At 35.4% G+C, this 543,459-nt stretch overlaps 91 protein-coding genes, 5 long non-coding RNA genes and 1 other non-coding gene across 249 annotated transcripts in view; 53 read left to right on the top strand and 44 right to left on the bottom strand.

Moving 5' to 3' along the window:
- Window positions 1-409: 409 nt before the first annotated feature.
- Window positions 410-12,251, bottom strand: LOC117606963 (ubiquitin carboxyl-terminal hydrolase 31). The gene is made up of 4 exons (XM_034330103.2): window positions 11,183-12,251; window positions 2,514-2,887; window positions 1,033-2,443; window positions 410-951 (listed from the first exon to the last, which is right to left on the bottom strand). The coding sequence occupies exons 1-4, from the start codon at window positions 12,065-12,067 to the stop codon at window positions 820-822; spliced, it is 2,802 nt and encodes a 933-aa protein (XP_034185994.1). The 5' UTR covers window positions 12,068-12,251; the 3' UTR covers window positions 410-819.
- Window positions 2,883-4,936, top strand: LOC117607026 (uncharacterized). Its single transcript, XR_004582119.2, has 3 exons — window positions 2,883-3,797; window positions 4,439-4,521; window positions 4,607-4,936. It is a non-coding gene; the product is annotated as an uncharacterized LOC117607026 (long non-coding RNA).
- A 398-nt stretch (window positions 12,252-12,649) lies between the features above and the next one.
- On the top strand, window positions 12,650-14,231 carry LOC117604724 (uncharacterized). The gene is made up of 6 exons (XM_076690253.1): window positions 12,650-12,822; window positions 12,905-13,163; window positions 13,248-13,371; window positions 13,432-13,582; window positions 13,625-13,838; window positions 13,902-14,231. Exons 1-6 carry the CDS (start codon window positions 12,650-12,652, stop codon window positions 14,082-14,084), a joined length of 1,104 nt encoding a protein of 367 aa, XP_076546368.1. The 3' UTR covers window positions 14,085-14,231.
- Window positions 14,232-14,250: 19 nt separating this feature from the next.
- On the bottom strand, window positions 14,251-17,250 carry yellow-g (L-dopachrome tautomerase yellow-g). 2 transcript variants are annotated; one of them, XM_034332908.2, is made up of 6 exons: window positions 17,109-17,250; window positions 16,658-16,993; window positions 16,088-16,280; window positions 15,511-16,024; window positions 15,022-15,436; window positions 14,251-14,958 (listed from the first exon to the last, which is right to left on the bottom strand). In XM_034332908.2, exons 4-6 carry the CDS (start codon window positions 15,994-15,996, stop codon window positions 14,729-14,731), a joined length of 1,131 nt encoding a protein of 376 aa, XP_034188799.2. In that variant the 5' UTR covers window positions 15,997-16,024; window positions 16,088-16,280; window positions 16,658-16,993; window positions 17,109-17,250; the 3' UTR covers window positions 14,251-14,728. The 2 variants fall into 2 exon arrangements, with proteins under 2 accessions (XP_034188799.2, XP_034188792.2); XM_034332901.2 differs by having other exon boundaries at window positions 16,088-16,295.
- Window positions 16,731-18,132, top strand: yellow-g2 (L-dopachrome tautomerase yellow-g2). Its single transcript, XM_034333170.2, has 3 exons — window positions 16,731-16,972; window positions 17,030-17,285; window positions 17,432-18,132. Exons 1-3 carry the CDS (start codon window positions 16,731-16,733, stop codon window positions 18,053-18,055), a joined length of 1,122 nt encoding a protein of 373 aa, XP_034189061.1. The 3' UTR covers window positions 18,056-18,132.
- Window positions 18,133-22,010: 3,878 nt separating this feature from the next.
- LOC117604731 (dopaminechrome tautomerase) lies at window positions 22,011-24,798 on the top strand. Its single transcript, XM_034325142.2, has 6 exons — window positions 22,011-22,125; window positions 22,822-23,308; window positions 23,388-23,490; window positions 23,563-23,651; window positions 24,190-24,482; window positions 24,546-24,798. The coding sequence occupies exons 1-6, from the start codon at window positions 22,121-22,123 to the stop codon at window positions 24,796-24,798; spliced, it is 1,230 nt and encodes a 409-aa protein (XP_034181033.2). The 5' UTR covers window positions 22,011-22,120.
- Window positions 24,799-25,697: 899 nt separating this feature from the next.
- Window positions 25,698-28,972, top strand: Y-e3 (yellow-e3). The gene is made up of 6 exons (XM_076690341.1): window positions 25,698-25,848; window positions 26,906-27,181; window positions 27,260-27,438; window positions 27,736-28,199; window positions 28,276-28,519; window positions 28,595-28,972. The coding sequence occupies exons 2-6, from the start codon at window positions 26,953-26,955 to the stop codon at window positions 28,784-28,786; spliced, it is 1,308 nt and encodes a 435-aa protein (XP_076546456.1). The 5' UTR covers window positions 25,698-25,848; window positions 26,906-26,952; the 3' UTR covers window positions 28,787-28,972.
- An 858-nt stretch (window positions 28,973-29,830) lies between these two features.
- Mrjp9 (major royal jelly protein 9) lies at window positions 29,831-31,540 on the top strand. Of its 2 annotated transcripts, XM_076690344.1 has the most exons (6): window positions 29,831-29,916; window positions 29,998-30,376; window positions 30,440-30,655; window positions 30,727-30,998; window positions 31,063-31,195; window positions 31,265-31,540. In XM_076690344.1, exons 2-6 carry the CDS (start codon window positions 30,002-30,004, stop codon window positions 31,484-31,486), a joined length of 1,218 nt encoding a protein of 405 aa, XP_076546459.1. In that variant the 5' UTR covers window positions 29,831-29,916; window positions 29,998-30,001; the 3' UTR covers window positions 31,487-31,540. The 2 variants fall into 2 exon arrangements, with proteins under 2 accessions (XP_076546459.1, XP_076546458.1); XM_076690343.1 differs by having other exon boundaries at window positions 29,834-30,376; window positions 31,265-31,539.
- Window positions 31,541-32,515: 975 nt separating this feature from the next.
- Y-h (yellow-h) lies at window positions 32,516-39,605 on the top strand. Of its 2 annotated transcripts, none has more exons than XM_034332648.2 (6): window positions 32,516-32,787; window positions 33,748-33,971; window positions 36,805-36,944; window positions 37,092-37,424; window positions 37,500-37,749; window positions 37,817-39,605. In XM_034332648.2, the coding sequence occupies exons 1-6, from the start codon at window positions 32,765-32,767 to the stop codon at window positions 38,755-38,757; spliced, it is 1,911 nt and encodes a 636-aa protein (XP_034188539.2). In that variant the 5' UTR covers window positions 32,516-32,764; the 3' UTR covers window positions 38,758-39,605. The 2 variants fall into 2 exon arrangements, with proteins under 2 accessions (XP_034188539.2, XP_034188550.2); XM_034332659.2 differs by lacking the exon at window positions 32,516-32,787 and adding an exon at window positions 33,422-33,477.
- Window positions 39,606-39,822: 217 nt separating this feature from the next.
- LOC117608015 (uncharacterized) lies at window positions 39,823-47,183 on the top strand. The gene is made up of 9 exons (XM_034332436.2): window positions 39,823-40,142; window positions 40,284-40,407; window positions 40,482-40,730; window positions 40,802-41,280; window positions 41,369-42,554; window positions 42,633-42,969; window positions 43,085-44,415; window positions 44,522-44,653; window positions 44,713-47,183. The coding sequence occupies exons 1-9, from the start codon at window positions 40,068-40,070 to the stop codon at window positions 47,181-47,183; spliced, it is 6,384 nt and encodes a 2,127-aa protein (XP_034188327.2). The 5' UTR covers window positions 39,823-40,067.
- Window positions 47,184-48,006: 823 nt separating this feature from the next.
- Window positions 48,007-53,326, top strand: LOC117608237 (uncharacterized). 3 transcript variants are annotated; one of them, XM_034333034.2, is made up of 5 exons: window positions 48,007-48,148; window positions 51,918-51,990; window positions 52,109-52,270; window positions 52,330-52,483; window positions 52,553-53,326. In XM_034333034.2, exons 2-5 carry the CDS (start codon window positions 51,919-51,921, stop codon window positions 52,666-52,668), a joined length of 504 nt encoding a protein of 167 aa, XP_034188925.1. In that variant the 5' UTR covers window positions 48,007-48,148; window position 51,918; the 3' UTR covers window positions 52,669-53,326. The 3 variants fall into 3 exon arrangements, with proteins under 3 accessions (XP_034188925.1, XP_034188936.1, XP_034188946.1); XM_034333045.2 differs by having other exon boundaries at window positions 48,018-48,152; XM_034333055.1 differs by lacking the exon at window positions 48,007-48,148 and adding an exon at window positions 51,444-51,462.
- A 167-nt stretch (window positions 53,327-53,493) lies between these two features.
- Window positions 53,494-54,824, bottom strand: LOC117608216 (UPF0764 protein C16orf89 homolog). Of its 2 annotated transcripts, none has more exons than XR_013062800.1 (6): window positions 54,706-54,824; window positions 54,539-54,637; window positions 54,332-54,481; window positions 53,975-54,270; window positions 53,611-53,910; window positions 53,494-53,540 (listed from the first exon to the last, which is right to left on the bottom strand). XR_013062800.1 is itself a non-coding variant. In XM_076690346.1 (6 exons), exons 1-6 carry the CDS (start codon window positions 54,800-54,802, stop codon window positions 53,562-53,564), a joined length of 930 nt encoding a protein of 309 aa, XP_076546461.1. In that variant the 5' UTR covers window positions 54,803-54,824; the 3' UTR covers window positions 53,560-53,561. The 2 variants fall into 2 exon arrangements, 1 of the variants encoding a protein (XP_076546461.1); XM_076690346.1 differs by lacking the exon at window positions 53,494-53,540 and having other exon boundaries at window positions 53,560-53,713; window positions 53,775-53,910.
- A 353-nt stretch (window positions 54,825-55,177) lies between these two features.
- Window positions 55,178-59,345, bottom strand: LOC117608259 (uncharacterized). Of its 5 annotated transcripts, XM_034333115.2 has the most exons (5): window positions 57,225-57,704; window positions 56,118-57,160; window positions 55,619-55,760; window positions 55,487-55,552; window positions 55,178-55,420 (listed from the first exon to the last, which is right to left on the bottom strand). In XM_034333115.2, coding segments are annotated over exons 2-5 (309 nt in total). In that variant the 5' UTR covers window positions 56,120-57,160; window positions 57,225-57,704; the 3' UTR covers window positions 55,178-55,321. The 5 variants fall into 5 exon arrangements, with proteins under 5 accessions (XP_034189006.2, XP_034189016.2, XP_034189025.2 ...); XM_034333125.2 differs by lacking the exons at window positions 56,118-57,160; window positions 57,225-57,704 and adding an exon at window positions 59,219-59,345; XM_034333134.2 differs by lacking the exons at window positions 56,118-57,160; window positions 57,225-57,704 and adding an exon at window positions 58,377-58,656.
- LOC117608225 (L-xylulose reductase) lies at window positions 58,815-65,859 on the top strand. Of its 2 annotated transcripts, none has more exons than XR_004582308.2 (6): window positions 58,815-59,016; window positions 59,305-59,734; window positions 59,888-60,036; window positions 60,111-60,224; window positions 60,284-60,344; window positions 65,667-65,859. XR_004582308.2 is itself a non-coding variant. In XM_034333021.2 (6 exons), exons 1-5 carry the CDS (start codon window positions 58,965-58,967, stop codon window positions 60,333-60,335), a joined length of 783 nt encoding a protein of 260 aa, XP_034188912.2. In that variant the 5' UTR covers window positions 58,815-58,964; the 3' UTR covers window positions 60,336-60,344; window positions 65,667-65,859. The 2 variants fall into 2 exon arrangements, 1 of the variants encoding a protein (XP_034188912.2); XM_034333021.2 differs by having other exon boundaries at window positions 60,111-60,210.
- On the bottom strand, window positions 59,850-80,121 carry LOC117608159 (casein kinase I). 9 transcript variants are annotated; one of them, XM_034332853.2, is made up of 9 exons: window positions 79,184-80,116; window positions 78,848-78,958; window positions 78,226-78,374; window positions 77,458-77,654; window positions 77,171-77,373; window positions 76,827-77,088; window positions 76,325-76,479; window positions 71,297-71,384; window positions 59,850-60,054 (listed from the first exon to the last, which is right to left on the bottom strand). In XM_034332853.2, exons 1-9 carry the CDS (start codon window positions 79,257-79,259, stop codon window positions 60,006-60,008), a joined length of 1,290 nt encoding a protein of 429 aa, XP_034188744.1. In that variant the 5' UTR covers window positions 79,260-80,116; the 3' UTR covers window positions 59,850-60,005. The 9 variants fall into 9 exon arrangements, with proteins under 9 accessions (XP_034188744.1, XP_034188771.1, XP_034188761.1 ...); XM_034332880.2 differs by lacking the exon at window positions 59,850-60,054 and adding an exon at window positions 60,942-62,205 and having other exon boundaries at window positions 79,184-80,115; XM_034332870.2 differs by lacking the exon at window positions 59,850-60,054 and adding an exon at window positions 60,942-62,849 and having other exon boundaries at window positions 79,184-80,115.
- LOC143305705 (uncharacterized) lies at window positions 72,701-76,211 on the bottom strand. Its single transcript, XM_076690342.1, has one exon. It carries the CDS (start codon window positions 76,071-76,073, stop codon window positions 74,850-74,852), a length of 1,224 nt encoding a protein of 407 aa, XP_076546457.1. The 5' UTR covers window positions 76,074-76,211; the 3' UTR covers window positions 72,701-74,849.
- Window positions 80,122-81,027: 906 nt separating the features above from the next.
- On the bottom strand, window positions 81,028-97,437 carry l(2)gl (LLGL domain-containing protein l(2)gl). 6 transcript variants are annotated; one of them, XM_076690328.1, is made up of 17 exons: window positions 97,083-97,437; window positions 95,350-95,735; window positions 90,599-90,696; window positions 88,651-88,741; window positions 87,539-87,780; window positions 87,088-87,226; window positions 86,370-86,557; window positions 86,000-86,288; window positions 85,168-85,924; window positions 84,939-85,095; window positions 84,711-84,850; window positions 84,125-84,641; window positions 83,757-84,040; window positions 83,331-83,469; window positions 82,950-83,119; window positions 82,187-82,269; window positions 81,028-81,724 (listed from the first exon to the last, which is right to left on the bottom strand). In XM_076690328.1, the coding sequence occupies exons 2-17, from the start codon at window positions 95,431-95,433 to the stop codon at window positions 81,704-81,706; spliced, it is 3,399 nt and encodes a 1,132-aa protein (XP_076546443.1). In that variant the 5' UTR covers window positions 95,434-95,735; window positions 97,083-97,437; the 3' UTR covers window positions 81,028-81,703. The 6 variants fall into 6 exon arrangements, with proteins under 6 accessions (XP_076546443.1, XP_076546445.1, XP_076546442.1 ...); XM_076690330.1 differs by having other exon boundaries at window positions 82,950-83,101; window positions 84,711-84,856; XM_076690327.1 differs by having other exon boundaries at window positions 84,711-84,856.
- A 743-nt stretch (window positions 97,438-98,180) lies between these two features.
- LOC117608204 (iso Glutaminyl cyclase) lies at window positions 98,181-99,953 on the bottom strand. Of its 3 annotated transcripts, none has more exons than XM_034332922.2 (6): window positions 99,765-99,953; window positions 99,462-99,605; window positions 99,031-99,300; window positions 98,806-98,967; window positions 98,521-98,746; window positions 98,181-98,449 (listed from the first exon to the last, which is right to left on the bottom strand). In XM_034332922.2, the coding sequence occupies exons 1-6, from the start codon at window positions 99,861-99,863 to the stop codon at window positions 98,298-98,300; spliced, it is 1,053 nt and encodes a 350-aa protein (XP_034188813.2). In that variant the 5' UTR covers window positions 99,864-99,953; the 3' UTR covers window positions 98,181-98,297. The 3 variants fall into 3 exon arrangements, with proteins under 3 accessions (XP_034188813.2, XP_034188821.1, XP_034188830.1); XM_034332930.2 differs by having other exon boundaries at window positions 99,462-99,628; window positions 99,765-99,904; XM_034332939.2 differs by having other exon boundaries at window positions 99,462-99,622; window positions 99,765-99,889.
- A 30-nt stretch (window positions 99,954-99,983) lies between these two features.
- On the top strand, window positions 99,984-122,347 carry LOC117608293 (uncharacterized). Its single transcript, XR_013062801.1, has 3 exons — window positions 99,984-100,119; window positions 108,637-108,779; window positions 122,213-122,347. It is a non-coding gene; the product is annotated as an uncharacterized LOC117608293 (long non-coding RNA).
- LOC117608218 (uncharacterized) lies at window positions 100,689-114,893 on the bottom strand. Of its 3 annotated transcripts, none has more exons than XM_034332996.2 (7): window positions 114,370-114,893; window positions 107,318-107,441; window positions 104,826-104,936; window positions 104,595-104,732; window positions 104,420-104,517; window positions 103,954-104,119; window positions 100,689-101,505 (listed from the first exon to the last, which is right to left on the bottom strand). In XM_034332996.2, exons 1-7 carry the CDS (start codon window positions 114,493-114,495, stop codon window positions 101,402-101,404), a joined length of 867 nt encoding a protein of 288 aa, XP_034188887.1. In that variant the 5' UTR covers window positions 114,496-114,893; the 3' UTR covers window positions 100,689-101,401. The 3 variants fall into 3 exon arrangements, with proteins under 3 accessions (XP_034188887.1, XP_034188877.1, XP_034188898.1); XM_034332986.2 differs by lacking the exon at window positions 103,954-104,119 and adding an exon at window positions 103,700-103,865 and having other exon boundaries at window positions 114,370-114,891; XM_034333007.2 differs by lacking the exons at window positions 103,954-104,119; window positions 114,370-114,893 and adding exons at window positions 103,700-103,865; window positions 111,901-112,288.
- LOC117608217 (nudC domain-containing protein 3) lies at window positions 115,914-117,600 on the bottom strand. 2 transcript variants are annotated; one of them, XM_034332970.2, is made up of 4 exons: window positions 117,088-117,600; window positions 116,414-117,005; window positions 116,164-116,352; window positions 115,914-116,092 (listed from the first exon to the last, which is right to left on the bottom strand). In XM_034332970.2, exons 1-4 carry the CDS (start codon window positions 117,183-117,185, stop codon window positions 116,000-116,002), a joined length of 972 nt encoding a protein of 323 aa, XP_034188861.1. In that variant the 5' UTR covers window positions 117,186-117,600; the 3' UTR covers window positions 115,914-115,999. The 2 variants fall into 2 exon arrangements, with proteins under 2 accessions (XP_034188861.1, XP_076546460.1); XM_076690345.1 differs by having other exon boundaries at window positions 116,414-117,000; window positions 117,088-117,130.
- Window positions 117,788-118,740, top strand: LOC117608251 (protein C10). Of its 2 annotated transcripts, none has more exons than XM_034333089.2 (3): window positions 117,788-118,085; window positions 118,160-118,327; window positions 118,400-118,740. In XM_034333089.2, the coding sequence occupies exons 1-3, from the start codon at window positions 118,046-118,048 to the stop codon at window positions 118,531-118,533; spliced, it is 342 nt and encodes a 113-aa protein (XP_034188980.1). In that variant the 5' UTR covers window positions 117,788-118,045; the 3' UTR covers window positions 118,534-118,740. The 2 variants fall into 2 exon arrangements, with proteins under 2 accessions (XP_034188980.1, XP_034188974.1); XM_034333083.2 differs by having other exon boundaries at window positions 117,809-118,085; window positions 118,160-118,336.
- Window positions 118,828-127,437, bottom strand: lqf (epsin homolog lqf). 10 transcript variants are annotated; one of them, XM_076690339.1, is made up of 16 exons: window positions 127,279-127,437; window positions 126,949-127,091; window positions 126,201-126,252; window positions 125,156-125,245; window positions 123,906-123,998; window positions 123,568-123,826; window positions 123,299-123,498; window positions 123,171-123,231; window positions 122,928-123,090; window positions 122,726-122,855; window positions 122,412-122,499; window positions 122,193-122,335; window positions 121,778-122,072; window positions 121,517-121,693; window positions 121,334-121,354; window positions 120,983-121,117 (listed from the first exon to the last, which is right to left on the bottom strand). In XM_076690339.1, exons 4-15 carry the CDS (start codon window positions 125,177-125,179, stop codon window positions 121,338-121,340), a joined length of 1,650 nt encoding a protein of 549 aa, XP_076546454.1. In that variant the 5' UTR covers window positions 125,180-125,245; window positions 126,201-126,252; window positions 126,949-127,091; window positions 127,279-127,437; the 3' UTR covers window positions 120,983-121,117; window positions 121,334-121,337. The 10 variants fall into 10 exon arrangements, with proteins under 10 accessions (XP_076546452.1, XP_076546451.1, XP_034188667.1 ...); XM_076690337.1 differs by lacking the exon at window positions 121,334-121,354 and having other exon boundaries at window positions 118,828-121,117; window positions 121,778-121,991; window positions 127,279-127,435; XM_076690336.1 differs by lacking the exon at window positions 121,334-121,354 and having other exon boundaries at window positions 118,828-121,117; window positions 121,778-122,012; window positions 127,279-127,435.
- A 299-nt stretch (window positions 127,438-127,736) lies between these two features.
- On the top strand, window positions 127,737-131,706 carry Neos (nuclear receptor coactivator protein neosin). The gene is made up of 7 exons (XM_076690347.1): window positions 127,737-128,258; window positions 128,339-128,848; window positions 128,918-129,206; window positions 129,284-129,355; window positions 129,429-129,628; window positions 129,699-130,124; window positions 130,927-131,706. The coding sequence occupies exons 1-7, from the start codon at window positions 128,024-128,026 to the stop codon at window positions 131,127-131,129; spliced, it is 1,935 nt and encodes a 644-aa protein (XP_076546462.1). The 5' UTR covers window positions 127,737-128,023; the 3' UTR covers window positions 131,130-131,706.
- Window positions 131,707-132,004: 298 nt separating this feature from the next.
- Window positions 132,005-135,485, bottom strand: LOC117608096 (protein-lysine N-methyltransferase SMYD4). 2 transcript variants are annotated; one of them, XM_034332701.2, is made up of 6 exons: window positions 134,685-135,485; window positions 133,981-134,611; window positions 133,635-133,921; window positions 133,202-133,485; window positions 132,622-133,099; window positions 132,007-132,301 (listed from the first exon to the last, which is right to left on the bottom strand). In XM_034332701.2, exons 1-6 carry the CDS (start codon window positions 134,869-134,871, stop codon window positions 132,294-132,296), a joined length of 1,875 nt encoding a protein of 624 aa, XP_034188592.1. In that variant the 5' UTR covers window positions 134,872-135,485; the 3' UTR covers window positions 132,007-132,293. The 2 variants fall into 2 exon arrangements, with proteins under 2 accessions (XP_034188583.1, XP_034188592.1); XM_034332692.2 differs by having other exon boundaries at window positions 132,005-133,099.
- Window positions 135,486-135,750: 265 nt separating this feature from the next.
- Window positions 135,751-136,662, bottom strand: Pfdn4 (prefoldin subunit 4). The gene is made up of 4 exons (XM_034333069.2): window positions 136,497-136,662; window positions 136,315-136,419; window positions 136,095-136,211; window positions 135,751-135,950 (listed from the first exon to the last, which is right to left on the bottom strand). Exons 1-4 carry the CDS (start codon window positions 136,533-136,535, stop codon window positions 135,798-135,800), a joined length of 414 nt encoding a protein of 137 aa, XP_034188960.1. The 5' UTR covers window positions 136,536-136,662; the 3' UTR covers window positions 135,751-135,797.
- A 1,190-nt stretch (window positions 136,663-137,852) lies between these two features.
- LOC117603389 (uncharacterized) lies at window positions 137,853-139,690 on the top strand. Its single transcript, XM_034322546.2, has 7 exons — window positions 137,853-138,081; window positions 138,163-138,382; window positions 138,449-138,628; window positions 138,736-139,000; window positions 139,125-139,264; window positions 139,357-139,489; window positions 139,583-139,690. Exons 1-7 carry the CDS (start codon window positions 137,924-137,926, stop codon window positions 139,645-139,647), a joined length of 1,161 nt encoding a protein of 386 aa, XP_034178437.2. The 5' UTR covers window positions 137,853-137,923; the 3' UTR covers window positions 139,648-139,690.
- Window positions 139,258-153,017, bottom strand: LOC117603295 (facilitated trehalose transporter Tret1). Of its 2 annotated transcripts, none has more exons than XM_076689870.1 (4): window positions 152,807-153,017; window positions 141,668-141,794; window positions 140,983-141,419; window positions 139,258-140,706 (listed from the first exon to the last, which is right to left on the bottom strand). In XM_076689870.1, exons 1-4 carry the CDS (start codon window positions 152,963-152,965, stop codon window positions 139,819-139,821), a joined length of 1,611 nt encoding a protein of 536 aa, XP_076545985.1. In that variant the 5' UTR covers window positions 152,966-153,017; the 3' UTR covers window positions 139,258-139,818. The 2 variants fall into 2 exon arrangements, with proteins under 2 accessions (XP_076545985.1, XP_034178302.2); XM_034322411.2 differs by lacking the exon at window positions 152,807-153,017 and adding an exon at window positions 144,577-144,710 and having other exon boundaries at window positions 139,487-140,706.
- Glob1 (globin 1) lies at window positions 143,084-145,095 on the top strand. The gene is made up of 4 exons (XM_034322925.2): window positions 143,084-143,226; window positions 143,422-143,599; window positions 144,659-144,884; window positions 144,957-145,095. Exons 2-4 carry the CDS (start codon window positions 143,445-143,447, stop codon window positions 145,086-145,088), a joined length of 513 nt encoding a protein of 170 aa, XP_034178816.1. The 5' UTR covers window positions 143,084-143,226; window positions 143,422-143,444; the 3' UTR covers window positions 145,089-145,095.
- On the bottom strand, window positions 146,902-150,296 carry LOC117603189 (uncharacterized). Its single transcript, XM_034322212.1, has 8 exons — window positions 150,159-150,296; window positions 149,740-149,977; window positions 149,095-149,419; window positions 148,780-148,962; window positions 148,006-148,314; window positions 147,729-147,835; window positions 147,268-147,386; window positions 146,902-147,041 (listed from the first exon to the last, which is right to left on the bottom strand). The coding sequence occupies exons 1-8, from the start codon at window positions 150,210-150,212 to the stop codon at window positions 146,988-146,990; spliced, it is 1,389 nt and encodes a 462-aa protein (XP_034178103.1). The 5' UTR covers window positions 150,213-150,296; the 3' UTR covers window positions 146,902-146,987.
- On the top strand, window positions 150,682-152,568 carry LOC117603454 (uncharacterized). Its single transcript, XM_034322671.2, has 6 exons — window positions 150,682-150,823; window positions 150,954-151,047; window positions 151,598-151,832; window positions 151,969-152,069; window positions 152,131-152,272; window positions 152,352-152,568. The coding sequence occupies exons 1-6, from the start codon at window positions 150,752-150,754 to the stop codon at window positions 152,566-152,568; spliced, it is 861 nt and encodes a 286-aa protein (XP_034178562.1). The 5' UTR covers window positions 150,682-150,751.
- A 136-nt stretch (window positions 153,018-153,153) lies between the features above and the next one.
- Window positions 153,154-154,673, top strand: LOC117603514 (uncharacterized). Its single transcript, XM_034322794.2, has 4 exons — window positions 153,154-153,459; window positions 153,545-153,779; window positions 153,973-154,146; window positions 154,221-154,673. The coding sequence occupies exons 1-4, from the start codon at window positions 153,258-153,260 to the stop codon at window positions 154,354-154,356; spliced, it is 747 nt and encodes a 248-aa protein (XP_034178685.1). The 5' UTR covers window positions 153,154-153,257; the 3' UTR covers window positions 154,357-154,673.
- Window positions 154,674-154,794: 121 nt separating this feature from the next.
- On the top strand, window positions 154,795-158,898 carry Srp54k (signal recognition particle 54k). The gene is made up of 9 exons (XM_034321993.2): window positions 154,795-155,132; window positions 155,879-156,055; window positions 156,121-156,350; window positions 156,483-156,633; window positions 156,939-157,087; window positions 157,326-157,587; window positions 157,764-157,872; window positions 158,009-158,275; window positions 158,446-158,898. The coding sequence occupies exons 1-9, from the start codon at window positions 155,055-155,057 to the stop codon at window positions 158,541-158,543; spliced, it is 1,521 nt and encodes a 506-aa protein (XP_034177884.1). The 5' UTR covers window positions 154,795-155,054; the 3' UTR covers window positions 158,544-158,898.
- Window positions 158,899-159,650: 752 nt separating this feature from the next.
- On the bottom strand, window positions 159,651-163,096 carry LOC117600240 (uncharacterized). Its single transcript, XM_034315377.2, has 4 exons — window positions 162,939-163,096; window positions 162,416-162,735; window positions 161,895-162,283; window positions 159,651-161,817 (listed from the first exon to the last, which is right to left on the bottom strand). Exons 2-4 carry the CDS (start codon window positions 162,722-162,724, stop codon window positions 161,085-161,087), a joined length of 1,431 nt encoding a protein of 476 aa, XP_034171268.1. The 5' UTR covers window positions 162,725-162,735; window positions 162,939-163,096; the 3' UTR covers window positions 159,651-161,084.
- Window positions 163,097-163,260: 164 nt separating this feature from the next.
- Spase22-23 (Signal peptidase complex subunit Spase22-23) lies at window positions 163,261-165,000 on the top strand. Its single transcript, XM_034315403.2, has 5 exons — window positions 163,261-163,707; window positions 164,053-164,126; window positions 164,376-164,464; window positions 164,549-164,652; window positions 164,735-165,000. Exons 1-5 carry the CDS (start codon window positions 163,565-163,567, stop codon window positions 164,862-164,864), a joined length of 540 nt encoding a protein of 179 aa, XP_034171294.1. The 5' UTR covers window positions 163,261-163,564; the 3' UTR covers window positions 164,865-165,000.
- A 31-nt stretch (window positions 165,001-165,031) lies between these two features.
- Noa36 (zinc finger protein 330 homolog Noa36) lies at window positions 165,032-166,673 on the bottom strand. Its single transcript, XM_034315391.2, has 6 exons — window positions 166,441-166,673; window positions 166,171-166,341; window positions 165,865-166,096; window positions 165,611-165,775; window positions 165,444-165,521; window positions 165,032-165,360 (listed from the first exon to the last, which is right to left on the bottom strand). The coding sequence occupies exons 1-6, from the start codon at window positions 166,558-166,560 to the stop codon at window positions 165,170-165,172; spliced, it is 957 nt and encodes a 318-aa protein (XP_034171282.2). The 5' UTR covers window positions 166,561-166,673; the 3' UTR covers window positions 165,032-165,169.
- Window positions 166,674-166,871: 198 nt separating this feature from the next.
- LOC143305641 (uncharacterized) lies at window positions 166,872-167,735 on the top strand. The gene is made up of 2 exons (XR_013062685.1): window positions 166,872-167,103; window positions 167,166-167,735. It is a non-coding gene; the product is annotated as an uncharacterized LOC143305641 (long non-coding RNA).
- On the bottom strand, window positions 167,350-170,370 carry Taldo (transaldolase). The gene is made up of 6 exons (XM_034315694.2): window positions 170,247-170,370; window positions 169,189-169,312; window positions 168,327-168,566; window positions 168,104-168,229; window positions 167,852-167,988; window positions 167,350-167,777 (listed from the first exon to the last, which is right to left on the bottom strand). The coding sequence occupies exons 1-6, from the start codon at window positions 170,341-170,343 to the stop codon at window positions 167,503-167,505; spliced, it is 999 nt and encodes a 332-aa protein (XP_034171585.1). The 5' UTR covers window positions 170,344-170,370; the 3' UTR covers window positions 167,350-167,502.
- An 884-nt stretch (window positions 170,371-171,254) lies between these two features.
- Window positions 171,255-173,611, bottom strand: Ugalt (UDP-galactose transporter). 2 transcript variants are annotated; one of them, XM_076689964.1, is made up of 5 exons: window positions 173,244-173,307; window positions 172,892-172,967; window positions 172,692-172,811; window positions 172,392-172,606; window positions 171,255-172,315 (listed from the first exon to the last, which is right to left on the bottom strand). In XM_076689964.1, exons 2-5 carry the CDS (start codon window positions 172,908-172,910, stop codon window positions 171,668-171,670), a joined length of 1,002 nt encoding a protein of 333 aa, XP_076546079.1. In that variant the 5' UTR covers window positions 172,911-172,967; window positions 173,244-173,307; the 3' UTR covers window positions 171,255-171,667. The 2 variants fall into 2 exon arrangements, with proteins under 2 accessions (XP_076546079.1, XP_034171597.2); XM_034315706.2 differs by lacking the exon at window positions 173,244-173,307 and adding an exon at window positions 173,373-173,611 and having other exon boundaries at window positions 171,257-172,315.
- A 162-nt stretch (window positions 173,612-173,773) lies between these two features.
- Dim1 (thioredoxin-like protein Dim1) lies at window positions 173,774-174,825 on the top strand. Its single transcript, XM_034315769.2, has 3 exons — window positions 173,774-174,238; window positions 174,336-174,472; window positions 174,612-174,825. Exons 1-3 carry the CDS (start codon window positions 174,161-174,163, stop codon window positions 174,823-174,825), a joined length of 429 nt encoding a protein of 142 aa, XP_034171660.1. The 5' UTR covers window positions 173,774-174,160.
- A 167-nt stretch (window positions 174,826-174,992) lies between these two features.
- Window positions 174,993-182,024, bottom strand: LOC117600276 (Protein tyrosine phosphatase 52F). Of its 3 annotated transcripts, none has more exons than XM_034315489.2 (19): window positions 181,403-182,024; window positions 180,193-180,425; window positions 179,790-180,065; window positions 179,318-179,593; window positions 178,967-179,233; window positions 178,559-178,894; window positions 178,098-178,412; window positions 177,681-178,019; window positions 177,215-177,502; window positions 176,931-177,134; window positions 176,694-176,799; window positions 176,361-176,587; window positions 176,210-176,286; window positions 176,006-176,140; window positions 175,819-175,941; window positions 175,586-175,734; window positions 175,349-175,484; window positions 175,206-175,272; window positions 174,993-175,126 (listed from the first exon to the last, which is right to left on the bottom strand). In XM_034315489.2, exons 2-19 carry the CDS (start codon window positions 180,410-180,412, stop codon window positions 175,074-175,076), a joined length of 3,594 nt encoding a protein of 1,197 aa, XP_034171380.2. In that variant the 5' UTR covers window positions 180,413-180,425; window positions 181,403-182,024; the 3' UTR covers window positions 174,993-175,073. The 3 variants fall into 3 exon arrangements, with proteins under 3 accessions (XP_034171380.2, XP_034171370.2, XP_034171362.2); XM_034315479.2 differs by lacking the exon at window positions 181,403-182,024 and adding an exon at window positions 181,071-181,394; XM_034315471.2 differs by lacking the exon at window positions 181,403-182,024 and adding an exon at window positions 180,495-180,884.
- Window positions 182,025-182,177: 153 nt separating this feature from the next.
- LOC117600309 (T-complex protein 11-like protein 1) lies at window positions 182,178-186,304 on the bottom strand. Of its 6 annotated transcripts, none has more exons than XM_076689961.1 (10): window positions 186,076-186,304; window positions 185,580-185,798; window positions 184,837-184,924; window positions 184,644-184,704; window positions 184,378-184,497; window positions 183,993-184,287; window positions 183,415-183,933; window positions 183,140-183,324; window positions 182,904-183,070; window positions 182,178-182,837 (listed from the first exon to the last, which is right to left on the bottom strand). In XM_076689961.1, the coding sequence occupies exons 4-10, from the start codon at window positions 184,655-184,657 to the stop codon at window positions 182,590-182,592; spliced, it is 1,548 nt and encodes a 515-aa protein (XP_076546076.1). In that variant the 5' UTR covers window positions 184,658-184,704; window positions 184,837-184,924; window positions 185,580-185,798; window positions 186,076-186,304; the 3' UTR covers window positions 182,178-182,589. The 6 variants fall into 6 exon arrangements, with proteins under 6 accessions (XP_076546076.1, XP_076546077.1, XP_034171485.1 ...); XM_076689962.1 differs by having other exon boundaries at window positions 184,837-184,950; XM_034315594.2 differs by lacking the exon at window positions 184,644-184,704.
- Window positions 186,305-186,526: 222 nt separating this feature from the next.
- Window positions 186,527-190,173, top strand: AIF (Apoptosis inducing factor). Of its 2 annotated transcripts, XM_034315547.2 has the most exons (13): window positions 186,527-186,811; window positions 187,242-187,346; window positions 187,428-187,531; window positions 187,674-187,728; window positions 187,808-187,965; window positions 188,045-188,175; window positions 188,244-188,419; window positions 188,487-188,678; window positions 188,763-188,956; window positions 189,053-189,305; window positions 189,378-189,562; window positions 189,623-189,817; window positions 189,923-190,173. In XM_034315547.2, the coding sequence occupies exons 1-13, from the start codon at window positions 186,721-186,723 to the stop codon at window positions 189,992-189,994; spliced, it is 1,911 nt and encodes a 636-aa protein (XP_034171438.2). In that variant the 5' UTR covers window positions 186,527-186,720; the 3' UTR covers window positions 189,995-190,173. The 2 variants fall into 2 exon arrangements, with proteins under 2 accessions (XP_034171438.2, XP_034171428.2); XM_034315537.2 differs by having other exon boundaries at window positions 187,242-187,531.
- Window positions 190,174-190,346: 173 nt separating this feature from the next.
- LOC117600286 (protein broad-minded) lies at window positions 190,347-195,333 on the bottom strand. 2 transcript variants are annotated; one of them, XM_076689959.1, is made up of 9 exons: window positions 195,198-195,333; window positions 193,349-194,994; window positions 192,945-193,282; window positions 192,662-192,858; window positions 192,248-192,583; window positions 191,833-192,152; window positions 191,083-191,260; window positions 190,629-190,844; window positions 190,347-190,568 (listed from the first exon to the last, which is right to left on the bottom strand). In XM_076689959.1, exons 2-9 carry the CDS (start codon window positions 194,881-194,883, stop codon window positions 190,461-190,463), a joined length of 3,228 nt encoding a protein of 1,075 aa, XP_076546074.1. In that variant the 5' UTR covers window positions 194,884-194,994; window positions 195,198-195,333; the 3' UTR covers window positions 190,347-190,460. The 2 variants fall into 2 exon arrangements, with proteins under 2 accessions (XP_076546074.1, XP_034171396.2); XM_034315505.2 differs by having other exon boundaries at window positions 193,349-195,025.
- Window positions 195,334-195,355: 22 nt separating this feature from the next.
- On the bottom strand, window positions 195,356-198,899 carry LOC117600288 (TBC domain-containing protein kinase-like protein). 2 transcript variants are annotated; one of them, XM_076689960.1, is made up of 14 exons: window positions 198,816-198,830; window positions 198,533-198,745; window positions 198,209-198,458; window positions 197,915-198,143; window positions 197,567-197,841; window positions 197,353-197,499; window positions 197,160-197,280; window positions 196,850-197,011; window positions 196,604-196,781; window positions 196,336-196,542; window positions 195,997-196,256; window positions 195,796-195,923; window positions 195,554-195,716; window positions 195,356-195,495 (listed from the first exon to the last, which is right to left on the bottom strand). In XM_076689960.1, the coding sequence occupies exons 2-14, from the start codon at window positions 198,735-198,737 to the stop codon at window positions 195,388-195,390; spliced, it is 2,433 nt and encodes an 810-aa protein (XP_076546075.1). In that variant the 5' UTR covers window positions 198,738-198,745; window positions 198,816-198,830; the 3' UTR covers window positions 195,356-195,387. The 2 variants fall into 2 exon arrangements, with proteins under 2 accessions (XP_076546075.1, XP_034171412.2); XM_034315521.2 differs by having other exon boundaries at window positions 198,533-198,899.
- On the top strand, window positions 198,420-200,569 carry LOC117600366 (uncharacterized). 3 transcript variants are annotated; one of them, XM_034315729.2, is made up of 7 exons: window positions 198,420-198,557; window positions 198,918-199,156; window positions 199,225-199,343; window positions 199,420-199,758; window positions 199,843-200,110; window positions 200,176-200,278; window positions 200,430-200,569. In XM_034315729.2, exons 2-6 carry the CDS (start codon window positions 199,110-199,112, stop codon window positions 200,252-200,254), a joined length of 852 nt encoding a protein of 283 aa, XP_034171620.1. In that variant the 5' UTR covers window positions 198,420-198,557; window positions 198,918-199,109; the 3' UTR covers window positions 200,255-200,278; window positions 200,430-200,569. The 3 variants fall into 3 exon arrangements, with proteins under 3 accessions (XP_034171620.1, XP_034171610.1, XP_034171627.1); XM_034315719.2 differs by having other exon boundaries at window positions 200,425-200,563; XM_034315736.2 differs by having other exon boundaries at window positions 198,426-198,557; window positions 199,099-199,156; window positions 200,425-200,563.
- LOC117600322 (uncharacterized) lies at window positions 200,451-212,924 on the top strand. 4 transcript variants are annotated; one of them, XM_034315650.2, is made up of 7 exons: window positions 200,451-200,586; window positions 205,378-205,695; window positions 206,075-206,218; window positions 206,335-206,495; window positions 206,984-207,271; window positions 207,370-207,610; window positions 207,948-212,924. In XM_034315650.2, the coding sequence occupies exons 2-7, from the start codon at window positions 205,378-205,380 to the stop codon at window positions 208,188-208,190; spliced, it is 1,395 nt and encodes a 464-aa protein (XP_034171541.2). In that variant the 5' UTR covers window positions 200,451-200,586; the 3' UTR covers window positions 208,191-212,924. The 4 variants fall into 4 exon arrangements, with proteins under 4 accessions (XP_034171541.2, XP_034171551.2, XP_034171524.2 ...); XM_034315660.2 differs by lacking the exon at window positions 200,451-200,586 and adding an exon at window positions 201,005-201,160 and having other exon boundaries at window positions 206,984-207,265; XM_034315633.2 differs by lacking the exon at window positions 200,451-200,586 and adding an exon at window positions 201,017-201,160.
- LOC117600387 (uncharacterized) lies at window positions 210,413-217,658 on the bottom strand. Of its 11 annotated transcripts, none has more exons than XR_004580458.2 (11): window positions 217,542-217,658; window positions 217,234-217,328; window positions 216,958-217,122; window positions 216,734-216,851; window positions 215,813-216,613; window positions 215,171-215,691; window positions 214,793-215,083; window positions 214,583-214,713; window positions 214,074-214,217; window positions 213,305-214,006; window positions 210,413-213,224 (listed from the first exon to the last, which is right to left on the bottom strand). It is a non-coding gene; the product is annotated as an uncharacterized LOC117600387 (long non-coding RNA). The 11 variants fall into 11 exon arrangements; XR_004580456.2 differs by lacking the exon at window positions 217,542-217,658 and adding an exon at window positions 217,404-217,519; XR_004580449.2 differs by lacking the exon at window positions 217,542-217,658 and having other exon boundaries at window positions 215,171-215,544; window positions 215,614-215,691; window positions 217,234-217,367.
- Window positions 216,417-227,108, top strand: RhoGAP15B (RhoGAP_ARAP and RA_ARAPs domain-containing protein RhoGAP15B). 3 transcript variants are annotated; one of them, XM_034315428.2, is made up of 14 exons: window positions 216,417-216,557; window positions 218,304-218,567; window positions 219,879-220,653; window positions 220,732-221,548; window positions 221,966-222,425; window positions 222,715-222,907; window positions 223,312-223,444; window positions 223,554-223,793; window positions 223,874-224,086; window positions 225,294-225,715; window positions 225,786-226,025; window positions 226,461-226,663; window positions 226,745-226,786; window positions 226,867-227,108. In XM_034315428.2, the coding sequence occupies exons 2-14, from the start codon at window positions 218,479-218,481 to the stop codon at window positions 227,003-227,005; spliced, it is 3,966 nt and encodes a 1,321-aa protein (XP_034171319.2). In that variant the 5' UTR covers window positions 216,417-216,557; window positions 218,304-218,478; the 3' UTR covers window positions 227,006-227,108. The 3 variants fall into 3 exon arrangements, with proteins under 3 accessions (XP_034171319.2, XP_034171349.2, XP_034171339.2); XM_034315458.2 differs by lacking the exon at window positions 218,304-218,567 and having other exon boundaries at window positions 216,422-216,557; XM_034315448.2 differs by lacking the exons at window positions 216,417-216,557; window positions 218,304-218,567 and adding an exon at window positions 217,877-217,963.
- Window positions 227,109-227,249: 141 nt separating this feature from the next.
- LOC117600379 (pyrimidodiazepine synthase) lies at window positions 227,250-229,299 on the top strand. Of its 2 annotated transcripts, XM_034315754.2 has the most exons (7): window positions 227,250-227,347; window positions 227,533-227,617; window positions 228,281-228,438; window positions 228,520-228,684; window positions 228,753-228,885; window positions 228,957-229,072; window positions 229,157-229,299. In XM_034315754.2, the coding sequence occupies exons 2-7, from the start codon at window positions 227,593-227,595 to the stop codon at window positions 229,277-229,279; spliced, it is 720 nt and encodes a 239-aa protein (XP_034171645.1). In that variant the 5' UTR covers window positions 227,250-227,347; window positions 227,533-227,592; the 3' UTR covers window positions 229,280-229,299. The 2 variants fall into 2 exon arrangements, with proteins under 2 accessions (XP_034171645.1, XP_076546080.1); XM_076689965.1 differs by lacking the exons at window positions 227,250-227,347; window positions 227,533-227,617 and adding an exon at window positions 227,864-228,212.
- A 437-nt stretch (window positions 229,300-229,736) lies between these two features.
- MED23 (mediator complex subunit 23) lies at window positions 229,737-234,805 on the bottom strand. Its single transcript, XM_034315416.2, has 11 exons — window positions 234,529-234,805; window positions 234,153-234,397; window positions 233,954-234,086; window positions 233,713-233,895; window positions 233,355-233,639; window positions 231,136-233,278; window positions 230,819-231,058; window positions 230,588-230,747; window positions 230,228-230,515; window positions 229,950-230,156; window positions 229,737-229,875 (listed from the first exon to the last, which is right to left on the bottom strand). The coding sequence occupies exons 1-11, from the start codon at window positions 234,571-234,573 to the stop codon at window positions 229,737-229,739; spliced, it is 4,068 nt and encodes a 1,355-aa protein (XP_034171307.1). The 5' UTR covers window positions 234,574-234,805.
- Window positions 234,806-237,946: 3,141 nt separating this feature from the next.
- Window positions 237,947-257,386, top strand: magu (SPARC related modular calcium binding-like protein magu). Of its 2 annotated transcripts, none has more exons than XM_034315561.2 (19): window positions 237,947-238,672; window positions 238,769-239,506; window positions 239,581-240,245; window positions 240,368-240,643; window positions 240,785-240,881; window positions 241,010-241,170; window positions 241,625-242,080; window positions 242,169-242,383; window positions 242,654-242,791; window positions 242,876-243,622; window positions 251,611-251,770; window positions 251,956-252,327; window positions 252,401-252,625; window positions 254,720-254,800; window positions 255,593-255,673; window positions 255,736-255,969; window positions 256,056-256,228; window positions 256,324-256,489; window positions 256,594-257,386. In XM_034315561.2, the coding sequence occupies exons 10-19, from the start codon at window positions 243,533-243,535 to the stop codon at window positions 256,680-256,682; spliced, it is 1,671 nt and encodes a 556-aa protein (XP_034171452.1). In that variant the 5' UTR covers window positions 237,947-238,672; window positions 238,769-239,506; window positions 239,581-240,245; window positions 240,368-240,643; window positions 240,785-240,881; window positions 241,010-241,170; window positions 241,625-242,080; window positions 242,169-242,383; window positions 242,654-242,791; window positions 242,876-243,532; the 3' UTR covers window positions 256,683-257,386. The 2 variants fall into 2 exon arrangements, with proteins under 2 accessions (XP_034171452.1, XP_034171460.1); XM_034315569.2 differs by having other exon boundaries at window positions 254,750-254,800.
- Window positions 257,387-257,541: 155 nt separating this feature from the next.
- Window positions 257,542-259,580, bottom strand: Cdk9 (Cyclin-dependent kinase 9). Of its 2 annotated transcripts, none has more exons than XM_034315674.2 (7): window positions 259,396-259,580; window positions 259,225-259,309; window positions 258,884-258,974; window positions 258,636-258,802; window positions 258,320-258,561; window positions 258,094-258,241; window positions 257,542-258,030 (listed from the first exon to the last, which is right to left on the bottom strand). In XM_034315674.2, exons 1-7 carry the CDS (start codon window positions 259,500-259,502, stop codon window positions 257,722-257,724), a joined length of 1,149 nt encoding a protein of 382 aa, XP_034171565.1. In that variant the 5' UTR covers window positions 259,503-259,580; the 3' UTR covers window positions 257,542-257,721. The 2 variants fall into 2 exon arrangements, with proteins under 2 accessions (XP_034171565.1, XP_034171574.1); XM_034315683.2 differs by having other exon boundaries at window positions 257,893-258,030; window positions 258,108-258,241.
- Window positions 259,581-263,630: 4,050 nt separating this feature from the next.
- Window positions 263,631-270,931, bottom strand: lig (ubiquitin-associated protein-like lingerer). 4 transcript variants are annotated; one of them, XM_034328746.2, is made up of 16 exons: window positions 270,789-270,931; window positions 268,919-269,111; window positions 268,472-268,835; window positions 268,244-268,402; window positions 268,139-268,180; window positions 267,863-268,029; window positions 267,531-267,770; window positions 267,144-267,461; window positions 266,645-267,076; window positions 266,336-266,560; window positions 266,012-266,216; window positions 265,728-265,927; window positions 264,690-264,899; window positions 264,507-264,629; window positions 264,142-264,417; window positions 263,631-264,045 (listed from the first exon to the last, which is right to left on the bottom strand). In XM_034328746.2, exons 2-16 carry the CDS (start codon window positions 269,042-269,044, stop codon window positions 263,797-263,799), a joined length of 3,336 nt encoding a protein of 1,111 aa, XP_034184637.2. In that variant the 5' UTR covers window positions 269,045-269,111; window positions 270,789-270,931; the 3' UTR covers window positions 263,631-263,796. The 4 variants fall into 4 exon arrangements, with proteins under 4 accessions (XP_034184637.2, XP_034184631.2, XP_034184627.2 ...); XM_034328740.2 differs by having other exon boundaries at window positions 267,863-268,056; XM_034328736.2 differs by having other exon boundaries at window positions 268,139-268,402.
- Window positions 270,907-272,906, top strand: PCID2 (PCI domain-containing protein 2). 3 transcript variants are annotated; one of them, XM_034328818.2, is made up of 6 exons: window positions 270,907-271,046; window positions 271,239-271,388; window positions 271,470-271,511; window positions 271,591-271,712; window positions 271,795-272,276; window positions 272,360-272,905. In XM_034328818.2, the coding sequence occupies exons 2-6, from the start codon at window positions 271,368-271,370 to the stop codon at window positions 272,872-272,874; spliced, it is 1,182 nt and encodes a 393-aa protein (XP_034184709.1). In that variant the 5' UTR covers window positions 270,907-271,046; window positions 271,239-271,367; the 3' UTR covers window positions 272,875-272,905. The 3 variants fall into 3 exon arrangements, with proteins under 3 accessions (XP_034184709.1, XP_034184718.1, XP_034184727.1); XM_034328827.2 differs by lacking the exon at window positions 270,907-271,046 and having other exon boundaries at window positions 271,143-271,388; XM_034328836.2 differs by lacking the exons at window positions 270,907-271,046; window positions 271,239-271,388 and having other exon boundaries at window positions 271,496-271,511; window positions 271,591-271,695; window positions 272,360-272,906.
- Window positions 272,907-273,154: 248 nt separating this feature from the next.
- On the top strand, window positions 273,155-284,880 carry Eps-15 (Epidermal growth factor receptor pathway substrate 15). Of its 5 annotated transcripts, none has more exons than XM_034328748.2 (15): window positions 273,155-273,444; window positions 273,909-273,953; window positions 274,111-274,344; window positions 274,406-274,678; window positions 274,780-274,989; window positions 275,067-275,224; window positions 275,300-275,459; window positions 278,057-278,302; window positions 278,926-278,988; window positions 279,722-280,065; window positions 280,150-280,333; window positions 280,404-280,523; window positions 280,601-280,918; window positions 281,047-281,103; window positions 281,736-284,880. In XM_034328748.2, the coding sequence occupies exons 1-15, from the start codon at window positions 273,418-273,420 to the stop codon at window positions 282,447-282,449; spliced, it is 3,153 nt and encodes a 1,050-aa protein (XP_034184639.1). In that variant the 5' UTR covers window positions 273,155-273,417; the 3' UTR covers window positions 282,450-284,880. The 5 variants fall into 5 exon arrangements, with proteins under 5 accessions (XP_034184639.1, XP_034184661.1, XP_034184651.1 ...); XM_034328770.2 differs by having other exon boundaries at window positions 281,699-281,845; XM_034328760.2 differs by lacking the exon at window positions 278,926-278,988.
- On the bottom strand, window positions 275,512-277,535 carry LOC117606414 (Ig-like V-type domain-containing protein FAM187A). Its single transcript, XM_034328804.2, has 8 exons — window positions 277,378-277,535; window positions 277,134-277,317; window positions 276,901-277,066; window positions 276,531-276,819; window positions 276,250-276,452; window positions 275,985-276,166; window positions 275,770-275,925; window positions 275,512-275,709 (listed from the first exon to the last, which is right to left on the bottom strand). Exons 1-8 carry the CDS (start codon window positions 277,442-277,444, stop codon window positions 275,538-275,540), a joined length of 1,419 nt encoding a protein of 472 aa, XP_034184695.2. The 5' UTR covers window positions 277,445-277,535; the 3' UTR covers window positions 275,512-275,537.
- Window positions 284,843-289,694, bottom strand: ScpX (Sterol carrier protein X-related thiolase). Of its 7 annotated transcripts, none has more exons than XR_013062673.1 (5): window positions 289,061-289,694; window positions 288,604-288,979; window positions 285,342-288,516; window positions 285,146-285,221; window positions 284,843-285,050 (listed from the first exon to the last, which is right to left on the bottom strand). XR_013062673.1 is itself a non-coding variant. In XM_034328791.2 (3 exons), exons 1-3 carry the CDS (start codon window positions 289,476-289,478, stop codon window positions 287,694-287,696), a joined length of 1,617 nt encoding a protein of 538 aa, XP_034184682.2. In that variant the 5' UTR covers window positions 289,479-289,694; the 3' UTR covers window positions 284,843-287,693. The 7 variants fall into 7 exon arrangements, 1 of the variants encoding a protein (XP_034184682.2); XR_013062672.1 differs by having other exon boundaries at window positions 285,298-288,516; XR_013062674.1 differs by lacking the exon at window positions 285,146-285,221.
- Window positions 289,695-290,153: 459 nt separating this feature from the next.
- Window positions 290,154-297,180, top strand: LOC117603242 (uncharacterized). Of its 2 annotated transcripts, none has more exons than XM_034322198.2 (8): window positions 290,154-290,831; window positions 291,126-291,718; window positions 291,804-292,133; window positions 292,206-292,274; window positions 292,362-292,917; window positions 292,983-293,259; window positions 293,335-293,520; window positions 293,644-297,180. In XM_034322198.2, the coding sequence occupies exons 1-8, from the start codon at window positions 290,675-290,677 to the stop codon at window positions 295,310-295,312; spliced, it is 3,837 nt and encodes a 1,278-aa protein (XP_034178089.2). In that variant the 5' UTR covers window positions 290,154-290,674; the 3' UTR covers window positions 295,313-297,180. The 2 variants fall into 2 exon arrangements, with proteins under 2 accessions (XP_034178089.2, XP_034178097.2); XM_034322206.2 differs by having other exon boundaries at window positions 293,001-293,259.
- Window positions 297,181-297,186: 6 nt separating this feature from the next.
- On the top strand, window positions 297,187-324,937 carry Mctp (multiple C2 domain and transmembrane region protein). Of its 8 annotated transcripts, XM_076689875.1 has the most exons (20): window positions 297,187-301,329; window positions 301,777-301,911; window positions 301,991-302,199; window positions 302,317-302,482; window positions 302,555-302,835; window positions 303,162-303,445; window positions 304,150-304,371; window positions 307,645-307,963; window positions 310,459-310,854; window positions 311,889-312,164; window positions 312,398-312,540; window positions 312,777-312,968; window positions 317,759-317,907; window positions 318,029-318,434; window positions 318,524-318,666; window positions 318,738-319,097; window positions 319,541-319,670; window positions 320,085-320,249; window positions 320,611-320,936; window positions 321,092-324,937. In XM_076689875.1, the coding sequence occupies exons 8-20, from the start codon at window positions 307,906-307,908 to the stop codon at window positions 321,201-321,203; spliced, it is 2,856 nt and encodes a 951-aa protein (XP_076545990.1). In that variant the 5' UTR covers window positions 297,187-301,329; window positions 301,777-301,911; window positions 301,991-302,199; window positions 302,317-302,482; window positions 302,555-302,835; window positions 303,162-303,445; window positions 304,150-304,371; window positions 307,645-307,905; the 3' UTR covers window positions 321,204-324,937. The 8 variants fall into 8 exon arrangements, with proteins under 8 accessions (XP_076545990.1, XP_076545993.1, XP_076545991.1 ...); XM_076689878.1 differs by having other exon boundaries at window positions 297,187-301,911; window positions 320,130-320,249; XM_076689876.1 differs by having other exon boundaries at window positions 297,187-301,911; window positions 302,011-302,199.
- Window positions 324,938-328,589: 3,652 nt separating this feature from the next.
- On the top strand, window positions 328,590-352,609 carry LOC117603273 (uncharacterized). 2 transcript variants are annotated; one of them, XR_013062675.1, is made up of 16 exons: window positions 333,551-333,685; window positions 334,236-335,313; window positions 335,807-336,382; window positions 342,160-342,501; window positions 342,592-342,978; window positions 343,067-345,177; window positions 345,253-345,514; window positions 345,580-346,281; window positions 346,346-346,813; window positions 346,931-347,455; window positions 347,618-348,256; window positions 348,370-350,412; window positions 350,613-351,611; window positions 351,687-351,803; window positions 351,957-352,387; window positions 352,446-352,609. XR_013062675.1 is itself a non-coding variant. In XM_076689879.1 (15 exons), exons 6-15 carry the CDS (start codon window positions 336,380-336,382, stop codon window positions 349,690-349,692), a joined length of 6,762 nt encoding a protein of 2,253 aa, XP_076545994.1. In that variant the 5' UTR covers window positions 328,590-329,740; window positions 330,816-332,857; window positions 332,972-333,471; window positions 333,560-333,685; window positions 334,236-335,313; window positions 335,807-336,379; the 3' UTR covers window positions 349,693-350,500. The 2 variants fall into 2 exon arrangements, 1 of the variants encoding a protein (XP_076545994.1); XM_076689879.1 differs by lacking the exons at window positions 350,613-351,611; window positions 351,687-351,803; window positions 351,957-352,387; window positions 352,446-352,609 and adding exons at window positions 328,590-329,740; window positions 330,816-332,857; window positions 332,972-333,471 and having other exon boundaries at window positions 333,560-333,685; window positions 348,370-350,500.
- Window positions 352,610-353,169: 560 nt separating this feature from the next.
- wwk (anoctamin 8 white walker) lies at window positions 353,170-368,439 on the top strand. Of its 5 annotated transcripts, none has more exons than XM_034322326.2 (17): window positions 353,170-353,407; window positions 357,809-357,894; window positions 359,923-360,083; window positions 360,157-360,433; window positions 360,500-360,688; window positions 360,770-360,955; window positions 361,057-361,209; window positions 361,740-361,875; window positions 362,363-362,418; window positions 362,930-363,004; window positions 363,246-363,560; window positions 364,108-364,122; window positions 364,673-364,870; window positions 364,949-365,240; window positions 365,963-366,274; window positions 366,350-366,617; window positions 366,693-368,439. In XM_034322326.2, exons 1-17 carry the CDS (start codon window positions 353,215-353,217, stop codon window positions 367,165-367,167), a joined length of 3,387 nt encoding a protein of 1,128 aa, XP_034178217.1. In that variant the 5' UTR covers window positions 353,170-353,214; the 3' UTR covers window positions 367,168-368,439. The 5 variants fall into 5 exon arrangements, with proteins under 5 accessions (XP_034178217.1, XP_076545995.1, XP_076545996.1 ...); XM_076689880.1 differs by having other exon boundaries at window positions 365,984-366,274; XM_076689881.1 differs by having other exon boundaries at window positions 365,987-366,274.
- Window positions 368,440-369,282: 843 nt separating this feature from the next.
- LOC117603349 (NADH-quinone oxidoreductase subunit B 2) lies at window positions 369,283-372,740 on the top strand. Its single transcript, XM_034322393.2, has 5 exons — window positions 369,283-369,442; window positions 369,901-370,452; window positions 370,543-370,888; window positions 372,426-372,555; window positions 372,680-372,740. Exons 1-3 carry the CDS (start codon window positions 369,418-369,420, stop codon window positions 370,638-370,640), a joined length of 675 nt encoding a protein of 224 aa, XP_034178284.1. The 5' UTR covers window positions 369,283-369,417; the 3' UTR covers window positions 370,641-370,888; window positions 372,426-372,555; window positions 372,680-372,740.
- On the bottom strand, window positions 371,065-375,362 carry Mau2 (Mau2 sister chromatid cohesion factor). The gene is made up of 8 exons (XM_034322355.2): window positions 374,699-375,362; window positions 374,245-374,424; window positions 373,891-374,169; window positions 373,561-373,807; window positions 373,238-373,485; window positions 372,965-373,170; window positions 372,698-372,900; window positions 371,065-372,616 (listed from the first exon to the last, which is right to left on the bottom strand). The coding sequence occupies exons 1-8, from the start codon at window positions 374,921-374,923 to the stop codon at window positions 372,420-372,422; spliced, it is 1,785 nt and encodes a 594-aa protein (XP_034178246.1). The 5' UTR covers window positions 374,924-375,362; the 3' UTR covers window positions 371,065-372,419.
- Window positions 375,363-375,444: 82 nt separating this feature from the next.
- On the top strand, window positions 375,445-376,818 carry LOC117603335 (STING ER exit protein). Of its 3 annotated transcripts, XR_013062676.1 has the most exons (5): window positions 375,445-375,707; window positions 375,795-375,951; window positions 376,061-376,325; window positions 376,499-376,708; window positions 376,802-376,818. XR_013062676.1 is itself a non-coding variant. In XM_034322371.2 (4 exons), exons 1-4 carry the CDS (start codon window positions 375,587-375,589, stop codon window positions 376,643-376,645), a joined length of 690 nt encoding a protein of 229 aa, XP_034178262.1. In that variant the 5' UTR covers window positions 375,445-375,586; the 3' UTR covers window positions 376,646-376,781. The 3 variants fall into 3 exon arrangements, 2 of the variants coding, with proteins under 2 accessions (XP_034178262.1, XP_034178271.1); XM_034322371.2 differs by lacking the exon at window positions 376,802-376,818 and having other exon boundaries at window positions 376,499-376,781; XM_034322380.2 differs by lacking the exon at window positions 376,802-376,818 and having other exon boundaries at window positions 376,097-376,325; window positions 376,499-376,776.
- An 836-nt stretch (window positions 376,819-377,654) lies between these two features.
- LOC117603279 (uncharacterized) lies at window positions 377,655-387,066 on the bottom strand. 6 transcript variants are annotated; one of them, XM_034322302.2, is made up of 10 exons: window positions 386,834-387,066; window positions 385,580-385,804; window positions 385,135-385,332; window positions 384,366-384,485; window positions 380,520-384,274; window positions 380,035-380,447; window positions 379,759-379,950; window positions 379,152-379,688; window positions 378,845-379,087; window positions 377,655-378,734 (listed from the first exon to the last, which is right to left on the bottom strand). In XM_034322302.2, the coding sequence occupies exons 2-10, from the start codon at window positions 385,771-385,773 to the stop codon at window positions 377,655-377,657; spliced, it is 6,732 nt and encodes a 2,243-aa protein (XP_034178193.2). In that variant the 5' UTR covers window positions 385,774-385,804; window positions 386,834-387,066. The 6 variants fall into 6 exon arrangements, with proteins under 6 accessions (XP_034178193.2, XP_034178164.2, XP_034178184.2 ...); XM_034322273.2 differs by having other exon boundaries at window positions 380,035-380,450; XM_034322293.2 differs by lacking the exon at window positions 386,834-387,066 and adding an exon at window positions 386,675-386,810 and having other exon boundaries at window positions 380,035-380,450.
- A 1,211-nt stretch (window positions 387,067-388,277) lies between these two features.
- LOC117612087 (TOM1-like protein 2) lies at window positions 388,278-392,592 on the top strand. 4 transcript variants are annotated; one of them, XM_034314923.2, is made up of 9 exons: window positions 388,278-388,586; window positions 388,904-389,073; window positions 389,312-389,593; window positions 389,674-389,943; window positions 390,037-390,334; window positions 390,398-390,518; window positions 390,594-390,624; window positions 391,573-391,623; window positions 391,825-392,592. In XM_034314923.2, exons 1-9 carry the CDS (start codon window positions 388,529-388,531, stop codon window positions 392,017-392,019), a joined length of 1,476 nt encoding a protein of 491 aa, XP_034170814.1. In that variant the 5' UTR covers window positions 388,278-388,528; the 3' UTR covers window positions 392,020-392,592. The 4 variants fall into 4 exon arrangements, with proteins under 4 accessions (XP_034170814.1, XP_034170824.1, XP_034196705.1 ...); XM_034340814.2 differs by having other exon boundaries at window positions 388,282-388,586; window positions 390,594-390,726; window positions 391,825-392,590; XM_034314933.2 differs by lacking the exon at window positions 391,573-391,623 and having other exon boundaries at window positions 388,280-388,586; window positions 391,825-392,591.
- A 1,152-nt stretch (window positions 392,593-393,744) lies between these two features.
- LOC117604185 (MAPK regulated corepressor interacting protein 2) lies at window positions 393,745-396,292 on the top strand. The gene is made up of 6 exons (XM_034324066.2): window positions 393,745-393,979; window positions 394,053-394,137; window positions 394,400-394,518; window positions 394,687-394,755; window positions 394,841-394,894; window positions 395,098-396,292. Exons 1-6 carry the CDS (start codon window positions 393,928-393,930, stop codon window positions 395,166-395,168), a joined length of 450 nt encoding a protein of 149 aa, XP_034179957.1. The 5' UTR covers window positions 393,745-393,927; the 3' UTR covers window positions 395,169-396,292.
- BHD (folliculin) lies at window positions 396,287-401,816 on the top strand. Its single transcript, XM_034324179.2, has 18 exons — window positions 396,287-396,422; window positions 396,543-396,689; window positions 396,757-396,919; window positions 396,998-397,273; window positions 397,341-397,517; window positions 397,596-397,831; window positions 397,900-397,941; window positions 398,016-398,219; window positions 398,295-398,417; window positions 398,473-398,745; window positions 398,832-398,902; window positions 399,763-399,924; window positions 400,009-400,114; window positions 400,255-400,526; window positions 400,601-400,713; window positions 400,801-401,130; window positions 401,219-401,453; window positions 401,534-401,816. Exons 2-18 carry the CDS (start codon window positions 396,549-396,551, stop codon window positions 401,673-401,675), a joined length of 3,066 nt encoding a protein of 1,021 aa, XP_034180070.2. The 5' UTR covers window positions 396,287-396,422; window positions 396,543-396,548; the 3' UTR covers window positions 401,676-401,816.
- A 117-nt stretch (window positions 401,817-401,933) lies between these two features.
- Window positions 401,934-407,343, top strand: LOC117603651 (DNA polymerase delta subunit 2). 9 transcript variants are annotated; one of them, XM_034323202.2, is made up of 10 exons: window positions 401,969-401,986; window positions 402,087-402,145; window positions 402,243-402,428; window positions 402,499-402,803; window positions 402,880-403,096; window positions 403,158-403,392; window positions 403,453-403,745; window positions 403,826-404,602; window positions 404,705-404,765; window positions 407,208-407,343. In XM_034323202.2, exons 3-8 carry the CDS (start codon window positions 402,260-402,262, stop codon window positions 403,942-403,944), a joined length of 1,338 nt encoding a protein of 445 aa, XP_034179093.1. In that variant the 5' UTR covers window positions 401,969-401,986; window positions 402,087-402,145; window positions 402,243-402,259; the 3' UTR covers window positions 403,945-404,602; window positions 404,705-404,765; window positions 407,208-407,343. The 9 variants fall into 9 exon arrangements, with proteins under 9 accessions (XP_034179173.1, XP_034179093.1, XP_076545977.1 ...); XM_076689862.1 differs by having other exon boundaries at window positions 404,488-404,602; XM_034323120.2 differs by lacking the exon at window positions 407,208-407,343 and adding an exon at window positions 404,862-405,075.
- LOC117604092 (class E basic helix-loop-helix protein 23) lies at window positions 405,192-406,667 on the bottom strand. The gene is made up of 3 exons (XM_034323940.2): window positions 406,257-406,667; window positions 405,769-406,005; window positions 405,192-405,700 (listed from the first exon to the last, which is right to left on the bottom strand). Exons 2-3 carry the CDS (start codon window positions 405,991-405,993, stop codon window positions 405,467-405,469), a joined length of 459 nt encoding a protein of 152 aa, XP_034179831.2. The 5' UTR covers window positions 405,994-406,005; window positions 406,257-406,667; the 3' UTR covers window positions 405,192-405,466.
- Window positions 407,127-408,919, bottom strand: Dph1 (diphthamide biosynthesis 1). Its single transcript, XM_034323724.2, has 4 exons — window positions 408,306-408,919; window positions 407,917-408,224; window positions 407,453-407,836; window positions 407,127-407,371 (listed from the first exon to the last, which is right to left on the bottom strand). Exons 1-4 carry the CDS (start codon window positions 408,616-408,618, stop codon window positions 407,141-407,143), a joined length of 1,236 nt encoding a protein of 411 aa, XP_034179615.1. The 5' UTR covers window positions 408,619-408,919; the 3' UTR covers window positions 407,127-407,140.
- A 166-nt stretch (window positions 408,920-409,085) lies between these two features.
- Window positions 409,086-409,157, bottom strand: TRNAQ-UUG (transfer RNA glutamine (anticodon UUG)). The gene has a single exon. It is a non-coding gene; the product is annotated as a tRNA-Gln (tRNA).
- Window positions 409,158-409,569: 412 nt separating this feature from the next.
- Window positions 409,570-417,289, top strand: LOC117600005 (uncharacterized). Of its 2 annotated transcripts, XM_034319193.2 has the most exons (9): window positions 409,570-410,224; window positions 410,298-410,440; window positions 410,532-410,555; window positions 411,037-414,134; window positions 414,204-414,711; window positions 414,771-415,013; window positions 415,227-415,353; window positions 415,460-415,531; window positions 415,615-417,289. In XM_034319193.2, the coding sequence occupies exons 1-9, from the start codon at window positions 410,131-410,133 to the stop codon at window positions 416,130-416,132; spliced, it is 4,827 nt and encodes a 1,608-aa protein (XP_034175084.2). In that variant the 5' UTR covers window positions 409,570-410,130; the 3' UTR covers window positions 416,133-417,289. The 2 variants fall into 2 exon arrangements, with proteins under 2 accessions (XP_034175084.2, XP_034183491.2); XM_034327600.2 differs by lacking the exon at window positions 410,532-410,555 and having other exon boundaries at window positions 409,571-410,224; window positions 415,615-417,288.
- Window positions 417,290-417,572: 283 nt separating this feature from the next.
- On the bottom strand, window positions 417,573-419,269 carry LOC117601516 (WD repeat-containing protein 13). The gene is made up of 4 exons (XM_034318797.2): window positions 419,173-419,269; window positions 418,425-419,101; window positions 418,061-418,353; window positions 417,573-417,961 (listed from the first exon to the last, which is right to left on the bottom strand). The coding sequence occupies exons 1-4, from the start codon at window positions 419,252-419,254 to the stop codon at window positions 417,715-417,717; spliced, it is 1,299 nt and encodes a 432-aa protein (XP_034174688.1). The 5' UTR covers window positions 419,255-419,269; the 3' UTR covers window positions 417,573-417,714.
- An 821-nt stretch (window positions 419,270-420,090) lies between these two features.
- LOC117600593 (dynein regulatory complex subunit 3) lies at window positions 420,091-422,709 on the top strand. 2 transcript variants are annotated; one of them, XM_034316635.2, is made up of 10 exons: window positions 420,091-420,338; window positions 420,401-420,684; window positions 420,757-420,929; window positions 421,010-421,167; window positions 421,252-421,444; window positions 421,513-421,720; window positions 421,783-422,031; window positions 422,104-422,180; window positions 422,241-422,422; window positions 422,568-422,709. In XM_034316635.2, exons 1-9 carry the CDS (start codon window positions 420,161-420,163, stop codon window positions 422,380-422,382), a joined length of 1,662 nt encoding a protein of 553 aa, XP_034172526.2. In that variant the 5' UTR covers window positions 420,091-420,160; the 3' UTR covers window positions 422,383-422,422; window positions 422,568-422,709. The 2 variants fall into 2 exon arrangements, with proteins under 2 accessions (XP_034172526.2, XP_034173402.2); XM_034317511.2 differs by lacking the exon at window positions 420,401-420,684 and having other exon boundaries at window positions 420,091-420,310.
- On the bottom strand, window positions 422,455-424,436 carry LOC117602083 (enoyl-CoA delta isomerase 1, mitochondrial). Of its 5 annotated transcripts, none has more exons than XM_034322592.2 (6): window positions 424,292-424,436; window positions 423,585-423,715; window positions 423,255-423,526; window positions 422,980-423,158; window positions 422,784-422,905; window positions 422,455-422,713 (listed from the first exon to the last, which is right to left on the bottom strand). In XM_034322592.2, the coding sequence occupies exons 2-6, from the start codon at window positions 423,685-423,687 to the stop codon at window positions 422,553-422,555; spliced, it is 837 nt and encodes a 278-aa protein (XP_034178483.1). In that variant the 5' UTR covers window positions 423,688-423,715; window positions 424,292-424,436; the 3' UTR covers window positions 422,455-422,552. The 5 variants fall into 5 exon arrangements, with proteins under 5 accessions (XP_034178483.1, XP_034176791.1, XP_034179294.1 ...); XM_034320900.2 differs by lacking the exon at window positions 424,292-424,436 and adding an exon at window positions 424,084-424,223; XM_034323403.2 differs by lacking the exon at window positions 424,292-424,436 and adding an exon at window positions 424,069-424,168.
- LRR (capping protein regulator and myosin 1 linker 1 leucine rich repeat protein) lies at window positions 424,163-433,374 on the top strand. 4 transcript variants are annotated; one of them, XM_076690386.1, is made up of 24 exons: window positions 424,163-424,305; window positions 424,546-424,643; window positions 424,723-424,773; window positions 424,852-425,045; window positions 425,132-425,309; window positions 425,385-425,623; window positions 425,700-425,794; window positions 425,935-425,976; window positions 426,272-426,459; window positions 426,558-426,635; window positions 426,715-427,048; window positions 427,117-427,513; window positions 427,591-427,909; window positions 427,973-428,086; window positions 428,162-428,367; window positions 428,442-428,529; window positions 428,605-428,826; window positions 428,916-428,936; window positions 429,061-429,202; window positions 429,270-429,519; window positions 429,598-430,370; window positions 430,447-430,686; window positions 430,871-430,935; window positions 431,209-433,374. In XM_076690386.1, the coding sequence occupies exons 1-24, from the start codon at window positions 424,269-424,271 to the stop codon at window positions 431,320-431,322; spliced, it is 4,485 nt and encodes a 1,494-aa protein (XP_076546501.1). In that variant the 5' UTR covers window positions 424,163-424,268; the 3' UTR covers window positions 431,323-433,374. The 4 variants fall into 4 exon arrangements, with proteins under 4 accessions (XP_076546501.1, XP_076546503.1, XP_076546502.1 ...); XM_076690388.1 differs by lacking the exon at window positions 430,871-430,935; XM_076690387.1 differs by lacking the exon at window positions 425,935-425,976.
- Window positions 433,375-434,072: 698 nt separating this feature from the next.
- LOC117604821 (GEL complex subunit OPTI) lies at window positions 434,073-435,411 on the top strand. Of its 2 annotated transcripts, XM_034325324.2 has the most exons (5): window positions 434,073-434,360; window positions 434,425-434,539; window positions 434,612-434,715; window positions 434,794-434,923; window positions 435,000-435,411. In XM_034325324.2, the coding sequence occupies exons 2-5, from the start codon at window positions 434,441-434,443 to the stop codon at window positions 435,039-435,041; spliced, it is 375 nt and encodes a 124-aa protein (XP_034181215.1). In that variant the 5' UTR covers window positions 434,073-434,360; window positions 434,425-434,440; the 3' UTR covers window positions 435,042-435,411. The 2 variants fall into 2 exon arrangements, with proteins under 2 accessions (XP_034181215.1, XP_034181206.1); XM_034325315.2 differs by having other exon boundaries at window positions 434,075-434,539; window positions 435,000-435,405.
- Window positions 435,412-435,659: 248 nt separating this feature from the next.
- Prpk (TP53 regulating kinase) lies at window positions 435,660-437,668 on the bottom strand. Of its 2 annotated transcripts, XM_034325282.2 has the most exons (5): window positions 437,572-437,661; window positions 437,383-437,452; window positions 436,518-436,716; window positions 436,181-436,447; window positions 435,661-436,108 (listed from the first exon to the last, which is right to left on the bottom strand). In XM_034325282.2, the coding sequence occupies exons 2-5, from the start codon at window positions 437,398-437,400 to the stop codon at window positions 435,861-435,863; spliced, it is 732 nt and encodes a 243-aa protein (XP_034181173.1). In that variant the 5' UTR covers window positions 437,401-437,452; window positions 437,572-437,661; the 3' UTR covers window positions 435,661-435,860. The 2 variants fall into 2 exon arrangements, with proteins under 2 accessions (XP_034181182.1, XP_034181173.1); XM_034325291.2 differs by lacking the exon at window positions 437,383-437,452 and having other exon boundaries at window positions 435,660-436,108; window positions 437,572-437,668.
- LOC117604790 (uncharacterized) lies at window positions 437,043-438,633 on the top strand. 2 transcript variants are annotated; one of them, XM_034325261.2, is made up of 2 exons: window positions 437,043-437,193; window positions 437,813-438,633. In XM_034325261.2, exons 1-2 carry the CDS (start codon window positions 437,043-437,045, stop codon window positions 438,481-438,483), a joined length of 822 nt encoding a protein of 273 aa, XP_034181152.1. In that variant the 3' UTR covers window positions 438,484-438,633. The 2 variants fall into 2 exon arrangements, with proteins under 2 accessions (XP_034181152.1, XP_034181161.1); XM_034325270.2 differs by lacking the exon at window positions 437,043-437,193 and adding an exon at window positions 437,202-437,375.
- A 462-nt stretch (window positions 438,634-439,095) lies between these two features.
- Window positions 439,096-450,627, top strand: nuf (rab11 family-interacting protein nuf). Of its 3 annotated transcripts, none has more exons than XM_034325216.2 (10): window positions 439,096-439,238; window positions 440,908-441,485; window positions 442,373-442,447; window positions 443,821-443,859; window positions 444,494-444,611; window positions 449,166-449,330; window positions 449,424-449,793; window positions 449,866-450,011; window positions 450,106-450,156; window positions 450,234-450,627. In XM_034325216.2, exons 2-10 carry the CDS (start codon window positions 441,034-441,036, stop codon window positions 450,354-450,356), a joined length of 1,539 nt encoding a protein of 512 aa, XP_034181107.2. In that variant the 5' UTR covers window positions 439,096-439,238; window positions 440,908-441,033; the 3' UTR covers window positions 450,357-450,627. The 3 variants fall into 3 exon arrangements, with proteins under 3 accessions (XP_034181107.2, XP_034181127.2, XP_034181117.2); XM_034325226.2 differs by having other exon boundaries at window positions 439,098-439,238; window positions 440,911-441,485; XM_034325236.2 differs by lacking the exon at window positions 443,821-443,859.
- On the top strand, window positions 444,798-446,373 carry LOC117604813 (uncharacterized). Its single transcript, XM_034325301.2, has 2 exons — window positions 444,798-445,438; window positions 446,238-446,373. The coding sequence occupies exons 1-2, from the start codon at window positions 445,082-445,084 to the stop codon at window positions 446,265-446,267; spliced, it is 387 nt and encodes a 128-aa protein (XP_034181192.1). The 5' UTR covers window positions 444,798-445,081; the 3' UTR covers window positions 446,268-446,373.
- A 729-nt stretch (window positions 450,628-451,356) lies between the features above and the next one.
- Window positions 451,357-455,049, top strand: LOC117604760 (protein VAC14 homolog). 4 transcript variants are annotated; one of them, XM_076690181.1, is made up of 8 exons: window positions 451,357-451,580; window positions 451,664-452,045; window positions 452,118-453,338; window positions 453,409-453,527; window positions 453,606-453,685; window positions 453,747-453,989; window positions 454,846-454,921; window positions 454,988-455,049. In XM_076690181.1, exons 1-7 carry the CDS (start codon window positions 451,477-451,479, stop codon window positions 454,893-454,895), a joined length of 2,199 nt encoding a protein of 732 aa, XP_076546296.1. In that variant the 5' UTR covers window positions 451,357-451,476; the 3' UTR covers window positions 454,896-454,921; window positions 454,988-455,049. The 4 variants fall into 4 exon arrangements, with proteins under 4 accessions (XP_076546296.1, XP_076546295.1, XP_076546294.1 ...); XM_076690180.1 differs by lacking the exon at window positions 454,988-455,049 and having other exon boundaries at window positions 454,846-454,968; XM_034325193.2 differs by lacking the exons at window positions 454,846-454,921; window positions 454,988-455,049 and having other exon boundaries at window positions 451,359-451,580; window positions 452,118-452,691; window positions 452,767-453,338; window positions 453,747-454,116.
- IKKepsilon (I-kappaB kinase epsilon) lies at window positions 454,371-457,098 on the bottom strand. The gene is made up of 4 exons (XM_034325181.2): window positions 456,675-457,098; window positions 455,429-456,602; window positions 455,171-455,372; window positions 454,371-455,101 (listed from the first exon to the last, which is right to left on the bottom strand). Exons 1-4 carry the CDS (start codon window positions 457,096-457,098, stop codon window positions 454,664-454,666), a joined length of 2,238 nt encoding a protein of 745 aa, XP_034181072.1. The 3' UTR covers window positions 454,371-454,663.
- On the top strand, window positions 457,009-459,205 carry LOC117604831 (uncharacterized). 3 transcript variants are annotated; one of them, XM_034325354.2, is made up of 3 exons: window positions 457,009-457,148; window positions 458,304-458,409; window positions 458,521-459,205. In XM_034325354.2, exons 2-3 carry the CDS (start codon window positions 458,393-458,395, stop codon window positions 458,858-458,860), a joined length of 357 nt encoding a protein of 118 aa, XP_034181245.1. In that variant the 5' UTR covers window positions 457,009-457,148; window positions 458,304-458,392; the 3' UTR covers window positions 458,861-459,205. The 3 variants fall into 3 exon arrangements, with proteins under 3 accessions (XP_034181245.1, XP_034181235.1, XP_034181228.1); XM_034325344.2 differs by lacking the exon at window positions 457,009-457,148 and adding an exon at window positions 457,799-458,000; XM_034325337.2 differs by lacking the exon at window positions 457,009-457,148 and having other exon boundaries at window positions 458,168-458,409; window positions 458,521-459,203.
- A 1,369-nt stretch (window positions 459,206-460,574) lies between these two features.
- On the top strand, window positions 460,575-474,509 carry LOC117604738 (uncharacterized). The gene is given in 6 exon segments (XM_034325154.2): window positions 460,575-463,195; window positions 463,394-463,881; window positions 463,955-465,382; window positions 468,796-469,132; window positions 469,209-470,055; window positions 470,128-474,509. Coding segments are annotated over 5 exon segments (3,189 nt in total). The 5' UTR covers window positions 460,575-463,195; window positions 463,394-463,411; the 3' UTR covers window positions 470,235-474,509.
- A 3,612-nt stretch (window positions 474,510-478,121) lies between these two features.
- Window positions 478,122-480,082, bottom strand: LOC117604782 (uncharacterized). The gene is made up of 3 exons (XM_034325248.2): window positions 479,678-480,082; window positions 478,888-479,322; window positions 478,122-478,807 (listed from the first exon to the last, which is right to left on the bottom strand). The coding sequence occupies exons 2-3, from the start codon at window positions 479,288-479,290 to the stop codon at window positions 478,347-478,349; spliced, it is 864 nt and encodes a 287-aa protein (XP_034181139.1). The 5' UTR covers window positions 479,291-479,322; window positions 479,678-480,082; the 3' UTR covers window positions 478,122-478,346.
- A 2,680-nt stretch (window positions 480,083-482,762) lies between these two features.
- LOC117601628 (uncharacterized) lies at window positions 482,763-491,116 on the bottom strand. The gene is made up of 4 exons (XR_013062732.1): window positions 491,000-491,116; window positions 490,485-490,934; window positions 489,657-489,879; window positions 482,763-483,309 (listed from the first exon to the last, which is right to left on the bottom strand). It is a non-coding gene; the product is annotated as an uncharacterized LOC117601628 (long non-coding RNA).
- Window positions 491,117-493,052: 1,936 nt separating this feature from the next.
- On the top strand, window positions 493,053-497,349 carry LOC117601604 (actin related protein 1). 2 transcript variants are annotated; one of them, XM_034318598.2, is made up of 2 exons: window positions 493,053-493,211; window positions 495,487-497,349. In XM_034318598.2, exon 2 carries the CDS (start codon window positions 495,506-495,508, stop codon window positions 496,634-496,636), a length of 1,131 nt encoding a protein of 376 aa, XP_034174489.1. In that variant the 5' UTR covers window positions 493,053-493,211; window positions 495,487-495,505; the 3' UTR covers window positions 496,637-497,349. The 2 variants fall into 2 exon arrangements, with proteins under 2 accessions (XP_034174489.1, XP_034174481.1); XM_034318590.2 differs by lacking the exon at window positions 493,053-493,211 and adding an exon at window positions 494,254-494,411.
- Window positions 497,350-498,118: 769 nt separating this feature from the next.
- LOC117601580 (hydroxyacylglutathione hydrolase, mitochondrial) lies at window positions 498,119-511,094 on the top strand. Of its 5 annotated transcripts, none has more exons than XM_034318524.2 (9): window positions 498,174-498,644; window positions 498,804-498,925; window positions 498,999-499,128; window positions 499,279-499,653; window positions 499,727-499,904; window positions 510,043-510,158; window positions 510,237-510,579; window positions 510,641-510,744; window positions 510,822-511,094. In XM_034318524.2, the coding sequence occupies exons 1-9, from the start codon at window positions 498,606-498,608 to the stop codon at window positions 511,092-511,094; spliced, it is 1,680 nt and encodes a 559-aa protein (XP_034174415.1). In that variant the 5' UTR covers window positions 498,174-498,605. The 5 variants fall into 5 exon arrangements, with proteins under 5 accessions (XP_034174436.2, XP_034174446.2, XP_034174415.1 ...); XM_034318535.2 differs by having other exon boundaries at window positions 498,179-498,644; window positions 498,999-499,083; XM_034318545.2 differs by lacking the exons at window positions 510,043-510,158; window positions 510,237-510,579; window positions 510,641-510,744; window positions 510,822-511,094 and adding an exon at window positions 499,991-501,242 and having other exon boundaries at window positions 498,119-498,644.
- LOC117601563 (monocarboxylate transporter 9) lies at window positions 501,390-529,914 on the top strand. Of its 5 annotated transcripts, XM_034318460.2 has the most exons (5): window positions 516,461-517,748; window positions 522,891-523,191; window positions 523,276-525,755; window positions 526,656-526,941; window positions 527,035-529,914. In XM_034318460.2, the coding sequence occupies exons 3-5, from the start codon at window positions 523,458-523,460 to the stop codon at window positions 527,211-527,213; spliced, it is 2,763 nt and encodes a 920-aa protein (XP_034174351.2). In that variant the 5' UTR covers window positions 516,461-517,748; window positions 522,891-523,191; window positions 523,276-523,457; the 3' UTR covers window positions 527,214-529,914. The 5 variants fall into 5 exon arrangements, with proteins under 5 accessions (XP_076546229.1, XP_076546227.1, XP_076546226.1 ...); XM_076690114.1 differs by lacking the exon at window positions 516,461-517,748 and adding an exon at window positions 501,390-501,523 and having other exon boundaries at window positions 522,891-525,755; XM_076690112.1 differs by lacking the exon at window positions 516,461-517,748 and adding an exon at window positions 512,502-513,993 and having other exon boundaries at window positions 522,891-525,755.
- On the bottom strand, window positions 502,523-506,477 carry TBC1D16 (TBC1 domain family member 16). The gene is made up of 5 exons (XM_034318473.2): window positions 505,258-506,477; window positions 504,859-505,198; window positions 504,364-504,789; window positions 503,994-504,287; window positions 502,523-503,919 (listed from the first exon to the last, which is right to left on the bottom strand). The coding sequence occupies exons 1-5, from the start codon at window positions 506,114-506,116 to the stop codon at window positions 503,535-503,537; spliced, it is 2,304 nt and encodes a 767-aa protein (XP_034174364.2). The 5' UTR covers window positions 506,117-506,477; the 3' UTR covers window positions 502,523-503,534.
- On the bottom strand, window positions 507,317-509,554 carry LOC117601577 (ATP-dependent DNA helicase Q1). 3 transcript variants are annotated; one of them, XM_034318497.2, is made up of 3 exons: window positions 509,362-509,554; window positions 507,827-509,227; window positions 507,317-507,718 (listed from the first exon to the last, which is right to left on the bottom strand). In XM_034318497.2, the coding sequence occupies exons 1-3, from the start codon at window positions 509,411-509,413 to the stop codon at window positions 507,486-507,488; spliced, it is 1,686 nt and encodes a 561-aa protein (XP_034174388.1). In that variant the 5' UTR covers window positions 509,414-509,554; the 3' UTR covers window positions 507,317-507,485. The 3 variants fall into 3 exon arrangements, with proteins under 3 accessions (XP_034174388.1, XP_034174377.1, XP_034174399.1); XM_034318486.2 differs by having other exon boundaries at window positions 507,321-509,227; XM_034318508.2 differs by having other exon boundaries at window positions 507,321-509,227; window positions 509,309-509,456.
- On the bottom strand, window positions 511,213-512,134 carry LOC117601616 (uncharacterized). Its single transcript, XM_034318612.2, has 4 exons — window positions 511,996-512,134; window positions 511,847-511,917; window positions 511,430-511,775; window positions 511,213-511,353 (listed from the first exon to the last, which is right to left on the bottom strand). Exons 1-4 carry the CDS (start codon window positions 512,092-512,094, stop codon window positions 511,243-511,245), a joined length of 627 nt encoding a protein of 208 aa, XP_034174503.1. The 5' UTR covers window positions 512,095-512,134; the 3' UTR covers window positions 511,213-511,242.
- A 143-nt stretch (window positions 529,915-530,057) lies between the features above and the next one.
- On the top strand, window positions 530,058-541,493 carry LOC117601554 (uncharacterized). 3 transcript variants are annotated; one of them, XM_034318434.2, is made up of 8 exons: window positions 530,058-532,048; window positions 535,915-535,983; window positions 536,282-538,163; window positions 538,265-538,428; window positions 538,517-538,682; window positions 538,775-539,035; window positions 539,102-539,323; window positions 539,385-541,493. In XM_034318434.2, exons 3-8 carry the CDS (start codon window positions 536,466-536,468, stop codon window positions 539,835-539,837), a joined length of 2,964 nt encoding a protein of 987 aa, XP_034174325.2. In that variant the 5' UTR covers window positions 530,058-532,048; window positions 535,915-535,983; window positions 536,282-536,465; the 3' UTR covers window positions 539,838-541,493. The 3 variants fall into 3 exon arrangements, with proteins under 3 accessions (XP_034174325.2, XP_034174316.2, XP_034174336.2); XM_034318425.2 differs by lacking the exon at window positions 535,915-535,983; XM_034318445.2 differs by lacking the exon at window positions 535,915-535,983 and having other exon boundaries at window positions 536,285-538,163.
- Window positions 541,471-543,459, bottom strand: part of LOC117601621 (uncharacterized) — a 4,600-nt gene continuing 2,611 nt past the window's right edge. For all 3 annotated transcript variants that reach the window (XM_076690116.1, XM_076690115.1, XM_076690117.1), the window contains exons 5-8: window positions 543,419-543,459; window positions 542,556-542,790; window positions 542,185-542,417; window positions 541,471-541,781 (exon numbers count right to left, since the gene is read on the bottom strand). The exon at window positions 543,419-543,459 is cut by the window's right edge and continues 665 nt beyond it. In XM_076690116.1, coding sequence (XP_076546231.1) covers window positions 542,212-542,417; window positions 542,556-542,790; window positions 543,419-543,459 — 482 coding nt within the window. In that variant the 3' untranslated portion in view covers window positions 541,471-541,781; window positions 542,185-542,211. The remainder of the gene's footprint in view (window positions 541,782-542,184; window positions 542,418-542,555; window positions 542,791-543,418) is intronic.

Genomic DNA, 543,459 nt, shown 5'->3' on the forward strand with positions numbered 1-543,459 from the left:
ATGCTTATTATGATTTGCAAATGACATATCAATATTAATTATTGAGTTAAGGCCACTAGTGGATGATACAAATACAATATAAATATTATATAGTTAAGCATAGATTCAAAGCAATGGTCATAGCGGCTACACGATGTGTCCATACAAGAATTATTCTTGTAAATGAAGTTACTCTAACACGTGAGCCCTGCTACACGCAGAATTCACTTATTGTCATAGTTTCATTGTAATGCGACAACGGGCGACTAATAATAAACTAACAAGTCGCATGAAAATTTCTTTGACACACTTATACATTCTTGTTGGACACATGTAGACTTTAATTACCTATTGCATTGAAGATCTATAAGTATTTAACAATAGAGGATTCGTAATGAGGGATTCTTAGTTCCTGATACTGAATATAGTATTTGTCTTCTCCTTAAAAAGTCATCTAATAGCTACAATGTACAATACAATTCACGCAATTTGTATATAAACACGTTATAAATACAAAAATCACTAATGCCTCGAATTTCGCTTACATTCTCAATAAACACTCATCGAGTTCACAATTTTTCCTTTCATTTTTATAAATATTAAGAAAACGGAAATAAGAAAAACTCGATATTTTTACACGGCCGGTAAAGAAAACATTTATATACGTATATAAATTTAGAGTTCAGAGAAAGATTTCCGATTACCATCTACACGAACGGACCTAAGTTTCACGAATAATTGTCTTTTACTAATTACTAATTCGACCGTTTATACACCCTATTCCAGGCACTATACATTGAGCGTTGCTCGAGCCAGAATAAGTCTGGCTTAAATTGTGTGTTACAATGTCGATTCGTGTATTATCGTTGTGTCTGGATCACTGCTGGCGCTATGAATTACCGTTGACGGTGGCGGTGGTACGTGCGGTGTTAACGTGATGGACGACATTTTTCGTACCGGTTTAGGCGAAGCCTAGAAAAATAAACATGGAAAGTAGAAACACAGTATACACTATTAATTTACAACAGTACACGTGATCGCCTCTAAGCTTACCCATTCCCTTCTGCAAGGGGCTTCGTCGTCCGAGTAATGATCAATTTGCCCGATATCCGTTTCAGTCGCAACGTTCCTCTTCTTCGGCTGCAAGGTGGCATAATTACGGCACCCTCTATTGAAGTTCGTCATGTTCTTCTCTTCCACGATCTTATCCTGGCACAATACCTCTTGCGATTTACTTTGATTATTGTTCGTGGCATTGCTGTTGGTCTTGTTATTGAAATAAAATGGCGGCATTTTCGAGACCCAATGGTCGAGCCCGGATCCGGCCGAACTAGTGGACGCGGCCGAAGAATTTCCCGAATTATTCGTTAAGCCCCTTCGTTGATAAAACAACATGTACGCAGCGTTTGTTATTAAATTTGTATCATTCACTGCTTCCACTCTAGTATCGTCGAAACAGTACCACTGAGTGTCATAAGGGTTTCGACAGAAAGCGGTGTAATGACCGCCCTGTAAATCTTGACCATGATGATTGCAAATCGCGTAGAGATCGTAAACGTTCTCGTCGTACTTTGGAATATTCTGTTGACGGGGTCTAGGTTTCTTCCAAGGTGACCAACCCAATCCACCTAAACTACCCACGTTGTTATGCGTCTGAACTCCGTTATGAGCGAGATGAGGAGTCATATCGAAACCGTACAAAGGAAAATCCACTAACATCGTCAATTTAGACGTGGATCTTTGTTTAGACTGCTGTCGGAATCTCTTTAAGTGAATAACCAGGATATCGGGTAAAGACCAGAGTCCCAGTTTCTTCACAACTTCTTGCTTTTTATTACAGTACGGACAGTGCCACGCGTCCTCTGCTCCTAATATCTCGGCCCTCGTATAAAGATCGAAGCATTCCTCAAGGGTAACAGCACCTCCCAACTCCGAGTTAGTCTTCAATTGTTTCACGCTCGCGTGTTCCTCGATCTGATCGGTGTCGTCCTGAATAATATTGCACTTGGTAGCTTCGTCCCATTCCAGAATCAATTTCACGTGTTGCGGGCCGGAATCGTCGGCGCAGAGAGCAAGCGCTTGTTCAATTTGTTCGGTATAAAGAGGATGCTCCACGCAAGGATCTATGCATGGGTGTTCGTCTTGGATGGGTGTCGCTGCCGGGTCAGCTACACGAATGTTGAACAATCCAGGACTTTGACTGGACGTAAGAACATCGTCAGCTAGAACACTGTGCATCTCCTTTAACAGAAGCTTTTGTAAATCTTCGTAGGATGTTTCCCTGGACACCTGCATAGTGTAAGGACTGCCAAATCGCTGCCTTAAATCTCCTTTCGCAAGAACGTTGATCCATACTAACAGGATGTATGCTTGTTCCGCGGGTTCCTTTAATTGTGGCAGTTCTATACAATACAGTGGGTCGTTCTCTGTGATCACAGATAAAGGTTGGCAATCTGAGAAAGTCCTACGAAAGATGAATATACTTGTAAGTGTTTCCTAATCGAATAAATAAATAGTAAATGTTCGTTAAATACCTATGGAATCCCTCGTCGTGGATTTCAGTGAGCAACATGTGATTCTCATCGATTCCAGTGTCGCTGGCCAGAATCTCACGGAGTTCTCTAACATTGGCTGCCTGATTCACGCTCACACCGATCTTTACTTGCCTCGGCTGCTGCGACGTGTAAAGCACGTTTACGAAAAGGTTCATTTGTCGATGATTTTGCGGCACCGGTACCGACACGCAGAGAAAAGGATCGAACGTGTTCGATTGTCGGTGGCATCTCGGACAGGTGAGACTAGAGCGAAATTGCGCTTGGAACACAGCGTGCACGAAGGAATTATTGCAACGGACATGATTCGCCAACGTTTCAGCCGCCACGATATCGTCGGGTCTTCCGAAGGAATTCTGTAAACAAGGAAAATTTTCAGATTACTAATCCGAATGATTCGAAATATTTGTAAACGCTCGAAACGTTTCTTATCAGATATAATTGTGCCAGATACCGTGATCTAATTTTAAGGCGAACCAGCTGAGTAGACATTCCGAGAGAAAACGGAGAAACTTTCTAACGCGTGAACCATTATTTTTCTTTGTTACACACGGTTCACCGGCCACCTTTTTACAGCCATTTCAGAATTTCTGGAATGCACCGTGGAATCACGGAATTCGAAGTACGTACGTAGTTTCTAATTAGTAGATTTTTACAATGAAAATATTGAAACTTTCACAGCGAATATTTTCGTAAAACTTCGATGTCATAGAATTTTAACATCTAGGAAAATACTCGGCTGTTATCGTAAGATATTAAAAATGGCAAAGCCGATGACGAAACGCTTAATCTTTATCTGGAGAATCGTAAGAGAGCATCGATTACGTTTTATGAGAATGCAAATAACGATGCACATTTTGTTAAACTAATTAGTGTTAAAATGAAGTACAATCAGTGATCTCGAACATATAATAAATGCCGCTAGTGTCGCGACTGAATTTTGTATTTATTTTCTTTTTAACCAGCATGATTGAAAGCCGCGACGCTCGCAGAATCAGTTTATCAAAGACACACAGAGGAGATCATTTATAACACATGTCGTCTAATAATAACCGTCTACCGGCAACTCCGCTACCGTCTATGATGTGTTTATCCTGGATTTCGCAATAGGTCTGATAGAGCAACCAGACGCAAGTGGAATGTACTAATCAACGCCAGACAATTGTCGTTCGTCTGCGAAAATTCACGTGTTTCTACCTTTTGAAACATTCCGTAACATCGGGAACAATGTCGTAACCAGCGGCGCAGAGATAACCGATGAGAAATGTACGTGCAAACATATTTAAATGTATCCTGCAATCTATATTTCATTCGATACCGGATATTAAACGCGTACGCTTCATATTTGCGTGTTTACTTAGTGCTGAGGAATGACTGGAAATTTTTTCAATGATAATTTAATTAGTCTGGTCGAGAGTATTTTTTCAGAGATACGAGACATTAAGCCTTGCGTGTTTTTCCCTATGTCCCCTTTCTGATCAGCGGATTCCCCGGACACCGGTGGCTCGTTCGGCATAGAAGGCTTCCCTTAATCAGATCACGAAACTTGTGTTTTCATGACCTTCGAATTACATTTTTTTTTACCACACGAAACACGTACGATCGTTAACTTTCACGCAGGAGAAAAAAGTGTAACGATTAATGTTTCCTCTTTGCTTCCAACACTTCAATGAAGTATATACAATATAGACTTTCTCCGAAGATATTCGAGTTCCTCGCACAGATGTCGTTACAACGACGTAGGAAAAGGAAGTTAAGAGAAAATGATTTCTCCCCCGCGAAACGTAGGCTTAATTATTTAGCGCAAACGATCGTTCTTCACGTGTACTCGAAACGTGATAACTGCTGAGCTGTTCACAGGATGTATCACCGATCCGGTTGCCGGAAGTAATTTTCGATGCTTACAGGTTGTAACGACTCACGCTACAATTCAGGACTTCGCAATTGGTCAATGTCACGTTGGTACACGTGTACCGGTAATAATGGTTGGGTAAGTTTGCTCAGTTGGTCAGTAACCTTATGAATGCATTTATTGTCATCTTTATCATTTTTCTAATGTATACCCCTATTTTCAGGCCTCGCGTGGACCACACTCCCAAGTCATTTATTATTTTATCCCTTTTCATGGGCCTCGGCTCAACCTTCATATTTATTTATTATTTTTTTGTCTTTAAGGGCCTCACGAGGCCCAACCCTTTATCACTGCATCCCTTACATGTCTGCATCCCTTATATCACTACATTCCCTATATTCCTGCATCTCGTATATGCCGGCATTCCTTATACCTCGGCATCCCTTACATCTCTGTACCCTTTATATCCCTGTATCCTTTCAACCCTTACAATAAATATATTATAAATAAAATACTTATGGACCCTGATTCGAGTAAAGGTAAGTAAAGGTAAGTAAAGTCTCGTGAAAAATAATATTAAATTTAAATGTTTGGAAAAATTTAGTTCCTATTTTTGCCGCCAGGGGGCGCTGATTCAAGGTCTGAAATTTAGTTCACATTTTTGCCGCCAGAGGGCCAGAAATGGACCAAGGTTTAGTTCCTTTTTCCGAAACCAGATGGCGCTGATTCGAGGCCGAGAATTTAGTTCACATTTTTGCCGCCAGAGGGCCAGAAAGGGTCCAAGGTTTAGTTCCTTTTTCCGAAACCAGATGGCGCTGATTCGACATCGAGAATTTAGTTCACATTTTTGCCGCCAGAGGGCCAGAATGGGTGCAAGGTTTAGTTCCTTTTTCCGAAACCAGATGGCGCTGATTCGACATCGAGAATTTAGTTCACATTTTTGCCGCCAGAGGGCCAGAATGGGTGCAAGGTTTAGTTCCTTTTTCCGAAACCAGATAGCGCTGATTCGACATCGAGAATTTAGTTCGCATTTTTGCCGCCAGAGGGCCAGAAACGGTCCCAGGTTTAGTTCCTTTTTCCGAAACCAGGTGGCGCTGATTCGACATTGAAATTTTAGTTCACATTTTTGCCGCTAGGGGGCCAAAGTTTTTGCAAAATTTAGTTCCTTTTTTACTGCCAGGAGATGTTATGGTGGGATGCAAGGATGTACAAGGATGCAAGGATGTATAAGGATGCAAGGATGTAAAAGGACCCACGGATGTAAAAGGACGCAAGGATGTAAAAGGATGCAAGGATGTAAAAGGATGCAGTGATGTAAGGAGTGCAGAGATGTAAGGGATGCAGTGATGTAAGGAAAGCATAGATGTAAAGGATTTTTTTTTTAACGTGGGGAAATCTTGTATAAGACCCCCCACCGACCCCTGGGGGAAGGCGGCGGGGGAGTGTTAGATTCCTATTGACTAAAACCCCACGGCGACCGACTCTGGCGCTAATCAAGTGGTCATCATTCAACGAACGTCTTAAAGTTAACGCAAATAATCTTTACTATGTATTTTTAACAAAAATTAACAAACGATTGTAAGAGTACACATATGTGACACAAAAAAAGTAGTTCAAATAAAATTTATAAAATTAATATTAAAACTTGTATAATTACTTTAGATTTACATTTAATCGATTAATATTAAAGTAAACATTACTCTTCTTGCATTCTTAGATGCAAAATCGTCTTATGGGGCAGCCGCCTAGTCTACCTAGGCCTAGAGCCGACCCTGATTCGCTGAAATATGTTTCAGTAGATCAAGTCTTTCAATACATATGTAAATACTGATTGTTACCGACTGAACGTGCAAGTAAATTCGATGTTTCGACTTTAACCAGTACTGGTAAACAATCGATATAACGAGATTAAATTGGTCACTATTGGAAGTTCGATACAAACGGATTCAATATTCTGGCGCAATATTCAGTGGAAAGTAAATCTTCATTATCACATTTAACAATTATTATTTTTACTGCCTTTTATTGCGTACACCAGTTCTCGTTAATTGCACGCGGTAATAAGTAAAGACTGCACCAGGGTCATCTGGCTACGTGCAGTTGGTGATAATTAGACGAGCAGAGAAATAGTAATTAATTTAGTATTACGATTCAGCATGCGTAACAATACGCGAAGGTCGTCATAGAAACGGGACTTTGTAATTAAGAGCATAACCGAGAAATCGGAACTCGATACGAGCTTGTAAATAAAGAGATAATAAAAACACTCCATTCCTTGTTTTGACACTACAAGCCTTTGGAAATCTAATGAAACTTAATTACGCAATTTTCGATGAAATAAAACCCCGATAACGATTAATCCGAAGGAAAAAGAAAACGATCGATCAAGGGAGGGATAAAAAATTACAGTGACCGCTAACGTGGAGAACGATGACTGTTTCGTGGCCCCATTCAAGGTCAATTCTTGTTACGGTACTGCTGGTTTTGTCTACTACCACCGTATTTAACTGTACGCTAACTGGAATGATCGGAATGAGAATAACCCTTCGAACGTTCACAAAAGCAACTAAATATTATGAACATTTTTATCAATGTAAAATAAAGTCGATTCGTTTAGAATGTAAATAATTCGTCGTCGGACAGAATGATTTATTACAGAAACATTTGTCAAAACGTAGCAAGAAGCAAAATAACAGCACTGGTAATCCGTGTCGGACCGAAAGTGTGCTCTCTCAGGTTTCAAAGTTGAAGCTCGTTGGCAAATTTTTCAATGTCAAACTCGATCAAGCAAACTAAACGTTTCTCGAATGATTTATGATGGCACTGTACGCGTCGATACTCGCACCTGTTTCAATTCTAAAAAGAAACATAAAAATATACGGGGTTATTTATGGAGAAACGTGTATTTTGGCGCCAACGACGAGTGCCTCGAAAAGTGATCAAAATTTCAATCGCCCGTTTGACTTTACAAAGCTTCCATGTATTTTATTAATCTTTATCAAATATTCCATTTTAATATAAAATCTGACCAGTGAGAAAATAATCGCTGAATATTCATGTTATTCAAAATAAACATCGTATAAAAAATATAGTACTTTGGAATAATAATTTTCACGTTAAGACGCATTAATTTTCCAACAGATTTAATTTCCCAATCGTCAGAGCGAAACGACCTCTCGCGACATAAAAACGCGCATCGCGTTGCACGTGCACAAGGTCGCGGCGAAGGTAACGTTTCATGGCGTGGCGTGGCGTTACGGTGGTCTTTCCAATTTTAATCCTACCTGTTTCAATAATCTTCGTCTACTGTTTAATAGTACACGCAAGAAACCACCGACGAAGGACGTTGGTAAATTCTATTCGGCCTGGTTACGAACGAACGCGTAATAAAGGAAAGAACGATAAGAGATAGGCATCGGTAATGAGAATGGTAAAATGATCGACTGAGGACACGCGGTGTTTGCTTACGGACGCCTCGAGCAAGAAATCATTTAACAAAGAATGGAATTGACTCGCCACGCGTAAACGGGCATATAATCGTATCTGCTACCGATAAACTTGCTTCCACGTAATTCATGGTGAATTTATGCGTAGTCTACGCTGAAAACCATAACGCATCATCTATGAAATCTGATTAGAACCCAAGGGGAGTTCTCTTTACAGGAGAAACTCGTTAATGATAATTAAGATATTTTGCTCGATTAAAAGATTTCAACGTCGGGATACACGTATACTCGTTACCTGGCATGAGTTAACGATGTATTTAATTATGCAAATACCGGCAGAACAAATCGTTTACGTCGGCGCAAGTGTTCTATTTGCACGCACAGTGTTTCAAACAGTTATATTTCTCTGTGTTAATGAAGTATGTAAAGTAGTTTCATTACGGTTTAATTTATGTTGAGTAATATTGCGAGTTCAACGAGGATCCCAATTTAAAAAAAAGGACGAGAAGTAAGGATCTTATCGCGCAAGGTCAACGATAGATGGCAGCGTCGTTTAGCACGTGCTCGAGTGGCTCCATGCATTTTCAGAAGCTCTGTCTGGGACACTTTCCTAACTGTCGATTCTGGAAATCGCATCGATGCGTACAGACATAGAGGCGCGTCTATTGTTAACGGAAGAAATTGCAAATGCGATATCCCGTGACCGAAAAGTAACTATCCTTCCTAAGTATAGAAAATAAGTGGCGGCACGCATGGCTGAACGGACGATGCAGCTACTTTCTACGAGAGGAGGCGTAAACGTTTCCCGAAAGAACGTCTTCGAATTTTTCAAGGCGTTTCAATGACCGGTTTCGTCGAAGTCGGTCAAAGCGACTGACGAAGGGCACTCGAGAAAAGAGAAAAAAGAACTGGTCACGAAAAAGTGGCACGAGTTAACAAGCTACAGAAGCGATACGTCGGACATTGTTGTTCCTGATCTGGATTATACTTATTGACTCGTTCTCCAAAGATCGCCACCTTATCTGATGTTTGACAAACGCAAGAAATGGCTGATAAGATAGAAAGAAGCAAGATCCCGCGACTGTACGAAGGAGAGAGAAGACGGTAACAAGTTATGGTAAATGTGTCAAATGCTTCAAATACCGACGCTTGGGACCTCGGTGGAGGAAGGCAAGAAAAAGAAAAAAAGATGAACGTGCCATGGGAGATAAGAAAGTTGGAAAAGGGAAATATTTTCTTGAAAGAAAATTGTTAGGGTAAAATAGAAAGTTTATACGTCCGATAAAAAGAAATTCCACGGTTAAATAATCGACGATTAAATTTTACCGAGTTAACCATTAAGGTTGTTAGTCACAGCAGAAGCGAGAAGCGTAGGAAATAATTTCACAAAGGTTTTCACTTCGGTCAAAAACACGATTATTCGTGCAAGTATACATGCGTCAACTGTTTAAAAATGCGACTATAAATAAAACTCCGCGTGAATAATTAAGAAATGAATATTATGCAATTCAAAGCACGGTTAAACGCAGGTGTATTCATTAGGTAACATCTATGGTAATCGTGCTAAATTTACAATTTGCATTAAGTGGTTGTTAAAATTGTTAGTTGCATATATTACGTAAGAATGAATTGAAACGTGTATGAATCAGTTGTTAGTCATCCGTTTACATATTCTCTTCTTTATCGCGTTTATGAAAATATTTCCTAGGAGAAATAAGAGAAAAGTGGATTTAAAACACTTTCAAAATTCTCCTACGTGAATCATAGAAATATTTTTTTCTTACGAAAGAACGGTGTTGTATATCGGCCGATGGTAAAGACGCGCGTTAATAAATACTGTGGAACGATTAATCTGGTATTAACGACAGCGAGGACGATAAGAGAGAGAAAAAAGCATAGAAATTCTTTCAGGCTTTGTTCCAGCTTTCTTAGCCTTTCACACTTGTCCTGGCTGCGAACTGTTTGCCTTTTGTTCAACGAACGGGATGATTCACGATTCTGTTTGCAGTCATTTTTCTTCGCCTCTCTTACCTCACACCATTCATGTAATCGCGGCCTCGCCGTTGTAAACGAGCTAGGCGAATGCAGCGTCCACAAATGCACCGAGCTCAAACAATGATCGAAGATGAAACGAAAAAATGTCATCAATAACGATCGCACGCATCGCGAATGTCGTTTCAAATATTCATGGAATAGATTAACCACGGTAGGCGCGCACGCAACGCACTTTTTCTTATTACATCATTTATCATTCGAGCATCACCATGACCGACGGCAGAGTTCACGGGGCCCGGGGCAAAAATCAATATTATTAGCCAACTAGTTTCTAAGATTGAAAATCTTGATAAGAGGGTTATAGTATTTAGACTTTCTGTCACTTTTGTACAGGTCAAATGGTAAGAGTTATTGAAAACATTTTTTTTTGCAACTTCCGGTCTGACCGGAAATAGCCGAAAAAGGGTTGGCTCTAGGACACTTTAGCTTGTTGAAAACAGATAATGTATTACTATGTTTCTATTTGAAAATACGGAAGTTCCCAACCGCAGGGCTCGGTACTTGAGCCGACCCTGAGCATCACGTTCAGTGAATCAGCGAACTAAAATTTGTCTCCTCTTATTTTCCTATCTCTCTATGCGAGATAAAAAACGATCCACTAGTCAAGTTCGCGCTTATTGAGTGAAGACTATTTATAGCCGGAAAATGCAATAGTCTGTCTACGTTTCAGGAAATATTTCTATTTTAGGTGAATTATTGAAAGCTTACAAAATGAAGACACGTGCAACGTCTTATCGATACGGTATCGCATTGTTACATATATCTTCAACAGCAATTAAAAGATAATTGATCACACGACACGTGTTAAATCTACCTCGATAATGTAATAAATGAATTCAGCGTGAATTCAATGGCTTAGAAAAAGTGATCTCTACTTGTTCTTTGTTTCTACTGGAATGTTCACTTTCCCGTGAATCCCTTGAGATTTCAATGGTTCCGTTCAGAAAGCGCGGCACGTACAGATTTCGAACGTGAAATAAATTTAGGTTAAGGCCTGATCGCGACCGTGCGATCGGCTAGCCTCCAGTGTTTCTCCAAGTAATAAATAAAATTTATTCAAGGTTGTGTTTACATAAACGGTCGTCTTCGCGCCGCGAGAGAAGCATAAAAAAAAATGTAAAATTTCTCAATATTTTATCGATCCGTAGAATTCGAAAAGTCTATCTTAAGAAAACGATTATCTTTATTATGTAATCAATTGCCGTGAATGATTATATACCGGCTTGTTACACATACAGCGCGAAAGATGCTGCGCTACACTTAACCTTAAAAATCGAACGAAATATCTTATCTCTCACCTTGATGATCTTGTATTTTTTCTTGGTCGCTTGATTCAAGTCCTCGTGCACTTTGTCCAATAGCCAGAGCAAGAACTCTTGAGCGTCGTGCTGGAGATTCCCTCGGTACTGACTACCGTATTTGTCGACGACGCTCTTAAACGCGGTGCTCATCTCCGGATCGTACTGACAGCTCCATATAGCTTTCAGCAGAAGGGCTAATTGTTCTGTAATCTCACCTTTGGTTCCGTACTTCTTCGAGTTCAGTTTGTTTCTTCTCGATAGATCGACCTTGTATTGGTCCAGCACGAAATACTCGGCGAGTATGTCCGTGTGAGAGAGACACTGTAGCACGGCGTTCATAAAACACGTGTTACCGTGATTCCGTAAACCAATAACTCCTGGCACTCTGTCCGGTGGTATATGAGCTGGTCTAGGTGGTGGCACCCTTATGTCCCCGGCACTGGACCCGAGATCGTCCCTGTGAGACGTTTTGTGACTCTGAGTAGCCACGTTCGACATGTGCTGTACCATCTTGTTGATGAACTTCTTCCAGGATGGTCTTCGAAATACCTTCTTAACACCCGGCCTGTCCGGGTAACTTTGACTGCCGTGCAATCGGCCCATATTTTGTTGCATGGTGTCCACTTGCTGCTGATGTTGCTGCATATTGTTTCTCTCTTTGGCGCTGGTCGTACCGCTACTGTCTTTCGAGTCGCGATTCTGTTTAGGACGTCGTCGTGACATCCTCGTGGCACTTTGAAACGGATTCCTTGGCAACGTGAACGTACGCTTTAATCGCGAGGCAGGATCTCGTGTTTTTGACTCTGATAATTTAACCTCTTCCACGCCCAGCTCACCCTCCGACACCGATTTCATCACAGCACTGGCCTTCTCACCGTCCATCGCCGGCCAACGGGAACACCGTTTGTGTTTCCGCCTGCCGTTCACATCACGATTATACACTAACGATCGATCCGCGCGTCTTTTACATGCCGTACGTCAGAAACTGGCCGCGGAAAAAACGTCATACGAATCAACCCGCTCTCGTACACTACGGCGGCCATTTGCCTTTATTACGGGCTTCCACGATTCCATCACGCTTCGAGCATAGAATACACGCAATGGCTAATCGGACATGCGCTTTAATCGCGATTAACGCGCCATCTGTTCGCGTAGGTCTCAACTATTACCATTACCGACATGTCGGTATAGCAGAATCTCTTATCGACTGTTGTTACGATACTGCTGTTTTATCATACGATCTAAAATACCGACGTTATCGACTGTTTTATCGCGCACGAATTTGAAACGATGATCTTTATATAAAATTATTGCTTCGCTAATCAAATGCACACGTATAAAAATTATGACCTGGAATTTCATAGACTGCTGATTCGTCAGTTACAAAATACTTTAGCTTACACTGACAGTACTTTGAAAACGATCTGCAAAATTTCAAAAACCTTTGTCCTGACAATTTTTACCATGATTGTTCACCGGATCGCTGTTACTTGTATCAAAATAACATTATTCTTTGCTTTCGTTTTTCTTCCACGAATATCCACTTGTTGGGACTTTGGAGCTGTGAACCTGCCGAAAGACATTTTTATTGGGAAATTTGCTGTCTGGAGAAATCGCGCCTTCTTATCTATATCAAGGTATCGTAAAAGTGTGCAATGACAATTTATTCTGCAATGTGAAAGGAAAAATATATGAAAAGATTTCAAATTGACATTTTAGAACGGAAAGAAACGAAACTTTGGTAAACAGACCAATTCTGTACGAAGCGATTTGGCCTGAATCTAATTTTCCAGTGGTAAAACGTAGCAAACTATTCTCATCTAATTTGCATAATAAACTCATAAACGATGGATGTCTCAGATCCATCGTGGAATTGGATATCGATACTCGTGGACGTTTATGGTTGCTCGAAGTACCTCAGAACCATGATTGTTCGGCTAGAATCATCATTTATAATTTGAGACGAAATAATCAGTTGGTAAGAGATAAACTTGATGAGAAAATTTTTTCATAAATTATTTTTATTATCATAAATCATAAATTATATAAACTGTTTTAACAGGTGTCATCTACGGACTTACTGAACGTCCCAACGAAAAATTTACGAGCCCTCGCCGTTGATTCTTCCGGAAGTAAAGCGTATTTGGGAGATCCGGGAGATGAATCAATCATAGCGTTCATACCTGGTATAATAAATCGTCGAAAATGAAGTTTCAAATTCAGTTTCAATAAGAATTCTGTTTCAGAGGAGGAAAGGTGGTGGCGGATAATGATGATTCATGGACCGGAAGTTCCACGAGTTGTCAGTACCGACATCGCTATATCTAGAAAGAATTCGGCGTTGTATTTGAGTGGTTCCAATACTCTTCATTTATTCAGTATAAATTTAGAAGAATTGTGGAACGAGCAGAATGTTTCTCCATTCGACGATGTAAGTAGAAAAACTTCAATCTGTAAATATATTTTTGAACAAAGCTCAGAATGGTTATTTTGTACCACGACTTACCAGAAATCACGAAATGTCACGGTTGTTTGGCACGGTACCAAAATGGGAGCTTCCTCAGGGCTGATCTGCGACTTCAAGGATGGTCTTCATTATTTCATGTCCTCAGAAAAAGCCAGTGTTCGTTGGGACACGAAGCTTCCCCTCAAAGTAATTCCACTTTTATTTCTCTTTCGCTGTATAGGATATAAAATTCTTTGCTTTTGTTTGCAGGCCGAATACCATACGATTCTTGTGCAGGATGAACATTGTCCCTGTATAACCGATTATGCAATGGACAGCCAGAAGAATTTATGGGGTTTAATAAATTCAGAGTGCCCATTTACCTTAGAAACACCATCGAAATTGCACCTCAAATCGCGAACCATTAAAATCTTAAAATATCCTATTTTTTAAACTGAATCCTTCAATTTTTTAACTATCAATCATTCGTCGTGATGTAATCATCAAATCATGTATCATTAGTGGAAAATCCAGTTTAATAGAACGATTAATTATTTAATTTTCCTTTTGTACGTTTTAATACATATTACAAATACTTAATCATCCTGTTTGGTAATTAATCGAACCTGTCCATACATGGTTAATTAAAGAGTTAATCCATCAAACAGTATTATATAAGGCTCATTTCAGCGCACGATATCTATCTGGAACGAGATCGACGTCGATGATTTGCAAGGACTAACGAACTGGTAGTTGCGTTTTCATGCGTATACGTTGAGTAATGATTATTGCGAAAAGATATAGGTAATTATGCAACGATTAAGTCATTCAGCGCCTTAGGGATATCTTGTAACACCAATGGCTATAAACCTGATACCATGATTAAATACTTAAAAAATAAAGGGAACCAATAAAACTGCGTTAGTTACGAGTGAATTTATTATGCACGATGTGTTTCATCCAACGAACTCATCGAATGATCGTCGAAGAATAGTATCTAACACTGGTTGATTTGTCCAGGTTGAATCTTCCTCGAAGGGAAATCAAACTTTGTACATGACAATTGGAGTTTACAATATCCAACCGAAAGGTTCATTTCAATATTCCTCGCAAGAGTTCACCAGAGGATGCAGCGACACCGATGCACCTGAACAACTGACAGCGTTATCAATATAATCCTGGAAGTTACTTTCAATCACCCACATGAGTCCTTTGTAACCAGGAATGACCCCGGTCGGTAATCTACAATCGCCAGCCTTCTGCACCAACAGGAAGTTGTCCGAGACGAAGGGAGTCTCCGAGTTCCACATGTATACGTTCGAATCACCTGGAGAACCAATTGATTAACTTTCATTCATCGAAAAATGATCACAAAAAACTTGAAACTCACCCTTTATTCTAAAGAAGATAGCCGAACCATTATCGGTACCCAGTAGTACAATTTTATTCTTCTTCCCACCAATGTCCACTATGGATCCATTAGCATTTCCGGTTCTCAGATTGCTAGCTTTGATGGCGAACATCCTGCTGGAACCCAGGTAGGTGAAGTAAAGCACCTGGGTACCACAGCTTTTCCTTATGAGCGCCAGGTATAACGCGTCCGGTTTGTCCATGCCGGAAGTGACGGCAGAAGGAAGGACCACGCGATATCCACTGTCAGCTGTCACGTTGTAGACGATGATGGCCCTGGTACCAGCGTCGGAAACGTATACGTATACCTGGCCATCGGCTGCGTAGTCGACAGCCATGTATTGCAGACGAGAGGATGTGTCAGCCAAGGAGCTTAAGTCGATTACTTTGACAACCTGGAATTCCATGAAATTTACCATTCGACGTGCAATTCCTCTGATTTATAATTTCAATCTGACAAGTGATATACCTTTCCACTGTTTGCGTTTACTCCTACCACCTTAGGAGGACATCTGCGCACAGGTTGCTCCAGAGTGTTGACGATGCCAACATCGAGAACCCAAAGGATGCCCTGCATGTCCAGGGCAATATCGACGGCGCTTTGCAACGCTTGACAGTTTCCTTCTTCCTGGATCGCCCAGCAAGGGAAAGGAGTTATCTTCGGTGCACAGTCGCTCGATTTCAAGGATAGAACACCAAGAGTGAAGGGTACACCTGGTTTGTAACGTGGCAGGGCCAGGATAGCCTCGTTCTTGTACACCTGTGCCCTCGTGGCGATTACGTTTCTAGTGATGTACCGTCCACTCGTTTCATAAATATTTTTTGTACTTTGACAAGGCCAATTTAAGCTCTGTCCTGAGAGGACCAACGATTGCGACACATCTTGAGTGGTGTAGGTCAACAGTGAGTCTTTCACTAAGACCATTAGACATAGGGTGATGCACAGTCTCTTCATCCTGTCGTTCGGAGTGGATGCCTGGAGGCTGTGGATAAAGAAATAATTAAGAATTTAACGAATAAGACAATTTGAATAACGAGACACTTACGAGATTCTTGTGGAGGTGGACACCCGAATATGCTCGCCTTAAATTCGATCTTATGCTTATATACACACGTGAGATGACGATAATTCAACGATTACTCGTTCGTGCACATTCGCTATGTTTACGATGAAATCTCTTCCGTTTTTCGCAACACTTCCGTCCGGACGAGACCTTTGGATCAACAAGGAAGCGCTTCCTGCACGAACGTTTACTAAACAATTAAAGAATTCGTGAAGTTTCACACTAGAAATCATTTATTAATAATCAACAAATCTTTTCTCTGTAACATAATAAATTATATGTAATTTGGCAAATAAACTACATGTATTTTGCATTAAGAAAGTGTAATTGTAAGCTGCTTTCAATTTTCCCTCATACGCAGTATTTAAACTTTATTCAATTAAAAATCAGTTTAATAATATAAATTAATAAACATTTTTTATCAATGAATGATCCGGAAACGAAATAAATGAAACAACGCTAATGAGTAGCGGAACGCGGAAGGATGAAAATCGTTCCTGCCGAAACATGAAATATTTTGATAAATATACACGTTTTGCAATCGATGGTTACCTCGTATATAACTGGCGTAATTTTAAAGAATTATCAGTTGAGTCGAGATCAGTCTTCAACAGTCTCCTCGAAAATGTTTTTTAAAGAAAAATTTCTCTCCGCATCCGCGTTGATAGTCAGCCTCTTGGTGGTTGACGTTGTAGCAACATTTGATATAACATTGAATAGTAACGTTCAATGGACAGCTGGAACCTTCCAGTGGCCATGTCCAACCACGAAGAACATGTTCAAAAGCAGTGGACGATACATTCCTAAGAATGTGATAGCTACCAGAGCTGCCATTTTCAACGACGACGCTATTGTAGCTTTACCCAGGTATATTATAATAAACATCCTCTATCAATAAACAAATTTAATCGATTTTTAATTCAGGTACAAGCCAGGAGTGCCAGCAACCTTGGCGAAAATCCAAAAGGATGAAGCAAGTTGTGAAGCAACACTGGTACCATACCCTTGCTGGTCTCTTCAGGAAGAAGGAACGTGCACCGCTTTGCAGAACGTCGTTGATTTGTATTTGGATCCTAGGAATATTCTCTGGGTGTTGGATACGGGGGTGGTGAACACTTTGGACCAACCTCTACGCAATTGTCCACCCAAAGTGCTCGCTATTAATGTCAGCACTGGCAAGGTAGGTGCCATCATTACTAATATCTTCAGATTCTTCCTACTTGAATTCTATTATAATTACACCACCCAATTAAGTACTACTCCTTCATTAACAATTTACTCTAACGACCCCAAAGAATAATATTAACTTACCTTCGTTTCTTCTAGCTGGTTAAGACGGTAGAACTCACCGGTCTGACCACGTCCACATCTCGATTGCAATACGTGGTAGCGGACTACAGCCCAGACGGCAGGGTCTTCATCTACGTATCCGACGCCGCGTCAAGGGCGATCCTCGTGTACGATGTTACTTCCGGTCGTGGTTACCGCGTCGTTTTACCCCAAGCCGTCACTATAGGCTGCACCAGAAGGGACGTCTTGTACCTGGCACTTCTTCGACGCTCAGACGGAAGTACTTGCTTAGTGTTCACCTACCTAAGCAGCAGTCGTATGTTCTCAGTGAGAACGGAACATCTTCGAAACGGTTCGGCAAACGGAAGAATCCACGATCTTGGACAAAAAGCAAAGAAGATGATCTTCTTAGGCACGGACAATGGCAGCGCTCTTTTCTTCCGGTACGAAGGAGAGCCGGACATCTACAGATGGGACGCGACTGCCCAATTCAATCCGCAATGTTTCCAATTGGTTTATACCAGTAACGAATGTTTCCTGGCTACTCACGTGGTGGCTGATTATAAGAGAGGAAGGATGAGGGTTCTGGAGTCGAATTTCCCTGATTACATGCAGGACACCGTGGGATGCGGTGCCAATCAAGCCCTTAATCTCATGTAATTAAGTGAACGTTCTTTTTAGTGTATTCTTGATGAATTAATCGACTTTTGAGCATACCAATGTATAGACTTTCTTATTTATTCCTTCTCCTTCTATGACGGGGTGTTATTTATTTGATTAGAGCGTACGCTTAAAGTTTTGAGAATTTAGCAATATCGTCACTCATGATGGCACATTGCGATCTGACGCAACGATACGAAATTTAGAAAATGAGAATAAATATAAAGTTAACAAAATTGAAAATAAATTTACAAGAGAAAATGGTAGAAAACTAAATCAGAAATTCCTTTAGTTTTATAATGTATTTTGCACTTCAGAGTATACTAGCAATTGTCATTTCGAAATGAAATTACAACGGTAGAAATGGCAAACTGGCAAAGTAGGATATTTTTATAACAGCATGTCAGTTAATTACGGGCTGTTTTAGTCGGATATTTCTACGCCAGTGCGTCAAACTAGCCTATAAATCAAGATGCAAATCGTTTCGTGATGTTGGTCATGTATCCTGCACTGCCAATGCAGCGGTACAGAAGAACTTTACTGAAAAAAAAGAAAAGGAAACCTTTCTCTCCTACAATCACTCCGTTCGGCGGCCAGTTTGATCGAGATTAGTTGTCCTGAAACTGTTTCAAAACAGTTAGAACATACAATGGTGTGTAATGGTACTTGTAAATCGTTAATGTTTATATGAATAATAAAATAGTAATAGTAAAGAAAATAGTTGAATACTTAATTCAACGTTCCTTTCGCTTCTTCCACTATTCGGGTTGAATTACACAAATGGTATAATTTTCGAACACTCTTCCCGTTTGTTGCATCGCGAAAGGAGCTTTCCATGAAAATTGATATACGGTATCGAATTTGGTTCCTGATTCAATGCGATTCCGATCAGTGAAAGTGCGACGATATATTGTTACGCTATGCGATATCTATTCGCACGATGTTTCTTTTTTATTTTCGCATTAATTATCGTTTATAACAGTTAATACGCGTGTGTAATAAATTCAGTCGAAAACGCCATATATTTATTTTGATAAAATCTGAACGCTCGGGTAAACGCGTAACATGATCGATGAACTCGGGTAATTAACTAATGAAATTTGATTAGTCAATAATGGAATTTTTTTTTTTTTAATCAACATCCAATCAATTAACGCTGCGTAACTGTTGTTTGTCGTTCCGGACGATACGCTCGATGTTTCCCCAAGAATTTTAGCGTAGAGGGTTTATATTTAAGGCGTGAAAACAAACCTTGAAAATTATGAATATCCAGAAAATATTTAAATTCTTTAGGTTCGATAACTTTCTCTCTGTCAAACGTTTCCTTTGAAAGATCTGATAAAATGTTGAAAAGCATGCGTGCGAACACGTCCATTTTTGACCGCGCGATTATTCGTGTAGTCACTTTGTAAGAGACTATTCGATCGGATCAATTTTCGAACGACAACATTTTGTTACACCACGGAGCTTTTCGAAATCTTGATCAGAAGGTGCGAGTTTAACACGGTGGACGATTATGTTTTGTTAATTACAATTGTTCTCCGATAACGATAACAATCGGGCAATCCTTAGCACGGTCGAGTACCGTTGAAACATTATACAATAAATGGACTGTTCTTTTTTTTTTTATTTTAACAGTAAGATTAATTACACGGCAATTAATCATATCTCGTTTCGAATTATGCGGCAATTATACGCTGATGGTAAGATGTATAGGCTATAGTTTGTTAGCGAAAATGAGAAAGTGATTAGAATCTAACGTAGCTATATCAGGTAATCCTGGATTGGTAAAAACCGGCTGGATAAATTGGAGAACTTGAAGAAACGAAGGAGAGAGCAGTAGAAACTAGGAAAGGGACTTGTAATCCAATCTCTTTATGGACATAGCCAAGCCTCTTGCAAACTTGAAATAAGGAACAATTTTTGTGCGCCATTCAAATTCTGTAAAATTTTCAATAATTTATTTTGAAAGAACGATTAACGACTGTGTAGGCGTTTAGTGAGGGAGGAGAGGGTTTCGTCTCCCCGGACGCCTTTGGTTCGGACTGGGGACCGCTAGGTGGCGACGAGATGATCAGTGTTCTCGCTAGCGGTCGCCTGGCATGTAGTTCAAATATACATATATGTGTTCCGAAAAGCGGGGATCGTCTGTCATTAACTCCGCTGACGAGTCTGGCAGACTACAACTAATAAATTATTTTTTTCTTTGGTTTTCCTATGACCGTTACTTTTAGAACAGCATGTACAATAATGCAGTGCACGGTCGAGCGGTTACAAGCTGACTTTCCAAGCCGGACTTGTACGCAACGGCGGAGGGAGAAAATGAATTCGGCATGAAAACACATCAGTGGTCGTTGAATGATATTACGTAAGAGTTCTTAACAACCTTGCAGTCCGCATGTTGAATTTTTCCCTGTTTTTCTCGTTCCTTTGGTGAATATTTCAAACGAACATGTCCAAATAACGTGACAATAGAAATGGTTTCTTGCGAGGGTACGCAAACCGCAATCTTTCATTGCGTTCTTCTTCTTCTATCGATGATTTAACAGTTTCGCTATCGGCTGAAAAAACTTGGCCGAATTCTTCGTATTTTTCTGACGTCACAATTTTTCGTATATCTGAATTTAATAGCTTATTTTAGAATAATTTTCTCATTCATGGCTGCAGGAAAGAACCGAATGATTCTGCAGAAAAGACACGTGACTGACATTCTCTGTTCATTCTACTCATTCATCATCTACTGTTACCCTCGCAGCTGTGCTGCAACTACCGTTTTTCAATGGTCAACAAACGGATTTAACCCGACGACTCGTTATCTAATATAGTACCCTCGTGGACGTACATATACTTGCTACTGTTCAATGGTATTCATCGATCAAATAAATTCGAGGAAATTGAAATTTGCAATTCTGAGTATTTCATTGGAATTTTTATTGAACAATGCTATCAGGTGACAAATGATCTTCGTTATTAATCGTTTAATATTCGCTATCTTTCGCATGATCAATCATAGAGGGCGGAAAACAAGGAGATTTCGTTACTTCCGTTCTTCCGTGGGAGTGTCAGCGACCCCCATAGACCCCGTAATTCTCATGGTATTTCAAGTCGACCAGATTACACAAGCCTAAAACGCTTTATTCTCCACCAGACCAGTATTGCATTTACGCAATGCATTTTCTACTCTATAATTTTCTTTGATCTTGATATTTTCTTCACCCAGAATCTCTCCTATTTTTTCAGATTTCAACAGGTTTCCACGTTTTATAGAACATTTATGTTTTTATAATTTAAAATGGAACTATTCAAAAATTGATATTTCTAATTCACGAAATTAAATTAAGCGTATAATAAAGTCACGAATACGTGATTAAAATCACAATTACACAGTTGTGACCGGTATGCGAAAGAAAATCGCATGTACGAACTAAGCTGTTAGTAAATGTTATGTGGAAGTCCTTGATACGTAACCCCGATCGAAAGTCCCCGGAACTAAAGAACCGCACCCAGTGCTATAGGTACAACCTACGTTTTTGGACATTGTTTAATCACGATAGTACCACTACTTTCGTAATACTTGAAATAAATGGGACGGGAACAATATCTTTATTAAGGACTTGTATCCAAATTTAAAATTTATAAGAATATTAACCCTTTGAGCTAGTTCCCATTTTGTACAAAAATTTATATATATCTAAACTTGTAATTTCTGAAAGTTTATATACCTAATTACCAAAGATCACAGGAGATCTAATGATCCAATGCCACGATGGATCGTAACCTTTTCTCGAAATCGCACCCACCTGGAGTTATGGGTGTGAAGGATCGATCGACGTAAGTAGACGGGCGTACAAACGTGTATGGTTGCACAATGTGTTGATTTGTGCTTTGTGGTTGCCTCCTGTCTCCAAACGCCTAGGATCTGACTCGAGGTAAGAAAATTAGACCAGTCGTTGTTCAGACACCGGGACCTGATACACGCTCGGTCTATAGACTTGCAGTTTTACTTCGAGCTCTTTCCAGAACTACTCTGTGTTTCTACAAATCAATTCCTATAATCTTCGCATCATGAGGTTGGTGCTTCTTTTTTTTTTTTTATTTTAATTTTGTAACAGTTGCACCGCTTTGAAATATTTGAAAAGGTGTTAGTTCGAGTGCAGGTGATTCAACCCTTTGAGTACTGAATTTTCTTGCAACAGTGAATTCGTATTATAAATCGAATTATTAATTCCAAGAAAGGAATGCTTTTCTTTAAGACTGCATTGCACGTGAGTTCGCACTAGACGCAGCCTCGTATTTGCATAATTCTTGTAATATATTCACCGCCAAGACGGAAACATCCGATTCGTTCAAGATCAAGTTCGAGGGAAAGCTTTTCCAATAATACCATAATCCTTGTTTGAATTGTAAAATGAAAGATTATCATTCTTCCGTGGAATATAACTTGAGAAATGCCTTGTTAATGAATTCAAAATCAACATCATTGTTTCGCGCGCATTGCGATCATCGATCGTGTAAGAAAACCTCGCCAGAAATTCAGAGCATGAAGGCTGTAACATTTACACTTTAAGATCTATCGCTTTCGAGTATAGTCGTAAATATCACTGTGAAAAGATTCTTGAAATATCTCTTGCATCATAAATAATAATTAGGTGCAAGTAGGTGGTAACACGAAAGTATGCAACTTATGTCGGTAATTTCTGGAGTTACAGAAACACCTATGGTCATAATTCATGGAAATTAATTAAAATAATAATTATTCCTCACAGGATCTTAGTTTTCGTCCTCCTAGCAGGGTTTTCCTCCGCAGAGGTTCTCCAAACCATAGCTCAATGGCCTCTGATGGACTTCGCCCTACCCTACGATCGAGGATTTCTAAATCAATATCGTCCCGAAAACGTAGTACCTACTGGGATTGAAATCGGTTGGGATAAGATCTTCGTCACCATTCCAAGGTTAAGAGCTGGGGTACCATCGACCTTGAACTATATCCCGAGGAATCTTCCGCTAGAAAGTAGCCCGCAACTTCAAGCGTATCCATCATGGGACTGGCACAGCGCTGGAAAGGGAGACTTGAATTGTTCGAAGCTGATCTCTGTCTACAGATCGAGGCTAGACAGGTGTAATAGATTGTGGGTGCTGGATAGTGGTGTAATGACGTCGATCGATGACTTCATGCCGGTTTGTATGCCGAAAATTATGGTGTTCGACTTGCAAACTGACCAATTGGTGCGACAGTACACCTTTCCACGAGAGGTAATTTCTTTATAGATTCTATTTATAATTAATGCACTTTCAGTTACTCTAATTGAAAATATTATATTTTTCTCTTCAGGTACTAAGGCCCAACACGTTACTGACGAATCTGATCATCGACGATGTATCAGCAACCACCTGTGACGATGTGTTTATTTATATGAGCGACACCGTAGGACCTGGTTTGTGTTTCGAAATTTCTAATTATAAATTTTCATGCCCAATTTCATTTTTAATGCAACATTTTTCTTCAGGTATATTGGTATTTGATGGAGCTACTGATAGGAGTTGGCGAGTGATGCACGCCTCCATGTATCCACATCCAGATTATTCCATGTACAGGGTAAGATTTATAAGGCAAACAGTTTTTTAATTAAGCAAGTATTTATTTCTAATTAGATGGAATACTGTGTGTAAGCTAAATTGATTTATACGAGCAATTAAATCAGCTCAATTAAGTGTACGGTTAATTCTTCAATAATTCTTAACTGTACGGTTTTTACATCACTCGAATTTTAGCGATCAATTTACGCGCGCATGGGTTGCGAGATAAATGGTAGACCCTGTATTTACGCGGTTAGTTCAAGCTTTGTAATTCGCGCCTCGATATCGTTTCTTGCTAATGCCTGTTTTATTATCCAGAAAATTTCGAGGAATTTCACGGTGAATAGATCGTTTCACGCACTGTGAAAATTTGTGGGAAGTCATCGCTCGATACAAGCAATGATATTTTCTTTTTATTATGCGGAATGGAATTTTAAATGTATGATCAAGATAAGAAGAGAATATTAATTCACTTATGAAATTATCGAGTTTCTTTTTTGATCGATGTATTTTCCAACTACCAACTACGGATTATTGATAAAAATACTTTTCTCTAGATTGGCAGTGACACGTTTGAACTGATGGATGGGGTGGTCGGCTTAGCTTTTTCCGCAAAACAGGGGTTGGTTTATTACCAACCCCTGGCGACGGATCGTCTGTTCAGCGTACCAAGCACTGCCCTTCAAGCTGGTCCTCCAGCATTTGGAGAACAATTACCAGTGACCTTGGTAGGAAGAAAATCGAGTCAAGGTCTCGCGTTGGTCGTCGACCCTCGAGATGATACAATTCTCTTTTCACCATTAACCGAAGTGGCAATTGCTGCCTGGCAACCGCAAACCAATCGACAAAGGTATTCCTATCATTTTGCGATAGTCCTAGAATCATAGAGCTAACGATTCTGATTCTTTTTCAGAATCTTGGCATACAGTCCAGAGAAGCTGCAATTCGTGGCGGAAATTCGATGGGCTGATCACGATAAAGGTAATTTTTGGATAATGAGCACCAGGTTCCAGAAGTTCTTCCGAAAAGAGGTCAACGTCCGCGATATCAACATACGAATCATGAGGCTAACGCCTGTGCAACTTCCATTGAAACACGCGATTCTTAATTCGTACACTCAATCGTCGTTTCCCTTAAATTTTTATAACAACACATTAGGGTTCTAATTAAAAACTCAGGGGCGATAGGTAAAATAAAAATCAGTATTACAATATTTATACCTATTTTACATTATACAAGAAATTACCTCTACATTTAAATACCAATTTCTTAAAAATATTTATGGATCGTCGATAATCTATGCGATTTAAATTTTCAAAAAATAAAGAAATATGTAAATTTATCGAAAGTGATTCTCTGAATATTTAGCATCAAACAGAGGGAAATTTTTACGATCTGATGACACTCGTCATCTCAAGGTTCGCTCATCTCTAATTGATAAGTATTACGTATGCAGATGCAATTATGCAATCACAATCAAAAGCGTTTGACGCGTATTGATTGTGGAATAATAATCCATGTAAACAATCGATCAACTCAAGTTATTTAACAGCACGACCGTCATGGGTCAAATTTAACTCCTTCGATTTGGAAAAATACCCAACACCTTTTTTAATATCTTACCTTGTTTTTGTTCCTAAGTTTGCAAATTAAAAAATTCCACACTAAATTTAAAAACTGGAAACTTCTATTTCTTATCAGGGCCGGCCCTGAAATTTCGGGGGTCTGAGGCGAACTTCTAAAAAGGGCCTCTTCACATATATGATATAAAAAAAAGTAGCTCAAATAAAATTCATAAAATTAACATTAAAGCTTGTATAACTAATTTAGATTAATATTCAAGTAAACATTATTCTTCTTGCATTCTTAGACGCAAAATCGTCTTATGGGGGGCCTGCTTCTTATCAAAATCAAACAAAATAATCGGTAAACTCGTTGTAATTATACCAACTAACAAACCTGTTTGATGGCCATGACCAGAAAAGACCACGATATTCGAGGAAACTTGCTCGACCTACTGGAATTCACCGAAGAGATGATTAACTGGGATCGTTGCTCCACGAGAATCGTTGTCTCTTCAGTCGATCCTCGAACGCTGCGAGGGAAGCAACGTTCTGCTCCGTTTCTTTTATCTCTCTAAAACGTGAAACATAAAAACTGTTTGAAAATCATTTCGTATCATTCGAATCAATGGAAATGTTGTGGTCGTAAGACGGGTAAGTAGAGTAGCACTGATATTGGGAACTTTTTATCAAACATCTGAGATTTGAATATTATTATGTAAGATGATTACTGAAAGTTGGAATGAAATTTATTTTAAGTACCAATGTCACGGTGGTCATTGATTAAAATTCAAATTTTGTGCAATTCAAACGTGGAAGATAAACTTTGAATAGAGTTAGCATTACTTTAAAGAGACTTAAAAAGTGTGCGTTAGATTTTCTCTTAGAAAAGAAATTAACCTTCTGAGACAATGGAAATGTTGTAAAAAACCTTCGAAAGTGAACGTTTATCAAGATCGCGTGTGCTGAGTGGTACAAAGTTTTTCAGCACAATTATCACACAGGGATTATCCAGTTATTAAACAACAAGTTTCGTTGTCTGATGATTGGCAACCTTTCGAGGTCGATCATGATTTCAGGAAGCATTAATGATCGAATTTCGTGGATCGAAGTCGGTTAGATGGTAATGCTTATCGGGGTTTTTCCCTAAGTGGTGAAAGTTTTAAGGAGAGAAAGAGCCAGGTGACACCGAAATGATATCACGATCGCGAGAAAACGGTGTTAAGCTGTGCCGAACGATCGACGATTTAAATAGTCTTTTGTGATTTGCGAGGGACTCATTTACTTGGAGAAATTTGGGTCACTTTGAGATGCTTGTTCCAAGTGAAATTTAAAAAGAAATTTGTAAAATTGATCCATGGGTTAATATAAATTCTTAATTAACGTAAATAATCCAGTAATTTTTCTTAAGAAAATAAGAATGAACGTCTGGTGAACATTACGCAATCCATTGACACAATGTTCAATGACAAAATTTGAATATCACACTCTTGAGCATTTATTGTTCAGCAAACACCTGAACGTTTGTAATTCATCATCTCTTCTTTAATCGCTGTTTTATTATAAAATATCTCTTTTGTCGAAACAGAGGTGTCTTTTTAAAAATCATGACTCAAGAGAGATAAGATCCTTCAAATTGGAAAACAAGCTTCACAATGACAAGATTCTGTACAATAGCGTCTGCTAAGATTTCTAATTTTAACAATTGCAGAGAACGCATCTAGGTATCATTTTCTCGGCGAATAATCGTCGAATCACATGGAAATAATAACTCTATTGCGATTTCATTCGAAAATGAGGCTTTGCTGGACGATTTTATTCTTGATAATCTTTGATGCAAGAGCGCATGAAAAGCTGAAGATTATATACTCTTGGAAGGCTTTGGAATTTTTATTTCCAAACCAGTTTGCCAAAGAAGTGGCAATTAAAAATGGAGAGTTTATACCCGGCGCACCAGTGCCCATCGACGTTGACGTCTACAATGGAGGTGAATAAAATTATTGAATAATTTCTAGCCTCTATTGTGTCAACAAAATAAAATTTTGCATCTGAAATAATATTCAAGGGCACCAGTCGACGGTGTTCGTCGCAATTCCAAGATTTCAAAAAGGGGTGCCAGTGACTTTGGGCTACGTTACTGACAAGGTATCTACAGATGGCAACCCTTTAATCGCACCCTTTCCAAATTGGGAGTACAACGCCATAGGGAACTGTGATATGATCACCAGTGTCTACAGAATGCAGGTACTCGAAACCTTTTCCTAAATGATTAGATTAAACTGTGACAGAACAATGACAACGAGAATTATTGTTATTTTCATGGGCAATACCCGATTACTAATCACCCTTCTATCGTATGTGCGGAAATTCCTATTATTACTCATGTAGTAGAATTTCAGTGGAAACGAAGTAAGCGATAAGTTATCTGCAAAGCTACTTTCAATAACTACTTTGTTATTTTTCACCTAGGGACTTGTAGTATCTTGTAAATGCATTTTCAAACATTGAATTATGGTTAACAAAAAATATTTTTTTACTTAGATAGACCAATGCGATCGTTTATGGGTCCTCGACACCGGAGTAGTGGAGGAGACAAAAGTCTGCCCACCAAAATTACACGTGTTTTCCTTACGCAAAGGCACGCTGATCACTCGCTATACCTTTCCTCGTGATCATTACAAAGAAGATTCTTTGCACGTAACCGTGGCTGTCGACGTTCGCAATCCGGAACACGACTGCAAAGACACGTTTGCTTACATCGCCGATGTGACCGGATTCGCATTGATCGTCTACGATCATCGTAATTCGCGATCTTGGAAGATCAACAACAATTTGTTTTATCCATACCCACCTCACGGTACTTTCAATATCAAGGATGTGACGTTCGATCTTATGGATGGGATCCTGGGTCTGGCGGTGGGTCCCCTTCGAAACGACGACAGGATACTTTATTTTCATTCTCTGGCCAGCAGGGTCGAGTCACGGGTGTCTACTTCTGTAATTAGGTGAATAACAATTTTCAATGATTTCATTTTCAAAGGTTAGCAGTTTAAAATTATACTTCATTTGCGTTAAACGTAGGAATTATACACTGTTTCGTGACAATCCCGAGGCTGCAGCGAGGTCGTTCATCGCGTATGAAGGAGAACGAGCATCGCAATCGGTGGCTCAGGCTATGGATCGTCGTGGAGTACTTTTCTTTGGTCTTCTATCTGATCTAGCGATTGGTTGTTGGAACAGCAAGCATTTTCCTAATTATGGAGGTCCTAATAACGAGATACTTGTTACCGATTCGGAAACATTGCAATTTCCATCAGGTTTGAAGGTACGAACGCCACTTGATTCTGAGTTATCTGAAAAAGAATTGTTATATTAAATTAGAAAATCGAAAACTTTCCAGATCATCATCTCGAAGAAAGGAAAACAAGAATTATGGGTCCTCTCAGCGTCCTTTCAAAAATACATGAGTGGTTCGTTACATAGTAATGAAACGAACTTTATAATTCAAGCTGGTTTCGTGGACGAACTGGTTCGTGGTACCAAATGTGACGTGTCTGCTTTGGATAGTAGAGGCTTTCAATTTCCGAAATGAACATCCTGGCACCACGAGCAGTTTTTTAAAAATGATTTCGAGAATTTCTGGTGGAGATACTCGATTTTCGCTAATAATTATTCCAGGTCTTTCTATTCGCGAAACTACTTCGAAAATCATTATTAACACCTTATCTATTATTTATAGACCTTGTTAATTTATGAAATTAAAAAATTTGGAACAGGTTACTACTCGTGGTGCTGAATTAGTGTTAAATTAATAGTATTCTAAGATTGTATTAAAAATTTGGCTGTCATTATTTATTGTTGTGTGTGAAGAATGACTAGTTCCTAATTAAAATATAATTGATTATAGTTAACAGTTTAAGATATTCATTAATGTAAATAAAAGTTTAAATACCAGCGAATCTAACGTTAATTCTGTTCTATTTATTTCACATTCCTTCCTAATTTGATAAAACTCGAAATAAGAATGAAATTTGCTAGAAAAGTATAATTACTGAAATCAAACATTTCTGGGAAAGTAGTTCGATAAAATTCGAAATAAGAATGAAATTTGCTAGAAAAGCATAATTACTGAAATCAAACATTTCTGGGAAAGTAGTTTCTCTGTAATAATACATTTTCAAGTGCCTATCTTTTGTTATCTTTGAAAAGCTTTTAGTGTTTCAACCTAAAATATTTTAAAACTACTGCGATTTGGAAAAAGATATTATACTTTATTACAATTATTGCGATTCATAATTCATTTACTTCTAATTTTATTAATTTTTCTATGACATTATTAGCGAAAAATAATGTGCATCTATTTCAATGTAAACATTGCAACGTTTGCCTTGAAACACTCGTGCAATAGGATTAAATGATTTACATACGTTGCGCTTCTACGTTTCACAGAACGTTATCAACGTTCGTTAGGCAATTACCTGACGCATTTTAAATACACTAAAAGCTTAGTCCTGCCAGTCCCGAGGAAAAAGTAAACGTTTTATTTTTCCTCCTATACTTATCTCGTTTTAGTATTATCTGGTCTAAATACAGAAGGTCATTATTGCTACTTGTATTTATTGCCTGAACTCATGCATGCGTTGCTCATTCATTTGTTTGACTTCTTTCCTTAAAAAATCAACTGCACATTTCTTCTATTGAGAACAAACAAAAATACAATTCGTAGATAGTGTATAAATCTCATAAAGTGATTTATTTTCTAAATAAATAACGCTTTGCTTTCACTCGAACAATTTAATCCAGAAACATGAAGGCGTCCTGGTTGCTGCTATTATGTTTCGCTGCAGTTTCTTTCCAAAATGCAGTTGCAGTTTCAAAGAAAGAAGCTATGAAAGTGATAAAGGAATGGAAGTACATGGATTACAAATACGACAGTGAAGAACAGAAACAGTCTGCCATAAACTCCGGCGAATACAATTACAAAAATTGCTTTCCCATAGATGTTGATCGATGGAATGGTAAAACTTTCGTCACCGTCATCAGAGACGAAGGTGTGCCCTCATCTTTGAACACCGTATCGAAGGAAATGGGTAAGGGTGGTCCACTACTCACCCCATACCCTGATTGGAGTTGGGCTAGTACTAGCAGTTGCAACAATATTATAAGCGTTTACAGAGTTGCGGTAAGTGGGAAAATAATTTTTGTAAACGATCAATTAATCAATTTTAATCGAAACGATACTCAGATCGACAGGTGCGATAGACTATGGGTCCTGGACACAGGAGTAAAGGGCTCGGACAGAATATGTCCTGCGAAATTGCTCATCTTCTATTTGCCAACTTCAAAATTGATAAAAAGGGTCACAATACCTGATAACATCGCGATGAACACAACGACGGGACAAGGTCTCTTAGTAACACCAGTCGTTCAAACTTTCGGACGTGGCTGCCAGAAAACATTTGTAAGTGTTATAACGATTTCAAGCCGTGAATAATGATTTATCGAGCCGTTTATGGGAAATAATATTTACAGGTCTATATATCAGACGTCGAAGGCCACGGTTTAATATTCTACGATGGTTCATCTTTCCGTCGAATAACATCGACTGCTTTGGATTACGATCCGAAAGCCACGGTTTACACGATTCAAAAAGAAAGTTTCACATTGCAAGATGGTCCTGTAGGAATGGCCTTATCCCCTATTTCCGGGAATATTTACTACAGTCCAATGTCCAGCTTTAATTTGGACAGCGTTAACACTCGGTCCATCGTTGAATCAGGGGGGACTGACGTGTGGTTCAAAGAGTAAGACCTTAATCAACGGTACAAAATGCTAATTAATTTTTCTTTAACATCTAATTAATTTTAGGTACAAAAATATTTTGTGGACTCAATCGAGTGCTAAAGCAATGTCAGACACTGGAATTCTGTTCTTTGGACTTGTCAATAATACTTCCATCGGTTGCTGGAACGAATACAGGCAACTTAGAAGACCAAACATTGTTAGTACTATTAACAATCTATGTTTATTATTGTTTAATCGAATTAATTGTTTGTTAATTTGATTACAGGATGTGGTTGCCCTTAATGAAGAGAATCTCCAATTCACCAGCGGTTTGAAAGTTAAGAGCTGTGCCGGAAGAGAAGAATTATATGCGATGACTAATAGATACCAAAAAATCGCGACTGGAAGTATAAATTTCAACCAGATTAATTTCCGAATATTGAAAGGAGACGTGTTTACTTTAATCCAGAACACTCGTTGCCAACCAGAACGTTATCGATACTATTAGTTTGTATTTCTGATGCAGAGTGTAAAAAATATTTAGTGAAAAATATATTTTAAAAAAACAGTAGATGTCTTAATCCTTGGAAAATTTTCAATACTATTAATTGGGATAATTTTATTCTTGATCAAAATGCTTGATAAGGTTTAATTTGTAAATTATTACATAATTACAGCGCGCATAGCATGTAGGTTCACAAACAGCCGCGGGAGTGGCGACTACCACAAGCGCACTCGACCGTGGCCACGGACAAACTACTCGGCGCGTCGCGTCGGTTCGTAGCTGACACTCACGTGGCTGCGCCTGCGCACTGTCTCTCCCCTGGCTGCGCCTGCGCGCTGTCTACCCTGCTTACTCGGGTGTTTTTCATTAATAATTCAAAAACTAAGCCTCGACGAACATTTTGGTAAAGGAAAAAGTTGTTCAGAATCACTCCACCTATCACTCCCTTGAAAGACTGCCACCCCTAATCGAACACCCTATTTAAATTTCAAAATCCAAAATGTTCAATACAAAATATCGAAAGTGAAATTACCTAATTACATAAGATCGATATTAAATCCATCAAATTCAATTTACACAATTTATTTTTTTAAATTAGATATACATCTAAATCCATTAAAAAATTTTGCAACATGACAAAAAAATTCAATTTACACAATTTTTTTTTTAAAATTAGATATACATCTAAATCCATCAAAAAATTTTGCAACATGTCAAAAAGCTTCAGTTTAATGAAGTGAAATTATTAATTACATTCGATAACTTTTAGAAATCGTAGGGAATTTCAACATAGGAATCAATAGGAACTGAAATCGAGGAAATTTAAAAAGAACATACAAGACAGTTACGGTATATCGTTTTTGGCGAGACAAGGATCTCGATGGAGTTACATGATCGATAATCAGGTTAGATTCCTCGATAACCGTTTGTTTATGTAAAATAAATAATGAAATGAGAAGGGGTGGGCGCAGAAAAACATTACTTTCCGCTTTCTCGGTTCGACCGAACCAATTTCAGTCGGACGATCGATCCTTCAGTGTCAGTTCGCGAGATAAAGTAATCACGAACGGTTCTGTACGTCAGACAACGGTACTCATCAAACACAAAAGCCAGTACTTCTTTATCCAGTCAAATGTTTTGAAAAAGTACAAACGTACATAAAATAGAACATTTTTAAATAAAAATCATTTTTCCTATTTCTGGCGGGATTTAGCGATACAAGTTTTACATAGAACTAAGGAAAGTTGCTACGGAAAGTGAAGATTTTTCTGCGCATAAGGGATGAAGGAATACAAATTGTTAAGGTAAATGAACGAATTAGTTATGCAATAAGCCTTTTCAACCGTAAGGATACGATTAAAGGAAGTATAACGCTGGTGGAAAGTGCATTTATGATGAATTCAGTCTCGGATCATTTACGAAGTCAATGAGACGAGACAGTGATTTTAGTATTATAAATTATTCTATGGATTTTCGGTCAGTTTGTTGACCATGAGAAGGTCGTTAACCCATTTGCTACCACGATCCCCAAATTTTTTGATCACTTGCAATAGGATTATATTAAATAAAATGTTAAATAAAAATTTGGCAGTTAATGGGTTAATATGAGAAGATTTTGAAAATATGAAGATAGTAAGTTTATGATTTTTATAATTGAAATACCGGAAGATATAAGGAAATTAAAAAGTACATGATTATAGTACAAAACGAGTCTGTTCCTGTTCATGAACCTTCGTTCCAATCTAGCATCTAGATAACATTCAGGAAGTTATGTTACGTACTTTTCTATTTAAATGTGCATTGGGTATTCGTTAACGAATTTGAATAGAGCGCATTCTTATGCATTCGCCACTGCGCATGCGCAGACGGTATTGGCGGAGGCGTTGCACATGGTATATAAGGATGATTCAAAGTTCGCGGCCGGTAGTGCAGCGCGCACTGCGCGCGATGCAGGTTCCGTATATGTGGATCGATTAAAAGCATTACTTTATTTCGTAAGTCTTTATGCCGCAAAGCCGCAACGAATTTGTTGCCGAAAAAGGGAACTAGTAATGAAGCATAAATTGTAACATTCCACCAGTACATAACTTTTTCTCTCTAAAATAAACAGACAAGTTTACTCACTGTATTAAAAAGTTGTACCATGAACGGTAGCGTAACGCAGTTACCGCCACATTCCAAGTTTTTTCTACGTCCTTTTCTCGGTGACCCAATTGTATCGTTTAATTGAGTTGTACGAATGATTTTTCTGTCCATTCTCGTAGGCGTTCAACGATGCGAAAAAGGAAAGGTATCGAATCGAAGCCAGGAACACTTGTCTTGCCAGACAATTGTTGGATATCCTCAGACACTCCTAAACAGACGAATAATTATGCTTATGTCTCTCCTAGCAATCAATTCGCTTACACCTGGGACAATTCTAATTCAAAGCGCCAACATGAATGCGTTAATTGGAAGGTACATGGGAAATATAGTTCTTCTAACGATGGTAAGTATTGCTAAAATTCGGCTTCATCCGGAATACTTTAGATCGTAAAATTGAAACGAGCTTCGTCGTGCGGAAACAATGACCACGAATGGTCAAAGTTACACTGTTTCCAGTTGTTGTAAAGCGAAATTGTTTACCGGAAAAATGTACGCATATAATTGTTTCGACGTTTTTTCGATGCAGCAACAATAAGTGTCGCTAATTTAGTATTGTGCAACGAAAGTTTCTTTTCTTTCGCGAATTCCATCGTTAAAATGTCACCGAACCTGTATCTTTATGGCCATCGGTAATAAACTTAATTATAACTCTGATTAATAACTGGAAGAGTTGGAATTCCTTTCCGATGAACAAGTACGAGACGCATGCGGTGCGTCATCATTATTAATACACATATCGCGACATCATCTACAAATGTATTAAGCAAGCGTGAAATGCTTCTGGCTCAAATAAGAGTAGCCAATCACCGTGGAATTTCAATTTCTTTCATATCGAATTTATCTCCGTCGGTGTATCGTTTCTACGCTCTTTTCCTCGTTTCTTCTTCACGGCATCGATCGAAGAAACGTCAGGGTTCTCACGAGAATTAATGCTGGCGTAACGATGCATTCTACCGAATAGGTAGCCCGTTTCGTAACGTCGAGACCAAACGGTTGCTTAAAACTAGCTCGAAATATCGAGCGCATCGCATCGGCGCGAGTAGCACGAGTTCGCGGAAGAAATTTTATGGGAAACACCAGCGAAGACAGCTCTAGCATGTTACAGTATAATTTACGCTTTCGTAGAACAGTAATTACCCGATGTTTCAATTAATTAAAACATCCGCGCGAACGATAAACCAGTTATGTTCACCTGTAACCTGTTATTAACTCAAATTAGCGTATTCACTTTCATATATAGGCTCTTCCAATTTACTCATAGACATTAAGTATTCATAACTGTTAACAAGTTAAGGAAGAATTATTTATGGAATTATATAAGAAATTCTAGTTTAGAGACTTGGTATGCTACACGGGTCGATATTCTGATCCCAAGGAAAGACAAAGAAGACATTCGATACTCTTGCATTGTGCAAACGTAATGGCATGGATTTGTTATTCGCGACAATAGCCGGTTAAACTTTGCAGTAGAGCTAGGATAATTGAGTACAGGCAGAAGATCCTTGCATTCTAAAATGCCATCAGCGGTCGAATAGCCTTTAACGCATTTACAAAGTTATGCGGTTAGGGGGGGTCATCGTGACTGGGCAGTACAGACTTTAATATAATCGAATAATTGAAAGAATAAAATACATTAGCATTTAGTACGTTGCAACGATGACTCTAACGTGCTCCAATTTATTCCTTTGTTAGATATTCAGATCTATGTGATCTCCATATGGAGCAAGTACTAAAACTTTCTTCTCTCATTAAAAATGAAACTGAAACGCTAATGAAGCGTTTTCGTAACTCTATCGAAATCCTGGAATATTTGGTACAGAAAAATATGTAAAATTTTACAAGATTAAACCTTAAGAAGAGAAATAGAATTTTGTGTTCCAAATATCGATGGAAGTATCAATGAATATATCTGTTAGTCGTGGGAACGTATAGAGTCCATCGTTTAGCGTGTCATATTTGGATATAGTCGATAGAAAGAGTAGGTGGTTACCTGTTCCTTGATTTCACGAGCTCCCATGAACTCGCCGCCAATGACCTATACAGCGGAGGAGAGTCTCGTAATACGGACGAGAGGGAAAATCTTCTTCGAGAGAAGGGATTCGCCATTCTCTCCATTCGTAGTACACCTAGACACACTTATGACCCGGATAGTGAATATGGCAGTCGGGTATCATCCACGCTCTCATCCCGAACGGAACATCTTCATTTGATCGTCATCTCTCGCGTTCTTCCTAACAGTTTCCACTTCTTAAGGTTTCTTTTCCCTGGTGCGAAAGAAGGTTGTTTAAAGTCAGTGGGTCACCTTGAGAAACACTCTTCCAGGTACTGGGTTCAAAGAAATTCAATGAAAAGTTTAATTATCCTTCTTGTTATTTGTTTTGTGGTGATTTGATATGGTTGAATCGGTGAACAGTACAATTAGTGTTAAAATTTATTGTAAAATTAATTAGTGTTGTTATCAAATTTAATTGTGTTCCATGAGCGAAGGACACGTTTCGTTGAGTTTCATTGATGAAATAGTAGGTCGATTTTCATGTTTTTCTCAGGGGAAAGTATCGTTAAGTGACACTGCTTACCTTGAAAGTCATCGAACCACAGAATCATCTCAATTACCGCGATCGTATTCGCTTTCCTTTTAAATTCACCGTTTCTTCCTGGATAGATCCGCGCCTACTGTGTTTAATTGATGGCTATTACGATCTGTTACGAACGGTGACGTAAGGTGTCCGTTTTAACACGATTAACGCTTAATTATAATTTTCATCGTGCAATTTCACGGTGAATGAAATCGTTCTTACTTTCTAAAAGAATTATAAAATTATAAAAGTTATTTAACACTTTGACTGCCGCCATGTATGGGTGACGCTTGAATTTCGATAAGAATCCATCACTCGTATTATTAGGAATTCTTTAAATAATTGATTAGAAATACTCGTATTAGATACTTGAAATTGTGGATTAAAATATAATGAAGTATTTTGAAGATAACGTTTTAACGTGGCAGTCAAAGTGTTAATATTGATTTCATAATCAAATGATTATCAAATCGAGACAGCTTCGAATAGTTACGTATTGGTAATGCAATCAGGATAACCGGGTCAACGTGAACTTCCAGTTGAGAAATCGGTCATCGAAGGTCGTTCCTACACACGCATTGAAATCTCCGTTCTTTGCAGGTATGGGGAACGTTAAGCCATGGTTACTATCCATGTGCCTTCTCAGTTTGCAGCAGTTTGCCATTCAGCCTGGTAGCAATGCGCTTTCACGTGATCTTGAAACATCTACAGAGAAAAGTGTACCTCCGACTTATCGATCAGTACGAACTCACCTTTTTTTTCATTTGAAATTTAAACTTTAAGCTTGAATTTAATATATCATAGGTACCATTTCGTGATACCTTTAAGTCATGAAATTGTATCGAACTTTCTCTATTACGAAATTGACTCTACCCTCTTTTCAACAGTCTCTAAAGAATTACAAGACTCTGATATCGAGTCACGACGAACTTCCCGGTCACATAACTTGCATCTCGCCTAAACCAGAGGAAAATGTATTGGACACGTTGTCCACCACTCCTGAATACAACAATCATCTGTACGGTTCGACGCCAGATTCGAGCGAGTATTTTCTAAGCAACTTCGACAGAAGTAAATTTCGTCCAAGACCATCTGGAAGGAATTTGAACATGTTCAAGAACGATCCTCAATTGTTGAATCAGCTTGAAACTCATGGACTGAACTATGACCCTGGTCGAGGACAAGTGGAGGATGATTACGTTGGTCCTGCCATGGAGCTAGTAAATTTTCAAAATTAAAATTCGACTATTTAAACACAGAAAACAGAATATATAAGATTCTGTTATTTTTCGTAGATTTTTGCTTGGTCCACTATCGATTATACGTACGACAGTATCGAGGCTAGGGATTCGGCCATCTTCGTCGGAGATTTCATCGCGGAGAATAATCTACCTCTTGGCCTTGAGATTTGGAAGAACAAGGTCTTCATCACGCTTCCAAAATGGAAAGATGGAATTCCAGTTACGTTGGCCTATGTTCCTAAGAACTCGAAGACGAAGAGTCCAAAGTTGAGACCCTATCCGGACTGGGGATGGCATCAGCCAGGTGATTTGAAGCTTCGATTTATCCTGGGCCTGAAACAGAAAAAAAATTATGTTAGTACAATTTTCAGGTAACTGCGAGGGTTTAACATCGGTCTTCAGGGTCCAAGTCGACGAGTGTGATCGCCTCTGGGTGCTGGACTCCGGCAAGGTGGACGTAGCAATGGGTGGGAAACAAGTCTGTCCTCCGGCCATCTTCATCTTCGATCTGAACACAGACACTTTAATCAGGAAGTACATTCTACCGGAAGATCAAGTGAAAGAAGATTCTTTATACACAAACATCGTCGTTGACATCAGGAATGAAGACTGTAATTCAGCAGTGGCCTACGCCTCCGATGTCTTCAGATACGGACTACTAGTCTACGACTTCTTCAAGGACTCCTCCTTCAGATTTCAACACCACTATTTCTACCCAGATCCCTTGGCCTCCAAATACGAGCTCCATGGTGTGAAATTCCAATGGACAGACGGTATCTTCGGAATCGCTTTGAGTCCTGTGGACATCCACAACGACAGGACCTTGTTTTTCCATCCCATGTCCAGTTTCCGCGAGTTTGCGGTCTCCACATCTATCCTGAGGGACAAGAAAACGGTCGAAGACAACACGGATTACTTCATGCCCATTGGCAGACCCAGAGCCAAGGACTACGGCCATTCTTCAGGGTCTGTGGTAGACAGGAACGGTGTGATGTTCTTCAACATGGTCACCAGAGACTCTGTCTGGTGCTGGGACACCAGGAAGGAATATATCCCTCAGAACCTTGGTGTCATTGGCACCAGTAATTTATCTTTAGTCTTTCCAAACGATATCAAGGTCGATCATGAATACGATCAAAATGTCTGGTTACTTTCTAACAGACTGGCCACGTATCTTTATGGAAGCGTGGATAGCAGCAAGGTTAATTACAGAGTGTTCAAGGCTAATGCCAAAGAAGCTATCAAGGATACTGTATGCGATCCTAATCACGTGGTGTTTAGTTCTGAACACGGTTACGACGAGACATGCTGAAGATGTCTCTGGATTGGTTTTGTATTGGGAAAATGGGACAGGGATGCTGAAGAACAGTCTCTTTGATTCTTCGAGACAAATGTGAATCGATGTTGTGATTGAGTGTTCAGGCTACCTCGAGTTATTTAACAATGAGAAATATGTACATACAAGAATTATGCAATAAGAGAAAGTGTAGCATTAAATAAATATACCATCGATGATTTAGATAAATATTGTAATGTAGGAACTTTCTTTCCTTAGGAGAAAGCATGTTCGATGATGTGTAATATTTTTGTAAAATAATTAGGTGGAATACAGCTCAATAAGGTCTTGCATAGTTCCTAATGAGATGCAGGATCTCACGAATAAAATTACTTTGTACTCTACTTTTTAGCACCTGACGCTATGCAACCCGATTTACATATACGCTTGTATTCTCCTTTGTACAGGGGTACTGTTAAATTTTTCATTATAATTAATTGAAATTTGTTACATATTTTAATTTCTTAGCACATCCGGACATCGTCTTCTCTTTATGTTATAATTCTGTGGTAATTTAAGATGGTGTTAAGTGTAGCTAATTAGGAAGTGCATCGACGCGTAGGCATTTAACTCGTCCGGTCGGAGGTAAAGAATCGTGCACTTGTTCGAATCAGTAGGTTAAAAGATGAATGATCTCTGTGAAGAGAACCGTTCCTCTCAATATTCGCAGAAGGGTTCGCCAAGTTACCGTAGGTCACGCACGTACGGTTTCAAGTAGCGCGAATCGAGGACGTGATGCATCCCATGCAATTGCATCTCTTAGCGTTCACCATCATTTTTACATTTCACTGGATCCATCGATCAGGGCCCCTATAAGAATGCAAGAAGAGTAATGATTGCTTGAATATTAATCTAAATTAGTTATACAAGCTTTAATGTTAATTTTATAAATTTTATTTGAACTACTTTTTTATGTGATTTTTTATGTGACGGCCCTGCCCTAAATTAAAATTAAATTCTTTTTATCCTGCTATGGTATTCGTATTCATAGGAATATTCTATCCAACGTAACGTTCCATTTCCTCTCGTCATTTGTTTCACGATATCAGTCGATTGTTTCACCGAAGGCGTCCGTAACGAAATTCTGGTGAAGAAGTTAAACTCGTCAAAATTAACGTGGCTGTGTCGACAGAGAACGTTTATTTAAATTCACGTGTGGTTCGTTAAATTGAAGGTTTTACTGATTGAGAATTGTTCAAATCAATAGACTAAGTCGAGGATGATCGGCTATAGTGGAAACAACGACTCGCTGGCCTTCCGGCTTCTTCGAAAGTTTCGTGTTCCTAATGCCTAGCTTTCTTGCGCGATTCTTGGGTCTTTCCTTCAGAACCGAACGTTTGATAATGAATATCATAGGATTAGTAAGAACCTTCGATCAATTATTTTCATGATACTTTTCATTTTGAGTCAGATTTACTGTATTCTTTCGCTTCTAACCTTTTATAACCTTCGTTCTTCGAAGGTTAATAATTAATTTAATATTGTTTGTTAAAAATTTCTAGATTAACAGCACGCTCGATTGGAGCCCTCTTAAATGGACGAACGAACTCGAACAAATACAAAATATATCTCTGTCGTATAGCACGCTTATTCTTAGCACTATTGGCGAGGACAGGATCAAATCTGGTTAGCAATTTTTTTTTTTTATATTTTACGTAATAATAAAATTAACATTAATTTTCGACATGAAAATTTTGTAGTTTTATCATGGATCGTAATCATACGAATAATTATCGCCCACATCTACACGTTCACCTACTTGACGAATATTTATCCAATAATCACGTGGAGCCGACCTTGTTTATTATTACCATGGTTGATCCTTAGTTTTTTCAAAAATGTAGTACTAGAGGTGATCGTACTTGCTGTTTGTCTTTTGTATTGGTACGACAAGAGGTTCTCTCTCGCCATATTCTTGGAGTTCATAATCGTTAAACTTGTACCTTTAAGTAAGTAATTAATATTATATCTCATTAATGTCGGCAATTTTTAACAATTTTTTTTGGGCCTTCCCTTTCAGTTCTCGCCTCGTACAATTGGTATTCCAATTCCTGTCTCTTCTTAGAACTACGATACGCGGAGAAATTAAGGAAGTTAAAAAGGACCTTAAAAAGTGACACAAACTTCGTTACCAATCGCTTATGCATGAAAATCGCCGATTCGAAATACAGAACCAGATCGTTGACCACCTTGCTATCGTACGAAAGTTACGACACTTTTAATTCGCAGGATACTATTTCACGGATCCTCGATGATAACGATTTAACACCAGCAGAGAAAACGATAATGATCCTTGGTATCACTGAACAAGATATTATCGATGCCCGTGCTGGTAAAAAAGAAAGAGAAGATTATAGAAGGCTGACCGAAGTGGACGATAAACTTTTCAAAGCAAGGAAATTCGCATTGAAAAAATTTTATATGTTAACCAAGGATTATGAAGATCAGGAGTCTTTCTTCAGGCCAAATAATGAGGAGCTGGTTGAAGATTCACTTGTGGTATTAAATTATTGAATTATGTTAATTTTCATATTTTTTTGGTAATAAATATTTTAAAATCTTTAAAAATTTATTATTTTCAATTTAGATCGAAGAAGTTCCATTGCCATCAGAGGCCCCAACGGAAACCATCGTCGAAACTCTACCGGAAGTAACAGAAAATCCTATTGAGAGATCAGAGTTGAATAATTCAGGAAAAGTAGATGAACCAAAATTGAATAATCCAGGAAAAGTAGATGAACCAAAATTGAATAATTCAAAAAAAGTAGATGAACCAAAGTTGAATAATTCAGGAGAAATAAATACACTAAAATTGGATAATCCAATAAAAGTAGATGAACCAAAATTAAATAATTCAGGAAAAATAGATACACCAAAATTGGATAATCCAATAAAAGTAGATGCAACAGAACCTTCATCTAATGAGGAAAAAGAAGAAATTAACAGTTTACAAAAAAACGAAACGAAGCAGAATGAAAAATGTTCGTTTTCCTCGAAAGATGTCGAAGCAAACAGTTCTTCTACACAAAAAAGAAACTGTCCACGGCTAAGCAACATGAAACCAGAAACGAAAAACGTAGAAAATGATTGCAATCTTATAAAGTTTCAATCTTTGTTCAATTGTGACTGTTCGGTGGACGACAATGTTTTCAAAGATGGAAGAGCACACTGTTGTTTGCCTGATAACTTTATGTTGAAAACTTCTACTCCAAATGAAAGTCGAGATACAGGAAGAATAAAAGAAAATTTAGAATCAGACGATCTTATGAATCAGAATGATGGTGCTCTGATGCTGAAAAATTTATTGAAAAATGATCTGCAATCGTCGATGAATCTCGGAAATGAGGTAAATTCAAAAGAATCGATTTTAGAAGAGAAACTGAAGGAAGAAGTTCAAGTTCCAAATGAAAGTCTATTGATAAATTACGCGAAAATATTGGAACATGAGAATTTAAAACAAGAAGTTCGAGAAATAACGGATGCTGTAAAGCGTTTATTCATCAGTTTTAATGAAGATCCTTGTTTAAAAGGATCGTATATAGATGAGAAATCAATTGAACGAACTAAGGATAAAAATCGGTGTGGTCCAGATCAAAATATTTCAATTGGAGTGCAAAATCTTTCAGAAGTGGTAAAGGATATGAAGATTGCAAATCCGGTGGAAAATTATGAAATGTTAACAACAATTGATTTGGAAAAAAGTAAGGTGAAACTGAAGAGTGCAAACGAAGTACTAAAGTCGATGATTCCAATAAAATCTCCTGTTCTCACTGGTATCTTTCTGTTTTTTTTATTATATATCAAAGTATTGCAAAGTTTTTGTTAATCATAAAATTGTAATAAATTTGTAGACATAAATTCAACCGAGAAGAATAATTCCTACAAACCAGAAGTCAGGGAAAATAGATTAAGGGTAAATATACCGGAATATTCGTTCGGTGATACGAACATTCCGAGGTTCTACAAAGATTCTATGAAGGTGTTCGATGGTTGCTATGAACAGGATTTCGCCAACAATTCCGAATTGCAATGTGTACTTCAGCAATTAGAAAAGAAGAAGTGGAACCCGTTTGATGGTCAATCGAACCTCGAGACTCTCTTACAACAGGACGATGAAATTAATCAAAGTACTGTTCGAGCATTGAGAAACGTTTCTTCGCCAGTAAAGGATTGCGAAAAGACAAATAGGTATTGCAAAAGTCATATGATTCATTTTTACTGTACCAATATTTTACCAAAATATTAAAGACCATTTAATATTTAATTAAAAATTAAAATTCCGTCAAATTTCTCACCGTTTCAGATTCAAGAGCACAGTACACGTATCTTCAGTGAATACCTTCCACTCTGAAAACCTAACGTCCCAAAAGACTCAAGTGACCGAACGATCTCTGGAGAAAATTCCCAAAAAACTATGTAAATTCAGCCCGACAAATCCGATAAAGAACTCTTACACTCAGACAGACTCTGTTAATTCTTCATCGAAAATCAACATCATCACAGACTCGAAGAACCGTAAGAAAATTACCTTGAAACGTAAATACTTGAAGGATCAAAGTAGCATCTCGTCCATGAATGATCATCAGAATAATAAAATAAAAACACGATATTTTGCAAACTCTCAGAGTGATAAAGTAATAAAACAGTCTAACCAGTCGAAATCGTCGTTATCTTCGTCAGACAAAAGCGTGTGTGAATGTAAGATGCAGCAATTGGAAACTAAATGTTCGCCATCTTTAGAGTCCAGGAGAGAGGATCGTCGAAAAAGTAGTTCTAAACCTAAAGTGGACACTTTTGACACGGTGAACTTGGCCCAGGTGGCTCGCCCTTCGAATTTCAATGGCTCTGCAAATAAAAGGAAACCACCTATTTGTCCTAAGAAAGTTAAGAAAGAGTTGTCATCGAGTATGCTTCCAAAGATAACTCCTATGATTAGGAAGCTGCAGGAGTCGAAGAAGCCGAAGACTAAGAGCCGGGTAGAATCTTCGAATGACAAAGAAATGAGAGCCTTGAAGGCTTACAACGAGGTCACTTTGGTAATGGACAAGAAACAGTTGGATGCAAAGAGGAAGATACCTCCGAGTAAAACCACCTTAAACGTGCTTCATGAAGAGTCTAAGCACCGACTGCGTCCCAGGAAGAGTAACTCTAAGAAGAAACTCGGTGTAGATAAAAAATTGATATCTGAAGAGTACCTGAACAAAGAGAATCTATCTGCTGATGCATCGGTGGATCTTAAACCATCGTCTGTTGCCACCTCGTCAAAGGTGGTCAATGAAAGTGGCAAGGTCCTTCAACTTTCTAACGAAGTATACACCTGCTCGAAGTTGCAGCAGGGTCACACCAAGATGAACAGGGTTACAGATAAGATTTTGGATAGATTGTTCAGTATCGAGAAGCACAGTCTGAGGAAGAGTTCAGCTGAAACAGATACCAGGAAACAACTGAGCAAGTACAGTAAACCTAAGCAGATGGGTGACGAAGAGGTTGTCTCAGCCTCGTCGAGTAAGAAGTTGGAGGGCATGCAAAACGGTCGCGAGCTGGAAAGAACACAGGCCAAGGAGGACATAAGAGATGAATTTAAATACCTGACTAATTCATCCGGAGTACAGCCGTTGATCGAATCTGGCAAAGGTTGTACGAATACCTTGGTCACGCTGAAAGTTTGAAGAATTTGGCAATAGAACTTTCAGAGTGACGATAATCGATAATTGTTATATTTCATTCGAATACTTTACAGGTACTAAGGATTCCAAACCTCAGCAAGATAGTTTGTTGTTGACGATAAAGTCCAGTGTGAACCAGGACGTAGTGTCTACGTGGTCTTCAAGTACCATCAGCCAATTGGAGGAAACCCAGGAAGCTGAAAAAGGTAGGAAGTTAATATTATGAAATATAAATTCATTCTAACAATCTCTGATATTTTTACAGATGATTTACCTGTTATGAATCAACCTCAGGCAATCTTGGATCCTGAAGATTCCACAAAAGACCCAACAGAAGTACCCAAAGTCCATGAAGAATCGTTACCACTGAAACAGAATGAAATTAGATCAGTACCTGAAGAAATCAACAGCAATACAACTAATTTGCAAAACAACGATGGTACCAGAAGAACAACCAATTACACAGACTTCACCAGGAACATCGACGTGAGCTACCTGGTTCACGGCGTCGTTTTGAGCAACCAAAATACACCTAAAAGTAAAAACCCACGTCAACGTGACATCGTTGACGATGCCACTTCAAGGTTACTTCACACCGCGTTCTCCTATCAATCCATGGACTCCGTTTTGGACTTCGCCGCAGACACGTTGAACGTAAACAACATCATGAACGAAACACACTTAGATCCATTAGACGACGGTTTCGTTCAACTAAGCAACGATGTCGTTGACGAACTTCCGCTGATCTCTCACGATCACGGCAACCTCGAAGAAGCTATCCCGGCTATTTTTCGCGAGTCTCAAGATTTCGACGAGCAAGCAGAAAATTGTGACTTGCTCATCACCACCGTAGACGAGGAACACTCGAATGACGTTTTCTCGATCGTTGGTCAGTTCCTGAGGAACTTGAACATCGGTAATATCACTTTGGACAACGTCGATGATCCTGGATTAAGTGTTCTTCAGGATCTTCTCAGAGGGGACGATGGCGAAGAGAATGATACGATTGAAGAAGAGAATGATACGACTGAAGAAGAGAGCGAGGAAGATTTAGAAGATGATCAAACGTTGAGATTCATCAAGGAGGATGTTTTCACGGATATCAAGTTTCCTATTGTTATTAACTGGTCAGATTCTTTGATTGCTTCGGACGTGGATCACGAAGAACTGAATCCAATGATCAGAGATGCAGGAATTAGACCCACTGGATTGTTGTGCTTGAGTGGACCAGAAGAAGAAAAGCTGAAAGATGTAAAGTTAGAATGTGAAGAGACGAAGAATGTCGAACAGTCGGTTTTCTTCGCGAAGCTGGAATATTCGTCCGGGTCTGGAAAGCTGAAACACGAGGAAAAGAATGTTTATTTAGAGGAGGAATCTGAAAAGGAGATCGAAGAAGATTTTGGTAAATCTAAAAGCATTTCTTCGGACGAAGCTGCATATGGAATGTATCGAACAATCAAATATTTTGAATCAGAAGAGACAGCAAGCGAGACAGAGAGTGAAGAAAATGTGAAATTTGAAGAAGAAGAAACAATTGTAAACGAAGAAGGAGCTATGTTAGGAAATGTTGAAGAAATTATCAAGGGTTTTCAATTGTTCAATATCAATGACACGATATTAATGGAAGAGAGCATGGAATTAGAAGAAACTGAATTACCTGATAGAAATGCCCAGCCAATTGATTTCAAAGACGAAGAAGAAAAAATAATACTAATTGAAAAAATCGAAGAATTAGAAGACACTGAAGAAAGTAACGAAATTGAAAATATAACGTACATTCAGAACAATCAAGACGACGAAGAGGAGGAGATCACTGTGTTAGAGAGAGTATCTCCATTAACCATATTTTTATTCTGGATGATAGGATGCTTGTTTTACGTTCAATTTTGGTGCCGAAAAATATTCTCAGCTGAAATTTCAAGCTCTACGTCAACTTTGAACCCATTCGAAATTCACGCGGCACCGGTATCGACCATGAAGCTCCTTGAAAAAATTGAAGAAAAAGAAGAAGAAGAAGACGATTCGCTAAAAGAAATCGTGAACTTTGATATGGAAGCAGACTTCAGAATGCGGGAACAATATTCTTCAAATATTATAGAGTTTACAAATGATTCAGAAGAGATCGAGAAAGAAGTTGAAGAAGCGATGTTGTCCCTAAGCGAGCACATCTCAAAAAACGTTAAAATTCCGTCGTTCTTAAACTCTGACGAAGAGAAAACTCAGTCGAATTTATCTTCGATTGCAAGTGCAATCAGAGATACAGAAACTTCCAGACAAAATATCTTTCAAACAACTAATGAAAGACTTCGCGAATTCCGCGCAGCTGAAGAAGAAATCAAAACTTTTAGGTTCGAAGAGGCAGATGATTGTAGCTCGACAAAATCTCTCCTCGAACATAACGAAGAAACGAAATTGTCTGTTGATAATCAGTTGAATTATCCAGAAATAAAGATCGATGAAGATGGACCGGATAAGGAAGAAATTCTAGAAAATGATGAGAAAAAGGAAGAAGAGAAGAAGAGATTAAAAAGTGAAACAACTGTTGAAGAAATAGTCGAAGAAGCCGAAAGTTCAACAGAAAAGAAGCAATCGGCAGCTAGAGTTCCTGAACCAAACTTCCAGAATACGGACAGCTTTGATTCTACGTACAGTAAAATTTCAGATACGTCAAAGCGTACGATTTCTGATTTACATGCATCATCAATGGAAGAATTTGAAGACAGTTTAAATAGTTGAATATCATTTCTCGATTAATTTCCTTTAACATTCGTATTTTAAGTTCATTCGTGATACAAATATGTCTTTGTTTTCTTCGGTTTGAAAATGTCTAATTAACAAGAAAATATTGTTTAGTTTTGTTTCATTTCGTGTTATATCCGTGTTTATCCTTTTTAAGTAATTTTCACTATTCGAATGACGACGATGATGATCTCATCGTACATTCACCTTCGATTCCTCGTTTGATTGTGATTTCTGTATATGTCGAATAAAGGATGTATTTTAAACAAATTCGTTGATTTACTGCACTGCTTGGTTCAATCGAATGACCTCTTAGTCCGCTGTTTATTGCACCGCTCAACGAGCTTAATGCGCTTAATTAAATGCAGTTCCTGTGTGCCTGCTGGACATTTTTATTTTCTACTTTCCTTTCTTGCATACCGTTTCTCCATTTCTTTTCTAATACCATTGCTAATTTAATTAATTTTCCACGAATGGCACCGCTACCTTTACTAATGTTCTAAGCATCTCCTAAATACCATCTCGAAGATCCATCTTCAAAGCCTCTGTGTTTCTCTTCGTCTCTTCGTCTCTTCTTCATCTGTACGTCAGTTGTTCGTCATTTTCGATCGAAAGAAAAATCTCGAGGAAGCGTAGATCGGCAGAAGTGGAAGCGGAGAGGAGCGGATCTTCGCGTCGGTTTCTTCGGTTTGTGTTGGTTAGCCAGCGGTGTAGGTGTACGCTTGGTAGGTGTACAGCTTCGCGGTCTGCCGCGACGCCGTGCTGTTCTTGGCACAGTTTCTGACCATCTCCTATTGCGAGCGGACCGCGCGGTGGACCTCGAGCGTAATTTCGTTGCGATTCGCACTACCCAATTATTCATTCAATCTTCTTTTTATCCGATCAAAAATTCTTCCGTTTGCAATCCTCTTCTTCCAACTCGCGAGTGCTTCTTCGAGAAGACACCGACATAACTGTTGAAAGTGAGTAAGTCAAAATGATATTTTGATGGATCATTTTTTGAAAAGAATTGAAATAGCTCGCAAAAAATACGCTGTATATGAAAATAGTTTATTTTGTTCCGTTGGAAAATTTGACCAAGCCTCGAGTATTCATCAGGAATACTATTCGTTACCTTGGTAATTGATGGTAATCGCGTGGAATTGTGTAATCGTCCGTGGCAATTTCTTCAATTTGCTTGTACTATAAAGAAAGTGCATCGTAATGTCTTCGAGGACGCGTGACAAAAATTTCTGCTCCGTTCGTGTCTGTATATTTACCGTGAACGGTGCACGATGTGCAAATAACGTTAAAAATTCCTTCTGGCTTCTTGAGAAACGCGTTAAGATAACAAGCCTTCCACGATGAAAGTAAAGAAAAGAAAACAGTAACGAAAAGAGGAAAAATTTTCTCCAATTCTTTCGAATAAAATATCTACGACGTATTCAGTAATACATTTTCTTCAATATCATACACCGCTACGTCTATTTGCATAAACTATTCGCTGCTTTGTCATTTAAATTCTTTAGTTTATCAGCAAACTTTGCCATTTTATCAGTTATCTATACTCTTCTTGCTGAAATTTTTACTTGTTGTTGAGAAACGAGGAAAAAAAAAAAACGTCAAGTGAACTTTGATAACTGAAGAAATCAAAAGACGAGCACTATTGACGGGGGATATCGCGCGATTAATGCGATGCACTTGAATATTCATTTCGTAACGAAGCGCGCGAGTCGGAATTATTTCATCAGATTTCTTTATTCAGATTTTTGAATTAAAAGGCTACCAAAATTGCATAATTCAATGCGAATATCGATGAATATTAATCGGTACAAAGGTTGTAGATGAAATGTACAACTGCGAGCATCGATGATTTCTTCTAGCTAAAGATCCCCCACCACTCGTTCGGTCTCGGCACAGTTCGGCTTGCGTCGGCGATTCGGCCACGCCTCCCGTCGAGCGAGTAGCGAGAAAAAACTTCCCAAAGGGTTGCTCCCCCTCTTAATTAAAACAAAACTATCTATGCACGCGGTTGTACGAAGATGCTCACGGAGGTGGTCGTCGTGGAAAGTAAAAGGAGGCCAGGCTTGTGTTCACGAGCAAACCGTGAAAATACATCATAACAAAAGTGCGCAATAGAATAATTGCCAGATGAAAACAGGTGTCATCATTCAAATGGCAGAAAGACAAATACCGAAGAATTTCTTGAAAAGCTACGACGTTGCTTGAAATCTTATGGAACGAGGTTATTCTTTCAGTTTCCTTCGACACGGAAATCGATTACGAAAGAGTAAAACACTGATGTTATATTGATATTCAGCGCACCTTCGTTGACAAGTACACCTGACTCAGTCAGCGACGGATGCTGCACAAATAAAGGTCGCGATAAAGATCTGAATCAGAAATTCTGATGACGACTTTCAAACACGAATTGCTTCAATGCGTGGGCAACAAACGAGCACGTGATCTTTGTTCTGGCTATATACGGAGCGGTGTTTGAGTCACATTTCCTTCCTTTTTACCTTGCTATTCAAGGAATTTTATTACATTAAATAGTTAACTTAATTAAATTCGCTATCTTATCATCGGCCAGAAGTTCGATGGCGATCGATCGCTTATGACGAAGGAACGGATATCGCCTTCGCGGAAGGACAGCGCCCTTTCCTTGCTTCCGATTAATGGGTGGATCTGGGTCAAGAATAATTGAACGAACAGGCGCCTCGTAAACACGCGTATCAAGTGGTTTTCTATTTTTCTTTTCCCTTTTCTTTTTACTCACTGTTTACCACACGTGGTCCGCCTAAATTTAACACGAACCCGAGTCCGATGCAATTCGACTCGCCTTCGACCCGCGCCATTAACTTCGCGCCTTTTTCGTCTTTCCTCGTTTCTTCAATTCTAATCGTTTAGAATCGTCAATTACCACGGACTTTTTAATCCATGAAAACAGAGTAACTGAATGAAACTTGAAACTTCTCACCGACGAGGGTCAAATCGAGCCACGCGCGGATCTTCGATCGAAATCAACACGGATGATCCTTGATTCCGTCATCAGGATCGTAAAGCTTAAAAAAAGAAATGACGGACGGTAAGTCTGTCACGCGAGTCGTGCGAATTCAGCAAACAGTTGCAGAATAAAATTTCGCACGCAACAAGCTATAAACGGCGATGACACAGAATTAGGTCAGCTTAGGTAAATCGACGGGTCGGTGTCAAAGGGGAAAAGTCGTGGAAAACTTTCAGTCGCAAACATACCGATTCGATGTTTATCGTTCAAAGTTAGTTCCGGATGATTCGAATGCATGCGTGTACTCGCAATACGCTTTGTCGGTTTGCTTATACCGCGTTCTTTGCGGAATAAAAAACGCGTTGCGTCATCAAGAGATCAGGCTTGACCTCGAGAGGTTGTTTTCCACGAGATGGATTTTTCTCGCGATTCACAGAGAATTCCAATAACAGATTCTATAGTATCTCTTCCCTAACTCGCAATTACCAATTTCATTTTACTTCACCGCGAAAGGGTTACCCTTTCCCATATTCCTCGAAATAAAAATTCGAAGGGTAAGAACGATCTACGAAGAAACATCTCTCGATATATCCATTGTTCGAACGACGAATCAATGGGAGAATCGATTCCGTGCTGGTAGGTCGTGTCCTGTGTGCCAGTTAATGCTCGAATAAATCACGGATCGGTAGGTTCTAACGCGACCGGTGGCCAATGTCAACCGACTGGTTCTTCATAGGCGGGTTTCCTTTTTGCACGAGGTAAACCAGAGAAATCGCGGCAACGGAGATGCGTTTCCTTATGGGGCTGAAAGAACCTCGTGACTCGCCATCGAAGTCACGGTCACGCGTATCAAACCATCTCATGGTGATCTTCTTTCCTTCCCATTGATCCTAATCGTTTCTATTCAAAACATGCCTGATCTCTTGGTGGTGAAATTTATTTGTCAAACCAAGTACTATTCTTCCATTAGAAAATAAAAAATAAAAATTCTTCGATGAAAAAATATCTTGGGAAGAAATGAATATGCAAACTGTTCTTCCATATTAACAGCTTACGTGTTCGATTGTGTAATACGATTTAATGTCACTTTTACCTCATCTCTCCTCGCGTCATTTCCTTTCAACAGCTAATGCTAGAAACACGCGATGATCGGTCTCTATTTTTATTCCATTAGCCATGTTCCACCTTTCTTCTTCGAAGAAAAATTTAAGTTTCTTGGATCCCTAGTCGAAGCAGAGGGTTTTCCTCCGGATACGAGTGACTGGAAGAATAATAAACGCGGAAAGGAAGGTCAGCAACGAAACAGCAAACCGATGCCGCTAAAAGTGTTAAAATAGACCGGCTACCTGTGCCAATGACCCATATTCCCTGTATTCTCGACGTGTCGCAAATTAAACTTTGCCCGTATAGTCAAATTTCTCCTCGTCGCATTGTGTCATCGCTGCTTTTCCTTGATTTTTACCTTTCAACTGGATTCAGTGGAACTTCCAAATTCCACAATCGTCGTCAAGATGGTATTCATCTTCGTACCTGTTTTAAAACAAAAAATAAATTAGCATAATATCCCTGATGACAGCAAACATGTTAGAGACTCTAACAATAAGAAGAATCAGGAAATTGATCTTTGATCGGTTTTAAAAATACGCAACCGCGGCTACGTTTCTAATTCTACCGGTGATCTAAATTCTATGGCTGGATCTAAATTAAGAGCGTTATTTCAATAATTTTTCTACTTGTTTTTTCAGGATGCAGCTGACATCGTGTTGCAGGTGTTACTCGCTGAAGGCGGGCACATTGTTCACTGGAATATGTGGCATAGTGAGTATCACTAATATGATTAATATTTCTTAATAAATTAATTTATTAATAACCACGAACTAAGGTAATTCTGAGCGTTAAAAATTTAAGAATCCTTCAATTACATGATCTATTTCAGATCCTCTCGATCATCTCACTAGTCCTTATCTTCACATTGAACGTAGAATGGAAGACGATACTGATCGACGTGTTGGACAAGAACATCGTCAGAATCATTTTCGCGATAAACTTATGCATGACGATCCTGATCTCAACGTTACTTATAGTAGGGGTTCTTAAGGTAAGATCATTCGGTATAATCAATTCGATAAACGCTATAAATTGGAATTATTTTTACAGAAAAATACGTTTATGATGATACCATGGGTGGTCCTAGGAATAATCTTAGCAGTTGGCCTATTGGTCAGCGTTCTGTACACATCCATCATGTTCTTCGTGAATCATGAAGTAATAAACGGCGTCCTATGGCTCGTCCTTGGTCTCGTTGCTGTCGGTGAGTAGCTTTTCGTCGTCTGAAATCTCTAGTACACTCGAAATTCCTAATTATTATCATTTTCCACAGTGGTCTATACGTACCTATGGTTTGTCGTCTACAGCTACTTCCAGCAACTCAGATACGACAAAGTGAACAACAGGATGGGTCCTTATGGAAGACCGTACAGCTACCGACGACCTTGAAGAACGCCGAAATGAATCGATGACCTCACGAGGAAAGAACGACCGAGAGGTTTCACATCTGCAGAGGAATTAGACTGTTCTCCAGAAGACACGCGTAGGATGATAAATATTTAGCCAATAGGCAGGGTAGCAATACTATGATGTTAGAATGGAAGTTATTTCTGATGGTACACCGATGCGGGACGAGCTTTAAACACTCAAGTGGCTGACGCCTACGCGCGAAACAGTTTAATTACTTTTTTGAGATGAATCGCTCCGGGGTTCGATCAACGTAATCAAGCACCAAAGCACGTGGCAACACCTTTAAACGATTAATCATGTTCTGTAATAGCATTTAACAAGAGCGAGAAATTTCATACTTGTAGAATTTAGAATGTTTATCATCGTTACGAATGTGAAGTTAATTATTGTAAGCCGATCTACACTGCCGTGACCGATATCGAAAAGGTAAGGCTGATCTACGGATGGTACGAGAATAGATACCATTTTCAAGGATACACGAAAACGTAAAGCGTATGCAAAAATATACGCGTTGCCTCATCATACGGAGAAACAGTCTCTCCCACGCAAGGTTAACGACTGATTTTATTTATTTAAATGACCCTCGTCTTCTGACTATTGTTACACGCGACGCGAAATAAATTATTATTGTTTGTAATTGATTGTTTTCTTATACCTTCTTTAATACGTATACGATTGATCTTACATGTGTGCTTGTTTGGTGATTTTAATTAAATGCGTTCTCCACGTTCTCACGAATAAACAGAGACAGGGTTGCAGCCGCGAGACCAGTTGCGTGGCTGTCGCAACCGTAATCGGTTTGGACTGAGGATCTTCGCGACACGTGGATGTGGTTGTCGAAAAATTTGTTTCTAAAATAGAGAAATTATCTTTTATTGTTTTCTGATCCTAGAAAAACTACGTTTTCTTTTTAATACATACCCAAAGGAACTGTAACAGCCACTGGGATGAGACCAATTCCTCACTAAACCGTCATAGTGATCATCGGTGAACTCGAGAAATCCCTCCATACCGCAGAGAAGAACTTTATCCATCAAAAAGATAATTAAACGGAGTACACGTTATTAGTACCGATTTTGTCTTACCTTGTTCCATCATCAAATCAGGTGTATGGTAAGGAAATCCAACAGCCTGGATGTCAGTCAGATCCTGAAGAATCTTGGAACAATAATACTGTGTCAATTCAGAAGACGAAACAGGTAAAGCTTGATCGCAATTCATCTGAAATGTAGGTATTCAAAATTCATCTTGAAGATAGGGAATACAAATTTCTAGTGTGACGAACCGCTTTAGCAACTTGAACGATCAGTAATCTATGGGTGAGAGGGTATCCCCTGCTGGTACCAGGTCCCATCAGTATATCTACGCATAGCTCCGGAATCGTGTAACCCAGATTCGATTTATTCCGAATAATATCAGAGAGACATCGATCGCTCTCCTCTTCTTTCGGCGTCCCCTGCATTATCAACTCTCGTATATCTTGATCATTTAAAGAAGAACTGACTCTCCTTCTTTTCAGGACACCCTCTTTCCAAGATATCGGTCGCATCCATAAAACTGGATTATTTAACGTCTCGTGTACTGTAATGAAAATTTGAATAATAATTAGAAACTATTCTATTTGTATTTAGAAAATACTCACGTAATTGTACGTCCCTGTTTACTGGAACGATATTGTTCAACAGGTATCTTCTAGTCGAGTCAGACATTTTTAAAATTGTCATCAGCATTTTTTGGTATTCAGTTCCGAGATACTGGGCATTTTTATGCAAAAGTGTATTGGCAATGTTAGCTGTTGGAAAATTTATTTATTTTATTAATAGATAACAAATTAGGATAATTGTTTTACCTTCAACGATGGTGATGGATAAAGTTACATCAGCGTTCATCTGATGAGGTCTATGATGAATGTAATTAATTACCTTTGAAAGTGCAATCAAGTTTCGTTCTGCAATTGATGAAAATTTTTAATTAATATTGTAATTTATTAATAGAGAATTCCAAAAATAATCTCACCAAAGTCTTCGGCAACAAACTTCCCATCGACCAGTCGCAAATAATCAGAGAAAAGTAGAATCAGCCAAAAACTGAGGAACCTTCGAACTCTGTCCATGGTGAGAGCAGATCCTGAAGAAGCTGATGTTCGATCTCCTGAAGACTTTATAGAAACAACCCCACCATGTTTCTACCTACCACGTGATTTTAAAAAGATTTAACAGTGAATGAATTTCTTGGTCCCGTCACGTAGACCGGAAATGCGGCCACTATTCTTCATGAGCACAAGACGCATCCAATCTAGGAATCGTCTCTTCAGGGTGAAACGTCTAAATTAATCTAGCTCCGGCCAGACATTCGTGGGTGTTTCATTGACATTCGAGGGGGGTAAAGAAGCAATATCTTGAATCTGTGCTATCTGTTTCCTGTCACATTTGGTAGGTGAAGTAGTTTAACCCTTGGATGGGAAGTGGAGTCTTTGATACATCCAGGTTGTACACTAGGTCACCACCATCAACTAATTATATTTAATTAACGTGGGGTTGTGACAGCATATACTTTATTGACAAACATGTTACAATAGAGAATGACAACTTTCGTGATGAATTATTCTTAGATTTATAATATTGACTTAAGCTTAAAAGCAATCAGGATGGAAAGGATCTATGTATTCTCCAGAAATACATCCGGTTATTCCATTGCTTATTTGCATACACTTTCCTGATCTCTTTCTGGTCTGAAAAATTACAAACAATTGTTATTATTAATAAAATGATTTGTTAAATGAATAAATGAAACTTACAACTTGGTATTCGATCTGGCAAAACCTCTCTCCACCCTCGTCTAGTTTCTCCTGCATCGTTTTAATCTGAAATGAAAATCAAACGCTGTTATTTAATATTATAATTCATGAAATATCCTGGTGATTGATTACCATGTTGGGATAACTGTGGGTCATCATCACAGGACTCTGAATGCTATTCATTAGATCCCCTGATTCGACCGTCCTCGAGGAGATCCTTGTCGCAAAGTTTAAGCTTGCGATGAGAACAAGCAGGCAGACAAAGTTTGATGTCCTTTGAATAAAACAAAACGTTTAACTCAATATGTTCCTTTAAATTGCCTGCTTCAGATCAACAAGTTGGTCATCTAGCGTCAGTTAATCCCTTACCGACTGCTAGCCTATTTATCGACTACTTAAAAATTAATTAACAAGCTTTTGATTAAGAATAATATACATCAATATGAACAAGATTCAGCTTGATGACATGTTTTAATCCTTAGTTACTATTAAGTTATAAAGTGTTACTAACAAACTAATAAGTATTTAATTATACTATTAAATTCTTTACAATGATACGACATGTTCGCCGAAATTCAGGCAAACATGTTTCAAGAGATCGTGAAAGAGAAGAAGAAAATGGACCACTTACATGGTAAATATTTATTTCTAGGTACTATGCTCGACGAGGATGAAAAATGTTCAAGAAGCAACGCTGTACTAACGTTACTCTGGCTACAGAGAGATCTTTTATATTCGTCAAGAAGCCAACAAAATATTTCGGTTACGAAAGGGTTTCGTCCCTTGAAAGGGGTTGTGATTATTTTCGAAATACGTATACACGAGACGTTACGACGCAATAATATTGACGATTTTTTCTAGGAAATTAACAAATAAACAACCTCAACATTTGAAAGTAAAATGTTGCGAGGCAGTAGGATTCGAAAAAATTCGAATTTCAAATTCAAACATGAGAATCAAGATTCAGTCAATTTCAAAAAAATTTTAAATTTCAAATATCGGATTATAGATTCGAAATTCGTAGATTTTAAATTTAAAGTTCCCTTGCAGCTGAGAGATTTAAATCGCAATAAATTTTATTAAATTCTGTCTTATGCTTCTTTTATTTATAGACAGGAATCACAATTGCATGGACTGATGCTTTAGTTATTCTTCAATGTTGGCTCAAGACTAGAAAGAAGAAAGAGAGAAAGCACTTTATAAAAATAATTCTTCTCTTTATTCGTTTAATAACATCGAGCACAACTGTTTATATGCGATAAACAATTGATAATCTCTACAAACGTTTAGAAATTATCTGCAATGTAGATTGCATTATTAACCGATAATTTTAACACTTAACAATTAAAATACCAAGTTGCATTATGATAAAGAACTGTTATCATAAATTGTTTATAATAAGTAATGATATTTTGACATGTCTTACCTATTTTACATCTACATATATGATTTACAGGTTTTATTGGTTTTTATTACCCTTCGTCCCTTTCTCTTTACTAAACTATCATATAATTGCCAATACCTTAAAAAAATTGTTGCTGTAGATAATTGGGATAAAACATTATGCTTCAACTAAATCAGTGGAATAAGAACTGTGTCAGTCTATCACCAGCCTTCTAGAAGCGTTCAAGCCCTTTAGATGTACTAACATTTTTTCGGATTCTAAACATACATCTATACATATATGCATTAATAGCAAAAATATACATGTATTCACATAATTTACACAGATACTTACAATAACTTAATTTATGATAATAGTTGTAACCCTAAGGAATTCGATTGACTGTACTTTGTTCTTTCCTTCAATCACATTTTCACATTTCATCTATGTAACTATCAATCTCAAATGTATAACTTAACATGAAAATACAACCACAGTAGATGATTTAAAACCTGTTGCTATAAATGAGTAAATTGTGAAATGTATTATAAACTATTCAACTTAATACTTATATATAATTCATAATCTGTCTTTTAATTAAGACTGATTAATATTAGCCAATTATTTTCTTAGCCTATGCAATCCTGAAACAATATCAGTCTACAACAATTAAAAGATATAACAGAATTGAATAAAAATCTCAACAATACCCTTTTTATCCCTAAATTCCTAATTATATAGACAGTTAAAAATATCTTTTCATATGTTTTATGATAGCCTAGCAACTTTCTTTGATCACATATTCTAAAGCAAAGTGATAAATCCTTAATCACAAATGATTATGTTGCTCTGGATTATTTTCAAACTCAATCTCCAACTGAAGCCTATAATCCATGGCAACAAACACAATGATTAAAAGCATAGGTAGACGAAATCTTGATTGCCATCCAAGTTTAATCATAAACATCAAGGCACGATGAAAGGTTCCACCACTTCCTAGGAAAACTTCAGATGCCATTGTTTTCATAAGTGTAGTGATCATTCAAAAATTCACTTTATCCTTTTTGTTATTGATGTTGCCTGCACAAAATGATGATAATTTGCATTAATCCATAAAATACTTTTCAAAATTTGTTCATTGCGTCTTATTTACAAACTAACCTTCAAAACAAGGAAACTGATTTATTTTGCGGATTCATGTAATATTCTGCGTATAATACACTACTTTCAAGAGTGTTCTTGAAACGGAACGTTATCTTAAGGTTAGATCTCAAAAGATATTAATATATACCCATTAAAAAGTTTTGAACTAGTGCAATTGATAAAATACTTTCAGAAACTTGTTCATCTTACTTGTCAACACTTTGACAAATATAAAATAAAATCCTCTTTGTTTCTATAACTTCTAAAACTCTTACACATTTATCAATTTGACAGATATGCATTCAAATGATGGTTCTTTTGCGGCTCTATCGCCAGAAGGTTCATTATGAAGAATATAATTACCCGCTTCGCACTAAGGTGCAACAATCTTTGGATATCGAAAAGATAAGGCTAAGAGTGTTTGCTTTTAGATTTTACAATTGATTCGCAAGTTAAAACGTTAATTACAATTTAATTGCAAAATTAAATCACTTATAAAATAGTTACAAAAACGGCGCAAACTGCTCAATAGACAGCGCTAGCGTTTACTCTTAGAAAATCGATCGATAACCTGTTGAGTAGTTTGCGCCGTTTTTGTATAGATGTCATTACGGCCGAATTTTTAAAATCAGTTTACCGACTGTTGATTTTTAAAAATATTTTATTTTTCAATTTGCATAGATTAGAGCCGTATTTAAATGACTTCATATAGTTCTATGATAAATATAATTATTCTTTATATTAGTCTCCTTTAATTAAAGACAAGTGTAAGGGATAAAGCTTTCTACAACTTGTACACGGAGTGGGGAACTGCCGGCTCCGAACAGTCATCTCTGCTTTAGAGGATAGTTAGTGCTGATATCAGTATTCACAGTGGACGGTCATTGCTGAGGTCAAACGGAATAATTTAAAGAGGAAAATTACGCAGTCATTAGTTACATATTCGCAACCATGAACATTAATTTCGAAGGGAAACGGGTACTCGTAACAGGCGCCGGACAAGGTATGTTAGATAACTGACCCATACCAGCGTTGCTTTTTTAATTTGTAATTTCAATAACGCGAACTCTATAGAAACTTTTCTCTAAATGAAAGCTTCCCTATTGACTGAGAACTGTTTATTTTAATTTGAACATAAGTCATGATAATGGTTATCTGAAATTGAACTACGATGGAAAATATTTGACGCGGATTGTAGTACTTACGTTCATACTGTTGCTTCCCCAGAGGGGACACTGATAGATAGAAAAATGACCGGTTTAACGAGTTAATCGTTAACATTGACTTGCAGGCATTGGCAGGGACATCGCTCTTCGTCTCTCTCAATACAAAGCCCAAGTAATAGCATTGTCAAAGACGAAAAAGAACCTGGAGAAATTGTGCGCAGAAGATCCACGTATTCAAAGCGTCTGTGTCGATCTTCGCGACTGGGACGCTACCAAGAGAGCTGTACAAAGCGTCTTACCCATCGATCTCTTGGTGAACAATGCCGGTGTCGCTCATTTGAAGCCTTTCTTAGATGCCACACCGGAAGATTTCGATTCAATTTTCGCTGTAAACGTGAAAGCTATCATGAATGTTTCCCAGGTGGTCGCTAGAAACATGATCGAGAGGAAGGTTCCTGGTAACATCGTCAACATATCTTCTCAGGCTAGCCAGGCAGCTTTGAAAGACCACGCTGTCTATTGCTCTTCCAAGGGAGCTGTTGACATGTTGTCTAAGTAAAACAGAACTTATTGCTTTGAATATTTTTTACATTAACAAAATACATCTGTAATTAATATTGTATATATTACTGGCAGAGTACAAAGTCTGGGTAGCAATTGAAAATATTAATGAAAGAAAGAAAAAGTAAAATGAAACTTATTTTTCAGAACGATGGCCCTTGAACTTGGTCCGTACAATATTCGAGTGAACACGGTGAATCCTACGGTGATCATGACAGAAATGGGAAAACTAGGCTGGAGTGACCCAGACAAAGCACGAACCATGTTAAGTAAAATACCTCTGGGTCGGTTCGGCGGTGAGTACTCGTTGAATCCTGGAAAAAAGCGTTCAAATACTTCAGTGATAATTTTTTTTTAATTATACTTGCAGAGGTAAGCGAAGTGGTAGATGCAGTCGTGTATCTGTTGAGCAATCGCAGCTCTATGATCAATGGAGTCACCTTACCTGTGGATGGTGGATTTTTAGCAATGTAATTCGTGAAATGTATGTCGAGTATGATTTGAATGAAAATCTTAAAAACTAATCGTAATTCTGTTTTTTAGAAGGGACAGTTTAATAACAGATGAACCAAATATCCAAGATACCATGGTATAGAGATAAATGGTATTAAATACAAAAATTTTATTAAATAAAAAATACTTTTTTTTCTTTCATCAAATTCAAGATCCATCGAGAGGAAACTGTATTTCAATCACTATCCTCTCTTTGAAGAAATATATATATATATATATATATAAAAAAAAAGAAAGATAACGAAAGAAATGATAAACACTTGTTAAATCTAAATTCAGGATAAGTCAAAAGAGAAAGACGAACACGATTACTCGTTTATCTCGTTTAATTTAAAAAACGCTTCGTTTCTTCTTCTTTTTTTTTCTTTTTTTCAAAACTTTCTGTTATTATTTAACTAGAATTCGGCGAGCAAACGGCAGGAAACACCGTGAAACGACTTAACGTTCCTCTAGAAAGATACTTCCTTTCATCTCTTTCCCTTTTTTTCTCTAAAATATTTTATCACGTATTCTCGTTTCACGATTCGCCTGTCGTTGTTCGTTCCGGTCTAAAAACAAACGTTCGTTTCAGCTCCTATAATCGTTAATTACATTATCCCTACGGTGAACATAAAGTGACGGAGAAAAACGCGAAATCAGGCTGTCTGCGCGAAGGAGACGTTTCAAAACATTGATCATCAAACACACATTTGTTTTTTTTTTTTTCTCTTGCGTTTCATTCGATTCACGTACGAATCTCTCGCTATCAATCAGCTGCGTGTGAAGCATTCTTTTTTTCTTCTCAAATGAACCCTTTACGCCAGCGATTCTTAATCATCTCGCTAAAGAAAAGAATAATAGTAATAATAATAATAATAAAAAAGAAAAGAAACATAGAATTATATTGATCCTGATTGCGCTATTTTTCTTGCTCCTCCGTTTAGGAGATGTGTTGTCGTCGTGTCGCTTCTTCTGTTTATCAAAAATTAATTACAAACCGCGTCTCTCGTTTTATTTCAAAATATACACGATATTACGTCGCAGATTAAGAATCACTATTATGTATATGTATATCCTACGATTCGATAGAGTACAAGTATTAAAATCGATAACACGTATGAAACGTACCATATCTGTTCAATACACCTTTGCGCTATTCTTCTCTTCGCGTTCGATCGCTTATCGATTAGCTGCCTATAGAATTTTTGATTATTTCCTCGCTGAGAGAAATCGCGTCTCTGTCGTTGTTGATACACGCTCGCATTTATTTATTCATCGTACGGTTTCAGTGCAACTTGGGCTTCTCTTTAATTAAGAAGAATTAAAGTTAAGAGAATTCTTTAAAAACGCTATCTTTCTCTTTAATCAAGAGAAGCCTACGTTGCCATCCGAATCTATAACAAAAATGATTAACATTGTTGGCTTCGCAAAACAACACAGAACAACCAAACTATTTTGGTTCCACGTTAATTTTTTTACAATTGCACTTCAGTTGGGAGTTGACGAACCCCTAAAAGCATGAAAAGAAAATATGGGAGATAGATGAAAGCTTGAATATCCTGCTGTAAGGATACTCGATCCACTGAGGATGCCGCAGATCGTGGCAAGAAAATGAATTGTCAGTTGGAAATTATAGAAACGAAAATGGATATCACCAGTGGATCGATACTCCAGCAGCGATCTCGTTACATTAAAATAATGGATAAATGAATATTTTCTTTTTCTTTTACTTTCTCGTCCGCTCTTGTTCTTAATCATCGGTCGATCTGAATTTCGACGAATGCAGATTGGTTTTTAGCGCAGGGCTAATCTTCCTTTTTCGATCGGTGATCTCTTGCCATCCTTGGAGATCTTATACGACGCGTTTAACCCATTTCGCTGCGTGCGACGTATATATACGTCATGGAAAACCGCTCGTCACTTGTGAACGCCGTACTTGTACGGCATTATCCTTTAGGCGGTGAATCTACACACTAAAAAAACAAGTAAACAAAATGTTATTCGAACGTACGTACGTCGTATACATTATAGTTTCTGAGTAACGCAAGATTAGAAAAACTTAATTCATTATTTTAATCTAATCTATCGGTTGTAAAGTATTCGATAAAGTACTCGGTGCTATAGTAGTCAATGCGTTAATTAAAATGATGTTTCTGAAAAACTTAGTTCAATAGCACACTGACTACCATAACGAAAACGACTATTTTACAGAAACTACAACATGTACAACGTGATTATGTTCAAACAACATGTATATATGTGTACGTTCATCCCCCTGAATTATTACCACGCCATTTATGAATCATCCTGTAACCGAACTCTATTGCACATTTTTACGTTATTCGTGATAAGAAATCTCAAATGTCAGCTGTTTTCTCGCAACGAAAGGGTTAAAGAAAGAAAAGCATCGACGAATGTGTGTTACACATGGCGAGAACAGATTCCACGAAGGGAAGGCAAAGGATCGTAAAAAAGGAAGGCAGGGAATTCGTGTTTGTGTTTCATGGTCGGCCTGGCTAAAAGAGATTCTTCTCGCCAACGGAATTAACTCGACGATTAAATCCGTGGGTAGACCCGCTACCGTCTGTTCGGTTAGCCGCTCGTGCTTTTCATCAACCTACAAAGAAAGAAAACGTGAATTCTAGAGAAACGACCGGTTCTCGAAGATGGCAAGAGACAGTTTTGTGTGTACGTGTGTTTGTTTGTGTGTGTGTATATGGTAATGAGGAATTTATACTAGACTGCAACGAAAACTACCAACGGAATAAAAAGAGATATTTCAACGACCATTTGCAAACGCTTCACTTTTCTAATAGTGTACAGTCGCCTGCAACGTCGACTAATCTTGATTAAAGGGGAGGAGCTTCCTACTACCACGCCCTTCCTTCACTCGTGCTTCAACTTCGGCCATGTTCGGCTCCCGTCGGCCGTTTAGCCACGCCCCCTTCTCTCACGTAGAAAATTACAATACGCCAAGATTGAAGGCGTGGTTGTAGAAGGCTCCTCCCTCTGAACTTTCTCTCGACTAAGGAAAGACTACGTTGCAAGCGGGTGTACAGCACACGAAGACAACTTATAAATACTCTCGTCTTTTCTGTCGATGTTACTTCGTTTCTTCAGGCATTTCAGCTGATCGTGACCAAACGATTCGAAGAGGATCAAAGATCAAATACACTTAACGCCATGTACACATTCACAGACACGCTCAACATTATCATTTTACAGTAGTTCTCCCTTGGATACAGTAATTGTATATACATATACAAACTTCGATTAGCATAGATATTTATTAAAATACAAGTCTAACCCTTTGCAGTCTGCAACACGACCAATACCAATCGATTTTATAGCAATTTCATAGCCAAAAATGACTGGAACAGTTAATTTTTCAACAGCTTTCGACTGCAAAGAATTAAATCACGTTGACTGTCACAGTAGATACATGGATTACTAAAGATATTAAAAAATTAATTCTTTAATTTATTGCTTCAATTAAATATTTCGAATCACTGCAGGATGATATATATTCAGTATATCTTTTAGTTTATTTGACCGAAGTGAATTCATAGCATCGATCATCAGTGACCCCGTGGCAGTCAACGTGTTAATCGCGAATTATACATATATATACCTCGATGCCGTGATCGTCGTGACGCCTCTGACCCGGATACCACAATTTACAATATGTTCTCTCATTTCTTTTCACGATTCTTCTCTCTGCGTTCAAGAAGTCTCGTGCTTCTCGATAGGCTCCTTTAGTCTCAAGAAGATAATTAAGACGAAGAAGAAGAAAAAGAAGAAGAAGAAGCTTCACTAGGCCGAGCAAAATCAATCGCGCGAGATCATTATCTTTTCTTTCTTTCTTTTTTTTTTTTAAATTCAATTCTATCTTAGATTTTTGTCGAATCCTTCGATCGACACATTTTTGCAAAACTATCTTGTTCTATACACACGTCCATAATATTTCAAGGTAACATACTTAAATTTATAGCTTTCTCTCTCACTTTTCGTTTGCACGCAACGATAAACAAGGACAAGTATTCATTTTTTATTTCAAATTTGATCATTTTTGAAGATTCGACGCGGTTCGCGTGGCGCAAATTAAGTTTCATTGAAAAAAGAAAATCGTAATGATCACTTGGAGAAGGTATGCCATTATATTAACCTTTTGCACTACAATTTCTAACGTAACTAACGTAATTCTTAAAAGAAAAGCTGATTTCAAAGTGCAAGAGGTTAAAATAGGGACGATACGAGAGAAAGAATCGTCTAATTGAATAATTCTCTGCGTATCTTTCAGTAGTGGGTGTAAGACTTCCGTTCGTCGCTGGCAGTGTTTGTTTCCTCTACGTTCAACGAAGTCTGATTCGAGTAAAACTTTCGAAGAAAAAAGATGACGCGTATTAAACGAGAAATAAAAAGAACTCAACGATAGAAGAGGTCGAAACGTTAATATTAAACAACAATCATCGATATCTAAATATTACATGTCGTAACAAGTATCAACTTACATAAAATTAACACGAAATCTTAAGAGTAATAAGAATCATCATAAAATATTTGTTAAAGAATAATCACTAGCGACATTGCTAAATAATATCAACGTGAGTTCGAATGTATCGTTGAGGTCTTATCGACGCAAGTTTCGACATCATTCACCGTATGAATAAAATATTTATGTCAATCCTTCGTGACCGTGCGTCGTTTTCCATAATGTTTCGTAATCGGAAAGTTTTCCTCACCTTCGTAGAATCGTAGAATTCAATAACTACTTTTTTACAATTTTTTTTTTTACGCAACTAAAGGTTATTAGAATTCACCTAAAATTTTTGACAATTTTTCAATCCGTAGCTTCGTTTTCAAGATACAAGCGATTAAAGATTGCTCATCCGACTTCCGGAGTACGGGTTTTCAAGATGGCGCCCACGAAGTCGAACAGCTGATCAGTAATCCCTTATATCTCGTAAAATAGGTCACTATTTACAAAACGGTAAAGGACTTTTCGTTTTCGTTTTGCATAAAGAATCTACGATTCTCACCCAATCCACTTATATCCGCATTAGTGATAAATCGAAGAACATAGAAACAAAAAATGAAGGAGATCGTGATACGCAAAGATCGTACGATTTCATTTCCTTGATCGTCAAAGGAGATCTATATTGAACCTTCTCGAGTAGATCATTACGATCGAGTATCTTTATACAAGTCACAACAATAGTAAATAGTGTGATTAGCGATTAGAGCAGCAACAGCAGCAGCGGTAGTAATGGTAATAGTTTAATAGTAATAGTTAATTGGTAAATAGTAATAATAATAATAATAGCATTATTAATATCCTATGAAAAAAATACATAGAAAAACACGTGTCGGTATAATATATATTTGTATAATATATATAACCTTTTTTTTTATATCACGTTTTTTTGTTTTTCAGATTTTATGTTTGTTTGTATGCAACGCGTCCACGATACTTTATACAACACGATAATCAAGGGAAGAGAAGGAGAACGGGTTAACAGGATGTGTCGATCGTTTCGATATTACTTCATGGACCTGAAATTGGAACTGATATTGATTATTAATATCGATCTCTTCTCAACGCTTTCGTTTTTTTTTTTTTTTTTTTTTCTCTACAAAACAACATTTCTCAGACATTCATCCGTTTATCCTCTCTTCCCTCTTACTCTAATTTAACTCACTCAACAAAATTTGAAGAGTCAAGGCAATTGTTACGCTAAAAATGAAATTCTTCGTTCTCGTCGTCCATGGTGGTCGTCGAGGTATTAATTTCCAGAACGAGTAATCAAAAAGTTCGAACATTTACAATAAAGAAAGAAATGTTTATATTCTGGGACCACGATTTCGACGAGAAATAACAACCTCTCTCTCTCTCCTTTCCCTCGATCTGACCACACATAATTTCACAGATACACACGCTTAAAGATCAGATGCAAAGATACGGGACAGGGAACACTCGCACCCACATACTAGACACAGAATAAATGAGGAAAATGAATTTTGATACTGTTCATCGCTGATACTCTCCTGAAGATATTTCACGCGTAAATATGGATATAGAAAATGTGGAATGAAATACTCTTTTTTTTTTTTTTGACTTATTATATGAACTTATAAAAATTTCATGTGACATTAATAAATATATTAATTTTGTAAGTGGAAACTAATATTTCAAAGTGAATGAAATTAATATTCTAATTTTGTTGTATCCTCTTATCGCACGATTACTCAATAAGAAGAGAAATATTTTCACATTGAGGTCAACTGTGTCAGCGTACAGTGAAGTGTACTCCATAAACATACATTTTTCATTTTTTCCATATCTCCTGTTTTGCATCTCTATGAATTGCAAAATCAAATACCCAAACTAATCTGAAAATAAAAATGATGTCATATGCAAACAAATTTTATTCCACATTTTCGATCTTACAATTTTCACACGTCGGTTCAGGTACGGACTGTATAATGTCATCTGCGAACAGAATCAAAATCAAGTGGCTCGACTCTTGCTTCAATATCTCAATAATCATGTATAATAAAAAAAAAAAATAAAAATAAAAAAGGAGAAGCATAGAGGGAGAGGAAGAGACGTGGTATGTTAATGAATAAATTGATTTACGATCGAATTTGTACGCGATGGAAAACCCAAGGTCGCGCTGGTACAGTACGCTCGATCCAGGGACGGAATCTAGAAGTCTTATTTAGAGGGTCGAAACTTGTAAAATATATCTCCAAATTTTTCTCTGTACAGAATAAAACTTATCTAGAAAAACAAAATTAAAATACTAACAAAAGCGATTTTCATTTTAAAATGTTGATTAACTTTCGACGATCTTGCGACTCTAAACACGCCCCTGGCTCGATCAATATATTGCGTCTGATGATGGTGTTTCTCTTACATACGATACGAAACAGCACAACCGTGTGAATTTTTTCATCTTTTCGTCTTAACTTACAAGCTACGCGGTTTGAGTCGTCTGATTCTCTTTTAGTTTTTTTTTTTGTTTTTTTTTTATTCGTTTAGGGAAGATGAAGACGGTTGTACTTATTGGGAAGTCGTCGAGGTCGGAGTGTTAGCGCAAAGGAGCCTGACTCTGACTGGTTTTCTTCAGGTTCGGCTCGAAGGGAATCGGTAGGTGCAAGGAACGGTTCGTCTTCAACTTAGCGGCTTTGTCCGCTTGAAGAAGCTCGCGGTTTCGCGCGTGCCCGACTTTCGACGCCCGACACCCGTCGTCCAGCCGTCGATGATGATTTTGTCTATATATATGTACAAACGATGGTTTTTTAGTGGGCGAGAGAGTTGAAGTTGAACGGGTTTAAACAATCGCGCGCGTTTCAACGTCGTTTGAATTTCCCGCGGTTCGAGCTAACTCGTGATTTCGAAAAAAGAAAAAAAAAAATTCCGAACACTTTTTGGGAAAATAATGGAGAAGAGTTCCATCTTCGCGCGAAAGTTTCGAAGAAACACGAGTCTGAGATTTCATTGACTTTCGAAGAGCACGTCGCTACAGGGGTCCACAAGTGTCGAAACAGAGACATGGATACTGTACAGCTTCTCTCGTCTTAACTTTTGAAAAAATACGAATACGATATCGATTTCCGAAGAATACGTGGCTCGAAACATAGGGCACTAAAGTTCAACGAGGACTACAAAAGGCCATCAATGTCACGCACTCCCGATTGCTATGCTAATGATGATGTGAACCGCTGGTAACGATACCAAGCGCCATTTTGAACAGCGTCCTTAGTCGAATACACCACAAGAACCATCGCTCTACTAATTAAACCATCGTAAGGATTCTCCTGCAGCGCGGTTGTTGCGTCTGTCCAGCACTAAATGGATGGTCGTACCGCACACTTTCGAGAAGCTAGTCTCCTTCGTTGATTCTTCTTTCAAGCACACGATCAAATTGGACCCCTCCATAAATTGCTTCGCTCAACCACCTTTGTGCTTCTTGTAACGAGGAGCTACTTCAGCTAGGTCTAATCATTCTCCACTTAAATGTTTGGATCACCCAATAATTCTTGTAACTCTGATGAGACGGATCATGGTATAGCGTCTTCCATGACCCATCAGGAAGTTTCACTGCTGAGACCTTTGGATCATCTTATCAATCTTCAGAGACTCAGATGATATTTCCAAAAAATTTCAAATCAATAAAAGTTTCTTAGCTATTGCTCTATTCACTGAGATCCTTGGATCACCTTGGTGCTTCTTGCAGCCTCAGTCCTCCTTAGCTTCCATCAATCTTCAGGGGCTCTGACAAGACGGATCATGGTATAGCGTCTTCCATGACCCATCAGGAAGTTTCACTACTGAGACCTTTGGATCACCTTACCAATCTTCAGAGTCTCAGATGATATTTCCAAAAAATTTCAAATCAATAAAAGTTTCTTAGCTATTGCTCTATTCACTGAGATCCTTGGATCACCTTGGTGCTTCTTGTAGCCTCAATCCTCCTTAGCTTCCATCAATCTTCAGGGGCTCTGACGAGACGGATCATAGCATCGAGTCGCCTTGATATCTTAAAGAGTTCCGATCAATATGAACCTTCTAGTCATTGAAATAATTCCGATCTTGGTGGACGTTCCAGACCCACCAGACATTCACAAAGTGGAGTATCAATCTCATGAAAATAAAGTCCTTTAGGTATGGTACATCTCTGGATATCATCGATCCATCCATCATAGCGCGGACCATGAAATAGCAGCATCCAAGATGATAGAAGTGGTGGAAAACATGGTGAATCCGATGAAGATGGCGACGAGTCTGCTATTGCCATTGGTGGTTCATTTCTGCTGAACTCTTCCCAGCCTGCCCAAAATTGTGAATAGGGGCGATTGTATTTTCTCAAGACAAAACACCCACAAAATACACCAACTATTAGCGTGAATGTGAACCTAACCACATTGACCTCTCCTTCTCTCTTAATTCTTTCTTTATTCCTTATCGGGGTTTTTTTTTTTCTGTCTCTCCTTCGCTTCGTACCTCGTTCCACCGAAACGTTTGCTACTCGAGTGTCCATTCTCTTTGTGTCTTTCTTATATTCAAACACGATTAATTGTCATCGTCTTTCTCGTCTCGGCGTCAGTTTTTATTTCTCGACAATTATCGCGTGCAAAAAAGGAGCGTCTTGTTATTTTTTTTTTTTAGGGGGGCGACGATACTGGTCGCTCGTTCAAAGAGAAAATTCGAGAGAAAGAGACAAACTTGGAGACATGAATCGAACCATTTTTAGGACGATATAAGACAAACGTAGCGACAGATGGCAAGATGAAAGCAAAGAGGCTCGAGAGCAGACGAGGTTCAGAGAGAAGGATGATATATATATATATATTTTTTGTTTTGCGAGGCGAATATATGTGCATATTTTTGTTTTCCCCAACAACGATTTCACAGTTTTTGTGTTTTTTTTTGTTTTTTGTTTTTTTTTTTTTTAGATTTTTCGCCGGTGTCCGCTACCGTGGCACAGGAGATTATTTTCGCCCCCTCTTTGCCTACATTTGCGACTTAGCATTTAGTGTCTTAGCTTTCGGTTACCTGGAAAAAAAAAGTCAACGAAAGAACGTAAAGCGGGATGTATTCTAACGAGTCTCGATGCCGGATTTTTTTTCTTGCTCTTTGCTTTAATTTGTTAATTTTAACTACGGGTTTCAATTGTGTCCTCGTCACGGTAGAAAGAAGGAAAGGTAATTGAGAAATGGAAAAAAGAAGAAAAGAGGAAGATTCATCAAATTATACTGCAAAAGAAACGAGAGAAGAAAATGATTTTAATAAACAATTGCTCGATGATCACGCGGTTGAACGATGAAACCATGTAAGTATGCCAGTTGCCAAGCAGAATTTCGTAATCATCATCCGGCTTCCCTTCCCTCTCTCTTTCTCCTTCGTTACGCTCCTATTCGCGACACGTGTTGAAAATTGAAACACAAAAGAACGTACGGTATAAATCAGGATCATTGTTTGTAACACAGTCGAGAAGGAGTAAACAAATTGAAGTACAGTAAGAAAAATAAAGGAGTTTCTTCTTTGGGCAAAAGGAACATTAGGTTGTTGCAGATGAAATGATTAATTTTCCAGGTCTCTAACTTTGTTAATTAAAACGTGCTGCGTTTAGTTGATTCAAATTTTCATTAAATCGAATATGCAACAATCTAATATGAAGAAGTATTTTAATAGTATAAAAAAAAAAAAAAAAAGAAATCCCAGTGCATCCCGATAGCAAGCAATCAAGTCTGATGGTCGCGTTTGGAAAGAATTTCCAAACATAATTTACAAAATAAAATTACAAAAGCCATTGATTCCGTAAGATATAGGATCACCAAGTATGTTAGGATTTTACAGATTTTCATAACTATCATCGAGTCATTAAAGTTACCCAAAAGTTGCCAATAATTTGATCGTTTAGGACAGATGATTCGAAGCTTGCTAGATCTGCTAGGAGTGAATAAGCATTCTTTCCAAAGGACAAAAAAGTGCACACCCTCTCTCCTCTCTCAATTTCTCCCCTGATCGGTAACGATCGAGAGAGAACCATGCCACGGTATCAAGACACCAAAATCTACCAAAATAATAGTGAACCCGCCAAATTACAGCCGAATGCAAAAACTAAACAACTATCCACCGAGATCTAATTCGCGAGCAACAGAATCTTTCTAACAAATCACACATCGTTCTCAATACTAAATGGAAAAAATATCGTAATTTGTTTTTACAATTATCTTCTATACGATTGTGTCTGCGGTAAGCAATGATTTTTATCATCGAGTAACGATGAGGAACTGTGACGTGGTGATCTGATGTCGATCAAGAGATCTCGTGAATTGAATTCCAATACGATGTGCAATGTTCCATGCATAATTTATCATGAAAGCACCAAGTGTAACCAGCTCTTTGATACATAAAACCTGCAAATACTAATTAGTTATACACCAGTCAATCGTTTAATTCAGAAATGAAAAATACCTCCTAGTAGAGTGATAGCAGAGCAAGTTATACTTGGATGCAATCCACGGTGATATTTGGCGTGATAATAGCAAACTCACTTGGTCTTCGGCTGCATTTCCCCTGCAGCTGCATCCCTGCGATGCAACCTCATGCTGACCCTTCGTTCCTGCAAACCGGCTCCCGATGCTGAAATATATCAGTAGAAAAGAAATGCGTCATTGCCACTGAACTAGACACTCTTATCCTCTCGCAGAATTTATAATAATTTTTATCTTTTTCTCCCTAATTTATTGATAATCATTCTGTCAGCTAACCGCACGGACTTATGATAAATAATTTCATTCATTTTCCCATCCTATATAAAAAGGACCTCTACCTAGATACTCGGGAAACTTCTCATCCCTGAATCCTACCGCATTGTTCTCATATACACAATCCATGAGAACAATTGAACGTTGCAATTAATTTGAGAAGTGAAAAGAGTTGAGCAACACACGGTTCTCCCTGGAAGAGAACAAACGCATTCGCAATCGTGTCGGTATAAGAAACTAGAGAACACGGTCGAAGACGGTATCAACCGGTCACGTTACAAAAGCAACGCTTCTTAGATGACTATTGCTACACGAATATATTGCGCTAAAGAAAGAGAACGAGTTTCGAGAGACAGTGGCTCGTTTATCCAACAACCATGACCAGAAGAGAGTTAATATATTAGAGGACACCGTTGGATCTAGTCAAATTATCTAACCACCTCGCGTGGAATACGTTTTGGTATTAAACGATGATTCGCATGTAACGTTACTTCTTTGTTCTTGAAGAATTAATTAATCATTTTTAAGGAAACCACTATTCTATGTTAATTTATACATTTTTTATAACTGATTCTCATTCAAAGATGAAGCTATGAATTTTGTTCAGTGAGAATGCAATTTTCTTCTTCTTTTCCAAAGACTACAATGATTGTACGATCTACAAATATGATACAGGAATCACGACGAATGATCCTATGATGCGAGACGTAGACAGGAACGATGAATGATTTTTCACGCTTGGCAATTGAAATGGAAAAAATATTCAATCTTGAAATAAAGAAGTCGATCAAGACAAAAATGATGCGTCTTTGTGAAGAGAGATGATGCGATATCAATAAAAAAAAAAAAATCATCGTAGTATTTTCTTTTTCTGTTATGAAAAGAAAAAAATAAAGGTACGTGCATCGATTTGGTTTTTCCATTCAAGCCAAGTGAGAAAAGAATTTTGACAAGGATAATCAACAATGTCGTGTGGTGAAATAAATAAAGAGACAAGTCCTTGAATGGAAAAACATTTATTTACTACTTTCTCTTTATCATCATCATCATCGTCGTCACTATCAATAAAAACAGAATGATTACAAATATTGATTGGGTAACCGTGAGAAACTCCATGAAAGAAACACAGGAAAATATGTGATGAAAGGAAAAGTAACGACGATGCTCAGGATCCAACGTGTTTCAGGAAAGAAAAAAAAAAAAAAAAAATCAAAACGAAAGAAACATCCTCGAGATTCAGATTTCAGAACAAAGAACTACAATGGTTGGACAAAATAATAGAAACACTTGTTACAGATACGCGTTTCAATTTTATCGACACGTTGAATCCCAGTCGAAAGGAACACCCGTGATTTCATAAAAATTATTAAGTATTATTCTTATCCCCACGGTATTCAACGTGTTAATATGAAACAAAAATATGAACACACTTTGGACCATTAATGAGACAATCGAGACGAACCGAAGAAGAGGATCTTGAGAGGATCGAAAATGAAAGAACAGCGAATGAGCGCAACGATGTACGCTCAGGATAATTACAATGTAATTCGAAACGATCGGAACGGTGAAACGATTAAATAAACAAACATGACGATTACAGGGTGTCTCACTTCATATACCAAGAGAACTAGAAACCAATATTACATTCAAATTGTCTTTCTTATTTTACACGAGCACAGGAAACGATGCGACTCTTGTATGCCAAGAAAATAGTTAAGAACATTACACAAAACAAAATTTGTATAATGAAAAAAAGAAAACATAGATACAAATAAAGACCAGTCACAAATGATCAGTAGTTGGAAGAAAATTTACCACGGTGATACTTACATGGGACACCCTGTATATCTGATAAAGCTAGCTAATTATGATGCAAATTCGGTGCAAAACTCACAAGCCCCAGAGTTCGCGTTACAATCATTTGATACAAGGTTCAAATACAATTGGATAATACGTTGAAAACGTTTGATCCACAGCATCAACGAGAACTCTGAGACTATGATGATAGATAAACGATTATGTTGTGCGTTTCGAGCTTCTCTAGACAACGACATATTAATGTACGTGTACAATATTTTCACGAGTGCATTGCGAACAATGCACTCGTGAAAATATTGTATAATATGAATGAAACGAAGAAAAAAAAAATTATCTTACAAAACTAGCACTCACACTCTCTCTCTCTCTCTCTCTCTCTCTCTCTTGACGGTATAAAAATTACGGTAGAAACTTGCTTGCTCGTGAGTGTTCGTAGAAAAATTGCGCGTGGATTTGTTTCGAACGTGACGGAAATCCTGGTGCGATTCTTGCTTGGATTTCCGGCGACCTCGAGGCGCGATAATTTAACCCTTTGCGAATGAAAGTTTCTGAACCATAAATTCCTTTACTTTTGTAAGTTGGCTCAATAGTTGAGACGTATTAGAATACTTCAATATCATCCAGAGTAGTAAAAATTTGCCCATGTCCGTCCGCAAAGGGTTAAAAAAGAACCCTGTGATAGAAAAACCATCAGAAGGTGCCTGTCTCTTCACTGGGAGACCTGAAAAACTATTCACTCTTTTTATATGAAAAGATCTTTAGAGATTATGAAAAATCCAATCGTGTTACCCTTTTCTATCATTCGCCTGGTCATACTCACAGCAGCTACCGCTTCCTCAGGGATCTTTTTTTTTTTTTTTTTTTATAAATTATCACGTTGTGCAAACACGACGCGTGTAATTAGGTATTTGGTAATATTTCGTAACACGATTATATGAAAATATACTTGCAAAATGCGTATCTCGTTAGCTAACAGAGTTTCTTTTTCTTCCATGTACCACGATTACAAATTCGAAACGTCGAAAGCTCGATCGACAGTATACATTGTTATGCCACCACCCATTGCACTTTGGTTCTTTCTGTTCTGTTCGCTTTTGCAGATTTAATCGGTCGAACAAATCTGAAGGCATCTTCAAACCTTACCTAGCTACTTGTTTAAAAAAAAAAAAAAAAAAACAAACATTCCAAAACGATACTAATGAATCTACAAGTTTAAATACATATTTCATATAAAAATTCAGAATTCTATAGGTTGACAAGGATTATGAATGGCAGTGATAGAATTTGTAGGGAAACAAACGCGACAAGAAAACTTGTATGAAAAGGATCAATTGTCAGAAGATATCTGAATCTATACAAATGTATTGGTAACGCGTGTTCAATATATTGATCACTGAGAGCCTAACAATGGCAAAGGAAAAGAAAACATCCTGGCATAACAACACACGAAAAGCATCAGTAATAAACCTTGCTCTAATGTAAGAAAACGTTCATAAATATAAACTGCGATACAGATACGAACTTAAATGCAAATGCAAAGGAAAATATCGAAAAGTATACTTTTCAGAATGCCAAGGGTACCGTGTAGTATACCACAGCCTATAGAATCGTTCGAGTGCGTACCATGGCTCAAAGCGTCCAAGTTCGCTATCGTGACTACCCATTCCATGAACTGTTCTTTCTTTTCATTGTCAACGATTTCCTGTGTCTTTAGCGAGACATCATTTTCACCTGTTAACGAGCACCCCTCTGCCTCGTTCTCTCTTGTCAACATATTCGTGTTTTCGTCAGGCAAATCCTTTTCTTCGTCGTTCACGCGAAACGTACTGTTCTCCAATTGTACGGTAAACTCTTTGTCGTCATTTACGTCGGTCAGAATCACCTGGTCTTTACTCGTATCCCGTTCAGGGAAAAAATCGACGCTCGTCTGAACCCGAGGAGGATTGATCGGCAAACTCGAGAGGCGCTCGATGAAATCGTTCTTATGTAATCTCTGCAAAAAATACTCGCACTTCTCACGACCGCTCGGCGGCCTCTCGTATTTATTTCGTTGCCTGATTCTGCGCTGCATGAGTAAAAAATGCCAGCTTCTTCGTACACGTTGAAAGAAATTCGGTCGTTTTCGTGTTTTATTAACCGACGAGTCCATCGATTTCTTCGATTTCTGAGAAGAATCGAGGCTCCTCTGATTGCCGTGGTAAAACGTTTTCGGTTGTTCCTCCGATAACAGATCGAGACTCTTACAATCCATCACCGACAAGTCTATGCTTCTCTCCAACGATTCCAGGCTTCTATGATTTTTCTCTTTGTTATTAAAAGAGAAATTTCTTTTCTTCTTGCCGGAGGATTCTTGTAGCAACTCGCTGCTGCTTATCTTGAAGATCTCGCCCTCTTTCTCCAAGAATTCTACGTTTCCCGAATCGCGACGTGTATCGTGGGTGGTGGCATGGTGTCGACCGACAGCCATGGAAGATTTTTGTTTCTTCTCGTCGTGATCGTTGCAGCCTTTCTCTTTCTCCAGGCCACCGAAACAATTCAACGAACCACCGGATGCTGCCGCAACCTCCTCGTCCGCGTAATCAATTTTTTTCTCATCAAGTACACTACGATCGAACATCATCATCTCGCGATCTATGTCAGTCTCGGTTTTGTACGATTGAAAAAAATAACTCTGTTTGTCTAGCTGACGAAAGGACGCATTTGGACTACCCTCTATCGGCCTGTTCGCTGAATAATCACGGGACATGCTACAATTCAATTCGGCCCGGTTCGAACACGGCTCGCGGTGTCCTAAATTAAGACCCCCAATGTCCAGGGAGGCTACGTCCGGTGTTGTTCGTATCGGTGACGACTTGAACGTACTAAACTGACAGGGATTAACGGGACGTGGGGTTTCATTGACACCCGGCTGGGAATAGCCGACCACGAGCTGCTTGTTTCGCTCAGTTATAACCTGCTGCTGGATAGAAGATAATTTTGGGTAGAACTGTGCTTTACCTTGAAGATCGCTCTTGTCCTGATTGTCCTGATCGCGAAGAGCGTCTATCGCCTCGCGTTTCTGTCGCAGGCTTCGTAGATTCGTCGCTGTTCCGCCCACGGTCGGGCCCACCGTTCCCACTGATGCGTTTGCCAAACACTGCCGTGTGTAGGGCCTGGAAATTCAGATTGATCAGTTGACAACGGGTGACCGACGATAAGAAAATGGGAAACTTAAAGGATAAACGACTCAACATTTAAATAAACGAATGCAATTTATATTAAAATTGAAGAAGAGAAGTATATTTGGTCATGCGTGTTGTTAAACACGACCATTTCCCGATTCATTGACCCAAGCCGCCAAGAATAGAACGCACCGAGTAATAAAATGACCATGCTATTTATACGCATGAAAAGACGGCTTGGTGAAGATGAGATCGCAAACATTTTCACGTCTAATTTGGTTAGCCGAAAGATTTTGCGGTATATCCTCGCTTATTCTGTCTGTCGTCCGTACACCAACCTAGATCGATGTTCCTGATCGTTATTGGTCCCAGAAGGCAGGGCCGCGTTCGTGTGTTGCGACTGCATCGGTGCCTGTTGCGTCGACGACAACGTTTGCTGCCTGACGTTACCGAACTTCAACATGTTCCAATCGAACACGTAATCGTAAGTGAAACCCTCACCGTGGAACAATGTCCGGAATAGTTGCCGTAGGTACGAATAATCCGGCCTCTCTTCGAATCTCAATCCTCGGCAATACCTTAGGTACGAGGCGAACTCTACTACAATAATAAGAGTTTTACACCTCAACAGAAAGGAACGATATAAAAATGAAACGCATTTCTGCAGTAAAGGAAAATTTACCAGGGTAACCCTTGCACAATTCCTCGACGGGCGTGGACATTTTCTTTTCAGATATACGCTCGTACTTTTGTCTTTTAGTCGCTGCTTTCAAGCCTTGCCAAGGTAAGCTACCTCTGTTAAAGTACATAAGAACATACCCTAAGGATTCAAGGTCATCTCGCCGTGATTGTTCAATTCCCAAATGTGTATTGATACTCGCGTATCTGTTGGTACACAAATTAATTGTTTAAGATGTTGTAATGATTGTTCAAGAAGATCAAATGATCAATATACGTTGATCAACAAACCTGGCCGTTCCCGTCAAATTCTTGTTTTCTCGATACGGTATGTGTTTGTGAGTACGGCCGTCGCGATACTTTTTAGCCAACCCAAAGTCTATAATATACACTAAATTTCCCTTCTTTCCTAGTCCCATCAAAAAATTGTCTGGCTTGATATCTCGGTGTATAAAATTGCGACTGTGAATGTAATCCGTTCGACATATCTGTGAGATCAGAAAAAAAATAATAGTTACAATTTTATCAGTGCACTTTTAATAAAAAGAAATAGTTAATTAGACCATGGAAACTACCTAGTAATTAGCATTCATAACTGATAAAAAATGTTTGAGAAGGAGAATATTTGAGGAATACACTTTGATATTTTCTTTAAGTTCTTTGTTGGAGACGTTTTCTTTGCGAGCAACGCTTTATTCGGTAAGCTTTACTTTCTCCTAACACACTGTTTTTATTGAGATCATAAAAGCTTTCTTATCAGCCGACTCGGTTGCTGGCTGATAAGAACATAACTTGTATTGTAATTTATTCCAGTAACAGAAAACAGAATGACAAATAGTTGCATATAATCACAATGTGAACTTTGAACATTACAGTGTACGCTTTGTAATTATAATACCATAGAAACAGAATCAAAGATCTCATTCAATGCTGTTAAATAAGAGCAAGATAATATTACATTTTTAATCTTCTGTTTTGATTTTTTCATCCAAGGACACAAGTTACAATGGACACCATAACAATGATTTGAATATCATACGGATAAGGATTAATATTTACCAATTGATCAGCCAGAAGCAACACTGTTTTCAAGGAAAATCTTCTTGAACAAAAATTAAACAGATCCTCCAGCGATGGGCCAAGCAACTCCATTACCATTACATTGTAGTCACCTTCTGAACCACACCATTTTATGGTAGGTATACCAACTGAAATATTATAATATTTTCTGCTGATCACATAATGCTACTACGATACAACTTTTGTAAGATTCATAGACAATTCCATTCTCAACTGTGTGAACATTAACGATACATACGATAAATGAAACATCACTAATTAATAATATCAGGAAAAAATGAAACATAAGCTCAATTCATACATAATATTTACATAATATTCATCGCAAATGAAATTATTAAACAAACAAAGTTGACGTACGAGTGTATAATCAGTGAAACGGTAAAGTTCCATGTTATGTTGTCACAAAGAACAGTGAATGAGGGGAGGGGAAGAATGGAGTAACATAGGAAAAGGGAAGGGGAGGGGCAGAGAGAGAAAGGGAGAAAGAAGGTTCAGTGGCCAGAGCAACCAGCTGTCCAAGAAACACAAAATTTTGACAGTTCTCTAAGAACAACAAGTTTCAAAATGACCGATAAATAATCAAGGAAACTATACTTACCACCACCTTGCATCATCTTGTAGAACTTCGATTCTATGTGCAACTGCGGATGCCGCGTTTTTATACATTCTAATTTGATGGCGACTTCCTCGCCGGTGGAGATGTTGGTGCCTAAAAAACGAACGACAGAAAAATGCCAGAGAGACAGTTACGCAGTTGTAGAAAAAAAGAGAAGAAAAAAAAAAACATGAGTATGCACGGGGGAGTTGGCGCGTTGATACGCGTCGTAAGGCAAATATGTAACTGCCCGTGGGTAGGTGGGTGGATAGCGGGGAGTGGGGAATGTGTAAGTAAAAGGTAAACGTGATATGTAAAGAGAAGAAAAAAAACGTTTACCTAGATAAATGTCGCCGAAGGAACCGCTCCCGATTTTCCGTCCGAGCCGGTACTTATTCCCAACGCGTAGCTCCATCCTCCAGCCTCGCGGGGCTTACGAAGAAAAGTAGCACGGGGCAAAGGAGACTTTAGGCAGCCGACTCGAGGAGCGCTCGAGGGCTCCGTTGTTGAACTTTAAACGTGACCTGGCCGCCGTGTTACAAACTGGATGAAGCCTCCATCTTTGGTCGCGTAAACGTTCGCGAACCTACAGGCATTTCTTCTTTCTCTCCTCGAAGGAATACTGTTTCTTCTCGCTGCGATGGCGGTTGCGCTGATGGCGCTGCTGTCGTTCTCGTTGTCGCCGTGTTGTTGACGGCGCTGCGATTCCCTCTAGCTACTGTTGCTGCCACACAGAGATCGTACAGTCTATCGAGATGACTACGAAAAGAGTTGCCTCCCAAAGGGGGCGGCTGAACGATCGTCCTTATATTTCTTGAATTTAACAAATATCCAAATACTCCACGATAAATACTACCGGATCTTGTTAAGTATGTCGATCCGGATAGACGAACGCGTACCCACCAATGGGAACACGAACCGCGTAAGGGCATCTGCCCTTTCGCTGCGCGGATCTGCACCGTAGACCGAATGGCGCACAATTATGGCCGTCTAAAATTCACCAATCACGGATCCCACTTTCTCGGGCCACCTTTTTAACTCGTCAAACACACCTTTTTTACAAACTTTCGATCAAATAATCGATCATCCATACGTACGAATTTATCATCGCACTCTGATTATTCACTTTCGCTCACTTTCTACGACGCGTTTACTCGATAAAAACTACTATTCTACTTGTGGCATACTCACTAACTCTCGACCGTGACCACCACAACGACGGAACACGATGAAGACATACAGACGCAAGCGCGAGCTACGATTTCGACACGCCTGAAAAACTTCTGCGTCATCTGGTGAACACTGCTTAAATCAAAACTCGATAGTATTTCCGGTTCTCCCTTTCGATTAATCGATATTCCTATTTTCAAATATGAAAAGACAATCCATCGGTATCGAAACGTTGCATATACGTATATTTTTTTTTAATTATCAAATTCTTTGTTTTACTACCTATTTAATACTATAAATTTTACTTATTTAATATTTGTCACCCGATCCGAGAAACGAGTCTGTCGCTGTGTGCCGCAATATTTAAATATTTACGATCGGGCACGCGATATTGAGTGAACGGCAGCCACATTTTTAGGTAGTCCCTATGTGATTCACTCTGTATAAATAAAGCACATGATAAACAAGATAACTGGGGAAATTTAGATATTGCATGAATCCTAACAAAACAAAATATGAATCACTGTTTGCAGATAATTTAAACATATCTCATCGGGATTAATACCCAAAAGAAAAGTAAGAACGGGACAGGTTTTAAATATTCGCCAAATACAGTGTGTAATATTTTATCAAGGTAAAAAATCAATAATTTTACAATAGCAGAAGCACGTTTGTTTTCGTACAATTGTATCTTATTTAACGCGTTGACTTCACCTTGTTAATATAGTTTACAATTATAATAAAATTAACGGTACAGGGCGGTCCAAAAAGCACAGTAGAAATGCTAGTTCTCCCAAGACGTTATAAAATGGACTTCCAACGGTTAAATGCAAATAAAACTCTAATTAAAATGCAAATTCTTTAATATGGTCAAGATAGTTAAAATTTTTGTACTTGGAATTACATACTTATATAAAAACTGTGCATAATACTCAATATCCTTGGAACGCCTTGTATAACATTCGTTTAAAGATAACCACCGCATAATAGAAACATATTTTCCGCGGTTGATCAAAGTAAAAAAAAAAAAAAAAAAAAAAATAGAACAAATTCATAGGAAATTACGAAATTAGAGGAAGATTAAAATCTATCTACAAAGGCCTCACAATCGCATCAATGAATAAGAAATTGACACATTTTTATTTTCAACACTTAATGTGTAGTCTTGAGAGACAAACGACGAAACGATGAAAAAACTTTGTTCGATTTCGCGCGAATGGCGTCAATTAAATGCAAAAGAAACAACGGATATGCTTCTTTCATGCGTTCAGTCTATTTATGTTTTTCGATAAAAATATTGTATATTTTTATTCGTTTTCGTTTTTTTTTTGTAAAAAAAAAAAAAAAAGAAAAAGTCATTATAGTAGGATCAGTGATGTAACGATCTATTAATTAATAGGTATTGTAAAGTATTAGTACTTTTGAAACTTCGATTGCCAGTGATTTTCAGGCAAGACAATGAGAGAGGCGAAAGATTCGAATCGATGTGCGCGTGATACCGCGAACGTTGGCAGTTCTACGTTAGATTATGTCTGTATTATTATATTTTCTTTTTTAATGTAAATATTTCTTTAAGAATGCGTGGAGTGTCTTACTGAATCCCATTCTTACATAAATACCATGTAAAAATCTAGATTTAGCTTTACGTAACATAGATTTAAGACTTTCTCTAACCGGATCTTCGGGTGGTTATTGCAGAATGTCACTGATCTGAAACAAAATATTGAAACATGTTACATGTATGTTTAATGTTACATATTAATACAGCTAATTTATTATACCACAGTATATAGGCCTTGAGTGATCAGTAATAAATTATTAGATTAAACTTACAACCCAAATGCATGCTGATTATTTTTAGCGTGGAACAATTGCTACATATTACCTTCTTTACTCTCTATACGTGATAATTACTTATACCAAATATATATCTTTTGTATTCAAATTTGTTAATCGTAGAAATCTGTTAATGGCATTCAAGCGAGACAACTATGAAATGTTAAGAGTTATCTCTTGGATGTTTAATTCTAATCAGATAGATATTTTAGAATCTTTTTCATCATACATTAAATAGCATAGAAAAAATATGCTAAGCGTTAATGACATAGTCTTAATTATCGAGGTAAGATCCGACACCAGGTAATGCAATTACACTCAATGCCGTTTGCTGACCTCGACGTTTGGAGGTATAGTGATGGTAGCGTGTGTCGTTGTAGTCTCAGTACCGCTTCGTATCTCTCTCTCTACCGTAGTGCCTGTGCAACAACAAAAATAGCAAAAACGAAACAATAACAAAAGAGTACTATCAACGGTATAAAGAGAAGATGAAGAGAAATTACAAAGCAACGACAGACAAACACAAGATATTTAAGCAAATGAATGAAATAAAGTATTTACAATCTTCGATTATGGAAATATTGAATATACCCTAAAAAAAAGAAGAATATAAAAATATAATTATAGAAAAACTGAACGTAACACATTGATTGTCTTAATCTTAATATTATTATTTAAACTGATTTGAAATCAGCTATGATTTCACTCACTGTTCGTTTGTTGTGTCTCGTTTGCTTGACTTGTTTCAACTTCTCCATTGGCGGTATTTTTGCTGAAAGAGAAGGATAATTACGGTTTTCTAGTGCAAGATACATTTTCTTCGGTCCAACTTATTGTTAGACAACGAAAGAGGATTATGTATGATGAGGACACAATATTATTTCATTAATGCAAAATAAATAATTACATATAGTTTTATGTACTACTTTGGCAGTAATAGTTCACTTTTCAGGCATGCAACGTCTTCCAAAGAACTTCATAGCCGTCTTGCAGGATTTAAATACACCATTTTATATTTTGCACGAGAAAACAATGATTATCCTTTTCTTTAAGCGAATCTTAAATCCGTGCGATAAATAATTTTCGATCGTTTACTTACTAGCAGTGGTAGTGTTGGTTGTTTGTGAAACAACGGTGGTGGTCTTTACCACTAAGGATTGGTTCTGTGTAGAAATTTCAGAAGTTCGAGAAGTCACTTCCATTTTAAGTCCTGCAAGACGATTATGAAGTTCTTCGGAGGACGTTGCATTTCTGAAAAGTGAACTGTTACTGCCAAACAATGGCAAGTACATGAAAGAAGAAAAAAAAAAAAAAAAAACGCACATCGATTAGCACAGCAAAGTAAATTAATGAAATAAGGTAACATATTTGATACATTTCAAATTACTTTTAGCAAATAAATTTTCGAAACAAGCGAAATAAAGCACATGAAATAAAACAATAAGAAGCTGGGAGCACAGTTGTGGCACCTTTAACTTACAGTAAATGATCCTTCACGCTATCAATCGTGATGTCTCCGATAGAACTCAAATCTTGACGATCATCCTCTCCGTTTACATCGTTCGTACTCGCGGCTGGTTGCAAAGAAGGTGATTCTTTCGGCGATTCTTCACCGTCGGCTAAAATACATGTATTCAAGAACCGGTACTAAAGGGTTAAGGAGATTGCTTATCGTTTTCGATGACGTTAATTGGCGTTAAATTACAATTTAGCTTTGCTAGCTTTGTTTAATGAATCACAAATGATTATAGCGAAGCAACATTCATAATGTACACAGGTTAACAAGATATGCTAAGCAGCCACGTATAATTTAGTTACAGTGTCCTATCGTAACGTTTTGTTTAACGATATCGCTACGCGTTAAATATAAATTTAAATGATCACAAAGAATACGCGATATACTCACTGGAACCCACTACACCGTTTTCTACGATCGTCCTCTGTACCGTGGTCGGCTGCTGGCTTCCTTGCGTTGTCTCCCCTTCCGTTTCCGCAGCTCCTTCGACGACTCCTTGCTCTTGCGTCTCCTCGTTGTTAGCCTCCGGGTAGGATCTAGCATTTGGCGGTAAATTCAGGGCACAATTTGCCTTCGTCACTTTACTGGTCGACAATGAAATTCGTTGAATTTCCGAGCTTGAATGAAGGTACAAAGCTTCGCCAGCTTTTGTGAAAGTCAACGATGAGATACCGCTGTATAAATAAATAACGTGATTCCGATCATTTGACGGATTATAAAAATATGCAGATTATAATTGGATTAAACGAATAACTTACTTGATGTCTTCCCTTTTAATGGCCGCTGCGTTAAGCTGCCTTCTCAATTCTGGGATGCTAAGCAGTAAACAATCACCGAGATTGGTCAGGCATAATAAACAGGTTTCTTCGTGCGTACCTGCAGGCTCAACCGGGCACGAGAATTTTGCAAAACCTGTTTTTCTTACACGCGAACCTTCGTGCGCGGTAAGTTTGTATTTACAATATGGTTTCAAGGATGGAAGATTAAAGATTTTGAACTGTTCCTCGCTGGCGATAACAACTCTGTGCGGTGACGCCATATCAGGACCAGGACTGACACCTTTCTCGGCTTCGAACGGTTCCGGTAAAGGAACGCTGGATCCGTCGAGAATCGTTATGGCGATCACCGGTGCTCTGTGCTTTAATTGAATCTCTTTCCCTAATGTACAATTTACATCCTCTTCCGTTCTTCGAACCCCCGCAGGAATCGCTAACGTGAATACATACACCGTACCGTTATTGGTACCCGCCCAAAGTGTAGGGGTTGTATTTTGCACTAGACAAATAAGAAATGTTAACTGTATTTGTATGGAAATATGTTCATAATGCACGAGAGAATACCCACTGCTTATAATATAACTCCTAGCAAAATATAAACATCGAACCATCGAGCCCAATGCGTCATCCACTGGTCTTGCTTCTACTTGTCTTTCCACAGGTTTCAGCTCTACCGGCGAGAGGTCACCGATCGGCGAGGAAGCAACACTGGAACTTTTAAATAATTATTTATTCGATAAAGTTTCAATGGGTAAAATCAAAGTCCTGTAGCTGTCACGCTTAAAATAATACTCACACATCTTTCTTCTTTTCCGTAGCATTTCTCGTCGGGCTACTAGCAGTCGTCGCTCTACGCTGCGATCTTCCTTTCCTTAATCTCCTGAAAGATTCTCTCAACGATTTTTTGAACGATTTTCTTCTCGAAATAGGCGTGTCGCCCGCTCCGGAAAGATCTGTAAAATTATACAAAGTCGATGAAATAACGATGATTCGTTTGATTAATACAAATTGCTAGGGAGAAATACCATTCGGATTGAGCGTGCACTTGACGGTAACAGCCTTCGCCCTTGTATAATCGAAAACTGCTAAACCATGTGCCGTACCAGCAGCGAGTAATCCCCATTCACTGTGTATTGCCAGCGCGGTAACCGCAGCCGGTGGATATAATTGAAGAAGACTTTGCGGTTGAAAACCAACCGCGAAGGATATGCTGGTCGTTCTTACTGGCAAATGATCGTGACCTTTCCATACGAATCCATCGCGATCGTTGACAATGTTCATAGTGATGGCTTTGATTTCTTTGTTCGTTGGCTCGGACGATATGGTGGCTGTGATCACGTGGCCAGCCGTGCCAGCGACCACTAACGTCGAGGACAAAGGGCAGAGTAAAACCTTTTTAACAGCTAGCCGAGGATCGTCCGAGTAGGGATCGAACGTTCCAACTTTTCTAAAAGGTGGCCATTCGTTCTCGTCGTCCTCCGGCGGTTGCTCGAGCACGTCCAAATGCTCGCCGGTGAACAATATAGAGGAATTGTATTTGTACAGAGGCGTCAACGCGACGTCAGAAGCGTTCCAAAATCTCACGGTTCCATCCTCGTGGCCGGTAAGCAACATTTCTCTACCTTTCGGCTTCTCGTTTCCAGATTTCTGATTAATAATAATACCACCGTCTATAGGCCACGGTTTCTCCGAATACAAATGCTCCGTCTGCGCTTTTCCAGCTGCCACGATGCTGTCCCATAGCTCTTCCGGCACGTTTGGAACGTGTTGCGAACAAGTGACCTAAGCATTAACAAGTATATGAGATATTGTTTACAGTATAATTTATTCGATGTTATAAACAGATATGACATTCACCGCACTCGCATGGAGGGATACCAAGTAAGGTAAGGCCATCATTTTCCATTCGGGATTAATTAAATCAATGGCTACCACCTCTTCTTCGGCCAATACTATTAACGCTTCCGGGCCATCCTCGGGTATCTCCTTACCATCCTCTTGCTTCGGGAACACGGTAAAGAAGTCGATGACTTTCGACGTGAAATCAAAGACCACCTGTTTTTTCTTCGTCATTACGGTGATCGTGTGACGGTCACCGTAACTGGCACGTTGCATTCCACCCGAAAATAAAATAAGTTCGCCGTGCCTGTAACAAAGTATTCGTCAATTTGTTACCGCTTGTCGGTTTAACGGTATAAAATTAACAGACACCTGAATTCTTACTTACTCATCGGTCTCATAGACGAGGATCTTAGTGACAGCTTTACACGGGAATGGACCGTAGGGTGTGTTCGAGTCTACCATTGTGTCACTGATCGGACTCCAAAACGCGTACGATCCATCGTTGTGCGAGGAAACGAAACGATTCTCGGAGATCCAGTGGACAGATTCCAGCTGTTGCGTGGAGACGAATGTCTGCGCACGCGAAAACAAACCCATCAGCTGCACGTACACGTTCGCCAAAACCACCAAAGACACAAACGACAATCAGAACGAGAACCATCTCCACAATGTAAGTACGTTGTTAACCCATCGGCACCCCAAACCATTTCGAACACGTGATATTCTTTCTCTCATACAACATTCGATAATAGCTCGTTTTAAGACAAATATCCAAATTCGAACACCTAACGATACTCCCTTGTTAGATAACTTTAGGAATCAGCAAGGAGAAGGTATTATGTTACATCAAGCGTTTCTGTTTTACTCATTATGTCACCTTATTAAAAAGTAAAAAAAAGAAACTGCATTAAGTATAGTATTGTGTACCGATGGATTAATGGCGTAGCCCCATGTAAATGTAACTGAAGCAAGTGTGTGTGTTTTTTTTTTTTTGTATTGTTCTGTAAGCGTGTTATTACATCTGCCACACTTGTAGTTTTCTGTATACATAGGCCATCTGTAAAAGAACAGATATATGAAAGAATGACAACGCGAAGGCTCACCTGTTGAGCTCCAGGAGTTGCTTTGTTCCACAGAACCATTAAACCACGATTGTAACCTATCAGAATATTGTCCGGATGACCTGGTTGTTCCGCTATCGCCTCGACCGCTCCTGGATTCTTCTTGTAATCATCTGGTACACTGTCATACAACATCAATAACGTCACGGTCACGTGAATCGACGAATCGTTGACTCGCAACGCGGGTCAAGGTGGAGATTCTTTCTTTATCAATAATTAGAAAATCGTACACGCGATTTCATGTTGAAAGCCCATTGTCTGGCATGGTCTATGTGAAATTGACTCGTTATCTTGAATTTAAGCCAACTTCTCCCGAATTCATATAGAAGTTGCTCTTATCAACTTTGATAGTTATCAGAAACTAAATATAGAAATTCTTTCAACTAGTTCAACTGTAATCGACGTGTACACAGGGGAAAGCAGATGTTCTTACTTTTGCATCACAACATCCTGGTAGATGATGTTATCAGGCATCGAGAAGGTTTTCAGGTTCAGTAGATAAATATTACCGCCTTCCGTTCCCAGTAGCAGATGTTCACCGCTCGACTCCAAGCACATCGCCGAGATTTTCTTCAGTTTTCCCTCCAACGAAAGAGATTTCGTTTCCACCACGGAACTCTCGTTGATCTCCCAAAGGTGGAGGGAATTGTCGTCGCATAACGAGACCACGCGACCCTGTTAACGCGAAAACATTTGTTCATTTTTCAAATAGTACACACCTATAACTTTATTATACGTAATTAAAACGATAAAAAAAAATTGAGATTCGATATGGTAAGATTATAATTGTAGAACTATGATATCTTATCGGTTTTAGGATCCGTTTGAAAAATGATCGCGATAACGAGAATTCATACCTCGTAACGAGCAACGTTACGATTCTAGATTCTATTTAAAAATCAACAACGCCACGGCTGTTCATTGAAAGATTTCGAGTGTCATTGAATCGAAAAAACAGAACTATCCAGAAATGGTAATATGGTAAATGAATGTGAGAAAATTCATTATTCCCGACCGCGACGATGAAGTAATTCAACGTTGTTTTCCTCTTAATTATACACCACTTTTTCCCTATTACTCTCCCCGTTTTTTTCCGCACCGGTAATTAATTATCTCTCGAGACCTCTTCACTCCCGTTTGTCTGCTCCGCACTCTAGTGGTTCTCGTTACCGGAATTCGTGTACGGAGGGAGTTACGTTTTCTTTGAAAGATGTTTTCCTTTTTTCAAATTTTCGAAATAATGCAGCGTTTAAACAGCTTCTCGGCGTTTATCAAAGTGCAACGTGGATTTACGTGTTATTAATTCGTGCACGCGTGCAAAAGAGCGTTGCGCGTGTCGCCGCACAGTTATGCAACGAACCCGCCGGGTGTCGCGTTGCACCCGCGCAGCGCGTGTGACTTTTAATACAACTCCAACTTCGTACCTCCCGACCCTTTGATTACAATGTGTACCGGTAAAAATCTGCAACGACGTAGCAAACTCGACCGAGTTCCTCGATTAATCTCCGGTTAATCAAATAGAATTTAATTAATTAAAAAGCTTACCTCGTTAGGCAACGCGACGATCTTCGTCACTGCATTCTCCCCGCTCTCGATCGAGTGTTGACCATAGAACTCGACACCTGGCCTGCCGAATCTGCGATATGTCAGTCAAGGAAAAGCAGAGAAGGTACGAGAATCGTTGATTCTAAAAAAACTTGGATGTGCACGTTTTCTAGCTCAACGGAGAAGGAACATACGGTGCTCTTGTTTCGAAAATGACCGACTTAATCCGCTGACAGAAAACGATTATATTCGGGCCATGGAATACGTTGTGACTATCTTTTTGCATAGTCATCAAATTCTCCGAAAATACCTCGACGCAAATCGTGTAAATAATTTCAAATATAAAAATTGAAGCAAAAATAAATTTTCAATCGAAAGATAAATGCAGAGCTTTATCGGATCACTCTATCTTACTAATATCAAATACAAACAATGTTTTCACGGAGTCGCGGCGAAGAACATTTATTATCTGTCTTACCAAATGATAATAATGATCGTTTGATTACGTAGACGTTGGAACATCTGCGATCGAGCTTCGCGTTGAATAAAACAAGAAGGTAATGTCGACGAACCATATAACAGAGAAGCTTACGCCTTATGCGTACGCTTCGTAATTAGCATTTTTTAAACGCGTTGCAGGAATCGATTAACGGTGTAAAAATAACTATAACGAATCATTTTTGTCGTGCCCGATGTGACGAGTTTAATGACTCTCATCACGTTTTTCTATTAATCGACTAATCCAATTTCATGACATAAAATTGTTAAAAAATAATGCTTATGATACGTCAATTTAAAGCCCAAAGCTTCGCAAACATGATTATACAAGCGTTTTGCTGAGATTTTTATTAATTAGAAAAATACGAGAGAAGAACTCTGCGTGGCAACGTGGCGTTTGATCGGGATGAAAAATTCGAATAAAACAAGGGGACACTGGTTTGTGTTTCTCGGAAAATGAGACGGGTATACCTTCGCTTAACTGATTAAACTTTCAAATGCATTCTTACCATTCGTTTTCCTTCCTCTTGGGAAACTTCAGTATGTAAGATGATAAAAATCATTTTCGTGTAAAAAAAAGAAAAAATTGAAAACATCTATTCTTTTCAGAATTTGTTTCAAAAGATGTCTTCAATTTCTCTGTCGCAATCGATGCGACCTATATTCGATTTGCAAAGTAAAAAATGTCCTACATAACCGTCTGACGAGAATCAGTTTTCTTCAATGAAATCTACTGTCTGACCCTCGACGCGAGAAGAATAGACATGGGTATCGCGAAATATCGAATATCTTGGATCTAAAATTAACTGCGAAGGTGATCAGAAGAAAGCAACCTCGATCAAGTATATTCTCCTTCTCCCTTCGTCCGTGATTAACCCTCTTTGATCCAAATTTTTGATATTTTTAGAAAGAAATATTATAATAACTTTCGTTGGTTTATCTATTCTAAGTTAAAATTTGAATCTTACTGAAATTTTAATAGTCGAGTATTTGGTTAAATTCTAAATGCGAACATTTAAGAAATCAACCTCGATCAAGTATATTCTCCTTCTCCCTTCGTCCGTGATTAACCCTCTTTGATCCAAATTTTTGATATTTTTAGAAAGGGATATTATAATAATTTTCGTTGGTTTATCTATTCTAAGTTAAAATTTGAATCTTACTGAAATTTTAATAGTCGAGTATTTGGTTAAATTCTAAATGCGAACATTTAAGAAATCAACCTCGATCAAGTATATTCTCCTTCTCCCTTCGTCCGTGATTAACCCTCTTTGATCCAAATTTTTGATATTTTTAGAAAGAAATATTATAATAATTTTCGTTGGTTTATCTATTCTAAGTTAAAATTTGAATCTTACTGAAATTTTAATAGTCGAGTATTTGGTTAAATTCTAAATGCGAATATTTAAGAAATAAAAAAGAAATAAAGAGCAGGGTAGAAAAAGGATACACCTTGATGGCGCCGGATGCCGTACCGATGATCATCAGCCGCAAGCTTGGATCCCATGCCAGGGCTGTAGGTTTGTTTGGGAACCCATGCTGCACCGTCTGCAAAGGAGGAAACCATTATTGTTAGCCGAACTATTAGCCACGGTAATTATAATACTATTAGCCGTGGTATACTTTCCACTTAACCGTAATATGGCTAATGGTATTATCTTAGCTGGATGACTTCGTAATCTTGAGAAGCGTTTAGCGAACGTTATTAACACTGCGATATGGAAACATTTAATCAATGAAAGCGAAATGTTCATTGTTATTTCTGATTTCGTTGAACTGGATCAAAGAAGAATTTCGAAGAGTACCATTTTCTAAGCTTTACAAGCAACTTCCCCCTTAATGGATCAACCGGCTTGATTCATAAACCGACTTCGATGTTCCGTCTCGATCGTATAATCATTGCACACTGTCCCGTCGTAATCAGCAGACTATTTATACGTGAAAGACACTAAAAATAGTGACCGTTATCTGGACTGTTGTTGCATCGCGCGTACGAGAAGGCGAAAAATTTCATTCTTGATACGCGACTTGACGAAATTAACGGTATTTCATTTTTTTTCGTCCATGAAGTATATATACGTAATTGAAAATTGGACGAGGACGTATATATGCGTCGTCGAAAATTTGGCGGGGGCGTATATATACGTTTGAAGGTACAAAGTAAGTTAAAAGTAGAAACAAGGAATATGTGTCATAATAGATCCTCCCTTTCTTCGGCTCGTTTTGAATGCAATTAACGGTAATTATCAGCGACAAGAGTTTCCGACTTTCTCGACGTAACTTCTGCCTCGACGAGGCCAGAAGAATTTTAAGCGAAAGCCGGCTCGATTAGTCATCGATGAGTCAGATTTTGTCAATCCCGTTAATCGAGCGGTTTCATCGATCAACGTGTTCCAATGAGATCGGTTATGCATCTCGTTTACAGAATCCTATGTGCATATGCAGCTGACACACCACGTGCGTCGTCAATCTATAACGCATTTATTACACCCATTATTCTGAAACGTTCTTAAATCATTGGCTACGTCACAATCATGTTTTCCATTAATACGCGTATACATTTTACGTTAAGCCCAGCGTAATATCGGGACCTTGAAATGGATGATTCGATTCAGTTTCGTAACTGAAATACCGATATGACTGAAGTACTTGAGTCCAGAGATTACGGTATAGCGTATTCTTGTACACAATTGAATTTTTGTCTAGATAGATACAGTAAGAGAAATAAGTGATGTGCCCGGCTATTCGGGTCGGTTCGGAAAACATCGGGCGGGCTCGGGTGGACGCGCAGTTGGGTAGCCCGACTGTTTCGGGTCAGGTCGGATAAAGTTGGGCAGATTCGCAGCGTAATTCTTATGTACTTGTTAATACTTGCATTAAGCATGTGCAAAATCTGTTTTATGTGGAAAAATAATACTTCTAACGAATTTATTTGCAAGCATTAACAAGCACACGAGAGTCGGGCCGCGGCCCGCGGGAACTCGTCCGAATCTCCCCGACTTTATCCGACCTGACCCGAAATAGTCGGGCTACCCGACAGCACGCATGTATCGGACACCTGCCCGAACCCGCCCGATTTTTTCCGAGCCCGACCGAGCCCGTAATATCGGGTACCCGCACATCCCTAAAGTACACTGTATTAAAATATCGTAGCGTTCTAAAACAGGTGATGCGTTGAAGAAGTTGAGAGTTCTGGTAGCACGCCTTTCTACCTGAACTTAAAAATCCTTGGTAGGTAAGGCTAGTGTATAACCCCGGGATTTAGGGCTGCCAATAATATCGATTTGGTGCACGTTTCCAGCACGCGATTAGAAAAACGGGTGTCGGTCGGTAGGACAGGCAGAGGGTGAGACCTTGGCCCAGGTAATTTCCATGAGAAAGGGTGTCACCGCTTCCGAGTTTCAGGAGGCCTGATCGCAGGAATTAAAGCAAGAAGATGCGCGAGAATGAACCCGTGGTACGAGCGAAACAAACAATATTTCTCGGTAAGGTTTAATCCGATCTAGATTAACTTTAATCTCGATCAGCCTAACCTGGACTGAAATTATACGCGAACATCGATCAAACGATATCTCTATCTATCATACTTATAAATTTAAATACTATCCGTTTATAAAGTGATGCATCGTTTTATTAATCACGAATTTATAAATAAGAATTTCATGCGATTTTCTTTCTTTTATTAATTACGAAACTTTAACAGAGGAACGTTAAAAATTGCTCCCCGATCGATAACCCACTGCGACAGTTCCTCGACGGTGAATATTTTATGCCGCTGTTGTACATACTTTTCTAGAGTATTATAAGAACCCGTTACTTATTTCATACGTGGTACAATAACTGGAATTTATACAAAATTCATTCAATATTAATTTATAATTAAACTTTCGGAGTAATCCTGTTGCGCGCTAGTACGCTGTACCGCGTCAGGCGAATCTAACGGTACATTCTTTACACGTATATTAAAACAAACGTAAAAAGGGCTGGGCATCTTATCGTGTTTCTATTTGCACAGAAAATCGATAATCTTCCTTCGTATTTCTTTTTTCTTGTCGCACAAGACGTTTGTGGAGTTATCAATAGGGACTGATGACAAACTCACGGAGAGTTTATTGTCGAAATAAGCCAAGAACAAACCTACTTATACTAAGTGTTTTTCAGATTCATGGAAAAAGAAACCGTGAAACGTTTGCCGCGATACGCAATTAACTCTGATAATTGATCACCAAATTAGGATCGTTATGAGCAATTTTCTTTGATTAATTTCTTTCAACAGATACTCCACGCCTCTTCCTAGTCAAACGACAGTGACAATCAATGATGTAATCGAATGTCATTCGTCTCTTTTTTTTTTTTTTTTTTATAAATCTTTTCAGACTATAGCGGGACCACGGATCGTGTTTGCGTAAACGTGACCGTTTCAATTAAGGCAACAAGCACCCTCCACACACCGGAGGGCTTTCTACTTTTTTTTTTTCCTCTCCAACTCGTACATCTTAACGTGCACGCTACTTCTACTTGTAATTGCCTAACACATAGATTAACCTACATTTCCTATTCCATTTTCTAACCAAGTGGAAGTAACGCACGCTTATGACCAACGAAACGTTTCCATTGTCTATGTCGAATCCGTGCATTCCCGCGTGTCACGTAGAACGCGGCTGAATATAGGGAACGGGGGGAACAGGATTATTCACTAGATAAAGGATTCGGCGGGATTCGAAAAACCTGTGTTTCATTCGATCGATACCAGGGGACGACCTGATTTCTAACCCGACTGTTTTCGCAATCCGTGTCGTCAAACTTTGAATCCACCAGCCGGAGAATTAAACCACGATAAGGTTTCGCGATGGTCGGTGACGATGACAGCCAGCCGAGGAGACAGAACCGCTAAAGAAACGCCACCGCACCGCACCGCGTAACCACAATAATCCTGACTCCGCATCGCGTCTCTCAGCCACCCAACGTATTCTAGACTTTCGGTATCGATTACGATCGGGTATCGACCTGTTGATTCTGTGCCGTTCATTCTTAATACACACGCTTATATCATGTTCTCCGCGAAAGCAATTTTAGAATCTTAATATTCCGGTACGAAAGTAACCTCAAAGGTGTACACCTTCGATCGATCGAATGCATTTCGCAATACTCGATTTGAATCGACAAATCGACGCCGAGGGTTTTATCGCTGGCGATCGTGCTTGCGAAATTTTTTTTATCAATTTTAAAATTGTCTACTCGATAATGAGGAAAGTAGCAATATTTAAGAACAACGAATCGAGATACATTTCGTATTAATCGTACTCGTTCGATAAGTCGAAATCGACGATGAATTAGTATTTTATCGCCATTTAATTCGGCCCAAGTTTTTGTGTTTCGATTATGCATGTAAATTATATCACGGTATATATGTATTTATGGTTCTCCTTGAAACACGATATTCACTGTCTTTTTAACATTTATCCGAGACAAGATTTATCTGTAAAGCAATCGAGCCTCGTACACGTAAAAAGAAGACGTGTTCCGTAAAACGCATGGCGTGTCAACATCGTGATATCACCAAGTAACAGATTATTATCTGAGGTAGTAACAGAATAAACATTCAATTGTCAACTTGTTGATTAATAAATAATGAATCTACAAATAAAAGAAAACGAGTCGATCAACATTTACACCAGACAGGATGTTGTAAAACTAACCCTTCTAACCGTTTTTTTCACTCTTGAATTCATCTATTTCAAACGTGATTATTGTATTTTTTTATTGTTAAAATATTAGTAGCACGCTAAAGAGAGTTAGCTAAGGAAAGGGGATAAAATCAAAATTTATTGAATAAAAAGAATGAAACAGAAAAAGATCGTGTAACTACAGAAACTATGTATATAAACTTGTTAGACATAAATGAAAACTTGTTTCTTCTGATTCTCACTTTCGCTTTCCTTTGCAATGAATAAAACACGCTACAGAGAACACTTCTTTCACGATTTCATCGAAGTTGCTCCACTTACACTAGAAACGGCAGCAACGATACTATCTCTTAAATACTATCCACGATAACATTGTATTCGAATAAAATTCTATCTAATCTATTCCGTGATCGTGTAGTCCGTGAAAAATAGGATTCCGTAAGAGCAGACAAGCGGAAGAAAATATCGGCTCGTTTAGCCGGTCGGGTGTGGGCGAATAAAAATCGTGACTTACCTTTCGAAAGGCGAAAAGATCCTTTTGCAGTTTCTGTCGCTCGGCCGTAGGTTGTTGGCCTTTCCCTCTGATAAACTTCAACATCTCTGTCGGCGTTCTTTCCTCGAGCGGTGCGACACGTCCATTAAAGACGGTTGTGGCGGACGGACACCGTCGCCCAACAGAGCAGTAATACCAAAGAAGAACGAGTGATGGCGCTGGCGTGGACCTCCCGAAGCCAGTCGATCCCTCTGTCGTTCGACGTGTTTACAGATCAAGGGAGCGATCGCGACTGAGCACGAGCGGATACTCGCGCCGGCGTTCGGTACTGTTCGGTGAGGTTCGCTGACGTTCGGTCCTACTCTTTCCCGTTTGAATTCTTACTTCTGATTGGCTGTTTTTTCAAACTGAAAATATGGGACTATAAATACAGGATAATTGATTATTAACCTTTAAAGGCGCACGTCTTAAAGAAATAAAAAGAAAATGCATGTTTAACAATCCCTAAAATATTTTACTCGATATCTATCCTACATCAAAAACGTTCAATGTTTACCGCTACGCCTTGTCCTTGTTCGTTCATGCTCAATCGCGTTCGATCGCTTGCTCTGTAAACATCTTCAGGACAATACCACGTGCGAGACTTCTAACCTCTCCTTTCACAGTGTTATATTTTCCGTACGATAAAGTGTAACTGTGTAATATTAACCGTGAAATAAAATTACATTTTCAAATTGTGTTCGCTAAAATGGTGAGCCCGACGTGACGTCAACAGACCGTCCAGAACACGAACGCGACCAGAATTCGTAAGCCCTCTTCTAGGATGGTCACGCTAGAACCCTTTTACACGCATAACCCTTTTCGATTACTACGATACGACGAACCGGAAGCCTTGTCACACGATTAGGGATTCAATGACAACACGCGGCATAACCTTCATGGCCATGCAAAGTGTACAACTACGTCGTGGCTCGAGCAGTACGCGTCTCATTTCGGTTAAACAATACTACCGTTGCAACTACGTCTAAATTTATTTACGAAGACGACGACAACGACGCAACACGATAAGATAGACACCGAGACAACTCCGTCAAGGTATATTCCCCGCACTCGCCACTAGAGGGACATAAAACGAAACCTAGACCGACGTTTTCTTGTAAGTCCTCGTGGAGCTACCTATTTCTACGTACAGGGTGATTTTTATCATTTTTATCTAAATATCTCGAAAAATATGACCCTAAGAACAATTTTTTGCTTATCATAACCTGTCCAAATTAGGACACCCTATATACAATTTTTGACCACGCGGTAACTATCCCGCGTATCAGGCACGAACTTGCCAGGTAACCTTCCTGATGAGTCCACTAGCAGACTTGTTTCCTTTCTTTTTCTATCTCTCTTCGCAGTACCATCACCACACGTTTAACACTTTGCGGTCTGCGGTCGACAGACTTTATGTGTTTTTCTAATTATATAAAATATCGATATAAAATTTGTTGCCAAGCAACCTTTTGTTTGAAATTTTAGTACATGTAATCAAAGATATATTTGTATATTGATAAAGTCAATGTAGCTAAATCATGACGACACAGTGCAACGAACCGCAACATTAAAATAGGCGCGACCACGTCGTATGACGTCGGCGGACCGCAAAGTGCTAATTAGACCCGACGTCGTCACGAAGGGCTCGGTAAAACCGCGCGCCTTTTGTAATTAAAACATTCTTGAATGAATGGTAAAACTCGTGCGCGTACCACCGATACGTATTTCGTTGGTGTGTTTGAGGGGACACGTCCGAGATACGCCTGCAACGCGTCAGTCCCTGTCTTTCACGTTGAATCCTCTTCCCTTCCTTCTTGTTTTTCTTTACCACACGTATTTCTTTCTCTTTCGCTCACTCACTGAATCCAGGCTGTTCGACCGATAGATACGTCAGCCGCTACGTGTTTTTTTAGCAATGTTCGCGCAAATTGTTTAGATCGACCACGAGAACGATTTTAGGCGACAGGTTGCACAATGGCCCGGCTCGTTGACTAACTTACGATACGAATGATCACGTAAAACCATTGAAATACACGACAGAGGCGTGAAGTCATTCCACAACTGTCACTCGCGTCTTTCGTTGTCGCGTCGGCTTTCCACCAATCACATGTTTCGATTATGATCAACTAACCTCGGCCAAAGTCGACTGTATTCGGATGGGTTCGGAACGAAAAGCCTCGTCAGACGCGCCCGCACGAACAATGACCTCGGTCAGGCGTACCAATACCCACTTTCACTTGATTCGAGTACTGACCGTTAGCCTCGCGAAAATTATATTTTATAATTGCGCTTTGCTTGGTAATTTTAAATTTCTTTCCAATTTCCCAGTAATTTCATGAACCTATACTCCACAAATTTTTTTGCATTGATACTGTACAATAAAAGACGATTTGATCGACTCTGTAGAAAATATTTTTATAATAGTTATTCATTCGAATCTTTATTCGAAACATGTATCAGGAAGTCACGTGTTCAAGCAACTTCCTGTCTAGTATACTCTCCCAAGTAATTTTTATTTTCATACATTCATTTACTTTGTAATTATGATTACTTACTTGCGGTACTTGGGTTCTTCTATTAAAGTTACATCGCTTATCGTACAATGAATATATTTCATATTAAATTTTGTGGTACATATATTACTTTCTAGCCCTCAATATATACATAAATGTCCATATAAATCTTTTTAAATATAGTAAGGATTACCCTGGTTTGATAGAAAATAATTTATCTTACAAAAGTCGTGTACATTACAAAAATGTAAATGCAGTTAAGTAGAATATGCTGTTTTCATGCTTCGTTATTTAAAAAAAATAACACTGTAAACTAACACTTTACATTATATCCTTTAGTTCGTATGTAATACTGTGTCATTCGTGGTAAAAATATAACTTTTAGTAACAACATAAGAATTTTCCCACTATCAATTATTTACCAACGTGTAAATAGGATGCTACAAAAATTCTTAAAATCTTATTAATATTTTCGGTTGTTTTTATGTCTATATTATCACAATGATCACTTGGCTTATGCCAAACCTTAGGAAAGGGGTATGGTATAAGGTGTAAAATAGGAATATCTGAAATACACATTTCATAATTAAAAGGTAGCACATAAACCTTGTAAACGCGTATAAAAATTAATGCTTACCTCTCTGTAAAAATGGAATATGGTCATCTTCGATGTGTGCTTCCACAGAATATGGTTGAAAATATCTCTGTGCAGGTTGCCCATAAGAGTATGACTCGAATTCTTTTAATGCAGCTAAATTAGTTTCAATAGCCATTAATAAAGAATACCATTTTTCGGTATTGCTAAAATAATTATAAAATGTAGGATCTGGTGCACCTATCAAATCTAAAAGAACTAGTACATCCTGCAACAAGTAATGTTGATAATTTATGTATTTTTAACATTTTTATTATAAACACTTACAAGTTTATCCAATTCGGAAATATTTTCGTCTTCCTTGTAAGTAGTATAGTTATTATGCCATATTTTGGCTAAATGTCTTGCTCCATATATAGAATCTTTCGGGCCCCACTCCTTGAAAGCTTCTTCCCCATCAAAAAATATAAACATTAAACTAATGTCATTCTGAAAAGAAAAAATTATCATTGCAAAGAGTAAAACAACAATTGTGGGTAACAAAATACTTACATGTTTTATAGAATTTAAGTGATTCTGCATAACTTTAGCTAAATTAATCATTTGAGCACATGGTACTGCACTATCTGTAGCACCAACAAAATTTCTTTCTCTAGTATATTTGGAGTCATAATGACAGGCCAGTGCTAAATATCTTTTAGCATTAGGATTCAACTTTGCAATTATGTTTTCAAATTGTAAGGTTCCAAAAGTTGGTGTATGTTCATCAAAAATATCAGTTTCCACTGTCCAATTAAGATTTCTCATTGATTCTTTGATATACTGGAAACAAATTTTTCCTTATTAACAAATGGGAATTCCCTGTACGCGTTGCATCATATCTTGTTTATGCATCTTTTATCTAAATCATTCATTTTATCAAAAGTACTATGAATAATTATTATAATTATATAAGTTTGCAGTGTATTTACCCATCAACTTACATTTTTCACTCTTGTATGCTCTGGTGTACCAACAATTCTCACAGTACATATGTTACTTAAAATCTGATCCATGTGATTGACATTTGACAATTCTGATATTTCCAGTATCTGACTTCTTGACAGTGTAACAGGTGTATGATAATACTGGAATCATTTCATGACTGTAACTAATGTATGTTAATGATGATCAATGAGATGCAGTATGAAAGGTGATATTTAAAGATGAATAAACCAAGGATAAGTGAAAGTACTTGATAAAAATGTGTGAACAATGAAAAATAACAGATTTTTTACATTATATACCTTTTGATTCCGAAAACCCGTTTCTGTTGAAATACTTGCGTCGGTTATAAAACGCCCGACAAAAATCAGAAAAATCTGTAAAAGAAAATCGAACATCATCGTACACCCTGGAAAACTTATACTGAACTGAACGCAGCCGCGATGCGCTCATTGTATTTAGTTGTAAATCTCGCCGCCATTTTGAAACGAAGCCCACGTGATTGATAGAACAGAGCTTAATTTCTATTGGCTATGGCCATAGGGTATAAGCAAAACAGACCGATTGGTTGGCGTCTTTTAAAATTTTTAAAATATGTAGTATAACCGTCAGTAGTGTCAGTGAACGCACAAGAAGGGTTCAACAAGGATTTGACAGGCAAGTAAACGAAAATAATTCACTCGTTTATAACGTACCAAATATATTAAACAACTTTTAATGATACGTCGCACCGTTCGTAGTATATAAAGGGTTAGGTTTTTTATAGTACCTATTTCTGGGAACATTAAATGGTTTCGAAACAAAATTTGATACTTATACTAAAAGTCCGATTTACTTTATTTACTCGAAGAATTAATACGTAAAGGTACCGTAATAAGAAATCTTATAAATCGACGTTATTAAAAATAGAATAGAGAATCTATGACGTTAGAAAGTCTAGTGAATCGATGACGCGAATCGTTATTATGAAACGAGATATTTGCGAATGCACCTATTTTTACATACATCGATGTGACTAACGGATATTTCTCTTGCACCATGCTGCCGAATTTTTCCTTACACTTCTTCTTGTTTCGCTTAGTTTTTACACCGTATACCGATTTCTCCTTATCGCTCAAGTACCCTTTCGAAGTATAACAAATTCCTGATGGGAAATATATTCAATAACGCAGTGTTGTAAACTTAAAAGAAAAATAAGGTACTCAAAGATAAGGCACTACGAGAGATTTATACAATACATGTTCGCATGATACATTCAAAAATTCGACGTTACGATATAGCGGGTAAATGTTGAATGTCAAACCGTTCTTCATTTCCCTGAGAAAGATCACGTAGCCAAATCAAACGTGCAACAAACGATCAATTCTCTCCCACGCTCGATACGCATTATTGTTACTATTTACCATTAACTATTTATTATTGTCCTAGCACGGTCAGCACGTACGAAGAGTAATACAAATACAAATATTAGATTTAAGAACAAAAATACATATGTATATGTATATAAGGTCATCTCAGTTCTAAGTAAATATTAATACGTGAACTTTTTGAGCAACTGTCTCTTTTGCGAGTTCGAACTGAATCTTTTATTCAAACGAACACCTGTTGACAGAGAAATTTGGATATCGGAGACCGTGGGATCCGCGAGTTTGCACCAAAGAATGTCCTTAATGTAGCATTTAAAAAAAAATGATAAATTATGTCTAGGGCGGGGTCCAAGGTCATCCTTTATCCTTTTTTCCTTCTTTTCTCTTGTCGCCCAGGCTCGTTTGAATTTATGATTAGCTTCAGACTCTTTGTTTTGTGTCTCGTTCGTTGCGTTTTTTATCGTTCCCCTGGGAAACGTCGTTTGCCAGATTTCGTTTTATTCAGTGCGAGCACGTTTCACGCTCCGCGCTCCGAGACTTTCCTTTATCGACAGAGATGACACGGGACCCTTTCAATAATTATACGGCCCGTACTGCGATCCATGGTAGTATGGTCCAGGATATGCCGCAGGTGCTGGGTAGCCTGCATATGCGTATTGTTGCTTTTGAGGATATACTGAAAACAGGAATAGATAGATATTAATTATATAGTAATGCAAATGACACGTTCGTATGGATGTCCGAAAGTGTTCGGCTCGGTTCGGTAAATTTGAATTTATCGAGGGACGTACGCTCCATTAAAGTTTTATTATTCGTAATAATAAAATTAATACTATTTTCGGGCTCTTTGCAATTATGAATGATAAGTATAGATTAATGTATACATTTTTTGGCGCGAACCTATGTAGACTAGGTTAGGTGCGCACCCTTCGAGCGACTTCCCGCCCGACTTTTACCGACTCGATCCGAACGCAACTTTTACCGGGAATTTTGAATAATTATAAACGCGGAAGGATAATGTACGGCTAAAAACAACTTTCATCGATACCAGTTTTAACAGACGAGTGAAACGCTTTAATTATTATTCATATTCGTGTCGAACAAAATTATCAAGGTGTAAAAAGAAAAAAGAAGGGATTAAGATAACTTTGAAATCGACTTACTTCCTTGACATTCGAACGCGTTGTTGTTTTTTTTTACTCTAATCCCGATCGTTAACAGTTTCCTTCCGCGTAAACATTATTACTCGATTCGTTGGCGGAGGAAAATGAAAATAAATGGAACGGTTTCTATTCGGTGGGCGTTCGGTATAATCGAGAAGATTGATTATTCTTTGTAAGGCAAAGTGTGTTCGATAAAACGTAATTAGATTCAATCGATCGTCGTGGCTGTTGAATACTCGAACGTGGATATTTCTTCGCAGAATAGAGTAAAATTAGGCAAGTGTGTCGCTTTCCAAGGGGCTACTTAAAACGCGTCTCTAGATACCGTAGACTTTGCACGTTTCCGATTCTTAGTACACCTCTGTTCGTGAAAATTACCAGGATAATGCGAATTTCTTTACGGTGCTAGAATTTTAAATAAAGAATTAACCGTCTTTGTTAAAAACTTTATACGATATTGGTTTTTATGACGAAGAAAAACTTTGAGGTGTTTCGAGCATGATGCTAAAGGAAGTAATTGATCATCGAAGAAGATCGTTCCCTCTAGAAAGTTTCCTTCAGGACTAGAGCGTGACAAAATGACTTTAATCCATGATGGAAACAGAGCCGAACGAGTAAGAGTTTCACGAACACGAATTATCGAACATTCTTTTTCCCACGACGGTTTTATCCCTTAATCATGTTCCAATCGATCAACTTTTTACCCGATTCTACTTTTGTATGTACAACGTATTATTTTTACACAATGACCAGTTTCTTTTTCGTCGTTTAATTAAAATGTTAAATAAGCGGGTATTTTTTTAATTTATATCCCGATGTAACACAATTATCGATTAGTTTGGGACTCATTCTGTTATATCTGTAATTACTCAATGTTTACAGGGTGTAATTATACTCTGAACGAACGCAATTCAGGGGTGAAATTCTACTGGCAACGTGATAATAATATTACAGTCGAAATTGTAATATTGAACTTGTTGATACAGAAGCAAAATTCGAAAGTCTTAAGCGATCCAACTTTCTTAACGAGATTTTCACGTTTCATTCCAATTAACTTCGTTATGGTCTGCGATGATTTTGACGCTGTTCTCTATCGTCGATAGTTTAATCAAGAAAATGCGTATCGATAACGTTAATTTTAATTACCATTTGCAATTTTACCGTAGATATTTTCTAGGTAGCGTAGTTATTTTCTGTTGCACTCGAACGTGCTCTTGTAATCTTACATCACAGCCGACACCGGTTTCTATTTTACGTAATAATCCTATTCGCCGAGGGCTCGTTAAATCATCGATTACGTTGCTTCTATATCAATCGGTTTTTTTTTTTTTCTCGATTCCTATCATCCATCGAATCGATTCGAGTTAGTGGAACAACTAAATCGTCGTTTTCGGGGTCGACCCAATGTTCAAAGTTAGTGGAACGCGTTATGTACACGCAGACCCTTTTTCAGTGAAAACATCTGTCGTGCAAATCGTAGTTAGATTTGCTGGATACAAATGTCCGTGGATAATCGAGCAAACGATATTCCTAAGCATCGAGCACTTTAGAATTTTTCAAAATTATTTAGCAATCATCGTAACTAGCTAACGTGAGATTTACTGAAATCCTCAGTCATCGTTTCAAGTATTTTAACAAACAAGGGAATAAGCGTCTGCGTGGACTGAACGCGGTTCGTGCCGCAAGCAAAAGGTGTTAAATATGTACCAGGCATGAGGTACTGCATGTTCATCGCCTCCTCGCGCATTCTCTCGCCCCTCAAGCAAATCGCCGCGGCGCTAAACAAGATCGCGCTGACCAACGACCAACCGACGCCGACCCAAGCGACCACGTACGACCAGTCGTACGAGATTAGCGAGTTGTCCTTCAGGACCTAGTTGGTCGCGTTCCGGCAGACATAAACAAGAAAAAAAGATACGAGGAATGTTAGTCCGGTCGTTGCATTGATCGTATCGTGTCACCTGGCATTATGTATTGAACGTTCTGTGCCTGTTCGCGGGCATGCTCCCGTCGCAGACAGGATGCCGCGATCAGGAACAGCAGCATCGTGCCGAAACACGCGGCCACCCCCAGCCAGGCGAGGTAAAATGACCAGCCGTACCACTGGACCGTGTTGTCCCTTAAAACCTGTGGGCAAATTGCTCTGTGAACGTTTAAAAATAATTCTTTCAGCCACTTCCGTTTCGATCCTTTTCCTCTGAAACGTCTTGGTCGAAGTTGATGCTTGGATAAATTGAAAGTTGCTGTGGAGAAATTGTTAGAGAGAAGAAAGATGAACCAGTGTCTTGGATTAACCTTTTGATAGAGAGTTAAGCTTTCGATTTATATTTTCTCATCTCGCTGAAAACTCAAGTGGAAACATTAATAAGATTACGAATCTGTTAGTGTTAATTAAAGAAAGCAAATATGTATGAAAAAGTTACTCACGTTGCTCCATTGTTGGTAATACTCTTCTCCCACGATCTTCTCTTTCTCATAATACTCCACCCCGTGCCAAAGTCCCATACCACTGGCGCTCAACAAACCTAAATTACCGAAAATACGTTGATTTATCTCGTTGAAGGAAGAAGCATTATATGTTAATCGTACAGATAGCACTAACATGCTAAGAGCATTAAAATAGCGGTGGCTGTGATATTTCCTGGTGACCTCTTCCAACAGCCCACCACACCTGTCCAGAATGCCGTAAAGATCGCAACGAATCCCACTATAAACAGAGCTATCACAGATCTGCCCATGTCTGGAAGAAAAAAGAATAGTAGAAAGCAAGAGTGAAAGTAACCATCAAGGAGCCACCAGTATTAATAAACATTTCACGAATGGTTCTACGTACGAAGTCGGGTCATAGCATCGTCCGAGAAGCCTCTTGTTAAATTTTCTTCATCCGGAATGAAGTAATTAATATTCATACAGTGGGTCTCCACTGGACTTAGATACGTTTGAACTGTAACAATGAATTAAAGGAAAGGGATTATTTAATACCAAATCGAGGATATTCACAATCGAATACTCTATCCGGTTGATTCCGATTGGGTAATTAATTGCGAAAATCGATGCAATCGATTCAGGGACTTTTCACAACGTCAGTCGTTGGCAAATTAATTGGACGGCGATGGAAATTTGCCTGCCTAGGAGACGTTCTAATTTCGATTAATTAAAATGCGTACGAACGCGCACGTGTCTAATGGGTTGATTGCAAAATCAACTGGCTTTGGATTCTTGTAGCACCACGTGAATGCCAGGATAAAACGTTTTATCAAGACTGCATTTATATCGGCTACGTTGATCTTTTCCTGGACAAGTGAAATTAACATTTCCCGCTCGATAGATCACTTGTTACTTCTATTTTGTGATACAATTTGTCGAACGGAAGAAACGTCGAAGTTGAAAAGGTGACAACCCTGGAGGTAGGGTGGACACGCGTACCGAAAAGCACGCGACCCAGAATGCAGCTATCGCCGGCTGCAAAGTATACGGCACGTGTGCACGTACGTACTTACATTCTTCAGCTTGTCTTTCATGGACAACGGTACTCCTTGGCCATTCCGAATCTACGGAATACTACTTTCGAAAGACATCGGTGAAAAGAAATAAATTCTACCAACGTCGTCAACGCTTTCTAGGGGCATCGTCAAAGAAAAGTGCAATCCTGTTAATTGCGATCTAACGAATCCGCAATTTTTTCACTTCTGCATGAAACATGAATGATTACTCGACGCGTGATTTTTTTTTTTTTTAACACACCTGACGATTGGTACAAATCGCCGTACCGTTTGAAATTCACTCGGTGACAAGCGTTTCCTCGACCTTCTTCGAATCTAATTTCGTCTAAATGAGGCGCCATACGAAGACCGTTGACTCAAAGTTAACTGTACATAGACTGGTTAACACTAGGCGAAACGGGAAAAGGAACCGACTCGTTTTCGTCGATACAACACTTTTCGTCGGAAAAATCGAATAAAAGAAGAAAATCTTCCGAAACCGGTCGTCGGACTGGTTTCTTTCAAATTTTTCACCCGGCCATCCAAGATACCTTGCCGAGCTGTCTGACCTCCATTTTCTGCCACGATTCCGCCCGAAGCTGGTGAATATCGGTGAATATTTGTCGCTATGCAATAGCGATCACCTTAAATATGCCGTAAGTCACGTTATCAGACCTAATTTCCCGAATTCTTCGTCTAGTTCCTCGTTTCATCGCTTCGTACTCACGGACGATCACGTATGATAAATGTAACCGGAAACGGAACGCCGGAAACGAACGGAACATTGGGCACCGATAAGGTACTTGCGGTCGAAGAACGGTACAAGACGGTACGCGGGTTGTATCGATCATTCCGATTGTTTTCCGCTCTGAAACGACGCGACGGGAACAACATCCACCGTTGTTCTCGTTCCACGAGAAATTCTCAGTACTTTCTATTCGACAACGTTTCATTTTTCGATCCGTATCGCCGGTAAAACCCTTCATTCAACTCTTTCTTCTCACCAGGGAAACTCTAGCCCCGGCATCTTTGAACCTAGCGCGACTGGAATGCTCTTGATCCTGAAGGATACAGGTTCGTTCGTGAAACTCGAAACTTCCGGGCAAACTGGAATCCCCGTTACGCCCTGGCGATGTTTAGATAATTTATACGTACGTCTCACCGTGAGAAAATGCGAATTCAAGGATCGTTGAGGAAGGTGTTCATTTCTTGAAGGTTGATCGAATCGCGAAAGGACGATCGGTCGATCGAGTGAAAAGATTTAGAAACGCAGGTGCAACGGTCCAGTTATTCGATTAATGTCTAGGAGAATCGACAAGGGGCGTTGGGTTTCGCGTTTAAAGAACGCTCGGAAGAAAGCAGGATGCTCGAAAGAATCGAGCTGTAATTCCAGTATTCATGCTTCAACGACAAAGCCAACGTTTAGATCGCTTCCGATTGTTTTGCAGAACAATTTCTCCGCGATCGCACGAGGATTTTTATCTTTTTAAATGTAAATATCTCTCGAGATACATTGTTCCCGATGCGACAGAAACACGAAAGCTACCCGAGTCAATATTGTCCGAGCAAACTGGAGAAACATCACCGAAGCATCGCGTACGCTTCTCTCGTTTCCTTTCTCCTGCGTGCAACCGATCCGTCGATTATTAACTTTTAACCTATTACGTGGGCCTCGGATAACCCGCGACATTACGATATCGTTAGGTAGAAAGTCTCCCAAAGGCTTATCAGGAACCAGGAACTCTTGAGAAATAGCCAGGCTACTTTCAAGATCTCGTTTGGCTAGTTTCCTCGAAAAATCATCTTAAGAAAATTAATACGTGGTAGAATTTTTTATGCTTACCGGTTGGCGGCCTCTCTTTGGGATAACATATCCTGAAGAGACCCTGCGTCCTTGTGTAATAATAATATTTCGTGTTCATTTGCTCCACCAAGTGGCTCTGCTCGGCATGCTTGGCTGCATATTGCTGCAACAAAATCATTTTTTTCAATGATTCACACGATCCTTTTACTTTTTCTAAGTTTACAACAGTCTTTATTGTATTCTATGGGATAGAGAGAAGGGTCTTTTTTCGAATGCAGATGAAGCGTTAGTCATGGTAGTTTTATGGAAATATTATGACCGTTGGAAAGTAAGAAAGCGACAATCGCAATTCCTTCTACGAATTCAACCAAACGTCTTTCATAGTAGCTGGAAAAAGGCTGGACGAATAAATTACAGGAAATTATTCGTGAAACGTTCCCAGACGATTCCTCGACTTCTGTAGAATGTATCGCCGGTGATTGACCTACTCGATTCAAACGCCTTAATCATACTTTCCATTATGCTAATTTCAACTCGATATCCGACGTTTCAAAATTCAAAGTTGCAAATTGGAAAATAGAAAAATGGAAATTGTCTGTTGACGATCCCTGCCCCAAATACCCTGAAGATCTCTACACCGTTGGATAGATCACGAAAAATCAACACGAAAAGTAGTTTAGCCACATTTTGTGTTGAAATGCCGGGCGACCGCTTGCGAGAACGCTGTCACCGATCATCTCGCCGCCACCTAGCGGTCCCCGGTCCGAACTAAAGGCGAAACCCTTCACTTAAACGCCTACAAGCTCCAAGTTTGGAAGGATATAGACAAGCAATTTTCATCGGAAGTTACGTGCGTATCCTGCGATTGAATCGTGCTTACGATATCGCGTAGGAAATTGCGGAAGGAAAGGAAATTGCAGTCGCGTTACAAATTTTAAGCGTGTTCTCGCCGGTGCACTTCCTGAAGAAACGAAGCCGGCTGAAAAGGCTTAGAAGGAGGCTTGGAGAACGCGTTTACTCAGCCGTGTCGTTTCGAGTTCCGGACTTTCTTGCGATCGGGGATACACTTCGCATACCGCCCTCGAAATTAAATGTAATTTTACATCTTACGACAGTCATGTCAGCTCGATGGATAGCAAAACCGTTCTTCTGCATCGTCGCCCAACTATGAGAATCCTTTTATGGATACTTTCCGACATGGAAACAAGTTTCTATTTCTCCTTTCCTCACTGTCGTTTCTCTACCGATGAAAAACGATACTTCTGCTGTTATTCGTTCGTTAACTATGCCGATCCGCTTACGCGAATTTTACTATGCTAATTATTCACGTTCTGATAATTTGTACATTTTAATTGCAGACGCGTTACACCGTTCGAACCTTCGTCCTCGAAAACCTCTTACATCATCTGCATAGCTCGGAAATTCCTTGGAAGGATACTCGAGAAACAGAGGCCACGTCACATCAGTTTCCAGGACGCGTCTAGGAGCCATTTTGTAGAAAGTACGTAAGTAACAAGCCGATTTTCTGATACACCGTTTCGTAGAAAGTGTAATACATCGTGCGGGAAATCTACGAATCGCATGAAAACAGAAAGAAACCTTTCCACAAGGTGTTTAAGGTCTACCTTCTAACGATGCCCATCAGTATATTAATGCAACAATAATTACAGTTGAATAGTTGTATTTATTTTTCTTTCATTTTTTATCTTTTTTATCTTCTCACGATCATTTGTGATCGTCGTATCAGAGAATTCGTGCTTTTTCTTCGGTAACTGTGCACACAGGAAACATTCTTTTTTCTCTCTTGGTTAACTTGAAAACGGCGTTTCGTGCTCGGACGCGATTATGCGAGAGTATGTTGATTGGAAGAAAATGCATAGAAAATGCAATCTAAAATCTTGAGAAATTTTACGTCCCACGTTCTTGCTTGATTACAAAGTGATAATTGCAGTGTGCATGTTGCAAGATCGTAACCTTGATGAACACCCATGCCTCCTGCAGCATTCCTTCTGGAGAACGTATGACTTTGATGGTCTTAACGATCGATCGAAAGTTGAAAGTAGCAAATTCAAAAATTGGAAGTTTTATAATGTGTTGACGATTTTCGAGCACTACCAATTGATAGTTGTAATTCATATAATACACCCTCTACGGAGGTTAATTGTTTGTCACGTGCGAGAAGAAGAAAAGAAAGAGCCGAAGAAGCCGATCGAGGCTCGTCCAGGTCGTTCGAATCTGCTTTCACATCGTTGTTTCGCCACTGCCATTCGCCTCGAGCGCGGGAACATCGTCGAGGCTCGCCGGTTTCTTTGACATAGAAAGGAAAACGCGCTCAATGGGAATCGCGACGCGTTTAGAAACGGAGTCTCCTTCCACCGCCGGCCAATTGCTTGTAAAGCATCGAAACAATTCGCGATATCCCGCGGTAATTAAGTGTCTTTCTCTATCGAACAACCTTACAATTGGTAGTCACGTATCGCGATGAAAGTGCTTTAATTAACTGTCTTTGTCTCTTTCTTCCTTTTCCTTTCCCGATTTGACACGCTGCTCTTATATTTAACAGAATACACAAAGAAGATTAGAATCTCCTTCGGTAAAGATAGACAAACTTTGTTGCTATCACCTTGGTAATGCACGGTGACAAGGATAAGGAAGAATGTCAAGAGCTTCAGACGGAAATTTGATATGTTACCTGAATGGTAGACGACTACGTAGAAGGTTAACAACCTTGCGACTGATAAAGAATGAAATTCCGGCGTGGGTGGCGTGCGTCAACGCGTGGGTCGATAATGGACGGTAGAAGTTTTCTTTGAAAAATTAACTCCGATACGATCTTGACATAAATTGGAAAATGTCACGTTTCTAACGACAGGAGAAAATCACATTTTTTTCCACTTCCACTCGATTTAATCGACCCAAAGAAATGATAAGAAAAAGTAAATTAGTATCCTTGATCTGCAGCAGATAGATCAGGTCAAAGATTTAAATTGATATAGCATAATTGCTGTAAGACTCGATCACCTTTTGAAATCGTCCGATTGATTCGCAACAATCTAATACGATAATTAAAGATTGCTCGTATCCTCTTATAAATTATTTATTATCGCAACAAGAGGGAAGCGTACGAAGTTACTTCGTCCGACAAGTTGCTCTTGCTGATTCTTTTTCAACGCTGGCCAGTTCAAGATATCAAGATTCTAAAAGAAGTACCGAGTTCAATGTCCTTCTAGCTGGACGCATTAATTAATACACCTTATCACGAACGTGTTCACCGTTCACCACGGAAACACGTTCGTAACGAACATTATTTCGGTTTTGTAAACGCGACCGGCAACTTTCATTCCGATTTTTCAACACTGTTACGCAGCGAACCAACCGTCGTGAATAAATTCAACGTTACACAACGTTTCCAGTCGAACGACAAATTTTATGCCCTTTTGATTGTTCCAATAATCGAGCAAATCGAACAGGTGTAAATAGAAAGAAAAGGTTTCAGGAACAAATATCGAATAATTCGGCTCCCAGTATGGTGTAACCAGTTGCATACTTTTCGTCGCAAGGACGTGCCGTACGCTATGTGTTCCTTTGTGCCCCGAATCGATCTTCCGGTTCGGTTATGTCACGATTTCTTCAATGGAACCACCATTATACCTTACCCACCGTCCCCGTAATGAACGCGTGCACTCTTACGAATTATATACCATTTGCAATCAACTTGTGCAATGTCAAAGGATTCGCCTGTCGTTAACCCATTTACCTCCATGCCTGCCATGATCATTACTATTTAATAATCCTTCAGTTTTTCTGCATCACTGATTCCCGAGCGATGCTTAAATTTTCATACGACTCCGTCGCTCGTATCGTTAAATTACAAATATTTATCATAAAATAGCGAATTCAGCTGGTTCTTACGAAAGCTAGCCTGCGATTCGCGCTGCTCGATTACTCAATGATTTTGACGTAACGTCGTCCATATTCTCACGATTAAAGAATAATCGTAACATGCCACCTTCGAACAATGATCCATTTACTTGGCGAACATTGGCCCACGCGTTACATCGCCTCGCGTCGGGAAATAAGCTGATAAATCGAGCCTGCGATTGTCTATGAGACTTGCCGTCTAATAGGACAGTGTCATTTGAATGGCTAGGAGACATGTAATTTGCGCAACTCGTACCAGGGTAAAGGTTCATTGTTGGACAACGACATTCCGATCGTTCTTGCAATACCTATCTGTTATTCTTGCAGCGTAATGCTTGTTTAAACGTTCGATTGTCATTGTTCCTTTAGAAAAGGGAGGACACAGGTGATAGTCGTCTTTCATTTCTCAAAATTAATGAAATTAATTTAATACCGTTTTACCTTCTCCAGGCAGTGGGTCAAGTATTTTTCATTTTTTAAACCATTATATTATAATCCTCGTCACGAACAAACGTATCGCCGTCGAGGTCAAACGGTTTCGCAACGAATAAAAATTCGTGTTGCAGCGAACCTTTTTATTCCTGTTGAACGAAATTATTACATCAAGGCTGTTAAGTAAGAAATATGAAAAGCAGGAAAGAGAACGAGTGGCAAATTGCTGTACATTGATATGCAACACTTCGAATCATTTTTTTCTTTACCTTTTAATGGAAAATTTGAAAAAAGTGGTCCATAACAAGTTGCTAGCACGATGATCGATTAAGTTCGAGTTACACTAGCGGTCCAGTCACGCTACGATCCAGAGTTGGTCGCATCGGACATTACCTGACGCACCGGACCGTGAATGGCACATGAATGTTGACGAGCAGTGGACCATCGAAAAGCAAGGTTTATTCTCAGGATTCAAGGTCTTCCAGCCGTGGACGTGCGAATTCTTTTGTTTCAACGCGTTCCGATGGCCTGCTTCGTGTTATCCAGCGGCTCTAATCGCGTTATCCACGACGAACTCGTAAACGGACTGTACACTGATTTAGCCTAACCCAGCAATTGGCAATATCGAACGGGTTAAACAGGCTAGTGGAAATTTTCAAGAAGAAATCAACGAATTGAAGAAATAATAATTATTCGCCGACATTGCGCATTGGAAGAATGCAATCATTCACTCGTTGGGAGATGGTGCAAGCAACGTAACTGTACGTATGGATTCTCTGGTTGGTCGATGGAAGATGGGGAGAGCCAGCATTTTTATTCTAATAGGTGCTCCCCGGCTGCGATCTCCAAGGTAAACCCGCTCGCAAGCCTCGTGAAAATAACAAAGCTGACTGCGTCATACGATCAAGTATTCTAGCAAGAATACGCTTGGCAATTAGCAACAACCTTAATATCGTTAATCGATCGAAGAGCTGATTCGAGTTACCTCTTCGATTATTATTATTATAACGTCACGTACCACGAATGGTCATTTCCACAGTGGTCCCAGCGCGAGATGGTTGGAAATAATTTCTTATTACCAACCGTTTCGCTATTGAATCGGCAAGAATGTTGTCCGCTGGAACCGACTCGGATCGTTTTTCTTTTAGCATAACCAAATAAAGAGTCGAAGGAAAGCAGCTCGGCAACGAAATCGCGGCGCTGTTTAAGAGAAAAATCTCGGCTACGATCCCCGTCGGATTCCCATAAACGTGGAGATCGTGGACAGTGCATACACACGATTGCGTTGCACCGGTGCACTACACGAACGCTAAACGCAAAACTCGTCGAGTAAACGGGCGCTGAAAATGGGCGCGGCTCGGAATGTCGATCGTTCGAAACAGTCTACAGGGAATAACCGAAATGAAACGAAAGGATTAGTGGTAAAATTCCATCATCTTGCTTCTATGTTTCGATCCGTGAATTCTCACGAATCGGATATCTCGTAATTCCTTGTATTTCGTGAATTCCATCCAATTCTGCAGTCGAATTTATCCTCTTAACTCTTTAGATGGGTTAGAAACTGTCCCACCTTTTGCTTAGCTTTTTATGCACGAAGGGATATATTTTAACCCACCTCGAAATTATTTTATTTAAAGTTTTTCATTCAGTTGACCAAAAAAGATTCTGTGCAAATAGGGTTTTTAGTTTCTTTAAAATCGTGTGCCTTAAAGAGTTAAAAAGCGACGCTCTTTTTTTTATTAAGGATTTCGCGGGGATTAAGACTTTAATGGAAGTCGGGTCGAATGGCAGGGAGGAACGGTACCGTCCGCTGTAAATGCAGCTCGGCTTCCTCCTGGAATATTTCATGAAACTTTCGTGAGAATCTTTTCCACAGAGAAGATTCTCAAGGCCCTCTAGGGTGAACTTGACCTTCGACCCGAACGTTCACCCGTGACAAGGACGAAGGAAGCCGAGGAGATTCCATTTCCGGTCTTACTCCACGAATAGTCTCTTGAAACCGTTTCTTCCTTGTTCAATCGTCTATTTATATTTTCAAAGATGTACTTTTTCAATCGAACTTTGTTTCTTAAAGAATTAAAAAAAAAAAAAATGGGGGGAATAGAAAATTGAGGGAACAAGCTATGGAACACTGAACATGCAATCGACGAGGTTTCGAACACGTTTACCGTAATTCACCCATATAACGTGTTACTAATTAAACCGTGTTTCAAGAACGATGTTTCTTTTGCGTCAGCTTCCACCAATTAAAATATTTTGCCCAACATTTAAGAAATATTCGATACACTCCTGTTCTTGTTACAAAAATTCCTGAACAGTAACATTTTCCTGTTCGAATCCTGGTTAATCTTTGAATATATCCGGGATGACACAATCAATGACACGAAGAAACCAGTTTTCCAACTGTGAAAATATCTTTTCCATCAACGAGGCGGATAATAAAAATCAATTTCCCATAGAAATTGGCAGGAAAGGTCAATGTTACCATTGCACCTAAAGGATGTCTGAAGAGAAGAAGATCATATTATATGGAATATTAGAAAAACTGTTAATCTATAAATTTTCACAATGCAATGGAAAAAAGTGTAAAAGCCATGATTGATACGGGTAAATAACGGGGTTATCACCTACAAAAACCAACAACGTGGCATTCTCTTCTGAAAAGGAGGTTCTCCACCGGAGTACCATCGAAGCTTAAGAAAAATTAAATGAAAATATATATTAATCGAACGACGAACCTGGATTTGGGCACGTTTGACCTCGGTGTAGAGCCAGTTGTCCGTGGAAAAGGCGATCGCTAGGAGGCCAGTGGCAATGATACCGGTTATGGTCGCGAGGGACAGCGTCACCGCGGAACAGGGCATCTTGGTATCCTCTTCTTCTTCTTCTTCTTTAGTTTTCCTCCTCGACTCCTTTTTTCCTACGTCTGTTACCTTCACCTCACACCACTATCAGCTACTACGATACGGAGGGCAACAGGTAGTCGTCGTCGTCTTCCCCGAGCTTCTCGAGCATCCGTGACAAAAGATCCTCACGAAACAGGTCACGAACTGTTCACGAATCGGGTCCAGCTTCCACGATCGCTGAACCTCAATTTTTTCGTCGAAGGACAAAGAAGAGGACGAATTTGAAAAAAAAAAAAAAAAGAACTCGATCGACGATGACGAACGTCCTTCAGGGTGCACGATACTCCGCGATACACATTACTACCATTCTCTCCTACGACAACGACACTAACGGCTCGACTCAGCTCGGAGAAAAGCTGAGAACCAACCAAGGAGAGAGAACCGGACTCCAGGTGGGGATGGATGTAGCCTCAGGCAGGTATATTACCTGTGTTTTACCTTCAGCGGTGCTCAACGCATATTTTCTCGTCTTTAAAGTCTACTCTTATGAAAATATCAGAAAATTTCATCTTCCTAGGATCTTGCTCCTTAGCTAATGATTTTTCATTTTTAGTATCTTTTACTAAACAGGCTCTACCAGCTTCACCTGGGTGATTTCAATGCCTGCATACACAAATCACTTTGAACATAACGAAGAGATTCCAATTTTTCAATAGAGGGGAGAATCGTCTTGGTCCTTACCTAGTTACCCCAATGCTGGTGATTGATGGAAATTTAATGAAAAATTGATGAGAAGACTGGAATTTGTTGGGACACCAGAGTCAAGGGAATTCCAGAAAATGAGAACAACGTTCTCCGTGGCTGTCTATCTGGCTTCCATAAAGCATTCCTTCCTTCTTCCTTTTACCAAACAATCCCACTACAGGGTGAGAGATAAACCCGATGCAAACGCCAATGGAAAAACGTGGAATTCCTTGCATTCTATGATCTCTTTCTGCGCTACTGCTATCGTTTTATGCACGATAACCTTGATACAGCATTGCAAACGCGTTGATTAGCTTTAATGCGTGGATTATCCTTTGAACGCTTTGTGGAAATGGATTACCTACCTGCGAACCTGAGAGAAAACACCTGCGTACCTGCGGGTTCGTAAAATTACGGACATGCAGGTACCTGCCAGGAATTTTCTCACGGATAATAGGATTTTAAGTATCACGGTTTGGCCTGGGCTTAAAGGCACGGAACCGTTATCGAACAAATGCGCGAAGTGGAAATGAACGTGTATGATTGAAATGAATTAAACAGGAAATTATGTTTGTACAAATATACATATTAACATAATGTATTTATTGCAAAACACATTCTCCATGTGTTTTAATAAATGAATTTGTTAATAATTAAGATTCAGATATATATATATCAATTAAAATCTTTAACGTTTAACCGCAATTAAATAGAATTAGCCATGTACAATTTGATTGATTTAGTTATAACAATTAATCAAAAATAAGATACGTATAGATCAATTGAAATTTATTATCGAAGGATCGTATGGAGTACCCTCGAAAGGAGATCCTTTTGCGTCCCACGCCTTTCTTAGTACTTTCTCCATTTTCTGTACATACAATTTAATATTAGAAATTCTTATTACGTCGGTAATTTTGGTATTTTTTTTTATGTACTTACGATTTGTTCAGAAGTTGGTTTACCAAGAAGCTTTTGTTGATGATTCCACATTAGCTCTTGAACTTTCATTTGTTCTTCTGATCCCATCTCATCTAAATTCCTTGAACAATCAATCTTAGTCAAATCAATTTTTGGTTCACCAACAAGTAATGCTTCCCACCATCTTTCAGAAGCTTTCTCAAGATGAATCTATAATAATAATTTGGTAATTATTTTGTTCTTTAATAATTATTTTAACATTTTCACTTACACTAATATATTGGCCAGGTACTATACTCCATACTGACTCATCTTTTCTAACTTTGAAACTTAGTTCACCCCTGAATATTGTGGTCCACACAAAATACCGGCATTCTTCTACTTCTTGATTTTGTTCAACCCTCGATGTCCTTGCCTCTATTTTAATTTCTTTTGAATCCAAGTGTACTCTTAAGTCTTTAGCAGTTTTGATACAACTAGGAAGTTGAACTAACACATCTATGTCGCTGACAGTTTGGGACCAAGTATAATTTTCCCTTATTGCCCCATTGTAACTGTCGGATGATCTATCCCTTTCCAGTAACTGAGTAGGTATACCTATGATTTGATTTTCTTTGCTTGTTTCAATTTCTACTTCATGATCCACCTGTGGAACAACAATCTCTTCTTCTATAGTCATTGATTCATCTTGATCTTTATCATTACTTTGGATAATAACTTCTTGGGTATTCGGTGGGTCTGTTCCACTGGCAAATTTGGAAATATTCTTCCATTTTCTTAAACTGTGTAATACAAGCTTCTCTATTGTACCAGGTGGAAAACCTAATTTTTGATCTGGTCCAGATTCAACATAAAAATCTGTGCTGTAATAAAATCATAAATTGTGTTTTTTTAAATAAAAATAAATAAAATATTGAAGGTATACTTATGAAAATACTGACTTACCATCTGTACAAAAATCCAAAGAATGCATCTAAGAAGTTTGTTATATTTTTCTCTTCTTGTAAAATTTGTAAAAATGCTTGATCATGAGTGCTATTCATTATAGAGATCTTTTTATGTACTTATATATTATTATCAATGGTTTTTAACAATATTTTAACTACAGTGTTTGTTCTGCTTATCAGTAACTTGTTGATTATTGGTTTACCTACCGTTCTTTGATAAAAATTGTCCTCTATTTACAATTTCATTGTCTGTTGACAACTTATTCTTATGAATAGGTTATGTGAAGATGAATTGTTTGAGAAACACTGGTCAGAAATTTTGTTTGCCTATTACTATTTTAATAAAATTTAGGAATCATACATTATATTTTGTGCTCATAAAATAGGTTTGAAATCATTAGATTCAAATTGAATCCTGACACATATATTTCTTTCTATAATTTTGGAGTTTTTGTTCGTTTTTAACTCATATTACGAAATAAAATGACATTTCACTCAAGTTTAACTCGAACGCCCTCTTGGACAGTGCATATTGTTTATACCGCAGTTCACCAGAGTCCATAACTGCGAAAACACCAGTTTTCGTTCTTCGCGCATCTCTAGTGCGCATCTTCGCCCTGATTGGCGATACTCCCAAACGAAGTGGAAAGCGATTAGCAGAGAGCTCGCTGCGTTCCCCCACCATCTTCCAACCTGCGTGTCGCAGTTATGGACTCTGGTGAACTGCGGTATACATGTTTTGACACATTCTGCAAATAGTGATTTAAATTGGTATTTAAAAAATGTTAATGGTCTTGCTATAAACAAAATCATAATGAATGTTTCATTTGGCAAAACGAAATAACATTAAAATTATCCTAAATACTATATAGAGAAGGTTGTATATCTTTAACCTATCCAATAATATTGAGGGTTTAATTTTTTCTATATTTAATTTGTAAAAATCTACTATTACAATGACTACTATACCTGCCTTTACTCCAGACATCGCAAAAGGTACTTACAACTTAAATTTGCTATAGCCTTAATGATTATTTAGAAACATGTAAGATGAAAAAAATGTCTTTCAGCTGTTTTAACTGATGTCTTGACAGCATTAAATGCTCCAGAAAATATTCAGAAATTGGCAGAAGCCAAAGAAAATTCTGGGAATGAAATGCTCAAAATGATGCAGTTTGTTTTTCCCATTATTGTACAAATTCAAATGGATGTAATTAAGAACTATGGGTTTCCAGAAGGTAGAGAAGGTAAAGCATTAACTATAAAGTCATAATTTTCATCATAAACATTTTCTAATTATTTGGTTACAGGTACAGTGCAATTTGCACAATTACTTAGGGCCCTAGAAAGGGAGGACCCTGAAATAGCACAATTACATAGTCAAGTTCGCTCGTATTTTCTACCCCCAGTTACTATAAGTTCTTCAACCGAAGCATCCCTTTAGAATAAAATAATTTCCAGTTGTTAGGTTCATTTGAATCTTTGCAAAAAAGAATATACAAGGACGTTTCAAATTAAATATTTAATCAGAAAAATTAAAAATTTTTACATTTATTTATATAATAATAATAATAATAATATACTCTACTAAAATATATAATCATTCATAAATGTTCTTTAAACTTTCTCTGCACTTACACCAACTAAAAACTAAACAGTGTTCCATTGTTCGCGTAAAAATGAAGAACGTGCATTTACAACATTTACATAAAAAGAAAAATAGCTTTTCGTTAATACGTTTATAAAAAAAAAAAAATGCATCTTATGTATCTAGTTAGCTGAAACAAATTTCATACGGTATAACACGTTTACATGTATATCGATAGGCACAACGATTGAATGCAATACTTCTTTTTTTTCTTCTATAAAAGCAATAAGAATAGATCGTTGTCGGTCTATAATGTAATCTGAAATTGAAGTTGACGAGAAAATTGAAGGCCTATCATGTAGACCCAACTTCATTATTTCGCGAACATTTGGATAAATACGCATTAAATATACAATTTCAAATATATAAGCAATTACGTTTGAAAATGCATAAAGAAAGAAAAGTTATTAATTTAACGAAGAATAATACAATGGAATTACTTAAGCAATATTTACCTAACACAATTTTAATCGTGCAATTCATATATGGTTTACTTAGAACAAATAGACAAATATAGTTCCCCTTTGCCAATTGTTAAACATATGGAAACAGTTTCTTCCGTATAAAAACTGTAAAATGCATTTACATTTCTAAAATGGAAATGCCGAGTTTGCATTTGCGACTATCGATAAATTAATCCTTCAAAAAAGTCACCAATACAATGATTAGAATGTTAAATAGTTAATCACATTTCTGTCTTACAGGGTTGCAACTATAGTCTTGAAAAATGTTTACAAAATATACAATAATTAACTGAGTAATATTTCCTGAAAAAAACAGGAAACAATTGGTAAAATGTTACAAAACCCTTCAGATTTTAACCGAATTGCTGTAGAAGCAACTTATTTGACAACTGGGGAACGATATGCTGTAACATATTTACAATTCTTTTTTAATTATAAATCAAGGTACAATCGTAAATTGTTTCGTGTATAAAGAAAGTAACACGGTTCTCCGCGTTACCTTTCATTATCAGATCATGATCGTTCATTTAATCCAACAGTCGAACGAATAAAGACACTGTCCTAATGGAAAATTACCATCAAAAATTATGTTTCTGTTAAAAAATAAAACGCTTCGATTAAATTCTTAATTAATAAGAAAATGCACATTAGTTTACGCTACGCTTTGTTCTTGACAGTGCACGAAGTCGATGTTCAATAACCATTCAAATTAAATGCATAAAATTTCCAAACTGAAGTTAAACTTGTACATATGGTATTTACCGTAATGGCTTTAAAGATTGATATATTACTTTTGCGATCATAAAATTGCTCAATTGTCCCATCTTCAAGTATTCTGAAGTGTTAGTAAACGACCTATCATATCGCTAATATACACATCTCTTCTCGTAAGATGGATATTAGTCATAAAAGGCATGCTATGACAAGAATATTTCACGAATCACAATCAATTGCGTGTCATATATAAACGTATAACATAAATTAAAGAACCCTGTTCGATATAATATATTTTTGCAAATTACGATTACAGTCTCACGATCTCATTAGCTGTAGAAAAACATGTACATGAATATAAAACAAAGAAAATCATCTTAACATCAATGTTACTTTATACCCTACAATCTAATAAAAGTGTTGTTCAATGATTTATTACCAATTCGAACAGTACTTAAAAAATATACTATATATGGAAAAAGTCCTTATAAAATTTAGTTATACCTTGGGAGCGTACAAGCATTCGAAGTTGAAATACGACTTGTATTCCTTTCATTCATTATTTGATTTATTATATATTAGCTTTCTTAAGACAGTTCCCCATTCGTTTATTAGTACGCGCAATAAAATAAGAATAACTAAAATGATTGTAGACACAAACACTTCTAAGAAAAGAATAGAAATGTTTGGAAAACTTTTTAGTTACTATTTAGAAGCAAATATTGCTATTACATACGTTCTTTTAAAATTTATCTGTACAGATTTATCTCGTGATGTATTTTTCCCACACCATTCTTGTCACTGCTTTAAGATCATAGACGTTAGTTTGTTACATTGACCAGTTTTAAAAGAAATTTAATTAGTTACCTTGAAAATCTAAAACGAGCGTAATAAATACTTAGTTTTAACAAGACAGTGTTTATCGTTTGTTTCTCGTTTATATCTTGAAATAATGTTATTTCATAACGAGCAAGAAACTTATACCGTACAGGGTTACCGCTAAAAACCTCGAATACTTTTTTTAAACCACAGTGCTCTTGATTTTCGACTGACATTTATCAAATGATCACCAAGCTACGAGAGGAACGGATTTGCTGTAGTAGTCGTATTCGCTGCCCAAGGATCCTGTCGAATCTGATTGATTGTAGGACGGGGTGGTGGTGTTGCCGTCGCAAACGGATTTGCTGAGTATGTGATGGCCGCTGTAAAGTTGTTTAACCTTCATTTAAGCCATCCAATACTAAATAGATAATAGTCATTAAAATTTCAGAAAATCATATACATAAATGTCAATGATACCATCATTTCTTTTTCATGATGAAAAAGAACGTTTCATTCGGGGAACACAATTTCTATAATTTTGTCAAATATTCGAATCATGCACTCATGCAATTATTGATCAATTTTTAAATACTTACGAATTTACTTCCAATGAAATGCTATTTTGCAGACAAAACGTGTTACAAATAACGTGACGTATTATCTATTTTCATTGGACTAGATGCAATTTTAGATTAAAAATTTGAATAATTTTGTACTTCTATCCATTTGCATTTTGCTTTTGAATGACGTATGGAAGATTATTATAAATAAGATATTACCTGCGGGTGTAGGTGTTGTTGGTTTGATTGTAGATGTACTGACGAGATTATCAAGATTAACAAGAGCAGAATTCTCTCCGAGGAACGATTGCGGTGTTTTCTTAACAGCTCCAGTACTCGTAGGAAGATTATCGGCTATGCTTCCCAAATCGAATGGATCTGGTGATAGCGTATCTCCTGTAGCCCCATTTAAAAAAAAAAATAGGACATTGATATTTATTTATTGTAGTTGAAATATACTCAAATAGAGTAAATAAATACCGTTGTTTGCTGTTTGAAGACTAGATCCAGGCTTATTTCTGTTAGTAATTATATCAAATTCATCTAAATCGTTCAGCGGACTGGCTGCAGAACTATTTTGATTTCCAAGAGGGAAATTGTTAAGACTAGGCCCAGTACCATTGAAGCCATTGCTAGTAGCATTGAAAGTAGCACTTGAAGTGGTAGGCAAATTAAAGCCTATATTTTGGGGCGACTGTGCCGCAAAACCAATATTCTGTGTTAAAGTGGAATTGTTAAAAGCTGGAGAAGTAGATGTTATACCTTCTCGATCAGCCTAGATAATTTTGCAATGATCAAATTAATTTGATGATAATATAAATAAGTGTAGTACAATATAATTTCAAATATTCTTTTAAACGGTATAAATAATTTTTAGGACTGATGAATAATCTACCTGTTTCTTATTTGCATCAGCTTCAGTAGTGGTAGTAGCGGTAGCAGTAGCAGAAGGTAGAGGAGACCAAGGATCTGTGCTAGGTGAAGATGTAACCGTCACGGGTGATGAAGGGGGTGCTCGCCACGGATCAACTGCAGCAGCTGAAACAGAATCATAAATTAATTACGGTAAAATCGATGTTTTGTATCGTTCAAAATTCCTTTTAACAAATTTTACTTGGTCTTTGCGGTGGAACAGGAGTCCATGGATCGATTGCAGGCGAGGTACTACTCGTTGTAGGAGCACTCCATGGATCGTTTTGTTGCTGAACAATAAAAAAACATGTTAAGTACAAAACAACTTTAAAAAATTTTTGTGGTGTTTTATAACGCTTCATTATTGCGACATTTGCTACATTAGATAGACATACCTTGTATATACAAAACTGAGATAAATCCAAAGACTGTTGTTTAACATGCAAAGTGTGTGGAATATTGTGTTATCATGCAATAAGCGAACACATAAATTGAACTTTATTTAACATTATATACCTGAGGTCTGGGTGGAGGTGCTGTGATCGGTATACCCCACGGATCAGTTTTTACATTATACCCGCATGCTTCTTCCAAGTTTACATCCAGTAAATCTAGCATATGACTTTGTTTCTCTGTTTGCGGGGCTCTATAATTTATACATATCTTTAGACGAGTAATTCGATCAGATGATACTCACTTTAAAATGATTTTTACTAACTTAAAATCTTGTTGACTTTGACTAAGAGCTAATTGTAATCGAACATCATCGCTACGTCTTCTTTGTTCTTCCTGTTCGGCTTCTTCTCTAGACATTGCAAGAGCTAATTGTAGCTGTAATTCTTCTTCCCCGACCGTTTGCGGTCTTGCAGCTTCAAGTTCGGCTGTAATGTGTTTATCATTATTATTAATTACCGCAAAATCAATAAATTAATAAAGTGTAATATAAAAAAGTTGCACCAACGTTTACTTGTACGCCTAGCCGTAGATTCAGATCCTAAACGACACGGTTCCCAATCCTGAAACTACCATGAGAAAGAAGTATGATTTTAAATAAGATAACCATTGAAATGGTTATTAATCTTTACTTACATCACTGCTAACAGGTGACATAGTATCTAATCCATCGCTACCAAATCCACTAACTGATTGTGCAAATCTCTCTTTTGCTTTCAGTGCTCTAGCCCTTTCGTTTCTTAGTCTTTCATCATCTTTTAATAAGGCCACTAGTTGCTTCGCTTTCTCCCGGACATACACCCCCTGATCCTTAGATCCTTCCATATACTGGAAATCTAGGAAAAAAAAATAGATTATCAATGTTTTTGGTAAATTTTTATAAAGAAAAGCACCGAGTTATTTACCTTTCAAAGTTTGAATGGCAAAAATATTTTCTTTACATTGCTGTGCAACTTTCTCTGTGCCTGTTTTAATAAGGTACTCTAAAAGGATTAAAGCTTTGTACACGTGCCGCCAATTTTTTCCATGATCGTTTAATCGCTTCCATAACATTTGCATAATTTCGGTAAAAGCAACAACGTTATAAGTTAAATCAGCTATTTCTGCCATAAGTGTACTACTTGGACCCCAAGGATCATTACTGGTGGCTTTTCGTACAGCTTTCTGTTTGAATACCCAACAGTTTTAATTGAAGAATGAAATAAAATTATATCAAGCGGTAAAATAAAAAAAAAGTAATTACCTGTGCATTACTATAATTGTGAGCGAGATTAACAATATCTCGCCTAATACCTGCCAAATTCACCTGCATGACGTCCTGACCTTGTCTTCTCATCTAAAAGATTATCACTGTATATTACAAGCAGGTAGTAATATTCGCACAACTTTTAGAAGCCCATACTTATCATCATACATAGTCAATTAGATTTCATACGTGCTACTAATTTCCAATGTGGCTGAAACCATAGTTCTGCTACATGTACTTCAAAAAAAAATTTATTTAAAGAAAAACTGGTAATAAATATGGGCAACCATTTCATACTAAAGCCATGCTACTAAATATGCATTAGTAAGAAAGCAGACAACTCATTATAAAACTTGTATGCCACTCTACTTTTCATCAAATTAATGTATTATTCCTACTTTCTATTTGGTTAGTAGTAAAATGAATGAAAGTACTTAAACTAAAAGTGCATATGATATAAAAGTAAAGAAACCTTTTTAATGATATTCACTTGTTCTACATATGATATTATTGTATAATTTGCAAATTATATGCTAAACAAAGTATAATAAAACTAATGAAACTGAATAAATGTAACCAATTGTTTTTTTATGTTTGATACGTATGTATACAAAGCTTTAAAGCAGATTAATTTCTTTAGAGATGTGCCTATGTATATACCCCAGATACAAAAGATTTAACCAAACTAATGCATTTAACATTACATATATTCAGAGACATTAAACAGTAATTTGTACTATTGTAATAATCTTTTTTAAGAAAAAACTTTTTACCAGAAATCGTTAATTGTTTCCTAATGAGAATTGTTTTATCTTTTCAGAAAAAAAGAAAACTTAATGTTAGGAAGATTTTTAAAAATAATATTTGATGCAATACTGACTTGCATAATGTACATAACTTATTACTGTTACATAATTTTGCAAAAATAAAACATAAATGATTTCAAATATGTGCAAAAATTAGATTACTAAAAACTATAATTGTATCCTTTTGTATATACAGGATGGTATTCTTAGAATGGTTCTGGTTGATTCAATTATTTTCAAATTGTAAATGCAACTTCTAAGATTTGTCTTAAACACTATACTTCTACCACAATAATTTTTAATAACACCCTGTATATTATTTATTATGTGATTCATAAAACATGTATCTACATTATTTGTCTTTGAAACATTTTCTAACAATCGATTAGTAATGTAATAACATTTGTTATTTTGTTAACTGTATCCAGTTAGAAAATTTACCTTCTGCATAGCCATTGTTGGCATATGAAATATGGCTGGTGTTGCTGATGAAGCTACTTCTTGTCCACAAATACAGAAAACTCCAGAACACTTTTCAAATCAGAATAAAATCCTAGACTATTAGATATTTCATTAAATAAACAAGCAAGGTTTCTTACATTTACCTGTCGATGATGAATGAATTTCTTATTTAATGCATAAATGATTACATGATCAACTGAGTGCATTTTATATGTAACTTTTATGATTTTGCAAAATATTATGCAAATAAATATTGCACAGAATACTGCATTCTTTATTATTTCAATAAAATATATTTTACAAGCATATAAATTTGTTCATTAACATATGTACACATGTATAACAATATAGAATATCACTAAGTTTTATTACAAATCTAAATAGGCACAACTCTTGTTTAATACATATACAATATACAATACTTTTCTTTACCTAAAAGTACTTTCTTTTAAAAACTATGTACAATGTTGTTTTAAATATAGGATATACAAAAAAGTTTTGAAAAAAAAAATATTACTATATTCTATATTCTATTAGTTACAAATTCTTTCTTTTTTTCCTTATAAAAAGCAACTTTGTAAAAGAAAAGAAAATTAGAAACTTATAAACTTACTCAATTCCTTTATAAGTAAATGCAATTATAACAAAACATAACTCTGAATTAATTAAAAAGTTAAATAAGATGTTTAGAATTTTGTACCAAAAACAATTAAGCGTAGGAAGTGCCTCTTTGGTAATAGATTTTGATATTACATCAAAGTTGCAGTTTTTGTGCAATATTACACTTACTTCATCAATACGGCACTGACTAAAATTGCTTAAATTGTAATTATTTGGAAAATATAAAATATCTTAATAAATCATTGAAACTACTTTTTGTTTATAGTAAAACCTCTTGCAAGCAGTTTAACAAAAGAAATGAAAAGAGAAAGTCCTTATCAGAAGAAAAGAAATTTGACTAAAACTATTAGTTTTTAAAATTAATAAGCTGCATGCAACAATCAGAAAAAATAAAATTACTTACATTTACGAATTGGAGGATATTTATTTGTCCTCAAGAAAGCCTTGTTATTAAACTGAAAAGTGAAGAAATCTTTATTATCTGCCAGTTAATGTCACCACTATGTTTGTATCTTATCTTATCATAGCTCATGTATAATACAACTTTTCTTATAAAGTAAATAACACTGATATGTTGATCTCAAAAATTTTCTGAATCTGGTAAAATTTTAAAAGAATTACTTTAAATTGGTTCAAGATTATCATTATATGGTTTCTTTGAGACAGTTAAAAGGTATTATATGTTTGTTAACATCTATCAAACTATTGATTTCTATTCATTCTTTCGTACTTCATTTTCTACAACTCCGAAATAAATAACATCATAAAGATTTGATAATTCAAAATGAAAACATTGTATTTAAAAAAATTTTGTGTGCTGTTATTTTACAACTCTTAACCTTAAACATTAGAGGTGATAATTGAACACACGCTATCCGCTTTTTTTTTAAATTGCGTAAATCACTTTTTTATGATACATAAAAAGATCATTACTGCATACTTCCTTGTGGCGTTTGAAAGTTTAAATTAACTATGTATATAGGGACATCGCATAGGTAGGTATTTAAGTGCGTGCATTAAATGACAATCATACGCCACACGAATATAAAATGATTTCTTCCAAATAGATTTAAAAAAACAATGTCACGGATCGTAGACAATACATATATGAGCTATTTTTTAGATATAACAAACACAATAGGTATACATACACCAACTTAAGTGCAAGGCTAAATCTGTGAAAATACGTGATATGTCAATTTCGAAACTCTATCTGTGCTTTCTCATGCTCGGGCGTGACTTCTTCGTAATTCTGCACTTGTTCGATTTACTTCAGATATTGGTTAGCGTAAAACTGTACAAAAGAAACGAACGAATGAAAAGACACATTGTCAATTAACACGTCTAAAAATATTAAACTGTCGAAATGAGTTGTCGAACTTGGACTCTTTTATTCTAGACTATACTACTTATAGTTCCATATTAATGACGTTACATTCCTGTAACTTTGTTGGTCGATTAACGTGTATCGTTATACTCACCGTAATGTATACTGGAAATTTAATGCACTAATTTTAACCGAAATAAGAAGCAAAATAACATAAAACACTTATGACAAGTCCATTCACAGGTACTGACGAATTAGAAGTTACGAGGCAAGATGGCGCTGAAAAGTATTTCCGTCACCACTAATTCGTAGTTCACAGTACTCGTGATGAAAATTCAAAGTGCGATGCGTTTTTTCAGATCGAAAATGATTTTATTTATCAATGAGTATGCATGCGTTTTCCTGTGAAAATCTAGAACAGTTAACATACTATATGATGTTTCAATGAAACAAGGAATTTGTCAATGGAGAGTTGTCTCTTTTTTGTATAATCTCTTCAGGCGTGTTTGCAAGGAACGAATTTTTGCTCCATCATCATTGTTCGTTGAATAGCGAATTGTTTAGAAATGGTAGAATAGGTTTAATGGTTATCTCTGCAAGTATTAAAATAGAACACACTTGAAGGATAAATCTTACATATACACGCCATTATATGTAATTCCTTCAACTTTCAGTTGTTGTTTGAAGTCGAACAGGGTATAGAAAATCTGTTTATCGCTGTATAATGTTATCATCCTCCTGTGGATGATAATCTATCTGAATGAAGTAAAATACAAGAAGTAAACGTCAGCATTGTAATCCAACCACTGTTGTATTTATCACTTGAATGTGGTTAGTGCATTATTTTATAAATATTTACTTTTAAGAAGGATTGCTTTTCAAAAGCAAATCACTGGAAAATGAGTGTAAGACTTTTGAAAGACCCTGCTACTGTAAGTAGCCGTATATTTGTGGGTCATTTACAAACAGATGATATGACCAAACATGAATTGGAAGAACACTTTTCAAAATATGGAACTGTCGTTGGTTCATTGATAAATAGAGGTTTTGGCTTTGTTCAGTTTGAAGAAGAACAGTCTGCTCAAAAAGCTATTCAAAATGAGGATGGTGCTATGTTCAAAGGCAGAAGAATAGGTATTTTTATTTATCTTCTCTCATCAACTATTTGTTATCGTAGATGTATGACATTCTAGATTTCTTATTTATTCGAACAGATGTTAGACCTGCAAAGAAAGACAATCAATCCAGTGGAGGAGGTGGGGGTGCAGGAAAATTAGGAGGACCTAACAATCAGTTCAATTCTAATAACAATCATTTTAATCCTGGCAATGATTCTTTTAATAGTGGAAATCAAAGCTATGGTGGAAATTCAAATTTTAATCCGAATCAAAGTTTCAGCTGTGATCCACAGTTAAATGATAGTCAAAAAGGGAATGCAATACAAAATCGAAGCGGTGGAAATGATCAGTTTAATGATAGTAATCAGAATAGGGACAATGCAAATGATCAGTTTGCAAATCAAAATCGAAACAGTGGGAATGATCAGTTTAATATGATGCAAAATAAAGGGAATAATCAGTTTAATCCAAATAATCAGAACAGGAGTGGCACTGATCAGTTTCCTCAAAACAGAGGTGGCAATCAATTTGGACCAGGTGGAAATCAGAATAGACCTGGAGGAAATCAAAATCGTAATGCAAATAATCAGAATAATCACAGTCAAAGTGGTGGTGGCGGAGGTGGTGGTGGAGGCGGAAGCGGCGGCAGCGGTGGAGGCGGAGGAGGCGGAGGAGGAGGTGGTGGTGGTGGTGGTATGAATAGCGGCGGAGGTGGTAGAGCAAGAGGCAGGGGTGCGAAAAATCGCAATAAAAATCGGGACAATTCAGTTGGAAATAATTTTAGAGACCGTAGTCCTATTAATAGAGGCGGTCGTTTAGATGATAAAGGCGGTCGGGATTGGGATCACAAACAGGGTGATAGATTGAGAGGGAGTAATTTTGGTAGAGATTCGTTTAATGACACTAATAATCGTTATGAAGATTTCAAGAATTCTGGTCCTAGGGATATGAGTATGAGTTTTAAGTAAGTAAACCAGTCTATTTTTCCATATTTTTGCTATAAATAGTATAACATCATTTAATATCATATTTGTTTAATAGCAACACAAACGCATCAAATGTGGTGACTGAAAAAAATGATTGTGAAATTATTGTTGTCAACAAAGCACTGACGTATGTATAAAACTAATACAGCTTTTGTACAATTATGAAATGTTTCTCTTAATTAATATTTTTGTTCAAACAGGGAGTATGCTGAAAGTATTGAAATGAGGTTAAAGAAAATCGGATTAACGGTCGATTTATTATTCCCAAATGAAGATGTTCTTTTAAGTAGAGTTCTAGGAAACATAGCGAGTCGTGGATGTTTATATGCAGTTGTTGTTACACCTATCAATCAAGAACATCATTCCTTAACTTTAAATATTCTTCATGGTTTACCCCAAGGTATGTGTCTCAATAATCATATGAAAATCTAGTAATTGTGATATTAATACATATTTATTTTTTCATATAGAACATAGAAATATGCTCGTCGATGATGCTATTAATTTAATATCACGTGATTTTGCTAATTACAAAGCTGGCGGACGATCAGTTCCATTGAACACACCGTTCGCAAATGAGCGACATCCTGATGCTATTCAAGTTCTCTTAAATATGTTAGCTGATAATCATCAACTAACAGTATTACAATACGATCGTGTTATAAAATATCTTGAAATCAAACGGGAAGAACAAGTGCAGGTTGAATTAGGAGATGTAAAAGATTTACCTACAGCGACAACTACAATAACAGTTAGCGACCCGAAACAAGCTGAATTGCAGTCTAGAATACTTAACATTCTAAATAGTAATAAGACAAGTTCATCTGCACCGACACCTAGTCCGGTACCAGCTCCGACATCGACACCGGCACCTGTTCCACCAGCTACTTGGGGAGGTAATATTTTTAAGACGTTATTTTTTCAATTTAAACAACATGTACATAGTATTATATCTTCGCTAATTTCGTGTTAAATTTCTATACCATGATTTATGAATTCGGGGTAATATAAGTTTCATTAAAATCTAATGGATATTAATTTTGCCGAAGTTAGTTATCAATTAAAAAAGAGAAATGCATCATATATTCAGTAGTGTAATTTTATTGCGTTATGTGCCCATTATATCTTGGAACATTTACTTTTCTTTCTTATAAGAATACCGCTGTTTTACTCAAAAAGAGTAGTATTGAGAATGCAAGGTGTATCGCGTTTTTCATGCGAATATACGACCTGTTGCATTATTTTGCATATTTAGAAAGGTCATTTTATAGGTGCATTTTAGAGATTCTGAAGCACCTGTCGTTTACGTTTCTTTTTTGGATTTGTTTGTGTCTATTTCATGAACATGTCCAAAGAAATTTTTCAATCGCGTTTAGAAATTTCTATTGACGAAGTTTCAGAATAATTCGACGTTTAAAAAAACTAAAAACAAATGTGTATTTTGTCTAAGAATTTCTTAGACAAATCATTTCAGGTAAAATTTTGATTTAAACATTGGATTGGAGTGATTAAACATAAACGAACTTCGTACGCTTTGGGTTTTTTTTATTTAATTCATCGGGCGTGTAGTGAAATTGTGCTTATTGTTGTATGACACAGTGATCAAAGCGAACGAACTTCGAATATACATATATATTTTTATATATATATATATCTTGCTGGTATTGCTAACTTCATGAGTACATCATGTTATGCCAGCAGCATCAACTGCCACAACAGCATCCACAACTACTTCTACTACTACGGGAGTTTCACCGTCACCTCTGCTAAACGATCCGACAGTTCAAAAGGCACTTGACAGTCTGTTGCAAGGCAATTTGCTGAAAAGCATCGGCGATCAGCAACCGGCTACAACCACGACACCTCTGTTTGCTGCTTTTTCAAATATCGGGCGATTTTAATTCGTTTGTCATTATTTATTATATAATGAAAATCGGAGATGCATGATTCTCCTTTATTTTTCTCGCATTCGTACTCGTCTAATAAAGAATGAGATGAATATTTTGCAAGGATATTCAGTAAAAACGGATATTGCTAACAGAATTGAACAATACATGATTCCGATATTTCTGACTAATAAAGTGTTAGCATGTTTTTTCTATGTATTAAAAATATTCACTTTTAAACATGGAATTCATCAAGATTTATAAGTTCTATAGATTTTGTTTGTATGATTTAGCAAGGATATGTATAATGATATATCTGTTTATATATATACATATTTCTTTATCATTTCGTTCGTTGGATAAAAATATTTTAGCTTAGTATACTTAATGTAGCATTATAAATGGAGGAGATTTAGAAGATCGGTAATGTCTAATCAATTTCGAGTGTGTTTTCTATATTTCTTTTATTTTTCTTTGCTTTTATTGCTATAGAATTAAAAGAGATTTTAAAGTATATTATTACTTTATCGAGATCTATCTAGTTTATTGTGATAAATATTTCAATACGTAACATATTGACTTAGAGATCAGTAATTTAATTATATAATTCCATTGTTTATTGCAATCGTATACGAATCTTTGATTAATTTGTAGAATTTATTAAATTGTGATTTCAATAAATTGCTACGATTGCTTTGATCGCTTTTACAGTTTTTATTAGTCTCATCAAATGATCATATTGTGACATATGCTTCTATCTTTAATTTAGATTAGTAAAAATGATTTGGTCGAACTTATAAGTCTTATATACTTTGTCTAATATAAAAATATACTATGGATATGGATATAAAGCATTTCATTTTTACAACACATTATATAAGGTATATAAAATATTCGTTTCCTTATTGCATTATTGAGGTTGCACTTATTAAGTTGAAAAGTTTTCTTTTCTAAGTAAAGTAGGCATTAAAAAGTTTATTTTCTATGTTACATGTTTTTTAAATTTACATTATTACATGAATTTCAATTTGTTTGAACAATTATATAAGTATAACCCATGGAAAAAGCTATACACACGTTTTTAGGAATTAGCTAAATATCATGTATAACTTAAATAAAATGTTTTTAGGAATACTCCATGTCTTTCATTAATAACGTAGTACAATATTGATGCCTCTTTTATGGATCTAAAAACAAAAGAATTCATCTATAGTATTGAAGTTGAAATTGGAATATCTAATGCACACACTTTTCACATACCATTGCAGCAGAAGAATTAAACATATTATTTTCATAGAATAATATAAGCTAAAGACTAATAGAAGCAGCTATAAAGCATTAATAAGCAGCAAGTAAATCAGTGTACAAAGTGAAATATTTAGGTGAAAGTGGTTTGTAGGGTGTAAGTATACTATTTAGTATTTGCAAGTAAGTGAAGCATATAAATAAAGCATACAAACATATAAATAAATGTAAGTAACTTCACTTCAAGTTTACTTAAATTTACCTAAATAATAACTCTTCAGGTATTGTTCCGCATGTACGACTTCTTCGCATGGCTGGGTCACTACTTTGAACAATATAAGGAGGACCGATTTCACAGCTTCAATGTCATACATATTTTTCGTTAATCGTTGCTTATAAGGCTTCAATTTCTCCACGAGTTCCTTATTCTTACTGATAGAACCAATATGATTGCGAAGAATTGTATTGTACGTTGGCCAGTCAAATGTACACGCGGTACAATCACATTCAAAGAAGTAATCTTGCATTATTTTTTCTCTTCTTGCAGATCTTGTCATGTACGCATACGAAGCACCATAATTTGTGAATATTTGATCTCCAGGAGATATTGGCTGTAACGCGCGAGTAATCATTGTCAACCCTTCAAAATGCCGAAATGTATTCGGAGCACAAGAATGATTGTACAAGCTATGCGTTACGTATAATCCTGAACCTGTTTTAATTCCTGGGTCTTGTTGTACCTAGAAAATAAATGTCACGCAATGTAACATTGTTCTATATGGATCTCTATTGATTATCGAATTTTCTATAACGTCCTATGTATTATCTATTAAATAAATTACTGAGAAACAATTGGAAGACATTATAACACAGGCACGGAACATAAGGCTGCCACAGAATCTGATCTTAGGAAACTTGTCAATATTTTTTAATTGGTTCACTTCGTATTTCTTGCAGAAGAAATTAGTCTGTGTGGCTAGGAGCATAATTGCAAGAGACGAGATACATGCAAAAGCACTGATTCCAATGAGTGGTCTTGTTGTCATATTAGTAGCAAGACTCAGAGCTGATCGTGCACTGGCACTATCCAGTATGCCTTCATCTGTAAATCCTGCAGTTCTATTATCTGCAAAAAGCATGTTTTAGAAAATGAACAGTATGTTAGAGTTCGCTCTTTATCACATAATTTATCACTATTTTCATATTATTTAAATATAGTTTAATCTTTTCTTATATTTTCTATTCTAGCCATAAGATATGAAATCTATTCTTTACCTGGATTAGATTCAGCTATTTTCATGTCTTCGAGCAGTTCTTCAATTTTTTCACCCTTTGCTGTTACTACAATCAGAAACCTGATGATTTTGGTAAGCATTCGTATTTTATCTTCATCAACGTTAAGTAAGTTTCCTACTATTGCTAAAATTGGACATTCTATCTGATGAGCCATTTCCCAAGCTAATTTCCTGCATGTCTCTGAGCAGTACTGAGCTACTGGACATTTTGTACATGGAATTAAGTTATAGCATCTTGCTAAACATTGGTGGCAATGTGTATAATAGCTGTAATATATGGAATTAGTATACATCATTACGTATGATAATGTTAACAATTTGATTACCATTGTGCGTAAAGAATACATGCATAAGGATCTTCAATAGTAACTATATCACCGGGCTTAAATTCTTTTGTAGCTACTAAATGACGCCCGTATTTTTCAGAGAAAGCAATGCTAACACCATCGCTAGCAGCTGGAGCCTCTTTACCCGGACCATAAGCTAACTTTAATGGACCTTCATCTGCTAAGTATCTTGGTTCTTTTTCTTCATTAACTGAATCGTGTTTATTTTCGTCAGCGTTAACATTTTTATTTATCTTTTTGCCAATTTCCTCCTTTCCATTTCGATATTTTACAACGTTAGGACTGTCGCTTATCTTTTCTGATAAACATGCGTTCATCAATTTTTCTGTATCAATATGATCATCCTTTTTAATCAGTAATTTTTTTTTTATTTCTTCCACAGCTTTGGTTCCTCTCTCTTTTAACTTTTCCCTTTTTTCTTCTGGATAGCCAAGATTCAATGCAGCATCAATGTCTATTATACATTCTTTGTACATTTGTTTTCTGTATAAAGCAGCCGATCGATTGGCATGAGCATACGACATAAGTTCTTTATTATTTGCATATGCTAAACTCATTGTGTAACATTTTATAGCTTCAATATCATCACCCATTACAAAATGTTGATTTCCTATTATCATATAAATTTAATGCTGGATATAAATACGTGCTGGAATATATAGTGTATAATAAATATTTATTACCTTCTTCTCTATACTGAATAGAATCCTGTTCATGTTTCACTTCAGGAATTAATTCAGGTAATTCGGACTGTACCATGTTTTGCAAAACATGACCAATTAGTGCTTCACATTCTTTCTGTAAACCATATCCCACGTGTGATTTATTATTTTGTTTTAAATTCAATATTAATTCCTTTGCTATGTCCATTTCTTTTGGAATAATCTTACAATAAATATTCTTATATTTTTATAATAAAAGAAAAATGATAGAAACTAAATATATAATATATTTAATTTGTAGAAGTGTATTGTTCACTTTAATGAGTTGAAGAAGAATGATTCTGGTACAGCAGATAAGAATGTACTGAATGAGCAGTAGTTAACTATGTACTAGTTCAAGCAAAGCTAAGAGGTGAAACTAAAATTACCTCAAGTAAGATGATAGAGGGAAGCAGATATTGTATGACTGTAACTAAGTTTCAAGTCATTCATTAAATGTATTAAAGTGTAAATTTTGTGCCAGATATGCATTGAAAATTCTTTATATTACTCTTCTTAATTATAAAATATTATGTTTAAAAATAATTGTGATGTAATAGTTAAACTGTTGATGTCATTACAAAACATGAAATGAAAAAATGTTTAATGAGTATGAAACTGGGTACCGATTTTTTTTAATTAAACTATTTAAGCCGTTTATAATAAGAACAATTTGGCATCGATCCAAATGTAATAATGGTATAGTTGCTGAAGTGTTAAGTTTCAAGTACCTCAGTTAATTAGATCTATATATGATTGGTAGTGTTTGTATAAACCAGAGTTAATCAAAACCAAACATATGTCTTAGAATTTTTATATTAATTATTATTAACAAATAACATAGTAGGAGAAGTGAAATAACACTATAGAAAACATTATGAAAAAAAGTATAATTTATTAAATATTTATTATACAGTAACAATGAATTAACATCTGCAAACATTTGACTTTCGTGTATCTTGTATAAATATCATGTGAAATAATTTGTTTTTAAATTGCAAATATGTAAAATAATACATATGTGTTTTGAAAAAGTATAGGTCAATAGTAGTATAAGAATTTTATTTCAGAATACAAAAAATTTACATGACTAGATCAATCTTCTTCTGCTTCAAGATTTATGCGATTACCAAACTTTGCATACAATTGGGTTTTTAATTCACTCATCATATTCTTTAAATCACGACATTTACTTTCTAAATTATCAATTTCTGCTTGCTTTTTCTCCATTAGTTGTTCTAAATATTCCTAAAACATTGGCAATTGGTAAAAATTAATTAAAGAAGTGGCTATTTACTTCTCAATCTTATTAAGTATTGTTTTTATCTTACAAAATTTTTTAAATCTTTTAAATTTATTATTGAAAGCATTATAACATGAAAGATTTCATACGTGTGTCTTTTCCATATCTTCATAAATGAAAACTTCACCAATATAATATGGTATTTTTGCCCCGTCATCGAATAAGACTACTTCATCACAAGCATCCTCTAAATTCTTTAATTCATTCTGTACAAATTATTATGATGTGTTGTATGTAAAATTGTATACATGACCAAATAAGGTTACACGACTAGCACGAATCAATTGTTAATGACAAATACGTGTATACCTGTTTGATTTTCAATTCTTCTTTTAGATCTTCCATTTTAGCATTTTGTCTTGCAAATTTATTAATTTTTTGTTGATCTTCGTATGTAACATAAATATCCGAGTCCTACAAAGCAAGAAGTTAAATACAAATGTTAATAATATAAAAATGTAAATAAAGATATAATTTGTATTTAATTTTACCGGCTGAAATCCAGCTTGAGTATTTTTCCGTGCCGACATAATTATCTTCTATTTCCACTTCGTATATCCTTACAATTGTAAAATTAAATATTTTTAAGAACTAATGGTCGGTAAACTAATTAGAAACTCGATTCGTACGCACCGATGCATGGGGGTCCCTGACACCCCTGATGCCATAATGTCGATATGCAGAGTATCGAAGGTGCTTCGGGGTCCCTAACATCCCAGTATCACCGGTGGGGCGGGGTCCCCAATACCCCAAATGCCGTAATGTCGATATGTACATACAGTATTATCGGTGCTTCGGGGTCCCTGATACCCCAGTATCACCGGTGCTGCGGGGTCCCCAATACCTCAGATGGCGTAATGTCGATATGTACAATATTATCGGTGCTTCGGGGTCCCTGATACCCCAGATGCCAAAATGTCGATATGCAGTGTATCTTTGGTGCCGCGGGGTCCCAGACACCCCGAATGGCATAATGTCAATATACAGAAAGAGTAAACGTTGCTTCGGGGTCCTAGACACCCCAGGATCGAATTAGATCGTACCCATCACTATCCCGAACAAGCGAGTTTCACGATTTGTTCGTTTTTAGGTCTTATATTTCGCTAGTTGCTTTGGGGTCCCCGACACCCCGTTTGCATATATCGGTATACAGCGTCACCGGTACCGCGGGGTCTCAGATACCACGAATGCCGAAGTGTCGTTAAGCAAAGAGTGTAAACGCTGCTTCGGGGTCCCTGACACCCCGGATGCCAAAATGTCGGTATGCAAACAGTGTCAATGGTGCTTCGGGGTCTCTGGCACCCCGGATGCTATATTATTGGTATGCAAAAAGATAGCTATCGGTGATTAGGGGTCCTTAGTACCCCAATATGTTATCCGGTCGGTACGCGGAGGGCGACATTGGCGCAGCGGGGTTCCTAACACCCCGGATAATATCAGGTCCGTATGAAGAGGGCGCAATCAGTATAATTTTTTTCCAGACTTTATTTAATTTGCTTCATTTATTTTTTTTTGCGTATTAAATAAGCTCATCGATGGGGAATAACATTTATGATTATATCCCTCTTCTGGGTTTCAGCCGAGAACCCCATTTCTTTTATTTCTTCCATTTCTTCCAAGGGTCGATTACCGACTTTCGGAAGTTCAGTCGATAAGTCGGTAAATTATTGAGTAGTTTCCGCCGCTTTTGTATAGATGGCGCAGCGGTCGAACTTTAAAAATACTTGATTCTAGGCGGTCTTTTCAAAATATGTTTGTCAAATAATTATTCTAATAATTTTTCGGTCTTGTACTAGGATAAAGCAGATGGCGTTCGTTCTCAAGGCACAAATTCATGACCCTTTGAAAACAAAGACATGTCCAGTCTTCTACTTGATATTGAAGTTCTGAATATTCATATATTTTCAAAATATAAAAAATGGGTAATATCCCCTATCGTTTATTAATGCATTTAAGAGTTCGAAAAGATCATGATGCAATTTCTCCAGTTGACTATAAAGATTTTGAAACAATGAAAAGAATTTGGCAAGTGATAGAAACTGATAGCTCGTACTATGGGTTTGCTTTTTGCACCGTGTAATTAAACGATTATAATATTATTTATAAATGCTTCACAAATTGAGAGAATTATTTAATACATGTAAAACTAATCGGCAGGATTTTTAAAAATCATCCGCAGTATGCAAAATACTTTGAAGACGAATCGATTCCAGAATTTATTCAAGAAGCTAAAGTTAAGAAAAAGTTTTCTATTATTTGTGACATGTTATGTGCCCTGTTTGTGGATTATCATGATAACCCTTCGCAAAGGGAATATCTTCTTGGATACATTGCAATGGTTCATAAAAATATGGGATTGACCTTGAAAGATTTAGAAGTTCGTTTAATACCTATTTTTCATACATAGAAGTACGAAGATAGTAACATAAAGTTTTCTTTGTAGAATTTTCTGGGAGATTTAATGGAAACATTGGTTATGGAATTACCGAATATTATGACGGAGGAATGCGTTTCGGTGCAAACGAAATATTTTCATAATTTAACAAATATACTGTTAATACGTATGGACGAACACGAAAAAAGATTTACGAAAATGTTAAATTCCAGTGATACGATAAAAAAGGTATATGATTTCTCTAAAGTCTCTATTAAGTGGTTAAAATTTCTTTCTGTTAAATGGTATGAAATTTTCATTTCCATTTAAATTGTATAACCTGATCATATCGATAGTGTTGCACTTGGTGTACCGGCAATGAGCCACGAGTGATATATGGTTTTCCTTTAAAATATTGGCTTTATAAAAAACGATACTGGGAGTATCGAAAAGCAGTTTGGGTAGCGGTAGAAGCGGATATGTTAAGAGATTTTCAAAAGGGTTCCGCGGGACACAGGTTTAAACGCTTATTTTTCGATCATAAGACTACGGAAACTAGAAAGGTTCACCGTAAAAGACGAACGGTACTAGCATCGAATAGTTCGGAGAGCGATATTATAGGTTAGTTAAGAAATATTATAGAACTTAATCGGCGAGAGGGAGGCGAAGGATGGGGTGCAGCCCTCCTCCACCGGATACATACATCTATGGTGTTATACAATTAATTAATCGTTAAAATGTTCAGTTGGAAGAAAAGAGAGTTTCGGTCAAATGTCAAGAAAATCAAGCGAAGATAGGTCAAGGAGAATAAGCAACAGTCCGTATAAAGCAGAGAAAGATCCTTTTAGATCTTCAGAGCTGGAATTTGATCAAGACGTTACTTATGTATAACTGTGTATCACAGTTCTTTTTTTTATTATATTATTAACACTTATTTTAATACTGAGCTAAGTAAATAGTTGTTTGCTCACACGCAGAATGATAATACTGAAAATATGCGCATCGTTGCTGCAGTCGTCCCATCTAAAGTAGAAATTAATCGCAAAGATGAAGATATGGAAACTTTAAGTTCATTAATCGCATCAGGAAGTGATCTAAAATCGCAAAAAGGTATTCCGATTTTAATGCAACTTTAATATGTTTGTATCGTTTGTCGATACAATAATTAAATAAAATTTTATTTTCTCGGTATGGATACAAAAGCAACATCAAATCATACAGCAAGAGAACGTAAACGAATACGTAATTCAATCATTCGATTAAATTAATATTTACTTTCACGCTGATATCGCATTTATTTGTATTACCGTAAAATCTCTTTAAGTAATACTGTTTATATAAATTTGTTTAGTTACGTATTCTGTGTAAATTGAAAATAAAAGTTGTTAAAAAATCAAACGAAAACATTATTCATTGCGTTGTTTGCATTTCATTTTAAATTATGGCGAATTTGTTTTATCTGCTGATGGTACGTTAGAGTTTCCCTTTAGCGTCTGTTGAATTTCTATGAAAGATTTGCGCGACGTTTCCGGCATAATGACGGTCAGAGTAATCGTTATTATGAGCTCGAGAATGCCAAGAGCCCAAAATATTATGTAATAACCAAATGCATCGATCACTAATTCATAACATCCAGCAACTATCAAAGCTAATAGAAATGAGAAAATATTTGCAAACGTAATCGCCCAACTTTTCACGTTCATTGGAAAGAGTTCTGACGACATGATCGCCGGGACTGAGCCTAAACCAAAAGAAAAGACGATGCTATGAAGTAGAATAACGATTAATGGTACCCAAGTCAGCTCATTGAGCTTCGCTACTTTTCCATTAAGGTAACAGTACACTCCTACTACGAGAAGACATATCGTTGCACCGTACGCGGATATTAGGAAAACAACTTTTCTACCAATCTTATCGACGACCAGCGTCGTTATTAAACTTGTTACCAAAGTTAGCGAGCTTATGATAAGAAGTGTGACTCTAATATCTACATCGAAATCGATTTTTGGGAGCAAAACTCTGGTGTACGATTCGATAGCTAGCAATCCGGACAGCTGTTGACCCGCGAATAGTAACATCAAAATCAGAAATGCTTTCCTGTTCGTTGGTACTGCGAGTTCCTTAACGCCACCTTTTTCTTCGCTTTTTATAAAAGTTTTTATCTCTTCTATTTCTTTCTCGTTGTTAAGTTTTCCTCTTAACCATGTTAACGATAACTCTGCATCTTTCTGTTTCTGCTTCTTCAAATAATAGTACGGCGACTCGGGTATCCACACAAATGTTAAGCCAAATACTATCACCGGTATTAAATTAATCACTGCCAGATTCTGAAACAATGAAAATATAAAATTTTAAAAAAGGGATAAATAAAGTATATCTTGAGAAATATTGAAAAAAATTTTTAGGACTGAAATAGGAAACTAATAAGTACTAACTGGAAGTAGGTTCTGTTTTGATAAAAAAATGATGCTTGCACGAAGGATTTTTCGCGACTTGAGAAAAAATATTTTTATCATTTGAGCGTGACCACGCATCACTGTTTTACCGACATAGTCATAACCGCGGGAATACTCTTGGCTGTTTTTAAAATTTGTAAAAATTACCTTCCTGCCCAATATTGGACCAACGCCATAGGTAAACATGTATCCCAAATTTAACATTACAGCCATTATTCCACTGGCAGCACCTCTAACTCTTGGTTCAGTGATTTCTCCGGTATATATAGGAACGACAGTGTATATAGCTCCAACTGACAGTCCAGCGACGAGCCTTCCCATGAAAAGTAGGAGCCATTTTTTGGCAAAGAAAATAAGTATCCAACCAGCAAGAATTGGGGTTGTTGTCATATAGAGGAACCATTTTCTACCAATCCGGTCAATTAATAAGCCAGAAAGAATCGGTCCAGCGCAGGCACCTATTAATACTGCAATGGCAACTAATGTTCTGTTGTCAGGAGTTAAGGGAACGTCAGATTCTTTGCCGTGTAAGAAAATCGTTGGCCAGCCGATACATAGTCCACAGGAAAGTAGTGTTAATGTTGCTTGAAAAAAACAAAAACAAAAATGAATGTAATTTAACAGAAAATACAAATTCAATTACTTTGAAGTGTTATCTATTTAACTGAAAATTTTGATTTCTCCAAATAAATTTTTTAAATGTTCTACAATTATGCAGTAATAAACTCGATGATTCAATTGTTTGATGGCAACGTAGAAAATGATGTAAACATAAAAACGTAAGAACATAGTTTTGTTACTTTTCTAATATACAGTAAGGAAAAAGGTTTACCTATAAAACTAGCTATTATTTGGTTCAGATGTAATCTTGATTTACATTCTTCCGTTTTTTCCTTTTCGACGGCTTTCTCTTCAATTACTACTGGCTCTATAACGTTCTCAGTCATTGTTGCGCTTTCCTGCAACAAAAGTAATTAAACAAAAATTATTCATAGCCCTTAGCAGAAAATAAAAATCAATATGAATATCATAACTATATAAAGTTTCTCTCAGAATTGCGTCTGAAAAAATTGAATTACTTTTTTGTCTTTTATTTCTTCTCTGCCAGAGGAGTTACTGTCGCTTCAGTAACCCTTAAATTGAATTCTATTGATGTATAAAAATTATATTTTCATAGTAAGTTATAAAAAACTGAACGCAAAAAAAGTTGGTATCTTTTTCTACCATCGATGCGTGAATTTCATATAAAGTAGTTTTGCAAGTTCAACACCTGCCAGGTGTACACCGAGCTACGTTTGTTTCGCATACATTTATCAATCGTTGCACGTTTTATTGCAATAGAATAAATATCATGACCATGATTTATTGTGTCAACCTCGGACTTTGTTTATAAACGCACTAATTTGCAATTCAATAAACTGTTTGTAAAATTGTTTCGTCTAACGAAACATGAATGAAAGAAGAATACTTATTCCCCTGACTAAGCTTCCTGATCGTGTGCGTCTCGAGATCTACGGCCTTTTACATCTTGCGTGTATACTAATCCTATGGGAGTTTTAGATAATGAGGATTGCGATTCGTAGAATGACGTCAGCGGAAGAAATCGTGATCAGAATTATAAGTACACTTCGATCACGAATACCTTGAATACTCCTCACTTCCCCTTTTAATTCTATACTAATTTTATACAATGTACAATAACTGTTTTTTTTTTTTTTTTTTTTTTTTTTAATTATTCGATTATATTGCATTTAACTATTAGTGACACTAATGACAATCAAAATAACATTATTAACTTCTGAAAAGAGATACCAATGATGATAACTGGGTAATTTTAATTTTAGCCCAAGAAAGCTAATCAAACTACTTTTATTAAAACATTAACAATACAATCCGGAGATGGCGGTATAGAGGATGATTTTGACGATATTAATATTAAAAGTAATTTAGAAAGAAAATAACACAATTTTCAATGAACGAATAAAAGGGCCATTCGTTTGGATTATCTTCGCCGCGACGCACCGCGCCGCGCCGCGCCGCGCCGGTTCGAAAGGATCGAACAATGAAATACACGATTGGCGTTTGAGAAACGGAGTTCAGTGACCAAAGCATCGAACAGTCGAATCGGTTAACCGACTTAACCAGTTGGATGCTGATCGTGTAAAGAGGCTTAATCCTTTAATCATTTAACCGCGTGCGGCATTAGTGGCGGCGATAAAGCGGAGGGGGTGGATTTAAAATAGCATTAGATAGGCAGTGTGCCGTCAGTCGGGCTCGAAGAACGAGAGTAGTCGTGGTCGTGGTCTAACCGTGTCAGCGATTCAGCGATTCAGCGATTCAGCGAATTGAAACGACAACTACGCGCCACGTGATATATCATACAGAATTACGGTAATTGTAGTTACTCGAATCGACCGCTTATTCCCTGATAACCGTATATCATGACGTGATCCATACGGCTAGGATCGATCCATTCAACCGAGACCTTGACATCTTCGATTTCTTCCATTTCTCGTTTTATCGATTCTTCGACCAACGTCATTTTCGACTCGGTTCCTTACGAAACGTTGTTTTCTTTCTCCGAAGGATATTTTTGTCCAGACCGAAATATGGGAACTTTCCTACGTTTACTCGGCATCTCGAGCGACGATAATAGAATCGATCAGGCCACCGGGCTGACGGAGAAACAGAAAAAATTAGTGCAGAACACGTGGTCCGTGATAAGAAAGGATGAAGTACGCTCTGGAGTTCTTGTGATGACCACGTAAGTGTTTCATCCTTTTTTCTTCCTTTTTTTTTTTTAATTTCAATTAATTTCTTTTGGAAAACAGTTGCATGCTTTGTTATCGTAATTATCGATCATTAACGTTACAATTATAGACGCGCATTGACTTTTCACCTCTCAACAGAGGAGCCTGGCTCAATCATAACTCAAACCTACATAATGTATATACGATATTAACCTAAGGTTAAATGTATATTTAAAAAAAAAAGAGTTTCATATATTGGAACAAGAATTTTTAAAGGAAATTGCTCTTATGCAAATAGTTCCTTATCTTAACAAAAGTCAAAATGAAAATAGAATACCTAAAATACCTGTCGTTTTGACCCGTTTGATAGTTCCAGTGTTAAATTAGAAAGCTTCTGGGTAATTAGAAGATACGCTTCCGAAATGACGAAATTATGAACTGTATACTGATAACCTTAGTTGTATCATAATGTTATTGCAATTATCTTAATTGATAATATAGGAACTAACAAGTAAATGATAAAGTACGTTTATCTTAATTGACAATATAAAAATGAGCGAGTCAAAGATAAATTGTATAGCGTAGTGGATCTTTGACTATTCGATTTCAGTTGCTTCTCAATCAAATTTGTTAGATTTCCTTTTAACCATGGGCGTAACCAGGATTTATTTCCAGAAATTCTGGAATTCTAAAACTTTCTTTTAATTATTAAAATTAATATCACAAGTCATCAAATTAAACGATAATTTATTTTTGCTTTGTCTTTCTAACTTTTCCCTTGTGCTCGCATTTAAATGCAAGGCAAACGTTTCGAAAGCCCGTTCTCTTGCATGCAAATGAGAACTAGTAAGTCATTGCACGTCGATGTTAAGATAAGCTTCTATCGTGACAATTAATCGAAATAAATGATCGTTCTATCTCTCTAATTAAGCGATCAATTTCGTCAATTTCGATGAACCGTCAAACTAATCAGAAATACATCGATATGTACCTGCTTATTTTTCAACCACACGTTTCTGATCACCTTCTACTTTAACGGAATAAAAATTCGATGATCGACTAACTGCTTGTAGATTCTTTAAAAAATATCCAGCGTATCAGCAACATTTTGCCGCTTTCAAGGACATTCCATTAGACGCCTTGCCGGATAATAAGAGGTTTCAGGCTCATTGTGCCAGCATAATTGCGGCCTTAAATAATGTTATCGATTCGTTGCACGACCCAGGATTAATGGAGGCAAGCCTAACCAGCCTGGCCGAGAGGCATAAAAAACGTGGCCAAACAAAAGAAGAATTTGAGGTACGATTTGTAAATGTAGCTTTAAATGTAGCTAATGTCGTTTTTAATAAACGAAAAATATTTCATACGTAGAATTTGAAAGGGGTGGTGTTGCAAGTTCTCGGCCAAGCGTTGGGAAGACAATTCACACCGGAAGTATCTGAAGCGTGGAGCAAAACGTTGGACGTAGCGTTCGGGAAAATATACCAAGTGTTCGCGTCATGAAAAATCAATTTTCACGAATTCGAAAGGGCAACTCTATGACGATTACGAAAGAATCAAGTATTGTATATATATATTATAAAGTGCACCATTAAGATGATTGAAGAAAGAAGAATCTCAAAGGCTATTTTCGTTTTACCAAACAGAAGTGAAACATTTCCCTCTATTATGTGAATACATTTATTCTTTATATTATTGTTTAGCGATTAAACTTTTCTATACTTATCTTCTATTCATAATTTTCCATCAATATCTTTCTTTCATTCTTTTTTTATTTATATATTATTCTTTCGAATTATGAGATTATATTTAATGATAGAAAAGTTGTAATTTCTTAACCCGTTGATATTACTTGAAAAATAATAAGCTTACGAAACATGTACTAGAATATTAACCTAAAGTTAAATATGTAATTTTTAAACAAAAAAGTTTCATTATATTAGAAGATTAATATTCAAAAGACCCGTGACAAATTTTGAAAATGAATGTAATATGTAATACGAAATTAAATTAGAATCGGACCTCTCTCCATGAAGATTAATCATTGTAATTGGATTATCAGGACAATTGTGTTTCCTTCATTCCTAATCACTAATAAGTAAAGTTATCACAGCCTTTCTGGCAGGAAGAAAAAAAACTGTATCCCAGTTTTTACTGCTTATTACACTTTTGTTTAAATCAGATAAGATTATCGCTCTTGATTTCCTTGAATCGAGTCGATTTTATTGAAATGATATTTCTATCCAGGTAGAAAAATATCTCAGTTAATATGTAATTAAACAGCGACCACCTTATTGGGATATAATTAGACAATGTACAAGAACGTTATGCAATAATATTTCTTGAACAATGGTGTCATGTCGGCAGAGCTGGTACTTTTCGCATACAATCAAAAGTACTGAATTCCGGAATAAGTGGAGGGGTCAAGTATCATCCTAAAACTCTATAGAAGACTATTCGTATGCAAGTATACTGCTCGCGGAAGATCTAGACGAATGATGGAAATTCTGGCAAATTCTAATTTGATCTCTTACCCTTAGCGAGTGGGGTGGTTTAACAGGAGCAACTGTTTCACTTGGTCTGAAGGCATTAATAATTGTTTCTGGTTGAACTGATACCGGTATATTAATATTAAATATTTGTTCGTATTTTTTTGAAAACATAATTTCCAGGAATGTGGAACCAACTCAAAAAAATAAGTACTTATTTTACACTGATATCTTCGTTTCAAAAAAATAATTCCTAAAAATTGCTTTCACAGGCAAACATAATCACTTCTAAAAATCATAACAATTTCAATGAAAGATATCCAACGATCACTTACCCTCAGCAACCGTTTCACTTGGTCCGAAGGAATTAATACTTGTTTCTGGTTCGACTGACACTGCACGTATAGTATCAGGAATTTTCATTTCTCCTGTATAAGTACGTTGTATCAACTTATCGCTTGTACGTGGGCGATAATTGCATTTTTCTTACACAATGTGCACCCCAGGCTGCAGTTCTGATTGCTGGACTACAATTACTACATTTTCTTGTTATCTTGCTTATGTCTTTACCTAGACAGTATATATATAATAGATTAGATGTCAATGATAATAATATCAAGCATTTTTTATTTACAATTAGATAAACTAATATCGATAAACTAATAGAAGCACGCTTTGCACTATGAAATCGATACTAATATCGATTACGTTTAATACACTGTTGGACTTTTTTCAATAATAGTCTTCTTTTATCTATGAATACAATTCTTTGACTCATACCGCTGACCTTCGATGATTCAGATTCCTGTATGATACTCAGGCATGACATTGCAGCAATTCTAAAATTCTAAGGAACAAATTGTATTCCTACCAATTTTCAAATGATAACGGTGAAAGCAATGGCGATAACAACTCATTCTGGAACACTTTTCACTGCGGCCAATTTTTTTCCTAGGGAAAATAGAGGCTGTGGAAAAAGACTCGTTTGATTCTATTCTATTAGAAATCAGTCAGAATTAGCACAAGACAACTTGTGTAAATTACTGTTTTTGTAAATCACAAAATACAGTTTAATTATAAAAATCTTATTCATTGCAGATAATATTTTTGAAAAGTTTTCTTTAATGTTCGTTTTAAAACAATAATAGAAAAAGCCAAATAGTAATTCATTTAGATACATCTTTAAAACACACATTTGCATGCCTTTCTGCTTTTTGCATTTCTCTTTTTCTCCTTTTCTCTTCCTTTCTTTTCTTTGCTCTTAATTTATGTAATTCTCTTCTTTCCTCCAGTTTCTCGCGGAGCATCCTTTCTATATTAACAAATAATGTTAATCTTTAAGTATATATTCCATGGAACGTTATAACTTATTCCCAAACTATAGTATTGCTAATTGAAATTGAAATTACAGTGGTACCTCGGTATACGACTTTTATCCGTTCCTGATGTTTGGACTTATACCGAATAGGTATGTAAAAAAAAAAAACTCCTATTGATATTATACCTACATTAATGGGGTTGTAAAATAATTTAAACAGCGTTTAAACAAATGACGCAAAATTCACTGCAAAATTCCAAACAGAACGTATTTCGAATTGGACGTATTCCAAAGCAGACGTATACCGAGACGTGTACCACTGTATTTTATACGTACCCGTGTAACTTAAATTACATTTGCAACATAAACACTGTTCGTAGTCTCCGTAACAAGTACTCGAAACCTTTTCGCGTTTCTTCATAAGAGATTTCTCCAAAGTTTTCCTTAATTTGTAAAAAGAAATTCGTATATTACCGATAATGCTGTAACAAGATGCGTCACGCTATTCTAATATAATACTCTGATTAAGAAAAAAATTATATCTATAAAAATTTGTGATGCATCTTGCACATTTTCATGTTTCATCGTACCAGGATTCTTCCTTTTTACGCACTTCCTATCCCGATCTTCCTGATCTTTTCCCCTTTTCCTATCGTGAAAATTTCTCGGAAGAAAACTAAATCGTTGCCTCTTCCTCTTCTTTCGTATCTTTTGTACGGGCATTGATTTTGAATCTTTCATAGAATCATGAGAATCATTTCGACGAGGAATCGTGTGGTATGTTTGATAATTTCCACCACACATCATACATTTTCCCGTATAACCGTCCTCGACGTCCGAGCACGAACATACCGTTTCGTCGTTCCACTCCAAACGATCGGTAAGAGTATCTTTATTTTCTTTTTTCACAGAATTGTCGTATCTGAATATAAAGTGTACAAATAGCAACGAGGTTCATTTATAATTCAACACAATAATTAAGTCTGTTCCTTAAGGGTGAACAGGAATGATAATCAAAATCCGAATTGTTCTTTGAAGCCTTATACTGAGAAACTACGCTCTCTTGATCTTAATCTTTCTTAGATAGTCTTTGAGATACCTCAGGCACCTGCCATATGAATCGCGAAAAAAACCTATACCAGCTAAAATCATTGCGCTAATTGCGCTGGTGTCACTCCTGTTGACCCTTAGCCAAACATAAAACCTAACAACTAGAAACACCGTTGGAAATTCTAATTATATTTATAGAACTGTAAAAAAATACACGTCTTTCGATAATAAAAGATGTAAGGTAATTAGGTTTGAAAATAATTAACTTAGACCGTAAAAATATTTAGACAAAAGGATCATACGTTTAAATTACCCTTAATTTATCTACGATAATTACTTGAATCTCGTACCACGTGCCTTCAAACGATTTCGCCTATGAAGGAAGTAGACGGCGACTAGACAAAGGATTAGAAAAAACAGAACGCACAGAATTGAACAACATATCGATCGGTGCTGTTCAACGTAATCTTTCTCGTTCTGTGACTGATTGTCTGTCTTGTTTAATTCGCGACTTCGGTGGCTGGAAAATTCAACGGGAAACTTTGTAACTCAAATTACCACTTTTTGTAGAAAAATTGTAGAAAAGGTTTTTGATTTTCGAACATGTAAAATCATCGAAATCGGAGAAATATTAGTGGTAAGAAATTATTACGCGGTAGCGTGTCCTGCTGTGGCAGCGACTGCTTTCTGAGGCCCCTTATCTTTTTTTCCAGAATTCTGAGGGTGTTCACGATGACCTCGTTTCTTGGTTTTCTTTTTCTTCTTTCCGGTTTTCGAAGAATGTTTGTCCTTTTTAGGGGTGTGCCTCCTCGATACCCTGTGTCCTGGAAATTCTAACGTGTCGGCCTTATCGTAATTCTCTGTATCCATGTAATTAACCGTTCTATGATTTTCTCTCACGTATTTCGCTAAATCAGGCCGTCCCAACCACCTTAGCGTCATTTCCATCGCAGAACGTCCATTGGGTTTCGTATTTGCTATGTAACGTAAAAAGGATTCTTCGTCGATATTCCTTCGTTAATATTTGTTCCATTAATTAAAAGTAAACAATAACGTTTTCTATTAAAATTTTTAAAAGAGTATTAAAGTATGGTATTGAATAAACGATGTACATTCGCGATAAAATCAGGCTAATTTAGAAAAAAAATAATCAAACTTTTAGTTATTAAATATAAATTTAGCATGATGAAAATATTAACCCTCGGACGGCGGACCATGGAGAGAGCCCGAATTTTTATTTAATATTGTATTTAATATTAGTTTCATTATCTATATTATTTTATAAATAAAATTTTACTTGGAAAATTATTATTCCAGTGTTCAAGTTCGGCAAGACATTCCTTCGACTTGGTCGATAAATGATTAGATCCTTGGTATAACACCTCATAGTTGCTCCTTTCATCTTCTATATTCGCTGGCGTTAAATCATACATAGCTTTCACCAGTTGTAAACATTCCAAACGATTCAAATTCTCTGATAAATGTACAAGTTCCGATTCCTCGAAGTGTGCGATACATCGTACCAGAAATTTTTCCTGATATAATACGAATAGTGTAAATATCTTTCACGAGGAACTTGTTTAAATATTTACAAAATGAATAAGAAATGAAATGTGACAATTGTACAGCAGAATCATTGCACGTGATAAAATATTTAACCTTCTTAGGCAATATAAATGTATATATTGCAATATATATATATTCGTAAGAGCTCACCTTATTTTCCGCAAAAACGACAATCAAAATATAAATCGTGCATGCAAATTTCATTCTAACCTGAACAGGTATAATATTAAATTACATTTCGCTGGTAAAAATCAGAAAGTTATCTGGCAGATCTGTAACCGACAGTCCTTTGAATTCTGTCGATTATCAGGCGGCCATGATACTTATCTTCAATTCAGTGTTCAATGCATTCCTTTGAAATATAAAGTCTTTAGAAATTGATGTATCATCGAAAAATGTGTATATATATTTTTGCAAAGTGCGAAGTTAGATATAGTTGTACGTTAAAGAGATTTTAAAGTGTAAAGCTGTTTTTGCATTTTAACAAATCAAAGGGACAGTAACATTTTTTTGCCAATTGTGTCGTCGTTTAAGGTATCAAATGTACTTTTATTTTTGAGGTTTGATCGATTCCTTTCAGATATATTGGTACACCATTATTTCATTTTTATACTTGCAAAGTCTTCATCGAAAAGAAATAAAATAATGCTGTTTAATTACAGGGGATTATTAAAAATTAGACGATGTAATTAATTAATGGAATCAAAACAACACATGGCTGTTCCAGTTCGCTGAAACTCTCGATGAACTTAAGAATTGTTATCACAAATGCATTGTTTCTCTTTTCGCTGCATTTGAATTGTATTTTCTCTCAAGTACGTTTATTCTCAGAATTAATATTTATGAAGATTAACATAATTATCAATTGTATATTCCTCGTGCTAACCGGAATTATAGACTAATAGTACTTGCTATGTAATTTAAATTTATTTACAATCATAATAGATTATCGCTGAAATAGATGTACCACAGCTCCAACTGTTAGCGGCTAACTTAAAACCCGAGGAGTGCGTGAGACTCGTATTCTTAGATTCCCATTGTAAGTAAATTGTGTTAGCCATATTTCATGGGAGACTGAGGTCAATCGTGACTAAAATTTTATAATATTAACCTAATTTATTATATTATTAATAAACAAGATAAACAAGAATGCCAGGTAAAAGCGCTACCAGTGACGTCATATAGAACTATACAAGGTGTTCCAGAACTCGCGTTGGTCCCGTGAAGGGGTGGTAGCTGGGGTGATTCTGAACAACATTTTCCTTTGCGAAAATGTTGTTTGAAGCTTTGTTTTTGAATTATTAACGAAAAACATTGACCAATCCGAGCGCGTATAGCGCGCGGGCTCAGGGACGGCAGCGTCGGCTCGGCACCCCGTTGGCATAGCACAATAAAAAAATTGAACTGGTTGAACATTATATGACGACAGTGGTGAACCCTTTATCTGGCAACCGTAGGGCAAACCATTCTTTTTCAACACAAAAAGAAACTATTATCAATGTTTCTGTATTAATGAAACTTTTCTCAATTTTGAGAAAAACCATCTATAAGTAACAGTTCCGAGTAAGGATGAATATAATTCAAAACAGCACAACTGTCAGATGTACAAATACAAAAGTTGACACGAGAACAAAGTTGCTTTCGAAGGCTCGTGAAATGGATCTGTCAATTAAGAACAGTTACAAGAAACACGTATGCAATTGTAAACAACTTCCTGGAACGAATTGGAAGAAGAGATTTGATTGCATGCCTTGCTGAATTCAACATGAAAAGTTCAAGAGCGCCGAAAGTGATTCGCAACGTTGAGCCGACTGACTATTTTGAGTATGTTTTCAACGTGTCGTATCACAACCGACTCTAACTGTCTTTTGATCCTGTAGACACTAAAAATGGATAGTGTTCTTCGAGAGCAAGGGTAACATAAGTTTTCTAGTTTCTCTATAAGCTCAACGTTTTTTAGAGACTACGAAGGAATTACAGTGACAACATCCAAACCGAAAGATTTACAAGTCACCAAAACGACCAATCAATACTCAAATCAGACGATTGAGAAGATCAGTGGTAATAAATTTTTTCTTAGCCACATGATGATCTCTAATATTAAGCTCTGTATTTTGTACAGGACAAACTACGATCAAGATGTCGCTAAGAACCGTAGGAATCATTCTTGTTACGATTGTACTTTTAACCTGTTGCTGCACTTTGTTCATAAGAAACAGACTAGCACATCTATGGAATAAAATACGAGGGAAAAAGAAGAAAGGGTAAAGATTCTAAATAGCTTTATAAACCGGCGCTTAAAATAGTATGGACGCCAATGTTAATAAATCATTTCTCGATCAGAAAATTGATACCGATCGGAACGGAAGATATATCTAGAAGCTATTTCGTTCGAAAGCCACATACAAAAAGAAAGAGACCATCGTACGAACTGGTGCACGCAGCTACGCAAAATAATATAGTCGCTGTGCCGAAAGAACCGGAAGAACCACCACCGACAGGTTGTTATAAGTGTTACAAGAAGAAGAGAAAGAAAAGTACGAAAAGACCGCACAGATGAACCGTGTAAATTAATGAACGACTGTATGAAGCTATTGTTCAACGTTTACACATACCATCTTTCTTTCTATACAGCGTCTACGGTTTTATAACATTTATCGATAATCGAACCTGTCAGCGTTGGTGTTTTTGTAAAAATGAGAAACAGTAAATGATAATAATTTCTAGCCTTAAGTTTGATTGAAAACGAACATGATCGAATCACAAGTAATTTATAAGTAGCTCTAGTCTCAACTTACCGCCAAACCGTGATCCCCTCTCCGACGCCATAAGATTGGGGCCTGAAAACTCGCTACGTTGCAACACGAAAACAAGCACGCCGCCGCGCCGCCGCGACCATTAGATGACTGCCCGAGAAGCGCACACTCCACGCCTGCGCACACTCCGCGACTGCGCATCACTAGATCTATGGCCCCTACTACTTACATGTAAACATTTACGCGGGGAAATTTGAATTGGTACTTATTATTCATATTTCTTAGTTATATATTAAATTCTATAATATTAAATTATTAAAATTAAGATTTTAAGAATTTGTGCTTCCGTTGTACCGCCATTTTCTCTAGAAAACCTTGATTAAAATCGCGAATGTACAAAAACTGCTGCACAGCCCCTGAAGATTGTCAATAAATGTTTGCTCGATTATATTCGTTTGCACACGCCTTATAATACAATGTTTCATTAACCTTTATGATGAAAGAATTATTAATGATGCACAAATGGTTATACTTTATTATTATTTTATCCCGGTACAAAGTTCTTGCTACGATGGATGTTAATTTGGACGAACTGAAATATTTAGCTGCAAGGCTTAACCCTTTCGAGTGTCGACGTCTAATAGCCGCACTTCATTACACCACTTACGAATTGCCGAATACGCTAGCAGCAGCTGGTAATTTTAGAACTCTTCTTCTTCTTCGAACAATACACGAATTATCATCGTATCTGACAAAATCATTAATAATTTTTTGAGACAGAACGGAACGTAGACGATGAGATTCCTTGCATCCGACATCTGTTGCACTGGAACAGTTCTCCAGCAGAAGGGAAGGGCAAAACCCATGAAGCTATTGCACACAGATTACGTCAAATAAATCGATCTGATCTAGCGGATTGGTTAAGTAAATCTGCATTTATGCAATTAGGAAAGGATCTGGGTAGAGCAGTAGTGAAGGCGTTTGATGAACTTAGTAAAGAGGAAACGGAACCTTCGTAAGTACATACTTACATGAGTTACAGAATTGTATCAACATGATTTAATTATACAAGATATCTACTTTATTATCAATAAAGTAGGAAAAATATTTTGTTGATCCCCTTATCGAGCAATTATAACTGGTACTTCAAAGCAAGTTTTATTTCGGTGCATTTCTCCCTAACATCAATTACTATTATAATTCCACAGTCATCCAGTAACGCTGGAACCAATTCAAACTTATCGAGAAGAAGAAGATCCTTGGGTACAAATTGATACCGTTCTGATGGCAATTTTATTAGGATTATTAGGAACATTATTAACATTAATATGCGCTACGATTTTTAAAAAAATAAGAGACCACTTACGTAAAAATAAGTACAAGTATGGTTAAAAATCGAGTCACTCTTTGTTATTTTTTTTTTGTACTATACTGTTTAAATATAAAAATATTACAGAAAGTTGGCCCAAAAAGAAACACAAAATGAAGAAGCAAAAATGGAAGAGAAAAGAATAAAGTACGTTACTGAAAGCAGCTCAGGAATCACTGATAATGTCCATCCGGATAGCGAAACGGAGACGGATTTTAATTAAAAATTATATAATTTCATTTGGATTTTAGAATAGATAATTTTTAGTTCAGTCATGCAGCCAAGTTCACGTGATAGCATAACAATGTGGTTCGTGTGACTCCCCCTGTGGAGCTAATTCTGAAAATTTCGAACGCGCGAAATATAAATTGTATAGTAATGTAACCGAAGAATTTAAAAGGTTAATACCCATAAATTAATAATTATTTAAGGATATATAAACTAATAATACCACTTTCAAAAGACCTAAATAGTACGATTCATATAAGCTAATAATAGATAAAGATAGAAGAATAATTTTATTATTTATATAAATTCGTTATTATTTATATTAATTAATATTGTAAAGTGTGACTGAAACTTTAAGTACCAATTTATGTTATAAATACATGATGTTAATCTATTTCTCGTTTGTTATCAATGACTTAACCTAACCATAACAGAACCTATACTTTTCACCTTTTTTTGTGGTTTATGTAGTATGTCAAAGACAAAATATCCTAATGTCAAGTATCTTCCGAAAAAGTAATTCTGTATCTAAAAATAAAACATTTTTAATTTTTAATAAATAAGCGTAAATATTAAATTTGGTTTTACATTCAAAGCTGAATGTGTCATTATAGTGAATTGGGATAACATTTGGATAACCATTGTGTATATTTAATTTTTCATTTTCTTTACGTGTAAATTAGTGAGGGCAAAATGGTTCTCGCAGATTTAGGACGTAAAATAACATCTGCACTTCGATCACTTAGCAATGCCACCGTAATTAACGAAGAGGTAAGTATTTTTTTCAAAACATAACCTTAAAGCTCGTTTTGACATAAGCAATTAGACTTGTAGCATATGTTATTTTATGTTGCGTCCCACATTTCAAGATTTTTTTATTTTTAACATTTTTCTTGTTTGTTGAATAAAATTATTCTTTAATTCTTTAAATTTTCAAGTACATGATACTGATTTTGTTAAAAAACAAGACAAGCGTTCATTGACCATTAATTTTTATGAATATTTAAAATGTAGAAATATTTCAATATTTTTTATCATTATTTTATATTATGTTGTATTATATATTCAGCTATAGAATTATATTTATGTAATATAAATGTATTTTAACTAAAATATTAAAGAATAAATTTTCATGACTACATATATAATAATTGCACGAAATTGCAATATTCAGATATTTGTAATGTTGTAAATCTATATGCTCTACAGTCACTAAACTATGAAAATTATTGGCACAATGAATATAAAAATACATATTTATAAGCAATACATTAAACAATTGATAAAAAAACAAAATTAATGTGTATCACAGTTACCTGTACATAAGTATGCCTGGGTAATTAGTTTAAAACTCAAGATGTGAAATTAAATATTTTTGAAAAAATCTGCACTTATAATTTAAGTTTATTTCCTTCCAATTCCTTTCTCTGTTAATCAATTTCTGACATTGTATAAACTCATAAACTAATTTGATTGTTATGCTTGTGTAAGTAAAATTTTCCTTATTTTGTTTATAGGTTTTAAATTCTATGTTAAAAGAAATATGCGCAGCATTACTTGAAGCAGATGTTAATATTAGACTTGTCAAGAAACTAAGGGAAAATGTACGCCTTGTCATTGATTTTGATGACATGGCTGGAGGTCTTAATAAAAGGAGGATGATACAAAGCGCTGTTTTCAAAGAGCTTGTAAAGGTAAATAAGATGATCTGATATTTATATAAAATCTCTTAACACATTAGCTTGAATGTCTGTTATAGTTGATTGATCCTGGAGTAAAAGCTTATCAGCCGATAAAAGGACGGTCCAATATAATTATGTTCGTTGGTTTACAAGGTTCGGGAAAAACGACTACTTGTACAAAACTTGCTTATCATTATTTAAAAAAGAATTGGAAGGCCTGTTTGGTTTGTGCTGATACTTTTCGTGCGGGTGCGTACGATCAGATAAAACAAAATGCAACGAAGGCACGAATTCCATTTTATGGAAGGTAAGTAAAAATTTGTTTATTTACCTTTGCGTTAATAATTAATATCTGTATGATTTAATATTTATGCAGAATAATAATGTTAGATAACTTAAATGCTATATTAAAGGAACGTTGAAAACTTTTTTTGCCTAGCTATACAGAAGTAGACCCAGTGGCAATAGCACAAGATGGTGTAGAAATGTTCAAAAAAGAAGGTTATGAAATTATTATTGTTGATACCAGTGGTCGACATAAGCAGGAAGAATCTCTGTTTGAAGAAATGCTTCAAGTAGCTAATGCAATTGTAAGTAATTTAATAATTATTACTATTACACGAACGTACGTATGTACGATAACAAGCTAGCGCGTCGTCTGATAGCGGGAAAGCCGCTTCAGCGTTTATATATCATGCTTCCCCCACCACCGAGCGGGGCCGCCTCTCCCCACCACCGAGCGAAAGCACGCAGTAGTATAGGCCCATAACAAAGTCGACGTACTCGAGCGCCTGTACATATACAATTTCTTGAGCATGCATGCGCTCGAAAATTAAATTTGTATGAAACCTTCAACGTATGTTATGCACAAAATATAAAATAACTTTTCTTTTAGCAACCAGACAATATAATTTTCGTAATGGATGCAACAATAGGACAAGCTTGTGAAGCTCAAGCCAAAGCTTTTAAAGAACGTGTTAATGTTGGTTCTATTATAATTACAAAGCTCGACGGACATGCGAAAGGTGGAGGTGCCCTGTCTGCGTAAGTCGTATATTATTTTTTTAAACCATTTTAACATTTGTATTAAAGAAAGATCTTAAATATTTTAAAATTATATAAAAATAGCTGTTTAAAAAAAAAAAAAATTAATTGTATAAACGGAAAGAAAGAGAGAAACAATGATAAAAAGTAGATGCATCTTTTTTTAATAAGAATATTAAAGATTAATCCTTTCTTTAAAGTTATTAATTCCTTATATCATGAAAGCATATTTTTATAGGGTTGCTGCGACACAGAGTCCAGTAATCTTTGTAGGAACAGGAGAGCACATAGATGATTTAGAACCTTTCAAAACAAAACCGTTCATTAGTAAATTATTGGGTATGGGTGATATAGAGGGTCTTATAGATAAAGTAAATGAATTAAATCTCGACGACAATGAAGAATTACTTGAGAAAATCAAACATGGACAGTTTACCTTGAGAGATATGTATGAGCAATTCCAAAATATTATGAAAATGGGACCGTTTTCTCAAATAATGGTAAGTTTTACTTTCTTTAAGTAGTTGTGTGAATGCATCTTGTTCTTTGTTTATTAATTACTCTTATGAGTTTTCGTTTGAGTTTGAAAAGGTTGAATGCAATTTCAACTAAACAGAATTCAAAAATAACATTTCCTTAATTCTTAACTTAAATGAAATATCTTCTTTTTTAATAGGGAATGATTCCTGGCTTCAGTCAAGACTTTATGTCAAAGGGTACAGAGCAAGAGTCTGTAGCCAGATTAAAACGTCTAATGACCATTATGGACAGCATGAATGATGCAGGTTATTTCCCCTTGTATTTTTTAGTTACTAATATGATTGTATATTACACAAAAACTTCTGCTTACGCATGTGTATTTCTATAAATGCTATAATATTTAAACCAAAAGTGTGTTAAATTGATTATTCCTTTTTTTAGAATTAGACAACAGAGATGGTGCAAAATTATTCAGTAAACAACCAGGCAGAATAGTAAGAGTAGCACAAGGATCTGGAGTGACCGAAAAAGAAGTGAAAGATTTAATTACGCAGTACACGAAATTCGCAGCTGTAGTAAAGAAAATGGGCGGCATTAAAGGATTATTCAAAGCCGGAGACATGTCTAAGAACGTAAACTCGACGCAAATGGCAAAATTGAATCATCAAATGGCAAAAATGATGGATCCCAGAGTTCTACATCAAATGGGTAAGTATTATTTTAAAAGTTATTGTTGTAAATTTTGGATTTTATGCCATAACGTTTAAACCCGGAGGGTTGGGCACGCGATATCGCGTGATCGGGCAATGAATGTACTGATAATAATTACATTAACATAATGTAATCCATTCATCCATTCGGTTTCCTTTATTTTTTAGGTGGCATGCCAGGGTTGCAAAATATAATGAAACAACTTCAACAAGGTGCAGCGGGTGGACTTGGAAACTTAATGGGTGGTTTTGGTGGGAAATCGTGAAAAAGATTTTTGAAACAGGACATTTGTTAAATATCATTTAGTAGTAAAGGGAGAAAGAGGAAATTGTACGGAGAAGAGGAGAAGTATTTTCAAGCCTGTACTACCATCAAAAATGATTTCGTGAAGATTTTCATTTTATGTTTATAAATCTTTTTCAACGCGAAGAAAAAAAAAATAAAAAATGATATTCATTACTACAAGCTTTCTGTACTATATCTCATATTTCTTTCATGTATTACCTATTTTTAATATTTTAATACGCATTTAGTTTAAATGAATTTTTAGTAAGTAAATCTATACACAGTTAATAATCTTTAAAAATAATTAATCTCAGTTTCACAGATTAAGCTTGATCCGCTAGCGCCCTTAGCAGAGCAGAACCGCAAAACTCTTGTTTTCAGCCCAAATTAAACCATTGCAACACTTTAATTTACAATCTAATCTAAAAAAAAAAAAAAAACGGAGCGGTGATGTGCAAATTTAAAGCATTAAATATATAAAATCTCGAAAAATAAATACACTACAAATAAATTCTTTAATTTACAATCGCAAGTGTTTAAAATATTCATGAACGAAACTGAAAATTGCCAGTAATAGTCATTGTTTGGAGGATATTCAAATTCACATAATTTAAATACAATCTTATATGAATCAATTTTAAATTTAAGCTCACTGATTAAAAAGAAATATCATAAATTGATCTTTTTCATATTTCTATTCATATAAAATTTTATTTGAATTAAATTCTTAAACATAATTTTATATGAAGTTAATTAAATCTATATTACAATATAAAATTTCATCTATTTGTGAATTAAACTTATTAATCTAAAATACAATATCAATTTCTTTTATACACTTTCATTTACATAAAATTTTATGTAAATTAAATCCCTAATTTAAACAAAATCTTAAGATATTAATTTGTTTAATTCAACCATTATTAATTATTAATATTTAATAATCACTAAATATTCTTATAAAATCTTAAATGTGCAAAATATTGCATAAATGTGTTTACTGATTTATAATATATTTCCAATAAAGAAATATTTTGTATTTACAAAAAAAACCTAAGATTTTTATCTGTTATAAATTTATCACTTTATAAACATTTTAGGAGCTATTGGAAGAAAAGATTGCCTCAATTGATATAGTATTTAAAAATAAAATCATCGATGCAATATTATTCGTTGAATCGATTGTTTTTAGTAAAATAGTACCGATACTTTAAAAATACGTGCAAAATAGTTTTAAATAAACATTTACTACTCTGATTTAATAAAATTATTTGTGCAAATAAAAAGTAGTTTTGCACATCGTTCTTCTTAACAAGAAGGAATTCTAAAGATTATATCTACCCAAACAGAGATATATGTATAATTTATTACATAACACATATTGTAAATATATCTTGTTGCTATAATTTAAAGTCTCTGTTTAAATTGTACATAAGACATATTTTGGTCAAGTCTAAAGTATATGCATTGTTTAATGTAAATATAAAGTAAATAATTATAACATATATTCGAGCTAAAGACACGATGCAACGATATTCCATTAAAATAGCAAATTTTTTATTAAAAAGCATAAAATTATACGTCCATATATATGCATGTATATACATATCTAAATACATATTCTATATTTATATTTACCATTTATTTAAAATCACTCCAAATTTACGATTTTATAGCCATAATTGTATTTGAAATAACTACTTTAAAAATAGTCATTTAACTGTATATGTAGTATGTATGTATATCATCACCATCTTTTTTTATGTTACAACACATCATATTCCTTTATGCTCTTACTTCAGTTAGACTATTTGAGCCTCATCAATTCCTACGATAGAGGAAAAACTAGGGCACTTTAGCTTCCAATTCCTCCTTAATATTTAATGTAAAAAGTCATTTTACCTATCATTTTCTATAAACATATTTGTATATCGTATAAAAAAGATGTTTCTTTTGTGCATTCTAACTGCACTTTGAAAAAAGACTTACTTTTTAAAAATACTGTGATGTAGTAACTACATCATAAAATTTTATAAAATATTAAACTAAGAGCTATTATATTAACGATAAAACGTAAGAAAATTCATGAAAAATAAAGAGTTATTTAACCCTTAAATACCATGGTAGGATCAGGTGTAAATGTATACGTTATTCAAATAACTGTTTATTATCTTTTAATATAAAAAATATTTTAACGAATACGTAACAAATGATAAAATTAAAAATGGTAAAAAAATGCTACTTACAAGTTAAAAACCAATGTAAAATACATCCTGTATTTTATATGTTTATATTTCTAAGCCATGGTAATTAAGGGTTAACATTACATTTTTATATAACACTGACATTTTATCAGGCTTGATCAATATTACAAAAAAAATATATAAATTAAATGTCTGTTCTTTGGTTTTATATTATTAAATTTAAGTTTAAATTGTAATATACAAGTAAAACCTTGTTACTTCCTATAAAATGCTATTAATATTTCTTACGTAGGCACAGTCATGAAATAAACAATTGATCATTCACTTACAGATGAACTACGTCTACCAGAAGCTGCTAAATCACTAATTGTAGAATTGTGACGCGTTTTTCTTGAACCTTCGTTATCGTTCACAAGGTTCGGATTAACCGAATGAGAAAGAGCAGCTGTTTTATTAAAATCTATCGTTGCATATCCCTTTTGTAACTTATTTGGAGATTCTGGAGGGGATGCAGTAAAAGTTGAAGAACCATCTAACGGTGAAGTAGTTGGTACATCCTTTGTATCCAAATCTAATACAGCATAATTTACTTCCCTAATTGGACCACCTGTAGGCGTTGATGGAGGCAAAGGCGATTTTTCTGCTACAGATACCCCGGAAAATCTTTTCCTTAAGCTTTCGATTTCACTTGGTTCTAGATTAGCGTAACAATGTCTTACTCCTTCTTCTATTTCCGATTGAATGCATGGCAATGGTGAAGGTCGTTGTCTACCACTCAAAGATTCGCTTTTTTCTTGACCAGGACTTATATTCATATAGGCGTGTCCACATTCATTGTTTACATTTTTGTCTTTCTTAAATTGCGTTGCTTCAGAAATGCTATGAGTTGGAGAAAGTGAACTAATATCACTATTAATATCTACATTCATGTAAGGTGCTACCGAAAGGGGTGATTTTGTCTGTGAAGTGACTTCTGAACTTTTATGGATAGATGATTGTTCCAACGATACTGAACCGCTACTAGATATAGAATTACTGACTGTACAAGATCTGAAAAAAAAGCGTAAAAAAGTTATTAATATAATTAAGTAATACCGATAATAAAAAACAATTAGGATGTAAAGTACCTTTGTATTGCTCTTCTAAGGCTTTTATTATTATTATGCTCCATTTCTAATGGTAAAGAAGACAATACTTCTTCGTTAACATAAAGCGAGGACGGATGTGGTTGAGGGAGTGGCGGAGGTGGTGGTGGTAGCACAGGTGGTGATGAAGGGGAACTTATATTTCCTTGCGGCGATATAAGACCAGTGCTACTTCCTATGCTATCTAATCTTCCAACTCCATTTTGTTGGTTATGAGCAAATCTGGAACCCGTACGATTATTAGTCCTACTTAGTATTGGATCCAAATAATTAGGCTCAACCGGTACTGTCACTCGTGTTACTGTTTGACCAGGATGAGAAGCAACTGGAAGTTCTCTGGATATTGTATCATCTCCGCTATTGTTACAAACCTGGAAGCATATATTACTTAAAATGTAACTTATTTATAAAAGTTTACATTTTCTAATAAAATATTAATCATTTATTACAATATGTCTTAAAATGAGACTAATATCATATTTTATTTAAATAAGAATACAAACCTGAATATTTGTTTGCACAAGATTAAATAAATGTGCAGCTCTACGGCATTTAAAAGCATAAATGCCTGGTCCAGTAGAACATCTTCTACCTGATTCAAAACTGAAGATTTCTGCATCATAGCCATATCGACGCAAACACCGCAATGGCCACTTAATAGGCTGTTTACCACGTTGATAAAGTACTATGTCACTTTCTGTAACTTCTAAACGTCCAGGTGTAATTAAATTACCTGAATCATCTACGTTCATCACTTGAAAAATATTTGGATGTAAATCATTAATATCTGTCCGACTATTGACACAACCCATTCTTTTTTACTCTGAAATAACAGATTAACAGATAATTTATGCATATAAAGTAAACGCCATAACATTACTAAAATTTGAAAAAGTATAAGTTAATGTTAAAAACAAACAATTCGGGAGAATTTTATGAAACGAATGTTGTCCTTTTTCATAATATACGATAAACTAAAATTGATAATTTAAAGGTATAAAATTTTATTAACGTTTGTATATTTACCAAATGCGACATATCCAAAGCATTTAATGTATTTCTTAAGACAAATTACTTATTTTTCGCAAACAATATACCACTTATTCTACATAAACATCTTCGTATACCATCGTATACTAATCTACACTTCCTTGAAGTTGCTACGGATGAAAAAATAAACTAACATAAACTGAAATTATATATACATATATATGCACACATATACTTATTTCATTTCCACGACGAGTTTTCGTTTATTCTGCGCATCTGGCTCTGATCGGTTCTACATATTTCGTAATCAAGGGTAAAACGAACGATGTAAGGGTATTCTTACTTTGTGGCTCTTACGACGTTTGTGGCATCCAGCATACAATAATTAAAATTCATTTTATTCTTTCCTCTATAAGAAATATAAATAAATTCAGGGCATTTATATAATTTAAATATACCGCCAACTGTGTAGTTAAATTTATTTATGAACACATTGTGTATAGTACTCGGCTTATTTTTGAACACCAGCGGTGTAATCATTCGTGCCGAATCCGAATTGCTGACGTTGAAAACTGTGATTGAGGTGATGATGATTTTGGTTAGGATATTTTGATGCATTATTCGTATTTTTACCTGTGTATTATCTGTATTAAAACATAATAATGCATACAGTTTTTACGCGTGGTAATGCTATTTTAGCATATACATTGAGTGTTGCAGCGTGTCTAACGTTTTGTTGTTTTCTATCTACCGTATTTATTGATTATAGAGCAAATGCAACATTAAATACTGTTATAGTAGCTGTGTAAGTATGATTCATTTATTTAATTACATTGTTATTATATGTTTTCATAAAATCGAATTTGTTAATTTACAATTTTCAGACATAGGTTAATTACTTATTGTTTTATTTTTTTATTGTTGCATTCAGAAATTTCAGACTAAATATGTTTGTTTTTAGGTACTGTCTATGCCCCAAAAGAAAAGTCCTTTGAAATTATCTTAATAAAGAAATCTTTGTATACAAATATATAATGGAAAAAACATTGATTAAGATCATTATTTATATCATTATATTATAGCTATTACAATAAATATAGTTTAAATACTTAATAACATGTTTAATAATTAACAATATTTTCTTTCACAGAAAAAATGTACCAGATTACAGTGCTTCAAGAGAAAAGAATGATCTGGGATATTTAACATTCGACTTACAAACTGATATCCTTTTTAATTTTTTAAAATTAATTTAAAAATTTGCAAGCATATTTTATATATTTGAAGCATTACTCGTATAAAATATTTTCATTTATTTTTAAATCTAATTTGTATTGATTAAAGATGTTCTACATTCACATATTTTTTATACAAATTATATGAAAATATTATATGTATCTAATTATGAGGAAGTAAAAACTTCCTAAAAACTAACCTAACCATAGTATATATAATTTCCTTACATAAATATACATCTAACCCCTTTGTTCAATTGGAATGTTAAACAGCTATTTTTATATCTCACAGCTGAATATCAAACAGAAAATAATGATTTTAATCAGGTTTGTATATAATAATGTATAACATGTAATGGCAATATAGATTATAGCATTTAATGTTAAAGAATAAAATATTTCTTACTTCAGGTTGTATTATGGGATAAAATAGTACTTCGTGGAGATAATGCTGTACTTGACTTTAAAAATATATACACAAAGTATTATTTCTGGGATGATGGTAATGGCTTAAGGTAATTTGAAATAAGTAATAATGAAAGCATACAAATGCTGTTAAATAAAGTAAATGTAATTAATTTTTACCTATTCTTTTAGGGGAAACAAAAATGTAACGTTAACGTTATCTTGGAACATTATACCGAACGCTGGAATTTTACCAAGCGTCAATGCTCTTGGTTCTCATACGTTTGCATTTCCATCTGAATATACCTCATTACGTGTATAACAAACATTTGCATATGTGATACATTTATATTCGTTGTTTTATAAAGTTTTTAATTATTCTACATAAAGTCAATGTATAATAAATGTAACATTATTTTCATGTGTCGTGATTAAATGTTAGATCATTGTTTTTTCTATCCCTAATTATGTTTGTTCTACACATATAACAGTAAAATTTATTTTATGCATGTAAGGTATAAATGCATCGAATTATAATTTATGAAAAATTGAAAGAAGATGTTATTTATTATATAAAAACATAACAAATGAAAATTTAAATATTCTGTTGTTCGTAGATTCTTTTTATTAATGATTACATTTAGGTAATGTATTGTTTTCATTTTCTTCGTTTTCGCTTGATGACTCATTTTCTACTTCCTGTTCATCATCATCATCGTCTTCGTCCTCATCACCGTCGTAATCATCCTCCTCTTCATCTTCATTTTCTTGATCAGAACCAGTATAATTTTCGGAAACATGATACTGAGATTGATTTCCTGTAATAAATAATAATAACAACAACAATATATATATACATATATAACAACTTCTAAAATGTTTAAACAATTAATTTTTTTACCATAACAGCTATATCCACTTTCATCATCGGATTCATACATTCCACTTTGATTTTGCCTACCAAATTTATGACTTCTTGCTGCAATAAAATAAAATATGCTTATATAAATAATTACTTAAAAATTAAACTACAATGAAATAATTAATCTAAAATTAAATATTACTTACTCGACATGCTAAGATCTTTAGTTTGAGACGTTTCAAAGCCACATTTAGGACAAGGTATAGGTTTGTTCTTGTCATATTTAAACCCTTTTCTTCTAACATGATCTTCACAATAACATGTTTTACACCTCAAGCAAGAATATTGTCCCAAACGGTTGCAGGATTGGCCTAAGAATATCAGTTATTCATAACAAAAAAAAGAAATTATCAAAATATTAATATTAAACAAATATATAACACATTTTTTATATTCTTACATTTAAAATTTTCTGCTTCTAAGACTTGGCACGATGCTTGATGTTCAAATTGATCATCTTCACAAAGAAAACAATCACAAAATGAACATCGAAATATCCTACCACCATGATCCCATACACCCCTCTCACATTCCTGACAGACCGCATCCATCAATGGGCATATACATGCATGGGTAGTAAGACAACGTCTTCCATGACAAACCCATGCTTCGCAATGATCACATATAGCTCCCTGTTTACAATTTAAACATTTATAATTATGATGTTTAGAACATTTTCTTCTGTATATAAAATACATTTACTTACCACCATACCTAAGCCAGTAGTAAATATACCAGGATGACGAACCACACAATCTCCAGTTTTTAACATACATTTTATTTTTCCACAATGAGCACACATAGGTAAACGTTGCACATTTTGACAAAAATAACAAAAAGCTCTACTTTTTTGTTTCTTGCCACACTTGTCACATTCCTTTGCGACAGATTTATAAAAATATAAATAAATTAGGAAATAAGATAAAATATACAAATGTATTAATATGTTAGAAATTTATTGTATGTAACTACTTGCCATTACTGCATTGCATGGAAATTTAGCTAAATTTATTTGATCCTTAGCTGCTCTAATTTCTTTTTGCCTTAACTTTTGTTTCTCAGCTTTTCTTCTTTGTCCTGTTTTTTTCTTTGGCATTTTGTTATGTTTTACAATATATTATAAATTATTTACTGTATTTATTTAAAAACACTCGAGAACAAAATGTGCACCTAGTAACAGCTAAAGCAATAAATGTTATTTTATCATTTCGATTAATCGAAATGAATTCTTAAGTTCGATTAATCGAAAACTATCGCGAGGATTATTCAAATTTGTTTCGTATACCTACTTTTAAAACTGTTCTTCAATTTATTACAAAATTTTATTTATAATTCTTGTATGTACACATTATGCATTTTATTTAATCTACATAATATAGAATATACATTCGTTCGTGATCTATCTAATAAAGTTTCTACTTCGTGAGTTAAATTCGTTTTTCCGTTTTATTTTTCAACGCGTCAAATCGAGCTAAAAAATTTATTATGCCAACTTAGATTTCGTGATTCAATCGCTAAAAAGTAATTATATGAAAAATAGATGATGGTTTGAATGTGTTACGTTACATTATATAATAGCTCAACTCATTTTGTAATGCACCTTGATATATAGTGAATAAAAAAGAAGTCTCCTTATAAGGTATTATACTATATTACCGTTGCATAGGAGGTGGTAAATAAATGATATATTATTTTATTTAGGAATATAAAATTTATTATTGATACGGAGGAAAATGATTCTAAAATATTTTTAGAAGGAATTAATATCCAACCAAATGTCACTAAAAAGATTGGTATATATTCTACAGAAAAAGAATATAAGTAGACTTTATGTTTCCCTCAGAAATCCCAATTTTATTTAATACTACAAATGTTATAATTTCTATATAAATTTTGTACACTGTTCACACTTTGTACATATACAAAGTGATATATATCATACAATGAAATTTCGTTGCTTAAAATAATTATCTTTAATATTATTGTTTAAAATAAAATATTTATTACAAAAATACATTCAGAGATGTTTTGCTTACGTTTAAGATTGTATTTTTTCTTGTAATAATTTTTCCAATTTGCGTACATCTACCGCAAATTTGCGAATACCATCGCTTAATTTATCTGTTGCCATTTGATCTTCATTTAGAAGCCACCTAAATTTGGCTTCGTTTAAACTGATCTTTTGAAGATCACTTTTTTTCGCTAATTCTGGTGCAAGTACCTTGCGAATCGGTTCATTACTTTTTTCTAATTCTTCCAATAATTTGGGACTTATAGTCAAGAAATCACAACCAGCCAATTCCCTAATTTCACCTTAACATAAAAATTATATAACTTTAGTACCATAACAATTTTCTTTTCAAATGTTTATAACATTTAGTACTTACCAACGTTTCTAAATGAAGCACCCATAACAACGGTTTTATATCCAAACTTTTTATAATAATTATAAATTTTCGTAACAGACACAACACCTGGGTCTTCTTTGGGTTCATAAGACTTTTTATCTGTATTTGATACATACCTAAAAAATTACTTCTATATTATAAATATATTATACTTTGTCAAGCTTTGCAAATGATAAATATTCTATTACAAACGATACTTTATATTATAATTTAAATTATTTAATATCTTACCAATCTAAAATTCTGCCAACGAATGGGGATATAAGAGTCACACCTGCTTCTGCACACGCGACTGCTTGTGCAAAAGAAAACAGCAATGTCAAATTGCAGTGAATTCCATACTTTTCTTCCAATTCTCTATCAAAATATATTTCGTAGGCATAAATTTACATCTTTTCCTTTTATTGTTTTAAACATTTTATTGCCTACAAAGAAATATATATATATAACTTACTTTGCTGCTTGAATTCCTTCCCAAGTAGAAGCCAGCTTAATCAATACACGATCTTTATTTACACCAAGTTCTTCGTATAAAGCAATTAGTCGTTTTGCTTTTTCAATGCTAGCTTCTTTATTGAAAGACAATCTAGCATCCACTTCCGTCGAAACTCTACCTGGTATGATATTTAGAATTTCTTTACCAAAAAGGACACATGTGATATCTAAAGCTGCTTCAATTTGTTCTGCTAGAGTGCTGAAACAAATAAATCGATTCATGTTTAATTTATTTCACTTAAGAAATGATTTAAAACAATGTTATTACATTCATTTCATTATTACCGCTATTACCACTTTGAACAGAATTATTTTTCCTTTCATACATTCTGCTTCATAATCTTCTTTTCATTTTTCTTTTTATAAATCTTAACATACTGCCATTTATAATACTAATCTTGATAGAATTGTTCTACATTATTAGTTAGGTTTGTTTTCATCCCTGGACATTTTTTGATATGTACATATATTTTATTCGCAAAATATCATTTTTTTCTGTATAATGCCTACAATATCTTAAATTAATTTTAACTATGGTAAAAATTCTACATCTACGTATCTACCTCTATACATTGAAATACAGTTTACAAGTGGAAATAATTGTATAATTTTTGTAATTTCATTTTAAAATGTATACTTTTTCTTTAACATTGACAAAAATGAAATATTAAGGGTATTAAAAGTGCAGTTTCTCTATAATGTAATATGACTGATGCCCATATAAAAAGATAAAGAATTCATTAAGAAGATCAATGTAAATAATAATGAGGCTTTAAATGTAAATTATACTTTTGATATTGAAAAATATCAAATATACTTACGATCCAAATTTTTTTCCATATTGCACTGCCTTATCTAATAAATGAGCATATTTTTTTTGATTGGCTGCAGCAAGAATTAAAGAAGGATTTGTAGTTGCATCTATGGGTTTAAACTGTTCCATAGCTGAAAACAATTAAAATTAAATTGTTTAACTAAGAGATACTTCAAACAATAATGTTAATTTATTAATATTTAAATTATCCATTAAAACGAATAACATAACTTTATATATAATTAATTAAATTTACTGATTAGTATTAATACGTACTAAATTTACTGTAACATATTTATATGTATTTCAAGGGTCATCTGTGACATCTATAGGTCAAAGCATACTTATGATATTTATATTACTTATGATTATATTACATGATAAACGAAAAAAAATTTTTTCATTTAACTACTATAATAATTATGCGAAATAGTATATAAACGTATAGAAAAAAAAACTGTAGTGTAATATTTACATATTTCTTATTAAATATTTGTTAAATAATAGCAAATTAGTAATATTCGTAAATAACGTATTTTTTCGTCATCAAATAAGCGAAGTATTAAAATTTAAATAAATTTTCATAAAATATACGCACATCATTAAACTTTTGTTATCTAAATATTTATAATTATATAAAAAAAATTTCAAATAATACAAAATACTAATTGTGAAATCATTTTTTTTTCGAAAACTTTCCGTAAATGAAAATAGAATTATTATAAAAGTGGTAAAAACGCAATCGCAAGATCGGAAGATTTTGTAATTTCCCCCTCCAGTATCACATAATGTAATCTAAATTCAAACCGGGATTATATCTTTAATGAACATTGAGGGTTGAATTTACGCGTGTGTATATGTATTTACAACATAAAAATTTTATCAAATAAATAGATGCGGACAAATATTTTTTTAAAATAAATAACTATTAACATTTCAAACAACAAAGTAAGAGTGCGCCATTAGCGGTTTCTTGCCACGCTTTCTGACAGTCACCTTCACCTTTGATCGTATCTATACGAACACTGAAACTGTTCATTACAAATTTGTATTTACAACACTTACCTTGAAAGTCACCGGTGTCGGCGACAATTGTTGTGATTTCTTTTAACTGTGCTAAAGAGCTCGTCATCTTGACTTTCTTCGATTGAGGCTCACTCATTGTTATCGATACTTTTATATACCGGCCGTAGATCGCAATTCCTGCTTCTTATTCTGGAACGATCAGCACTCACGATATTTTACAGGATTACCAACTTATATGAAATTATCGTCTCATTTCCCTCCAGTACTACCATTTATTACATAATTTCTGTAACACCGTTTTTTGTTTCTTTTATCGAAACAATTATTCGACGATTTCAGCGTAAACTACTTTCCATAAATTTTGATTGTTACATACTTTTTAATTATATATAAACATTCATTTATTTAATATTAAATTTTATCATACAGCAATATGAATTTCTTTAAATCGATCATGTTATTTTGTTTGTAATTGTTAAATAATCTCATGAGACATTGGTTTCCTTCGGTTAAGGGGAAGTGTGTAGAGAAACATCTCCCACCACACACTTTCGGTCCTGGAAGTTGAACGCATGACAGTAGAAGATTACCCACCTCTTCTTTTGAATGTAAAGAACAAGAGCAAACCGGGCAGATGGTGGGAGACCGTTCCTTTGTAGCGTCCTTTAACCAAAAGAAGACTATATTGCACAGTACCCATTATCCAAAATCAAAATTTTATTTTAGGGTTTAATGTCATTCTGAAATTAAGAAAAATTATTTTGTGTTTACCCTTTACTTATTATAAATATATTAATATAAATGAATTTTTTAAATAGTAAACATGCATACATTTAAATGTATTTATTAAAATTTAAGTATAATATAAATGGAAAGATATATTTTGAAAATTAAGTACAATTTCAACTATATGCATATACTTATGTATATATACAATAAAAGAGTAAGATTGTATAAAAATATATATATGTATATAAGTTGAAACAAAATTGTATTATTCTTTATATGTATTTTGATATAAACGTACTTTAATGTTCACAATATATTCTACTATGAATATTTTTACATATTAACATATATACTTTGTTAATTTAATGTAAAAATGTGTTCAAATACTTTTTAATTAACTTTCATATTAATCACATATATATTTACTCAGATGTATGTATAATACATTCATGATAATAATAGATGATCTATTAATAGATTATTGTTTGAGATTTCGAAACATGAGCCATCACAGTATTACGCTGCTATTATGTATGTTATGAAACAGACTCAAATTTTTGTGCAGGCAATATAACGAAATACTGATAAAGCAAGTGATATGATGTACATACCGGGTAGTAACTATTTTACATGGAAATTATATTAAATTATTGTCAAATAAGTATGTTAAAAAATTGTCTGTATACAGTAGTATCACGTCTATCTTAAAGATAAATCTCTGTTAGTTTACATCAAACCTTATTGGTAGGAGAATGTGTATCTGTAAACGTTGATTTTGGCTGATATCCGTACATAAAAATCGAACATATTACTAAAACGGCACCTAAAGAAAACTGTAAAGTTAACTTGAAATCAAAAAGATATATAGATGCTATACAAGAAATTATAATAGCTAAAGATGTAGCAAAACCTTTAAGTATATTATCAGCATATTTAACTACCATGGCAACGATAAGACCTCCACCTGCTTGAAGTACAACTAAATAATAAACAAACAAATCGTAACCAAAGAAAAAACCTTGTTTCTTCAGTGTTGCGCCATCATTTATGAAACATGTCATTAATCCAAAAGGTAATGACAGAAGACTTAACTGTACATTTCTCATCCATACAGATTTATTTGAGTCTTTTAATATTTTTTCAAAGTATATCCCTGCAAAACCCGATAAAAAGCACGCACTTAAAGCAGCTGAAAATCCAATTAAATGATTTTGTTCTATACCGGACGGTAAAGTAGTTCCTGAGCTTTGTGCTAGTTGTACCAGCACCACTCCTATTATTAATAATACTAAAGCTCCCCACTGAGTATTTCTTAACGACCTTTTCAGTATCACTACAGCAAAAAAAGCTGTTGTTAAAATTTTTAGTTGGTATGTCACCTGAAAAATAATACATATGAAAATAATGAATACCATTAATAGAGAAGAATAGAAATACAAAATCTATTACTTATACCTGATAAGTTGCTGCATCTAAATTAGATGCTGATACATATAAAAGGTTGTTTTGTATAATATACAGAAGCGACGGCACGCATACTTTTAAAGTATCAATAGGTTGTTTAATGATTGATGATTCTAAAGAATAAAAAAATTTTTGCAAGTTTCCTTCTTCTAGAAGAACCAATATTAAACATGTTATAAGCTTAACAACCTCTGCCATAACAACAGCTGAAAAAAATAATTATTACTACAATAGAAAATAATGACTACATATAGAAAAATATATTAATTTACAAAAATATAAAGTATATACCAGTTGATGAAAGAAACATGTCTCCTGACCTTGTACGTGCATATCGCATACTAAGTCCAACTATGGCATTTTGTAGAGTAAGGGTAATTAAACTAATATATTTTAAAGCTTGATTGTTTCCTAAAAAATAAATGAACAAAAATGTATTAAGTAAATTATTAAGCAGAATATTTTTAATGATAAACATAAAATATATTTACGTTGCTGTGGTTTATTCATAACTATAGTTTTTGTACACACAAATTATTAATAATAGATCCTACCGAATCATCTTATCTGAAAAATAATATTAATGTGATATAATTTAATAGTTAACAAAATGTAAAACATATGTTTAACATAATTTTAAATTGACAAATCATTTGCAATCAAAGATTTCATATAATATATAATGTAAATCAGAAATTTAACACATAAGTTAATATACAACACAGTTATAATATTGTTGTCAAACGAAAAATTTCAAATTTCGAATAAATTTATTTTGTATAAATATTTGATAATATCGTTAACAATTTATAACATATTATTATTTTATAAATATGAACATACGTGTATACAATAAATGCTAATGTATATAAAATATTACAAATCAAAATATTTAATTATTATTATTATTTCGTTGCCATGATTTTGTTTTTTCTAAATTTTATTCTTTTTTTGTATGTATTTTTACTGTACCTTTCTTTGCATTTTTATAAGAAAGAGCAGCGGTATAGATAAAAAATGTAAATTACATTACACGTTGACATTTCTTTGTATCACTTCCTATCAGTTGTGTGCGAACCAAGAAACAAATTCAACATGTGAATACCTATATAATACATATATCAACTTTGTTTACATTGTTAACAAAACATTTATTGTTTCAAACATTTAAAATGAAGCTTTTCAAAACAAAACAGGACTTAATTAAAAAAGTTATATATTTCTAATATACAATACTTGTTTTTATTACTCAAATAAATGCATGAAATTTTGGTAGAAAATCGAATAAATTATAAATAATACTATAATTAATTGATTAATTAACTAAAAGAGAATACGATATAATATGAAATAAAAATATTTATAAAAATAAATAGGTATGTACTATCTAGAGACATTTGATAACTAGAAATTTTTTATTAAATTTTGATTCTGACACTAGGGGGCACTATAAACCAAAACACATTGGCGCAGTAATAGTGTTGATTATTTTGAATGAAACGAAAATAAGAAAAATTGTAATTTATAATTTATAGTTATATATGTATTTAATCGTGTAATAAATATTATACAAATAACTTATCATTTTGAAATAATTTTGCTAATTAAATATATACATATATAAATGTGTTAGTGATTAGACAGTGATTACCTGACGTTATAAAAGAAGTGTTTCAATCGAAGTTAAAAAAGAGAGTAATTGTATTAAATAAAATTGTTTAATTTTTTTTCTAACGTGAGTTTAATATACAACAAACACAATGTCTTATATGCTGTCACATCTTCACAATGGGTGGCAAGTAGATCAAGCAATTTTGTCGGAAGAAGATAGAGTAGTTGTAAGTTTGAAGCTAAATTTATGTTTCGAATTTTCTTGAATGTTTCATAACGTCGATATTTATCTTTAATAAGCATTTATATATGGTGTCATTTTAGGTTATTAGATTTGGTCATGACTGGGACCCAATGTGTATGAAAATGGATGAAGTTCTTTATAATATTGCTGAAAAAGTAAAAAACTTTGCTGTTATTTATTTAGTTGATATTACGCAAGTACCAGACTTTAACAAAATGTAAGTTTAACAAACTTAATGTTACTTCAAATAATTTTGCTAGGAAAATAGGAAAGTTTTCTTAATTGTCATATTTTTTTTTATTGCAGAGTACACTGTTTTAAATTATTTTAAGAATATGTCAATTTAATTGTTCTAGGTATGAGTTATATGACCCTTGCACAGTCATGTTCTTCTTTAGAAATAAACATATAATGATTGACTTGGGAACTGGAAATAATAACAAAATAAACTGGACACTAGAAGATAAACAGGAAATGATCGATATAATTGAAACAGTCTATAGAGGTGCCAGAAAAGGTAGGGGTTTAGTTGTTTCACCTAAAGATTATTCTACAAAATATAGATATTAAATTTATTTTATTAATAGAATTTTATAAAAAATAATTATTTTGTATTGATGTGTTTGTAACTTGGGGAGAATATGTGATAACTAAGTTTATATTGCTAAATAAAAAAAAGGGACTTATAAATGGAATTGTGTAATGTACATTGCATATAATTTTTTTTGAATCATATAATATAAACTTTTTGTTACATATCTTTATATTATACATCTCAAAGCTACTGACTAGTTTTATATTTGAATTTGGTACCAGTCTTATTTCTTTTTGGAAGTACCTTGATGAAATGGATCCATAGGTGGTGGTTTATCTGAAAAATGATCATTTTAGTAATTATACTTAAAAGAATGTTAAACAATCTTTTTTAGTACCAGGTACAATAAACTTACAAGTTTTTAAACAGTAGGGATTTTTTAACACTTGTTTTATGCAATTATATATGTAAGCATATTGACTCTGAAATTTAATAAAAAATTGTAAATAAAATATAACTTATATAAATATGAATATAAATTATCTTTAACTTTCTTACTTCTTTCTGTACCATATTAATTCTATGGCGCCGTAATCTATATACTGTTCCAAATACATCTAATTTTCTATTATCTCGAATATGTTGTAAAAGTATATCTATTGCTATTAAAGTACCAGTTCTACCAATTCCTGCACTGTATTAACAGAATAAGATTATAAAAAAATAAAATTTATTACAGACCAATATCTATGTAGGATGCTTATAATGTCACATTAAAATTTACTGTATTTTCACCTGCAGTGAACTACAATATATCCTTTGTTAGCTAAAACATTACGACGTACAATTTGACAAAAATTAATCATCGAGTCAAAACCTTCTGGAACATCATGGTCTGGCCATTCTTTAAAATGTAAATGTGTTATATTTCTTTTTTTGTTTTCCTATAATATGTTTATAGTTAAAGTATAATGAAATAATGGGCATTATTATAAGTGTTATAATCTATATATACATATATATGATACCTTTTGTAAGACTAGTGTTCTTTGTGTGTAAGACCTATATTCTAACTCACTTATACATCTTATAGTCATATTTTCATATTTAAATGTTTCTTTAATTATTGGAAAATATTGATAACATTTTTCCTATGAAATAATATTTTTATTATTCAATTATAATTTTAATGATATGTATTAAAAAAAATCTTACTTTGCCTTTTTCAATTAATTCAGTCAACATAACTATTATATTGACATTATATTGCTCTATCATTCTCCAAAAATCAAATGTAGTTTCTTCTTTTGGACCTTGACAAGCTATGTATTCATCTTCTCCGCTGTATCCCTAAAAATAATGCATGTGAAATTGATATAAATTTAAGCAAACACTTATAATAATGTTTTGTTTACTTACTTTAATAAAGGATGCATTAATGTAATCAGTATTGGGATCATTATCAATGACTTCTAATTTTACTCTCGAAAAATCATCTGAAAATGTAAAATGGGCTTAGTAAAGCATGAGTATATTTCCATATCTTTTTTACAAAATTGTAGGTATTTACATGGAAGTATATCAGAATATCTATTTTTCTTTTTATTCGCTTGTAAACACGCAGTATTAGTTGGCATTTGTAAGTCAACACTGAGAGTTTGTAGCAATTGAAACTCATTGCTTAATTTTCCAGGATTATCAATGAGTTGTTGGCAACGGGCCATAAATTTTTTTTTTGAAAATGGTGCAGGAACTGGTGATCCAGACATATCGGGATGTAAAAATCGCCGTATTATTCTAAAAAATAGATTTTTATTTTTCATGCTTCTATCAAGCATATTTTATGATCTTATCTGATATTAACTATCTGTAAAGAAACTTGGTATAAAAATGTTATACTTACACTTGAGGTGAATATTTACGAACTAACAACATCACTGTAGTTGAGATTCCAAAGAATAAAATACCAAAAATTATTCCAGTAACAAGTCCAACATTTATTTCAGCATCTATAATGCAATAAAATATTTAATATATCAATGTAATAAATAAATTTTAACAAATAAAGTAATTAGGTAAAAGTTACTACAAAATGATGGTTGAAGAATAATAAGAGTGTTTTAAAACATAAAGTACTAACTGGTTTTTATTACAAAGGTTGTAGAATCAGCATATCCACCATGAGTAAATGCTCGCATCCTAACATGGTACCATGTATTTGGTTTGAGAGGTCCATTACAATAAACTTTCTTATTGGTATTTGAAGAAAATTCTTTACAATTTATATCTTCCCCAATAGTATATTTTACTGCTTTCATGTCACCATAATCAGCAACATAATTAGCTGTAAGAAAAAATATATATATAATAATCTATGTACTGTTAGATAAATTCATAAACTTATTATAAAAATGTATCACCTACGATAGGGATCCCACCATAATCTGGTAGCTTGGTAAGGTATTGTAAAATCATTTAACATAGCTTCAGCCCATGATGATATATTTGGCCATATATGATTTGTCAAATTAAATCTAGTATTTGATGCAGTGTTACGCTCGATTCTTGATACTATAATAGAATAATAAACGGCATCGCCATTTATATCAGGAAATAAAGGAAGTAAAAGTGTAGCTGATGTAGTAGATCTTTGTGCTTTAGATGGATCTATAGTTATAGATTTAATATAATCTTCATCAGGTTGAGATGGAACTAAAATATATAAAGATTTTATAAGTCATAACTAATAGGTAAAATTAGATTTTAGCAAGACAAGTGTAGGGTGCAATACGTTTTATTATATATTTACTATAATTGAATATAGTTACAATTAAATATAATTATTATATTAAGTATAATTGACTTGTAATATTTGAGTTCATGTACATACTTCCAGCAGGATACAAAACAGTGTGTCTTGCAGGCTCACCAAAATCTTGAACTCCTTTAACTTTAACAGATACTTCAAAAGTATAATTATACTCTGCCTTCAGTTCTTTTAAATTAATTGAAATTATATCATTTTTGCTAATGGTATTCGGAATATATTGTTTATTTGTAAAAGAGTCTGGAGCATAATTGGTTCTAGTTCCATTTACAAATACATTAAAATATTCTATTATTCCATTCACGGAACATGGAAAACCCCAATTTAAAATAGTATCTAATGTATTTGTATCGTGTTCGTTGTTCTTAATTAAGTACGAGAAGTTGGAAACCATTTCTGGAACTGAGATTACAAACGGTGCATATAATTTGATGTTATTAAAATATTAATAGTTGTGATTTTATTTAGATAAACAGTCACCTCCAGCTGGTGTTTGAAATACTATATTATCACTGTAGTTTCCCCAACCAGCAGTTGTTCTTGCTTTCATTTTTATTGTATAATTTGTGTATGGTATTGCTGAAGAATATTCAAAATTAAACGTAGATCCATTTAAATGTATGGAATTCCTTGAGGGTTTTAAAGTACACCAATCAGGTATAGGAAAACATATTTCCCATTCGACTACAATTTCAAATTCGTGTAGATTTCCTGGTAGATACGCCGGTGTTTCCCATGCTATTTCAAACTGTGAATACGTTACATTTCTAACAGTGGCTATAGGTGAAGATGGTACTGAAATATTAAACATTTCAAATTATTATACAACTTTAGGGTTTTTATTATTAATTTCTTTGGTTTTAACAATGACTTAGAAAATTGAACCGATCAATCATAAGTCTTATATGTTTACCTCCTGTAATTTCAATGCATTTACTTACTATCTTCGAATGTTGTAAAACTTGTTAATTTGCTTAATTCGCTAATGCCTGCTTCGTTAATAACATACGCCCAACATATGTATGTTGTGAATGGGCTAACTTCTTTGATCAGTGAATTTATAAAAAGAAATTCATCCTGAATACCAGAATTTATAGGTACTTCAACTTGTCCATTTGTAATCTCGTAACCGTGTCCAGCGGTCGATGTATAATTACACAGGGCTCTTAGAGATGTTAAAATGCAACTACTATTACCTTTTTCAATTTTCCACGATAGCATTATAGTGTTCATTGTAACAAATGACTCTTTGTTATTTAATATCGGTGGTCTTGATACTGAAAAATAAAACATTCAGTTGCTAAGAAAAGTATGTAACATAACAAGTATATTTCTGATAAAGTCATTACCGGTTGGTATTGTTTTTGTGTTTATAACGACCATATCTCCATCGTTATTGTCTTGGTCTACTGGATTAATATAAACAGAATAAGAAGTACACGCGCGTAAATTATTTATCGTTATATTTGTTTCAGTTGAGATAGTTGTTGTTGTTTCCGGATTAATAGTTACACGGTAGTGTGTAATACACATTGACCCCACTTCTGGTGGTTGCCAATGAATAAATAATGAAGTTGCACTGGCTTCCACGGTCGGGTCCCGAGGTTTACTAGATTCTATTCAAAATGGTTAATATTATTTTTTAGATAAAAAACAATAACTACTTACTGATATATAATAATACGTATTTATTAACGTACTTGGTGAATTTGTTTTTAATGTAATATTGAGCCCATCAGATTTAACTATGTACGAAACAGCTCTAATTATAACAGAATACTTTGTACATGGAACCAAATCTTTTGCAATATATTCCTTGTGTATAGTATACTGACTGTCACAGGTTTTGTTAGAGCATATTGTAAGCAAATAATTCTGTACACACTCTGGATATTTCGATGGTGCTCTCCAACTTAAATTAATTGTACTAGTGGTCGTGTGTACTAACAAATCCTGAACGTCTCCGATTTCGGTAACTAAAACATGTGTATAATATTTCAAGATTTTAAAAATGGCGCTTTTTATAATACTTGATCAATTCAGTAGAAACGAATTAAAAAAAATAAAAAAATTGCCTTTACATAATGAATAAAGTTTAATCATATATAAAATATTAAATTCAATAATTTTGCGTAAGCAAATTTATATGATAAATAATAAATGCGATTTTACTGTTGTAATTCGTTTTAGCCGTCACATTAACCCCATCCAGTTCCGGATGCGTCTGAGCAACTTTCACGGTAAATTCGTATTCGGTACATGGATCTAAATTACTGGCATTATATCGTGTATTTTTTTCATTTGTTTGAAAGCATTTTTCATTCGAGCATACATAAATTAAATAAGTGAATGATTCGTTTATCGGATTTTCACACGGAGGTTGCCAGGATAAAAGTATCCATTCGGTACTCACAAAATCAACCGTTAAATTCTGTACCGTCTTATGATCTATAAACAAAGAAGAAGTGAAATGTAGAAATACTTTCATGATAAATATTAATCCTGTTTATAAAAAAAAGTAACAAATTTATCTTCACATATTTGCGATGAATATCTCAAGAAGATATAAACATACCTGTTGTATTACACAGAAATGATTCGGTTTCCAAATTTTCCGTTTTCGGGTACGTATCGTTCACTTTAGGAGACGTAAAATAATCGATGCGATCTAACGATACAATTTTCCTCGAACTATTCGTCTCATTTTCTTTCGGATCAATTAAACTGTCCTCGCCGAGCACGTAGATGATTTGTAACGTATAAATCAGTAGTAGTAACTGTTTTTTTACGATCATGTTTTTTGAAGAACTGTAAATCAAAATGAAATTTTGTTTTATCGAAATGTAAAATAATATTAATATTAATAATAATTAAAACCTTCAAACGTATCGATATGTTTGATACGTCGATCAAAAATAACAGTACTGCAATTTCAATCAATAAACTTGAAATATTTATAAGAATTATTTTGTAAAAGAAAGATATCACGTGTGTATCGCATTGTTTGCCCAAACTTGAAAGATAAAGATCATTGACAAATGAAAAGGCACGTCTTTCTTATAATTCCGTGGTATCAAAAAAACCAGAAGAACTTGATGGATTATCGATTCGTGCAACTCTGACTAACGTATTATTCTCGGTCGATAAATCCCCCTATACAGACCTGTATTAATCTCGATGTTTATTTTACGCGTGAATCTTTTGTATAAGTAGCAACGTTACAATTGATAATCAAATTTCCTTAATTAATTGGAACATCAATATAATATCGTTCGTTGAAGTTTATAGGTACATACATATATATTTTAAAATATACGTAAACATACATTTTGCACTATTTGATATTAATCGACTAGGTTTGAAATTAAAAAAAAAGAAGCCGAAGAGAACTTTTAACAAATTGTTTACTTGAACAGTAAAATTGCACAACATTGATAGATATATGTTTAATACCTATTATTACAATATTAATAATCCAACAGTATTTTTGCACGAATCGTCACAGTGCAATGTAATTTTCCGATTATCCCTTCATTATTCTCTGCATATATCCGGTTTAAAAAAACGTGGAAACGATCCACGTATACAGATTAGTTTTATCTGATCACTTTATTAATTGTTCAAACTCTTTGATTTGGGTTCACGCAAAAATGAGTTTGCGATGGCGATGATTAATAAAAAAAAAGGTAGTTGAAAATTTGTGCACGAACCAGTAACGATACGGGAGACAATTTTAGAAACGTGCTACGTCTGTTATTCTCTCGATAATCATTGTGATCACTTACTGACAGCTTTTCGTTTATCCACTCTGATCATCGATATCGCTGATAAGAATCTCGAGTTCATTTTAAGCTCTTGACAGAGCACTCTGCGCTACTTTATTAGTTAAACACCAGAATAACGCTATTTAACAAGTTACCATTTTTTTTAACTCTTTTGATATCCGCTATACCATTTTTTATAAAGTTTTGGGTATAGTACCAAGTAAAGTAGGTTTAATGACATATTTTCCAATAATACAATACGGTACAATTGCAAATATTATTGCTTATATGCTGTATTGTTTATTAGACATCAAAAAATTTGTAGAATTGGACAGAACTCCTTTAGAATAACTTCTTAGTAGTACATACTCAAGTGGTCGTATTTCTGATCATTAATTTCTAATAATCACTACTGCGCATCACTGCGCCTGCGCGACCCTGCGCATCACTGCGCCTGTGCGACCCTGCGCGGTGTTGTGCAGGTTGCCGTTTTCAGGCGCTTTACATTTTAATTTTTTTATTTTGACCTTGCTTTGATCTTTGAATCACTTCTCAAATTTTCTCCCACCTGTTATCGAACATTTTGTATATAGGAGATACTATTGCAAATTTTTGTATTTTTAGTGCTTGGCTGCAGCACTCGGATACAATCTCGTAAAATAAATTTAGTCCATTTTATAAATATAATTAACTTTTAGTAGAAATTGTTTTAATTTTCATATTTATATACAAGTATATATTACATCTTAGTTTTCAATATTGCATTGAGTATCATATTTTATAAAAAGAATGTTTTAAAGCACCAAATATAGAAAGTAAGTCGTAACAAATTATAACACTAGTTAGCGAAAGTTGAATTATAATTAACGTATGTATGAAATAATGCTTACATAACTAAAAATAAATCAATTACTATTTATATATTTTATAAATATATGTTTTTTCAGGTCTTTTTACCCAAGTAATTAATTCTATCGTATATAATTTATGTCAGTATTAGAACCTTTCCTACATAACATTCTTGTTTATGTATTTTTAATACACTTTTTCCGTTTCGTTACAAAATTTAACTTATGCAATCAAATAAAAATTGTTGTTTTAAAATATATGTATGTATATACAGCACTTATGGTTTAATTAATGTACTGTTTAATGAACACGTAACATGCTTTCCTCGTAATGATCAGTTAAAGATTTCAACTTTTTTTTTATAATTCCATGGTATGAACTCCGCTTGTATCTTTATTCTCCTCCATTTCTTTTTTATGAAGTGCATTGGTAACAATTTCTTGATAATATTCTCCGAATACGCTTCGGTTATGGGAAATAAGTATTAAAAACTGAGCCGCTATGGCTGTTAATTCTTCTTGAAGCGATGAAAGCCCTGGTGGTACATGCTGGGGAGCAGCAGATTGAGAAAGTATTATTTTTTGCAAAAATTGCCGAATTCTCAAGCCTGAAAAACCATGGAAAATGAATAAATTAATTAAATTGATATTATAAATTTACATCCAATACCTACTTATAAGGTGTCTGATTTTATGATCTGGGTTAATAAGATCTAATATTTGTCCTTCTAATAACGTTTCCATTTCTGGAGATAAAGGTTCAGCACCAATTTCTTGCAATGTTGTTTTCAAGTCCGTTTTAATTTGCAATAAAACATTCGGCATTACGGTTTGCAAATCCCTAGCAACAATATATATGCGTAAAATTAACATATGATAATTTTATCATATGCATACTTTATGTGCATACTTATTTGAATGTACAGAATCCAACAGTATGTTAAGATGTTGTTTAATTTCATTTTTTAAACTCGACACTCCATGAACCGGTGAACCCACTGTGTTGTTTACCAGTAATATTGCCGATCCTATAATGCTTAATCTGCTGGTCTTATCACGTAACTCTAATAATCGACCTTGGTCCAGCATTAAAGTCTTAAAAAAAAGAATCAAATTTATAAAATTACCCAAACTAATCAATTAATATAAGGAAAATTATGCAAAATTCTATTCTTTAAAACATACTTCTGCATCTGGATTAAAATCCCACTCTAGAAGATCAAGATATGCTTCGGTTAAAAGAGAATGTGTAAGCTGCCGTACAGCATTAATATCAGATGAACTGCCTGTAACTTTTGTTGGATCAAAATGACTTAATATCCATTTTTCAGTGTATTGCAAACCGTTGCCATTAATTTTTAAAAATTCAGCAAATTTTGCTTTCTCGTATTCGATACTAGAAGCAACTATATTTGGTCTCATCATGGTGATAGTGAAATTCGCTAAATCAAGTCGCATTAATTGTAATACGTCCATTATGCCTCGAAATATTTCAATAACATCTGTCTTTTGACCGAGTTCTCTAATCTTTTCGTCTCTTACCGGTGCACAAACTTTACTCATTATTGAAATTACGTATTGCGCATAATGATGAAAATCTAAAACACCCTTTTCTGCTTGTTGTTTGATCAGATCTATATCAAGTACTTCTTTTAAGTTTTCTCGAATTTTCGCATGATGTGGCAACACTAATTCATCTAATGTCTGCAAAACGGCAAGATAAATAAGAAGAATGTATAAATATGCGTATAATTATATATTACCTCTTTAATTTCTTGTAATAAGACCAATGCTTGTGTATAATTTGGAGGATCTTCTGCTAGTTGTTCAGCTAATAAGTTCCAAAATGCTTTATGCATAATCTCTTTTACTTTTCTGTGAAATGTACCATCATCTGGTTCAAGTTTCTGTAACTGAAAATTTTTGTCCACCGCAATTTCGTGCGCCAATGCCATGTTTTTCATGCCATTTGCAGCTTTTATAATTTCCTCAAGAGTAACAAATTTTGGTGGGGATGCTCCTACTAAACCCCCTATCATAAAATTTGATATCTTCTGCCTATGTAACATTTATTTTATTATAAGTTATATTAGTAAAAAATTTAAATATACTTCTTGACAAAAGAAAATAACAAAATATATAATCTACCCCTTTGTATTTTCTTCCTCTATATCAGGATTAGAATTAGATTGACAATCTAAAGGTGCAGATGTACCAGGTTCATTAATGTTGCATTTTTGTTCCTCATCATTGTCCATTTTTTGATTCCTATATTAATTAATTGTAATAAATTAATAACAATTTTACGCAACAACATATAAATTTGCTTTAATTAAGATAAACGATAATTATAATTATTTAAGTAAAATTTAATATTTGGAAACTACTACAAAATAATAATAAAATAATATCACCTATAAACTATCATTTTAAATAAAATTCTTGATTTCCATGAAATATTTCATTCATATTGACCTGTAAAATTGCCGATATACACTTTTTTAATAAATAGTATTTATATTTCAATAATAAAATGTAATAATTCATGTGATCACTGGTTTAACTAATTTAACTAAAATTAGAATATAACATCTATAAAAAGTATACCTATCTGGCATGATCGATGTTTGATTCAAATATCTTGTTGTAGCATGATCTGTACTCAGAAGCAGCTGGTAGTTGAATGCACTAGTCACTGAAGAAAAATAGGTCAAACTTTAGCTATAAAAAGAACATTTATAAGATACATATAAGAATAACCCTTTCTACTTGATTGAACTGACAGCATATTTTTATTTATAACAATTTGTCTTATATTATCTAAATTTTATCTAAAATTTATCTGTGTCAAATAAGCAACACATAATGTTAATAAACATTTAGAAAATACTTTTTCCTTAATTCTTTTAAATAGCCTCCTGTTTTTTAAATGGTACTCTATAAAATTTTCCATTATATTACATAGAACATTGAATCAAATTCAACTAGCATAAAATATTATTTTATAAAGCACAGGACTAAGTTTATAGCAGTGGAAGTGATATTTACTTTTATAGCTTGAACAATGTAATTATAAGCATAAAAGATACTAAAAGATAAACTAAATTTTTCATAAATTACATTAAATCATTTTAATGCGTAATTTATATTTTGTTCAAACGTAATTACGTGTATATTGATTTATTTACAAAATAGGATTTACCTTGCAGCACAATTTGTGAATTTATTTGTTTTACTTGATAACTGATTTTTTAAACTCCATTATGTTTATGATTTCAACGCAATCAAACAGCTATATTTAACACTTTCACATGAAAACCAAAATGCGTAAATAATAAACAATGTCTTACCTAATTTGACGTTTTATCAAAATGTTGCAGTGTTCATTATAATTTACTGCATATTTTTACTTAAAATTTATAAATAACTTTATATGTAAATCATGTTCAAAAATTGGTTTTTGTTTCGAACAGCTATAATTTATACATTTACAACTTTTTAGGTTGACGTTTAACAGTAAAGTTAGGTAGACATTCAGTTTCGAAACTGCAGCGTCCTCTACGAAACATCTGTTTGGAAACAAAGGGGAGAACAATAATACAAATGATTTTAATAACAAATAAAACAAATGTGAATATGTTTCATTATGAAATTGTATATTTGATAATAATTTTTAGCTATACCATAACGGTTCATAACAACAAGAACACGTTACAGCTTAAAAATTTCAAGGTATACTCGAACCTTTTTTGGAAAATGTGACTCATTGTCATTTGTTGTCCACCTTGAATTGCCTTGAATTTGGCGAAGGTTATACTTTTGGGTCGCAGTATTAAATAGTCTCACCTGAACGTTCTTTGTTGCTGAAGAAATAGTCAATAAATTAAATTTATTGAATTTCTATCACTCTTGTCCTGAAGCTTATCTCGCGGGCAAATTGTGGCGCCCTAAACCGTCAGGGTATCTTTTGAATAATCCTGATTTATTTTCTTTTTTTTCCGTTTTTTTTTTTAATTCATCATCAAATACACAGTCCGTTAAACAGGATAGCGCGGGACCATGGAGGACTCTTGAACGTGTTAATACTTGGCATACCCACTAAAATCCACCCACTCCACGAGTTGAATGCGCCTAATGATTTCAATGGTTTTATCTATCGATATCCGAGTATATGCCGATAGATCCTATATGATTGAAACTGTTGAATAAACTGAACTTGTATGATTGTCATTGCGCAGTCACCGTAGCTATCATTCGTTATTAAATACTGGTTTTAAGAAATTTTCTTAGGTTTCTAATGTGGTACATAACATTTTTCTAATGAAATGTTTCAAATTCAATGAAATTCAATTAACTTGGTAATGGAGTGTCCCGCGTTAGTTAAGGGTAATCGGAAAACTGTACAGCGGCTTTCAGTCGTGCGCGTGGACAACAAAACCGGCCACACGCGCCACCTCCATATTGCATAAGGCCAAAATTGGCCGGTCAAAAATGTTAAGCTGTGGTAGAGTTATCGGACAATTGCCAAAACTTACGAGGCATTCCCATGCTAATCGTTTTTGCCGACCTTTAAAATATATTGGTAAGCATTCATTTAATTATATGTTGAAAAATAATTTAATTTATTTAAATGTTTCCTCTGTTTTCGAACTGATTTTTTTCTTCGATTAAATATTAAATTAATATTTCGTTTCATATTTTTATAATCATAATTAATAATCATATTTCTTAATTCTATATACATGTTTAAATAATGTTATCTTCTAACTGATATTCCTTTAACTTTATGTGTGATATATTCTGTAGAAACTATACACCACGCGATATAACCTCATAACTCAAATCTGATTACATTACTTCAAATATTACCTTTGTTGACCATTAATAAAATTCTTTCTACTGTTTTTATATATTTGAATTTTTTAATAAGATGTATGTAATATTTTTTATATTAATGTTTTGTTTGTATTTTACAGTTCTATAATTGTTTTTTGATCTTTTATTTGTTTTAGGAATTGTTAGCATTAATAATTCATGGTTCAGTTCCAATGTGAGCGACAAGAAAACATATAAGCCTCCAGGCACCACCATAAAACCGGAAGAATGTGTACCTGACAGTACGTATTTAAAACCAAAGAGAAACATACCTCTATGCGAATTATCTCCTAATGCATCTTGTCCATCATCTTGTTATGAAGTTTGCGGAAAATCAGATGATTCTCAGAGCTCTAAACCACCTCCACCACCACCTTATTGGAAGATATTAGCAACTTTACTTATTGCTGGAGTTACAATATACGCTGTATGATAAAAATATATTGTAACATTTTGTTTTAATTTTTTGTAATATTTAAAATAACACAGATCCAAATTTTTAATATAAATCAGGTAGTAGATTTCTTTTTTTTATTTCTTTAACATCTTTGTTCAAACATACCTTATAGATATCTTCCTCAAATTGGTTTACCTCTAAGAAATCAGATTCTCAAAAGGATGTAGGTAAGAATACATTAAATTATACTTAATAATCATTTAACTTTTCAAAACTTACAAAATTAATTTTGTGTGAAATATTTAGATAAAAAGGATTCAAGGAGACATAGAAGAACTGATAAAATTAAATCACCACCAACTTCTAGTTCATTCCCTCAACATGTACCTTACCTTTTAATAGGTGGAGGAACAGCTGCATTTTCTGCATTTAGGTCTATCAAATCTAGAGATCCTAGAGCTAAGGTAAATTACAATAGTCTCTGAATATAAATTGATTTAATTAAAACAAAAAAAAAGTAGCACAAGTAAATATTTGTTATAGGTTTTAGTAATTACAGAAGAAGGAGATTTGCCATATATGAGACCACCGTTATCTAAGGAATTGTGGTATAACACAGATAGGAAAACAAGTGCACAGTTACTTTTTAAACAGTGGAATGGAGCTCAAAGAAGGTAATTATTTATTTATTAGTGAGATAATTATTTATAAGTGTTTTATCGCCTGTTTGTTTACGTTATAGTATATTTTACGAGCCACCTGAATTTTATTCAAAAATTAAACATTTGATTGAGTCTGAAAAAGGTGGGGTGGCTGTGGCTACAGGTTGGAAAGTTACAAAAATTGATGTTTCAAATAAAATTGTAACGTTGGATGATGGTTATGAAATAAAATACGACAAATGTCTAATTGCAACTGGTAAGCGATTTGTTTTTAGAATATATAAAACAAGAGTAAAATTATTATCGTCTAATATCTTTTATAGGTGCATCGCCTAAAAATCTTCCAGTTTTTGAGTCACTTCCAGACGAGGTTAAAGATAAAATTAGGACGTTTAGAACAAAAGAACAGTTTCTTGATTTAGAAGATAATGTGCATAATCCTAAATGTAAAAATATAGTAATAGTTGGTGGAGGATTTCTTGGAACGGAACTCGCTTGCTCACTTGCTCGTAATTGTGCGTTTTCATTACTCTTTTTTTTTTTATAGTGGTACACAACGTTTTAATTAGCATCGAAATAATAGTTGTGTTTTTATTTAGTACCCGAAGATAAAAAAGTACATCAAGTATATAAAGAGAAATTTATGATGGATCAAGTATTACCGCAATATTTAAGTGAATGGGCAACAAGAAAAGCAACATTGGAAGGTGTTAATTGTATTCCAAATTCTGAAGTTGAAGACTATTATTACAAGAATGGACAATTATCGCTCATTCTTTCAGGAAATAACGTTGTACGTTTTTGTTTCGCGTAAAAATTTTCGTATAAAGAATCCAAATAACACTACAAATATTTCTTTTTTCTCTATTTTTTTATTTTACATGAAAAGATTGATGCTGATGAAGTGATTGTAGCGGTAGGCGTTGAACCAAATACTGATTTGGCGAAAGTTTCGCATTTAGAAACAGATCCTGAAATAGGTGGCTTCCTTGTTAATGCAGAATTGGAAGCAAGAAGTAACCTCTGGGTTGCTGGAGATGCAGCTTGTTTTTATGATATTAGACTGGGTAGAAGAAGAGTAGAACATCACGATCACGCTGTAGTTTCAGGAAGATTAGCGGGAGAAAATATGACTGGTGCAGGTGGGTTAAAATTAACATTTATTAATATAAGAATCGATATAAATGAAATTGATCGATTTATATTTTTATTAGGAAAACCATATCTTCATCAGTCAATGTTTTGGTCCGACCTAGGACCAGAAGTTGGATTTGAAGCAATTGGTATTGTAGATTCTACATTGCCAACTGTAGGAGTTTTTGTAAAAGCAGAAAAAACTGATACTTCGATAACAGCCATCGATACTTCAAATGAAACCGCTAAGTCCTCAAATGAAAAGGTAATAAATCATCAACGTTTTGTTTTGACGAGTCTAATAATTTGTATCTTTCTAACATAGAAGTTACATTCAACGCAATCACAAAGCTCAAACGAAAATGATAAATCAGTACGTAATGTTGATTCAAAATCTACAGCAGAGGAACCTACAAATTATGATGACTTTGAAAAAGGAGTCATTTTTTATTTACGCGATGATATTGTGGTTGGAATAGTTCTTTGGAATATTTTTAATCGGATGTCTATCGCCAGGCAGGTGAGTCCATGAAATATATTAAACATTAAGCTCTCTTTTATTCATATTTAGTAAAATACACATACTTTAAAAGATACGTTTATCTTTTGTATATTCGTTGTTTAGGTACTTGCTAAAGGCACAAAATATGATGATTTGAATGAAGTAGCCAAACTATTTACTATTCACGATGACTGATTCCATTAGTGCAAAGCTTAAATGACAATACTGTGTCATTGGTGTATATACGATTATTTATCTACTAATTCTGAAAGATTTTACCAATAAAAAAAATCTACAATTTATATCTTGTTCCTAAGTTTGAAAGGTACGCTTGTATAAATACTGCACATACCAGGTACAAAGTATTTTCAAAAGAAGATATTCACACGTGTTTGTTAGATCATTACAACCTGTGAATTTTATTAGAAAATAAATGAAAAACTGCTTTATTAATTATTTAATCAGAGTTTAATATTTTCTTCAACAATATCGTTATTAATACACACAATATATATAAAATTGTTAACAATTTAGCAAATATGTATATTTTGACGCATTAATTTAAATATGCAATTTTTTGTATGGAATGAAAAATTATTAGAAAAGGTATTGTTTTGTTTCTATAATTTACAAATAGATTTTCATATTTTAAAAGTTTCGTTTAATTGAATCCTTTGATGGTAAATTTTGGTAAAATTCTATTTCCATATCTTTTGTCTAATGTATCCATAAATTTAATGTAGTCGTGGCACTGGTACTCATTTAATACCTACAAATAATATAAAAATTATTATGTATATATAAATAAATTTTATATATAAACACATACCATATGCTCAGGCCACAATTTTCCATTTGTTATATCTTCCATTATCTTATGCTGACAGTGGTACAAAAGTGATACACAGTAGTATATTATATAGTCAGATGAATATAAAATGCAAATAGCAAAAAAATTCATAATTTGAGGCCAAGAAAGTAAGCCCCAAAAACATTGAGATATCATTAAGTTACATATTAAGGACCAATTCATTCCAGAAGTATTCTGTATTACATAATAAATTAGCAAAATTATTATAGAAATAATTGCAGAACAAAAGATACGTTACGATCCATTTTACTATAACTTTTAAAATGATCTTGAGTTTAGAAATAAGGATTCAATTAAGGTAAACGCAATCGTGCAACATTATTTTATTTCGCTCAAATTACATGTTGCACTTCCTTTAATCGAGTCCAAATTTCTAAGGAAAAAAATAGAACATCATAATATATGTATCTACCTTAAGAGCAAATTTGATATGTGGAAATTCATTGCTAACAATGCTCTCTAAAACTTGCATAAACTTAAATTGTGTAGCACATTCTTCTCTCATATATTTATCTAAAACTTTTCCCAAATTAGGCCATAAAAATATGGTTACCGGAAACTGGATTAATTGTGTGATAAATATTTTACACCTGTAATCATCAGATTTATAGTATCATTTTATTTTAGTAGGTCAATGATGATAAGTAACTATCTTATATGCGCGTTGTCATTAAAAATGATGACTAAGTTTTCAACCTGAGACCTGCCAATGATGATACTTTGACTAGCTAGAGTTACCCTTATGCTTTTTTCTTTGATAAAATACTGGCAATTTGTATGTTTTTATCAGAATACTTTTGTAAATACTTATAAAAGTTGTTCTGGTAAAACGTTTTAAATAGCCAGTGAAGGGTGTATTCGCGGTCAACTGAGGCAATTTGTATGAGGTATAATATATATATAAATAATAAAAAATTAATGCTTTGACAACGCATTCACTTTGAGATTTATCATTTTTTATGCCATTATTCTTACTTTACAATTTGAAAATTGGTAATTTTGTGATGTATATTATAGAAATTCCTGGACACAATTTTCTCTTTAGTCTCTTCTTTAGCATAAAAACGAACATAAAATATGTGGCCTCAAAGTGTTGAAAAATAACATTATTACGCAGTATAACGTTATAAAAAAACTAAAGTCTGAAAAAATGAAAGTATACCTCTGTATCTCCCCTTTGCAAATAATAAATACCGTTGATAAAAACCAATCGAATCCATCAAATTTTTTTGGCCTTTCATAATTTATAAATCTATAACATGCATTAATAAACTCTTGTAATTTTTCCTTTATTTCTACTGTATTTTCTAAAATTTCATTTTGTTCTGCATAATGTAAAGCTAAGTTAATTCCATGGATTTCTTCTGGAAACCAAAAATCTGTACTTGACGTTATATTTTCTTGCCACTGAAAATGTTCTCCCCAATCTGCAGTAGGAATTGCTTTCTGCATTTGATCTACTAATTGAATCAGTACTGTGTCCTAATAAAGAAAAAAGTGTTTCATAAAAATGAAATAAGTATATAGTAAAATTTAAGCATTAATGTATATCAAATAAAATTGAAAGATATGTTGACCTTTAGTGGATCAGATGATACTTTATATGCATCTCTAATCTGTTGAACCCAGTTACTATCTAACAGTCCAGGTTTATTTTCTCGAAGCAAATTTTCCAATTCGGAATCATACTCAGTTTCTGAAAAAGATGTGTCTTTTTCATTTGATTCCCAAGGAGATAATTTTGTCAGATCTTGTGTTTCTGATTTGAAAACTTCTTCTTCATCTTTGCTTATAATAAAATATGTTTTTGATATAATTTTCTGTCGCATTACAGCATACTCGTCGATACACGAACAGCTAAATTCTTCATTTCCACCTTCTGTATTTAAATTTTGAAGCTCTAATAGTATGTTCTACAAGACATTGACATTAATGTAAAATGTAAGAAGAAAATTGCAGCAGCTTGTTTTTAAAATTCATTCATATATTACCTGGAAATTCAATAATTCTAGCAAATATAAGCAAATATTTAAATTCCAGATTACAGTATTTAATGATAAAAGTCCCAAATAGTGATAATTTGATTCAGAATTTATCGAACTCTGAAAAAGTTGAAGTAAATTAACTGGATAGTATAGTTCTTCGTTATTATCTGATTTTTTAAAATTTGTCATAAATGCTGAAAAGCCTAATAAAATTGAAGATAAATAATCAGTATCAATAAAAGTGGTTAATATTAGATTCAAGTGTAGTAGTACAGAATTTTATACTTACATTTAAAATTAAGAGAAAAAAATGTAAGGATATGTAGAAAATTTTGAATAATTCCATGATCCCATGGATCATAAAAATAATCTGGAGCTTCTAATATTTTACATGTTTCCAAAAGCAAATTTGATAAAACATGAGGTGCAAGAGTAGCAATTACATCATGTCCTAGTTGAAAATAAGCAGCAGATGATATAAAATTAACTACTTCCATTGATGTCCAGGACATTCTCAAAGGTGCAATAGATCCTTCAATTAATTCTTGGAATACCGATGTTTCCTGAACAAGAACTTTCAATCCTAATGGTATAGATACCATTTTAAGCAATAATGTATTAACTGCGCTGAAAATAAATTTTTAATAAGTATTATTTTGTTAATAAAGTATGCAGTCCATAAGTAGAAATTACCTATTCATTTGTTGAGCTTTAATTTCATTTTCAAGATAAGATTTATTTAGCTTATGGTAAAAATATGATACAGCAGGATAAAATTCTTTTTCTATTTTATGTTGTATAATTTCATATACATCAAATATATCAAATAACTTTTCCATTACTTTAAACAATTTTAGAAGATATTCGATATTTATTATAGAAAAAGGTTGCTTTAACATATTAGATGCTATCATTACAATAAACATAGCTGGACATTTTGATACGCTATTCTCGAAATTTACCGTATGTTCTTTGCATTCAGAAATTAGAAACGAAGAACCATCTGCTGTGTCCAACATGTGTAAAATAATATTTAACGTATGTACCCATATCTTAATATTATTTTCAGAAAGAGAAGACAAATGACATAATGCGATATGATAAAATTCATAATTGTATAAAATAGTTGGTTTATCTAATATAATTTGTAAAGCATAACAAGAAACATCGTATACACCATTTAATGTTTCCATGGCTAATTTATTTAAGGCTTTTAAACAAGCAGTTAGAAATTCAGAAATTGAAAAGGGAGGATCAAATACATTTTCTTCTAAGATTTTTCGACCTGCTTCGTAAGCACAAAGTTGTGATATAAAGCACAAACAATGAAGATAAGTTACTGTTTTTATAGTATTTCCATTAATGATAACTTCCATTGAATCATCATAGATAGAAATTGTTATAGAATGAGGAGGCTCTTCCAATCCCTTTTGCGTGTAATGCATTATTTGTTGCAATAAACTTGGCGATTTTCCTAAAGCATTCAAAAACATTTTTCGAGTAATAAAATTAATCATCCATTTTTTACTCCAATCAGCACATGGTTCTAGTACAGAAATGATGTTAAGTATATTTAATGGTTTAGGTTGCATTGAACTTCCAAATTCGTGTGTACTTAAAAATGTTATAAATTGTTCCGTTAATTCTTCTGTACTTTTGTCGGGATTTCTTGTGGTTTTCAATTTTTCTTCGTTGTAACGAATTATTAAATGTATAATGCGGAATACTCTTTCGTGTAAAAAAAACTTAAAATTAATGCCAGCAATTAGAGTAGGTAATATTTCAAATGTCTTCTGCGAATGGTATTGAGCATTAAAGGCATCCAATAAATTTGTGTATACATCGTGTGATTGTAAACAGCTTAACAATTTTGCATGTACTTGTAAACTAGCTGCAAAAATAGATCTACTCTCATCTGTGAGACCGTCCAGTAAAGCCTTTCGAAGCAAGTCCCATACTGGATTGCTATTTAAATTTGATAGGTCACTTTTTAACAGAATTTCATAACCAGCTAATCTAACATGAGCAGGTTTATCTTGACTAATTTTATAAATAATAATATTGTAACATTCGTCGTTATTTAATGGAGAATTCCAGTCTTCGCATGTTTGATCACTTATACAAGAAAAAGACGACTGAGGTCGAGAATCGGAAATTACAGTTGACGTAGATCTTGATGCTGATTGTTCAGCAACTGTAGCTTTCATAGAATTCAACAAGGTAGACATTTCTTTAGAATGTATAAGTTTTTTAGCTATATCGGTATAGTCCACATGTTCATTCAATGATTTTTGTACCTTAGTTTCAAATTCATGTCTTAAACATTTTTTAATCCACTTCTGAAGATTCGAAGAAATATTATTTTCCATACTTAAAAGATAATACAAAATTATTTACACAATCATACAAACTGTAACTAAAACTAAAAGCATGTAACTGTAATGTTTTGACTTTGTTTCTATGACTACCAACGAAAGTATACATGTAGACATGTAGCTTTATATTCTATATAAATTTTATATAAGACATGTTTTATACATACCTGAATCACATATTTAGAATGATTTGTTATATGATTTGTAATTAGAAATGTTCGAAATAAAATTTGAAATATTTTATAATTGAAATAATGTGTATGTATATATAATATGTATGTGTTTATAACACTTGAAAACTGGACGAACTTTTTGGTTCGAGAATAATTTATTTACATGTATATTTATCTGTTATTATCAACGTGCAGCCATTATAATGTTTGGAAATTTTTTTCGTAAGGCATAAATTCCTCCTTGCAATGAACATACACCAGTAATTCCACATTTCACAAGAAAATCTGCAAACTGTATCAAATATTTTAATTTGAATACTCATCAAAAGTAAATGTTATAATATATTTACCAATGCATTATTTTGATCATGAGGTCCAATAATTACAACAATACTGTTTTTACTCTCAGCGAGTGGTTTAGCATGTGGCCCAAGAGTTTCAATATGAGTTTGAGAAAGTTGTACGCTAGTAAATGGAATGTTAATACTTCCTAATACAGCACCTCTTTCAAATCTATTAAAGAGGAATTTTAATAGGTATCAATTATTTTTAAACTGAATTGTTATTTTATTTTTATAAACCGAATACTCACTGCATATTATTACGAATATCTACTGATATTAATCTCTCGGGATCGTTATCTAATAAATTCATAAAATCATCAACGCTAATTCTCGGCATTTGTTCAGTTCCTGGTTCTGGTTCAGACCAATTTACATCCTACAACGTAATATTCCGTATTTCCGAAAACTTATAAAATTATTTAAGTATATGTACAAATTTATTTGTATACCTTAGGCTGGTTAAACTGATGTTTTCTATAAGTTATACTAGGTGGTGTCATTTGATACATTGTCATAGAATCTTTAACGCATAGCTCTATGTCAATTTCAGGGAGATCAGAAAATAGAAGAATACACTCATTAAAACCAGAAGTTAAAAGAGAATCACGTAATTGTTTTAATATTGCTAAACCAACAAGAAGCGGAAATGATGAATCTCCCAATAATAGTTTATCCCACAAATGCAATATTTTGTGAAGTGGAAATACGTCTGAAAGTCAATACGTAATAACGCGCGTAATTTAGCTGAAATGTATTTGATAATACGATATTTATGATAAATAACTTACGCGAAAACATTGTTAAAAACCAGGGTATAGCAAACAATTCTGGTACAAAGTTAATCGATCTAAGATGATTTGCCAATTGAGGATCATGAAAGGCTATTATTTGTGAGAATTTTCCTAAATATTCTTGTATGATGGCAGAATTATCTTTCAGAAAGAATTTATGAAGATATTTCGGTATAAATGCGGACAGACATTCAAATGCTCTAGCTAAAATAAAATGTGTTATAAACAAAACTCAGAAATGAATAAGATAAAAAGTATACAATACCTTCGTTATTAAAATTCAGATAAAGAAACGGAGCAGTTAATGAATCTAATCCTTGCCAATAAACATAATGAGGATTATTTCTAACCCAGGCTTTAAGCAATCTCTGTAACCTCTCGTGGCCAGCACCAGAGGATAATAATTCACTGTACTGATGACATCTTGGTATATCTACCTCTATCTAACAAATTATTAATAAACTAAAACATGAACATTTGTAACGATATAATAAGATCATTAACACATTACTTGTCTATCTGTATGAGTAGGTGTATCTTTATCAATCATATCATAACGTTTCTGAATATCACCAGTGATACTAAGCAATGCTGCCCAAACGGCCCCTCTAACAGGTGGAGGTATATCTTTGTGCGCTTCTTCAATGATCGCTTCTCGAGTAATCGGATAAACCTAAATTATAATCAATATAAATGCATTATAAATTAATTTTATGAATTACAAAGTTATTGTAAACATCTAACTGCATTTACTTAATAGTTTTTTTAGCAAACCTTTTATACTAAAATAAAATTTATAAAATTTGATATAACGTGATTACCTGTAGTAATCTATCATACAAAACAACTCTATAAAATTGATATTCTGTATCCCTTTCTCTGATAATTAAAGGTAATTGTGAAGCAGCATCTATTAAATCTTCTTGTAACTGAATATGCATTCTGTGAAAAAATTAATGAAAAATTCGTACGAGATTAAAAGTAAATGTTTTTTACTAAATATTTAATACCTACTGACTTGTTAACCAGGGGTAATTTGCTATATATGGAATGTGAGATAGACGTTGACGCAGTGTCTCAAGAGGAATTTTGACTATGCGCAAATCAAGCAGGCTTGCTGTGTCTCTTTGACCAAACATTTGACCTAAAAGTATTACCAAACTGAAAAAAAAGATTATATGTGATGCTCTCTTTTTACAGAATACATTAGTAAAATAATTAGAATTACTTTGGAATAGATAAGATAGGTGGTGTTGATCTAATAAGTCCTTGCTTTTTTAGCTCTCCAGTAATATCTCCACCTGCTAATTGCCACAAATAATACAACTCATCCATTTTTCTAACTATAACATTTTTATAAAGATTTTCTTCTTTATCTTTTTCATTTTTCAGTAAAAAATTGTCAAATATTGTAAGTTTCAATAACTCCTCTGGTGTTTTACGTTTTGAGGGATGAATTTGAAGGCAGGAGTCTATAAATTCTTTTACCTCATCAGGTAATTCCTGATATAATAATAAACTATCAGTGGTGTAAATATTAATGAAAATCTGTAATATATACTTAAAAAGGTCATACCTTGTAAACATTATAACAATTATTTTCTCTTGCAATACGTTCAAACACAGAAGTTTCGCAATGTATCAAACTAAGAACTTTTCGCAAACATTGGGATAATTTCACATTTGGCCAGATTAATTTTCCTATTAACAATTCTGCTATAATCATTCCTAAAGACCAAGAATCCACTTTTGGGCTACTAACACCTGAACTTAAAAATATTTCAGGTGCAGTATATTTTGGGTATCTACAAATAAATATTATCTACAAATAAGTATATTATTTAAAATACTTAGTTACAGTAATACAAACCCAATAGGAAAAGATACATTTTTTCCACTGTCTGTCATATAGTATAATCCAAAATTATATAATTGTACATTTCCACTTGTATTAATGAGTATATTTTCAGGGCTTAAGTGTCTATGTACCAAACCTAACGTATTCATATGTTGTAAACCTAATAAACATTGAAATGCTATTTTGATAATATCATCAACAGTTAAGTTTTCTTTACTGCTCAATGGGTCTCCATTATACTCTGTAACAACTACTATCCGTTCTACAAAAAAATTTGTACAAATTATTTAACTGTTCATATATTTATAAGATACTTATAAAGATAAGAATTTTTACCATGTTTGCTTCTAATTATATCAAGGTAAGTAGATAAATATGGATGGTGAATAGTTTTTAAAAATTGAGATTTTCCATATATAGTTATTGAATTTGGTGTAAGAGGCAAACCATTACTGCCACAAAGTTCAACCGGATGACTTTGGGCAAAGAATGTCATTCCACCAAAACAACGTTCTTCATTTTCTAAAAGTGCTGGACACATCTTCTAATCTATAAAATTATTAATTATTTCATGTACTAATATTATTTAATAATGTAACTTTTAAAAAAAGGTGTTAACTGCTAATTTAGATTAAACAGTTCTTCATACAAATTTTTCATTGTATAATATAGAATATCACCCATCGGCAACACTTGTAATAAAAAATGTTGACACTTGTAGGGGGCGACACTAAGCGACGAAATAATTCAAACGGTTTTTAACGAACAATTTGACGAAAACGTAGTATTTTCCTTGCAAATTCTAACTTAGAATTTACTTAGAATTAGTATATGTTTAAAAATTAATAATAGTATCAGGTTGTATTTAATAATAAGAATAAGTTTTTTGTAATAAATATAAGAATAAGAAAAAATGCAGAAGGAACAACCTGAACCATCGCAAACCCATCGAATTAAAAGGTGAATAAAAAGTTCTTTGATTTCTTTTTTTTTTTTAGTTTAATATAATAATTTGTGTATATTTTTAGGACTCGTAATGCTTCTACTCCAGATCGAATAAAAAAGAATATAATGGATAGTACAATGACAAACATCCGTTTTCAACATAGGGCAACTATGTCTGCAGCAGATTTTGCCTTACCACAAAGTAACCAAATTGAATCTAACTTTTTTGTAAAACAACGCATTTATAATTGAAGATATTAATTGATTTAATAATGTAGGTTCTTCAAAGAGAAAACTTACAATGGATAGGTCAGTTATGGGTCCTTCACAGATACTTTCAGAAGGAAACAGCGTAATAGATAGCGAATCCAATGATGTTGAGCTGAAACTTCTTTATGATGAATATTTACAAAACACAATGACAGAAATAATCTTAAAGAAGAAAGCAGAGGAAAGGAAACAATTATTTTTATCACAATTGGCAACAATAGCAAAGGAATATGAACACAACGAAGAAAAATTGTTTGAATTGAAAACCAGAGAAAGGGACATAATAAATTTAACTAAAATTCAAAATGATATTGATAAACAAATTACAGATATAAATAATTGTATTAGTAAGTATTGGACAGAATTATGTATCTGTGATATCATACGATTAACTATGTGATTTTAGAATTCATTTTTCTTATTAATTGTAGAAAGTGAAGATTCTAAAAAATTAAACGATATTTTATCTAAGTTATATAGCCTTTTGCAGCCTTTAGACAAACTTCGTTGTAATAATATAATTCTTCCTGAAACACCAGAAGAATGGGAAGAAATGATGAAAAACTTTAAATCATGCAATGCTACCTTAGAATCTATTATGGATTTAATTGGAACAAAAAAGGAATCCTATCAAAACGTTAATAGTGGTATTAAAGAGTTTATCAATACCTTCAATAATATTGAAAATTATACAAAAAGGTATAACATTTCCAGCATCATTCGTTAATAATTATTTTGTAAACTGATATTATTATGTTTTTTAGATTGGAGAAAGATATTTCTGATTTAGAAGCTCTTATTTTGAAAAGTGCATCTTTGTCCTTAGCACAAAGTGATAATTAAACATGCTGTTACATAAGTTATATGGTAATTATTGCATTATTTTTACATTTGTTGTTTATAAAAATAAGTATTATAGATTATTATAATTATACTATAAAAATAAAAACTGATTTACAATTTGAATATATGCTCATGTATTGTCTGTGTGTACTAACATAAAAAATTTTTAGTTTAGGCTCAAAAACTACTTCTATGAATAATATCCCACGTATGATAATTCGAGCAGACGTCGCCATATTTTGAAAATTAGTGCAAGCATTTCAATTAACAATCACCAATTTATCCTGCTACAGAATCCTGCCTATTTACTACATCAGATATGAAAAGTAAAGGTAACTGAATGGCACAGAAAAGTAGAAAGATTAATTTACTTGCAACGAAAATACACAGCGAAGGATATTTTTAAAAATTTCGCGAAATACGCGTTGTACCTTTACACGAGGATAGCGCTGCCGACGGAATTTCTTTGAAATCAACGTGTACGTACTGATTGGCGAGGCTAGAGGACGGGGTTGGAGACGCGTATACGCATGACTGCGACCTCTCGCCATATTTAATTTTTCCCAAATTTTGCGAACCGGCGCCGCAAAGAAAATCAAAGGAGGAAGAAAGGTTTTCCAGCCGACGATTAATTCGAGGAGTTGAATCATCGACGCGAGACGATCGCGTTTGATATTTCCCGGAATATCACGATGGGAGCAGCGAGGCGCAGGTCGCGGTATTCGCGTGCATCCAACCCCCGCGGATTTTTCCTCGCCCGCGCGCGATTTTATTCTGCGCATGGAAAGCAATTTTGCCCAATCATAAATAGGGCTATTGTGGGGGGATGGTGTATGCTGCTGGCGCATTTCATACATCCGAGTGTAATGGTAACCAGATAGAGGCGTCGCGCGGGGCTATCGGCCGGTTAGCATCGTAAATACTTATTACTTCCTCTGAAAAATTTCGTCTTTCTTTTCCTCCTGCTTCACCCCTATCTTTATCTCACCCTCGGTGTTTTTTCTATATCCCTCGTTTCTCTCTCTCTCTCATACGTCCCATGCCTGTCTTTGTCTCTCTCATTCGCACGCGATATCTTTTTTTTTTTTCTCGCGGCGTGGAAAGCTTACGTATGACGTACTCTGTGCACGAAACGGAAGTAACGACGTGATGCACGACAGGTCGCGCGCGCGTGATCTCTTACGTACATGTGTATGTGTGTGTGATAGCAGTAAATCGTGTTTGTGCGTGCGAGCGTACGGCCGAGCGAGTGATCTGTGACGTCAGTGGTCCGATCGGTCGTCACCTGTCAAGCCAGCGTATCCCTCGTCTTACCTCAATTTTCTCTCTCACCCCCTTGCCTTTCTTATTTCTCTCATGCTCTCTCCCTCTTTCTCCCCATTTCTGTCTCTATGTATGTAATACTTGTACCCGTCTCGTCTCTTCTCCTCCTACTTACTTCCCCTGACTACATTTCTATCTCTTGCTCTCTTACTTTTGGTCCCTCTTTTATACCATTGCACTCATACTAGTCACTCTCTTGCCGACCATGCAATCCGATCCATTTTCCTCCCTCTGCTCACCGAGTACCACCGACTAACCCCCTCTCTCAGCTTAACCCTCGCAGTACCCCACCTCTCACCCTCGTCGTCGTTTCTTCCGTCCACCCACTTTCTACCCCATTTCCTCCCCTTTGCTCTCTCATCACTGTGCCAGCTTCTATCCTTGCCAGTCCGATTTTCTCTCACTCTTTTCCGCTGGTAAAAGCAGTGGCGTAGCCAGCAGGATTTCTCCTCAGCAGGAAAAGGAACAGGCTCTCCTTGTGTCTATCCCCGTCGAGGGATGACAGTCGTAAGGCAGTATACCCGATAGACTCGTATATTCGAATCGAGCATCTGAAAAAGAATGATCGTTAAAGGAACGACGAGGTATTATCCGTATTTAGTGTAAACAATGTCCAGCCTCGAGTGGAATCCATGAAAAATTCGATATCGGTTTACTACAACCGGGTGGACAGGAGAGCGCGTGTATCTCTATATTCGTCCATCTCTTTCGAGCTTCGAAAGTGCTCTCTTACCGCGGCTTTCCCTTTCCCTTTCCCCCTTGTACCAGGGTGGTAGCAAAAGCTTCCACCCCGTTCGCCCTTCCTGGTCGCCTCTCTGTCGGCCCGAAAACCGAGCCTTTGAAGCACCGAGCGCGACTACCAACCACCCCCGTTCACCCATTCGCCCGCTCGGCCGTCCACCAGCCCTCTTCTACCCCGTTGGTCTCCGGGCTGCTGCCACCCACCGATATATACCCCCGCTTGCTCCGCTCGCCGCGACGACCGCAGACACAAAAACAATAACAAATCGATTCGCGAGGGCAATGGGAAGGGGTCAGCAGCGAGGTAGGACGACGATGAAGAGAGGGACGAGAGATAGGGGGTTGTACGTCTTTCTCTCTCTTTCTCTCTGTTGGTCGCCGCCGCCGCCGCCGCCGCCGCCTCTCTTTTCCCTCGTTCCTCCTCGTCCCTCTTTCTGGATATTGTATAGAGAACGTTATGCTAAAGTATGCATGCACGAGGGTTGGTCCAATGGTCAGGAATCTCGCGAGTTCGTTCTGCGGCACCGGCACGTATCCGGACACGTATATCCTCGGTGGCGTGCCTCGTGAGACTCCGCGTGCCACGTTGTTCCGACGTTGTTAGCGCCGCTACTAACTTCCGTAACACTTCCGGTCAACCCGATCACCCACGAAGGATCGGCTGTGCAAGAATGCTCCGTAGGCCGGGGGATGATTTACCGTAATGACGATCGGCCTGAATCGCGGTAGGCCACCGGACGGTCATCCGTAAGAGGAATCTCTCTTATTCGTTACGTTATTTCGTTGCTTTCCGTTAGATAAGTTAATCGGCTTGTTTGCTGGCTTTTCACTCATTGGACAGCATTACGATTATTGCGCTTTTCTTGACGATGCTAAGATCGCTCCTCACCATCGACTTGGAATATTTTTTTTCATTTTTTTTTTTTCTTTTATAAATAACATTGTTGTTAAAGCTTCTCTGCATGCTTAATTTATTATTAATGAAGAGTTAAATTTATAGGCTGTGAATACTTTAACATACATAATTTGAGAAGAAATTTATCACTATTAACGCTATGTTAATAAAATTCTGGTTAAATAATTCAAGAATAAATGCAATCACTATGTTGCATTTAAATGCGGGTGAATGAGAAGACAGCAAATGAGGGTTGTTTTTCCGCGACAGACGCCTGTATCTATCTCTTTTTTTTTTTATTGCTTCTATGTATGTGTATTTGTCGTTATAAAATAATTAAACGCGATTGTGTAGCTTTATTTATTGCGAAAGCATAATAATAGTTTGAAACTGTAGATATTTTATCCCTTCTTTGGAATAGGGGGATCACAATGGACCCCGAAATATCCAAAGAATGTTTAAATGTCGCTAATAAGTGATTGTATTATTTGTCAAAATAATCTTTCATTGTCTGAAAGACGCGTTCAAACGTTACCAGTTTCCTTTCTCAAACGTTCTAACAAAAGTGAACGTTAGCCTGATAGAAATTGTTCAACTATTTAGAATATTTGTTTGCGTTATTGTTGCCTGATTTATGAGATAAAACAGCAGCAACGAATAATGCATTTCCTTATTTCGTCGAGCTGTTTTGTTCATTGGATAAATTCGACGTTGGTACAAGCGTTCGATAAATTATTTAATATATTAAATTCTCTTCACACTCGACATTTCGACGTTTTTCCTTTAGTTTCTTTTGATTAATTGTTCTCTGATACTGGTTCGTATCCTTATTTCTTTTTTAGGGATACGAATCGGTGTTTTAATGGCAAAACAATTGATTGCACTAGTTTTAAAGAAATCTGCATCGATGAGCAACCAGTGTATTCCGAGCTTCTAAATTAAAAAAGTGCACTTCGGTTCATTTGGAATTTTATTTTATAATGTAAACGATCATTAAAATGATTACGGTTTCCTCGACAGTTTTACGAATAACGAGGGCGGACGAAGTTTTGAAAATAATGAGTTCAAAGCTTGCACATCGTGGACCTATTTATTAAACATTACAAAATGCACTGCAATTAAGCAGTGCTTCTGGCTGTTGCGAAAACTCTATTCAACATCGTTTCTCTTTTGTTTCCCTGTCGCTGTTTATGTAGAAACGTGAATTTAGCGAACTGAATTTACTTGTATCCTTTTTTCATTAACGTTAGATCTAGGATGGGAAAGAAATTAACATTTTTTATCTAAACACATTAATAATTTTTATTAACCTACGGTACACGTTCGTTCGACGATTCGTTATAAATTAAATGAAATAACAATATTTTATACCCGTCGAAATTCGACGTGTTCTACCTTTCATTCGAGGATTTTCAATATCCTTGCTCGACAGAGACTAACAGGATTTTCCTCGTTTACCTTCGATCCCCATCGTATACGTACACACATTCGCGTATCTCATTACGAAATTTCTATTGTAACCCTCCATTGCGCATTGAAAAGCTCCCGTTCTCGCTATATGAAAATTGTCTTCATTAATTTATTGAATACCGCATTGGAGGTATCGTCATGAAAGCAAACGTATTAATGTGCACGAGATAATTACGATTCCATTGTCCAGGATCGAAGCATTTCTATCAATTGTTTTTTGTTCTCTCGTTTTTCATTCTCTCCTCTGCAATGGTACCTTTGAAAGTTTGGAAAATTCACCATAGAATTATTGAAAATTTAAAATTTTCCTTATTTATCAAACTATCGTTAGTTTAAAACGATCGATAGAAATCAGTTCCTTCGATTCGCAAAGTATCTCCGAAAGTGTCTCCCCTGTAGACGTTCAATTATTTATTAACGATCGTCTCTATTCTCGTCTCCCACGTGATCTTATCAATCTTTCATCCATGAAAACTCGACTAGCTGGCATATATGATCGCCAGGGAAAGAACGAATATCGTATTTTCCATTAACCGTCTCCCTATTTTAAGGATCCCCGTGAACCGCATCCATCAGTCGTACGAATTACTCTCCTCCGGCTTCGATTCCTGATTCGAACGAGCTCCTCCTGGCGAACTCAGCCACGCTCAAACCGTACCAGTTCTCTGACCACCGTTTCACCTGCTTCTTTCAGATGGAATATGGAATCTGGAGTCTTCACGCCGCGGGTGAACTTTGGGCTGACCCGCGTCTCGCCCGAAGGCACTCGATTCTACCAGCCAGCGCGACGCAGTTGCTTCCGAGGGCTGCGTTCGCCCTGAGCGGTCTTCATCGACCTGACATGCTGCCGTTACCACTCACGTCCACCCCCGATCCCATGGAACCGTACGGACCGATGGAATTGGTCGCGAAACCGTCAGCGGATAGGGACGCCGAGAAGAGCGAGGCCGAGGAGGAGAAACACGAGGACAACGAAGGAAACATCGAAAAACCAGACGAAAATGATTATCAGGTAGATTAATTCTCTCGGATAATTGTTCCCTCGATTAATAATCGATGGATGTAATTTTAGTTGAAATACTGTTGGATTTTCGTTGGTTTTGGAAGAGATTCCAATGTTTCATCGGCATTGCGGTTCGCTTCCTAAGATACCACTGTGTTTCTTGATAAAGTCAGCTGCAATCTTGGCAAGGAGTCAGAAATCTTTTCCAAAAGTACCTACATAGAAAGTTTATAGTGAAACTTTAATCTGTTTCTTCGGTTAAATGTTCAAGAGTGTTTTCTTTATTATTTACTTGAAATTGAAGAGAATTAATATTTCTATTCTTAACGAGGAACCCCTTTCCGTTGAATTTAGTATTTTATTGAAACGTTTGATTCATCTCTTACAGACTTCTGTACCAAAGGAAAACAACGACAACGAGGACGCGGGGGAGGAGAGCGACACCGGAAGCACGAACAGTTCCCATCGGTCGGCTAACAATAATTTGTCGACCAAGTTGCTCGACCCGATGGCTTATCTCACATTCGATAAGGTTCATTGCGCTTATTACTTTGAAAGAAGAAGAGAACTCTTGTATTTGTAGCTTCTCCAATACATCTAAGATTCTAAGTTAATTTAATAGTAATAGAAAATTTGTTTTTCTTACAGGAGGGAGCAGTTACACCGGTTCTAAATGGCTGGGTACTCAGCGCCTATACCGCCATGCTTGGCAGACTTTCTGCAGCAACCGCAGCTCTTGAGGCGACGGAAATCCCAAATGTTCCTTCCGACAGTGATTCTGAAAGCGAGCATTCGTCATACACTGAAAAGTATACGTCACTCGAATTATTTTATTATTTTATTTCAGTGCAATACTTTAAGTACCAATAACAATCATTGTTACTTAAATTCTGGCTGGGTCATTCTATATTAAAATAACTGAAGAAATGTTGAAGCACGGCAAAGTACTTAAAGGGCAGGCTTTTACTTACTGTACCAGAAAATCGATAAAACATTCAATGTATCAGTGGACTCTGAGAACGAATCCTCTTTTCTCTGTTCAACAATGTGAACGCGTTTCTGATATTTCAAAAATCCGAGATAAATGGCGTCGTAAATCAACGACTTTGAAGGATATTGGCCAGCGGTAGAATTACGAGCCCTTCGTGGAAATCGGTTACGATATTTGGATAAATGGTTTCAAATCAAACTGCTTTTTTATTCCTTTTTATACATAAATACTTTATATATATATATATTTTTTTTTCTTTTCTTATTTTAACTTGTTATTTATATACTTTTGTATTGGAATTTTTAGATCACGAGGTAGTAGTCCAAACGTAAGCAATGCCCATCGTGGTTATTCCTGTGGCTCCTGCGACGTGGTTGCACCCACGAGGCCAGCCCTACGAAAGCATATTGTCGACTGTCACCCGCCTGTGTCTAGCACGGAAACGGGGGAAACGAAAAGTTGTCCGTCGTCGGGGTGTGATTTCACAACGAGCAGCAGGTGCGAGATGGAGACACACGTAGCTGCACACGTGGCACAAGGAATGACACCCACAGGAAAGAAACGTACCCTGGCATTGCAACGTGTCAGGTATAGGTACTTAACGCTGATCAGTAATTTCTTACCAAGAACGCTCAGCTTCGAAAGGGTTGATTAAAATAATTTTCACTGCTTGTGTACGGTTTAATTCGTAGATACGAAAGAGAAGAGTATCGGTGCTCGTTGTGCTCGTACGCGTGCACTATCGAAAAGGCATTTCAAAGGCATTTAAGGGCTCACGCGAAGGGCACGGCACCGGAAACGAGGGTGAGCTGCGCTGTTTGTGGCGCGGATAGATCCTCGGAGGTCGATCTCAGTAGACACATGAGAAGGCATCGCGACGATCGATACTTTTGCTGTGACATTTGCATCTTTCGCACAGTTCAGTTGAAAAAGGTAATATATTTAAAACATTTATAGAAATCCACGGTGCAATCCTCAGTAAATCCTGCGGTATTCTACCGACCCATTGAATTTCGTAGAACAATCGGCTATTCTACATTGTCTCTGAATCAGAGTCTGCGCATATGCATATCTCTTTTGTTTCGATAAGTAATTTTCGCATAAAATTACACTATTTTATTGTACAGCAAGGTAGACCAACGGTGAATGTAATAATTTCACTTTGAAATGTAAGAAATTCTTTCTTCTACACTTAGCCAGTGGAGGCATACGTTGCATCCAAGTCTACATGCTTTACTATTTCTATAATCAAACATTGTTTGTTAACCAGCTGATCCAGCATCGACGAATGCACACGGGTGAGAAGCCACATCTCTGCCCGCACTGTGCATACAGAAGCGCACGCCGCGACAATCTGCGGAGCCACGTAAGACGAGTACATAAAAAGGAGAATCTTTATTGCGACACCTTTAGTCCACGGGGTATGCTGTTGACACCTACGATCGGAAGGGACAGTCCTGTAGTACAGAGCCCAGAATCATCGCCGTCCTCCAATTCGGAGTCCGCAAACTAGCGGCGCAACTCGTGAAAACGCTGGAAGATCTCGCGAGGGATCTCGCGACAAATCGTCGTCGTTCTACACGTCCTAACTTTGTCAATATCGCGACTAGACGGTAGAAATTTTACGTTGGCAAAACGCGTCGTATCGTCGCTATTTTCAGCTGCCTCTAACATTGCAATTGCCCCAAGCGAGTGAAATAATTATGGCTAGAGGAAGGAATTATTCAGGAAAAATTTGTCTAAATTAATTATCTGATGCGTGTCTATGATTGTATGTTTGAGGCAACAGGAATAGCGACGGTTAAAACAGTCAGAAGTTGTGTATTTATGATTTTTTTTAAGACACAGCACAATCGTCAACGCTGTTATAAAATAATACGTACAATTTTATCGATAGACTGCAAAGTATACGAACAAGGTGATTAAAGAAGTAATTGAGGAAAGTATTAATAAAGAATGCAACTTCTGACTAATTACGATAGAACTTGCCATTAGCGACTAGGAAATATGTAGAGAATTGCATGCGAATGTCGATAATTCAATCTCATCTTTAAATTCTAACGAGATCTTTATTATTAGCCAATTTAATTATCGAAGTCTCTTCGTTGATCAGATGTTGATGAACGAAAGAAAAAAAAAAAAAAAAAAATGAAGCTGCGCAATGGTGCTAGAATCGTAGACTGGATTATTAGAGGAAGACTGAAAGTAGGAATGTTTCACGGTGTGACATCGTCCTTCGTTTCTCGATCACCGTGATTCGAACAGAAGAATCAGTGATTATTAAGACTGGCTGTTCTCCACTGATGTCTAAGAGATACTCGTGCTGCGAATCAATGTTTGCTGTTAATTATTTGCCCGCAGACTAGATTGATATCGTTAAATAAATAGTTATTTCCCAATGGAAGAATTGAAATACAGAAAAATGTGATTGAAACAACATAGAATATTCTTTTGAAGTAGATTCATTTTTCTATGATTAAATATTATAAACTAAACTACAGCACGAGATCTTTAACCCATGGAGGAAGGTGCTATTTTCCAGAGATAATTTTACTGTCGTGTCCTTCTGCATTTAACTCCAACTATATTGATTCTCCAGCTATAATTATGATTGTTAACAGTATTATTGATAATGATATACATTGTTATTATTACTATTATTATTATTGCCATTATTACTATATAACGTATGTAACGACGATGTGCAAACGATACGTTACCATTTAATGGTGTGAAACGTGTTCGTTAACTGAGGAAAGAGTAGTCGAGAGAATTTTATCGAATTTCATAGAGATAACGGGATAAGATAGTTAAAAGTCTCTTGTTCGATGATATTGGTTCGCTTAACGCGTTGGTTGTCACGGTGGTCATTCGATGGCTAGCCTTATTAATTCAATTTCATTAACTACATCTTTGTTTTAAAATAATTAGTCGTAACGATTAAAGAGAAAATTATATCCCCAGGTGTGCAAAGCACAGAGTGCAGGATTTTCCAACGAATCGTAACTTTATATACACGTGTAATCTGTAAGTGCGAATCCGTAAGTTGTAATGCCAAATATCGTCTAATCGCGGATACATTTACTCTGTCCTCACTTAACGCGAACAGAAATTCACGTGACAAGTTTCTTCTCTATGTAGGATCAAACACCGTCCCCTAAAAAATGTAAACGGTTCTACGAGTTTCCGCTGAAACGGGGAGGCGAAGCCCAGTACATATAACATAAATGTGTGTCAATTTTTAATGTATCATAACTACGTTCTAGTCGATAACGGTTTTTAAGGGAAAGATAAGAAGGCACGGGAAGAGGATCTATGCTATTCGATGCGCAAACGTTACGGCTGCAATTAGTGAAAGAAAAAGAAAAAAAAAAAAAAAAAGAAGCTACGTTCTTTCTCGTCCGAGACGGCTGCATTCGCGTTCAGGAGGAACACGCTATTCGAGTTGACCGAATTTCGCGGGACAAATTGTTAGAATTAATCGAATTGTCAAAAGAAACAAAAGTCTCCCCCCAGGGAAATGGCGTTACAGGGGAAGCAGGAATTCTTGAAAAAAAAAAAAAAAAAAAAATTCTTCATTTTCACGATACTACTAATTGTACTTTAAACGATACTTTATATTTGTACGGCGTTACGCGGTAAATTCGCGAGAATTTTTATACAAATAATTTTACATGCGCACGCCTAAGAAAATGCAGCTCGAGGGAGCTGATCCAGGATGATCCGCGTCGTCTCTTTCATTGTTTTTTTTTTTTTTTTGTCAATATTTCGTATTACTCGCTGATGCGATGCTCTCTATCTCTATCTCTCTACCTACGTGATATAGTATCTTTGGTAGTTGGTTGTGCCGCGATAGCGAGCTAAAAGGTAATTATTATCGCGGAACGACGATTGTTGAACATTGGTATACCGATGCGTTGTGTATTATGATATATTTATAACGATATTCTATTTTTGATAACTGCTCGATTGATTATTCCATTTAGAAGGATCGTTCAGGCGGCCGCGTTTTAGAATAATTTTCTAGCTTTTAAGGTGTCCCAAAGCGATGATCTTTCCTTTTCCATTCGCGTTGCAATTATAATATATGTAGGACGATTTTCCACGGTGAAACGTCTCGGACGTAGATGATTTCGAACGACGAAGTAAAAAAAAAAAAAAAAAACAAGGCGTACATTTAAGGGTCACTTGATGGAATTGCCTTTACCGAGTGGATGTAGAGCCTCCTCGAGCCAAATTAATTTATTGCCATTCTCTCTATTAGTATACGGTGCATGTACACACGTAGTAAAGTACAAGAATATTATACTTTGTATAATGACAGCATATTAATCGGTAAAACTTGATAAGTACTCTTAACACTTTAAACACTCTTCAGGGAGATATTGATCCTCAGGGGATGACATAGAAAAAAATACCCCAAATAAAATTTATAAAATTAACATTAAAGCTTGTATAACTAATTTATATTTGCATTTACATCGATTATATTACTCTTCTTGCAAAATCGTTTTATGGGGGCCCTCTTTATACAAAATTTAACAAAATTCTAATTACCATGAATATAACACGAGTGTTTTAGTAAAAAAAAAAACTTTAAAATGCTTAATTTTCAACATACGTATTTTGTGTTTTATTGAACTTTAAACTTGTACTTTACTACGTGTATAACGAAGGTCATTTTTAATTATCGTATCGTCCGAACGATCGATCCTCAGGTGCGTCCGAGATTTATTCTAATTAATTCTAGCAAAGCTCATTGTTCGTAAATGTCGTGCCAATAGCGAGGAACAACGCGTGCCAAACGAGAGGAAGGAAATGTGAGTAGTAAGATTATAAGAAGACGAAAGAATAGGGCGAGACGAATCGAACTGCTCGATCATTCCATTTTATTCTCTCTCTTATAAAATAAATGATACATCTTGTAAACGAAATCGAATGGGAACGATCGAGCTGTACGGTCTCGTATTACGAAAAACACACACGAACTAGTTGTTATAATCTTTTAATTGTTGAATTTTTGCAGTAGATGGTAAGTGTCTTAACGTATACCTTATATAAACTACACGATAATATATTCTATATTAATGTTTCTTAGATTTACGTGCGATCACGGGGCTGGCTTTCGTCGAAAATTCAATCGGTTAGGGTAAGCCCTTGGAAAGCAATAACGTTCGAAATTACAAAGAAATTGATATATTTCGAATGAAATTGGAATTTTAATCTCATTAATGGCTCGACCAACTGACGAGTTTTCGACGCGAACCGTTTTACTTGATCGATTATGGAAGCCTTCGAGGAATTGACGCCAAACTAATTACAATATAACACTTTCGACGAATCAATTTCCCCCTTTGTCGTCGTAAAATTCCGTAAAGAATCGAATTAAAATGAGGAAAAAAAAGGAAATACGAACCAGTTAGATAGGGACAGGTGTTTGAATTTATCGAAGGACCTCCGGCCAGATACGTTTTAATACATTAATACAATCTAAATGTGATATAATATATTTGCTATATTGAACTACGACGTAATTATTATGTATATTATAATGATTAATAGCGCGCGAATCGTACGGGGAAATTGCGAGCAATTTTAAGAAAGTCCGTCTATCTCCGTGTGAATAATGACGGGTTGCGGCAAGGTGATCAACGAAATCGATTTTTCATTTGATGAATGGATTAGGATCAACTTCTGTAACCATCGATCGGCTTGGACAAGTACAAAGTACTCGGATAACTTATTTTTTATTATTGGAAGCGAGAAACGAAACCGATCACGCGACGAGAGGTGTGTAAATGTACGGTGTACACTTTAACCCTTTGAGGACGGCGAAGATTATGTTCTTGAGAATAATAGAAAATTGTAAGTGGAGATATTGTAAAAATGGATACTGATGATTGGCACTAAAAATGTGATATAATGGAATGACTGAAAGAATTTTAATATTCTAATATTATTATTAGCGAGTAAAAAGTTTCAATTAAAAAATGCAACTATGCTGAATAATTATAATCACAGCGTGCCATACATCATTCAGCATTAGCTAAGTGTATCGTCCGCACAGGGTTAAATGTAGTACGTTCGAGCATGTCGATGAATCAATTGAAAATTCGATAAAAACAGGATAATAGTCGTTTTACCTTGTCCGCGTTTGCGTTCGATAGTACGCACGGCAAATCTTAAGTCCAGATTTACAATTTGCTTTACGAAGTATAAAATTTAAAAAAAAAAAAAAAATACAGAAGACTCTTACGCATATATATATATATTATATATATATATACATAAATGTACGTGTATGTGTGTGGGTGTGCCTAAAGATTTTCTCTTCGGACTATCTTCTCTTTCACTCTGTATTTACCTTGTCTCTTTGGCCTTCCACTCTCTGTCTCACGTTCCTGGTAGATCATTTTGTTTTCCTCTTTAGGAAACGAGAAGAGAGTTGATTGCTCTGATTGATCCTTAATCGATGAGACGATATTATGTTACAGAGGATTTTCTATAACTTGTGTTTAATGCAACCTTTGATACAGCCTGGATAAAACTTAAATTTTTAAATTAATGTATTATTCATTTAGTAATTTCAATCAACGTATTTCATAACAAAGGCTACTGATAACTTACTGAAATTTCATTACTGTCAATTTAATTGACTCATGGTTCTTCTATTTTCGCGTTCTTATCATTGCAACGACGTATCTAGATGTAAACAAGTCAGTGTCAATTAAGGATCAATTACGTTGTTTAAGAATTGTCTCTCTGTGTTCCGGTTGTACCTATAATATATATATTGTATTCAATCGTTCGATCGTTCCTCTTGATAGATGCAGTCGCGATGCAACGGCGTGCGTGCATGGTGCATCTGCTTTTATAAACAACGACAACAAAAATTATAATACAAAGGTTGTATAAAATGATGGAAATACTTGTTACAGATACATTTTCCTTCTAATATTATACTGAATTGCTGTTGTCCTGTAATATTCTAATCAGCTTTCGAATATTTTAATTTACCAAGGAATGTAAAAATAATTTTTAAACCGTATAGAAGTGAATTTCAAATAAGAGATACCCTGTCGTTGAAATAGCCAGCTTTTTCGATGCATCGTGAATGTCCGTTCATTTCGTCGAGAAGCGTCGCGACGTTCGTTCTTAACACCGTCCCAAAGATCGTCGACTGTTCGTACTTTAGATTAATAAAATTGAAACCATGATCGTTGATACGCTTCTCAACAATAATTCTTGCAACGCGTTGAAACTTTCCTTTTGAAAAAATTAACATGTCAAATGGCATAATTGAGACACCATTGACCAGCATCATGAATTCTGAGGAATATTATATAACTTAATTAAGTTTTAACCATAGCTAAAGGGTTGAAATGACTTTACTTACTTTATTATTGACATTAAAGGACATTTTCATCGCAGATTGCAGATGAACACTAGAACAGGAACGATGCACGTTCACGTATACGGACCTGTAAAGCCGTGCACGCGCGTGTTGCAAACTCACCCTCTAACGATCGCTCTTAAGGATCTAATTAACAACAAAGTAAACGAATAAAACTTGTCGTCGCCATTGTGATTTAAGGTAGTGGAATTTACCCGTGGCTGATCGGTCAACGTGCAGACCTAATCGACGAACAAGTCTTATTTATTTTTTATTTAAAATAGATTAATTGATTAGATTAGGATCATTGTTCACTATTAACTCATTGCGTTCAAATAGAATCATCATAGTAGCACGTAAATTCGTATTTACGTTTAATAAATATTGTTTTATATTCTTCAAATAATTATGTATTTTTTTCTTCTTTTTTTTTTTAGTAGAAAAAAGAAAAAAGGAAAGACATGTCGTCGATGGTGTATCTACTCGTCGAGAAAGCTCGGGCCAATGTTCACCTGTTTGTATTGCCGGAGTCACTATTTGGCTTTAGCGTGATAAAGTCTTAATAAAGGTTTCATTAAAATATTCAGATCGCACTCAGTTTAGTTTACGTTGAACGTTGAATCTGTTTCAGAAACTATGGACTCTGGAAATAGGTAAGCGTTATATTTAATTTAATATTGTATGAAAATGGGATTATATTAAAGAAAAATGAATAATCATACCATATTTAAATTTTATAATTCCAGTTCAGTTATAAAAGAATCCTTATCCCAGGTTTATTAATTGAATCGTTGATATCAGATTTCTGATTAGTAAGGTGTTAAAAATCTTGCTTTCTCAATTCTGAATTCTCAGTAATTCCTTTCAATTAGTATCCAGCGGATTTTATGAATAAAGGCACTGTACGTGTCTTTACCAACAACAGGGGAACGCCTTGATAATTATTATTGATTGTAGTACTTGGACGGTGATAATGCTGTAACTTTTAATCAACAGTGTGCTCTTTCAGATAGCTGGAACAAGGACAGCGGTTGATTAGAGGAATCAATATTCAGAAGATATTATAAATTTTTGCAACCCCGTTTCGTCGAGATACTAACATAAGAATGAATAGTAATCAACGTATCGAACGTTATTAATTGCAAAGTCGAAGCTGTTAATTAAGAGAGGAATGGAGAAACGGCAATCCGAACAGAACTCGTCTTTATCTTCTGTCACGCATATGATCGTTTTCAATTGTGTTACAGTTGATAAAAATTATCTCCCTGCCAGTGAGCCTGACAATTGCATGACTCATTCGTGGCCCAGATGATCAATGAAGTTTATTCCCTTAACTTTCGTATAAGGGATTGTAGAGAAGTACAGGAGGCATCAAAAGTATTCATAATAGAACTACTAAACATTCTTCTGCATGGCCTTGGCTGAAGTTTTATATTCTTGTCTTCCTAAACTGCTGTTTCAGCGATCAAATTTCCTGTATACCGAGTATGCAGAACTGTTTTATAAAACGCCAATATGCTCTATACAAATATTGAAATGGAACCTTTAAACAAAATGCAGTATGCAGTCCTAAGTGCTCCTCATTACTCAGTGCTCCTCCATACGATTGTTACAATTTTTTCTGAAATTTGAAAAAAATTTATATAGACTGAATATTTTCCAAGATATAATAAAATATAAAGAATCAAGCACCAATTAAGTGCTTTGGTATTAATATTTTATATGTATCTTAAGAATGGTACCTGAAGTCTATGAAGAAACTTAAAATACTGAAATTGATTCAGAGTGAATAATTTTGAAATGAACTTGATCCCATCGCTGATGCACACACGTGCAAGTGTAGGCTGCAAATTGTAGTAGTGGGGATAGCGTGGAGGAAGGTAGAAACCGAGAGAAGGGATACATCGTGCGGCAGTAGCTCGCGCGTCTCGCGTCAGCACAGGAACGGTGAAGTGTCGTTAAGGATGAACTAGTGCCGAACTATTGGAGCTGAACCCGTTCTCCTTGGTTTATCTTATCGTGGCTGATTCTATCGTTGTGTAAACATCCAGAGAAAGCATTATTGTACATCTTCGACGGGTCTCGTGAAAATTCCAGTGGGAATAGTGGACAGAGAGCAACTGTCAAAGAATGCGAGGAGAAAGGAGAAGCTCGATTGTAAAATGTGAGATCTCAGTGTGTGTGCCACGTTGTGCGTGAGTGTCCGCGTTCACGTTGCGCGTCTAAATACATTCGGTCGGTGTCCGTGTACGCTGTGGGCACAGCAGTGAACTTTTTTTTCAAACGTGGAAAGGAGGAGAGACGCGGAGAGAGAGATCATGACAGTGGCAGCGGTCATCGGCCAGGTGGGTCTCTGACCCCACTGGACGATAAAGAGGTTCTAGTGTTCAACAGTGTTGTACACTGGATTATTTTGAGTCCCTTCCGTGAAAAGCGGTCGAATCGTCGTACATTCATTCCTCCGATTCGCCTTGGATCCGTCTCAAGGTATGTACGTGTTCCCTTTATTCTTTCTCCCGTTGTTTCCTCGTCTCTGGTGACACCTGTGAATCAACAAGTAGCTTCAGCCTTTCTGTGTAAAACAATTGACGCGGTGCACTCGGGAATCTTTGATAACACGATAGACACTACAAGATGTTAATTTGTTATTTCGTTATACATACATAACACGATAACCTTGCTGCGTAAAAATTTTATAAGTAGATACTTAATCGTTTTACCGCGTTAGCGAAATAGAAGCAGACGCGCTCGCGTTTGCACGTTCGAAGTTACGTTGGATCACTGAAAAAGAATGAGAAAGAGTTTTATCAAATTAAAAATAGTTATCTACTTTTAATACGAACTAAAAACAGATTTAACGAAGATGTGCGTGCAAATATTTACGTACACAAAATGCCGGAGCCCATTGACGTTTTGGCAAACAATTTCTCTCTTGAAAGAACAGCTGCCAAGTGTGCCACTCTGTTGATAGAAGTAATTGGATCACTTTTATTGCTAACTGCTGGCATTGTCCAATTTTTACTTGTCGATACAGTCGTAAAAAGATTTCTACCTAAATTAAATAACATATATATTTATTTAGTATAAAGCAGCGTCTTATTATTTGAATAAAAGAAAAAAAGATACGTAAAGTTGCAATTATTGGCAACTCGTTTCTTTTTACCGTATGTTCCTGCGTTTAACCTTTAATCTGCCGTTTTTCATTCACCATTTGAATAACAACGAGGATTTCTCCGCGGGAAAGTGGAACAGGCGAGTCTTAGAATAAAAAAATTAACGTTTTCTGAAATCGTCCAAAGGAAGTAACCGCGTTCGTAGATTATACTTGCTAACAGAACAAAAGTCCTTGCTTATTAACGTCACTAAACGGAAGTTCCGGACTTGCAGAGAATAACGAGGAATACTTATCATTTGCAGCGGAGATATCAGTTAATTTTAGAAACTCTGATGGATCCGCTAGCGCAACTTTACCATGATTCACGTTCTGTTCTTGACTGTTGTTGACTGTGCAGAGGGAACGACGAACGACGCTCCTTTATTCAACGACGAGAATTTAGCTCCGGTACATCGATCTCTCGTTCAAAAATCCCAGAAAAAAACATGGAAACTTCGACGTGACGTAGTTGTCGGTTAGTGCGAAACCGGAAATTCGATGCATTGGTATCGGATTTCGGAACGATGACTCACGATCTTGAAACATGTGTCACGTGCTTCTTCAGTATGTTCTTATTGGTTAATCGTTGATCACGTGGTTCTTTATTATGTTCCTATTGGTTAATCGTTGATCACGTGGTTTGTTTACGCTCATTCGAATGGGCCCATTTTCCCGCGGAACAGAAACTGTTAATTTCTAGTAATTATTGGTAATTATAAGTGTTGATGGATTATGGCAAGTAAGTTTTCAGTTACTTATAATGGTTATTTTCATTTTAGATATTAATTCATTGAGATTTCTAGCGTTAAATGAGGTTCCTATAGATAAGAAGGTAACTGCGACTTCCTAACCTAAATCTTTGATAATAACGACAAGTATCTTAATTAATTAAACTTAATAGATACTATAAGTGGATTTCAAAGGGTTAAATAAATTGATATTTTTAGCTGTGTCCTTGAAATATGGTATGCTTGCTTTACGAGATGTGTCTATCTTTTGCAGATTTATGTATATCGTGTTATGTGTATACGAAATTTCGGAGGAAATTATACAAAATTGAATGAAACGAAAAATTACAGAATTGAAGAAGAAGCGTACCCAGAGCTGATAATTGACTGTGATCGAAATTATTGTTTGAGACATGATTTATTTCAACTATTCATTACTAATCACGTGACTTGGAAGCGGTGATTCAACCGCACAGAAGCGAGCTTCGCGCTGAGCTGTCTTTATTTCCCAACTATCTCTGGTAGAATGTACAGAACAAATATTGCTAGTCGAAGTAAGTGTTCAACGTTACGACGAGACATCGAAAATGAGGAACCGTCTACAAATTTTGCAACGTATGATCTACTGGATATTACCGTTATTTTTTTTTCTCTTTTACATTTACAATATTTGCTTAGTAACTTATCAGAAAGCTGAAATAACGTTTGCGAATCGCTGAAGCATTTCTATGAATCATACGACTCGTTCAGTTCTTTACTCTGTTCTTTTATCAGTAAGATTGAATAATTAATTATTAACGCGCATGGACGAACGGACAAAGAAAGTATTAATGCAGATTTTTTTAATTTATCCTTCAATTATGCAACACGAACACAAATATCAACAGGTTCACGCATGTGTGTTGCAAGATCAGAAATGAGCTCGGTTTTGCTCAACAAGTTTAGCATAAATACTTTCACTGCTTCATCGCTGGCACAGCGATCCACTTTACGCTTTTTGTTGCTTGATAACCGTTTCTTATCAATGAGGTAACTTCAATCCTTATTCGTGCGTATGTAACTACTGATCGGATAACGATTTTTATATCAATAAAAAATGAGTAAACAGGGAGTGTAGCAGCGTTAGATTACATAAAAATTATTTTATTAGACGTCGTTTTCAACGCTACCATGCGAAGTCGAATGGTTGTAGAAAGTAGAATGGTGAATTAAAAAGACAACTGCATTAAAAACAGTGCACCATTCCACATGTTGTTTCACACATCTGTCTCGTTTTACGTCTCGAGTTGCACTCGACGCGATAGTATCAAGTCTTCAGGCAGAGGTTTACGATGACACTCGAATAATTGATGCAATTATAACGTGGCACGGTTGAATTAATCTCCAAAAAGGACCGTGAAACTCTTAAATATGCGTAAAGTTATAAAAGAATTGTATCATATTTCTTCCATCTTTTATTTATATTTATATTTATATTTATATTCAATTTTTTTTTACCATTTAGGTCAGTATCATGATTATGTCAATGAGCATGTAATTTCTGCATATGCTGAGGACTCTTGATCATTGTAGCTGCAATGTTAATGGAACCTCGAGATTGTGGTTTAACCCTTTCTTTGGATGAATGAACGAACGAATGAATGAATGAAATTGAAATAAAGACCTGGCTTGTTTATATAAGAGTTGATAGTGTACTGATTACTGAATTAGTATAGAATGGAACCAAGATTGCTGATTAGCTGGGGTTTTGGAATACCCCATATAGACAAGTAATATAATTCTTGGTAATCTTCAATTAAAAAGATCTCAGAATATCTCACTAAAATCAGGGTTAAGCCCCAAAGTCTGAATCCATAAATTTAAAGCACGAATTGAATAAATCATTAATAAAAAATAGAAAATTGAAGGAATAAAAATATTGTTAAGGGACACGAATCATGTGGCGCAACTTCTACGTTCCTGGACGATTCGGTTGAAAACTAGCAGCGAGTTGGAAAAGTATCCCGTCGAGATGGAGGTGAAGCCGATACCAAAACCTAGGTCAACGTTATCCGAGAGACCGGTACCAGCTCCGAGGAAGTTACCACCGGCTTTACCAGCGACCAGAGTCTACACTCACAGCGAATCGAGCCAGTCAGAGAAAAGCGACGACTCGAAATCGATACCGGATACACGTTCCTCTACGAACACCGAATTCTTTCGTAATCTAAGCACCAGTTCTCGTCAACTGAAAGACGAGATTTCGGAGAGGATGACGATAAAGGGTCGAGCGGTGATATCCAGCACGATAAACGCCAGCATAAGATTGGAAAAATCGGTGAAGAATCTCCTGACGAGAAGATTGACAACTCTGAACCAAGACGAGCTTCTTCGTGATAATTCAACCGACAGCAAGAAGCTGAAGAGCCCCGTGGAAAACGATAGATGCGCGTCTTTACCTGCCGATGATATTTTCAGCAACATCTCCTTTTACAGCCCGTTGAACAGCAATCTGAGGAGCGTCAGAAACGAGGAGGATCTTTCCGGGATGCGACACAGTCCACCCCCTCCTGTATATCCTCCTCCCCCGCTTCCTGATGAGTCTATCTACGACGAATTGCAATCAGTCACGTCTGGAAGTAGTCGATACGACACTATCTCTGACAAAGTCGAGAGAGATTTCCCGGGCTCGTTTGATCTTCTCAATTTAGTACTAAATCAGGTAGGAATTTCTCTGATTCCTCGTATAGAATTTCATCTAGTTGTATATCAATCATAAATAATTTTTCCTTCTTATCAGACCAGCGACTCCGATCAGAGTTTGAACCTGTCCGACGTGAACGTGGCTCTACCCTACGACAAGTCCGACAGCATCAAAAGGTTATCAAGGTCCGATTCCTGGACTTTCTATGACACAGCACCGGCCAGTAAATCCGAAGGGGTAGATGAGTTGGACAGGATATCCAGCGCGGAAGAAGATATCCTGGACAAAGAGATTCCTATTCTCGACAGAACGTCGTCAGCGTCAAACGAGAGTCAAGCGTCCATTCAAAATTCTCTGTACGAAAATTTATCGTACAGAAAGGTTCAAGAGGAGAAAGAAACGATGCCTGCGGTTACGGAAAACAGACAGCAGAGCAGTAAATCCTTGCTATTCGAATTTGATCCATTTGCTAGAACCTCCGAAGAGAACGTGTATAGTAATTACGAGAACAATGATCGGATGTTACTGGAGACTCTGTTATCTAGCAACGATACACCGAGTAGTTCTGGAAGCATTTTGGATTCCCAAGAAGTCACAGAGAACGAGGAAGAACAAGAAGAGGTGGAGAATGAGGATGTAGCAGAGCATCCAAGAATCTTACCTGTACCACCGGAACCGCCTAAAAGGTTTGATTCATTACCGAAGAACGAGTACGACGAGGTAACGGAGACTCTATCGACCGATAAGAGCACCACAGGTAAAAATCCGGCTCTTCTACCGAAACTGGCCCACCTGGTGACGAGAAAACAACCCGCTGTACCTCCAAGAAAGTCGGCTGGAAAACGTTCTAATAATACATCTTCTGCTGCGTCTAAAACCGTGACTTCGACGACCAATGATGGAAGCACACCAGGTAGAACATATTTTAGAGATTTTAAGAGTTATTGAATGGGTATTTTGAATTGTTGGGAATGATTGTACACTTGAGTGTAAAGCAGGCTTCTCTTGATTAACCCTTTTCTTAAGATAAAAAGAATTGCTGAAAGTACTGAGAATGTATATCTGTTTATTTATCACAGGCAATAATACTGGACACACATCTAGAATGAAGAATTATATGAATGATATTACGAAGAATAAATCTGTATGAAGTTCTCTAAAGGATTGTACTAACTCTTTCAGTTTGGAGCAATTGTAAGATTAACATTGTGTGAGACTGGAATATCATTTACCTACTTACTTACTTACTTGAATCCACCTAGCATCCCACCGTTAGAAGAATTAACCCATATTTCATTGAATCTAACAAACTTAAATATTCTTATTACAGTTACAACTACAACGAGCGTAACATCGACGAATATTACCAAGGAAACATCAAATTCTTCGAGTGGAAAGACAACGGAAGAGCCTAGACGAGTGGGTATGATACAGAAACTGAGAAAACTAAGGCACGAATCGTCGTCTCATGGTATTAAACCAAATGTAATCAGTTTCGTGAAGAGTGGGAGTAAATTACTATCTAGGAATCGTGACCACAGTGGAACTGTATCGAATGCTAATTTGAAACTGGAAAGGCCAAAGGTTGATGGTCTCCAGAATCCTGCGAAGCATAGCGGAACCGTTTATAGAAATGGTGTTGGTATCGAAAGAGCGAAGGACCTGGTGCCAAGGCTAGCAGTCTTGTCTGACCAGAAGCTCTCGTTTTATACGGATAAGGGCATGTCTACTCTGAAGGAGGTCATTCAACTCGACACAGTGTACAGCATTCATCTTCTGCAGGACGTTAAGTAAGTTCGCTTTTTTTGTCGGATAAGAAGAACGCATATTCGGATTATGATACTGGAGAAAGGAAACATTAGCACGATGCGTACGGTCTGATGTATAATGAAACGGAAAATTGGATTTATTATTATATTCTTCTTTTGAAGCTGGCGCCTGTTAAAAATCATTCAATGTATACCTGTATAGTAATTTAAAGTTCATATACTCTTTTATACTACTAGGAAAGTGTAAGTGAAATACGACGAGGTCAAAGGTGTAAATAGTAGAGTAACGAAGTCGATTTAAAATGTTCAGGATGGTCGACGGTGAAACAGTATATTGCATAGCAATTAGCGGCGAAGGAAGACCAAGTGTTCATGTATTCTACGCGAAAGGCATCGTTGAATGGAGAATTTGGGCACAAAGGATATTGGAGGCCATCACAACAGTCTTTCCCACGAAATACACTGCAGAGGATTTAAGGAGAGCAGGATGGGCTTACTTAAAGGTATTACGAACAATACAAAACAATGCGTATAAAATCTAATTTTTTTAATCTAATGCTGATTTTTGTTAAGTTCACATGCATTCTAATATGTACCTAATATTAAGTAAAGGTATGTAAGTACATCTTTCAATACTTGATTGTGCATTCATACGCGTTGAGGGAATGTGAAATTGTGCACTATTGTAAAGAAACTTAGTTCGTCAGATTTCTTGCAATATTTATAAGAAAATGTAAAGGAAATGCTTTTACTTGAATTACTATGACTCGACTGCAGATGGAAAATAAAATTTCACGTAAACTTTCTAACTATCTAACATCTGGTTCTCTGTAGATTCTTCTGTACTGGTCTATCAAAATCGTTTATTTATATTTTATTAAATAATACTAGTTGACGCGTGTTCTAGGAAGGCGTAACAGGCGTATGGTTTCCGGCCTGGGTTCTGCTGCATCAGAGAACTTTAATTTATACAAAATCTCTGGAGCCCTCCATGGGTGTAAGTTTTGGAAAGTTGGATCTTCGAAAAGCACGATGCATCGGTAAACTTCTTTTATTATGTAAAAATTATTCGAGTTACTTATTTTTTACATGTACCTGTACAAGGGATTTTACAAAAGGGTTTGAAATATATGAAACGCTGCGTTACAGTTCTACGAGAACAGGAAGGGCCAAATCCCGGAATGGGTTCGATTCCAGTGGTAGTTGTGGACGCAGGTGGCAGCGGTGCATTACACGTGGCTGCACCAGGAGTTCACGAAGGATCTGCATGGAGACACGCGCTTTATCAAGCAGCTACCAACTGTGGTCCTGCCTTGGAACAACAGCAACTCACACAGGACAACGTGCCTGTGATTCTCGACAAGTGTATCAATTTCATTTACGTTCATGGTAAACACCATTTTTCAATTTATCAGACACCCTAATACAGGTTCATTTATATTAACAAAATGCAATGCGAAATGTTAAAGGTATAATGACAGAGGGTATTTATCGTCGAAGCGGATCGAACAGTGCCGTTGTCAAATTATTGGAAGCCTTTCGTCGCGACGCATGGGCAACGCAAATTACAAGAGGAGCGTATACGGAGCACGACGTCGCGACGGTTCTCAGAAGGTTTCTCCGTGATTTACCGAATCCATTGTTTCCTGCTGACATTCACGATCGGCTTTGTTTCACCTCAGGTAAGGAGAACTTACTGTCCTTGACTAGCTGTGGTCGGATTTAATCTGCAAACTCGCTTTGACAGTGAAATCGTTCCTGCTTTAGATACGATCAATTTTTTTATTGGAACATTAAATAAATGCTGCAAATATTAGTACTTTGACGACCGGTGTCGCGTCAGATTTAATCTTGTTCGATATCGCAATTTTCGAATCATCAAATGCAGAGAAAGAGAATTGTGTAAGTGATTAAAATTGTTCAATGATCATTTACACACAATTTGTTGAAGACACAATGGGTGAATAATATCTCATAACGTGTTCTACTTCCTGGGAATGTAGCACTCGTTTTGAAATATCCAAGAAAGTATCCAAGCTATTCTCTGTAAAATTTCTTTTAGATATTTTCACTTAAATTCATAATAAATTGGCAGTGTTCACGCGTGAATGATTTGTGCATTCCTGATCGCAGGAATGCAGAATTTTAATTCCCTGAACAAAAAGAAAAAAGGAGAAACGTGGTCTCCAACAGCGATACGTGCAAATAAATCTCGATCTTTGCCCCGAGTCATCATTTGCATACGTAATTATAAGAAGAATGTTAAGCTCGGTCGTGTTCGCACCCACGCGTATTTTCTCACACTGTAGCTAGTTTCATCCGGAAGCGTAAAGCTGAATATCCGGCGTCGTCACTTACGAATTCAACAACGAATTGAAGAAAGAAAATAAGTTGTATGGAATTGAGGCAATTAATTTTTCAAATAAGTAACGATCCCTGAATCATATACAAAATTAATTTGACTCTTGGCAAAGATCAGAGAGAACAGCTAGTTGCCAATAATTGGTGATTCCTGTTTATGTGCCTTCCTGTCCATTCTTCATGGGGGAGTTATATATTTAATAGAATGATGAAACAACGTCTGCTACATACACGACGAAAGATCGCGTGAGAATCATACAGAAGTCGGCGATGAATCATGGATCCTTCGTAACGAGCCTTCGTACTTCTTAGTGAAAGCAATGCGCGCATGCATCTCTGTTAAAGGCAGCACGTGGTTGTTAATCGATATACTAAAGATAAAGTGAACGAAAAATACAATAAAATTGATAGTATTTTCCACCATAAATAAAATTAATTTTTTTTAATTGATTCTTCAAATTATATGACTCTTTTAATTTGTCAAATTCTACTTAAATTAAAATTAATAAATTGTATTTTCATTTTCAGAAAATAATAAGGAGGACGAAAAGGTTTCAACGTATAGGAAACTATTGTCCATGCTGGGTGCTGTACCTGCCGCAACGCTCAGAAGGATTCTCGCTCACCTTCACTGTTTGAGTCAGCAAAGCTCCAGGAACCTGATGACCTGTGAAAATCTTTCCGCGATCTGGGGACCAACGTTGATGCGGGCAGGCGAGAAAAGCGCCGAAAAATGGAACAGAGCAGAGACCAGAGTGATCGGTGACCTCATTAAACTCTATCCGAAGTTGTATCAATTGACCGCCGCTGATTTAGCGAAAGAGGCGAAGATTTTAGAGGTTCTCGAAAAGCATCATGTTTCTAATAATGGACCACGCGGCGCACCCTCGGGAGATCTCAAGATTTGGATATACATCTTCTCGAGGGACGGCGAATGTGTGAACGTCACTGTGAGATTTCTTGTAGTATTTAATAGTATGTTTCAATATTTAATAATAATTAATATAATTTATTCTGCAGATTGGGCCACACAAAACTGCGTATGATGTATGCCAAGAACTTGTAGAGAAAACTAATTTATCGGCTCATGAATTGTGTCTGGAAGAATATACATTGTCTGGCGCGTTGGAACGACCACTGCATCACAGTGAGCGTGTCCTCGAGACAGTGGCGAGGTGGGGATACTGGGATCCAGAAGATAGGAAGGACAACGTCCTCATACTTAAAAAAGATCAACTCTACAAGGATATAGCACCTCTGGTAAAGGAACTAACGTTGTATCAGCGTAAATTATTCTTAAATAATTCTCTTTCTCCAGTTTATTCCCCAGTTTTACGTACTATCCGTTTCATACTATCTTAATATTGCAGAACTGTATATCTGTATTAAAATCTAATTTAAATATACACTGTTTAATTTAAACGAGTTCAGGGACATAGTGAAACTGTTTTTTATAGAGAACTACTCAGCACGGATCAGATTGCGTGACTCAGAAAGGAAAGATAGTTGTATATTTGCTCGCCACAAAAACAGGATGTGGTTTTATTGAGCTTAATGGTGCTCCTTGTTTTTAATTCGTTTTAATAATGTCCCTTACACTTCAAAACAACAATTAGATTCATTTGATATGATGCAAAATAACAGGACAGTTAAATATACTTTCTTTTGCATTTACATACATTTTTTTTTTTTTAGGTAACACCACCCATGACAACAGCGGGTGAACTTAAGTTCGCTGATAAAAAGTCGAAGAATTTTAAAAACTACCTCTTTGAGTTCAGTCACGCAAAGCTTTACTGTTACAAAGACAAATTCTGTTCGAATAAATTGTATGAATGGAAAATAGAAGATATTATTTGGTATGTAGGTCATGAGCCAAAACGAAATCCGCAGACAGGGTAGGTATATTATTTTTAAATTGTATGTAAGTCATCTTTTTTATAAAATTTGTTAAGCTATGGGTATATTTGTTATTACAGATGGTCTATCACGTTTATAGCAAAAAATACAAAACCAACTAGGTAATGATTAAGTGAAATGTTAAATGATCTTTTTATTTTCTTTAAGAAATAAGATCGAGATAATTTTGAAATTATTTCAGGTGTAAAGAAAGCCCGTTTTTTGGAAACACTTTAGCAGGATCGTTAAAAGACGAACAATACAAATGGTTAGCAGCTATGACCTTTGCAGAATATCAGTTAAATATTCGGCCTCCTTCAATCAATCTTATGGAGCCATAAATTGATTAATTTATTGTTTTTTAAGTTACAGTATTTAGTGCCTTCAATGTTTATAGCAATTATTTTTGTACCATACATTAAATGTTTTTTCTCTTTGATTCAATCCCTATACTTGCCCTACTTCATAGTTTTTATTTATTAATATCTTAAAAAATAAAGCTCTTCATCCTTTCAAATTTAAATATTGCGAGTAGTTGTATCGAGAAATTGATTCGATGATCGACTTTCAATCATGCGCAATAATGACCTAGTTTCTTTGAAAAAAAAAAAAGAAATAGCGCCGGCCCGGTCGTTAGTCTGCAGTGTCATTGAGTGTCATTATTAGCAGTTCTCGTTTCCATTGTATGTTGTTTTATTTTATGTGTACCATTAGAAAAAGTAACGATTAAAGAATTTAATGATTTCTAGAACTATCTGTCTGTTATACATAAAGAACTGACATACGTGATATGTCAGTATAAATCACGTGTCTTCAGTTTCAATTCTAATTAATTACCATTAGCATTTAAGTGCGCATATCTTTTAAGTTTTCAGGGAATATCTTTTATTTAATTGCTTACCTCTGTCTTAAAACAATATTAAAAACTATGAGTGACAAACATCTTGGAACGGGTATGTACTTATATGTTACGGGCAATGTGTTCAACGTGGACATTTTGTAAAATGACCGGGCATTGTGCAGAATGCCCATTTTTTGGGCAATGTATATAATGGGCAGGTATTTTACAAATGGCCCGGACATTTTATATAATGCCTACGGTTCGTTGGTATTAAATTTATTGTTATTATTATTAAAACCATTCATTGATGTAATAGGTTAGGTTAGGCTATATATTTAAATCCGGCCGCCGTAGAGCTAAATATATAGCCTAACCTAACCTACGAGTTGGGAATTATATAAACTCGCAGGTCAATAATTTATCACATTTACCAAATTTAGTGGTGATTATATATGTATAATAACCGGCAATTATATATAATCACCGGATTAATCACATTTACCGTAATAAGAGCGTTTCAATTCATTGACCACCACCCTCTAGGTATTCTGTATAATGCCCGAACATTTTATTGATTGACCGAAACTTGTTACGGACATTTTGCACAATGTCTATTCGAACGGGCATTCTACACAATGCCCGGTCATTTTACAAAATGCCCACGTTGAACACATTGCCCGTAACATATATATATTGTGTAATGCATGGTATGAAAATTTTATAATTCATTCTTTAGCTAATTTTGCAGAATTATTTTTAATGATTTTTTTTATAGATTCTCCAAAGCCACCCAAAATAGAGGGACAGGCACGTTTATACAGCATGAAATTTTGTCCTTTTTCACAACGCATTAGATTAATATTATCGTATAAAAATATTCCTCATGATGTTGTTAATATCAACTTAAAAAATAAACCAGAATGGTATTCTGAGGTATATATCAGCTTTATAATTTGCGATATAATTCCGTATCATTTTCATATAAATTTTTACTATATTTTATAATTTTCATAGATTCATCCAGAAGGCAAAGTACCAACATTTGTTGATGCAGATGGAAAAGTAGTTACTGATTCGTTAAAAATAGCAAATTATTTGGATGAGAAATATCCTGAGCCTGCTTTATATAATGAAAAAGCAAAAGACCGTGATTTAGAATTATTAGATCATTATTCAAAGGTAACAGGGATCATTAAAATTTCATGCATTTATCAATCTTTGTTTCTTCAATAATTTATTAATTTCAGATTGTTGGTGTTTTTTCAAATTGTATACATGATAAGGATAAAAGACCACTTAGCGAAATTGTAACTGAAATATCATCTCTGTTAGTAGAATTTGAAGAAGAACTTAAAGCTCGTGGAACTACTTTCTTTGGAGGTACTAGTTATCAAAGAAAAATAATGATCGCCAAAAATGATGTGGATACTATTCTTTCACATTTTTTCTAGGCTCACAGCCTGGTATGTTGGATATATTAATGTGGCCATGGGTTGAACGCCGAAAAGCTTTACCGCTAATTTATAAAGAACCCACGAATTTTGATCATGAAAATTTTCCGCATATAGTAAGTATAATAGTTTTTCTTTTTTAATACAAATAATCTTACATATTAAAATATACAATAATTTCTCAAATGTATTTTTCTTAGCTGAAATGGATGCAGGAAATGAAAGTACAACCATTTGTACAGGAAAATGAGTGTTCGCATGAAAAATTTGCCGAATCAATCGAGAATATGAGAGCGGGAAAGCTTGATTACGATAAGCTTTAAATCCCTTAATATGTGATAATACATTTTTTGATTTATATAGGTTTCTCAAATGATTCATACGGGGTATAAATTACAGTATTACAGTAATTGTTTAATTGAATTTCTCGTTAATGTTTAAAACATATCGAACAGTATTGCTTATAAATAGGAACAGTTACTATATGAATACATATAAACGAGCTTTATAACTCATGCCTTCTATTATGACAAATATACTGTTTAGATAAAGCAACTTGGACTTTAGTATGTAGTTATTCGTTGAAATATTTTTATTTTACATAAAGAAAAATGTAGAAAATGTATTGTAAAATACTTTGAAGTTCTGATAAGAAATTTCGACATATTTATAATACGTTGCTTATGAAAAAGTACATACACAAAAAAGCAGATGTGTACACAAGTGCAATACTCAATATTAGCATGTATTTACTTCCGTATTGGACATGCTGGGATTGTCTCAGGAAGATTGAATTTCATCTATGTTTATATGAGCAATAAAACGTAGTCTCATTTGCAAAGCTGGCCTTAGTCTTCGTATAATGCATTCGACTTCGTTCTTCATCATGTCACCAACAAACATGTATTTTATGTGATACCTGTTGCAATTAATATTAAGGAAAATACACGTTTCGTTAAACGATTCTTTGAAAGACAATAAATAAAAGGATACAGTAAATCACAAACTGGATCCATGTATTTTAGATGAGACTGAAGACGATCCACTTGTTCGAGCATCTCATATAAACAAACTGCTAATTCCACGACACAATTTGGTCTTTCAGCGTTAAATCTTGCTAACGTGGGTCCAATTAAATGACAAGCATATATCAATTGCTCTTCGCTATTCACAACTGGTTGAAGGTTTTCCTTAATAAATCTAAATAAAATTATATTAAAATCACTGCGAGGTATATATAACATACTACATTAATTTTTTTGTTAACTTACTGAGGCATAGTTGTTATTTGTCCAACACCAGCATGGTGCCAAACAGAATGTGCCAATGCTAACATATAACTGTATTTGTTCTCTAACAGACTATTATGGGTATTATTGAAATTGAACATTTGAAACGGAGTTAAATTATTATATTGCCAGTTAGCTAATCCTGGACTGCTAATAGTTTCTACCAGACGATCATGAAGTGCCGACCAATAACATTCTGGTAAAGCAGCTAATAACAATCCCACACAATTAATCCACAAATGAATTTCATCCGACGGTATTACTGTATACCTAATAAATATAAAAATTGTTATAATCAACAAGTATGAGTACATTTAAATATACATAAATGTTTTAGCTTACCCTTTTGCAACCACGTCTAATAACGAATTAGCAACTAAATTTGGAGCAACAGGAACAGCCATTAACTCAACACACGTAACATACAACGCATGGGCGGCAGGATTAGGAAATTCGTTAAATCTCCAATCAGTAGCGGGAAAATGAGCCATACCTGACATTGCTTTGGTACATATTTTGTTAGAAGAAAAGTTGACCATTTAACCAATATTTTGTACTAAGAGGACTACTTACTTTCGACAATTCTTTGCACTAAACGGATGTAATAATCTAATTCCGGCATCCAAGTGACAACATCGTCGGTAGATCGAGTCATGTACATTTGGTAAGCTTCTGAAAGTGCCCATCCTGGTGCTCTAATTTCTCTCAGAGATCCTAAAACTGCGAAGACTAAACGTCGTTTAAGAGGCGGGTTATCCCTTAATTTCCGTTCATAATAGTGTAATGTGTTGTAAAGATATGTTACAGGTCGATCTGAAATTCAATACATCAAATTAAATGAAAGAAATTTAAATATCACGTTGAAAATTGAAAATTAGCCATGTACCAACCATGAAATTTGTATAAACATCCTAAATGTTCCAACAATGCTTCTAAGCTTTTCGCTACAGCTGGAATTTCCAGATACCTATGTACAACGATATCGAAAACTGGTAAAAATCTTAAGCACACATTTCCAAAGTAAACTGGTAAACTTTGATATTGACTAGGCCCTCCGCTTGTTTGTTCCATAATACCTTCAGGGGCAAACTTTTCCGGAAATTTTCTGTGAAATGCAAGATGTTTCTCGTGCCAGTTCGATTGCTTCCAGTGTTCCGGTGAGTTTTCCTTTACAAATTCTTGCACTCTGTTGCGAAATTCGATAGCTTTAAGTAACAATAACTGAATGATAAAAAAGCATACTTGAGCCTCGCTTCCTTCGTGAGTTCTTAATACTAGGCATAGGATCAGTCTGTCAATGGTGACTATATTATATTTCCATATCATATCGTTGATCGTATCTACACATTTATTTACATGTTGACCGCCCACGCTGTTGGCGAATTCAAATACAAGATAATCACAAAACTTTCGAAGATGAGCCGACAGAGCTCGAGCTCCTATTCTCTCTAAAATTTTATATGCGATTGGACTGATACGATCAGTCTCGAAGATCATCTTCCATAGGAGACATAAAAACAATGGGGGTGTACCGGGTACAGAGAAGTGTGCTATTATATCATTCTCGTTGCTCATCGATGCCCAATTTCGATACTCTTCTTCAACAGCTTTCTTGATCTGCTGTTTGTTCTCTTTCGGTACGCTGTTTTGTTGAAAGAATTCGCTCAGTACCGGTGGGAAACATTTCAGAGTATGATTAGCCCACGAATGCGGTGTATTCTGCATGATTGTGTTCAACAATTCTTTGCACCATGTACCGCTATGGCTGTCCGATCCTGTTCCTGTCACGTGCATAGAACGTGCCAGTGTTAATACTAAAGCTCTGTTCAACTCTTCGGATTCAGCGGACACAAGAGTCTTCGGTTCTGACAAAAATCTAGACAGTTGTGGTTGCACTTCGGCAGATCCTAAACCAGTGATCAGCCGAAGAGCAGTGCTTTCTACGCAGAGATGAAGTTGCGTCTGATTAGTTTGTGGCACAGCCGCCAGACTATGTAAATGAGAGAGAAGTTGAACTCTGTAATGCGGCTGTATATGATGCATTCTGTAACTGAACATTTCCAGAAGCGTATACAACGTTCCCCATGCGTGGGATTTGAAAACTGTTGGAAGTAACTGACTGATAAAGCCTTTGATACCGAGACTTTCGATCTCCGTGTAAACCAGTAATCTGCTGTAAGTCTCGACCAATGCAGGAGCTAATGCCATGTTACTTTTAGATTGCGCTAGTTTGATGACATGAGTAACGATGCTATGAATCAAACTCATCTTCGAATGAACGGTTAGCGAATCTAAGATCGACATCGACAGTGGAGTAGTTGGTCCGCTTGCGAGAGCTGCATTGTTCTGCAACGTTTGCATCGGTTGCTGTTGTTGACCTTTTTGAGTACCAAGTATGGTATCAACTAAGGCTGCCATTGGCCTCCCAAAATATTCTTGATTCGTCGAATACGCATTACATAATAAGGCAATGCGATAATCTGATCCCATGCAAAGAGAGGTATTTGGCATAACTAAATGTTGCAAAAATTCATGATGAAGTTTCAATGTATGCGGTATCGGTCTGTGAATATTCGAATGTTCAGACTGAGCTTTCTTCAATAAATGTATCCATATACAGGTGATAGCCATTTGATGTGTACATAACGCTTGAGTATAATCCGGAACAGGTAGAGGTTCCTTTTCCGGATAAAGAAGATCGTATAATTTTAATACTGGTAAAAAGTTTGATAGGGGGTTTCTTTGAATGCTTCCAGAAATAAATTGCAACAAGACCCACATCAAGTGATCTCTTCCTTTTCTTAGCTCTCTGCCTGTTAATTTATCGTGTATCGCCATTACGATGCTTGGGAAACAGGCGTACGAGAAAAGTACAAAATATATAAGTTGCGACGAAAGATGCAACCATACGTAGTGATTCGCAACCGTTCCATCTGTTCCTTCTGCTGGCAAAGATTCATTTTCTGCACGTTCCATAGCGAGAATCACAAGTTCCACTAACTGTTCTTCCAAAGCTACGCACCGTTGCTTTTGCTACAACGTAAGTGAAATAAAATATTTCACTGAAATGCTTATCTTCAAGAACAATAATTCTGTCGCACAACTATACCTGCTTTTGTAGACCAAGCATTGAACACACCATATCTCTACTATAGGGTTGTTCCAATACGTATCTAAGTAATCCAGTTTGCGATTTAAGCAGATCTTCGTCGTAAGGTAAATTTCCTTTCAATGAAAATTTTAATGTAGTTGTATCCAGTACCCATGGATTAATCAAATCTGCATATCCAGTGTGTTCCACAACTGGTAACATTTTTGAATGTCCTACTATGGACACCATTTGTGCTGTGTTGCGAAAGCTTTCAACAAAATTTGAAAGTAGTTTTGCTAGTTTCTAAAGACAAAAAATTAATTGAATACAATTTTATTAGTATAATGTAATAATCTTTACCTTTGGAAAAACATACCCAATGTGGCCAATTTTTTCCATCAGGATAAGCTTTCTGAATTTCATTCACTATAAAATAACCTGGTAAAAGGCAAGCATTTCTATCAAAAATGTACTCAATTACATTCTCTAAAGCTTTTAATTGTGGTTGAATAGATGCATTTAATCTTGCTGGGATTGTCTGAGCTTTTTCTTTACAACCCTGAAATATCAATTAATGTTAGTAGCTCTAGACTAACTTCAATAACTAAAATACCTACTTTCATTATTTCTCTAACACCCTTGTAATCAACTCCTCCAATAATATGCCGTATGAGGACAAAACATTCTACCCAAAAGTCTTCCAATTGATATTGTAGTTTGTCACAAGTTAATATACACTCACATACAAGTCTAAAATTACATAAATATGTATTCAATTATTTTATAATTTCATTTAATTCATAACATATTATTTACCTTGCTGGTAAAACATTAGATGTAACTAAATTTTCCAATAAGGATAATAATAGCTGCAACCTCCTATGATTAGTCATAGCTGCTGCCATTGATAAAAATTGCCTTACAGCACTTTCTTGCTGTTCTTTGGGTAAATTGGACATAGCGGATGTTAACTCTGTTTGCCATGTTGCTAATTTTTCGTTTTCACTATTTGGATGATATACCAAAACACAACTGAATGCTTCTTCAATAGCTTCTACTTTCTGTAATAGATAGATTAATACAATTATAATACATAAAATGCATTCTTTGGTGCAGCAAGTACTATATGTGAAGTAAACGTTCAAAATTTAATTTTCAATTCTAACATAACATTGAAATAATGTATACTTACTAAAATATCGTTTACAATGTTAGTGATTTGCGCTTCACTAGTCATTTTTTAATACAATACTTTTGTGCTCCAGTAGAACAAAAATCAATAATTAAAACGTCAAAACAAAAACTACTTTCTCTTGTTTCATAGTTTATTTCTGAAATTTCTATTTGACGGATAATCAAACAAATTTGTAAACATATTTTATATTCTGTTTATGTTTACATAACCTGGGTGCATTTACATCTAATTGAAAAAATGAGATTATTAGTGTGCATCGAGTCAGATGTCACCACTATCAAAATTGCATCAAAACTAAATTCAAAGATGACGCTGCAGGTAGTTTGCAGAAGTGTTTGTTTCGTTCAAATTTTTGCCGCTAGTCAGTGTTTATTAAACAGCTGCGTAAAAGAAAAAAATAAGGAGTAATAGAACAATACTTTAAACTTTTCAATGTTCATTTATTTCTTTATAAATATCTATTTCATTAATTACAGAAAATATCATTGAAAAAGAGAAAGAAATTATACTATTGGCCATAGTTATTGTATAACCTATATGCGATTTAAAAAATTGGAATACAATGTTCTCGACAAAACACCTCGTGAAACCAACGTTACTTTGTGGACCTAAGGAATTAAGCAAATCTTTTATGTTCGAGGTAAATTTAACAAGAAATAAAACTTTTAATATTTGATACATGATAGTGCAAAATAAACAAGAAATTTCTATATTTAGCTATTGAAATAACGAAGGTTATTTAATACATTGCTTCATTTATTTAATTAAATGTAATCCAACAAAATTTCTATCCCTTTTAGAATTAAACTATCATTTACATTTGTAAATTTAATATTCAATAGCGTTTATATTCGAAAATATTAATTTGTATACAATTAAAATCTGCTAAAAACAATACGTCATAAGCGAAATGATCGTTTAAAAATTCGCGGGTAAAAAAATGCAATAACGATTGTGGTACATTATCGATATAACATCGATATAACATCGATATATAAATCGCGTAAGTACTTTGTAATACGAAGAAACGCGGTAACGCGATAACTTTTATTTTCGAATAAATTCTCCGTTAAGAGTGTTATTTTATTGCGGGGAGTAGCGTTTGTTACGGGTCTGTTTTGTTAGAAACGATTTGAACATTCCCGGAATTGGATTTTCCTTCGTAGGCAGCAATTTACTGGGCTGAAGAAGGACGCCGCGTCGTTTACATTACACCAGCCCCGTTGGAAAGCCTGCCGGCGGCCTGTCACGACAGAAGTAATCCAGCACCCGCGGCTTTCAAGCTGATGAGATTTATGTAAGCGGAACACTTTTCTTGTACCGCTTCTGCACGTGCATCGGCCTTCAGGATTCATTTCTAAAAAGAGCCTCAGATTTATATTCATTCGGTTAAATCAAATCGCTTGTTTTGAATCTTGTACAATCGTTATAAAATGTAAACAATTCATGGTTTCTTTAATCATTTGTCACAGGTATCATTTTTAACGACACCTTTTCTTTCAGTTGAAAATTATTGCGTAATAAATCGCAGTTCATTTGTATCCACGAATCGATCAATTCGTTGCGAAGCGGCGCCATTATGTTGCGCCATAGAATAATATTAGAAGGAACGGTTTTCAATCGAGAAACATTGTTTAACATACCGGAAGCAATCGATCAAGGAACATTAGTTACTTTACACGTCACACGCGACAGATATTGACATTCAGCGTGCATAAACATACACATTGTTTACGAGCGATCGTATTTTCAGAAGATGCTACGTTAAACGCACATAGATCACGTCAAGGAACATTATTCATCTGGAATAGTAGAGGATTACACTGAAGTACGCAGTACATTACCGCACAAAGAACTTTGATTCATCGTTGAATAAAGTCTTGAATACATTTACTCAAGACTATCCTTACAAATCTTAAATATAGGATAGTTCAAATTAAGGGTATTAATTTTAGAGGATTATGCAAGCTAAAGCAGCAAGAAAAAAAAATAATCATCATTGTTGCTTTATTGAATCACTCTATTGAATTATTTCAAACATCATAAGCTATTCTTTATTCTTCTGTTTTCTCAATTAATTCCACCCACTGAAGAATAATGCTTTATGAATATAACCAATCAGTTCGGGAAGGTTTATTCTTTTGACTGGAGCACAGTATAAACAACGAGGTTCGCAATTTTTATGCGCGATTCATCAGACCAGCTGAAGCTGGAGTAAAATAAACGATCGAACGAAGATTGTAGCAAATCTGCTGCTTCCTTCTTCTAAGGTTTATTTTTCAACCAGAAATTCTGTGTCCGTGCGGAGGATTCATTTGAACATGGCCTCTGGTAAAAGAGGAAAGTTTACCTTTTCAACCAATTAATTGCCTTTGGATTTACCTTACTTTTACTAGTTTTATAGAGAAATTGGAATAAAATAAGAAATGAAGGAAATTAATATTTTAAATATGATAAATATTTTCACGGGAGTAATCGATGTAACATTATTTCACATTAGTTACGATCGTTTAGATCTATTATTTACAAAATTCGTATGTTTGTTTCCTCTAAGCCACTGTTCTTTCCTGATACTGAACATTTTTTTTTTTTTTTTTTTTTCATAAATTCCGAAGATGTTTTGTGGTGCTTACACTTCGTGATCGTAGTATTTCAGTGAAATTCTTCAAATTCTTTCTCCGATAGTCACGATTTAGTTAACGTAAAGGCGGGTTTAGTAGAAAACACAGAAAAACACAGTTGGAAAACATTTTTTTTTTGAAGTATGCATTAAAATGAAATATTTTATCTTATAAATATTCATCTGGGTAGGTAGATTGAAGAATCACTGATATTTTAAGACTGAAATCATTACGTTGCTATAGATGAAATGATTTATTTGTTTAAAATAATAAGGAAAAATCAATTTTTCAGGTACCTAGAGAACTATGAGGCTCTCATCGAACGACTTGTGGAATTGCACACATTCGTCACTTTACCTTCTGTCCTCCTGATCGACGACTTCGACGCTTATGCGAACGATTACCAAAAGAACGACGTATCCCAAGATGTGCACATTTCCAGAATGTGTTCGTTGATCCTCGACACGATGAATTCTTGTTCACGAATTCTGAAGAACAGCGTAAGTAAAAGTAAAGAACCAGAGGAGACTTTCAAGGAATTACAGGAAAGATTTTCTGTGAAATGTCTGCAGGTGTACGTGTGCGCATGGTCGTCCACGGCGATGAATGATATTAGCACCTATTCAATATACTTCAGGAACATTTGGAACATAAAGGACGAAGAGGGCAAGACAATTCTATTACAAAAGTACTCAAACGAAGGGGCCACTGAGAAGTGTCCATCCTATAGATATTGTAGGCTGCAAGATGGAACGAGGATCTTGAAACAGATTCTCCATGAACCTAGCGAGAATTGAATCTATATTTGAGATCATAATGATCCAAGAAACACCAATTTTATGTTTATAAATAGTGATTCAAATAAGCATTTTAAATTTGATTTGCTTGATTCATTACAGAGAGGACTGGATTATTTAATTCATTAGATAATATTGTACATAGTTGTTAATTAAGGATCACTACTAGAAGTATCAGGGATAGAGGAATATTTCACGTTTAATGCAGTATTATTTTTCTATCTATACATATTTTTATAATAATCATATTCCATTACACTATATTATAATATCATAAGAATTTATATTTACATGAAAGCAAGAAGAATCTATTATATTTTTATATTTATAATATTTCAGAGCATTTAATGAGCAATAAAGAGAACAGGAAATTTCTTAAATTAAATTCCTAAAGAAGTCTTCGTTCATGGGATAGCCAAAAGATCTAACATCATGCCCTTGAAACACGTTGAAGTAACATGATCGCTTGCAGGCAACCGTCTGTTTTACTTCTTTATACCTCCGGCGAATTGAACGAGAAGCGCTTCAACGACGATATTACATTTGCATAGTGGAAGCGTTCTATAGCCAACAGCACGCTAGCCCATATTAACCCGTCTATTAGATCAACTTCGATACTTACATCATCCGGTCTAATAGACACATCACGCTTTCCCTAACAGTATAATCCTTTCTTTACGAGAACATTGGAAAGGGGGTCCAGTTTTAAGTCTACAACCAATGGTACCCAAATTGTTTCTTTGTTTTCTATTACTTCATTTCCATAGAAACTTCTATTTAATAAAAGCTGTTACCATTTTCTTTCTTTGCAAAGAACAGAAGAAGGGAAGTTTGAAGAGTGCATAAACAATAGACGTTTACAAAGAAGAAAGGAATCAATGGAAAGTCAACGAATGATTTTTTCAACGTAATCTTCAGCAACATCCGAACCGCCACAACAAACGAGAGACAGCAGTGACTGAAAAAGATGAATGCACACAACAGTGGTTGGGATTTTGGCGTCCTATTGTCTGGTTCTTCTGCTCGAGCAGGTCGAGAGCCGCTTAGCCTGGGTGAACCCCCCATAGACTGAACCGACCACTTGTTCCAATCGGTCCGAAACAATCTGAAACTGTCAGGACTACAGCCAGTCCGTGGCCTTCTTCACGGTAATAAATGGAAAGTTGAAGGCACCGTAAGCTCCGTGAACGGGGAAGCCACGGGGAAAAAGGATGAATCTGAACGATACGCCCATAAAATGCACAATAGAAGAACACGATCCAACTATAGATACTCTTTGCACCTTTTTTACGCGAGATTTTCCATTTACCAACTCTTCAGACTTCTACTAAAAATTCTAGTATCAATAGTTTTCAATAGATACACAGATTCAAAGAGTTATAATTATACTACAAAGCAATGAATAATCTTATCATCAATCATTGCATTAAACAAATGATTGATCAAAGAAAATTACAGCGATCCTTGAAGAAGTAGTATGTATTCTTATCAGCTTGCTTAAAAATAGTCACCGATGGAACGTGTTAATGAGAAATTAATTAATGGAGCATCGAAGAGGTATGTACGTTTATCTGGCGAACGAGCAGGATCATTACAGAGCAGAAAATTGTAGGGTGGTTTGCGTTTGCCAGGTTTACACGGCGGCGAGCGGAACCAGAGTCGAGGATCAGCGAGACAACGGTAAACCACCGTCGGTGCGTCGCGACGAGAAGCGAGAAAGAGACAAAAGGCAAGGCAATGAGACGATGGAGGAGAGTAAAGGAGTCGAAGAGAGAGAGAAGATCGCATACCTGAGTGAACAGGTGTGCCGGAGTGGACGACGAGTGAGTTGCTGTCCGAGCAGCCTGTTAAGTCCCTTCGTGCACACGAAGAACAGGGACGCAATCACTGGCCGATTTCAGAATTCGCGATCGCACTTGGAAATTCCATCGTGGAAAGTAAAATCTGAAATTGTTCAGGGACCGTAAACCAGCGCGGCGAATCTTTTGCGCGAATCGAATGTTTCTCAGCTCGGATATCGTTAAATTCCATGAACATCAAAGGCTGAAGTTTAAGCTCGATCTTGAGGGGCTGGTTATACAGGCTGATTCAGAAACGGATACGGGCTAATTTTAACACTTTGACACACGTTTCATAGAAGTTAGAACTTTATCTTACTTTATCATATGCCTCGATGATTCATGTTTAAAAAAATATCGGTTGTTACCGAAAGGATATATCTTAGATTTTTGCAACTTTGAAATGGATTAAGGAAATTTATCGTTAACCCATAACACAAGAAAAATATAAAAAGGAGGTACTTCGACGCTTATATTGAAATAGCCAAAACTTTAGTATTCTACATTGGCTTCTTCAAATATACCGAGATTTTTCTCACACCTTATAACTCATTCTGTTTAAACCACCGTTTATTTATAGGTAAAACAGAAATCAATCGTCAGTGTGTAATACCAGGAATGATTTACATAAACAATCAGAAGAGCAATATTTCAGAAGCAGATTATAAATACTGAGAAATACTTTTGTCGCTTCGCGAGACAAAGCACAATATAATTGCACTCACGATTGTCGCCACTTTCTCCGCTGGACCGAGTGCATTCGAGTGCCGGCAAACTGCCTTCAAACTTCTTCACCGAGCAACTGGTTATCCTCTTTTTTCCCACTTTTTGGTTCAGTCGTTTACGAGGAAGTATGGTACTTGGCAATCAGTATTCACATTTTCCGATGAATGAAACATTTAATGATTGCATTTAAATTACTTCTTCTAATTATTGAAATTTACAATTTCTTTTCCATCATTATGCACGATAACTTTTGAATACATTTTTCCTACAGGTATGGCTAATAACATATCGTTGTATCAATATCGATGATGATATGAAACTGTTAGAGGCGTTTAACAGGAAACCCCAGGAAGGAATTACAGCCATGGGTATGTAGGTAGCCAAGCAATAGCAAGTTATTATCTCGATCGCAACGGCTACCAGTGGAACAAGTTCAATCGAAGAGTTCGATCGTTCTGGACGATTAAACAACATTGTATTTGCTTGTCCTGAACAGGTGTCCCGAAGACAGATACTGCTTGCACGCGACAACGTTTGGAATTATTGATGTAACGAGTCCGTGGTTCGGTCACTTTTAAATCTGACTGTGAACTTAATCTCATTTTGCATCATGTCTGGGAGTACAAATTGAAACGTGGTTTATTTCCATGCTATTAGGTACGAGTCACTATTCCAAGAATTTAACGCGTTTTAATGAACTATAATTAATTTTCACTCCCAATCTAATATCATTTTCTTTGATGATAGCTTTTGAAGATTAAGATCGTATTTTGTTTCTGAGCTCCCTTTCATTAGATTGAAATTAGTTTAAGTGGTTCCATAAAACACTTGACTGTCAAAGTGTTTTCTATCGCAAAGTTTTAGCTTCTACTACCACTTACCTTGTTAATGAATGATTTCTTGGTTCGTTGAGAGCTTTAATTTGAAGTGTGACTCATTGAACAAGTATTATTCTCGTTACCAAAGAAGTGATTACCGTATTCAATAAACTGAAAAGCGCTCAACTTAGAATTTATAAAATTAATAATAAAACAAATTGGAAGAATTTTAAGTTATTCTAGTCGCAAGATGCGACGACATTGCTTTCTGATTCCAAACCATTTTTTGCCAGGTTCCAGAAGGACAGTTCGACCCGAATGCTATGGAAGCGCGAACTACAGGTATCGAGGAAATAAATCAGGGTACCGATTGAAATTTAATGAGGAACGTGGACCCAGCACAGGTGTACGTCCGCTCCTAAACGCATACGATCAGCCTGCACCCTCTCGCACCCTTCTGTCGGCCAGCGCTCGACTGCTCGCTGTTAAAAGCTACATTCCATCGACCAAACAACCAGTTCTGAATCGGTTTCGAATTCTCGATGACTCATGAATCTTCGATCGCACGGAACTACCTAGAAACTCTGTATCCCACAAGGAAGAAAGCGAAATCTCCGTCGAAATCGCTTTATTCGGTTCGATTAAAACTCAAATACCTTTCATTGTATATGTATCGTGTTATAGTAATTGCTTTCATAAAACAGAAAGTCATTGCTGCATTAATTAGTACTTTGATTACTGTGTTGACAGTAAGTTTCATTAATGTACAAGTCTGAAATTCCCAGTTATGTATTTGCATTAATCATATATCATTAATTTTATTTTATTTTCTTTTAGATTCTATCTGGAGTAGTCATTAATTTTCAGATTGAATTTTTCTGTAACTAATGCCACCTAAAATCAGGAAACATGACTGTTTTCATTTATTACCTTTGCAGAATGGTAGAACATCATTGAGATCATACAGCAGCACAAAAACTTGCCATTAGGATTATGACGCGATAAGGAGGCAAGATAGCAAGAAATATATTACTCATTTTTCAAATAAGAGTGTAAGTATAAAATACTATGTAAACGCTTCGACTAAAAAACTATGCAAATGTATGCTCATAACTTTGTACCTCGTTAACAAAATAATTGAAGGATTACTTTGCTAAAGAATTCTAAATTAAAAAGCATCATTTCATAACAATGTAATTTATTCAATATTTATTTTATCATCATTAAACTGTTTAACCAGCAATAAACTTACTTCATAGTTTGTTTATTCAAAACAGTACTATTTGTGAACAAATGTTTCTCACCGTGTGTTCCTACAACAGAAGACGATACTTCCGTTATCTCGTTCAGAGGAACCAAACGAAAAGATCACGTAAAACAAATACAAAGAAATTAAATGATAATGTTCCAGACACACCTTCTTTCATTGTAAAGTATTTTTATGCACTTTAAAAACACTCGTACGTACCTGGAGTGCTATTTTTCTTTACCCTTTTTCATAATACTCCATTTCTTTGTAATATACTAACATTCAAAATTTTTAGGTATGCATGTCTCTGTAACCTGGACGAGGGAGGATCTTAATCTTCAAAAGAAAATATTAGATTGGGAGTGAAAATTAATTATAGTTCAATAGTGACTCGTACCTAACAGCATGGATATAAACCACGTTTCAATTGTTACTCCCAGACACGATGCAAAATGAGATTAAGTTCATAGTCAGATTTAAATGTGACCGAATCACAAGCGATAAATTGATGGAGCACGGTTTTCGTCGGATTTCAAACCATCGAAATTTCCTGATAGCGAAGAAGAGTAGCGTAGAGTGCAACGGGGAGTCTGCCGCCGAGCCGAGACAGGCTGCTCCAGCAGGCGAGCAAGTGCCAGTTGCTCGGCGGCAGTTGCCACGGTTGGACATACATTTGCGTCCTTTATCGTCGAGGTCTTCGTTTCCACGCAACTACCCTCGTCGTGGTTCGTAATCGAGAATCAAGGCTCACGGTGAAACGAGCCGGTACACAAAAAGTGGCAAAACAGAGTTGACGAATCGGTAGAGGAAGAAGGAGGAAGCGTGCAGAGAAAGGATCATGAAAAGAAGGATGCCATGTGCCAGAAATAGTGAGTGCGTGTGAGTGGCGTGCGTGTACGTGCGTGGCTTCGGTCCTTCGACCCTCGAGGACGTACCACCAGCCGAGGACACGATGATGATGATCCCGATGATACGCACTGCTATCCTCCTCTACGTCTTCGTCCACCTCGATGCCACTGCGAACACCATCACTACGGCCAAGGTGAGTGATCGGATATCCGTATAATTTCAGAGGATCACAGATGTAGGTAATTCATGATCTGGTAGGATCATGCCCATTGATCCTTCATCGGCAAACTGGATTGTTCAGGTGTGTCATCCGCATTTGGAGAAATCAGAATGTTAAAGCAAGACGCATATGGGTTTATTGTCTTCAAAGGGTTGAAATTGTTTTGATTTTCTCTGTTTATCTGCACATTTTGCACATTTTATTTTTATAATTGGAATAATTAGAATTATTCTGCGTTTAAATTTTATCAAACTGACAAGTGCAAATTAATTTGCCTTACAATATTTAAAAACTTAATCAAATAATGAAAGATAACATAGGTAATCTTACATTAAAGCATGCAAAATTTCAGATTACCACTGCAGTCCTTATAATCTGAAAAAGGGCTAAATTCAGAAACATTCATGAGAATACATGTAATATGATCATTTATCTTACCAGTGTTAATACAGGAGTGCAACTGTTTACCAGAGGTATTAGCCAGTTAAACTGTTCGTTGTGTAGTTAGAAGGTGTTCATAGGACGCGGTTGGTGGTTTATTAATTAGACACAGTTCGCCAGCACGATAAGTACGAGGAGAAACAGTGTTTCTACCAACACTGAAGGTACGTTTTTCTACGCTGGTTGCTTGACAGAAAAAATTATTAGCACTACGAGCCTCGGCCTTTTATGTGTCCCGCCGTTCGATACAAATACCCTTTTGTTTGCAAAAGGCAAAGAAGAAAGGTAAATACGATGCTCGATTAAAGATCCGACAGTGCAGTTTCTTCTTCCTTTTTTTTTTTTTTTTTCTTTAATACAATTATAAATAGATGATATATCTTTCTCTCTGTATCACACTATTTCTCTCTTTCTCTTATTGCTAATGATTAATCGAGAAGCTTCAGTGTACCATGCTCGTTGCTAACTTAATTATGTGGAGCACCCGATAACTCACTGCTTTCACACTTGTACAAGATAATTTTGATTTCTTGTTACGAAATTTTATTGCATTCCTCGCTCGTATTCTAAGAACATTTCCAAACAACGATTCTTCCGCGACACTCCATACCTTCTTCATTTTCCATCATTTTATATCATATTTCAATAATAATTTTCTTCCCCATTTGTTTCTAAAGTGCTTTTGGTTTGAATCTGATTTAACATTTTCTTTTCTTTATTTTCAAGGGTCTTCCTTATTTCCTGAGACTTGATAGAAATTCAATATTTCCTTGAAAGAGAAAGGGTGTAATCAATTTCACCGCAGAGATACGGTGCAATCGAACATGGAGCAGCCGCTAAAGAGAAAATCTTACTTATTTATGCAGCTCTCGGTGGTTCGTTATCGAATTAATTACGATAAAAGCGTACGAGTGTCTAGCTACGTTGTTCTTTCCTCCGGTATTGTTTGTAAACTAGTTCCCTACAACGTAGGGAGAGCGAGGTTTCACGATAGCAGAATTTTCACCCATCTTGAATAACAATTACTTGCAAATCTTTCCTGTTTTTTGATGTTAATTTTCATTTGATATTCTATTTTTAATAGGCTCCCAGAAGGACGAGGAAAGGTTGCTTTCGTTTGAATTGCTAAAGAAATAACGAATACTTTGAGGAAGAGTTTTGATGCTTTTGAGAAATAGAGCAAGTAGAAGGGTACTTTTGTGTCATCAAATCATCTCAGACGTTCCAAATACTCTTAGTCTAATAAATCCCATAACGTGACCGCATATGGTATGGATTTTTTACCGCTACGCAAGTGTTTATACCCCTCGAAGAAAGCACACCTGTGGAATGTGTCAAACTTTTTTTTTCCATACTCAACATCTCGGGACCACTTACGTAGGCATAGATCCGCCACCGTATGGAATTCGTACGTGGGCACACTCGGCATCCGGACAGTCTCTTTTTTTTTCTTTTCTTTTCTTTCTTTTTCACCTCTCCATTTCGACTTTACACGCTCTCATCACGGTGCTGGCGCCGATAAATAACTCATCCCACTTCTTTTTATTCTCTCTAAACGCATTTCGTCTTTTGATCGGCCTTCAAAATCCAATTCGACCGTGTCATTAATCAGCAAAGGTCGCTCGGTATGCAAATTGAAATTTCGTCTGTACACAATGAAATGGCATTCATTCGGGAATTCCATTCTGGCCAGTGTTCATTTTTCTATCCTGCATTCCTTCATCTTCGTCGTTAATACATATATGTATATATATTTCTGATTAAAATTTCGAATGTCAGACAGGGAACTTTCCATCTGGTCTTGCCGAATTTTTTATGCTAATCCCAACAGTTGTTCTCTCTTCTTCTTTTTCTTTTAAATGATTTTGTAATTGCAATTTTAATAATATGAAATGAATTCTTTTAGGCTGCTACAGTTGATGGAAAATAGTAATAAACGATATTAATTAGTTCCAATTAAAAAAGCAATTGAAATACCGGAAACGCTACAAACATTTGATACATTAAACCAAACAGAAACATCAGAGACATTAATATACAATAGTCTGATTAGCAAGTATAATCATTTAGTATGTTAAATAGCCTTAATAATATTGAGAATCTAATAGGCAATGATTTCAAGCATCCCAACGATAGCCAGGATCGCTTGTAACATTAGAAACACTAGTCTCTCCCTTTCTCTTAACGATATCATTAAATTGTAGTAATACTATACCCAAGGATATTAGCATTATTTGAATATTAACAGTGTGATTCAATTGCATCCACTTATGTTTATTGATTTGCATTTCAGGTAAATTTAATTGAAACTATACTGAAGAGTTAAAATAGACAATGGTGGTAACTTTAGTGTCTCAATCCTTTGGAGATGGGTAATAATTAATAAAAAGCTGGCTGCACCAATGGCGAGTATCAAGCCCAGAAAGAATGTGTCTAAGAAACCTGTTTGGGGAGAGCCAATATCTTACGAGGTCCTCTTCTCTTTCTCCTGTTCTTGCTACTCGTGATGAACACACGTGTGCAGCTTCTCGTGTGCATTGCGACACGCAGAGCTTACCCCGAATGCTCAGGTGTTAGCAGATAGTCCTCTTTTTACCTTTTGTGTCTTGGTCTGCCTTTTGCATCCACCGTGGAAGCTTCTTCATTATTGTTCGATTAGAAAGGATTGAAGATCCATTAGAAGCGATTAACGTTTGCGAAAAGGAATCTTGAAAAGTTAGAAGATATGCAATTTTTATCAAGAGGCATATGATTAAATCCGGGATGCGCATCTTCAGATATAAATCATTTACTCTGCGGTTGGGTCAGAATGACCTTACATCCGGCGTGGATGGGTTAACGACATAAATCCAAAACCTAACAGCTCATGATACAATTACTCGTCCTTGCGAATGGAGAATTAGGTGCACGTGTACCTCGATTCTCCGAAGCTATTCACGTTAATAGCAGCCTCTCTGTCACGGTTGCACAACTGTCTCAGCGTTACACAAAAGTGATATATTTCACCGTAGCCTGCCAGCTTTTCGCTTCCTCTCGCTTCACTCTATCCCCGTATCATTATCGATGAAATTTTCAGCGAGTTCTGAATAAAAACCACGTAGCGGTTCGTTTAGCTACCTCAGCCGCATAGATGCCGATCCTACGAGTAGCAATTAACGTGACGGTAAACGAGAAGCAATTAAATTGATCGTACATTTAGAATCGCAATAACACAATAGTTATTTGATATGGAATGCTGTTCCTGAATGTTTGATCATTGAAAAATGATCCTGGATGAAAATGGATCATTTGGGATCCAGTTGAAGCTACTACATCATGAATATTAATTATACAAAATTGATCTTTATCAATTGTATTCGATATCGATTATGAGGCACGAAAAATACAGAGACGATAGATCCTTCTGAATGAGATGAAACGACAATATCGTCAGAAATATTCAATAAGGAAAATTATACAATTTCATATTCAATCTGGTACCGGAGGCTGGCCAGGACCTTGATCGTTGATCGCTAGGTAATATTAAGTTTTTATCTCAGCTCAAATCAATCCACTGTCTCTACTCTATAATCAATTCTGTTGGTGTCAACTGCGGGGCAAGTATTGCCGTATGGCGCCAACCTACTGATACGCTTCCTTTTTATTTATTTTTTTTTTTTCCTTTTCATCTTGTTCCTTTTTGCCTAAGAGAACATACATATTTTTCTACATCTCCCACTGTGTACCACCAATCTATTTTTTTTTTTTTTCTTTTTTCACGTTCCAGTTGCCGGTAGCGGTCATTATGGTTCGTGACGGTTGCTTCGAGCCTACAATTAATAGTAACTACCGCGGAAAATGTGCTCCGATAATAATTGGCGCGCGTGTCAATGACGACGGCGCCGTCAAGATATGACTCGGTAATTAACACTCGTTCCGTTAACAGGAATAGCTCGTTTACTGGTAATTCGACTGACAAGTTTCGCTAATTAATAATCATTTATAACGATTCGAAACGACGAGTCTTTTTTTTTTTTTTTTTTATTTAGTTTAGTGTTGAATTAGGAAAGGATTAATATTGTGAACAGATTCAAAAAGAAAAAAAATTCTAATTCATTTTCAAAACCATCGAAGAAGAAATCTATCGTGTTCGTATCAATCAACTTTCCTTTTTACTTACGTATTTGAAAGCTTTGCATAATTCAACCGCTGTAACCGCAGTGATCTGATATTAATAGAAACGGTCAAAACGAGCATGATGAATGTTCTTAGAATTATTATTTTTTTATTTCTTTCATTTTCTCAACGATAAACCGGCTTGGAACAGGGTCGATTTGAATTTACGCGAATCACGTTGTCCACGTGATTGCATCGAAACTTGAAACGTATATGAAACCATAAGTGTACCGGGAACGTACATATAGGTGATCGATAACAGGTGCAACAGGTAATCGCGGTGGTCGTGGCTCGTTTGCAGAAATTTACATTTACGTGTCGTCGTGTACATGGCACACGCGGCTCACTCTCTTTCTACGAATTCTAATTAGCCGCGTGAAACGGAATGACACTGTGGTCTGCTTGAAATTAATTGGTCGCTCAGGGTCGCTTCTCGTCACTCTTAATTACATCTTCTTTTATTGTTTTACGACTTTGAAGCTTGTGCATGGAGATTTGTATAATCTTTTTTTTCTTTTTCTTTTTTTCTTATGAATATCTCTGTTCTCTTTGAGTCTAATCATTCGAACAGCTCTCTAATCTCGTTTCATTTTCAGGTTCTTGAGAAGCTACTTATTTATGATTATGCAAAGTGCTAGAATAAGCTGTAAGAGATGAGCCTTTCAATGGCGTATTGTTGAAACTTGATCAAAGCTTAAAATACAGTGCCATAAAGAATAATGAGCGATACAGAGGTGGTTTGTAAGTGGCCACTCGTTTAATCACTATTTTCAAGCACCTCTACAAGCGAGGTTGTAATCAGAGACACGGACAAATCACTGTGTTTCTCTGGTCGTCGAAACGACACCTTCTTTGGAACCCCGTCATTAGACACACGTACACATACTCGTAACGTGTCTTTAACCATAATATAGAATTCAAATTTAAAGAAAAATTCTTGGATTCCGAGTTACGTGTTTCCTACTAGAAATTATGTAAGATTAATAAGGTCTTAGCGCTCCTTAATATCAGGTTACTACTCGAGCCTGACAAGATTTGATGACATAAAAGTGTCACTAAATGGCACTCATGGTATACCAATTTCAAGCTTAAAGTTTAACGAGAATTACCATGTAAAGCTTTTGTTAATGAAAGATGCGTCGAAGAAAGTTTCTCATCTTCAATGGCGACAAGTAATGGTGTTAATTGTGAATTCTTATTCAGTTACCTGAATTTTTGTGCACGCAACTGACGTAACGTAGAAGCGCGAGCTCTCCCGGTTGTTTAAATATTCGAAGCCGATTATCGCTTCCACTCGGTTAGGAACACCGTTGGAATAGCAAAAGATCATTTGCTAACACGTATAATTCGCGAGGACTTGGACGATTCGCACATTTTCCATTCATGGTACAAGCGAATCACTTAACACGTTTCCTCGTTCTACGAATTTTCTTTCGTAATACAAAGGACCATTAATCTTTCGAGCTTCGAGTAGCCACGTTATTTAAACTAGCTGTTGAAAGCTAAAAAATTCGAAACAGAAGAAGAATTTTAATACATACGATTCTTATAATTTCTTTACGTATCTTTGCATTCATTCTAAATTCAAATTAATCAATCCGCATTGTACACACATCTGATGGCTCTTTATTTTTTATTTTTTAGTAATTATTATCTGAAGTATGAAAAGACGGACGAAGGTAATATTTTCTCCTCGACATCGAAGAAATCGAGCTGGTACAAGTTCTCCAGTTGGCTGGACAAGGCTCGAAGCAGGCTGTGCTTGAAATTTATTCTCTGCCAGAAGGAAATGACTCGGCTCGCGCGATTACGCGCCGAAAAACCCGTTTCGCCCCGCATCAAATCATGTTATCAATTTTCTTTTTTTTTTTACGTCTTGCATACCCGCGTACGCGAGGCACACCGATGCAAGGGTGATCGAACTGTTTGGAACAATTAAGCGTGATTTTTGTTGACGATTAATTACTTCGTAAATCGTGGTGAAACGTTTTACGATCGACAACGATGCACGGTCAAAAGAAATGGTTCATTAGCATATGTTAGTAAGTAAATTAGATGGGAACAGGTTGAAACTTCAGGAACGAAGCGTTTTGCATTATTTTTCTGGAAGCAATTTGACAGTGTGAATTTTTCTGTCGTTATACTTTACCTGACGCATCTGGTGTGTCTGACTTGAAACACGCGGAAGACAACTAATTAAATGAAAAACAATTAATCTTCTTAATGTAAACAGCGCATAGCGCGTAGAAAGAGCAAAACAGTGATCGCATCGAGAAGATAGCGATATTTCATGACCGATAATTAGCTTAGCATATCTCGGCGATACATTAAATCATTTCAACAAGGGTAATTACCGACACGGTGGTGCGTTTAAGATTGTAAATCGGTTTTCACATTCCGTGCAATGCAAATGCATGACGTAACGATACAGGCGCCTCTTCTGATGGATTTGAGGCGCCTTCGTTCCTTGACAGAGGCGCCTACTGCTGCTTAAAGACGCTTCTGTTCCATGCTATTCCGAATGAATCATTTATAGAGTAAAGTAGCTTTCGATTGATTAATTTTCATCTTAATCTTTCCATCCAACATATTGTACAATTATTAATCTTTAACATTTGTACATTCATCGTTCTTTTTTTTTCTTTTTATATCTTCAGACAAAAGTGTGTACGAGTCGTTTCTGGTCACCAATTATGGCCGTAAGAGAAAATTCATTTCACGGATGTGCGTAAGATAGCATAATGCGTTAGCAATCTTCTTGGAACACCAAACGATGTCGATGGATTCAAGGAAAATCGTGAAAGAATTAGTCATACAACGAAACGTTTTAATTTTTATTCTTTCTTTGTATCCTTCCATCGTGTCCCTGTGAAATGGAGACACAGTTATGCGAACACATTTGTTACGCGAAAGATAGTTTGAAAAATGATTCATGAATGTTAGTCATCGGAAATGGGCAATATATCTTGTAAAAGAAATTACCCTATGAATCATTCATTGATTTCATTTCATTATCTTAATCAGATCAAGATTGTATATCAAATAGTGTATTGCGAAGCGTAGAAAGTCTAAGAAGATTTCATTGACAAAAGTAACATTTGTCCGTATATTAAAATTTAGGGCCGGCCGCCTAGGGCACCCATAAGACTGTTTACTTAAATATTAATCTAAATTAGTTATACAAGCTTCAATGTTAATTTTATAAATTTTATTTCAGCTACTTCTTTTTATTCGAAGGGGTTCTTTTTCAAAGCTCCCCACGGACCCCCGAAATCTCAGGGCAGGCCCTATTAAAATTCACCGTTTGATGTATAAAAATGTAATTGCTTTTGTAATTCTATGCATACTTATGTTGTGTGTTTTAGGAGGAGTGCAGGAAAAGGATAGCCGAATGCACGATGAGCGACGGTGCAAGTACACCGGTATGTGGGAGCGACGGTGTTACGTATTCGAGTCAGTGTCAGGTCATTTCGAAGCAGTGTCAAGGCATGTCTATTCTTATCAAACACACTGGCCCTTGTCCAGGTAGGATGATGCATTCTCCTCGCATACGATGTTAGTAATTACTACTGTATATCTTATAATTGCACGTGTTACCGAGTATTCGAATCAAGCGTTGAAATCAGTGTATCTTGAAAAATTCACATCTTCTTCTGTAAATGTAAAATAACGTCTAACGAGAAACGATGCGATTCAACCTGTCCATCCAGAGACACCAGCGTGCTTCTCCGCAAGACTGACCGCCAGGCCGGGTGCACGACCAGTCTGTCGTCCGGATGGCACTTACGCACCGGTCCAGTGTCACGAGGAAACCGGGTACTGTTGGTGCGTGACGCCGCAGGGCAGACCGTTGCCCGACACCTCGGTAAGACACCAAAGACCAAGATGTTTGAAACCTGGTCCCAGATCTGCTGCTTCCACCAGGAGCGGCCAAAGAAGGCGCTCGCCGAACTGGAAACAGCGAAGGCAGTACAGCAGCAAGCATAGGAATACATGCGATCGAGCTGAGAAATCAAAGTTCAACGGGAACCTGATCGAGAACTTCAAAATAGAATACAGACGGACTAACATTTCTGCCGATGGTGAGAATTTAGGGAAAAGGGATTGGAAACTTAACGTTAAAATCATTGTTTGACGGATCGATTTTTCCAACAGGTGACAAAAACGTGGAACGCGTGCTGTCGTGGAAATTCGTGACGCTTGACAAAAACGGTGATGGCTATCTGGATAGGGCAGAGTACAAAGAGCTTAGGAGACTAGCGAAGAAGGCGGTAAGGCCGAAGAAATGTGCTCGCACGTTCGCCCGCACGTGCGACCTAAATCGAGATTTGAAACTCTCCAGGCAAGAATGGGGTGCCTGCCTTGCGAACGACTTCACTCGTAAGTTTAACACGTGGTGCACGTGCTTTTCAAACGATAAGGGAGAAACTTGTTGGTCCTCTTGGACGACCACTGCGCGATCGGCGATCTTTTCATCATTTTTCTCGTCTCGGAAATTTTGCCAAAATTTCTTTGGCAAATGTAATTTCAAATCCTACCGTGCAGTCTCTTCTTTATAATAATTATTCGAGGAAAGACGAAAGAGAGGATCCAAGATCGTTTTCGCGCAGAAATTGAATACCATTTTGTTAAGCTCGATGTACGATCCATATTTATTTTTAAATTGTCGCGAATTCTACATAACGATTAAGTTTATAGTGTTTTAACTTTTGGACGGCTAAGCCAGGTGAAAGGTGACTCGAACGTCCTAGGGTTAAATAGAATATTCAACGAATATTGTAAATTCACAAGTACAACTTAATGGCGATCGTAAATCGAGATTAACGCTCTTATTTAACGCCGCTTAACACGCGCTAATCTTGTATATCCGAGTAACAATTGGCTACGAAGAAATTACTGTGCACTTTGCTTTTCTCGTTTCTTGGGTGAAGGGTGCCTCTCAATCGCTTCTGGATGGCACGAACATAGACCACACTTTGACATACTTTTCGAATCTCTTAATTTGTCATTCTTATTTTCGACGATCGTTTGACATTTTAATACCGCGTACGATAACTATAGAACCACTTTTCGGTCATGTAACACAGACGTGTTTAAAAAAAAAAAAATCTGAAGCAAAACGTGAAGGAGTCCCGCGGCGATTCTACAGTTTATTTCCACTCTGCCGCGGTGTATTTGCATAAATATTTTTTTTTTCCCCTTGCTTCGTAGGTCCTCGAGTTATGATGTTTTTCTTTCGCGCATTCCTGTATTCTTCTCGATTTTATTTCCGAATTCCGAGACTGTAGAACAGATTAGACCAGCGACCGTACGCGTGGACGGATCCGGCAATAAATAAAAATTTGTGAAAACGTCTTGCTTATTGCGGGTCGTTTGAGGATAATACCGGAAGAACGTCGTCTCGGCGTCTAAATCGCGGTATAAATTACAACCGGACAGGATGTCTCGCGCTCCTCTTTCTCTCTCTTTACGGTGCCGGTTCCAGCTTAACATTCGTGAATCCTGCCGGAAGTTTGCCCACACTGTGACCGGCTACCGTAGAATTGAAGCAATTGACCTCGCGGATGGTCCGCGAGAACCACCGCCCTCGCAATTCGTCGACTTTGTAAATCCCCCTCCCCGCCTACGCTATTTCAAACTATCCTGAAGAACGATCAGCATAAATAAATGTTGCAGAGTAGAAGTGCGAGTAGAGATTGGTCGATACGTAGAATTGTGGTCAATTGCATGTTAAGTCAATCGTGTTTGATGCAACATTCTTCGAGCCTCCGCTCGGCTGACCCGAGGATCGTATCGTAGCTTCAGGCAATCAATCAACTTCTTTACTTATTCACCTTCTAATTAAAAATCGATGTTTCTTTTGTTTAGCGAGAATTTAACCCCGAGGAGCATGTCAATGCCGTAACGAGGATATGAAGCGTCTGTGGCAAGTGTCTAACTTGCGCCTCCCCAATTAATCCAATAATGACAAAAAAAATTAAAAATTTTAATGTAACAAGATAAATTTTACAGGCCCTCGTTGCGGCACTGGAGCATGTACCTCATGTAGCACCCTCGACGATCGAAAGAGTTGGGAATTTTGTGAAACTAACCGTAAACGAGATTGTCGATTAGCGAAAGCTCTTTAATTCTATCAGTTCCTTAATTGCACGTCCCTTCTTCACGCGTATTTCGCATGACGCGCCTAAGAGACCGCATGAATCGCGCTATCGGTAAAGAGGAGAGAATTATAGCATTCGTATAAAGAAGCATAAACGTTGCGTTATACTTTGGGTGAAATAAAAAAAAAAAAAAAAAAAAAAAATCAGAAAGAAAGAAAAGAACTGCTGCCTGATAAATAAACGAACACATCCTTGTTGAATGTTCGCCACCGCTCGCTGCTCTGCTAGAAAACCTGCGATGCGCGAATGACAAAAAAACATTGTACATATAGGTAAGGCCGGTCGGCTGAGTGACATCATTGTTATCATTTAGTACGTTTGTTCTTGTCGCTGAACCCCGCAGACGAGCGCCCCGAGGTCCCTGAGGCCCAGAGGACCCGGGCCACGGACCAAGGTGAGTCCTAGTTCAGCAAATCAGCAGCAATGTCACGTTAGTTTTTCAAATTTATTTTCTTACTCGGATTTATTCACGGATTCTTTAAGGATCTTTAGTGATATAGCACTGGGTACGTTGTTATTTTCTGGAATTTTTAATTACATACTATGATCTTTATATTTCTTGGAGAATTAGTCCACGTTTCGTGGAACGATCGAATCAACGTGGCAATGCTTCTTTCTAAAACCATGTGCTTCTATAATGAATCACGATACATAGAGATCTTTCGTTCATCAATTTGATTTTTATGCGTCACCACCCATTCGAATCGATTAACATGATTTCATGAAAAATGAAAATTGTGTAAATCGAGCTAATAAGGGAAAATTCTGATAGCAGGTACATTTACAAAGTTTCATGATTTTTTTGAATTTTTTTTCTTGCTTCAGATTTTCCCTTGTAAGTAAAAGGAATATTTGATCATTCATAAAACGCTTTTCATTATGATTCCTTTAGGCATGTGTTTTGTACAAAGAGAAAAGAGTGAAAGAACTTATCGTCTGTCGGGTGGTGACGGTTTTTGAAAATTATTTGTCGTGTGTGTAAATAAAAATCTATATATATATATATATTTTTTTTTTTTTTGCAAATTAACTGCTGTATTAACAAACTGTGCGAAAGCAGTGCAAGCTGTACAGAGGAAAGAAAATTTCTATAAACATTTTCTTTGCATATAATCAAAGGAGAGAGAATTGTTGTTCTGTTTTTCTGAAAAATTTCGTTGGAATGATGGTTTTTCATTTTTCACAGTGTTGAAAGGCAATCCTGCCCCAGTACATTCGCGACCAGCGTTCAACGATGACCCAATGGATACTAAAGAAGATAGCGATGGCAAGTGTTACTTTTATTTAGCATACTTTTATTTACAACTATTGTAACTGTAAAATTTGCAGCAAACGATTGTTTAACGGATAGAAGATCCGTACTGGAGGACGAGAGGCAACATTCCCAGGAGAAATTTTATGTACCTGAATGCACACCTGATGGCAGATACCATCGAGTGCAATGTTATTCAGGTTACTGTTGGTGTGTCTATCAAGACACTGGTAAACCAATTCCTGGAACATCCTCGAAAGATCGTACTCCAAATTGCAATCCTGTACCCACTCCTAGCAGGCCCATGAAAGGTATGAAGATTTCATTTCTTAAAATATCTCTTATTATCGATCATTTTCTATCAGATGTTTTAAAATATGTATTCGTGATGCATCAGGTTGTCCAGAACAAAAGAAACAGCTGTTTCTACGAGATTTAATGGACCTAATGCAGAAAAAAATGAAGGCGTCCGGGACGGATTCTGACGAGACGACAGCCAAGTGGCAAGCTTCGAAAGAGGAACAAATAGCGACCTGGCATTTTGTTATGCTGGATAAAAACAAGAATAAGGCATGCTGATATATATTTTTTTTAATATATAAATATTTAATTGCATTGTACATAAATTCTTATTAACAATATATGTATATGTATTATATTTGCAGGTTTTGGAGAGAAAAGAATGGAAAAGTTTCCGCACAATGGTAGCAAATAATAGGCAGCTTCAAAGATGTGGCAAAAGATTGCCTAGATACTGTGATATCAACAATGACAGAAGGATAAGTATGACAGAGTGGCTCAGTTGTCTAAATGCTCAACGCCCTACAACATGTGATTATATATTTTCTTAAAGTATACGCTTCCTAGAATTTCAAACACGCACGACTTGAACGATTAGAAATAATCATTTATAAATTTATAAATAATTATTTTAGCTGAGAGTACAGAGAAAGCGTCAACCACTAAGCCGAAGAGAATGGGCCCAAATCCTTTGGATCAATTTTTGAAGAACGATGATGATTAAGAATATATGTGATATAAATGCGTGTTCGTCATTTCATCGATACATTATTGCAGTGACCATTCATTAAACAAGAGAAAAAGGAATATTGAAAAAAAAATGAAACCTGTTGCTGTGTTAAAAGAAAATTTATTCATATTTTTATAGCCGGTGATAAATACCACTGTCGCGTCATTTATTTTTAATATAAATCATATTTATCTGTGCCTTACAAAACTTGATAGTACGATAGTTTATTTTGATCGTAACAACGATATTGTAGCTGTAAGGAATAAAAGTAACAAAGTATTACGGGCATATACAATTATGTACATATTGAAGTTTTTTTTTATTCAGGTGCTACGCACGAGACTGCTTTCTCATGACGCTATGATAATGCAGACGTGAAATTGTACGTACAATTGCTAAATGAGTTTATCGAATTTACTGATCAATCTCATTTCTGGTTGCACGAGTACTACAATTATTAAATTTAGATTTAGTAAATTTAGGCTTGTACGTGTCTTAAGATTTCTTTTATAGTTATCGATTGTATAACACTATTGATTCGCAAATAATTGTAAAGTTGAAGTTTGTTCATTGAAATAAATTTTGTTTTGACATAAGGTGGTTGGAAAAATTACCTTTATAAAATGTTATTTCTTTACTGTTCCATAATAATCAAGAGTGTTGTACTAATGTAAAAATAATAAATTAATATCATTTTTGTTTCAGAAAAATAAGAGACTGTATAAAACGTAATATACTCATAAAATATAAATTATACAATTTCGGAAATAGAAGGCTTAAATCAAGAGACTGTTGCTTTTTGTAGAAAATTTATATATATATAAATAATATATATATATATATATATGTATAAAAAAATCTTACAGATAATTTTCGGAATTTATATAAATTAGATACTTGATTTTAACTTAAAACCGTATACTTCGACATGATATTGAAATGAAATTAAAAGTTATACGATTTATCAAAATTTACAGAGACGAAGAGATAATGAACGGTAAAGGGCAGTATATATTTGTGGAAACGTAAACTATTAAAATACACGATCTTGGTAACCACTGTCAGCCATACTAGAACTAGGTTTCGCCGATCCTCCAGGTACTTGATGATGAGGATGACGTATATGACCAGGACGTCTTGGTGGAGCCAAGTATTCAAACATACTCTGAGTATGTTGCGCTAACATTTTGCTAAGATCACAGGGCATTGGATCGGTCCAGAAAAAATCATGATTCAATGCAGAATCTGAATCATATCTTTTAGATGGATCGAGAATTAATAGTTTATCTAACAAATCACACGCATAAGGATCCTTCAGATATGGTTTCAATCTGTCTTTAACCTTTGAACAAAAATATTTCTTAATTATGTAAGCCAGACACATTATAATAAAAATAATAGTTACCTTTCTTTTCTGACCTTTAGGTAAATCCATTTTATTAAACAGTTCTAAATTTTCTACTCCAGGCCAGACTTCTGTTGTTATAGAACCGCATAACTGAGAAATTAATATGAGCTGTTGCTGTTCTGTATTTCCTTGCATTATAGGTGACCTGTGACAACAAACAATCACAAGAAATGTCTGGATTGTGATAAACATTCTAACTTCAAAGTACCATTAACGTATTAACCTGGTCCACATCTCAGCCATTATACATCCTGCACCCCATAAATCTACAGGAGGACCATAATTCCGATCCCCGAGTAAGAGTTCTGGTGGTCTGTACCAAAGAGTGACCACTCTGTTTGTATAACGGTTTGGTTGACCATTTTTATTTGCACTAAATGCGCGAGCTAACCCAAAGTCAGCCAGTTTCAATATACCATTTTTTGTTATTAAAACATTTGCAGCCTTCATATCTCTGTGTAAAATCTATAAAAATTTATGTAAGTTATATTTAATTGATCTGACACTTTTTATTACATATACAACTTATATACTTTTACCTTATTACTATGGATATAATAGAGACCATTTAATAATTGTTGCATAACTTTTTTAATTTCACCTAAACTGAATTTAACATTTACATTTGACAATAGACCAGCTAGGTCATGTTCACAGAAATCAAATACAAGATAGAATGTAGAACGATAACGATTATATTGAGTTGCTGAAAAAAAGAATTTGATATCATTAACAAACCGATACTATTTCAAAACATTGCTGCTATACAAAGATATAAAATTCTTACCTCTTGTTCTACATATTTCTATTAAATTCACTACATTTTCATGCTTCAGTAATTGTAATATCCTTATTTCTCTTAAAGCAGTTATAGGAAACTGTAAAAGAAGTTATTAATTTAACATAATACTCTAATGCAACAAATAGCAATACTGTTCTATATATTCTGTTCCCAGATACTTTATCACTGGGTAACAACATCTTGAAAATAAAGTATTCCTTATTAAATAAACAACAAATACAACACATTATTGTTCATATACAAACGTTTTGCATGGCAATCGGACAACGTGGACAAAAAATGAAAAGGGATGTATTAAACAATCGAATATTTGACGGTGTACCTACCCCTTCCTTTTCATTATCCATCAACACTTTTTTCATAGCTACGAATTTTTTAGTACAATTTTTGTCTCGGGCCTTAAACACCTCCCTATAAAAGATTAATAATTAAAATAAAACAAAAACTTATACTTCATTATAACCTATAATGTGATAACGAATTTATATTAAACTCACCCAAAGGTGCCCTGACCAATTTTCGCGACCTTTTCATACTTCGAAGATTCGTCGCAATGAGGGAATTCGAATTCTTCAATGTATTTTTCTTTTTCCCGAGTGTTCATCTTTATTATTCATCAAGTAAACATGTTTTCAGTCAACGAGAACTCCAGGTCCTCCAGACTGTATCAAATAGTTTAGAAACTTGACCGGTGGCGCCATCTATACAAAAACGGCGGAAACTACTCGACAAGTGGGTTCAGCTGCTTGTTAATAGATGGCGCAAGTGTTCCCGGAAATTGTCGGTAATATTAAATTTTCTGTAAAAAGGGTTCCGAAGTTCGATAATAGCGCCATCTATACAAAAACGATGGAAACTATTCGATAAGTAGGTGCAGCCACTTGTTAATAGATGGCGCAAGTGCTCCCGAAAATCGTCGGTAAAATTAAATTGTCGGTAAAAAGGGTTCTGAAGTTCGATCGTAGCGCCATCTATACAGAAACGGCGGAAACTATTCGACAAGTAGGTTCAGCCATTTGTTAATAGATGGCGCAAGTGTTCCCGGAAATTGTCGGTAAAAACCTACTTGTCGAATAGTTTCAGCGATTCTCCGGCAGGTGGCGTCGGTGAGGTCGCGAAAATTTTTAATTAAATTATAATTAACGTTTTAATCAATTATTACATGTAAGAATAAATACTCTTGCCTCTTTAACATCCAAAGACGATTAAACAAATTTTGCATCTAATGACAATTTTACATGACTTGTAAATGTTGTTAATAACGTTATTAATAACTGTAATAATTAAAAAGTTCTATAATAATTATTATTAAATCAAAGTATTATGCATAATATATATGTATGAGATAGGGTCCTTTCAATACATTTATTCTTAGATATTGATATTTATACACACTAATAGCTATTTTTTTTAATAAGTATGTAATAGCAGTAATGGCACAATGCATTTTGCATTTGCATTGAATAGATTAATATTTGACAAAAATACAAAAATTATTAATGTATAATAATTAGTACAATCGTAAGAACAAATTGTTCTGAATTTTACATTTCGTTTACATTTGTTTCTTCTAGAATATTTTGCATCCTCTTCTATTTTCCATTATACATTACATTTAATATTGTATCTGCCCCTAAATTTATTTGAGCATAAATATAAAATGCGAAATGCTCTAAAATATAGTATTCATACAAAACAAAAAAGGATAATTTGCTTATTATCAATCTCTTGGGTAGTATGTATGGATATATTTATGTGTACATACATACATGCATACCGTTAATGAACAAGAACACGCTAAATATATTTCTGATTGTTAAATTAATAACAAAATATTATAAATTTCAGTTTCTTCAAATAAAAACGGATCATTTCGTTTAAATATTTATTAAATATTTTAAATGTTAATCGAACTCGATAAATCTGTAATAGAATCATGTTTTTAGTAAAACATGAATTCAACTTATTGCATTCTACAAAATAAAATTAATTTTGTAATGTATAATAAGATCATTATTAAAAGTCATGTACATACTTTTAATTCTCTTCAAAGAGAATAATAATATTTCAAGTTCATTAAATTATTAATACAATGCACTAAATTTCAAAGTTTCCTATAGTTAATTTGAACAAGTAATCCATATCCAAGGATTGTTCTGATAAATTGATTATTTCTTTTTGATAATTTATGATTACAGATTTACATGTTTGTTTTTTGTTTTAAGAGAGTTATTCTACATTTGGTCTTCCACAATTTTCAAACGTATCTTATTAATATTCGTGTTGCTTCAGTATTGTATACATTTATATATACGTTATATGCAATTACTAACAGGAGTTTACTTACAATTATTTACTTCTCCTTCATATCGACGGTACGCGGTGTAGTTTTATGGTAAAACAATTTATTCCCAAGTATGATACACATGCTAAGTTGTAAAAATTTTAGTAGCACCTCATGGAAACGCTTTACTCATATTTTTTGCTCGTTTACTTCTTAATAATGGCCTTAATAATATAACTGTTATATCTGATAATGATCACTATCCACAATGCAATAATGTAAAGTAAAAACTTTCAAAAAATGATTTGCATCCTGATCATTTTATGACTGTACAGCACAATTATAATCAGCATAAATGGTCTAATTGTATGTATGGATATTCTTTTATATCAGACGGAATCGACAATTGCATTTTCTTCTTTATTACAATCTAATTAAAATGATACAAATTATTGTGAATACCTATTAGAAGTATACTAACATTCACATTTCCTTTTTTGTTCGTTCTTAGAATTCACTTAAAAATTCAGATAGTATAGACTAATATGATTACAGACATAACTGCAATCCATAATTGAACTTATTCAATACTCCCACTTTGATCAACTAAAATTCATTTTTATTTATGTATTAACAAATATTACAATTTTTTAAAGCAGATTCTAAAAATGAGTACGAATCGGCAAAAAGTAAAAAAGAAATTCAATAACTTACGACGTAGCCACATAAGATTATTATTTGGACTTGTACATCTTGTAAACATCAAATAGAATGTTATAGTACGTGTTTTAATTTTCTTCTATAATTGAAGAACTTCCTTACATAATAAACTTGAAAAATGTTATTTCAAAGCTGGTGTAATTATCTGATAATAATTATAAATTATTCATTGACAAATGAATAATTTATCTGTTTTTTAATAATACAATTGTGATTCAAAAATTGTTTCAATTTTTGTAAAGACTAAAAATTTAAAAAAAGAAAAAGAGGCAAACAATACTCTCTGCAAACAAAAACTTTAAAACTGTTATTAAACTAAAGCATCAACTATTGTTTTCTAAGAGATAAATTATGTAAATGATATAGATTAATTAGTAAAAGTTAATATATGAATAAAAGTAAGGTAATGTACGTTTTAGATAATACAACTTACTGTACGAAAGGACTGTAAAAAGATATATAAGAAAAATCTGCATAAAGCAGATGTTTGAACTGTATTATTTGAATTTTATTCAAGGCACCACAAGAAAATTATTATTCAATTCTGCTTGATTTTTCTTAGTATTTGTGGCACTGGTTTAATCTGCAACGCTGTTCTCATAAACATAAGATATATTAAATAAGTACCGTTCTCATTTTGAATCCAACATTCTTTGAAAATATGGTATATGACGATAGCTTTCATTTTTTGGTTTAATAGCTTTTTTTTGTTAATAAAATATAATTGTTGATAAATTCTGGTAACTAGAAGAAGAAATGCAAAGTGACCAAATCAAATATATATGTATATGTGGGTGCGCGCAAGAATGCAAAACTAGTGCGATTATACATTCGTTTTTTTTTTTTAAATACCAAAAGTGACAACATTATGACGATTATAACTTTATATATCTGATGTTTCATGGTTAAATACATACAATAATTGTAATTTACAGTAGTATTATAGTTTTACGTTTCATCACGAATGGGGTGCTTTATTTTCATGTAAAGAAGCACTTTAGATGTTAGTGAGCTGAGATGCCTACATCATACAAAAAAACTATCACCCTTTACAGTCGATGCAGTATATTCGCAATTGCACAGTAGTATACAGATAGGAGATCGGGAGTAAATTTAACAGTCAATTACTTTTCTAGATCATCTTTCCAGTATTTCACACGAGAATGATGCTACTCACAAAACCTTGATTTTGGTAGCGTTTCAACGTACCACAATAAATTTTGTTCATCTTCATCATCTTGACAGATACGTATTAATTATACGTTTCACGATTTTATACGTTACAAATTCTATAAATTCATTTGGCACGAGTGCGCCTCACATTTGGAAGAACTATGCAATTTTTTTTTTTATTATTATTTTTTTACTCTTGTTGCGCTGCATTTGACTGTTCTTTCGCGTTAAGAAAAATATATTTATACATAAACATACATACCGCATTATACACACCAAAAAACTTTCTAATGAAATTAAAGAATTGTAAATAAGATAACGTGTTAAAGGATCTTTTTATAATCCAACAACATATTTTGAAATATTATGAGAATAAAAAAAATCAATACCACTAAGTAAAAAGAGTATAATGCTTCTCTGACTAACCGCGTCATTAAGATTTATGCGAAAAGAAATATTTTTACCCCGTTTAAACACAAAACCAGTAAAAATTGCTTAATCCTTCCACGTTTAAAAATTCATCATACATTTTACATTGACTCGTGTCATACTAGGATCATTTAGTTTCACAAAAAAAAAAAAGAGGAAAAAAAAATTGTCTCGTGTTCCTTATGTCATTTATGTCTATGTCCATATCTCACACCACCGTGTATCACAATGGCGAAGTTGTAGTTTGTCTAAAATGGTGCTTCTTTTCTTTTCTTTCTCTAATCCAGAGTTTTTAATTGTTTCCAGTCCAGTAACTAGGACTATATCCAGGTTTTGCTTGGGCTTTATTTTGGGAACTTGTATTAGACCTTTGACCTGTACTACTTCCACCATCTTGATGAAGTGGCTGATGCAGTTGATGGGGCATAGTCGGGATAAACAAATGCGGTGTGCCGTATCCACCAGGTAAACCGGCGTTTTGACTACCAGTAAGACCAAATGGTGGAGGGGTTGCCGAATGAAAAGTCTGTTTGTCATAAGACTAAAATAAATAAATTAAAAATATGAATATTATTGGATTCAGATATGATAGTCTAAAAATTCTTTTTATCACAAAGAAGTTAATGAAAATACTTACGTTAACTTTACTAAGCGCTACATGACTCTTTGCATACATAGTGGCACTTATATCGGTCGCAGACGATCCACCAGTATTAGTATTTCCAGTAGATGTTCCTGTTTTACCAGTTTGAGTACTGGTATAATTGTTCCCTGCACCTTTGTATTCAGCTGAGGGACCAGCAGATGCTAAAGCATCGTAACTTGCATTAGCACCGTATCCAGATCCATAACCCCCTGGCTTAGCACTATATGCACCACTGTTTGTACCCGCATTACCAGCAGTAGCTATCTGCTATAATAAATTATTTTGATAAATAAAATGTAAATCTTCATCATGATATATTAAAAGAAAAACGATTAATTAAAATTCAATAAACTTACAGGATAAATGGCAGGGGTTCCATACTGAAAGCCACCTGGCATTATTCCACCGCCATATGCAAAATATGCATACGTTGGAGGAAGCGTAGGATTCATCATTGGTTGCTGATGCTGGGTAGCAGTCTGCAAATAATTTAATAAACACTGTAAAGCTGATCATCAAGTCTATTAAAGAAATCTCACCTGTTGGGACATCGTAGATGGAACCGGTGATGCATTGCTGTCGTTTCTGGCGAACCTGGCGTCACTAATACTGGTATAGGCTCCTTGTACACCTTGTACTCCTTGAACACCTTGCACACCAGAAAGTGCATCTCCTCGTCCTCCACCAAGACTGGTAGCAGGGCCGGTTGTCTGATAGCCCAAAGCCGCGTCATAGTAACCAGTAGTTGGCTGCAGGTTAGTCAGGAAGGCCAAACACAAAACTACATGCATACACTGTGTACTCCAAATACAAGAAGGCTAACTAATATCTAAGGCTACGCGTACTAGGTTTTAGGGCAGGTAACATGCGGTTTCGTTGTACCTGTCTCTTTAATACCCTCTTAAAAATCTACAAAACAAGGTACAACTTAACCACTCAAAAATTACAACATTATATAATTCTGTACAGTTTCAAATATATCATATAAAATAAATGAAACTAATAATAAAGAACGAAATAAAGGTGTATAGCAAGTCTACGATCAAAGTGGCATTTCTATATTATCAATAAAAGTTTCTTCAAGTTGATTGTAGACATTTTGATTTTTCTACTGTATAGTGTATCAGAAACTAAAAATTATTCAATTTATTTGATGCGACATCTCACTATAAATAAATACAACGAATCTCTTGTATCGCCATAAGGGTATGAATAAGAATCCATGATTCCTTAAAAAAATAAAGAAGGAAAAAGAAATATTGAAGTAACGAGCAGCTACCAAGCATTAAAGAAACAATTACTTCAGCATTCTTCTTGCTAGATAATCATAACATAAAATAAAATAGCACGTTCCAGAGTAGTACACCCGAAATATGTTTCCTTTTTATAGTTATTCTTTCAAGAAACATAATATTTATAATTCGAATAAAATTCTGTAAAAAAGAACAATGTACTTTTTTTAAAGTGTACATTACTCTAACGAAGCATCCTAATCAAATCAAGTACAAATTAAGAAACGAATAATTTGTACTTGAATCATTTGCATAAATAAATAGAACAATCAAATAATAACTGACCATGTGCGGTATTCTTTGTTGCATAAGCTGCAATTCTTCGTAACTGTACATTGGTTGTTGAAATGCGTAAGGTACACCTTGACCCATAATGTACTGATGACTTAACATCGGTGTCATGCTGCCCGCTGCACCACCACCCGTCATATTTCCAGTTCCACTACTACCCGTTACCACACCACTCGATGTACTTTTAGGTACCGCTAATTTAAAAATCATGTCACAATTTATTACTTTCATTCAATCGTATGAATAATTTTAATTATCAATGTATAAACGCAACTCACCGTTAGAATTAGTTACTTTAGTTTGTGAACTATTTACGGAGGTAGAACTAAGACCTAATGTAGGAGCAGTAGTCGTCGCGAGGGAGCTATTCGACGTTGTCGTATTACTGTCGTACTGAGAATCTTTTGTCGTAGCATTGTTCAATTTATGATTGTGAGACGCTGTCTGTGGTTGACTGGCATACGTACCATACGTTCCATACACCTATAAATGCAATTCTTCATTTCAGGTACACCCATCAGTGAATTCATCGAACACAAAACAGCGATGAGGTACCACACCCTCGCGGATACAGCTACCCATCGTTTAAATAAAATACTCACGGATTGTGCTGCACTTTGGTACGCTGCAGAAGTTTGTGTAATAGGTGAAGTAAATGTTGTGCCGGATTGTTGGTAAGCTTGAGGCGTCGATTGAAACGATGACGATCCCTGATAGCCACTTGTTTGATATCCTGTGCTGCTATTCGATACAGTATTCGTAGCTACAGATTGAGCTTGATACTGTGATGTTGTAGCAGGTACGTATCCAGTAGCAGATTGATATACCTACATAATAATAATAATAATAATAATAATAATAATAAATGATTATTTCAAATAACCGTTTTAGATGATTATTACAATAATTACTTGATTCGTAGTTGTTGGTTGATTATAACCAGAAGTTGCAGACGCAGACGGGGAAGCTTGGCTAAAGTTCGACGTATTGGATTGAGGAAACGACGTCGAACTGTTGTAACTTGCTTGTGTAACAGTCGCCGTTGCAGAGTAACTATTGGCGCTGGTGCCTGATGCAGTTTGAAACGATGACTGAGCAGACTGAGCATTTGTGGAGTATGCATTGTAAGTGCTTGGCGTCGCGGTAGGTGCTTGAAACGATGATTTCTGGGATTGATAAGTTGTTGTTGTACCATAGGTTGCTGCGTTTCCTGGCGAGACTTGCGAGGTGAAATCTTGTTTAGTTATATCTAAACTTTGTCCGGTACTATTACCGCGACCAGTAAAAGTTTGAGCGTTTATCGAATGTTCACTTGATACAGGTAGGTTCTCGCTGTTTGATAACTGAAAACAAAATAAAAATAGTATTAGTTTTAATACTATTACGTAGGTGAAATAATAAATTAATTACCATTTGAGAAGTGGTATTGAAAGGTGTTGTCGATGATTGTGTGGTTTCAATGTCCAGAGAATTATTCGTATTGGCAGTGTTTACAGCATTTGTAGTAGAAGTTACGTCCACACCAGGAATTGTACTACTTGCTGAATTGTATTTTTCATTTGCTGAACCATCAAGAGAGCTCGAATCGCTACCAAACTCAAGTGCACCAAATTGGACATCGAGAAATCCAATACCGCTATTAACTGCATCTCCTGGCATTTCTACAGCAGTGGATGGGATTTTTGATGGCGGTGGTACTCGTGGGCGTTGTTTTGTCGGTCTTTGAGGCTAAATAACGATTAATTGAAATTAGTTTATAAAATAAGAAATAGTTAAATATATCATTTTTCAAATTACCTGATTGGTAATTGATGAAGAAAATGTTGTTTGACCAGCAGCTTTTAAGCTTTCACTTGTTTGTTGAGTAAGTTGTGTTAAATACTGAGTCTGTGCAGCTGTTAACACTCCACCGCTTATAGCGTTTGGTTGCTGTGACAGTTGCATCGTTGGTAAGCTTAACACGGACTGTTGCTGCTGTGTTTGTTGAATTAAAGTTTGTTGTTGTATTGGTGGTATTTCCGACAATTTTGGCAATTCCTTAAAAAAAAAATATATACATATATATATATTTTATGTTACACGTTATTGATAAATGATAATTCGTTAAATAATATTTGGTAATTACGTACTTCTTGTTGTAATAATGATAAATTTACATTTTGATTTGATTGCACTGTTTGTAGATCCTGGGTTTTCGGCTCTTCTATGGGAGGTGGAGGTTCCGCTACCGATGTACTTGGTGTAAAAACTTTCGTATCGGCCAATGAACCTGTATACTCCTCGTTATCCCAGTCTTCTGTAGAATCCAAATTATTCCATGCATCTAACCACATATTTTTAATACATCCCATAAGAATGTAAAGTGGTTTGAAATACCAATAGGTAAAAGTGATGAAAAAGCTTACCCATCTTTGGTTCTTGAACACCTTGTTGTTGTTCTTCGTTACCTGTCCATGTATCAATTGGTCGATTAAAACTATGAGCAGACGAAGTAGATGATGGATCATTACGATTAGCAAACGTCCGTGGTCCAAGTCCTCTGCTTCCTCCTCGTCCTCCTCGTCCAGGTCTTCCTGGACCACCTCTCCCTCTCCTGTTGCCACCGTAGCTGCCATCGCGAACCCCATCTTCCATGTTTCTTTCATTTTCTTTGTTTTCTCGACCACGCCCTGAATAAGGGTTTGTTTATAATTACAAGATTTACAATAATTTGTAATAATGCTGATAAGTATACTTACATCCACGATTATCATGATTAGCACGGCCTCGCATACGCGGCGGACCACCTCCTCGTTGATTACGTCTTTCATCCCAATCACCGCTCTCATCCTGACCACCAGAAGTATCCATGTTTTGTTTAGAACCGCTCGGTTGACGAGGCTTCTTTTTTTTTACTTCCCATTCTGTTTTTACTCCTTCCAAAAGATCATTAACAGCACGATCCAAATCCCCATCACTGTCGTGTAAAGCCATAACCACTTCATCTTCTGACCGTCTAGTCATGTCCATGACCTGCTTGATACGTTCTTTCAAAACAGGATCTTCTCCACTGCCCATTCTAGTGTCGATAATTTGTGCATGCCGCATCTGAACAGTGTTTGGCTACCGTGCCAAAAGTTTTTATTAAATTATATAAAAATTATGTAAGAATCAAAGATGTTTTTACAAATGCAAATTATACAAACCTGTGCTTTCTCATGTTTTGACGAATCCGATGATTTAGTTTGATGATCTGACTTCCCATGTTGTTGTGATTTATTCTTATTGGTGCCTCTCGCACCGGAGGACACCGATTTGTTGCTTGAACTCATTGCCAACTAAAACCCCACACACCTATATCACTCACCTATCACACTATATACACTCTCTATTTACAGTCTGTAACAAAAGAAATAATTAACTGTGTATATTTAATATGATTAAATATTCAACAAAAATACTGTACAAGTGAGAAAAACATTTATTGTATATATTTCAATTAATTTATTTCAAAATTAAAGGTGAAATATACTATTGTACTTTGTTATTACAAATACAGATATATACAGAAGCATGTATGTTGTTTAGCTTCTTAAATTATATTTAAACTGTGTAAATTACATTGAGATGTCATACTTTAGAAATCTATGTACAACTTTTAACAATATTGGAACTATTTTTTCCTTTACAAAGTATATGATAAATCTTAATTACCAATTTCTTACTATTAATTAATCAGTATATGAGTAATTACAAAATAAATAACAAAACTGATTTGACTAAAAAATACTTAAACCATTTAAAAATATTTTAATACAGTCATAATTACATATGTTAATTCCAAAATCTGTATTTAAATGATAAATATGACCAACATTTAACATTATTATAATAAAAGATCAAAATTTCCTATTTTAAAGAAATATAATGAAATAAATGAATTTTAAAAAAATGTATAATTATGAAAGAAAACAATTATTATTGTATTACTAAATGATTCATAATCACTGAATTTGTGTACATGCATGAATACATAAAAATATATTAAATACATAATTGGATAAAACAATATTTAAAAAATTTATAAATGCTTCGAATACATGTAAAATATCCATTATATTCAATTAAAATTGTATGTGATAAACATCACAGTTATTATCACATATGATAATTTCTAATAAAATTATTATTTTAAGTGACAATATAATTAAGAATTATATAGTATATAATCCAAAAATTTTAGAAATACTCGTGTCCTTAAGACTTTCAAGATTTCTAACATAGTTATGTATTGAAAATAACCTAGATAATAAAAGCAGTTTATATTTGAAAGTATTTGCATGATTGTGATGTACTTATTAAGTATTCTATCAAACTATGATCACAAAAATGTGTAAAAGAAGATTTATAATAAAAAAATCGACATCACAAAGAAATATTTCTGGGGCATAATTTTAGTTCTGTTTGTGAGTTAAGATGAAAAGGTTAGGATCCTCTAATGAGGATAAATAGAAAATTAAATCATTTAGTAAGTATTTCTTAAAATAGGTACGTTTCTCCTAAAACGATTATCTAGAAGAACGAATAACTAAACGTTTGGGTGATATGTAGAATGATCTAAATCTTATTCATAAATTTTTGCGACATCCTAGATCATGCCACAGATATAAATGAAGAAGTCCACCTTGATTACCGAAAGTTTTATCAATATTTTGCAACACAAAAGCTTTCGAAAGCTGACAATGTAAAAAAAAAAGATAAATTTTGACGTGCGCGGTGAGAATATGACGAAGAAGGATTATCAGGCGCATCACAAAAAACACCTTGTCCGTTTCGTTGTTGCTCGCAAGGGAGTTGTGAAAATTCTTCAAATGGATGATAAAGAAATTGGCCGTGTAGAGTTTGTTATACTCCTGAATCGGTACTACGACGTTGATGTAGAATATTTTCTGCAGACCATGTGCACGGTAGACGCCATTTCTGGTTTTGCGAGGAAGGCTTGTCAACCATCGCCGCGGTGGAGCATCGATAGATCTCCGTAAGACGATCAAGTCAAAGTATTTGCAAGTAACTCACAGTTATTATAAGCGTTGTTAGCGAACTCGAAGAACACGTCCAGAGTCAGAAACAAGTGAAATTCACGACGCCTCGGCTTTTTCGGCCGTGGCGCGCGAAAAACCACGAAAAAAACAACGAATTTGTTCGTACCTGGTTAGTGCGCTCAAAACGCAGCTCGGTCACGTGACCGCGGGCCCCCCTCCCTGACACGGCAGCACCGCCTCTATGGTTTATCAGGCTGCATACGGCTAGTCAATTTTATACTAGAAATTTCAGGTTGTTAACTAAACAATTACAAATTTTCTAGATTTTCATAAAAAAACAAATCTAATTTCAGGCTAATTTCCAATTATTCACACTATGTACTTTTAATCAGTTTTTTAATATTATTAAATTATTAATATTATTTATTAGAGATGTCAAGAAACCAAAATTACTTTGCCATTTGTATTATATATATTTTTTTAGTTGCTTGAAAATAAGGCATTTGATGAAGGGTCTGAAGTCTGCTGAAGTCATGATTGTGGTTAATGTATACTTAGAATAAACCACAAAGTATTCAAATAATTACTGATAAACTTATTTATTGATATTACAATGGATTCGTATTTAATGCAGGTAACGTATTAATTTATTAGACAAAATAATAATACTAATACTAAGAAAGTAGTTTCCAAATTACGGTTATGTTTACTATAGGTCAGGAGAATGTGGTTAAATCAGGATGGTGACCCTTTAGCGGTAACAAATAGTTATTTATATTGTAATAATAAATTGTATAAAAATATGAACGATAGATTACATATATATTTTTTTAAAGGATATGTTGTCTTTACGGCATGGTCATATTTCAATTCCACAAATTGGGTCTGAAACTGCAATGACAAAAACAATGGAACATATATCTGCTCCTCTTGATGATTTGGTACTTTACCATTTAAAGTAACTGAAATATCTTTAATAGAAATTTGTAATTATTATTGTAATAATGTGTAATAAAATGTTGTAATACTTATGTTTTTAGAACTATAGCAGCAATGAACAAGGATGATCGATTAGCTATGTATAATTATCAAAGTTCAGCAGTTCAGTCTTTAACAAAGATCTTACAAATGCAAAAAGAAGAAAATTGGATGTTACCTGTTATGAATGTGATGTGTTTAGAGTTAAGATTATTAGCAGTGTGTGTTGAAAATATGAAAACAAATAAAAATATGAAACCAGGAGAAATTCTAGAAAAGTGTGCAGATTGCTTAATGGGTTGTTTTCGAGTATGCGCTTGCGATAATCGTAGTTCAGAAGACGACACAAAACGATGGGGCATGCTAGCTTTAGTTAATCAGTTATTAAAAATTTACTTTAGAATCAATAAGTTGCATTTGTGCAGACCTTTGATAAGAGCAATAGAATCTTCTCCCTACAAAGCACATTTTGCATTAGCACAACAAATCACTTATAAATTCTTTGTTGGCCGTAAAGCAATGTTTGATAGTGATTACAAAGCTGGTAATTATGCATATTTATTTTAACAAACTTAGCAGTTCAAATATAACTTGAAAATCTTTGTAATAAATTTAATTACTTTCCAGCTGATGAATACCTCACTTATGCATTTGAACACTGTCACAAACAATCTACAAAAAATAAGCGACTGATTTTAACTTATCTTGTGCCAGTGAAAATGTTATTGGGTTATATGCCAAAACACAGCTTGCTGGAAAAGTACAATTTAATGGAATTTGGGGAATTAATGGAAGCTGTCAAAAAAGGAGATTTATGTAATCTAGAAAAAGTTATGGAGAAACATGAAACCTTTTTCATAGGAGCTGGAATATATTTGATTGTGGAAAAATTAAAAATAATAGCATACAGAAATTTGTTTAAGAAGGTGTATTTAGTATTAAACATACATCAAATTCCTATCCAAGATTTGCTCTCAGCCTTGCAAATGCATGAACTTAATGATATGGATATGGATGAAGTAGAATGCATTGTTGCAAATTTAATATATGAAGGAAAAATTAAAGGGTACATATCCCATCAACATAAGAAATTGGTAATCTCTAAACAAAATCCTTTTCCGCCACTTTCAACGATACCGTAATTGTTACTGAAGTATTTGTATTTTCTTTTTAATAAATAAATTGAAATTTGATAAAACTGTTACTTTTTAAAACTATCCATATGATATTGCTTATCATTTAATTGATGTTTATATTTCAAAGAAAATTAGAATTTATGATATTTTCTTGTCAATTTCTTTTTAAATGTATAAAAATATTTTACTAATTACAAACTTATAAAATACTGTAATATTTTAATATAAAAGTTTTTCTAAATGGAAGTTTAACTGCGTCGTGCGCATGAAGTCTAGTTTGCATGATTATCGGTTAATGAAAAGAAGGTGAAACGTAAAAGCGCAAGACGACAATCGAACACGGCGAGCGATAGAAGTATTCCGCGTTGTTAGTAATTTTCTTTAGCTGTATTTGTTCGTGTAAATAGTTTGACAGACGATATACCAATAACGTGTTCTTGTTAGTGCATCTGGCGATAAAAATTTATCCACAAAATGCTAAGTAAAATAGTTAATAGGACATACTATCGATTCACAGCCTGATTGGTTAAGTCAGTGTTGAATGCAAGTATGGCCGCCCTGCCATCACCCACGCAGGTATACTGTAATTTTTATATTTCTAGCATGATATAATATTCGATACAATGTAACTGTTACTAAATAGGTTGTTCTAAACCTTATCTTTATTTAGTACAAGAATAGGATTATCTTTTGTTATATATATATTCTTCTATCTTCCGATACTTACACTGCTGATTACTTAAACTTTGACAGCACAAATAATCTTTCAATATATTTACGAAAAATGTATTTCTTCTTTCACCTATTTTATAATAAATTTTGTAATGAAATTATCATATACTATATACAATTTACTGTATTACAAATAAATTTGACCTTAACATGTTCATTTATACAATTGGAAATATCAGTTGTGATATACTGCTCATTTCCGGCAATTAAAATTTATACAAATTATCTATATGTAGAACTAAAATGCCCAATAAAGTATTATAATTCATAATATAATGTGAATGAATATAATAAATTTATGTTTATAGGTGGCTGGAAGCCATACTGATATATATGAAGCCTATTATAACCAGGTATAATGTTACATATTTTGAAATAATATTTAACTCTTAAATATCATGATTTAAAAATATAATATACAGGATGTATGTTATATTGATTTTTAGTATATAAGGTATTATTTCATCATTTTTATTTTTCACAATATTTGAGGGTTAATTATATTTAAAGGTTGATCCCAATGGATGTGGACAAATTGGTGCAATGGAAGCTGCAAGATTTCTTAAGAAATCCCAGCTAAGCGATGATGTATTAAGTAAAATATGGGATATGGCAGATCCACAATCGCGTGGATTATTAGATAAGTCTGGACTTTTTGTTGCTCTTAAGCTTTGTGCATTGGCACAGGCAGGAAGGGATATTAGTATGTCAAATTTAAGCATGGAACTGCCTCCTCCAAAAATGGTAAGCCATTATATAGCGTATAAAGCAAATTTTTCTATTGATTATTTTTATTTATTTTTAGGGTGATATTCCTATAACATACACTAAGAATGTAGTAAATGCTTTGCCAGTAATAACACCTGTCAGTACCGGAGATTGGTCTATTAAGCCATCAGAGAGGGCCAAATATGATCAGCTTTTTGATAGCTTGCAACCTACAAATGGGTATATTCCAGGAAATAAAGTAAAAGGTGTTCTTATAGATAGTAAACTTCCATTGGATACTCTTGGAACAATTTGGGACCTTGCAGACATGGATAAGGATGGTATGCTGGATAGACACGAATTTGTTGTTGTAAGTATTCAACTACATTTGTAATAAACATTATCCATTATTCCTATTTGAGTATCAGTGTAATGTTGTTACAGTTATAATTTTGTTTCTTTCTTGTACAGGCTATGCACTTAGTATATAAAGCATTAGAAAAATATGCAATACCAAGTGTACTTCCACCAGAATTAATGCCACCTGGTAAAAGAAAAGACTCTATACCTGTATCAAAATCTCCTGCAGCTTTAGGAATAATAACAACCGCCCCGCCGCCTATTCCACCTTTACCGAATGTATCCTCTGTAAAGAGTATGCCTAGCATGGATACAGCAAGGGTATTTAAATTCTTATAAAACTATAATAGTTGCAGTTTTTATATGTTATAAATTTAATATAAATGTGATGTATGTAGACAAACGTACAATGGGTAGTTTCATCTGAGGATCAAATAGCAGCAGAAAAATTATTTTTGCAAGCTGATCTAGATATGGATGGATATGTCTCAGGTATCGAAATCAAAGATGTCTTCCTTCAAAGTGGACTTCGACAGACTGTATTGGCTGATATATGGTACATATTTTTGTTTATTAATTATGACCGAAAAATAAAGTACGTCATTTATTCATATCTTTACTTATGTTCCAGGGGCCTTTGTGACACATGTCAAACTGGAAAGTTAAATAAAGAACAATTTGCTCTGGCTATGTGGCTTATTAAACAAAAACTTAGGGGTATTGATCCACCTGCATCTTTAACTTCTGATATGATACCACCTTCTATGCGAAAACCTTCTGATACTATTGTGGTAGGTATTTTCTTTTGTTTAACGAACTCTCATTTATTGATATAGTGTTTTATTTAAAAAGTACAATATATGGTGTAATTAATGTACTGTAAAGCGTTTACGACCTTGGAATGCTCTCCAGAATACCATCATAAATACAATAATTATTAAAATTCCACCAACCATAATTACACTATAATTCGTTTGTAACTCTATTTCTCCAGTCACATTTAATTTTATTACGCCAATAATTTTATCTTTCTGCCAACAACTGGAAGCAAAATGAATTATATTTAAAAAATCATTACTCGGTCTTAAGCAATCGTCTTACCTATAGACGTTTGTATCTTCGAATTTTAATGATTTGAAGATTATATGCATTTGTGGATTAATATAAATTCTTCCTTGAGATTGATCTTGAATAACCGTTGGATTCAAGAATTTGTTATTAACATTCCAAGTAATTGGTATATTTGTATTTAAGCTTCTGAAAAAGTATGTAAAAATGTCATAATGATTATTTAATTTTTTTTTAATGGTTTTTACCCTGGGCATATAAGTATTGCTTTCTTATCATATTTTTGATAAATAGTTGTGCGTATAACTGGTGGTGATGGAACAGGTATTCCTTGGATCATAGAATAAATACCAGCACTATTATTCGCACTTTCGATTACATTTCCTTGTTTATCACGCACTTCAAATATTGTATTTTGTGAGCACTTTATCTACAAAGTTATTCAACTTCATTTCATCATATTATACATAAAATATTCTTAATATTATTTTATACATGAAACATTAAAGGTACCTTGCAATATCGCACCATCATTTCTGTCTTTCTATCGTTAATATCCGAAATATCCAAAAGTTCTTTAGGCACGTGCTTACTTTTACAGGGTAGTTTGTTTCTAAATAAACGTAAAATCGTTCTGATTTTATCATTAACACCTTCATTAAGAACTTCATTTTGAGTTATATCTTCTGGCATTTCATTCTGTTCATCTTTTGTAACTAAATATTATTATGTTTCTATTTTAATTTCGTTAATACTCGTTTAATGGTAAAGGGTAATGTAGAAAAAGAATGTACTTTGTCTCTTTGTTTCTTTTGTTACTACATTTGAAGAAATAGTGCAGTATCCGTATCGGACTTTTTTACCAACCATATTGCATTTAGAACATGGTGACCATTTAGTCCATGTTGTATAAACATTTAAATTATATTCCGCTATTGTCTTTTTTGGTATTGCATGAGGCTTATTTGGTGCAGTATTAGGATACACAATTTTTATTTCTTCAGAGTTAGTATCGATAGACACATAATAAGATGTTGACAGCATATCTCCTAATTTGCACCAGTATTGCCCAGCTTGTTCAGACTGTAGAAGTTTTTAAATATTATTTTAATGCATAAATTAATAATTAATTTGTATATTTCAATTAAGTATATGTATATATACTTTAATATTATGTATTATTAATTCCTTTTCATTTGGTGAAATCAGAATGTTATCTAATTCTTCTATTATTGTACTTGTTTCATTACTGTCATTATTGTTGAAGTACCACTCTATATTATTATTTGCATATGTTTCTATTGGAGAAATACATATTTGACATTGCAACCTAAAATAAATTGCTTAATAATTTTAATTGTACATGATATACTAAAATAACATTTCTTTAATCATACGTGACAAGTGTTCCTTCCATAGCTATAAGAGCTTCTGGATGCATTGTCTTTCCTGATTCAATATTAGTATATGCTTTCCTTAAACAGTTATAATATTCTTGCCATAATTGTTTATGTATCTCTCTATATGTTTCATTTGCCCTTGGATATTCAAATTCATTGATATCAAGAAGAAGTTCATTTTCTTGAAACAGATAGAATTTTATTATACATAGTTGTCAGAAAATAGTAGAAGATATTTTACCTTTAGGCTTATTCAATATTTTATTTATTTTCTTCCGAAGTTCGCTATATGTTTTTAATAAATTCATTTTTATTGCAAAATTGAGCAATGTTATTATTTAAGATAAAATCGTTTTTAAATGTCTGGCTATTTGTTTCATAAAGTTCTCATATCTCTATAAAACTTGAAATATCATTTTTGAGTTCTTCATTTATTTTAAACATTTATCTTTACATTCATATTAAAATATCATGTCAAATAATCGTAAATACAATTTAAATACAAAATCAAACGTATATTCATCATTTAAAGAGAAAAATAGTACTTCAGATATTCAAGATTCCGTGAAAGTTACACCTTTGTCGTTAACTTATAAATCTCCTGCAGATATTTTGCAAACAGAGAGGGCAAAAAATATTATGTTTGTTAAACAGCTACAAAAAGAAGCAAAAGAAGCTAGACTAAAATCTTTATTTGAGATGGATAGCTCTGGGAAAATTAAATACAAAACGCGTCGTGAATATATGCAAGAATTTATAATGAATATGTTAAATGATACTACATTTATTGCTATTGACTAATTCAGTGTAAAATAATGTAATACAAAAATATAAAGATCATTCTGTTGTATAGTAGTAAGAAAAGATATGATTTATAAATTATAATTCATTTTATGTGTAAAATATATTTTTCTGTGTAGGAAAATAATAATATATCTGGATATTCAAATCCAGAATTGGACATGATAAGCAAAGATATAGCAGAACTTGTACGTGAAAGGCAAACCATGGAGCAGGACATAGCCCAAAAAGAAGCTGATATTAAGATAAAAAACGGTGAAATAAAAAGTTTGCAAAGTGAATTGGATACTCTAGCAGCTACCCTAAAACAATTGGAGAACCAGAAGGGTGAAGCACAAAAACGATTGAATGACTTAAAAGCTCAGGTAAATCAAATTTTAATTTAGTGTAATTAAATAATCTGCTTGCTGAATGTGTAGCTTTGCTTCGACGTATATAAAATAAAAACGTGTAAGTACTTATGAAGTGTACATATAGTGCTTTTGTTAAAAAGTGTAAATAATTAAATGTACCACAGCATATAAATTTTATGTGAACATTTATTATATCAAGTTAATTCTAAATATGGTATTTGTTTAATGGGTATACATGTATCGAAAAATGTAACTCGGTCTTGTACCTATAATTTCATTAAGTTTTATTCTAAAATATGTGTGCTTATTGTATTTTTATTGATTTAAAATTTATAACATTGATCATGTGTAACAAGTCACATAGCATGTTTAAAGCATTTTAATAATTATCCATATACGTATTGTATATTCTTTATTACATAGCATGATGCAGATTTTGACAAAGAGAAAAGTATGTACGTATATTATCGAGGCATCATATATCCATGACTTTGTTTTTTATTATCTGCTTTTTTTTATATAATTTAAATTTGTATGTAGCAGTATTTGAATATTTATTAATTTATTTCTTACTTTATTTTATGCTATGTTTAGATTCATTATTATGATTTAGTTTTATTATGTTTGGCTTGTAGAAGGCAGAAGTAGATAAAGATTTGAGTGAAGTCGAGCAGAAGATTCATGAAGAACAAAAAAAGGTACATCAAAAAAGTTCTACTTTTAGTAGAGGGCAGGTATGGTTACAATATACCCAGATTTTATTTTTTATTTTTTTAATATTATAGTTATATAACTGTAATATGTAACCATTAAGTAAGGTATGATAAATTTAAATTTATTTGTTGTAAGATAAAACTAGAAATAGACAAATTCAAAATAGCCTTCAAATATTAATTTGATTCTAATTATACGTAGGAAAAAATAAAACTGCTATGAAGGTTGTATGTATGTATACAGATCTTTAAGTAGATAACTCAGTATCAGTACACTATGTTAATTTATGGAAAGCTTCATTTATTTCTATTACACTTGCGTAGGTAATGCTAGAGTGCTTTGTTGCAATGCATGGTAAAATAACTGTAGCATATGTTGCCATCAGAAAAATTATATTTGCTTGCAACTTTTCATTTCAGGCTCTGATCTGGTATTTATAACAATGATTTTATTTTACAATATATTTTTATATTGTATGTATTTAAATTCAATTAACTAGATTTGAGTCTTAAATGTCACAATTATGTATGACATTTTTTATAATGTATATAAAAAATGATTATATCTACTAAAATCATCATTATTTATTAATAACGTTATATGATTGATAATACTCGTGAATTAATACATGTATAAGTTATACGCTGAAAAATATATATAATGTAAATTATTACAAATAATTTATTGTAAGCAACATTTTATTATTGTTAATAATAGGTTGATAAATTACGTCAACAAGCAGAAGAGCAAGAATCAGTTTTACGTGCTCAAGAGGAAGAATTAAATTCTAAACGACAAGAATTGGAAGGCTTGAAGCAAGAGGAGCAGCAGTTAGAGCAACAACAAAATAAAAGCAGGGACCAATTAAATGAACTCACGAAAAATTTGCAGGATACTCAATTGCAAATTTGTCAAGCAAAAGCGAAAATTACTCATTTGCAAGAACAACAACGACAGATGAGCGATGCAATTGCACTTTACGACTCTGCACTTGCAGCAGGGGATGCCTCTCTTGTACCTGATACTAGTCTGCAATTTAATCCTGAAATTGAAGACCTAGAGTATGTATTTGATTTATAAATTTTTTAATTATATTTATTAAAAAAGTATAATTTTATTATCCTTATTTAATGATAATAAAATAGGTATGACAAAGCTACACACAAAGAGGATGGAGTACAAGAGAAAAAAACTGATTCATTTTCTAATGCAAACGGAACAACTTTGGATGGATTTGAACAGGATCCTTTTGCATCAAGCAAAGCTCAAGAAGCATTTACAGCAACAACACCAGATCCATTTGGAAGTGCATTTCCATCTCAGAATACTGTAAGTTTTTCTTAAGTTAAATAATCGCTAATAACATTTGCATCATTAACAATATTGTTTGTAATCATAGGGAGGATTTACATCTGATCCATTTAGTGCATTTGATAATAGTAATGTCATAAAACAGGATCCTTTTGATCCATTTGGTGATAGTAAAAGAACTGACACTAAAGCTGTAACTGGAACAGCAGTAAGTTGTTTTAAATAGAAAAAGTAATAATAATATAATCTTGTTACATTTGTAATTAAAATTTTTTTTTCTTTTAGACGACAAAAGATCCATTCGGAGATGATCCGTTTGCAAATCTTCATGCACCAACTCGTCCAGAAAGTCCTAGCCCAGCTCTTCCTCCTAAGAAAGCAAAACAACCACCCCCACGACCAGCACCTCCACGACCTACTCAAGGACCTACTGGTCCTCTCCGAGCTGCACCAGCACCACCTACTCCTTCTCCCACTCCTGATCCTTTCGCAAACGCTAATACTGATCCTTTCTCTGCTCAGCAAGGGGTAATTGATAACAACAACAGTACTAGTTTCACTAGCTCAACTGGATTCGCCGATTTTGCAAATTTTGATTCTAAGGTATACCACTCTTTAATTCTTATATAAATTACAATATCGTTCAAAAGAATGCTTTAATTTTATTAGTTAGTACAATATTTTTAGCCACTGTTGATTATAATAAGTTACTTCCCTCCTTTCTTTTCAAGTGTTCCTCCATATCAGTCTGGCCATATCCCATCCCTCCTCAGTCTCATCAGTTTCTAGTACGTTACATTTTTCGTTACTGTATGCGTTATCTATATATTTTGTAGCTATTTTTAACTAAAAAACGTAATATATTGGTATGACTAAAGTAAAATATTATGTACATATATTATTTAGCGTGCTCATGTTGAAATGTAAAAGATATTTAATTTCATAATATGTCATTCCAGTATATTAAAATTGTATTTTGTAAAATATACTTATAAAAGAATTAATTATATCTTTTGTTTTATATTTAGGTAGAAGCTGCACAATTTTCAGTTTATTCATTCAACTGGCTCCTGGAGCATGCTGTCTACAAATTAATTAATTTATTTTCTTTATTTCAATATCGTATTCTTTCATTTTATGATGTTGCATGGCAATTTTTGATTATTTCATATTCAACTAAAATATTCGAGTTACACCGATTAAGACTGTTTAACTTCTCAAAAATCTTATAATAGTTTATTATAATGAAACTGACGGTAATGAACTCGAATATTTTAAAGCGCTTGCAACTTAACATTTCCTAGTATTTGAACAGCAGCAATATATGGTCCAGCAGCCTGACGATAACCAGCGGTTTTCGCGTTATTCTTTCTACCTTTTCAGTAAATGAAAATTGACCACTGAAAAAACCCTGCTTCAGCCGGAACCAACACTGAATCGAACGGCGCCACCCAGACCAACGAGCAGAGCGCATACAGTATATCCAAAGTTGCCGGACTTCACGGAAGACCCGTTTAGAGATTACCGATACGAGGATCCCTTTAACATAGCGGATCCTTTCGCTGACGATGCAGAAGACCTGAACGCTAATAAGAGCAAAGAGACTGGCAAAGTGGATCCATTTGGTTACGGAACAACTTCGATACCTCCTCGTGATAATTCCTTCTCCAAGAGTTTCGACACTGATTTCTCCAATACCTTTCCATTAACTAGAAACAAGATTGATAAAGATAACGCTAAATTCGATGCTGACTTCATGAAAGCGTTCTCCGATGATAACAGAAATATAAAGACTATCGAATCCGACGTATTTTCTAATACCAAGGCAAAAACGGTGGACATTGATGAAGCATTTTCTGCCAAGAGTGAAAAGTCGTCTAAGAAACACGGACAGGACTTTACGCATTATAAATCTAAAACTAATTTTAACGATAAAAAGTCAAAAAACGAGACTGGTAAAATTTGGAATGGTAACAATACTCCATTATCGTTAACCGAAGAAGAGCAATTTGTTTGGGCGTCTCAACAAAGTTTAAAGACCGAGGAAGAGAGACGTAGGCGTAAACAGCAAGAAGAAGCGGAATTAGCTTTAGCTCTTGAATTGAGCAAACAAGAAAAGTCTGGAAAATTGTAAGCTTGATCAAGTAAAGCAGTTACTCTATAATTCATCCAAGTGATCAACGTACATGTTTTCAAGCACAACGACTTTGTAAATCTTGATAGTGAAACCAGAACCTGAATGCATATGGTACGTTAACTTCCTATAATCGTAAATGGTTAGAAGAATTGAAAAATCCGCACTAATGAAAGCTACAACAAATATTCACGTAAAATACAATAATTATTCGCAATGCTTATTTTTAATATTATATACCATATCATAATTGCTGTGAAACGAAGATACTTAGAAAATAAAACAGATATTAGTGAAGCATACAGATATCCAGGAATCCATAGAAGCATGCATTAATCATCAAGAAGCATTTTACCGTGTATGTAATCAGTGTTGAATGTGATTTTTCCGTTTTTCACTTGACACGAGATGAATGTTAACAAAATATTAATGCATTACAATTATTTGAATGCGGAAACGCCTTTGTTGGCATTGTCATTTATTACAGAAATCAATGGATTTTTGTAAAATGGAAAGAAAGAAAAAAGGAAGGAAAGAAAAGATTAATTATTGCCTTGCAATATCGAATTCTAAAACAATGACACTTATTATAATAGTAGCTGGTTCTACGCTATCGCTAACAGTAAATTAGTATGTATAAAAGCAAAATATAATGGCAGATTATTGGATTGACAATAAAACGTTGAATACATATATTCCGTGAGTTCAAAATGAGAGGAATAGTGATATAAATGATTATTCGTATTCAAGCAAAACGAAGGTTCTCAGTGTCGTTATGTGAAACACACTTTAAACATACATCTGTACATTTGTGACTAGCAATGGAGTAATTTTTCTGTTTAATTTCATCTATGCTAGAATTATATGTCCTGTGCATGGTATTCGAATTTGATATGCCTTCACCAGTGTTTGTTGAAAGACTCTGTATCATTGGACTGAAAACTTTGAGCCAGACAAATTGTTAATTACATAGTAACACGTAAGGCATAAGACGTATAAATATTATTGAACTGTTGTTAACGTGCCCTAGTATGCTTTTTCGACGCAATAATTCTGTGTATAAGAAAAAAAGTTTCCATAGTATGTTTTCAATGTAAAAATTCAAATTTATTGTTCAACTTAAAACGCAATAGAGAAAAATGGAAAAATGTATGTTTATCTTTATTATATTATCACGTATCATTTTATTAGGACTGAATAAAATTGAATGTTGCGAATAGCAAATGATGGTATTGTTACGTTAATAGTAAGTGAACTGTTATAATAACGTTCATAAGAATGTCTAATTTAGCCTTCGGTCTTAGTACGTCCCAAAGAATAACGTGTTCAGATAAAGCGTAGCTCCCGTGTTTGTCCCAAAGATGCCGTCATCATATGGAATCATTGAAATCAAACACAATGGGTGGTCGCGTTTATTTTTACTTTTACTGTTGTATCGCGTAATTTCATAACGACGATGTATTATCCATACTGTATATATTATTATCTATATTATTTCATCGTAATTATTATGACCATTATCGTGTTACTATTGTTATATCACTATCATTGACATTATTACTATTACTATTACTATTATTACTACTACTACTACTACTACTATTACTACTATTGTCTATAACGTAGCATCTATTATCATAAAACACTATGCGCTGTCAATATATCATTTACCAATGAACAGAAGTAAGTGTAAAATCGTATTATATATACATGTTATTCATAAATATGATTATTGTATATCGGTATTGTTAGAGTTTCAAATGCCTATACAAGGGTGTTCCACATCACTAAAATAAGCCTCATCTTTATAATGTTCAAAGATGTAAAGAAATGATATAGAAGAAAATTAAATGCTGTTGAATGATGTATATTCTAAACTTAAGTTCGACACATTCGACGTTATTTAATTTTCTCCCATCTCTAATTGTTTTAGCATTATAACTTATTTCAGTTGTATGGGACACTTTGTATAGATACATCTTGATCACAGAAGCATAGGATCAAGCGCGACGATTACAGATGTGTGCCAGAATGAACCTTTATCGGAATAAACCAAATGATCTAATCACGCTTGATTCAGATGATTTAGAAAGGCCTCGTCCAAAGAATTTGAATTGATTTCTTGTTGCATCAACTATATTCTAATTGTGACGAACAGTCTTTGTTACTGAATGCTTAAGCGTATGAAAAAATGTACTTGAACTATGTATAATTGAATGTTCAAGTAATTAATCTTTCATGAGACGCGGTAACGAAGTCGAATTGTATACGGTGTACTATGCACAAAGGACGCTGGTTTCTTTTTATATACGTATTTAATATACATACATTTACAGCATTGAGGGAGATACAAAATAAGAATGATGCTTTGTTAATTTAAGTCGAAAACTCCCTGTAGTAATTAGTAAAAAAAAAAAATATGTTGCGTAAATTCACTTCTCTTCGTGTAATCGACAAGCACCTCGAGCAATGTATAATTATACAAATATACATAAATGTATGTATTTTTCGGTAAACAAATTTCTCTGAGAGACTGAACACGTAGAACGTCCTTTGAAAGACGGAATTCCATTAGAAGATTTCTTCATACGATCTTTGTATCTTCAAGAAAAAGAAAAGAGACATTCAGGAGTTATGCTTATTAAGATTAAAAATAATATCATTGAATGGATTGTTTAAATTGCTTAACACCTTACCGACCGGAAGTCCTCGTAGTTCTTGATGGCAGTGGTCGTTGACTGAAAACCAACTAATAAGCCCTAAATGATTTATCTATAACTCAATGAAAAAATTATTAATATCTATTTATGTTATTCGCGATCGGTAGATAAGGTGTTGAAAATATTACTTATAATAGATGAATAATTTCTGTTGTTATACAATGTGATGTACCTTAGCCGCATTTTCAAAAGTTTCTTGGAGAAATCTTTATGATTAAGGACGTGACTGAAGAAAATTAGAAATTTTGATGCTTAGGCATGAGAAACGTTCAAGGATGCCTATACATAAGTTTAGAAATTTGTTTGCTATTTGTTTAACAACGAGATTGCTGCACATATGTAGATGATCCACACGCATAATGAATGTATCCTCTAAGCTGCGCGCTTGCGCGGACGTAAAGTTCCCGGGCATTTAAAATTTTGCCCGCGCACCATTCAAAATCATAACAGGTCCGCGCAGAAAGTAAATGAAAATTAGAGGGAACGTTTTGCATAATCGCTGATAATCTTCGACCCTGAGTGTATCGTAAATGTAGAAAAATATTGAGAATGTAACAACGTCCAGGTGTATAGCAGTTTTTCCACAAGTTTGAAGTACAGCGAAGTAATGATTCCAGAGCGGTTTAAAAAAAAAAGAAGGCAGGAAATAACAAAGATTTTTCGTTTTGTAAAATTACAACAGAGTTTCTCTTGGTTCAATTTATACTAGAGGTATTATGTTCCTGTCATCGTTTCGTAGTTTAATCTTAAACGAGGTTTAATTAAACATTTTTGCTCAACGTCTAAGTATTTCCTAAGATGTGTATTATCTATTTCGTAAATTTGTAAGAGTTGCTGCGTTACAGATTGACAAATTAATTGAAATTTATTCATTCCAAACGTGTCGTTATACGCTCTAAATATTCCAGAAGTTGTTTACCATGTAATTAATATGAAAAATGCACTCCCAGATGATTAACTCATTGTTAATTACTTGTTAAATCAATGATTCAAAAATATTCGAGGACTCAAATTATCCGCAAAGATTGTATTTTTAATAATGTGACATGCATTTTTATAAAAATGAACGCATTTCATTGCCATTTTTTTTTTAACTGCGTTTCATATCGTGTCGAATTGATAATTTGTTAATTTATAAATAAGTCATCCCTTTATTAATATTAAAATTCTGGATTGTAATTTATAATAAAACTTAAGAAATTCTTGAATTTTGAAGCAACCTTTCGAAATGGATATACATACGTTTGTGTATCCTTTGCCTTTTTGCTTCTTAATAAAATAGCGAGTTAGTAAATTTTGTTAAACGTGGCTGCGCAGTCACACAATTAACAGATACATTATACCGATGTTACAAGTTACAGGCAAATACATATATAGCAAATCGTTGTTTTATCATAATACGTCTCCTTGTACATAAGTTTAAATATATAAATATCTGGTTCATTATACGTACATTAATTTCTACTGTCACTTCTTCCTATCTTTCATTTTTGCTGATACCTGATATCAGTACTAACTTTATTATTTAAATTAACAGCAACATACGTTCGTTACATTATCATTTTATACATCATTAAAACGCCGATTTCCCAAAATAATTTTAATAAAAAAAAAGGTAATGTTGCTTGTCCAATATAAATAAGCACATTTTAATGTAGGCATTTCGTTTATTTTATAATAATAAAAAAACAGTTTGGTAATGAGCACAGTCACCAACACCCTTTGTATAAAAATTGTATAATAACATTTTTATTACACCCTGTTTCCAAGTATTGTGGTTTAGATGATACAACAATACAAATTCTCACAATATGTTGCATCCTAGAGACACATTGTATAAAAGCATATACATAAATCCGCTTTTGATGAATTATTTAATCATAAAAAAAGAAAAATGAATAAATGAATATTATAACATTTATACAATATAAAACTTTTGTATATCTTATTTTTAGAACAAAAATAATTTTTTTGTGGAGAATTTTTATACTGTAAAAAATACAAAGATATAAATAAAATAATACATGATTTTTAAAGCAAAAGTTTTCCATTAAAAAAATTATTAGTAATATGTATAATTGTAATGGAGATACATGTAAAACTGATACAAATAGCCAATTGGCTTAAAATTCAAGAACTCATTAAGTTAATCTTGGTTCTGAACGAAATCAATTTGGAATACAAGAAAACTTAACAGAATAATAAAAAATAGATACTTAGTATCATATTTCTCGCATCTTATGTATTGCACTATATCCTCACTTATTCATATTTTATACTTCCGACGTGAGAAACAATATATTATATTATAAAAATAGAATTTCCGATTAAAATATTAACTGTCAATATATTTCATATAAAAATTTTCTAATTTTTTATCATTATATTAGATTTCTGTTCTTCAGACACTTTAATTTGTTGCATATATGCAACGTACAACCTTTCAAATTTTACTGGTGTAAGTGTTATCTTTGCAAATAATTGCTTTTGTCATTTTTATCAAGACAAAGATAAACTTTGTACTTTACAACTTGGAACGAAGAAGTTCAATTTTTTTAGCGGCACGTTTCTGCAAATCAATCAATTTCATTGCCATTCCCATGTTACCTTGAATCTTGATTTTTCCCTGGAAAAATGCTTTTTGTGGATTCAATTTTCCAGATATAAAATCGACGATATCATTGTCATTAATTGCAATTATAACGTCGGGTTTCGTGGTTCCAAAGTATTCTACTTTCCCTTTTCCTGTTTTAGCATCCACTATCCAGAAACCTTCTTCACCATTTGCTCCCTTAGTTATTTTAATTCCATATACTCCACGAACTTTTTCAATTAAATTGTCTTGATCGTCTTGCATTGCAACTTCCAATACTTTGAATAACGCGTTCGCTTTAAAGGAATTCGGATCGGGAGTTCCATTTACAGCTTTTTTAGTTGCCGATTGCGCCGAATCAGGGAAACCCATGCGATACAAGGCAACTACAACTGCTCCGCCTAAGCCTATATTGTGTTGCAACGCGAGTTTTACATTTGGCACTTGTCTTTTACCAGCTAAACCTCGAAGTTGCCAACAAAGTTCAGTACATTGGGCTAATCCTGTTGCTCCTAAAGGATGCCCCTTTGAGATTAAACCACCGCTCGGATTTATTACATATTTTCCTCCATATGTATTATCTCCGGCATCAACTAATTTTCCACCTTGACCAGGTGGACACAAACCTAACGCTTCATAAGTGATAAGTTCGTTTGTTGAAAAGCAATCGTGCAATTCTACAACATTAACATCGCTCGGTTTGTATGGAGTTTGAGTGAACAGCTTTTCAGCAGCAATCTTTGTCATATCATATCTGTAATATACAAAGATAGTAACATTAATTTCATTCCTTTTTCAGATCAAAACTGTACATTTTGGCTAATATAATCAATTTTCTTACCCAATAAGTTTAATACAACTTTTTTCTGAAAATGTAGAAGGTGTGTCTGTAACCATTTCCATTCCTACAATTTCTACTGCTTGTGATTCCAGCTTGTGCTTGTGAACAAAGTCTTCATTGGCCAAAACTACAGCTGCTGAACCGTCTGATGTTGGACAACATTGAAGTTTAGTGAGCGGTCCAAATACTTTTGGAGACTTCATTATTTGCTCTAGAGTATATTTTTCTTGGAATTGAGAGTATGGATTGTTTATGGAATGTAAATGATTTTTGTAAGCAACCTTTGCAAAATGTTCTGGTTTTGTGCCATATTTCTTCATATGTTCAATCCCAGCATTTCCAAACAGTTGTGCAGTAACTGGACTATCATCCATACCTAAAAATAAAAGTAATGAAAATGATAATAACATAAGGTATCCAAAGAACTGAATAAATATCCAGACAAGTATAATTTTACCAGCAATTTCAGACATAAGTTCTACATGCTTATCCATTGGATTTGTACGGTCCAAATATTTTGACATCAAAGAGCCCCTTTCCATTTTCTCAAAGCCAAGGGCTATTACACAATCAACTGAACCATTTTCAATAATTTGTTTACCCATTAATAAAGCAGTTGAACCAGTTGAACAATTATTATTTACATTATATATAGGACAACCAGTAAGACCAACTTGATACAACGCTCTCTGACCACAGGTGGAATCTCCATAAACATATCCAACACAGGCAGCTTTTACAGATTCATAAGGAATACGTGCATCTTGTAAAGCTTTTGTAACTGCTTCTTTTGCCATATCCGGATAATCGAAATCATCTCGTTTGCCTGGTTTTTCGAATTTTGTCATACCGACACCCACAACGTAAACTTTCATTTTCGGTGATATTTTGTTGTTTCCTTATATGTAGAACGTAAATAATCTAGAATTCGTACAAAGTAATATGAGTAGTTAATAGTTTCGTTGATACTCAATAACAGCTGGATACGCTAGGAAGCTTCGACTTATTAGTGAATATGTTATGCACGAAAGTGAACTTTAATCTCATCCAATATCTAATCGTAAAAAATGACATACATAGCTTGAATGACCAAGCTACTTTCCAACTAGCCTTATCCACGCCAACTACAGACCGCCATCTATACGAAAACGGCGCAAACTACTCAACAGCTTACCGGCTGGGTTTCCGGGGAACACTATTGCCTTCTATCGGTAAGCCACGAAACCTACTAGTTGAGTAGTTTCCGGGGTTTTCTCATAGATGGCGATAGTGTTCCCTTGTTTCGATTATGGCGGTCTTTTTAAAATACAAGTTTGCGAAACAATTATTTTAATAACTTTTCAGTCTTGTGCTGATTTTGATTGTTTGTAGAAAATAGAATTAAAAAGAGTCAAAACTGTGTCTTTACATATATGCAGATTTAACCTCTACTGTGGGTATCTGGGATCCCCAAGATCGCGATCTCTGGAGAGGAAAGGCATGTCCAGTCTTTTTGGATCTGTAGTCACTGATATATGCAAGAAAATCGCGCCGGCCATTGCGCGCTCGTGTTTTGGTTCCAAAAAGATGGCGGACCCTTGTTTTCAAGCTCGGTCATATAGAAATGCGATAGTTTTGAAATACGCAGCGAAAGTTGACATGTTGTGTACACAATAATGCTGAGTGCGTGAAATTATTATACGATAGATTTATGTTCAATATCTAAACAGTTTCTTTAAGCATCATAAGTGCATAAAAGCGGTGTCTTCAGCGTGCGGATTATACGAACTCCAGTTCGAGTGATTTTTTGAAATTTTTGTTATTTTCTGTGCGAAACACCGGCTGAGAAACTAAAAGATTGCATTGTGGTTCAAAGAGTAAAATGATTTCACCCTGATGAATGTTTACGTGGTTCAATACCCCAAGAATTGACTTACTAGCAACAGTACTTGGTTAGGTTGATTGACTAGGTAGACATTATACCTATGATATCCGAACAACGTTCCACGTGTTCCTCTCGGTGGTTCACGTTAAAACGTGATATTGTATCAAGTTCTTAAGAAGCATATTAAATGAATTATTTTAATCCATAATGGCTACAAGTGATTTTGATGTGGAGCTCTTTGAGCGAAGACTTCATACACTGAAGGATTCGCAGGAGTCAATACAAGGTCTTTCAGCTTGGTGCTTGGAAAGGCGACAGCATCATAAGAAAATTGTTGCTACTTGGTTGCAAGTACTAAAGAAGGGTGAGTTTGTTTTAATTACAATATCAATTATAATATTAAATAATATACTTTTGAAAGTTTCAATCATTTGTATACATCTTATGTTGTATCTGTTTTATTATTATGTCAGCTAAGAAATAACACAATTGGCAGTTTATGTAACTAAAATAAACTGTAAATAAAAGTTTAATTTGATATTTAAGTTTGCTTTTATTTCATTGTCTTGACATTATCATTGATTTATCGTTATTATCGCATTAGCGAATGTTTTCTTTTATTGTTATGCTAATAACAATAATAATTCTCAAATAATAGTGAAAGTTGAGCATCGCCTGACACTTTTTTATTTGGCAAATGATGTGATCCAATATTCCAAGAGAAAAAATTTTGAATTCGTGGAATCATGGGGTACAACTTTACAAAGAGCAACAACAATGGTTAGAGATGAGAAAGTGAAACACCGTATATTAAGGATCTTTAAAATATGGGATCAACGGCAAGTATACGACGAGGAGTTCCTGGCGGATCTGTCAGGACTAATTTCTGCAGCTCCAAAGAAGAAATTAGATCCTCAACCATCGGTTCCACCAGAAGAATTTCAAGCTGCTTTACTTATCTCTACTATGAGATCATGTGCTACATTAGAACAAGCAACTGATGCCAGATTAAGAGATTTACGTGAAAGTAATATAGACATAGAGAATGCAGAAGAATTGTGCGCTTCTTTAAAAGATAGAAGAAGGGTAGAAGATGCAGAGAAAGAGGTGGATTTGGCAGTGAGAAATGTTGAAAATTACGTTCGTGCGTTAGAAGCTGAAATCAGAGAAAGGACACAAGTTCTTGAATTGCTGGAACAGGCTGATCAGTTTTATGAAACTCAAAGAGGTGAAGTGAAAATAGTTACGAACGTAAGTATATAAAAAAAGTGCTGTAAAACATTATTCATTGCAATTGTTGATATTCTGCATCAGTCATGATATTCTTCCCAAACAGGCTTATCGAAATTTCGGGAGTCGTGTAAAGAATTTAAAGAAGAAGCTGGATGAACTTCTACCGACGTTAGTTTCTCCAATTCCATCGCCAGACATAAATGCCCCATCTCCAAGTCCTGACAGTGACATAGAACTTCCAGGAGATGAAAATCAAACTCAAAATCAGTTAGGAATGATAGATGTAGCACCACCGTCTATGTATGGTTCATATTCACACGAATACGATCCTGTCCCTGTACCAGCCCCTGAATTAAGTCAAGGCAATGATTCCGGTGATTTTACTAATAATTTCTCATCCTTTATGGGAGGAAATATGGATTTTGGTAATATGGTAAGATATTATATCAAGAAAAATATATTGATTTTAATAAATATTGTTATAATTGTTATTTGTATTTTACAGAGGAACATATTCAATGAAAGGTCGTCGACGCCTACTGGAATGTCACAACCGTATAACGATTCGATAGAGGTATATTTAATTAAGATACACGTTTGTTATTTATTGAAATATTTGCAAAAAAAAAAAAAAAAATTACTTTTACGTCTGCTTTATTAGGCTAAACCGATAGAGGTAATCAACATGAGGCCCTCGAAAAACGAAAGTAGCGGCGTCGACTTTAATATCTCTAGTTTCTTAAAGACTGTTCTTCCCTCTTCCGACGGAACGCAAGATTCTGGCGGGATTCCTGGCCTTGGTTTAGATATTCCCGAATCGCAAGTGGAATCTCCGCAACGTTCAACTTACAGGCATTCACCTGTATTAGGACAGCATCCTGTAACCCCGGTGATCTCGAGAATGATGGGTAATCAGAGTGCGCCCATAGGTGTGCCTAATTGCCAGATAAGTCACAGTACTCCCTTACCTGTCCGGAATTTGTCTGCTGAATCGCATACACCGTCACCATACTCCAGTCAGAACAGTCAGAGTAATATAACCGTACCTTTCGATGGGCCTACTAATAATAATACCGTTAATCCTTTACCACCTCCGCCCTTACCTCCGCCTATTTTTCTCGACGATGAAAATTGTTATAACAAATTGCCACCCAAGTTTCCTACGTGGACACCGCCAAGTGAACCCATCAAGGAACCAGCCAAGTGGGAAGAAAAGGGTACGACTATATTTTTCAATAAAAAATTATATGATTTGAATCTGAAATAATAAGTGACAAAGTAGGGCTTGGTGTGTTTGCAGGGAAAAATAGTATGAATCCAACTTGGCCCGGTGAATGCGACGAAAAACCAAAGGTATGGATGGACGGAGATCCGGACAGATGGAACTCTAACAATGATTCTACGTGGGTCGGACCGGTTAGAAGGAAAAACGAGATTTTATCTGAAACACCAGAATCACCGCCTATCTATGAAAAAAGTGGCTTCACAGATCCAGTGGAGTACGACGACTCTCAACCACAAGAATCTCTTTTAAGTACTGCCGGGGACGTTGATCATAGGTGAAGATTTTTAGAAGAAAAGCTAAATGGAAACATAAAGACGCGCCGTATTCACGATTATATATAATTTTTCAGAGTGATACCTATTCCGATGACGATCGAAAATCAATTACCGTATCGTTTGATGAAAGCAGCTGACGTCGATCATCGTAATTTGATCAGTTTGACCGGAAGTCCGGCGAATCATAACGTCAATGACGCTTCTATGAACGTGTTGTCTAACGCTAATAATTTATGGTCAACGGGGGATCAGGATTATAGGTAAGATATTGAAATACGTTTCATCGTATCATAGAATCTTTCATTATATCGTATCGGTGTGTTAAAACAATGGAAAGAACTGTTCAAGTTACAAACTTTAAATGTTTTACGCTGCGCAATTAGGCAACACATGCAACCTGGCGATATCGTGGAAAGCGTAGATATGGAGATGTCGGACGACGAGACCGACAGTAAACCAAAGGGAAGGGTATTGGTTGACGTGAGATCGCAGGATAGGGATATGAGAGTTAATAACCAGGTAGCATCGTCGCAGCACATGGATATGGATATGCGTATGATACCGCTTCCACCTACCGGGCAACTGCCAGGATCGCACGGACAGATGATGCAGGACGTACACATGATGCATCAAGGACCCCCTCCACCTCCACCACCGCCACCACAGTTTCACCCAGGTCAACCTTTTCACCAAGACCAGACAGACTTTCGTCGCAATCCTTCGACAGACTTTCATCCAGCCCAGTCGAACTTCCATCAAAACAGGCCACCGCCTAATTTTCTACAAAATCAGCAGGATTTCAGTCCTCAGGAGTTCCATCAGATGCATCAAAATCAGCCTGACTTTCCGCAACAGGACTTCGAGTATCGTGATAATCATAATCTGCGATCAAATCAAGAGTTCCTCGGCGAGCCACAAATGCGCGGCAGGTACTCGCAGTCGTCCGAGCATCAACACCGTGACATGCCCTTCCATCGGAACGACCGAGGAGGTCGCGGTGGTCGAGGTTTCCCTAGGAACCGACGGGACAGATACTCCGACGATCACAAGCAGAGGAACATGCAGAATAATCGTAAATCACGATCGCAGGATCATCACAGATCATCGCCAGAGATTTTGCCGAACAGTCGACCTTTGTTGCTGCAAGCACCCGACACCGTGGTGATACTCGACGAAGAAGGTATGCCGATCGGGCTTCCAACCGAGAAGGAGATCTTAGCAAACTTGGAGCATCCAACGGATACGGAGCAGGATGACAATTGTCAGTCGATGTCTCAGCAAGCTCGTAAATTATCTCATGGTACGCCAAATTCTTGCGATCTCGAGCAACAACAGCCCGTTTATTCGAGCGGATCGGATCTCGTTCACGAACACGAATCCGAGCCCCCGTCCATGGACCCGGACGAACAACAACCGAATCAAATAAACATTTTACCAGCGCTGACGGATCCGAAAGATTCTCAACGCAATCAGTACGTTCCTGTAGCGGAATACGAGGAACAAGTAGAATCCGAACCTGTAATATCGGATAAGACTTGCGACGGTAACGAGTCTCTTGAAGATCCTGGACAGGAGATGAACTTCACCGAACAGTCTCACCATACGACGGATCAGTTGGACGAGCTCGTTGGTACCGCGGCAAGTAACGATCTGAAGAGAACGTCGACCAACGGGAATTTCGACGAGGACGACAACGTTAGTTCCTGCAAAAAGCGAATGACCATGTCGAACGGTCCTCAGACGGCAACCGAATCCGATTCCGGATTGAACGGACCGATACCACAGGCTTCCGGTGATCACTCAGCCGTGTACGATTTCGACGCACCTGTCGGACCGAATTTCCGACCTCGTCTCGGTGGTCCTGTTCCATTCCCTCCATGGAGAGGTGGTCTACCACGGGGTAGAGGTTTCAGAGGTGGACCCAGAGCTCCTTGGATGGATAGAGGGCCTCGTGGACCGTCCCTTGGCAATTTCATACCGAGAGGATTGAAACGCGGTGGACAATTCAGGGGTAACGGTTTTCGTGGTCGAGGAAGGGGTAACAGTTGGTAGAGAGGGTTTACGAGGTTCACCTGTTTTTTTTTTGGTTCTCTCTAAGGAAATTTTTATCAACAAAGAAAGAGATTTGCATCGCTTTTGACGATCGTTTTTGTATCCTGTACATATTATAATACGTATTTACTAAACGTCGAACATGTTCCGACAATTATACCGCGTGCATCTCTCGACGATAGAGGGGCAGAAAGTGATCGCTTGATAGCGGGATCTTCCTTGTCGAAGATGTTCGTGTCTCTGTGCGATTGACTCGCCTATATACATATATAAATATATAGATATATAAAGGACATAACACGTAAAAAACAGACACACAAGAACATACAATCTCTTTCTCTCTCTATCTATCTCTGGAGGTAATTAACTTCACAATATAACACACCGTAACACGTTTGTTAAGATCTAGATGTATTATTGAAGCGGCGCCTAAAAACTATCATCGATAGAATTACTCATTGAATAACTATTGTAAAAGCAGAAGCGAGAGGTATCGTTTCGCGGCTGTCGCTTCGGTAATTAATCAACACACGTTACTCTTATAGGATTTTATTGTAAGGCAATGAAACTTCTGTTTTACTTATGCGTTTAACGAGTACAAGCAAAAGAAAGAAAACTATTTATCGTCAGCCGAGTTGACCTGTGAAAGTAATTCGTTTCGGCGAGTTCAATGATCTGAGACACCGCGTTACAGGGGTGGTGAAAAGCATGTAAAAAGATGAAAGAGAAAGAGAGTAAACTCGAAGGTCGTCAGAATTCGTTTCACGGGTCGCTAATTTGTTCACTTGCCTCTGACACGTTTAATATACACATACGCTATAACTGCCTGTTTCATTTCTCGTCCGGGGCTCTTTATTATAAACAGGCATGTCAACGAATCATTCGAGATAAGTGTATTGTAATAAAAATGCAATGTTTATGTTATAGTCCGCTTGGTACATTTCCCCCAATGTTTTATGTTTTTCGAAGCTCATAGTTATTCACACGCGGGCGTTTAGTTCTCTGAACGAGATCGGCGAACGAATCGAAGGAGTAGCAATTAAAAATAATGATTCTATAAACAAGAGAGCCTTGTACGACGATTCCATAGAGTTTCATTTTCTTTATTCCATTGCGAGAGAAGAAGGGCGAATGTAAAAGAGTTCCGTTGGCGATGATGCGTTTGCTCGGTTAACTCGTTTTCCCTTTTTCTTCTATTTCCTTTTTCATTTTATCGTTTCGCTCGGTGCGTTTCATTTACATACACAAACGTTTCTGTATCGTGAACATTGTAAAACCTGTACATAATTCGACGCATTATAAAATAATGTAAACGCGATTCCCCCGGTTCTTTAAGATTTTTCAAAATAGACGTCGACCCTCGATCGTCGAGTAGTTTCTAGTGGTACTTTAGCTTGAAAAAAAAAAAGAAAAGAAAATCGTTTAATCTTGTTAAGCGAACACTGCGAGCAGACGAATCGTCGCCAAGATAACTTATTGTAGATAATGGACATTAGCGAAGCGCACAGGAAATTAAAGTGTAGCAAGACAAATCCTTGGAAAACAATTAATTGTTTAATAAAACATTGCAATCTACCGAGGACCCTTGCCAACGCTCGTTCGAAAAAACCCCGTTTTTGATTGTACACTGTATATTTCTTTTCTGAAACCCATTTGTTTCAACCCTTTAAAGCATTCCGATCTCTCGCAAGGGTTTCGTTTCCTCTCCGCCCGGAGGAACTGAAGCCTCGTTGTCTGTTTGAATTTTATTTATGGATAAAATGGGAACATTTTGTGATATCCATAGATCCTTTTCCGCCTGTGTACGATGTTCTTTTTTTTTTTTTTCTTTGTTTGTTTTTTTAATTACTTCACGAATCAATATCGTGTCAATATCGTGTCAATCCATTTCGATGCATTTTGTTTTTTTATTCGCAGACTCGAAGTATTTCTAGACTCCTAGATTATCTATGATCTTGTGCATCTATAAATACTTTGTTCCATCAACGACTGTGTTCATTTTTTCTTTTCTCTTAGGAAATCAAAGATAGAAAGCGTTACTGGAAGATTGAGAAATCTCTATCATTGTGCTTTTCTTTTTAATGAGATCTAAGTTTTCTTTCTTTCCATAGATCCATGGCGTTTCTTTCGCTAAAAAAAAAAAAAAAAGAGAAAGAAAACATCTTTAAAATTGAATTTTAGTTTCTTATTTCAAAGTGCGAATGACTTTATACAAAGGAAGCCTGTTCGTTTTCTTCTTTAATTTTTGATTCATTGATTTCTTCACCAACCACCATCACCTGGAATACGTTGTTAACGAGCATCTTTCTTTATTATTAATTATCTCGTAGACGAAGTCTGTTAGAAGAGAATGAAATTTATCGATTCGACGAGCAATTCAAGCTGCAGGCAACGGGATACAAGTTCGTCGTTCGAATTTTCATCTATCGTCTCATTTTCCGAATGCTTTAAAGGGCGAAGTCGCGCGGACCTCAAAGAGCGTCGAGCGTGGATCGTTTCGTTACAGGCACAGATTGATTTGTAACACGAATGCGAGCTTGTAGAATGTATAAATACGCATTGTACAGTGTTCAACGTTATCGTTTTCCTCTTTTTTTTTTTATATTCTTCACGAGGGAGAGACCGACTCCTTGTTAAGTTCCTCCCTCTTCGTGCTTTCTTTCTACGACCCTTTTCTTTTTGTGTAATCATATGATCGACAACAAAGGAAACTGAATAAAATATACTCGCGTGGAAATGTGTCTCTGCTTGAAATCGAGCGAAAATGGAATTACTTTGAGGGCCACCCTTTGCGGTTCAAATAAATCATCGAAAATCATTTCTCTTCGATGCAGAACATTTTCGCAAATGCATGAAGATCATTAATTTTGGATATTTTCTAAGGTCAATTTGGATCATCGATCGTATGGATCGTGGATCGAACCGCAAGGGGTTGTTATCTCCCTGGAAGCGTTACTATGAACGGAGAACGCTATAGAATGGTGTGCTAAGGTTGTAATTCAAAGAATACGCGTACAAAAGTCAGCTATGTCGAGCTTAAAACGATAGTTTGTGAAACAAACGAGCAATTCTTTCTGTAAGTCGACGATTGTTATTGAAACGGTGTTCGCACAGTTGCGAACTCATTGCCTGTACTCGTATTCGGGGAAACTGCGTGCGTTCTTATCGATTTTGGCGACGAAGCCACGCGATACATTGTACATATTATATGTGTGTGTGTGTGTGTGATTTAAGTGTCGTTAGCCCTTTTACACTAAGGGAGAAAAGTTGGGCGAGTAAGGAACATAAGAAAAAAGAAAACTTGCGTAGTAGCGTAGCATGAAATGCTGCAGGTATTTTTGTCAAGCGAACTTGTAAATATTCTCTTAAGGATTATGATAAGCAGGTAATGTGCAATTTGTTTCTCGAGCATTGTGCGATAAAACAGTTTGAACGAAACTCGAATGTGATTCGTGAAAGATTCATCAAACCTCGATTTCCCTGATCAATGACACCCTCTTGTACAGTGGGTCCAAAAAGTATTTATACACTATTTAAAACAGAGTATCTCGTTTAAAATTCGATCAAATGACTTGAGGTTTCTTGAGAAGCTATAGAAAGATATGTGCCTTTCGTCGTTTTAAAAAATTACAATTTGTCGAAATCAGGAGAAAAATAGTAAAAGGCAATTTTCATTACAGGCTTACATAAAAAAGTTGAAAACCTACCCTTCATTATTTTTTTTCATGATTTCAACAAATTGTAATTCTTTAAAACGAAAGCAGATATCTTAGTATAGCTTCCCGAGAAACCTCAATTCATTCGGTCCAATTTTAATCGAGGTATTCTGTTTTAAATGGTGTAGAAATACTTTTCGGACCCACTGTAATTCTTTTTCTTTCTATCATTTCAGTTAATTTTTAGTTGCAGAACAATATACTCACTGATTTTAATTTCTTTTATAATTAATTTTATATCTTTCAAAATCAGTCATTAATCGCTTTAATTAATAATCATTCGTTTTGCATTATGAAAATTAATGAAACGTTTATACAGTTCTTTTCATCTATACATGCTTTAGGCTTTAAATTGATAGACCACAAGTGTTATATTTTTCTATCTTCTGTCTTTGATATCTATGCCTAAGTTTATTTTTGATTTGTTCAATTTTTATAGAGATTCATGCGGCGCAAGGGAGAAGTATGGAAACGAGATGCTAGGAAGTTAACGCGTTCGTTATGTACACCCTTACGTACACCCTTGCACCGGTCGAGTTTCATTTAAGCGGTTTTATCGCGATACTGAGAAACAGAGAGGACGTTTTAAATTTATGGGTCGACGGTCGAGCGATGGATGTGGCTGCTGCTATACGGGATATAGCGGTGCAGAGATCGATCGTGCGATCGTACGTGATAAAAAAGTGCAAGCTACCGTGCATGGAAAAGTGCCTTCAACCGTGGAAACAAATTTCACATCGTTACGTCGGTTGTTCTTTCAGATTCCGGATCTCTCGTACCCCCCCTCCTGCCGATGGTTCCCTTATTTAACCCTTTGACGGCCGACGAGATCTATGGTTCTGCGATCCATTCGTTTATTTTCCGGATTCCCGCAGCACCTGGCCGTCAAAGTATCAAGGAGAAAGGAAAATCTTTCATTTTCATTTAATACACGTTCAAGTTTTATTCGTTCGAAGGGTGTAATGGTAAAAATAAACAGGAAAAGATTTTATCGAACGAATCGGCAGGCGGATACGCGACGAGGGAAAAGGAAGATGGAAAACTCTTTTATAGTTTTTCAATGCGGCGTTTTAGAACTTCCGGTACATTGCGTAGAGGCAATCGATCTGAGATTCTATTAATAAGTCAGACACGATTATCCCGGACGATAATCTTCCCGCGAAGTAGGGTATATTGTTTCATTATTTTATAATAGACCGTCGATAAGTTTTTTTATATGTTAACGCAAGAGGAAAACCGTTTCTGCATACCGTGTATGCTGATTTATATATTTTTTCTACGTATAAGAATCTCCTCGTGATCTTCTGTGATTTTTCTCATTTTGTAATTACAAATTTGTATAGTGTTACCATTGTAACGATATAAATATAATGTATATATTATATGTTATATTTGTATGTATGTACATGTGCGAAGGAAATAATCGAATTTCGATGATATGTACATGCAGTTGTATCATAATCGTTATTGTCTTTATCTTAAGGCACAATAATACGGGAAAAAAAAAAAAAGAAACATGAATGACTTTTCGTACAATTTTATTGTTAGGGGGCACGTGTGTGATTGTGTTTCGTTATAAAACGAAGTACATCATAATATTGCGATGACAAGGTGTTAACACTTCAGCCTAAGGGCTTCACGAGAATACCTGTGACCCTTTGGCTGGCAACCACTTCCGGTCGCCGGGTCTCTGTTATGTAATTGACGGGATTAAATGCAAAGGGATGCAGATTTTATGCCTTACTATATGGCTCAATGCTCAAGCGAATATTAGTGCCAAAAACGTGTAACTAATTTTAAAACTTTCCAAGTATCCATTCACGCGGTACCGCGTGCTGCTCTGTCAGAGTTATTGAAAAATTTTGACCGATTTACACCTCTTGGAATTAATACCTTGTCCCCTGCATTCTGTTATTTTTCAGAAATTTTTTAAAATAGATTTTTTAAATGTTATTGCAGATCTTTTATAATACGGAAATTACGAAAGGATTTTACGCGTTCCCTCCTTTATTTCGCGCCAAAAATGGCGCATCCTTGTTCTCCGACAAGCGCCCTCTTTAGGAAGAGTTTTGTAGTTAAACGTTTGAAATTCTCAGGGTCAATTCCTTTCACCGGATATAGGTTATTCGTATCGTTCGTGATTGCGTGTATTATTTTGTAATTAAACAAATCGTGCGAGTGCGATAATCGTATATACCGTTTTGTATTGTGTACAATGATAATCGAGCATTATTGTATCATAATTGATTTCCATTTGGACTGTGCGTCCGCATGGCTGGCTTCCAAATGTAGCTGCCAACGGTAGGAACATTGTTGCGAACTTTGCTTCAGCTTCTTTAGACAGTTTATAATTAAAATATTGAGAGAGAGAGAGAGAGAGACGTACACGACGAAGGGTTACAATTGTAGTTTTAATCAACATCCTGAGTTGCATATAGGTAATATGTCTTTTATGATCACAGATATTTGTTTTTCGTTCGCGAAGTCAAAATACAAAGTGGCTGACGCGTGCCACAATGTTAAGGGTTAGTGATCGAACACGCAGTAACGCGTGAGTGAATATATTGACAATTTAGTATACAGTAGTAAACTTGTTAATTACTAATTTGCATATAGATTTTGTTTATGATAGAAAGGATATTTTCAGTTTCTAACATATCAGTCCTACATTTTTAGTACGTAACCTTACGTCGTGATCATGGCAGAGTGCGCTGACTTACACCGGTCTGATCTTTGTCGGTAATTCAGTTTCGTAGGTATCGATGCATTTGAAAAAGTCTCGAGAAACCGTTAAAAAGTTCGATGACTCTTGACTATTTTCAATTTCGAACGAACCGTTGAAGCCTGTACTCTTCGACTCCAATAATCCTTTCATTGGCCATGGTAACTTTTTTCAATTTTTTTCTTCTTTCGTTAAAAATAACTCTTAATAAATATTGAACTTGTAAAAGTCCGGTCAAAGGGAATGAATTTCGTTTGTAGGGAAGTGGAGACATGTAGAAGGGTTATCACCATTTTGAGATTATGTGACTGGTATTTTGTCAAGAAACAAAATAGAAGAGACAAAGTAGATAATAATAACGAGGTACAATCATATGCAACATGTTTTCTCGTTATACAGGACAACTGGTAATCTGCAACCGTTCTCCATTTTGTGACAATGGGAAAATGGTCGGTAGATATGAAATAAATTTAAATTTCTATTTTCAACGTGAAATGTTTTTTTTTTTTTACGTATGAACTGGACTAACAAGGATTTTCTTTAACTTAAGATTTTTTTCATTTCAGTATGACGTCATAAAGGAAATATTATTTCAGTTTTCAACGCGTTCTTCGTTCGCGTGTTCGAAATAGACCACCGTGGCAGAGAAAAGGAAATAAGACAATTTGAGGCAGATGATAACTTTCGCCCGAGAAAAACCACTTCATAATGGTTAACTGAACAACTTAAAAAGTAATATCTTGCTAAAAGTACTTTAACAGTAATATAAAAGTAATTTCTTTTTAATTTTCTTTTTTTCCTTAGAAAATAAAATTGGAACAGGAGAAAACCAACGGGGATTGCGTGCAAACGTTGTTACAGGCGTGGTTCATATTTCTAATCAACTTAATGTACCTTCATTAATTAATACATAAGTTTATATGCAGGATTCTTCCGTATTCAACCTAGCATGACGTATTATGAGGTTTTAATTACTATCTTTTTTCTGCATGGTTGAGGTGCTTTGAAAAATTCTACTTCCACGAGTTCACGAAAAAATCGTGCATTTCTTGTTCAGGCGCATTCATTTTGAAATCAACAAATAGGTAAATATAAAAATAATACAAATATGTATATACTATATATTTTTTAAGATGTGGGTTAGAAGTGACCCGGTATCGGCTGAGCGGGGGTTAAAGAATCGTAAAACCGCTAGATCACCTACAGCCGAACGTAAAAAAAGGTATTGCTTCCTGAAATCTGTGACCTAGTTTCCCCAAATTTCGTACAGCTAAATACCAAAAAGATTTGTACGTCGAATTAAATTTCACGAAACGATCGATGAACTAGATTTCGAAAACGTCCTTCGTTTCCCAATATTTGTAATCGCATCTGGAGTGAATGAAATTTTCTGCAGCCCGATGAATTTCAGGTACTCGACCCGTTGCTAGAAAATCGACCTTCAAACATGCGGATAAAGTGGACGACACTCGAACCGTTCTCCCACCTGCACGATGCTTATCAACGATTGTTCGATTCTTTTCGCCACGAGCTCGCGGAAACGGCAAAATTTCGAAAGACATTGCCCTTCCAGAGGCCAAGTTGGCGCCGTTTTCTCGTTCGTCAACGACGTTCACGGAAACGTGCATGTGCATAGCGATGGCACTGATCTTCTCATCCCATTAGCGTCCTCGTAGGAAAAATTGCGGATACTTTGTGAGTATTTATCATCTTGTTGACTTTTCAGCAGATTAGGAAGTCAATTAGATGATTAGCTTAGCGAAAGCTCTGAAGACTTTCTTTACGATGTAAAGAAACTTTTCAAGCTTCAGAATTAATTGAAATTTATTAAAGAACCGTGGGATTTGTATGAATACCCTTTTCTTTTAATTTGCAATTATAAACGGCAATTAAGAATACATTGATTCCGGGGGGTCCGAAAAAGGGCCCCTTCACATATATGACATAAAAGAAAGTATCTGAAATAAAATTTATAAAATTAACATTAAAGCTTGTATAACTAATTTAGATTTGCATTTACATCGATTAATATTCAAGTAAACATTAGCTGCATTAGATGCAAAATCGTCTTATGGGGGTCCTAGGCGGCCGCCTAGTCTGCCTAGACCCAGGGCCGGCCCTGACTATATAATTGATACGATCTCGAAAAAATTAACAGTATGCTACAACTTCAATGTAATTTCTAATAATATCGTACTAGAAGCTAATCGAAGTGATTTACCATTAAAAAACACCCCCGCGATAGGGCAGTACGGCTTTAGTTAGACCCATCGCTACTACTGTATCTCCACTTTTCGCACGACGGTGGTTCGGTTGGGTCGATAGAGCCTCTTTCCTTTTCTTTCCCTCTCGTTCTCTTCTGTATTTACCATCCTTGTCTGACTGTTCTCCTTCCACAGCGGCGCGGTCAGTAGAGGAGGAAGGAGTATCCACGCAAAATGGGGAATCGCAAGTTCTGTCAGTGGCCTCTCGGACGTGGAAGCGTGGACTTGGTGAATCGTGGCGTTTGTTTTTTTTTCATACAATTTCACGAGGCTTTAACAATTGCTTGCTCGAGTGTTACCGCATTGTTTGATCTGTTGTGGTGTATTCGAAGTGTTATTCTTCGATGCGATCCTAAGGTAATTCGTTTTACATTTAATCCTTGAAAAGTAACACGGTGTCGCCGGTGATAGTCATTAGCGTTATATTAAATAAGTATTGCCTTATTATTTATGTAACATTAAACAGAATTTGTATAGAACTAATTGTCTTCACACACGACACCGTGTTGCTATTATAGTTGTGCACAACAAAAATTAGGTTCCTGTTGTAGGATTGATTGCATGTTAATACCTACACGATAAACAGCGTTGTTTTTGTGATACGATTATAGTACACTTTCAGACACAATTGGTTGGATAGATGCTGAGATGAGAGATAATAAAATCGAGAGATTTCGGTAACAGAAAAGGTCAAAGTTTAAAGATAAACGTATAGGATGAGTTTTTCATTCAAAACAATTTACGTCGACGTACGTTGATCGTGTATGACACATGGGAAGAATACTTGATCGTTAGGGAAAAGAATCGCAATTACGTATAATCAAGACATTCGTCGAACGATCAGATTTTCTTTGGGTTCTGTCGGAAAATTTCTTCAATCGATCGAGAAAGTCGTCAGGAAATTCGGTCGAGGCTTTAAGACTCCCTGTATTGTGTAGAGAATCTCATTAAGAACCGTGTTTATTTGATAAAACGAACAACGGGACGTTACTTTACGGAAGTTGGATCGACGGGAAGAAGATTACGGGACGGATGCGAATGTCGTTAGAGGACGTAATGAAACGGATAGGAAGCAGAATTAATGTAATTACTTTTTATCGAGTCATTGATATAATATAAAAAGCAAAATAATTAAGCTAGTATACACCATGGAACAACTTGAAACTTCTTTCCAGTTTTCAAGCGACCATTACAACGTGTAAGAATACAAACCACTTCATTGCGTTTTACATGCACGGTTTGAGGGAATGAATAGAAGCTCAGGGTTGTATAGAACGTTGCTCATTTAATACACGGGGTCGAATGAAACAGAACATTTAATTAGCTTCTTTGTTATTCACTATTGCTTACACTAATAACCTTTTGTTATTATTCCAGAATATTAATACTCTCGCTATTGAAAATTAGGACGTAGAACCGCGACTAAAAATAGCAAAGTATGTACTACAAACGAGGTAGTTAGTATCAAATTAAACAGGCATAAACGTGGGTAGGTACTAAAGTAGATAAGTATCAATGTTGATAAGTACGAAAGTATGCAAATACCTAAATAAGTAGGAACGAAAATTATCAACACAGATAGCTACCAAAGTGAAATGGTTCCACCTGCTTTTCATCCCTCGTTTCTCTAACGCCAATTGATAATCGAAAACACCGAGAAACGGAAAGTCGGATCGGAAATATTCGATGATTACCTGGGTGATTTAATGACCGTCAAGCGATTTATTAGTCGATACGCATCCCTTTGCCGTCGTTTTCATTAGAGCCGTCGCTCTGGAAATGAAGCGAATTAAAAGCGGAATAGATTGGACCGTCGATGAGGAGCATTCAACCATTCCTCGCTAGAGATAGCTTGGAACTGTTTATTGTGTTGCATTATTTATTCTTTTGTGGGAGCTTTAGTGAAATGCAGATTTCTTTTTCAACGAAATGAGAAATAAGGTGAAAGGATTGTGTCGGTCGAAGAATCTCTTGAAACTCACCGATCGGAATTAATGATGTTTTTATCTGTTTCCCTTTTACAGTACATCTCTTCGTATTCTGAGATGTATTTATCAATGCAAAGACCAGATTGTATGGGTCAGGAAGGTTTCAGGAAATTGGTTTGTTAGAAACGGAATACAGTGCCGTAGTTTGTTGGATCTAGGCCAGGTGTCCTTTGATCGTTTAATCGCAGGACAATTTTTTAAAAGCCGTACCGTATATTAGAAATGTTCTGTCAGCCATTATGGATAAACCGAAGGCAATAAATTTTCTTTCGTTCCAGTACATTTAATAAGAATTCTTACGGGGGATTTTTACTGTTATTTTATTAAAAAATAATATTAGATATACACTGTAGAAAATGTAATTATTGTTTAGAAGTATATTTAGAGCATGATACTTGTAGAAATCTCCAAGAAACTCTATTTATCGTTTACAAGTCATCTTGAACGTTGCTCCACTAACTTTTTAATTGATCAATTAATCAAACGAAAACCACTCTGATTAAATCAGCCAGCAATTAGAAATTATAACACTTGAGTGTAAATGCGCGTTTTAATTCGTTTAGAACTATTTTTAGACAGCTGTACCGTTTTCGTTATTTATTTATTCGTTCGTATTTCTGTCAAAATTTTCATTTCTTATATTTATGCTAGCTCACTGAAATTTCGAATTTATTTCAGAAGTTTCATCACTTTGATGCAAATTCTGTTTGTCTTGTATGATAAGTTGAATATATACCTAAGGGCATTAATTACATTTTTATAATAATTAGCATCGTTGAATTAGTCTAGAGAATATTAGCTTTAGAGTTCTAGATGTAGGGAACCCTAGATTATTTACTCTACGTGTTCCGTAATATTAGATTAATATTTCGAGACTGAAATTATCACGGATTGAAACCTTGAAGAACAAATTTATTCTCTCGTGATTCATTTTGCGGGGGAAGTTCAATTTCCATGGAACTTTTTGCACGAACTGATTCACCGATCAAGGTGTTTGAAATTTTAATTAAGAAATAATTGTTCCATCTTCGGTGTTCCATAAATTCTCATATCCTTGTTTCATTACCGTAGATATTTTTACCGTTGACCCTCAAATTTCTCTTTAACGTTAAACTATCTCTATAATAAGCCGGAGGTCAAATGTTAAACGTCAAATCAATATTTTTTTAAAATACTTCTACCCTTTGATCTTTACCTTATAGGATATTAACATCTTAACTTCTTAAAATTTGTAGAAACGTGCATTAACAAATTCTGTAATTTATAAGAAACGTAGAATTCGTTGTTTTAGTGTAAATATTCCATGGCATGTCACTAGGGTATATTAGCATTAGGAGTTACATTGTCAACACACGTCACGTTACTATATCTTCCTAAGCTCGTACACGTTCTCCACACTATATCGTTCAATCAATGACACATGTACACCCATGTTACCATCTTTCTGATGCATTATCCTCTCATCAACTATGAAACTACTTACCAATTATGTTCCCTCTATACTTTGCATTATTTTCCTAGTATATGTGCATTTGACTTTTGTAATTTTATTTCTTTGACGTTAACGTCTGCGTACTTACCTACATATTCGAATAAGAAATCATGTCTCATTCTCACTGTAATTTCATCTGTATCGCAACAGCTGATCGCATCGTCTCGAATCACGAAACGCAAAGAAGCATGGACCAGTTGACGAAACGTTGACACGTTATCCAAGGATGTTCGGGTGAAGGATCCGCGGGCGGAATTCAGGATACGCGACCGCTGGTCGATGGTCCTTAGGTTCGTTCATCTCCCGACGAAATCATGCTATCGGCATGCGGCAGACTGGCGCACTTCAAGAAGAGATTAAAGGCTCGCGAGCTGGAGCTTCGAAAAACAAACCGCGTATTCGGTGGATAAGATGAGCAAGAGCGTCGAGCTACTCGCTGGGTCGGAGGACAGTGAACAGATAACAGTGGGTGAGTGTGCTGAACCCTCCCCCAACGAACACTTTCATCCCTTCTGACCTTATAGATTTTAATACTATTTAATACAACGATCACCCAATTGGAAAACAGAAGAAAAAAAGTTTAAATTTGTTGGACAGTTAATTTTACAATTGGAACGATTTAAGTGATCCAAGAACACACACTTTCGTCAAAGCGTAACTTACACGAATGGTCTGTAAATGTTTCACAACGGGACACCCTATGTAGATTCAGCTGAAAGGTTCGATAGAATCTATGGAGTATCCGTGTCAAATTTACCCCATCCCGAGCTAACACGTGCCTCTCGTTTCCTCCGCGTTTCCTCGTTGAATCACTTAACGCTATTAGATAAAATCTGGATTCGAGTCGACTCGGTCAACGAAGCTCAATCATCCTATATTGCTGATGATTGCCATTGAATCTGCTTTTATACGATTACGTAAACTTCGAATCTTGTTTACTCGTAACTGTCAGACGAGTTCTTCAAATTATACGAAATAACTTACTCCTACGCCAGATATCGTTTCGAATGAAAATCGACTCGAATCGTGAAATTCCAAGTCGTTTCGCGAATTCATTACGGTCAATTCTATTTAACGATCTTCATTGTCTGAAATTCAGCGACGATGAAATTTCAATTTGTAGAACCGGATAGTTTTATTTTAACGTTTTCACATGCTTGTTCGTTTGCTTTGTCATTGGTTCTGTTCCCGTTCGAAACGCTATGGATTATTTGTTTCTTAATAGAATTATTTTCAATTATCCGTATCAATTAGATCAGAGCGATATCCTTTTCCGGCTGGATCGCGTGTCGCGTTCATTTTTCCCCTGTGAATTGATGTATTAAGGATCTGACTGGAACCTCGGTAATGCTCAATTTCGATCCTGATCAGAGATAAAAAGTAAGAATCTTTAATATGAAATTTCATCTAGAGCTTCTATAGCCTGGGATTAAAAATACTCCAGCATTTAATAATAATTTATCGAAAATCGATACTGTAACAATTAATTGAATTACTCTGTTTCAAAGAGTAGATTCTCGGTTTCTGAAGAAATTAACCAAACTTTAGTCATACATATCAGGGAAATTAACACGGGTCACATAGCAGACAAATGAATTCATCGTCATTAGCGAAAAGGGGAGATAACTCTTTTCTGTTTGAAAAACGACCCTGTTAACACGCTAGAAACCGACAAGCGTGGTACTCGTTAATGCATTGTTATCTGCACGATTGTTACCGCTGTATTTTAATTTATTTGTGAAACGTCACCGAAAATTCATGTGCCTGAATAACGCAAACGTTAGGAAGCTCTTCTGTATACGTGTATGAATTGTTAACGAGAAACCATTTGCGTACAGATTGTTTCTTTGATGTTATATTACACACGTGTCAAAGCGTTGCTTCCATTTCATTGGTCTCTATCGTTTATCCACATCGGTTCGTATAAGAGGGACTTATAAATTGAGACCTACATTTCCATAACTATTTCCCGAATATACATATTATGTTAGATAAAAAGTCCCGGATACATGGGCAACAGCTTTGTCATATGTCCTACTTTCCAGGAAACTTTCTACCTTTCGTATATTTCCAGATCATCCGGGATCAATATGGTAATCCTAGATATTCTAAATCTATGCTCTACAGGCTCTTATTAATCCTAAAAAGACTTCTACTATTTATTTTTACACGAGAGAAATGATATACTCTCAGTGTTTCTAATTGGTAGCCTCGACCATCACCTCCCTCAATCTTTCTAGGGTTAACGACGATCTTATAACAGGCTAATTGTGTTTATTCATTCCAAGTGTTGGATATAATAAGACCTAATTTAAGTACTGGTTCTCACGTAAAATAAGCTGGTATAAGTTGTCCTTATACTGATAGTAATTACGCTCCTTTGTGAGCAAGATTGCTGTGACCTGGTTGGAGGAATTAAAGGCACAGTTGGTTTTCTCCTGCTCTTAGAAATTGATTACATAGTCAACGATATTGCGTGTGTCGATGTAAAATCAAGTTCTTATTTGGGAACTGCAGATCCCTTTTATGCTAATTAAAAAAGACGTGGAGTCATAGAAATGAAGAGTTGAGGAGATTAATTTTTTCTAGAGGTCAGGCAAGTAGAATAAGGCTACTATGTGGGCAGAGATTCAATACAATTGGAAGTAGTATTGAGAGTGTTAAGTAGAGTGAGACTTCGTACAGTCAGGCATTCTTAATTCAGGGTGATTAGATAAGTAGAATAAGATTTTATGAAGCCAATATAGAGGATCCGTTATGTTAACTAGTATATTTTTATTCAAAGTGTTCAGAATTAATTAAACCAGTGCAATGGTCAGACAAGTAGAATAGGACAGGGAACCTTCAGTTCATTAACGAAGTTCAAATGTGTTTTAAACCTGTTATCGTATCCTAATCCACTTTAAACGATACCAGCATCGTTTCTACGAATATAACTGAACGTTTCTGGCAATGAAATTTCAGATAACAGCCGCGTGGAGGAGAGATCCAGACTGAACCTGAACGGGAGCCGTCAGCTCTCGAAAAGCGCCACGGAGCTCCGGAACAACGACAACAGTTCGCCGTCACGACGCGGTGAACAGGGTGAATCGAGCGTCGTTCATCACCACCGGCATCATCGTCACGCCACCTCGGTGGCTCAACGAACGCACACATTTTTCGCGACTTTGAAGAGTCGCTGGACACGAAGCAGGAGCAAAGAACGTAAAAAGTCGAAGGATGCTGGAAATCTTCTCTCTCAGGATGTACCTTACAGATCTGGTGGCGTCGAATCCGACTATGCCGCCGATTATTCCTCTGAACACAGCAAAAGCTCATCAGCCACTCAGAGTCCGGCCAGGCATTGTCTCAATCATCCAGGTATCCTTTTTTTTAAATCTTCATTAATTACTATTACTATACTATTACTATAAAATATACTGGTCATCAAAATGCTAAAGCCACTTTCCAACAAGTAGATTAATGTTGCCTGATCATTGATAAGATACAGCTTGCTACTTCCCTCTTCCAAACGAGTCTGTATTTCACCGTCCACTGTGGAAATTAAATTCCAATTAGTTGTGCATTCTAGCAACAGAGAGAGTAAAGAAGGAGAGCTATGAAACGAGCCCCAGGATCGTTTTCACAAGAGTCATCGTCGAGCGGAACAGTAATGAGGCTTAATGGACGTTAACTTTGAAATTTGTTGCCCAGCAGGGGAGTATTTTCTTTCGCGTCGCTTGAAAATAAAAAAAGAAAAGAAAATTGTATGCCTGAAACCAGGAGGTCAGGTTTAATACGAGGGATCGATACGAGTAGGCCGTTCATGATGCATTATATTGATTGATCCGAAACGTTGATGCAACGACCGTTCGTAGCGATCATCGTACTTGCATCGATTAGCTTGAAAGCTTTCGTGTGTAGCTATAATCAGTAATTATCATCGTGTACCTGTGTTTGCCTAGGGCTCTTGATGTTTGCCCAGTTTAAACAGTTCAATTACCTTTTTGTGCAAGTACATTGATCTTGGTTTCTAATTATTACAACATCATTACTTTTAAGCGACTTTGATATTGGATATTGATCAGATAAAGAAAATCTATTCATAATAACTTTAATAATTTGTGTTATAATATATCTTACAAAATATGGCTAGTTATATAAATTTATGCTACCTTATCTCTAAATTAACTTATCCTATATGGTATCGGAATTCCATTATCTCCATACGTTAAATGAAACCCTCCTAAACGTACATTTTATGATTCATCCTCGTATGTATTCAAGTTACATTCGTCCGTTTCGGAATACCTTCTTTCTGAATATAGAATATCCATTCTAAGGATATTCTCTCGTTTACGATAAGACATCGATTTAAGACGGGTATTTTATAAAACCTCTTTCTTTATGTGCAGAATCACCGTTGGTGCGCGGAGGAAGGTCGAACGTCGTGACGAGGGCGGAGGATAGCCCTGGAAAATGCAGCGATACCCGTTCGAAAGGATCCTTGAGCTTCCAGGCGTCCAGGGACTCCCACGAGGAGGCTCGAGGTTCTATCAGCCAGGACGATAGCGCGTTTATACTGGAGGAAACCGCGAGGAGACGAGAGTTGGCATTGAGGCAGCATGCTTTTTTCCAGCTTCGTTTGCACATCAGAAGAGGGGCGAGTCTCGTTGCTATGGATAGATGCGGTGAGACAAAGCTGCTGATTTTTCCAACGCAGTCCACTTTGAAACAATTGAGAATTGAACAGGAAAATTATCTTGTTGGGTCCTTGTTACTTTGATTAAAGGTCAAAGGGTAAAAATCGTGCACAGATTGATTCTCTTTAGTATTCTCGTAGCTTTTCATCCCTCGAAACAGTTATCAAACAATTGTTCTCGATAGAGAGATCGAAATGGAGTGCACCAATTCTCTGTTCCAGGTGCAAGTGATCCTTACGTGAAAGTGAAATCTGCGGGTCGATTATTGCACAAGTCGCGAACTGTTCATCGCGACCTAAATCCGGTTTGGGACGAAAGCGTAACCCTGCCTATAGAGGATCCTTTCCAGCCACTCACGTTCAAGGTAAATTCACCGTAATTATTCGATCGATCCCGTGTAAAATTGAAGAAAATTTAATTGAAAATTTAATTGAAAATTTGGGAATCGTATCGACTTTAGATTAGTCGAGATAAGGAACGAATCTTCTTTGATCGCGTTCCTTTGCTCCAGAGCGTCTTCGTATAGAAAGTCTCGCTAATTTCATCAGCTGTTTGTTGCTCTTTCTTTCGATTAGAAAAAGACCTTGGTCGTTTCGACAGGTCTTCGACTACGACTGGGGTCTGCAGGATGATTTCATGGGGGAGGCACAGTTGGATTTGACGCAGATCGAACTTGGCCAGCCGCAGGATGTCGTGTTGGAGCTGAAGGATCACGCCAGGCCGAAGCAACACCTTGGAGAAATTTATTTGTCCGTCACTCTGTGGCCGAGAAATCAACAGGAGAAAGAACAGGTATTTCCAATATTTCTTCATTTATTTTTCTTTACCTTTTTTTCTTAATTTTTGTTTTCTTATACACATAAGTACTTTTACTGAGAATCTGAGAGGGTTCCAGAAGTTCCTTTTCTGTTTAGTATAAAAAAATTGAAAATAGGCGCAAACTCTAATTGGAATGAACGATTACGTACCGCGAAAATTGCCTGACGTTATCAGAGTTAAACAGCCACGAATTTTGCATCTTTAATCGAAGCTGTTATCAAAGGATTTGCATATCAGTGTGTTGATAGGGGTACTTATTGTTACGCTGCTTGTACCTAGCTCACACGAGCTGTGAACTGAATTTAAACTCATTACAACAGTTGCATGCAAATGAATACCGAACCCAGTGGTTCGAGGCTCGAAAAGAAACTATAGAAAATCAATGACTCGTTGAAAATGTGAAATGAAAATCGAACAAAGTATCGCGAATAAAAATTAGAACTTATTGGTAGAGTTTCAGGTCGAGTGGCGCATCGTAGTCGATTATTTGAATTTTTTTACTGGATAGTACCTCGGACTCTGATGAAACACATATGAAACGTTACATTCTAACGTTCTCGTTCTGCTGAACAAGAAGGACATCATCCGTGCAATGTATCGAAAAACGATAAGTCCATCGAATGTAAACTTCGATAGGTTACAATTGAACCACTTTGATAGGGTATAAACTGTCCAAGTGTTTAATATGAATTCTATCAACAAATTGCTTGTTTCGCTATCATTTTTCCAGCGTGGATAGATGTTCATTTTATTTGGTATTCAATAATTTCTCTGTACTAATATTATATTATCTCTTCATCTAATTATTATCGTTCTGTCAAGGTACTTGCAAACCAGATAAACTTTCTCGCTGTTTTAATAATTGCCATATCAGACATATGTCGCTCGAAGAACGTGGAAACTGGGTTACAACAGGACCACGAACAAACTTGGTGCAATATTGATTCCGTCATATCATTGGCGTTGAAAAGATCCTCAGAACTTTGAAGGTTCCCAACTTTTCCTATTGAAAAGCATCCGGCTGGACTGTACACGTATGCGAAAAAGTGTTTCTCGATCAATATTTACTTTCTTTAGCCCGACAGAATTCGATCGAGATTTGTATTTGAAAAACGTTAATATTTATACTGCCTTTCTGTGTGTACACCTCGGTCCATTTGTAATCTTATCTGTTGATCTTGGTTAAATCTAAAATGTTAACACATCGTCCACCGCTTCAATTCAGTCAACAAGATCAATTCCTCTACCAAATAGACCGTCGTTAAGAAGTTAAAATCCCGCTTGTAAACCTCGCTTATTGTCCATAATTGTCACCATCGCGCCTGCTAAGCTCTATTGTAATCCATACCGTTCCAGTGCGTAAGTCCGTCTAATTTCTCGCTGCACGAGGTGGCATAATGCAAACTCTTGCATCGCGATCCACACGGATCGTCCGTGATCGTTATGTTTTGCGAATCTGTGATTACAATCGCAGACCTCAGATGGTTTCTGTGTGTCAATCTCGCGTCATGATCAATATTGACTGTAAAGAAAGGGCCGCTCCCTATCGATGACGGATAAAACAAAGAATTAAGTTCTTGGAATACCTGTTTCAAAAATATGTCATTACCAAAACGATAATATAAATTTTTAATTACTTTTAATTATGGCATCACATCATAGTTCACATTTTTATTTAACATTTTCTTTTATAGTTAAATACCAATAAATATAACAATTGGAAACCCAAGTGGAAAAAGAAGATATACATCCGTAGTCACCGTCTACGCCAATGCAAAGCAATTTGCCCACACATTAAACTTCCATAGGCGATATCGTAATATTTACCTCCTATCACGTATGGAGAGGGAAGAAGGAGCTCACTCGTTCAATTGAATCGCACGGTTAACCAGTTACAGGCCAACTGTCGTGCAAGTATATACGATCTACTGTCTTATCGTTCCAGTTCCTCGCGTGTCTTTATCGTCGGCCACAAAATATCTGTTCAACACCTGTAACTCTTTATTTTCAATTGAGAGATTCAGTATATTTGCATCTTACAATTCCTCGTATATAGAGTAAATCTCTCAGCTCCGGTAATTAGTATATTTTTAATTACGTGGTTAATTGTAGCTTCATGTAAACTCAGAGTCAACATAGTCTTCAGACATTGTTTGCTCTGAGATATTCACAAGTTTGATTAAGTTTGGGATAGTTTTGAGTTGGGTTTGAGTCGGGATCCTTGTAGTTCCCAAAGCCCTAAGGTCATCCACCTGTGCTCTTTGGTTTGAAACATCAAAAATTTTCAAAGATAAATTTATTTTCGTTTCGTTTATTGGAAAGAATATTGAAATAGTTAATGTTTCTTTTTCTTTTTTGAAACAACCTGTAGAACAGAGTAGGAAGTGGTCGGTAAAAACACGAAACAGAGCATAACGAGCAAAGTCGAGAACCACGTGTGCACGTGAACGCAGACGTCCCGATGACTCACAAATGCTAAGTGGTCTGGTGTAATTCGTGTCGGGTCGCGAAAAGCCGACGCGATTTCTTTTGCGTATCGGCCGCGTGCCAACAGTCGATTCTCGACGAGTTTCAACGCACGGTGCCTCATTGATTTCGATTTGAATTGTCGCCGTTAACGAAGAAGCACGAAGAACGATTTTCTGGTGAAAACGTTCAGTGGACCTCGTCACGCGATCCACGAGGAACCTTCGTGACGATCGATTTAATCCTTTCCACGTGAATCGTTGGACAGTGGTGGCAGATCAATCGTTAACGTTCAATAATTAATTTGTTCAGTGAATATTTTGTGATCTCCTATTTTTCCCGGGTAACAGAAGATAATTTAAGAATAGATCAACAATATGGGTGATCTTTGTTGAGATTTTCTATTTGAATCGCAACGCATAAATCACAATTTAATTTCCATTAATTTCAAGACAAAACAGAGCATTGAAATTCAACCAGGGTTCCCTAAAATCTCACTGATATTTTTGTCCAAAGATTGAAAGAAACCGACGATGAGTATTGCCTCGACAATAGCAACAGGCACGGAGGAATTGAGGAAGTTGCAAAAAGGCGTATCAATTAGTCAGGAGCAGATGGTCGCGTGCGAATACCGGAAGAGAGCACTTATTAGTTACATAAGGCGGTCGTTGAGGTGAGCCTGGAATTCAAGGAACTCTACGATTCATTCTGTTTTTATCCTTCGTCGTTTGCATCATGAAGAAGAGCGAAGCTGAACCTAGCAGACCTCAGAGACACCAGAAACCCTCTGGCACACCGAATGAACATCATAAGGATCCAATAAAAGAGCCAGACAATCATCCATCAACGGAAGACGACGTTAAATCGTTAGAACAAGAATGTCTGATGATTCCAAGAAGCGGTAGTGGCAGTTGGAAGAAGATAAGCGATATCGCTGCAGAGGAAACCTCGACTGATTCAGATCACTCTACAAAATCCTTGAAGTTGACCAAAATATCCGAGGAGAGTCATGAAAATAAATGGAAGAAATTCTGGGAGCATCATCGTGATAGGTTCAAGCACAAAGCTGAGGAAGAACTCTCAAAGAGATCGTTCGACGAGGTAACAGCGGAAGTGGACGCAATATTTCGCAGAGCCATCAGGAGTATGCGTTCCGATAGATCAGAATATCGTCGAGGTTCGAACATCGATCTTGACGAAGCTTCTGTAGATAAAACTCTTTCAGAAGAAGCTCAGTGTTCCCGAAGAGACGGATTTAATGCTCGGTTTAAAGAGAACAAGCTTCGGGAAATTTTATTAAATGATTCAGGCACGATTGAGGAGAAAAATTCGGAAGAAGAGATCGAGACTGTTCGAGGTACAGACGAAGAAAAGGAGAAAGATACTTTGAGACTTCTTGACGTTTCTGAGAGCAATTTTCTTGTAGAACTTACAGACGAAGAGAAGGGATCGCAGGAGATCCGGGGAGATCCATCCTCGAGAAGATGGAGTTCTCTGGAGAATCTGCGTGGAAAGATGGACGACGCTCGTGAGAAATCTTCAGGGACGAAAATAGAGGGTTTGTCCATCGAGAAACCGGTTAGAATTAAAGAGAAAAAGACGATGGGCTTGTTGAGATCCTCTCTGGAGAAGAAAATGGGTTCCGTGGAGAGGATGCTCGAGGATCACATGGAGAAAATCATAGAAGGGAACGTGGAGAATCGTTTATGGTTGTTGCCTATTGAGAGCTGGATCGTTGAGCGTTGTAAGCATTCCGTGAGCCACGGTGTTCGTCAGGATTCGATCGACGTCGATTCAAAGGTAGAGGAAAAGAAATCAAAAAGCGAAGAGGAAAGTTTTGAATTTAAATACGTCGCGGCTGAACACGAGGATGAAGAGCCTAAAATAGAGAGCAGATTGGAGCAGACGAAGAAGTCAGAGGTCAAGGTGGAAGATCCGAAACACCATGATCTGTTCGATAAGCTGAAGGACAATGTTAAAGAGAAGATGGAAGATATTCATAGGGTAGAGTGAAGAAAATTGAGAAATTTATTTCGAGTAAAAGCGATAATAAAATATTTAGATAGAAATAAAAGTAAAAATATGAAATTCTTTTATCGTTAGAATATTTGATTCATGACTGATAAATAAATTTAAGAGCTATAATATTCCTCTATAGTCGAGGCAGTGTTATGGTATTGATTTTCAATGAGAGAGTTTCAGAGTGAATATACATATATGTTGTTTAGGATATCTGAAAGTTATCACTTGTGAACTGGTTGCTTCTCGTTTCATGGGTCGTCATTTTTCTATTGCAGTACTTCCAACGGACCAATCGATTGGCAGACGTAAATAGACGGTTGAAGTCACAAATATGGAGCTCTGTGGTGACAATTGTCCTCGTCGAAGCGAAAAATCTTCTACCAATGGATATAGATGGTCTCTCGGATCCATACGTCAAGTTTCGGTATGAAATTATTTCTGATTAATAAAAATGAAACAAATGAACAGAAATTTTTTATTATCCGATTGTAGTATTACTTGCAAAAAAATTTTTCTTAAGCTTAATCTCTTCAATTAATTTTTAGTCTGGGTACAGAGAAATACAAGTCGAAGGTGGTGCACAAGACTTTGAATCCAGTTTGGTTGGAGCAATTCGATCTTCATCTATACGAGGATCCCTACTTAGGACAGGAATTGGAGGTAACAGTGTGGGACCGTGATAAAAGCCATCAGGACGATTTAATGGGAAGGACGGTGATCGATTTGGCGACCCTCGAACGAGAAACCACTCATCGCCTGTGGCGAGACCTCGAGGATGGTTCTGGGAGCATTTTTCTCTTGTTAACCATTAGTGGTACCACAGCCAGTGAAACTATCAGCGATTTAGCTGCTCACGAGGAAACACCGCGTGAAAGAGAACAATTATACCACAGATATTCGTTGAGGAACTCGTTCCAGAGGCTAAGAGACGTTGGTCATCTAACAGTTAAGGTCTCTGTTATTTTTGAATCTATAATTAAATTTCAATTTGTCATTACGATGTTCGAAGTCATATTTTCATAAAAATTATTGAAATATAGGTGTTCAGAGCTCAGGGTCTGGCCGCGGCGGATCTAGGGGGAAAGAGCGATCCTTTCTGCGTCCTGGAACTCGTGAACGCCCGATTACAAACACAAACGGAGTACAAAACCCTCGCTCCGAATTGGCAAAAAATCTTCACGTTGTAAGTGCTCGTAAAACCGTACTAAAACCCGTAGAAACGTCGAATAGCATTCAACAATTATTGCTTTCCAGCAATGTGAAGGATATTAATTCGGTGCTAGAGGTAACGGTGTACGACGAGGACAGGGATCATAAAGTAGAGTTTTTAGGCAAGGTTGCCATACCCCTTCTGAAGATAAGAAACGGCGAGAAACGATGGTACGCGTTAAAGGACAAAAAATTAAGGGGTCGAGCAAAGGGTAATTCCCCTCAGATACTTCTCGAGATGAATGTGGTCTGGAACGTTGTCAGAGGCTGCGTACAAACGCTTAATCCTAAGGAAAAAAAATATATGGAGCCAGAGATCAAATTCAAGAGACAAGTTTTCCTACGTAATGTTCTCAGGCTGAAAGCGATTATCGTTATCGTAATCGACATCGGAAAATACGTGCAGTACGTAGTTTCTTTGTTTAAGAATTTCATGGGTGTACATTCTTTTTATACACTCCGTATGCTGTCCAATTTAGCTGTAGTCAAAGAATTAAATGCGTCACGATAAAGGTCAGGGTGCTAAATTCAATGGTCGTGTCAATATGTTCATAAAGTTTACATTGGATGTGTAAAGATATTTATGGTATTTAAGGGACAACCTATCGAAAGGATTACATAAATTACACGTTTGATCATATATTACGTGTTATTTGTAACACGCTACGGACGTCAGGACGATGATTAATCATGATTGAACTGCATTTCTTGGAACACTGTTTTTGTAGTCATTAAAGCAATAACACGTAGATTAATTCTTTGACTAAAGAGACATCAATGAAATAAAATTTCTTTTTCTTTCTGTTAGAATTGATTTTTACTCGTGGATAATTGAATTTTGATTTTAGGAGCTGCTGGGAATGGGAAAGTAAAATGAGGAGCATCGTAGCGTTGGTTTTTTTCATTTTGGGTTGCTACTACTTTGAGCCTTACATGTTCCCTGGAGCAGCTTTACTAATTTTACTGAGGTATTATCTGGTATGTAAAGAAATTAAGATATTCATCAGATAAACAATTTCTTGCATTCCAACTTTTTAGGGTGTTCTTCTAGTACACTTACCTTTTAGGTAAATCACTTTTTTCTCCTAATCTTCTCTTATTTGGTTAATTTAATTATGTACAATTATAGTAGCTTCACTCATAATAATAGTGCAATCATTAATTATGTAGACTAAAGAATTTGCATACAATCACCCTCTGATATAATTTTCTTCCTTTTAATACTTTCATATTTCTTAGTATTGCCAATTCTTGAGCTTGCTTATGAATAATAGAAGCCAATGACCGGTTACCCCCCAGTACACCCACACGTAAATGCTAATTCTGTAAATCGAATGCTTTGACGACCTTTACCTGCATTGATGCATGTCCACGATCCTTGCTACTCGCCAGCTTTACGGAGATGGAAGTGGACTGAATCAATGGATTTCCGGACAGGTCTCTGCGATAACTGGCACACCCTTATCGCATCACACGAGCTCTCATTACCATGACGAAATCGATGAAGGGGCAACTACACCAGGAGATGACGACGATGACGATGATGATAAAGATAAAGTAAGTATCCATTAAAAATGTATCTTTGTCTTATCTTGAAAATTGCCAAATTTTGCTGTAATGTTTATGAAAATGATTCAAGTATCAATTATTAAGCATCAATAGCTGAAAGGTTTCTTCGAATGAATATTAGATTCGAACACGTGTCAAGACCAACGATGATGTATGTATTTTTGTCGTTTACTTCGATTTACCCTTCGACCTATTCAAACCGATACGAGGTCACCGTATTAAAAATTAACTCTCGTTATACGTAATATTCAATCTCTTATTCTCAAGTAGAATCTCAATAATACTCTGAAGCTGTTATTATTAGATTTTTATGCATCGAATGAATGAATTTTCAATCCTTTTTTTCCAGGAAGAGAAGAAGAGTTTGAAAGAACGACTGCAAGCGATCCAAGAAGTGACCCAGACAGTTCAGAATTCGATTGGTTACATAGCCAGTCTCTGCGAGAGGGTGAAGAACCTCTTCAATTTTACTGTCCCTTATCTCAGTTACGTAACGATGCTTCTGACGATTCTCGGGGTTGCGGTTCTCTACTTCATTCCCCTTAGATACCTGATCCTAGTGTGGGGCGTCAATAAATTCTCCAGGAAGATCTTCCGGCCTCACTCGGTACCGAACAACGAGGTTCTTGATCTCATATCTAGAGTACCCGACGACGAGGAGCTTCTTAATTACAGGTTACTGATTTTTCATACTACAGTGAATCCTTTTGGGAAATTACAAAATCTGGCGATTACTTATCAATCCTTTCAGAAAATTAGAAATTCAAATAATAATTCTTTTAATCAATAATCCTTGAAATTATTATTAAAATGAAATTCTTATCTATCAGGGAGTTAAAGCCTTTACCGACGGCCGATTGCGAGAAAGCTAGTACCTCAGGCAGTCCGGGTCCTTCGAATTTGACTCGAAGAGAACAAAGGAAGAGGCAAAAGGCCGCGTAGCAGCATGCCCCGCGGCCAGAAGTCGCGGGTCTACGATCACCGAACATCCTGAGGACCGTCCTGCTGCGTCGTAAAATGCGACAACGTAAGGAATCAACGGAGAACCTGGATGTGATCGACATAGACTGAGAAACGTTCGTTTCCACGTTCGTAGTCTTAGCTAGGGGGATGACGTGTTTCTAGTTTACAATCTTTCTGATCGCGTACGAACATCTGGTGTGGTATGTCTTCGAAGTCAGTCCGTTATGCGCTAATTTAACCCTTTGACTGCAAAAGGTGTGTATATATATATACAGTGAGAGGCAAAAATAAGTAGAAACTGTTCAAAATAGAACACCTCGGTTAAAATTGGAGTAAATAATTTGAGGTTTTTTGAGAAACTATAAAAATTAATTCACTAAAATATTTGTATTTTCATCGTTTTAAAAAATTACAATTTGTTGAAATCGTGAAAAAATAGTGAAATTTTTTAAAACGGTGAACAGCCTCTCACTGTATATATGCTGTCACACGACCATTATTATGTAAAGGGATATATAATTTTTTCTCATTTCAGCACAGTTTCTATTTTATTTAACTAACATGGCGTTGGACGTATTGTTATCTTATATTTGATTAATAATAAGCCTTAGTCAAAGGGTTAAAGCATTCACGAGAAAGATCAATCGCCTTATGAACAAGTTCAGGAACGTTAATAGTAAGAATAGAACCGACCCGAGTGTTGATGTACCAAAAATATTTGAGATTATAGACGAGAATATATATAATAATTATAATGATCGTTAATCATGGTTCAAAAGTTACCAGCGAGGTGATATTTTGAAATTCTTAATTACAATTTAGGAAATGATATCGAGTTAATACGATTATCGAATTTTTCTGAGGCATACCACGCAAAATTGTTGATAGTTCTCCATTCGATAGATTCGAGTAAGTCTACAATAATTACATCGAGAATAAAACGGTGTATTTTTCACCTAGCTAGTCTTTTTTGAAACGTAAACGTGTGGTAGAAAAAAAAAACGTCTATTGTAGTCTTCTCGAACAGCTCGGTTGATTGTGAATCTGTGTGCGATCGTCCGACAAGAGGAAAATCGAAATCAATAATTGATGAAAGAGTCTTATAAGCAGAGTGCAGATGTTTGTCTACAATAATTCATGAAATTTCTTTAACACATTTCACTGCCACGTCATCCATGTCATGAATATTAAGTAGTTGGAAAGAATAGGTACTGGAAAGAACGGATTATTAGAATAACACGTTGCAAAATCAAGTTTTAGATTGTGATTTAGATGTAATAGAGTAGAGAACGAGAAGAAATGAAAAGGAAGGAGATTAGGTTTGACTTTCCTCTTAGTTGGACGATTAATGTCAAAAGAATGCCGTGATTCGACAAACGTTAATGAAAGTATCCCGTTCGAAAGGGAAGACCGTGTTACAAGAGTATGAAAGCGAGCGAGATAAGTGCGTTAGATTAGCAATGCATAGCCAATATCGACGGAGAAGAGATACCATAGATATTCAAAGAAAGGTGAGAGTAAACTCTCGCCTTTCAACTTTCCGGTTATCCTCGTCGATCCGTTTTCGTCCATCGGTGTCGTAGATATAGCTGCTACAAAAGATCGTTATCATTGAAGAAGAGATATTAAAATTTAACGTTAATGAAAAAGAATTTAACAGAAAAAAAGACAAGTATAGTTGTTCCGTCGAGCTGACGAGCTGTTTTTTCCTTTCAAGAACGACGAATAAGCTCGATGCAATGAACGCGTATACGCTTGAATCTTATTATTCAGGGAAAAAAAAGTAATTTCGAAGTAGTTTTAATTTGACTTCTTGCTACCACCTCGTGCCGTACACTCGTTAATGAAAGAATCTTACAAGAGCGTTATTCGTCGTTCTTGAAAATAAAAAATATTTAGTCTTATTGTTGAGGTGTCTCGGGATGTCTCGACGTTATTCTCTTTAATAGTATTTAATATTATCGATTTATTCGTTCCAACGCACATTTTCGTGCGTTAATCCACCTCCTCGAGCACGTATTAAAAGAGTGTCTATAAGTTAAAATGTACAAGAAATAGTACAATTTAGTGTTTTAACTCTTTTGGTACCGCAGTGTTTTTATAAAGTTTTATTTATGAGCGTTAATGGCGGGTGACCATAGTCGTCTTTAGTTGACGATATAAGACGATTTTGCGTCTAAGAATGCAACTAACGTTTACTTGAATATTAATCGATGTAAATGCAAATCTAAATCAGTTATACAAGCTTCAATATTAATTTTATAAATTTTATTTGAGGTACTTTTTTTATGTCATAGCTCGGATTGCAACGAGCTGTAGTACTGAAATGGTTAAATACAACAAACATATCACGTTTAAAGAAAAGTAATCAATCTGATATGAAAACATAGTTTATTTCTAAAATTGTATCACGTGCATCGTTTGATCCGTTGAACGATGCAAATGAAAGAAACGACCAAAGAAACTTAAAGACAGCCTGGAGAAATTGACTCGGTAGTAAAAGGTAAAAGTTTCTCCCGTGAATTATATTTTTATAACAATAGCGACGATGGTTCAAGCTTGGTCTGCGATTAGATAACACGCCGGGCCAGCCCCATAACTTTCTTCGTTGTGAATATTATTAAGTTCCTGCGAGTTTCGCGCGACACTTTTTTTTTCCGTCGACATTATACAATCTACTGTTCCCACGAGAAGCACGTTGCTTCCGTATTTTTTTTTATTATCAGTTCCGGATCGTTACGATCCTGCGAAAGTGACATTAAACTCGGTGTTTATACGAACAGGAACTAGATCAAGGACTGTCATCAGCGTCGCGATTTAAAGAAATGAAACATGTCAAGAAACTCTTCGAAATGTCCTCGGAACGCGTTTCTCTTTCTCTGTATTTTATTTAAGAAAGAAAGAAGAGGGGGATGATTAAAGGCAGTCGTTCCGAGGCGAGGTTTCAAAGTCTTTCCGAGATAGAAAAATAGATTATTTAATAAGTCGATTGTGAAATATTAACGATTGATAGAGGAGAAAAATGCTCGAGGAGGGGCGTAACGCGCGGAATTCAATGAATTATTCCTAACCGCGGATTTTACGGTTTCGTGCCAGCCGCAATGGGAAAGCCGAAAATAGGAAGGGGAGATCTATCACCGATCCATTTTTTCGCTTTTTTAATACGAAACGCCACTTTTTCGAATCTATCGTCATCGATCTTTCCTCATCCGTGTATTTTACGATCGTCGATTGTGTTGAAGGTACATCAGTAGAGATACATTTGTACAAATATTCGACCCTTCAACATTTACACGTCTGTCATTTTTCTTGTCTGGAAAATTGATTTCTTAACGTAACGATACAACGAATACGAGTTACTATTTTAAAAATGATTATACAGTATATTACTTTCAGAAGTAATACAAAATAACGTTTGAAATCTGTATAATTTGTAATCTATCATTTGAAGAAAGCTTAAATTAATGATACCGAAAACTTTTCATTTTGTAATTAAGAGGGTCGAATATAGTCACATTGTTCTTCGTCGCCGATTGCGGGCCTAAATCATAAGGCAAACACATATGTACACTCGCATACATCTACACGAAAAAAATTCATTCAACACTTGCACGCGAACAAAAGAAACGAAAGATTGAGATAGAAGAGAAAAAAAGAGAAAGCTTGGCGATTCTTTTGTCATCTAGTCAACGAACAATTTTTTTTTTTTTCTTCTTAATGAAGGAGAAACTTGTGATATTTCGAATCGATTTCCTTTGGTTTTAGGCATACATATGTATGTATGTCAAGCGTGCGATTTAAAGGTTCGATAGTTGCGTGAATAGTTCTTTTCTTTTCTTTATGAACGAAAGACAATCAGTGATACGAGTCAATGGTTTGTTTATTTTGGCAATCTTAAATCATATAGCTAACAAGGTGAGCCTTTCTCTTATTATAATCATTCCTTGCGACATTCCTTTTTAAATTGTACAGGTACATGAATTCAGTAATTGGAGATATTAATTCAATAGCTTATTTTCTGAGCATCTTAACTGCCAATTATAAATTATTGAATTTAAATTTTTAATTTCCCATTTCATCTTGATAATATTTCATGTTTTATTGAATACCTGTACAATTTTATCTTTCATGCATTTAAATAATTGACGAGTCGATTGCTTGTTTCTAAACGTTTCTTCTCTTTTTTTTTTAAATTGTGTCTATAGTTTCAACAGAGCAATCGACTCCTCGTGTCAAATTGTTAACATTTCATTGTGTCGTTTTTCTACTCTTCCAGTTTTATACTTCCGCAAGAGCGTAAGGTGTCTTCAGTCTTCAAGGATTACTTTCCTGGTTCATCCATTCAAGCTTCTATCATCGGTCGTCCTTTTTCAATTCCTTTTCTTCAGGAATACGCTAGCTTCAGGATAAAGGACACACACACACACACACACACAACAAAGGCACACAACAGATTCATACAAATTGTTCCTTCACGAACGTTCACTTTCCGGTTTGCATGCTCCAATTTTCTTCGTGTTATACGAATTCTTCATTAAGGTGTGTTTTAGCCGTTAAGAGCGTGAAATGTTAGAAAATGGAAGGGCGGAGAGAGCGAGAAAGAGCCAGGAGGAATTTCGATTTCCACGAAATCACAAGGATTCATATAATGTATATATATATTTTTCCCATGGTCGTATCAGTCGTCTGGATCAGTGTTCTTTAATCTGCATAAAAAGAAGTTTCTTCTTTAATTTATATTACAAGTACAATTGTAATACAATGTGGAAATGTAACTTTTCCTTGGATTTCAAAATTTATTGAATTGGTAAGTGTAACTAATTAAATTAGTTTAATTTTGCTAATTTTGCATTGCAACGTTTAAAAATTTAATAAACCGATAGAGAATGATCTTATAACGAGATAATTTCTAAATATTCTATAGGTATAAATTGAAGAAGAAATTGATGAAATGATAGATGAACACTGATCCAGTTCGAGCAACGATCGTGAACGCTCCGCACACGTCTGTTTACTTCCTAATCGATAGGAGAAACGAGCATTAAACTTAAGATTTAGATAGAGAAAAAGAAGAACAAATTGTGATTTGGAGGATCTTCGAGGTCGGCTGATGAAGAAAAAGGGAGAGACCGTGTGTGAAGCATGGGAGACCTGCGCCAAGTCCAAATTATACAAGGTGTCTTGCAATACTTCTGTTTAAACTAAAAAGTGGTGATTTTGTTTAAGAAAATAAGTCAAAACATAGAGAAGAAAGTTTTCATGAAAATGAAGCCACGTGTAAAAGAAATTTGTTATATATCTTTGATTTATTTTTTCATACAGAATCACAGTTCTTCTACTAATATTATACATTGAAAGACACCCTGCATATCATCGATTCCAACTGTATTAAAATGCGTGAGAAAAAGGAAACGAATGTGGAATGGTTGTAGAATGTGACTTGGCTGATGTTCTCAAGAAAATGTACTTATGACAAAAGGGTAACATGAGTCGTTATTATTATTCATAATATTTAAAGAGGGATGAAATTAAAAATAAAGAAAGCTTTTAATATCCGACATGCTTTTTATTCATTCTCCTGTAAGAATCTTTTAATTTATCATTGTATTTTTTCTTTTTCTAGAAGGAGAGACAAAAGGAGTGAGTGAGAGAGTGGTTGTACACAGTTTGCAGTTTGGAGGGTATTCTTTTTTTTATTCAATTTATGAATGAATGACAATTTTTCTTTATTTGATTATTATTATTTCATGGTAATTTCCTCTTAGATTTTTTTTTTTATTTATTGTGTTCCTTTTTTTACAGGTATTATGAAAAGTTTGTAACGTTCTCCAATTATTGAAATTTCACATTCCGTCTGGTTTCATGTTGAAGAAGAGTTTTTTTTAAACAAAGGAGAAAACACCATGCATCCTGAGTCGAAATTACAGCATGCCGTTTGAAACGGTGAAAGTGAAACCGCGATGCAGAATTCAAGACCCACGGGATGCTGATTCATATTTATATCCCATTTTTCATTTTTTTAATACTTTTAACACGCTGTGACGCACACGGAGTTCGATATAGCGCAATTTCCTTTGTTGTAAGAAAAAATCGACAGGATTTGACCCCATTCGTCTGTCTTTCGTCAATGCCGAGAAAAAGAAAACGGAAAAAGTTGTTACGCTGGACGAAGGACCTCGTTTCAGTTAGCAGGAAGCAGAGAAATCAGAATGATATGTAATAAGTAAATGATCTGTGATGGATTTCTTTACGCAATGATTGATGATCGTGAATCGATCACGATTTACTTTCACGTAATGCATTCTCGTTCATCTTCTACCTTATTTGTTCAACTTCATTTCATCTGCATTTCAATGATATTACTGAATAGTAATAAGGTAACTGTTGAAGTTACAAGATTCTAAAAATTTAAATCAAGAAATTGAAATATTATATTAAAATACATCAATAATAAGAACTAATTAGAATATTCCATAAAAATTAATTTTTCCATGTGCTTTTAATGACTTGAACTTCAAGTCCGTGTGAATAAATATTACAAAAGTAATATGGCAGTGGGTCAAATCTCAGCATCTCTGATGTCAAAGAACTCCAATGACCTATCAAACCAGTTTCTTCATGTCAGAAGGATTCTTCATTCACAGGAAGATGATTCGACTTACTTGAGTGTCCTAGACCTTGGACGAGGGTGAAAGTCGAGGTCGAGATCTACTCTGAGATTTTGGTACCATTTAACGAACATCCAGCAATCTCTTCATCTCAGTTATCATTTCAAATATTCCTGATATTTAAAGAATATCTCTTAGGTAATTATTTATCAGTTATGAACAAGCTTCTAATGAATCTAAGAATAAAAAGATCACCGCTATTAGAATAACCGGTATTTTCTACAAAATTACGTAATTTCTCTTTCACTGAATATTTCATTTCCAAGCATATTCCGTTCAATTTACCAGCACGTACATGAATATTTCATTTTTGTTTCTTTCTTTTTTTTTTTTGTAGAGGTATTTCGAGCTAGCTAGAGTTCGAGGATCGAATGGAACTTTCACGAGAGGAAGAAATATTTCGTGTCGTATTTCGGAGAACCAGAATGGCTAAATTTTTATTTCCGGACGGTTCTGGCCCTGTTTGCCGGAAATTTTCGTATAGCCACACCGATGGAAAGTTACGAGAGCAACTAGCGTTGACCGCAGCCGGTCGATCCAGTTTTCATGATTCCACGGATCCGGATTCAGCCGGGACGTGTCGCGACAAATCGGGCACCATTCCTTTCCACCGATACCGCCTGACCTCATAATCGTGATTTTCTAATTTGTTCGCTCTCCCGCGAGCAATCCGTCCTGCCTGATCGCATTCTTTCCTGGCATCTCCTTAATTAATTGCTTCGAGTCACGGTATTCGCTGAAACATTTATATTTTATTTTTATACCATCTCCGATGAAACATTTTTAACATTTCACTAATTGTAAGTATCTTTATCGACAGATTGCGTCAGAGCTCCTGATTATATCCAATTAGTGGTGAAGTTATCGAAGACAAATGCAACTATGCCACAATGTTCTTCGAAATAAGTTGCGAAATCCTGCAATCGCTCGACAAAGATTAAGAAATGAAATCTCTGAAGAGGCTTTAGCTGTAAGTCAACTTTGCAACCGGGAGTAATTGAAGATATCCTATCAGGAGGCTCTTACACAGCATCAGATTTCACTTTCTTTCTATGCGGTAAATCGAGCTGTCTTCGTCTGCTATTAACGGAGACTTATCATTAGCCAGGTTGATTGTTTCGTTTTTCCAATTTCCGTCAAGATTCATAGAAAGATAGAAAGAGATCTGGTCGAATGGGCAGGGTCCAGCGTAAAGTTGTAACGCGAACGTGAAAGTAAGATTCCATTGCACCAGCTTGTACTTACCTTTGTATACACTGGAGAACCCGTTTCGGGATTTTTACACGTTCCAACGGGCAAACAGGCGAGGACCGAGCCACGGAAACTATTAGAAAACTTTCACCATTGGCCGTGACCTCGATACCAGCCACGTTTCGGCGATGACGTGCTGCAAAGGCTCGATAAGGTGAATTAACGGCCCCATTAGCGGGGCTTCTCGCTACAATCAACGAGGATGGGCTACCGGGAACGTCAAAGAAAGTTCCCATTACTTTCGTTTTAATTCGTTTGCACCGCCAGACAATACCTCTTTTTCTAATATAAAAATGACAAATCTGTTTATTAATTAAACGTTTGAATTACAGGAATCAAGTATTTATGCAATTTTGAAGAATAACACTTTGGAAGAATTGAAAGAATCGATGATGCAGATCAAGTCGTTTGCGGATCCAACACTGTACAATCAAGCATCATTCAAAGCGATGGAACGTGAGCGACATGCAAACAGTGGCGTACAAGTATTAGGCTGTTTGGAGAGGATTGAATAATGTTTTGAATGCAGTGTAATCGTCCCGTGACTGGAATCTTGACGGAAAACTCATGTGAAAGAAACTTTATATAGAATGGAAGGTACTTAGGAGGCAATTTAATCAAATCAAATGATGTCTATTCAAACAACTTGGTCTCTTTGGTCTATTGACTACTCGGATAGCTCAGATTTATTAGCCTTGATTATTTAAATATTTTGAATCCTCTGGTACCAAATACTTTGGATCTTTTGATCCCATAATACCATGAATAGCCAAGTAGCTGATCAACTGAACGCGTAACACGTATGTGATGCAAGTTGAATTAAAATTCCAAGTGGTAGGTTCCATGTAACGCGATCCACTTTTCATACAAATTTACCTTCCACCAGCTGGCCAGCCAGTGAACTTTTACTGGAAAAAGGGCGCAGCGGGTAGATCGATTGCATACGGATGCAAAGCTGCGATATAGCATTGTTGTACGGTTGACCTTTATCAGAGACCCGTGTTCTTTTTCCCGAGCCGAGTTTCCCACGGGACCTTATAATTTGCTCTCTGAACTGTCTTCCAGGTGTACGTGCAAATTTCATTTAACTTATAATACGTACGCTGGCTGACGATAGCAAGTTAAACGCGTCAGTAAAATGTAACACGGTTTTATTGCTTTCCCGATTAACGCGATCTCTCGTCTAGAATCTCTTAAAGATAATTTCATGTAAGCAACATTTTGAATATGTTACACTTTTCTCGCAATTCAAACAAGGATCCTCCTTACTTTCCATCACGCGTCGAGGCGTTCTTGCGTGTGCGAAATCAGCTCCTGTAATTGTACAAGAAACATTGGATGAAAGTTCACGTTTCGAGACTTTCGTGTGTCGAACTGGAGAAAAGTATCGTGAAAAGTGGATCATTCTTTTTACGATACCGAATAGATTTGATTCATTCTATTACTCTACGTTTGATGAGTGTCTGAGTGGATAGTGTAGAGCAGGGCCGGCCCTGATATTTCGGGGGTCCGACCTGAAATAAAATTTATGAAATTAACATTAAAGCTTGTATAACTAATTTAGATTTATTTTTTATACCAAAGCCTTAGTATCTGAAGTAAAATATCCAAAGTATTTGACAATGATTAAACAGTTGTTACCAGCGCTAATGTCACGAAATTTCGTTTTCAGGCGAGGGTCTTTTATAAAATTTTAACGAGCCGAACCGGTCAAATAGCTTGCCACCTGCTCGTTAAACCGTTTATTGGTCATACTCGAAGGATTACGGCGCTGCGAAGGATGCTCATCGAGAAAGATTTACCCTGACCCACTTCCGGTCAAGTTCATTGCTCATCCACGGCAGGCTGGCCTTACCTTGCACGACTACCATAAACCCTTCCTGATTCTTTCTCTTGCTCTCTATTCACAACTTCATCTTGTGAATCTTGACGCCTACGCTTTAGCTAAACAGACGAGTAAGAATAACATCGATCATCGTTCCTTTGGTAAATCATCCTCGGAGGCCTGAATATCACGGGGAATCGAATTGCCGAATGCAACGTGATGCGAAGGCAGCCTTGGATAGTAATTGAGAAGTATCAGTTTTAGAAAGTACACGTCTTTCACCGTGAATCATTGTGCTCCTTCGGGTTCATTCTTAGCGAGGAAATTTATCAATTGATAAGTACCAGCCATTGATTCTAAAACCGTGAATCATAAACTTAAGAGCGGCATTAATCAAAAACATTTTACTTTATATATTTCAATAAATAAGGATCGAACAATGTCACGTGCCTAGAATTGAAGTGAATTTTAATAGAGAACGTTCACGCGGAGGTGTTCGTTATTACCGTCACGAACACCTGTTAAAAACTCATCACGAACGATAATTAGTCTAAATTAGCGACGCTGCTCGCGTTCGTTGTAACGCGATTGTAAATCAGGCGCTTCATTTAACGCGATTATCTCCGTCGAATCTGAATCTATTAAATGCGAAGATAGGCTTTGTGATCTTTGTTCTTGTAATTGTCAAGAGCAATCTCTGTAACACGATCAAGAAAACAATGACTTGATTGCACGAGACACTTTCATAATCCATGATAATTGAGCGAATTAACATTCTTCTTTGCCACGATCGTTTTGTCTTTGAATAATATTCAATGTCTGATATAGTATGTGTACCATTAATTGAATTTAACTTAAATTAACTCAAACAATTACAAAGAGAATGGTGTTGATAAGTGCAGCTCTTGAGGGGTTCAGGTCTGAGTCTAAAGAGAACGTGCCTTGTGGTGTAAGGATTGCTGTTGAAATTACTCTCTGCAACCATATAATTATACACTTTGAGGAGTACGTGATATTAATTCGCGTTGTACCCTTTCAACCTCAAGGCAAAAGTATTTTAAAAGGAAAGAGGAGATTGGAGTGGTCTTTTGAGAATTCTCTGCTGATGACGCGCGCCTCCCAGCGAGAATCCTTCGTAATTTCATTGCTCCTCTCACGTTTTCTACTTAAAGTACTAGCAAATTGTGTTCCCTTTCTTACAGTTTCGACGATGGCCGCCGGTAAAGAAAGAAAATCGAGGTTTCATAAAGTGCATCGTGACACGAACGGAAACGAGCAAGCAGGAAGGATTGCGGCAATTGATGAAGGACCTTTCCGTGGTTTACGACACCAGACTCGTCTGACGGTTGCGCAATTTTCATTGAACCATCATGGGATAATCCAGACTTTTCGAGGCAGGAACGAACGTACAGGATGTTGAAGAAAATATGGTAACGATCGAGTATCTGTATCGCGTATAGTTACAATACTGTTGAACAAAGTGAACATAATTTCAGATGAATCAACAGTGTCTTGAACTTTGTTGAATGTAAAGGAGCTGTGCGCATTGATCTCGGTTATCTAGGCCTGTCGAGCTACCAGTATCTTTCCCTTTCACTGCTACCATGCAGAAAAATCCGCTAGAACTCTGCACGTATACTTGCGTTCGCTTTTTCGACGTGTACACGTTCACGTTGGTCGGTTTAATATCGTCACGTGTGCACGTTCATGGTTGTATAAACGAGAATGACAAAATCTTCCAGACGAAAGGAACGAATCTCATTTCGTTGCTTTGAAGCAACAGCGTATAAGAAAAAGGAAGGATTCCTTTTAAACTTTACCATCGCCACGTTTATTCACCGTCTGGATTCAAATGAAACCGAGCAGCTTTCTTCAAAGATATTGGAAATGTAATTTACAGCCAAGGCTCGTTGGTATTAAACGCTTGCTAAATTAGCATTCAGTTTCCTAATTGTCGAACATCCAGTTCAAAGATTAACATAAGAATTCTTCTCTCTCGTCAGATGGGTGCAACGCGATGCACCTGACGAATTACAAAACGCACGAGACAATGGGGAAGACGACGCATTATCTCTCCGGTGTCTTATTTAGCACACGAGGAGGACGGAGGGTGATGATTTTCAACGCATCAAACATCGGCTCAAGTACGTGGGAGAAGAGGAGGAGGCCCCAGGTGTAATCATCAGCATGCCGTGTATCCGGGCATTGAATTCGAGGATTCTCCTCGCCCTCCTTCGTGGATCCTCTTCATTGTGCATACTTCTCCTCCGAGCGCGCTGATCTTTCGCAACATCACCCGGCAGGACCAAGCGAATCCAATCATCGGGGAAAAAATGTGCGAACCCCGACAAAACGATCGGATGTGTAATCGATTCTGAAGAGATGAAGATTGATGTTTCGATAGCAGGCTAGTAATTCTTTTCATCGAATGAAATTTACTTGGAGGAAATTATTGCATGGTAATAATAGAGTAAGAAGTGCCTTTGAACCTTTTACTGTAAAGGTAATTGTTTTTTAATTGGAAGATGGAAGATTAGAATCTTTAGAGTTCTGCTTCAGTACGAAGAATAATAATCCAGTTTTATTTGCAGAAGAAACGTATTAATAATGACATAATGAATCCAACGTTATTACTCGAAAAAGGCAATAAAGCGAGGGATATGACAGTTTTGAAACAAGGGCAGGGAAAGCCACTTCCCTTCACAGCGTGATATAGAGTAAGAAAAACCGATAATGGCGTCTATAGTAAAGTGCGGCTACGCCGATGTATTTCCTGACAATAGAGCGCCTGGCTCGATCACCGTTCAATTCACTTTTTTGTCGTCGTTCCACAACGACTGATTGCCATTCGATTTCTTACGCTCTATCCACGCCGACGTAACGCAAGAGGAATTCCTCTGTTATGCGTCCGATACACGCATCAAAGCATTTTCTGGATCACCTGCAAAATTTCATATCATTACAATTGTACGATTCTCTGTACAGTTACATTTACAATCATTTAATGTCGGTCGTGAAGCAAAACTGTAACCGTAATAGTAATAGCTTAACTAGTAATATTATACCGTTATATAATTTCTCTATCGATATTCATTAAATTCGGTGTAGTATAGATGGTAGTTATCGAGACTGCGTTCGATAAAGGTGTCGTGCAACGGTTGTAACTTCCTGTCAGGAAATTATAACGCGTATACATTTCTTTCCTAATCTAAAATGTAGAGTAATGTATGTTTGAATGTTGGAATGACAGTACGGTTTGTTTTTTAGATACTCGTGGATCTACATATGTGCCGAACGAGTGACTGACCCACGATTCCTTTGAGAACTTGCATAACCGAGCAACGTACACTACAACCGCCTCTCACTTCGTTTGATGCTGTCCGGGCTGATTTTGTTCGGGCTAACACGTACCTCCTATACCGAGTCCGAGGTTGAAATTCGTTCAACAGCCCGTGACGATACGATCTACCAGAAGAAATGGAATATGGGTATACTATTGTACTTATCTATTTTTTATTAGTAAATTAGAATTTTGCTATAGCGTTGTAGATTTGCACACAAGGGAAAAGTGGCAATAATATGGCAAACACGATTTTATTAAATACCAAGTAGGAAAAATTCAGATGAAACGTAGAAAACGTTGGTCAAACTTCTAGAGCAGAAAAGAAAACTATTAAAAGTGGTGAGACTGTAACTGGATGGTATCGAGCGCCTGTAATGGAAACACTTTTACAGCGAACATTTTATTAATTTCTAATTATACGGTGTAAACGTTGCTCGAACGAACAACGATGTTGAAAACGTTCCTTAAACGTTTCTGCAACATTTCCACGGTACTTTCTACTTTTACAGTCAACTTGACCTTACGTCCAGTCAAGCACGTTAATCTTTCATTCTGGAATAAAAATACGTTAGAAATAATATTCCTTGTCGTGGATTTAGCTGACTTTCAATAATATAAGTTCCTTGTATTTTCACCTCGCGATTCGGTGTATATTTAATTAACCGAATTTAACAGTGCGTGGACACTTTCACCACGTCACCCATGGTTCTTTGCTTTCCATCGCGTTGGAATTGACAAATTAATGTCTATTACAAACGCTGCACGCGTCTTCCTGATCGACATGCAACCGATAGAAATCGGAAGCCCGTTCCTTGCTAAACATCATTTTTCCTATGTACTTTTTAGTGTAATACTGCAGTTTTATAGTAGTACATTAGAATAAATATGAAAACTAATATTTCTTACATGTTGCAGATAAAAAGGAGGACCATTATTTATTTCTGAAAGTGTATTAATATTTATCAATATGGCAAGAGAAGAAAACCAAGAATATTTTCCAAAGTAAGTAATATTAATCGTCGACTCTAGATTATTCTGTCGCGCACAGTAGACAGTTCTCATAGCAAACGGTAGCTAAAGGGTGAAATAGTATCGTTTGATCGATGCTTCGCGTTCAGCTCGCTTCGTGAAACGAAACTTTGTTGTACGCGAAACGTGTTCAACTTCTGCAAATCCGGACAGGTCTGGTGTTGCGCAAAGGTGAGCCAGTAAACAACTTTTGGGAAAATGTTATTTTCTAGAAAGACTGAAACATGACTATATCACTGAAGTTAATTTGATCGTAAGTGAAGACCAAACACCTGATGCTTCCATAAAATGAACAGCAAATTTCATAGAATGGCAACCAATCAAAGCTAACAGAGCTCCAAGCCTCAGTTTCTGTTCTAATCAATGAAATAGAGAATCAGATCACTCTCGGTTACAGGAATCCGAGAGGGTCTCTTCTCTCAACGATGCTCTGAATTTCTCTAACGAAAATGTGTGTTACTTTCAGGACAACAAACACCAGCAAGACAAAGAGAGGTGTACCCGTGGTTGATGGAGAGAATCAGCTGGAAAAAGATATCTGGAATTGTCTTGGACACATACCGGTTCGCTAAGGGGCCAATCGAAGGAGAGGCTTTCTCCTGGATCACGGTCCGTCGGTGTTCCTTCGCACCGAGTCTCCTCGACATCTGGAGGGGATATCTATATAGTCTGTCCATTCCGGCCGAGCCCCTTCAAACTGTTTGCGATCCTATGCCCGTGTGCGCGTATTGCAGATCTATCGAGATCGATTCGTGATTAACCGGTGCGTCCTCTCCACGAGATCCTCTCGGAGAAGATTGCCAGTTCCTTATCGAGGGAAGAATAGCATAGGAGAGATTGAAAAAAAGATTTCTGACGTAGAGAGAGGAGAGCAAAGGGGCATGGCTCGATGGTGGTGCGTTGTGAGAAAGTGCAATAGAGAACAGTAAAGCGCGAAACGTAGCCGAGTCCGGAGGTTTTTCTTTTTTCACCGGAAGTTGGAAAGGAGAGACGCGGGAATTGGTTGAACAGTACACTGGTACCGGATATACCCTGCACCATGGTGAGTGAGACTTTGAACAGCACTGGGTTGGAAGATCTAAGATAGATAGATAGATAGATAAATAGATATTTTTATTATAAAAATATAAAACATGAGTTTTTTAAAAGACAGCCTTAGGGAGATCCTCAAAGTTATATGGTACGTTCTCTCACAATTGAATTCAGGGCAAGTTGTGAATAATGGTATGATTTTTTAATCAGGCTCGGTCCGTTTCTACGAAGCAAAGGCTGGGTACCATGAATTTCAATTGTTTCATCCTCTGGTAATTTTGTTGGTCTCTCGATTTCCCGGATGCTCATCGATTCCGGTTTTGTACGCTTTCCATCGGGAAACTTCAATAGTGGATCGTGCGTTGACTAACGCCCACGCGTGCATCGAATAAGGGAACGAAACTGTGGAAAGCAACATTCCTTTTTATTTCGCTAATCCTCCTACGTTAATCGGAAAAGTTTAACGGAACTGATGGTGCATTAGAATCGTGTCCTACATTTCGGTCGAATTTCTTAGTATCTACTTGAAATTCCTTCATTCAGCATCGTTCAATGAACGCTAATCTAATCTCTTTCAGAAACAAGAAGAAATGTTGTTCTATTCGAAGAAATCAAGTTTCCTTATAAACGTGGATGCAGAAAAAGGCAGTTTCGAGATAGGAGATCGAGTAATAGGCAAAATCGAAGCTGGATGCTCTGCTATTCGCCCCGCGGATAGGAAATGGGGGTCAGTGTGTGAACAGCTTCGCTCCTTATGCCGCGATTCAAGAGGTCGCCGAACGTATTCCTCTTTCGATCGTCTCGCCGTTCTTCTTTCTATCTTTTCTCCTGTTCTTGGAAAATTCGATCGGAACGAAAATCAGCGATAACTTTTGCCTCTTTTGGATCACTTATTATGCGATTGGCCCTGGCAAACGGAAAGACGAAGCCGTAAGAAGGAAAAAACTTCGCTACTGAAATAGGAAGATCGAAATCTATCGTTGGCCGCGCGCAACAGACTTAATAGACAATGAAGATTAGCGATAAGCGGAACCGCAGGAATCCCTTTTCAGTTTTCACGTGGCTCCTTTGTTGAAAGTTTTACCGATGAATTCGTGGTAATTACACGGGTTGCGCAACGCTACGGTTCTTATTACAATATCCATATTGTTGGACCTTAGAAAGCGTTCAATTACACTTGGATTTCGCGTAAACGGTCGATGGTTGGCGCAACGAAACCAAATTGACCGAGTCTACGATGAGCGATTGTGCAAACGAAACCGCCCTAGTTGACCCTAAAAGTATTCGTTAGCGAAAGAAATACGCGTTTTAGAGCAATTCGTTACCCTTTCGCCTGGTTGGAATGCGTTTGAAAAACGTTTTCTGGCCTGCGAGTTGGCGTTCTTGAAAAGAATCGCGCATTATACCGTGGGATAGGAAACTTCTTACTCTTTTATAGATCTTTGGTAAACATTCGTAGAGCCACGGTATTCGGGATTTCCGTGTGATTGGATATCGATACAGTTGGTTTCTGTGGTCTGCTCCGCAGCCAAGACCTAGTTTGAGGGATTAGCAGTGATACTTGGTCGAGGATGAATGTTGGAATAGTTGAAGCTGAAAATTGTAATTCTACAGAAATTTCGAGATAAGACGATGGCGTAAATCGAGGGCGTAAGATCAGAAGTGGTCCAGCTGGTGTCGAAAATGTTCGAAGGCGAAAGTATACGCGAGATCGTACGAAGAAAGTTCTGTCATTGAACAGGCTAAGTAGAACGGACGATACATCCGAGAAGGACACAAGAATTGGGCTCGTTTCAAATTCGGACGTGAGAGAGGAAATTTTTCTTTTACCACCGATGCGAAATATCAGAAGTAAATCATTTCGTACTCCATCTCGTGATATTGGAAGTTATAGGATTGCGTAATTACAGAGGTATAATGGATGAGCTTATTATGACATAACTGATAGGATCGTGCGATGGGAAGGATACATTGTTTTCCAAGCAGTAATTTACTTTCGAATCTGTTATTTGAAAAAATAATTGCAATTTCTTCTTACATTAGTCTCTGGTGTTTATCTTGACATAAACATTTCTTTAACTATTATATTAAATGATGAAATTGTTTCTAAAGATTCATAGATCTCCATCAAATGAATCTAATCTTTGCAATGTAAGATTCTTTCTCATTGTTTCGTGTTCTTAACGTAATACCAAATTAGCTTGATTATAATAAGTAAGCTTCATAATATTTTCCATCTATGTTAGTCTCTCAATTAGTCTGTATTTGCATTAGAGCTAAATATGTTTCTTCTTCTAGTTAACACCAAAACACTTGGATGAACTTTGAAACACGATAAAAGTAGGATACTTTTACAAGAACCTGTTACACAGCCAGAGAAAGCTCTGACTGAACTCTGAACCTGGCATATCAACTTATCTTTCTCTGCAGCGTTTAATAATTTTTCAAAATATAAATTGAAACTTTTGGAGTACACGAGGATCCTCAGCAGAAAATGTAAACTCTTTCTGTCGCTGTATAATTCTTCTTTTTCTTCTTTTCAAAGACGGCCACCTTGCCTCCAGTTTCTTGACGATTCTTTTCCCATCGTTAGCGAAGCACCCTTCTCTTTCTCGAGCCGGCTCCATTCAGATGTAAACAGTGACATGGCTTTCGGCGGTATTCGAACGCAGAGGAACGAGTTTTCGTGAGACACGTCGAGCTACTTCTTCGCGAATGATTCCTCTCGAGAAACTAAAGACAAAAAGCTGGAGGCAGTCGTGAAGGTGCGGACACCTTAGTCGACACAGATAAAAACGATCATCAAGTCGACTAGTTGGTCATTGTGACTTTCATACCAGGATAGTAGGTTGCACGCTTATTATTAACGATGGATAGTTATATTCACCCTTGGTATAGAGTGTAGAAGATTGTATACTTAGCAATAAGTGATATATCCTGCTTAGAGTATAGTAAGCTTTATCACTCGTTAGACAGGTAGTCGTTACACCTTGTAATTTAATCGGTTTTGTCGATCAAACAAATCTCTACACCTATAAAGAACGAGCAAATACAACGAAGTTATATAAAGTACAGAAACTTACGTAAAGTTACATAATCGTGAAACTAATTGCACCGCATTGATAGCGGTGTCATGCCAGAATTGAAAGAAAGAAATGGAACTTTATTTTCACTAATACCAAATTCGAATACTCCAGATATTTCCTTTTATCGGTCATTAACCATGCGCCTCCTTTTAATTGTAATTACCAGCTAATTTAGAAAAGATAATACTCGAGCAATCGCAGAAAAACGTCAATCCCCGGGGATGTAAAGTATCAATTTCTAACGAGTTTCCAATGAACTTTTCACGATCTACATACCTCGTACCGCCCACTTCTTACTCTCTTTCCCTTGTGAAGAATAGGTGGTACGCTTTCGAAGCGTTCGGATCCCTCTGACGAGAAATCGATCCCTCTCTAAAAACTCCTCTCCCTTTCACTATCGAAGAAAGCCGTTAACGATTCTTCTTCGGAGACGACGTTTGGGCGTTCTCCTGATTCTTTTTCCTCGATGCGCTATCCCACCGAATGGTTGAACTTTCTCTGAAAATCGTACCCGGTTCTGGGATCTTGAGAGTATAAATTAAGCTGTTAATTTCTTATTACAGAGAGGTCGATGAATTATCATAGGTAAATATAGGAAAAACTTATTTATCTCAAGTAGTGCTTGCTTTATTAAATTTTGATATCTAAATTTTGTAGGGAAGAATGCGAAGGTGTTAACACTGATCGCTTTAACGCGGCCGATTATAATCAATTGGTCCGCGAACGGATGTCGGACACAGGCGGAAACCAGGTCGAGACACCTTTCTCTCCTCGAGAGAAGAAGCAAACTTCTGCGAAGGCGCGGTCGACCGATTGATCTTCTTCTTGAAAACCCCGGAGTCAATGTAGCAAGGATCGAAGAGAATGTTTCAGTAGCTATTTGATAAAAGGAGCCTCGGTGTCTGGAATGGTTGAAGGCTCGTTTGCGTAATTCCGACTGCATCGTTGGATTCTACGACGTCGATCCACGCTGACCGAAATTTTGATCAGGAAATCGTGATGGATCACGTATCGCGCAACATTGTGACGCAACCCGACCGATTGTGAATCCAGTATTCCACCTGTGTATGTAGTTCACAGGTGTACGCGATTATTTCACAGTCGATGGGTTGCTTCTTATGGGGAGAACAACGAAGAAAGCAGAAAAACCATGAGCCGTGTCCTGCACGCGATCTTCCGCTATGAAAATTCGCGTGGATTGCTTACTGTCCGTAATATAATCGGAATGATGTCAGTAGTACGGCATCGTTTTGGATTTGAATTCGATTCGATGATTCTTTAAAGGAAATTTTGAAAATTCATGGATTAATTAAGATAATTGAGTTTCATATCGTTCTCAATTCTGTTGTATAAGCTTGAATATACCTATTTGTTCTTATTCATCCGTAGATAAACTGGATCGTTTAGAAAAAGTTTCGAGAATATCCAAAAAATTATTCATATCGGATCTCGTGAAAGAATCTGAAGAAGAGGCGCTGGTATTTATTAGAAATCATCGTTTCAAGCCGTTCACAGTTCGTTAGCCACGGTTGCACTCCAGATATCTCGTGGCTCTTTCATTCGAGCACACGCAATACCAACGATAATGATAACATTCTTTAAATTATTTTGACGTGCGAATAATTAGCAACAGTCAATTAGCAGATCAAAATCAGTAATCTCACTGAAAATATTTTTATGAAAGAGATTAATAATGAAACTAATTGGAAAGTAATGTTGAGAAAACGGTGGATATCAAAAATATTACTAAAATTGTAAGATCGAGGGTAATTACACCTATAATTGTCGCTACAAACTTAATTATGGTAAAATTACAAAAGTGGCCTCGAAACCTCAAAAAATATTCATGTAAGATAAAGTTTATTTCAAATGTTATCTATATAACGATGTCAAAAATAATTTTTTAATTTTCATTTAAACTCGTCACGTTTTATACTGCGATAGAGAATGGTTTTGAGATGGTGAACGCGTATGACGTAGAATCTGGCCGTACTTTCTGCGTTTTCGTGCTCGTAGTTAGAAGGACGACTACATTCACTCCTTAACTTTAATGCGACTAAGTTACACGCTCTATGTAATCTGTAATTGCTAGAAACGTCGATTTCTTCGAAATTAAAAATTCACCTACAATTTTTTTATAAAACGCTACAGGTATAAAATGTTCAGAAATTTCACAAGTCCTCATTCTTTTGAAGATGAAAAGAATTTCTCTGCGGAATTAAAAGTCGGGAGAATCGAGGTGTTCTTTTTTTTTTTTTTCAATCTCTTTATCATTAATATGCTCTGTCTGTCGCGGTTTCATCGTTCCATGAAACCACCGGCTTCATTAATAGCTACGGCAATTGAATCGTGGGTAACTGGCTGTCACGAACGCTTGAATTTCTTCTGTCCATCTTTCGGTAAAGAATTGCGGTTGGAATTCTTCTTCGCTAACTTTCCTTTCGAGCAGAAAATCGCCCATTAATTCCTTTCCGTGATTATAAATATATATTTAGGCTGTAGTTTAATATTCTTTTATTAAACAATTGCAGAAACTTTCTTCTTTCCAATCTTGTAGTAAGGTGCCTTCTCTAAGTAGGGTATTTCTTTACACTAGGATATCACTTCCTTAAAGTAGAGTATCATGGTTACATAAAAGCACCTCTTCGTACAATCAGTTTCACAAAATAATTAACAAATTATTTTTCTTCTTCAATTTCAGATTGTGCAGAGGTGTCTATCGTTCGCAGTACCGATCTGCTTGATCCTGTCGATTGAATTTGGCACGATCGAAGGTGAACGATGGTCGAGACAGGTGTCGAACAGCGAATGGATCCCATTGGCAAATCCCAGGGCCACGCAGACCCAGATAGAGCAAAATAATCCAACCGGACTGCTGGCAAGCGGTAGTGCTCAAGTGCCACAAGTTCCACAATTATCTCTGCCACCTCCGCTTCAGCAACAGTACCAGGAACAACTTCTGCAACTGCAGAAGACGCAAGAGAGCATCCAGAAACTGTTGCTGTTGCAGCAACAGTTGAAAACCCAGCAGCAACTTCTACAGGTGAAGATTCTTGATATCCCGTGATACAAGATGATTCTTTGAAATTCTGGAAACCGCATCTTCAATTGACAAAGACCTTTGTTTTCTCAGTCTCAGACATTCCTACCCAGCGGATTTAGTAGCCAAGAAGAGGACAAGCAGCTTCGCCAGAGTGGATTAACGAACTCGCAAACGTTACCAGACGTGGCTTCCGAGGATTTAGTGCCGCCCCTTCCCGCATCCGAAGCGTTGCCGCCGGTGTTTCCAGCGCAGAACTTCTTCCAGCAACGACCCCGACCTCCTCCCACTCCGTCGAAGCAAGATCTTCCTCAGGAATTTCTCAATTTGTCCGGACAAGAATTCAAGAGCGGTCAGCTGTTGCCGCAAGGTCAGAACCTTGGAAACGTCGGGCAGATAGATGAGAATCAGAGGCAAGGAGCGAAACACCTGGGAGAAACGCTACCTCAAGGTGTGAATGCTCAAGATGAAGAAGAAGAGGTGATTAATTTCAACGATGTTGATAAAAAGAAATGATTTACTTTACCGTTAGTATTATCCTTACTATAAACCACTTTGTTCCCCTTAGGTACAGCTGGTGTACGTGCCGGCTGATACTTTGGCGCAACGAGGTCAGCCGAAAAGAGGACGAGGAAGAAAGCAGTACCCGCACCGTCAACAGCAGCAACACCACCGCGACAATCAAGGTGTCGATACCAGCGCCATCGCGCCCGACCAGGACGCCTTCACTCGCCAATTGTTGCAGCAGATACAAATCGAGGAAAAAGCGCAGTTCTTTAACGAAGAGAGATTGAAGGAGATTGCCAGATTGAACGAGGAGCAAAGGGAGCTCGAAAGGAATGCTCGTCTTCAGGAAGAAGCGATGCGAAGAGAACAAGAGTTGCAGAGACAGCGGGAGGCGGAGAAGAAGAGGAAAGAGCTGGAGGAAATAGAGAAGCAAAGGGAACTGGAAAGAATCCGCGAGGCCAGAGAGAAGCAACGATTGGAGGAGCTGGAGCAAAGAAGATTAGCAGAGATTAGAGCGAAGGAGGAGAAGAGGAGAGCCGAAGAAGCGGCTAGGCGAAGAGAGGCTGAAGAGGCAGCTAGAAGAAGAGAAGCCGAGGAGGCAGCCAGACAAAGAGAGATCGAAGAAGCAGCCAGACAAAGAGAGGCTGAAGAAGCAGCTAGACAAAGAGAAGTTGAGAGATTAGCTGCCTTGGAGAGGAAGAAGGAACAGGAGATGCAGCGGGCTCTGAAACAGCAACAGCTGCTGGAGAAGCAACGTGAAGAGGAAGCGAGAGTTAGTCGTTTGAGAAATGAGAATCAGGAACCTCCGGCGCAAGCTCTCCCTCTGATCAAGGATCAACAACAACAGTTTCATCGTCAGCACCTGACTGAAACGTCGAAACCAGTGAAAAGCAGGATCAGAGGAAGGACTCGTCAAAGGCCTCACCATCAGGATCAACAGAACTATCGGGAGACCACCACTACCCCTGCACCCTCACCTAACCAACCACCTTTGTCAGTGTACATGGGAAGCCACAGCTCGAAGACAGCTAACGTGAAAGTATCAGACGTATTGAAGATATTGAAAGACGCAAAGACGATCGCTGTTCTGGACACCGTCGGTCCAGATACACCTCAGGTTTTCGTCGGTCCAACGAATCTCGACCCTCCCACGGGATACGCCAAGTTCGATCTTCCTTATCTGTCCTCCATCGATCACAACAGAGTAGAGAGGAAGGTGGACAAATTGCCTTTCTTCGTGGCGCCTCTCAGTTTCGATCCTCCGCCGGGATACTCCAAGATTCCCTTCCCGGCACCACACATCGGTTCGGTCGTCGTGAACACCCTGGACAACACTGATCCAAAGGACAGCGATAACCCGAATCCGAGTCCAACCCCGTTGATAGAACCTAACTCTTATCTGGATGGCCTGAATAGCGGTTCCGATTCGACGACTCCTCTGTACGAGCCCCAGACCACCATTGGCTACACCCAGGAACACTCGAGCACCCCTAAGTACGAACAGACGTACTCGTCAGCCCCGCCGACCGGATACTCTGGTTCCAGATTCAGGTTTAGGCAGTACTATAGCGACAGCAAGCCAGCCTCTGTCGTAACCACCTCTTACTACGACGATCAGAGGCCTACGACGAGAAAGTACAAGTATTACGAGGATAACGTTAGAACCACTGACAATCCTCTGATAAACACCAGAGTGGAAACCTCGGTGAGTCAACAGGAGGAGCTTTCCTATTCCACTACACCGAGGATCAAGGACGAATCAATTTCTACACAGGATCCTTCGACTAAAGCTCAAGATATAGCTGCTCAGTTGGCTCTAATCAATCAGGAACTCGCTCAACAAAGAGAGACACAGAGGTACAATACCGCAGGGCAATTCAATCGATACAATTCTCAGTCTACGACCGGTCTGGGTCACAGTTTCGACGGTGAAATCGCTTCTGGTGATATCAACGATGTCAGAGGTCCGATAGGACCCACCCAGTACAATTTGCCCGCTGAATTGCCCGCGATTTCTCCCCATCTGCCCGGTTTAGTCAATTCTCTGTTGGATAAGAACGAGGGTAAACTTAAGACTAACGCACCGGCTACCACGACCACCACTACGACTACTACCACTACTACCACTCAACGTACTCCCACGACTACTTACAGGCCACGTAGTAGACAGAGGTACGTTTCATAGGTTTTCTGAAGGAAGTATAATATTAAGAGTTTCGATTAATATAAATAGTTTATTATCTACAGGAGCAGAGTTGCTTCTACGAGACCAAGGACAACGACTCAGACACCGTCTACGAGAACGAACGTGGACAGAAGTCGAAGACCTTATAACAGATCCAGGTCCAGATTCACCACCACCACGGAAGACTACCGTGAATCTGCTACTTACGAGGCTACTAAATCCAGAATAGCAGAAACTACAGTGAGGTACAGCACGGAGCAGAGAAGGCCGACCAGCAGAACACAGAAACACAGGGGTCGAGATAAAGCGAGTCAACAGGCTGAGGTTAGTATCCTACTAGAATTATGAAAATAAAGAATCTAATCATTTGTTCTTATTCTTCCTAACAGGCCCTTCAAAATCAGAACATTCAACAATCATACGAAAACGTCCCCCACGGCGACTCTGCTTCTCCTGCAACGTCAAACACCTTCCTCCAACCGACAGCTCCAGATTCCAATCTTCGTCAAGCTGATTTATCCTCGAACACCCCGGAGAATTATCCATCCAACGCGATCAGCACCACCGAGAACTACCCCTCTCCTCTGCCAGCGAATCAAGCATCGCCATTGATCTCCGAGGATTATTCGAGGAGTCAGAATTATCCTCAGAACCTTCCACAGGATCCACATTACCGCGGAGGATACGATCAGCCTGCTTTAGAACAGAGTGGCCTCGAAACCGCTCCGGTGAACGGATTCAATTATCAAACGCAAAGTAGAGACACGTTCGAGCAGGAAATTGTCCAGCGACCGAAGGACTATCAATTAGATGGGAAAGCAGAGAACAGCGACATCGAGTTGGCAACCACTGCGAGTCCACGGCTCGGTGCCCAGGAAGAGCAACGATATTCGTCGGTATACGAGGTGAACGTACCACAGACCCAAGCGGAGTACGGTTTGACTGGGCAGAATAATTTACATCGTTTGGAGAGCGAAAAGATTCAACCCGGCGCCGCTGACCCCGACAACCCGGTATTCATTCTACTGCCAGAGAACAAACAAGAGGATTACGAGCTCTCTGTTTCATCTACGGAGGCTCCGATCTCTGATGTGAGTTAATCGCTTGATGTTAAGTACAAAAAGAAAATGAAATTTTCATTAATTTTGATTACAGATCACAACAGAGGCTACCACGACGAGTACAACCCCCGTGATAATCCGTCAACGAGTTCGAGGACGCGTAGGATCTCGCGTCCACCACGAGTCCTCGGTTCAAACCCGAAACAGAGGCTCCCAAGACGAATACGTCCGTTTCAACGTGGTCAATCAAGAATCCACTCGAACGTCTCCCAGTCGACAGCGAGGTAGATCCAGATCGCGTACCCAAAATCATGGGTCACAAGTTGAAACCGATGGCAACGAGTACATCAAGATCCACGTCGCTCAGCAGCAAAAGCAGGTCGCCACCACGACCCCTCTGCCGCCTACGACTACCACGACCACCACTACCACCACCACCACTGTACGCCCAACGGAAGAGGACATTGATTACGGATTTATCAGGCCACCGAGTTTCCGACCGGTACATCCGGTGGATAACAGATTTCAGGCACCTGTTACGTTCCGGCCCCAGCTTTCAGAGGTGAGTCGTTCGACGCTATCTCAAAAGTACCATCAAAATGGTTATGTACATCTCTGTAGATCAAATTAATTTAAATCTATAACGGAAATATATAAAATATTTCATCCGCATTTTTAGCATCTTCTACAGGCGCCACACCAATCGCTGTTACCCAATGACGAGACCGCAATGGAATTGAGTCCTCCGCAGACACAGTTACTGAAAACTCGGCAAAAATATCAATCAGCGCCGAATCGTCGTTTACCAGGAAAAGCCACGACCCTACCACCGCCGACCACGACCATAGAAACCATCGCGAGCACCGAAAGAGTACCTGTTGCCACGCTGCTGCCCGACGACAGTGTATATACAGAGAGACCGAAGCCCAGAACCGACGAGTCCAAACAGAGCAGAATAAGGAGTAGAGTTCGACGACCCGGAAGAAAACGCGTGTCCAGCAGCAGTACCACTACCGAATCGGTGTTGGAAGCACATAACGAGCTACCATTGGACGAAAATTACCCTCGAATACGTCCTCAATCCACCAGTACTGAACAAGCACATCAGCAAAATCTGTACGATGATAATTATGATGGCGGTCCACAGTTCCCTCCAGTGAGGAATCCAGAGAGTCAACAGTTTTATGAAACATCCAGTGAGAATGTGAGTATCCTTTTATGGTGATTCACTCAAAAGATCTTGAGAATCCAAAAAGAGCAATGTGTACTTGAATATTAATCTAAATTATTTTTACAAGCTTCAATGTTAATTTTATTAATTTTGTTTCAGCTACTTTTTATCACATAACAATTATTTTCATTTCAGTATCCTGCCGAGTTCGTCCTGAATTTTGGCAACTACCCGTCCCAACCGGTGCAACGCGAGGAATATGACCAAACACAGTTAGCCAGCGAGCTACCACGAAGATACAGCCAAGCAACTGGAGCAAAGACGACCTCGGAAGATTCACGTTCGACGACGGTGGATATTTATGGCGCCGAGAGTCAGTGGTCCACGAAATTGACTAGGACCTCGTTCCAGCCGAGTTTCGCAGTGAACCGTGTACACGGAGAGGCGAAAAATGATCGTGAATGGTTCCACGAGTCGTCGAAAGATTCGAACGTTCCGGATATAATCACCGCCGCGCCGGAAGTTTCGTCCGTCACGCTTGTGGTTTCTTCGGACGATAAGAAGAGCGAGGAGACAGAGGAGGATGAGGAGGAGTCGATGCTAATGGGCACCACGATATTCGGCAGGAAAACGAACACGCAGGATCACACGGAAGGGATGAACGCTAGCGATACAACGACTGAGACTCCCAGCACTATAATGAGAGAAAGAGAATTGAAGAGAGATCCGCAGTCCTGGTTGATGGACAGGGTGGAAAGTTCCACGGAGCAACGTGGCGATATTGATTTCGAGAAAAGTCAGAAGAGGATTGGCGATGGCGGTGTCGTTAAAAAGGTAGACCGCGTGGAATAACTTGATAATTAAACAATTCTGAAAGTTTCGAAGATTTTAATCAACGAAAGTTTCGAGCATCTTGTAGATATACAATGAAAGATATTTCATTTCAGGGTACACGAAGAAGAAGGGTTCGCGTAAGGGTCAGACCAGCCGTGGACGACTTCGTCACAGCCGAGTCTCAGCATTTCAATTCAGCTCTGAACGGTATATTCAGAGATCAATACAAATACAATTCAGTCCGTGAATCTAAGCATTCAGCCTCGTCGAATTCAGATAAATTCGATCAACAAGATTTCGAGAGCCTGAAGAACAACGATCCGGCGAAGTCTACGTCCACCGAGGTACCAGAAGCTGCGTGGACCATGCCTCCAGCAATAACAACTCCGATGAGTATCCCTGACGATACCGAAGAAACCACAACGGAGGAACAGATCACCACTCTACCAACGACAAACCAGCCCGAAGATACCACAATTACACAATCCTCGTACGAGGACTTTGTCTCTCGATTCACCGAGTCGAGCGACACCGTGGAAACCAGCGACGAGCCGAAAAAGAAGAAGGATAACTGGAGGGACAAAAGCGTTCGAGTGACCTTGAACCTCGGATCGATCGCGGACGCGATGAAGGAGAACGACGTTAACAAATTAAGCGACGGGTCCAACGAAGCAACTCGCGATGAAAAATTAAACAAAGTAGAGAAAGAGAGCTCGGTAGAAAATGAAGAATCGAACGAGGAAAACGATGATCATCCGAAGAATCATCGAGCAAAGTGGAGCGAGGTGAGGTATCCTTCCTCCCTCGACCATCCTCAAGCGTCCGGTTGGAAGTACGAACGAAAAACTGGTGGAAAATCCTCTTCGATTCCTGGATTGGTTACCAAACAGGAGGGAGACAATAGCGTGAAGACGCTCTCCGATTACGTGCAGGCTATCTTCGACACGATGAAGAGCACGGAAGAGGAAACTACTATCGCCGAGGCTGAAAGGCCAGAAGAATCCACGACTCTTCCGACTCCGTTCGACAACGAGTTCGTTGAAAGTCAGGAAAGAACAACGACGAAGGACGTCGAGGATAAAACGACCGCTCGAGCGACCTTGGACGAAGAGCAGCAGACGACGAGAAACGTGGACGTAAATGGCAAAGTGGAGAGCACAGAACCGACGACTAACATCGATCTGGAGAACGCAACGACCTCGGAGAAGGTTACTACGAGCCAGGAAAGCGTCACGAGTTCGTCATCCGAGTATTCGACGGATCTACCTACGACCACTCCTCCAAGGACCACTCCGTCGACCAGTAATTCGACAGAGACCATCCTTGGAAAGATCCTGAGAACCTCGACGACCACCAAGGTCTCGCACATGACGGAAATTTGTTACAGAGGGCGGTGCGTGATGACCAGGCCCAGTAGAGAAGTTCGTCTGAGATGAAGTTCAACTTGATCGAGATTCATCGTTCGATTCGAAAACGCGGCTGGAATGGACGCGTGACTGAACGGGCCTCGTTGTTCGCCACCTTCGTAACCGAGTGATTTTTTATTTATAGAACGAAAGGCTATCAGAGTTTCCAGGATGAATATAGAGACAACGGTGATGAGAGTGAAATTTTAACTCGAGAGTTTGCAGAGTAATTGTATGATTTTTTAGAGAGATGCAGGGGTGAGTTTCTTGGAGATCTACCAAATGTAATTTCATTAATCCTTCATGTTTTATTATTGTATAATTAGTGGAATATAAAAGATGAAGATGAGCGTTGACGCGTTGATTGCCATGGAAAGAGAAAGAATAATACAAAATTTAAATAGCAGTCAATTAAAGTGGCTAAATGAAAAATTAATTGTACATATTCTTTAATATATTTTCTTCTAATATGTTTTGTAATTTATGTTTCTACCATGGCAATGAACGTATTTAGAGACTGTCAATTACGGAAATTAATACGCTCGTTGTGCAGGTTGAAGCGAATCGATTTAATGAGAGATGATTGACTGCAAATCGATCGTGGCATGGCTGTTTATGAAAACGTAGCCGAATGTTGTCGCGGCAGCTCGGTTCGAAGCGGAAAACGTAGGCCCGGCCCAGGCCGCTTTAAACGATAGAGGGCTAAGTCTATTTAACTTAATTACCTGCTGCTGTACTGTTGGTATACGTGTAAGTTAAGCGTTTAAGTATTTTCAATAAAAACACGAAGAAAGCAAGGTGACCTTTGATCCTGGCCATACCTTCTTTCTCTTAATCCACGACCACATATATTTCTTCCTGAAGAAAATTTATGGTTGAGTGAAAATAAGTTCTCATTTAATATTTATTAAAATTAAGAGCTATGATTACGATGTTGACGACGGTTTCAGGTGCAGAAAGCAAGAAGGAAAGTGGAAGGAAAGGTCAAGTAAGAATTGCGAGGCATCAAAGCTGGAGGGATTAAATCATTGGAGGAAGAACAGTGCCAAGAATAACGTTCCCTTTATTCTACCTCCGACATTTCCTCTCTACGATTTCAAAGGATACCCCGTTCGCTACACCACTTTCGAGAAGGAAAACAGACAAGTTCTCTGGCTCCTTTAGTGTTAAATTGAGCCAACAAACTCTCGAGATCGAAGTTCAATGGAGTTCGTCAGCCCCGTTGCATCTCATCTGATTAACACTGCGTTGTTCTTGCCAAAAATCTATCAACAATAGGATCGTTCTAGAAATTAATTAATTATCTTATGACCCAACGATCGTGAGATCAAATTACTGATTTAATTTATCCGAGATGATCTCTCTAATCTTTAACCCTTCAACAGAGAAGGGTTAAAGAAACGAAAAGTAAATAAATTTTTAATTAGCTTGACATAGATTGATCGTGGAACTGGAGCGAATAGATTCAACAAATTTTATCAAGTATAGTTAGATGAATCTTTTCAAACGTTACATTTTTTTATTTGTCTACGAAGCGAAAATTCAAATGAAATCGATTCGTTAATTTAATCCCAGCTCGTTGGTCGTTAGATATATACTCTGGAAACTTTCGGTTTGTTTATCGATGCACGAGCATCCCGTGAAAGGCGTCGAAGATTATCAAAGCGTACCGGAAGTCGCATTGCGATCATTTCCCAATAGCTACGCTTTCCAGTCCTATCGGTTGGCTGAATTCAATCATCGAATCCCTTCGATATCTGTGCCACGAGGACGACACTGATGGCCACTTTGGTTCCGGAAATAGGAAATAATCTACTCGACGTTGTCTCGAGATAGACTAATGATGGGTGAATTTGGAGCGTGCCCTTGACACCCTCGATTTCCTTCGTTAAGGACCTTTAGTCCCAGGGCCCTCGTAAGATGATTTTGCGTCTAAGAATGCAAGAAGAGTAATGTTTACTTGAATATTCATTTAAATTAGTTATACAATCAATTTTATTTCAGCTAATTTTTTTTATCTGTAGGGGCCATTTTTTGGAGTTCGCCTTGGACCCCCGAAATCTCAGAACCGGCCGTGTTTAATCCATCACTTTTAAAAGGTCTGTCCATCTTGATCATTTCGAAAAATACTGCAAAAATCGGTACGTAAGTCTTTTATTTCCGATTATCAAATTAGGATAGATCATTTCAACAATCTCTAGCGTCGATAGATCCCCTTATATAAAAGACCAATCTCTGTTTTTCAATAAGCATTAAAGAAATGTTCCAATAAATTTTATTGGTTTGTTTTATAGGTGACATAAAAATTCGTCGATGGATATAAAATTCGAATTTATTGAATCCAATTGAAAATACTGGGATACAAGAAGGAAAAAGGTTTTCGTGGCGGACGTGAATGTCAACCGAATCCTTAACCCAATTTTCATATCATACGGCAATAGTAGATGTTTCCGGTTGTGTCACATGGCGTGGAAAACGACAAGGAGAAGAGGGAAGAGAAGAAAAAAAGGTGACACAAATCGGAGCCTAGTCGAGCGAGAAATGGCTGTGGTGGAGGATCGATCGTGATTCGCATCCCAAGTTCGCCACAGATGGCAGTACCTCGTGGAAAATCTTTCTGTTTCCTGAAAATACGCGAGTAAATCAGCAACGCGTCGACAGAGAAGGTACGCGCAACTTTTGCGCGGCAGAAACTAAAAGTGGTATTCAACTTTAAGTCGATGAGGTAACTTCGGATATTATTTATTGATATTTCTTATAACAAATGTTTTTCTTTCATTTAGATTGTGGAAAGTCAACGTTGCGAGGCCTGCTACCACTTTCTTCTCAGCTACACTCATCAATTTACAATTACATCAGGAATTACAATTAGGAAATTACATAAACTCCTGAAAGATGAATGTTCTGGAATTATAAGAATTTTAATCATCATCATCATAGGTAAATTTTATACAGAAATTAATTCTCATCCCCAAGCTTTACAAATTATATCTTATATTCGCATATTCTATCTCTGCGCCTAGATAAAACTGGAGCTGGGGCTGCGGGGTGGGCGAGGATGGTGATAAATCCTCCCCACCCACCGCGGCCCTCCCTCCGAGAAGTGTCGGCCAGGATTGTAGGTGCCACCCCCGAAAGTAATGCTTCACAGCGGTTCCAGGGGGTAGGTTACCCTGGCACCCATAGGTGAAATCGAGGTAGGGTTTTTAATGGGTACACTAGGTAGATCTAAGAGTCCCGCACTACCGGGCGACTTTCTCCCATTGTTAAAAAAAAAAGGTAAAACTGAAGCTACGTTTATCTTGTCAAGGTTAAATCCAATCAGCTACCATCAACCAACACTCAATTATTCTCTACGTTTACCGCCTACGCAACAATTAACGAATTCGGAATTTCTTTCAGAAATGATTCTATATAAATGCGCCGCGCCACGTCACGACGGTGGCGCCTCGGCTCAAGACGAGCAGCCAGCGGTCGCATAGAGGGAGCGAGTTCAGTTCAGGCGCAAGGGTCCTCGGTTAAGGACGTGACGGTCCTGCTAATCGGGACACTATGCCAGGCGGCGAGGGGTCCCCGATCAATCTCCTCGACCACCGTACATCGACCACTTCCGGCGAGTGCGCGAACAGTGACGAGGATGAGAGAACGACAGCCACCGCTTCCAGCACGATGACAACCGTCTCCGGGGGCGACGGTCTCAGACGGAGGAAGGTCATACACGCGGCCAAAGAAACCCTCGACAAAGGTACGTCCTTTGGCTAACATTCTCCCCATTCTCTTCTCTCACTTTTCCATTCACGTATCATCTATCCGTGATCCATCGTTCTGTCGTTGCTTCTTTGGCAACGCAGGACCATTTCACAGACATCTTCAGTGATAAACATGGAATAGAAGAATGGAGTACAGTTGAATCAGTTCCATCGTCCAGCGGCGTCTACATACACAAAGAGTACAAGGTTTCCTTTGCCTTTCTTCAGCATCGCAGTGTGCGTTTCAGTCAGAAAAAAGGAGGAAGAGTTAGATTCTCGTTCGGTGTTTGCGCGCAGCCAAAATTGCCGTCGGCGTTGATGCGCGCGTTCTCTCAGCATCGTTGTAAATACGTGTAGGGCTGGTCAACGTTGGGGTCGTTACGGACGCTCGCGCAATAGCAGTACCCTCCTCCGAAGGTACGATCATCGTACGATTATCTCGTACAATTAGGACTACTTATTTTCGTCCAGGATCGATTCACCTGCCGAAAATCGTTCGTGTTCGCACGCCCACCGTTGATCCCCTTCTTCTTTACTCGTGAACGTCATCTCCGACTCTAGCTTGTAATATTGTACCTGCGTCTCGAGTTAACACCACTGCGTTACTCGTGTTTTTTTTTTTCTTCTATATTGTTTTATAATGCCAATCGGATCTCCACGCGCTGAGACTTTTGTTGTTCGGTCCCCCACGATGACTGACGGTGGGGTAGGAACTGGGTTGAAGGGTAGGGGCTAGTAATCGCGTGCAGCGAGATACATTATTCCTTAAGGGCATTGTATTTTCACAGCGATACCAATGTAGTAGAAATGGAATTCGTAGGGGTTTGTCTTGGCTGATTGGAAGACACCGCGTCCACTGGAGTTTCTTCACCCTTGCTCGGTGATGTAATCAGTCGCAGTTTGACCTTTCGTGGCACGACACTGCACGCATGAATGGATTATAACCGAGTTACCTCGTTAATCACGAATTTGTTATACTTATTGGAACGAAGCTCCGCTATTAAGCGACTGATCGGGATTTTTGAGACTTTTTAAATGAAAATCTAGATTATCAGTTTTGACCATTCTTTGCAAGCCGGTCACAGCCCTTGAGGAATGGTCAGAGAAAACGATACCCATGTTAAGTTTATGAGAGAACGTGTTCCGTAAATTAAAACTCGGGTTGTTTTTTCTTTTGATCGACTTTTAAATCACAATATCGCTCGGATAGCGGGCTACTGATAACAAATTAATTAAATAACGGATCATTGTTTAATTTTTTATTTGCTATAATGTTTCTTTCGTGTTTTTCGCGGAGGTACTTAAGATTTACGAGGCAATCTTGGCAGGCTTTATTATACTATTTCGTGGAACTATTGTATGGTTTCTGTTCCAATATTAAATCCATATTTTTGGACGCAAACGTCAGAGATATTTAATGAAAGTTATCGATAGTAGTCACGTGTGGTAATTCATTCCAGAATTATATTCTCTGCCTCTACTTCTGTTTCTTTCTAAATGAAGACTCATCGGGTTGAATTGCTCTATAGAAATTTTTAAGCGTTTTCGTTCATGAAACATGGTTCGTTTGTTTCAACGTGTTATTTTTACTTGAGGCGCGTTAATAACAAGCGTTCGAGGGAAATTAAAGGTGAAGAGCTTAAATGTTCGCTGACTTTAAGGGTAGAGATCGCGTGCGTACGCGTTACGTGACTCGAAAAAATCAGTGCATCTTCGCACTTATCATCCGAACCGTGAAATTACATTCTTTGTACCGTCAATCACGGTCGCCACGGGTCTTGCGATTTCTCATTAATTTTCTTTCCACTTGAAATATTCAATAGCATCGAATCTCTATCTTTTCACTCACATGTTAAACTGGTTCATGGCTGTTAAAATGTAAAGAAAGGTACGTTGAAGAAAATCCTTGAATTATAATGGATCGATGTGTAACGCAGCCACTGAAAAAAGGAACGGAAACGTTTGTAGGAAAGGGGTTGAACCGGTGAAATTCCAGATTTCGATTGGGTATCGTATGGTATGCATCGAGTTAGGTGTTTATCAGACGAATATATACGTTTCTAGGGTTGAAACGAGGGAGCTAGAGTGTCTGTATATACTTCAGCATGACGTAAGAGGGTTCTCCATCCCCTCTGTTACCTCGAAAATGAGTCGTGTTAGGTCGTCTCGCGAACGACTCGGTCGTCGATACGCGAAATGGAACCTTTCGAAGATAACCGAGTGATTTCTCTCTTCTGATCATCGATTATTATCAGATTGAAGAATTTTATGATTTTTGAAATTTCCTTGTTGTTAAAAGATCGCATGACTGTAGGTCTCTTGCAGAGGGTGCTAATGTACTTAAGATAATAAGAGAATAATTGTAGATAGAATCAGGGAAGGTCAAACACGTTGGGGTAAGAATGATGAAGCCGTACGCACGGTGATACTATAGTTGTTGAACCACGTGCCCCTATCGTGCCAATGACGAATGTCGATCGAAAAGCAGAAGGGATCGATAATTCCATATGTCACGGGTTTAACATCGATTTCAACTTGAACTTGCCCTAAGAAATTATTTCTAATCTTGAAAAATACTAACTTCCTATAATATCAATATTTGAAATTTAATTTTAATTATTCTTCTTGCAGTTGTTCAATTCACCCTTGAAGTATGGGCAATCAAAAATTCCAACTCAAATTCTGTAATAAAAGACTAGTAATTCAGTGAGTGAATATCTAAGGATTGAATTTATGATGGGAATCACTGATGACCCTCGTGGCTATCGACGCGTTAAAGATCCAGGAATTAAACGAGGAAGGAAACTCTCGAGGGTTGTATTCTTAGCGATGGTACTCCTTTCGAAGGATACTGTTTTCACACTGATGTGCACAACATCGCGTAACTCGATGGACTTAATAGAGTGGAACTATAGATGGGAAAAGTTGAGCATCTGCTGCCATGCCAGATAACGCGGCATTCGCTCATAGCTTCGCAAAGTTTCCCTTTATTCCTTTCAAGTTTATGCATAATTACAATGCTGAACGGTTTAGAAGCCTGGGTGAGATACAGTTCCCTTGTTTCTGTTAAAATTCGAAGGAACTAAATTAATTTATTCTTCCTCCTTGAAATGTGAACGTTAAGTTTAAATATCTGGTTGAATTTCAAGTTTCAGCATAATCAGATGTTCGATAATGAGATGTAAAATTGGGATATAACTCGGGGTAATGTTTCGTTTAAATAAACCCTGATATAATTTATTAGAATACGACCTACATAGTTGCATCTTTATGAATTTCAAGGTCTGAAGCTTCTTCGTTTCTTCTGGAAACAACTTTACAAGGAGGTGTATATAAAATTCAGAAACGTACAGGAAGAATGAATTAACCGGAAAAGAAAGTAATACAGAGCATCGTGGAATATCAAAAGGGAAGGTTCCTTGATTATAACGAATCCCGAAGTGAACCAGGATCGTTAACGGAATACACAAGTGTCTCTCGAACGACGATTCGTTCTTCAGCATAGATCACGGGGAAAGGTACGATAGGGTAGTTTCCAACGTCGTTATATGATAAAAACGACAACTACACAGAATGTCCTTAATGAACTCCTTTTGTTCGATGATAAATTAAATTTAGACGGCACGTTGTATCGCCGTGTCCTTGACGAAGGTCCTTTCTTCATGAATTAAGCTCCCCTTTCGTTACACTGATTTTCACCATTTTTATGGTATTCAAGAAAGAACAAAGGTAACGATTTTATCAAATGAGTTTCTCTATGGTCCTCATTCTCGTTTCCCTTCAAGCGTTGATTGTTTATTAAGTTCAGGCTTCTTCATTGTTCAAGAAATTGTATCGAGCCAGCTTTCTCCGTCTTCTGTGGGATTGAATTTAATCCTTTAATTCGATTGCCCCTGTTCTCCAGCCAGTCGATATCAAGACTCCTATCTTCCTTGAGAAATTCTACCAGATCCGTAGAACCGCTTATTTATATCAATTTCATTCGAAATGAAAATCAACGTCTAATAAAATCTTTGCTTCCAAAAGAAATGAGGCAAAATTATCGTGAAACTCTCGAGAAACCTTAATACTATCAGGAGTTAAAAAAAATATGATCAGTTTTCGAGGACGCATTTACGTATAGGTGATACGCAGCGTAAGGGTTAAAGGAAGCCATGTCGCCGCATAATCAAGGCAGCACGGCTTGCATCTCGTTATCGTGATTATCGCGTTTCCATCAATTACGCGAGCTATTAGTCTCGTAATTTACCGGTTTATTAAGGAAACCGCATAGCCGGAAAATTGATCCTTGGAAGAATTATCAATTGCCTGCGGCGCTAACGACGTGTCTCGTTAAGGGGACACCAAGGCAACCGTGATGGATGTTTAAATAACAATATTTACCTTCCTTTTTACAGCTTCCCGTCTCCTCAGACGGAAGATACCATGCACCGGCCACTTGATGACCCCCCGCCGCCTATGGATACAAAAGGTTCCAACTCAGGTACGTTTGCAAACAATTAACACCGTTAATAATTATCTGTAACTTTTGAAACGTTTCTATTTCATTCAGGGTTCTCCGTTCAACGTTCTAGCGAATAGGAAAGGATAAAGGGGTGAATGCGTAACAATAGTAACAAGTGTAGAACATTCCAGCGAATAATTTATCAAGATGAATAGTAAAGTTACGCCGATCGGATCGATTTGATGATGCCATACATCACTCGCGAAATACAGTCACGCGAAAGTTGATTGTTTTCCTTACATCCGCCAATTTCGTATCAAGTATCCAATATAGAAATGGCAAATAGCCATGTCTAATATTATACAATTGACATTTAAAAATTTCTTTTCTTGAAATTCATAGCTTTCGTCGCTGATAAGATATTTTTAAAATTCATTTTGTTCTTTTTTTTTTGAAGAAAGTTTCCCTTTGATATCTTTCAATTGTCTTCTTTTAAAAAGCTTCTTGTACAACCAGTTGCACCGTACCCTATATAATAATTACTTGAAGCCTTTGTCGGTAGCCTCCCCTTTTCAAACGTGACCAACCGATTTGTTTCTATTATTAAGTACCCTCTTGCTATCGATTTCACGTCGCATCCATGAAGTATACATCGTGCACCGTGTGTACAATGACTGGCTGTTTTCAGAACCGTTTGTATAAACTGCAAAAGTAAGCGAATCGTGTAGCAGATTGGAATAATAGATATCTGGTGCATGTGATCGTTTCTAACCGTACCAATGAATATCATTAATCGATTCGATCGTTATTGCGTCGTTAATATAATGAGAAATGTTTATTCCCGGAATTTGTAGTAGTAAGTAGAATAGGTCGACGCGTGGTCGAAACGGCGGTAAGTAGAATAGGTCGACTTGCGGTCAGACGATTAATTGTAAGTAGAACAAACCTAATTTCTGTATCTCTAATCATTTAAAAAATAAGCTGTACATATTTGAACCGAGCACACCGTATTGTTAACCGCGGATAAACCACGCGAACAGGGCCATTTTTCTCAAATGGAACCAAGGGTAGAAAAAAATCCCGCGTAAAGCAAAGGAGCATTGTACTATACTTATCCTTAAGACACTCGAATCGATTGACGTTCACGAGTGCACATTGGATCTGATCCCATCGGTGTTCGAAACGGAACAGGTGCAACAGGTGCCATCGAGCAGAACACCTGTTCAAAGGGCATCATTTAACATTAATATGAAATCTCTCGATTTTTCGTTTCAACATTGTCGTTCACTCCTGGCATCTGTCAATTACCAGCTGACCTTTTCGATAGGACAACCGCAATGGAACCCTGCCCACGCACTTTTTCTTTGTTCAACCACTTTTTCCATACCCCTGGTTCCATTTCGATACTCCATCATCTTCTTCCGTTACGTTTCACGACGAAAGGGGCAATGATCAATTTCGAACTTATCAGCATCTTTTGTACAAGCTTTGTATAACGGGAGGTTTAATGATCGTTGTATAGAAATGTTGATTGATCGATGAATGATTGGATACAAAGGGACAATTTGTAAATCTAGGTCAAGCTAATTTATAGAGAAAAAAAGTGGCAGGAACTTAAGTGCACTGATTTATGATGTTATCTAAAATATTAATGAAATTCCTCGTGGAACTAGGGATAGATAATTTCACAAAAAAGAATAAATTTCACGAAACGGCTGATGTCGTGGTGTTTGGTCGGTGGTATTGGGTCAGGAATACCATCAGGGTATCGTTGCACGTGGATTGGCAATAGCGAGAGCAATCTAGTACCGTTTGGAAGGCGGCCAGGGCAAACGACTTTGCTCCTTGTGCCAGGATTCGTCGAGTCCGGTACCCGATAGTCCTACAGGGAAATAACTTTGCTCGAGTTGCACAACACATCTGCTAAATAACCACGCGGTCTTAATTTAATATCTTTACGTGATATCATTTCCCTCTGCAGCGATTTTATTACTTAGCGTTCCTAGGTAAAGGGTCGGATTTCGAATTTACGACCACTATTAAGCGTTATTTATTGTTTCTATTCAGGAATGCGACGTGGTGATGATGTTTCCAAGCGGAGCCAGCGACGAGACTCTGATGTGGCTTCTTGGTCGTCTTCGGGCTGGGACACCGGGCCTAGTGGTGCACGTGCGACACCACGCCTCGTCAGATAGCTACAGCTTCTACTTGACAGCCCCTTTTAGCGTGTAAGTATATCGTATTCCACAGCTATCCATCTCCTCTTTTCCTCTAAAAACTAATCAAACATCTGATCGACAGATTGTTGAAAGCAGCCGAGGAGGTACATTTACCGAAGACACTGCGACAGGAGTTCGGAGGAGGTCTGAAGGAGTTTGTTGGTACAGAATCGAGTTGCTTCGAAGGTAGCGACGACGAAGCACGATTCTTCACTACTCAGGAAAGGCAATCGTTGGTCCTGCACCTGCTGCATACTCTCAGAGCTGGACCTCAGGATCTTCACAGTCTGTCAGGTCTGAAGATGGTCGAAGGACAGGCAATTATTCCAAAGTGCATTTCCGCCGGGATCATATCCCAGGTGAGGAAAAAAAAAATTTCATTTCAAACGTGTCTCACAGTATAATGGAATTTGATTTTCAATCAGGTCTTCCCTCTTCACGAATTGCCTGCGTTAGAGAAATTACAAAGGACTTGGGTCCGCGCGTTCCTCAGCCCCCAACCCCTGGACGACATTTGTAAATACTTCGGTGTAAAGATTACCATGTATTTCGCCTGGCTCGGACATTACACCACCGCTTTAATCGTTCCAGCAGCAGTGGGTGCCATATATTGGGTAAACGCACACCGGGATATGGGCGCGATACTCTGTTTCAATATTTATCTAAGCTTCGTATTTTTGATCGTTCGCATTCAGGTCGGCATCATCGGCAGGAATCAAGCGGTGGAAGACGTAGCGTACGTTCTATTCTCCGTCTTCAACGTAATCTGGGCCACGGTTTATCTGGAGACCTGGAAGAGAAGAGGCGCCGAATTGGCCTACAGGTGGGGCACCTTGGATCAAAGAGACGACCTACTTGTCGAGCCTAGACCTTTGTTCACGGTAAGCATCCAGCCGATTATTGACTCTACCTTTACCCACTTTCCCTCGATTTTTAGACACCACGGTGTTTCGTTAAACGGAATATTTCATCTGCCCGACAGGGTACGTTGGAGATCTCGCACGTGACAGGGAGACTGGAGCCAACCTATCCGAGGTGGAAGAGAAACATGTTTCGGTATTTCGTCAGCGTTCCCGTCATCGCTGCCTGCTTATTCTTCGTTTTCATCGTGATGATTCTCAGCTTTCAAATACAGGTCGAATACATTTTCAAGTTTTCAATAACAACTGAAGGGAATTGACAGGAGAAAAAATTGTTCGAGTTAAAGTTTTTAGTTTGGCAAAGTGCCTCGAGTTGAATATGCGAAACTTTCTTATAAGGTTGCACAGAAGAACAGAGAAACTAGGATGATTTAGTCTCGAGGCTGGAACGTTGTTTTTGCGTCAACAAGGGAGAACTCTCGTAGGAAAAAGTGTCAAGTTTTTTGACGATGCGAGTTAGTTGAACGGAATCCAACTGATGCCCGATCGATTTGTCATTAAGCCAGCGAACTTTGATCGAGTTTCGATTTCGGCAAAACTTCCAAGCGTAACCCATAAAATTCAATTGCTCGGGAAGTTAAGTTGGAATTTTCGTCGTTCGAACTTCTCGACCAATTAAGATTTACTCTGACATAAATGATACCACCGTTACCCTTTAAATTGGCTATAAAGCTGTTATTGAAATAACGCTAAAATAAATTTACTTGTATCGCCACGTAATATTATTTATCTTATTTGATTGCAGGATTGGTGGGATGCTCGTCTAGAGTCGAGGGGATACGGTTTTTGGCTGAGCTACGTGCCAAAAGTTTTACTCGCCGTGGTGATAGCATTAATGGACGAAGCTTACTTCAAAGTCGCCGTATGGTTAAACGACATGGGTACGTGATAGAAAATTCGAAAGAAAAGAAACGAAACAAGAAGAAGAACAGAAAGAAAGAATTACGTGCATTCTTTGTTTATATCCGGTAATAACTTTGTTATCTAAAGAGATACAAGAATGGACGATATTTGCAATCTTTTTTTTTTTGGTTCACATTAACTCGATTGTATTCACGAGACACTTGTGCACGTCTAGATACTTAATTTTTCCAACAGCCTACTAGCATATACTTTCCGAATCTTTTCACGGCTTAGCTTCTTCTAGAGATTCAATTAAAGAACTTTGGTCCTTAATTGAAGTACGTAACTGAACGAATCTTTCTTTGTATTCCTTGTATAAGGAACAATGTATCCTAAGCAAGAGATACTTGTTAGATACTTTTCTCCCACTTATCTTCTATCCTATTTCTTTTCTTATTTCTTACATATTGGAGATCAGTGATGTTACGGTAGATAGTATTTGTGATTTTTGTGTGTTGGACGCAGAAAACTATCGGCTAGACACCGAGTACGAGAATCATCTGATCTACAAGGTGGCACTGGTAATAAGAAGAAACTCTCCACTTTCATCGAATAGATTCTCTGTGTGTGTGTTTCGTGCTAGATATTTATCACGTCTCCTCCTCTAATTAGAATATGCTTTAACCATTCTAATCCGACTTTGAAAGCTTTGATTGATAAAAATTATGAAAATCTATTAAAATTTTTATCAGAAGGCTTAATTAGAACAGCTGAAAAAAATTTAATTTGCAAGAAATCTTGAAAATATTGAATAGTACACTAATTTAGAGGTGGATCTTTAGATGTGCATAGCATTAAATCAAAATTGTCTCGCTTGTTCGTTTCTCACTGATCAAGTAAAAGAGAAAAGAAACGAATCTGCTCTGGCTGTCTCTGTCGCTGCATGAAAAATGAACTGTCTCTCGAGTATTATTCTCTTGCCTGCGCTTTATTAAAATGATACGTTTCTTTCTATCTCGAGTATCATTATAGTTGTGTGTTTTAATTCACCAGGAAAGATAGAAAGTATACAGAGAAGACTATGTATTTCAGTTTCAGTTTGTAAACTCCTTCCTATCGCTATTTTACATCGCCTTCTACCTACAAGATCAAGAGAGGCTGAAAGAGGTAAGGATCCCTTTATTCCCAGTTTACGCCTCTTTCATTCTTTATTATCTTAAGATTCTTCAGTCGAGAATGAACTTAGTAACTGTTACCAATAATATTAGATTACTCGTTGATTTTATTCCGGTAGCTAGATTTATTAGAAAATGAAAACAACTTTCAGGTTTCATTGTTCCATTGTATTCCGATGAAAAAAAATAAATCCGAATGAAACTCGTACTTACGTTATCCTTTATCGTTTCAGCAATTGGCCGCTCTGCTGATAGCCCGTCAGGTGATCGGTAATCTGAAAGAATCCGCGGTACCATATCTGATCGAGCAGCTGAGGTTGGCACGTTTGAGCTTCGAGCTATTCGGCGCGTTGAGCCCCAGCGAGGCTAGGTCACCCCCGGGTGAGGAGAACGCTGATGAGAACCAGAAGGATGCCGAGGACAAAAGCGAACGATCCGAGAGCGGGAAGAGCACGCAACCGAGAAACGTCAGCCAGGCTGAGCTGGAAAGTTCCCTCTACAGAGTAGGGCATCCCACTAATTCTCTACTTAGTGACGTTACGTTCAAGGTTTGGTCTAGATTTAGCTAATTTCTTTCGTTTACGATGCACCTTGCGTTGCTCGGCGAACCTGCAACGCATTGGCACTCGATAAATGAAAATTCAAAATGAAACGTCCTGAAAGAGACAATTTTTAGCTCCTTAAAATTTTAAATATCGTCTAAGCTCGAATGAAATTGCTATAATTCTTGTAACGATTAAAATGAATGGAAGACGTTGGATAAAACTAGGCGAAAGTAAATTGTAAAAATATCAATCGAGATTGCTGAAGCTGTCAGGTTCTGTCATTTATCGTACCATCGATCACCTCTTCTGGTATCACTTTGACGATCCTGGCTTGCCTGTACAAGTATAATCTTCTTTTCGTTCCGTTTCGTTGGACTATCCCTGAAATCCTTGTGCGACAGTCGAGAGAAGAGACGTTGAGAACTCCGTTTAACAAGCGGACGAGATTAAGAACCGACGAACGTTGCCCTGTGTTGTCTGATCGGTTCTTTTTCCAGAAATTTTAATGATTTTTTTCCCGTTTTCCAACGTTCCCGTCGACGATGCGCAGGTATCGACAAAAAAGGTAATATCATCGTTCATCCTATCAAATTAAATACTTGACCCTTTCGATTACTTATCAATGTCATTCTTATATTTATTCGTATAAAATATAATGCATCTTTCTTTCGTATGCACTTGTACGTTCTGATAATTCAATGGTACAGTATAACGTAGATATAATGTAGATTTAGATAAGAGTAACTGAAAGGGTGAATTTTAAGTATCACCAGCTTTCCACGCTGATTTCACATTAAGCGCTAGCTTTTTATTTTTCATTTGACGAGAGTAGCAAACCCCTGGCACCACCTACGCTAGATAACACTAATGTCTCACCTGATAGAAAATGTTCCGCTAAATGTCCCTTTAATTAATTGTGTAAGCACCGATTCTGTTGCAGTTTTATTATGATCAATAAATACTTATTTAAAGTAATAAACCAGCAACGAATCGCAGTGGTCTTTAATGAACCAATTATTATCGTAATAAATGAAATATTAAAAAATGAGAATTTATAAGGATTTTATAAATAAGGTATACAAGAAACTGATTAAAAAATTCTGTTCCATTCACAGTACGATGGGGCGTTTTCGGAACACCTGGAAATGCTGTCGCAACTCGGTTACGTCTGCCTCTTCTCGTCGGCTTTCCCTTTGGCTGCTATGGCAGCACTACTGGGAAATCTTCTCGAGCTACGAGGCGATGCCTTCAAGCTTTGTTTCGTGCTACAACGACCCTTTGGTAGAAGGGTTTCCAACATCGGTACTTGGCAAGTGAGTAATTTTACCAATGAGATGTCAATGTTCGGTATTACAAAACATAATACACTATAACGTTCTTTAAATTGTTAGAACGCCATGGAAGCAATGGGGCTCGTCGCTATCGTAGTAAACTGTGCATTGATCGGTCTAAGCGGACAAGTGCAGCGAATGTTCCCTGAAATGTCTGCTACCCAAACGATCCTTCTAATAGTTGCCCTGGAACACATTATGCTCGGAATAAGGTTTATTATAATATGCGCGATTCCTGACATTCCGCACTGGGTAGCGACGGAAATGGCCAAAGTTGAATTCCTGAGAAGGGAGGCCGTTAGAAGGCTCTCCTCCACTCCGTCGCCTGAGCAACAACCGGCCACGGTGATAGGTGGGTGATTCGTGATATTTAATGCAACAAATTCCATTAACCAGATTCCTGCCACCCCATACCACCCCGCATTTCATCCAGCTATTATACAGGGTGTTCGACAACAGGTGGGCAAAATTTTAAGGGGTGATTCTAGGGATCAAAATAAGACGAAAATGAAGAATATCGAGATAGCGTTTGCGGCTTTGTTTTCGAGTAATTAACGTTTAAAAATTCGAGTAAAAAGCGCCTGAAACCTGCAACCCGCCCAGCACCAACGACTGAACGTCAGGTCAGCAGGGGAAGGTACAGTCATAACCAAGATGAGAAAGCCGAATGCTGCACTACAGAGGAACAGAATAGCACGAGAGGTAAGTTTCTACTATTCAACGATTCTTGGTTATGACTGTACCGACCCCTGCTGACCTGACGTTCAGTCGTCGGTGCTGGGCGGGTTGCAGGTTTCAGGCGCTATTTACTCGAATTTTTAAACTTTAATTACTGGAAAACAAAGCCGCAAACGCTATTTCGTTATTATTGATTTTCGTCTTATTTTGATCCCTAGAAACACCCCTTGAAATTTTGCCCACCTGTTTTAATTTAATCAACGCTATTTGATTTCCTTCGAAGAAGATATCGCAGCAAACACTTGATTCTTATGCTTGAGCTCGTCCTCTGATCGGGTAAACACTACCCTCTTCGTCCTCCCTCCTACCACATCTATTAATTTCACTCGAACTCAGGGAGATTCGTGGTGAGTCCAGCAGACGGAGAGAGCGAAGAACAACAACTGCTTACCGACCGTACCGGAGATGCGACCACCTCCAGTCTTCCAGACACACCGACTTTGGCGTCGACCACCCACACGCCGAGCAGCCCTCCGACACCGAGCGCAGCGTCCGTGCCAAGAATCTCGGAGACACCCTCCGCGGCTCAGACGCCGGGTAGCGCGGGAAGTAGCGACATCGGGTCACCGTTCTTGACCGATAACGGCATGGGCAGCGTGCGGGATCTTCACAATTCTCCTAGGTGTTCCATTCCTGGTGGAGAACGAGGTTTGATCGATTCTTCTTCCTCTTCGTTTCTTGGACTTTATTTTCATTTCACTGTTTTCCCGTCTGAATTCTTAGGGAGACGTTCGAGAGAATGGCTAGCAACCGAGCCAGAAGCATCGGGTGGATCCGATCATTACAGCCATCATTTAACGATCGGACCTCACGGTGGTGTGGATTGGGTTCGAAGATTGGGCCTCGAGCCTGGTGCTCGAAAATCGAGCGATTCCGAAATCGGTGGGTCTGGGACGGTCAGTGGAAGCGGAGACGAACTGACTCTTCACAGATCCACCGATTGTATCGTCTCCAAAGAGCTTGCTTCTTCGTCGGACAGCGATCTACTTCGGTACGCTATCGTTCTTTGTTTAATTATCGTCTCTGTTATTTTCAATGTATCGAATTTAATTTGTTCGTTCCGAAGATCGGCTCCACCGTGGACGGTAGCTCACAGAAATCAAAAGTTCCGTTTCTCCCCGGAGCGAGAGAGGGAACGAGAGAGGGCAGAGAAATTACAGTATCAACAGCATCAACGAGATATCCAGGATCACAAACAACAGGCGGCTGAAAAGGAGAAAGAGTCAGGGGCTCTTTCGGATTCCAGTAAAACGATTTCTAGCCAAGAAGAAGAGAAACCGACCAAGGAGGATCGGGAAGCGAAGAAAACCAGGGTGAAACAGAGCTTGATGAAGAGAGCCAGATCGGTCGCGATATTCTCGTTAAAATTAAAAGAACGCAGAGCCAGGGAGGCCGAATTAAAGGCGAAAGAAGCAGAGAAAGAAGCTAGGTGGCAACAGCCTCAATCGTGCGTCGGTGGCGAGCTCTCTTGCATTCCCATAGAAAAGCTTATATCCGTGGATGACATCGCAGCCATGGAATTACGCAGACTTAATCATTAGCCGCTTCGAGTCTCACCTTCGTTTTACACGCTACGTAGAAACGTTCGTCCGCGCCAGTGATACTCTCTATAAAGAAAAAAGAAAAATTGCGATGATCGGTCTCGAATTTTGCAAAAACCTTCGAAAATCATATCAATAACGAACGTAAAAGATAACAGGGGTTACCGTGGATATTGGTCAATTGCTTTTTTTTTTCTTTATCGATCAAGGTAACGCACACGAATTATTTTTAAAAGATCTCTTTTCATCCGTCTCTATGATCGAGACAATTACTATTATATATCAAGTGAAATATCAAAGTTGGACGAAAACTTGCTCAGTTTATAATTTTATAAGACGACTATGGTACCACGTTCGATCACGAGTAACAAAACGTTTCGCTTCCTAAACTTCTTGCAAGACTTGTTTCCAAGTTCGGTCCGTTTATTGACAAATTTTCGAGCGAGTATCCATTCGCGTACGTAAAGTACGCGTACCGAAAGGCTCACAGGGATTTTTGAAAACACTTGAATGAAAGTTGGAAGAGACTACGATCATGAGGTTTCATCTGGGATTGTGATTTGAGAATAAAACTGTCAAAAACAAACAACGGCGCACAAAGTAAATTGAGTCATCACAAATTCTAGACAATGTTCTATAGAGTACAGTTTAGAATATCATTCCTAAAGGTGAAATTTTTCGTAGATTAGTTGATACCTCAGAATTGTAGGCTGTAAGCTCCAGGTTTAATGCCAACGATACCGTACGATCGGTTCTTTTTTACTTTCTTGCGATGAATGTGATTTCTTTCTTTGTTAAATTAAAAACGAGGTAACTTTAATGCGCGTCTTCTTAACTTTTTAACGCTTAAAGATTCTTTTCGTTATTCTTTGTTAGTTTTCATTGATAAGTTCAAGAAAGTCACGTGTATAGGACGAATACTGTTACGATATTTGTACAGTACTTATGTGACTGCTATTTATAATTGTCTAACGCGAAACGAGAAGGGAAATGGTCCCGTTGTTGTTGCTGACATATAAGTTGTTATTTCGCTTATGGGTTAAAGAATTTTGCTAAAAGAGATCTCTATAATGAAATCTTTAACGTACAGATGCACACAGTTAACATGCGCCTACATTAACGAATTAATTGATCGCAGTTTTCGTTCAACGAAGCACCGAAGATACAATTTCATTTTACCGCTCGATCGGGATAGGTGAAATAAAGCAGAAACCGGAACGCTTAGGAAAAAGAAAGTTAGTTCGGTTGATAAGCGAAAAAAGAAAAAGAAAATTTTAGGGACCGTTTTTGTATATAGCGAACCGTTTACAAAGCCACGCGATAGTGAAATTTCGTTCCATGGCCTAGCTTAACATCCCCGTCCGTTGCTGATTATAGCGAAGTCGTTCACTGACGCACTTTCTTACGTTCGAAGTTTTTAAAGAAAACCACAGCTAGTATTATGATTAGAAGCGTCAACATTTTTCGAGCACACCGTTGAAGTTAAATCAGTATCGCATTGTACTTTAGCGTGCCCTTCGGGAACCGCAAGACTAGAAATAAAAACTGCGAAGTCGATAGAGATTTAGCCGCTTCCGTGAGGCGAAGTTTTAAAAAATGTCAGCGAAAAGCATCTGTGTTTGTTAGATGTTTTGTATAAAACAGGAACTGAGCCAATAAAAACATTCTACGAAGGAGTAACAGCTTGTTCCTGAATTTCTCTTTTTATTTTACTATCTTTTTTTACTCGATAGTAAAAGATACTGTGTTGCCGCCATTTTTATATGAGATTCAAAATTTCAAATTGTGGCGCGCTTCGGGAATAGTGGCGCCATCTAGCGGTAAGCGGGAAAATTAATGAAACTGAAAATTACTTTTTTTCGTTAAATAAAAATCTTTCGTGCTTTATTGACACATATAAAACGTTCTACAATTATAATTTAATTCGAATAAGTGCATTACAGTATGCTGAAAACGTTAAAATCGAAAATAACAAAATGGTGTTTCATGGACAGTGAAACTGTTTCGTTTCGATTCGCAACTGTCTTCCTTTTACAAAAGAAGGTAGATTATTAGGGGGCGGATGAGTAAGGGCAGAAACACGAAGGTTAATGTTGTAAAAGAATTTTTCTTTTTCGTTCAGTGCCAAAATTACTGTGCTTTAATATAGACAATGCTGCGAAGTATTTTGAATAGCTTCCAATACTTAAGCGCGCAGAAGCGCAGTGTAGCAGACAACTCCGTGACGTGAGTTGTGTTGTAGAGTGAAAAATGTTTCGTTCAATCATGTTTTCACGTAAGTTTTCTTCAGTTAATCTTAAAATACATTAAATATATTACATTGTTTATGTTACTTAAAGAAATAAACATAAAAATCATATGTAACGATTCCTTCAATTCGATGAAACTTTTTCTGAAATACACTGTGCATTCTCTATATGCTTCACTGTTAATCTATTTTGTAGTCTATTCTCATAGTTTGTATTGCATAAGATCCGGCAATTTGCATGAACAAAATTAATTTATCTCTGAATTGTTCTATAGAGGGTCATTTAATATTATGTTTACATGATGTTTCATAACCTCACGTGTTAAGATAAATTTTCAACAATACTTGAAGATTGTGCATTTATTTATTTAATTTTTGTAAATATACAGGATGAATTGTTATAAGAATCTCCTAGGTATAAATAAATGTAATAGTATTACCTGTGACAAGATTTAATAGAATAATTAATTTTTTATTATCATTAGCCACCATCAATCAGGGACTTGCATCCCTGATACGCAATAACATAGCTTTGTCTGGATCCCCTGGATCTTTAGTATGTCAAGCCAAACAAATAACCACAGATGTAGCAGCACAACAAAATCAAGTTTCTGTACCAGGAAAAGTTGAGAAACAACCTTACAGCCCTTTTCAAAATACCAGTAACATGGCAGAATATGCAGTGGCAAGATTGGATGATCTCTTAAATTGGGGCCGTAAAGGATCCATATGGCCACTGACATTTGGTCTGGCATGTTGTGCTGTAGAAATGATGCACATTGCTGCTCCTAGATACGATATGGACAGATATGGAGTTGTATTCAGAGCATCTCCAAGGCAAGCTGATGTTATTATAGTTGCTGGTACTTTAACAAATAAAATGGCTCCAGCATTGAGAAGGATATATGATCAAATGCCTGAACCACGATGGGTCATTTCAATGGGAAGCTGTGCCAATGGTGGTGGTTATTATCATTACAGTTATTCTGTTGTTAGGGGTTGTGATAGAATTATACCTGTGGACATATACGTGCCAGGTAATATTTCATACCATATTTATTAAACCAATCTAGTGTATATTCTTATATTTTCATTGAACTGTTTTTATATATGTGCAAATATTTTAGGATGTCCCCCAACTGCAGAGGCTCTGATGTATGGTATTCTTCAGTTGCAGAAGAAAGTCAAACGTATGCAAACTGTACAAGCATGGTATAGAAAGTAATCTAAATATACCTGATAATTGTAGCAATTTATATACAAATGTTGATGTTATAAGATTAAATGTAATTAAAGTGGAAATGAATTTATGAACTATTATGAATAGGAATTAAATTAACTTCTTTAAAAATGGGTAACTTATTATACAACCAATTTTTTTTTTTTTCTAAGATTTGTTTATTTTTCAAGGTTTTATCAGTATGTACAGCCACCAAACGATACATATAAATACTACAAATAAAAAACTTAAAGGTGATAATATTAATTTCCATAATATAGTTCTCTTTACAGGCATATAATTCGTTATAGTTTTCTCTGTTTTATTCTTTATTATTTTTACTATTTAAAATATTTACAATATTTTAGTTTAAAAACAAAGCAAAGAGTTACATCAAAACATCTTTGCTAATTAGCTTACCACATATTAAGGCCCCTTTATTTTTTTCATTTTCGTATATTGCTCTATCTAATACTACTTGCGAGTATGTTTATTTTAATTATACATTACATACATACATTGTTTAATAAAAACACATCAACCGATACGCACCACGCATACGATAGGTACGATAATTTTTTTTTTTAACATACTGTCATCTATTGTACCTATCAGTTTATCTTCTCATATACAAGGGTACACTTTTATGAACATACTGTATTTCTGTTGTGTCCACAGCCCGAATTTTAAACGTCTACTTTGGTCATTGAAAAGCATAGCACGCTGGAAATATTAATACTTTGATAACAAAATTGCTTCAACATCTCGTTGATTCATATTTGTTCACAAAATCTTTTTTAAACGTCATTTGAATCTGTTTTCTGATGTATAAATTATTAGTTTCTAAAGTGCGTACATGTGTAGTAGTTTCTATCCACATCATATCAAATTTTATCAGTCTCAGTTTCAAGCCTAATTACCAACGTACTATGTAAACCTAAAAAGATGTATAAATCATATGAATAAAGTCGACGTATGACGTGTAACATTAATATTAACATTATCTTATACATTTGAGATGTCACGTAAATTTCTTGTTAAATAGTAAATGAGATATAAGAGCAAATTAAATAGAAAATATATTCATTTCCCTTATTTGTAAAAAATAAAATCTTGATATTTCGATGTATCTTTAAATACAAGTAACATATCCTTAACTTTTATAATATCAAAATTTATTATTTCTATAACATAAATTAAATGTTTTGTTAACTTCAAAATAGCCTTTGTGCAGTGGTAATACTTATGTTGAAAGATGCACCCGATTTTTGTTCAACATACAGTATTTCAATATTCAAAGTGATAGCACTGCCATTCTTTCCCTCTGTGCAGAAACACCCTTATGGAAAAAAGACGTTTATAATTTACAATTTACAAAATAATAAAATATATCAATATTTTATACATATGTTCAGTTTTTGCATATATATCGGACATAAAAAATGACTATAATTGTTTGTACAAACCTATATATAAACTTTATGAAACTTCGGAAATAAGAATTCGATTCTTAAATACCTGAAACTATTCAAATAATAAACGACGGATTTGGATATTGGTCGATACCCACAGTAAACAATTGAATTCACTATTTCTGATTTTTATCAAAATTAATTTACTCTTTCATTTCCTCGTTCGGCACACTTTGTGCTTTTCTTTTTGACTATTACCTGACATCTTTATGTTATTTATTTTATGACCCAGTAACGAAATTGTACAAACCTAACGTACTTCTGTGCTTCGCTAAATATTTTACACATTTTCAATAGATAAACATTTCTGATATTAAAGAATGGCTTGTGACGTGGATGGTGGTGGATTACTTGGTAATGCAGGCACAGGCCCATCAGTCCATTGTATGAGAGAATGCTCGCCCATTTGTGTACTTTGGAAATGATCTTTCAAAAGCGTTTGCGAGAAGGTACAATGCATTTGATACGCTTCGCTTTCACGATTTGGATCTCCACAAATTCTATACAAATCTGTAATGAAAATTACTTGTTTAAAAATAATGTAATTTTTTTTTTTTTTTTTTTTTTACACAGATCCAGATGCGTGTATACCTTTCAATATAGCGGTAGCCCATAACTGTACATGAACATCAGGTATTTTAGAAGCTAACTGCATAGCGGGTGTAACCATATTCATAGATTCTCTACTATTTCCTAAGGAAAGAAATATATGTCCTAAAAGAACAAGGCTACACGAAGTAAGTCTATTTAAATCTTCAGAATTGGCCATTTTCAACGTTTCTCGAAGGTATCTCCTACAAACGCATTTAAATATTTAGTTATTTATAATATTTCATTAGAATTAATAGAGATTCATACTTTGCTTCGTTGTATCTAGCTCCAAAAAATGCTTGAAGTCCTTGGACGTAATATGCCGCTGCTCTTAAAGAATGCGAATGAGATGGTAAAGACTCAGGATTTATCCGTTCGAGCAAAGCGCCCAATTCCGCTTCCCTTTTTGTTCTAAGGTACACTATAGCCAAATTTAAATTCGCAAAAGTCCAAAGTTCCCTTTCCTGCGATGTCTGCGGATGAAAGTATTTCAAAATTCTGAAGCAATCATTTAGAATGTTTACAACCGTATCATCTTACTCGTAGGGCAGCCGTAAATTGTGCTTCCGCCGCTTCCATACAATTCATCGACATTGCATACAACCCTAACAAAGCGTGCAGTTGCGGTCTATGACCTTGAAGTAACCTTGGCTGCCTTCTGCAAAGCTGACAAGCTTGAGAAATTTCTGCAAGAGCTACACTTTTATTTCCCATCACGAGTCGACACATCACTATGTGCTCTAATAACATCAGTTGAAAAACAGAAAGAATGGGTTTGTTGTCAACAACTGCAAAATAACATAAATATTTATTTAACTATGAAATTATTGCAGGACACTAAGCAAGCATCGAATTATACTTACTTTTGAGTTTTTCGATTTGAGTCAATGCTTTGTCTGTATACTTTTGAGCTTTGTCCATATAACCAGCTTGCATTGAATGCATAACTGTTACTAAATAAACCAAAACATACAAATGATCCTTTGGCATCCATATAAACATGTCTCCAATATTTGAACCTGTGACTACTTCATCTGCTGGCCAACTAGGAGACATTATGGTTTGTATACTTTGTTGTAACTGTTTCAAACAAGGCTTTACACTTTTCACCTATTAAATAATCATACATGTTAAGAAGAATTCATTTGAATTGATACACTGAATAATTAAATAAGATATTATCTTTTACTTACCTGACCTGCCATTAAGTAATGACACACTTGAAGTACCAAAAAATATACTTTTAGATATTCTTTTTGGTGAGGACTACCCTGCCAATTTTCAACATGATGTCCTGCTGAATTTAAAAGGGGGTGAACTTCAGTAAACTTTTTATCTATCAATAAAAGCATACACCTGCTCAATAAGAATAGAACACGGGTATAACTTGCATTGCTGATATGAGAATAATCAACACCCACTGCAAGTAAACTACTAGCTGCCACAAAATCTTTTTCTGATGCATGTATTTGCTGTAATATGTACATGGTAAAATTACTTTATAAATACTTAAACAATGAAATTACTTAAAATTGCTTATAACTTACTGCAAGTTGAAAAATAAGTCTACAATGCCAATATACATTGTGCTGTGATAATTCTATGGCTTTTCTTAATATTGGCTTACTGAGATTTGGTTGCTGTTGTTGTTCATACAGTTCTGCAACTACACTTGCAGCTTCAAACTTGACATCATCAAAAGTGTTTATATTCTGACTTAACCGCCACTGAAAATCAATATTAACATTATAAAATCATCATTAAATCACACGTTTTCGATTTAAGATACACTCAAAAATTACTTAATCGAGTTCATTAACACTGATTGATCTTTAATCACCTTGTATGTTATATTACCGACAGTACCAAAATAAAAAGAAAGGTTAGAATCAGGATCAAAAGAAATATGAAGATATACGGAAGATACAGGATAAAGATGAAAGACCAAAGTAAGAAACAGCACACCCAACCAATTACAATACAAATAATGTTTCAACTGACCGCTTGTTCTAAATGAGATCGCGCCAAATCGATGTTTTTGGTATGCGTAAGAAGGATGTTACCAAGTTGAAGATGAGTACGCGCTTCAACTCTTGGAGGCGGTTTAAAATTAAAAACCGCTTGCAAACATTGTATGCACGATTTAATATTAGGTGGATTCGAGGTCCGAAAGTTTTCTGCTAATCCTAACAACGACAGATACCAAGCGTCCTGTGAAGACGCCATTTTGACATTTCACGAGTAAAAACTCGAGCCGTGATAACACACGGTTACTGCTTCCACACTAAAAACTCTGTTGCACTTGTAATAAGATCGTGTCACTTTTTTAAAAAACAATCACGATCGCAACTTGATTTACAATTTCTTGCGGTCTCTTTGAATACGTTTCCCCTGGAAACCGCTTATTGCGTAATGTTTACATACATATGTAATACGACATTTTCTACATTATTGCTTCACATCTTTTTGTTCACATACGAAGTATCCAATATTTCAAACACAAAGAAACGATATTTCGAAAACAAAACAAGTTTAAGTAGACTTCGACATCATTCATCTTATTATTTTCTATTTATAATGACAATAAATTGCATTCGTTATCTTCGTGCTACGACTGATACGTTCTAGGGAAGTATTTTTCTAATCTTGGCAGGACAAATTTAAACCTGGAATTCAGAAACTTGTTCAAAGATGTTTATTTTATATAATTATTGCTCAATGATTTATAGGCATCAATAGCTTTTATCATCATTTATGTTCAAGGGATACTTTATTTCATTTGATAAACTTGAAAAACTCTGGTTTATTTGATCACACAATTGGTAGCTATCACCAGCTATCAATGACAGCTGATTGTTATTGTATTTATGTTTATAATTAAAAGTAAAAATGCCGAAAGTAGTCTCAAGAAGTATAATATGTTCGGATACTAAAGATCAAGAAGAATACAGTGAAGAGAAACCATTGCACATTTATTATTGCTTATGTGGGCAAATGACATTAATTTTAGGTTAGATCAATTATGCATATTATTTTATTTTAGTATAAATTATAAGTAGAGGCGTATATTAACATGTATTTTTCCACATTTTTACAGATTGTGCTATAGAAAAGTTACCTTTAAGAAAAAGAGATGGTGCACGTGTTATTGATGGTAGTAAACACGCTCACAAAATGACCTGCGAGCAAGATGAAGTTGTATATTTGAAACGTACTGAAGGCATAGAAAAGCAATATCGTCAAAAATGCAAAAAGTGAGAATGTTTTATTTTACTTAACATTATTTTTTAAAAACTTTAAAAAGTTCTGAAAAGTAAAATCTTATCTGTATGTACGTTATAAGTTGTTTCTGCAATTTTTTAGATGTATCAATTATAATTTGTACATGTATCTCCACAGATGTGGCTTGTTTCTCTATTACAAACATGATCAAGGAACAAATGTTGTATTTATTGTAAAAGGTGCTGTGATTAAAAGTTCTGGAGAAGGTCCAATGACAGATATATATAATCAAGTAGCTATCGAAAAACCCAAGAAAATAATGGTTACAAAACATACTAAAAATATGGGAAAATTCAGTTCTGTTACTGTCTCTACAATTGATGAAGAGGAAGATGAAATTGAAGCGGTAACATGTTTATTTATATATTGGATCATTAATCTCCAAACCTAAACTAATATTCAAATAAGATAAAAAAATGAATGAATGAAATGCTACAAAATAAAACTACATTTGATTCTAATAGAATATCTACGTTAATTAAGAACAATACTACATTAAAAATTGTTTCGTATTTTCAGAGAGAAGTTGCCGACTCGTATGCTAATAATGCTCGAATAATAGAGAAACAATTAGAGAGGAAAGGAATGAACAAACGGAAAGCTATGCCTCCTCCTGAAGCAGATCCTAAAAGAGCAAGACCTCGAGGCACGTTGTTAGATGTATAATTAATTATATTATTGTCATACATTTAATCTGAATATGAATGTATACAAAAGCATTTCTGAAAAGTAAGTTCTAAAAAATCCAAGTCGTTTTTAACATTATATCGAATTATTTATTAACATTACATAAAAGTAAATATTTAAAATATAAATGACTAGATACAAATATTGCATAAAAATGTACATTGCAAAATAGAGATATAAATTTAATAAATAAATACAATAACTACATATAATTCATTAATAAGAAACGCTGGAGGATAAACAGAGTTCTACTTACAAGTATTAATTGGTATGATGGCAACATTAAATGGTAAGAAAAAGTTACTTTACATATACTGCAATTAATCAAATTAGTATATAATTCTACAAGACAATTACAGATGATATGGCTCTTTAATGTGGAAGAAAGAAAGGTCTGTCTATCTAAATGTATTGTATAACTGGCCATGTTACATCTACAATCTATAAATATGCAGTATGTAATACTATGACATTAATGCGCACATTGGTTGAGAATTGGGTGGGATATTAAGCTAGCTGCGTTTGTGATTGTGATATTTGTTTAAACACATTCTAACTGTGTAATAGTTTAATTGAATGCAATCAATACTTAAGACGTCTCTAAAGATTCCCACTCTGCCAGATAATTGAAAGGATCATATAACTAAAGAAACGACTTTTAATTTGAAACTTGCATACTCCTAGTGCCATATTTCATAATTACCTTTAACGTTACAACAAAAATCATAGCACGTTTTTTTTTTTTTTCTTCTATAATCTAATAAATGCATTTCAAATATATTTTCTTTTGATTATTAATAATATCAACTGCAACCTGCTTTAAATTAAAATTATATATAATCCTATTTTTACACATAGTACGAGTCCGCGGTTTGAATTATCACGTTTTGCGGTTAAAGACGATAGTTTCTTTTTCTTTATATTTAATTCGTAAAGCTAAATGGCGCGATGTATGAAGAAAAACACACATAGCGACCAGTCTGTGTATTTAAGTATTAATTTGAGAAGATTTAATATCCGCTTTCTTAAGTATTGTGGGCTCATCTTTCAAAAAGGTTCCCGATCTAGAACCTACCGTAGGTTGTTTCGGGACCTCCCCGTTATGGCACTTATTTTTAGATTTCTCATCGCAAGATGCTTTACTATTACCAGTTATTCTTTTATTAACGACGGTAGGTTTACTTATTTTATTAGTGCCAGACGATTTAGGGGAAGATCTTTTACTAGGGCTCTCGGAACCCTGTTGATTCAATACCGATTCTTTCTTTTCTCTCGTTACGCTAGGGTGATTAACCGTGGATTGTGAAACCGGCCGAGTGCTTGTAGTTTTATACGACACGTTATTCAATGACTTACTCGGTACATCCGGGGTCTTTGCAGCATCCAAAAGATTTCTTCGCAAATGATAAGCGCTTATCGCTGCTGCCCTACTTCTACTAGCTGCAGTTGAACTTTCCAAGGACTTTCGTGGTCTCCTCAATGCCGTTAACGGACTTCTTTGTTGCGTAGGCGGTGAACTTTTCTTTGCCCCTTTATCAAAAACTTGTGCTTTGTTCGCTGCTTTCCCCAAAGTCGGTGACAGTTTATTTGACGTGTTTGATTTCGGTGTTGTTGTCATTTCAGTCATCAAACTATCGGTGGACATCGAAGTGTCCATTTTGTTGGTTTTCTTCTTAACAACTGCAGGCTTATTTTTAGATTCTGCTAACGAATCTACAGATAAACCTATTTCTGTATTCTTTTGCTTGAACGACGGCGATTCTGGACGCGTAATGCCACAACTTTTACTGATAGAATCTTTTTTATTATTGTTTGTTCTAGTGGCATTCGATTCGGTTAAACTATCCGAGGAAAGAGCTTTCACGTCCTTCTTTATAGGCAATTTTATCTTGGCCAATGGTTTCTTATCCGTAGCACGTTTCATTGCTGGACTAGACGTTCGAGATGAATCTGAAGATGAAATCATTATTTTCCGTCGTTGTTGTACCATTACCTTTTCTTGTTGCGGGGGTTGCACAGTTTCTTTAGGAACAGATTTATTTCTAGGCTCCAGATACCTTGATTTCACCTAAAAATTAGCGCATGATAAAATTCTGACTGTTTAAAAATAATTTGAAATTTATTTGCAACTATCAAAAGTAAATTTTAGAAAAAGAAACGATGGAGAATAATGATTACCTCTAATTTATTGGGCCACGATTTTGGTCGATTTGTTTCTGTAGTAGTGATTTGTTTATCATTTTGCATTTTACGTTCGAGTGGATCGCTTTTTGGTTTGTTAAAAACTTTCTTTGTCTGTTGCTGCTGGACCACTGCCATTTGTTTCAAAGTTTTGTGATTATGCTCGGATATAACCATTTTTACCCGTTTCAAATCTAAGCTTCTATTCGTCATTGAACGACTGGACGTCGGTCTTGGCTCCTGTATCAGATAAATGTATTAAGAAACGATATTCGATAAACTGTCATTGAATAACACTACTTACTTTAATAAAGTTAGGATTCTTTGGTTGACGTTTTATGGTCTCGCGTGGTAAAATTACAAGGCAAGCCAACTCCTGTATCCTACGTCGAAGTTCCAAGTCCATTTTTAACCAGGTAGTTGTCCTTGCGGCTCGTGCCGCGTCTCTAACCAAGCATTTTTCTACTCGGCTCTGAATTTTTTTCAAAAAATCAATAAATAATGGGCCCCATTTAAATTTTTCTTGGGCTTCGTCCTGTTGCACCGAGGCCAACATTTTATGCAATTTTGAATAACTTTTGCAAGCTTGATCAGGCGGCAAGCGTTCAGCTGCTGCTAAAAAGTTATCTTCTAAACGACTTATGTTCCACGTTAATTCTCGTCCAAGAGATTGGAAATTCTCGTTTCCTAGTACTCCTGAGAAATTGTCCGATAAAAATTTCACCGACGTTTCCAATAAATTTGAAACCATTCTGAACACCGGTTCAGCCCAACGCACGTTTGGTAGGGTCGCCAGCAGTTTGTCACAATCCATCATCGTTTGAAGTACGTTGTCCGTAGACTGTTATTCGTGAAAATAAAAATAGAAAATTGTTTTAATTAAAAAATATATTATAACGCACTGAACATACCATATGCACGATATGTTGATGGTAACACTTTGCCATTAGTTCTTTTGGAAGCGTCGCGAATGCTTTACATGGCCAAATTCGTACAAAATGTCTGGTAACCCATCGAAGAGATTTTCGGTAAACTTCGTCAAGACCGTAAGCTGCTGCTAGAGGCATACATTCTAACACACCAACGGCGCATATCTGGCAAGGCTGTGAAACAATTTAGGTAACAAGTTATTCTTCTGATAAAGAAATTTCCAGCTTAAATAATTATACATATAAATTCCTATATACCTTGTGAAACAAGTGACAATATTTAACTTTAAGCGTATATCCAATAATTTCTTTCAGACCCTCCAAGCATAACATGTCAGCTAACGTAGCAAGTTCAACTATACTTATAGAATCTGGTATGTTACTTTCCCCACTATAGATGTGACACAGGGCAAAATGTACAGCATCGTAAGAGTATCCTTGCAGAGAAATAACATTTCCAGCACTCTCGATCCATCCACCGCTAAGAATCGCCGCAAAATATTGACAACGAGAACTTAATATACATTTATGAGCTCTTATACGACGACCTGCTACATCTATAGTAACATCCGGATTGATTTCCTCTAAAAACATTCTTAGCAAGTCTTCTCCTAATCTATTATATGGTCTACTCCCTGCTAAACTGGATGTTTCAGTTTCTTCTGTGCTTCCTTCTGAAAGTAAGTACACAATCAATTTCACTATTCCTTTTTCTTTTTATTCTAATATAACAAAGCACTTACCAGCACCAGAACGACCCATGCTGCTTTGCATGCTGCTTAAATCAGACTCTGATATAATTCCTTCCCCATCGTACTCCCCTGTTAACTCTTCCAGAGGAGATTTTTGCTTAGGCGGTAACGAGGTACTCATGATCGATGGAAATTTTCTGGGAGGTGGTCTTACCGATCCATTGGTCCTTGAAATCAGTAATTTATTTTCAATCCAAGAAGTCTCTGAAATATTGTTGCGTACTCGATAGGTGCTTCTATCTTCTTTTACACACAAAATGTCTGCGCTGTGAGATGCTACAGGCGTCTTATCCAGATCAGACAATCGAACGAAGTTCGACGACGTAGTCTTCAAATTATTCCCTGCAACCCTTTCGCTTTTCTTTGATATCGCGTTATGATTATCATACGTCGCCTCTGTTTGTACATAATCCGGATTCTTCAATTCGCTTTCAATCTTTTTAATAGTTTCGTTCAAAGATTTATGGGTCTCCGATATTTTACTACCTACAGCAGGAACTACCTGAGATCGATCCATGTTTGGCACTTCTCCGTTCAACAATTCAGACAATTCGTAATCATGATTATCGCTATCAGGTGACGGCCCGCTGCCGCTACTTATATCAAACGTTTCGCTCTTCCGCGTTTGTCCCTCGGTACTTTCTGTACAAGTCTTCTCCCATCCAGAAGTTTCTGAATATTCGTCCTCGTACGCTTTAACATCACCTACGTTCAGACTCTCCGTAGTTCGTTCAGTTTTTAATTCGGTATACTCGTGTTCCTTTATACTGACACGAAGTTCTTCGTTGATTATTTCAACGTGAGAATTCGGCGGTGTATCCCTTACGTCGTACTCGAAACAATCCTCCGAAGATGTATCCATGTTGGTCACATTATTACCTTCCTGAAGAAGTTTCGGATTCTTCTGCGGGATAGATTCTGGTTTCGTTTGGTCGCTCAGAGAGTTCGTCGACGAATTAGGCTTCCCTTGGAATTTCTTCAAGTCTCCCCGATCCACGGATAGACTGTGCGCCCGTTTGTGCTCCTTTCTAAACATCAACTCCTTCGCAACCTGACCATTATTATTAACACTCTGCGTCTTATCCACGTTCCAGGAATGTCGTTTAAACGCTGGCCGAGACGTCGACAAGGTCCTCCTTCTCACCACCGGAGAATCAGACTCTATATACATGAAAACGCTCGGTTTCGCTTTCTCTCTGACACACTTTTGTTCCGTCGACGATTGATCTTCCCTCGCGGTGATACTGCTATTTTTACTGGAATTAGAATCGTCCGACTTTGCTTCTGTCTGTTTATCGGTGAACGCAGAGAAACTTCTCCTGTGCGAAAGCTGCACATTGCTCTCTGGATTCTTGGGCGGATCGCTTAAATCAATGAACATAGAGAAAATATTCTTTTTATCGTTACCTTCGTTGGATTTCTCGCATTTATCAGCAGGCTCTTCTATCTCTGGTTTTTTAAGTTTCAATGATTCAGTAGCGTTGGACATGTCAACGTAAAATTCACAGTAAGATTTACTACATCCGTTTTGTTCCTTCTTCTCTGTCGGTTGATTCTGTTCTGCGGCTGGTTTCTTATCCATGTCTTTCAAATTAACAAAGAAACCTAGACTACCGTGTTTATCATGATTACTTATCTTTCTCGCAGGTCTCTTCATGCATTCAGAAGTGGAGAAACTTTGAGACATTCCTGTATGAACGTTGCTCGATTTAGGATCATTCTTATTGCAGTCGCTCATGTCAACCACCCATGCGGTCATGGAGGAAGACATTCTCGTTGGTTTTATTCTTAGATCAGGTTCGTTCATGATCACGGAACCTCCAGAAACGATAGGGGTGGATTCTGTTTTTCGTCGCACAGTGGGACTATCGGTAGGCTTTGAATAGTCCGATGTGCTGACACCTCCAGAAATAATTGGCGCTGTCTCGTCGCATTTACTTTTTATTTTTTTCATCGTATCCGTTCTATCATTTTCTATAGCGTAACTTAAGGTAACAGGCAAGCTGTTACTGCAGTTGCTAGAATCATTATCCAACTCTGCATGGTGATCGATAACTATTTCATCACTGGCGCTCTTTGTTACAGGATATACCGTATTGGGTTTGTTTTCCAAAAAGGAATCAGCATCTGGTGGCGTGTGATCGCTCTCATACTTTGTATTATCTAAAGACAGATACGGTACCGGATGATATTGAGGATCGCTTGATACTTGAACCTCCATGGTGAATTTCTTCAGTACACTACTGTTCATTGGAATCGATGGTTCTTCTGGAGGAATAAAACAGGAATCGCCGTCGACTCGGTGTCCAGAATACTGAGGTATAGCATTCTGGAAAACGAGATTACCTTGGCGTCGTTCGTATTCTTGTCGCAATACCGACAGTTTTTCGTCATTCGAGTCCAGCTCGAATGTGTTCCTTCTAATGAGAGAAGGTCGTCGAGTATCTTCCACTGAATTATTATTATTATTATTATTATTATTATTGGTTTGTTCGTCTGTTTCTTTTTCAGTATACACCGCGACCGAGTCACTAGGGTTATTTGTTCGCGATGCAACATGTCGGTCGTTGTTTATATTTGTATTATTGTCAGGGCAAGGAGAAGGATGCGCACTTTCACCGCTGTCAGCTTCCTTAATTTCTACTACCAACGATTCTTTATTCGTCTCCGTATTTAAATTTATCTTATCCTCGGATATGGAATCGGTTCTTTTTACTTTTTGCGTATCAGCGAGCGGTTCCAGGTATTCTGTAAGCTTCAACTCCCTCTGAAATTCTGCTACTTTCTCATGTCCAGTTTGTAGGTTAGTCGCTTTAAGGGGTGTGAATTTGTAACACTGCTCGTCAACAAAATCGTTTGATTTACTTGTAACATATTTGAAGGTGTAAGAAGTATACGATTGCGGTTTGTCGTCGAAACAATGATTTTTAACTACGTTCGATGCTGGAACCTCTATTTCGTCGTTAAGCGTCGATGCATCAATGAAATAATAATTGCTTGTATTGGAGGAACTTTTCTGCTTGGTTGTATCATTAGATGCTCCATCATTTACATTTTCTGACTGTGCATTATCAGCTTGGGAGTAATTGGACTGACAAAGATTTTCATCTTGTAATTTTTCAGTAGAATCTTCTTTCGCTGACGTTCTTTCTGCATCGGTACTCAGGGATGATGCATTGCCAAGATCAATAAATTCAAATGATTCATTTTCATCACTGCCACAGTCCGATTCGTAAAATGGATCGCTAAGTACTTGGTTTTCATACTGAAATATTTCGTCCGTATGCGGTTTCGCTTTCGGAACATTTTCTGTGGATGAACTAGAGGAATCTAATTGAGGTTGTTCCGCATCAAAAGAAGAGCATGTCGCGCTATGATCGTTAGAAGCGCATTCCATCAATCCTGACTCTACCAAATCCTTCAGATGACACGTGCTGTTATAATTAGACGAATTGTAATGCTCATTATCGATAACTAATTTCTGATCTTTATTGTTTACACGTCTAGCACGTATCTTGTCTATATCGTCGTTTGTTGAATTGTATTCCGTGACTTGCAATTCTTCAAAATCGGTGCTCGAATTCTCAGATGTCGTATTTTCGTGTGGACTTACAGAACCAGTTTCTAAACCAGAATCAGCCATATCGGACAAAGTGGGACTTACATCCGCTGGAGCATATTCTCTTACATTTCTTGTGCTTTTAATGCTTGTTAAGGGACGATCAGCTGACGCGTAGTCCACATATCTTTAACATAAATATTTATAAGCATTAATGATAAAAATACTGCAGCGTTTGATAAAATAAATTTCAAAATATTATAATTATAAATTGTAACCTTTCATTAGCATCTGATATTTTAATGGCAGAGGATGTATCGATAAGTTTTGAGTCGCTCAAAATATATTCTACCAGCGATTGTTCTGCTTTTGATAAATTTGAATTGGTATATAACAGTCTGGAAATATAAAAAGATTATTTAGGAAGAATACTATGTACATTTTATAGTATTTACAATGAAATGATAGATATAACTTACTAATGACTACAATTTACGGTGCTCTTTAAGTTTCATTACAAAAATGCAAATTTAATTATATAAAAATAACTTCTATGTGCATAAAAATAACAAAACAAGCCAGTGATCAATTTAAAAATCCTTAAAAACTTAGTAACAGAGAAATATCATTAACATAGTTCAAATAATTAAAAAGAGATTTTTATTTAAAAATATAAATTAAAGGTAGCAAACATAATGTAGATGATATACAGATTCTTATGACATTACAAAACATACAGTATTTTATTAAAAGAATTATCATTAATATACAATTTAAATAAATGCATGCAAATAGTATCTTTTCTTCTGGATATAAGGAATACATTAAACTGTTAATTCAGAAAAATTTGTGTTAACATTGTGGACATTTCTGCTGTGTTTAAAATAATATATTTAAAGTTTTTAGTAAATGTACATTTACACAGATGTTTCTGAATTATACAATAGTTCATGCAGAGATAGTCTGCATTATATGAGTAATAAATTCTATACATATATAGTTCTCATAGATACTGCTCTAGATAAATGATTAGGAATATGGCAGTACCTCACAAAGCTTTCTATATGTTGAAAAATTTCCAGCTTATCAATGATGCAATCAATATGATTGTTAATGCGCATAAAATAAGGCTTGAGAACCTTATAAAAATGTGGAGCCCTTGTTTTAATAATACACTGGTTTGTTCGTATTATATTATGTCCATATATTATATTAAAATCACAATACAAAGAATCCGTAAATATGCTACAATAAAACGTTCTATTCAGTTTTATGTATTTATAAATTTACATTTTGTACACATAAATTGTTTGATACAAATACAAACTGTAAACAGATGCAACAAGTATTACACAATAAAACAAAATCTTTAATTAAATCATGCTGAGACTTATAAAAGTATACTTTTTCATACAATTGTAAATCTGATTATTATTCATAAATATTCCTTGAATCTTATAATATGAAATTATTGTTATTACTATTATTTTACCTCAAAATGTTATCATGTAGATCTCTAAGACTTTTTGTAACGATCCGGCTCTCTTCTTTACATTGATGTTTTTTAAATATTTTACTCAAAGGAAGTTCAAGCTTGACAGAAGCATAAAGCTGATGGCAATAGAGCCATTGATGTATTCTGTCTAAATTTCCACTTTGCTTGTTGTTGCCCCTGCCTCCAGCCATGAGACATGTTTAATGTTTCATACTTGTCCACCTTTAATCCATTAAACTTAAATATTATATAAAGAAAGATATAAATAAAATTAAAAGTAGACAGATAAATTTACGTATTACATAAAAATTATATATCCTAACACTTCCTATTAATTAATTTCTAATTATTCAATTTTATCATTTATGTATAATTAATTCAAGCTTCATTTAAAATTGACAAAAGTTTTGATGCATGTAATAAAAGAAATACTCAAGCAAAAAGGACACTAGCAATTCTTCCTTCAATATATGCATTGCTGACAAAGTACATAACAATTTCAAGGTCAACACAACTGATACTTCTTGCATAGTAATCACTTAGCTTTTCATAGTACTTTAAGTGTATAAACAATAACTACATTATACCAATCCTTAAACACATTATAAAGTCCAAAGAATTGTATATTCAATTATATATTATTACATAATATTTTTAAATATGTGCAATACTTAATGAAAGTAAATAATATGAGTGCTTTATTTTTAACCTTAAATACACGATTTTGCGGATAGGTTTATAAATAAATTACATTAGACAACTATCTTGAATGAAAACGTACAAATTAAAATGAATTAAATTACAAAAGCGAAAAATAAATCTGTGCAATTCTAGCACAATTCAACGCAGGTATTCACCATTTGAATGAAAAATTATGCTGTCGAAAACATATCGAATGCCGATTAAATAATTAATTAATATGATTTCATATGGTGATAGGCAAAATATAATATACATAGAAGCATCGTAAAGAAATGAAGCTCTTCTGACGTTTTAAAAACACTAGTTAAGCACGTCTTGTTGATTGTCAATTTAAACATCTTTGGATGTATCGTAAGTGCGACTAACTTTAAAATATTAAAAGTAACGCACCAGTTAGTACACTTGAACGTAATGTATTTATTTGAAAGAAGTTATAAATGAATAAAAATATTCTTTTATAACTTGATATAACATTGAAATGTTTGAAACATATTTTTGACAAAACTTTCTCAATAATTTATTGATCGCACTTCGTACATATGTACCCACCTCGCATTATTTCGGTTCTTGGACACCGGTCAGGGTATAACATGATTATGCAATGTTAGGAGATATAATTTTTCTACGCATCTTGTTCGACACGTCCGCTACGAAACTTTGTGGATATTAACGGTGCGACACTAGAAAACCTTTACTTGTTTGTTGTTCAAAACACATAAATATGCGATGTTCGTTCTCAATCTGAAAGCGTGAGACTGTCTATTGTAGGTTCCGCTAGGTGACGCGCGGATCGTGATTAATTTTTTATTTTGAAGTTAGACAGTGAATACGGATACAAAAACATTGAATATGCCTTTGTTCTCGAGGGGGGCATGATTTTAGGGATCCCAGACACCCCTAAGTTAAGTTAGATCTGCGTGCAGAGAGCGCACACCTGATATAACAGTTGTGCCTGTTTTCCCAGTTCCTCTTATACTATACCTCGTACTGACAGCAGTAAAGGCCTAATTTTGACTCTTTTCGGTTCTACTTTGTTTTTAGAAAAATCTGTCAAAGTCAACAACAGACTATATAAAACAATTGTTAAAATAATTGTTTGACAAACTTGTATTTTAAAAAGACCGCCATTAATGATTTTTAAAAATCGTCCGCTGCGCCATCTATACAGAAACAGCGTAAACTACTCAACAACTCATCGACTGAATGGCTAGAAACACTAGCGCCATCTATCAGCAAACAGCGGAAACTACTTCTCGAATAGTTTCCGCTGTTTGCTGATAGATGGCGCTAGTGTTCCCCGAAATTCCGCCGATAAGTTGTTGAGTAGTTTACGCTGTTTCTGTATAGATGGCGCAGCGGTCGATTTTAAAATATAATAATTTATGGCGGTCTTTTTAAAGTACAAATTTATGAATAGAAGTCTGTCAAACGATTATTTTAATAATTGTCCAGTCATGTACTGATTTTGACAGATTTCTAAAAAAATAGAACCAGCCTTCGTCTGGGGGTGTCTGAAACTCCCAAAATCTTTACCCTTCAAGAATAGAGGCATGTTCAATGTTGTTGGATCTGTAGTCACCTTCTCTGCCATTACTAACACGACAATAAATAATAAATCAGATGAGTGGGAGACTTTTTCTCCTACTTTCAACCGAGGGAAGCCTAGCGTTTATGCGATTAAATACACACAAATCTTGACTGGTTGACAGTGATCGTAAAATTAAATTTATGAGCTTAATGTTAATTCTACATAAATGAAAAAGTAAAACCAAAATTTCATATACCATAACTCTGTATAAGTAATTTATTCAGTTACATAAAATCTCAAATAAAAATTTAGTTTCGAAATATTAAAAAAGGGAGAAGAAAATGACAATAATTGTGTTTTGCAAATATGGAGAATACACGAATACTAACTTTCTTTTTAACATTACAAAATTATTAAGAAATTTATTTTAAATTGATGATTTTTATATGTATTTATATATAGGTTAAAGATGTAAGCTGGAACCAATCATAATACAATTCTCGAAGTACTGCGTCTGATTGGTAGAGTTTCCTGACACTTTGCGTCTGCCTTTATCATCGTATGGGTCATATGATACTATCATTCAGTGGAATAATAAATTTGTAATCTACTATCAAATACCGTTCCTGTCAAAATTTCTTACGTGCCTTATATATGCACAAGTAAGCCAAACTAACAGTATCCAGTATTGAAACAGTTTTATATATCGTACAACGATGTCATTTTTTGGAGTAAATGTCAATCCATTCTCAACACCAGTAGGCCAAAAGATAGGTGAGTTGCTTATTTACCTTCGCAAACAACGTCATGCCGATTACTTTAATATGTTTTAATGATCATTTTTTCAAAACAGTTGTTTATATATTAATAGAGATAAGTATTTAGATACTTATGGATTTCTTTCTGTATATGCGTATATGCTTTGTCGCACATACATGCGCGCGAGTACTCATACACGCACATACACAAAGTAAAATCACCCAAAGAATTCTGAGATTATAACATATTAAACATTTGTATTTAAAAAAAAGTAATTAATGATACTAAAATGAAATTAACTAATGGAACAATGTATTATCTATGTATTATAGAACAAGCTACGGATGGTAGTTTGCCAAGTGAAAACTGGACGCTTAACATGGAAATATGTGATATTATAAATGAAACAGAGGATGGGCCAAGAGATGCAATTAAAGCAATTAAGCGTAGACTCAATCAAGCTGCAGGAAAAAATTATACTATAGTCATGTATACTCTTACTGTTAGTACTTAAATATTTGGTAATATTTATATTTTAGACAAGATATGTTAAAGTTATTTTATACAATTAAATATTGATACAAGGTATTTATTTCTCAATTTAATTAATTTTCCGAAATATTTTAATATAAATTTCAATTATAATTAATCTACACGATTAGTCATGACTTTTAGTTGAAACTTATTATCTTATAAAAAATTGTTACAAACATGATAATTGATAAATATTGATAAATTAGGTACTAGAAACATGCGTGAAAAATTGTGGAAAACGTTTTCATACTCTCGCTTGTTCGCGAGAGTTTATACAAGAACTAGTTAAGTTAATTGGACCAAAAAATGAACCACCAACAGCGGTGCAAGAAAAGGTTCTAAGTTTAATCCAAACATGGGCAGATACATTCCGTCATCAACCCCATACTCAAGGAGTTGTACAAGTATATCAAGAACTAAAAGTGAAAGGTATACAATTTCCAATGACTGATTTAGACGCCATGGCTCCTATTATTACCCCAGAACGAGTAAGATTATTAAAATATAACAAATATTTTTTATGACAAATTTTACGAAAAATTTCTTATGACTATTAATAAAATTGCAGAGTGTACCTGAATCAGAGCAGAGCATTATAAATGTCCCCACAACTGAACAGCAATCAATAACACCTGCCACATTACAAGTTCAACAACCACCGAATCAATCTTCAGGACAATTAATTCAGTTAAACGAGCAGCAAATGGCTAAATTACAAAGTGAACTTGATGTTGTACAAGGAAACATGCGTGTCTTATCAGAAATGTTGGCATTCTTTACAAGTTCTGATCAGAATAATAGTCAACAACCAGATCCTGCTGACTTTGAACTTTTAACTGTACGAATATAAATATTTATTTAATATCATAGTAGAAGCGTTTTTACTAAATAAATAAGTTAAAATATTCGTTAATGATTTCGATATTTATAGGAACTTCATTCTACATGCAAAGCAATGCAAGAACGAGTTGTTGATTTAATTGGAAAACTGGCACACGATGAAATGACAGCAGAATTACTACGGATTAATGATGAACTGAATAATTTATTTTTGCGTTATTCGCGTTACACGAAAAATAAGGCTGTAGCTGCAAGTACTATTTTGGCACAAACAATTGGTCATCCACAAAACATGGATTCCGCTTCGTCAAATAAAAAGGAAGAACCTGATTCTCTTATAGACTTATCAGATGAAACTGATACTTTAGAAAAAAAAGTAACAGGAATGGGTAAGTATTATATTTTTGATAAATAAAGTAATACATTTTAAATTGTATTGTGTTAAATCACAGATATAGCTGATAATGCCGATAAAAATAGGATAGAACGAAAAGAAAAGAAAGAAGGTGATAATGATGAATTTGATATGTTTGCACAGTCACGCAACACGACCTACGAAACTACAAAAAACAGGTTTCTATTCATCAGTGAAATTTAAATCTTATTTATAATTACACGTCACGTAATATTAACTTGGTTCAATTACAGTGGCAGCAAGTATGAGGACAATTTGGAGCAGGTGAGCGGAGGAAGCCTCAGTACAGCGATTCTAAACCGCAGTAATCCTAAATATCCCCAACAGACTGCTTCTACAGTTGCTTCTACTACTGCTACTACTTCTGTGCGTAACTTCTGCTCTCACTATATTAATTATTGCAAAGCATTTAGCCAATATTACTAACTAACTGATACAAATATTGATTATTTATTTAGTTTAAAAAAAAAAAAAAACAGTAAGTTTATTATAAGCACTGAAAGATTTTATATAAATTTTCGTATGTTTTACTAGTACTATATTATATACTTACAAATAATTCAGTTATGAATTTATACAAAGAGCTTAAAATTATCTATCCTAATAGAGGTAAGAACATTGTATTTGTTTGGTTTTACAATATTTGAATATTAGATTTTGATTACTTTAGTAAGCTTTACTCAAAAGTTACTTTTCTTTAATGCATAGCTTTTTAGAGCATGAAACGTTTGATTAGTTTTTCATTTTGTTATCCTCTATTTTGCCTGTGTATGTGTATATACAGGGCTGTCGAACTAAGGATTCCTAAGCGGCACACAGTTCTTGCTCCTCAAGACATAATAACCAGATGTAATTATAAGAAAAAAATACCCTTTCCATGGTCATTTTATCCGCCTATTTATTGGTTCTAATTGTATATCTATTACGTGTAGGCAAATATAGAAAATAGAGTAAAGTATGTAGCTACTAATTTAGAGGGGATATTGCAGCATTGAGTTTAGAAAATGTTCGGTAGTCCTGATGTATGTATACATATAAAACCCATACAAGGTGTTCTGTAATATGTGAGACCCACTTCAGAAATTCGTTCAACATTGAATCAATTCCTGAACATCTCCTAGACACCTTGTATGTACATACACATATTCATATATTTTGTTATTTTGTTGAATGTGTTTATTTTTATTTCTTGCTCTTTGTTTTAATATTCAGCTGAACCGGGAATCTGAATTTAATGAAATGGCAGCTTGGTTAGATCATACGGTAAGCCTATATAAAATAGTAAGACAAAAACTAATCCTTTTCTAACTCTTTTTTATAAAATCAAAATTAATATTCACTTGTTCAGTGATGTAATTTGAAACGATGTATAGAAATTGTTACAGCTCTTCTACAAACCTCTAAATCATGTTTACTATTATATATGGGATAATTATTAAAATAAGATTTTACTTTTTTTTCTAGCCAGGAGCACACGGTGACCAGGAATCTTTAACTTCGTCAGAATTTGAACGTTTCTTAGCAGAAAGAGCTGCTGCAGCTGAAGCTTTACCCACTCTACCTGCAACCACTGCTACAACTGGAACAACAAACTCTGAAAATTCAAACATTCAACGTCAAATTAATAAGGATCAAGATAAATCTTTATTTGCTCTTTAAATATAATTTTAATTTCTTAGAAATTTAAGGAAGTTAAGTTTGATCTAATTTAATCTTCAAAAAATTAAATTTTCTCGTAAATCACTGCTTCTAGTAACACACTTCTGGTATTAGAAGTTATAATAAAACGATTGAAAAAAGGTAAAAGAAAACTAAGAAAAAAGAAAATGCTTTGCACTTATATGTACTTAAGAATGTAATTAATACTACATGACCATAAATTAATATTTCATTATGTTGTAAAAATTTTCTAATAACGACTAACTTATTTTAAAATTGAAATAATTGTTACATATAAACGTTATGTAATAAAAATAAAAGAATAGGAATATTAATTTATATTATTTATATATAAAAAAACACATGGTATTCAAAATAACATTTATATTACAATATGTTGCCTTATGCCTTGGAGCGATATAAAAATAATTAATTTGTGTAATTACATTCTTCAAATTTGCAGATTAAAATGCAAAAAAATGAATATTTCATCAAATAATTGACTTGATTATGCTATAGATGGGAAGTGTTTCTCTGTATTACATTTAATTGTCTCGATTACTTGACATTCTGTATAAATATAATATATATTTACTTTTATAGTAATTTTGATTTCTATTAAGTATTACTATTATTATAGAGTAATATAAATTCATTATTATTAGTATTGTTATATTTGCTTATTGATATTACCAATCAATTATATATTTTACAATAATAATATAGGTATATTACTGATAATGTAGATTTTTTATGTAAATTTTCTGTTTCTGATGTTAACATCTTCTTGTTTGAAAAAAAAGATCTGTATGTTAAATAAGTTGTACATCATGAAAAAATCCGATATTCTTTATAATAGAAACGACAGAATTCTGTTTAAATATTTGATTTTATAAAACCACTATGTATTATATTCTTTCTACTGATGAACATTTTATTTTAATATCAAATAGTAAAAATATTTTTACTAACAGTGTATTACTTTTGACAGACAGTGGAACTAATGATAATATTGAACATATTGGGTTTTATTATTTAAGAAGAAATGAAATATTTTCTTATGTGTTCATATTTTTCATATAGATATATAAATTAAAATACAGAAGAAGTTAAATTTTCTTATTTATGTAAATCATGTTAATAATTCATATTTGTGAGTACCAATTGATTTTTGAATATGTAATAATTTAAGGAATTGTTATTTTATCTAATATAACCGTTTGAATCAGTATTGAATGTTTGAAAAATTGCACTTATTTTCTATTTTCATAAATTCCTGAATATAATTTAAATTATAAATTTGTTACATGTTATATATGTCTTATTTTATATATAATTTGTAATATTCCACTACGTTAAAGAACACGTGTTTCTTCAAAGAATTCTCTCCTTATAATACAGAAATAATATAGAGAAAAAGAAAATATTTATAATGAGAAAATTCTATTTTTATTATGAACCACGTGCTTTTGTAATGTATTATCAATGTTGTGGTTTATTACCGAAAATGATTGATGAAATATAAGTATATGAGTAAATTCATTTTGCTACAATAGGTAAAGTTTCAAATATGATTGTTGATCATAAAAAATAATATTACGTAAACTGCTTCCGTCATTAATGGTATTGAAGATACCCGGATTTAAATTTTTCAAATTGGTTTCACCGTGTATATATACATATGTACTGTTAATGTATGAACACTACTGCGATACACGAGCTAAGGTCACGTGGTTCACTCATCGTGTATTTCATGCTGATCATTTCAACCCGTGTGGTTGATCTGTTCGGTAGTGATTTGAATCGTGTGTGATTTAGTTGATTCTAAGCTAAGAATTTAAGATTAACCTCGGATGATCTGGTATCGTAAATATAATACGGAGTTATTATTGTGCTCTTACAAAGAACATGTATACTGTATCAAAAGGACCTAGCAAAATTGTCGCTAAGACAAGAAGAGGTAACTATAATACCCGAACAATATTTAATTATGTTTATAAGTATTAGAGTCGCTAATCGTTACATTGTTTCAGGAATAAGTCAGAATCTCGAGAGGTTAGAGACTTTGCGCGATTTAACGAGAAAAGCAGATCCTGACGATGATCATGAGAGCACCCGGTAAGTAGTTCCTTAACCCATCTTAATTCAACGTTCGTTACTTTCTTCTCTCTCTTTTTGTACTTTCAGCATTTCAGTATTACGCAATTCATAATTCTCCATAAAAACAAGCATGTGTAAGCTGTATGTTATTCTTCTTAAAACTCATAAATTATAATTCATAAAATGTCATACAGAAATAGTATATATCTCAAAAAAATTGTTTAGCGTAGAATGTTTAATTATGTTAATATGGACGATAAAATTAATATTTATTTCACAGCCACGTACCAAAACCAGTGTTTCATATGAATGGAAAATCTAAACTAAGTTCACAGAGGCATCAAATACAGGAAGTTATTACACCTCAACACGAGGAACTTATTAAATTTGTTTATGAATGTAGGTTGAAAACTTTAAACAAGTCACAACAAATTCCAAAAATCCACAACAAATAGTATAGATTTTATTTGTATAAAATATAAAATAGTATATTCGCATATAAAATACATGTTGAATTATATATTAATGTCATTTCATAACATTGTACTCATAATTTTTCATTATTAGCATGGAACCAAGTTAATACACGGCAAAGAAGTGAATCTTCCGATGGTTCAGATTGTTCAGAACCTTCTAGTAAGTTTCAATTAATATTATGTTAATTAAATACATGGAAATACATGTTGAAACAGATTCGGATTATATATTTCATTTATTCCAGGTCCAAACTCTATAGTATACTATAATGATGGTGAACCAAATGATACTCTTCAGGGTAAGTCAGTTTTCCTTAAAAAAAAATATGAATAAATTATATTAAACATTAAATGTTATTAATGGTTTACTGAATATTTGGTATAAAATATTTCTTTTAAGGTGAAGTTCAATGAAATAATTGTTTCCCTTTCAATTTTGGTCTCAAAGTTACATATTAAATTCATTAATGCCTTGAACATAATTTAATTTTACCTTTTTCAGATTTTAAACCATTTGATTTGGAATCATGGTGGGGTAAACGATTATTTAATAATATCACAAAATCACTTTGAGAAAGAAAGAAATCTGTAAAAGATATAAAGATATAAATTGAAGTAGAATAGAATGGCAAACAGTGCTAAAAATTAGCCTGATTTATGTTTTAAATATAACATGAAAACAGTGAATAATATATAAACTTAAAGTTTAAAAATAAACTTAATTTGCAAAATTCCAAAGAACTGCAATTGGTGAACATAACTGGTTATATAATTCATACATAATGTATTTGTTACAATTAATTATATATGAATTTTTTTGTGAAATTGTAAATGTGGTTTTTAGTACATGTGAGGCTTGAAGCTTTGAATTGAAATTTATTCATTGAAAGTTTTGTACACAAGCACATATATATTTCTACTATTACTATATAAAAACCTGCATGAAATAGTGTTTCTATAAAAGTTTTTAAAAAACTTATGTTAATTTGTTATGATTTTATATATATTTTTGTTGACAGTATCATATAATTTTTTTATTGTTACTACAGCTTTTTAAAGCTACTTGAATTTTAAAGAGTATACAAGTGTACAGAAACTTTCTTTAAATGTAAAAAATAATATAAAATTCAAATTAAATCATAAACGAAATAATGTAATACAATCGTCATTTTCGTTTGTAGATTTTTAAAATAGTGCAGGTGAAGACAGTTCATAAATACATACCAGATAGGGTTAAGTATACATAAAGATCCCTGCGTGGTATGAATGCAGCGTGAAAATAATGAATTTTTAATCTCAGAATGGTGTACATATTACATGCATTGGTTGTGTGAATGCATGATACATTGCTGATATCGTTACGACAATTGTATCTAAATACTTTTATGTAAACAACCTTTAGTATAACTTTGTAGACTGATAATGTTTAAGATTGTTATATGAATACTAGACAAAATGAACTTTGTCATCAATGTATTTGCAGGCTTTGCATTCTAAATCTTTATCCTATATTGATCTGAAATAGAATGTTTTAACTTCAATTTCACTTAAGAAATTAACCACGAAGATCTTTAAATGAAATTTTTGGTATTTTTAAAAGAGCAAAGCTTGCAGACGTAGTCGAAATGTAGTGTAATATTTGGCCGTTTTAAGGCTGAATTATGCAGTTATAAATAAATGCATCTTTATATACGGCATCATTTTATTCTTAATCTCTAAATTATTACTGTTTTCTAATTTAATACTATGTATTAGATTTGTTGTTTCATTTGAATTATTTTTTTTTATATCTTTTAGAAAGAAAATTTTGTAAATTGTAATGTATAGGTTAGTTATTTGATTAACCTTTTCATTTTATACATAATAAACTGCTAAAATATTTGCCCATATATTTCGAATACTATAAACAGTGTATATAGTCACATTATTTATGTAATATTTCTACAGAGAATTATGTCTACATTAATACATGATTATACAAATGAAATAATTGGTAAAAGCCTTTTGGGAATGACAAAACTACATAATGGTTTAATTGTATTAGAAAATTGTAATACAGTGTTACATAAAAATTATACAAATATGACTGGAAAGGTAAGCCATTCTGTATATTTAAGAGAAAACATGTTAATTATAAAGTGGTATGTTATATTGATTGCAGGTAAAGTTAATATCTGGGGGCAAAGTAGAAAATGAATTGACATATACAGGATTTGTAGGTCCTGGCATGTTAACAGCAGCAATTTTAGGAAATACTTTTTGTGCACCTCCAGCTAATGATATCCTGAAAGTTATTGAAGAAGTTGGATTTGATCATTCTTCTGGTAATGAAATGCAAACATCATTACATCATCTTCATTTCATATTAGAATTTATAATTTATAAATAACATTTATGTATAGGAATATTGTTAATTATTCAAAATGATACAGAATATATTATTAATTTTACTGCTGCTAAATTACAAGCTGAGGCAAAAGGATATATTGTTAAAATAATTACAATAAAAAGTACATCCCATTATTGTGGAAGTACTACTCAGGAGCAAGATTTTTCACCAATAATTTTTATCTATAAAATAGCAGGAGCTATGTCAGAAGAAGGAAACAATATAAATGAAATCTATTCTGTTTGCAACTCTATTGCAAACAATGGAGAAATGACTCTTCTGAAAGCAGGTATTGAGATTATTAAAAATTAATATTAACTTAATGGCATAATATGTAAAAAATACATACCTTCCAGAATATGAAAGGAAAATGTGTAAGGAGTATGAATTAGAAATGTTTTCAAATTTAGCTAAGCAAATACTTGAACCTGTAATAAATATATTGAATTCAGGATCAGAAGGTCAAAGTAATATATGTGAAATGAAAACATTTCATACTGGTCATGAGATTGCAATTATAATAAATAACTTTGGTATTGTAAATGAATCAAATATGTACAAATTTCATTTGCTCATATCAGTATTGTCTGTATCCTTATTTATTTTTTTAGGTCATAATCAAATAGAGACAAATACCTTTATCTTAGAACTTGTTAAACAAGTAGAAACATATGGATTAAAAACGAAAAGAATATATGTAAAATCATTGATGACTGATGTCAGTGGTTTTCACATTTGTTTATTAAACCTTTCATTTACTAAAGTATTGATTAAGTATTTAGATTTTCCAACATATGCACCCGCATGGCCAAAAGTGTTAACATTTGAAACAATGAACATTAAAAATGTAATAATTTTATATGCCTAATTTATATTCTGACTTAACTATAATTTAAGATTAAAATTAATTTCTAGGACGATACAACACAACTAATTACATCAGAAAAGTATTGTAAGGTAATTAAGCTTTCTTGATTCATTTGTATATAATATTATATAAAACTGAATATTAAAATGAGGTCTTAATGCAGGGTATCAACACATCTGACATAAATATTCAAGGGCCAATAATTAGTTACGAAACTGCTCAATTATTTTTATCAGTCATATCAATGGCATGTGAAGCAATAATAGCATGCACAAATCAATTAAATAAAATGGATCAACAATTTGGAAATGGGGATTGTGGCACAAGTCTTGCACGTGGAGCTAATGCAATTCAACATGCCATTCAGGTTTTATATTATCTAATAAAAAAGATAATAATAATAATAATAATTAAAAAATCTAAATAGAATAACATGTTACAGGAAAATAAAATATTGGGAACAAATGTGTGTGTAACATTTACCCAAATTAGTCAAATTATTGAAAGAACAGTGGGTGGTGTACAAGGAGGACTATACTCTTTATTCTTTCATAATATTGCTAAAGTAAGATATGAATAATTATAAAATTAATTGGCATCATAAAAATATATTTTTTAAGACTTTTTCAGAATATGAAAATGATAAGAAATTAACAGCAGATATGTGGTTATATGCCTTAGGCAAAGCAAAGGAAATAATAGAACAACTTGAAATAACTTCTATAAATGATGGAACACTGTTACATGTTTTAACAGAAGTGGAAAATGATTTAGAAAATGCATTAAATAGAAACATGAATCCTCTTGATGCATTTGCTATAGTTGTAAGAACTGCTGAAAACTTTGCTATAAATACTGTGCATACACAGTCTTCTCATATAAAAAGATATAAAGTATTACAATCTTTTTTGTTTATATAAATGAAACTCTAATACTCTTTATTAAACAAAGATGCAAATTTATTTAAAATATGTTACAGGAATTGAAATACCCTAATCCTCAAGCACATGCAGTAGGTATATGGATGAGAGCTGCATATGAAGTTACTAAGTTAAAATTAAATTATCACAGAAAATAAAGATGAATTTATTGCATTCTTTATTTTTAAATAATCTATGTAATATGAAAGTTCATAATACAAGCTTGATAATAGTAATTATACATTATGATTTTTGATTGTGTTAAAAATCATTAAAATCAAACATCCTAATATTTAAATGGTAATTGATTGTTAGTTTAATATTATTACATATTACATTTTATAATGAACAATTTATTACACTATATAAATATACATAGCTTTGTTTTTACTTGCACGAGGTCGTTGAAAGTTTAAGTGTATGTGTAAATTCATCCAATAAATGATATAAATGTGTGTGCAGATATGTATAAAAGACTATCATAATGTCACGTGCTCCTGGCTTGCCTTCGTTTCTGGCTTATCACGTGAAAAAGCAGAAAAAAGTCAATTTCATTGTTTTTAAAACGTGAACCAAACGTAGACAAGTAATATATTCTCGTTGTGTTTTTTCGTTAGCTACACTTTGTGACTGGTACTTAATCCAGAGGTTATGTTCTAAATTATAATTCGAATTCCTATAATTGTTAGACATGTATAATATTTAGACATTATGTTTAAGTTTCGAAAATCTTGATATGTTTATATCTACAAAACATATGTATCGAACGTAATAAGGATAATAAAGCAATGAAAGTATACAGAGAATAATAAATTTGTAATACTCGCACAAGAAAGTTATATTAACAATGAATGCTGTTATTGCTTTATGTATTTTTTGTGAATCACATGGACCTAAAGTAATATTCACAACTCAAACATATCGTAATTACGATAATCAAAGCACAGAGAAATTAAAATTTTATGGACCAAAAGAGATATTAAGACGGAGTCAAAATATTGTTGAAGATGGACAGTATGAATGCGAAGGATGCCAAAGTATTGGTAATGTGAAATATTTAAGTAATGAACATGAAACCAGGACATCATTCCTATCTGCTCAACAATCGTTAACTCAAGATATTTGGTGCCTATTGAAGCACGCATGTTTTAGGTATAATATATAATATTTCATTATTATATGTATTGTACATATGTTTAAGAACTAAAAATTATATTTTAAATTTAATCATTCAAGGAGTTTAAGCTGTGAAGTACATCCTGGTAAAGAAGGTGTTTGCTACTTTGGAGATGAATATAGGGGGCATGTTTTAAGTCATACATTTACATTAAAAGATGCCCAGGTGAATTATGCAACGAAAAAGCATGTTTGGTAGCTATTACAACAAATTATTCAAATCATGTCAATAATTATAATCTTAATACTTAGAAAGTAATAGAAGAAAATTTCATCAATATAAAGAAATCTTTCCTTCCATTCTAGGCAAGAGGTTTTCGCAAATGGTGCAGTTTTATTGTTTTCATGAGGGATAAACAATTTCTGCTAAACATGTGGCCTTTTTTAGTCGACAATTTAAAGGAAGTAATTAGAGAATTACAAGATTTTGCTGAAAAAAAGTATAATGCTGAAGAAGCAAAATGTCCACAAAGAATTGTTCGTCTATCAGCTAACAATGGATCAGGATCATACAATAATTCAAATAAACAGCCTAGAACTTTGATCAGTATCACTAATGAAAAACATGTGTTTATAAGGTGTGTTTTATGCTTTTTAAATAAAATATTTAATGTTTATGACATGTGATATTAACAAGTTACAATTAAATTAGAATTCACATGTGGCTGGTATGGATTCTTAGTGCAGGAGCAAGACACTTTGTGGAAATTTTTCCCATGAGTTTATTAGATGACGAATTAAACTACAATTTAGAGCATCAGATTGGTCAGTATTATTAAAGATATTCTATTTGAAAGGAAATTATGATTTAAATTTATTTTGTTAAAAAAAAAGAAAACATTATTTTTTTAGAAACCGAAGATGGATTCACTTTAGTAAATGCCAAATTACCTGTAAATTTAAATTTAAATTCGAATGAACAAGAAGTAACGTCTGAATTCTTAGAAGTCTCAGGAAAATCTACTACAGTGATACTTAGAGATTTAAGAATTGTATTAGGAAAAGAGCAGTTTAGACAACTTTTATATTCTAGTTTAACAGGTGTTCAAATTTTGGTAAGAGGTCCAAACATTCAAAGATTGGAATCTTTATATGGACTTAGTTCTCTTATTCCACGTGCATGTAGAAGAGTTAAAACTCAAGCAACAGAATATATGGATCCTAATAAGTGTAACTTTATTGGTACTTACATTGTATTTAGGATATCAAATTTAATACTAATTTCAAATCTTCTATTAAATATGAATATGAATTATCTTACTTATTTTAGGTGTGGATACTTCAGTGGCTGTACCTGTACCATGCGCGAATGTGTGTAGATTAGATATCGTATCTAGTGAGCATAAAATTGAAAATTCTAGCTCACATGTTGTCAGATGGACAGGTACATTACCATTAAAGCTCCCAACGTTATTAACAAAGATTGAAAAATCACTGGATAATGAAAAACTTGGAAATTCTACTCTTAAAGCACATTTTGCTGCACTGCAAGAAGAATGGGCAAAGTATAGCGATCAGAAATATTTATAACATTAATCTCCTCTTTCATATTCATAAATCAATATAATTTTTGGTTTAATTATAGCATCGCAAAAGTAGTCCATGCGATGAGAGGTCGTGGGCATAGCGGAGACCTTTCTGGACTTATGCTTAGCTTAGGTGCTGGTCCTCATGATAAAAAATTATTAGACGCTTGGTCAATGGGATTGCCACCAAACCCAGCATAACTTTGTAATCAATCCAAAATGTTTTACGTGTTGTAGAGTATTATTTGGTAACAATTAATTTAATATACGTATATTCTCTTATTTGTATTTTTAATTTGTTCTTTCAATATTTATATATTCAAGGTTGTGCATTATTTTTATTTGCAATATAGTCAGAAAATAAGGACAAGTATTGATATCAATGTAAAATAAATTATTTCATACGCATTGTTAGTAATTGAATTTTTAATCCATTTTAAATACAATGTTTATATACTAATTTTGAATAGAATCAATTCAAAATTGAAAATAAAACTTACAGTCTTAAAAAGGTAAATAATTATTTTGCATATAAATGTTGAATGCTATATATATTTATTGTATTTCAAATCAAGCGCCTATATCTACAAGTTTAAACATTTTTTTATTTAGATAAAACTCATATGAGTCATATTTAAAAGTGGAGTATACTTATACACACAGTCAAGAATGTATGTGCATTAAATATTTTTGTTTTGTTTTTAATATTCCAATGTTTTGCAATTAATGTTAATTTTTTGCAAGTGACATAATATATTATATTTGTAGGAAAGTCAATTTTTGAAATGGAAGTTGATCCGCCATTAGTATATCGTCGCAAATCATTCGAGTTTCAAGATTTTGGAAAGTTTAAAATCGTTTCAAGGGATTTTAAAAAGCAATATTGTAACACATACATTGCACGATTAGCAGCGTTAAGAAAGCATCTTATACAAAAAGCAAAACTCAAATGGGGTAAATTTATTTACAGAGATTACTGTTGTTTATAAATTTCAGGTTATTTTTCTAACTTATGTTATTTCAGCCCAGCACGAAATTGTTACGCTCGCCGAACTTTCTGAAAGAAATGAAAGTAAAAATTGTATCTTAATAGGAACATTATATAAACATCAAGAATTGAAGCCGTCAATATTACGCGAACTTGGCAAAGAACTACAATTAGTAACTCAACCAGCTAGGACAAATTATGCATCATCTAAAGACATATTGTATTTGGAGGATGAAGTATTACGTATTAAATTGGACGGTAATCACGTGAACGTTAAAGATGTAGTTACTGGTGTTATTTGTGCTGTATTGGGGCGGGAATTGGAAAATGGTGCATTTTCAGTAAATATTAATATTATTTTACCACACATTTAAAATAATTTGTTTAGCTCTGATACATAAAGCATACTAATTGCAGGTGATAGATTGGTGTTTACCAGGATGTTGCCCAAAACCATCAACATGTAACCAGTTATCATCAAGAAAAGGAAAAATTTTAATAATGTCAGGATTAGATTTAGTAAATAATACAGAATCATTAAGTTTAAGTCTCTTGTCTGAATGGATAACTGGAATGATCGGTTGTAAGAGAAATCAAGAAGAAGTGGCATCCATTGTGTGTATTATTATAGCAGGTATTTAGTTTGTATTAGGTGTAATAACAATTTGAAGTAATTAATGATCATATTAACTTAGGAAATATCATAAGAGGATCTGTGGAAATTCATAATCATAAAGGATATTTTGAAAATAAAACACATGAGGAAAGTGTGTTCAAAAAAACTGCAATGGCAACTCATAAACTTGACAATTTTCTTTGTCCTATAGTGCAAAATTGCCCTGTAATATTAATGCCTGGAGAGTTTGATCCAACATGTCATACAATACCTCAGCAGCCACTTCATCCTTGCATCTTGCCCCAATGTGCTAGGTAATATAACATCTGTGTGTCATAAAACAACAAAATATTTGTTATATTTATATAATTTAGGTTTAAAAGCTTCTATGGAGCAACTAATCCATGGATTGGTAGTATCAACTCTTGTATTGTAGCTGGATCTAGTGGTCAACCTATTACAGATATTATGAAAGTAGCTGATATTGCTAATGTTTCACCATTAACATGGTTGAAACGTACATTAGATTGGCAACATTATGCACCAACTGGGCCAGACACTATTCCAACTTATCCATGCGATGAGGTTGATCCATTTGTTATGACAGAGTGTCCTGATGTATATTTTGCTGGTAACATGGATAAATATGATACTAAACTATTCACAGGTAAGAATATTTTTATTTGCTTTTTATTTTTAGATTGTCATAAGAAAATAGTCTTGATAATATAGAGCATATATCCACAGCAGAGGAAGGACAAATGGTTAGGTTGATATGTATTCCAAAATTTTCTGAGACACAAACAGTTGTGTTAGTTGATTTAGAGAATTTAAAATCTTGGCCTGTTTCTTTTGCTATTAATTAATTTAATACATTCAATTACTATATCTTAAAGTATTGTTACAAACGGGGAACGAAGTATATAATGATGAGTTTGTAAAAGAAATAATGAAAGTTTCTTATATATTATTAACAGAAATTGTACATAGCAAATATATTATTTATTCTATAAATATAATGGATTTACTTGCTCCTTCTTCATGTTTACAGTAAGTTAAATCTTACAGTAGTTTTTTTTATATACTGGGTATAATATTGATCATGACGAGCTTGAAAAGCTCGTAATTCAATTATTTTCATTATATCGTAAAAAGCTTGATAATTCGGTCGCCATGGGGTTTTAGTCAGTAGGAATCTGACACTCCCCCAGGGGTCGGTGGGGGATCTTATGCAAGATTTCCCCACGTGGCTGTGCTCTCTGCATGTTCTGGGGTGTCTGGGACCCCTCGAAAACAAAGGCATGTCCAGTCTTCTTGTATCTGTAGTCACTGCCTAAAAATTTTTGTTATGGTTTCTTTACCGGACGAAGTGATTGCATTTTTAGTGAATTAATTAACAATTTTTCAAGATTTTTTCGGGATTTTCGATAGTGACCAGCTACTGATTTATATACAGTGATCTACTGATGTCAGTATCGGGCATAAATATTTAACTACATACAATACTTCCTGGATCATCCAGAGGTTAGTGTATTATTTTAAAAGAATACAACTTTCGATTTTATCATTTTTCTTACAGTTAGTTGTAAACTACTATGTTTAATTAATATTTAGTGTTTTTTGTAGATATGACATGTAACATAACACAAAGTGATGTCTACAACGGAAAAATCATTGCAGTATGCCGGTATGACTTCGTGGATTGCCTCCTTTTCTTATATTTATTTCCAATCTAAATAACAATATATTAATGTAATAAATTTCATTATTTTCCTAAATACAGTGGATCTGCAGTGCTTATGCAGATGCTTTACTGGAATAAAAAGTCAAATAATATCATAAATGGTAGAAAATGTAAATCAATAATCTAGAATTTACATCAATAAAATTATATTTTAGCTGCACATGTATATGTATCATAGTATAGGCATTTCCTGCATAAACAGTATTTGATTTAATATTTTGGAACAATATACCATGCATTTCATAATTATAAAATAATTTCAGAAAATATTTTGATATCATATACACATCCACTAACATTAATCTTTTTCAATACTATAATACTATTTTATAATATGAAAATATCATTATTTTTTGGCACAATAGTTTATATAATCTTTCTAAAATGGTATAAATAAATTGAAAAAAAGAAAGATTTAAATTAAGCATTAATTTATAAGTTATATAAGTTACTTTCTTCTTTTTTTTTCAATATATAAATTATATAAAGCTTTGACAAATTCAATCAGAGTACTCTTGAAGTAGTTTTAATATTGAAACCAACTTCAACGTTAAAAAATAATTTTCATCATTTTATAGGCCTGCATTATTCTTAGAATTGTGTTCTTTCATAAATCTTTGATTCTGATAAAAATTAAAAGTTCCCTAACTACAAGATTTTGAAGGAATTGGAATATTCATATTTAGACAAATATTCATATTTTTGGATGATTCCTGAGATTCTGAAACTTCTATTCGCTGATCTGTAGCTTTTTCTTCATTTCTCATTTCACATATCACATCTGTCAGGGCAACTATATAATTTTTTGCCAGAGTTAATGTTTCAATTTTGGATAATCGTCGTTCCTTAGTTACATGTGGAATTACTTCACGCAATGACTATAAAATGGAATAATTTAAATCTTGTATAATCCTATGTAAAGATGATTGAAAATATTTTTTTTTACCTGAAATGCATCATTCAAACTGTGCATTCTCATTCTTTCTCTTTCATTACTCTCCAGTCTTCTAAGAGTTCTCTCTCTAGGTGTTGTTCCTCTAGAGGATTTTGCTAATTTTAATCCAGACTTTTCATTTCGCCTAATATTCCTTCTTACTGTTTTATTAGCCTGCGATTGCTGTTTAGGCCACTTTCCCTTCCACTTATCCCCATTCATTATTTTGGATGTCATTCAAAAATATTCCTTTCAAAATTAATAATACAATTATTATTGTATGAATTAACATTACCGATAGTATCTTCTGCTTTTCTTTTTTTTAAACATAATCAGTAATTTAACTTCATTAGTATTCATAATGAATTTTAAATAATAGATGAAATGATTTAGTAAACAGTATTTCACATCAATCTATGAACAAATATCCTTAATTAAATAAAAAGACAAGTTATTTGATACCAACAAAAATATTGTCAAAATTATGTTTATGTACTTACAGTTCGCTAATGTAATGTTTTACTATTATTTGTTCAGTGAACAAATAACTACAACAATATTGATATTTCTGAAGTAATAATTGTTTATTGTGCTTTTCTTCAATATATTTTTCAATAAAATAAAGGAATAACCAACTTATATTGTGCGAAACATTTTAAAATATTTGAACTAACTGCACGCTACCGCGTGTACTTGTTGAGCCACGTTGGAACATCGACTGACGTCGCGATGCCGGGGTGCGGCCGAAACAACCTTCTACCCCTGGGATCTATGCGATCTACCCCGTGACCTTTTCATAATAACATTTTCATAGCATTTTATCTTCCATATTATTCCATTTATATAGTAATTACTTTATAATAATGATTTTTAAACATTACATATTTAAATTAATTCATCGAAAAACAATATTGATCAAATAATACAACGAAAAATTATCATTGATTATTTGTAATTTATTTAAAAGTTTAGAAATTTAAATCGATAACGATACGTATAAAATATATTTACGTTAAATATGTTTGTTAATATGTAAATTCAAATGCAAACAAAATTTAACGATTTGTAATAATTGTTTTTTTAATCTACTCTGCGACCACATATAAAGCTTTATACGTGTGCGCGGCTACAGGTGGGCGTATGACGTAATTCGCCCACGCGGACCCTTGTATCTTTGTATAATCACCCTATCACCAGGGAAAGCATATAATGTATTTCAATACATCTACATGTTTATTATAAATTACTACACTTATTATTAAATGTATGAATATTTATTTGCAAAAAATCATCCTAAAAATCATTGAAATAGAATAAGAAAAGGTTTAGGAATTTTTAAATAATAATTTGGTTCATAATAATAGATTAGATTAATTTTTATTATTTATGTTTTATCTTTACATTTACCACAACAAGTATCAATTTGTTTCTCTAAATCACATTCCTTATAGTTAGGAGTCCATGGACCAAGACTAATAGAAGCATAGAAATCCATAGGATATGGTTTCTCACCGTTGTGATTGACCATTTTCAAAGCAACAGCTCCTTCGTATGGTGTAAGAAATGGTTTCTCAAATGCTGTACCCCAATCTATACTCAACCGTGGACACGCGACCTACAACATATGATGTATGATATGTTTACAAATACAATTGTGTCCGTGCATTTATGCAGGTGTAATTTACAATAATATTACCTGTATAAAAGCATCGATACCCTTAAATAATTTAATTTTATCTGGAAATATTTCTGAGAGTAATATAATCACGTATTCTTTTCCTAGTGAATTAATTTTATTTTCTATATTTCTCAGAACATTAATATTTCCTTGTCTTCCTAGAGTTCCAAGTATCAATCCAAATCTACTACTTTCTTTTGCATGTTCGGTCGCCGTTAATCTAGTTTTTAGCATTTCTTCATGATTGTAAAATTCTTGTGTCATTTTTTTTTCGTAAGGATCGTATCGAAATGCTTGTAACTTTGGATTAGCAATCATTGCTGCTTCTAAATGAAATCGACCATCTCCCACATAAATAACTGCATCAACGCATCGAATTTGTGGTGCTGTGCAACCTAAAATCTTTATAAAAATATAAATCTTGTGAAATGTACAATTTAATAATTCTCTATATTCTATAAAGTAATCATAAGCATACGTACCTCACCAGGACTTAATGGTTTACTTTGTGGTATAGATATTTCATAACCATTTTTTCTCATTTCCAGTGCGACTGCTTGTAATGTATTTACAAACTGTATGGTACTCACAAGTGCTATTTTAGTTGTAATTGGTAAGGTAGCTTGTAAACATTCGATACAGTGTAAAGTATCAATTTTGATATTGACAAATACATAAAGTACTTTAATACCAACTGTCTGATCAATCGGTATTAAACATGAATGTCCATAATGAATTAAAAAATCTGCATCTAATGCTTTTGCAGTATAATCATCTATACAGCATGCCCCTATAAATATTTTATTAATTTAATTAAAAATCAAGTCCATAGAAACTTATATATTCATCAAACAAAATTATAATTTTTTACCGTAAGTAACATCTCCCATTATAACTGTTTCTGCTTCTGTAAACTCTTCTATTATATCAGCTATAGTTGTAGCATACATTAAAAGTCCTTCGGGCATTTGTAATGCAACTCTTTTTACTTTTGCCTCTTTAATTCTCCATATTGATTTATGTATTTCAAAATTATAATTAGAAGGTAATGCAGCAATAGCTGCATTTAATAACTGATCATTTAAGATTTCTTCAGGGATTTTATTTATCTTGAATGGAGCTTTAAATACTTTGCGAACTGGTTTTGCTTTAACTACCACTACTGAATCACACCCTTCACTCATGATTGCACACTTCTTAAAATAATTTAATGAACAAAAAATAAATTTACGTTTATTTTACAAAATTAGAAACATTTTTAAATAGTGTATACATTGTATTTAAATAATTATTTTACTAATAATGTATTTGCTTTGTATACAGTATACAATTATCATAATGTAACATTTTCTGCAATTTTTACCAGTTTTAATAAAACTTTATGTAATTTATTCATAGAATACTACTTCTTTACAAGTTTCACGAACAAGAGGTTAAAAATCATCTGACTAGCTTTCGAAATTGAAATCAACTAGTGCTGCCCTCTAAATAATTGCAATATTTTTTGTCGTATCAAAATGAGATCTTAAATAATAATAAATAATGGTATTACTATAAAATTGTTATAGTTTTGATCAGTTTTAATAATACATTTTTATTAGAAAAGTAATTGTCTGAAGGAAGAAAAAAAAATGAGAACAATCTCTCTTACAGGTCCCACCGAGATTTGAACTCGGATCGCTGGATTCAAAGTCCAGAGTGCTAACCATTACACCATGGGACCTTTTGTAAAACTTTTTCTATTACTCTGTTTTCAATTTAATAATTATAATATTTATATGAATATATGTGATACACTAATTTTTATAAAATTATTTATTATATTAACCTAATTTAATTATCTAGATTATAAAACAGCTGTCAAGAAATGTAATATATTACTGCTGTAATCGCTTATTGTCATTTCTCTGCATAACTTTAATTTTGAAACATAAAATTATTAAACTGTTATAATTACTGAAAATGGTTATTTTAAGATAAATAACACTGATTATTATATGTACATATATGTATTTATACATTTATTAACTTAATAATTTGATAAAAAGATCGTCATTTTTATAGAACACAATCGGTATTAAAATGAACTGGTTGCATTAACTCTCTACTATAAAACAATAGTAAAAGGAAATAAAGATTGTCTATTCTTTTTTTCTGAATTTATTATATTCTTGAATAGTAGTACGTTAATTAAAATGTCACTGCCTGGAGCTATCGTCTAGTCGGAATATACATTTTACAGTAGTATTATATTGTAAGTAGAAAGAGAGCAACAGAGAGAATAGAGGCGCAAGAATAGAACTGGGTTTGGCAAGCGTGGTGATTTTACACCTACCTTCTAACCGGACCGTGGCCGATTGTATTGTATTCGTTTCACGATACGTATCATGCTTGGCCCAGGTGGTTTCCCTAAAAAAAGTGTATTTCTATTTTACATACTGTTACAACATTTCAACGTTGCTGTGACATACTCATTTAACAGCATTTTTTACAATCGAAGCTAGTTTCCAATATATTGTAGATATCAGAAACATGAGATTACGAAAAACGGTGATTCGTGTGTCGTAAAATTAGAACCTTGTTACGATTTGAAAGATCCTCTGTTTTTATCAATCATGCAACGCTTCGAGGTGTCATAAATTTTATAAGAATGACTTAAATAGATCACGATCATCATTGAAAGGTTTCAATGCGCAATGCTGAATATTATATTATGCTGGATATGTTGGCTGTTTTGGGCGGGTCTACCAACTCTAACAGCTTATCCTGTATCGTCTTCGATAAAAACAGGTATGTTAGTTGTATATTTCGACATTTAATGGAATAACATGTTGCAAATGAGAGGTTATTTTACTCGTAATAGATTTGTCAACAATCTATGCTTCATCAAAATGGGAACGATACTGGATACAATACACACTTGGTATATTGAGCGTAACTGCAACAGCGTTTACTTTAGTTGGATGTCTGTGTTGTCGAAGACCTAGACGACCTAAAGGCTTTCAGGTAATTCATTATCAGATGTAATATTATCTGTAAAAATTATTATTCTGGACAATGAATATCTTAACAGTGATTTATACGTTTCTAATTATAGGACAAAGCAGAAAAATGCAACCAGGTAACTGTAAAGCTATGAATGTTGTGCATTAAAAACTTGAAAAACAGTACTTTATGAAAAATTGTTAAAAGATTAAGTAGCTTTATTATTAATGTTTAAAATATGGTAGAAATATAATTCAAAGTATGAGAGCATTTTTGAAATAAGAATTTAGATATCATGATTTTTAAAGATATAGTTATTAAATTATTGTTATGAATATGAAAAGAGTTATGGTAGTTATTTGTTATTTTCAAGTATGCAATCAAATACTAGATATTTTTATCATGATAGAAATAATTAATATTGTTCTTGAATATTTCAAAGTAGTTGCATGTTTATTATTTGCAAATAATAAAACATATTTCATTTACTAAGCAATATTAATAAGTATGATTAACAAACATATATAATGATAATCATGTAGAGCATTTTATCTGTCTATGTTTCCTGTTTTTGTAAAAGGAAGATCAGTGGACATAATCATATTTTCATATTTCAGGAATTCAAAGATGGAAACAATATTGGACAGGAGTCAGTATTCGAGAGCTCTGTTGATGGTTTAGAGTTAGATGTTCCAAGAATGTTGGCTGTTGCGGACAGAGTGCAGTTTGAACCGTTACCCGTGGAGCATATTATGTCTGGCACTAAAAATTCTTCAAAACCTAAACCATTGCCGTTATCGACGTCTTTTTTTGAAAAACACGATTCTCATTCTAACGCTCTCCCGGAACATTGTCACGAATGGTTTAACACGGAAGAGTTATGCGTACCTAGAGAAAAATTAAAGTATTTAAGAGAAATTGGTCATGGTTGGTTTGGAAAAGTTGTAGAAGGTCGTGCAGATTTGGAAGGGCATAGAAGGACTTCGAAAAATGGTGGTGTTGTTGTCAGAATTCTTACAGAAGAAGCTACTACGAAAGAGAAAGCTTGGTTTCTTGGTGAAGCTACACCGTATTTAAAATTACATCATCAAAATATCTTGACTCTGCTAGGTTTCTGCCTGGAAACAGATCCGTATCTACTACTATTTGAATCGTGCCCGGCAGGCGATCTGAAAGGTTTCCTATTATCGAACCGTGATAAAAAGTCTCAAGAAGCACTTGTTAAAGAAAATATTCCAATTCGATTGGCGATGGACATTCTTACTGGTTTAAAACATATGCACAGTCACGGATTTGTACATACAGATCTATCTGCCAGAAATTGTTTAGTAGCATCGGATTTATCTGCGAAATTGGGGGATTACGGTACTGGCGTGGAGAAATATCCAGAAGATTATTATGTGGTTGGAGATCGTGCGTTACCTATCAGATGGTCAGCACCAGAAAGCGTTGAATGTACCGATACCACTATCGAAACAAGAGAGATTACGTTTCAAGCAAACATGTGGAGTTACGCTATTTTTCTCTGGGAAATCGTTACATGGGGAAACAGGCCGTATCACAATAAGAGCGACGAACAAGTTATTCAGATGCTGTTATCTCTAAGAACTGATCTTTTATCAAACGGTATACAAGTGTTGCAAACCTACCTAGAAAACTGTCCGTCAAACATATATCAAACGATTCATTTATGTTTGAATTTAAATCCACAGAAAAGACCGAATTTGGATGAGGTGAAGCGATTCCTCTTGAATGAACATACAGAATATCTGGACTTTGAACAAAGATGGGAGAGTTTGCGAATAAATACGACTAAACATGTACGAAGTGCAAGCTTACAAGATCTTCGAGGTAGTATCGATTCAGATTACTGGACTACCATCGTTGACGACACACCACGGCAATCGTCGTTCCGTCTTGGACCAGGTGAATTAGTGAAAAACGTACCAAATGTTAAAAATATCGTTCAGCACGAGTCCGGTTCGGAAACCGAAGAGGAAAGTTGGAAAGGTAGAATTGAACAAGGAGTTTATACAGAGAAAGTGAAACAGAAATCTAAATCTGTCACCGATTTAATGGTACTTGTACATATCGATTTCGATTCTGATGCCGAAATATCAATGGGAACTCAAGTATCAGAAAAACATGGAAAGAAAAGGTTACCAGCTACTGGTAGCGATAGCGATCTTAGACATAGCGCACGTACGGATGAATTTGATGAAGCGTTGAGAAAATTACGGGATCCATTTCCAAATAATGCTAATAAAATCAAAACACTGGATAATTCAGAAAGGCCAAAATTATTAACGTTAACTATGGATCATGGTCAAACGCCAATTTTAAGATTATCGTTAGATGATAAAGAATCTACCACGAGCATCGATGCACCATCTGTCGCAAGTGTAAATACAGAAACACGTAATGACAAACACGTATTAAGACTTTTATCAAAAGGAGAACCTAATCTTCCTCTTCTTCGTTATGTACCTGATGATAGATCCTTTGAAGAGTTGAAACAGAATAACGAGTCCGAATGTAACAATGTACCTAAACATGAAAATAACAACAATACGTGTTTTTCTGATAATTTTTCGGTTAATTTTGAAAGCAACGAAAGTAATTTAGTCGATGTAGTACTCTGGAATCATGCGTTGGATTCTGCTTTAGAAAAGAAAGTACCTGGTTTCTTGAACGAAGGTGAATTTAACGAATGCCCAGAGTCATCGTCTAAAAAGCAAAATAACGGTACGCCAGAATTGATGGTAACCAGTGTATCTACGCCAGATACATCAGAGTTTACAAAATGTACTTCGTATAATGTAAATGATGTGGATGTCGAACGAAAATGTTTGCCAAATGATGCTGAAGAAGAAAGGAAGCAGTTGTCTACACCCGACGACGAGCAAAGCTCTGATTCTGGATTCAGAGATAAAGAATCCTGTGAAGAAGAAGAGAACGTTTGTCCTTCGGTCCCATCAACTTCTGCCGATTCTGTTGTAAATGTACCTACGTGTACGGAAGAAGAACAGCTACAGATTTTATTTGAACTTGATACTATTCTTGATGCTGAGTATTATTCAACATTACAAGGATCTGAAAGAACCATAGAAGAAAGCTTATCTTCGATTAATCACGTAGAAGATAGTAAAATAATTCGTACGAACGAAGAGAAATCTGAAACAGAAAATAATGAATGTTCTAGTTTTAATGTCGATTTAGAAGGAATCAATGAATCGGTGGAAGAAGATAATTCTAAGCCTGTTGTTCAACTAATGCAGAGTAATTCACCGTTGAAGACAAACTATTTCAATCAAGAATTAGAACATGAAGATGAAAATGATAATGAATGTGAAAATAGAAATGAGAGTGAATGTGAAAATGAAAATGAGAGTGAATATGAGAATGAAAATGAAAGTAAAAGCGAGAGGATACATGAAAAGGAAAGCATACACGAGGATGATGAAGATAGTTCTACGATGAGTTTAAGGAGCGATAATTCTTATGTATCGTTTGAAATAGAAGAAGAATTTGTGACGGCTATTCGAAATGAACTTAGAGAGAAATTACCATGTGCTCAAATGTCTGTTGTGGAACCTTTAGAAACGCACGATGATGATCATCCTATGTCTAACGACATAGAGAATAAATGGGATGACGATGATGATAATGAGGATTCTTCTAATCAAGGCAGTGGAGGAGTGGGTATTTCAATAAGGTAACTTTCAATTTCTAGCAATAACTTTTTCTATTGTGGCACTGATTAATTTATTTATTTAAAATGCAGGTATAACGTGTATGGTACTCCACTCAGTCCAATCCAAGAGGAACGAGAAAGTACTCTTACTTCAGAATCATTAATATCGAATTCAAGAGACGTGTCAATCGCGTCGAAAGAATCCGTTGGATCGGACGATATATTATTAATCGATACCCGAACAAATAAAATGATTTTATTTGACGGTTCAGACGAGAAATTGCAGGATGATGACAGAGACACAACCAACGAGGATCTTTCCGACGACGAGAATTTGGATTATAATTGTTCCATAGTTCGTTCTAGGGATGATAAATCGCATATCATGATTCCAAGCGGAGGAGCACCTTTACCAAGTCCTGAAGAAGAATCTAAATGGCAACAGTCCTTTCCATTGCCACTGCCTTTGCCGTTAGAGGATAATCTAATGTCTACGAGTTTTGGAACTGAGCATGAGTGGGGTAGTCAGGATGATGATGAGGAGGAGGAGGAAGAGGGGGAAGATAATAGTTCTAGTTCTGGAGAATTTATTTGGAAGGTATATATTTTACACAAATTGTATTTATTATATAATAATCATTTTACATTATTCTTTAGCGATATAGTGAACCACACATTGAACAAGTTCGAAAGAGTTTAAGTGATAACGAAGAAGCAGTGGTGAATGATATTGAAGAGGAGATGGATGAAGAAGTAGAAAAAGAAGGGAAAAAAAGAGAAGCAGATGCGGAAGAGGAAGAGGAAGAGGAAGAAGAAGAGTTTACACCATCTGCTTGGAATGCAACGTTAGCTCCTCATCGTTCGGCATTAAGATCCCCTGATAAAACGTTAAAAACTAATGTAAGATTTATAATAATTTGATATTCATCATTTTTCTTTTTTTTTTTTTTTTTTTTAATGTAATATAAGTATGTCTAATTCGTTGTCATTCTTGCTGCTAGGATGACTTGGTAGGTGTGTTATCTACATATAAAATATTTATTTATTTATTTGAATACAATGTAAATATAATTTAATAATTTTCATCGAACTGATAATGTATAATTTGTTCAGGATCAAAAGAAAAGTGTATGGTTTAAGAAACAACGCTATCACTGTGTATATGAATATCCAAAGGAGACATTGAGTGCAGAAAATCAAGGAGAGACAACTACTACATGGGAGCCAACTTCATATAGTGGTATAATTTAAATATTTTAGAGAATTACAATATTTTATATATAATTGATAGTATTTGTTTAAAAATTAAACAATCTAACTGATCTAATTATTTCTTTCTATTTTAGATTGGGAAGAAATGATAGATGAACCAAGATTAGATCTATACCCCTTAGATTATGATGATGTTAATCAGACTGGTACGCTTTTAATATCTTATTGGTTTTCGAATAAAATTTAATAAGAGATTTGAATTTATAATACTAACTTATTTCGGTTTCAGGAAACGAAGAATTTTTTGTAAGCAGTTCAAATCGTCCATTTCAATTTCAAGCTAGCGACAGTAAATATGTTAGTCAATTCTTTCCTGGTGCTTCTACATCGATGAGCGAAGAACAAGATGAAGTAGACGGTAATCGACTAGAAGCACAAGAAAATAAATTAGAATTACTAAACGATTGTAATTATGGCCAACAACATCAATTAGGAGAATTAAGACATACTAGAAATCGTTTAAAATTAAATTTATCTACAAATGGCGCACCATTTGTTACCATAAAACAATTGAAAGAAGGGGATACGGAACAGTTGGGCGACAAAGGAATGGAATTAGACTCGACGTCGCAAACTATTAATTTTACACACGACCAACACATTTTGTCGAACTCCTTAAATCATAATACTTTACCAATGGTGCCTCCCGACGATCTTCAACAAGAAAAAAGTTTCGATCCGATTACCGGAAAAAGTGCCGAGTGTGATAGTCAAGAAAAAATCGAGCCTACAAGTACAGTGTTTTGACTCATGACTAACACGTTTTAAAATCGATAGTAAAATTTTAAGAGATAATTTAGCTGAAATCCGTCCGAAATAATTTCGTTGCAAAGGTATAGTAATTACTCTATTCAGTGAGATCATTATTAAATGAATCTCAAATTATTGTAAATAAGATGTAGCAAATTTTTATTGTGGCTGAGATTCGATCGATTGTCTATAGCATTAAACTGTATAATTTTTATTTGTCACATAGAAATGCATTCGTATATATAGAGCTAATAATGACATAATTTTTTATACAAATAGCTTCGTAACGATATAAAAAATATCATATAAATATTAATCGTTAATAGCAGACAATCGATTTGCAAAAGCTACATTAAAATTAACGAGTAATTTCATTTCACGTGTAAATATTTATCAAACATCGTTCAATTACGGTCAAAGAAGTATCGTTCGCATAAGTTAATGTAATTATTATTTGATCAATAATGTATGGTAACTAATTCATATTGTTTCTCGTTTATCGTTACCTTTAAATATGATATTTTCTCGATATTATACTAAAATTGTATTAGTAGAAACCCAGCTCTCTACTCTAAAAGTATTATAGTATCAAGAGACAGTACTAGAATCAGGTCTCAAGGTTTAGTTTAAAAGAAGTGTATAATAATTGATGCACAGATGATTTTATAAATGTATTATTTGTTATTTTTACTAGAACTGTGATTGGCACAATTTGTGCACTTTTATTTCTGTCGATTGGTAAATCAAGAATAGTAAATTTTCAAATAAAAGTAGCATCAAAAATGCTACTGTACTTCACTGCATATTATTTTTAAATATTTTATAAGCAGATTACATAGTTTTTCAATAATTTTTAATGTTCAATTTTTATGGGAGAACAAAATTTAGTAAATTTTAGGAAGAGATACAAGTGCAGAGAAAAAGAAATGTTGTTTATTATAAACATGGTATTAAATATTGAATTCACAATATGTAAGTATTTATTTGATTATTAGAACAACAAATACCAATGATAAGTTAATTATTATGATTAATGGTATGCAACTTTCACAACAAAAAAATCTTTCAATGTTTTCAATATTGCTACAATAAAACTAACTCATAGCATAACAACGGAATAGATTAGACTAATAAAAGACAAAAAATAAATAATAACATATTTAACACTTGTACTGATACATAATTTCATTATATGTTCAAAATTAAAAACATGTATCCTATGAATATTATTAATAGCATTGCAGTTATTATACGATTTTACTACCATTGCGATTATTATTATTACTGTTATCATCATGATTACTATTATTAATAATGCTAACTTTATGCTCATTATAACACATAGGATATTAATAGAGAACAATTAATATATTGTTATATAAAACAGATGCCGATTTGTGCAAAACATGTTCCATTATTATTATTTCCTATACCATTACTACTTGTTCATTGTAAACATCACATGTTTATATAAAACCATTTTTTTTAAATAATCAAGATCAATTTAAGAGTAATTAATTTATTTAAAATTTAGAACAATTATTTTTATAAAACTATTTTCTATATTACTTTATTTCTTTTATATATGACGTTCACGATTACGCCATAAAATAATAAGTCCTTGATAGTCCGCAGATGCAAGAAGAGATTCGTCATAATTAAAAGACAGAGCAAGCGTTGATGTTGCATGACCTTGAAGTCTATTAATCTTTGCTGCCATGCCTTCTCTTGCAGAATCTAATAAATGTATTGTACCATCTTCAGAACCTGTAGCTATCAAACATGTTTCCATTTGTGGACAGAAAGTAGATCTCACAAAGCGCTGTCTGTAAAAGATATAAAAATATATAAATATATATATATATTTTTTTTTATTTATAAACTATTTTGTAAATATCTGTAATAGTAACCAAAGTGTGTATTACTTATGTTTTATCGGGTACTTTGTCCAAAGAGATAAAGAACCATGGTTATCAATAATGTGATAGAGCAGTACTACATTACAGGCGCTGCTCACTAAAAGTGCTGGCCATGGATTATCCTTTGAAAGCCATGAACGCCAGGAAAGACTAGTTATCATTCCACCGATTTCTTGTACTCTCCGTAACTTCGTTAATCGTCCCATCCCTGGTTCCAATTGAAACGACATAATAATTCCTCTATCATTTCCAGCCCATATCACTAGACCGCCACTACCTTCACAAGTTAATGACAAAATCTAGAGCAGAGAAATATATAAACTTCTGAAGTTATGAATAAGATGGTAATAGCTTAATAATGGGAACTAACTTTGCCTCCAATTTTACAAGTACCACCACGAGTGTATATACCAGTAGATATATTTAAGATCTGTACTAGTCCTTGCGAATTACCCGCAACGACTAAATTATTATTTATGGGTATAAATCCGCAGCATAGAACTTCTGCTCTTTGTTGATCGTTAACTGTTCTTAAACAATTCGGACCAGTTTCTGGGTTTGAAACATTCCAAAGTCTTATTGTACAATCCAAAGAAGACGACACTATGAGATCATTACTGATACTCCAGTCAAACGCAGTAACACCTTTTTTATGACCTTCCAATAAAGCTATTACTTTTGGAGGTGTACCGATAGCATCGCATATTGATAGCGATCCATCCAATGACGCGCAACATAATTTAGACCTATCATTATTTGCAAACTTAAGCATTGTTACAGGTGCATTATGTTGATCAAAAACATGATGTACTCCTTCAAAAGCAAAACTTTCTGCTGTTGATTTTCTTTGTACATTATGCAATTTTATTTTAATCTCTGACTTTTCTTCCTCTGTTGTGTGACTGCTAAGACTATTTTGTTCCAAATTTTCTCCGTATCTTAAAAATAATAACTTTGATCTAAGTTTTAAATAATTTTCTCTAATTGTTGGATCCTTACTGAATTTTTCTTTTAATAATTGATTTCTGCGACGAATATACAGCATTCCTGTAATTAAATTATTTTGATATTTCAGTATAGTACATTACAATGTATCGAATTATAAAATATACACATACCTAAAGTGGGCAATTTATTTACTCGCTGTGCATTGTATTTAGCATCAAGAGCAAATACCTGTTGATGCCACATACTAAGCATTGTTGTTAAAGAGATTTACAGTGCAAAATACTGATAAATTTATTGAAAAATAACATTTTGTTAATTGAAATTAAAAGCTATCGATGCACTGACATTTTAAACTATCAAATAACTTTTACTTATAAAACACAACAATTATGAAATATTTGTATTCTCTATTTATATTTGCATTTCTCCTCCTTCCTTGTTTTATTTACAATTTCATGTAAGAAATACATTATACTATTTTATTTTTCACGTTCATTAACATTTCAAAAATGTCATTAATTCATAAGTATTCGTTTGTTATATTGTACACATGTGATTAATAATGATTCTTTTACATATTGTTTATAAAAGTACGAAATTTATTCACGTTCATTTAGGTTAAAAGCTTCGTATTTATTTACATAAATACGTCAGTGACTACAGATCCAACAACACTGAACATGCCTCTGTTCTTGAAAAGATCAATGGGGTCCCAGACACCCCCAATTGCAGATGTTCGACAAACCTCATTCGTAAAGTGGTATTTTAAAAAGACCGCCTTGAATTAAAATTTAAAAAATTCTGTGAACACTAGCGCCATCTATACAAAAACGGTGGAAACTGCTGAACAACTTACCGACCCGGCCACTGGAACGCTGGCGCCACCTATCGGGAAACTGCGGAAACTATTCGACGAGTAGTTTCCGCTGTTTGTTGATAGATGGCGCTAGTGCCCCAAGAATTTTTTAAATTTTAATTCAAGGCGGTCTTTTTAAAATACAAGTACAGATCCTCGATTGATATTTTACTTCCATTATTAAACGGTAGAGAACGCTGTTAAGCAAAAATATTTGCTTGTTGCGCGGCAACCAACTTGAAACTATAAAAATCTTCACCCAGCATTCATAAAATTCATATAAAATATTCTGTTATAAGAAAATGATTGATCAGGATGTTCCTACTATACTTCAGGAATTTGTACAGCCGCGCGTAATAAACCAAGATATGCTTATGGATTTGGTAATTGATCAAGGACCAAAAGGAGAAGCCGGAAAACTGTTTTACGAAGATGGAATCAAGTTGAATGAAGTAACAGAAATTCGAATTGAATTTCTTAGTAGGTCTTTTGAATCTTTACATTCAGATTCCATGCATTTGTCTATGTTTTTCTTTTTCCAGATATCTTAAAAATTGATAATCTTTGGATAACACCAAATCTTGTAAAATTAAAATTGTCTAATAATATAATTGAGAAAATAGAAAATTTAGATGTTCTTATTAATTTAAAAGAATTAGATCTTTCCTTCAATCATATCAGAATAATAGAAAATCTGCATAATCTAATAAAACTGGAAATATTGCTTCTATTCAATAATGAAATTAGTAATGTAGAAGGCATAGATAATTTATGCAATCTTACAATTTTTAGCATTGGTAATAATGCTATAACAGATTGGAAACATGTATGTAATGAACATAATAAACTGTCTCATATTTATATGTATATTTCTCAATTTGCAAATTCATTGTTTCAGGTATTGTATTTAAGGACATTTAAAAAGTTACGCAGTTTAAATATGAATGGAAATCCTTGCACTGAAAAAGATGATTATTTGGAATATGTAATTGCATTTATCCCTCAATTAATTTATTATCAGTACAAGATGATAACTGATGAACAACGAGAAGTAGCAGCAGAAAAGCATTAGTAATTATAAAAGTACAAATGATTTACCAAAAGTAGCTGAAGAATTTTTAAAAATATTTTTTCTTCATCTTAAAATTTAGCAGAGTGTTACGTACTTTACAAGAAACAGAAATGAAAGAAGATGAAGAATTACAGGCACAAGAAGAATATGAGAAAAGGTTGGCTTATCATACTAATGCATTTGTAGAATATCTTGATAGCGATGAACTCTTTCACCAAATGTTTATAAATGATAAAGGTTTGTATACTTATTTACGTATATAACAATTTGAGAAATATAACAAATAAAAATGAAAGATTATTTCATCTTTATTATACTTAGAGGGCAAAGAACTGAGTATGGTAAATGAAGATACACAGAATGCTCATGAAGAATACAAGGCAAACTTTGTTGCAATTAGTCAAGAACTTTGTGAGTTAGGTTTGAAAGAGCAAGATGAAAGAAATAATGAAATAAATCATTTTACAAGTTGCGTGAATAAAGGGAAAACTATATCACAGAATCAAGGCAGAATGTAAGTAATATAATATGCAGTTAGTATAAAATGAAAACCATAATAATAATAATCATTTATAATAATAGAATAGTGAATGAAGTATTGGAGAAGAAGACTAAAATTTTATCAGATGTTAAGCAGTTGTTAAAAAGAATAGCCGGTGAGGTAGATACTGCTACACTTGAGGAAGTAACTCAAAAAGCACAACAATTTTCTGAAGAGTTTAATGAAATAGTAATTGATGCCTGGAAAAAATTAATGTCCATTGAAGTAGAACTACACGAACAGATAGAGGTATGAAATTATATGAAATAATTATTTGATACAAGTACTAAGAAGTAACTTATTTGATAAAGGACATAAATGAAATGTTCAGAATTAATATGACTGACATGATGGATTCATTTCTAACAATTGCACGTGGATACTTTTCACAATTACGAAATTCTGAAGCCGAATATAGTGATACTATTAATGGAGTAATTTTATATTACCTCAGTGGTTTGGAAGATGATACAAAAGTACCAAGTCATTTGTTAAATTTATGCGAAGATAAAGACACTTTAAATCAGAATCTTACTAATTCTCATGAGAAACATCTACAAGTAAGAATAGATATTTACATACATATGTATATACATATATATTGTTGGTTGCTAAAATAATTCATTCTTTAGGTATTAGACGCTCGAGAAGATAATATGTTAAAGCGCTTAAAAAATTGGCTTGAAGAATATACCGAGAATTTAGTAAAGTAAGTTATTTGTTTTTATACTTTTTGAGGACTTACAAGTAACCTACTCTGATTAAATAGATATGAAAATGAAAGAAATAATCAACAAATATTAGAAATATCACATTTTGCGGATTCTCAACAACAAGAATTTGTTCAATTGTTGCAACAATTAAATTTGAATGTGGATGACTCTGAAGTTATTTTAGCTCTTGAAAGTTAAAGCTTGAGGAAACAATATAATATGAGGAAATAATATAACAGTAAGTATTTTAACGAATGCATTTACTAACTAATGAAATATTAATATATAAATATATTTATCTACATCATTTGTTATAAAAATAGTATAAAAAAAGTTATATTTTCAGTGTAACATTTTAACAAGTTGTCTTACTTTTGTTTTAGAGATTCAATATACAGTTTAAGACCAGCTTGCACTTTTGGTAATTGAATAAGTGTCAAAAAAGTATTAAGATCCAATTCTCGATTTTCTTTTAACCAGTCCAAATTATGTTGTCTTAAGTCCAATTTTGTTTTTGCTCGACCTTTAGCTTTAAAATATTTGAAAAAGTTACAACATTTTATCTATCTTTTAAATATTTAAACAATCAATAGACTTACAAGGTATATTTTTAAAACTTGCTATATAATCTTGGCACTTGCTGATTGCACTTGTTTTATCTGGAACTATTTCATCCACAAGTCCAATTTCTAATGCCTTTTTGACATTAAATAATGTTCCTCTAGATCAATACTTTTTAATTAGTAACAAGTGTTAGTAATAAAAGTTTATACATACAGATCAGTAATAAATTACCGTAAAAGTGCTATTTCAGCTGTTCTATATCCTAATGTTTCAATATACAGACTTCTAAACCATGTTGGAGCCACAATTCCTAGCTGTGTTTCATTCAGTCCTATGGTATGCTTTCCTTCGACAATAACTCTATATTCAGTAGAAAGTGCTAATAAACATCCTCCAGCAGGACTGGCACCCTTTATAAAAATATATACTATAAACATACATATACTTTTTAAAAATCACTTATAAAATAATCCTAATTATTTTGTTAATAGCAAATAAAATAATACATTAATAGCAGCAGCTACTGGTATTTCCAAACCATACAAAGTTAACCATGTATCTTGCAATGTTTGCCAAAATTCAGTTAGTTGCTTTTCATTTCGATTATACATTTCCATTATATCAAGTCCTGCTGAGAATACCATTGGTAATGAGGATGTCAATATAACACCTTTGCACTGTTTTTGTTGTACATCCATTAAAGATGTTTTTAAGGCACTTAATAAGTCTTTATTTAAACTATTTACAGGTGGATTTGCCATTGATATTGTAGCTATACCTAATGCATAAAATTATTAACCAAAATATAAATATAATGATGTTAATAATTAAGTTACCTGTTTGATTGTCATGTGTAACTTCAATAAGTTTAGAGTTTGTTGAATAAGTTGCATGTAAGGGTATTTTTATACCCTTGGAAATTCTTCTTACTGCAAACATGTTTTAGCAGTTTAATTCTGTTATCAAACTAAGAAAAAAATACATAGCAGTTAGTATTTTGTATTTATTGTAAGTAGAACAATTTTCTTTACATCATATAATTAAAGTAAAATACTCTACATAGTTTCTGCTACTTTAACAGTATTGTTTTTTAATCTGAAGTATTAATTATAAGTGAAATAATTGTAAAAGATATAATATACCATCTGTTGCTGTAAGATTATATTGATAAACAAATTTGCATTATCATCAAATAACTAGAAATGTTGTCTACAAGTGTCGTTATTAATTTTACGTATAGTCTTATTAGATTATCTTATTACACAATCAAGAAAGTAAAAAACAGTGGTATTCACGAATTATTTAAAATAATACACTTGCAAGAGTGGAACGGACCGGAATGGAACAAAATGAATCACGGGCAGGTGCTAATATGGCGGCTATTCTGCTTTATAGTTTCGTGACATCGCCCTTTATCAACATTTTTTTAAGCAAGTTGTAAAAGCTCGATTATCGTATAACAGAAAAAAGAATGTCTTGAATGGACCCGGTTATGTTTGAAAAATAAGTCAAGTAGCAAAATGTCAACCAGGTCGCAACTTACGAAAGATTTAAATGGTTTGTCTTGATCTGAATGTTTACGTTCGTATCATCGAACTGTCATACATCGAGAAAATATATTTATTCTTTCAAATAATCGTTATTTAATAAAGTTTATAAAGACTCCGATTGTTTTCCTTTTATGTTGCAAGTATGCAAACTAGATTATGACATAATTTTAATAAATATTTAAATTAGTTTTTCGTGCTTCCTAATGTGCTATGTTACATTCTTTCATAAATTATTCATTCTTTGTAGAATCGGTAAAAGCATTACTTGGCAAGCATGTGAAGATATTACTGAAAAACGTTGTAAAATTGGAAACAAAACAGGATAAACAAGAAAATCGTGTTTTGGTGAGTGATAGTTAAAATATCAATATGTTATAATCGAGTAGAAATGGTATTTTAATAGATAAAATTGTTATAATTTTAGGTTTTTTCACCATGTCGTCTCTTTCTTTTAACAGCCAAAGTACCCACAAGAGTAAGATTATGCAATTATTTTATAATTATAGTAATACCATGTTTAATCATTATATTACTGCTTATTATATACTTACAGATCGACTGCCATTTTCATTATCTAGAGATAACATCTGTAGAATCCAAAAGAGCAAACCAATTATCTTTAAGCGTCGGAGAAAGATATTACAATTTTACTACTACAGGAGCAGGTGCAGATACTACTGAAGTAGATGCAATGATTGAGGCCTTACATACTGCAATTCGAAATATCTTTCCCACTGTACCATTAAAGTATGTATTTACTTTATGATGTAATGTTTCTTCTAGGATTGAAATAATTAACATTAATATTATTATTGTTACTATTTCTATTGCAGTTATATTATAAGAAAAATAGAGGTAATACCAGCTAGTAGATTACAAAGCATTAGAGGTAGTGAATTAGCTAGGAGTACAGAAGCTACAAGACATACAGGGCCTTGCGGTGGATTTTCAACCCAATATGCATGCATGTGCGATTTACATGGTGTGCCATATAGGGAAGAAGTTGCTTGGGTAATATCATAAAACAAGATAAAACCAATATTCGTTGTTGCCACTTAATTTTATTTAACACGATTTCCTTTATAGGATGTTGATACAATATATCTTTCCCATGATACAAGGGAATTAAATTTGAGGGATTTTGATCATTTAGATCAAAAAGATTTGGTGCCAATCATCTCTGCCTTGGAATATAACACTTGGTTTACAAAATTAAGGGCATCTCATCTTAAGTTAAGTCATGAACCTTTAGAACGATTGTTACACGTTATGCGCAGATCTCTTTCCATTCAAGAACTTTATTTAGATAATCTTGGGATTAAATGGTAAAAGTAACAAAACTATATATAGAAAACGTAAAATTAATTTTAATATAAAAATTGAAAAAGCATTTCTTTTTAGGGATTTTGCACATAAATTATCGCTAGCTCTAATTTCTAATGCAAATACAATATTACAAACCATTGATTTATCGCATAATACTATTGAAGATAAAGGTAAGTATTAAGTACGAAGATATTTTGTACACAGTGCTTCTTCTTAGTAGATCTGTTTATTTTTAATTTTTGCATAGTTTGACCCGTTTTTGAAACTTTTTAATAATGTCCCTGTACAATTTTTATTTTTGTTTTTGTAGGAGCCTCTAGCTTGTGTGGGATAATTGCCAAGCTAATGCAAGGTGTGCAAATAACCATTAATGTTTCCAATTATTATTATTAGAGCTCTTTATTTAAATTGTTCCTTATCCCTTAATAATTAAAAATATGATCCTTAATTTTTAATTATTCTATTTATTTCGCCGAGTTAAATAATTATTGATACATTGTACATTTAGTTGTATAAAATGTAGAGAAATGCATTTAGCGGACTAATAATGCATACTATGCTAGTACTAATTACTAGATGAATGATTAAAAGTAACAAATACATCTTTTATTTAATAATATAATATTTATGATAATACTGTTTTTAAGGAGGTGCACATTTAAGCGGACCTATTGGTAAATTACCTAAAGGTTTACAAAAATTAAATTTAGCACATTGTGGATTAACGGGAAAAGGAATAAGTCAAATTGCACATGCACTGAGTTTAAATAGAAGCATGCCAACTAGTTTGCAATATTTAAATCTTTCAGAGAACTCCTTAAAAGATGATATCAATGTAAGTTTTTGCGCACAGAACAAAATTTCATGTGTTAACTAATTGCTGGTATTAAATTTGAATAAAATATACATAACATACTTCTTATCTGATTGCAGAATCTGTGCAATTTTTTGGCACAACCTAACAGCCTAACTCATTTAGATCTAAGTGGTACAGATACTACTTTAGAATGTGTAAGTATTGTAGCTTTATATACATAGAATTTGAACGAAACAAAGAAAGTACTTTATATTCCGTATTTATCTTATGCAGCTGTTTGGTGCTCTACTACGAGGTTGTGCAACTAATCTAGTCCATTTAAATGTTGCTCGTAACTCTTTTTCAAGCAAAAAGACCAAAGAAATACCTCCCAGTTTTAAGCAATTTTTTACAGCCACACTTTCATTGAAGTACTTAAATATATCTTCCTGCAAATTGCCACTAGAAGCATTAAAACACTTACTACTTGGTTTGGCATGCAACGAAAGTACAGTTGGTTTAGAACTCGACATGAGTGGAAATAACTTAGGTTCCATGGGTGCTCATGTGTTAGAGTCATGTATCCATGGAGTACGTTGTATAGCATCGCTGGATATTTCAGACAGTAGTACGTATATTTTATTATAAAATTAATAATCAATGAAATATTTGAATGATTTTATGCCCCTTTCGCAGATATGGATGTTGATTTAGCACAAGTAATAACCGCTATCGGAAAGAACAAATCTATCAAACAATTATATATGGGTCGGAATACTGTTAGTATGAAGAGCAAACATATTGCCGTTGTAATGGATGCCCTTGTGCAAATGCTTCAAGAAGATGACTGCGTTTTGCAAGCATTGCATTTGCCAGATTCTCGATTAAAATCTGATCTCTACAATCTCATTAATGCTCTTGGTAGTAACACGTGTCTTCATACTTTAGATATTAGTGGAAATCAGATTGGTGATCCTGGTGCAAGATTATTGGCAAAAGCGCTACAAATCAACAATCATTTAAGAACCATTATTTATGATAAAAATAATATCACGCTTCAAGGTTATGCTGATATTGTTCATGCTTTAGAAAAGTATGTTTATTTTCCATATTAACGATGCATAACGTGTCACGTGTTGTTTTTTTTTCATAAATAATATTTTATCATAGGAATTGTAGCGTCAGACATATGCCTTTTCCAATTTATGACTTGCAACCTTGTATGAAAACTTCTGCTGAAAAAACTGAGCAGCTGGCAAAAAAAATACAAGATTTATTACAAAGAAATGTTACACCTTGTAAATATAGTCATGGACAAGCGTTTAGATTACAACAGGGATTTTTATTAAGCTCTACGCAACAAATGGTTGATAGACTTGTTGTACAAACTCAGGATACCATTAAAGCCATTGCTGCAGAAAGCTGCGATGCTAACAACGATATTAACTATGCAACTGGACTTATACAAGATGCGGATAATTCGAAACAGGTATAAAAAGATTGAATGTTAAGTAAATTTCAAAGAAAACTATATAAAAATAATATCTTTTAGCTTCTGCCAAGGTTACATGAGGTTCTTCAACGTCGGGATGAAAGTAATCCGATTGAATCAAAACTACACGAGATGGCAAATGAACTTCATAAGATTGTAACATTATATTTAAAGGTATTTTATAATTAAAACTTTTATATTATTATTTCTAATACACTACCAGTTTAAACTTATTTCATTTGAATACAGGATTCTTTAGATGCTATGATAAAATGTGCAAGTGAACAATGTCCTACAATAATTTCGCAAACAGTAATTAGAGGAGACGAGAGTGAATCGATCGCAATAGAAGATGATTTGCGTATGAGTTGCAAGGAGAAAAATCAAATTAGTAGTGAATTTATTCATGCTACTATTACAGAACAAGCTGGAGCAGATATAGTCAATAGAGTCAAGTATGAACTAGATAGAGTCAACTATAAAAATATATATATTTAATACTATAATAATTTGTCACTATTTTTTTTAGTGAATTAAACTTAGCCGTTGCTGCACATGTGTCTGATAGAATAACAGATGAAGTAATTGAATCATTATCAAGAAGCTATAAAAATCTGGTGTGTATGACAAAATTGTATGAGGAATTTAATGATTAAAGTCTCTAATTTATAAATAATTATTGGTTTACTCAGATCGGAGATTGTGATAATAGAACAAGGAGCAGTACACCCGATGTATTAAGGCCTAGCGCTGGTTCAATGAGCAGTGGAAGTGTGATAGGAGTTACAAGCACCGTTACAAGCACCGCACTACCTGTTGGCAGAACTAGTATTGCATCAGAAGAAGACTGTCAACAAGAGCCTTATTCGCTTGTTAATTCTATTGGTCAATGTTCTAACGACCAGTCTCCAATGGTAAGTCTCTAATTTATTATATATGAGAATTTGCTCTGTGTAAGTTATAGGTACAATAATTATAATGTTATACTTTCATGCCTATCCAGAAATTGGATTATTTAAATCTTGTAAGTAATTAGGTATAACAATAAAATTTATTGTCTTGACATTGTATAATTTCTATAATTATGATGTAGTAACTGTGTAAAATAACATGTGTATTTATAATATCAATGATTATTTTTATCTTAGGCAACACCACATTTGTCGAATAAACGTAAAAGTTTACATGGAAGAAAGTTGCGACCGAAATCTGTAGTTGATTCTGTCGAAGGACTTTCTGCCGACGATATCCCAGATTTACTCCCATCACTGCCAAAAAGTCAAGCTGAAGGTTGATATTTTTTTTACTACGCTTCTAAGAGATTTATAATTTCTTGTATTAATGAACTTTTTTTCAGCTATTTCAGAAACAGAACATTCTTTGACAGAGTCGTTAGATTCTGTTTCTGAGTTACCTAATACGGTAGGACAACAATTGCAACATTTAGTTAAATCTAGACCCCGTAGAACAAAAACTAGAGCGCCTACAAGACCAATGCTTCGATCTGATCAACCAATAGATGGTCTTGCACTTGGAGAAGGTCTTGACGTGTTCTTTCGACCAACTACACCAACTACACCTCTCATATCTCCTACAAGTGACGATAGGTATTGCATTTAAAAATGTAATTATGAATTTTTTAGTGTAAATTGAAGCTTATTCATTCTTTTTAAATTAAATTACAGCTCTTTACATACATTCCCGACCGACGGTAGTCCAAACTTATCGCTCACAAGTCACAAAAGTACTCCACCTGACCTGGATAAGAAGCCTGGTTGTAATTCTCCAATGTTGAAAACGTTACTTGAACCTACACCACGATCACGATCTAGTGATAATTTGGAAAAATTTTCTCCCCTTGTTGGTAGAAGATCTCAAGGAGATTCGCCATTAACCGCATCTCCCTTAGCACGACGGAACACAACCGACAATGCTCAAAATCATGAAAGAATAGCTTCAAAATCTGAGAGCAATAAAGATACATGCAGTAATATATGTAATAACAGCATTAGCAATTCTGCTGATGTATCTAAACGTAGTACGTTACCAATTATCGGATCTGGTACAAGTTCCCGCAATTCACGAGATTCCGATGAAAATAGTAAATTAACGAGCGGAAATTCTTCGGATAAAGATGTGACATCTCTTCCCAGAGATCACGAGAATAGAAGAAGTTTACCGAAAAAATCAACGATGGATATAGATAAGACTGTAAATCAACCTTTACCTTCTCTTAAATTAAGGTCGACGGGTTTTGATCTTCGTAGTCCAACGAATGGTAGCAATACAAAAAATAATTCAGATTCATCTAAATCTCCGGTATTGAAACCTTTAACCAAAGGAAATAGTTCTGTTAGCGATGGAAAAAATAATGGTGCTATTTTAAAGACTAAACCAGCTCCACCTGCGACAGCGCCAAAACCAAGACCATGGAGTATGGCCACGGATAGAAAATCTGGTGAGTTTAATAAGGTATACAATATTTTGTAATCGTTGCTTATTTACCATATTAAATCCGTCACTTAATTTTACAGGTGAATTTAATTTATTAAGCGACGGTTCTAGTCCAAATACTTCAGCTGGAAATACACCTGATTCTGGAGATGCTCTTGATGAATCAACTGATAGCGGTGTGAGTGGTCCAGCTTCGTTACCGCCAACGCTATCAGCAAGTAGCACTGCTAGTTCTTTAAGCAATACTAGCGTTGAAAAACGATCGGTCAGGGAATTGGCAGCTAGTTTAAACAAGAGTAAACCAGAAAAAAAGGAAAATGGTAAGTCAATGATATGTTGCTTTTTATAGTGCATGTTCAATGTATATAGTAATATTGTATACATAACGTGAATCACACATTAATTTTTTTCAATCGAATACAAAATCCTTTTGATTCCAAGATTATTGCAAACGTGCATGTTAAGCCCTTAAATTAAGAAGCTTTGCTGTACATATTATTTTAGAGCATACCGCACCTGCAGCATGGAGGTCGGTGCTTCAACGTTCTATCAGGCAACCTGATGTCAAGGTACTTTACGTGATGTTCGTTTTTGTTTCTCTTTTTTTTTTTTTTTTCTTTTCTTTTATTAATTAATAAAAGTATGGACCATATTGCAGCATATACAGTTTTACTCCTAGAACCTTTTATAAAAGCTTAGAAAAAAAACTGTTATTTTGCGCTTGAGATTCATTAACATGAATTAATAATTTTAACATGACACATAAGGACGTTAAGATATTTTAGAAGTGCTTGTGAATAACGATGTTCTGTATAAAATATCATTCCACATTATATTTTCAGGTAACGGAAGTGCCGAAAACGGTTGAAGAAGATCATATAAATTTTAAACTTAGACGTACTTCATTTCTACGTGATTCAAATTTCAACTATAATAATGATGTAGTTGACGTTTGATCGTGCATTGATTGCAGTAATAATTTGAAAATCAATGCCGCCGACTTGATTACTTTATTATCTTTTATCAGAATAATATATATTAGGCACAAAAAGATGCAATATGACACGTTTATATTTGTGCCATACGAAATCAAATACAAGATATGTACTAACACAATATTAGAGGCAGGGTACTGAAGGTTTCTATAGAAAGTACCTATGTATTGTTAAGGTGGCATTAAAAATCTTATTATAGTTTTTTATAATACTGCATTGCTGATGCAGTTTATCTTATTTTAGCAGTAAATATCTGTATTTAATGTACAAAAGATCATTTAATGTTATAATAAGTTAGAAGACTTATGTTTCTTTAGAAAACTAATTTTTGTGCTTCTACATTCCTTTAAATTTTTAATATTTACAGTGATATTATTTACTCGATAAATTTCGTTATTATTTGTTTTAACATTTAAATATTTATATATTGTTTGTCGGTACATATAAATTACTATCCTTAAAATACATTATTAATTACATCATTTGTATTATTTTAAATACTTGACTACTATTCTTGTATGAAAAGAACAGCATAATAATTTTCTTTTTACGACAAAACAAATCTGTTAATTTTATTACATAATTGTTCATTTCATTTTTAACAGACCTGTGATCATTAAAGAATGGAAACTTTCATTTGAAATTGTACTGTAACAGGAATTATGTTTGTTTCCTAAAATATGAAACAGTTTTTAATTAAATGATGATATACTTTTCCAATATGATGTCAAATATTATTTTTGAGGCAATCATATGGACAATTGGAATTGATAAATGCACAAAACGAAACTTGAAGGAATATAAAATGTATGCTGTGTGCCATGTAACATCACAAAATAACATGCTTTATTTTCCATATGATAAGAACAAATTTAAATAAAGTTTTATAGAAAGAGTGTAATTTTATCATTGATTTATACAAGTTTACTGATAAAATATGTAAACTTGATGTAATACATAAATCACGTGTGTGATATAAATGAAAATGAAGTTCTTTGATTAACGTAATTAGAAGAAGTATAAAAAAAAGATAAAGATGACTATTACTACGTTTAAAAATTCTTTTTGCAACATTTGTATATTGTATTTGCTATTTTATATCTTGTTAGAAATATATCGTAATTAAAAATAATTTACTACAGTCCTTCTGCTATGTATGTCCTTTTATAAGGGAGCAGCTTTTTTTATAAACAGTTTTTTTGTATCATATAAAAATATATTAAAAAATATGAATATAATACGATTCAATTTATATAAGTATCTTAAGAACTAGTTTTTTGATAGCAAAAGACCTATGTAAATATATATGTATAAAAAGTTGCTGATAAAGAAATTAGCCATGATTATAATTACAATTCGTATAGACAAATAAATATTTGAATATCTATTTAACATTTCTTTTCTACTTCGGTAATAATCATAATTAAAAGAACATACATGCCCTTTTGTATACAAATATTTAGAAACACATGCTCCATAATTATATTGCATGTCATTGAAAATATTCCTTTCCTAATGTAGTTAAAAGGATTATTATGAAAAACGTGATTATTCTAAAATTGTGGGTGTTATATAGATTGAATATTAATAATGACTTGAGTTTAATAACAACTTGACTAAATAAAAGTTTCCTTAAATAGTCATTCTAAACAAGTAGGTGCAAATTAAATTAATAAAGTAATCATTGAATCGTATACTTCATTAAATCAATATAACAAATCTTGGTATACTGGAAATTGATATCGTACAAGATAGCTAAGTATAAAATTATTTAATAATTGTATGCTAAATGGTTATAAATTTGTAATTGAATCACTTTGGTGATAAAATAGTACTTGTAAACATGTATGTACTTGTTTCATACAAGTAATAATCTGTAAGCATATTATATTGCAGGTGGTTTTTGAAATTACAGAGATCAGTTATATATGTTTATAGATAATATTATTGTATCAAATTATAGATAATGTAAGAAGTAAAATTTAAACTATTGTGCCAAAAATAATATTATTTCTTACATATAAAAAGAAAAATTAAAATTCAATTTAAAGCATTCATACAATACTTTGAATAATAGAATATACATAGTTCATTTATAAGTTTTATTAATTATTATTCTGTATATTAAAAAAGGTCACCTGTAATAGACAATATTATAGCATGTAAATATGTTAAATGCAATTGAAACATGTATGTATTGTATTAATCAGTACATGCAATAATTGTATATACATATATATTAATTTTTATTCATTATTCCTGTATTTACACTTATGTATACATATATTGTATAATTAAGCACATCTTAAAATCTGCTATTGATTTTGATACATGTGTATTATTTCATATTATTAAACATAAGTGTAAGTTAATGTCATACAATAGCAGATTTTGATACTGAGCTTATTAATCATACAATATAATATAGTAATAAATAAAGACTCCTATCATATATATACTACCTTTTTCTTTAAATACATATTCTGATAATGTTACATATTACAATAAGTATATTATTATGTATAAATACTTTAAAAAGTTTCATATATTAAGTATTTCAAATTTCTGTTATTACAGAAACAAAATATAGTATCAAAACGAAACCTGATCAAGATTATTGATCCTGATGATTGATCCATGGATCATGAACGCTAATGAGTATGATCATACTTAGACGCATGCGCATTATATTTTTTGGTTGGATTAGGTTAGGTTAGGTTAGGTTACTCGCCTGAGAGCTGTCGAGAGTATTTCTTGCCAAAATTGACTCCCAGCACAATTTCAGCTTTCGGAAAACGCTCTCAATAGCTTCTAGCATGAGCTTTACTCTCAAGCAGACACGTACCCTTATGAATATATTTTTACCATTAACCTCTTTTTAAATTAAATATTATTTTAATGCGCGTGCGTGAAAAATTGTACGTCCAAAATCCAGCATATTTCTATTAATTCAAGAGTTACAGGTGTAACACTGAAAGGAGAACGTTTGTAGGAATAAAGTGTGTATTGTATCTTTAGTTAGGAAATGCTAAGAAGTTCTATTATATATTTCATTTTATTAAGCTGAGAGGGTGTAGAAATGTCGCGTTCAAAATCTGAAAGGATAGGAAACGGTGGCAAGTGTGAATTAAGTGTTTGGACACGTGCAATAACAGCGAATTCCGAATGGCCAGATAAAGTAAACATAACCACACTTTAATTAAACAATTTCTTATTTGTATTCACCATTGTATATATCTTATCGTTATAGGAAGAATTTCTTGATGTTATATATTGGGCTAGACAAGTAATTGGAATTATAGTTGGGATAGCATGGGGCCTTATACCTTTGAAAGGTTTCATAGCTTTATTACTGTAAGTTGTATCTTCATTTTGACATATGCTGAGTAATGCTACCTAGATTTAATTATATCCGGAAATTTGATATTTCAGATTTGTACTAGTCAATGCTGGTATTACATACCTGTATTTTAGTAATTTTCAACAAATTGACGAGGAGGAATTTGGTGGTGTATGGGAACTAACTAAAGAAGGTTTCATGACATCGTTTGCTGGCTTTTTGGTAATTTAATTTTTTTTTTTAATATCTACTTTAAATCTTTAACCTGTAATTTTTATAACAAAAGTATTATATATAGGTTACATGGATCATTATATATTCAGGATTACATTTTGATTAATAATTGATCATGTCAGTGGTCACTTGACTGAAAAGAACATGTACAATATTTAAAAAGAATCAAGTGCTTCACATGTTCATGCAATTTATTTGAAACATTTTAGGAAATATTTTCACATTTCATATAAGTTATTTGGACATTCATCTTTCAGAGCACTTAATAAATGTACAATAGAACTTTTTATTTGTAAAATGTCATATGTTTACCTCTATAATTTGCCTCATCCAATTAAATACTTATACATTTAAAAGTTTTTTATGTACATAAAACCTTAAACATCTTATTTTTTGCAATAAGTGCCACAAATTGTTGCTATAAAAATATACACATTGCAAATGCCAAATCAAATTGTATACATATACAGGTAATTAATATAAATAAAAATTTGAATAATCATATCGCTCAATATTTAGTTATGTTTAATACTTTATATATTATTCATACAATTTTTATACCTGACATTTTATTCACTATTTAAATGTTCTAAGCTTAAAAATTGATAGCTATAGCTACTTTCTTAACTAATATAAGATAATTATGTACAAAGTAGATCCTAGATATTAATGTAACTTTTTGTTATGTTTCAATGATAATTGTTTATAAAAAATTTTTAATTATAAGAAAGTTGTTACATGTATAAGACAATTAGTATACAATAAAAATAATGAAGAGAAAAGAAGTATTTAAGCTTCTAAACAAGCTATGAAATGATACTTCATCAGTTTTATGTAAGACAATTTATTTATTCAGGCCTTTACATTGATGAATTATCATAAATAATGAAATGTGTTCAATAAATTCGTATAAAACAGATTGGAGTCATCCAATCATTAATCGCTTTCGTCCCCGGGCCTGCACTTCGTTATATTTAGAAATAATTTCTTTACATTGATTTTTATTTGTATAATACTTTTGATAAGTCTTATATATTTTTGGAAATAACTCAGGTATTTCCGAGTGTGCGCTATTCAATGATCGTTCAAGAACATACAAGTCAACTGCTTTATCTTCCACGCTTGATTCCACACGAGCTAATCCAAAATCTATCATAACGAAATTATTTACAACTAAAAGAAAGAAGTAATATCAACTATTAATATATTACTACCTATAATATCCGAATTACAAGAATGACATACCATCACAGTTTTCAACGTTTATATCTTCAACATTTTTAACAAGTACATTTGAAGTAGTTAAATCTCCATGAATGATATTTTTTGAATGTAACTGAGCAATAACCATTCCAAGTCCTTGAGTTACGAAATTTAATAAATTATCAACATCCGATTTCTTTGATATATTTTTATAAATAAAATCTTTTAATATCACTGCATTATCTATATATTCCATGTAAATGGATCGTCGTTCTAAACTTACTAAGTATATAGCTGGCGTTGCTACTCCTTAAAAGAAAAATAAATGTAATTACGTTAAATTAAAAGAAAACGGTATTATTGTATTGTTTTATATTACCCGCAGCTTTAGCTCGGACTATAGCGCGACATTCAGCTTTTATTCGATCTTTAGTAAGACGAATATCTAAATCGGCATGCCTGTACTTCTTCTCAAATCTTTCTTTAATTAACGTTGGCTTTCCTAAGTAGATACCTTTGTACACGCGAGCTTCAGCGCCTTGTGCTATTAACTCAAAGCCTTTCATATTGTTCAACATCTGGAACGTATAAAAATCATTTATTTTATATATTATTATCACATTGATAATTGCATTATTAATGGATAATACGGCGAGAAAATGGAAAGTTACCACCCTACGAAAAGTGAAAGATGAAGTTACTCGCGCTAGCAAGGGCAAGATGAGGGCGAAACGCGAATCGATCGTTACCCGAGAGCGTCCTGCGCGCTAATCGCTATCCCAGCGGCTAGTATTCGCCCGCACTTTGTTCCTATCGGGTTGACAAGCTAATGCTGTGTTTTTTTTTTTCGTCTTGTCAAAAATTACAAAGAATTGCTTTTCCTTTATTTCTTTAATTGGTAAATATGAGAGATGAAGTGAAAATGGATGCGAATCGGCTAATCGCCGAAGTATATAAGCGGCCAGCGCTTTGGAACCAAAGGCATATCTCTTATCACAATCGCGAAGTGACGAACCGCGTTTGGATGGAGATCGCATCGATATTCAAATTGCCCAGTAGGTGCACTGACGAAATCGTTTATCGTGTTTGTTATTCGCGCGCGCATTTTCCGCGTTTCCTTTTATCTGGCACAATTTTTATCTTCTTAGCAGACGACAATGTATTCTAAATATTATCATTATTATGATTTTTCTTGAATTCTACATGAAAAAAGTGTATATACATTTTAAGAACTTAGGTATTACCTGTTTTTTAAGTAGCATAACATTTTACGCTGTACTCGCGTAATCATGGGTAATGATTCAGTTAACCTCACTTTTTCGTAGTATCATGTTTTTGAACATATTGTAATTTTAATCAATTTGTATATTTAATTTAACGTAAGAAATTTATAGTCGTATAATATTTTAATCTATAAATTATCAATAACTTACAATTTGCTGCTATTTACAGTATTATCGCACCAGAAGATTTAAATTGCAAGTACGAGCTATTTACCTACACGCGCATGCGCGCAAGCATAGTCAATAAATTCTATCGCATTTATGAATGACTTTTCTTACTTCTAACGTTATTGATATTATAATTTACTGTCTATAAACATTTTTAATTAAGTAAAACATATAAATTATATCATTGTAAATGAACAGATTGATTATTTTCAAATCTTTTCAGAACCGGTATTAAAAGCAAAGTGGAAAGGTTTACGAGACACTTTTCGGGCGGAGTTAAAAAAGGATCAAGTATATCGTAAAAGTAAATTTCATCGAAATAGGCCAGTATGGATACATTTCAAAAGCTTACAGTTTTTAAAGGAACAAATGTTACCCCGTCCACCGATTTGGGAACGAAGTAATCCTTGTCAAGACGACGATCGTGTACCAAGCGAAGGTGAAGGCGATGGACTGATGTTAAAAGGTTCGTCGGTAACGAATAGGAATTCCGACGATCGTAATACAATTGCGAATCATCTTCTGTCGATAAATAGCGATAATGGACTAAAGATTGACAATGTCAATCACATAGACGTGAAACAAGAACCTGAAGAAAATTTCGACAACCTCGAGTTTCAAAGTGTTTCCGATAACTTAACTGAAAATGAGATGATGTTACAAAATATCTCTCCTGAACAAGTGTTAATAGGCGACAGTGACACTAACATCGGTCTCCCGGTAGATCCCTTAGAAGGGAACCGTTTCGATGATAATTATTATTTCCTTATGAGTCTTTTACCTCACATAAGAGCATTGCCTGCCGACAGAAGGATGTTGCTCAGAATGCAAATGCAAGAGTTAGTTTACAAGGAGGTTTACAAGAAAAATTCGGATGACGTTGCTACACCCTAAAAGAAACGAACATTCAAACGAATATTTTATAACGAAGATATAAGATGAGTGTTTCACGAAACTAGTTAAAGTTTATTAATTTTCATCTACGAAAATTAACCGAACGATGAATAGGTTTAAGAAAAAAAAAAAAAACAGAAACATGAAAAATGTAACAGTCATAAGTAAGTCAATGCTCCACAGATTGAGAGACACTGGTGCTTTCTCGTACCTGTAGGTACGACCGTGATGTTTAGTGTGGTGTGTATAGGTGTAGTAGATTGTATTCGTGTATTCATGAACATTCCTGTTTCGTTGCGCATGCGTACCTGCCGTGGCTGCTCTCGGCTGATCGTTTTCGCGTTATGGTTCAGTCGTGCTTTCGTTTAGTTCGACCGCGGTTGTCACGAGATCGTTTTGTGGTTCGTTTGTCGTTTCAAATTCGATTGTTTATTTAACAATCGTGTTTTGACGGCTACACCCGTCTATCGCAACAAAGACACTATTTATTGTGACTGGTTTTTTCTCCTCATACGCGTCTACTAAATCGTTGGCTCGGTGTGTACAGGTGTTTACCTTAGGTGACAGTTAGGAAGGTGCATCTGCCTCGGATTTTGTCTTTTTTCCTCCCTGCTCTATACCTTCCGCGTTCAAGCGGCTCGTAATTGACTCGTTCGCTCAGTTGTAACTGATTATTTGAAACCGAAGATCTCGGTTCCGATACCTGAACGTAAATCCTCCGAATTTCTTTGGGATCACCTATTGTTAGGTTCAAGGTGAGTCAACGTTCGACCAATAATGTAAGGAACGTCTTGCTACTCTTTTCTCAAACTTCATCCTATAATTAACATACGAAACTATAGCGCGTGCTAAGTTTATTGTCATTATTATTTTCTTTTAATAAACGGTATCGAGTTGCTGACAATGATCGATAATTAACTTAAAATAAATTTAATAGCGATCGATTGATCAGCAAGGAAATATTTAGCTTTTTTAATAGTAAATAGTATTCTCTAAGTGTACAATGTAGCGAATCATTGTTAGAATTTGTTCAACGACAAAAGTTAATGACATTCTCATTCCATTAAGGTTAAGGTATTATACGCCGTTCAGCGCTAAAATATACATCGTCTACACTTTCGAGCTTGCTCTAAATAGCGTCCTGGAATCTCCCTGCGATTCGAAACGCATCTACGCATTCCGTTCCGAGTGACAAGTACCTGGAAACGAAAACGTTAATTATCTTATGGGTAATTTTCGTACCTAGTCGCGATATAATGTCAATATAAATTTTTTATCTAAACTAAAATTCTATCTATTTATTTATGTACCAAAGCAACTAAATAAAAGGCATAAGGATATTCGATGTATCTGTCGCTCGCAGCATGCGCGTTTAAAATCTTCATTACCAACGTGACAACGGTAAAAAATGAATTGGTACAAAATGTCTATAGGGTAGGGTAGGATTATTGACCATATTATTATGTCACTCAAGTAGTATATATGTTTCGCAATACACAAATCGTTTCAATTTTACAAATGTATTTGAAATAAATATAGAACACCGGAAGTTGATGTTTTTTTACTAGTGAAAAAAATATTCTCATTTTTATCAGAAATACGTGTTTCAAAATTAGGATGCTATTTACAGAAAAAAAGAAATGTTCCCTATGCTTCGAATATAATAACACGATTGTTTAATGCGCTTTTAACGATTATCTCGTTGACTATCTTAATTATTATGGCTTCGCTTACTATGTATGAACTTGTCAAGTGCATTTTACACGAGTACGAACATCGATTGAATTAATAGCATACGATTAAGTATTGTAAGTGTCTTATACGTGTTATTATCTATATAGAATATAATAATAATTTGATATTTTTGAATTTTAAAAATTCTTCGTATAGATGACTCAGTGATTAACGTATGGTTATCTTTTTTACTGTCCTCAATTAGTACTTTTGCATAGATAGTATCTGACATATATTTATTTTGAAAGAAAAAAAAAAAGGAAAACAGTTCTTCCTTTTTTTATTTCATATAGTTTTTCTTTTCTTGGAAAACAAGAACAAAAGGAAATGAAAATCATATCTCTGAACTTTGAGCGATGTAGACACAAGGTGTAACAAAGTAACTTCCTTCGACTTTTCTCATGTCGTTGTTGAAGTCATGAGTCAGTGTACCATGACTCCTGTTCTTGATTCTCACGCTTTTCTCGAACTCTGGCTACGTAATGTTGCATATTTATTAAATCGCATTACCATAGATTAATAATACGTTCACGGTAGGAATAGGCGTTACGAGTAAAAATCATTCACCGTTAAGAATGTCAAAGAGATAAAACACGAAGATCTCGTGTTGAATTCCTCATCTTATTCATCTTACTCTTTTTTTTTTTTCTTTTTTTGTTTTGAGCTGTGACTCATTAGAACATTTTTCAGTAGTGACCGGTTCTACCGGTGCGGCTCGCGTGTGCGAATCGAAGGAGCTCCCTCTCTCTCTCTCTCGGTCATCCCTCAGTTTTCTTGCTCATCGAGCTTCGGCTCCAATCTGGCCGATAACGAAGAATGGTAAGCTCCCGTTCGACTGGCGTAAGTGTCTCACCCGCTAACAGCGTGGCTACATCGCGTGTCGTCGTGTCCGACAGTGACGTAGCTCGTGATGGTGACGCCATCTTACCGAGCGGCCGCCAATCATATCGCGCGGAGAACGAGGGTGGTCGCGTGAACGGAAGTCCGGCCGGTGTCGAATGGAGCGAAAGCGGTCCGCCCTCGCTTTCTATGTCGGTCGAGCTGCATAATTTGGTCAATCCGAACCTCCAAGATTCTGAACATTATTCAGCCAGCCCCGAGCACACCGATGCTGCCGCGTCATCTTGTAACGTTGGAACTGTTCGAAATAACGACGAAGAAGAGAGCTACGAAGCATTCGGTTCGGTCGAAGGCGACGCCGATGACGGGGTCGATTCACCGGGAGGTAGCAGTTCTGCACCCTCGCCCACCGGCACCAATTCACTGAGGTAAGTTCGTTGCCTTCTCTATATATATCCACCATTTTATAGATCGTTTCCAAAGCGAAAGATATCGATACTACAGCATCGAAGGAATTAGAATTTTGCGCGCGAACGCATTCAAATTTCATAGGTTAGGTTTCTGATTACGAACAGTAGATGGTGCTTCGATCGTTAAAAATGCGTAAGTACGAATTAGTAAAATAATTTTATTTATTTATATATAAAAATATTCCAATTATAAATTTCATTTTATCCTAAATACATAGAGTATTGTTTAATGGAAAACTTCTTAATGAAATTTAAATATAGATTTGAAGTACATGTTTATAAATTATTAGGATCTTTATTGATTTTGTTATCGTGCTTCTGAAGGTACTGTAACGGAATGTTCCATTGGTTTTAATGTTTATTTCGGGACATGTTTGTCTTACGAAATTATGTAGACATTGCATTTTACACCTCGATGTTTAATAGAGTTTTCTCACATTTGGTATGATTTATGATCTATTCCCACGATTAAATTAATGCTTCGCTAGGTTGATCCGATGCGTAGAAAAACTTTCACGCGAAAAGAGAAAATAGAAGCGTGTATCTTTTGTACTTACAAAAGTTCGTGGAATTATTAATACAATCTTTTTACATTATCGTAGCAAATGTACCGGGTATTTTTTTCCTTCCTGCTACACGCAATTATCTTTCAACTTTCAAAATGTACGTGTTTTGTAATTATAGTATACTTAAGTATACTTTGCAATTGCTTCCTTTCATTCTGTATTATATGAAGATGAATTAAGGTAATAAAACTAATTAAATAAAAAGAGAATAATTTACATTTATATCAGAGAATAATATACATGTCATTAATATTTTCTTATTGGTTTTGTTTTAAATAGAAACCCAAGGAGCCCTAATTCAACTATAGGAAGGCATTCTTGGTTAAGAACATCCCTTAGGCGAACTCCACCCTGGTAATTTATACATTTAATAACATAACAATTTTCTAACTTTTTTATTTCTTTTTTAGAAGTAGATTGCGAATTTTTTAATGATAATTATTATCTCGTATATTGAATGTTATCTTTACGTGAAATCTCTTTTTCCAGATTTATTAAACGGTTTTTGAGTGTTTCCTACAAGAAAAGTTGAACGCTTTAATAAAATTCGTCGAATTTACCTTGCCAGGTGAAAATTAAAACCACTGCTGACACGATGCGATGATGAAAAAATTATTTGTCACGTGAAAACAAGATTTACGCCTGCGTTGCGTTATAATCGTCGAGCTTTAGATTGAATTCGTCGCGCGGTTTTAATTTCCGCTGATCTGGAAGACGGAACAATGACGAGGCCGCCGTGTGAAAATATTGCTCCTGTGAAACGGCTTGATAAATCGCCGCTGTCTAGTTGTGTTAATAGAACAAAGCAGATAAGAAACTCGTTTAATCTCTGAAGAAAGGTATCCAAAGTTGTTCACAAGAAATTCGTTAAATTTCTTCAGGGAAATGTAAGAGGCTATCTGTTCAATGTAAAAAGGAAGTCGTTACACCTAGAGTGTGCGAAGAACATTACCAGATAACGTACACAATGCTTCCTATTCTATTATCGACGATTAGCTCATAAGAATTTAATGGATAACATTCAATACACGGGAACAATTAGTTAACTCTCCGTAACTAACTGTAGAGCATTTTTATTAGGTCGTTATACGTCAAACGGAGGACTGTAAAATAACATTTATGACAACATAAACATTTTATTTGATTGTATAATCAAATAATGTAAATATCTTCATGTCATCAAATCATTCAAATTTTACAATCTCATAAAGTCATAGATGGTTTTGGATGATTTGAGCGGTTGTTAGAAGGAACAATGGAACATCATGAGAGAATGAAAACGCTCTCATGAATGGAAAGTTTGTCGTACAGTTATTGTTATTGAAAATTTTAAATAAGAATCTTGATACATAGATACATGTTAGATTGTGTACCATTTAAAGCGCACATTGTACGCTTGCCAAAGGTAGAGTCATTTAATTATCCTTCCACGATTATTTATAGATTGTCTTTTCTTGGCTTTGTATCCGATTCGCATCGAATTTTACTCTTCCATTTGATCCGCCTTGTGAACATTGAAATTTCTTTACTGCCAAAGTACATTGTCCAATGTTTTACACGGTTCTCTGTTTAATCGTACTATGATAAAATAAAACATAGCTATCGAGCAACTTTAAAATTATATTTTAAGTTCGATTCGTTAAAAGCGGTTACTTAACAACATATTTTCTCAGACAAGAATATCTTGGCGTATTTTCCACGGTCACGTTATTCATTTTCATTTTCAGTTCCGGAAGGAAGAGACTCAGTTCCAATGCGTTAGCAAGGTAAGAACGATTTATCAGTTGTTTAATTTTGTAACAAAAATAGTAACGTGAATAATGCAGAGCGCGTTACGTAAGCTGTTATTTTTTCTTCAACTGTACCGTGAAAACGGTCGTATGCTACGTTAAAAGAAGAATTGAAACATTTTCTCTGTGTTCATGAATAAATCACGTTCAATGGAACAAGGTAAAAAGTAAACAAGAAAAAACAAAGAAAAAATAGTTGCTTTGCAATTCGGTGAGTTGACGTCACGAGATAACAATAGCAACGTAACTCATCGCCGAAGAATTTATATTTCATAGGATGAACCGTAGGGTGTTCTTACTTGGCTGACAATTTTTCGAGTCCTTCCTTTCACGAAACGCAAAACGACGGACTTTCTAAAGCGTGGGCACCGCTACATGGACACGCACTTCCACATCCTGTTTCCTTCTATGCTTCATATAAACGCTTCGAGTATATATCTTATTTTATAATTGCCTTTATGTAATTATTCGAACCTATACTAGACTTAGCTATCATTTTCCTTTACATTTGAGAAATTTCATTTAAAATAGAAATACAAATATTTACAAAAGCTCATTTGTATTTTCTACCAGAGATAACGATAATTAATTACCGTTGTTCTTTTTCTAGTCAACTTTACCGAAGCGGCAGTTTTAACAGCTCTGGCAGAGGCTCCAACTGTGATCCCACTGACGATATGTACAGCGATGTTTCCCTTGAAGATGATGTCATTGATCTCAATCACAGAGTGAGTACCGTCATTTAAAAACATTTATCCAAGGTACGTTTCCACGTAACGTTCGTTGTCATAACTGGGATTCGTGAGTTTAATATCAAGGAATCATGTGATCTTTTATTTTTTCAGTGTCATTTTAGATACCCGATGAAAAGTGCATCGTCACTGTTCTTTAAAAGAAATAATGGAATTTCCTAGACATGTAACAAGCAATCATTTTGCCATACGACAGCAAAAAAATGATCAGATGATTTCTAGTTAGACAGCGAAAGCTATGTTTCCAACGTCACCGTGAAAACGTACCTTGATTATTTAACGCGGCTGAAGTTAGATTAACAACTTCAATGCGGTGTTAAAATTTGTATGTAAGTGAGAGACCACTTAACCTGATGTTTTGGTATATTACAAGAGAAAATTGCAATCTCTGCAACAGACAGGGTATTTTAAATTTAATGTTCGGTAAAAGAAAGAAGGTTCGTTAAATGTGCGCTGCGAATTCACCATGTCGATCACCACCGCGATCTGGATCCCCTAGTAAAGGCAACCCGGACTATAGGTTCCCTCAACAGCAACCACCGCAACCTCCTCCTCCTCCCCCTTATGTGTATTACCCTCCACCTTACCATCCATACAATCCTTACGCACCTTATCACCCAGGGGCATTTTACTCGTCACCCTACTGTAACGATGTAACACAAGAATCAAAGGGTTTATCCTGGATCAGTATATTCTTAATCATTTTTCTGCTGTTGGGCATCGTTAGCGTTGTATTTTATCTATCCCGTGATACTCGACGAAGAATAAACGCTGGATTGCCCACCTTAATACAGCCAGCACAGGTAAATTTATCATCAGATTACATATTTTTATTTCAATCTTCCCCACTGACGAGAAACGCCGACGGATAGATTAAAAAAAAAAGCTGCTAATGATTCGTTGAAACGGTTTTAAATTTCAAAAACATTGATCGAGAGTCTGAACAAATAATGACGTGTTTATTTCGGAAATGGTATGCGATTCAATTAGCGATACAGCATTAGGATCTTCTCTCTTCTTTCATACCGCGTCATAAATAGACTCAGGTTACATCATTCGCAAGATTGAAAGAGAAAAATATAATACGGAGGATGTTTTTTCTAAATGGTACCAGCGGAGATGAAACTTGGTGGGTATGGTAGGAGGGCGGAACTGAAGTATGAAATTTCAGCTTTATGCGTTCAAGAGATATGTTGGTATAAGAGATTTTCGATACTATTGGGTATTGCGTTAATCTTTATATTTTAATGCAGAGTTATTTTGACCAATTGTATAGAAACGGGCATGGTACACATCCCCTTTCCGGTCCTAACCTATCGGTGGCTCCGGGGAGAATGCCGATTCATGGAAGATGGTCCCATATATATAGGCCTGCGGCCTCCACCGTAAGCGTTTACGCGGGAGAATTTGAATTCATAAATTGCGCCAAGTTTCAAATCGATCGATTACCGATACCATTTAGAAGTGGAAATCCACGAAAAAATTAATTGTTATTCTATAGTTTAGTCTAAAATTTATTAAAACGGCTTACAACCGTTTCGATGATTCATTTTTTCAAATGATTAGTAATAAATAGAGAGCACAAACGTTTCTCACATCCAGGATTATAATCGTGGGGAGAGAGTTCTTTAAACCATATTCGCGTGTTGCTGACCACGCAGCCGCTAAAAAAAGGTGATCTTTCTGAACCTGTAGACCACGAGGAGAAAAAGGGATGCGAAACAAAATTATCCAGCTGAATTTATTCTCTATTCTGACGTAACTGCTCCGACCGATAGAAATTACGTGTTCTGTGACGGATGTGACGATTATCGTTTCACACCGGACAACGGCACGAAATATGGAAAATACTCGTTGTGCGAACGCGATGGAAGTAAAAAGGAAGGTATCATTGAATTTTCCTCGGAGAACAAAGTTAGCGTTGCTACCGATATATCTGGTACAGCAATGAACGAAGCTACTCGATCCACCGCTTCTTAGAACAATCTTATTCGATGGACGTTTATTTATACATTCAAGATATTATAAATTTAAAACGCGGTGGAATTAATTACGACTACTCATGAAAGAAATTGCACGTTTACGAATCGTTGAATGAATTACGTAATAAAAAGGTAACAGCTTTTATTAAGATGCAAAGCTTTTAAATTGTACGCTTCATCGTGTGTTATATTTATTACAGGTTTATTCACACCTGCATTACAATTGAAACATTGAATTATCAATGTTCATTGATTCTTATGTAACTTAACATAAATAAAATAAAACAATATAGACACATAATATATTTTTTTTCATTAGAAGAAAAACAAATGCAAACGTTTGACAGCATTAAATTAATCAGTCACGATATAAATTTTGACAAGCAAAATTATTTATATGTAGAACAATTAAAATTAATAAGTATTCTGATTGAAAAATATAAAGTATGACATGTCGTAAAACGAATTCTGGTTCCATTGGATGGAGAGGTTGGCCTTTTCTTAATTTCTTGATGGTTCTTGGTGTGATTGGTTATCTTGGTTACATTGTGTACCAGAAATGGAAAGCAGCAGGCCATTAGCAAGCCACCTCTTCTAGTCGCAAAACTTCGGCGTAAAACGTTGGATCCGCTGTCGATGACGATTGATCGTAAAACAATTTTGGAACGAGAATAATATTTGACTGTTGAAGCAGGTATTTTAATACGTTTGATTACATTTATTTACACATTCTATTTTATCGGTTCTTTTTGATAATAACCTAAAATAGAATTACGCGTATGCCCCTTTGAAATGTTTACATCCACTACACTTGGGTGTGACATAAATCATACAGTGTAAATTGATCAGAGGCGTATATTATCACGGCGCATTTATCAGACTATCGTATTATGTGATTCATTAATAATAATCATCCATTATTCATCGAGAAAGTTCAATTGTGTACGTTTGTTTCATGATTCAAATATGGTGTGTAATGGAAACAGTATGTATTGTTTTATTACAATTAAATACTTTTTATATTATCTCGCCTTAGATAAAAGTAAGTATTTATTAAAACTGAAATATTTTAATTACTTTTGTAAAGCATAAAGAGAGAGAAATTACTTTCGCGCGGTTTAATTAGATTTTAAAGTATTTTCCTGGGGGTAGCTGAAGCTCCGTTCGATATAACGCGCACACACACAATATATGTGCGTGAATTAACGAAGTTAGTCGATACAGAGTATGGCGTACACAAATAGCCTCTCGGCTACTCCCAGCTTACAGTGGGCGATTGAGACGAACGATTATATTCGAAGTACGCTGAAAGAAACGGATGTGCGCGTAGTGTTGTGCCTCTCTCAGTGCATCTTAGATTATACGCACGTTTATCGTTGGAATTCACGATTCGTACGTGGACGCACGAAATTTCGAGGTTAGGTTTAGTGACAGGCTGCCGCGTAGGAGGATGGATAGAGAACCGGCATGCCTGCGCGTCGTTTTAACGGAATAATCCTCTGTATTGGATTAGTCAAAGAGGATGACGAGTCCACCTGACACAGGCGTAACGTGAGAGATCACGATTCAGGATGGATTCGAATAGTTACGATGAACAGACAGATTTAAGTTCGATCGAACGTTACGATCGCGACAATCGAATAACTTCCGGGGAAGGGCTGTCACCGGGGCCCGGTGCCGGCCTTGAATATGATTTGTGGGAGGGACAATTTCAATTTGTTGGACAACCGTTTTCTCGCGGTAGTCGACTACCTCGTCGCCGTGCTCCTCGGCTTACTGAACAAGTAAGGAACAGTATACTGAGACCGTATACCTAGAAGACCATTAAATCGTATAAATTTGTTTTTTATCGTATCATCTGTAACCTGACTTTTTGTAATACTATTTTTAATACATTGTATGGTATCATAAATCACGAAACCGGTTATCGCTGCTATCGATATATCGATTTATTTGATAACACTAGGGCAGATAAATTTATACGCAAATAAGGGTAGCAATTACGTAATTTTAATCCATAGATCTAACTATTGTATTTTTTGCTTAACAAGAAATAATATGTAACGTGCATCGCGTTACTCGTAAACGTAAGTTTCGCAACGGAATAAATGCGCATTACAAAATACCTTCACGTTTGATATTTCACCGTTAGAAGTCGTGGTGTTCATTAAACATATGGTATGAGCTAATTATAGCCTGTTAGAAAATGTATTGGAAATAAAATCAAGTAACTGTAACTTCGCTTAGATTTCAAGGTTTATATATAAAAATAAGTATAATATTTACATAGAAATGACTCAACTGGACTCCACGTCCGGTGGTTGAGAGTCACTGCATTACAAGAGCTTATCTAGAATGTAAAGTGGGACGTGCGCGAGTTTTTAAACGGGACTTATCGTCTATGCGTTCTCTAATGCATTTTATATATTTCCATTAGGATTTGAAAATTATGGTTGTATTAAAGAATTGAAAAATAAAAAGAAATAATTGTTCCACTAAATTTTAAATGCAAGGGAATATTTAAAAACTGTGTTTTATGTATTTCTAGGTTCAAATGATTCAGGAACAAATGCATGCCTTGGTGGATACTCAATCGGTCGGGGAGGAGCGGTACGCTAGGGCGAAACAGGAAAATGCTACGTTGCAGGCGAGAATATTAATGCTAGAAGAATCTGCCAAAGACGCCGAAGCTAGAGCTGAGGAAAGGCTTCAGGTAATTTTTTACTCGGAATAGTAAAATTAATATTAGTAAATAATATTAATACACGGCAGAATTTTCTAATCTTTAATAATATGTTTATTTTAGGCAGAGCAACGAAGGCATAGAGAATGGGCGAGTCGTTTAGAGCGGGAACGACAGTTACAATTAGAAAATTATGCCATTAAATTACAAGCGATAGAATTAGAAGGTACTAATTTAAGGGATGAAATAGTAAGGTTACGCGAACAGGTCGACAAATTAAAGACAGAGAAGGGTAGACTAGAAAATGATCTTGAAGATGCTAGAAGAGAAATAGACACGGCACGCGAAAGCGAGCGACAGGCGATAAGTCGAGCTAACGAAGCTCACTATCAGCTTGAAGCTGCTAGAGAAGAACTTTCGATGAAAATCGAGGATCAACAAAGGATAGAGGAATTAATGCAACAGGTTGCACAACTTCGGGCTCATAATAAAAGTGTGTTTTTAATTTATGTAAATGGTTGAAGTAATTTGTAAGAAAATTGTTAGAATTGATATCTTTTTTAAGGCCTTGAAGAAGCAAGGGATGAACTACAAGCTGCAGCGGCTCTGCAGGCAGGCCGTGAACTATTAATGTTAAATCCTTGCAATAATGCTACTGAAAAAGGACCTAGTCTTGCTGTAGAATTATTAGCTGGCATGAATCAAGACCAAGTATGTTTGTTATCGTTATAAAAATTGCGATTCTTAATCTATAAAAATTATTTTGTTATTTTGGTCTTTCCTTACCAATTCAATTTTACTATAGATGGATGGGCAAATTCCTGGAGATAATGATGAACCTTGTAGTATATCTGAAGTATGTCTTAAATTACGAATAAGAATTATATTGATATAGATTATTTTTTATATTATTATTATTTTGATTTATTACAGATGAGGCAAGCTTTAAAGGAACAACAAGAGGTTAATACACAATTAAGGGCGTACATCGATGGAATCTTATTAAATATAGTTGAGAATTATCCTCAGTTGTTAGAAGTGAAACAATCTCACTGAACTATTTCGTAAATTTAATATTAATCGTTTAAGGCAATTGTACATTACACTTCTTTGTCGGAGCTCTTACTTATAGGCTAATATAAGCAGTTTTATTGTAACTGTATGCAAATACTAGGAAAGAAATTTCCGTCCATTGCGAACTTAAAATTTTAGTAAATTGTTATGATCTTTGAATGAAAAATTTTCACTGCCATTGTGATTACTTTAATTATAAATGTTTATATTAAAGGCAGTGAACAGATTAAAAGATTTCAGTAAGAGAGAGAGAGAGAAAGATAAACACGCATGAAATCGAAATAGAGAACTATTACGAGTTTTTATATTATCCGAGTTTTGAAACTTGGAGCCTTATAATGTTGCCTTTATAGAAACAGTATACAACTATTTTCAAACACTTGTAGACAATATATTATGATGCAGTGGATCATTTATTACGTATGAAATCATCAATTTTCTTCTCATAAGAATAAATTAACGAAGAATATTTAAAATATCATTCATAGTTTAAAATTTATATTGGCTGATATTGAAAATGTAATTCAACAATTATATTTTATTACTTCATAATTCATCCAACTTACAACTCCCACATTGCACTGTTTAAAAAGGAAAAGCTTTTAATAATTTATGTACTCGGCATTTTCGAATAAATTATAACGATTTTTAATGTTTTCTAAATTTTTTAAACTCGTATTTAAAATTAAAAATTGTAAGGCCGAATGAAATTAATTTTATTTTATACCTTTCCAAAGAAAAAATAAAGAGTTGTCTACAACGGAACATGTACAGTCAATTATTTAAAGAACAAGCCTAACAAATTATTAAATAAAAGTTTATAATTCGATGATTAATTTTCTTTAAAAGTTTTAATTATTAAAAATATGATAGTTATTCAGTACCATTTTTTGTACGCTTGTATTACGCTGGCAAATACATCTTTTTTTTTAATTTTGTCGGCGTCATCTAGCGGATGGGGAAGTACGTGCCTATATTTGCACATGCGTAATAAGTTTCAATATCAGATGATAATTTGAGTTTGTGACAACACAATATCAGCTGTCACTTTGTTGAATATTTTTAATGATTCTTTTTTTAATTTAAAACGTGACACGTGAAAATGATGTCAGAAAGAGATTATGCACCCCTCAGTACTGCTTGTGTACGTTCCCTTAATGACAAACTTTATGAAAAAAGAAAACCAGCTGCTTTGGAAATAGAAAAGTAAGGTTATGTAATGGTATTTTTAATCATGCTTATCTGTAATATAATTTTTGTTATTCTTCATCATTTGTACATTATTTCAGAATGGTAAAAGAATTTTCTGCACATAATAATACTGTTCAAATCAAACGACTTTTAAAAGTGCTTGGTCAAGACTTTGCTACCTCGCAGAATCCACATACAAGAAAAGGTGGTTTGATAGGTTTAGCAGCAATAGCAGTTGGCCTGGGAAAAGATACCGGTCAATACATAGAAGATTTAATTCATCCTATTCTAGCTTGTTTCTGTGATTCTGATTTACGTGTAAGATATTATGCTTGTGAAAGTTTATATAATGTAGTAAAAGTAGCACGAGGTGCTGTATTACCACAGTTCACAGATATTTTTGCAGCACTTAGTAAATTAGCATGCGATTCTGAACAAAATGTAAAAAATGCTACAGAGCTATTGGACAGACTTATGAAGGTAATCAAAATTTGTACAGTAAGATTAAAATTTAATAATACAAAGACTTATTTCTTTTAAATATAATTTCAGGATATAGTAACAGAGAGTGGGCTGTTTGATTTAGTTGGATTCATGCCATTACTACGAGAACGTATTTATACCAAAAATGCATTTGGTAGGCAATTTGTAATAGCATGGGTATCAGTTTTAGATGCTGTCCCTAATATGGACTTTATTATTTTTTTGCCTGAAATTCTTGACGGTTTGTTTAAAATATTAGAGGACCCGACGCCAGAAATTAAGAAAGTAACAGATACGGTTCTTGGTGAATTTTTGCGTAGTATTAAGGCTAATCCAGGAAGAGTAGATTTTCCTGGAATGATAAACATCTTAATTACACATGCACAAAGTACCGATGAGTTATTACAGTTAACAGCGATAACGTGGATTAAGGAGTTTGTACAATTATCAGGACCTCTTATGCTTCCTTACATGTCTGGTATTCTTATAGCAGTATTACCTTGTTTAGCATATGATGGAGATACAAGAAAATGTATTAAGGAAACTGCAACACAAGTAAATGCAAACTTAATGAAGCTTGTAACAATGGAAAACACGCAAGTTGTAAATAATGCCAGTGAAAATGATGTTCAAACCCAAAAAGGTAATGTTATACTTGTGTCAATTGTTAAAAGAAAAATCGCTGTGTCAATAACATTTCTAAATTTTCTTTCTTTAGATTCTAGTCAAAATCGTTCCTTAGCTGAAAGTTTAGATTTGTCTAGTGTTGTTGAAGTACTAACAAAACACTTGATGTACATGTCAGTGCAAACAAAAGTTGCCGTTTTAAAATGGATTCATCACTTATTCATAAACATTCCTCATAAAATGTTTAATCACATTGAAAATTTATTTCCAATTCTAATGAAGTCATTAAGCGATAATTCTGACGAAGTGGTGCAACAAACGTTGGTCGTAATGGCCGAAATAATTAGTTCGAAGTCTCCCAAGGCAGCTACCACTGATTCAAATGCAGAAATGCAGAATAAATATTTCACGAAATTTATTGTAAATTTGTTAAGGCTATTCTCAACTGACAGACACTTGTTAGAGGAAAGGGGAGCTTTTATCATCCGAGAATTATGTGTACTATTAAGTGCCGAAGATATTTATAAGACATTAGCAAAGATATTGTTAGATGAACCAAATTTAAGTTTTGCGTGTACAATGATTCAAACTTTAAGTGTCATATTGTTAACAAGCTCAGAGTTATTTGATTTGCGAAATAAACTTAAAGATTTAGATTCATTGGTATGTATTATTATTCTTTATACTTTTAACATTTTTAATTATCGTTTAAATGATGTATCTACGTTTACAGGAAAGCTGTAAATTATTTAAATGCTTGTATGTATCATGGTGCCACAATCCTGTTGCAACTGTAGCATTATGTTTTTTATCTCAGATTTACGGTCATGCTTATGATATCATTAGATCATTGTATCCTTTTCTTTATTCAATATACAGTATCATTTTTTTTACCATTAAATTTTTATTACTACTTAACTCCAAATATAGTGAAAACATAGAAGTTACTGTGGAATTTCTCACTGAAATAGATAAACTTGTACAATTGATTGAATCTCCGATATTTACGTGTAAGTATAATGAATTATTATTGTACCTGATTGATATTTACATAAATATAATGTATTTTAGATTTGAGATTACAACTTTTACAAAGAGAAGATGCCTTAGTGTATGCACTGTATGGTTTGCTTATGATTCTTCCTCAAAGTGAAGCATATGCAACCTTACAAAGACGTTTAGCAGCAATTCCGCCGACAACAAAACCAATACCAAAATCAGAATCAAGTTCGAAATCTTTTAAAGATAGACTTGACTTCCCAGAACTGTTGAAACACTTCCACACTATTCAAGAACAGCATAAAGAACAAAAACGTAAGCAACGATTAACAAATTTAATAGAAAAAAATAATGGAGATATATAAATAAAAATTGTTACAAACATAAATATTAATTTATACGAAGGTAAATTGAGTTTTCTATTATTATACTTTTTATCATATGAACGTACTTACATAAAAAATCCACGCATTTAATACCATTTATATTGCAAAATTATTGCGTATCGCAAAATATATAATAAATATATAATTATTACCAAAGTTTGTAATGTAAAATAAATTATTTTTTAATCACATTTAATAATTAGTGAATATCACTAAATCCATGAACTAAATATTTGTACATTTTAATTTTACAATAAATATTTATTTACTTTTATATACATTACAAATACATAAAAACAGCGTAGATATACCACTATACATAATATCTTAATAAAACTTATAACACATACTTTATAGAACAGAAGAATGATACTTGTATATCCTACTTTTGTGATTTATTCAATTAAATTTTTTCCCTGTGAAATTGTGACTGGAAAAACAGTAACGGTCATTTTATTGAAACATATAAATCATAATAGAAATCGTATAATTATGGTATTAAGTACGCTGTACATTTTTTATATTACTCGTTTTCTATACTTATTATACATACTGTCAGTCTTATTCTCATCATTCTTACAATAAAAATTAAGAAACGGTTTGTTAAAGCGATGTATATTCAGAATCATTTGTATTCTCAACACCATCAAGTGCTGATAAACGATCAATTTGATCTACAAGTAGACCGTTTCTATATAGAATCATTGAAATTCGTTCTTGCATAATACAAATATTTTTCCACTTTTTTGTATTTTCTTGAGCAGGTAAATTGGTTTTTTCAACAGTTTTTAGCTTTCCTGGAAGTCTGTCTACTAAATGTAAGAAACTTTCATAACGTTCCTTACTTTCTTGAGACAAACGGTAAGAATATGTTTCTAACACATGCTCATAATTATCTACATCTTTATCTAAAATCTGAGTTTGTAGGAAGACCGTTTGTGCCATTTTATACCAATCAGCAACACATTCGGACCGACTCACCATGGAAGGTACGCAAAACGTTTCAAGAAGGTTTTTCAATCTTTGACCCGTTTCTGTAACCTGGAAACACATTAAATGAATATATTTTCTTACAGCCATCGTGCAAAACATTTATGTTGATAAAGCTACCTTTACTCGTTCTAATACATGAAATTGTTCGTCATTGTAGGTGAGATTACGAGTAGCTCTGTCTCGTAATAAATGTTGCCAGCCATCTCGTAAACGATCAACCAAAGTTGTTGCCTTTTGACTTGCTTTATTGACCCATGGACACCATAATCCACGAATAATATTTTCCCATTCGCTACGTAAGCTACCCTCCTTCACGTACCTGCATTTGAAATTATTTTATTAAATTAAATTTAACGAGATATAATAATTAATTACCTTTGATGAAGTTGCGTTACTGCAGGAGCTAATTCAGTTAGGAGCTCTTTACTCTGTAAATCTAACTCTTTTTTCCAATTCATTATTTCTAAATTATTTTGACTTCCAAGTTTTCGTGAAATTTGTCGAGCAAGATTTTCACATCTTTCCACTACTGTTGTTGTATCTTCTATAGCTTTAGTGAATTCTTTAGAACGCTGACATTTTTCCAATAATCTTGCGAGTTCTTTTAAAACATGCCCACTGAAAGCTTCTATCGCATCCTGTGACAATTTACTGCATAATACTAGCTTTTCGATTCTTCTTTTACATACATAACCAACCGAACAAGCAATCTTTGCTTGATTAGCATCATTTTCTACAGATACCAAACTAGAAAATACAGGAAATTTAGGCAATTCTGCATCCATAGGTAAATTTACGTTATTGTTCTCTTTAGAAAATAGCATTAATGGTTTATTTTCAGATGTATTTGGGTAACCTTTTCCAGGGGTAGATTCTTCAACAATGTTTGTTAAAAATGTATCTCCAAAAAGAAGAATCTGAGCATGCGGTGCAATATCAGTTTGATCTTGTATGTGTACTTGAAGGGTTGTCAGTTTTTCATCAGGATGCAAGAAAACTTTTATTAAACTGCCCTTATGTATATTGAATATGTGTATTCTTTTTCTAGAAAGAGTATCAGTGACTTCTGTGAAAAATCGTTCGAAGCTCCATATTTTTTGAGGATCAACTTCTAATAAGCCAGCTAGTAATGGAGTAACAATTTTTTTTAAGCCAACACTCAGCTGACAATTCTGTGGTAATTCCCTGCTCCATTCAATTGGTCCATTTTCTGAGGTTTGCACTCCAGATATAACACCAGAAGCTTTCTTTGTAGTGATGTAAAACATTGTCTCTTTATTTCTACGTCCACCAAATGGCCTAAATGGTAAATTTCCTGTAGCCACATGATAAAATGTTACACCTATAGACCATAAATCTACAGTTGCTCCAAATGTTTTTCCAACTGGTTTACGTAAAACTGCTCTTTCGTATATATCTGGGTGTAAGTATTCCTCTGTACCATAGAGAGACACAAACTGCTGGTCTTCCTGTAATTCTCTGGCAGCACCAAAGTCAGTTAGTTTATAAATTGTACTGCCATCATCCGCAATGAATTTCATTATATTACCTAGAAGGAAATAATGAAATACATTATAAAAATGATTTAATATTTGTGCTTTTGTATTATATCATTCTTCACCTGGTTTTAAGTCTCTATGTACCAAGTTATTATCACGCAAATGTTTCATTCCAGCTGTTAAATGTTCCAATACTAACAAAAATTCACTTTCAGCTAATCCATAAGTGTTCTCTGGATCATCCAATATATTAAAAAGGCTACCACCGGTGCAAAGTTCCATAACAATGACCATACCACGACCATCTTGCTCTTCTTCAATAGCCAACAGCTGAACAATATTTTCATGATTTACTTTTTTAAGAACTTCAAATTCTCGCATTTGCACGTCATGTGGACGCATATGACTTAGTTGATTGAACGTTTTAACAGCCACAGGTTCTCCATTGTTTTTATTTACGCCTTGAAAAACTGCACCAGTCGCACCTTTACCAAGAACACTGGTTGTACACCAGACAAAATTCGCTGAGCCGCGTAGAAAGGACATTGTTATGCTGTCCAACAATCATACGGGGATTATTTCTTCAAATTTGACAGGTAATTTAACCTACTCGTCCACCAATTTAAACAATATTATCTTCGTACAAATTTATGTACATTTCTAAACTTTCTATTATTTATAATAATTTTATCTTCTTTCGTAACATGTTACAAGAAAATTTATGCGAATATACCGTTCTTCTATAAGTTTTACGGTTACTTGTCAGTGTTAATTCGACTTTCGAATAAACTACAGTTCATATGCTGATTCATACAGTAACATAACCGCAATAAATCCCCTGTCTTTTTAATATTTTGATAATCGTGTATAATAGTCTATATTATTAATTAAAATACTACAACTATTTAATTTTTACAAAAGAGAATAAGTTATTGTAAAATAATTAATTTATTAAGCTGAAAATATCATTATAAATGTGCACTTTAAAAATAGTAGTAGCATCATCTATCGACGATTGGAGAAACTATTACACCCGAAAATTAAATTGAATTTTTCTTCTCTTTTTTTTATTAATAAGCAGATGTTAAGCTTTATTGAAACAAATTACAGTTTTAATAAATCTTAATTAATGATATCACAGTTTGCTTAAAGTGTTAAAATGATAGAAAGAGTTTTTCAGTTCACGAAATACGATTCAAAAAATATAAGTTGCGGGTGGGATAATTCCTTCGATCGCCGTCAGATTATGCTGGCGATACTATTTTCGACGCGCGCATTGATACAGAATTAGAAAACAAGAAAATACTACGCTAACATAATATTTTCGACTTATTAAATTAATTACTTTACAAGAACGCGATGTTCTCCCTCACAATTATACGAAGTAAATAGTTATAATATCTTGATTAAGAATGTATACTTTAAAAAGGAAGACGATGTAATTAAAGGTACAGTTTAATTATAATAAAGCGGCAATTTAACGCGAATAAATTAAATCGAATTTCATGTTCTTCTTTTAAGATAATCATTATGACATCGAACCCTTATATTATAAGATTGCATTGTTTATTATCATGTAAAATAATAAATTTAAAACGTGTCACTTACGCTCTCTAACTGTTGAAAGTTGAACTGCGCTCACACAAGAATATTGAAGTATTCTACTGATTTGTGTAATCAAGCTTTGTTTTCTTGACGAACGCGTATGACGTATACATAAATTGAATAAAATAGGAGATTCATTATTCTAGCAAGAAGAAATTATATATATCATAATATGCAGTGGTCAAAGATATATTCAGATTAAAACCTTCTACTGAAAGGTCAGGTTAATTCAAGAATGACTCGATCTAACAGGTTAGTTTTTATCAATGTATTTGTCATGAAACTTGATTGTCATTTAATCTATACAAGTTTTATACGAGGTGTATTATATTTTGTTAATTTATATTTATTCATGACGTTTAGAAAGCGAGGGCGCGATGCAGAGGAAGAATCTAGTGAATTTATGCCATTAAGTAAAAGAATCAACAATCTTCATATTAACAGTTTATCAGGCATGCAGGAGTGTATGAGTGAAAACATGGATACAGACTGTAGCGGTAGAAGCTTTATGCCATCACCAAACTACTCTGAGCTTTCTCAAGGATCACCATTATACGATGGGTGTAGTTCTAGCCAAAGTAGTTACACAACTGAATACAAACCTGATCTGGATGCTAGTGAAAATCCTTTTTATTATGAAAGTAATAAGTTGTTATTTTCTTTGTATATGGAACGTGTACAAAGAACATCTGACTCATTTTGATATCCTTATTATCAGATTATGGTTTCTAGTTAATTAAGCATTTCTTGCATGTCATTTTTTCATTCCTTTATAATACATTTTTATTATATCATTTAAGATCTGGGAAAGTAAAAAGTAAATTACAAATAATAGCAAGAATGTACCTATTTATTATTATAACGTTAATTTATAATTCTGTTGTACATACAACAAAAGAAAATACATATTAAAAATTTTATGTCAAATATTAACGCAAACTAGAAAGACATAGAATTAAAATTGTGTAATTATGATTAACGAATTTTATGATAAAAGATTATTAATAATTTATATACTTCATCGGTACACATGATATTATAACATACCAATATATTAAATTTTTATTTCTAGGTAATTTGTCGTAAATCAATTATATTTTTATTACAAACATTTATTAAATTGCAAGTATTTTGAGACTGTGAAAATATGGTATAATTGATATTTATAATAAAAGAAAAAGGTTATAAAAAAAAAGAAAGAAAACAAACTGTGGATTTGTTTTATTTGTTTTTATTATCATTATTTTATATTACAATTTATTAATAAAAAAAAAAGGAATGAAAGGATGGAAGAGATGCATGTATAGAGGGGAGTATAATGTACTTAAAAGAAATTCATATGAAGCGCGCAATAATACGAAGATATGGCGTCTATCGAAACATCCTCGAAATATCGATTCTCGACCTAACCTCACTTCAGTTCCCGCTAGGTGCGCACCGAGTTAGTGTCGCTCTGTAGTGGTAGAGGAAACGAAGTGACTAAGAGAGTAGGACAGAGCGACGGACAGGTGTTGTTTGCGCTGTTATTAATTTATCTGTAAAGTTTGTGATACTCTTGAAAGTATAAAAAAAATTCTTAAAGTACCTGTAATTGGAACGGTACCATAAGAGTTGGCTGTTTAATCGAGAAGCGCGCACGCGCTGCTTTCCCCTCGCTCTCACAATATACTCCGCGCGTAACCGCCGCCATAGTTGATATTTCTCCGATAGAATATTAATAGCGGCGTTAAGTTTTCGCGGTTAAACGTATTTTTATTGATTGATTGGAAAAAAAATAGGAATGCGTTCGTTGAGGACGGTAAGGCGAGACCGTTCGAGTTAAAGTTTGGATCCCATAGGAAGGAAGAAGGTGTCTACTTTCACAGCTCGTGGTTTTCAGGAGAGTGGCCTGGCATATCGCGGCGCTCCGAGTTAACGTGTGACCACCGTCGGGTGGCTATGTACCGTTAGCTCGAATTCATTCCCCGTTGGCCAGCCCAAGACCCACGCTTACCTACCAACCGGGGCCATACTCGATCGAACTCGACTGTCGTAAACCCGGAAATGAGTGCGCGTCGTGGCTTGTCGTTACCGCAGAAAGACTGGCAGTAGTGCGCGTAATTTATCACGAGTCACGGACTCGTCGATCGGTCAAAAATCAAAGAGACAGACACGTTCATTCGGATGTACGTCTTTTATGACGTATGCACCGTAAGCAGTAGCTGTGGCTAGCGTAGTAGAGCTGTAGCACCGCGAACGTGTATACGTAGAAATGAGAAAGTTGCTGCCGCCGCGGTGAAGATTGAGAACGACGCAGGCGAGCAAGCCAGGCGGACGGTCTCCGTACTACGCGAAGGTTCCGACGCAGCGACAGTAGTAGCAGTAGCCCGAAAGGAGTGCACAAGGGAGCCGCCAACTGTTTCGTGGGTAAGTAGGACACGCATATCCCCGTGGATGATTCTCTTGCGCGTAGGAAGGAAACTCGCGGTGGCACCTAATTCTCGCGTGAACCCGTCAACTGGAGGCGGCCTGTACGGAATTAACGCCGCCCGTATACCGGATGCCGCCCCGACGAATCTTTCCACGTTTTACTCCTAACGCGAAACCGTGCACGAGAAACCGCGAAACGGTGGCTACAGAGCACCCACCCCAAGACACTAAAATCGTCGCGGGGCCCTCGTCGTGGCTCACGGCTTGGCTCGGGCTGGCTTTGGTGGGGTGGTTGGAGGTGCGGACAGTGGTTGAGAGGCTGGTGGGGTTGGAAATTGCGTGGTGGTGGATGCCCGCCGAGGTCTCGGAGGCCCCTCCGTGGCATCTCGCTGCCTCTAACCCGTCGAGGTGGGGGTGTAAACAACAGCCCTGCCTGTGCCTCTGTTGGCTCTACTCTGTCCTCCGTTTCGCCTCTGCCCTGCTCTTGCCTCTGCCAACTCGCCTGATCTTTTTCCTACTTCCTCTCCACGTAACGTCTCCCGATGCGCGATCGAAAGAGCACCGAAGGGAGGGAGAGGGAACGCCAGGACAGGGCGAAAGGGAAAGAGAGGGAATAAGAGCATCGAGAACACAAGAGAACAAAGCATTCGGCATCGGCGGACCTATGCTATTTTCTCACTTTATCATCGTATTCAATTCCATCATGGCCGCGATTCTATCCATCGAATATGTCGACGTGGTAACCTTAGTCATCCGTCTACGTAACCGTTCGTTCGTTCGTCCGTCCGCCACAAACCTTATCTTCTCTCAAGCTTAATACCCATCGATCCGCTCACCGAATCAACCCCTTCGAGATATATAACGTTCATAGAATTTTCCTACTTCGTTATATCCTACATACGTATCTCGTTACGCCTCCGAGAAACGTCTTTTTTTGTCCTGGATGCGTGTAAAAAAAAAAAGAAAAAAGAAAAGAATAACCAACTACTGCACAATGTCCCGGAGCTATTCCGTCGAACGTACCGCCGCCCCGCGATATCAAAGCCAGCTGGCGCGCCAGTTTTACGAAACACTAGAATTCCTCTAGAAACCGCGAATGTTCAGACATGCTCTCTTCGATGTGTGTACGGAACAGAGACAGTCGTATAGAGTGAGAAAGACACGGTTGGGAACCTTAAGAGAATCGGGCGCCATTACGACATGCGCGTCTTGCAAAACCGTCCAACAACGGTACGTCGTCGGCGAGGCTGACCGGTCAGTCGCGCACGCCATTCCGCGGAAAGTCGGAAAAACCGAAATCGGAAGTGGCGTGGTTGGTTAAACGCGTGTTCGCGTTACGCTAGTTTCTTTTTTTTTTTTTTTTCTACTAAAAACCTCTGTGCACCACCCGCAAACGACTTGCTGGCTGGCTGGCACGGAGTAATCGTCCGTTCGACACGGCACCCTCCTCGGTGTGTCGAAAGTAGGAGAGGTGCACGGGTAACCTAACCTCTCTCTCTTTCTCTCTCTATCTCACTCCCCCTGTTTTCTTCGTACCTTCTCTAGCCAACGGGTTGGATCAAGGGCGAGAGTCATCGGTGTGTCCCACTTCGTCTGCCGCGATGTCTGCTTCGTATGTTCTCTCCCGATATTTCGCGTTCCCCTTCCCCGGGGAGTTCCCGGTATGTCGAGGTTCGTCTCCCTTCTTTCTTGACATACCCCTACCCGAGCATCGAGCTTGCGGCACACGCTTACGCACCTACACAACTGACCTATCCTTCCTTCCCGTCCTATTCTTACGATATTCCGTTTGTTAGTGTGACCCGGAGAAAGAGAGCGAGTTCTCTCGGGCATCGGGCTCTATTTCGCGGTGGGTTCCCGTTTTCCCACCTATGGGTTCCCCCCTACCCTTCTTCCTACCCCCTACCCCCGTGGGGGCACCCGTCATTGTGGAGTGGGGTGCAATCCTGGGCCACTTCGACGACTATCCTCCCTGCTCCCGGATCCCTTTCTGCCATCGGGAGGGGGTGAAGTGGGGGGGTATCTTTCACCCTCCCCCCCCCCCCCCCCCCCCCACGTACCGATACCACGGTCAAGAGGTTCCAACTTAAGATTTCGACGACAGAGATGTTTGACTTTGTCGCTTTAACGAAGGGAGAAAACATGGATAACCCTGGGGGAACTAACATCCGTACTTCCTTTAGAATAAATAGACGGTCGATAAATTTATGAGAGATTCTTTGATAGAGACTAGGTGTATCCATACAGCGCATACAACTTTTTATCAGCAGTTGTGTACACACGTTTCCCAACCACCTGTAGAACATAGGAAACGGATAGAAGAGTAATAAGGATACAGACGGGGTAACGAAATAGCAGTCGGTTATCTGTATCGACGAGTTGCGCACAGTATTCTATAATTAAGTATATTCCTTAAATAGAATTCAGATTAAACGGTTAACATAGATGATAACTGATTCCCAATTTCTTTCTGATATATAGCATCATGATCGTTTACTTAGGAATTCTGTGCGAAGGAACGTTGACGGATCAGAGAATGTGTATGTGAGTTTTCTGAATGAAGGAAATCTGTTTTCCTACCGAAATAACGAAGGTCGATGCACTTCGACGGCGATACTCATGCGTCAAAGTGAGTGGAATCGCTTATCAACCGTTTGGTACTCTTAATTTTATTTATTTCCTGTTATTAACACGTTTCCCGGATCGGGGAGATACGTTTCTCTAACGGTTTGCCTTTCAGATTTCAGATAAAAATACTAATTTACGTTTGTAATTTGTAAATAATCGATATAATTAATTTACTTTCCTTTTTTCTTTTCATTTTCAGATATAATTATCGTGAAAGATGAATTTCACACCTTTTCCCGGCTTTACGACAGGCTCGCTACCGACGGGCACGGTGCATCAATTTGCAACCGCCAAGTTTGCGCAAAACCTGCCAACCGGAGGTCAGGTGGTCGGCGTTTTATCCGGTGGCGAAGGTGGTGTACATTATCTGAGGCCGGTCGATCCGAACGGTTTCGCCGTGGCTCAAGGTGGTAACAATCAACAGCAGCAAATCATCACGCTGCCGATCACCGTACCTGGAAAGGATGGCACGCAGCAGCAGCAAACCGTTCAAATTCAGGTGGTCAATCCGAGCGTGTCCCAAAGCGGGAACAGCGGTGATCAACCGAAGTACCATTTGGCACCGATATCGTTGGGACAATTCCCCCAGGGTGCAGCAACTGTGCTCACCGTTGCGTACAGTCAGCAGGGTGCCGATGGGGTACAGATACAAGTCCAACCGCAAAACACCGTGGCCACGACGCAAACGTAATGGAATTGATTTATCGAATAATCGTACGTGTCGTTTATACGTTATTAACGATCCTTCTTTTATCCATAGGTCCGACCAAACGACTCAAAGTACGTCCACCGCGGTCACCACGACGTCCCAGCAAACTATTCAACAAACGGTACAACTTCCGGGGACGCCGGAAGGGTTAACCGTAGTCGCACAGATTCCGCAGGATTTAATTTTACGCGAAGGTATGGAAGAGTCGAAAGAAGACGTGAAAGAGGGTACAACACCGGTTGCCCTTATAAAAAGGGGCAACATAAAGAATCAAGGGAATCCGAGCGGGGAGGAGTTCATCACCTCTATGCCTGCTAGTTGGCAAAGTCTTGCCACACCGGGATCGACTGTCGCTGATTATCTGTCCAGGTTACCTGCCAGTACCTTGCCCCTTAGTTTACAGCATTTCTTGAAATTTTCAGCTGAGACAATAAAGCGAGAGGCCACCATCGAGTCGAGCCCTTTAGGGGCAGACGGTTTAGACGCGTCCGGAAGCGTCGTGTCCGGTGAACAAGCTGTACAGATCACGGTAGCAGGCGGCGAGACCGCTATTATCCCCGACGTTGTCGACGAACAAGAACCCGGGGCTAAACCGAAAAGAAAGAAGAAATACAAGAAGAAACCACCGAAACCGAAGAAACCGAAACCCGGACAAGTAAGCATCGTAACTGCTCTCGATGGTACAACATTGTTCTGTTGTCCCCAATGTAACATGGCGTACCCTGAGAAAGAACTGTTGGAGCAGCATCTTATCGGTCATAAAATCGAAAGGAGGTTCATCTGTGACATTTGTGGTGCAGGTTTGAAACGCAAAGAACATTTAGAAAGACACAAACTCGGCCACAATCCAGACAGGCCGTTCATATGTTCGGTATGCATGAAAGGTTTTAAGCGAAAGGAACACCTGAATCTTCATTTTGTTATACATTCTGGACAGAAAACCGAGGTTTGCACCGAATGCGGTAAAGCATTTTATCGCAAAGATCACTTGAGAAAACACGCGAGATCTCACTTGGCTAAACGTATCAAAGAGGAGCCTTTAAATAACGTCGATGCTTCCCAAAATGCTCAACAGCAAACGGATCAACAGCAGCAACAGGCTGAACAGTTGCAGCAACAGGCCGAACAGTTGCAGCAACAGGCTGAACAGTTGCAGCAACAAGCTGATCAGTTGCAGCAACAATCGTCGGTGTCCGAATTGCAACAGATACAAATACAAGTAGGACAAGGTTCTCAGGCGCAGATACATCAGATAGCTGTTACCGAACAGTCCACGGTTGTTCTTCCAACTGCTGCGGAAACTGGAGCAATGGCTATGCTACATCATCAACAGCAGCAACAGCAACAGCAACAACAACAACAGCAGCAACAGCAACAACAACAACAGCAACAGCCGCAGCATTAGCAGCAGCATACCGCCCCGAATCAACCTGGGCGGTACTTCCGATTTAATCATCAACAAGCAAGAGGTCGTGCAAGGCAAGGAATTCTTGCCGATTGAATTCTATAATCTTATAGTTAAATTGGTATCGTGTAAAGATAAAAAAAAGAAAAAAAATAATAATTCGTTGATGGTGGTTAATCGTTGCCTAGTAGTGGTGTTGCAAACAATTTGATTACCGTATCTGAAATTAAGAAAGATACTTCATCCGACGAGCGGTCGCATTTTCAAAATTGATAATACCATCAGCTTCTTATGGAAGTCGTAGGCCAGATTGAATGTACGAGTATAATTATTCTGCAAAACGCACTGGAGCTAACTGGAACGAACAAAGTTCGTACGTACGACGTTCATTTTGCGTACACGTTATAGCGTACGTGTGTGGAAAGAAAGAAAGAAAATAGAAATTTCCTGCTCGTTTAATTGAAAGAAATGTTTTTGTCGCTAATCCAGTTCCATTACGCGAGTTAGAATTAAACACAAAGACGTTTATATATACATATATTTATACATATATATGACAGATATATGTATAGATATATAAATATAAAAATATATTTTTGAAAGCGCGAACTGGATTCGCCGGACAGAAGGCAATCGAGTATTCGGCTGACGTTAATTTTCTTTGATGATAAATGTGTAATGAGGGAATTAAAAAAAAAAAAAAATACGTAATGCGGAAGGTAAGAAATAAAAGTAAAAAAAATATCGCAGGGCTGTAAATACAACCAGTTTACCGTGCACAAGGAAGGAAAAAAAAGACTGTCGTGCAAATACGAAGTAAATCTGTTTATTTATTCTATTTGACCTACACGATCGAAACACAGAAAGAGAGTGTATCGTTAAACTGTTCAATTTAAATACAAATTGCAAAGAAATGCTTCGTTTTGCGAAATAAAATGTAAAATTTTACATTTCTGCATACGTTTATTTGATTACTTAATATTCGCTTTCGTTAGGTAGGTATAAATATATTTTTTTTTTTTTTTTTTTTTGGCTTTGTCGATACGAATTGATCCAATGAATCGTAAGTGTAATTGCAAAAGTTTTAAAAAGAATAATATTTTGATATAAGTACGTCATTATTTTCCGAATTATTTTATAATGATTATGATAAAATACGGCCCATAAAAGTTGTGTATTTAAATTTGAAGGGAAGCATCCTCTTCTTTATTTCTAATAAGTTAATGTAACTTATTTTGTATAGTATTTAATTCGTTTATTTACTGAACCGATCATTTTTATGAGGTCCTTTCCCTTCTCTTCTCTTTTTTTGTGTTGATCATACGTGAAATAATCATTTATATATTATCATAATGTGCACGACAAAAAAAATACAACAGATAATTGTTGGGAATGAACCATATGATTTACCAATCAATCACGATACACTCAAAAATGATTTGAGTAAAAGATGTATGTATACAGAAAAAAAAAAAAATACTTTTATTGTAAGTATCATTATTAAAGGCAGTGGGTATAGCTGTACAAGAAATATAATTATTATTTTATTATATTATTATAGCTATTATCATAATCAGTATGAATAGTCTATAAGTCATTTTCATTGTTACTTACATAAATATTGGAGAAAAAAGCTAAAATAAAACATACATTTAATATAAACAATCTTTTATTAATTAACCAATTTATACAACTTTTGTATTTATTCGCATATCTTTTAGTTTTGTCTATTATTACTCATAAATATATTTGTTAACTAAAAATATATATATTTTAAATAAATGGACTATCAAGTGGCAATATGTACAGAGGAAAACTGATTAATCTATATGTACTTATATGGATAATTTTAATTAACGTGTAAGGATTTTATATTTTCTTTATGTTACATTAAATTTGAATTTTATTAGTACATATATTTTCTTACTAATTTACAAAAAATATATTATGTAATTACATACATATTGAGCATTTTCATATTAAACCTGATTGTATATTTCATTTTAATTAATGTAAGCTTGTTTCATGTTAATTACAGAAGTACAATATCAGAGTGGTAATATTACTAATTAAGCTTTTATTTTATATGTACTCTTCTTCCTCTGATTGGCGGTGTTGCGTATATCTACCGTGGCAAGAGAGAGAGAAAACAATGGCCGGGAGCAATTCGAAGTTAAAATCCCGATGGATTCGGGCATTTTCGCCAGCGCGGCTGCGAAGAGGACCGGGAGAGAAAAAATAGTTAAGAGGCTGGCACAGTAGAGGGCGGACGGATGGGGTGGGGGCGTCGACTTGAAGGACAGGTGTCAACGGCACACACATAAGAGCGGGGGATCTTTTTCGGTGATACTCGAGTTGCTGAAAAATCTTGACTAGACGAGCACCAGCTGATAAGTACTAAATGGTAAGCTGTTTATCTAACGAACATTTCGAATAACCAAAGTTACGTTCGTGATGTTTCGCGTTTAATACGGCCATTTTATGCTGAATTTCGTGCGAATTCGGCCCCCGCGTATCGACTAGGTGCCGAGAGGGGAAACTCCTCGGTCTCTCCCCTCACGCTCCATCCCACTGCGCGCATGCTACCCATCCCTTTCGTTTGATCATCCCCCCTGCGTCCTCCCCCGTTCTCCTTCATTCTTCTCGTCCTCTGATTCCCGTTCTCCGCGTCGCCGTCCCTCTACGGGCTACCCTTCCCCCCGCATCGCGACGATCCTGGCCGCGTACAATGTTCGCTTTTTAACGTCCTTTTTCCGTGTTCTACCCTTTTCTACAGTCAGTAAACCGTTCGTAATCCTCGTTCTACGAAGGTGACTAGTCGTTCGGTGGTTTATTTTTCGTGAATAATTTCTGCGTTCTGTAACAGTCGTGCCGCGATTAAGAAAGGGAGAAAACGCGACCGTTTCCCGTGTATACTTCATCGTGACAGAACGGCTGACGCAGCAGCAGCGGCGGCGTGGTGTTCTTGCTTCTCGTGTGTCTCTCGTATTGTAAAAATTTGCCCCTACACTCGCTCTCAGATCTCGGGGATCCCCCTCCGAGGAAAGGATTCGATTCCACGACGAAGAAACATGGGGAGAGGGACGTCGCTGTGAGTAAATACTCGGGCGTCGTTCGAGTTGGACGCGCCAGGTATCTTTGCGCGGCCTATTGTGTATAACCGAGAGTACAATTTCATTCCGTTCTACCGTCGATGACGCCGAAAAATAATCGTCCAATTTTCCACCTCTTTCCATGGATAATGGCACGATTTCTATCTAGACGGTAGCAATGTACTCTACGAGCACATGTCACTGATTTTCATCTACAATTTATATTAGTATATTAACGATAAACGCATCGTGGTTGCAAATTGTGGAAATGTTTGAAAATGTTGGTTGACAAACGTATCATAAAATTGTCCTATAACTTGCAATAGATAATATTTATAAATATGTGTGTGTGATTATATTGATAATAGTTTTTCTGTTTTTCAGATATTTGATTGACGCTTTGCAATGAATTTCCCGCCGTTCGGAGGCCATTTTCCCGGTACCATTCCGAGTATCCACCAGTTCGCAACCGACGGCTCCGGCGGTGCGGGCGGGCGTTACGCCAATCATTTTCCCAACCAGCCTCCAATCGGAGTGCCGGTTATGGGAAAGTACCGTCCTGAAAGCAACGGCGTGCAATCAGCTCAATCACAAGTGATGATGAACAATAAAGCAAGCTATCCCAACAGCAATGTTCATCATTATCCAAATGTGCCATATTCCCAAGCCCAGCCAGTTCAACAGCGACCCTCAAATTCACCTGGAATGCCAGAAAAGCGTTCATACCATCAGGTAAGTCAGCTGTTTTCTAACGTCAGCATAAGATTCTGAACACGATAATATTTTATGATCAAATGGCATTTTGCAGCAAGCAACGGAAACTATAAATCAACAAGATGTTTGCAATCTCCTACAGGACAAAGATAAAAGTAAGGACAAGAAAGATGAACAACAGCGTAATGGAGAAACTACCACTAATGGTAATCAGCAAGAGTACAGCATGCATCAGCATCATCAGCAGCATGCTCATACTCAAACTCCTGCTACGATGCCTGCCACTTGGCAATCTTTAGCCACACCTGGATCTACAGTGGCCGATTATCTCAGTCACCTACCAGCTAGTACTTTACCGTTAAGTTTACATCATTTCTTAAAGTATTCCGCTGAAAGTATTAAAAAAGAATCAGAAATGGCGCAAACTACCTCGGTAGCTGTTGCGACTACGACAACGCCCAATATAATGATGTCTCCGAATAATAAGAAGAAGAAAAAGAAGAAGCCACCGAAGGAGAAGAAACCACGTCCGAAACCCGGTGAAATTCGCTTAACCACAGCATTGGACGGTTCTACATTGTATTGCTGTCCGGAGTGTCATATGGCATACCCGGAACGTGAATTATTGGAACAGCATCTCTTGGGTCATACTTTGGAACGGAGATTCGTTTGCGACATTTGCGGCGCCGGTTTGAAAAGAAAGGATCATCTTACGCGTCACAAACAGAGCCACAATCCAGAACGGCCGTACGTTTGTACCGTTTGTTTGAAAGCTTTCAAAAGAAAAGAACAGTTGACATTACATTTTGTTATACATTCTGGTGAAAAACGGCACGTATGTACAGAGTGTGGAAAAGGTTTCTATCGTAAAGATCATTTAAGGAAACATACTAGAAGTCATATTGCAAGGAGGGTAAAAGCTGAGCTCAGTCAAAATGCGGGTAAGATAAATATATTGTTGCATAAATGAAAAGTAAAATATCTTTGTTACAGTGATATTTTTTCATTTTCAGGTACACAGCAGAATCAACAGCAAAACAATGTTTCAAATATGCAAACAACAGCTGTTACAGCATCGTCTGTTCTCTCTGGTGGACATCCAGGTCCTCTCCTGTCCTGAGCCCCGCCACCAGGGAACTTCCAAGTTCCCCATCCAAACAATATCCTTCATTCGCACACTTCTCACCATTCGTTGCATCATCATCATTTAACAGCGGTCAATGTGGCGCATCAGTCTAGTGTCACGCCACTTGCTACGTCCAGCCATTATCAAACCCACGACCTCAGTTTTTTGGGACACGCTAAAGATTTCTGAGAGCAGGGGAAGACCTCGACTAAGAGGTGATAAAATTGATAAATTATACAAGAACTTCTAAAACAGTAAGTTTTCAAGTACTTTTCATCATTTCTGCGAAAAGAATTCTAGCAAGTTTTGCTGTAACTAAAACATTCGTTCGTTCAATGATTCAGTTGGCTCTCTATGTCCTAGTACAATAGCGCAAAAGCTGTGACGGTTATGTAAGTTTGCGAACACTATGCACAGTCTTTATTATCCGCACTTCAGGTATTATTTTAAGATTTGTACGAGTAGTATGTTATCTTCAAAAGTGTGCCATATAATATACATATGTACAATGAAAAAATAGAGAAAGGCATAGAGAGTGTTTCCATGCACGCACAGATAAAGGAAACCAGAATTTTCACCAGAAACGTTAGATTAGAGCCTGATGAGAGTCTTGCCATACTGTATGTATGAAAAACGAAACATATTTTTATGAAGGCTTGGTGTGAAAGAAGCTAATTACACGATGAAGCTTCTTAGTAAGCGAAATATATTATGATAGAGGATATAATTTTCTTCGTTCAAATCGATTATTTGCTTTCGTTGAATCTTTTTATAAATTTATTTTATAGCATTTTATAAATCACGCGAATGCAGACATGTATTGCAAAGGATGCGAACGAGTCATCCCACCGATTAACACGTAGTGTCTTTCAATTTTAAATATTTTTAAAATATTAGTCACATTTTCTTTATTATCTTGGTTGAAATGAATCAAGTACAATCGCAATTTTTCTCCACTAGATTTTATCGAATGTTCCCTTTGTTGTTTTAATTAAACATTTGCGAAGAGGTAGCTAAAAAAAAAAATGTGGCAATACTTTAGTTGGTAAAAATAATAAGAAAATTTATTTTAACTTCATTTCTTTTATATACAAAGCTGCCAGTATTTTATGTTTTTAGAACGTAGTTCCAAATTTTTTACTTCCATATATATATACACCTTTATATATATATATTTATACATACATATACATATTTTTACGATTTTTCAAAATCGTACTAAAATCTTTTTGTTTGTAATGTAAGTTCTTCGCGAGTTTACATCGCTTTTTTATATCGTTTTTACATTGTTTTTATATATATTTTTCGTTAAATCTCTAACTTTCGTTGAGTACTGATCGTGTTAGGAAGATTTTTCGTTGAACGTGTAATGTACTTTTGATTTTTCCTTGTTTATTATTATTAATATTATTATTATTATTATTATTATAATTATAATTATATATTGCGATAATGTTCAAAATAATCGTCGCTGAATGCAAGTTTATATATTTTTTTTTTTTTTTATCCGCCTCGTAAAAGTTATTCTCGCGAACTGTGATCGTTTCGGACAAATTGCACTTGTTCCGATTTGTTTAACTTGTCTGAATTTTGTTTCGTTCTATTTTTTTTTTTTGTAGTATTATTCAGTGTGCCATTACTTCATGCCTCTTTTCTTGTCACAAGGATTAAACTATTGCCATTCTTTTCTTATTTCTTATCGGTTTTCAAATATACCGCGCAAACTAAAAGTATTACGCGCAACAATATTAAATACGTTTACGTGATGTGAAATAAAAAGAGAAAAAAAAAGAAGCGAAGAAGCAAAACGTGTGAACATAATTAGAAATATGATGCGTGATCTGTTGTATTTATTGGGAGAAGAATATCCTTCATTATTGTTTCTCATGAAATAAGTGACAATATTTTATAAAGAATTTCAGATACAGGTTAGGTTCAATCACCTGTTGATGTATTTTAATTAATCTTCTTAAGTGAATTTTTCTTAAGGTGGTACCACGTTGAATCTGATTCAATATATCAGCTGTAATTATTTATAAATGTGTCAAATGTTGTCTAGGACCGCAAAGAATTAAATTGATTTCTAATCTTCTTCCAATTGATTCTCACTGATTCTTTCGCATCATGTTTCTAACACTGTACGTTGTAGCAGGTAATATGAAAAATTCAGGATTCGTCAGACCTCAAGTATATTATATAAATATTAAAAGCCATATATATATATATATATATATATATATGAAAGAATGAGCTGTATTAAAAATACTCTACCGCCATGTATTTGTAATCATAAAAAAGAAAAAGAACAGAGAGTACATCTTAGATTATACGTTTAGCGATGTAAGTTTGTATACAAGAAGAAGAAGAAGAAAAAATAAGATTACTACAATATAAGTTGAAGATGAAGAGAGAAGCATAAGAGCGAAATAGAATACATCAAAAAATGTGAATGTATGAGTGAGTATATAATCTAAAGAGAGAGAGAGAGAGAGAGCCTGTGAGAGACTACATACAAAAAGAAAAAAAAGGGAAGAAGAAAAGGAACGTTGACACGTGCGTAGTTATAAATAAATATATATTATATATATATTATATATTACCGCGAAAGAAAGATATCAAATTTTTGTCGAAACAGAAGACGATGAACTACGCGATGAAAATAATAAACAAAATAGCTTTACAATTTATAAGAAAGATAAAAGATGAGGAAGGGAGGGTGGAGAGATAGATGAAGAAAGAGAGAAACAAAAAGATTTTTCAAAGGTGTTGGAGTACGATTTTTTGAGAGAGATTAAAAAAAAAAAGAAATAAGAGGCTCAAGAAGCGGTCTATTTTGAAGGGTAGCCAAAAAGAACCTGATATTTCCACTCTCGACGAGGCGGACAGTTTAACTTCCTTAGAAACCGACCACTTCGTCGAGGTATAGGCGTAGTTGGTGTTCCTAGAGAGAGAAAGAGAAAATGATGAAAATGAAGGGAATAAAATAAATAATTAACGCGTCTCTAATGAAAGAAAGAAAGAAAGAAAAAAAAAACAATTCTCCGGTGCCTTTGTATAGCGCTGGACTTTTCCGCATCTGCATACTTTTTTCCACCTTGTAAGTCAAACAAAAAAGAAAAAAAAAAGTCCATGGAATGGCCTCGTGCGTAGCTCTTTTCGGGACACCCTGTGAACGCTCCTTTCCTCTTTCGTCTCCCGTTCGAAACTTTTTCATCGTTTTTTCGCCATCCGACTCTTTTTGTTCCGCGAACAAGTTAAACGACGAACAAAAAGGATGCTTAACGGGCGATGGAGAGAGGAATGAAAATGAGATATTTTTTAATAAATGCGAAAATGATTGAGAGAAGAGAGAAAAGACGTATGCTGTCGGGAACAGGTGACAGTTGACAGAACGAGGAAATAAATTTTCATTTCAACGTCTTCAATTTTTCATTGCTGGTAATTTTAATGAAAAATTAATCATCTGGTAACATTTTTATTTGTACTTATTTGAAAATGCAATTATTATGATTATTCTGGTATCATGAATCGAAAGAAGCAAAAAGTAGCTTAATAGTTGTGTCATTTAATTTTCATTCTATTTTTAGTGCTGACCAGAAACCTTCTTTCGTTTGTGTAATCTATAGCGACTAATTAATAATAAGTATCGCGTTTTATACAGCGTAAGTAATCGTAAGGGATAGGCCTTTATTGCCTAAGTTGTACGAACTAAGGAGAGTAAGAGATAGAACGATTGCGAATGAAAGTGTGAAAAAGATAACAAAAGATTGAATTTGCGTAGATCTCGTTTTGCAAGTTATTCCGTGTCGAAACGAATGTTTCGCGCCATTTAATCCTCTATTGGTTATATCTGGTGAATTTTTTTCAAAGACTTTGAAAAACCAGAAAAGATTCGCAGTAACATTTTTGTAAAATCTGAAATTATTAAAGAAATATATTTTACGCTGTAGAGGATTAATTACACGAAACATCGTTATTATTACTTTTTTTTATATCATTTACAGCGATACAATTGTACACCTAGTAAGTTCTAAGGTAATCATTGCTCGAAATAAATTCGTCACAGAAGTTATTTCATAATCCTTTCACGAAAATCTGAAATGAAATTTTCAAACGAGCCCCGAATTTTCTTTGAAATGCACAAAATTTCGAGCATTGATTCGTCTGAATCAACAGTGGGTAGCGATTGTGAAAACTGACTGTTTCAATGAGCGATCAGACGTAAGGTAGTTGCTCGATCAGGGATGAAAAAAAAAAAAAAACCTAAAAGATTAAAAATAACACTTTGTTGTAAATCAAACGCGATTCTCTGATAGATTACGAGGATGACAATGAGAACCATATTTTTCTACGCAGGTGTCGAAACTCTTAATCGTAATACCGAAGAGCGAATTCGATTAAGGGCTTCCACGTGAAGTGCGAATGTTACTTCGCGTACGAGCTACAGATTTCAGTTGGTTCATGCAAAAATTAAGGAAGATAAAAGAGAATGGGAAAAAAAGAGTACAATAAAATGTTAGAACCCGCGTTACTATATAGAAAAAAAAAGAAATAGATAGACTTAAGAGCGAACACCCAAGTGAAAATACATCACTTGGTGGTAAAGCTGATTTTTTATAGAATTCACCGACTAGCCCTTTCTTTTTGAGTAAATTATAGACATAAGTCACACGAGTGTGTCAATCCTTTGCGGTCGAACTTTGTCCCTCGAGTATACCTAAAATTATTTCTTTATTTAAGTATATTATATTTGCCGGCTGCTAAAATATTGAAAGGGAAGAATAAAAACGCTTGATAGAAGGTAAAATTAATTAATGGACGACACAGGCCGTAAAGGATTCTAAGATCGTGAAAAATGTTTTGCATGAACCAACAGACGCTGTTTCTTATGTGTATATTTTATCGGAGAATCCAGCTGCCGTGGTTCAGTTTCTCGGCTTGTCCAGTCGGCATGGTGTGTGCGTGCTAAGTTTCTTGCATGCGTCCTCTGTGCGCGTGCGCGTAAATGTGATTACCGGTTTTTCAAACAGAGACGTCGTCGGTAGAACAGGAGGCGGGCAATGACGGAAAAGGAAAATATGGAAAGATATACAAATTCCTCGACATAGTACAAAGCATTTAAACTCCTCTTTTTCCAATAGCCTAGGGATATAATAAGTACGCATACAAAATAAGTCATTAAAGCGTAAAAAAATAGGTATCTACCGAGTAGCCGGAGAGTCCGCGACGTAAACGACAAATTTCATTCGGAAAAAATAAAGCTTGTAATAGACGGGGGATACACGGATCGTGACAACTATTTAAAATGTTGCGGTCAGATTTTTGTCGGGTCAAGTTCAAAATAGTACTAACAGAAGGCAGGTCTAAGGGATTTTTTAGGAACGCAATACTACTTAACAATTTTTAAGACAGTTTTTTATGAAACTGCAAAAGGCTGACGTTTTATAGACTAATTCAAAATAGCGCGGGCTCGCGACGTAGTTACATAGAACCTGATCGAATGACGGTACTTTTTTAATAGACTAGTCAAACTTTGAATGGATAAATATTTTATATAAAAACTGCAGAACGCTTTGAATAGAAATTGTTTTAGAAAATTATTGGCGACTTCGGTAGCGGTGTCCTTGAAAAACGTTGCTTTTGAATTTGAACGAACAGACGCTGCCGCAACTGCAGTCGAAGCGATAAATGGAAATTATTTTACAGAGTTTGATGAAACAATATATACTTCCCTTACCATAAAATAGTACGATAAGAGAACGGTTAGAATCTAAGCATTCCTGGTTGTGGATTTTCCGGACATCCGATAGATAATAAAAGGGAGAGAAACAATGGAATAATAGTCATTTGCAGACGCATGTTACTCAGCGTACAGGAGACGAGTCTTTGATTCATGGTTAACTCTTTCGTTTCGTTTGCTCCCTCATGGAAACGTTTGTACCACAGTCTTCCAGGGTACAAAAGAAAAGAATAAAATATACCATTTGTTTGTCGTATGTAAATCAAAAGAGAAAACAGACGAGAAGAAAGGGGATGAGAAGAAAATTAAGATGAAACAAGAGAGAGAGAGAGAGAAAAGAAAAAAGTAATAAGAGAAATTGTGGATAATTATGCGAACCCTTTGATGATCTCAGCGTTTTATTTTTGTATAGAGTGCATGAAACGTGTAATCTTCGAGAACGTAAGACGAGGAAATTAATACGGTTTGAAAAAAAAGAAAAGAGCAAGACTTACACAGTGGTAGTTGAGAAACAAGAAACGTATAAAAGAGAAATGTAGGTATAAATACAGACAGACGAATTTAGGTTGCAAGAATAGAAGTTTAAAGTTTGTAAACATTTTTTCGAACATTTCCCAGTGCTGCTTTATGTAATACTCTATATATAAAACTTGTATGAAAAGTCATCTGAGAAAATTATCTTTTTGACTTTCATTATTTATCGCGTCTTCCTACCATCCCTCGTCGTATTCAACAATGATACACTACAGTTTTATTTGAAATAATTTGTAGCTTCGTGTAATGCAGATTCATTAATTGGTACAATTGATAATAAAAAAAATATCGAGTCGTTATTTTTCTTTAACCATATTTTATATTTGTGTACAATTATATACACTTTGGAAGCATTATGTAATAAAGCCAATACATTTTCGGTTGTCCTTAATAAATATAAATGATGTATCCGACTTAACAACGTTTCAAATGTAAATACACGTGTAATGGAATATTTATCTGTATCAAGTATCTCAAAAAGATACATCATTAAAACAACGAATTCTTTATGGTAAGTTCTCTGATTTCTTTTACCACGAAGAATCGGTAGTTTTCAAACTGTATGTACAATCTTGTTGAAACAATTTGTATGTACATTTACAACAATGTATAATATTCGTTACACGTGCATTTACATTTATCTATGAGGTACGTACAAGCAATAACACGTATACGTACACTGGCATATGCACAATATAAACTATAATTGTTAAATTATTAGTTAACATAATTTTCGAGGAACACTGCAAAGATTAGTCAAAGGAACTATCTTATTTAAAGGAACTTTATCTTTCAAATTGGACCAAGTTTTATAAGTCTTGTTTAGAATTATGTACGTATAATTTTAATATTAATAAGAAAGTAATTAAATAACAAAAAAAAGTAATAAATAACACATACATTAAATAATACACAACGTTTAGATTTTTATAATCCTTTTTAAGTTTTATAATCTTGTGAGTTTGCAATGTTCCTTTCTTTTATTAAAACTAAGACGCGTATCTCACTGGTTACAAACTATATTTAGCGTTAGTTTTGTATTATTTCTTTCACAATTACATGAAAATGTAAATACGTTATAGTGTTATTTTAGGCACATCATCCAAGGGGTTGACACTGTTATCTGAACAGAAAGCAAAATCATGTTTACTCACTTTCTTTCACCTATCGTATGTAATAAATACGCATTTAAATATTTTGAGCATAACAGAAATTAGTTGTGCACTGCACGTTAAAGTATTTATATCACATTTATCTGACAAGAGAAAATATCTCAAAATTAGTCTTCTTCAAAGGACTAGTTTAATTTAGAATATCTATAGATTTACATACCTAATCAAGATACTGATGGAATTTAAAAACAATAATTACTTCATAATTTCCATACATTATATATATCTTCCACAATGTAAAGCCTAGAGAAAAAAATTCAACAGTACTAGGCTTACACTTAACTATAATTTATATAAAAGCACGAATAATTTATATAAATACTTTTAAAATAAAACCGTTCAAAATTTTTATATATTTAATATTTTCAAAGAACTGTACTTAACAGGTATTCTTATTTTAAGAATATTGTGCATATTTCAAGCATGTTACAATGAAAAAAAAAAAAAAACAGAATGTACGGAAATATCTTAGGGCCGATCTTTGAATATATCTGAAAGTAGTATCTTTAGATTAATAATAGATAACTAGGAAATTTAGAACTGTTAACAACTACTCTATTTATAATCGTGAAAGTGTTTTTCAATAACGCTCGCTGCATCGATCGCTTAAATTGTCTAAATTATAAAACAACTTTGCTTTACGATTAAAGTAAAATTATATTAAGTTCGCAAAATAGAAAACGGAGGTGGTCCGGTTTGCCTCATTATCATCGCAAAATTACTCAATCCTTCTTCACCATTATTCTGACTGGTGCTCTGTGAACTGCTCTGAATTTTACTTCTACTACTGTTGTGACTTTGCAAATGTTTCTTTAAGTGATCTTTCCTATAAAATGCTTTCCCACATTCTGTACAAACTTGATTTTTGCTACCTGAATGAATAATCATATGACGAGCGAGATGTTCGTTTCGTTTAAATGCTTTACAACACATGTTACACTGATAAGGTCTGTTCTTATTGTGTCCCTGTTTGTGACGATCTAAATGTTCTTTCCGTTTTAAACTCGCACCACAAATATCACAGATGTGAGGCCGTTGCCTGTGATCCTCGACATGTTCGTGTAACGCTTCTTGATCTTCAAATCTGTACGCACATTCTGGGCACTGATAAATTAACAATCCTTAAACATTTATAATAACTGCTTTAAGACAGGCAAGTACATTCGACAAATTATTAATAAATAGTATTTATATATTTTACCATTGATATGTTGCGGTTCAACCTCAAATTCAATCTTAGGCCGAATCTCTTGATACTTGTGAGTTGAATTAGTAATATTTTCTTCGTACTTGGATACATAAGGTAACCCCAATGTACTAGAACATCGTGCTAAATACTCTGAGGTAAGTCTAAAGTCTATTTGAAGAGGATCAGTCATGGTTGCTGCATCTACTTTTTGAATAGTCTGTGTACCAGAGGACTGATGAGATATTTGCGTGCAAGTTTCTTTATTTCCATAATTGTTCTCGTTTCTATTTTCATCTGTTTGTTGAACATGTTGTGCAGAGTGCCCAGAATATGTATATCCGGTCATGTTAGGCTGGTCATGTTGATGGCTATGCATCTCCGATGAATATTTTACATTACGTGGATCATATGCCATTTCTGATAGCAACAATCTTTCTTAGCAGTTACCTGTAACCATTAGAATATAGTATAAGTAACAATTTACAATAATTGAAATTAGAAAAAAGTAATCCATCTTTTGTGTAAAAGGGCTGAAATAAAATATTTTATTCTTTCCTATTTCTTAAACAGATATTAAAAAAATAATAAAATACCTATAAATACAATTGTGAAGGTTAATTCTGAGAAATTTGAACAAGAAAGTAGTACAAATTCGACGCAAATGAAAAATTTTATTAATTAAATCAAGAGAGGTATCAGTTTATTATAAAATATGCCTTGAAATTATCTTATAATATATTATTTTAAATAAAAAAAAAAAAATCGTTCAATAATATTATATTCAAGAATTAAATATACATACTTGTTACATACAGGGAAGGCTATCAAATTAATATATCGTTGGTCACTGTTTGTTTGTATTAAGCTTGGCCATCTTTACACATCAGCTGCTACACAAATTCTAGATCTTCCGAATAACCAACTAGTCGTTTTATAAAAATACATTCTTTGATGACACGTAATTAAGTAAACTTTTAAATGTCATAAAAAACATTACGATATATATTGTAATAAATGATTGACTCTTTAATCTGGATTAATACTGTAGTGTTCGGTACGATTTCGCTTCGCAATGCGCAACGGTATGATCACAATAGAAAACCTGCACTGCATTTAAAAGAAGCGGATATGTAAGACATTCGAAAAAAAACACTATTTCTTGTAACATTTTATGCTTCATTCAAATTAGGAAATAATGATTTTTGAATTATGTGTTAAATGATTTAAATTTTCTTGTTACAATTGCGATACATTTATTTTTTTGCCAACGCTATTACCAGCATTATTACATGTTAATTTTATTATTTTCGTTGGATTTTTAAAAGAAACTTAATAAGTTTGGCGATAATTAATAAGTACCCATTCCTCGACGGTAATAATATATTTATATATATGTATATAAATTGGTCGTCAAAAAGAAGTTACTAATGATTTTTTCTTCTGTTATCAATTTTTAAAAAAAATGGGATCTTTTCGCATGATTTTATGACTTAAAAGTACCGTAAACTGGCACTTATTGTATATCAATTTAAAGTTTAAACCTTAATGAAGATAATTATGTATGCGCTTCGTTAATATTCTCAATAAAAAATGGCTGAATGCCAATTACAGTAAACAATGACTATAAGTGGCAATTCAGTCTCTTTCATAAATATTTTAAACATCTGTGATTGTAAATTGAAGAATTTCTTTGTAGTTTATTTATTTATTTAATGCTTCAAATTTGTAAATCGCCGCTCTTTTACAATAAATCCGCATCGGTAATGATATTATCTCCTTTTTTTAAAGTTTAGATTGTAAATTAAAGTGTCGTAATGTTTTAATTTGTGTTAAAAACAAGAGTTTTTGTAAAATAATTAAGTTAATAAAGTGAAAACGTTAACTTTGCAATTAAATCGTCTATAAAAGTCTGACATATAAGAATAGACCAACCCAAAGAATATGACTATAAAATACGTTTACGTTTTTCGTAAAGAAACAATAGCTTTATGTACTATGTATAAGTACTTGAGATATTTACTCATTAAGTGTTAGTATTCATTATTAATAAAAATCATTGAAGATTTGATTTTTCATATTTTCTTATTTTAATATTGGCATTTTAGGATAAGAATTTTTATCTTTTTATTTCACGCGCATGTGTATTCAGTAAAAGTAGACCTACAGATCGACCGTGGCGCCATCTATACAAAAGTGGCGGAAACTACTCGCCGAATAGTTTCCGCCGTTTCCCGCTAGATGGCGCCACCGTCGCCTCCGGCTGCGGTCGGTAACACTCTAGAGAAATGGTATTACCCGCGGCCACAGAGCGACACTAGCGCCATCTATCGGGAAACTGCGGAAACTATTCGGCGAGTAGTTTCCGCCGCTTTTGTATAGATGGCGCCACGGTCGATTTTAGGTCTACTTTTATAGACAATTTAATTTTTGCAATTAAATCGTAATTAACGTTTTATTTTGTAAACCAGTTGTAAATTCTTGCCTCTGCGACACCCAAACTTATTGACACGCCCCACAGATTATTATATTCTTCAGATTATTATATTCGTCTTTATCCTGATAATTTTAACGAGCATGTAGTGTCAGGTTATTACTCTGAATGAGTCGCTCCAATTGCACCGTAATACGCATGTTGATGAGCATAATTAATTTCAATAGATTTTCCAATCCGTGTTTAGAGGAAAGGAATTATAAAATGGTATACTATTATTGGGAAACGACGAACATAAGCTGTCTGCTTTTTTATCAAAAAAATTTCACTGCCATGATATTCGTCCCTTCACGTGTTCTCTTCAACATAACCTGAACATTAGTTGTCTGAAAACCGTTTATCTATAATAGGATGCTGGCATCCGTGGGATAACGAATGTCTTTACCACAGGAAAGGGAAACGTTTGCCTTGTCATTTTTTCCTGTTTGTTCAATCAGAAAAATTTTATTCTATATGCTTTCACCATGGAAATTAATATTTCTAATAAGATACATATTAAAATACTAGTTACTCGGTTATAAATATGTTGAGAGTCATGGCAATTAATATATGATTAATCTATAATTATTTTCCTCTTAATCAGTATTGAAACGTGCTATAAGCGATGGCCCAATAATTCTAGCTGATTCTTGATACTTTCTCACATATAGGAATCTTAAAATTATGTATGGAAACGATTTCCAAAATTTCTTAGTCATCGATCGATCAGAACACACTTTCTAAAAAAGGATGGTTGATGAACATTCCAAATTGATATTTAGACTTAGCCAAACTTCCTCTTGGCATGATTAATCATTAATGTTTGTATGATTTTAACGACGGTAGATATAGCCTACTTTCTGTTATTATCGTCATCTTAACGGCATACATCTATTAATATAAATCTTGTAACATTCGATATATACGTATACACGTGTGATATGTCTGCGAAAAGATGTTCAACGCACACACACACGCGTGAAACTGCATCGAATATGTATACACGATGGCCTTGATTCCTAAGGCCGTGAAAAGATCCCGTCGTCGGGTCAATTAAACCAAGCCACGAAGTCATTGACTTTGTGTGCACGGCCAATTTCTCTTCGATAGTGCGAGGTATAGGGAGCTCGAAAAAGTTTTTTCAACCTTCCATTTATCCTAATTGTTATAATATTAAATGTTGAAAATGGCATTCTCTATTTACCCTGGGAGGGGCTCAATTTCCTCGTATCTTGTTGACGTTTAGTCTGGAGTTTAACGAATAAATATGCCAAATAATCTGAAATCTTACTCACGTGCTGAGCAATCGTTTTCATTTGTACACATATCCATATAAGGAATTGGACATTTTTAAGTTTATCATGTTGTTGCAACGTAAGCTTGGCCGTGTAATAAAACGTGATCGAAATATGAATAAGATTTATCATCAATAAATACAATATTTTATATGATAAGAGATTAAATTAATAAGAAATTTTATTATTAAACTTGAGATACAAAATAATTAAACAGTAAAGGTAACAGTTTTATTGGATATATAGAAGGGCAAGTGGTTGTGGGTGCAGGATGAGTAATCGTTAAGCCCTCTCCTCGCATTGTCCAATGGATGAAAATCAATGGCATCCCTAGGCTTAAATTGCACTAAGTAAGTTGTTGAGTTAGGTCGACGCACGTGATCCATGGTGTTCCCTAGACTCGCGTGACACACGTTCGTCGAACTATGAAGGAAAAAGGCGAGGGTGAATATGCACGGTGTTCTCGTCACTTTCAATGCCACGTTGCAGCGCGACGGTGGTGTCCCCGCCCGTCTTATGGGTTCTCTCTATGGGGTGACTCATACCAGCTCCCTCCCTGTCTGGGCGTGGTGGCCGCTGCAGAGGTTCCTAATCGATCTCTCCCATGGCCATGAAACACCATAGGACCAAACAACTCGCCAAGGTGGTCCTCATAACAGTAGGGGCCTCCTGTAACAAGATACTTGCATGTCCTAAAAATGCTTCCCAATAAAATCAACTCAAAGAAAACTTAGTTCAAAGTAGTTCAATTTCTGAAATAGAAGAATATTTTCTGCCCTTACAAGCTGTACTTTACAAAATTAAACAAAATTATGCAATGAAGGATTAATGATTGGTATACGGAAATAGCTGTATTGAAATAAATAAAATATCGTTCAATATCCAGGAAGTGATAAACGTAATGGCGGAGATATGGTACGAGTATTATCTGTTCGAAGTAATCTTAAAATGAATCACACGCATTTCCTTATGTAGGAACATATGTAAGTTAGGTTCAACACACCTTGGAGGTTATATGTATTTCTAATCAAAATATGTAAAATGCAATATTGCAAATCATGCTAACATAATGCGAAAAATTCCATTAAACAAAAAAGTTAGAATATAACGGAAATTGTCGATGGTAAATTTCTAAAATATTCTGCTGCGAAGAAATGTGTAGTTCTTTGGACAACTAATACAAGTGTTGCAATATAAATAAGCTAATGTGACTTAGGAATGCAAGTTGCAGCGGTTATCATTCAACGAACACTCTCGAAGAAATCTTCTGAACACATTATGTACATATATACAGTTTCACATTTGAGTATCCCCTGCAAAGGACGAGGATGATTCATAGGGGACTTCGTCAAGAATTCCTTCTACATGACCAGTTGTATATTCTACAGTCTCATTAATTTTCTATAACCTATCCTTAATCCTTTGCAGACAGAGTTAAATCAAATAATATTTATTCTCTTTGAACGATGTCCTTTTAGGTTAGTTAGGCTTTACATTTCTAAAATTACAGGTTGATTCACTGTAATGCAAATGTAATTCTTTTAAAAATAGACCAACAGATTTGTGAGGAATCTGGGTATTCGAGTGCCGGTATAAATAACGGGTCGACAGGTGTCGTGAAGAAAGCAGGTTCTCTTTTACCGATTCACGCACAGTCCTCTTTTAAATCAGCACTGTATTTGTAATTCATCGACAGATTTCAACCATCGAATGTATCTAGGACCTCGAACAGTATACGAAATCTTCTTAAACTTTACTTTAACAAAATTTTCAGAAGCATTAATAATATCAGAATCGTTCTACAGAAGATAAATTTTTTTCATATAAAAGATAAGAGATAAGAGATGACATTATTTATATTTATAGAATGATCTGATTAAGAGAACTTAAGAAGAACTGGGTTAACGTTTTTTTTCTTTTATGAAAATGTGTCAATTGATGTTTCATATTATATAATGTAAATGAAGTAACAAACCCATATTTTAATAATTTATTTATTCAATCTAAGGCAATTATTTTATATTTTTTTGTCTTAAATGCCGGAGGTTAGATAGGATGCGAAGGAAAGGTTCATTTTGTGGTACGTCCCTGGATGCTGTCCCTCAAGACCCGTTTCCGTGCTCCCTCAACGTAGCCCCAAGCGATACACGGGGTCCCATTCCGCGCAGAAGTGCAATGTACCCGATAATTCGAGTGTCGGAGATACGCGCATACTTCAGGAACACAGAAAGTTTATACGAGAATACTAACTAAAATTAACCAAAATTTAACACTACATTATTGAGTGGGTGTAAAATTTCTGTCGTTTTGTTTTATTAAACGAATCGTCACAGACAATATATCCAACCTACAGAATCTACAGTTGGCCAATAGTACTGTTATAAGTTCGAAATTTCTAGATTCATATAAATTCTACCTAATTCCGGTACATTGCACAACTGTTACGACGCATTAAATTAGTAATTTAATTTCATCTTTATACTCTAATAAAAAGTTTTTAAATAATACCGTTGATAGACTAATAATATAATTTAAAAAGGTAATGCGTTAAAAAAAAATGTAATCTTTTGAAAAGCCACTTCCGACATATAATTACATTTGAGATTCTAAACTGTGAGAAATTAATTTTACCGACAGGGGCGTTACACAGAATCGCAAGTGATTAATTATGATATATACATCCCTTCTCACACCATGGGATACGGAAAGGCTCGAGTATGTTCCCATACGATTTCTTCTACCTTCTTTTCAGGGCTCTCTCAAGCATAACCTCTAAATGGACTTGAACTTGAAAAAAAAATAGAGCTAAATGCATACATTCGTATACGGCTACATCCGGAGTAACATAGGGAAAACTATTCGACTAATTTTAGATTTCCAAATATTTAAAGCAGTTAAACTTAATTAACCAGCAATCTAATTATATCTACTCGGCTATTACTTTCCATTCGTACTTTTTTATCACACAATGCAAGGTACTTTTACCTATTCCAATATTCAGAGCCTTTTCATTCTCATGTTTGCTCTAAATAGTGGCCAGATAGTGTAATTAATTTTTTGCAGCGACGTGATGCAGTTCTACCCTTCGTTGCAGCTAATGATTCATAGTGTACCGTATATGCGTTCTACCGTAAGTATATCGACCCCTCGCATCTGCTGCGTTCGATATGTGGGGCGAGCTATCGACAAGGACCGTATTGCGGATCGTATATCGAACTCGAGTTTCTATTCTCGTAACTCGCACCTTACAAACAGCCATCTAACTGCGCGTGTTTTATATAAAAAAAAAAAAATGTGTTTCTTAATGATTATGTGTCATTCCTAATTAACGTATACGAGTAGTTTGCATCTTTGTTCAAAGGAGGAGCTTCGAAACGTGTCTACACGTGTAATTGCAAGGTATATTTATCATGATGTTCTAAGATAAGCCATTCAATGGGAAGTTTTGAACTGTAGCCAACTTCAATCATTTTATTTTATCCCCTGAATGCAGGGCTTGATTGAAGTAGGTGTGTCCCGCTGAAAGGAATATAATTTCTAAATAATAATAAAAACGAAATTTTAAGGAATTTTAGTAATTTTGTTTAATAATCTGTTTATGGTAAAGGGTCTTAAAATTTCCAGATACGATCCTACTCCCTTTCTTCTCTGTCTGCGACTCCCTCGTCCCACTGGAGAAGGATTATGGCCCTGTGCAGTATCCAGCCATTCAGCCGGTAGTTTTTGCCTGTCGACTTAACGAACCTACCACTCCGTTCCAGTTTCATTCAACCCAAGTTTTTGCTTCAACGACAATCGTTCGAATTACGAGACCATTTAGGATGAATGAAAGATGCACCGAGTGTGTACCACACTTCAAACGAAATTATCAAACAACTGATTTTGAAATATAGAAAATCTAATATTTTATAAAAATATTACAAAACAGCGCTTAAATAATTTTCTGATCTGAAACGCTATTTATTTAACAAGTTAAGTATTTTATATAAAAATACTATTATTTTTTGATTTTATCTTGTCGAATATATAAAACTCTAACGTTCTTCCTGTGTGAATCAAAATGCATAAAAGACGAGAAGGTCCTCGAGGTATCTTGTCCTTCGACGAAGCTGAAGAGTCAATCGGTTCTGTCTACCTGACGAAGCGGAAACGGCTATTTATAACCACGAATGCTTCTTGAATTCTTATACACTTTGTAAAAAGGGCCAGATGGAAATGCCTGGCATTCACGATGCCTGTACCTTTCCATTCCTATTCATGTTAATGCTAATTTAATTAACATTTGTGTTTAGGAAATTAAAAATGATAGAAAATACCGGAGGCTTAAAAATAATTCAATTTTTTAATAAAAACACTTTTGAGTGGAAGGAACCGACCTACATGTTACCAACAAGTGGTTACGCTAATAAAGAACTCTCGAATGTTTAGGGTGAGTTAATTGTAATCAAGTGTAACGCGTGGAAGCGCCTAACCGCTCTTCCGATTAAATTGAACATCCTGGGAGTGACATACATAACAAATAATATGATGAAAATGGACAGTCTTGAAGATTCTATATCTATTTTCGCAATGACGATTCGAGTTTCAAATGAAATAGCGTTTAGCTACATTCAGAAAAATGAACCTTCAACGTCTATACGAAATTGTAGGTCGTCGCATCGAGGCATTTAATATTTCCGTGAATGGTAAACGATCAGTCGGAGGGATCTCATCCAGCTACACAGATAAGGCAAGACCTTGCTTTCCTGAACAAGGACACCGGTCGTCTTACCATGTAGACAACATACCGTTCTAGCCAGTACAGCTGTTCCACTTTCATATGCAACGAGAACGGTGCACTTGGCCTAAAACGTAAGTGCCTCGTGTGTAACCAACACTCGCAGATGTGAAAACTATGGCAAATGTAAATTCATCGGATAGTTTCTTTCCATTGGTAGCTTTCTTCCGAAGGATTGCACTTCCACGCGAATCACTCCGGTAGGAGGACAATGCGATTGTGAGAACGGAAATCCAGAACGATACTAATGGAATATGGGATTGTATTTAAAAAAAAAAAAACAGCCAATTCTTTTGACATATTTGAATGAATCCTTCTGAAAATGCATGGAGGAAAATTGGTGCCAATTTTCAGAAAAGAAAAATAACGGTCCCGGGCCTCTAAAGACCCATCGACTTTGGTGACAGAGTTAGGCCTTTTATTTAGAGAGCAGTGCCTCTCAAGAGATTCATATCTGCACAAACTAAATAATATTATTCCAATTTTTTCTTCTTCTAATGTATTTCCTGGAAAAGTACCAAGTTATTTTTCCAATTCCCAAACCGGTGGTACATGGAGTTGCAGAATATTTTCTACAGATTGATAATTCAACGTGCCCGATGGAAACCACGAGTTAGCTTTGGTAAAAAGAGTTACTAGCTCGGAAGTTTGCAGACTGGTTATTTCTCACGTCATAGCCGAGCGTATACGTTTCTCAAAAGGAAAGAAATTGAGATCAGAAGTCGACCATCGTTTCACCGCAAAACTCGACACCAATAGTACGGAGGAAGAGCTGGAATAAATTCAACGTGGCACAGAGTAAATGAACTCTGAATGAAAAAAAAGTACCATTGCAATCTGTGAATATAATTTTAATTGAAAATGATAAATACAAGAAACGAATGATAATAATGAAAAATAACGTTATCGCTGACGATCAGCCATCAAGTGGTTAATGATATTACGTTTTATGCGACGATTACTATTAGGAAAATTTTCCTTTATAATTATGACACGATACAATCTTATCTTCTTAATCCACGCACAAAGAAGTTATGAATCTAATAAGTACATAGTTCACTTGAAATCATTCATTTCGAATACTAATAATCTGTTATTTCGAAATTTCTTGGAACAATTTCTGAAATCATTCAGATAAATAGAATCAGAAGGAATCGGACATTACTGTTATTTATCGTTTTATGCATTGAAGTCTTGTAAGCAGCTCGCGTGGCTATTTGAATAAGCGGAAGGACGAAATGATCGTTTTTGGTAATCCTAACGATCCATGGCCGTGTTCCAAATCCTTGATTTCCTGTGAACGCAACACATAACCGTGGAAGAAAACGGAGTCAAGAACACAAGTAACCGGCTACGTGTACGAACACGTAGTTTTACCGGTTGTCTACCTGTTCTGGGTCAGTTGCGTGTGCAAGGTCAAATCCGAAGAATTTCCAGCGTCATTCGTCAGAGCTGAAGACCGCGAATACTCGTCATTTTTACCTCCGATTCGTTGAATCACTTCAACAACTACAGGAGAATCTTTTTTATTATAATACTCCAAGCAGAAAAGATTTATCATTTTGTAATAAATTTCATTTGATAAGTAGGAATTAAATTGTTAAAAACTGTAGCGCCTCAATCGTGCGGTACTTAAGAATTATCTTATCGATATCATCTGATAATATCGCTAGACAAGGAATTTGTTACGTACCACTTCTGCAGACGTAGGTATTTTCTGATTATTTCCTACTCTGCTGCTATTTTACCATAAAAGGTATCGAGACCTGGTTCAATGAGATTTATACAAATTTTTATGGATTATAAAATAATTATAACGTATTGAAGCTCTAATCATTAAGAATTAATTGGAATTAACAGAAGGAATAGTTAATTTTCAAATTTCAATAATTGTACAATAGCAATATCGTTTAAAATAATATCTTTCTATTGTTTTCTTTTAATTATTTAAGCATGTGTAATTTATGGCGCCGGTCACCGGAGACCCCCATGGCATTCAACGCGTTAACGAGAAGGAATTTTATTTCGCTAATTGATATCAGAAGAATGAAAAACAGATGATAAATTACAGTCTGAATATGAAATGAGCACACGCGCCTAATCAAACGAATTTGTCATACGTATGAGTAGGCAATTATCAGTACCCAGAACTTTTTGTACGTACGGTTTAATGAGTAACCAGTGAATGAATAACGTATTTTGATGAACCGTTGGATGTTTTCCAAGAGTATGCTGGTACCTTGAATCATCAACGAATTCTCAGTGAGAATTTTATTTCGATAGAAACAACAAGTCCACAGTCTGCGCGCTGGCTATCGTCGTTCTCTTTATCGTCAGCTGCTGAGGAGGACGTCACAGTTTCTCGATCTGACGAGCCATAAGTCAACACTAAATATAGTGATCGCGTATTCCACTCTGGCCGGATTCCATGCATGCTTTCCACTCGTCAACGATGATCATGACTGGAAATGAATCGTGGAAAGTTACCTATCGGCTAAGAGTAATTGCTGATCATAAAATATGAATGATATTAACGAAAGGGGTCGGTTGGATCCAATTAGGTTAACGAAACGTATTTATTATAAATTTACAAGAATAATAGGAATTTTATATTCGTTCTTCTATATGGTTTACCTTAGAAGGAGTTAAAGAACGGAGATAAAACTACTTATGGGAAATAGTTTACCTCCCTCTTGGCGAAGAATTCAAGTAGCATGCATGAACAGCCACTTGGTTGAATGTACCTTGAGGAGAGCCAGGAGTACCTTTGAGGGACTCTCTTTTGTTCTCACCAAGGGAAAGTAAAGAAGGTACGTGTAATATACGGATCAAAGGAAATTAGAGTACCATTTGAGTACCTGTAATGCCTATTGTCCTCATTTAACAATAATAATTTTATGAATCAACTGTTCAATCTTTTTTATCAGTTGAAAAATGGAAAAACAGCGTAGATCGTTGACCTCGTTTAGGCGATTAAGGATAGTTTCAATGCCCGGACCGAATGCAGCCGAGTAGTCCGATGAGAAAGAACTTTAAGCACTCTTCTGGGTGGGTGCGTTGAACTTACCGTCGCATTCCGTATTGATTTCGGTGGCACTGCGCGACTGGAGCCAGACGTTACCTACGGGGCACGTGTCCGCGTAGGGCAGACACGCCCAATACGAAATTTTCGAAGTTAATCTAATCGAACGATCGGGAGAAGGCTAAATATATAAAATGACGGTGTGCTCTCGATGGTGGCTGCACCATTTTCACTTAAAAACGAGCGATGACTAAAACGTAGACATAATCGGTTAATCGTTATGCCGATGGCACAGCCAGAGCCTTACGCAAGGCCTCGAAGACCTTGAATGGGACCTTATTTGGTAAGCAAGGTCGAGGCTTTGCAGACCATTGGGTTTTCAGGCCGCCCACAATATACTTCGCCTTACGTGGATTTAATTCTTCCTATTGCGGACTTGTCGCGATAATTCAGTTCTTCGTCAAAAGTAAATAGGTACCAGTTGGACGGTACCGGCTGAAATAAGATAGCAACACGTGTTGCCCTTTACAAACTGTTTCCTTTTATTTTTATAAACCTACCTTTATTGCTTTTCTTTTTTTCTTGCTTACTTTCAGTTTCGAGCTGATTATCTAAAAAATTTCCTTTGACGTCTGCGAGTATTTAGAAAAGCATTATTTTTAACGCGATGATATAAGCAACGTCGATATATTAATGTAATTAGCAGATACGCGCTTCTGGATTTTACTTTGTATTCAAGAGAATAAGGTATCTCCTACATTCTCTTCTGTGGATAATTTATTTTGATAATTAATGATAGATTAAGAAATTGTATGTGTATTTAGTTAAGATATACGCATGTGACAGCTGCGAGGTTAGGTTAGAGTTTGAAGTAGTCCATCCGCCCATGTGATATATCAGTGACGTGTATTTAAATTTCACACGGGCATTAAGTAGAAAGATTGCCTTTAATAGGCGCAAATAATATAGAGCAATGTATAAATTTTATGTAATAAACATAAAACCAAGAATAGAATTTGGCATGCACCCGTTGAAAACGGGTGCATAACCTAACACAATTTCTTATTAGGCTCAAATGATTCATTGATTGTGTCATAGGAGCACAGTTTTATTAAACGAGCGTGACGGATGTATTTATAAAACTGTCCTGTTTTTTTAAAACGTCCATGGCGCAATACCGATCTTAAACAACAATTAGTATACGTATAATCTATGTAAAATATTAATTGAAAGATAATTTGCATGTGCTTGCAAAGAATTCTTATATTATAGTTTAACTTATAAATCTACATGACTTTCTATTTTTTTTTTATCAGATAATAGCACGATAATTTTGAAGTGAAAAATGTTATCCAGATATAAATGATGTATTACGAAAAAGCGATACGCGATTTGACTATCAGTACTTTGACGTTTTCGATACCACGTGGTTTTTCGTTCACCAAGTATGACCTAACGTAGTGACTGCACGAACACGCCTATCGATTTTGAAGCAGACACTGCACTCGCATACACTATAGCGTCTTCCGTCGGATAAATACGATCACACAACAATAGGGCCGTAGCGTAGGGCTTGTATGATATCGTATATACATACATATATGTGGTAGTCCAGTGCACCCTTATCTGCGCCCTTGAGTCTATTTTTAGCTTCTGTTTCATGAAAAAGTCGACTGAGATGACATATACTGTACAATAAGCGATAGGACAATTGTCGGCTTTGTTTGATTATCAAACACGCGTTAATTTACCCATTTTTAAGGAATAACAGTATTGATATTAATATAAAAGTTTGATCGATGAATATGTATATGTACAGTAGTTGCATCTGATGCATTGGTTTTCTAAAGCTACTAATTTGGAAACGATAATCATTTTTAAGTCATTTGTGCGATATTTTAACTTTGTTATCAATACGTAATAGAAACAATAAGAGGTTACATTATATAAGGAAGTTCTTTGTATATGAAAAAAGGAATTTTTAGTAACAGGAAATATTTTCTTTTGAAAGCATGTATGACTACATGACCGGAACATCTTAATAGAAGGTGCTTCGGTTTCCATTAAGTAAAAGAAAATGTTGACCATTCCAAAGTATGTAACAAAACTTTTTCTGAGTCATACCTACTGCCGGTATTAGTTCGCAAGCATACATACACAAAGAACAGTAATCTTCGCATATATTCATACGCACACTAGCATATAGAGCTCTGACGGTTAGTCAGGACAGCCCTTACGCTAGTGTACGCTTCCAGAAGGCATTATGCTCCCCGTATCGTACAGTTTGAAGCGGCATTTGGAGAATCTAGCCGGCAGCCGACCAACGGACCAATCAACGAGCCGCTTTCGTTTTATGCCCATATATGGCAAGAGCTGTGAATCCGAGTAGTGGGGGAAGCCGGCGGACGAGTTCATTCCAAGAGAGGGGTGTCCGTGTTGAATGATATTATGAAATATGATTTTAACTAAAACAAATGATAATCAAATGTCTTGTTCCTCGAATTTTTCATCATCGGATGAATCATATTTTACGAATATGATTAAAAAACATATGGAAAATGTAGGAAATATCCAACATAATTTGAAGCATTAGCAACGTGTATGCCGACCACACCTTTGGGCGAGTCTACATGACACGGTACCGGCCACGATCTCGCTCACAGTACTCGCAACTCGCAGCTCTCGAGTCTCGCTCGTGTCGATAGTATTCTTGCGGTATCCTTTTGCCGAGCAACGATCACGTATTACGTTGGTTACTTTCTGTTCTAAAAGGTGAGTACCTATACAGCTTGATATATTAGTGTAATATTAATATAAAACGTTTCACGTTTATCTGTCATAATTGTAACGTTGGAAAAATCGAGCACAAACGCCGGTGCACGACCAGCCATAACGGATAGGACGTTCCTATCTATGTCTCTAAGTCTTCTCGACATAGCATGTTGTAGTTTGAAAAGTTCTTTTTTGCTATTATCATTTCGAAAAAGGGGAATATACCGGAACGATCCGACAGGTTGTCGTCGCAAGTGGTTCCTGACGTACACGCACTGCAAGACAGGTGGTCGCGACACGGTCGTTTATTAATAGCTGTACCCTGTAGATGCTGCGTTACAGCACTAACCTAGGATTATGCTTGGCCGTACTACGAAATGCGAGTGTAATTCTATTTTTGGTCCGAAAATGAGAACGCTAACAAGCGTACAATTTAATACCATAGTATTTTAGAATTGAATCCTTGCACTTATCCTGTAGTCGCGAAACTTATACTTTGTTACTTTCAAAAAATTGAATTTTTATATTTGGTATTTCGGCATAAAGTGAAAACAATTTAAACTTCTAGAAATGATAAATACATGTAGCTACTGTAAATGTTTTAAATATTAATATTGGAGTTAATAAAAATTTTTGTGTAAATTTTTTAAAGAAGAATATCGGAGTTGCGATAGGTAAGCCGATTTGGATATACGTTAGTTCCCAATGAATGTAAAAGGAAAACTGTGAGTCTCTCTATAGCGGAAACAATTATTTAGTACTCGGATGAATAAAACAAAAATCTTGCTGACATTGAATATGATCCAAACAGAGCTTACGATATAGCGAGGGGGGAAAGCATTGGTAAGATCAGAGATGTGCGGTTCGTTCAATTTGGCGGATGCATTCACGAAGGGTGGTGAGACACACTTCGGCCTGTGGAGGAGGGCGCGAGAGGGGAGGGGACAAACCCCTCCGTGGTAGAGCACTTCCATATATGGTAAAGAAAGCCAGGATTGGCTGAGGGTGTCCTGCCCTTATTGGTCGATCGGTTAGGAGTGGGGGTACCGAACAACGACTCTGTTCATATAATACACTGCAAGCCGGCTGTCAGCTACATTCTGTGTTTGGTGCTAGATCGGGCGGTCGTGCGACAGTGTCACTTCCAAATACCCGAACTCCTTGTACATAACTTTTTTTATACGAAAAGAAATAAAAAACGTAAGTTATCGAAATTTCAGTTCAGTGATAGATAATTCTGAATACGACAGGGCCGGTTTAAAGAAAAATTTATTCGCAGTGCAATTAATTAGGGATAGTGTGTGGGCGATACATAGTTGATCGTTCGTACATCCGAACGTGGATTTCCAAATCGAGAAGTGGGTGTTGTTAGGCTTAAAAATATGCTTGTGCCATATTTAGTGTGTTTTGTGTCGCGTTTTTAAATTACAATACAATAGTGTTGGGTCCCTGTAAAATATGGTAGAAAATTTGCTTCAGTGATGCTTTATATGTGAGCAAAGAATCTTTCAAGGAAAAGTACTGGTTTTCGTAATATCAAGTATTTTTTTAATATTTTCTAACAGTATATTTCGCTAAAGTAAAAAATAATATTTTCGTTGAGCTTCATTCTTGATTTAAATAGATATTAAATTTTAAGCCCGTAGCAGTTAACGAATACATTCTTTGAAAACATGTCGGATATTGACCGTTTATGCCGGGGTAGGGCGGGGCAGGGTGCGGTTGTAGTTAACGGCAATTTATGGAACACCTAGAAACTCTTTCGATCGTTATTTCTTCCGAAGTTTCTTCTTTTCACGTTCAGAAATACTAGTATAGAGCATATTTAACTCGGTAGTCATTAAAATCTTTGTTTTATATATTCAATTTTTCTTACCTGAATGGTAGAGTGCTACGTGTCTTACGACGCCATCTTGAAAATATTTAAAATGTTTCACAACACATGGTATTCTTTCCTTTGCCAATTTAATTATAATATACTCGCAAATAACAGCGATTTAGTATTTAATTAAATTTTCATGCACTTTATAAAATGGAGCTAGTCAAAATTTGTAGCTCCAAAACTGAAACATTTAAGAACTATAAGAATTCTAAGAACTATGGAAACATTAAGTATAAATATACACGCTCAAATATTAAATTTTTTTAAAAATAAAGTATAAATGTATTTTTAGTTCAGCTTACCGTCGTAAATATTGAAAAAGTTGCAATTAAATTTTGCATATCGTCCGAGGAAAAATGATAATATGACTAATACTTGCGTTATTTTTTGCAGATAAATCAACAAACTAAACATGTGTGACGAAGAAGTTGCCGCACTCGTAGTTGATAATGGCTCCGGTATGTGCAAAGCCGGTTTCGCCGGTGACGATGCGCCCCGCGCCGTTTTTCCATCCATCGTTGGTAGACCACGCCACCAGGGTGTCATGGTTGGTATGGGACAGAAGGATTCCTACGTCGGTGACGAGGCTCAATCAAAGAGAGGTATTCTTACCCTGAAATACCCAATTGAACACGGAATTGTCACCAACTGGGATGACATGGAGAAGATCTGGCATCACACGTTCTACAACGAGCTGCGCGTGGCACCAGAAGAGCACCCGGTACTTCTTACCGAGGCTCCTCTTAACCCTAAAGCTAACCGTGAAAAGATGACACAAATTATGTTCGAAACATTCAACACTCCTGCTATGTACGTCGCTATTCAGGCCGTACTTTCGCTGTACGCTTCCGGTCGTACCACTGGTATCGTATTGGACTCTGGTGACGGTGTATCGCACACTGTACCAATCTACGAAGGATACGCCTTGCCTCATGCTATCCTACGTTTGGATTTGGCTGGACGTGATTTGACCGACTACCTCATGAAGATCCTTACCGAGAGAGGATACTCCTTCACCACCACGGCCGAACGTGAAATCGTCCGTGACATCAAGGAGAAGCTATGCTACGTTGCATTGGACTTTGAACAGGAAATGGCCACCGCCGCATCCTCCTCTAGCTTGGAAAAGAGCTACGAACTTCCTGACGGTCAAGTAATTACAATTGGTAACGAGAGATTCCGTTGTCCCGAAGCTCTCTTCCAACCATCCTTCTTGGGTATGGAAGCCTGCGGTATCCACGAAACTACGTACAACTCAATCATGAAGTGCGACGTGGACATCCGTAAAGATCTCTACGCCAATACCGTACTATCCGGTGGTACCACCATGTATCCTGGAATTGCAGACAGAATGCAGAAAGAAATTACTTCCCTAGCACCATCAACTATGAAAATCAAGATCATCGCACCGCCTGAGAGGAAATACTCTGTATGGATCGGTGGATCTATTCTTGCATCTTTGTCTACCTTCCAGCAAATGTGGATCTCTAAACAAGAATACGACGAATCAGGACCATCCATCGTTCACAGGAAGTGCTTCTAAGCACTATCTTTGATATTCCTCTTGCATACTATCATTCCCTGAATCCCGAGAGCGGCCTCTGTCTCTTTTTACAGGCGGACGTAACATCAACTTCCGCGAATAATTGTCTTTTGATTGTAATTTAAGATACAGTAATGCCTTACATCCATTCATTTTTCATCATATAATTAAGACACTGCTGTATCTTAAAGGTACTCTCCGAATTCCTAAACAAAACCCCCCTTTCCTATTCCTATCAAATCCTTTGTATTATATATTCAAATAACATTTGCCTACGGTAGCATCTTAGCTAACCACCCTCACGAAGATGAACATCTTTCTTATTACGATATTTCATTCTACGATCGAAAGTAATTTGTTGTGTCAAATATATTTGTCAATTTCAACATTTCATGAATTTGAGCTGAAAAACATATTTAACCTTGGAATATCGTTCGATGCATAAATGGATATCTCTTATCGAATATCCTAAATGCACGGAAGGTTCACAATTAATTTTTTCTGTCCTCCGATTAAATGCATTCCGCTACCTTCTTTGCTCCGCGATATTTAAGACTTTTCTGTCGGTCTTTTAAGAATTCATTCCTTGCGGAGATAGGTTCTTCAATTTATTAATCACTAATTTTCTTTCTTTTTTACTGTTACCAATCGTTGAGGGAAAAAGATGGCTCTTTCCTTAATATTTTTTTTTTTTTTTTTTTTTTAATTAATAATGGGGGAGACCGCTGACCCAGAAAAGTATCCCACAAACGCTCGCTCAAACGAATGAAAAAGACACGGTTTCGACCCCGCAAGCGTAGCCAAAGTATTATAATTTATTCCCATTGTATTGTGCAAGACCATTCACGTACACATCTTAAAGACTACTTTAGACTTATGGGATTATAAAATAAAACTCTTAAAAACATTATTACTTTGACTTCTTGTGTTTTTTAAAATTACAAGTTCTCCAATACCCTTTATTGGATATCTTGTCCTTGATCTCCAATCCAATACAAAATAGTTACGCGTGCTAGATAAAAATAAAAAAAAATAATCATCAGTTCTTTCATTTAGCATGAATTCACGTAGTTTTTATACACGATGTAGCTTTTGTACCGTTCGGTGTTATTCATTATTGTAACGTAAGATTTGTGGTAAAAATTTATATTACTCTAAGAATTAGGTTTATATTTTCAGTCTAATAAAAGTTATTTTCAATCAAACGATACCTGTTCATCTCTCCATAATGCCATTGCTTATGAATTTCTAAATTTATTCATTAGGACAATTAAATATATTCAATTGTATACTTTAGTATTACTTTATTAAGCAGTAATCAGTATTCAAAGGAATCTATCTTTTGTTCTTTTTACTTATTTATATTTTAAGTTACATCTATCATTTGGCAATTGTTTTAATAAATAAGAACATATGTAAACTTAAAATTATCAGATATATTTTTTTGATCGCTAATTATGGATAAATTGTTATCTTGTATTTATTATTTTGTGGGTGTATATGAATGCATATATTTAATATTTAACAACAGTCCTTGAATTATCTTTGTTGGTTAGTAACTGCATTTAAATTGCATTGCATTTTGATTAGGTGGCAGCACTCTCCATTTTGATTACAAAATCGACATCAGCGCGTACAGTCGAACGGAAGAAAATATTTGATACTAATTTAAATTTGAATTTCAATTAATGCATTTTTTTTAACATGATAAACGTGTAATTTTAGAAAAATTAAATTTCTGATAAAATTATATTTTAGGAACTGAGCTATAAATAGGAAAATTTCTGGATTAAACTAAGCAGTGCTGCGTAAATAGATGTTTCGTATGATCCAACATAGGGCGATCTTACAGTTGCTTTGTGTTATCGTTGGAAAACTACGCACCGATAGTTAGGTCAATGACATATGTGACAGCATTACTAAGTTGCTCGAGAAGTCTGATTCATTTTAATTAGTAACTTGAATCAAAATGCCCGAGCAAAATTCAAACGACCAATATTCTTCATGGGTAAGTCAATAATCTCGTAATGAATTTCGTAAACACGATATCACATAACCTTCGACCGTAAACAATCCTTTCCATGATAATCAGCCAAATAATTTACTAGTGTTGTATAATTGCCTTTTTCTTTATACAGGCATTTTAATCTACTAATATGTTTTGTAGGTCGGACTCATATATATTTTCAATTTAATTGTTGGCACAGGAGCTTTAACATTACCCGCTGTTTTCAGTAAAGCAGGATGGGCTCTCGGATTGAGCGTTATTTTAATATTAGCGTTTATAAGGTATACAATTGAAATCAGTAAATCTAAGAAAATTTAATTCAAGGTTTAATCATGTATTATCTCATATTTACAGCTTTATCACAGTTACATTTGTCATCGAGGTGATGGCATCTGCCAATGCTATTGTAACTTGGCGACATATTCAGCATCGAAAACGTGTATGTTTCACTCAAGATTCGTCTTTCAACGAATCAGAATCTGAGGTTTTTAGATTTTTTCTATATCTTGCTCTTTGTGTGTATCTTATTTAACATAGCATCTCGAATAGAGCAAGATGTATTCATTTCCCTAGCTAATCATTTACACTTGTCCTTAAGTGAGCATATATTTCATTGGTTATTTTGCAATTGCAGATGCTGCAGACATTGGGAGAATCTGGTCCTTCAAATTCTGACTCAGAAGACACTCCTCTTGTTACACCATTCTCCAGTAGCCCTGATCGTGCAGATATGACATATCGATATTATGTAATTCGCGATAAAATAGAAATGGGACAGATGGCATCAATTTTTTTTAATAAGTTTGGTATAACTCTGTTTTATATATGTTTTGCTGTATACCTTTATGGAGATTTGAGCATTTATGGAGCAGCTGTTGCAAAAACTTTAGCCGATGTTGCTTGTACTTATCAACCACTAAATTTTACTTGTAATGATACCATACCAGATACTGAGCTCTGTTGGGAAGAGTATTCTGTAAATCGGCAAGATGCATATAGGATATTCCTTGTATGTCTAAACATAAATTTTCATATTTATTTTACTTTCTTTTTCATACTATAATGATAAATATTATTTTCAGAGTATGTTCGTATTCTTATTGGGACCTTTTGTATTTTTCAATATTCAAAGAACCAAGTATCTTCAATTTTTAACATCAGGAATGAGATGGCTTGCATTTACAATAATGATTGTGTATGCTGTAAAAAATTTAATCATTCATGGGGCACAAGGAAATCCTCCAACAGCAAATATCATGGGTAAGTTTGTTCATATAAATTAAAAATATATATTTGTTTAGTATTTGAATAACCGAGGGGGTCGTATTTACTTATATATATTTCAGGTATACCTAGTTTATTTGGTGCTTGTATCTATTCTTTTATGTGTCATCATTCTCTACCTGCTTTGGTAGCCCCAATAGCAAATAAGTCTACTTTAAATCGATTTATGGCATTGGATTATTTCTTAATAGCATTTTTTTATCTTTTATTAGCATTAACCGGAGCATTTGCTTTTGAGCATTTGGATGATCTTTACACTTTAGATTTTAGCCCCCGTGGCTCCGGTGATTGTTCCAAAAGTAATAATATTTTTATCGTTCTTATAGAGTATTTTCTGGCACTTTTTCCAGTATTCACATTGAGTACCAGTTTCCCAATTATAGCTATTACTCTTAGAAATAATTTACAATCGTTGTTCCTTCACGAGGACACATCCTATTCGTGTCTTTACAAACTTGTCTTCCCAATATTGGCGATACTGCCTCCGTATATGATCGCCATGAGTACTAAAGATTTATCAATATTAGTAGGGATTACGGGGTCGTACGCTGGTGCAGGAATACAGTATTTGATTCCAACAGTGTTGGTGTATTACGCTAGACAAAAGACAAATAAAGTTATAGGTCTTGGTGTTGTTAATAAATTCGCGAGTCCATTTTTTAATAATTGCTGGCTCGTATTTGTTATAGCTTGGGCCATTACGTGCATGGTTTTAGTATCAGTCAATTTCATACAGATACATTTACAATCTACAGGTTTAAAGTTATAAAATTTACAATCAAAAATATTGCAACAAGAAAGAGAAACAAAGAATTTAATGTTGCACTATTAATTAGTCTCTTTTCAAAATTATTTAAATCTAGCATGTATAAAATATCATTCGCCGGGACTGAATTTTCAGCAGGATATTAATTATTATATTAATAATTTCAATACAAACGTAAAAAATATTTAAAATTTTTAACACTAACTTTAGTCAAAAGTTACCAACGAGTAAAAAGATCTAAAATTATATTTGTAATTACTATAGTTATAGAGTATACTATAGATAAACAATTAATGTTAATGGTAGGGTATTTTTATTTGATTTTTAATACTCTTGGCACCATTATTAAAAGAATGTAATAGTGAGGGTAATAATATTAATAATAATGCAGTCGAGTTCCTATATCCGCGGATTCAGTATCTATGGACGTGTGTGATATCCTCTTGGAGTTGTAAAATCCAAGAGAAAAAGAAACAAAGTATACTATAAGTATAAGTACAATGTATTATGCAGTACATTTTATTATTATTTTATTTAATGTTGCTACTGGACAAATTTAATTTCTAAGTTCGGTATTATTCGAGGTTCACGTCTATTTCGTTCGTTCTGCGCATGTTAATTCTGATTGGCTCAAGCATGCTTCATCTGCGCATGCGCGTAGTATCTGCGCAGCATATTTGGCGCTCTTATATTCAGTATTCTCTTCGACCTTCGACGGTGTCATTTGCTTTCTCTGTTCATATATTTTTGTTCACCGTGTATCTAACCAAAAAGTGCCGCGAAATGCCAGAAGTAGGAGTAGAGGGCCTTCCTGAGCTGCGCGAAACAGGTATGTTCTTTCGTTGAACGAATAATAACGATTAGGCATTAGAATGTAATACCCGCGGATACTGGGGCCCGGCTGTACTTTGTGACAGAATGCGTCACATTAAAACTGACAATATGCTGGCACAAGTCAGGAATAATCTTGTACAAGCCAAATGAATAATCTTAATTTAAGTTTTAAACTTTTGTATGATATATCCTTCATATTTTGTATACATATTTTTATTTAGTAGATATCTGTTGGTACAGTTTCTACTGTACATGAAATGTCTTTCAAGTAGGTGATATTTGGTGGCCAACTAGTAATGTTTTGCCCACTATTAAATGGTATGAAGGTATATTTCAAACTATGAAGTTACATAACTGATAAATCGATTTAATATTTGAATGCCTATTTAGTGCTTCTTAAGCAGATTCAGTTCAGCAATATTTTAGCACATTTTATTTAAAGTATTCACAAGAAAATACTGTACAGATTAAACGAATATTGTTAATTAGATAAAATTTAATTTATATATCTGAAAACATATTTTTATATACCATACACAACTGCCAACAAAGTATTCAAAGTATGCCTCTCATACCATGTACCTGTGTAAGTGTAATATACAATAAGTAAAATATGTATACATATATTTTCTAAAGGTAAATGAATAAAAATAAAGAAGTGATTATATAAGCTTATTTTGATTTATTTCGGTATATACATACATAATTTTATGTATTTATATGTCCATACTTAATTAGACTTAGCAGAACAAATTTTTAACACGAATAGATCTCTCTGTAATTGCCTAACAACACAAGGTGGCACAGTAAAAGCTTTATATTATTTCTATGAATTCCTTACAATTCTCTTCATTATTAACAGTTGTTACTAGAATTAATTTTCCTATGCTGTAAGGAATCATACAAATAATATAATTGTATACATTCATTATAATGGAACATCACTTTTACCAAAAGAATTGAAGAATTTATATAAAGAGATTATTTCATCTATTTTATATATATATATATTTTTTTTTCTGAGCAAATGGACTAGCATAAACGCACTTTGGGTATAGTCGAAATAATAGAAACAAATGTTGAACAAGATATACACACCATCTATGTAAATTATTATTACAATATTAGTACAAAATTAAATGTACTGCACAATAAAAAGTGGCACGTTACGTGTAACACATACGTATAATAAACAATAAAATCTTGTAGAAAAGATAGTGAAAATACCACGTAAGTGAATATCCCAAAGTGAACACATTAATTGACCAAGAAATTTGAACGGACTTGTAATAAATATTTATGATGCTTACATCGAGTTACATTTGATTTCTTTTATTGATACTACATTAGATTCTCTGATCACTCAATTCATGAAAGTTGTACCAAACTGAAGAATGGTACATCTTTAAAGTGTAATAAATAAATGATATAATGATTATGCAGTGAAAGAGCTTTTTATCTGCCTGGATATTTTAAAGTTAGAATGCTTGTACTACTCCGTTTTCTTTTTCTTTGGTCATCAGTCTTTAATTGTACTACGTTTTCGGTTAGAACTCTTTTAATGATCATTCGAGTTCTACCTAGTTAATATAGAATATTTTTGTTTTACTGGATATTGTAGGTGCGGTATTATTTAAAATTTGTCGACGTTACGTTAAATGATAAGCTTCATTGAACATTGAATTTTAGGATATGTCTTTTTAGTGTCTTACGCGTTATCAAATTTCATTTTCCAGTTACTTCTAGATCGGTATTTAAAACTTATAAAATTATGGCAAATAAGATTTTCATATATGTTATTTTGGCTTTCAATTTAATTAAGAATTTCTTCATAAAAATGTTATACGAGTCAAATATTACTTTCATTAATATTTCCAACATTTAGTCAACTGCAATTTATATAACTTATGTATTTTACATGCATTTAATTTACTTATTCAAAGGTAAAAATAATTTAAAAACCTTTAACAGCAGAATATTTTTCTCACTTTCATTAGATTAGGTCGTTATTCGTAATTGTTTAAGTACGGACAGGGTGCATCGTCGTGACCCACGCATTCTATAACAGGGTCATGAGTGCTATCCCACATTCCTGGACCACATTGACGGCAAAGTCCGGCTAATGTGCACGGTAAACGAACCAGTTGACGAAAATGATGAAGTAGGCCTCTAGCTTTTCTCAATATCAGGTTTCCATCCATGTACATAGCTAAAGAACTGAAATGCAACAGCATTTCATCTGTTCTAAGATCTTGCGCTATCACGTCGTCTGCGTAAACGCACATTATAGCAAGGCAAAGAAATAGATGAAAATGATCTGTTAAATAATTTACCCAACAAGCTTCCCACATTACCAATGCCACTTCGGTAGGGAATTCTCGTTTTAAACACCTGAAATACCCATATATTTAGAAACAAGCTTATACATAATTAAATTATAAGAATATTTATAATTGAATACTTACAGAAGTATCCATCTATGACAGAATAATAGTTCGAAGGCATCTGTATGTTTCTGAAGATGTGCATAAAAATCGGGTACCATTATTCTAACTAATTCTCTTAAATAACATAGATTTCTGTCCATATCCACGTCGGTAGGTGTACATACGGCTACGGATCTTTGCATCAAACCAGCAAAACACCAGAATGCTTCGATTTCAGAATTAAGTTCAGCTAATAACGGAGCCAACAAATCAGACATACCCTGGGTATATCCCAACCGAGAGTTATAAACTGCATAGTTTAATAAAATATTTCTGCAAAGAAAGATACGATATTATCAATGACAAAGATACGCAACTATGAATTATTATTATTCTTCTGTAAACATACTTCATTACTTCGATATTCGGATTATCTTCCCCGGCATAATAAGGATTTCCTCTGTCAGTACGAACAACGTCCTTTTCTACAATACACACTACATTTCGCCAGAAGTATTCTGCTTGTTCTGGACTCATGCCCAATCTACGTTTTTGTATCTCTTCGTATTCCTGCCTACGAATGGCATCGATTTGTTCTCTATCATCATAAGTGCTTTGATAGGAATAACAATGAAGAAGGAAAGGCCAAACAATTTTTCTTAGCGCTGGTTCTAATCCACCAAAAAATATTCCTTTTCTAAGAGCAAGATCATCTTCTACTTGACCCCTTTCATTTAACAAATCCTTCCAAGCCAAGGATGTAATCATTGGCACTTGTCCTTCTTCCGGATGCAATTCATCCCTGCTCACTTCTGGTCGGCATACCATAAAATGCCTGAATTATAGAAGAGATTTTAAGTATTTAACAAACCAACCAATGGTTACGTTAACCATCCAACATTACCTGTACGGAAGGGATTCCTCTGTATCTGTATCTAACCGTGGATAAAGCAACTGATGCCATTGATGCAAAGTTGCAGCCAATCTATCTAATCCACCGTGATGAAAATGCAAAATTTTATATTGACTCTCTCTACTCGCAACTACTAATTGACCAGAGGTACAGGCTGGATCGGCGAAAAATAATCTCAGGGATCTCATTTCACTGAGATCCACCGAAAACCTTCTACATCTGTGTGCTCTGCGCAAAGTCACAGGGGAAGCAGTTGCACTTTCAGGAAATGTAAGGTTATGTTGCAAAGCCAGAAGTTCAGGTGATCTCATCCATGATGGAATCTCTTCAGCTAAAACACAGCGGATACATTAATGAAAATTATCAACAGACATAAAGTTAGTTAAGTACCTTCTGATGATACACCAACAGATAAACTGCACGTTGAGGTTAACGACATACTACGACTTTTAAAGCTAACATCATCGCAATAAGGATATCTAAGCTCTTCATCCGTACTCTTTCTATCAACATCCTGGCTTTCAATCTTTTGATCCTTTTGATTCTCTCCATGTTTGCAGTCTAAAGATTCTGAACGCAGTCTATTTAAACTAATACTATGATCATTATCTTCGTGTATAGTAACCGATGAATTATCAGACTGATAATAATCCACTCGACGATTGACGTTAGCGTCTCTTTCCTTGGTTTCCGATACATTTTGATCTTCGCTTGAATTATCTCTGGCATCATTTTTCAAATTTGCGTCGCGTACCTCGTCGCGCGCATTCCGTGGAAATCCACCCGAACAAACGCGTTCGCAATCCCCGCAATTCACTGGTTCCTTCACTTCTAAACAGACGTCAACTTTCTCGCTGGTATTCTCGTAGTCAGATTTCAAGTCGTAGCTTTCTTCCGATATCTGAGAGTGATGCGAACTTCTATCAGCATCCCGATGAACGATACAGTCAACCTTTTTTGCGCTTAAATTTTCTAAAGTCGTCGGGTGTTTCCGTAGAGTACTGTTAGGAATCCAGCTGAGATGTAAAGTTGGTACATTGGAATTTTTGTTGAATCTACAGGTTATGGCCATGTAGCCGGGATGATGTACCACGTCAGAGTTCTGTCTCATCAATGTTGGCGGATGAACGCATACGTTGTTTTTACAGAATAACGCCTCCCCGTCCTGGTACATTGTACGACGATTGTCTTGATTGCAATCGCCTAAAATGTAACTGCTCGCCTTTCGGAGAATATTTGGCAAAGGCATCTTCGTCAGCGGGGAATTGGCCGATCCAAGTCATCTAGTTAATTTCATCAAAGAGTTGTGCGATATTTTCGTTTCGATGCGGTCATTTCCCCCAGTCGTTGATGATCGTTAATTAATTAGAAAACCATCGTGCACAATTGTCAATGAACGAATCCATAGGAATTTAGTCTCGGCTTACACTGGAGAACATATATAATATTCGTGCGAAGATGTAAAATCCCAGTTCACTGCTTTCTTTCTTTTTTTTTTCTTGATTCTTTTAGTAAATGTTTTTTATGGAACATGAAAGCTGGAAAATTCAAATTTTGTTACGTGGAAGCGTGCGAACAGATTGGTCATAGAAACGCTACAATGTACTGATTTTTCGTCCTCCGATGTTTCCTGTAATCGTATGCTTGTTTAAGTATGCAAGCATCTTATCAAACCAATTAGCCTTGATACATACATAAAGCTGATAATGGATGTGTACGTACGAAGAAGCATGCATTTTCTACCTTTTCAATGTTACCCTTATGGTACGGGAGTGTAACGCGTTGCCGGAAGTTTTCTTCGATGTTAGAGAATCAGGGACTGTCAAGATTCCATTACGTTTTTCAAATTTTTATGAAACTTCACAGGGATTAAATTTTACTCGAACGAATTCATGAATGAAACAAGTATTATTGGCACGTTACTATTCGTTGCGAACGTAATTAAATTTTCAATAAAGAATATAATGTGTTCAAGATTCACTGGTATCACGTAGCGTTCGTTGTTTAACTTTTAACAATTAATAAATTAGATCTTCCCATCGCTAAAATTCACTGCTCAACGATGATGTAGTAAAACGTGTTTGCCAACAGACAGAACACAGATACCCCTTATCCAAGATCAATATTTCCATCTGATCGTGAACCTGGTGGTTCGCTTACTACCCGATCCACCGACATACCGTTGTCCAGTCTTATATATGCTGTTTTTATTGATTTTTCTTTTTCCGTTAAATTTGAATCATTCTTTACCCGATTTTATATAGATACTCCTTGTTTCTTATTTATAGAACAATTTAAAAAGAAAAGCATGTATTGCAAATTATATTCCTCCCTTAATTCAATTTGCACTAAATAATTTTATTAACGAAAGAAAATATAATTATTTATGCAAGTATCTAAAGCAGTATTTAAAAATACAAAGGGTGCATTTATGTATAAAAATATTTATTGATTTTTGAGAATGGACTTCTTCATGGGAGCTAACAGATTCTTTGGTATAAATCCTAAGTCATGGTTTATTGTACATATAATACCATTTGATATTATACACTTATATTATTATAATCATAATTATGAAAAGTATTGCTATATCACAGACTGTAATGTAATAACATATATTAGTGTAATTCATAATTAAATGGTATCTTATGATCCTTATCAAGTACTAATACTGCTTTGGGTCCACGTTTTAAATATGATATCGTAGAATATGCAGAGAAATGAAAGTCTTCCTGCAAATATCCGTTCACTAGTAAATGCCCTACTATAGCCTCTCCAGATTCTCTTGTAAATTTTGGTACTGGTATAGAATGTACCCTTAACGTCGTCGCCCCCTTACCATACCAAGCATCTGTAAGTTTTAGGGCAGTCAATCTTGTTTCACTTTGTACTGCTTTGGTCATTATTTCATACAACTGTCTACAATATGGAGCTATATTTACTTCTTTCTTTTCCTTACGTTTTCTACAATGATCACACATCTCTGCACAATCACTTTCAGTCCAAGTTTCTTCAAAGTGAGTTGCGATTAAACTACGTCTACACGATGTTAGATCTAAACAATATGCTAACATCTTGTACAAATTTTGAAGGCCAACTTTATCCTGAAATACCATTGTGCTTAATTTGAACACATCTGGTAATCTGTACAATACTATACATGCTGATTTCCTTCCATCTCTACCCGCTCGTCCACTCTCTTGATAAAAATTTTCCATTGATTTTGAAATACAATGATGAATGACAAATCTTACATCGGGCTTGTCGATACCCAATCCAAAAGCAATAGTGGCAACTACAGCTTGGTAATTTCCAGATATCCATTTAGAATATACTTCTGACCTATACTGAGGCTCTAACATTGCATGATAACATCCAACTTTTAGATCTAACGATCTTAAATCAGTTGTTAGTTGTTCTGCATCCTTGATAGTAGTTGTATAGATTATTCCAGATTTATCTTTGAACCTAGTTTTTAATAAATTTTCTATCATTGCTAGACACGTGCTTTTATCTGCTGGTTTACGACGAACTTCGTAAAACAAATTTGGTCTATTGAAAGTGGCTCTTAAGACTAAACAACCTTGAATATCAAGCATTTTTTGAACATCCACAATAATCTTTGCTGGAGCAGTTGCAGTTAATCCTAAAATTGGTACACCAGGGAACATGGATTTCAGAATTCCTAGGAACTTGTAATCAGGTCTAAAATCGTGACCCCATTGACTACAACAATGAACTTCGTCAATCGCAAAGCGATCTAACCGTTTCATTTCAAAGGCTTTTTGTAATTTGCTCATGAAACGGTTCGATTTTGCCATATACTCTGGTGTAACGTATATTAGTTTAAGATCAGATTTCTTGTCTACAAGGGCATTCATTATAATTTTCACATCTTCTTTGTTTCCTTTTGCACTTAACATCATAGCTTTTACATTATTTTTGTGCAACCCATGTAATTGATCCTCCATTAGTGCTACTAAAGGTGAGACTACTATTGTTATACCTTTGCTAATAACAGCAGGTAACTGATAACATAAACTTTTACCACCACCAGTAGGCATAATTAGAATAACATCTTCATTAGACATAATTGCATTCATAGTTGGCAGCTGTAAGTCTCTTAATTTCTTAATTTTGAAAACATCTTTCAGAGCATTCCTCAGGTCCTTGGACCAACTAAAATCTTCTTTACCCCAATCTTTCTTTGATACATATAAACTCTTCTTCAAAAGTGCATCATCCCTTAATTTTTCCTTACGTTGAACTAAGACCTTCTTACGATCTTCAAGTTTCTGTATCTCACTGTCAATTTGTTTTAGCTCATAATCAATTGCAGCAATTTCACTTTCTTCAGTAGCTAAAAAAATAATTACATGAATATGATCCTTAACAAAAGATTGAAAATATAAAATTTAAAATATATTATAGAGAAACATACGTTATTTTCATCAATTTTGTTTTCAGTGCTACAATATTATTATCATAACAAACCTTGGTTTTCATCATCCAATATTATTACATCTTTCGAATTGCTTGCAGACATTATAAATAAACTGTAACACTGTTTACATAAAACAGTGGTAGTATAAGCTACTTTATACTTATATTAATAAATAAATAAATAAGACTATGTATTAGTTGAATTATGGCATAAAATATCTGCATTCATATATTTGTATTTAGTAATTCACACGGCGTCGACATAACCTATATAGCGCTTAACACCGCTATTACATCGTACGGATCAGCTGTTTTCTGCCGTTACTGCGTAGCTATCAGGCAAGTAACATTTTGCTTAGTGTTTGATAATTAATTGTTTGAAATTAAATATATTAACAACAATGATAAATGCGATGTTTCGTGCGTGTCCTACGTGGGTTGAAAATACATTCACATCCTTGTATTTTAAGGGTATTTCCTTTTCTTACTAAATTGTTTCTATATTTAACAATGTTTACTTGATTGCTTGCACATTTTAAAATTTCAATGCTTTCGTGATTTCGATTAGAATTTTTATAATAAATTCTGATTATATGGATATTAAATTATGCATGTGCAAAGAAAACTTTATTTGGAAGTCTTAAGTGGAAATCTTATCATTAATATTACGTATATTTAAGATAAGAACATACATATGTGATAAAGTATAAATGTAATATATTTACTTTATAGCAAGAAGTTTCTCAACGAATGGTTTTTATGCAACACATAGTCTGAGTACTTTAATAAAACAACCAAACATGAAGGTTCAAATATTACCTGCACTTCAAGATAATTATATGTATCTTGTGAGTATTTTATGGTTTACAATATTCAAATAATACAGTATGTTATCTGAATCAAATTATATTTTATAATATTGAAAGATCATCGACGAAGCATCACAAGAAGCAGCTGTTGTTGATCCTGTTGATCCTGACAGCATTTTGTCTGTTGTTCTACAAAATAATCTAAATTTGACAAAAGTTTTAACTACTCATCACCATTGGGATCACGCCGGAGGAAATGCAAAGTTATGTAAGAAATTCAATAAATTACAAGTATATGGTGGTGATGATAGAATAGACGCACTCACCCATAAAGTAAAGCACAATGACACTTTCAATATTGGAAGATTACAAGTTAAATGTCTTGCAACACCATGCCATACCACTGGACATATCTGTTATTATGTTGTAGGAGATCAAAATCCCCCAGCACTTTTTTCAGGTAACCGATGAATTACATAACTGCTTGAATTTAGTAATAACTAATGAGAGTTATCAAACAGGAGACACACTTTTTGCTGGTGGCTGTGGAAGATTTTTTGAGGGCACTGCAGAACAAATGTATACAGCACTTATAAAGATCTTGGGATCATTGCCTGATGAAACTGTAATTATATAATTATATTTTTCATATTTAATAAACATCATAAACAGGGGGGGAAAACTATTATAAATATTTTACAGAAAGTGTACTGTGGTCATGAGTACACAGGAAACAATTTGAAATTTGGTAAGTTTGTGGAGCCAGAAAATAGCGCTATTCATAGAAAAATGGAATGGGTTCGTATACAGCGCGAAAAGAATCATCCTACCGTGCCAAGTACTATCCAGGAAGAAAAATTGACGAACCCGTTTATGCGAGTTCATGAAAAATCTGTTATGGATCATACCGAACAAAAGGATCCAATTCAAACTATGGCATTTCTCAGACGAGAAAAGGATAATTTCAAATCATAAGTTTGAAATCATGATTTTTTTTAGAAAAGAATTTTGTTAATCTTGTTTACAAAACTTTATTTTCATTTATTATACACAAATATTAACATATGTGCAAATATGTGATTATAAATTACGTATTTACAAATATTTATTTTATATATTAATACTATGTTATATTTAAAGACATTTGGTTCGGTGTGTCTTCCGATTTTTTATTATAAATTTGCATTTCAGCAACATACTTTTCTTTGGATCGTTCGTACATATCATAATATACCTGAAAAAAAACATTCATGATAAATGTGTAATTCAAATAACAGAATGGTGTATATAACTTTCTTTTTGATACAAACTTTTTTGTCTTCTGAACTAAGAGATTTCCAAGTAGTTGCGAGTTGTCTGGTGAGCTCTTGCTTGCTTGGTTCTGGTTCTCCAGCCAAGCGTTCCATAACACGAGGTCTTTGTTCTTGACAAAATTGAAAAAATGGATTTGCTGGTCGTTTTGGTGCATTAGGATCAGCTTTTGTACCCTTTCTTTTTGTTACTTTCTTTGTTTTCTCCTCTTTAGAATTATGTCCAGTAGCTTTTGGTGTTTTCTCTGGTTTAGATGTTACTTGAAACGTACTATTTTCTTCAAGAACTCCCATGGGTGCCTCCCGCCAACGATCACCATGTTGATCCAAACGATCAATTAAAAATCTATAAGAAACAGATTAGTGGTACATAATATTGTAACAATATTCAATACATAACCTAGAAATTGAACTAACTTTTTTTCCTTCCTTGTACGTTTTAGAAGTTTTCTTACTCGTTGAATTCGATACACTAATCTTTCATTTTCCTATAATTACAAATAATGCATCACCAGTAAAAATTATCAAAATATTATATAGGATATAGTGTTAATATGCATATAAACCTGTTGTAAAACTTCACATCTATCGAGTAACAATTGGTACTTTCGTTTATAAATGTCAAACTCTTCTGGTTCCACGTCATATTCCGATTCGTCGGACATTTTAATTACACCCTTTAATTAAACAAAATTAATATCTTTAACATTGTTTTTATCCAGTGTCGACAGATCTCATACGTTTATTTACCATAATGGAACAGTAATGTGATAGATGCCGCTAGTACGATTCCCTTATCAACGAGTTGATATTTTATTATTACAATATCTTTAAATAAAATAATATTATTAATTATAAATCACCAAATTTCATTTGTTTTAAAATATAGTGGATATGATTATACAAGTTACAAGTTTAATACATGAATTTAGTACAAGTATAATACATAGCAGAAAAATATGTTTTTAACAATTGTTAACAAGTTAAAAAAGAAAATAGAATTGTTTTCCAAAAACTATTAGTAATTGCTCTAATTGACTTTAAATAAAATTAAAGTTTTACACTTTCATTTGATTTATAATGCCACATTATGTATTCATGTGATCGTTAAATAATTATTTTTTAAAAGAAGATTTCTTTTAAAAACTATAGTACGGTGCATAAATAAATTTTGTATTTTTTAATTAGCCATATTCTGCGCCCTAAATTATGTCGTTCCTGTCTAACGACCAATGAAAACCGTCGAAAGAAGGGTTGCGTCGATACACATGCGCAGTAAACACAGTTCACCCTGAGACTCGAGACACGGTCAAAACACGCATTCGTCTCCTTGTTGCGTTATTACTCTGTTTCGTGGCTTCTTGATGTCTTCGATTTTACGTTTAAGTGTTTGATCAATCATACTCTAAGTGCCGGTGATTCTGTCGTCTATCTGATCGCTTTATATACCGATCATTTGTTTAACCCTAGTTAAACTGTTCGCGTGTTATTAGGTTGTCTTATTAATTTCTTGTAAATTATTGTTTCCCGCGCGTACCATGCAGTGCATCACAGTTTTTTAGCATTCGCTTCAGATCGGTGGGTCGACTTTTGGTAAGTGTTTGTAACAAATATTTCTATCCACGATTTATTAACGAACAGACGTCGAAGAAGGTTTAATCGCGTGCGTAGAAATAGGTAGAAGGGGTTTTAACGCAACACGCGCGTGCGAAAGAGCTTGCTCGCGAAATCAATAGCAACCATTGCGGTTATGGTAACACGATCAGCTGATCCACCGTTGCTTATTTTGTTTACATTTGTTATACTTTGATTATTTCAAGTGAAATTTATTATACTGTCTAAATATGACAGATTAATGCCCCTGTAATTTCCAGAATACCATACACATGTTACACATGCTTAGTATCTCATTCAGTAACCAGAGAGAGTCGAGTTGGTTACGGATGATTTTTATTCTATTTTTACATTAATGTGAATATCGGGCATTTAGTACGGTTTCGACGCTAGAAATAAATAGTCATGTTATTGTGGTGGTTAGTTCATGACATTTAGCAGCTTCTTGTTAAGTTTAGACGCGTTATATTTGTATCTCGTATTTAGTATGATTATACGGTGAAATAATCGATGAAATATATTAATATAACATAAGAATTTCAATCGATAATTAAATATAAATTCTCAAAATAACTTAAGAAAAAGTTTATTATAAATATGTATTTGATACAGTATGTGATTATTAATACTGACTTACATTACTCGTTTCATAAACGAACAGAGAATTTTTACTATAATAACCCATTATACAGCTGAAAACTTAATTTGAAACAATTAAGCTGTTAACCCTTATCGGCCGTAAAGTCACCTTTGAAGTGGCATCGTAATTCACCATATAAGTCAGTGTGTCACGTGGGAGGTGACAAAATTGTACAAATTGAAACATGCTTATTAGCGACAACGCTTTTTTATGACTATACGAAGGACGATCATTATTTAATTCTCAAAGAAATGATACTTATGTAGAATAGGGTACACCTAACGGATTTCAGTGATCTTATTATACGCAAGTATGTTTTAAAGGTCAATGTACTGAATAATGTCTTTGTATACGTATATTGTAGTAAATATATATAATTTAATAAATGTATACACTTCGTAATGAAAATGATTAATCTATTTATTTTGATATTATAAATTCAAGTTAAAGTCGAGACAAAAGTGGCGCATCAAATTTATAGGTTATGTGGTTGGTGCGCACACCTGCTGGCAAAAGTATTCATTTAAATTGATGCACATTTATCGATGCATCCATTTACTAAATCAAATGCGAAAATGTAGTCGAAGTTTGTATCGCATTGCTTGTATATACATTTACTAAATTAATTTTTTCATTACGAGGTATACAAACACCAGGTGTTCGTTGAAGGTTAATTTATTAAAAACTATATTTCTTTTAATTACAACGTGTCTGGGGTGATGAACGCAACAATTTTTGCAAAATAATTGTTAGAACGTAGGGTTTTTTATTCTTTGATGAAAAATTGTGGGTGTAACATGCCCCGTGTGATGCGGAGGTCCGCAATGCAGGCTTCTTGAGGGATCTTCATGTCTTTCCCGACAAAGAAGAGTCATTTTAAAGGTTTCTAACATTCTCTCTTAGCCACGGTCTAATTATTTACCGATGGAACTTATTTTGAAACGGAATTTTGTTATTAGAGTCACTTTACATATTTAATGATACAGCTTCCTATAGTAATTAATTTCCTATGAATTCTTGTTTAGATTTTTATAAAACAGATTTGACGCATTGGGTGAAAATTAATCTAGCGTTGAAAATCCTTATTTATAGTTTGGTACAAATTAACACGAAATTGTTCGTTCAATATGCACACGAAATATCAGTTGCGTCGATTATAAATATCTGACGTTTTGTGTGCATATCAGAGATAAAAGTATATAGTTAAAGGAAATTGAGGAATGTTTAGTAAAGTTCGCTGCCACGAGTTATCTTATCGTGCTTTTAACCTTTTATCAACACTATATGTGTCCTACACTATTAGAATCATTGTTCCTTTTTATTGTAATTATATTTAACGAGCTTCGATAGATTTAGATTAAACAATGATAAACGAGTTTTTCCTTGAAATGAAAATTTATAGAAGAGGTTATCGTTGTTTGATTAGGAAATATTAATTGATAAGTCTTTTAAAGATAATTATTTTTTATGTTAGAACAGAGATTAGAAATTCACGTGATCGTTTTTAAGTTTTCTGCAATACGATACTCGGTCGATGGTGGCAGTAAGTTTCACCGATAAACAAGTCGTTTGTGTCAAGTTTCGTGAGAAATTAGTTTGACACTTTGCATGAGGAATCACTTGCGAGAAAGTTGGAGTCGCAAGAAAATCTCCGCTAAAAGCGAAGACATCGTATTTTGCACAGACTCATTTCGTATTCAGCCAGATTTCAACGTCAATAAATATCACGTCATTCTCTTGTTTCTCGAATTTTAGAGGTCGTATTTCATAATACGAATGAAATACTGTATGTACAGTATCGAGCAGAGTAGATTTTTCGGTAACAGAGTAAATGTCAATTCAAATTTTCGCGCGCGAACGTTTGTATCCAAATGGCGGTCCGCCATTGGCCTATATATAGGGGGCCTCCACTCACACGTTATCAGTTTCCTTGGGTCCGCCGGCTGGGACGGATGGTAGCTCAGGAAGGGGGAGGTCTACCATGCTCGATGCTGTACACATTGACCATCCTCAAAATCTTTAGATAATTAAAAATATTAAATTCCAATTAAGACTACGTTTTCATTGAGGTCACTAATTTTTATCTAGACAAATAAATTTATGTATACCCATATTCCTGACAAATTGCTGTATTAATAACTCAGCAGTCAAAACATTCACTTATCAAATGTTGATTTATGACCGCTGTTTCGTCATTTATTTATATTTTCTCACAGCAATCTAAATATTTTCAGTTAAGAATATGGAAGAGATTCGGTCGTATTTATGAATCGTCTCTGTCACATTTTGCGTTGTGCAATTTTTTTCGTATATTTTTCTCCGTATGACTTGCAATCATTCTGATACTTATTATTATGCGTCGTGGAAACAGACGAAATTTTGTGTAAGCGAAATTCTTGGCAAAACTAGGAAACTTAAAACTCGCAGATATTAAAAGTATAATCGATAGAAAAAAAATTCCGTTGTTATATAAATTTATGGGAAGCTAACTTGCAAGGTTTCCATGAAATTCATGAGAATGCAAGGAAAACAATCAACAGAAAAATGTAGCGATTCTTACGAAACTTATCTTATATTTTTAATTAATGTGAATTTCGGATTAAAAAAAAAAAAAAAATTAAGTTAACCCATCTCTACCCTACACTTATCAAGAAAGAAGGGTCGGGCACATTGTATAATTACTGTAAATTATTCTTCAATATTTTTTTTTTTTTTTTATTAAATAGTTTGAATTGCATCTCCGCGTGTTATCCCCTCATAAAAGCTGCGATTGTATATAAAGGGAAGACACTAGAAAGAAGAGAGGCGAATAAGTTCGTATCTCGGTGGCACACAGTCGTATACATTGGCGAGAGCATTGCCAGCCAGCTATCAGTATTAGTTCGACCGTCCTCGTGTGCGCATCGAAGCCGCGCTACGCGACACCGTTACCGATCATTTTATGAGACGAAACTTGTCGGTGTTTACACTCGTAGGAACCGTTTCTCGTGACATTTTCTGTACGTGTACAAAAATATCGACTCGAGGGTGATATTAAGTGAGATTCGAAAACGGAAAGTGTCGCGTCAAGTGTCGATCGAATCGAGTGTACTTCGATTCTGTCAGTCGAACGATCGATCGATAAACATACCGATAACCGTTCACATTGTTGCAACAGTGTTACTGGAGGCTCATTTTGAATTTTTTTGGTTACATTACGTAAAAGGATTAATGTGTAGAGTGGCACGATGCGACGTAAAGATAAATAATCGAATTAAATTTTATTCCCGTAATTCTTGCCGGATGTAGCTACGGTAATCCATTCAAAGTAAGTCATTCGCGAAGCCGTATCGAATAGATTTTTTCCCCCATCGTTCGACTGTCAACGAACGTCAAGCACATGCTCCTTTTTCGCAACGCTTCGGGCGTAAACAAAACATATCTTCGATTCGTGACCGGTCGTTGGTACCAGAAATAATATCACCGGGGCCGTTAAAAATCGACCAGAAATCGGGCAGTGTGTTACAAATACGCAGGGACGAATCAAGAATCGAAGAAATATTCTCTGGAAAGTTCGAAATCCGTATAATTGTGCCCATCCTTAAAACCCCGTGAAATGTGCCGTTTTCTTGCGTCCACGTCGGCGACCAGATTTCGCAGGACGTCGAAAAGTCGCTCGACAGGACTCGACCTGAAATAATTCCATTCACGACTCTGTGACACTTTTGGACCCTTTTTAAAATTCCACGCGAATGTAATCGTGTTATTTATTGAATACACAAGCGGATGCGTCAAAATGTATTTACACAGGTGTGTACGATTATTAATTAATCGTAAGACTTGTCAGATATGATAATTTCTAAGAAATTGGGAAATTTAAAGTATCATTTGGTATCAAAGAGATTTATCTAATAAAGAAAATTTTATCGGATACGTGAAACTATTTTAAATTAAGATTGTGAAATTGAACGTGATATGTGACACTCGAATGTTTTGGCACGGGGGACGAGATTCTCGATGCTTTTAAGGATTTTTCTGGCATCGCGTTTTCATCAGGATTAGAGGAACAGGTGTCGTCGAGTCATGGTATGTTTCCTTACTCTCGGTTCAATGTCATTTGTATTTATTTTTAGATTTTAATATCTCTCCTATGGTATTCTATATTTGGTACATTGAACTAATTATGAATTTGTTGATAAGATATGTTATTCAAATATAACTAGCCGCAATAGAATATCATGGTAATTATTCTTGCCCCTATTGTTATCAATTACTAGAAACAAATGATTCACAATAATAATAATAATTCAAATATTATTGTATAAAATAAAATTCGTCAGTTTTTTCATTTGTACACTCTTATCTAGGATTTGTATATCTCAATGCATTGTATTCGGTATCTAATACTGATAATACTAATCACGTTTTCACGTGCTCGGGAATTTCTCTTGCTCTTATGGATATCTTATTGCTATCTTTAAGATTTAGTATACTTAAGATTTGCACAGTTGATTATTATCATTTTTTCATTACTTTTATACTTTTCAATATACTGTACAATAAGTTCTACGGTTTCAGAATTCCTAGTGCTCCCTAGAAAAAATCCTAGTTACGTCATTGGCGACGCTTGAATATCCCTAGGATTTTATCACCCATATTACTAGAACCTATATAGAAGTACTTATACTGGATAATTGAATTTATGAGTAATACGTACAATATTATGGAAGTAATGATAAAAAATAAAAATATTATTTAATGAAATGATTAGTAACCCTAATGTGGCAGTGAACGCGTTAATGTATATCGTATGAAATACGAAGCACGTGGTACCACGAGTTCGTTCTCCTTACGTACTGATAACGAAGGTCCATAGTTTCCCGTTCAGATGTTGGTCATTCCTTTGATAAACAATAAACATACGGTAGAAAGTACGTGTATCACGGTTTCCCGGAACGGGAACGTTAAAACTTCAGAATATTTCAATTAGTTTAATTAAATGACGTGTCGGGACAACTAACGGGAATGATTACTGGCACGTAATACGAGTCGATTTATATAAAGCGATTAGTCGAGTGAAATTTATTCTTGCTCTAAATTCTAAATACAATGAGATACACGTGCTTCGTGGGTGGATAGATTGAAATTACACGGTTAATTACACTTTCTCATGTTCGATGAAACTGATTATTTTCGAGTAAGAATTAAACAGGGAGGAGAATACATTATATTTTCATTGCTCGATTTAATTGAGCATGAAAAAATTAAATATATATCATTGAAATTCATTAACAATATAATGGAATAAATGCTATTTTATTATGGTTTTATGTCATGAATGATTTCTTAAAAATTCTCATTTTCTTTATCACCTTCTCGTGATGGAACATTGTAAATATCCACAATCTGAAACGTTCCTTTCCAGCAAATGCATGAACGTATGATCTCTTTTGTGCAGTACATATTCGCACAGAAAGCATATAGATATTGAAATGTGTACCCTTTTGTCCCTTTGGAAGGTACGAACTCTTCAGTCTATGCATTTGTTGCAACTCGTAGACACTTTTAATAGTTCCATCTTATTTTTCAGAATCATTCATTCTATTCAGTATTATTTAAAGATTTACACAATATTAGAGAATTCACATTGATCTCTTTATCTATTTATTTGTTCATCAATTCGACGGGATTTTGACGGATTTCTGGGGTTCATTTGTAACACCTACGAGAAAGGACTTCTGAAATCTGATTAACATTGAACGATGCTCGAGTTACATAACTCTTTTACTCTTTCTTCTTCTTCTTCTTCTTCTTTAATCGTTAATGCAATTAAGATAATAGCAAGTAAGCTTTTCCCACGACGTTGGCTTTAATTCCACGCGGAAAAGACTTAAAAGCTTTACGAGATGAATTTACCGAGCACAATGAATGTACACTCGCGATCAAATCAGGCTTCCTTGGGGAGTATGACGATATAAGGGAAACAGAAGTTGAAGAAATATTGAAAGTAATTTAGGAAAGATAATGATATAATTTTCAAATGTTAGATTTTATCAAATTTTTGTGTATAAGAAATATGGATTCAAATTCTCCCGCGTAAACGTTTGCACGCAATTGGTGGTCCGCCATAGGCCTATATATACGGGACCCCTTTCGCTGCATCGTCATTCTCCCCGGGGACACCGAAGGGGAAGGATGGGTGGCTGTTAGATCTGCACTTTCCCTGGGAAAACCTAATTTGATCGCGAGTGTACCGGTGCCAAGTTTACGGGAAATTTTCCCGGCCAACTAGCAGCTATTTTACCGTTTCCTTATTTTTGTAATTGGCAAGTTCTATAATGGCGTAGCCATTAATTTTCTGCGTGTTTCCTAGCTGTATCCCAATTGTGGACACAGAAATGACACCGGTTGAAATCATTTTTCTTCAATTATTTCAAAGGAAACGTTATTTGATAATTAAATTCATTTGAACCATAAATTCACGCGTGACTCGTTTATCAATAGAGCAAAAAGTAAATCGCCCTTTTCCTCGAGGTTTAAATCGGGGTCATGGCTAAAAGCTAGAATTATTTTGAAGAATTAAAAAGACTCATGGCCTCACATTTCTTTCTTACCGTCTTTGCCTTTCTAGCCAAAAGGCAGAGATTAATGCTTCTCTATTTCAAACAGAGATTTCTTTGGCGAGAAAACTTACCAGATGAAAGAAATAATATTTTTTAATTGCTGGACTTGACAAACTTCCTTTCACTCTTTTTAAACTAGCTAATTAATAATTTAATTACTTAGGATTTTTTTAAAAATTTCATTTCGGTAAATCGAATGTAGATATACAGAGCTGTATTGTAAATCATCATATGTAAACACCACGTGGCCAGTTATTAAAGATACAAAATAATAAAACTGTATTCTAAACGATTGTTACAATTAATCTTGTACTGTCTTGCAATTGGTCGCAATCTGCTTTCAATGAACTCTCGATTACTGAATATCGACGATACAGTAGCTGTTTAAATTCCTCGTTGAACCCTTATTTTCTCTACCGATATAAACAAGACTTACATGAATTCACGTCTGTGAAGGTATCGGAGCGTACGATCCGTGGATAAGATATTTCGGTACGACGAGGAAAATTCGCGGCACAGAATCTCTGGAAAAAGAAGGCGAAGTGGCAGAGAAGAAGAAGAAGTGGCGGAAGAAAAGACAGGGGATCGCAAGATATGCGCGTGATCATCGTGGCCACTGTTAAATTGATAGCAACTCATACACAATGAACTTCATTTATAATCGTCGACTTTAACTCGAGCTACTTTGGTTGGTTACGAAATGCCAGTAGCAAATCTCGACGTTGTCGTGTCACTTTGCCAAACGTCAAAATCAAAATGACCATCCGAGAATCTTGGGGATCGTTCGGAATATGTCTATCTTTTCCCCCCATCGAACTCTAACTTCATTCATCTTAAAGCAATTTGTCGATCGAGAGAATTTTATATCTAATTTAAACAGTGTTGAGTTAGAAAAATTTAGATCGATATAATAATAATAATAATTTTAACTAATTAGGGTATATACATATTGATTTGTTTCGTAACGCGTTAACCCTTTTGGACGGCGGACCATGGAGAGAGCCCCAATTTAAATTGGCTCCGCGTTCATGGGTTAATATAACACGAAGAACGAAATGGAAATAATGAGCAAAGTTCATTAATTGAAAATCAATCGGATGATCAAATATCTACATATTTATTAATAGAATCCACGTGAATGATTAACCGTATCAATTTATCACACTTCAATCAATCATGTTTATTTTCTACTCGTCCGTCTAATCAGGTATCGTTCTGGCAATTTGCTTCGAAAAGATTTATTTCTTTTAAAGGTATGAACCTTTAAAGCATCAGTAAATGACTGTAGTAATGCTCATTTACCTGTTTTTATAAATTTTTTGTATTTATACTGTTTTTCAATCTTGATTTATTATCGCAACAGATTCTATTCTATCTACAGATAGAATCTTCTGTTTCCTCCCCTAGAATCAGTACTAAAATCAACTAATGTCCAGTTGCAAAATTTTGGGTCACCCTCACGCGATATCACAGATAATCAAAACAGTCGTTTCGTATGTTCACTCTTACGATATGAATATGTATCTTATCTGACCTTGTTCCCGAGTTAGAGACGTTTTTGTATTTCAATAATTCTTGTTACAAACTGAACTGGTGTGCTTGATTCCACTTGGCTAACTCACTATCAGCTATATATTGTGCAACATGAATGAAAACAACACTCGAAATTAAAAAAAAAAGAAACCCCTTTAGAACGATATTTAGAAATAAAAGAAAAAAATTTCTATTTGGAATTGTTAGTTTCGTCCAATTTATAAAGCAAATTATTACTAAAATTGATTAGCTATTAAAAGTTCTCAAATCGTTCTGATCTAATTCGCAAAATGTGTTATTCGAGTGTATTCAATTTCCTCGGTTCTCAAGATATCAAAATGCATTTCAGCCTGTTCTGAATATCGCTTTCCGTAAAGGGAGGCGAACAATTGATACAGCACAAACGGCTGCAACTGAAAAACAAGGTCAGGTAGAACAAACGTTTGAATGTATCTTTCTTTATACCTTTTTATTACTTTTAACTTGTATTTGCATCATTAGGTACGAAAGATTCAGGTTTCACGATATTCAAATTTTCGCGGGTAAACGCATGCGCGCGGGATAGGCCCAGATTCCTATATATATGGGGCCTCTATCACTATATCGTCATTCTCCCTGAGGACGCCTAAGGGGAAGGGTGAAACCCGGGGCATCGTCACTTTTCCTGGTGGAAGCCCGATTTATCTTAAATATCAAATGTAAGGATGTAGAATATAGAACCCAGGTGTTGTCTAGAATTTTTATAGCCATCGATCAAAAGCGTAACCGAAAAAGAAGATTTGTTGAATAATGAAGTGTAACCAGGAAGGGGTTGAGGTTCCCTTATTCACCGAGTGTCGCTAATTGAATGGTGGATTAAAATAAAACATTCTTTACGTCATAAGAACTTCGTTAAAAAATTAAGAGCCAATTCAAATTGAGGCTCTCTCCATGGTCCGTCGTCCGAGTGTTAACGCGTTACATAATTAGTTGAAATTATTATATCAATCTAAATTTTTCTAACTTCGGATTCTCTTTAATGAAAAACTTACGAAATGATTTGAAATTTCTACATGATTTTGTTCGATTTCAGAATACACCAGAGGAGCCGAAGCAGTATCGTTCGCCGCATGGGTGCCTGGGTTGACGATCGTTTCGCGGTGGAGGAGGTGGTCCCGATTAACCAGGGCCCGAGAAGAAGGAAAACTTCGCGCACCCTGGGCCACATTTGCGATGGTGGCGGTCCAGGTGCGATTGATCAGCCATCAAAGAACTATAATAAAAAATCATCAAAATTGTCAGCGAGGTCGTCACTGCTGCCATTACGACGTCAGTTCACCAGACAGCTCTACGAGTGGCCGTGTTTACCGTTGTTTAAGTCAAGGACGAACTAGGTGAATTCCTCGAGTCGGTTTCACGGTGTATGATTTAACATATTTTTTATTATTATTATTATCGTTATTATTATTATTAAATAGCTGTGTATGCGAGAATACGTACAAGGGAAACTAACATTGTGTACAAAGAGAATATAGATAGTGGAGGGGAGATTGGAGGGAGGGCGGGAAAGGAGATTCAATAAATTCGATGAGGTTGCGTTAGATTTCTCGAGGACTGCGCTTAATTAGCCAGTTATCCCAAACTTGGCATCGTCATCATCATGGCCGAGTGGGCCAAGTTCAATGGCGAGGAAAGACCGAAAGAGATTATCAATACGGAGATCAGGGAAGAGGAGAATAACGGGGTGTCGCGGAATGATTTGAGAAACGGTGAAGCGGTATCGAGGAGAATAGAGGAGGAGTTATTATTAGAGAGGAGGCGTTCTTCCTGTAACAGAACGCCTCAGGAGACCCCACGGAAGGTCGACTGTCGCAAAAGCAGCGAGATCGTGTCGGCGGAATTAAATTCTCTGGTAAAGGATTCTTCGAGGTTGAGAAGAAATTCCGACCGAATAGGAATACTTTCGGAGGAGCAATCGAAAGCTCTAAACGATCAGAGCTACGAGAACGACGTGGCGACGGAGAAGTCGTCCGAGGACGAGGATGACAATTGCCTAGAGAGAGCGTTCGACGGCTACGAAGAGTCCGGCTCGAGGATCCGTCGGGAAGCTAAGCAGGAATTACAGAACTCTGTTAAGAGACCGCGAAGTCTGTACAAGGAGGACGTTCCAAGCCCGCAGAAACGTAAGAGCGTGTTCGCAGAGGGAAGGAATTCGATTTTCGGTTCCCCCACGAGGATCCTGTCGAAGAAACACTCGCCGTCCGAGAAGAGTACCGAGAAACTGGTAAATGGAAAATTGTCACGGGAAGAGAAGCAGCAGCATCACGTACAATTCAACAAGGACTCGAAGAAGCAACAGTCGCGCGAGGACAGGGCACAGCCGAGCCCTTCGATTCCTACGTCGACCACCGGCAGTTCCGACGATAACTCGAGCTTGGATCAATTGTGCGAAGCTACGCCACCCGACGGAGGATGGGGTTGGGTCGTGGTAGCAGCCTCGTTCATGGTAAACCTCATAGCCGACGGGATCACATTTTCTTTCGGTGTGATATACGTTGAATTCCTGAATTACTTCGGCGAGGGAAAATCGAAGACCGCGTGGATAGGTAGCTTGTTCATGGCTATGCCGTTGTTGTCCGGTCCTGTGGCCAGTTTCCTAACGGACAGATACGGTTGCCGGCGTGTTTCCATAGCTGGTAGCATTTTAGCGACTACCGGTTTCGTGATAAGCTCGTACGCCAACTCGATGGAGGTTTTGGTATTCACTTTCGGCGTTCTAGCCGGATTCGGTTTATCTTTGTGTTTCGTCGCAGCGGTGGTGATCGTCGCGTACTACTTCGACAAGAAGAGATCCTTTGCCACGGGGCTGTCCGTGTGCGGCAGCGGTATAGGGACGTTTATTTTCGCCCCTGTAACACAGTATCTTTTAGCCGAATACGGCTGGCGTGGTACCACGCTGATACTCGCTGGCTTGTTCCTGAATCTCGCCGTTTGCGGCTGTCTGATGAGAGACCTGGAATGGACCACCACTAGAGCGAAGGCGAAGACCGAGGAGAGGCGCAAGAATCGTGAAAAGAAGAGGAGTAGGATACAAAGTTCAAGCGTTGATTCGTTCTACGCTAGCAATTCATTGAATACATTGACGATCATGGAGAATCTACGGCTGCACGAGGAAGAGGACGGGGAGAAATTGTTCTCCAGTCTGGTCAGCCTGCCGACGTTCGTGAAAAACGGGGAGAAGGTACCATTGGAGGTGTTGGAATTGCTGAGCACTCGGAAAAACGTGTACAACGTGTTGCTACAGAATTACCCGAGCCTTTTGATATCATCCCGAAGCTTCAGCGATTCCGGTGCACTTCACGATCAGTTAAGCACACCCTCGGCAAGGTTCGTACCGACTCCGAGTCCGTTGTCCGAGCTTAAAGGCGACGAGAACAAGGACAAGGTCTTGCCGAGCAACGACGAGCAAACTCCTCAACAGCAAGCGGACGCCGCTTGGCGTTCGTGGTGGTTGAAAAAGATCAATCTGGATAGTTCTTTGAGAAGATCCAGCACGCTCGAGCACACTAGAAGGCTACCCACTGCTTACCTGAAGGATATCAGAGTACATAGGCACAGTCTTACGTACAGGGGCGCTATGCTGAACATCAATCGATACCGGTTAAGGGCGTCCAGTTGTCCGGATATTTATAGGAATTCTATGACCACCATAGCGAAGACCAAGCTCGTATGGTACGCCGGATTATGGGAATTCTGGGATCTAATCGTGGATATGCTTGATTTCTCCCACTTTGCCGACTCACGTTTCTTGCTGTTCGCCATCAGCAATTTTCTTTTGCACACATGGTACGATGTACCCTATGTGTATCTAACGGACAACGCCATAGAGATGGGATTCAGCGAGACCGATGCCTCCATCTTGATATCGGTTATAGGAATCACCAACATGGGCGGTGAGGTAATGCATCATTTTTATACCTTATTTTATTCCACTTTCCCTAACTAGATACATCTCGTTAATAACAATACAGTTTGCCACAACGACCACGTCGATAAAGTCCAAATATCGATGTTCAATGTTGAACAGCCTTTCTCCTCCCTACTTTGTTCCTTTATGTGTGCCAATATTAGTCCGCCTCACTGATGTTTATCGGTCAACAAAGAATGGTTATTTCCACCTGCTGCTGGTTCATGAAGACATCATTTCAGAACGGGGTTGAAATTATCACTCTTTTACTTTTATTTCACTTGCAAACCATTGTTGTACATGACATAGAATCAAACTGAAAGTAAACTAAATAGTTTACAGGGACGGCTTTGGGCCTAGGATCCCCCAAGGTTCAGAATAGTAATGTTTACTTGAATGTTAATCTAAATTAGTTAAACAAGCTTTAGTGTTAATTTTATAGTCCTTATAGTTTCTATCTTATACTTTGTTGTATTATGTCAGAGAGAATTCTCGGAGGTTTCTATTGCGTCAAACTGGTCTTAGATTAGTTAGGTGGCGCACGTCAGTCCCTTTCACCTTCCCTAATCTCATTTGATTATAAACTCCCCTTGACCCTGAGCTTACGTCACGCAAGGGTTGCACGAGATTACCATAGAGGAATAATTCTGAGAAAAGTTATCCCTGTCGATTATCGATTCGATGGAATCTAGATATATGGTGGTGTATAAAAAGAAAAAGCTCCCAAAGTCCTATCTCATTCCTGTATTTCCATTAGAATTCTCTCTAATTCAAATTTAATTACCTTACTCCATTATTTCAACTATTAGTACTAGAAAAAGCGAACGTTAAAAAGAAACGAATTACGGTGTTGTATTTAACTTGGCGTTATTTTTTTTTTTTTTTTTTCAGATTATTCTTGGTTGGGCTGGTGACAGGGCATGGGTAAACGCATCAATTGTGTACGCAGTATGTATGGCTCTTTGTGGAGCAGTGACTGCTTTGATACCCGTGGTGATCGGCAGTTACTATTCTTTGTGTGCAATCTCTGGTGCCTTTGGATTATTTATTGGGGCGAATTACAGTCTTACCAGTATCATCCTTGTCGAATTGATCACATTGGAAAGATTCACCAACGCCTATGGACTTTTGCTTTTGGTTCAGGGTGTTGCTAATCTTATGGGTCCTCCACTGGCTGGTAAGAGTGAAAGGATTTAAAATATAATAAGAAATTTCTATCATTGCGTTATTTCAAACTTCATAGAACCCTTTTCCATTGAAATTGTTTCAGGCTGGCTATACGACATAACAGGCACGTACGATCTATCATTTTACTTGGCCGGTTTCTTTATCGCTTTAAGCGGTGTGCTACTGCTGGCAATGCCTTTAATTAGCCTGTATCGAAAATGTTTGAACGGATCAAAGAAAGAAGAGACAGACAAAGATTTCTCGAGCATGAACAGCGTTTGAACGAACAAAAAGAGAGTTTCGAAGGAAAGATGTAAACGATGACTATGTATGATCAATTCAATGGAATTTATATAACAACACTTCCAAAAAAAAAAAAGAATAAGGAATTGCAATTTTGCTGCTGTATAATTTCAATTTTATGGCGGATACTTTTTCCCCGCCGTTACGTTGAACCAGTTACAATGAAATATTCGTGGTTCCTTAGTAGCATAAGATACGTGTATATGCGAAATAATAAAAGTCAACACGTAAATCAATTTTCATAAAGAAAATTCATCAAGAAATATTTTTCATTTTCTCTGCAGCGTGAAAGAATGAAATACCGAAGACCATCATTGTACGACATTTGATATAATGTTCGTACCCCGATATCGGTTCAATCATACCATCAACCATCTTCCATAAGATTTCAAAAAAAAAAAAAAACTATAATTGATTATAAGATATTCAAGCAAAGGAAAACTGAAATTTACGATTAGCTGTGCGTAGATCACGATAGAATGTAAGTGAAGAATACTTGAAGCTTTTTTTAGCGAACAGTCGAATATATACTGCAAAATGGAGTTTTCCTTTCTATATCGAATGATGGACAATTAAGAAAAGTTTGAATCTCAGGATAATCGTAAAAGATAAAATTACTAAGTTGATGAAACGTTCAACCGTTACTACGCATAAGATAACGAAATTCTGATTGCATCGTTCAATTTCACATCACGTTTGACAAGTTATTTGAAAATAACGCCAAAGATATATATCATTGTAAATACATGTGTCGTGTGAGGTACATCGTCAAGGTATATAACATTCATAACGTATTATTAGCCATTATTATTTTCGTCGTTCTATTGATTTTCCTGCTAATTATGTCGAAACAGAGGACGCGTTTCACACCCCTTACACTGTCGCATACACATTGATATTGTGCAGCGTCGAGCACAGTAGGTTTCCCTAGGGGAAATTTCCACCGCACGTGTGGAAACATTTATTCGGGAAAATTCGAATTAATATTTATTCTATTACTAATATTTCTTAGTTGTGTAGTAAATTTTATAATATTTAGAATTAAGAATTGTATTCATTCTAAAAATTTAGAATTTAAAAAATTTCCGTCATTTACTCTAGGGATCCCTAGCGCGCTCTCTGCTGTACTGTTCTCTACGTATATTAGTTTCTTAGATCAAAGACAAAAAAGTGAGATTAATCAAGCTGGATAACGCTCGATTAGTTATTTGAATTTTAGTTCTCAGTATATTTCTCTTTCGTTCCTCTTCCGATTAATTTTTTCTTCAGCTCATGTGCGTTTGTGCATGCAAGGTTTTAAAGGACATATATGTAAATAAGCGTATATGTATATGTATGTACACGTATAATGTATCTGCTGTATATATATATACACATATGTATAGCTTTCTGTGATGATGAATTTTACGAAGTTTTTCGAGCTACAAAATAGATTAAATACCTTCGTTCCCATAGCGTGTGCGTGCGTGCGTGTATACATTACTCGGATCAATGCGTTTATCAATTTATTTGCACCGCTGTTTACATGTTCATCTGAAATAACTTGAAGCAATATTATAGCGTAACGACATCGTACAGGGATATTGTTGACCATATGATTCATTTTGTCTCAATTCTCAGACGAGGTAAACGTACGACCGAAGAATATTATCTACCGGAACAATGAAAATTATGACGTAAAGTTTGTACGAATATAGGACTTAAACGTAATCAATCCCCTGAAACGATACAATATTTCTAGAACCTTATGTGCATTTAAAAGATATTTCTTTCGGAATTTTTACTTATATTACACGTATCGACTATATGAGGCCTTCTTGCGAGAAAATTTCATAATTATAGAATTTTCTTCCAAACGAGTAAGCAATTCCATTTTTTCAAATAAAATTGTAAATGTTAATGTTTATCTATTGTATGCGTTGCGACTAAAGTCAGAAATGATCAGGCGAAGCTTGGTATTAATTTACAAATGTGGATAGAATCTCGAATAAGTGAGAGTTCATTTTAGATTTTAGTCATTTTTGTCGATTAATGTCGAGCGATTTTTTACCACGGTAATTACCTTGATAATTTATCGTTTAATTGTGGTGCAATAACTTGTTCTACAGTGCGTGTGCTCGCGTTATGGTAGCGTAATTATGCATACGCGGCCTTACAGGCGTCTACGAAACGTATAAAACAATATTTTATTATGAAAACAAAAAAAAACTGCATTTCAAATATACAAGATTAAGTCGAACGGCCATCTTTGGTCAAAGACTTTCGTCAAGTAGTATAAGTAGTTGTTAAGGCCGAGGTGTAGGATGACAAATTTTTTGTAAAAAGGAATTAATGAGGACTTCTGGTTATGAACAAATTTATTGCTTATTCCAAAGCTTATTGTATTTTAAAATATTAGGTCTTAATTTCTGAATTACTTATAAAATGAATAAGTGCCCCTGCACACCTGTGACCCGTGCAGCAGCAGTCTACGTTTCCCCACATTTCAATTAACTTATTTAATAATTTGGGTATAACGATAGGTGAAATCAAATATTGTTAATAATCAGAATGTTCTTACTATTTCTTTATTAATAAAATATCCTATTACCCATTGTTGATAACCTCGAAACAATCGCTTGAACGTTTGAAAGTGGCTTAAAGTCTGTGCAGAGACAAGAAAAAAAAAAAAGATGAAAAATTGAGTTCACGGTATGACACAAGTGCGTTAAGAGTTTCTTTCAAACTGTTAAACAGGGAAATTCAAGCAAAACCAGTCTTTTAGTTTTGTATAAATATTTTAGAGAACTAAAGAGGCATATTACAACTGTTGCTTGCTATGTGGTCCAAAAATGAACGATCTTTATGATTGTTCGTAGAACGGACTCTCGTGAGCAGTTTTAAAATGAACAAATTATAATCTGTTTCCCCAGCAATATTAATTATATTGGTTATTTGAAACATTATGAACAGTAGTTTGTTATAGTTCTGTAGAATTATTCTTATTTTATTATTTTTATTTTATTGTTTAACAGAATAGGAGGTAATAATAGAAGCAGTTTATTTTGAAATTTATTCGATATTGTGATGGTATGTTTTATTTTTTAAAAATTTATAATTTACTGCACACGATTGTCCTACTAAAAGAATGGTTTTGTCACAATTACAGGCAAGCTGTTCCATTAAAAATGGAATCCGGAGACTTACGTTAAGGCTCCTTTTTAGACTTTAATAGAAAACAACCCATTTTTGAATTATATGCATGCGTATATATGCACATGGCTACACACACGATACAGACACACAAAACGTACACACATTCACGTATAAACGTATACTATTCAACACGTACAAAAAACTATAAAGATCTTATTTCAACTAAAATAAAAATTAAATTACAACTATACATTTTTTTGTATTTTTTTAGGTCCTGATACCGTATGAATTTCTACGTATCCACACATCTCATTTAAACGTTCGCATCGGTACAAAAATAAACATTTACGGATCTGTAGCTAATTAACGCTCATCATTATGCAAATACAAATTCTGCAAGTGGTTATAATATCTAGTATGCCATAATGAAAACGGTTCTGTATAACTTTGTTTGTAGCATTCACTCTTTAGTAGTTATTTCTGTAGACATCTTATATATGATCGTTTTATTCTTCAATTTAAACTTTCCATTTACTACTTTGCGTAATTAACACGTTGAATGCCTTAGGGGGCCACCAGTGACCATCACTACGAATTCAGTATTATAGAGTAACTGAAAGAAGCATAAAATTCTAAATATAATTAATATTGTATAAAAAGAAAATTAGAAAATGAAATATGGTAATTTAAATTATTTATAATTGGAGCGCGCCGTGTTGCCGGCAACCGTTTGTACATACACGTCAACTCCTTAATTACTGCAGTAGAAAGGGGCACATGTGGTCAGGCATATCAAAACTTTAATTACCAAAGATACCAATAGTTACTTTTTTAATTTAAGTTTCGACTCTATTATTCTTTGTTATTCTTCACAGTTCCATATCGTTACGAAAGGAAAACCCATTTAGATGATCTTCTCAGTTAATTCACAAGCTGATTGTTGTGGACCATTATAAAGTAGAGCTTCTTAGTGCTCCTCCTCGTCGAACTGAAATAGACGACCAGAATGTGACTCATCATTTATGATAAAATTGCCCTTCTAGAATTGTGAAAATCATTTATGTCCTGTTCTATCCGCAACGTAATGTTTTCCATAAACGGTATAGAATGTCACGGGCACCTTCAATGACTTCAAAACAACGATTAAATTCATGAGGTATTACGAGCCTGCAAAATGAAAACCGCACGAACTCGGAGAACCATTTCCAGTACATCGGTCAACCAGTTGATTCGCCAATTATTTTGTCAGCAGCAGAAAGAGAAAAAGAGAATTTAAAATCAAGATCCTATCGTTATAATAAGTATTATTTCAAATCTAATAAACGAATAGTGTATTAGTGTACAAGGAAACGAGTTGCGCCCTCTTTTAGTCACAGGTGTACACACTGAGAAGCAATTTAATGACGCGAACGCCAGCAGCGCTGTTCAACTCTATTTCAGTACTCAGGGCGCGTTCAATCGAAGTGGTTGGTTATGCACATGTAATAAAGAAAAAGGTTTGCATTTTGTGACAGCACGTTACACGGTGGATATCGATCGAAAAGTAATATCACCAGACTGGAAGCTGGCTAAACGACTCGCATCGAATAAATCTTTCAGTGAATCGAAGAATTTTCATCGACCGTTCGCTGTCACAGCAAGCGAAAACACCGCGAAAACCCTGGGAACATTTCTCGTGGGTAAGTTAACAATTCAACCACTAGATTTTGTTTATTAAAGTAGAAAAAAATATGAAAAACGAGCATGCAATTGCATAGCGGATTTTATGTTTTCATATATTGTCTTAGCATTTGTAAGTTTTCTCTTTTGTTGCCTGCATCTATACGTATGAAGTTTTTAATGAATCTTTACATTCTTATTTTTATTATTCGCTTGTAAATATTAGTGCATGGGGTGTATGTAAATTTGAATTATTATAATTAGATAAATATACTTTCAATAACGGAAAAGATTAATGGCGGAAGTATTCGATTTTGCGATAGATCGATTTGAATAATTCATATCAGATTAATCGATTGTACTATGTCGCTCGATTCACTTTTGAAATTTAACACAAATACGGTTTATTTATTTCAAAAGTACATGCATACTTTTGAAAAAATTTTAATTATTTCATTTCTATGATAAAGAAAACATGGACATTTTTTTGTAATTGCGTTTTAGCCAACGATACGAACTATTAAACAAAAGTATCTGTTTAACACGATAGATTTGATCGACAGACATTGAAATATGATCATGTATCGTACGATCTCTTCTCGTTATCAGTAAGATAATTACCGCTTTTTGAATGTGTTTTGAACCACTTACTGTTATCCAATTTCTTTGACCTAGATCTTTCGTATAATATCCGATGTATATAGTATCGATTGACGAAGCGCTAAAAAGCGATTATACGTGGAAGCGGCAATGAAACATTTATTCCATGCTGTATTTACATTGTACCGGACTTAAAGTGATCGCATTACTGACTTAATAAGAATAGGTTATGTCATGGACCGAAACTTAATAATGTAGATAAGCGTATTCTACAGGGCTTATGTATATATACCACCAATTGTGTTCTATCTTTTTTTATTAACAATGTAATTTCCTAATTAATACATTCCATTTCATATTAGGCATTGGTGATCGACACCTTAAGTTCAATACGTTGAGTGCCTCAGTAGAAAAAATCATATGTAGTCAGACACATTATAATTACTCAGGATTCAATTCTTACAATTGAAAACAATTTTATATAATGCTAATGTACTATTTACATAAGCTTAATTTGATTAATGAAATTATCGCAGTTTGAATATTTGTAATTATAACTTGTCTGACCATACATGGTTATTTCTACTGTGGCAGTCAACGTGTTAACAGTGGAGCAACTAAACCATAAAATTGACGGACTGCAGACTTTTCATTTTAAACAAACTCTATGTTAATTTTTATGAAGATGTAGAATCATTTTATATGCTTATCTATTTTCTTCCTTTATTTATTAATTTAATGCATTTAACGACGGTAAGTTATAGACAATTCTCCAAACTGAATCAATTGGATTTCGTGCGTATAAAAATTTACAAACATTCTGAATCGTTGATTAATTGAAAAATAGATCTATCTATAGAAAGACATCTCGGTTGTTAAATTTCCTCCGATAGAGAGACGTTGAAATCGACCAGGCGGTCGCCATGGTGACTCCCCTCGATCACCCACCTTAGCCGCTCCTGAAACTTCCTGTGCGTACAAACACACAAAAAGGCGTTCACATTTTTGTAGATCAGCCAAAAAGCATCGCGGTGACCTAACCTCTTTATCCTGATAAACTACATAGCCATTTTTATCGAGCGTTTTACGTCACAGATTCTTATTGCTTTTCTGAAAGTTAACCCCTTTCTTAGAAAGGTTGAGTCACATGCGTGACGTAACTTATATCGTCAGAGACAGAAAATGAATACGCATAACCATATTAATGTTATGAAATTTTATATTATTAATGTTTAAATACATAAAAATAGTTTAGTAGTCAATGAAGAATGATATAATAGAGATTAAGAAATCATCGCGTGCAGGCTAATAATGGCCATTTTAAATTCGCTTTCTGATAAGATAACCTTAAAGTTAGAGCCACACCTTGTAGGTGAAGGTCCACTTAGCAGAAGAATAATCAATTCTATAACAATTTCAAACGCAAAAATGATAAAATACACAAAGAAATATTTTCAATACGATATCAATGAAGAATCAATGTCTAAATATGATTTTATGTTATTTTCCCTTTTTTTTATCATTGATATTTGTTTCTATCTTAAACAACCGATCACTTCAGATTGGAAAGATTTATTATCTCTCTAAATATTCAGCATCGTTCGTATTATTGAATGAAGCAGACAGTTCAAGTAGAATTACTCAAGATATTACATGTGCGAGACTGATCTGTGTCATCAGATATACTACTTGATTTCTTTTTTCACATCTCTTCATCTTTTTTTCTTATTTTTTAATGGGAGATACAAGACCTGATTGCCAATTATAATAAATAATGATGAATTTTGAAATGTACAAAGTTATAGACAATTTTAAAAATATCATAAAATACCACTTACAGCGTATCAATTTAAAATTAGAAGTTCGATAAAAATGATCATACAAACGTGAGATCAGTTATCGAATTGATATCAATTCCGGAAATTTCGTCTCTGATATTAATACCGATATTAACCAATTGTGGATTATAATATTAAAAATGTATTTAGATAAAAAGAAAAAAATAAACAAAAATTTGTACGACTGTTCATTCACATTTGCATTGAAAGTTCAAGGTTCTTCGACTAATGAAACGTCTTCGTGGGAAGAACAATGAAAAGGGTAGAATTATAGCTTAATATAGCCGTATCGATTGAATCTTCATCGATTCTCTCATAAAATTATAAATCATACGATTAAACTTTGCCATTACTTCTTATTTCTGAGAAGCTGGCAATCTAGTAACCCGGTGACACAGTTCTCTTAAAATAATTTGTGAAAACGGAAATCTTGGCATAAGCCCTCCCGGAAGTGGGGTAATATAGCTATATATCTAAAAAAAGTTATTATTCGATGAGGTATTTATCAAATAACGCGAGTCTAGAGATATTTATTGATCTTTTCGCTAGGAATGTAAAACATTTGAAGTAGTAAAAAGCAAAAGGGTAGCCGGTTATTGACACAAGTGTTAACAGGTGATTCATGGCTGCTTTTATCAACCTCCATGTAGATACTTAGCACAAAAGTCGACCTCCTCGTATTTATATAAGCGATAATTGATAAAGTGTTTTAGGATAATGCTCTTACGTGTCAATGATCAAACTACTGATAAACTCAGGGGCGTATCTAAAGGAGGACCCATGGATATTAGAATTATATAAAATTGATATAAAATAAATTATTTAATCACACGTATTGTAATTATTTTGTTTCTTATATTATATATAAGCAATTTTATTATTTATGCTACTATTGGATAAAAATATTAAACAACATTGAAATTATTCAAGAAATGATTTCAACATTTTTTAAGCAGATCTTATGGATTCGCCCCTGAATATGTTACTCAAATCTGCTAGCTGTGATTTCCGTTTTTATAAAATAAACACTCATTGTCAGATAGTGGTTCGTTGAAGTATCGCCTTCTAATCAAACGCTACCATTCCATTGTTTCTTCAAACCGACATCAGATAACGAAAATACGTTTGTAATCTTTGACGGCAAATATTCTTGTAATCGCGTATAAACTGAATATGATATTGGAACTGGAGTGAAAATAGGAATGTAAAAAATTTATTTAATTTAAGTATTTTTCAAGTAGTAATTGTATAATAATTTTCATGTTATTTCAGGAATTATAATTTTTTCATTCACCGCCAAGTACCTTATTTTTTTGCAGCTAATGAATTGTTTTAATTATCTCGCATGCTCTGCTTCTTTTTTAGCACAGACAATTGATCGCGATCGTAATGCCCTTTTATTTCTTTTTTTTTCTATTGATTATTTTTTCTTTGCTCACACCGTTCAGTGTCGCATGCACATTCCTGCACCAATACACGCATGCACGCCTTATAAGTGATCCTGTATTACCTCAATGGTAAGTAAACGCCTATTTTTATATACCTACGATTACTTACTTTCTCTAATTTCGCACGTTAATTAGTTACAGCCTTGTAATTATTTAAGCAGCGCGGTTGCGCGAGAGCAACGACCGGTAATCTGTTTATCAATTTCACCTCCGCACGTGTCTCCAATAATAGTATCTAACCCATTTTTATTTTCTTATTTTGTTCTTCATAATTATCAAGCTGATACATTTGGTTATTGCGACACATAGCAAAATTTAAAATTTGAATTCTTTATTTCAATATTACTAACGATAAATTTTCTTTCAGAAGAAGAACGAAGACGAAGCGTGCATGCTGAGGACAGCAAAGTTTAGTGACCCACCCAAGATCGGCTGGGAAGTCCTTATGGTAGCTGAAGGCCGTGGAGGACCATTCCCGAGCGAGATCCAAGGGCTGAAGGGCTGGCCCCGTCGTTGGATCCACTCGGCCAGTACTTATATTTAGAATAAATATGACCGACAGAAACGAGAATTTCTTATGCGAAACCGAGGATGAATCGAGCGGACAACCTATACCCTATAAACCTGCTTGCAATTGGAACAACAATAACGATATTCATGGTAATGGTTCAAGGAACATCGTCAAGAAGGACGGAGGATTATGCGTGATCAAGGATTCGAATTATTTTCAAAGACCCGTCAATCATTACAAAGATCAAACTAATTTGAATGGTCGTCATCCGAAGAGAGCGCCCATCGTTGGTTGGCAAAATGGAAGTCCAACGGTGTTTCCAAGCACACCGTGCGGCACACCTGACCCAGACACACTGGAGACGATCGATCTGTCTCGTTCCCAAAGCGTCGTGTCCACGAAGAGTTCAGGTATATGCCAAGATTCTGGTAACACCGAGGATCTCAGCAGTCTGGCCGACGAAAGACTCCTTCAGTCTACACCGGCACGCACCATCGACAGAAGCGTGGAATCTTTGTCGCCTGACAAAGACACCTTCTTAACTTTGTCACCAGATATAGGAAGGAGCAAGGATCTAAGCTTGGCCGATGATCTTGAGGATAAGATTGATCTACTCAGCCCTGGAACGGACTGTACCGAGGACAGGGTACCGCCTACCCCTATGGAAACCAGCTACCTCAGCTCCCCTAATCTAACGCTAGGACCAAGTCCCACTAACAAGCACGAATTAGCAGCGTTGAACTTCGAATCCCATCCGATTCACAGAACCGAAGAGATAAGCAATTTTCAGAGCTACCCAGATACCAGAACCATCATCACCCCGAATCCAGGCTTCAGAGAGGATGATTGTAGAGATTCCATTGACTCTGATTTAGACTTGGATGGGGATTTAGCTAAGAACCAGACGGTCAAGCCTAAAGTACCTGACGGTGGTTGGGGTTGGGTGGTTGTATTAGCTTCTCTGATCATCTCCATGATAGCCGATGGTGTGTCTTTCAGTTTCGGATTGTTGTACATTGAATTCCTTCAGGAATTCGGTGCGTCCAAGTCGAAGACCGCTTGGATAGGTTCGTTGTTCATGGCGGTACCACTTTTGTCAGGTCCTATTATGTCTGCGTTGGTTGATCGTTACGGATGCAGGGCCATGACTATTCTCGGTGGTTTGATCTCCGGCATCGGCTTCGTGCTCAGTTGCTTCAGCAACACCATCGAGGTAATGTACTTAACTTTTGGAGTGATTGCGGGTATCGGTCTGGGTCTGTGCTACGTCACTGCGGTCGTGAGCATCGCGTATTGGTTCGACAAGAAACGAACCCTAGCTGTAGGTCTAGGCGCCTGTGGCACTGGTATCGGTACCTTCGTCTACGCCCCCATGACCACCTTCTTCATCGAGGAGTACGGATGGCGTGGTACCTGTCTGATGTTAGCTGGCACCTTCTTCAACATGATCGTCTGCGGGACCGTGATGCGTGATCCAGAGTGGTGGATCATCGAGCAGCAGAAACAGAATGGAACGACACCGAAGAAGTCCACTACCAAGTCCGAGTGCGATAGATCTATAGCAAGTCCCGAGGATGAGTTCCCTGGGGTAGAGGAGCTTAGGAGGATGCTGAAGAGCGGACACACACCGGAGTACCTTTTGCAGATTCTCAGTACCACCACTGAGGATCCACTGAATGGAGATATCAAATTCAGAAGCGTTGTTAATTTGCCCACCTTTGTGAAACATAACGAGAAGGTGAGCTTTAGTTTACCTTGATGGATGGATTGATTTCATTTGTCTTGATTATTATTTAACATAACGATAGATAATCATGTATACGTTTTTGAGAATTACAGGTGCCTGTGGAGGTATTAGAACTGCTTGCCAGTAATCCAAGGCTCTACAAGGTCATTCTGGAGAACTATCCCAATCTTCTATCCTGTAGAAGTTACTCGGATAAAAAGTTACACGAATCCGTTGGGGAAGTTGGCAACAAGAGTGTCGTTACAATGTCTATGAGGTTTACAATTGAATTTCTTATTAAGCTACGATTAGAATTATCATTGATAAATAATAGGAATTTTGATTGTATTTGTTTTGACTGAAAGGTTGAAGCAAGCAAACGATGGGCCAAAGGGTGAAGATTCTCATGCGACGAACAATTATCATTCTGGATCAGCGTGTAATTCCATTAAGAATCATATAACTAAAAAGATAGTTAAAAAGGAATCTGAAGAAGCAAATCCTTTATTGACCAAAGAACTTGAACATACAGTTAGTAAATTAAGATGTTACTCTTTTCTGTTTCAGAAGTAGATCTTCCTGTTTTATATCTCAATTTATTTCTTCTTTTATAATCTCATTAGACAACCGAAGGTCGAAAAGTAAAGTCTGCGTCAAGAGGTATAGGAGAACTGAATTGTGGTGTTGTCAGAACAGATTCACTCCCATGGTTGAGAAGACAATTTAATACTAATACTCACTATTTCAAGGATATTAGAATTCATAGAAACTCGGTTATGTATCGTGGTGCTGCTCTGAATTTGCACAAGTACAGATTAAGGGCCAGTAGCTGTCCTGATATTTACAGGAACAGCATGACTACATTGGCGAAAGAAAATGAAGAGGTAGTTCATTTTCCCTATAACAAGAAACTTAAGTAACTTAACTTGTGACATATTTTACATTTCCAGAAATGGTACAGCGAATTGGTAGATTTATTGAAGGGTATGATGGATTTCTCAATGTTCCTAGAATTACACTTTTTATTGCTATCGCTATCAACGATCTTGTTGTTTACTTGGTTTATCGTGCCTTATTTTTATCTTGCCGAACACTTAACCAGAAACAGTTACACCGAATCCGATGCTGCGAATCTTCTTAGTATTATCGGCATCACCAACACCATTGGAATGGTACATATATCAACACTGATAAATCATTAAAACATTCTATATTTCTTTTTCTCATTTTCAGATTGGTCTTGGTTGGGCTGGTGATCAACCTTGGATGAACGTTAGCAAAACATACACTTGGTGTTTGGTTGCCTGTGGTATAGCAACAGTTTTAATGTCAATATTAACTCCTTACTATAACTTGTTGATGGTTACCTCAGCAGCATTTGGCCTGTTTTTTGCCAGTAACTTTAGCTTCACTCCTGTTATACTTGTAGAATTGATACCTCTTGAGAGATTCACCACTGCCTATGGCCTTAGCCTCTTGTGTCAAGGGATTGGAAATCTTCTTGGTCCACCATTGGCTGGCTGGTTGTTTGATGTAACAGACTCATGGGATTTGTCATTTCACATGGCTGGTGGGTGGATCATTGTTTCTGGACTTTTAGTAGGGCTTGTTCCTTATACGAAAAATAGGAAGATCTGGGGTGAAGGTCCTATTGAAATGGAACGTGAGAAAGATTGTTTAGCTTAAATTTGTTTTATTAAATTTGATAAACGTTCCAGTTGGGTACATCGTAGTCGGCTGGATATTGAAATCTAACTGATGTTAAAAAGTTATATTAGTTTTGAAGGTGCTAAACTATTTAAAGGGGTTCGCTCCTTAAATTTGTTCGTAGGAAGGATAGATAGTAAAATTGTTAGTTGGTTTATACTTATTTCCTTGTTATTGTTACAGAAAATCAGGATTAGAATAATAATTATATTTCTTTTATTTTTTAGTTATATTAGTTTTTCCATGTTTGGGGGAGCAATTTACTTCTAGCCATATTTTTAATTATACAGTCATATTTTCGCGTACAGTGATAATAGTAGCATTTATAGATCAATAATGATATTTGTCAAACATAATATACAGTAATGTATATTTATTTATAGGTTTAATTATTTAAATCTACAATCTACTCTATTTTTCGATTCATATGCACGATAGGTATTAAATAGACAAATATATCTTTTATGAAATTTATTCAAATAATATATATTTTCTTTAAAACAGGCTATCGAGAATCGATAGCATTAATTCTAAAGTAGTAAATATCTAAGTAGCTAAATGAATCTTTTTTCAAAAATTACTTTAGCGATAAAGCTTTTTACTATGAAATTGAAAGTAGTTGCTTGATAATTATTTAACAAGTTATACATATGTATAACATATACATTCATATTCGACCAGTTATTATAACTATGAAAATTGTATATGTATTCGGTAATTAACAAAAACGATTAAATTCGTGTATTCGTAAAAGTGTTAATCAAGGCAAGGAATTTTTGGAGTGCAAACAGAATTAGGTACACTTCTAAACTTTTGCCTTATAGCGTCCAATATGTACGAATAGCTAAATCAAAAGTCTGTCGTGGAAACGAAAATGATGCATTATAAATTTCGCATCGTTGTAACGAAACGTCCTGGCCGTGATCGTGTCGTTTTTTTCAGAAGATAAAAACGTAGAAAATTGCGTGATCGAACCTTTAGAGTTCGCTGACTCCAGCGAGACTGTTGATAAAATATTTTCGAAGTTCAATGTTATCTTGTTATATAAATATATATTGAAAATTAACAAATTCATCCAACTTTTGGATAATTATTTACAGCTTTTTCGAAACGTTTAAACAATTTGACAATTTTCATAGGAAGACAAAACGTAGGATTATAATATAATCAGTGTTTTACTTAAACATTTCTTGATGTCTGTACTTAATACTCCTTTAATTAAAACTTATTAAAGAATTTTTGTATATAGCCAATATTTTATTAAAATAACTATATGTATATAAATAATTATCCGGGCAATTATTATTATATGAAGGATACATATAATATGCTTCCAAGTATAAACTAGTCAACAATGGCAATCACGTTGTCGCATTAACTTCCTTACAGTTGCATTATTCGTGGGATAAAAATTGATAAACGTATATTCAATGAAATTTGAAAAGAAAAAAACATATATTACCGATGAATTGTAATGCCTGAAATGTTAATAACGTATATATAAATAGATACGAACATTTATATTTATATAAATATATACATACAATACAGAAGAACGCAATGAAATTATTTAATTAAAAGAACGAAAGCGCAGAAAAGGACGGAGCTGAGAAAAAAAAAAAAAATAACGAAACACTATGAATTCTTTTCCTTTCTTTCGTTTTGTTTCTTTCTAAAAGATATAAAATAATAAAAAAGAATGAAAAAATATTCTTTTCAAGCGAATATCGCGTAAATATTTATAAACATCGTTCACTTTGTATCAGCACGATTAAATAACAAACCCTACAGAGGCTTATTGGTATCTTAATAACCGATTCAATCACTTTCCACGAGTTGGTATTTCGTGAAATCTCTTATTTGAAAGAATTAAAAAAATAAAAAGAATATTTTATTTATCTTCCCAGGAGCCAGACACGTGACCTGAAAAAAATCATTCCTGTTAATATAGATAACGTCAGAAATGCACGATAAATGAAATTAATTTGTTTCTAATATAAAGTTACAAATGTGTAAACGAACATGAATTGAAAAAAGAGAAAAAGAGACTAAGCGATAAGAAGTTTAAGTTTATCAGTAACGCAATATGGTGCAACATTCAATATTTAGGTACACGTATAGCTTTTTCTTTACCTTAATACAATGAACCTTGCCGTGTGTTGTTGGTATTAATTTTTATCGGAATCGAATGTTTAATTAAACGAATAAATAAAATACTGTGAGACGGAGTGGAAAGAATTTATCAGAATTTTTTCATAAGAAAAATTTTTCCTTCTATCTTTAATGTCCCCTTGAAATTTATTGCGACGTGGTAAATGATTCTTACTTATTTCGCATAGCCCCCGTGCAAATATTAATGGCCCGGTGATGTGCTCGGACTGGCTGGGCTCGGTGTAGAATGTCTGCTAGGAGTTCTTGGTACACCAACCACGTTCGCTAGATTCTCTATACTTTTCGGGAAGGTCCTTGTAATAATTGAATGTTCAGGGCCAATTAACGCGTCACCCATTACGCCCAAACGTACTCCATTCCCGTACCTATGTAATGTTATGGACATATCTAAAAAGGCAGTAAAAAAAAGAAAATTAACAAACAATTATCTCGACTCTTGTAAGTTTAATTTGACTCTCATATGAATCTATAGGCGTTAATGAATTCATTTAAAAATATTTAATCGTGTACAAAAAGTATATTTACTACAGTTGCCTTGAGGAGGTCTCCAATACATCACAGTATCGACACCTTCCACAGGTAAATCTCCATCGACGTGAGTCAACGAGAGGGAATACCTTCTCGTTAATTGATTTAGCATCACTTTGAGCAACAACGAAGGTAAACAAGAAGAAATCAATCCGAAGGAAGCCTCTGCCGCTGTAATAGCATACATAGCACTCTGCTTCGATCTCGCCTCTCGTACGTTCTTCTGGATGACCTGGAAAGATACGTATAGTACTCTTTCAACGACACCCTTATTGATACGCGGTTTAATAGTAAACGGTATTATTGTTCTCTGGTTACTATAGTACAACGAGAGATATAAATAGATTGATAACAATTGAATAAGGATGAGAATGTAATGGGAGTGGTGTGCATGATTCAAAGGGAAATAATGCTATAATTGTTTGAGATAATAGAGGGGTAATAAATTAAGAAAATTGGGTCGAGTAGAATAATGTGGATTGTAGAGTATCTTTGAATCATATTAGAACTAAGTACAACCCCTGGAAAATTCGCATTTTTGAAATATAGACCGTCAAAGTCTGAAATAGCTATTGTCAGGCGCGCATGCGCTGAATAGTACCTGCGCGGTCGGCCCTTTTCAAAGACATTGCGCACTGTTGGGCGCATGCGCGCGCAGCTAATATGCGACGCGCAAACGCAATGGTTATTAGCTAGTCTCAGCGTGACACGGACAGACGTCTTTGCGCTTTATATAGATGGATATTAAAAACACGGCTATTGAGGTTCTATTATTTCTAAAATTTCAAGATTTTCAAAATCCAGTATTTTAATACTCTAAAATTCCAAAGAATCTCCGTCAATTATTATATTATACTAACCTGTAAGATTTCAACCAGATCATCTTCGAACAGCGGAGTTC

The sequence above is a fragment of the Osmia lignaria genome, chromosome 9 (assembly GCF_051020975.1).
Source record: "Osmia lignaria lignaria isolate PbOS001 chromosome 9, iyOsmLign1, whole genome shotgun sequence".
Lineage (NCBI taxonomy): Eukaryota > Metazoa > Arthropoda > Insecta > Hymenoptera > Megachilidae > Osmia > Osmia lignaria.

Bases quoted from the DNA above. Each gene is read 5' to 3' on its own strand.
- LOC117606963 (XM_034330103.2), bottom strand. From the start codon at position 12,067: ATGGACGGTGAGAAGGCCAGTGCTGTGATGAAATCGGTGTCGGAGGGT. The intron at 2,444-2,513 runs GTATTTAACGAA...CATCTTTCGTAG, and splicing joins CACGACGAGGGATTCCATAG to GACTTTCTCAGATTGCCAAC. The intron at 952-1,032 runs GTAAGCTTAGAG...TTATTTTTCTAG, and splicing joins CCCCTTGCAGAAGGGAATGG to GCTTCGCCTAAACCGGTACG.
- LOC117604724 (XM_076690253.1), top strand. From the start codon at position 12,650: ATGATTGTTCACCGGATCGCTGTTACTTGTATCAAAATAACATTATTC. The intron at 13,372-13,431 runs GTATAATAAATC...ATTCTGTTTCAG, and splicing joins AATCATAGCGTTCATACCTG to AGGAGGAAAGGTGGTGGCGG. The intron at 13,583-13,624 runs GTGGAACGAGCA...CGATGTAAGTAG, and splicing joins AGTATAAATTTAGAAGAATT to AAAAACTTCAATCTGTAAAT.
- yellow-g (XM_034332908.2), bottom strand. From the start codon at position 15,996: ATGAAGAGACTGTGCATCACCCTATGTCTAATGGTCTTAGTGAAAGAC. The intron at 15,437-15,510 runs GTATATCACTTG...ATGGAATTCCAG, and splicing joins TAAACGCAAACAGTGGAAAG to GTTGTCAAAGTAATCGACTT. The intron at 14,959-15,021 runs GTGAGTTTCAAG...TTGGTTCTCCAG, and splicing joins TATCTTCTTTAGAATAAAGG to GTGATTCGAACGTATACATG.
- yellow-g2 (XM_034333170.2), top strand. From the start codon at position 16,731: ATGTTTTTTAAAGAAAAATTTCTCTCCGCATCCGCGTTGATAGTCAGC. The intron at 16,973-17,029 runs GTATATTATAAT...TTTTTAATTCAG, and splicing joins GCTATTGTAGCTTTACCCAG to GTACAAGCCAGGAGTGCCAG. The intron at 17,286-17,431 runs GTAGGTGCCATC...CGTTTCTTCTAG, and splicing joins TTAATGTCAGCACTGGCAAG to CTGGTTAAGACGGTAGAACT.
- LOC117604731 (XM_034325142.2), top strand. The intron at 23,309-23,387 runs GTAATTTCTTTA...TTTTCTCTTCAG, and splicing joins AGTACACCTTTCCACGAGAG to GTACTAAGGCCCAACACGTT. The intron at 24,483-24,545 runs GTATTCCTATCA...ATTCTTTTTCAG, and splicing joins CCGCAAACCAATCGACAAAG to AATCTTGGCATACAGTCCAG.
- Y-e3 (XM_076690341.1), top strand. From the start codon at position 26,953: ATGGAAATAATAACTCTATTGCGATTTCATTCGAAAATGAGGCTTTGC. The intron at 28,200-28,275 runs GTGAATAACAAT...CGTTAAACGTAG, and splicing joins GTGTCTACTTCTGTAATTAG to GAATTATACACTGTTTCGTG. The intron at 28,520-28,594 runs GTACGAACGCCA...AAAACTTTCCAG, and splicing joins AATTTCCATCAGGTTTGAAG to ATCATCATCTCGAAGAAAGG.
- Mrjp9 (XM_076690344.1), top strand. From the start codon at position 30,002: ATGAAGGCGTCCTGGTTGCTGCTATTATGTTTCGCTGCAGTTTCTTTC. The intron at 30,377-30,439 runs GTAAGTGGGAAA...AACGATACTCAG, and splicing joins TAAGCGTTTACAGAGTTGCG to ATCGACAGGTGCGATAGACT. The intron at 31,196-31,264 runs GTTAGTACTATT...ATTTGATTACAG, and splicing joins AACTTAGAAGACCAAACATT to GATGTGGTTGCCCTTAATGA.
- Y-h (XM_034332648.2), top strand. From the start codon at position 32,765: ATGAAGGAATACAAATTGTTAAG. The intron at 37,425-37,499 runs GTAAATTTTCAA...TATTTTTCGTAG, and splicing joins TTGGTCCTGCCATGGAGCTA to ATTTTTGCTTGGTCCACTAT. The intron at 37,750-37,816 runs GTGATTTGAAGC...TACAATTTTCAG, and splicing joins CTGGGGATGGCATCAGCCAG to GTAACTGCGAGGGTTTAACA.
- LOC117608015 (XM_034332436.2), top strand. From the start codon at position 40,068: ATGCCTAGCTTTCTTGCGCGATTCTTGGGTCTTTCCTTCAGAACCGAA. The intron at 40,143-40,283 runs GTAAGAACCTTC...AAAAATTTCTAG, and splicing joins TAATGAATATCATAGGATTA to ATTAACAGCACGCTCGATTG. The intron at 40,408-40,481 runs GTTAGCAATTTT...AAAATTTTGTAG, and splicing joins CGAGGACAGGATCAAATCTG to TTTTATCATGGATCGTAATC.
- LOC117608237 (XM_034333034.2), top strand. From the start codon at position 51,919: ATGCAGCTGACATCGTGTTGCAGGTGTTACTCGCTGAAGGCGGGCACA. The intron at 51,991-52,108 runs GTGAGTATCACT...GATCTATTTCAG, and splicing joins TCACTGGAATATGTGGCATA to ATCCTCTCGATCATCTCACT. The intron at 52,484-52,552 runs GTGAGTAGCTTT...CATTTTCCACAG, and splicing joins CCTTGGTCTCGTTGCTGTCG to TGGTCTATACGTACCTATGG.
- LOC117608216 (XM_076690346.1), bottom strand. From the start codon at position 54,802: ATGGACAGAGTTCGAAGGTTCCTCAGTTTTTGGCTGATTCTACTTTTC. The intron at 54,482-54,538 runs GTAAAACAATTA...ATTTTCCAACAG, and splicing joins ATCCATCACCATCGTTGAAG to CTAACATTGCCAATACACTT. The intron at 53,714-53,774 runs GTAAGACAAAAT...TGATGGATAAAG, and splicing joins TGATTTGATGATGGAACAAG to TTCTTCTCTGCGGTATGGAG.
- LOC117608259 (XM_034333115.2), bottom strand. The intron at 55,553-55,618 runs GTAATCAATCAC...TTTTCATTTCAG, and splicing joins CCCACAGTTATCCCAACATG to ATTAAAACGATGCAGGAGAA. The intron at 55,421-55,486 runs GTAAGTTTCATT...GTAATTTTTCAG, and splicing joins GCCAGATCGAATACCAAGTT to ACCAGAAAGAGATCAGGAAA.
- LOC117608225 (XM_034333021.2), top strand. From the start codon at position 58,965: ATGAACATTAATTTCGAAGGGAAACGGGTACTCGTAACAGGCGCCGGA. The intron at 59,735-59,887 runs GTAAAACAGAAC...CTTATTTTTCAG, and splicing joins GCTGTTGACATGTTGTCTAA to AACGATGGCCCTTGAACTTG. The intron at 60,037-60,110 runs GTGAGTACTCGT...TTATACTTGCAG, and splicing joins ACCTCTGGGTCGGTTCGGCG to AGGTAAGCGAAGTGGTAGAT.
- LOC143305705 (XM_076690342.1), bottom strand. From the start codon at position 76,073: ATGTCCCGTGATTATTCAGCGAACAGGCCGATAGAGGGTAGTCCAAAT.
- LOC117608159 (XM_034332824.2), bottom strand. From the start codon at position 79,259: ATGGAGCTACGCGTTGGGAATAAGTACCGGCTCGGACGGAAAATCGGG. The intron at 77,655-78,225 runs GTAAATATTAAT...CTGATCTCACAG, and splicing joins TGCTTCTGGCTGATCAATTG to ATATGTCGAACGGATTACAT. The intron at 76,480-76,826 runs GTTGGTGTACGG...CTGAATTTCCAG, and splicing joins GATCAGGAACATCGATCTAG to GCCCTACACACGGCAGTGTT.
- LOC117608204 (XM_034332922.2), bottom strand. From the start codon at position 99,863: ATGATGTTCGATTTTCTTTTACAGATTTTTCTGATTTTTGTCGGGCGT. The intron at 99,301-99,461 runs GTAAGTTGATGG...ATTTGTTTCCAG, and splicing joins AGCATACAAGAGTGAAAAAT to TATATCAAAGAATCAATGAG. The intron at 98,968-99,030 runs GTAAGTATTTTG...TTTTCTTTTCAG, and splicing joins ACTTAAATTCTATAAAACAT to AATGACATTAGTTTAATGTT.
- LOC117608218 (XM_034332996.2), bottom strand. From the start codon at position 114,495: ATGCCCTGTTCCGCGGTGACGCTGTCCCTCGCGACCATAACCGGTATC. The intron at 107,442-114,369 runs GTTCGTCGTTCG...ATTTTGTTGCAG, and splicing joins TCAAACGTGCCCAAATCCAG to CAATATGCAGCCAAGCATGC. The intron at 104,937-107,317 runs GTAAGCATAAAA...TCATTGTTACAG, and splicing joins CAAAGAGAGGCCGCCAACCG to TTCAAACGTATCTAAGTCCA.
- LOC117608217 (XM_034332970.2), bottom strand. From the start codon at position 117,185: ATGAATAGCACTCATGATCAAGCATTTTTACAAATTTTACAAGAAGAG. The intron at 117,006-117,087 runs GTAAGTCAGTAT...ATTTTATTACAG, and splicing joins TTTGGATTTTTGTACAGATG to CACAGATTTTTATGTTGAAT. The intron at 116,093-116,163 runs GTAAGTACATAA...TTGTATGTACAG, and splicing joins AACCAACTTCTGAACAAATC to AAAATGGAGAAAGTACTAAG.
- LOC117608251 (XM_034333083.2), top strand. From the start codon at position 118,046: ATGACTACTATACCTGCCTTTACTCCAGACATCGCAAAAG. The intron at 118,086-118,159 runs GTACTTACAACT...AATGTCTTTCAG, and splicing joins TACTCCAGACATCGCAAAAG to CTGTTTTAACTGATGTCTTG. The intron at 118,337-118,399 runs GTAAAGCATTAA...ATTTGGTTACAG, and splicing joins GTTTCCAGAAGGTAGAGAAG to GTACAGTGCAATTTGCACAA.
- lqf (XM_034332776.2), bottom strand. From the start codon at position 125,179: ATGCCAACAATGGCTATGCAGAAG. The intron at 123,999-125,155 runs GTAAATTTTCTA...ATAATCTTTTAG, and splicing joins CAACAATGGCTATGCAGAAG to ATGAGAAGACAAGGTCAGGA. The intron at 122,500-122,725 runs GTATATAATGTT...TTTATTGTTCAG, and splicing joins CACCTCCACCCAGACCTCAG to CAACAAAACGATCCATGGAG.
- Neos (XM_076690347.1), top strand. From the start codon at position 128,024: ATGAGTGTAAGACTTTTGAAAGACCCTGCTACTGTAAGTAGCCGTATA. The intron at 128,259-128,338 runs GTATTTTTATTT...TTATTCGAACAG, and splicing joins GTTCAAAGGCAGAAGAATAG to ATGTTAGACCTGCAAAGAAA. The intron at 129,629-129,698 runs GTATGTGTCTCA...TTTTTCATATAG, and splicing joins TCTTCATGGTTTACCCCAAG to AACATAGAAATATGCTCGTC.
- LOC117608096 (XM_034332692.2), bottom strand. From the start codon at position 134,871: ATGGACATAGCAAAGGAATTAATATTGAATTTAAAACAAAATAATAAA. The intron at 133,486-133,634 runs GTAAAGAATAGA...TGCTTTTTGCAG, and splicing joins AATAGCTGAATCTAATCCAG to ATAATAGAACTGCAGGATTT. The intron at 133,100-133,201 runs GTAATTTATTTA...TTTATTTTCTAG, and splicing joins TGTCTTCCAATTGTTTCTCA to GTACAACAAGACCCAGGAAT.
- Pfdn4 (XM_034333069.2), bottom strand. From the start codon at position 136,535: ATGTCGGCACGGAAAAATACTCAAGCTGGATTTCAGCCG. The intron at 136,420-136,496 runs GTAAAATTAAAT...CTTGCTTTGTAG, and splicing joins CTCAAGCTGGATTTCAGCCG to GACTCGGATATTTATGTTAC. The intron at 135,951-136,094 runs GTATGAAATCTT...CCAATGTTTTAG, and splicing joins AAGATATGGAAAAGACACAC to GAATATTTAGAACAACTAAT.
- LOC117603389 (XM_034322546.2), top strand. From the start codon at position 137,924: ATGGGTAATATCCCCTATCGTTTATTAATGCATTTAAGAGTTCGAAAA. The intron at 138,383-138,448 runs GTTCGTTTAATA...TTTTCTTTGTAG, and splicing joins TGACCTTGAAAGATTTAGAA to AATTTTCTGGGAGATTTAAT. The intron at 139,265-139,356 runs GTATAACTGTGT...GCTCACACGCAG, and splicing joins TTGATCAAGACGTTACTTAT to AATGATAATACTGAAAATAT.
- Glob1 (XM_034322925.2), top strand. From the start codon at position 143,445: ATGGGAACTTTCCTACGTTTACTCGGCATCTCGAGCGACGATAATAGA. The intron at 143,600-144,658 runs GTAAGTGTTTCA...AACTGCTTGTAG, and splicing joins GGAGTTCTTGTGATGACCAC to ATTCTTTAAAAAATATCCAG. The intron at 144,885-144,956 runs GTACGATTTGTA...TTTCATACGTAG, and splicing joins AAACAAAAGAAGAATTTGAG to AATTTGAAAGGGGTGGTGTT.
- LOC117603189 (XM_034322212.1), bottom strand. From the start codon at position 150,212: ATGAAATTTGCATGCACGATTTATATTTTGATTGTCGTTTTTGCGGAA. The intron at 149,420-149,739 runs GTAAAATTTTAT...TACGTTACATAG, and splicing joins CTGGAATAATAATTTTCCAA to CAAATACGAAACCCAATGGA. The intron at 147,836-148,005 runs GTGCGTAAAAAG...TTACAAATTAAG, and splicing joins CAGGAAGATCGGGATAGGAA to GAAAACTTTGGAGAAATCTC.
- LOC117603454 (XM_034322671.2), top strand. From the start codon at position 150,752: ATGAACTTAAGAATTGTTATCACAAATGCATTGTTTCTCTTTTCGCTG. The intron at 152,070-152,130 runs GTAATAAATTTT...TATTTTGTACAG, and splicing joins GACGATTGAGAAGATCAGTG to GACAAACTACGATCAAGATG. The intron at 152,273-152,351 runs GTAAAGATTCTA...TTTCTCGATCAG, and splicing joins CGAGGGAAAAAGAAGAAAGG to AAAATTGATACCGATCGGAA.
- LOC117603295 (XM_076689870.1), bottom strand. From the start codon at position 152,965: ATGCGCAGTCGCGGAGTGTGCGCAGGCGTGGAGTGTGCGCTTCTCGGG. The intron at 141,795-152,806 runs GTAAGTTGAGAC...CTTTTGTTGCAG, and splicing joins GAGGGGATCACGGTTTGGCG to GAAAGCGCAACAATGACTGA. The intron at 141,420-141,667 runs GTAAACCTTTTT...GTTTTTTTCAAG, and splicing joins AATAATAGCTAGTTTTATAG to CAACATTAACACTACTTTCC.
- LOC117603514 (XM_034322794.2), top strand. From the start codon at position 153,258: ATGATGAAAGAATTATTAATGATGCACAAATGGTTATACTTTATTATT. The intron at 153,460-153,544 runs GTAATTTTAGAA...TTTTTGAGACAG, and splicing joins GAATACGCTAGCAGCAGCTG to AACGGAACGTAGACGATGAG. The intron at 153,780-153,972 runs GTAAGTACATAC...ATAATTCCACAG, and splicing joins AAAGAGGAAACGGAACCTTC to TCATCCAGTAACGCTGGAAC.
- Srp54k (XM_034321993.2), top strand. From the start codon at position 155,055: ATGGTTCTCGCAGATTTAGGACGTAAAATAACATCTGCACTTCGATCA. The intron at 156,351-156,482 runs GTAAGTAAAAAT...TTTTTTGCCTAG, and splicing joins CGAATTCCATTTTATGGAAG to CTATACAGAAGTAGACCCAG. The intron at 157,873-158,008 runs GTTATTTCCCCT...TCCTTTTTTTAG, and splicing joins GGACAGCATGAATGATGCAG to AATTAGACAACAGAGATGGT.
- LOC117600240 (XM_034315377.2), bottom strand. From the start codon at position 162,724: ATGGGTTGTGTCAATAGTCGGACAGATATTAATGATTTACATCCAAAT. The intron at 162,284-162,415 runs GTTTGTATTCTT...ATATGCTTCCAG, and splicing joins TTGTGCAAACAAATATTCAG to GTTTGTAACAATAGCGGAGA. The intron at 161,818-161,894 runs GTACTTTACATC...CTTTTTTTTCAG, and splicing joins CTTAGAAGAGCAATACAAAG to ATCTTGTACAGTCAGTAATT.
- Spase22-23 (XM_034315403.2), top strand. From the start codon at position 163,565: ATGCATACAGTTTTTACGCGTGGTAATGCTATTTTAGCATATACATTG. The intron at 163,708-164,052 runs GTAAGTATGATT...TTTCTTTCACAG, and splicing joins AATACTGTTATAGTAGCTGT to AAAAAATGTACCAGATTACA. The intron at 164,465-164,548 runs GTTTGTATATAA...TTCTTACTTCAG, and splicing joins AAAATAATGATTTTAATCAG to GTTGTATTATGGGATAAAAT.
- Noa36 (XM_034315391.2), bottom strand. From the start codon at position 166,560: ATGCCAAAGAAAAAAACAGGACAAAGAAGAAAAGCTGAGAAACAAAAG. The intron at 166,342-166,440 runs GCAAGTAGTTAC...TCTGTCGCAAAG, and splicing joins TTCCATGCAATGCAGTAATG to GAATGTGACAAGTGTGGCAA. The intron at 165,361-165,443 runs GTAAAAAAATTA...TATTTATTACAG, and splicing joins AAGTGGATATAGCTGTTATG to GAAATCAATCTCAGTATCAT.
- Taldo (XM_034315694.2), bottom strand. From the start codon at position 170,343: ATGAGTGAGCCTCAATCGAAGAAAGTCAAGATGACGAGCTCTTTAGCA. The intron at 168,567-169,188 runs GTAAGTATATTT...TATTTGTTTCAG, and splicing joins TATGGAAAAAAATTTGGATC to CACTCTAGCAGAACAAATTG. The intron at 167,778-167,851 runs GTAAGTACTAAA...TTTTATGTTAAG, and splicing joins TGCTTCATTTAGAAACGTTG to GTGAAATTAGGGAATTGGCT.
- Ugalt (XM_076689964.1), bottom strand. The intron at 172,607-172,691 runs GTATATACTTTA...TATTTTTTTCAG, and splicing joins CATGTTTCTTTCATCAACTG to CTGTTGTTATGGCAGAGGTT. The intron at 172,316-172,391 runs GTATAAGTAATA...ATTATTTTTCAG, and splicing joins TAGATGCAGCAACTTATCAG to GTGACATACCAACTAAAAAT.
- Dim1 (XM_034315769.2), top strand. From the start codon at position 174,161: ATGTCTTATATGCTGTCACATCTTCACAATGGGTGGCAAGTAGATCAA. The intron at 174,239-174,335 runs GTAAGTTTGAAG...GTGTCATTTTAG, and splicing joins CGGAAGAAGATAGAGTAGTT to GTTATTAGATTTGGTCATGA. The intron at 174,473-174,611 runs GTAAGTTTAACA...TAATTGTTCTAG, and splicing joins GTACCAGACTTTAACAAAAT to GTATGAGTTATATGACCCTT.
- LOC117600276 (XM_034315489.2), bottom strand. From the start codon at position 180,412: ATGATCGTAAAAAAACAGTTACTACTACTGATTTATACGTTACAAATC. The intron at 176,800-176,930 runs GTTAGTACTTTA...ATTGCATTATAG, and splicing joins AACCTTTGTAATAAAAACCA to ATGCTGAAATAAATGTTGGA. The intron at 175,735-175,818 runs GTATCATATATA...AACATATTATAG, and splicing joins GAACACTAGTCTTACAAAAG to GAAAACAAAAAAAGAAATAT.
- LOC117600309 (XM_076689961.1), bottom strand. The intron at 184,288-184,377 runs GTAGATTATATA...AATGTTACATAG, and splicing joins GAGGAAGAAAATACAAAGGG to GCAGAAGATATCAAATTTTA. The intron at 183,071-183,139 runs GTATGCACATAA...TATTGTTGCTAG, and splicing joins GATTCTGTACATTCAAATAA to GGATTTGCAAACCGTAATGC.
- AIF (XM_034315537.2), top strand. From the start codon at position 186,721: ATGTTAAGCTGTGGTAGAGTTATCGGACAATTGCCAAAACTTACGAGG. The intron at 187,729-187,807 runs GTAAGAATACAT...TGAAATATTTAG, and splicing joins AGATTCTCAAAAGGATGTAG to ATAAAAAGGATTCAAGGAGA. The intron at 188,957-189,052 runs GTACGTTTTTGT...TTACATGAAAAG, and splicing joins TTCTTTCAGGAAATAACGTT to ATTGATGCTGATGAAGTGAT.
- LOC117600286 (XM_034315505.2), bottom strand. From the start codon at position 195,024: ATGGAAAATAATATTTCTTCGAATCTTCAGAAGTGGATTAAAAAATGT. The intron at 192,153-192,247 runs GTCAACATATCT...TTTCTTTATTAG, and splicing joins TATCATCTGATCCACTAAAG to GACACAGTACTGATTCAATT. The intron at 191,261-191,832 runs GTATACTTTCAT...TGATGATTACAG, and splicing joins TGCAAAGGGGAGATACAGAG to GTGTAAAATATTTATCACAC.
- LOC117600288 (XM_034315521.2), bottom strand. From the start codon at position 198,737: ATGTGTCCAGCACTTTTAGAAAATGAAGAACGTTGTTTTGGTGGAATG. The intron at 196,543-196,603 runs GTATTGTATACT...ATTTTATTTTAG, and splicing joins TCTGAATTTTAATAACGAAG to CTAGAGCATTTGAATGTCTG. The intron at 196,257-196,335 runs GTAAGTTATTTA...ATTGACTTTCAG, and splicing joins GTTTTTAACAATGTTTTCGC to ACGTATTTCCACTTCACAAA.
- LOC117600366 (XM_034315729.2), top strand. From the start codon at position 199,110: ATGCAGAAGGAACAACCTGAACCATCGCAAACCCATCGAATTAAAAG. The intron at 199,759-199,842 runs GTAAGTATTGGA...TATTAATTGTAG, and splicing joins AGATATAAATAATTGTATTA to AAAGTGAAGATTCTAAAAAA. The intron at 200,111-200,175 runs GTATAACATTTC...TATGTTTTTTAG, and splicing joins ATTGAAAATTATACAAAAAG to ATTGGAGAAAGATATTTCTG.
- LOC117600322 (XM_034315650.2), top strand. From the start codon at position 205,378: ATGGAATATGGAATCTGGAGTCTTCACGCCGCGGGTGAACTTTGGGCT. The intron at 206,219-206,334 runs GTTCATTGCGCT...TTTTTCTTACAG, and splicing joins CTTATCTCACATTCGATAAG to GAGGGAGCAGTTACACCGGT. The intron at 207,611-207,947 runs GTAATATATTTA...TTTGTTAACCAG, and splicing joins GCACAGTTCAGTTGAAAAAG to CTGATCCAGCATCGACGAAT.
- RhoGAP15B (XM_034315428.2), top strand. From the start codon at position 218,479: ATGTACAGAACAAATATTGCTAGTCGAAGTAAGTGTTCAACGTTACGA. The intron at 225,716-225,785 runs GTGAGATTTCTT...TTTATTCTGCAG, and splicing joins GCGAATGTGTGAACGTCACT to ATTGGGCCACACAAAACTGC. The intron at 226,026-226,460 runs GTAAAGGAACTA...TTTTTTTTTTAG, and splicing joins ACAAGGATATAGCACCTCTG to GTAACACCACCCATGACAAC.
- LOC117600379 (XM_076689965.1), top strand. From the start codon at position 228,113: ATGTCTATTCGAACGGGCATTCTACACAATGCCCGGTCATTTTACAAA. The intron at 228,213-228,280 runs GTATGAAAATTT...TTTTTTTTATAG, and splicing joins TATATATTGTGTAATGCATG to ATTCTCCAAAGCCACCCAAA. The intron at 228,439-228,519 runs GTATATATCAGC...TAATTTTCATAG, and splicing joins AACCAGAATGGTATTCTGAG to ATTCATCCAGAAGGCAAAGT.
- MED23 (XM_034315416.2), bottom strand. From the start codon at position 234,573: ATGACTAGTGAAGCGCAAATCACTAACATTGTAAACGATATTTTA. The intron at 233,896-233,953 runs GTAGGTATTTTA...TTGATATTTCAG, and splicing joins GTGTTAGAGAAATAATGAAA to GGTTGTAAAGAAAAAGCTCA. The intron at 233,279-233,354 runs GTATAGTTGTGC...CTTACGTTGTAG, and splicing joins TGCTTGGTCTACAAAAGCAG to CAAAAGCAACGGTGCGTAGC.
- magu (XM_034315561.2), top strand. From the start codon at position 243,533: ATGATGATGATCCCGATGATACGCACTGCTATCCTCCTCTACGTCTTC. The intron at 254,801-255,592 runs GTGAGTCCTAGT...CATTTTTCACAG, and splicing joins GACCCGGGCCACGGACCAAG to TGTTGAAAGGCAATCCTGCC. The intron at 256,490-256,593 runs GTGATTATATAT...TAATTATTTTAG, and splicing joins TGCTCAACGCCCTACAACAT to CTGAGAGTACAGAGAAAGCG.
- Cdk9 (XM_034315674.2), bottom strand. From the start codon at position 259,502: ATGAACACTCGGGAAAAAGAAAAATACATTGAAGAATTCGAATTCCCT. The intron at 258,803-258,883 runs GTAAGAATTTTA...TCTTTTTTTCAG, and splicing joins AGAAATATGTAGAACAAGAG to CAACTCAATATAATCGTTAT. The intron at 258,031-258,093 runs GTAACTATTATT...TTTTGTTCAAAG, and splicing joins CTAAAGGTCAGAAAAGAAAG to GTTAAAGACAGATTGAAACC.
- lig (XM_034328725.2), bottom strand. From the start codon at position 269,044: ATGAGTTCAAGCAACAAATCGGTGTCCTCCGGTGCGAGAGGCACCAAT. The intron at 268,836-268,918 runs GTTTGTATAATT...TTGGCACGGTAG, and splicing joins CAAAACATGAGAAAGCACAG to CCAAACACTGTTCAGATGCG. The intron at 268,057-268,138 runs GTAAGCTTTTTC...ATATGTGGTTAG, and splicing joins TGTTCAAGAACCAAAGATGG to ATGCATGGAATAATTTGGAT.
- PCID2 (XM_034328818.2), top strand. From the start codon at position 271,368: ATGGATTCGTATTTAATGCAG. The intron at 271,713-271,794 runs GTAACTGAAATA...TTATGTTTTTAG, and splicing joins TTGGTACTTTACCATTTAAA to AACTATAGCAGCAATGAACA. The intron at 272,277-272,359 runs GTAATTATGCAT...ATTACTTTCCAG, and splicing joins TGATAGTGATTACAAAGCTG to CTGATGAATACCTCACTTAT.
- Eps-15 (XM_034328748.2), top strand. From the start codon at position 273,418: ATGGCCGCCCTGCCATCACCCACGCAG. The intron at 275,460-278,056 runs GTAGGTATTTTC...TTTTCTGTGTAG, and splicing joins AACCTTCTGATACTATTGTG to GAAAATAATAATATATCTGG. The intron at 280,066-280,149 runs GTATGTATTTGA...ATAATAAAATAG, and splicing joins CCTGAAATTGAAGACCTAGA to GTATGACAAAGCTACACACA.
- LOC117606414 (XM_034328804.2), bottom strand. From the start codon at position 277,444: ATGAATTTATTAAAAACATATAGCGAACTTCGGAAGAAAATAAATAAA. The intron at 277,067-277,133 runs GTATGATTAAAG...AATTTATTTTAG, and splicing joins ATGGAAGGAACACTTGTCAC to GTTGCAATGTCAAATATGTA. The intron at 275,710-275,769 runs GTAAGACGATTG...TTTTGCTTCCAG, and splicing joins GAAGATACAAACGTCTATAG to TTGTTGGCAGAAAGATAAAA.
- ScpX (XM_034328791.2), bottom strand. From the start codon at position 289,478: ATGAAAGTTTACGTTGTGGGTGTCGGTATGACAAAATTCGAAAAACCA. The intron at 288,980-289,060 runs GTAAAATTATAC...TTTTATTTTTAG, and splicing joins ACTTATGTCTGAAATTGCTG to GTATGGATGATAGTCCAGTT. The intron at 288,517-288,603 runs GTAAGAAAATTG...TGTATATTACAG, and splicing joins AGTTGTATTAAACTTATTGG to ATATGATATGACAAAGATTG.
- LOC117603242 (XM_034322198.2), top strand. From the start codon at position 290,675: ATGGCTACAAGTGATTTTGATGTGGAGCTCTTTGAGCGAAGACTTCAT. The intron at 292,918-292,982 runs GTACGACTATAT...GTGACAAAGTAG, and splicing joins AGCCAAGTGGGAAGAAAAGG to GGCTTGGTGTGTTTGCAGGG. The intron at 293,521-293,643 runs GTAAGATATTGA...CTGCGCAATTAG, and splicing joins ACGGGGGATCAGGATTATAG to GCAACACATGCAACCTGGCG.
- Mctp (XM_034322219.2), top strand. From the start codon at position 316,197: ATGAAGAAGAGCGAAGCTGAACCTAGCAGACCTCAGAGACACCAGAAA. The intron at 319,098-319,540 runs GTACGTAGTTTC...TTTTGATTTTAG, and splicing joins GACATCGGAAAATACGTGCA to GAGCTGCTGGGAATGGGAAA. The intron at 320,937-321,091 runs GTTACTGATTTT...CTTATCTATCAG, and splicing joins GAGGAGCTTCTTAATTACAG to GGAGTTAAAGCCTTTACCGA.
- LOC117603273 (XM_076689879.1), top strand. The intron at 345,178-345,252 runs GTACGTTTCATA...TATTATCTACAG, and splicing joins AGGCCACGTAGTAGACAGAG to GAGCAGAGTTGCTTCTACGA. The intron at 346,814-346,930 runs GTGAGTCGTTCG...CCGCATTTTTAG, and splicing joins TCCGGCCCCAGCTTTCAGAG to CATCTTCTACAGGCGCCACA.
- wwk (XM_034322326.2), top strand. From the start codon at position 353,215: ATGCCAGGCGGCGAGGGGTCCCCGATCAATCTCCTCGACCACCGTACA. The intron at 357,895-359,922 runs GTACGTTTGCAA...GTTTCTATTCAG, and splicing joins TACAAAAGGTTCCAACTCAG to GAATGCGACGTGGTGATGAT. The intron at 360,956-361,056 runs GTAAGCATCCAG...TCTGCCCGACAG, and splicing joins AGCCTAGACCTTTGTTCACG to GGTACGTTGGAGATCTCGCA.
- LOC117603349 (XM_034322393.2), top strand. From the start codon at position 369,418: ATGTTTCGTTCAATCATGTTTTCAC. The intron at 369,443-369,900 runs GTAAGTTTTCTT...TATTATCATTAG, and splicing joins TCGTTCAATCATGTTTTCAC to CCACCATCAATCAGGGACTT. The intron at 370,453-370,542 runs GTAATATTTCAT...CAAATATTTTAG, and splicing joins TGTGGACATATACGTGCCAG to GATGTCCCCCAACTGCAGAG.
- Mau2 (XM_034322355.2), bottom strand. From the start codon at position 374,923: ATGGCGTCTTCACAGGACGCTTGGTATCTGTCGTTGTTAGGATTAGCA. The intron at 373,808-373,890 runs GTAAGTAAAAGA...ATTATTTAATAG, and splicing joins ATTACTTAATGGCAGGTCAG to GTGAAAAGTGTAAAGCCTTG. The intron at 372,617-372,697 runs GTATACACGCAT...TTTTCATTACAG, and splicing joins GGCTACCGCTATATTGAAAG to ATTTGTATAGAATTTGTGGA.
- LOC117603335 (XM_034322371.2), top strand. From the start codon at position 375,587: ATGCCGAAAGTAGTCTCAAGAAGTATAATATGTTCGGATACTAAAGAT. The intron at 375,708-375,794 runs GTTAGATCAATT...ACATTTTTACAG, and splicing joins GCAAATGACATTAATTTTAG to ATTGTGCTATAGAAAAGTTA. The intron at 375,952-376,060 runs GTGAGAATGTTT...GCAATTTTTTAG, and splicing joins TATCGTCAAAAATGCAAAAA to ATGTATCAATTATAATTTGT.
- LOC117603279 (XM_034322273.2), bottom strand. From the start codon at position 385,773: ATGGCTGGAGGCAGGGGCAACAACAAGCAAAGTGGAAATTTAGACAGA. The intron at 380,451-380,519 runs GTAAGTGCTTTG...ACTTACTTTCAG, and splicing joins CATGGGTCGTTCTGGTGCTG to AAGGAAGCACAGAAGAAACT. The intron at 379,088-379,151 runs GTAAGTAGTGTT...TATCTGATACAG, and splicing joins AGAATCCTAACTTTATTAAA to GAGCCAAGACCGACGTCCAG.
- LOC117612087 (XM_034340814.2), top strand. From the start codon at position 388,529: ATGTCATTTTTTGGAGTAAATGTCAATCCATTCTCAACACCAGTAGGC. The intron at 388,587-388,903 runs GTGAGTTGCTTA...TATGTATTATAG, and splicing joins ACCAGTAGGCCAAAAGATAG to AACAAGCTACGGATGGTAGT. The intron at 389,944-390,036 runs GTACGAATATAA...CGATATTTATAG, and splicing joins CTGACTTTGAACTTTTAACT to GAACTTCATTCTACATGCAA.
- LOC117604185 (XM_034324066.2), top strand. From the start codon at position 393,928: ATGTATACTGTATCAAAAGGACCTAGCAAAATTGTCGCTAAGACAAGA. The intron at 393,980-394,052 runs GTAACTATAATA...ACATTGTTTCAG, and splicing joins TGTCGCTAAGACAAGAAGAG to GAATAAGTCAGAATCTCGAG. The intron at 394,895-395,097 runs GTAAGTCAGTTT...TACCTTTTTCAG, and splicing joins ACCAAATGATACTCTTCAGG to ATTTTAAACCATTTGATTTG.
- BHD (XM_034324179.2), top strand. From the start codon at position 396,549: ATGTCTACATTAATACATGATTATACAAATGAAATAATTGGTAAAAGC. The intron at 397,518-397,595 runs GTATTGTAAATG...TTATTTTTTTAG, and splicing joins AATTATAATAAATAACTTTG to GTCATAATCAAATAGAGACA. The intron at 398,903-399,762 runs GTTAAAATTAAA...ATTAAGACGGAG, and splicing joins GCTGCATATGAAGTTACTAA to TCAAAATATTGTTGAAGATG.
- LOC117603651 (XM_034323202.2), top strand. From the start codon at position 402,260: ATGGAAGTTGATCCGCCATTAGTATATCGTCGCAAATCATTCGAGTTT. The intron at 402,429-402,498 runs GTAAATTTATTT...ATGTTATTTCAG, and splicing joins AAAAGCAAAACTCAAATGGG to CCCAGCACGAAATTGTTACG. The intron at 403,097-403,157 runs GTATTTAGTTTG...ATATTAACTTAG, and splicing joins TGTGTGTATTATTATAGCAG to GAAATATCATAAGAGGATCT.
- LOC117604092 (XM_034323940.2), bottom strand. From the start codon at position 405,993: ATGACATCCAAAATAATGAATGGGGATAAGTGGAAGGGAAAGTGGCCT. The intron at 405,701-405,768 runs GTAAAAAAAAAT...TCCATTTTATAG, and splicing joins GTTTGAATGATGCATTTCAG to TCATTGCGTGAAGTAATTCC.
- Dph1 (XM_034323724.2), bottom strand. From the start codon at position 408,618: ATGAGTGAAGGGTGTGATTCAGTAGTGGTAGTTAAAGCAAAACCAGTT. The intron at 408,225-408,305 runs GTAAAAAATTAT...AAATATTTATAG, and splicing joins AATGGGAGATGTTACTTACG to GGGCATGCTGTATAGATGAT. The intron at 407,837-407,916 runs GTACGTATGCTT...ATTTTTATAAAG, and splicing joins AACCATTAAGTCCTGGTGAG to ATTTTAGGTTGCACAGCACC.
- LOC117600005 (XM_034319193.2), top strand. From the start codon at position 410,131: ATGCTGAATATTATATTATGCTGGATATGTTGGCTGTTTTGGGCGGGT. The intron at 415,354-415,459 runs GTATAATTTAAA...TTTCTATTTTAG, and splicing joins GGAGCCAACTTCATATAGTG to ATTGGGAAGAAATGATAGAT. The intron at 415,532-415,614 runs GTACGCTTTTAA...TTTCGGTTTCAG, and splicing joins TGATGATGTTAATCAGACTG to GAAACGAAGAATTTTTTGTA.
- LOC117601516 (XM_034318797.2), bottom strand. From the start codon at position 419,254: ATGCTTAGTATGTGGCATCAACAGGTATTTGCTCTTGATGCTAAATAC. The intron at 419,102-419,172 runs GTATGTGTATAT...ATTTAATTACAG, and splicing joins AAATAAATTGCCCACTTTAG to GAATGCTGTATATTCGTCGC. The intron at 418,354-418,424 runs GTTAGTTCCCAT...TCTCTGCTCTAG, and splicing joins CTTGTAAAATTGGAGGCAAA to ATTTTGTCATTAACTTGTGA.
- LOC117600593 (XM_034316635.2), top strand. From the start codon at position 420,161: ATGATTGATCAGGATGTTCCTACTATACTTCAGGAATTTGTACAGCCG. The intron at 420,930-421,009 runs GTAATTATAAAA...CTTAAAATTTAG, and splicing joins GTAGCAGCAGAAAAGCATTA to CAGAGTGTTACGTACTTTAC. The intron at 422,032-422,103 runs GTAAGAATAGAT...TTCATTCTTTAG, and splicing joins CTCATGAGAAACATCTACAA to GTATTAGACGCTCGAGAAGA.
- LOC117602083 (XM_034322592.2), bottom strand. From the start codon at position 423,687: ATGTTTGCAGTAAGAAGAATTTCCAAGGGTATAAAAATACCCTTACAT. The intron at 423,527-423,584 runs GTAACTTAATTA...TTTATGCATTAG, and splicing joins TACACATGACAATCAAACAG to GTATAGCTACAATATCAATG. The intron at 422,906-422,979 runs GTAATTTATTAC...GTATTGATCTAG, and splicing joins GCTGAAATAGCACTTTTACG to AGGAACATTATTTAATGTCA.
- LRR (XM_076690386.1), top strand. From the start codon at position 424,269: ATGTCAACCAGGTCGCAACTTACGAAAGATTTAAATG. The intron at 426,460-426,557 runs GTAAGTTTTTGC...ATCTGATTGCAG, and splicing joins CCTTAAAAGATGATATCAAT to AATCTGTGCAATTTTTTGGC. The intron at 429,520-429,597 runs GTATTGCATTTA...ATTAAATTACAG, and splicing joins TCTCCTACAAGTGACGATAG to CTCTTTACATACATTCCCGA.
- LOC117604821 (XM_034325324.2), top strand. From the start codon at position 434,441: ATGTCGCGTTCAAAATCTGAAAGGATAGGAAACGGTGGCAAGTGTGAA. The intron at 434,540-434,611 runs GTAAACATAACC...TTATCGTTATAG, and splicing joins ATTCCGAATGGCCAGATAAA to GAAGAATTTCTTGATGTTAT. The intron at 434,924-434,999 runs GTAATTTAATTT...TATTATATATAG, and splicing joins CATCGTTTGCTGGCTTTTTG to GTTACATGGATCATTATATA.
- LOC117604790 (XM_034325261.2), top strand. From the start codon at position 437,043: ATGAGAGATGAAGTGAAAATGGATGCGAATCGGCTAATCGCCGAAGTA. The intron at 437,194-437,812 runs GTAGGTGCACTG...AAATCTTTTCAG, and splicing joins ATCGATATTCAAATTGCCCA to AACCGGTATTAAAAGCAAAG.
- Prpk (XM_034325282.2), bottom strand. The intron at 436,448-436,517 runs GTAATATAAAAC...TTTTCTTTTAAG, and splicing joins AGTCCGAGCTAAAGCTGCGG to GAGTAGCAACGCCAGCTATA. The intron at 436,109-436,180 runs GTATGTCATTCT...TCTTTCTTTTAG, and splicing joins AAACGTTGAAAACTGTGATG to TTGTAAATAATTTCGTTATG.
- nuf (XM_034325216.2), top strand. From the start codon at position 441,034: ATGGTAAGCTCCCGTTCGACTGGCGTAAGTGTCTCACCCGCTAACAGC. The intron at 441,486-442,372 runs GTAAGTTCGTTG...TGTTTTAAATAG, and splicing joins ACCGGCACCAATTCACTGAG to AAACCCAAGGAGCCCTAATT. The intron at 442,448-443,820 runs GTAATTTATACA...TTTCATTTTCAG, and splicing joins CTTAGGCGAACTCCACCCTG to TTCCGGAAGGAAGAGACTCA.
- LOC117604813 (XM_034325301.2), top strand. From the start codon at position 445,082: ATGTGCGCTGCGAATTCACCATGTCGATCACCACCGCGATCTGGATCC. The intron at 445,439-446,237 runs GTAAATTTATCA...TCTCACATCCAG, and splicing joins CCTTAATACAGCCAGCACAG to GATTATAATCGTGGGGAGAG.
- LOC117604760 (XM_076690181.1), top strand. From the start codon at position 451,477: ATGATGTCAGAAAGAGATTATGCACCCCTCAGTACTGCTTGTGTACGT. The intron at 452,046-452,117 runs GTAATCAAAATT...ATATAATTTCAG, and splicing joins TATTGGACAGACTTATGAAG to GATATAGTAACAGAGAGTGG. The intron at 453,990-454,845 runs GTAAGCAACGAT...TTTTTTCAACAG, and splicing joins ACAGCATAAAGAACAAAAAC to TTTTTAGCTTTCCTGGAAGT.
- IKKepsilon (XM_034325181.2), bottom strand. From the start codon at position 457,098: ATGTCCTTTCTACGCGGCTCAGCGAATTTTGTCTGGTGTACAACCAGT. The intron at 456,603-456,674 runs GTGAAGAATGAT...ATTTCCTTCTAG, and splicing joins ACATAGAGACTTAAAACCAG to GTAATATAATGAAATTCATT. The intron at 455,373-455,428 runs GTAATTAATTAT...TTTCAAATGCAG, and splicing joins GTAACGCAACTTCATCAAAG to GTACGTGAAGGAGGGTAGCT.
- LOC117604782 (XM_034325248.2), bottom strand. From the start codon at position 479,290: ATGGCATATGATCCACGTAATGTAAAATATTCATCGGAGATGCATAGC. The intron at 478,808-478,887 runs GTAAAATATATA...TAAATGTTTAAG, and splicing joins TGAACCGCAACATATCAATG to GATTGTTAATTTATCAGTGC.
- LOC117601604 (XM_034318598.2), top strand. From the start codon at position 495,506: ATGTGTGACGAAGAAGTTGCCGCACTCGTAGTTGATAATGGCTCCGGT.
- LOC117601580 (XM_034318524.2), top strand. From the start codon at position 498,606: ATGCCCGAGCAAAATTCAAACGACCAATATTCTTCATGG. The intron at 498,926-498,998 runs GTATACAATTGA...TCATATTTACAG, and splicing joins TTAATATTAGCGTTTATAAG to CTTTATCACAGTTACATTTG. The intron at 510,745-510,821 runs GTAATTATATAA...AATATTTTACAG, and splicing joins GATCATTGCCTGATGAAACT to AAAGTGTACTGTGGTCATGA.
- TBC1D16 (XM_034318473.2), bottom strand. From the start codon at position 506,116: ATGCCTTTGCCAAATATTCTCCGAAAGGCGAGCAGTTACATTTTAGGC. The intron at 504,790-504,858 runs GTAATGTTGGAT...TCTATAATTCAG, and splicing joins GAGGAATCCCTTCCGTACAG to GCATTTTATGGTATGCCGAC. The intron at 504,288-504,363 runs GTATGTTTACAG...CTTTCTTTGCAG, and splicing joins CCGAATATCGAAGTAATGAA to AAATATTTTATTAAACTATG.
- LOC117601577 (XM_034318486.2), bottom strand. From the start codon at position 509,413: ATGTCTGCAAGCAATTCGAAAGATGTAATAATATTGGATGATGAAAAC. The intron at 509,228-509,361 runs GTTTGTTATGAT...TTATTTTTTTAG, and splicing joins ATTGGATGATGAAAACCAAG to CTACTGAAGAAAGTGAAATT.
- LOC117601616 (XM_034318612.2), bottom strand. From the start codon at position 512,094: ATGTCCGACGAATCGGAATATGACGTGGAACCAGAAGAGTTTGACATT. The intron at 511,918-511,995 runs GTTTATATGCAT...TTGTAATTATAG, and splicing joins GATGTGAAGTTTTACAACAG to GAAAATGAAAGATTAGTGTA. The intron at 511,776-511,846 runs GTTAGTTCAATT...TGTTTCTTATAG, and splicing joins CGTACAAGGAAGGAAAAAAA to ATTTTTAATTGATCGTTTGG.
- LOC117601563 (XM_076690114.1), top strand. From the start codon at position 523,458: ATGGCCGAGTGGGCCAAGTTCAATGGCGAGGAAAGACCGAAAGAGATT. The intron at 525,756-526,655 runs GTAATGCATCAT...TTTTTTTTTCAG, and splicing joins TCACCAACATGGGCGGTGAG to ATTATTCTTGGTTGGGCTGG. The intron at 526,942-527,034 runs GTAAGAGTGAAA...AAATTGTTTCAG, and splicing joins TATGGGTCCTCCACTGGCTG to GCTGGCTATACGACATAACA.
- LOC117601554 (XM_034318434.2), top strand. From the start codon at position 536,466: ATGACCGACAGAAACGAGAATTTCTTATGCGAAACCGAGGATGAATCG. The intron at 538,683-538,774 runs GTTAGTAAATTA...TAATCTCATTAG, and splicing joins CCAAAGAACTTGAACATACA to ACAACCGAAGGTCGAAAAGT. The intron at 539,036-539,101 runs GTAGTTCATTTT...TTACATTTCCAG, and splicing joins TGGCGAAAGAAAATGAAGAG to AAATGGTACAGCGAATTGGT.